We start from the raw sequence: 562031 nt of genomic DNA, 5'->3' as shown, positions 1-562031 counted from the left end.
GACTTGGGAGCAAGGGGGGGGGAGGGGGTCCAGGTGGTGGAACTAGAACCCCCATTCTTAATCCAGCAGTGATCTCAGCACAGAACCCGTGCACCCTCATCTGCACATTATTCCAGCGAGTCTCCCATTCAGCCTGCTCCTAACCTACTTGCAAATATTATTCTTCATCTCCACCTTTCTTAATTCTAAAATCGTCCTTTTAAGAGGTGCCTTATGAAAAGTTTCAGCAATCCAGATAAAATACATCAATCCTGTTTTCCCAAATCAAGTGAGTCGTGAAAATTCCCTAAAATTACTATTGCGATAAGATTAGACCAGCAGGACCGGTTGTGCTTGAAGCCCTGCTGATCCTCCTCTCCCCGGAAAGGTACAAACATCTCCTCTTTGGCCTGTTTTATAACACTTTAAAAAGCCTTGAAGTTTTGAGTTTCCTTGGCACTGATGTCATAGATGGGGAATAGCGTAAGCAGGAGCAGCACTGGGCCATCTCCCTGTTAATGACAGCTGTCGGGCCACACAGCAACCGGGTTCCACCGCTGCTATAATGAGAGGGGCAGCTGGGCATTTTCTTCTGATTGCTCCGACTGTAAGCATTGGAGCAGCACGAGGGTTAATAAGCGCCCCCCCCCTCAATATCATTGATAAATTCACATACTTAGAATCCATCATCTCAGGTAACCTTCCATTTGATGCAGACTTAAATCTGAAAATTAGAAAAGCAGTCACCACTCCGTCTAGGCTTACAAAAATAATGTGGAAAAACAAGCAGCTTATGCATCACACGAAAATCAGTGCCTATAAAAAAAAAAAAAAAACAGCTATTGTCAGTACAGTCCTCTTGGGTAGCAAGATATGGAGACTGTACTCCCATCAAAAGAAGAGGCAGTAACTTATCTTTAAGGATAAAATCCTAAACTCCAAAGTCCTGCAGCAAGCTCACATTTCCAGCATCTTCACCTTGGTTCAGCCACATTCATCATATGGACAATGGCAGAATGCCCAAAGGCATTTTATAGGGTGTGTTAGCCTTTGGAAAAAAGTCGATCAGCCATCTGCACCGGCCATGCAAAGTGTCTGCAAGCAGGACTTTAAGGCTCTTGAAATGGACATTAACACCTGGAATCGTCTGCTGAAGCTCAAACTCACTGGAAACATGAACTCCACAAAGGCTGACAGAATCCGAACCTAAAAACAGAACTTGGATCTAGCTTTGCCTGCTGCAATCTTTGCAACAGAGACTGCATGTGTAGGGCTCTTTATAGCCACAGAAGATGCTGCCTACCCAAACAGGGAGGAGGATACCTATGAATCATGGTCTTATTCACAGCCATTGTTTTGGGGCTGCACTTGGAAAATAGCTTCTGAAGATCAGTTTTGTGCAAAATCTTAACCGTCATAAAGGGTTTAGTTGGGAGAGATTCAGGGGCTATTGGGGTAGGTGAAAAAATATATTTGGTTAGTGCAGGAGTCAAAGCTACTCCAAGCACACCACTAATGCCTTCCACTCTGGCCCATGCAAGTTAATCATATATTTATAAAGTATTTATTTGCCTGCCCAAGTCCTGAATGCATTGACTCCTGCTGGCCTCCTGCTTCCTAGCATAGCTATTATTTTCTATAGAATGAAAACAAATGTAACTTTTAATTTTTTTCTTTTTCCCATGGAATAGCACAGAGGCCATGTCATGCCATCTTTTTTCATCTGCCATTGGAAAGAAGTGTCAAGAATGGGATTTGGGGGGGGATTGTTTCCCACCACCTTTATAGAGATAGTACTGCTGCAGGGGAAAACACAGTAAACATACAACTTGTGGTCACTTGATACTCAGTGAACATAGGAATCATGTTGTTTCTTTGCATGCCACAGGGCGCCCTATTCAAAGCACAGAACACAAACACACATACAAGAAAGATAGAAACAGTAGCCATATATCATTCAGAAGCTGGACTTAAACAGAACACACCAGAACATAAAATTTACCACACAAGGCAAAACATACAGACTCCACATGAAAACATACTTGGAGCCACGGAAGCAGACACGTTAAACGTAAAAAGTCATTACTCGTGCAGTAGCTGACCTGGAGCAAACCCAGCTCATCATCCAAACCTTTATACCTTTCAAGGTCCTGTAGCAGCTGTTGGGGCTCCTATAACCTGGATCTCCTGGCATCCAGGAAGGGGGGGGGGGGGGGGGGGAGGCCCTGCTCCAACTCAGACCAGCATCAAGCTAGTGAAGGAGGCTAGGTCAGTCTGAAAACATAGTACAGGGCTCTAATCAAGCCAAAGCCAGAGCAAACTATAAGGCTCACTTCAACCTTGGCAGCACAAATTGTATCCATTAATAATGGATGAAAACATATAAACCTCACATCTAATGTGTGGAAATAGGAATCCTTACCAGAGATGGCAGGGGGTCTCACCAGGATTAGTTTTCAGAGTCCCATATTTGGTCTCAGAAAGCCAGCCTGGAGAGCAGGGTGGTGGCTGAGGAGGCTGCTGTTCTGGCCCTTTTAGCAATCAATCAGGCAATGAACATGAGCAGGTGAGATCCAGCACCACCTCTAGTGCCGTGCATTATAGCCAGAGAACGTGCCACCTTGGTTTGGTCTCAGCTTGGCACAGCTAAAAGATTTTCTTTGCCTCTTACTGACTATGAACAGTAGCTGCCGGTTCTGTCTCCAGCTGTAGCCATTTGCTTTTAGGTGACATGGTTATTAACATGGATGATGGCCTCTCTGCATGTACACATCTGATACAGTGGCAGGTTTGCAGGGGTTCCTAGCTTGTAGGTTTTTCTCCTACAGTGGATGACTGTGATAGACAAGCTCATGTGGTCCTGTCAGAAGTGGCATCGATGACACCAGACCCCCTCTTTGTGAGGGTATGCATTCTAGATGCAACCTGTAAAGTGGTGCAGGAATAGCATCCTTGGGCACAGTACTGATGAGGGTCTATAGTTCCCCTCCTAGCCCCCCCCCCCCCCTTTGCTGTCCTGTGTGGAGGTATTGCTTGGTGTACTGGTTTGTAAGACCATAAAAGTATTGCAGAAGTTGGCGAGTAGATGGTCTGTGTAAAGGGAAGGTGGCCTTGATCAGGGTATGACTAATGTTTACAATTAGGGGGAAGACACCTATCATTCACTGATGGAGAACAAAGACTGCTGAGGTAGGGGAAAACGCGGTAGCTCAGCATTTGTTAAAATGTACGATCATGCCGGCAATTGTTCATACTTTCAAGCTTCATAGGCTATTGCTATTTGTTTGAGCAGCGCAACAATACTTTAGTGTTACGCATGTCTGACTGCAGTCTGCTCCCTCCTTATATCCTATGGAGCCAGGCTGAATAAGTGTTGAGCAGTGTATGCAAATAAGATAGGATTGCAACTGAAGCAGGTTTTAGGTTGCTTACCTTTAAGATGCACCACTGTCATTTAGAGAGCATGGCTCTGTGCACTTCCTCCTCCTTTTTCTAAAGAGGATCAGTGGCACTAGAGCAAGCCCACCTGCCCAAAGAAGTATAATAAGGTTAACAATGCAGCCCAGGCAGCCACAAATACCTCACTGGATGCTCGTTTTCTGACTGTTCACTACTATTCATCCTCCCAACGCTGCTGCTATCAAACTTAAAATGGTATTTAAAAAATATTCAGCAGGGGCTCCTGAATAGCTATGGAGGTAGCGAATTAGAAGAAATGCTAAGTAAATAAATGATTGATCCCATTACCTGCAAAGTTTGAATTCAAGACATTTAATTGCAATTAGGAAAAATGCAAGTCCTTAGCCCAGTGACCAAGTTAGAACTGCTGCATCGTGGCAAATGGTTATATAAATAATTTAAAAAGAAATGTTTTAGATATATAAATGAAAGTCCTTAATGGGCTGAATCAAAATGGAGATTTGCCATTTTGGTAAGCTGCACTTTAGGGTAAGGATAATTACGGAGGTTTAGATTCAAATGATTTGTGTGGGTGTTGAAACTCACCGGTGCTTTACAAGCCATGACTTTATGGCTGATCCTAACTATGGCGAGAAGAGCCACTGGCAAAGCCTAAGCAGTAAGGAACAGCTTGCAAGTGGTGATTACTGAAGCTCCGTTACCTTTTTATGAAATGTTAGAAAACAATTATACAAACGAGGTCAATGTCTGTCTGGAGGCAAAATAACACTCCAAAGAAGGGAGAGAAAGTTATCAACTTTGGCATAGTGAAAGAAAATGAAAATCTCTCATCGGGTCACTGAGCCTCCCCCCACCCAAAAAATAAAAAATAAAAAAACCCCTGCTCTTTGCTTTACTATGGGAGGTAGTTAGAGCTTGACCCAGAGCAATATTCCTGTTTGCACAGTTAGCCAAAGCCATTCTTTAAAAATGAAGACTTTAGGAAACAAGCAAAGGAAGAGTGGGGGTTCTCCAGTGCTAAACAAATTTGGTTTTCTGCTTGCAATGTCAAGGAGGAGGCTGTTGCAGAGAAGTGGAGGTACACACTGAAGCATAACATCTACTTAATAAGTAATGTAAGAAACCAATCCGCTGCCTCTGCATGCTTTCCCTACCTGTCAAACGTCTGATTAATTAAGGGATTGTGCTCTAGCTAGTTTGGCTCTTGGGAAGTCCTTATTTTGCCCCTAAAGAGCGTGGAGTCGTCGTTTCCGATGCCCGTTACCAAGATTCGTTTCGCCGTTTCTCCTACATCACTACAAGGCTGCTTTCTCCTATCCAATGGTGCACTTTGATAGCCTGTAAGCCTTCAGTCAGGGCTGCTGGGGCATGCAGTCATTGGTCAGGGCTGGTTGGACACGAGCCTTCAGATCAGGGCTGGTACTAGTACATACCACTCTCAGGCAGGGCACAGACTTTCTAGCAGGGCTAACCAGGAAAGCCATCATCAGTCAGGGCTGGTACTGTGTATCACCAGCAGTTAGGGCTGGCAGGGCATGCATCTCCTCCAGCAAAGCTGCCCGCAAGTTACAGATCAGGAAAATGCAGTGAGGAGGGGACATTAAACACAAGGTTGTAGCTGATACAGTCTCTTACTGACCCGCGCCTTCCTCAGACTGAAAAATCATTGGTCTAATACCAGCAGCTGGGAGGAAAAGTGAGAGAGAGAATCCAGCTCAAATCTCAGCAGCTGCAGGAGTCAAACATCTAAATATAAAGCCAGGAGCTACGCAGCCCTCCCCCGTAGGCTGGGATCCTCAGAAAGCATAAGAAAAGCAGGGGCTGCCCTACACACAGCAATCCCTCTCACTGCGCGCTAGGTGCACTGTGCGTGGCGTTACAAGACCTCGGCTCATCACTGCATCTTCCACTGAAAATACATCAGCTGCAGTATGAGACAGGGGGGTCCCTGCCGATATAGCCAAGGACTGCATGGGTGTCCGCAGAGTGCCCTGGGGACTACATGGCTCCCTGCAAAACAGGGTTAGTGTGATTGCTCCATCCATTCTACTGACCTTCGATTCAAAACCCCGCAAGATCTAAGAAACTGCCTCTGGAGCCATCCAGATGGTTTTTCCTGAAGGGAAGGTGCCTTTTCTAAGCTGTCATTACTCTCATCCTGATCTGCTACCTTCATGAAGGTGAGGAGGATAAGGCCAGTCTCTCCCAGGACAACAGTTACTGGTTGCACCTCGGTGACGACAGCAGCCTTCCCACCTCTGGCCAGGAAAACTGCTGCCTCTGCACAACACAACACTCCAGCATCAGCAGCTTAGGAGTTGCCTCAGGCTCAGAGTGGTGGGGGGGGGGAGAATAGAGAGCAACTCCTTCTCCCAGACTGGGGGGGGTGGGTTACGGATTCATAAATGACATGCAGAATGAGCTCGAACAGCAGGACAACCTGGAAGCAGCTTTTCCAATGGTAATGATATCACTGCGGCTTTATTCCATGCCCAGCTGAGTTTTAACTCAGGAGTAGGTGCACCCACTGTTATATAGAAAAAAATACTTACAAAGAGCATTAGCAAGTTATTACCCATGAGTGGGACAGGATCCTATTCTCGTGCCCCAGCCTTCAAATACTGAAGGGGGATGTGTTTGGTACCTGCTCCATAGGGCCCTGTACTGCAACACGTTATCACCCCCTAACACTGCATCCCGAGGTTCTTCCCTTTGTGCTTAGTCTGGCTCCTAAACTGCACTAGACACTGGCAGAAAAGCATTTGTTAGACACAGCACCGTGTGCAGAGGGGCAAACAACAGCGCAGTATATAAAAGGCAGGCTGAACAGGTTCTCTCCCCCATGACATCATTAGTGCCCCCCCTCCTTATATGACATCATTGGTGTCCATGCTCTGCCCTGTGACATCAGCGAATGTTATTGGGTCTCCTCCAACAATAGCGGTGGTCTGTCCAATGGCATTAGTAAATGCCTTGAATCCTTCAAAGTCATCAATTTCATGACATCATCAATGTCTGTGCTCCGTCGTCCAATGACATTAGCAATAGTGTGCTATGAAAAACAGGTAGGAGGGAGTTTTCACACCTGCTGCTACCACCCCCTACAGGTGGCTACAGGTTCCAGTCCTACACTGCCATCCTCACTAACCCCACCACTCCCAAGGGTCTCCAATCATAAATACAATCCCTCCCGTCCTCCACATTCAGTGCGGGAAACCAGCACAAGTTGAGACAGATACCATGAACCAGCAGCAGCATCCCAGGAGGCAGAGAGCCAAGGTGCCAGCGAAAAAGGTCAACTTGCGCGTCACACCTGCGTGCAGAATGCCAAGGCATGGGCAAAAAAAAAAGGGGGCTACTGTCCCACAAGAGGGCACGCGGCGCTGGAACACGGGGGAAGAGGGCGGCTCGTCCACCGCACCAAGCTTCAGAGTACCAAGGCACGGGTGACCCACCCCCTGCACCAAATCAAACCGGAGTCACGGGGTAGTGGGGAAACTCATCCTTTACAATATTAAAATACAATCTCAGCTACATATTTAAATACATTAAACTCTTGCATAAAATTCTCTCTTTAAAATAGATGCAGGTTAGGGTAATTCTACACAAAAATATTTCCTTTAAAAAAAAAAAAAAGAGGAAAAATTAAGTTAAATTGAGTGCAATTTTTTTTTCCGTTCTTTGTACAAGTTGGCCTTATGTCACTCTTGGGCTTCTTACTTCAATAGGAAAGGCTTGGAAGCAACACCGAGCGGGATCACAGGCCTTCAGTTGCAGCTGACCTTCCTCACAATTGTCATATTGGAGGCAGACTTTTCAAAGTTCTCATACTCCTCATCCGAATCCTAAATGGGAAGATTTCAGAGGGAGAAAGACGGCAGAAGAGTTCAGGAGGAGGAGGAGGAGAAGGAAAGACACGCATCAGATGGCAACAGAGAGCAAACCTGCTGCTGTGAAGGGGTGGGTTTTAAAAAGAGGGCAATGCACACTGCTGTCATCACAAATCAGACACAACGTTGATAATGGAAGGCTGGAGCTGTGTGATAAGACGCTGGAGCTTGCACAGGCTTTTACTATTCCGTTATCAGGGCACTATCCCTAATGCATGGCACCAACCTTCACCCCCCGGCCAGCACAGCATCCCCTTTTCCCTCCTCCTCCTTCACCCCCTATTACTTCCTTTCTTCTCCTTCTGGTACCTACTCCAGTGTCACCCCTTCCATCCCCCCAGCACAGGGCCTCAGCCCCTTCCTGCCTGGCGCAAGGCCTCACCCCTTACCTCTATGCATCTGACACAGCAGTCATAGGTCCTCTCCTTGCAGGTTCGTTTCTTCTTCTTCCAGTTGGCTCTACGGGGACAACAGACAATTCTAAATAAGGTTTCCCCTCCTTGTCATAGCGCCCGGGGACAGGCTGACCTTGCCAATCGATTTCAAAATTCAACAAATGTATGTTCTGTCTACCACATAAGGATGCACAACGTATAGTCCAACCGCTTCTGAAGGGGGGGGAATATCATCATCATCATCATCATCATTATACAAACCATGTTCTGGTAACCAAGGCCCAACCAGCTAGGGCAATCTGACCAAGGTCAGCCCGTGACCCTCTGCTATTCCTGAGGGGGGGGGGGGCAATAATCAACTGAAGGTGGCGGAGCACATCCAGATGGGGGGTTTCTAGTCCTGGCATTAAGCAGCAACAATGAAAGCAGGTTTGTTCAATTAGCTGCAGAGAGATCTGTGCCTCCTTCCTCTCAGGTCATTTTTCAGCACAAAACTGCTTGGCTTCTTCTATTCTCTGCCCTCCCCCCCCCCCCCCCAGGAACATCTCTAAACGATGCTGCTAAAGATTGCCCGTGTCGTAGAACGTGGGTAACGTTTAACTGCATTGAGGGCGGGGTGCAATCTGGGTAAAGGGCTGTGCTCCCCTCAGGAAGGCCATGGATTACTCCTCTCCCTGGCTGTGAAGTCAGCTTTATAAGTCAAACCCAGTCACTATTTAGCAGACCTTGGCAACTTACTCGTTTATGACCTCTATTGAATATTTCTTGCTTGATCTTTTTCTCTTTCGCTGCATTCTCAGCAGCAGCAGGAGGACCACGAGAGCCGAGGGCGCAAACACAACGATGGACAGCAACGTGGCTGTCGTTAGCTGGAAGGAGACGGCTAGGAGGAAGAGTGCAAAGCGATAAGAGGAGAGGAATGTTCCTGCAGAGACCACCCCACCTCCCCCCCCCTGACATGCAAGGGACTGGGGGCAGCCCTCGCTGTGACTGGCTTATTTGTGAGGTCCCACATTCTTCCCAGGAACCAGCACCCGAGTGCAGGAGTGGACAGGAACAGCGCTCCATATCTGGTGGGATAGCACCAAGAACAGCTACATGCTGGAAGGATGCCCAGAGCGATACGACGGATCACAACACTGGAACGGGATCCAAAAGTATGCATGCTAGGTCCGTCTAAAGAAGGACCTGTACCTCCAGCGACAAGCAGATTAGGAAGCGCTGAGACATAGCAGCGGCTTGGAAGAGAAACCGCCCCTTCTGTCCCAGAACACGGAGAGTGCATCCAATGGGCAAACTTACTGCGCTATGTAAAGATTGCATTAGACAAATACCTGCACTACCCGAGGGTAATCCACTTTGAAGTGTCTGAAAGGCGGACTATAAATCAAAGCAAATAAACAACTTCACTCAGCTATGGAAACCCTCAGTGGAGTATCTGGACATTAGGCATCCATTATTTTTCTTTTAGATTACCAAGATACACTGCGCGCCCCTCCCCCCCCCATCTCTTTTCCATAAATTGTTTACAGGCAGTTATTGAGCATTGACTTAATCGAAGGGGGAGGCTAAAGGATGAAAATGGAGGTAAAAATAAAGGGAAATGACAAGTTGTGGCCGTATGGAAACTGGTTGTTAATTTCCAAGTACAAGTCAAATGTACTTTTCCCTTTCCAATAAAAAGTAAAATTTACAAAAAAAAGGAGCATCAATGCCCAAACACATACACAGGCATGACATGCCAATTAAGTACTAATAATTAACTCTGCAATTATTACAAAATAAAAAGGTGCTCCAGACTGCGCGGGACACGCCTGTCTCGGCATGTGATGGCGCCACAACAGACTATTAAGCCCCGTACAACCCTTGGAGGCAGACGCTGCCTGTTGTGAATTTCAGGAGTATATTAAGTCAGAACATCGTTTTCCCAGAGAAAAAACATCCCTGCAGAGGAAATAAAGCTCTCTGTATGGATTCTGGAGCTCCCAGATTTTCAGATATGGCTGCTTGGGTTTCAAGCTGAACTGAGGTACTGCCCTTCTCCTGTGGCACTGATCCAATCACTGCTGGCAGTGAAGTCTACCAGCTCCTGCCCTCCAAGACTGTTTCTGCTACAGCAGAAAGCTTGGTGCCCTGCATTGCAGCAGAGATCAATACTCATCAGGCTATTCTTTTATTGCACAGATCACTGTTTATTCCCTGTCCAAAAGAGACTGGCCTTACCTTGCTTAGTGACCGTCAGTACAGTCAGCGGCAGGTTACCTTGGACATCTGGTGGGTTTTTCACAGTGCAGATGAAGGTCCCATTATCATTTAGAGTCAGGTCTTTGATGATGATGGAGGCATCATTTGAGTCGACCTTCCCTTCCCATGTTATTCTGTTCCCAAAGATCCCACTTAAGATGGGGTATGCTTCTGTCGACTGGTAATGAAAAATCTGCAGAGACAGAAACCCAGTGCCCAGGTTCTGTTAGCAGCCATATTACTAGCGGAAAAATGTTACCACAAAGAGAAAACGACAAGAATAGCCCACTTCAGGCCAGCTTCCCTTCCATTCCCCAGGTGAAATCTGTGGCTGAAGTTTCAGATTTTAAAGCAGAGCGCATCCTGGTCAGCAAGGTCATTGTGCTACTGTAGGGGATATTGAGAGAGAGGAAAGTGAACCAATGGATGCAGTTGCCAATGTAGCTTCACGCTGTTCCTTGAAAGCTCCAATCTGAGCTTACCAGTTTCAGTCCAGGGCTGTCCTGCAGGGGGACATGTGTCTGGACACTGGGGATGACCACCCAGTGACTTTTAAAGGGTAGACCACTGCTGGAATGAACATATTCAATTTCTTCCAAGCAAGGTATAGAGTATCCAATCCACACATATCCATATCTGTCTGCCATGATGGCATTAGCCATTTTAAGGGATTCCCAGACAGGAAATGCTGTCATACTTACAGGGCCAGCGAGCGGCATTAGGCAGACTAGGCGTTCACCTAAGGTGCCGGAAGTGGGCAGGGCGCTGTCACTGGACGTGAGGGCGGTATTCTTTCTAGCGCAAAGGAGTCGGGCAGCAGGTTTGAAATTGTAGGACTCACGCGTGGGATGTGTTGGTTAGCGAGGTAAGGGAGCTCTGGTGATGCAGGCACTGTGACTTAGGAGGGGGAGAATATGAAGGAATATGATGTCATCATGATGTCACCGCCTAGCATGGCTAGACACCCTCACACCAGCACTGCATATTTAGGAACTGGTGAATGTCAGGACACAGTGACAACATTTATTTCCTCACTCTCATCAAAGCCCACATCAACAATGTAATCAAAATAAAAAGTAACCAATATAATTCATAAAATACATATGGTCCTAAAAACACAAATCACAAGTAGGACAAATATAACCTACAGAATACACTATACAACTGTTTCCCCCCATGTATTCAAAGTGGAAATTTACATCCTGCAGAAGATACCCATGCCCCAGAAAAGCTAAAACGATTGACTGAAGATTGCTTTAAAAAGTTACTGTATTGAATATATGCATACAATATCTCCTGTTCAATAAGGTCACTGGAAGTGCACTGAGGCGTAGCACTACATTCACAGCAGAAGCAGGAGAGATGGTAAAAATTTAGAGCACAGGAATTAAATGCGATCTCTCTGTTACCCATTCTCTGATAGATTAGCTTCCTGGAGCAGAGGTCACTCACATTCTGGATGGGGCCCCCTTGCTCAGGTCTGTACGTCCAGTCCACCGTCAGCTGCCCAGAAATGGGTAAGGAGGACCAAAAGTTGCAGCGAAGCTTCACGTGCTGGCCCTCGATGCCATACACCCGTGAATCAGCCTGGATCTCCATACAGGAAACCCCAGAAAAACCTGATGGAAACAGCAAGACCGTCACAAGGAAAAGCCAGATCCAGTTAAGAGGGAGAATAAAGAAAAACTCCCTGTCAGCAGAGCTTCAGATAAAAGTGAGGGGGAAAGGGTAGAGCTTATTGTGGTGGGAACAGAACCCACCATAGTATCTTGGAAACAGGGGGGTAAAAGAGTTTACGCACACACACACAAGCTTGCATTTTCCAGCTTCACCTGGCTCACAAATCATCATCTTTTGTGCACATAAGAGAAGATTTGTGAGATGGGAGACACAGCTGCAGGAGGAATGTGCACAGAGGATGTTTTTAAGCTGGTTTCTCCAAAAGTGAAGGAAAAAGGATCTCCAGCCACCAGCAGGTGCCCAAGCTCTCAGGCCCCCTGTCTGGGGAGAGAGTAAGATCTGGCGCAGCAGGGATAAAAAAAAATAGCAAAAAGCACAGGGCAAAGAAAGATAGTAATATAGTAAATGAGAGCAGAGAAAGACCAAAATGGACAATTTGGTCTGCCCAGCACATATTTAGGGTGGTAACTGCTGTTCTTTGCAGGTTACCCACACGCAGAAATGTTACACCTAAAGTTACTACAATTTAATGTATTAAAATGTAATTAATCGTTTTTCTGAGTATTGTGATCAAAGTGATTTACAATAGACATTTACCAAAACATTAAATCTCAGAGCAAAAATAGAATATAAGACAATGACAAGTTCTAAAGATAAGGGTGAATTACACTAAACAATCAATCCAGTCATAACAGAAGCCAACACAAAGAGAGATTTAATGTCAAGTACAGACAGAATATAACAAGAAACAGGGTAGGAACATGGCAAGCACATACTTGGCATCCTCTGTATTTATTCCATGCCTTTTTGAATTCCAGTACTGCTCTTATCTTTGCCACCACTGGGAAGGGCATTCCAGGCATCCACCACCTTTTCTGTGATAAAATATTCCCTGTTGTTGCTCCTGAGTCTCTGTCCTTGAAGACTCATATCATGACCCCCTAGTTCTACAGCTTCCTTTCCACCGGAAAAGGTTTGATTTTTCCGCTTTATTGCTACCTTTCAGGTATATAAATGTCTGTATCAAATCCTCCCGGTCGCTCCTCTCCTCTAGGGTATACATATTTAGGTCCTCAAGTCTCATCTCATTTCAGGGCAGAATCCACACTATTTTGGTTGCCTTTCTCTGGTCCACTTCAATCACCTCCCTATGCCTTTTGAGATATAGAGAGGACAGAAATGGTCCAGAGACAGGCAACCAAAATGGTGTAAGGTCTGCACCAAAAGACAGGAAATGAAGCTTGAGAACCTAAATATGCATACCTTAGTTTAGAGGATGGGAGAGACAGGGATAAGGACACAGACATTCAAATACCTGAAAATTAAAGCTTTTCCCCCTCCTTTTTATATGCAGAAAACATGATTTCTACACACATTTATTTTCTGTGCATAAATCCCATCTACAGGTTTCAGGACCATAATTGAAGTTTCTGCCCCGATAGACTAACATTAGCCCTGGAAACTTTACTCCACGTCTGTCTAGGAGTTGAGTTTCCAGGACTAATGCTAGGATTAGCATGAGAGGGCACCAACCTGTACACCAAACTCGCTGCATTGGCAGGAAAGTTTGTGCACCCCCCCCAAAAAAAAAAAAGTGCCCACCAATGTATTTAACTCAGTAAAGAAGTATTGCCTTCATTTGTTTGTTTTCTTGGTAAACTTGTATTTCCATGCCTCTAAGTGGACTAACACAGCAGCCTCACAACTTTATAAAATGTCTTTGACACTGACCCGTGTACGCCGTTTAAATGAAACGGATTGGGTCGGCTTGACAAGACCTGTTCTTCCAGTACACCGGGTTGCTTCCCAGCTGAGTCTCTTCTCTTACTCATCTAAGTGTCCGACTGCCTCCTCCTTCAGAATCAACAGTGGGTGATAATTACTGATTTCGCATTTCAGGGCTTCCCCCGCACCACTGCCATGTTGGTAGGATGCTCATATCTCTGTGCTCTGCAACAGCTTCACACGATCAATGCATCTCTCACCTGTGCCTATAAAGCCCACTAGTAAGAGCAAGTGGCTGACTTTACCCTTTGTTCTGTTTCTGAAGAATTTGACTGCACTGGACATGGCTTGCACTGCGTGTGCCCAAATCCTGCAGGAACCCATGGGACCTGACCGGTAAAAAGCTTGGGAGCCCTGTGAGTCACTGCATAAAATGGCAGGTGGCATGTATTCCCCATCCCCTCCTCCAGTTTCACCTTTACATCCAGGAGTCACAGTCAGTGTCCCTCCCAAGAATTAGGCATTGAAATGGCAGGTTTCACTTCAGATTGAGGGAGAAACGTGAGAAGAGGGACCAGTCTGGACTGTGCCCCTCCCCACTAATGGACTAAGGCAGAGAGGGCCTCCACCAATCTCTCCCAGGAGCGCCCTCCCCATCCCTCTCTCAGCCGAAAAGGATCTTTCAGAACAGAATGGGCTAGCGCTCTGGCCCCCAGCTGAACTCCTTTCCCAGAGGCGTGGGGCCCCCGAGAGAGCCCCCCAGAGCACCGGAGGGAGGAGCCAGATGGCGGCTGCTGAAAGCGAAAGCGAACCAGAACGGGACTCACCGCAAAGCAAGATCAGGAGCCTCCAAGCCGGCTCCGCTCCGGAGCCCATCTCGCTCACCTTCTGCGGCTCGCTCCTACCTGCGTACAGGTGAGCCGGAAGTGACGCAGGGAGGGCGGGGGAGGAGTTCTGGAAGAGCCCCTCCTCCGCCGCAGCCGGAAGCGCACACCGAGGGCCCCCTGTCATTCTATAATCGGGGATGTTCCTGGGAGCCTCCTTTAATGTATGCGATGGGACCTTCCTTTTCAGTTTTTATTGTATTTTTCCTCAGGAATGTATCAGTGATTACAGTGAACAGAAACTGGGGGGGGGAAACAAGTGAAAGAAAATGACTCGCTGTTTTCCAGTGAATTTCTCCCATTGTTGTTCGTTGTAATAAACACTGATGCATTTCTAGGAAAATAAAATAAAATCTGAAAAGGAAGGTCCCTGTGTATACAGGGCTCCTCTGTGGGTGCTTTGTGTGTGTATGCATAGGAGGGTGACAATTAATTAAAGGAGTAGCTTTCTTTCTAGAACTGTCATTTCTTCTTGTTTTGGCTCTGCGGGTTCTGCCTGCTCCTTTGGGCTTGCAGCTCAATCAGAACTGGCTTTGAGCCCTGATTCCCAGGGGATATTTCCTCTTTGTAAACCCCCCATTCCACTTCTATCCTCTTTTAGTTCATCCTTGGCAGCGACAGCTCTTAGCTAGGAGCCATAGATCATGGCTCTTTACAGTACCTTAACACCCTCGTATTGGTCACCAGCTGTCCATCTCCACTGGCGATGTCTTATGAACCCTGCCTCTGCAGCATCCCTAGCCCCTGCTAGCTGCAGGAGCAGAAATCGGGCTCTTCTCCTGCACATAAGCATGGGCAGTGAACTATCAAGATGAACCACAACTGCCTGTCCAAGTGACTAGACATAGGCCACTGTGGTGAGGGGGAAAACCAGTCTATAGGTATTGCCATGGAGAGGGTGTGATTGCCACCCACACCTCCACCTCACCCCGTACTGGTGACTTCCTGCCTCCCTCCTCTCCCTCCTACTCCTTTCATGGCCCCACTCCAGCCAGCAGGACAGCCAAACTGGCAGCCCAGCACTTCTGTAACTTAATTTATTTATTTATTTATGGGTTTTATATACTGACATTCATCAGGGATATCACATCGGTTTACAGTAAACGAAAAACTACGCTTAAGATGCGCTTGACAAGTAACATAAAACAGGTACATATAAAGCCATTAACAGATTAGATGTTTATATGTCTAAAAGAAATATCTGTGGGACTAAGGAAATTGAATATAAAGGTAACTTATGTACATAGCATTAGAGTTATTTGCAATACCTTGCAAAATTGGTAGGTTCCAATAGATCATGGCTCTTTACAGTACCTTAACACCCTCGTATTGATCACCAGCTGTCCATCTCCACTGGCGATGTCTTATGAACCCTGCCTCTGCAGCATCCCTAGCCCCTGCTAGCTGCAGGAGCAGAAATCGGGCTCTATGAAGGCAACAGGGGATGAGCGGATGAGGGGACAGCAAAGGTGTTGGTGGAAGGTTTCCTATTTAATTATTTGTTCTCTCGCAATGTTCCATGTAACACTCTTATGCATAGTTTTTGTTCATTGTAAACCGGTCTGATTTGTAATTTTTTACAGGAAGATCGGTATATAAAAAACCTGGGCTGGAGAATTGGTGGGCCACAGGCTCTGCTCTTCTGCTGGGGTTGGGAGTGGGAAGGGTAGGTGAGGGACAGAGATTTTGCTGCAGGAGGAGCAGATTTTGAATCTATGAGCCAGGCCATTCCGGGGTGGAAAGTGGACTCAGGGATGAACAAGGTATGGGAGAGGGCAGAGTGAAAACTGACACCCAATCACAAACAGTCTGCCGCTCCCCCAGCCTCCTTCCTGTCCCTGAAGGGCAGTCACAGAATTGTGGGGATGGGAAAAAAAGAGCACACAATCATTTTCTGTCGCCATGGAACGCACCCCCAACTCCCCCTTGTTACACTTCCAGTTTAGAAAAAACTGAATGTAATGACCCTGAGCTAAATATTAAACAATAAAATAAATAAATAGGCTCTGTAGGAAGGAGGAGGCAGCAAATGTGTACTCTATTCCTATCCCTATGGTCCCACGACTCCTGCTTAAAGAGTTAGATTAGATGAGAACATGTGGGCAGAGGGTGCGAGATGAGAGATTGGGGGTCTGTAGGTGGGTGTGAGACTGGGAGCTGGAGGGTTTGAGCAGAGATGTGTGGGACAAGGAACTGGTGGTATGATTGGTGAATGCAATATGGGGCTGGGGGATATGAGGGTAGGGGACTGAGACAGGCTAGGGATATTAGCAGGGGATGTGAGATGGGGAGGCAGCGAGAGATGATGTGAAGGGCCAGGAGGACAGGGGTTAGATAAGAATGGAAAGGGACAGGCTGGCACAGGGGTGAGCAAGGGTAGAAATGAGGGGGGGGGGGGGGCTGTGAAGCTGGGTAAAGGGTATGAGACAGAAAAGAAGAGGACCAGAAGCAGAGGAGAGGGTAAGTGACAAGGAAGGAGCTGGAGACAGTGAGGGGGCTGGGAAGGAGGTAAGTGCAGAGGGTGGAAATGGCTAGGGAGTGGGGGAAATAGAAGACAAAGAAAAGCGTGAGACCAGAGAGGGGAATAAATTGACTCTGAAGGGAGGGAGATGAGCTGGGAAGGTGGATGTGACTGAGACAGAAAGCCCGTAGACAGGCAAAAGATGACAATTAGGAGACTGAGGACTGGAAACATAAAGATAGACTAGAAGAGAGGCTGCATAACAATAAAATATGTGGAGAGAAAGTTGAGGTAAAGAGAAGGAGATGTTCTAATGAGTGGATGGAAGAACTTGAAAGGGATGAGATGGTTGCAGAGTCATTGTAGGCATGATGTGCTGATGGTGGGCCAAACAGCTGGAGATTGGTGAAAGGAGCAACCCAGTGAGGGGGAAATGGAGAACTGGAGGATGAAAGAGATGGAGAAGGAGGAGCTTTGCAAAAAAAGAGAGGAAGATGGGATGAAAGGGACTGATGAATGGGAGAGGCAGATGTAACTCTCCTTATTTATTTTATTTATTTATTTGTTGAGTTTTATATACCGTCATTCGGTAGATCCATCACAACGGTTTACAAAATATATATTTTTCTTAGCAGTTGTGTAACAGAAAAAACAATGTGAACGTTATACATTTTCTTAGCAGATGTGCAACAATAAAAACCAATTTGAACAATATCAGAAATAAGCATATCAAGTCCAGAGAGCATTATTAGGTTGGAAGAGGAGGGTATGCAGTTCAGGGTGAAGAGAATGTATTAAGAGGTTTATAACAGAGTTCAGTTGAGAGTTGGAATGAGCTACAATGAAAAGGCAAGAGCTAAAGAAAGAAAGAAATAAAATGCAAAACAGACCCTAGAAAAGGAGATAGAAAAAGAATAACAAGAGAATAAAAAGAGACCAGGATTGGAAAATTAAAATGCCCAAAAAGCAAAGGTAGTAAAAAAAAACCATTTTATTTTCAGTTTAGTAATTGGAATATGTCAACTTTAGACAAGTACATTTATGATATCTTTGGATTTTGCTCAGTATGGGAAGAAATGCCTTTTCTTTCTCTTTATCCAGTGTTGCACTGCATGCATAGTCTGGCTTCTTGGGTTTTTCCAGTTCAGTTTTTGTCTGCACATTTCTCATTTTAATTTGTGATTATCTAGTCTGTAATTGGTGAGATTCTGTCTTTGTTCTGTAAGTGCAATCAAGACGAGGTGTTCTGAGGTATTCTGCTAGCTTGTAGCTTTGGTGTAGGGCGCTGCAACAGTCCAACTTGTTTTGTTTTTCTAGTGGGTGTGTAATGTTTCCCCTGGTCACAGGGAGCCCTGTGACCAGCCACACTCACCCCCACCGCTGCCGGAACCAGAGGACACCTCCCGACGCCATCAGCCACATGCGGCATGGATGCCGCCACCTCACTCTTCTCCCAGCAACGCTAGCCACTTGCGCATAGTGTGCATCAGCTCTTAGCGGCCCTGTGGCAGGTAAAGGACTGATGGTGCCAGTGATGACGTTGGCGTGGCAATGCCATACATCAAAATGGCACCTTCCAGTGGGATGAGTGCGCTGGAGTTAATTAACTCCGGCGCAACTTCAGTGGACGGCGTCAGAAGAAAGAAGAGGACGACGAGGGAGCACTTGGGCTCCAGGCCTGGGCCTGACCACTTTTTTTTTTTATTGCTTTATTTGTTTTTTTTCTCACGAATTAACAATCCACAAACCGAAATTCATGTGAAAATAAACTCCCGAAAATGAAATGAAAACAAATATTTTCCCCCTGCACATCCCTACAAAAGTTGCCGCTATCTTGTCTCTGCCTAGGACTGGCTTTTCAGCTTTGACTCTGCATGGACCTGGACTACCCGTTTGCCTGCTGCCTGCCACTGACTACTGTTCTGAAACCGGACTCCGCTTGCTCGATGCCTGCCCTGAACCTTGGCCTGTACCTGGTGGCTCTTATTGCTGCCTGCCCAGACCTCAGCTTGGCCCCAGACTCTCTCTCTCACTCCTTGTCCGGTGGGACCTTCACCCAAGTCCTGCCGGCCCCCCAGAACCCAAGAGCTCAGCTGGTAGGGAAAGTGGCTGGTAAAGGTGAAGCTCCTGCTCTATCCCATCGCAGGGCACGTTTGCCAGCTGTTGGTGTGGACCTAAGGGGGTTCACCCACTGGGCTGCGCCAACCACACCACAGCACAGCCCGGGGGTCCACTCTCCATACAAGGTGATGCATTGATATTCTTCAACTTGTTAATATCTGCAGTGCTGCCTTTTCATAGGTAGGTGTGACACCATGTGCGGCCTTTGATTGGCCAGAAAACAGACTTAGGCTGAGCTCTTGCTAGTTTCACATAAACTGTTTATTAATTGCAGGAAAAACAAAACAGAAGCATCTCTGCTTACCTTAGCAGTTTTCAAAAGCAAATAATACAGCAATGCAATTCGCAACCTGTCAGGATTGGCCTAGGCTTCCCTCTCTCCCCTGGGGCCCCCTGTTCTCCCTGGGCCTAGCTTAATCCCTCAGAGCAGAACTCCCTCCTGTCTGTGGCTAAATGCCTGGTCCCTGGCTTTTAAAGAGGGTCTAACATAGACTCCTTCACAGTAGGGCTGTTGAGTTCCTCCAGTTAGTGCACTTAATGCTGTAATAGTAGGGCAGGTTTGCTATATAGATTCTGAACGACTTTTATTCCAGGACCTGATAGTGGAGGGAGTTTGTGTCACTGTTACTAAGGTAATACCAGAATTGTAATACTATCTTTTTTAGGGTAAACTATAAGGGAAAATGTCCTAGAGTAATGGCTTGCAAACCTGGGAAACCAGGATTCAAATCCTGCTTCTTCCACTGACAATCCTTGTGACCTTAGGCAATTCAGTTTATCTCAGGTACTCACTTAGACTGTAAGCTCTTTGGGGATGGGACTTATTTTACCTGAAAAAAATGCTGTAAACCACCATAAGGAAAAATTGGCGAGACAGTCTAGAAATAGAAAATTATTATCATTTAAAATGTTCTGATTTTCACCCATTGCTGGAAGAGCTGCTGTGGATGCAGATTGGAGGTGCAGGATTTATATTATGATTCCATCCCATGCTGTATGGACACAAGACTCACTTCCATATGGGAGAATTGGTTGAATGATAATACTGACATCATTTTAATGGTAATTTTACTGGGTGGATGTAACTGGCTGGAGAATCTTTATTGCATAGAAGGAGCTTTATCTTGTGGTGTCTTTATAACCAGTTTAAAGCTCCCAGATGCACTTAATGTCAGGCCAGTTAATGCAGTCTATGGCAGGAGTGGCCAACTCTGATACGCAAGAGCCACAAATAGGTCTGGTTTTCAGGATATCCACAATGAATATGCATGAGATAGATTTTCATACAATGGTGGTAACGTATGCAAATCTATCTCATGCGTATTCATTAGGGTATCCTGAAAACCAGGACTGTTTGTGGCTCCCAAGGACCAGAGCTGGCCATCCTGATCTACTTCTTCATTACTTAGGCCAGGAGTACTCAAATCGGTCTTTGGGGTCCCCCTAGCCAGTCAGGTTTTCAGGATATCTCTAGTGAATATGCATGCCATTTATTTGCATGCACTACCTACTGTGTATGCAAATATTTCTCATGCATATTCCTTAGGGATATCCTGAGAACCCGACTGGCTTGGGGGGGCAGGGGGGGGGGGTCTGAAGACTGGTTTTGAGCACCCTTGATTTAGGAAGAGTTTGGAGAGTTTTTTTCTTGGAAATCATAATCTTTTTTTTTTCTAGATTTACCTGTAGGATCCATGCAGGGGTGAATTTTCTCTTAGGTGCCTCTCTGTGCATGCACTGTGATGGACATCGGGGTGGTCCTCAACGTTCAACCTGTGCCAAAGCACCTCATCGCACCCACCCCTTTAACGGTGCATGGGCGGGCCAGCTGTGACTCTGTTTTACGGTGTGCCAAAGGTTGCGAGCCTGTGGGTTCAACAGTCATTCACTGAGCTGGCTGAATGATGCTTGGGAGAAGCAGCTGGTGTTGGTCTGCCCCGGATGGTAGAGAACCAGAAAGGAAGAATCCCAGTTGGGCAGACTGGATGGGCCAGTTGGTCTTTGTCTGCTGTCATTTACTCTGTTACCATTCCTTACTACAAGCAGAAGATCAGGAAATGAAATGGAAGATAAGGCAGAGGTGGCAGAAAGTACAGAAATAGTGCCCGTGCAGGAGGCTGGCAGAACAGATCTTCCCATCCCTGTTTCGATGTATTACTGCCCATGACCGTGACTTCCGGATGAAAGCTTTCTTGCTCTCTTTTTGGCTAAGGTCAAATCTAAGCTCTTTAGTATTGACCTGTGGGCAATGATCTTCTTGGCCTTTAGGCTGGGATTGAAAGTGGGACACAGGTCTTGGAAACCTGCTGTGCTTTCCACTGGTAAAGCACAGAATATCCACAATCAGAGCATATAACCGGGCTGGAAAACCTTGGGTCCTGCCTGTCATTCCCTGTGACTTAGGAAACAGACTCATTCACAGCGAGACCTGGAGTGAAATTATTGCCACTTGCCTGTGTGAACACGATTTCTGTTTGGTGAAAGTTTTCATGCAAGCCAATGTTTAGCATGGCCTTCCTTTGCATTCTTTGACGGCTTCTGCTTAACCTCCCATGCTTGGTTTCTTCCTGGGTCCAGTTGTTCTCCCAGTGTGCTGTTTTAAATAACTACACGTACGTCAAACGTGCACAATTACGCAGAGCCTAACTCCTCACTCCAGAAGACCGGCGCTTCTCTGGCGCTTCTCCAGCGGCTTAGGACACGGAAGACAGCAGGGGGGCAGGTCTCAGATTCCGGCCAGCTTTCTGAGGAGAAAGCACCAGTGATGGCTCCGTGAAGGCTGGAGCACATCTGAGGCGCTAGCCTGGCATTTCTAGACAGCTTAAGTACACTTAATACTTGTTGCCATTTATATATTGTCAAGGGAAGCAAATCCTTTCCCGGATGTTTTTCAGAATCAATGGCTCTAAATGCTAAGCTGCCTCCTTTCTACCATATTACTTCTATATTAAGAGGCTAGCGAAAACTGCCCAGCATGGCTCGGGTTGTCTGGTCCATCACAGCTATAAATTTTAAAATCAAACAAAAGTGAAAACGATAAATATTGCTTTATTTTGTTAAGTAATTAACAGAAAGCTTACAGTCACTTAGGGAACTTCTCCATAAACTACATTGATATAGACAACATCTCTCACTGCCCAACTGCAGAGAGCACTAAAATAGTGATTGTTTCAGAGGCAGATTAAAAAGCACAGGCTCTAGGGAAGATCCCTGCGGCACTGCACTATTTACCATCCACTTTTGAGAAAACTGACCAGTTAGTGTTTCTCGTCTTTTAATCAGTTCATAATCCACAAAAATGTCATAGCCACAATTGGGCCTGGGTGGGCCATGGCCCACCCACTTAGGGGCTCAAGTTCACATGATCAGAGCTGCCCACCACTGGAGGAAGAGGCCTGCAGGGTGGCCACCACGGTTCCCATTTCGCAGTGGGCAAAGAGGAAGAGGGTCACTGTGGACCCCTTCTGCGGTGGCAGAAGAAAGGATCTGGCAGTGCCTGTAGAAGATGCCCTGTATGTATATAGAAACATAGAAATGATGGCAGAAGAAGACCAAACGGCCCATCCAGTCTGTCCAGCAAGCTTCGCACTTTTTTTTTTTCTAATACTTATCTGTTACTCTTGGCTCTTAGTAACCTTTTGGTTCTATTTCCCTTCCATCCCCACCATTAATGCAGAGAGCAGTGTTGGAGCTGCTTCTAAGTGAAATATCTAGCTTAATTAGTTAGGGGTGGTAACCGCCGCAATAAGCAAGCTACACCCATGCTTATTTGTTTACCCAGACTATGTAATTCAGTCCTTGTTGGTTGTTGTCTGTATATAGATCCACTTTTCTTCATTGCCCCTGCCGTTGAAGCAGAGAGCTATGCTGAATATGCATTGAAAGTGAAGTATCAGTCTTTCTCCCCTGCCGTTGAAGCAGAGAGCTATGCTGGATATGCATTGAAAGTGCAAGGCTTATTAGGTTTGGGGTAGTAACCGGCATAACAAGCAAGCTACTCCCCGCTTTTTTGTGAATGCATGTGTATGTGAATGTGTGAATGTGTGTTTGTGCGTGAAGTGTGTGTGTGTGAATGTATGTGTGTGTGAGTGGGAGCCTTTTTGAAGCCTTGTATGTGTATACGTGTGAGTGTGAACCTGTGTGTGTGTCTGTGCATGTGTGTTTAGGGGAGCCTGTGTATGTGTGTTCGTGTGTGGGAGAGCCTGTGTATGTGTGTGTGTATGCCTGCCTATGCCTGTATGTGGGAGCCTGAGAGACAGAGCTTTGCAGACAGAGCATATTAACATAAAGTACCCGGCATTGTTCAGGTTGTTTTTACATCTTCAAAACCAAACAAAAGTGGAAAGATAAATATTCATTTAATGTATTAACAAATTAAATAAGCTGTGTGTGTGTGTGTGTGTTTGTGGAGCCTGTGCCTGTGTGCGTGGATTAGTGCCTGAGAGACAAGGCTTTGCAGAAAGAGCATATTGTCTTTGCACAGTGCATCTTCCATTGTTCAGGGCACCACCTGGTGGCCACAGACATACATGTCAGTGTGACTGACTGACTGACTGATTGACACAAGCCTTATATACATATATATATATAGAGAGAGAGATAAGATATAGAAATGAAGATTCTGCTTGGGAGATATTTATGGCTTATACCTACTGGTGTTGTGTTGCTTTTCTCGTGTATGTTCAATTTCTGTTGTCTTTGCTTGGTTTGTGAGGGTTTTGGAGCAGAGGCCTGCAGTCTTTTCTGCATCTTTTATAACACTTGTAATTTTTCTAAACTTTGTGTTGTATGCATTAATGGTGCTTTATAAGTAAGAATGAATGGCAAAACATAACTGGATCTTCCTCAGCTGGATTGATTAGCAAAAAAAACATTCTTTGAACAGAAAATGGAAAGAATTGGACAGGAAAGTCATAAGAGGAATTCACCTTAATTTTAAGTCTAGGCTAGCCTGACATCTGCTGAGTTCTGCCCTCACATGAACACAATGTATATAGGCCTCAAGTGTTGCATTAGCAAAGTCTGTTATCTTGTGCAACTTTTTATTTAATTTCCAATGGCTTTAAGTATTCCTGGGACTGGGCAACAGAATACAGTTTAAGTGGCCAGATGGTCGGTCTCGATCCATTACAGGAGCTTGATTGCCACATGACATTATCTGTTGGGCCATGGTTATAGGAGAATGGATTGTAGTACATGTGAAGGGGCCAGGATATAGGACTGCCACTCAGCCTGCATATCAGGTTTTAATCCCAGCCCTAAGAGTGAGCCCATGATCTCTACTGCATCACCTTTACCTCCTTGATCGCACGGAGATTGGACAGTGATGTAAGCTCTTTGGGACAGGAAGCATTGTGCAGCAATATGTTACTTCTCTGTACACTGACAGCATGCTTTGAACATGTTACAGATATTGCAGTCTATAGAAAGGAAATAAGAGATAAATACAGCTGTCAGGAAAAAACCATTAAAGAATTTCATGGAGCAACATGATGGAGATTGCTCAAAATCTCAGCCTAGCTCTGTTGCAGCCTCCTCTGGTCTTTACTTCCTTGTTCTTCTAATACATATTTTTAGACTGACAGGGGTGGGGTTTTTTTAGACCCACCCATATGTGTAAACCGCAGAGACACGCACATGTGTGTGTGTTTTTGTCTATAATAGCTTTTGTGCTTGGTTTCCTATCCACCAGAAATATTCAGGATATATCCAGGAAGGGGGAAAGGTGCACTCAGACAGTTTTCTGTTTTTTGTTTTTTTTTAATTTGTGAATGTATGACGATTGCCCCAGCTTTTCACTTCCCTGGCTCACCTTTCAGCTCCCCATCTACCGATTTTCACCTCACGCCTATCTACCAGCATTGAATCTCCCAAGCTCACCCCTTCCTCTTTCTCTCTCTCTCACCTCTTCCCCATTCTCATTCCTTCCTCAGTCTCCTGTTTCTCCTCAGTCACCCTCTCCCCTGGTTCCAGTCCTTCAGTGGGTCCTCTCTCCCTTTTCAATCTCTCCATCTCCCTCCATCCCCATCTCCTCCCTCTCTCTCTGTCCAGATTTGGGTCTGCCCCCATCCCCAATTCCCTATACACTCTCAATCTTCCCTCCACCCATATGTGGTACTCTTTCCCACCAGTCTCAGAACTCTCCCTCTGTACGGTCCTCTCCTTCCTCCCTACTCCTCTTTCATGCATCTTCTCTCTCTCTCTCTTCATGCTCCCATCCTGTAGGGCTTAATTTGTGGGGGAATAGCCAGGAATGCAGTTCCACTACTTCTATTTAGATTTAAGAAGTAGAGCAGGGGTGTTCTGCTCCAGCCCCTTCCCTCCAGGCAGCCTGCAGGGAAGAGGAGAAGAAAAGGTAAGCCTGGAGCAGAGGGAACGCACAGAACAGCTCCTCTGTTCCCTAATCCAGCCCCTTCCCTCCAGGCAGCCTACAGGGAAGAGGAGGAGAAAAGGTGAGCCTGGAGCAGAGGGAGCACACAGAACAGCTTCTCTGTTCCCTAATCCAGCCCCTTCCCTCCAGGCAGCCTACAGGGAAGAGGAGGAGAAAAGGTGAGCCTGGAGCAGAGGGAGCACACAGAACAGCCCCTTCCCTCCTGTTATTCCCCCACCCCTTTTCTTCTACAGGGAAAAGGAAGAGAAGAGGTGATACTGAAGCAAATGCTGCAGAGCAAAAAACAGATGCAAAAAGGGGTTGAGGAAGCAGAGTTTTGAAATTTATGAGCAATAATGCCAGTGATCACGGCTTCAACCCTGGCCTTGTTAAGCACTAAAGCTCACAAGTTTCACATTTATGCTAATTCAACCCTTTTTTTGTGTCTTTTACCCAGGGCTTAATTTCTGACAGAACAACCCAGAATGGTGCTCTGCCTCCTTTTTATCAGGAGCCAAGGAGACAGAGCAGAGCCAGCAGCATAAATCGGTTCTGGCTCCCCCCACGGAAATGGAGCAGAGCTGGCAGTGTAAACCAGTTCCAGCTCCCTGCAGGAATGGAGCAGAGCTGGTGGTGGCAGGATCATTTCTGCCTGGCCCCTCCCAGAGAAAGCTGAAGCTCCGAGAGTAGGGCAGCCATGTGATTTCTGTGCAGTTTCCTGGCCCAACTGAAACGCCCATGAGGGGGAGGATGGGAAGGGGAAGAGACAAGAGGTGGATGCCTGTCAGCCTCACTGCTTCTGCTGTGTCTGTAAGAGAGAGTTCACACCCGAGTCTCCCCCTCACCCAGGTCAAACCTGGCCCCCTACCCCTCTCCCACCCATGCTACACAGCTCCACTTCCTTTTCCTCTATAAATTCAGCCCTGCCATCCTTTCTCCATCTCTCTGGGCCCTCACCCCATGTACAGACTCCCTCGCCCCTGTCCTCCCAGCACAACCACATGCTGGTTTCCCTCTGCCTATCTTCCACCAGCCCATGTGGGCCCATCTGCCCCTGTCCTCCCCCCCCCCCCCCCCCCCCTTACTGGCTGACAAGCTCCATACATAAATGATGCTGGCAGAGCCCAAGGCACCCCTGTCTTATGGTGCCCCAGGCATCCTGCCAGCTCACCCTATTCAACCTCCAGCCCTGATGCAATGCAGAATGAATAGGCACCTTCCTTCTCGGGGTTTTATTTTATTTTGCCTGAGAATTTCAATGTTAAAACAAACAAACAAAAAAATCAGTGGAAAAGTGAATTTGATGACCACACAGAAGTGGCAAGTTATTTTTGCATGGATTCCTTTTTTGTTCTAACATTGAAATTCCCAGGCAAAATAAAAAAACCCGAGAAGGAAGGCCTCTAAAGAGAATGTAATGATTTTTGGTTGTTTAAAGTGCCAACTCTGGTATCCCAAACATTTTGTGCTAACACTGCAGTATGAGCAGCAGTACAGACGGGATGCTGCAGAGACGCAGCAATGCACCATATACCTGCCTCGGCAGAACTGAACTAACTGCAAAGCCTCTCAGCGCAAAAAGTGATCTACAATAAAACAGTGCACGTTGACATCCCAAGGCAATCAGACGGGCAGTATTCTGTTTGCGGTACTGAAAGAGAGGCATGGGGGCTGCAGCAGACAAAGGCAATGTTGTTTGCAGCAGGAAGTGCTGAGCTGGCAGGAGCCGCAGCTCTGGAAACCTGAGAGCTGCTTTCTAGGTGGCTGCTGTTCATGCAGCCTTGGTCAGCCTGCGGCTTTGGGAAGGGCCGCAGATTTGACCCATGGCCGCAGAAGACTGGGGGCCAGGTTGAAGGAGGCGGCACATCTCTCTCTCTTCCTCACCCACTGTGGTCCTGGCTTGGGGCTATCAGGAGGAAAGCAGCTGGCATGTCCGGCTGCGTCCTCTGCTGCCTGTGGCCGGAGTCACGCTCTGAAGCACAGTGGTCACTGTCGGGCCCCATGGTTTAAAGTGCAACACTCTGGCCTCTGCAGCATAGGAGGAGATAACAGGAGGAGGTGCCACTGTCCTCCTCAAGGTCAGGAGGGGATCAGGAGAGGGGGGTGCAGGCAAGTGAAAGGATTGGGGGGTGTGAGTGAGGGAAAGAAGGGATCAGCCTTTAGAAGTATGCGGGGAGGAAGAGAGCAGCGAAATCTGGGTTGGGGGGAGGGGGGGGGAGGTCCTGCCAGCAGGCCAGAAATGAAACCTCTGAGACCTGCCCCTGATCATTGTACCTTCCCTAATTTTGTCATTTTTCCTCTCCCTTTATTTTAATCATTCTGTATATTATTTTGACAACACATGCGAAATTGTCGGGCCAATAAAGTTACCTGAATCTGAGGGTGGCTCCTCCCTCCCCAATTCCTCTTCCTTCTGCTCCCCGATTCCCTCTCTCCTCCCTGCGTAATCTCCTATCCCTCTTCCCCGAGATCCGTTCTACCTCTCCCTCCTCCCATTCCCTTTGCCCTCTAAAAGAACTAAAAAGACATTAACCAGACACAGAGTTAAATATAAGAAAACTTTATTCTTACAAAGTAAAATTTAATATGTAGATCTATGAAAGTTTACACAAACATGTCACACAATTTTCAAACTCTTGCCACAGCATCTAATCTTCAGATACCACAGGAACCAGGGGTGAGGGATGGGGACTGTTTATAACCCAAGAGCAAGGCACAGTCCACCTTTATTCTGGCTGTCCTGGCTATACTGGGAATTGTATTTGTTATTCTCCTTTCTGTAGCCTGTAATTTTATTTCACTGTTATGTAATCTTCTCTTTTTCTTTTATTTTAACCACTTCATGCACTACTTTGGCAACACGCAGGGCTGGTGCTTCTATTAGGCAAACTAGGAGGTTGCCTAGAGCGCCAAGATTTTGGGGGCAGCAAAATCCCACCAGTGTGAGATCCAGAGAGGGAGCTGTGCCAGAGCCACAACTGCTAAAGAAGGGAGCGCAGTCCTAGAGCCACTGCTGTGGGTAAGAACATAAGAATGGCCATACTGGGTCAGACCAAGGGTCCACCAAGCCCAGCATCCTGTTTCCAACAGTGGCCAAACCAGGCCACAAGAACCTGGCAAGGTCCCAAAAACTAAGTCTATTCCATGTTATTGTTGCTAATAATAGCAATGGCTATTTTCTAAGTCAACTTAATTAATAGCAGGTAATGGACTTCTCCTCCAAGAACTTATCCAATCCTTTTTTAAACACAGCTATACTAACTGCACGAACCATCTCCATCGCAACTATATCTTTTTTGAGATAGGGTGACCCGAATTGTACACAGTATTCAAGGTGCGGTCTCACCATTATGACATTTTCCGTTCTATTAACCATTCCCTTCCTAATAATTCCTAACATTCTATTTGCTTTTTTGACTGCTGCAGCACACTGAGCCGACGATTTTAAAGTATTATCCACTATGATGCCTAGATCTCTTTCCTGGGTGGTAGCACCTAATATGGAACCTAACATTGTGTAACTACAGCAAGGGTTATTTTTCCCTATATGCAACACCTTGCACTTATCCATATTAAAGGGAGCTCTGTGCCGGAGCCACTGCAGTGGACAGAAGGGGGCGCTGCGCCGGAGCCACTGCAGTGGACAGAAGGGAGTGCTGTGCTGGAGCTGCTACCAATAGAATAAGTTGGGGGGTGAATAACCAAAGGTTCACCTAGGGTGCCAAACAGACTTGCACCAGCCCTGGCAACATCTGTACAAACAGTCATGCCAATAAAGTTTCCTGAACGGCTTCCTGCTGGAAGAATTTCCCGGCAGTGAGCTACAGCTGCAGCAAAGGAGACTGCTCACGGATTTGCTCTCTCTCCTCTCACCTGGCTTCCCCACCCATTTTATTCCCTCCCCCGCACACCGACTGTACCAAACATTCATGTCTCGGCAGGCAAGCTTACCTCACCCACCCAGCAAATACATTTTCAGCAGAAGAGATTAGGAAAGAAGCCATAAGCCAGATAATGTTCCGGGCGCTGGCCTGAAGCAGCAGGGCCAGCCCCGTGCCAGAGGGAGCAGAGCTAGGGTCAGAGGCGGGTTTATTATTTACATTCCGCCTCTCGGGCACTTCAGAGCGGATCACCTGTGCCCCTCCAGGGGACTGCATAGCTACACCGCAGCTGGAGATGAATCTCTGCTACTGGGAATGCCGGAGTTGATGCTTGACCTCTGGGAAAGGGAGAATAAGGCACCAGTGCTGCTGGAGATTAGGAGGCCAGTGCTGGGGGGGGGGGGGGGGGGGAGGGTCATCCAGCCTCTTGTGGAGTGCAACGTGAGGAAGCTGGGCTCAGCGGTTTACAAATGTCCTGGCCCCCTTAGGCTGCGTCAGGCACCCTACAGCTAGCGCTGCTCAGCTGACGGGGGTCGCTCCTGGTCCGGAGGGTTAATAAACAAACAGGCAGGTTTCAGCACTGACTCCAGAACAGAAAAGAGAAAGGAGTGAGTGAGTGGACCACAGAAAGATCGACACCCAGGGAGGGTACTGTGCTCTCCTTGTCGTCCACTTACTGTGGCAGCGAGAATCCATCCATCAGCGAACAGGCCCCAGGCTGCCCCTAAATTGCTACAGCTACACACACCTCCCTTCTCCTGATCTGTACTGACCCCAAGTGGCTGAAACCCTGCAGTTTCCAAACATTGCGGTAAGACATTTCCTGCAGACTGTGCGGTGAGTTTGAGCTGTTACAAGGAGCTGGGCAGAACCGGGGGGGGGGGGGGGGGGAGTGAGGGAGGGAGAATCCCAGGTCCTCCAGAAATTACCCCTTGCATTACCCTGTATGCCTCTCTATTGATTTTTTGCTTCTTTTCTCACTAAGCTGCCTCTTCCCCCCCCCCCCTGCCAGTGCCTGTGAAGGGGGTACCAATGTCCCAGTGTTTCCTGGCAGGATCCCTTCCGTTAGGTGGTGACGGCTGCAGGGTCCAGGGGCTTCTCATTCAATGGTTCCTTCTCTTTACTGCAACAGAACAAGCAAAGGCTGCACATGAGTGAACCCCCAACGAGAGTCTCTCACGCTCCGGTTGACCGAGTCCCCCCCTCTCCCACCCCCGCTCCCCTACTCAACTCACTGCCTAGGAAACCTCATGCTAACTGACCAAGTCTCCCTTACTCACTCACTGGCAGAAGTCTCACCCTGACAGGCCGAGTCCCACTCATTGCCTGCTGATGCCCCCTCCCAGCCGGTCCTCGCTTACTGGCGGGAGCTCTCCCCCTTCCGACAGGCCGAGTCTCCCTCCCCGACGGCGGCTGGAGTCTCTCTTAGACGAGAGCGAGCGAGGTGCCGCTCAGTCCCTGCCTCTCACCATTCCAGCACGGATATCGGAGTGCTGCTTTCCTGTCGCTTCCTCCGGCAGCGTCGCACCAGGATCACCACCACCACCAGCACTATAATGAGGGCACAGGCGCCTCCCACGACCACAGCCAGGAGGTGGATCTCCGAGAAAGTAACTGGAACAAAAAAAAAGGGCAGAAAGTCATGAGCAGTCCTCCACGCATAAACTGGTTTCCTATCTCCTCCTCGTATACACCCTCGGCCCACCCCACAGACGGGCCAGTGCAATAACCTGTGCATTAAGAACCCGAGCGCTGGATTTCAGCGCACAGTTTTAAACTCGGGTTAATTTTTTTTTTTTTTTAACTCCTGCTGCAGTACGCTAATGCATCGGGAGTTAAAAAAAAAAAAAAGCGTGCAGATTGCAAAACGTGTGCTCAGCACAGGGTGAATGCGCATTTTGGGATGAGAGTTCTTAAGTGGTAGTCGGGTGCTGCTGCGCTCCACAGCTCTTCTTCATAGCCTCAGCTCTTCTTAGAGGCGAATCCGCTGCCCTCCTGAATGTGCATTTTTACAGCGGTTGGAAGAATTTTCTTTTTTTTTTTTTATCGGACAAGGCATTAGTTAGTTTCAGTTTGCCTTCCTGCCTCTTCAAGCAAGGAATGGTCTTCAAGCAAGGTTTTGTCTCCTTTTTCCTGCTCTCGCCTTCCTGCTTCCAGGGGTGGGTTCTACATCCAACACGGGGCGATGCACAGAGGGAAATGAGCACTGGGGGGGGATGGGGGCAAAAGGAGCAGCCGTATCTCTAGAGCCGGGGTTGGAAGCAGGCTTGACCGAGTCGGGCTGCGGTAATTTCTCACTTCTACTGAAGGCGGTAGGGCGAGAGCAGCCCTCGAGTCTGATCCCCTTGCCCAGCCTGACAGAAGCCTTAAAGCAGGGAAACCTCTGCCCTTCTCCTAGCATTGGGACGTTTACTCCACCTCCCTTCCAGGAGTTAAATTTCCAGTGCAACTCTCTGTGTTGGGAGGGAGTAACTAATGCCCTCGTTTGCATGGGATTTCCATGCAGGGGGCACTAAGACCGAATCATAGTTTTGCCCGCATTTTTTCTGCAGTTTAAACTGCTTGCCGCATGGGCAGCAGAAAATGCACGCACAACTGTGGATAAAGCTGAACGCACCCTTCTGCATTCCCTTGAGATCTGTCCTCTCTGTCAGGAAATGAACCTTGAAAGGAATTTACCACAATGAAATGAAAAACGGACATCAAGACACCCATGGAAGGCTTCATGACACAGCCACACATACTCAATACAGCGATGGAAGGAGGCATGGGGGGGGAGCTCTGCCAGGAGCTAGCCCAGTTCCAGATGTTTGTCGCACCACACGTTTCCCCCAGACGCCCATCCGTTTACCTACCATGCTTCACCACTTGCAGCTGGATCTCCCCCACTCTCCCGTGCACGTCGGGCGGATTGATGACCCGGCAGGTGAAGGTCCCATTGTCCGAGAACTGCAGGTCCCGGATGATGATGGAGGCATCACTGCGGCTCACATCGCCATCCCAAATGGCACGGTTTTTAAAGCGTCCTAGCTGAGGGGGATAAGCCTGCCCATGGTAATAAAACACCTGAAACACCAGAAGAAGACAGCATGTTACAAAGGCTCGGCACTGCATTATGATTTGTTGACATATCGTATATTTATATTGTACAGGGTGGCCCATGGAAAAGTAGCCCGCCTTAATATTTGGTTCTTCATTATGTAGCTCACCTAGAGCCATTTAGGGAAAGCAAGAAATGCGTGTAAATGAAGAAACAAGCACATGCGATTTAAACATACAGTTCAGATTTGTGCGTGCATGCATCACCCAAGAATGTCAACACCCGCACGTCTATCGACGCCTGCCAATCTTTGCATGTATCAGACTGGGGATGACAGAAAATGCATTCTCCTTCACGTTGCTTGAGCAGGACGGGGTGCAAACTTTGAAACATTACAACAGCCGGGGCCGGCCGAATGAGTCAGTGGCAGTGCTCCAGGTGCCATAGGGAGGGATTTGGGTCCCTCTACTCCCTGGGCTGGCTGAAGATGCCACAGAAGAAGTGTCCCCAGCCCCTGGGGTGGGGTGGGGGAAGGAAACCTCAGTTATTGCACAATGACGACACCTACTGCTCAGATTTAGGGCCTATAATCGCAGGATTCTGGAAGGAGCTTGGCCCCTGGCTAAAGCTTGACAGCGCCAAAAATCCCAGATTAATCATGAGTGAGGCACACGGGGGCCAGAGCCCAGTGCAAGCCAATTCTAACTGAGCTGGAAGTTCCAGGCATTAAAAAAAGGAGAAATATTACAATGAATAAAGGTGCAAACAGCTACAGGAATTCTGGCCTTGCTGTCAGAGGTGGAAGTGTAGACTTCTGTCTCTGATGCACTGCTGAGGTCTACAGCCTTCATGCATTGCTTCTTCATTTATTTATTCACTCGGTGGAATGGTGAAGGCGTGAACAAAGCTGCAATTGTATCGTTTCTTTCTGGATTTACCCACTCTTACAGCCTATCAACTTCTGCTCTGGAAAACGCTGATAAAGTTGTTTCGAGATGGGATCTTACCCCATGTAGGCTACAAAAAATGTTTCCCCACTGCATCAGCCCTGTGCTGGCATGAATGTAGCTTGGATGGCTCCATGTGACATATCCGGTGGGAATGTCCTAAGCTAACCCACTTCTGCACAAAAGCACAACGTATAATTTAAAAACCATGAATGAGACTGGGGGTTTCCTAGCAGCCAAGCAGGTTTCTTTTCGGTGCACATCACAGATCTGGGAGATGCCGCTAGGAAACTGCTGAACCATCTTTTGGCAGCTGCCAAAGATGTACTATTTGCTTCTTGAAGAAAGTGAAATCACTGACATAGTATGGCTAAATAAAGGGCGGGATGCCATTACAGCCTTCCAAAAAATACATTCATTATCCTCCATTCATTCAGACTGTGCTACTGTGGTGTCACAGGCTCTCAAGATGGAAAAGGGATGTTCCCAGTTTTGCACTGGCTCCCACTCTGGTAACAGATTTCTTTTAAATGTCCATTCATAATTTGAGGGCAGCTATTTAACTATAGACCATGATAGCAACCCCTCAGAATACTATTTTGATTGTTCCTTTCATAAAGAAAGCTTGTTTGTTTCATGCATGTTACTGGTCTCTGGCATAGACATTAGGGAGATGCAAGATCCATTTGTAAACTTTTAAAGACTTTCTTTTTTTAACACAGTATTTCAGTGGGTTTGATGATCATTTATTTTCTCTGTGAATTCATTGTATTAAGTGCCCTTGTGCAAGAGATGCTGTTAATTGTTTTAACTATGGAATTTTTAATTTATTTGTATGCTAATCTTGCTGCACTCTTATTCTTTTAACTTAAGAACATAAGAAATTGCCATACTGGGTGAAACCAAGGGTCCATCAAGCCCAGCATCCTGTTTCCAACAGAGGCCAATCCAGGCTACAAGTACCTAGCAAGTACCCAAACACTAAGAAGATCCCATGCTACTGATGCAATTAATAGCAGTGGCTATTCCCTAAGTAAACTTGATTAATAGCAGTTAATGGACTTCTCCTCCAAGAACTTATCCAAACCTTTTTTAAACACAGCTACACTAAGTGCACTAACCACATCGTCTGGCAACAAATTCCAGAGCTTAATTGTGCGTTGAGTGAAAAAGAATTTTCTCCAATTAGTTTTAAATGTTCTATTTGCTAACTTCATGGAATGCCCCCTAGTCCTTCTGTTATCCAAAAGAGTAAATAACCGATTCACATCTACCCGTTCTAGGATTCTCGTGATTTTATAGACCTCTATCATATCCCCATTCAGCCATCTCTTCTCCAAGCTGAACAGCCCTAACCTCTTCAGCCTTTCCTCATAGGGGAGCTGTTCCATCCCCTTTATCATTTTGGTTGCCCTTCTCTTTACCTTCTCCATCGCAACTATATCTTTTTTGAGATGTGGCGACCAGAATTGTACACAGTACTCAAGGTACGGTCTCACCATGGAGCGATACAGAGGCATTATGACATTTTCCGTTTTATTCACCATTCCCTTCTTAATAATTCCTAACATTGTTTGCTTTTTTGACTGCTGCAGCACACTGAGCCGATGATTTTAAAGTATTATCCACTATGATGCCTAGATCTCTTTCCTGGGTGATAGCTCCTAATATGGAACCTAACATCGTGTAACTACAGCAAGGGTTATTTTTCCCTATATGCAACAACTTGCACTTGTCCACATTAAATTTCATCTGCCATTTGGATGCCCAATTTTCCAGTCTTGCAAGGTCCTCCTGTAATGTATCACAATCCACTTGTGATTTAACTACTCTGAATAATTTTGTATCATCTGCAAATTTGATGACCTCACTCGTCGTATTCCTTTCCAGATGATTTATAAAAATATTGAAAAACACCAGTCCAAGTACAGATCCCTGAGGCACTCCACTGTTTTCCCTTTTCCACTGAGAAAATTAACCATTTAATCCTACTCTCTAATTCCTGTCTTTTAACCAGTTTGTAATCCATGAAAGGACATCACCTCCTATCCCATGACTTTTTCTTTTCTTAGAAGCCTCTCATAATGCCTTCTGAAAATCCAAATACATTACATCTACTGGTTCACCTTTATCCACATGTTTATTAACCCCTTCAAAAAATTTAAGCAGATTTGTGAGGCAAGACTTGCCTTGGGTACATCCATGCTGACTGTATTCCATTAAACCATATATTTCTATATATTTTGTGATTTTGATCTTTAGAATAGTTTCCACTATTTTTCCCAGCACTGAAGTCAGGCTCACTGGTCTATAGATTCTTAGTTCGCCCCTGGAGCCCTTTTTAAATATTGAGGTTACACTGGCCACCCTCCAGTCTTCAGGTACAATGGATGATTTTAATGATAGGTTACACATTTTAACTAATAGATCAGAAATTTCATTTTTTAGTTCCTTCATGACTCTGGGGTGTATACCATCCGGTCCAGGTGATTTACTACTCTTCAGTTTGTCAGTCTGGCTTACTACATCTTCTAGGTTCACAGTGATTTGGTTCAATTAATCTGACTCATCACCCTTGAAAACCATCTCTGGAACCGGTACCTCCCCAACATCCTCATTAGTAAACACAGAAGCAAAGAATTCATTTAGTCTTTCTACAATGGCCTTATCTCCCCTAACAGCCCCTTTAACCCCTCGGTCATCTAATGGTCCAACTGACTCCCTCACAGGTTTCTTGGTTTGGATTTATTTTAAAAAAGATTTTATTATGAGTTTTTGCCTCTATGGCCAACCTCATTTCAAATTCTCTTAGCCTGTCTTATCAATGTATTACACTTAACTTGACAATGCTTATGCTTTTTTCTATTTTCTTCAGATAGATCCTTCTTCCAATTTTTGAAAGATTGTTTTTTGGTTAAAATAGCCTCTTTCACCTCATCTTTTAACCATACTGGTAATTGTTTTGCCTTTCTTCCACCTTTCTTAATGCGTGGAATACATCTGGACTGTACTTCTAAGATTGTATTTTTAAACAATGTCCATGCCTGTTGTACACCTTTAATCTTTGCAGCTGCACCTTTCAATTTTCCTCATTTTTTCAATGTTTCCCTTTTGAAAATGTAGTGTTAGAGCTGTAGAATTACATACTGTCCCCTTTCCAGTCATTAGTTCAAATTTGATCATGTGGCCCCACACCATTACCTCTCTTACCAAATCCTGCATCCCACTAAGAATTAAATCTAAAATAGCCCCCTCTCTCATTGGTTCCTGAACCAATTGCTCCATGAAGCAGTTGTTTATTCCATCCAGGAACTTTATTTCTCTAGCATTTCCTGATGTTACATTTACAAAGTCAATATTGGGGTAATTAAAACCTCCATTATTACTGCACTGCCAAATTGGTTAGCTTCCCTGATTTCTCTTAGCATTTCATCATATATCTGATCATTTTGGCCAGGTGGACGGTAGTAAACTCCTATCACTATACTCTTAACCAACACACATGGGATTTCTACCCATATAGATTCTACTGAGCAATTAGTCTCTTGTATGATCTTTATCCTGAGGACGCTATACACTCCTGGACATAAAGTGCCACATCCCCACCAAGATGGTGCTCCCTATCATTATGATATAATTTGTACCCTGATATAGCACTGTCCCATTGGTTATCCTCCTTCCACCAGGTCTCTGAGATGCCAATTATGTCAATCTCATCATTTGCTGCTATACACTCTAACTCTCCCATCTTACTTCTTAGACTTCACTTCTGGCATTGATATACAGATATTTCAAAGTGCATTTTTTGTTTGTATTAACAGCCTGCTTTTCAGTTGATAGGGATTATTTGGAATTCTTTAGCTCAGGTGATTCTTTACTTGGACTACGTTTGCTTTTATTGGAACCTCTCTGTTGGGATGCCCTAACTCTCCTGTTTCATTAGTATCCTTCGAAGATACCTTCCTCCGAACCATGCACTGCTGAGCAACTGTCGGCTTTCCCCCTTGTTCTAGTTTAAAAGCTGCTCTGTCTCCTTTTTAAAAAATTAGCGCCAGCAGCCTGGTTCCACTCTGGTTAAGGTGTAATAATTTGTTTATATGAATGTGCTATGAAACATGCTGTTCCTTGCTCAGGGGGCCTTAGTAGTAAGCCAGTTATAAATTCAACTATGTTTCTCTGGTGGAAAGAAATCACTGCACAGAGGAAACAGACTGGAGACTTATTATAAATCTGTCTTAGATTAACTGCAGCAAGTGCTCTCAGACCTACTCACCTTCTTTTTGTCTTGTTCTCTCTGTTATTTTATCTTCCTTTTATTTTCTTACTAGCTGAAACCCACAAAATGCTACCAAATTCAGCTGCCAGAATCTTAAGTGGACTTGGTTCTCATGATTATATTTCTCCAACCCTTCATTCCTTGCACCAGAAGGAATGAAGGGTTGGAGAAATATATTGTGTGTGTATCTGCTACTAAATTGTTCTGGTACTTTATAAATTGTTACATCTCAACATTTCACCTTGGGCAAATTCAATTTTAAAATTCTGTGCTCCCACCCGAACTCTCTGTTGTACCAATCGATTTTTATTACAAGTTCCTTCTTTCCCTTCTGTCCATTTGTCAGAGCCCTGTAAATGTGCTTCTCCTGTTACTGGATCTCAGTTATAGAAGGAGCATCCTGATTTTATTAGAAGCATGATTTGTGTTACCATCTTTAAAAAAGCAGTGAAAACTCATTGCTTTTAAAGCAGTGCTTGGTGATGATGTGGAAGGTCAATCACCCCATTTATTTAGAGGCAGTGCATGCCCAAAATAAAATCTATACAGGCCTGTCACCTATCGTTTCCTCTTATTCAACATTCATCTGAGAATACGATCTAGTAGGTATGGTTTTACTCTGGTTTTGTCCCCTTGGTTCATTCTCAAAGCCAGTCTCTTAGTATTACTTTGTTTTAACTTTTATTTGCATCAATTTTATTTTAGTATCAGAAATGTTTCGCTTTTGTTTTATTGTGTATTTTCTTTTATTGCTTTATTTTGTTTTACTGTTTTATTATGTGCATTTCATATGTAACCTGCTGCGAATGACAGACATGAGCAGAATATAAATTCTTAAATAAAAATCTTTGTGACAATACTTCTGTAAATGCAGAATTTCTAGATATTCTTCAGCTAACGATTTTGTAGACAACAGTATGGTTGCCATGTCAGTCCACTTGAATACATGGAAGTAAAGGTTAACACGGGAAAAGCATGCAACCTAGGGGGATCCTACTTGTGCTCCTACTTAAGCTTAGTGTGTATTATTCAATGCAGAAGAAGCAGGCTCCACTGGTATTAAATGCAAGCAGCAACTCACGCAGACAGAAAATCAAACACAACAGAGATGATCAAAATGACACCTCCAGGGGGAGCACTTTGCAAACCAGACCACTGTGCCAATGACTTTATGATCAAGATAATTAAAGGAAAATGTAAAATAATCCAGAAACACAAGTCTTTTGAAGTAAAATGATCAGACACTTTGGAATTTATAAAAAAAAAAAAAAAGGACTCGGAGGTTTCTTATCTCATTAAGAGCCTGTCACTTTCTGATAATCACACTATCACTGGAAGGCTTTTTATGATTCACATATATTTTCTGGTAATGTCGTCTTTTGCTCATTCTATTCTGACCTAAGGAAGGGAGTAATAATCCTGAAAGTTAGTCAAGAAATGGATTAAGTTAGTCCAATAAATCAACTTAGAACTTGTTACTTGGGGTGATGTGGGGATAGGACTTTAGAAAAAAGGGCTCATGTGAATTGCTGTGCAATTCTATTTTTTACTGTTCTTTTGGATCTATGTTAGTTCCTTAATGTGCCAATACAAAAAAAAAAAAAAATCTGGTATCAGAGCCCCTCCTGAAAACCAGTCCAGAACTTCACAAAATAAGATTCCAAGCCAGAGGCTGCTTTTGGATCCTATCTTGCAGGGCCCTGCTAGCAGGGGGAAGGGTAAAGAGAAGCACACGAGACCCGCAATACACCTTATGGCCCAGGGTGAGTTAGAGCCGGATAAAGTGAGTCCCAGGTGTACGCATCTCTGGTGTGAGCATTTCTTTGGTACTAATGAATTCACCCTGCCTCACCCAAAACATCAGCATAACAGTTTCACACCCAGATTGAACCCTTAGGAATACCGCACTAGAGTGTGCCACATGCAGAGTATCATCACAGAAATGCCACACAATAGTGTGCGCCAAACTCAGAGCCTTCCCACAGGAATTCTGCACCATAGTGCACTATAGTCTTGATGATTGGTGCAACTGCTCACAGTTTCAAACTTCTGCTAATTCAACCTCTTTTTCTATCTGATACCATGGGTCCGATATACGGTATGTGCCTGTATTTTTCTGTGCTCTATAAGATCAAATCCAGGATGTTCCCATAAAAATACCAAAAAATAGTGAGCCAAAGCCAGACAATGCCCATAAGAATACCACATGAACATGTCCTCAACAACCAAAAGGATCTGAAGCAATGGGCAAGGGTGATTTCTACCCAACAGCTACAGAACAGGAAAGATGCGAAAATTGTACTTACAAACTCCTCCGGCCCTCCACTCTCGGGCTTGAAGTTCCATGTCACAGTTAGTGACTGACCAATGGGTTCAGATGTCCCAAAAGTACATTTCAGTCTGGTGTCTGTGCCATTCAAAGCCTCCACCTTCTCAGAGGTGTATATGTCCACTGCTGTGACCTGCAGGACAGCTGCAAGGAGAATATGAAGGAAATTCACCAAGGACATGCCGCACCCCTTCTGCGCAACACTAGCATCTCAGGCAGTGCCCTCACGCTCACCCTGCAGAAAGAGTAATCTCACACCCATGCTGGGCACCACTAATATCTCAGTCATCTTGTGCAGAAGTGGCCTCCATCTACCCTCCAGAAAAAGTGATCTCACACCCACCCTGTGCAACACCAATATTGTATCTCCGTCATCCTATTCAGATTGTGATTTGCACAGACACACACTGCATGAAAAGTGGGGGTGACTTGCACGGCACGGCAGATACTACCATAAGCTTGCTGGGTAGACTGGTTGGCCCGTTTGGTCCTTTTCTGCTCTCATTTCTATGTTTCCATGAGCGATCTCACACGCTCCTTGCTCAATGGCAAGATTAAGAAACTTTGATTCCCAGACAATCTTGTTTGCAGAGAACTCTTCTTTTCACAAATGACAGATTTACAGAACAAACAAGTGTGCCAAAAAATCTCTTTATAAGTTCATGAGGAATGCAGGAAGTACAAAGAAAGGATAAGCAGTATTGGCAAGACAGGAAACCTGTCTCTAGCACAGGCAGAAGAGTTGGGTAGAGATTTAAGGAAGTCCCTATCACAGCACCTAAGGAGAATTACTGTTCATTAGAGCATCCCAGCTATGGAATCTGGATTCCCTTCGTAGGGGGGGAGGGGAGATAATCTTCCAGAGCTTACACCGGGAGTGGGGAGGGGGAACCGAGCTGGACCTGGTGCTCATAAACTGAGAAAAGTGATCACCGGACAGATAAGGGATCCAGAAAGACAATGGGATTGGAACGGAGCAGTGCTAGCTTTATTGTGATGGGGGGGGGGGGGGGCACAAGAGTCCCTGCCACTGGAAGGAAGGGAGGGAGGGAGGGAGGAAGAAAAGGTGAAACCAAGCAAAGCCAATGCAAGGGCAACAAACCTTTAGGAAAATAAAGAAAAGCAAGGGAAGAGAGTCCAGGATGGCTTTTCAAACCGGTGGCTGATAAGGTAGGAGCAGAGAGAGTAGTATTTACCAGGTGGAAGAGACCCCAGAGGGAGGAGCTGAGAAAAAACAAAGGAGAAAGTAAAACAAGGAGAACAACATGCCCTTTTTTAGAGATGTTAGCAAAGGGCAAAGTGCCAGAGTGAGATTGTAAAACTAAAAGAAGGAAAGGAATGTGCGGAGGGGACAGCGAGAAAGCAGAAATATTGAACTAATACTTCCTGGCAGCACTTCCCAAAGAAAAGGACGTAAGGAGCAGCAGCTGAGCGTCCGGTAGACCCCATTCCATTTGTGAAAGCGAGAGACAAGACAGAACTAGCAAAGCAGTGAGTGAACAAGGCAATGCGGCCGGATGGGATGCAGCCACAGGCAGTGAGTGAACGTAGAGAGTTGGGAGCAAGACACAGGCTGGGAACCTCAGACCAGTAAACTTGACCTTGGTGGTGAGGAGATCGAGGGAATTAAAGTTAAGGGTTGTGGAATGCCTAAAATCCAGCAGCTTCTGAAGCAGCACTTCCCAAAGTGGGCAAAGTCATGGCCAACGAATCTCATGAATTTCTTTGGGTGACCATGGGGCAAGGGTTGGCTGTGATGTCACATACAAACCGACTATGGCAGCCCATTTAGTATTAGGGTTGCCACCTGGCTCCAGATTTTCAGGACAGGTTGATCCAGTCCTGGTTTCAACCCCCTGCATGCAGGCACTTATAGTCTTGCTTTTCTTTAGGGAATGCAATAGAGAAAGCAGAATAAGTCCCAGCATGCAATGGGGTAAAACCAGGACTGGTTCAACCTGTCCTGAAACTCTGGAGCCAGTTGGCAACCCTATTTACTATTCCTGTTATAATATCACAGACCCTTCTTGAACCCTAGTTTAACCTCCACTTCTCCACAATTAGGGATCCTCTATAGTTATCCCAGGCTCTCCTGAATTCTGTTATAGTTTTTGTGTTCACCACCTCCCCAGGAGGCCATTCATGCATTCTGTGAAGAAATATTTTCTGATGTTACTCCTAAGTTTACCCCCTTTGAAAATGATTTGCTTTCTGTGCATTATTTATATCTTTGAGGTATTTGAAAGTCTCTATCATATCCCCCTCCGCTTGGATTTAAGGGTCCTTAAGTCGCTCATCATGAGTATTTTGGTGCAATCCTACATCATATTTTGACATTTTTATGTCTCTGCCCCAAAATGCTTACAGTCTAGGTGGGTACCTGAGGAAATAGGAGATAAAGTCGCAAAGAGCTTTAGTGGCAGAAGCAGGATTTGAACTCTGGTCTCCTGAGTCCCGGTCCATGTTTAGGCTAAGTAATAGACCACCCCTTCTCCCATCAGCATTTAAAAAGCAGTTTCAGTGGCGAAGAAATTCTATTGCAAGGGGGTCATGAGATGAGGCATAACATAAGAAAGAATACTTTACAGAAAAGGTGATGGAGTATGGAATAACCTCCTAATGGTTATACTGGGGGAGAAGCAGAGAAGATCGCTGGAACCAGGAGGAACAAAGATTAAGCAGGAGCTGCAGTCTTCCAGTAAGCAGGGAAAAGAGGCTGGACAGGTCTGGGGGGTCTTTACCTGGCGTCGTTTTCTGCATTCCCAGTTGTCTATAAGATGAAACTATGTGTAATATAACCAGAAACTGCAGATCCGTCAGCCCTCTGCCAGTCTGCCACTAACTCCTCTAATGTGAATGAGGAGGCAAAAGCCCATGAAAGCCATGATGTGGGCAGCAGCCTGTGCTTATCGGCGGCTACCTTTAGTCCTAGGCTTGGTAGAAGGACTCCAAACAGAGCAGTAAGGAAGAAGAAGAAGGGAGGGGAAAGGAGAGAGCCTGCCAGAGGAAGAGTTGTGTAACCCGAGCAGGGCAAGAGGCTCCCTCCCTAGCACACCTAGACCTGTCCAACCTAACCAGCGGCTTTCCCGGCGCCGACCCGCACGCTTCGCCTTCCGATCGCCCGGCTTCCCAGCAAGTCCCAGGCAGCCCTCAAAGGTCAAGCAAGGGAGGGGAGAGAGTCCGAGTGACTTACCTACGATCTGGAGTCCCAGCAGGAATGCCCAGCGCCCACCCTGGCAAGGCATGAGGGAAGGGAGAGCAGTGGGGGCAGCCGGCCGGGGTCTCCTCAGGAAGGAGGAGCAGCAGGAGATGGCTCCACACACCCCCACCCCCCCTGAGACAGGAACGTGAACTCCCCGGGACCTGGCTCGCTCTGCGCCAGTTTCGCAACTCCCCCTCGGCCAGAGCGAGGGAGCAGGCGGGGCCACAGGGAGCCCCTCCCTCCTTCCCTGCCAGCCAAATGGACACAAAAAGAGGCAGGTGCTCACCCGTTCTTGGGATGCGGGCCCATTTAGGAAGCCGCATCAGGCTGCCAAAGTATGTTTTATTCGGGTGGGTTAGGATGCCTGATCAGTTTTTCCTCAGTGGGCTGTTGGCCCGGGCCCTGGCAGTCAGCTGACGCGAAATAAAGTACGCGGGAAAGAGTCAGAGAGGGTGGCACTGTCCCGGCTTGGCCGATATATTTGCCCCCTTCACAGTGGGTGGGGCAGATAATGTGAAATTGTCCCTCTCCTTACAGGATCACAAAACAAACTCAATTGTCCAAGAAGTCTGTCTCTTGCAAGGGAGCAAAACAACCCAGGAAGAGGGGAAAACTTCTCCCAGACTTAACGTTCAAATACAAAGAAACAACCTATAGGTCTTTTCCTCTGATGCCCAGATTGCTGCTTTACTTCAATCTCCCTTCCAATTTGGCTTTTAGAAAAATTCATCTATTTCTAGTCTTCCAGACCTTCCCAGCTTCTCTATGTGCCCTACCTGACTTTTTATTTAATTTCTGCATTTATAGGTATGGAAAGTTCCTTAAATCATCATATATTTACCTAAAGTAAGCAGGATGATGCTGTCCTGTTTCTCACGAGAAATCAATCTTAGTGTCACAGGCAGCTGAAGAGTGACTTCTGCTTAAAAAAAAAAACAAAACTGATGAATTGAAACCTATATTTATTTATGTATTTATTTCAATTTATATGTTGCTAATATCTATAGCGGTTTACAGTAAATGCACACATAATGTCAACTACATTTAATACATACAAAACATAAAAACAAATAAAAGTAGAGATATCGTGCTGCACAGCACCATCAAAATATAATTAGCAAATTGCTTGCTTACAGGCCGATACAGTAAAAGTCGCCACTCTCCTGTGCATGCGATTCAGTAAAAAAAAATATTCAAATTAGGGCCTGCGGCAAAAAGAGGCACTAGGGACACTAGCGCATCCCTAGCGCCTCTTTTTTGACAGGAGCGGCGGCTGACAGCGGGTTTGACAGCCGACGCTCAATTTTGCCGGCGTCGGTTCTCAAACTCGCTGACAGCCACGGATTCGGAAACCGGACACCGGCAAAATTGAGTGTCCGATTTTCAACCTGCGAGCCGATTTTAAATTTTTTATTTTTATTTTTTTTAGTTCTTTTTTAATATTGGGGCCTCCGACTTAGTATCCCTGTGATATTAAGTCAGAGGGTGCACAGAAAAGCAGTTTTTACTGCTTTTCTGTGCACTTCCCCGGCGCCTGCAGAAATTAACGCCAGCCTTTGGGCAGGCGTGAATTTCTGAAAGTAAAATGTGTGGCTTGGCTGCACATTTTACTTACTGAATCGTGCGTGAATACCTAATAGGGCCATCGACATGCATTTGCATGTTGCAGGCGCTATTAGTTGGGGGGGGGGGGGGGGGTTGGCTGCGCGTTTTCAACCCGCTATTACCCCTTACTGAATCGGCCTGTTAAATAGGAACTCTTCAGAGCGCTCTTACATCCCTTAGAGCATTTCTTGATCCTGAGATCTTGTGGAGGAGCTCACAGAATCTTGCCCGACGGACGGAGGGAATGCCCAGCAGTGGTCTCTGGGAAGAACGAAGTGACCTGGTAGGGTTCTGAACCCGCAACAATGCGTATGCCCAAGGAAGTGAAGTGATGGCCAAAAGCCTGGATATTCGCGTGGCGATCTTGTACTTCATCCTCCACTGGACTGGGAGCCAGTGGAGGTTGAGTAACACTGGGGGGGATATGATCACTTTTTAATGCTGCCAGTAATAAGACGAGCTGCGGCATTTTGTAAGAGCTGTAATGGTTTTATCATTGAGTCTGGAAGGCCCGAGTATATGGCATTGCTGTAGTTATGACACTGATATTAGAAAAAGCTGAAACATGGGCCAAAAAATTCCCAGGCTGCAAAAAAAATGGCTTAAGGCCCCGTAGCAAGCAAAATGTATGAAATCCGGATTTTAGGGTTGCCTTTATCTGAGGAATACAAGACAGACTAGAATCAATTATTGCTCCTAAGCTTTAGGCCTGTGAGGTCACACAGACACTGTAAAGTGGATGAGCCGGGCCCGTAGGCAGAATCACCGTTGTGAAGGGCTTGACTCACCAGTGCCCTCTCCACCTGCTTTATAAGCACTTACTGCAGTCCCCTCCAGCACAGGCGTTACTGTTCCTTCCCTCCTATTTCACAAGCACTGGCATTATGGAAAAGCATTTCACGTACGTACAGTACCTGAATGTAATCCACTTTGAAGTGCCCAAAAGCGGAATATTAATCAAATAAAGAATATAAAAAGCATCCTGAGTCTTGTAACTACAGCATGGTGACCCTGACATCCCTACATGGCAAAATGGTAGAAGCTTTTCTAAAAAAACAAAATTACTTGTCATCTGGATAGACACAGATTAATAGGGCAGAGCCAACATGGATTTAGCAAAGGGAAATCTTCCCATATGAAGCTATTAGATTTTTTTTTTTTAAGGGGTCAGCAAATATGTTGACAAGGGTGAGTTGGTTACTATAGTGCTGGAGAACTTTAATCCCTTCTCAGGGAATTAGGCAATTCTTCAAGCATTTTAGCACACCATTTCTATACTTTACTGGAGAGGAAAAGGAAAAACAATTGGTCTGTATAAAATAATGGAAAGCAGCTCTTACCTGGGGTGACCTCCACTTTTTCTGATTCCTAGTTCAGCACCAACTGCAGAACTTTAATCTCCCTCGCAGCCTGCTAAATCTTTGGTTATAGAAAAGTACTCAGACACATGAACCATAAAATATATATCATTTACTTCTGTAAAGGGAGAATATGAAAACCAGGTCTGGAGCTCCAATCTTAGGGCTTCCAGTTTACACATCAGGCAGACAAAAGTGACTATGCTAGTCAGATATATTGCATTAAGAAAAAAGTCATCTTCATTAAAGCAATCATTTAAAATAAATTAAGTAATGTGACTGCACCCTCCTTGGAAATCTTTAAATGTCAAATGTCTAAACACAAAGCTCTGACTAAAACTATAACCCTCTGTTTTATTCCTACTTTCTTGAGAACACAGACTCTCCCCCAATTTCCACATGCCAAACCTTTGTAATTATTTCCTTCCCAAATACATTGTCCAGGTAGAACTAGAGGGAACAACATTTGACCTTTATAGTTTTTATTTATTTCTTCAGCGTACCTGCATTTTCAGAAGGCTTTTGACAAAATCCTCATGAAAGACTCACCAGGAAATTAAAAAGCCCTGGGATAGGAGACAAAGGCTAAAGGATAGGAAGCAGAGAGAAGGAATAAATGGTCATTTCTGTCAGTGGAGAATGATAAATAGTGGAGTGCCCACTGGATTTGTATTGGGACTGGTGCTTTTTAATATATTTATAAATAATTTGGAAAGGATGAGTGAGGTGATCAAATTTGTAGAATTAATAAAAGTTGTTAGATCACAAACTGATTGTGAGGAATTGCAAGAGGACTTTGCAAGACTAGGAGATTGGGCATCTAAGTGGCAGATGAAATTTAATGTGGAGAAGTGCAAAGTGATGTATATAGGGAAAAATAATCCAAACTATAGAATCGCAATGCTGGGTTCCATATTAGGCGGAACCAACCAGGAAAAGGATCTTGGAGTCACTGTGGACAATACTTTGAAATCTTCAGCTCAGTGTGCAGTGGTAGTCAAAAGTTATTTACCCTTTCAACTCTGGTCCTTGAGAGCCTGGTTTTCAGATATCCACAATAAATATGCATGAAATAGATGCATATTCATACAACAGAGGCAGGGCATGCAAATCTAGCTCATGCATATTCATTGTGGATAGCCTGAAAACCTGGCTTGTTTGTGGCTCTCGAGGACCAGTGTCTGGCCTATGGCATTTAACACCCTTGTATCAGTCCTGGGAAGCACAATATTAAATATTACTCAGCTCTGTAGGCTATTTCCTGTTTCAGCTCTGCTCAGCTATCTTCAGGATTTCAGCCTTTTCCAGATTAGTTACTTTATCAAATCAATTAACACGGGGATGCCCTCTCTCCCTGTGCCTGGCATTCATGCTCATCCAGCTTTGAGAACTCTGACATCATCAACCAAGTGCATTATGGGAGCTTGGGTCCATGTCACCATCTCATTCTGTCAATCAAGGCATTAAAATATCTGAAAGACTTAAAACTAAGGAGGTAAACTAAGCAGACCTTAGAAAATCCGGCAGTAACAGGGGGCAGGGGGCGCGAAGTGGGGGGCGGGCCTGCGAAAGCCGGCAGCCATCGCACCACTGCGGTGCGCTGGCTGCCGGCTTTTGCACCGAATAACTACACCATAAAAGGTATAGTTATTCAGCGCAAAACTAGCGGCGATAAGGGTCCTTACCTTTCGCCGCCAGCGATGTGTCTGCAGCATCGGCCCCAATGCCACCCCGACTCCTCCTCTTCCGGGGCTGACTCTGCTCCGACTCCGCCCCATTTAGTGATCGCACATGAAAAATCCCTTTTCGCGTGCGATTGCTTTTGAAAATGACCCCCTAAGTTTGGCACTTGGCTGGACAAACACTGGGATTTAAAAATCCCACCAGCTGACTACCTTCAAAAAACTTATTCAGCTATGTCAGTAGAGTTTCATGGGTGTTCATGGTGAAAGACTATTATCCAGCTAAATTAGCCAGATAATTTCAAATTTAAACATTATCACTCTAAAGTAGCTGGATAACATTAAGACAGTCAAAGAGCAGTCCTAAATTAGCCGGATAAACCTACCATATGCCTCTACCAATGAATATCCTGGCTATCTTAGCTGCATATGTTTATCTGGCTAACTTTCTTGGCCTACCAGCAGATGTTATGTTCTTAGGTGGAGAACTTGAATCTGGAGCCAGCCTGACTGCATTTTGGAAGGGGGAAGAGAGAACTGAAGAACTGTTGCAGTTTGGGAATGGGGGAAAAAGACATGGCTGGGGAAACAAGATATAGGAGCCTAGAAATAGGGTTTAGAGCAGCAATGCTAAGAGAAAAAAAGAAAAGCACTTTTAGCTAATTTGGTTAACAATTCAAACTCCTAACTCATTCCATTAACATTCCACAGGAAATGTTATTGTTTCTAAGTTTTGAACTTTGGATGGGATTAACATGCGTCTATGACAAAAATATAAATCATTCCTGCACAGAAATCAGAACATATAGGAGGAACAAAAGAAATAGCACATCTTTGGACAATAGGGCAGGGGATCCAGGATTCTAGGAGAACTTGATTCTGTTACTTAATGTTTGCTTCTTGTCAGAAGGAATCAGATGGTTTCGTGGAACGGTTTTGACCTAATTCTTCTACCCATGTATTTTGGGAGTTAAGCGGCTCTTGTTTTCAGTTGCCTCTCTCTCTCTCTCTCTCCTTTTACATATGTACGTCTGTGAGGAAGTGGGTACAGATGTGTGTGGGTATGTGTAGGATGCGAGTTAGTACGTGCGCTGCGCTCACTGCTGCCACCTGCCGGCGATCCTAGGGATGTTATCACTGGGACGAGCTGCGCTGAACCGCGCTGGGCTGCGGTGCCTCCTGCACTGTAACTCTACAGCCGGCGGGGGGTTTCTTTAATTTGCCTCCAAAGAGCGAAAGAAAAGGCAAGGAGCAGGCACCATGAAGCCGCCGGGTCTTTATCCAGCTCTGCTTTTGGCACTGCTGCTCTGGCTGGGTGAGTGTGAGCCGGGCCCTCACTTCAGCTGGAGAAAAAAAGGGGAGACAGAAAGAGCAGAGAGGGGTAGGGAGAGCCGAAAAAGAGATAGAGGTGCAGGGGAAAGGTAGGAGGAGAGGAACTGAAGGCAGGGGGCCAGGCACTAAAGGGCTGAGAACAGGGGAGAGGAGAAAGCAGCCTGGCAAGAGGTGAGGAACTGAGGGCAGGGAGCGGGAGCACGAGGGACCCTGCCCAGTGTGTGCAGACAGGTGGAAGAAGCACCGGGCCCGATCCCTAAACCCGGCTCTGCAGCCCAAGAGTCAGTCTGCGGGGAGCCGCCAAGGTTTAAAGGGCTTAGCACATCTGGCCCACCTCTGGGGGTGCCCCCTTCACGATCCCTACATGGACTACAGGTCACATTTTGGGTCACCCATCTCTACTAGGGGGAAGTAAATTCAGGGGCAACAGAGTCACCCTCACGTCGTACATTATCTTAAAGGGGGAGGGGGGGTGACAAATCCGTGCTTTGTCAAATCCACCTGGCAGTAAATGCGCGGCTGGAGATACCTGCTCCCTGCCTGTCACTGCGCCTTCGGCGTGGCGTTGCGCGTTACCTGCTCGGTCTGCTCTGTCCTTCTGCTGAGGCTGGAAAACCTCTCAGGGTCCCGCCGGAGTCGAGAGGGAGGCAGGAGCGCGACGGGAGCGTTTGTAGGTTTGACTTTGCGTTGAATGCGAGTCCGAGACCTTTGAAATTGAGGCGCTCTCTTCATTCCTCTCGCTGGATTACCATTTTTCTAGTGCTTCCAGGAACTTTTCTTTCCTTTGCAAATTCTAATTCGCCCTCAGGAATTTCGTTTTTACATAAATAATTTTAGAAAAAGACGTGGCATTTTCTTTCTCAGTATTTATTTGAAACTATTTTTGCCCATTATATATTTAATAAAGTAATGTTTCTACCGCACATCTAAAATCGAAATGGCAGCGAACTATATAACAAACGATAGTAAATGATAAAACACCGTTGTACATTATGGGATAAGATGCAATATAGTAACTGTGATTGAATATGCCAATAATGCGATTCACCATAGGCTGAACCATAATATGCTGCGATGTGACTTAATGAGGCAATGTTTTATGTTTGTTTGTTTTGAATAGTACCGTAGAACAAATTGAACCCCACAAATAAATTGGGGCTGCAGTATCTTGTTTTATTTTATTTGGAGTATTATATATTTTATTTGTTTTACAATTTGTATACATTGATTGTATTTTATTGGATTTTACCGTGAACCGCTCTAGCCAGATCTGGTATCTGTTGAGCGGTATATAAGAAATGAGAAATAAATACATACAAATGGCAGAAAAATGGGATACCCTAAATCTATTTGACAAACTGAAATCAGATGGAAAGTCTAAAATCCCTTTTTGAAATCATGGACCAAGTTCAGACGTGGGCTCTTTGTTTATTTATTTATTTGTTTAAATTATATACCGTCTGTCTGACGAGCAATCAAGACGGGGTACATAGGGAGTGTAATATATATCCAGAGCTTCAGTCTGGTTAAACCATTTTTTTAAATTTAAACATATTAAAAATAAACTATAATAAATGTCAATAATAATAAATTTAACATGTTAAGATAAACTAAAATACGATACATTTCAAACATTCAAACGATAACAATTTAAAATCAAAGTAATATAAAATCTATAAAATCTTTGTTCGGTGTTCATTACGCTTTGGTTTATAACGCTGGATGTTACATTTCAGAAAAAATGGGGATAGGCACCTTAGCCTTCCCCTTCTCAAACCTGGGATAGAACAAGGCAGCATTTTACTTGCCTTACATCGTTCTAAGTCCGAATTTATTTACCAGTATTTATATTTGTACTTTGCCTTTTTGAAACAACTTTTCTTGTAATATGTTGTGTAAAAAAAAAAAAAAAAAAAAAAAGAGAGAGAGAGAGGAATAAATGAGGTATAAAAATGTTCTGCTTTTTAGAAAAGGATGCAAGCATGGATAAAACTTGGATTTGGTTATTCTGCTTGTAATATTTGTAATAATAATGCTGGAAATATTGCAGGTTTTCAGTTGGCTAACATTTCAATTGCTTATACTGTATAATTTTGAATGTGATAATTTTTTAATGTGACAATATTAGTAAAAATTAAACATAAAAAGGGGACAAATTAGCAAAAGGAAGGCTTTTTCCATCAGGAAAGGAGACCTAGTCATTGTTTTTCTGATTCTGGTTTGCCCTTGTTTGTTTCTAGGCTCTGCCCTGGCCCAGTCCAAAGATGAGAACGGTAAAGGAGTTTATTTGTTTGAGCGCTTTGCTTCTTTTCTTCTTCCGCTTCTGGCCCTGTCCCTACATCTTGCCACCAAGTCAAGCCCTTGGCTTCCCCATGGACCTGAGAGAGGCAGATGGAAGGAAAGGGGAGGGTGTCCCTGCGTCTGAGAGCCTCCTGGCAGCCTGCTCCCCCCCCCCCCCCCCCCCCCCAGGATGCCCTCCTAGGGTGGGGTCTCCAATTAGGTGTGACCTGCACATACCAGGGCAGGAATGAACCTCACTGGGTACGATTTCAGTTTCTGAAATGTGCTGCTAGTGCTCTTCTTAATGCCTGGAGGGTTGCGGGTTCCTTTCCTTTCATTTAAACAATAAAATGAAAGAAAAACCAACTCTATTTCATTTGTTTTCATTTTCAAACCACCAGCCCTGGCCCTGGCCCTAGCCTTGCTGAAAAAAAGCACCAAAGATTTAAAAATTCAAGCAGCTCTATCCCCCCCACACACACACACCTGACAGGAAAGAAAATGGAAACAGGAGGTGAGGGGATGTATTCTGGAGCAGAGCGGTTCTTCTTTGCTTTGCTCTGCTCAGTCCGTGCTAACCTCCCTTCCTGTTCTCTGCACATTGCCTTAGGAAGAGGCAGGAGCAGGGTTGCTCTCTGCTGCCTGAGACTGGGGGCATTGGCAGGCAGAGCCCTGTATTCTCCTGGATGGTGAAGCCTCCAAAATCGAACTTTAGGCAATTGCTAATCGAAGTACTGGCCCTGATCTTGCTATTTCCTCCTTCTCCTCCTCTAAGACAGAAAATATCCTCAGTCCTAGATGGTCTGAGTTGGGGTCAGAGCTCAACACTCCCCATCTCAGCCTTCTATCATTGTGCTTTAGTTACTGGGTCATCTGCCAACCCAGCTATTTTTCTACTGAGGCAATGTATAAATCTAAGAAATTAAATAACATAAAATAAATTAAATAGTCCTTCTATTTGCTGTAATTTCTTCCAATATTTTCATTGCTCATAGGATGCTAAACAAATCTCAGGTTACTGTTCAATATGTTCCTTTGCTCTCCAGTTTAAGCTCTGACTCTTTTTTTTTCTTTGCCTATATCTCTCCCCCAATCACTCACTTCATTTCAGTTTATTTTTTTCTGTTCTTTCTCAATCCTTTGCCATGTTCATCTGCTTTCTTTCTCATTCTCTTCTCTCCTCCCTAGATGAAAACTATAAAGAGATTGAGGTGAGCATCTCTGGAACCTCAGTGACTCTAGTTTGCCCTAAGGAAGACGATACTACTAACGCAGTAAAAGAGATCGAGTTAACAGGTCCAAAGCAGTCAATCATTGGCAAAGGCAAGGAATACCAATTTACTTTGCAAAACTATGAGGAGTCCATGAATGGCGAATATACATGCACAATCCATTTTGACAGCAAAATTACATCAAAAAGAAGAAAACTATATTTAAAAGCCAAAGGTAAGTGAGAATTGATTATTTGGGGAGGACTGGGAAAACTCGTGTTTAGGGTAGAGATTTGGTGCTAGAGGAAGGATTAATATGGGGAAGTGATGCTCACAGTCTGCTTCCCTCAGGCACTCCTTGCTCCAAGGCTCTTCCCACGTTTCAGTTGTAGTCTTAATCTCTCTCATTTTCCTTTTTCACCTATTCTCTTTCTCAATTTTCTCTTTGTCAATTTCTAGCATTCTCTGTTTCTCTGTTTTCTTTTATCACTGTTCCTCATTCTCCCTCAGTCTGTCTCTTTTTTCTTGTGTCCACTGGTGTCTCTGTTTTATTTTCTCTCTCTCTTATTTTCTCTGTTTACCTCTCTTTTTCTACCCCCGTCTTTTGCCTTGTATAGTGTAAAACTTATGGCTGGCGCAATCAGATGTACAATCCATGCATTTGCACTGAGCAGCAACTCTGTGGGGAGGTAGCAGTGACAATTGGAGTGGAAGCTGTAGATGGAGTAAGCCCTGGCAGCATCAGGTGTTGCTTTGCTCCGTGGCTTCCGGCCACCATGCCACCATGTTCTCAATTGACAAGCGGAGCCAGAGCAGCAGGGATGGGCTGCAGGTGCCTGCAGCATATCGGCATTGAAGAAGCAACTTGAATTGCAACTTGTGCTTCAGATTGCAGGCAGAGCCAGTCAAACATGCCAGAAGTGTGGTGCAGTAGTTTGCTGCACTGGCTGCTCCCTTCTACCAGGGGTCCCCCCGTGGTTCTGATGCTGCAGTGAAACTTGTGGTGTCCTGCCAGCTTCAGAAGGATGATACAGCTCTCCTAGACCCTGGTGAAAGCCGATTTTGTGCAGAGTTTTACATGCACTGGGGGAAGAGGGTCCAGAGTTGGGATTTATGTGCATACTCTTTTATTGTAAAAAGTATGCACAAGTGTGCCCTCAACAGAGCAGGCACCAACTTTGTGTGGGCGAGGCTGTCCAAATACCAGGGCACTTACCTGAGAATTTTCAAAGCAAATTTATGCACAGAAATGTAGAATAAAAATTGCATGCAAAGTTACATGCGAACTTTACCCCTACCTGCAGTTATGAGAGGGCAATTTTTATAGGCCTTTCTGCGGGTAAAACGGAAATGGCCTTTTGAAACATTTCCTGCCTGATATGTGGGAAAACTTGCAAGTGTATGTCCTATAGACAAGTAAGTTGACCCAGGCTGAGCAGAGGCAGGATTGGGGACAGATTTGCATATGCAAAAGTCTGCAGTTAAATATTTCTGAAAACTATCTGGCACAAAGTAGCCGGTGGAATTGTGTACGGGTAGTTTTGATGGGACAGCATTCAGAGTGATGTTAGCTTTGAAAATTGATGTAACTTCTGCCATGCATTTGATTTCAAATGTAAGTGGGCTGTTACAAAATTTCCCCATTGAATGATTCAAAAACAAGTAGCAATAGCTTAAAAGGGGCCCTGAAGGAAACCAACAACCAACAAAGGTCTCTGAGAGCTGGCATATTATGATCCTTCTGCTTTCCTCCAGACAGAAGAATTCATTGTAAGCTTCTGTCTGGGAGACCGACTAGGATAATTACAGTAGGGAAAGAGAGGTGAGAAATAAAAAATAGAGGAGGTACAAAAAAAAGGAGAAATGTGACACGTTGATGGATTGGAAGAGAGGTAGGTAGAAGTGACATGGATAGGGGGGTGCAGAGCAGGAGAAAGGGGGACAGCCCTAGAATGAAAACCAGGGAAGGAGTGAGGAGGAGCCAGAGAAGAGACAACAGTATGATATGGGGGAAAGGTTTTATGTTCAATTTAAGTATCTGATTATGTGATTTTGAAACATTTAAATTATATGTATTTTTTTAAATTCTAGCTGTAATATCTGACACTTCACATTGGCAGGGTCCTACTGTTTTATCTCTGTGTCATGTAATTTTGGTTTTGGGTACTGTGCATGCTATAACAGTAGCTTCTTTCCTCTGTGCACCCTCCACACACACACACACACACACACACACTCCACCCACCATCTCCCTGAAGTCCATAATCCAAACTTGGGTTGTCTGAGTGTGCATTTTAGAGTTTCCCAGCTGCTGGGACCACCCGCTGCTGCCCCCCCCCCCCCCATCATCATTCCCTCAGTTGCTCACTCCTGCACTCTTTCTGTGGCATCCCCTGGCTCATGATTGATGCCCTTTTTATTCCTCATGGCCAGTTTGGGTAGCTATGGATCAGGTGGTGGTCTGTGATGCCACCTGACCTTCTCTCCCTGAGTATGCTTTGAAAGTCAGGAGAGAAGGCAGGGCCACATCGCCACAGGGACTGTGAGCATGCAGCAGCTCAGAGTACATGGACCACCCAGTATACATTTGAGTAGCAGCGAATGTGTGCTAACGGTGGTGGAGGCCTGATAGGCGGCATCACTAGTAAGAGGAGAGGAGTGGTGTTGGTGGCATATTGGACATAGTCAACAGTGAATAGAAGGAAGGAGACATCATCAGGATTTGGGGATGGGGGTGAGGAGGGGGGCACCAGATTTTGAAGCTACCCACGGCAGTTTACCCCCTGCCTGAGTCCCACCATGTTCTCCTTTTGCAGTGTGTGAACTCTGTATAGAAATGGAAATCTGGACAGTGGTTGGGATCTTGGTGGCAGATCTTTTCATCACGCTTGGAGTGGTTTTATTGGTGTATTATTGGAGCAAAAGCAAGAAGGGACGAACTGAGGGAGCAGGAGGCCCTGGGAAGAAACCGAAAGGTAAGAGGGGGTACTGCATGAACTTCTTCTAACTGGCCATCAAGTCTACTATATTACTGTGTTACTATAAAAGTCCTAGCAGAAAACAAAGGCATCCTTGCATCCAGGGCTGGTGCAAGTGTATTGGGCGCCCTAGGCGACCCTTGCGCTGCCGCCCCCCCCCACCCCGGTCGCCCCCCCCCCAACCTGTTTCGGCGCCGGACTGTGTGCTTCTCAGGGCCACGAGCAGCGCTGCTCGTGGCCCTGAGAAGCACACAGTCTCTATTTCTGTTTGCTGCGAGCGGGATAGGCCCCGCTTGCGGCACCACGTGGCTGCTCTTCAGCGCCCCCTATGGCTCGGCACCCTAGGCGACCGCCGAAGTTCGCCTAATGAACGCTTGCATCTAGGTCAGTCTGGCAAGCTGCAAGGACAGAATTAACAATACAGTAAAAACTAGAAGTGGAAATATAGGCAGCCACACAGCAGGGGCTACCTGGCAGGCTGCAATAATGATGAGAAGTCCTAGGGAAAACACAGATGCCCACAGACCCAGGTCTGACTGGTGGGCTGCAATGGTAGAATTCTTTATCATCTGGATCCATCTGGCAGATTGCACGTGCAGTAATGACCAGGCGTTCAGGTGGAAACACAAGAAGCTCACATAGCCAGACCTGTCTGGCATACTACAGATTTATGGTGCCAACCAGGTTACTGGTGCAGTCTACTGTTTGAAAAGGCCTCAGAGGAGGAGGAAACCACCATGCCGGTATTGGTAGATGTTTAGGCTATTTAAAAGCTTTGTGGTTAATCATTTGAAGGGAGAAGTGCTGGGGATGAACTAAATATTTTACTAAATGTTTTACTATGTTACTCTCTGCCTTTACTCACATTGTTAATTGTAAACCGGGTTGATGTGATTCCTATCATGAAACTCGGTATAATAAAAATAATAATAAATAAATAAATAAATAAATAGGGCATCGTACCTACTAAGGTAGAACACAAAGGGAGATGACAAAAAACTGTCTTGGATGAGGAAGGATATCCCACAGTGGTGATGATCTTTGGCTGGAAGCTGGGAGATATCCTTGTGGTGTAGACAGGAGTAACTGGGCAGACTGCATAGGCCAGGTGGCTTTTTTTCTGCAATCATCTACTAAAAAAAACTAAAAACATGGCTTTTTCAACAGGCCTTTACCTAAACTGTCCCATCCGTACATTCCACTCACAAATTTTCTTCCAAGCCCCCCACCCTGGAGCTCCCCCCAAATCTCCCTAAGCCTGAACCAGCCCTAGCAGCCCACCCCAGCTTGCACTTAAGCCAAATTTCCCATTCCCCCTTTTCCCTGTACTCCTCTTAATACCCTCCTTAAATCTCTTTCCTCTTCCCATCAAGAGAACGTTATGATATTACAGAATCTTCCCCCTAATAATTGAATACTTATCCCCTTTACCATATTAATACAATGTCAAGTTAAATATATTCTTATGTTATTTTAAAGTTCTGCTCCTTTGCTGTCAAATATATCTCCTACGTTCAGTCAAATGCATTCAAATGTTACTCTTATGCGGTCCATGTAACGGTTGTGCCTTGTTCCTGGCCTTCCGCCTGTTCCTTGTAAACCGGTACGATGTGCATATGGCTATCGGTATATAAAAAATGTTAAACAAACAAACAAACAAACAAACAAACAAATAAATAAATAAATAAATAAATGTTACTAAGTTAGGACAAAATACTTGCTTTCCAGCCATCAGGACATTGAGGCCTGCTGGTTAGACACCAGAATACAGAGACCAGGACCAGTGAAAGCACCAGGTGGACTAGGCGACTGCCTAGGGCACCGTAAGTTCAGGAGCTGTGGCCTAGCACTGTCACCGGTAGCGATCAGCTGGGTGCATTGATGATGACTCAGTGCTGTGGGGCCAGCTGGTGGCTGAGCCATGCACAGGTGAGAGAGAGCGGGAGAGAGAGACATGCGGTGTGGGCAGTCTGTGAGTTCCGTCTATGGCACTTGAGACTCTTGCACCGGCCCTAACAGAGACCCCCCCCACACAGACTGCAGAGAGGGTCTGCGGGATTTTTGGAGGGCTTCAAATTACTATAAGCATGTATAGAGACAAGCTCATGTTAGGTTATACCATGATGGATTTCACTAATGAAGCTGCCTTCTCTTGTAGGTTACTTGAAGGCTCGCCCTCCACCTGTCCCAAATCCGGACTATGAGGTAAAGGCTTTTTTTGACTTTTTTGTGTATTCTGATGTTTTCATTCTCGGTATCCTATGTGGGGCTACAGCACAACACAAATATCCGAGGATCAGGAATAGCTTGACTGGGTAGGTCAGTGTAGTTTGCCAGTGTTAGAGGCTCCTTGCCATGGAGTGAGGCAGCAAAGTGTATTCCTATTGGGGGTGGGTGGTGGGGAATGGCATGAACATGAAATTAGGCAAGTCACTTTACCCTCTGTTGTCTCAGGTACAAAAGTAGATTGTAAGCCCTGTGGGGATAGGGAAATACCGATTGTACCTGAAATTCCGCTTTGATGTTCACTTTGAAGTGCCTAAAAGTAGAATATAAAAATCTAAATAAATAAATGAACATAGCTGGCAACTCTCTGGATTTGAATCAGAGACTCTGAAATTGTGAATGAATTGCTGGGTCTCCGGGCCAAGACTCAAAGACTCCAGGCGCCCTGGTGCAGAAGAAGGCTTGGAATAAAAAGTGGCTGGAGCAGCACGAGCCTGAAGGAGGTGGGGCATCAGACCCCACGGCAAGAGGAAGAAGAGCAAGAGTGTCAGCTTCCCCCTTATTGTGGGGAACAAGAAACTGGCCCCTCTGAACAGAGGCAAGAGGAGCAACAGCATCAGCCCTGCACTGCAGAAGGAGGAAGAAGAGCAGAATTGGTCTCATGAGCCTGGGGAAAGAGGAGGCTGCTGTGGCTAATGGAGATCGAGATGAGGAGGGAGAATGAGTGTGCATGTGCGTGAGAGAGTGCATGTGTTTGTGGAAAAGCAAGAGGAGTGAGCAAGTGTGCATGTGTATGAGAGAGTGCATGTGTTTGTGGAAGAGGGAGAAGCGTGAGCGAGTGTGCATGTGTGTGTGGAAGAGCAAAAGGAGTGAGCGAGTGTGCATGTGTGAGAGAGAGTGCATGTGTTTGTGGAAGAGGGAGAAGCATGAGCGAGTGTGCATGTGTGTGTGGAAGAGCAAAAGGAGTGAGCAAGTGTGCATGTGCGTGAGAGAGTGCATGTGTTTGTGGAAGAGGAAGAAGAGTGAGTGTGCATGTGTGTGAGAGAGTGCATGTGTTTGTGGAAGAGGGAGAAGCGTGAATGAGTGTGCATGTGTGTGTGGAAGTGCAAGAGGAGTGAGCAAGTGTGCATGTGCGTGAGAGAGTGCATGTGTTTGTGGAAGAGGGAGAAGAGTGAGTGTGCATGTGTGTGAGAGAGTGCATGTGTTTGTGGAAGAGGGAGAAGTGTGAGCAAGTGTGCATGTGTGTGAGAGAGTGCATGTATTTGTGGAAGAGGGAGAAGCGTGAGTGAGTGTGCATGTGCGTGGAAGAGCAAGAGGAGTGAGCGAGTGTGCATGTGTGTGAGAGTGTTCATGTGTGTGTGGAAGAGCAAGAGGAGTGAGCGAGTGTGCATATGTGTGTGAGAGAGTGAATGTGTTTGTGGAAGAGGGAGAAGCGTGAGTGAGTGTGCATGTGTTTGTGGAAGAAGTAGAAGAGTGAGCGAGTGTGCATGTGTGTGTGGAAGAGCAAGAGGAGTGAGCAAGTGTGCATGTGCGTGAGAGAGTGCATGTGTTTGCAGAAGAGGGAGAAGAGTGAGTGTGCGTGTGTGTGAGAGTGCATGTGTTTGTGGAAGAGGGAGAAACGTGAATGAGTGTGCATGTGTGTGTGGAAGAGCATGAGGAGTGAGCGAGTGTGCATGTGTGTGAGAGAGTGCATGTGTTTGTGGAAGAGGGAGAAGTGTGAGCAAGTGTGCATGTGTGTGAGAGAGTGCATGTATTTGTGGAAGAGGGAGAAGCGTGAGCAAGTGTGCATGTGTGTGTGTGGAGGAGCAAGAGGAGTGAGCAAGTGTGCATGTGCGTGAGAGAGTTCATGTGTTTGTGGAAGAGGGAGAGGAGTGAGCGAGTGTGTATGTGTGTATGGCAGTGTATGTATGTGGGTGAATGAAAAGTGAGAGTGAGGATGTGTATGGGAATGAGCATGTATGTCTGTGTGAGTGTGAGTGGACATGAGAGTGTGTTACTGTATGAGTGCTGACATGCTGCTATCTGCCCCTGCTCTGCTACCTGCAACAATTTCAGGGTGACTGGAAATCAAAAGTTCCCAGGTATGGGCATGAAGTAACAATTTTACCAACTTACAGTTCAAACTGCACCCTTGGGGGAAAGGTTAAGGGGAGGTTGCCAGCTGATCCCTCTGGATTTTCCTCTTCCCTGTTACACTATATCAGGTTTAGTGGTGGTGCAATCTCTTAGACAGCTGCCTAGGATGGTCATCTGTAAGAGGTGGCAAAATGGTCCTGGGGATCTCTACTGCTGTCAGCTTGTGCCACTCCCCTCTCTACATCCGCTACCTACTCAGGTTCTCCGGTGCTCCAGGCCTCCCTGGGTCCAGGCCGGGTGCTGTCGGTGGCCGCCGACGTGGCATTAAAGACCTGAGCAAGCAGGGGGTGTGTGCAGATGTGCAAAAGGGGATAGCCTTAGGCAATGAAGTTTGGGAGACAAAGTGGCAAAGTTGGCGACTGCCTGGGGTGGTGGCAGCACCGGCGGGCAGTGAGGGCGAAGAGGTGCCAAATTCCTCACACCTGCCCTGTCCATGACATTAACACGACCAGAACATTTTGTTTATTAAGAATTTATTTCCCAGACAGTAAGTTGCCAGAGATTTGTTATGAGATTTAGGCCTGCTCCTAACTTTTTTTTTCCTGTGCCTAAACAGCCAATCAGGAAAGGGCAGCGGGAGTTGTATGATGGACTGAACTCCAGGGCATACTGAGGACGCCAAACAGCCTGGGCTGGAAGTGACAACGGTCTCTCGATGATCTCTCTTAGGGGAGACCCAACCAGAAGCAGCAGCAGCAAATTGGGAGAATTCTCTTAAATGTGACGTGACATCAATACAGCCCCCCCACTCCACACCACAGTACATCCTTCTTGTGCAGACTCTTAAACAATGTTTGATATTTATTGAAATGCTTTGGCCTTCTCCAAACATCTCATCCCCGCTTGTGCCTAAAGTAGTCAGAGCTGTTAAGGTATGCAGCAAGTGCACACACCCTTTCACACGCCACGAACACGTGTGCACACGCTCTTACATTGGTCCAATTAAAAGTGTTGAAGCCTGCAAGGCATACCGGTTTCCCCAGGACAGGACAGACACAGAGACACAGACAGACACACACTCGCATGCCGCATATGTGGATTCAGTGTTGGTCTTGGAGAAGGGAAGTTATCAAGGCCTGCCAGTGGAGGTGGTGGAGATTGACACTGTAACAGATTCTGGGCATGTTTGGTAGGAAAAAGAGAGGGGAATCCCGGTACAGGGTTGTGTATGGCTGTTGTATGCTTATCTCCCCAAAGATCCAGACAGACTGGATGGGCCAATTTGGTCTTTATTTTACTGAGTTACCATACTAGCCGACACTCACACATTGCATATACAGACTGTGTGTCGTAAATGCATTATTCCTCCTATCAAACAAACAATTAAAATCCTTTTCCAACGCTCCTGAAGTCCTAGAGCTGAGAGAGATAGAGACTGAGATTGGGAACACCAAGGCCCACACCTGACTGATTTTCAGTGGGAATCCTGAACCCCCACAAACCTGTTTTGCTTTTGCAGGATTTTGGATTCTGCCTTTTTAATGTCTTCTGTCTCTTCTCTGAAACTAAAGAATTTTTTTTCCACAGAACAGAACTTTTATTTCTGTTTTTGCTTAATTGTATATTAAAGTTTCTTTTCATTTAATATATTTTAAGTCTTATTTTGGATTAAAGAACATTTTGAGTCTTCACAATGCTAATCCTTGTATTGTTTGTATCTGAAGAAGGGACTTGCAGGTGACCAAAGCTCATTTACAGCAACAGCTTTGGAAAATTTGAATGCTGATCCAGTGAAAAGTGTCACAGACTGCTAAAAGTCATCTGATCGTGGAGTTAGGACACAGAAATAATCATCAGTAAACAAGTTGGAGGTGATATCTTTTTGACTAGCTCTTGAAAACTAGTCACACATGTATTAAGTTTGTCCTATAAAAATGTCCCTTCTACAACTTGTCTGTTCATTTTTATTTTTACACATCCTGTAAAGAATGCAGTTTCAACCAAGCTTCTCCATGCAATTGAAATGTATCCCATTGCACCCACCACTAAAACATTCCAAGAAGGCAATTTGTGATGCTTTCCCTTGTGGTGTTATCACTCACTGCTCATTTAAAAGGTTATCAATATTGGATGATTATAAAGAATCTAATTATCCAGATATATAGTCTCTGCTGAATATATTGTGCATACTAGGGAAAAGTTTTACCTTTTGATGATCTGTGACAAAGAAGCTTAGAAACTTGTGTAAAGTGAATATTGCTTGCAAATCTATTGTACTTTGTTAGAATAACTTACGAATAAAATGTGTCTGTGTGCATATGTGTGTGTGTGCGCGCGTGTGTGTGTGTGTGCATACACATGCACGCATATTAGACTGATACTTGCTTAATGGTATAATAAACTAACAGAGAGAAAGCCTCTTTTAGGGCAGTAAATCCTAGTTCATTGAATTTAATTATATGGGTATGGGAGTAATACTAAATTAACTTTCAGATATTTGTCTGGTGTAGAATCAGAACGTAGGTAACCAATCACCAAGAACAAGAAGTGAATGAACCAGATCAGAAAAGTCATCTTTCCACTCTGCTGAGAGAAGACAGCAGAGGGGAGGTAGGAGGGAGTTTGTGGTTTTACCCCTCTGTCAACACTGGGGCTGTGGTTTTAAAGAGATAAGTGCAGCTGCCTATGCAAGAGGTGCATTCTGCAAAGCAAAGAGATGAGAAGCAAGAGGTAGCAACGGAAAAAAGGCCCTCAGCACAGCAGAAGAAACCCAGTCTAATGTTCCCACGCGTGAAATAGGCTGCTGGGAAGCTCTCTGCTCTCCGCACTCTTCCTCGACTCTCAACCCTCCCTTCTCATGCTTCGATTTCCTTTCCGTGAAAACACAAAATGTCAGAGGATGGGTGCCATGTAATTGGTTTTAGGTGTATAAACAATTGAAAAGAATAATAATAATTAGTCACTGTTGTAAATAGGGTAGTGGGCTTGATGGACCTGTGGTCTGACCCAGTATGGCAAGCCTTATGTTCTTATGTGGCGAGTTCTAGTTAGCACGTGCGTGCAATGGATTATTACTTTCCAAGAGACATCAGCCTGCAAGTCCCTGCATGCAGTGGCACTAAACCGCCCAGCTCCGCCCGTCCCTGAATATCACGAAGAATGCCAGGCAAAGGGAACACTGCAAACATTAAAGAACGGAGGAAAAAGCAGCTGCATGGAGAGACAAGCCCCGAGCAGAGCTAGCAAACAGAAAGGAAAAGGCAGTGCTAGACTGCCAGAGGGGCTAAAGCCCCAAAATGTTGGTCTCCAATCTCACAATAGTGCAGCAGAAGGAATTCATGATTCTTTGATGCTGGCAAGAGCCGATGGCCTGGAGCCATGGGATAATAATATATTATACCGTGGAAACAAATAAAATATAATCGAGCGTATCAAGTGTTCAGAACATCTTATAATTTGCAAAGTTCTTTAAAGGGCAGTCATGCATGCGGTCAGACACGTGGGGTGTTACCATGCTGCTGCCGTATAATAAATGATCACCTTCTTGTTTGTTTCTATTTATCACCTCTCAGTTATTTGTTATGTTTCTTACATGAAACCACCTCTCCATGCATCCGCCAAAAAACCCAACAAAACAAAACAATGTAACTCGGGAGTTAGGGGTTGATCAAAGTAAAATGAGTCCTGGAACCAGAGGTGATTTTTTGCTAGGGGGTGGACCTGGAACCTGCCTTCCTTTTCCCCATTGCAGCTGGAGAGGAAGTCAGAGGCTGCTGCTGGCCCTGACCTAACCATTATCCAGCTCCTCCTTCATCCCTGTTAATCCCCATTCTGCTACTTAAAGTTGATGCTTAGGGGGGGGGTCTCACCTCCCTTGATTAGGCCGTGCTCTTAAATAAATAAATACATCCTTTTCTTTCAGACTTTGTCTTGGTCAAACTCTGTGAATGAGCCAGCATTTCATCCACTTTATTTTTTTTATTTATTTATTTAATTTTATATACCGGCAACCGTTTGCACATCGTGCCGGTTCACAAGTAACTTACAACAGAAAGTATATAGGCATAGCCTTTACAGAGAACGGTGTATAACGTAAAAAGCAGTAACAGAACAAATAACTAAGTAACTGGGGAGGGATGAGGGGGGGGGGGGGTCGATACAAAGGGGGGGCAGGGGGAGGGTGCAAACAGATACATGGGGATAAAATGTGAATAGGGATTCGAGGAAGAAATATGTACAATGGTTATATACAGAAGTTGTACACTGGATATATATACAGATGTTGTATATATATCCACTTACCAGGAGAAGCCAGGAAAAGAGATTGCTACCAAAACATATGGTGGATGCATAATCAGGGTCTTCACAGAATCACCTTTGCTGCCGGAGAGAGGCTCTCAGGTCATGCTGGTGTTAGACGCAGGAAGAGAGGGCTACCTCGGTATGTTTTAGGGTCAGCAAGAGTCTGTGCTAGTGTCACACGGGGAGATGAGCGTCCTCAGCCTGTGCTAGTGCCAGGGCGAGGAGATCCCTCTATGGCTAGCGTCACACAGAGAGGTCCTCTCAGTCTGTGCTAGTGTTAGACTGTCTAGAAGGAGAGAGGATCCCTCAGTCTGCATGAGTGTCAGACACAGGGAGGAAGGCCCTGCCAGTCTGTGCAAACATCACATAGGGTGAGATGCTCCCTCAGTCTGTGCTAGTGTCAGATGGGGGAGAATAATGCCTCTTGCTGGTACTCCTGTAGGCTTGTTGATCCCTGGAATGTTTAAGAGTGCTATAGCTCTGACATATATTTAGGGGTGCTGGATCACAAGTGCACATTTAGGGGTGCTGGGTTGAACATAAGAACATAAAAAATTGCCATGCTGGGTCAGACCAAGGGTCCATCAAGCCCAGCATCCTGTTTCCAACAGAGGCCAATCCAGGCCATAAGAACCTGGCAAGTACCCAAACACTAAGCAGATCCCATGCTCTGATGCCAGTAATAGCAGTGGCTATTCCCTACGTCAACTTAATTGATAGCAGTTAATGGACTTCTCCTGCAAAAACTTATCCAAACCTTTTTTAAATCCAGCTACACTAACTGCCCTAACCACATCCTCTGGCAACAAATTCCAGAGCTTAATTGTGCGTTGAGTGGCACATGTTTTGAGCAATAAATCACCGATGAACTTTGAAGGGTCCTGGATCTCTGCTATACATTTACAGCCCATGGCACATATTCTGCGGTGTTGCATTATTGAGGTATTGGATCACTCACCAATATTTATGGGTACTGGATCAATGAGATACATTAAGGATCACTAGCACATGTCTTGGCATGCTGGACTGCTGCACACATTTACAGGGATGTTTTTCTCATCACAAAGACTCAAGTCATCATTTTGCTTCAGTTCAAAAACAATTTTTATTTACAGGATGTATAGAAAAGTCATATCAGGAGATCTGTCCCTTATCAAAATAAAAATGATAGCACCCCTCTTTCCTTTCCTTAATAGAATACAAAATGCTGCACTCATTAAGATTTAGATAAAGTATCAGTGACATCACACCTGCTGAGTCCCAGTGTCAGTGACATCACGCCTGCTCACTTCTAGGATCAGTGACATCACACCTACTCAGTTACCAAATTCTTGACTGATTTACAAGGATGTCAAAGATGGAAATGCCACTTGTAAAGCTATTTTATATATCTAATTGTTTTCACATGTTAAGTTCCATTAGACCAGTGGGAATGTTAAAAGAAAGAGGGAGAAAGTTCTTTTTCCTGCAGTGGTCAGGGAGACAGCTCTTGCAGCTCTTTTACTTGCGGGTTCTGGCTGTGGACAGGTGGCTGTATTCACTGTTCCCCCGATCTCCCAGAGGCTGCAGAAGAGAGAGATACAGAACCCTGAGTCTCCCCCAAGTAATATCCAAGAATCATTAAAGAGCATCAGTGACAGGGAAATTAAGAGAAAACTGCAGCCAAGTATATCCCTAGAAGGAAAACATGCATCCTTTCTGAAGGATCAGGTCAATGCACCCACAGAACCAGCACTACAAAGACCAGAAGGCAGCATGCCGAAAGCCACAAGACCAGACCTATGCCCGTACCTCCCATGCCTCAGGAAATGGGAAAAGACTGAATGGAGCAAAGACAGTGCCCCTGCAACTCCAATTCTTACATCAGGGGATATCCACAGAGCCCTGGAACACAACACGTCACAGCCCCTACCTTAGGAAGAGGGCATTTAACCTGTGACACTGAGGCTAAAGAAGTGCAGAGGGCTGGGATGATTTCTCACAATAAACCTCCTTCAGAAGTGTATGGGCAGTGCTGGAAGCAGCAGCATGACTCTGCAGTCAGAGGAGGTGACAGGAATGAGCAGTGGCCCTCTCTGTCAACATCTGTACACATCTCCCCAATCTTACACTTCTGGCAGAGTCCAGCTTTCCACCAGTTCTCAGCAGAAACTGCTGTAAATGTGGTTTCCAACTGCCTGTCTGCAACTCACCTGGTACAGCTGCTCATGCTGGATCAGAGTCTGTTTGTCAGATGCTACAAAATAAAATAGTCCAGAGTTTAGTAGTGGGATTCCAACTGTCACCCAGCTGCCAACAATGCCAAGAAATCCAGCGTCAATTGACTCTGAGATACCACTGTATATGTGCAGAAGTCATGTAAATGTAGATGTGCAACACTACTGCCCAGGTACCCACACCACTGCACAGACATACACCACTGTCAGTCCAACACCACTGCACAGATACCAACAATACTGCCCAGACCCACACCACTGTACAGTTACCATTGCCCAGACATACACAACTGCACATAGGCACCACCGTATTAAAGTTTTGCAAGCATGAATTAATGCAAATAAGTGCATGGTCATGAATTTAGAGTGGAGAAATTCAAAGGAGCAGTACATGATGAAGGATGAGATTTGATATGCACCAATGAGATCTGATGATCTCAGGGAAGCAAAACAGTGCAACAAGACAGTAGCCAGAACCAATGAAATGCTATGATCAAAACAGCACCCTGGGCAGTCATGGGTGGGGGAGGGGAGTCCTCCTCTGATGTTGCCCACTGGGGGTGGGAGCTTCCTCTAATTATGCAGCCAACCAGGGGAGTCCTCCTCTGATGATATGGTCAGCTGGAGGCAAGGCCTTCTGAAGATACAGCCTCCTTTGAAGACGAAGCAGCATGGGAGTGGCCAAGGAGGAACTTATTTGCACCATTACTGCAATGACAGTGGTGGAGGTGGTGGTGGTGTGGGGCACCATTGGCCTGGTGATCAGGGTGGCCACCCGTCTCTTCCCATGGCCCTGGCTAGGCTACATAGGGAGGTGTATAACCAGCAGAAAAAAAAAGGAGGTGATGATGCCACCGTAAGGTCACTGGTGAGACCTTAGCTGGAGTATTGCATCCAGTCCTGAAAGCTGCACCTCCAAAAGAGGAGGTAGCCTAGAAAAGTTCCTGCAAAATGTAACAGGGTCTATATCCCCAAAGGTATGAATAACACATAAGAAGGAAATCACTTTCATTGATGAGGATGTTCTAGAACAGGAGGTCACGATACAATGCTGAAAGGGTGGGGGATGGGAATGTTTGACTCAATAGTAACATCTTAAATAATCATAGCTGGTTTCTGGCTATCAGACAGCTTACCATAAAAAGGGCTGTATGGCTGCAAAGTCTGCCCCTGGACTTAGAGACAATTTTCAAAATGAAAGTACATTACTATCATCTCGAAAACTGCAGCTGAGGGAAAGCACCCTCAAGACATTGGCACCTGCTTTTTCTCTTGGTGCTTTTTCAATGGAAAACAATACACATGGAATTGAAAATGCAATCTAACCCTGGGGACACTAAGAGTGGGCACATTGTGGAACCCCCGCACATATTTTTAATGGGGTTGAGGGCGGGCATTTGTCAGACAGCCCTTTTTCTCGGTTAAATAGCTTTGGAAAATAGATCTCAACAGGGTGACTCAGGTCCCCCTTGAGTCACCGAATGGCACAGCTGCCCTCTCTGGGGCTGCAAGGTCCTTGGCACCAGACTGGACAGCATGGGAAGCAGAAGCACCAGCCGTGTGCAGCAGAAAGAGGTAATAGTGGCAGAAATAGTAACAGAATTCAAGAAGAAAGCCTGGGGAGAAGCCCAGAGGATCTTTAGCTGTGAGGAAGTGAATGGAACATTAGAGCTCAGGCAGGCCGGACCTGCCCTATTGCAACAGGAAGAGAAAATGGGCAGAGTAGATGGGCAACGTGATCTTTATTTGCTGTAACGGCCTCTGCTTTTTATTCTTCGATGCACAGGCACTAGTCAGGGCTGGATTTAACAGTTTGGCACCTATAGGCAGTGTGGGAGGTGGGAGACCCCAGAGATCGGAACGTAGTAGACGTCCTTCCCCCCCCCTCTCCCCTCCCCACCAGAGTGCCACAGCAGCAGTCCTTTGACATGGACGGTGGGGAGCAGGCTCCTCCTTGACTCAGATGCACTCCTCTTTGGCCTGGGTCTCTGGCGTCCTCAAAAATCTGGCGCCTAAGGCAAGTGCCTATGTTGCCTGCGCTTAAATCCAGGCCTGGCACTGGTAGTACAATGTACGGGCACACATCAAGCACACAAACAATAGGGCACAGCCAGCACTGCAAAGATACGGACGGAGTAAAGGTGGTCCTTCTCTCTCACCTCGGGAGGATCGACCTTTGTCCGGTCTGGTAACGCAGTACACAGCAAACGCAATGAGCGCGGTGGCAATCACATCTGCGACCAGTAGCCCTGAGATCGTGCCGGGGTTGAATTCTATGCAGGACTGGCACACTGGCAAGAGAGAGAAGAGACAGCGAGAGCGTTAGACACCGAATACTCACTTGACTAAAGAGACAGAAAAAAAAAAGAGAGCACATCAGGCATTGACTACTCACTGGCCAGAGAGAGAAGAGACAGGAAGAGGGTCAGACATCGAATACTCACTGACTAATAAGAGGCACTGAAAAATCACTAACCAAAGAGAAAAGAGTCAGGGAGAGGGTCAGACACTGAATACTCACTGACCAGAGAGAGGAGAGAAAAAAAAGAGTATCAGATACTGAATATAAACAGATTAGAGAGAGAAGAAACAGAGAAAATGTCAGGCACTGAATGCTCATTGACCAGAGGGAGGAGAGGCAGGGAGAGCATCAGACACCGCATACTCACTGACTAATAAGAGGCCCTGAAAACTCACTAACCAGAGGGAAAAGAGACATAAGAACATAAGAAATTGCCATACTGCGTCAGACCAAGAGTCCATCACGCCAATCCAAGCTACAAGTCCCTGGCAAGCTCTAAAACTAAGTAGATCCTATGGTACTAATGCCAGTAATAGCAGTGGCTATTCTCTAAGTCAACTTGATTAATAGCAGTTAAGGGACTTCTCCTCCAAGAACTTAACCAATCCTTTTTTAAACACAGCTACATTAACTGCACTAACCACATCCTCTGGCAACAAATTCCTTACAGAGCTTAATTGTGCATTGAGTGAAAGAATTTTATCCGATTAGTCTTAAATGTGCTACTTGCTAACTTCACAGAGTGCTCCCTAGTCCTCATTATCCGAAACAGTAAATAACCGATTCACATCTACCCATTCTAGACCTCTCATGATCTTAAAGACCTCTATCATATCCCCCCTCAGCCGTCTCTTCTCCAAGCTGAACAGCCCTAACCTCTTTAGCCTTTCCTCATAGGGAGAGTAACAGACATTGAATACTCACTGATCAGAAGGAGAGACAGAGAGAGAGGACAGGCAATTAATTTTCACTTATCAAACAGAGAAGAAAGAGAATGAGTCAAAGATTGAATGCTGACTGACCAAACAGACAGAAAAAAGAGACAGCATTAGACACTGAAAACTCACTAAGCATACAGAGAGAGCATCAGGCACTGAATACTCACCAGAGAGACAGAAGAGAGAGAGAGAGAGAGAGAGCGCATCAGGCACTGTGTGAAAGAGTATACAGGAGAAACCCCCAAAATACCTTAAAGAACCGACTCCAGGGATGTGGCCTAGTCCACCTTAATCCTTATAACAGCCCCTGGTCCTGGGGCATTTCCCTAGGAAAGGGGGAATAACTAGCAAGGCCCAGGAGGGAAGAGAAGGAAGCCTAGGGAAGGCCAATACTGATGATCTGTGAACTGCATTGCTGTCTTGGGGGGGGGGGGGTTTGAGAGCTACTAAGGTAAGCAGAGTTTCTTCCGTTTTGTTTTCCTGTAATTAATAAAACGTTTATGAGAAAACAGCCAGAGACTAGCTTGAATCTATTTTCAGGTCAGTCTGGTTGTAGCAAAAATTACAAGAAGTGGGAGGCACCTTATAGATAACCAATTTATTCAGGCATGCACTTTCCATGGTAAAGTGGACTTTGGTCTTCTAAAGCTCATGCCTCAATACTTTGGTTAATCTATATTTGGTGCCACCCTCCTCTGTCGTTTAAGTGCTGAATACCCACTCTCTGGTTCACATTCCGGACATTTTATTAGCCTGAGAATTTGTGCATGTGTTGCCAACCCAATGCATAGAGTGGTTAGAAAATAAAAGAGGAAAATAAAGAAAAAGATAGACTACTACTAATAACAGTTATATAAAATAAAATAAAATTACAGAAAAGAGGATTACATAGACAATTCTAGAGAGCCATCAGGCACTGAATATTCACTGACCAAAAAGAGAGAGGTCAGACACTGAATACTCATGGATTCAGATTCAGGAAATATTAGTCTGACAATATGTACATGCATTGCCAAAGTAATACATGAAGTGGTTAAAAAATAGAAGAAGAATACAAGACAAATATATAATGCCAATAATAGCAATAAAATAAAATTACAAGTTAGAGGAAAGATCATAAACAAGGACAATTGCAGAGAGATAGTCTGGGGCCACTGAGCTGAGAGACGGGAGACAGAGAGAGTGTGGGCCAGTGAATACTGAGCTGAGAGACGGGAGACAGAGAGAGTGTGGGCCAGTGAATACTGAGCTGAGAGACGGGAGACAGAGAGAGTGTGGGCCAGTGAATACTGAGCTGAGAGACGGGAGACAGAGAGAGTGTGGGCCAGTGAATACTGAGCTGAGAGACGGGAGACAGAGAGAGTGGGGGCCAGTGAATACTGAGCTGAGAGACGGGAGACAGAGAGAGTGGGGGCCAGTGAATACTGAGCTGAGAGATGGGAGTCAGAGAGAGTGGGGGCCAGTGAATACTGAGCTGAGAGACGGGAGACAGAGAGAGTGGGGGCCAGTGAATACTGAGCTGAGAGACGGGAGACAGAGAGAGTGGGGGCCAGTGAATACTGAGCTGAGAGATGGGAGTCAGAGAGAGTGGGGGCTAGTGAATACTGAGCTGAGAGACGGGAGACAGAGAGAGTGGGGGCCAGTGAATACTGAGCTGAGAGATGGGAGTCAGAGAGAGTGGGGGCTAGTGAATACTGAGCTGAGAGACGGGAGACAGAGAGAGTGGGGGCCAGTGAATACTGAGCTGAGAGATGGGAGTCAGAGAGAGTGGGGGCCAGTGAATACTGAGCTGAGAGACGGGAGACAGAGAGAGTGGGGGCTAGTGAATACTGAGCTGAGAGACGGGAGACAGAGAGAGTGGGGGCCAGTGAATACTGAGCTGAGAGACGGGAGACAGAGAGAGTGGGGGCCAGTGAATACTGAGCTGAGAGATGGGAGTCAGAGAGAGTGGGGGCCAGTGAATACTGAGCTGAGAGACGGGAGACAGAGAGAGTGGGGGCCAGTGAATACTGAGCTGAGAGACGGGAGACAGAGAGAGTGGGGGCCAGTGAATACTGAGCTGAGAGACGGGAGACAGAGAGAGTGGGGGCCAGTGAATACTGAGCTGAGAGATGGGAGTCAGAGAGAGTGGGGGCCAGTGAATACTGAGCTGAGAGACAGGAGTCAGAGAGAGTGGGGGTCAGTAAATAATAAGCTGAGAGACGGGAGACAGAGAGAGTGGGGGCCAGTGAATACTGAGCTGAGAGATGGGAGTCAGAGAGAGTGGGGGCTAGTGAATACTGAGCTGAGAGACGGGAGACAGAGAGAGTGGGGGCCAGTGAATACTGAGCTGAGAGACGGGAGACAGAGAGAGTGGGGGCCAGTGAATACTGAGCTGAGAGACGGGAGACAGAGAGAGTGGGGGCCAGTGAATACTGAGCTGAGAGACGGGAGACAGAGAGAGTGGGGGCCAGTGAATACTGAGCTGAGAGACGGGAGACAGAGAGAGTGGGGGCCAGTGAATACTGAGCTGAGAGATGGGAGTCAGAGAGAGTGGGGGCCAGTGAATACTGAGCTGAGAGACAGGAGTCAGAGAGAGTGGGGGTCAGTAAATAATAAGCTGAGAGACGGGAGACAGAGAGAGTGGGGGCCAGTGAATACTGAGCTGAGAGATGGGAGTCAGAGAGAGTGGGGGCTAGTGAATACTGATGGCTGAGAGAGCCAGAGATGGATGGGATGATCAGATATCAGAGGGACGGGCACTCACTGCGGTAGTACACCTGCAGGACCCCTCGGTTGCCATTTATCATGTCTTCACACTTGTATATCCCTCTTGGATCATTCAGCTCTGGGCCCAGCCCCAGCTCCGACTTGTTGGATTCCTGGACTATCTCGTCTTTAGTCCACCTCATGGCATTCTGTGACCCTGTTGTGCATTCTAGGGTCACCTTTCCACCTGCTTCTTTCACTTTCACTTCAACTTCAACTGGTTAGCAACAAGGCAGACATGGTTGGGGAGGAAAGGAACACAGATGATGGTCAGTGCAGCTGGCAGCAGGGCTGGTGCTAGCATTTTTGCTGCCCTGTGTGAACAATTATTGTGCTTCCCCCTACTTGTTTTGTTTTTTTTAACACAGAATACTGCATCTCAATTAAGCATACAGAACATAGACTCACTCTCACCAAACTGAGAACAAAGAGACTATAAACTGTAAACAGAAATTGAACCGGAAACCGCAACAAGCCAGACTCTGTATGCAATGTAATGGAATGCAATGGAAAAACAGAAACATTGCCAGTCCTCATAAATCATTCATCAAACAATAATATCAAGGAATATAAATCAATCATATTAGTAAAACCATATTTGGAAATATTCTTTTTATAATGATCTAAGAAATAAAATAACTTCCAATAATTAAGAGCTCATACAAAACTTAAAAAATGTCCCAAATAATAATAAATTATTTCAAAATGGCAGACACAGATCTCCAATAAGTAAAACTAATAAGGATGGAAAATTCACCGCTCTCCTTATCTGAAAATCTTTTATTTCCAGTTATCCTGAATAAGGCACGGATTAGTGAGGCAGCACAAATTTTCTTCATACACACACACCCACACCAAGGCAGGCTCCCATTCACACACACACACACATACACACATACCAGGCAGGTTTCCATTCATTCACTTCCTACCCCCCCCCCCCCCCCCGGTCAGGTTCTCATGCACACAGAAATACACACAGAAACACACACCCCACACATATTCCTAGTCACATAAAGACAATCCTTCAGTCAGGCTTCCATTCACATACCCCCCCCCCCTCCAGTTAGGCTCTCATTCATATAACCACCCCCCCAGTCAGACTCCCATTCACACATACCACACCCCCAGGTTAGGCTCTCATTCACACACACCACATCCCCACACCCCAATAAGACTCTCATTCATACACACCACAGTAAGGCCCTCATTCATACATACCACACCCCCACACCCCAGTAAGGCTCTCATTCATTCATTCATTCATTCACACACACCACCGAGGGCCATTCTGCTGCTTCTCCTCATGTGCTGGCCTATGCGTGTGAGCCTAGCACTTCCTTTATGCTGATCTCATGCATTGCGAGATCAGCATAGAAAATGTGCTAGCTCCCTGTGTTTTGGACAGTGAACGCTGGCACCAACAAGGAGTAGGAGAACAGGCTCCTTCTTTCTTCGGCCGCTGGTGGAATGGGGTCCACCGGTAGCCTCACAGGCCTCTCCCTGCTCCTGACACCGCCCCACCGAGTGTGCCACCATGTGCAATTGCACGATTTGCACACCCAGTGGCTTTGGGCCTGGCCAGCAGCACCACTTTGGTGCTGGGCTTTGATTTCCAAACTCCCCCTTTCTGCAGGGTGATGAGAGGACCTGACAGGCTTCCCCTGCCCCTGCCTGTTACAACACTGCTCGATTTTATGCCTTTTGACTACAGAAAGCCCCAAATCCCCACAGCCCTGGGCTACCTCCTTGCCCCCTCTTCTAGTTGTCACCAGCTGGCACTCTGACAATGACAGCAAAGAGGCAAGATGCTCCTGCAATCCAAGGAGGCGCTTGGAAATCAGACTCCGTGCAAGCAGCCCTCACTTGTAAATCCCCCTTCACTGTGCAAAAACGCTTTGACAAACAAAGGATCCCCTTGAATTCACTACCAAGAAATCCCAATGGTCCTGAATGTGCATTGGCCGTCTCTGGTCTCTCCAATGATTATTTTTTAAAACGTTGTCAATGACTCATGAAGCCTCACATAATGTAGGCCTCTTGTATTTAAAAGAGAGCCTGCACAGTTATAAACCATCACTAACTAAGATCAAGTGCATGGCGCTCTACTGCAGACTCCCTCGTTTTTAGGAAGTAAAATTGCAAAGTACCATAAAAAAAAAAGATCCCTTTCTTGTGCAGCCCCCTAGGCTTTGGAATAATCTTCCAAAAGAAGCTCACCTGGCTCGTAATTACGGTACCTTCCTCAGTCAGAAAGGTCATACAATCCCGGCTTTTTACTTTGGTTTTTAAGACGCCTTCATAGCTTCAACGTTATTAGAGGCAAGCGTTTATTATCCGATAGGGTGCTTAGCACGATTTATAGCGGCATTGCCGAACAAGTTTACAATTATTTGTTTTGAGGCTTTATACCCATCTGGCTGTAACTTTGTAGCTTCTCATCTCCAGTGCTATTAGTTGCGACCCCCGCCCCGCACAGTTTGACAGTTAATTAAACAATTCAATTGATAGATATTAACGCCTGCTTATGACTACTTCCTATATGTAACACATCGCTTTCGCTGATTTATACCTATGAATGTCATTATTGTAAACTGTTGTGATCTTTACATGGAACAACAGTATATAAAATGTCTAAATAAAAATAAATAAAATATTTCTTTTAGGATTCGTTTGCTTGTTGACCCTGGATGATTAATTAGATTCCACATTTACTACCATCCCATCTCAGCTGGGGCTTTGTTTTTTGCTGTTAACTATTTCTATGGTTTCATTTATACTGTCAGATCGGCTTTATCTGTTTTAAGCAGCTATTTTATTTAAGCTTCTCAAATGAAGAATATATTTGATTATTGTTTATATATTTTCTTTTTTTATTGTAATATTTGTTTTAAATATTTTGTGTACTGGGTATACTTTTGTTGTTGTTAAAGCCGCTTTGACCTTTATTGGAAAGGGGATGGGGTGGGCTAGACATTTAAATAAATAAATACTAGAGTAAGTTTCTGCCAGGTCTATAAGAGTAAAGCCCCATCTATCACAAGGACTGTCAGTCGGCATGAAGAGGGTTTAAGTGTAGATCTCTTACCTTCAGGAACAACACCTGCGGAGGAAAGGAAACAAATAATATCATTACACGTCAATAAACTGCAGGACCCCAATTAGGAGGAAAAAAAACCCTAAAGTCAGAGATAGGTACCAATTGAAAAATGGGGGCTCACAAAACTGTTGCACAACAGCAAAGGCTTTAAAATTAAGGGGTTGGCTACTAGGAGTGACTACTCGAGATGCTAGCTGGTTTTTCATTACATTTTCCGTTGATACATTTTATTATTTTATTTTAGATTACATACTTTTGTGACATTTACTATTGTTTATTATTGTTATATATTAAATTGTATTATGTGTTATATATACCACCTAGCACTTACATTGAATTTGTGTGGCCAAAAATGTAAGTAAATAAATAAATAAATACTAAGTATTAGCACGCAGGGACGATTTATTTCTTTTTAATAATACAAATCTCCATTTGTCAATCTGGACCCTTCACCCGTACCCTGCCATATCAGTGGAAATGTGTTAGGCCTCCCTGGATTGTTTTTCTACTTTACCAGGTTGCATATCAATTGTATTAATTTTTTTTCAGCCTTTCTCCCTGGATCTAATATGCTATGGGCCACCTGGGCTCAGGATCTTCATGTGTTGATTAAGGTATACAGTACATTTGCCCTGTTTTTCACTTGATGTGGTCAAATCTCATCTATTTTTTCTTCTGTTGTTACTGGGTTAGAGATCATGTGTGATCCTTTGTCTAGTGCATGTTTTGATTCTTTATCTCTCTCTAACGTTCACCATTCCTCTGCTCTATGAATGTACAATGAGAGAGAAATATTTTCCTGAACACATACTAATAAGTTGTCTTGGAAACAAGTTTTGGGTCAATGTCCCATAAATGAAACATTATAAACTAAACCTCAAGCTATATGTGGATGTTTGACATAATTATTTTTTAAAACAATAGCAAATCTATCTTACCTTTAAAAAGAAGTACCAGTACGATGACACCTAGAATATGTTTAGGAGTCTCCATCCTCATCATGCTTTTCACACAACTATGAACTCCAAGTTTCTCCTTTTCTTGTTAATGTTCATTCAAAGGCACTTTCCCTTGTGAAGCGAGAGGTATCTCAGGCTGCTCTGCACCTGCTGTATTCTGTGTCTGCCGCTCTGCCCAGAGCAGGAAGTGAGTGGAGGAGCACTGAGGTTTTCTGATTCTTTCCCTCCCCCCTGGCCCCTATGATGTACTCTTACACATCAGAGGAGACTGCAGAAGAGAACTTCACTTGTCTGTATGTATGACAGTTGAAAGAAATAAGGGTATACAAGGGAGCGAACAAGCTGAAGGAGTTAAGGGTCTCCTATTAGCTCTATTAGGGGAGCTGACCCAATGCACTGGGACAGAGTTTCACTTATTCCTCCTATCACTGACCTCATATACAATAATCTTGCTCATTCTTCACATTGCCAACCTATACACTGTGTCAAAGATAGCAAGAGACTCTCTCCTGTCTCTAATGACAAGAATTTCATCAGGAAAGCCAGACTTCCTTTTTTACTTTGATTGCTTTGCACTATGTGCCTGCCTTCACAATTCATCTGCAATATTGTATCTTATTGCCTTGTTCTCCTTCCCATCTAGTGGGCACACACTACTACCATATTTTCTACCTTTCCTTAATGATCACTCTGATCCCCCTTGCTCCAGTAATCACATTCTATATGCCCCTCATCAATATGTCTCCACTTTGTGCTTATATGCTCTTCCTTTCTTGTTTTCCTTTGCTCATTGTAAACTGAGATGCAAATATAACTGGAATTTAATTATAAATATGATTGTAATCTGCCTTTTGGGAAAGGTGGATTATCAAATGTTTATAAATAAACAACAATGGAATCACTGACCTCATACATTGTGATGAATTAATAATACAATTTATTCAAAGAACAGTGTACTTAATTTTATATGTAATCAGTGTGAAGAGACCCCAAGTGGTTAGTGCAGGAGTGGGGGTGAAAATCACCATGCAGGGTACTAGATATTTTGCATTTCCAGTTGTCCGCAGCCCCTTAGGACATTTCAGGTTCTCAGAGTCAAGAGTATTTAGCTCTGGATCGAGAGTGTTAGCTCTCAAAAGCTAGTCAAGAAAAGTATTGTTTGTCTGATAAAAAAGTATCACCTTATATAGATAGTTTTTGTTTTTATTAACCTTTTATTTCTGTAACTTAGTTCAGGCAAGCAGAGTAGTACACCTTATGTATTACCATTACAATAAGCAACAACCAAAAGATCCAAAAGAAAATATAATATTTATTATTTAGATTTATATTCCACCTTTCAGGCACTTACTTCAAAGTGGATTGCATTCATTAGGCAGCTGCCTTGCCCCACCATAAGCTTTTCTTACAGAACAAAATGAAACATAAAATGTAATCTGCAATGGGGTGTAACATAGTGCATGTCAGCAGAAAAAGACTCAAGCAGTCCATCCAGTTTGCCCAGCAAACATTTTTTTGTATATTCTTAGGGTAATTGTTGCTCTGTGCAGGTTATCCCAGTCAGCACAGGTTGTTATCTTTTTCTTCGTCTCCATCATTTGGCCAGTGGGAATCCTTTGTGTTGATCCCATGTCCTTTGAATTTGCTTACTCTCCTTGTCCTCACTACATTCTCTGGGAAGGAATTCCAGGCATCCACCACCCTTTCTGTGATGACATATTTCCTGACGTTGGTCCTGAATCAACCCCCTTGAAGCTTCATATTATCACCCCTTGTTCTACAGTTTTCTTTCCATCGAAAAAGGTTTGATTTCCTGTGCATTCCTAATATCTTTCAGGTATTTGAAGGCCTGTATCATATTGCCCCTGTCCCTCTTCTCTGCCAGTATATACGTATCTAGGTCCTTCAATCTCATCTCATAACTCTTTTGCTGCAGACCCCACACCCTTTTGGTCACCCTTCTCTGGACGCTTCCATCCTGTCCTGGTCTCCAGAACACAAATGAGGCTTCACCAATGACCTGTACAGGGGCATTATCACCTCCTTTTTCCTGCTGGTTATGCCTTTCTCTGTGCAGCCCAGCATCCCTTTGGCCTTAGCCACCAGCTTGTCACGCTTCACCACCTTCTGTTAGGTTTCCAGCAGGTAAAAACCTCTTAACATTTCAACTAAAAGAAAATAATTGTAACTCCACTGGAGTTTTTACAGATATTATAAACTCAACAAACTCCAGTGTTTTAATAACAGCCTTTTCCAGCAGTTTCCACTAAAAGCAACCTTCCGCAGCTTTACTTTTTCAGTCAAAGACTGAGCGGTTTTTAAGTTGCCTGCCAGCAAGTTACAGGTGCTGCTGATTAAGGAGACAGTATCTGTAACTTTCCTTTCGTGATAGTATGTATTACTTTGGCAACACATGTACAAACTGGTATGCCAATTAAATAAAAAAAAAATCTGAATCCAAAGTCAGCACAAAATCCTGGAGTGGAATTTATTTTAGGCAGTCTCTTGTAGTCTGCATCTCACGTGTCTCCCCTGTTACAGTTTAACTGCACTCTTCTTACATGCGAACCAATCCTCACCCTCCTCCATGCACCTCTAATAGTCCCCTTTTCATATAGATCTTTCATGAATAGGAAGCACGGCTTCCGCTGTATTTTAATGCCTGTGATCTTTTTATGTGGAAGCAGCTCCCCCCAGTGAGAAATCATCTTAACTAGTCAGATGGCAAACAAAAAGAAAAAAAAAAAAACCCATACCTTCCACTCCTCTGATTTACTGACATAGAATATGACATTGATCCCCTGCACGCTGTATTTATTCTCAGCTGATGCTTTTTCAAGGTTCTGATGATACAGAACACAGACCGTCCCTGACTTTTCACTGTCCATAAAACACGAACATTTCCAGGGCTGAGCTATTACATTGGAGATCTCAGGTTTTAGCTGCCATGAAGGTAAAATTAATGAATCAATTGTGTTCTTTACAAATAGTGCAGAACCCTGCTGCGAGAATTACAGATGTGATCACATTACCCCAGTCCTGCAGTCTCTTCACTGGCTGCCGGAAGTCTGGCGACTCAAATATAAGATTGTAATGTTGGTTCACAAGCATTTAAATAACAATAATGTACCTTGGATTCATTTGATTCTTAAGATCTACACTCATCATTTGCTTCGCTCTACCAACAAGTCTCTGCTTGATGCTCCTTCCTTTAGGCTGATTTATCTGAATGAGGCTCGAGAGGGTGCCTTCTCAGTGGTGGATCATCATTATGGAATGCTCTCCTGGAAGCTATCAGGGGTTTGATTTGTACATTTTAGAAAGGCAGTGAAGACTTTCTTTCTTTTTTTTTTTTTTTTTATAGAGGCTTATGGCAAAACTAGTTCTCTCCAGTCTTCTTAATTGGTATATTGTAGAGTTATTTTAATAGTTTTTAGGTATCAGTGTTTGTATTAATACTTTTTTGAGTGGATTCTTTTTATTATTGCAAGGTCTAGGTGTTCTTGTTCATATATTTGTATTTTTTGTATTTGTATTTATTAAAATGTATTAATCACCTAACACATGAAGGCCTAAGCGATTTACAATAAAAATGTACATAAAAAAATTAATGGCTCAGCAATAACAATAAAAACATGAATTAGATGATCAGAACATAGAATCAATAAAAGGCCTGCTACAATAAAAAGCCCTTCAACAGGAGTCTGAATTTTTTACATTATCTTGGAGGTGAAGAGCTACAGGCAGCGAGCTCCACAGGGTAGGCGCTGCTACAGAGAATGCTGTCTCTCTGGTCATGGCAAGGTGGGCATGACGTATGAAAGGAACATCTAGTAAATCACGTTGTGAAGATCTTAATTCATGAGAGGGTTTATAGATCCTTAAAAGGGCATTCGACCAAGAGCAAGAGTCTGTGCCTAATAGTTTAAAGGTAGTCATTGCGATTTTATACCAGATACGCTCTCGAATCGGCAACCACTTCATTTTAGCCAGAATTGGTGTAGCATGATCAAATCAACTAGAACTGGAAACAAGTCTTGCAGCAGAATTGAGAAGAAGTTGTAAAGGGTGAAGAGAACTGTTAGGAAGACCTAACAATAGACTATTACAATAGTCAACATAGGGGAAAATAATTGCACGTACAATAGTATGAAAATCAGGATTATGGAACAAGTGACGTAAACTGGCCAATAAGCGTAGTTTATAAAAATCGGCTTTGATGATTGATTTAATTTGAGGTTGGAATGACAATGTTGCATCCAAAAAAACACCCAAACTTTTGATGGGGGAATTCAATGCAAAAGTGAAGTTGTCAAAAGAAATTGAGTCACGTTGAGAAGTAGAGTGAGGCCTATGAATTAGCAAGAGTTCAGTTTTTGCAGTGTTCAGTGACAATTTGATCTGATGCAGCTATTGTCTTATTGAGGACATACAAATTTGCAGATGGTCTATGGTATCCTTCCAGGCGGGATATAATTTGATGACAAACTGAATATCATCAGCGTAAATTTTCTACCCATTAGTAATGCTAGCAAGAAGTTTTGTGATAGGAGCTAGATAAACATTAAATAGCATAGCCAACAAGGAAGAGCCTTGAGGAACATCGGAGTTTAAATGATGAACTTTGGATAACTGATGATTGAATTTCACTTGTTGAAAACGATTGTTAAGATAGGAAGAAAACCAGCCCAAAACATTGCTAGAAATGCCACACTTGCGGAGACGGTATAGCAGAATGTTGTGATCTATTGTATCGACAGCTGATGATATATCCACAGAAACCAAAAGAAATTGGTAGCCACTGTCAAGTCCCCATTTAATATTGTCGATCAGAGATACTAGTAAAAGTTCTGTACTCATCAATCGACGAAAACCAAACTGATGGGGATCTAAGGTCTCATTGTCTTCCAAAAAATCAGTAAATTGACGTAATACTGCACATTTGATGACTTTAGAAACAAAAGGTAGGGAGGAAATCGGATGGTAATTGGATACATCAGATGCATCAAGATTAGATTTTCTAAGTAGAGGCTTAACTATTACTTTCTTAAGACAAACAGGAACAGATCCAGAATGAAGCAAATTATTAACAATTAATGTTAGAGATGGAGTAAATATATCTTTTATGGCTTTGAATGCTAAAATAGGGGAATTTGTTAAGGAATAGTTAACATTGTTCATGGAGGACATAACACTGGAGATTTCCAGTGAAGAAACCTCTTCAAAGGAAGTCCAAACAGGAGTATGAAAAGAAACAGAGTTGTGATATCAAGGTGTGACATTAGAGAAAATTAGACTAAGATTCTCTAGCTTTAAGGAAAAGTGTTTCAAGAAGGCATCAGCTGAAAGTGAATCTGAAGGCAGTACTGTTTTTTTTATGATCCCTAGTAAGATTATGAACCAAATGAAGTAACGCTTTGGAATTGTTCCCTAATTGCTTAATTTTATCGGTATAGTAGTCTTTTTTTAGAGTTGAGCGTTTCAGTTTGATATTTAGACAACAGAAGTCTAAAATTAGATGCATTTGCTGAAGAGGGCGTTTTAGACCTGACCCGCTCACTCTTCCTTAATGATTTCCTCAAGGAAATCAAGGTAGGGGTGAGCCAAGGCTGAAGTTTTTTTCTTGTTAGAAGTTTTTTTCTTGATAGAAGTAAATGCTTAAGAGGAGCAATAGTGTCGAGAGCAGTCACCCCTGTCACCTTGTTTTTCTTATTATATTTTATGATTTAATGCTCTGATTTCACTTTAACTTACTGTTTTATTATATTATTCTGTAATCCACCTGGAATTTTAGATATGTGCGGAACATAAATTCTTGAAATAAATAATCAGATCTGCAGTATTGTAGTATTGCAGTAGGAAGGGGAAATGCGCAGACTAGATGGACCTTGTGGTCTTTATTTACCATCGTATTCTACGTTTCTCTGTTTTAAGCCTGATTTCTCTGAAGGTGATAGGAGGTCTTAGGTTCTGCAGACCTACACTGACAGGAGGTCTCAAGCTTTGCAGTGATCTTTATATAATTCATAGGTTGGACCAGCAATATGTATTTATTTACGGTACTTATATGATGCCCTCGACCAGCGCCTATTACAAGAACACAGCCAGTACAGGCAGATGCGAGAATGAGAACCAACCTGCACGGAGAAGCTGGAGGGGGGCGGGGCAAAACCAATTGGCTAACGTGATTGGCTGAAGACCAGTGCGTGACGCACGAGGATGCGACGTCGACGGCGGGTGACGAATGAAGCCGTTGTCCTGGTAGATCGGAAACGGAAGCGCTGACTAGGAAGAGACGGCCGCCTATGGGGAGGCGCCGCGCAGCGCAGGTGAGTGGTGGCGGGTGCCAAGGTTCTTCGCGGACTTGTCACACAACCACCGAGAGTCTTGTAATGAAGGAGGGACCGCACCCGCAGCTGTCAGGCGCCGAGGTGTGTGGGGCTCCTGTCTTGGGGTGGGTTAGACAACAGAGTGACCGCTTGTGTCTCCTCCTCCCCCCCTCGGGCCTCTGAGAAGCTTTGTGCCAGGAACAGTTGCCGGCGGCGGCTGTTAGTGTCTGCCGTTAAACATAGCAGTCCGGGGAGGCATATACTCTGACTTGATCCAATAAGAGACATAGGAGAACAATCTCCTTTTGGGTATTGGTTCTCTTTCTGCTTTTAAGTCCCAATTGAAAACTCGTTTTGTGTGTCTTTCTGTGGTTCTTGTTTGGATGGTATTCCAGCCCTTGGTTCCACCTCTTCCACCGCTCTTTCTCGCCCGCGTACGTCCTTGCATCGAAAATAGTTACATTATTATGGTTGGTTGTGTATTCCAGCACTTTGTCCCACCTCTTCTCTCTTTCTCGCTCTCGGACATCCTTGCATTTAAAACATACATTATTATAGTTGGTTATTCCACTGTGTCTGAAAATCATGCTAGGGTATTTTGGCATGTAAGATGCTTCTGTATGTTTATATTGCATTGGAAGATGCCCCCACACAATAGGCTAAAGTTTCTGGCACTGTAAATTTGGTAATTGCCTATACATATTTGTTGTGGAAAGATAAAAACTTTTTTTTCACTACATGTTGTTTACTCTAAGCGGTCCTTCCAGTTTGTATCTTTGAGACTCCCCTCCTTCCAGGTGTCTTGGTATTTATTAGCGAATGTTCCTGCTGACAGCGCATTGCCTTGTGTCCCCTGCACTTTATTTTCTTTAGCCCTTTGTCCTCGCTGCTTCTGCAGGTATCAACTGAGTAAACAGTATCTGTTTGCTTCTGAGAGGTCTCTGCATTTACATACAGCAATTACACAGTTTAGGCTTTGGTTACAATTTCCAAAAAGGAATTACAGTTTGAATTTCAATAGAGTAGTTCTACAGATTTGGGGTCACATTTACACTTGCTATAGCAAGCAGAAAATTTCAAATACTGCTGTCAAACTACAGACAGGAAATGGCAGGAAAAACATTTTGTAACTCCACAGCTGTTCTTCAGTTTAAAAAAATGTAAAGTTATATATCTAATATGTGGAAATATTAAGCACTTAGTTAAGAGGACAAGAACTGAAAATTGACAAACAAAAAAGGACCTTCGGTGTAATCATCTCAGATGACCTGGCGGTTGCCAGTGAGAATAATAAAGTAGCAGGGAAGGCCAACAGTGTGCTTATGTACATAAGGATAGATTTCAACAGCAGAAAAAAAGTTCACTAGTGAGACCCCAGGTTAAGTATTGTGTTCACCTGATGGAGGCCATACCTTTTGTAAGGATATCAATAAGATGGAAACAGTTCAGAGAAGGGCTATCAAAAGGGTACAGGGCCTGCAACATAAACCTTTCAGAGTGAGGCTTAAGGAACTCAAAATATATTTTCTGAGGAAAGGTGATATATGATAGAAACATTCAAATATTTGGCACACTTCAGAAAGGTAGATGCCTACTAGCAAAGGTGATAGTAACCAAAATCATGAGAGAATTTAAGCATTCTTGGGATAGATTCAGAGTACAGTGGTAAGGACAGGTGGAGAGCAGTAGGGTAAAAGAAAAGGGAGTAGAAGTAGCTTGGTATTGGACTAGCTACTGAAATCAATATACTTAGTCACATGGAATAGCAGAGGGCCAAAAAGGAGAGAAGACAAAACCAATGTTATAGAACTTCAGTATAAGCTGGCATCCTAGGAAGATGAGGCAAAGTCAACTTACATGACAGCACCAAAGCTTAGATATAGCTGGGGGAGAAACTGGTCAGTGTCCTGGAATGACTTGGCTATACTTCCCAGCTAGGGAGAAGAAGCAATATTGTATAGGCATTTAAAATAGTGTGGCTAACGTATAAAATATCTGTAGTGCATTGGGTGAGGTTTAAGGTAAGGAAAGGTGTTTGCTACAGCTGGTAATGTGAAGGTGGTCAAACTTTTGTGTAGCAGCTGTTTCTTGTGTCCATCTACCAAACTCATATTTCTTTCTATGGATGAAGAGATTTCAACTCCTTGAGAGTTGGCCTTGGAAAGATCCTACGTCATGCAGCGGCTATCCTTCAGCAATGAGGGGACCAAATGGTGTTGTATGATCTACTTCTGTCACAGATCTTTATTGTGGTGGAATATCCCCAATATTTTTCCACACCTGTTTATATCTAATATCGGTTATTTACTCTTTCGGATAGTAGAAAGACTAGGGGGCACTCCATGAAGTTAGCATGGGGCACATTTAAAACTAATTGGAGAAAGTTCTTTTTTACTCAACGCACAATTAAACTCTGGAATTTGTTGCCAGAGGACGTGGTTAGTGCAGTTAGTATAGCTGTGTTTAAAAAAGGATTGGATAAGTTCTTGGAGGAGAAGTCCATTACCTGCTATTAAGTTCACTTAGAGAATAGCCACTGCCATTAGCAATGGTAACATGGAATAGACTTAGTTTTTGGGTACTTGCCAGGTTCTTATGGCCTGGATTGGCCACTGTTGAAAACAGGATGCTGGGCTTGATGGACCCTTGGTCTGACCCAGTATGGCATTTTCTTATGTTCTAATATGCACATTATATTTAACCTTACACCTATCAAGCTTCAAATCAGCATCCTTTAGTATTTTTTTCCCTTCAGTGTTCACTTCTAGAGATCTTGAAGCAGCAGGGGATAGTTAACCAAAAGGGAAGGGGACAGTGGGTGGAGAACTTGAATAAAATTTGGGGTAGTAGGACTTCCGGTGGTGCAGTGAGCTGAGCAGATGTGCTGTGCTGAGGCTCTGAGTGCCACCCCCCTTATATCTGTTTGTAGTTTTTTTTTTCTACACTGCCACTGGGAACTATTACTCTGTAACGAAGCAGGAGCTATTCTACTTCGTTCTGTAGCTTATGTCTTCGTATTGCTGCCTCTGGGTTTTATAATGAGGGGCTGATAATCTGTAATGTGGTATGTGGCTGTGTGTATGTTATGTATGGCTGGATGGCATGTTTCCGGGGGGTGGCACTCGAATGCATCGGTATGTGTGGAGCCTGTGTGGGATGTGTGATTGGAGTGTAGGTGTAAGCCTCATGAGAGAAGTTATTGTTCAATGTTTTATAGTTTAATTCTATTTGGGGTTGGGAGGGATGGGAAGTTCAGGATCACTGGGGGATTGGCGGGGGGGTGTTTGAGGGGTTTCAGCTGACTGGGGAATGCAAATTCTACTGGATGATCAGAGGGCGTGTTTAAGCTGGGGAATATCATAGAATCTTGGAATATTGCAGGTATTGGGTCTCCTATTAAAAGAAAAAAAGTCCTTTCCACATGGTGTCAATTGCATACTTCTATAGCCCTAATGCAGGAAACTCATCTGTTCCCTGAGGAATGTAGAAAAGGGAATGGGTTGGTGCTTGCTTTGCAGCATCTGCCGCTAATACCAGGAAAGTGGGCGTGGGTATTTGGCATTCTCATTCATAGATCCTTGGCTTTTACAACACAAAGTGTATTGGTGGATGAGAATGGTAGATATATCATTAGGGTGGGCCAAATTTTGGGAGAAACCTTAGGACTATCTTCAGTTTATGCACCGAATGTCTATAACCATACATTTTTTTCCTACATTGGCAGGCCTTTTGATGGAAATTGGAGATATTCCTTTGATTGTGGTTGGTGACTTTAACTGTTGCTGACCCTGTGCTGGATAGGGACAGTAAAGTTCCAGGAATAATATTGGGTAAAAACAAAGGTATTCCCTTTTTGACTACCACGCTGGAGTTAGTAGATATATGGTTTGTTTTACATCCTGGGAAACAAACCTACACTCATGCTTCTAGAGCCCATCTGTGTCAAAGTAGAATTGACTGTATCTGAAAAATGTTTCTTCAAGGTTCAGCGGGTAGACATTGGAAGCTTTACTGTCTCAGATCATGCACCAGTTATCTTGCACTACCTGTTTGTTAGGAAAGATTCCACGTATCTGAGGCGTATACCTTCCCATCTCATGGAATCAGAGGATTTCAAATGTTATTTACAGGGCAAATGGGAGGATTTTGCTCTTAACAATGGTCAACACTTAGCCACCTTGCAGTTATATTCGGAGACTACTAAATTAGTGATGAGGGGAGAAATTATCTCGTACACTATTTATAAGAAGCATCAGTTAAATAAAGATTTGGTCCACCTGAATAAGCAATTAGAGGGTGCATTTAAGAAGCTAGCTAGGTATCTGACTGAGGCCCATAAAACTGCCTTCTCAATTCTGCAAAATCAGGTGACTGCTTTGATACAATAAAGAGTGCATTGTCCTCTTATTTATCAGAAACACATTTTTTCGGTTTGGGAACAAAATAGGGAGAAGTATGGCTCAGCTTATTAGAATCACAGAGGGATCTCGTTTTATTCCCAGTTTACAGGATGAACAGGGGACTCTCCATCAGTCCAATAAGGAAATTTGTGAGATCCTGACAAGGTTTTATGCCACTTTATATGCCAAAGGGGATCATGGTTCAATCTCATGGGATGATTTTTGTGCCAGTGTAGCTGTTCCCCAAATTGGTGAGGAATATAACAGCAAAGTTGTCCCAGCCCATTCAGGGGAAGAGATCCTTAGGGTTATTAGAGAATTAAAGTGTCATAAGGCTGCTGGGCCTGATGGTTTTACCTCTGAATTATTTAAAATAGTTCAGTCTCAGCTGGCTCTATATAATATGTTACGGACAAGGGATCTTCCTCGCTGTGTGCGTGAAGCTGCTGTAGTTGTTCTTCCCAAAAAGGGGCGGGACCTCACAAAACCAGCTGCCTACTGACCGATTTCTTTACTCAATACAGATGTAAAGATTTATGTCAAAATACTGGCTAATCGGCTGTCAGGAGTGCTTCCACAATTAATTTCCACTGAACAGGTGGCTTTTGTGCAGGGGCGCATGGCTGCAAGGAATGTTAGGTGTGTGTTGGCCAGTATAGTTAGTAGCGGGCGGAAGGCTACTAAGCCTATCTTGATCAGCTTTGACATTGGTCATTTCTTTTTACAGCATTGGCCAGAGATGACTTTCCGGTAGAGTTTTTAGATATGTTGCTGTGGTTGTGGCCAATGGAGTGTTGTCAACCTATTTTTCTCTGGAATGGGGTACTTGGCAAGGATGTTCCCTCTCCCCTTTTTTGTTTGTTCTGTGCATGGAGCCTTTAGCTCATTGGTTGTTGCAGGATCCCTTCATTAAAGGTATTATGTGTGGCGATCGAGAAGTGAAATTAGCATTGTTTGCTGACTATCTTTTAGTGACATTGGAGGACCCCCTACATTTTTTTTATCGAGGTTGATGCTTTTGTTGCACGATTTTGCTGAAGTTTCTGGTCTGAAAATCAACATGGATAAATCTTTAGTATTAGATCTGTCTGGTGACTTACGTCATACTTGGCAAGGGGAATTTCCTTTGGGCTGGGAAAAGGATGAGCTCAGCTATTTAGGGTTGCGGATCCCTTGGGATTTCTAGGCTTTTTCAGATAAATATTAACCCTTTGATGGACAGTACAAGGCGTTTGTTAGATAGTTGGCGGTTTCTCCCACTGTCTTGGTATGACAGGGTTCAATTGGTTAAAATGATTATTCTGCCAGAATGGTTATATGTACTGCAAACGTTGCCGATTTGGCTCCTAAAAAAAGATGTTAAGTTGTGGAATGCGCTCATCTCTCAATTTATTTGGAATAAGAAACAGCCGCGCATAAAATTGGCAAGTTTACAGCTTGGAATTTGGGATGGGGCCTTAAATTGCCGAATTTACGAGTTTATAATGTGGCGTGCCTTCTTTGGGTGGTCTGGGATTGGCTCAGGGAGGGGAACACTGTCACGGATATTTTGTTAGATGGGGGTTAGTAAATCTTTAGGGGTGTCCTATCTTTTACATGGAGGAAAACGGGTTCTACCTCATGGGTTAAGATTGGATCCATTGTTTTCATCTGTTCTTCAAATATGGTTATGGGTGAGGGCTTTCTCCTACAGTGTCAATCTTTTTGCCACTTCGGAGAAATGGTAATTTTCTGCTGGGATTGGATCATGTTATTTTCCATAAATGGGAACCAGCTGGTCTTAAAAATATTGGTCGATTAATGGACTCTCAACAGGGGGTGGTAACCTTGCAAACTTTAAAAGACAAGTATGTCTTGGAGAATAAAGATGTTTATGCCCTCAGTGTGCCACTATGTTGATTCTTTATTGCATGAAAATCAAGTGATTTTTACAGCGGGGAAATTTGAAGAGACAATCATTAAAATATGTCAATCTGGGTTAATTTCCAAACTCTGTAGGGGTTTAATGGCTTATTAGATGATTGATCCCCTCTCCTTTGTCACAATGCAATGGGCCAGGGATTTGGGACTAGTCTTGGAAGAGGATGATATCAAATTTTCTTTGGCTGGGTTGGGACAATGAGTAGAGAGTGCCAATCTTTGTGAAATGCAATTTAAGGTGGCTCACAGGCTCTACTTTTCTCCCTCCCGGGCATTTAGAGCCCTGCCTGTTTGAAATGTGGAGTGGCAGAGGGCATGTTTTCTCATTGCTTTTGGTCTTGTTTTGGGGTTTCTGTATTTCAACATGTCTCTATGTTGGCTGGGAGGGAGGTGCCTTTAGATACCTTTCTGGGGCTCTTGGATATTTATGATTATTATGAGATTGCTGATAAATATTTGTAACTGTACATCTGTAAAACATGTTGTATGATTAAAATATGCATACTGCTACATAAGAAAATGCCATACTGGGTCAGACCAAGGGTCCATCAAGCCCAGCATCCTGTTTCCAACAGTGGCCAATCCAGGCCATAAGAACCTGGCAAGTACCCAAAAACTAAGTCTATTCTATGAAACCATTGCTAATGGCAGTGGCTATTCTCTAAGTGAACTTAATAGCAGGTAATGGACTTCTCCTCCAAGAACTTATCCAATCCTTTTTTAAACACAGCTATACTAACTGCACGAACCACATTCTCTGGCAACAAATTCCAGAGTTTAATTGTGCGTTGAGTAAAAAATAACTTTCTCCGATTAGTTTTAAATGTGCCCCATGCTAACTTCATGGAGTGCCCCCTATATCTCTACAATGGATATATCAAGACGCTCCCACCTTGGAGCAATGGCGTATACAGATGCATGGTTTACTGATTATGGTAAAAATTTTCTGTTAAGAAAAGTTGTAGGAGACAATATTCCTTCAGATTTGGAAGCCATATTTGGATTCTTTATCTTGCAGGATTCACAGTCTAATTGTCAATACTCTTTTGGTATCATAAGGGTTAGCCAAATTTGGGATTGTTGGGGAGGGGGACGGGGTTCTCTCTAGAAGACATGTCTTTTCTTGTAGAATATATGTAAAATTGCTTTTATGCATGTACTTTGTAAGTGCTGACTTGAGAATGCTGTTTATCCTATGTTTTGGAATATTGTATGTGTCTTCCAAAAAAAAAAAAAAATTGGGGTAGTAGAGCACCTGGCAGGAACACTGAGAATTATAGATATCTCATTTGACCTGAGACGCTGATTTGTTGTTGTGTGTTGTTTTTTTCTTCCTAGTCCCCCTCTACCTGAATCTGGATGGGACAACATTTTAAGTGAAATGACTGATCAGGAGAATAACAACAACATCTCCAGGAATCCCTTTGCAGCTCTCTTCAGCTCCTTAGCTGATGCTAAGCAGTTTGCAGCTGTCCAGAAACAGCAGCATAGGGAGCTCAGTGGTAAGAAGGGTGGGGAAGGAAAGCATGGAGGGGTGAGTATCGTTTCAGAAGCAATTCTCCTGTTAGGATGCAGGCAAAAAAAATGTAAACCATACGCAGTTTCTAGCTATGCTCTTCCAGTGCATAGTGATGAAAGTAAATATAACTGGCTGTTTGTTTTACACTAGATGAAGCCACAGGTAGTCAGGATGATTCGGAAAACAGTGTGTCAGAGAGCCTGGATGACTACGACGACTCTGTGGCTGAGATCAGCCGCTCATTCCGTTCTCAACAGGAGCTGTGTGAGCAGCTCAACATCAATCACATGATTCAGAGAATCTTCCTCATCACGCTGGATAACAGTGAGTGATGCTTGCACAAAGAGAACTCCTGCTGCTGCCATCAGTAGAATAAGTGCGTTGTCAGTTCAAACCCCTTCACAACTTTGTCCAAACCAGGTACCCCCAGCATTTCTTATTACAGGGACAGGCTGATGACCTGGTGCTGGTTGTTATATGCTGCCATCTTGGAGGCCTGAGTTCAGAGTGGCACGGGACAAGCACTGAATGAAGCTATACATGTCCCACTCAGCTTCAATAGATTTTTGTGACACCTTGCTTGAAGGTTGGGGAAGAGTGGTGAGAAATGCCCGTAGGTTCGTGAGATGATTGAGCCTGTGAAATCTATACAGGTCTCATGAAATAACAGCCCTGGTTTCATTTCTCGTAAGGTATTACTTATGTTACAGTCAGTAATGTATGACTGTTTTAGTCGTAATTTTTTTTTCTTTCAAAGGTGACCCCAGTGTGAAAGGTGGAAATGGAATTCCTGTGCGCTGTGTGTACCTGGAAGAAATGGGGGCAGACCTAGATGGGCAGGACTGGCTGGATATGGATAATGTTGAACAGGTAGATGATGTGCAGAAAGGAGATAAAGTAGATGAGAATCTTTGATTTGGTGCCTGAGAGATGCATACTAATTGCTAAAAGTTAAAAAAAAAAAGACCTGTGAACTAGAGAGGGCTTGGATGTGGGTGGATTAGGGGGTGCAGGATGCTGTTAAGGTTATGGTGCTGGGGTGCGCAGTCTGCTGAGATGGGTGGTGGTGGTGGTGCTGGGAGCATAATATTTTCAGAGTGTTTTCCTTTTTTGGTTTGTAGGCTCTCTTCACCCGCCTGCTTCTTCCAGATCCAAGAAGTCACCTGATTTACATGACCTCAACAAATGTGCAGAATCTTTCTGCAGAGCGTGATGCAGGGGAGACTCGTGTCCTGCAGTATCTGTTTGCCTCCTTTCAGAGAGCACAGGAAGAGGTAGAGCACCACAACCTGAGAATCTGTCCAGTCTGGAGAATGGGGATGTGAGGGTGTTCCCTAGACATAATCCATGTTACTGAGATATGCATGGTGATGCCCTGCATGGGGCTCCCAGGAACTCCTTGTTAAATAATTGTATAAAAACAAAATTTTGTGTCAAGTGGAGCAGGGCTACCTTTTGATCAGAAGCTGGTAGATATCACTGGATAGACTCAACTGCTGTTTCATGATGGCTTCTAAGTAAGCTCCCCTCTAAATAGAATCAGCACTGTTGAAGGTGATTGATGTAACTCTCTTGCATCGTTGGGGGTAATCTGACATCAGATGAAGAAATTCCAAGTGCTGACTAAAAGGTCTAACTGCATCTATTCAGGTTGCTGCAGCAGATTTAAATATCTGCAATGGAATTTAGCATGCAGGTTTCCCAGCATGCCTCAGTACGTTTGACTTTGTAAATCAGGATATGGCAGTGTGCCCAGAGGTCACCTGTATGCGCTGGCTGTGCTGAGAGGAAACACTGAAAAGATCCTGCAGAAGTACACAGATTATTTGAGTACTATTTTGTCCTTGCAGATAACCAAAGTGCCAGAAAACCTGCTGCCATATGCCTTGCGTTGTAAGAGCCTGAGCGTATCGAACACACGCACTGTCTTCCTCACGCCCGAGATCTACCAGAATCAGAATGTTCATGAGCAGCTGGTGGACCTGATGGTGGAAGCGCTTACAAGAGCTCGTAAGTGTCTGTCCATAGACCACCTCTCACTCACGGCTTAACATACATTCCCTGTATGTACCCAGATCAGTCCAGGCTCCTGGGTTTCACCTCCTTTTCCAGCAGATGGAGATACAGAAAATTTCACAGGCACCGCCTCTTAAACCGGTGTGCCACCTGCATCTCCTCAGTATTTCTCTGTCTCCAGCAGATGGAGGTGATGCAAAACCTGCGGTGTCAGAAATTGATTACTCAGTTTGACTTGGAATGTCCTATCTTTTAGGAAGGAGGAGAACCATTTGTTAACATTTCTGTCAATTCCAATTTTTCTCAGCTGGTGGCATAGCAGAATACGGTCAATTGTGTCGAATGCTTCTGTTAGGTCAATTTAGTACAAGGATATATGATTCATTGTTATCAAACCCCTGTAGAACAGGGTCGGCCAAGGAAATGAGTAGGGTTTCTGCTGAGTGATTTTATTTATATATATATATATATATATATATATATATATATATATATATCACTCAACACATATATAATTTTTTTTTTTTTCTGAATCCAAATTTGGTTTGGGTATAGTATATTGTCGTCTAGGTGGTTCTCTAAATGAGTTAACATTGCTTTTTCTAGGACTTTAGCGATGAAAGGAAAATTGGATATTGGTCTGTAATTGTCCCAATCATTGATTCTGCCAGTTTTATTTTTTGGGATTGGTTTAATTACAGCTTGTTTTGCCCTATCTGGGACCAATCCTTCTGCTAGCGATTTGCAGGGATAGGGTCCAATGGATGGGTAGCAGGCTTTATTTTTGGGATTGGTTTAGTTTTATTTCACATTTAGACACTGGGTCAAAAGACTTCCATTTCACTTTGCCCAATTTTTCAGGCTCTTTTGTTGGTAGATAGTTGGAGAATTTTGTTTTAGTGTATTGATTTTAACAGCGAAATAGCGTATTTATTGTATGGGTTCTTTGAAAAGTTGTAGTTATTTAAGATGGAGCAGGATGGGTCCTTGATTAGGTTTTATTCCAGTGCAACTTTCTCTGTCTCCATATGCTGGAAGGGAGGCATAATCCCAGGAGTCTGGACTGATCCAGGAAAGAAAAATAGTAGGTAAGAACCAAGTTTCCTTTCCTGTAATATGTACAATAAAATACTGCAGTCGGTAATTTCGGAAAAGACTTAAGGAGTTGGGCCTAAGCTAGGAATGAAACTCCATCTTCCCTTTCATTAGCTCTTAGCAGTGAGTCCATTTGCAAGGTGTCTTACAGAAAATGGTGTCTCTTTTTTGTGTGTTCTTTTTATTATTTTTTAAATTAGACTTTGAAGAAGTGAGCGAGTTTCTGGATGAGGTGATAGAAGCACTGCTGGCAGATGAAGAAGTGCGAACTTTCTCGGAAGTTATGGTTCCTGTGTTTGAGGTTCTGTTAATCAGAGTAAGAGAGCTTGGCCTGTGCCAGATCCTCCTCCAGACATACCTGGATGTGCTCCTGTACATTACCCACCAGAAGGACCTAGCGAAGGTGAGCAGTGCTGTGCTGCTGCCAAGAGCAGGTAGAACTTTTAATGGTATGGTTAGAAATCTAAGCAAGTTGGTATAATGGAGGCTATCTGAGTGGAAATAGAACTATCTGGTTTATGCTGATAACATGGGGATGCCAGTATTATCCAATAAATGCACGCACGTTTTATTTATTTATTTTTTGTGTGTGTTTTCCAACACCTTTCAGGTTTTTGTGGAGTACATTCAGCCTCAGGACTCCAGCAATGGGCAGATGTACCAGAAGACCCTACTAGGTGAGATCTTAAACATTTCTTGTCTGCTGAAGACCCCTGGAGTGGTGGAGAATCACGAGTACTTCCTGAACCCATCCCGATCAAGCCCGCAGGAGATAACAGTGCAGGAGTCCAATATTCATCAGGTGAGAAAAGGCAGCCTCTCCCGATCCTGGATCACATTGATACAAGGTAGAAGAGACCTAGCTCACCCTCTCAGGTCTGGAGAGCCAGAGAGGCTGGGTAGCCTGTCTAAAATTGCAGTAAGTGGCAGTGATGAGACTGGAGTTGTGGTGTCTTCCAATTTCACAGTTCTGCACATTTCCCAGCAGGTGTCATTCACCTCCAGATCAGAACAGATGAATTTATCTTTTAAAGCTGTACATTTCTCTCTTGCACAGTTCATGGCACAGTTCCATGAGAAAATCTATCAAATGCTGAAGAACCTGCTGCAGCTATCTCCTGAGACGAAACACCACATCCTGTCTTGGCTGGGAAACTGTCTACATGCTAACGCAGGACGCACCAAAATCTGGGCTAATCAGATGCCAGAAATCTTCTTCCAGATGTATGCCTCGGATGCCTTCTTCCTGAACCTGGGTGCAGCTCTGCTGAAACTGTGCCAACCCTTCTGTAAACCAAAATCTCCCCGACTTCTGACCTTTAACCCTACCTACTGTGCCCTGAAGGAGCTGAATGAGGAGGAAAGGAAAAGCAGGAATGCACACATGAAAGGTATGCTGTGGGGGAATGATGGCGTGTCCCTCACGCACGGCATTCAGGAATGCCAAGTAAGGACCGATGAGGGGAAGGAATTCAAATAGTGCAATTCTGTATATCCCCGTGTCCAAAGCATTTTCCACTCGGGCATGCACATGAGCGCGGCTCTTTCTAAGCCCCTGAAATAATCCCAAAGCGGACTTCTTGGCCAGGAGGAAGGATAATTACTGTTAATGGGTTCACTTGTTGCATCTTGTTTTTAAGGCCTAGATAAAGAAACCTGCTTGATCCCAGCTGAGACAAATCAGGAGCCCGATTTTGTGCCCAGCTATAACCTGCTGACAGAGAATTTGGTTTTGACGCAGTATTCGCTGTACCTGGGATTCCACAGGTAATGGACCTTGGAAATGGTGATTTATGTTCTGAATATGTAAATGTAACAGAAACTTGAACTGAAAGGGGTGGGAGGTGGTCATAGACTGAGGTTATCGCAGCTGTAAGAGCAGCTTGAGAGGTCAGTGATTTTTTTTTTCACAGATGTTGTCAGGGGTTTTTAGATCTTCCCTCCTTTCCAGTACAGCGCACATTGGGTAACCGACACACAGCTTCATGCTCTTCCCCCATCTCACCTCATTCAGAGGCCATATTCTGCAGTAGCTCTGGTGGAACTGCTTCCAGTGTTGCTCTTGGGCTTGCCTGTTTGGTGTCACTGAGAGCAGCAATCTGCTTCCACCCCCTCTTTCTTCAGGGGCTATGAACAATACTTCAGCTGCGCTCTGTCTAATCTAAATGACATGGCAAAGTACTTGGAGATAAAAGCATGCAAAAGGTCCCAGTGCTAAGACAGTCAGGCAGGGTTTCAAGGATGGGAGCAGGCCCCTGGCTCCTGTTCATATCTAGGGACCTTCATTTTCATTTTTTATTTTTCCTGGGAATTTCAATTTTAAAAAATTTGTTTTTTTATAACAAAAAAATTTAGTGGAAATTTAGTGGAAAATAACAGGAGAAAAATCAATGGAAAAGTCATTTTCCAGGTTTTTTTTTTTTTTTTTTTTTTAAATAACATTGAACTTCCCAGGAAAAATAAAAACTGAAAGCAAAGGTCACTATTCATACCACTGAAAGCTCATACCAGGGGGTACTATTCATAACCAGCAAGTGAAGGCTCATCCTTGTGATGACAGTGTCAGTCCTGTGGCTTTCCTGTCCTATCCAGTGGCACTGGATCTACTGTGGCTGAGGAGTGGGTATGCAGTTGGAGTCGGGCTTGTTCTGTTTTCTCCCTTTTCTTAAAATCATGCACCACAATATGACCATCTTGTGCCAGTGACAGCGTGATGTAGCTTTTTCACCAGCCCCTTCTACTGCTCCTCTTGTAGGTGCAGGACATGGGAAGTTTGGGCTGGGTGATGGCGCTGGAGTATAAGTGCTGAGCTGAGGGGCCAAATGAAATAGAAACAACTGAAGAAGTGCTGATGGGCTGGGATGTTAGTTGGCATCTGCTTGCCACCCATAGGTTACATGATCAGATGGTGAAGATAAACCAGAGCCTACACCGGCTGCAGGTGGCTTGGCGCGAGGCACAGCAGAGCTCCAGTCCTGCCGCAGACAGCATGCGAGAGCAGTTTGAACGTCTGATGACCATCTATTTGTCCACAAAAACTGCCATGACTGAACCTCAGATGCTGCAGAACTGCCTAAAGCTGCAGGTGTCCACAGCGCTGCTCCTGGTGCAGTTTGCCATTGGAAACCGTGGCACAGAGCCACTGGAGCTGATGTTCCCCTTGCCAGAGGTGCAGCAGAGCATGCTGGCTTATGTGCCAGGTAAGCCTATGCATTTTAGTTGTCAGTTATGAATTTGAATTGTGCATTGCTCTGTTTTACAAGTGTAATATGCAGTTAATCAAAATAGATAAGCATAAAGTATACACAGCCATTGAGCTGTGAAAAAGCAGAAATTCATTATCTGGAGCTGCAGCAGAATTTAGGTATAAATTGCACTCTGCTTTATATTGTGTAACGTGATGCACTGTAATACGTAAAGTGCATTACAAAGTCTGAGACATAGTTGCAGTCTGCTATATGGCCAGGTGTCGTAATTTTGTGTTAAAAAAAAAAAAAAGTGCAAAAGGATGCCATTTTCTGTGTGCCTATCCCATAGCACTTTCCATGGCTATAAGAATTCAGATTATGTACTGTATGTCCCCAAGAAATACCCCTAATCTAGCTGCCCATTATTAATTGCAGAGTTTTTTGCTGATAATTTGGGGGATTTCTTTATCTTTCTGCGGCGCTTTGCCGATGACGTGTTGGAGACTTCAGCTGACTGCCTGGAGCAGGTCCTTCATTTCATCACAATCTTTACAGGAAGTGTGGAAAGGTGAGCAGCCCTTGGATAGTTACTAACCAGTGGTATGATCAGTTCTAAGTAAGCTGCTTTTGGAATATTTGTGGCAGGATGGGGATGAGATAGGCAGGAACTTTGCAGCTAGTCAAGTTTCTGCCCCTCAGGTGAGGGATCTCTTGTTTCTCTGAGCTTTATTGCTTCTAATCCCTCACAGAAGAGGCCTCCTGTTAGCTGGTGGGAAATCTATGGAAACAGCAGCTAGATACAACTTATGCAGAGTGGCACTGCCATCTCAGTGTGCTGACCACTCTTGTATCTTTAGCTGTCCATTAATGGCTATTAATCAATTTTACTTAGGGAATAGCCACTGCTATTAATTGCATCAGTAACATGGGATCTTCTTAGTGTTTGGGTACTTGCCAGGTTCTTGTGGCCTGGTTTTGGCCTCTGTTGGAAACAGGATGCTGGGCTTGATGGACCCTTGGTCTGACCCAGCATGGCAATGTCTTATGTTATGTGGTTTGTCCTCACAGAATGAAGAATCCTCACTTACGAGCAAAGCTGGCAGAAGTGCTAGAAGCAGTGATGCCACATCTTGACCTCGTGCAGAACCCCCTCATCTCCAGCGTGTTTCAACGGGAGCGTGTCTTCTGCAATTACAAGCATGCAGCTCACCTTGCTGAGGCTCTCATCAAGGTCTTTGTGGACATTGAGTTCACAGGTAAGAATGAGACCATTTGTTCTTAGTTTACAAAGCTCTGTATAATTTAGTTTATTTAAAAATATTTCTATTGGGAGGGTTAGGAAGATGTTCTTTACTGCTGCTTTGTTGGATATATTGCCTGTTTCCTGTATGTACCCAGATCAGTCCAGACTCCTGAGTTTTGCCTCCTTGCCAGGAGATAGAGACAGAGAAAGTTTCACTGTATGTAACCCAGGTTGCCATCTGAAGTCCCTCAGTATTTCTGTGTCTCCAGCAGATGGTAGATGGTGTAAAATCTGCAGTCTGGAAAGAAAAAAAGATAAAGAAGAGAAGATATCCAGTTCCTCCCAGGGGATTGTTGGGTCCTGGTGGTGCCATCCTCCCTGGTTTGAGGCAGACGAGCAGGGGGGTGGTGATCCTTGATGAGGGTGATGCAGATCCCTCATCCCCCATGAGGCAGCGTTGGTTCCGCTGGCAGCTCTGCATTTTAGGTTTTAATTTGCTTACACGCAAAGCTTGTTTAGCGGAACAGGCAGTGAGGGTTCCCTGTATGTACCCAGATCAATCCAGACTCCTGGGTTTTGCATCCCTGCCAGCAGATGGAGACAAAGTTTCACAGATACTGTACTTAACCTAGTGCGAAGCCTGCATCCCCTCAGTATTTTTCTGTCTCCAGCAGATGGTAGATGCTGCAAAAACTGCAGTATGGAAGGATCTGAAAAAAAAATTGAATTTCCTTACCCTCCCAGGAGGTTGTGAGGTCCTGGTGAGGCCATCCCCCCCCTGGTTTTGAGGCAGACGAACAGGCGATTGGTGACCCTTCTGATAACTCATCTGGAGGTGAACATATGGTGGTCCAGTTCCTTCATCCCCCCATGAGGTAGCCCTGGTGGACAGTTCTGCCAGTGCAAATTTGAACAGCAGGAAAGTATTTTTTATTCTTGTTTTTCCTAGCATGTAGCCAGATGGACTCAGGACCAATGAGTTTATGCTCCCCTGCCAGCAGATGGAGAGTGAGTCAGGTTTCAAAGCTGATGTCACCCTAGATACACCCCTGCAGTGACCTCAGCCCTTCAATATTTCTCTGTCTTCAGCAGATGGGGACATGTTTTCCCTATGGGGATCGCCATACCTTTTTGGAAGAAGAAATTCTACTTTTAAATTGGAGAAGATTGAGCCCCGCTCTCCTGTGGTGATACCTAAAGGTCCCTCCCCCAGTTGAGAATTCCGGAGGTGATTTCTGAGATCCCTCAGAGGTGTGCCTTGGTCTGGTAGCCGGTTCCCGGCGTGGACTTTGCTGCTCAAGCAGCTAAAAGGCAGCGGGTACAGGAAGCTGAGTGCGGCAGTGATGGCTGGAGACCGTCTTGTACTCGGCCGGTAAGTGCTAAGCCCAGGTAAGCAAAAAAAAATAAAAAGAAGAGGATTTCCTCCTGATTCAGAGACTACTGAGGGGTTTCAGAAAGACTTCCTCTGGTCTCCTTGCTCGGCGTTCCGTGCCGTCGTCATTCCCGATTATTGTTGGGGTAAGGGGAAAGTGGGCTTCCGAGCGGGTTGAGCAGCCCCCCCCCCCCCCCCCCCCCCCCCCCCGGTGGGCTAGGCCCCGCATTTAGGCTTGGTCAGCACACTATGTGACAGGCCGCGGTGGTGCTATCTTGATGCGTTTTTATGTCTGTATTGCCCACCATAGAGCTTTGGTACGCGCAGTGCGTCGGCTCTGCACGCATGTGCATACTTGCACAACTTACTAGGCACCGAATAAAAGTAAAGCCGTGAGCACGGGCTGTGCGTGCATCTCACTGCGGCCTGTGTAGGTGGCACAACTTGCAAGTGCGCGCTTCTCGAGACCACATGGCATGTGGCACTTCTTGCCACGCCTGCGAGGGATTGCGTGGCAGACTAAACAGGCAGGATTTATACTTCATGTGTGTAGAGGGAAGAGAGGGCTCATTGGGAGTCTTTACCCCTGGGCTCCAATCTGTCGTGGTGTCCCGGGTCTTCAGGCCTTCAGTGGGTAAGGTGATTTTTGACATGGGAGTGGAAGCCATTTTGTCTAAGGCAGCAAGGCCATCAGGAGCAGGTTGTGGAGAAGAGAGGATCCCTCCAGCACCGTCTCCTACAGTACCTAAGGTTGCTGGTGGCCTGAGTGGTTCCAAGGAAGAAAGCTTTTCTCTGGGTTCAGCAGTGTGGATGCTGGGATTTTTCCCCGGGGGGGGGGAGAGAATGAGGATAATTCCCAGATTTATTTATTTTTTTTACTAATTTTGTCCTCTTGATACATGAAGCATATTTGGCTAAAAAGGTGGCTGCAGACCTTGAGGCTAGGTCAGACGGAAAGTCCAGGTCTCAGTCTGTGGTGAAAGAGGCGGTTCCTTCCAAAAAAGGGCGTACGGAGAGCATTCACAGGTCTGTGAATCTGTTTCTGGTGCCCTGGGATATGCAGGCGGACACGGATGGTTTTGAAGACTCTGATGCAGCACCAAAGATGCCTCCTGGAGAAGGCTTTTGCCAGATGGCTCTGCAGATACAGATGCCATGAATGGAGATCCTGAGGAGGTGTCTATAGCAGAAGGTGGTGATCTCAAGGTTGTGAGGCTTTTCCGCAAAGATGAACTTGAGCCTTTGATTCTGATGGTGGTCCAGGAGCTGGGAATAAAGGTGTCACAGTCCGACTTGGAGGGCGCAGACCCTGTCCTGGTTGAGTTGTGTGGCCTAGTGAAGGCTTTTCTTTTTCACATTGGTGAAGAAGCTAGTGGATCAGGAGTGAAACACTCCAGAATCCAGCTTGAGGGATGGTAGAGCTATGTTGAAGCTTTATTCTTTATGAGAAGAGATCTTGGAGTTCCTAGCTCTTCCCAAGGTCAATGCCTCAGTTTCAGTTGTCAGCAAGAAGACTACCATTCCGGTAGCTGGTTGCGCTGGGTTCAGCAGCTACAGGAGACGCAGGCTATGTTAGGAGCAGAGGCAGAGAGGGCTGAGCACCTGGAGGCCACTTTGGCTTACAGAGCAGATACTTTTTATGATCTTATAAAAACCTCCTCCAAGATCATGATGTTGGCAGTGTCGGCTGAAAGGCTGCTGTGGTTGAGAAATTGGTCAGTGGATATGTGGTCCAAAGCTCAGTTTAGGCTTTGCCTTTCAAGGGCAAGCTCTTATTTGAAAAGGACTTAGAATGGATCATGAAGCATCTGGGAGAGTCCAAAATGCATAAGCTGATGGAGGTAAATTTAGAGGATGGGGAGGTTTTACGATTCATCCTAGGTTTAGAGACAGGCAGAGATTTTGCCAAGCTTAGGGGTCTGGTGGGCCTCAAAGGCAGCCTGCAGAAAGATCTCAGTCTTGGGATCAATCTTTTGGGGTGGCAGGAGGCCGTGCAGGAGCAGGGGCTGCAAAGGCCTTGTAATGAAGCAAGGCTGGTCCACTCTTCAGTTCTGCCTGTGGAGGGCAGCTAACACTCTTTTCAAGGAGTGGGCCAAAATTACCACGGACCAGTAGTCTTAAGTGTAATAAAAGATGGCTAACCATTAGAATTTGCTCATCCCATTCGAGATGCCTTCCTGCTGTACCCTTGCACTCCTCTCGCGAAGCGTGTAGCAGTTCAAGGTACAGTAGACCGCCTGCAGCAATTAGGGGCAATAGTGCCAGCTCTGAAAACAGAGCAACAAATGGGGAAGTACTCCATTTACTTTGGGGTGCCAAAGAAAGAGGAGGAGTTTTCATATGGTGACTCTGCGGTTGGTTATAGCAGCAATGCGAAAAGGGAGTTTCTGGCATCTCCTAAATCTGACAGAGGTTTATCTACATATAGCCATCAGACAGGGACATGAGGTTTCTCCACTTTATGATTCTAGGAGAAAATTACCAGTTTTCGGCTTTTCTATTCAGTTTGGCCATGGCGCCGGGAACATTTACCAAAGTGATGGTAGTGGTGGCGGCAGCCTTACGAAATGTAGGTGTTCTGGTGCATCCATACCTGGACGATTGGCTAATCCGAGCAAAATCAGAAGAGCTCTGCAGGCAGTCGGTGCAGAAGGTGTTGCAATGATTACAGTCATTAGGCTGGGTAGTGAAGTTTGCAAAGTCATCTCACCCCCTCCCAGATCTGGATTATCTAAGGGCTCTGTTCGACATGCAGGAAGGAAAGGTATTCCTGACGGACGAGAGAATCTTGAAGTTTCAGGGACAGATTCGACACCTTCTGGATCTGGAAGTACCCAAGGCGTCAGACTATTTGTAAGCCATGGGCTTACAAATAGTCTGACGCCTTCGATGTTGGCTTTGGTCCTGTTGGGCTTTCACTCACATGAAGGCTCTCCTATCCAGATGGAATCCATCTAAAACTGGCCATAGTCAAGCCCCTCCTTAAGAAACCCACCCTCGACCCCACAGACCCTGCCAACTACCGCCCGATTTCCAATCTTCCTTTCTTATCCAAAGTCCTAGAGAGGGTAATCAATAAACAACTGACTGACTTTTTAGAAGACCACAACGTCCTCCACCCGCTACAGTTCGGTTTCCGTAAAGCCCGTAGTACCGAAACCTTACTACTAGCCATGACAGACACCATACTTAAAGGTATGGACCATGGAAACTCGTACCTACTCGCCCTACTAGACATCTCAGCGGCCTATGATACTGTCAACCATCAAATACTAATGACCCGCCTAGCAGAAATAGGTATCGCCGGCACAGCCCTCTCATGGCTCTCCTCCTACCTAACACACAGAGAATACCTAGTAAAAATTGACAAGTACGAATCCTCACGCATACATATCACGCAAGGTGTCCCCCAAGGCTCATCACTATCCTCCACCCTCTTTAATATTTATCTCCTACCACTATGCCACCTCCTCTCAGACCTAGGCCTCAAATTCTTCCTATATGCAGATGACGTGCAGATCCTCATCCCGTTTCAAAGATCCATAAGCGAACCATTGCAACGCTGGGAATCCTGCCTTACCACCATAAGCGCCTTGCTATCTGAGCTCCACCTAGCTCTAAATACCTCAAAAACAGAATTACTCGTTATCTCTAATCAGCCTGAACTTTTCACCCTCCCCACGGGACAAAACACTCCCCAGAATACCACCACAGCCCTCTCTCAGCCCCAGTCTGTAAGAGACCTAGGCGTCTTCATAGATCAGCACCTAAGTTTTAAACCCCACATCAAAGCACTCCTAAAGGGAGGTTTCTATAAGCTAAACATCCTAAAAAAACTCAAACCCCTCCTCCACACACACGATTTCCGCACAGTCATACAGACCACTATGCTCACAAAACTAGATTATTGCAACTCCCTGCCACCACCATCAAACCCCTTCAGATCCTACAAAATTCCATGGCGAGAATCATAACCGGTACGCGTAAAAGGGACCACATCACCCCCATACTAAAAGACCTACATTGGCTGCCCATTTCCTCCCGCTCACAATATAAAACTCTCACCATCCTTCACAACTCCCTACATAAATACAATCACACCTGGCTCGATGAAATGCCACGTTTCCGCACTTCTGACCGCCCTACAAGAACATCCCAGATAGGCACTCTCTACACCCCGTCCCTCAAATCAGCACATTCAACTTATACCAGAGGAAGAGCTTTCTCCGTCGCCGGCCCCACCCTCTGGAACTCCCTCCCCACCTTCCTACGCCAAGAGACATCCCTCCACATTTTCAAGAAAGGAGTCAAGACGTGGCTTTTCCGACAGGCCTACCCCGAATCTAACCAAACTTAATTTCTCCCCTAGATCCACCTGCCCGACCTTTTCTCCACCCGCTCCCACACCTCCCAGCCCCCCCCCCCCCTGCCCTGTCACTTACCCCTATCCCCCCTTAGCCCGACCCATCCCCACCCCCTCTCCCTCCTCTTAGCCATCCCTTGATCCTTGGGCCTCCAGGCCGCTACCACCTCCCCGAGCACACCTCTCTCGCCTTTGCACCTCCAGATTCCCTTTAAATAAACTATATCCTAGTGAATACTGTCGCCTAATTAATATAGCTGGTATGTACCTGTACATACTTCAACTGTACATAGTCTCCCTCTTCTATTTTTTATTTCTTTTTTGTTTCTGTTGTCGTATACTTCATCTAGATATGCCTTTCCACCCGCTTCCCCATCCCCTCTTTCCCATACCCCCTCCCCCACCGCTCCCTCCCCCCTTCCTCCCCCCGCCATCCTTGCCCCTTTTGGTTCTTTTTGTATTCTGATTTTTGGTTCTGTTATTAATGTTATATTGTTATATTGTTACATTGTTTCATTGTATTTCCCGCCTGAGTTCTTTGTAAACCGGCATGATATGCTTCACGAATGTCGGTAAATAAAAGTTAAATAAATAAATAAATAAATTGTCTGAGGTGTTTCAACTTCCTCTCAGGTTCAAAGGAGAAGGCAGGGAGAGTCTCCTCGTGGTGGCTTCTGCGTGCCAATCTCTAGAAAGTGGTATGGAACTGGAGGTTCTGGATTGGGTGATAGTCATCACAGATGCCAGCCTTTCAGGCTGGGGTGCGGTGTGCCAGGATTGGTCAGCTTAGGGCTCATGGTTGAAGAAAGAGGCTGGTTGGTCTATCAATTGATTTAGAGGCGAGAGCGGTCAAATGCGCTTTACATGCCTTTCTGCTACTGTTTCACGGGTGACGAAATCTTGTCAGATAGCACAATGACAGTGTCTTACATCGACAGACAAGGGGATATCAAGAGTCTAACGATGGCTCAGGAAGCTCAGTAATTGATTCTCTGGGTGGAGCAGCACTTGGAGCGAATAGCGGCCTCTCCCATTGTCGGGGTAGACCATATTCAGGCAGACTTTCTGAGGTCGTTTCCTCCTTTCACCTTAGACAGTGGAGCTTCCTGCTTGTCATTTGACGGTGGAGACCCTAAATGCCTTAACTTGTTGGATATTTGTCACTCTGTTGCGATATCTTAAGGTCAGTAACGGGTTTTGGCGATCAGACCACCTCTTTGTCTTGTTTAGTGGGGACAAAGAAAGACTTGAAGGCCTCTAAGGCATCAGTGTTACGTCGGATAATGGAAGCCATCTATTTCGCATATATCTGTAAGGGTCGAACCATTCCGGAGGGTTGCGTGCGCATTCTACCAGGGCGCAGGCAGCTTCCTGGTTGGAGTGACCGTATCTCTGCAGGAGATCTGTCGTGCTGTGATTATGGTCTTCACTTTGCGCTTTTGCCAGACCATTACTGTTTGGATGTTCGGGTGCCAGAGGAGGCCGCGTTTGGGGAAAGTGTGTTGCGAGCTGGTCTTTTTGGGTTCTTGCCCAGTGTAAGGGAGCTTGGGTACATCCCACTTGTCTGGATTGATCTGGGATATGAACAGGAAAGGAAAATTTGGTTCTTACCTGCTAATTTTCGTTCCTGGAATTCCAGAGATCAGTGATTGTTGAGTGTTCATCTTAGCTTGGGTACAGTTCAAAACTGGGGGACTGCGGGTGGCACTCTAGCTTATGTAACAGTTTCTGAAGTTTTCTTTCTCTGCCTCCATTTGCTGGTAGGGATGCAAAACCCACTTGTCCGGACTGATCTGTGGTATTCCAGGAACGAAAATTAGAGGTAAGAATCAATTTTCCTTTCTTTTCTTGCATAGTATGTAAAAAGGAAAAATGCATGTGCTATGCTTTTGTTTCTTGTACCAATATAAAGATTTCTACACAAAAACATTTCTAATCCACTTTTTTCTTCTCTGGCTACACCAGTCCAGGCTAGTGGGTTATTCCCCCGTGCCAGCAAATGGAGGCATATAACACAGTTTTTATTGTGACATCTTAACTACTACTTACATGTGGTGCAGCTCAGAAAATCCCAATATTCTCTGCCTCCAGTAGATGGTAGGTTAGACTGGTGGTGCTGGCTTACCCCTTGAGGTTTTAGGCAACGTCTTCCTACCAGTAGCTAGAGGGCCAGGCATCTGTTCTATAGAGTGTTGCATCCTTTCTAAGTTTCCAGCCCCATTAGGGGTTTGGTAGAGCTGTATTTGGCAGATTATTTAAAAAAAAAAAAAAGTATCTAAGTCTGCCTCCCCCCCCCCCCCCCCCTTCCCTAGTTTTGAAGAGTCTGTGTGATACATGTGTTTGTTTTTTAATAAAGTTTAAAAAAAAAAAACCAGGCTGAAAGTAGTGCAGGGGAAGGCTTGTGTCCAAGAGGTACAGGAACAGCTTCTATATTTTTGGGGGAGCTTTGCTTGGTAGTTAGAACCACCTTTTCTTTTTTTCTTTATTTTTTTTAGGGTGAATATTTTTTTTTGTCCGCTTTGGGCTGCGTTTTTCACACACTGTGTGCTGTGGACAAGAATCTGGACCATTGCTGTGGGGCCTGCAGTTGCATACTTTAGCGCCTCCAGCTCAGTTTTCATGGCATGGTTGAAGAGCAGGGATCTTCCAGGGGAGTCGGCTATTGCTCTGGAGGCAGACAAGGATGGGTCTTGCCTGGAGAATAGGTTGGCAGGGGCTGTGGAGCCTTTTAAGATGCTTGCACCAGGCTTTCTGTACTTTTTTACTTTTGTAATCCCCTGCTGGAGATGGAGCAGCCCTTAAGCATATCAGATTGACTATGAAAACATGTGAGGCATCTCCCTGTTTTTCTCCCAAGGATCCACCATTTGAGGATCTAGAGGAGGATTTGGATGTAGGAAGCTGTGCCGTCTTCAAAGAGAGGGAGGTCCCTTTAGAGAGGGAAGATGATTTTATTATTGGGCTTTTCCACATAGATGAGGTGGTGTCACTTATTGATCAGGCAGTCTCATCCCTGAGCATTTCCAACTCCAAGGTATAGGAGGCTCTGGTTTGGGACCCCATTATCAAAAGGGGGTTTGTAAATCTAAGACTTTCCACCTTCACTCTGAAGTGGAGAATGTTGCTGACAGAGTGGAAGTCCCCAGAATATTGGGGCTTAGAGAAGTACATTTTTTAATTTTTGTATTTGACATTTTCCCTGTACGTACCCAGATCATTCCAGACCATGGGTTGAGCCTCCTGTCCAGCAGATGGAGACAGACCAAAACTGAATAGGGTATCCTATATCAGGACAGAGCCTACCCTGCATCCCTTCAGTATTTGTCTGACTCCAGCAGATGCCGGCAGCTGAACCTGCGGTTCCCCTTCTTCTTTATTTCTTTTTCACTTCTTTTCCCTGCAGGGATTTTATTACTAGGATCAAGCAAGTACTAGTTTGGTTTCTTAATTTAAATAAATAAATAAATAATTAACTAAACCTTTTGAAAGATTTCTGTCAGTTTCTGGGAGACAGCCCTGTCTCCTCGCTCTGTGGAGGGCCTAAGGGGGCTCCCTTGGTTTTACTAGCCTAGGCTCCTCATTCCCGATGACCTTTGGGGTGAAACTGGTAGTCCAGTCCCTCCCCCGTGGATAGCTGTCTGCTTTTTGCTAAAGGGTCTTTAGGGCCTGTAGCAGGGTACCTTTTCTCTCTTTTTGGCTGTACCTTTAAAAAAAAAAAAAAAAAAGGCAGAAAAGGGAGTTAACCTGAGCTGCTCTCAGGACAGCGGACAGCTCTGTCAGTGAGCAGGGTTCAGTTCCTGCCTCCGCTGACCGGCACAGCCTAACATGGTTAATTTTCTTGCGCGGCATTTTGTTTTTGGGGTTTTTTTTTTGTTTTTTTTTGTATAGATCATGCTGCGTCCAAGTGCTTGTGCAGCCTGCGGAGAGCATGCCTCGCGGCTCTCTCATAGCGGTCTTTGCTCCGGGTGCCTGCCGGGTGGGGAGGACCCCTGCTCAGCACCAGCGAAGACAGCGACCTGGGGCAGACCAGCATGCCGCGAGGCCGGCCGATCCCAACTTGGGAAACCGCGGGAATGGCGGCCATCTTGGGAGCAATCTCAGACACTGCATCAGGATGGCAGGAGGAAGGTGAGCCCGATTCACGAACTCCCTCCCCCCCCCCCCCGGGAAAGCCAAGCCTCATTTTTCCACCGATTTTGTCGTCGTCCTGCACAGATCTTATCTTGCGAGCCTGCAGGAGGAGGAGGTTCCTCCCTTGGGGCTCCCCCACCTAAGAGTCCGCGGATCTCCCCCGCATAGCCTCCTACAGTACCAGAGGGGCAGGGTTCCGTGAGGGTCAGGGTGGTACCGGGGGTCCCGCCACCCCTGGACCCCCCTCAGCCGCCAATGGTCCCTGATCCTGATGTGGATTCATTGCTTCCAGGCCCCCCCCCCCTCTTGAGGGGGACGACCCTCGGGTACTACGTTTATTCCAAAGGGAGGAACTGAAACCGCTCTTCCCCTTCATCTTTGAGGAGCTGGAAATTGAGGTGCCCCCTGAGGATACTGTGACAGCCGCGATGCCTGCTAATGTGGACCTGGTCCTGGCGGGACTTAGGACTCCTCCACGGACGTTTCCATTCCATCCTATGCACAAACTGATGCTCCTTCGGGAATGGGAGACCCCAGAGGCTGGAATCCGAGTGGGTAGGGCCATGGGCATTCTCTATCCTCTCCCTGAGGACTGCTTGGATTTGCTTAAGATACCCAAGGGCTACGTGTTAGAATTTACTCGGGACCTACCAGACCTTCACCTAATCTCTCCCTCCGGAAGTCAAGAGGCCTGCGGTCGACCAGACTCTGAGCAGGCTGCTGGACCTGGGTGCCATAGTTCCAGTTCCGGCAGAGGAACAAGGGTCCGGCCAATATGCAATATACTTCGTCGTTCCAAAAAGGAAGTCTTTTTTCGACCAATTTTGGATCTCAAATGAGTCAACCGGGCTCTCAAGGTTCCCCATTTTCGAATGAAGACCCTAAGCGCTGTGATAGCAGCGGTTTACTCAGGCGAATTCCTGGCATCGCTCGACCTGACGGAGGCTTACTTGCATATTCCAATTCGCCTCGACCATCAGAGGTATCTCCAGTTCGAGATCCTGGGCCAACATTTCCAGTTTCGAGCGCTTCCATTCGGTCTCGCCACGCACTTTCACCAAGGTTATTGTGGTAGTGGCGGCCTCTCTTCATCGAGACTGAGTTCTGGTCCACCCTTACCTGGATGGGTGGATAATCAACTTTCCCAAGAGCAAGCTTCAGCCATCCCAGACCCTGGAATTTTTGGGGGCTCAATTCAACACTCGAGTCGGTAAGGTGTTCCTTACAGATGCGTGGGCACTCAAACTCAGGGACCAGGTGCACACCTTTTTCTCCCTTGCTCTACCCACGGCCTGGGGCTACCTCCAGGTTCTGGGGTCCATGGCCTCCACTATCGATCTGGTTCCTTGGGCTTTTGCACATATGCGTCCATTACAGAAAGCTTTGCTATCCCGCTGGAAGCTGGTGTCCGAGCAATTTCGGACGCCCCTTCCGCTCTCCGAGTCTACCTTCGCCGAGCTGTAATGGTGGCTCTCGCCTGTCCACCTCCTGAAGGGGGTGTCCCTTCAGACACCGCAGTGGATCGTTGTCACGACAGATGCCAGCCTCTCCAGCTGGGGAGCGGTGTGCCAGAACCAGTCTCCCCAGGGATACTGGTCCCCAGTCCAATCTCGCTGGCACATCAATCGCTTGGAGGCGCATGCGGTACGCCTAGCTCTCAGGGTCTTCCTTCCTTTACTCCATCACAAGGCGGTGCGGGTTCTCTCTGACAACTCCACCACGGTAGCTTATATCAATCGCCAGGGAGGCACCAGGAGTCGCCTGGTGGCTCTGGAAGCCAGCAAGCTCTTTGCCTGGGCGAAGCATCATCTAGAGCGCTTAGCAGCATCCCACATTGCGGGAAAGGAGAATGTTCAAGCCGACTTCCTCAGTCACCAGCAGTTAGACCCCGGCGAGTGGGAGTTGTCAGATGGCGCAATGAACCTGATCGTCCCAAGGTTGGGTACTCCACACCTAGACCTGATGGCCACACTGAACAATGCGAAAGCTCCCAGGTTCTTCAGCCACAGAAGGGAACATTGCATGGAAGGAGTGGATGCGCTGGTTCTTCCTTGGCCCCGCGACTTCTCCTCTACGTGTTCCCCTCCCCCCCCCCCCCCCCCCCACCATTGCTTCTAGTGGGAAAAGTGCTCCGAAGAATCGAGCTCCAACAGGGTCTCGTCATTCTGGTAGTTCCAGAGTGGCCCTGCAGACCATGGTTCGTGGATCTGGTGAACCTCGCCATGGACGGCCCTCTCCACCTCAGTCATCTCCCCCACCTTCTCCTGCAGGGTCCTGTATTTTTCGATCAGGCGGATCGCTTTTGTCTAGCGGCCTGGCTTTTGAACAATGGAGGTTGAAAAAGAAGGGATATAAGGAAGAAGTTATATCCACTTTGTTGAGGGCAGCCTACCTCTCTCGCTTATGTCCAGGTGTGGAAGGTTTTCGAAAATGCGTGTGCCACTTTGGGAGTGTTGGCTCATAAGGCTCCGGTTTCCCAGGTTCTTTCCTTCCTCCAGAACGGTCTCTCCAAGGGTTTGTCTTTCAGTTCCTTGCGGGTACAGGTTTCCGCCCTCTGCTCCCTCTTGGGCAACGGAGACTGTTTCCTGGTGGTGGCTCACTCTGATGCCGCCCGCTTCCTTAAGGGGGTCAAGTATTTGAAGCCGCCGGTCAGGGTCACTTGTCCCTCGTGGATTCTTAACTTGGTGCTTCGGGTTCTCTGCGAGACTCCTTTGGAACCACTACGGAAGCCTACACTTAAGGATTTGACTCTCAAAATAGTCTTCCTAGTGTCCATTTGTTCCGCCAGACGGGTGTCGGAGCTACAAGCTTTGTTGTGCAGGGAACCTTTTCTATGTTTTTCAATTCAGGAGTATCCCTCAAAACAGTACCCTTCTTTTTGCCAAATGTCGTGTCTTCCTTTCACGTCAATCAGTCAGTAGAACTCCTGGCCTTTTCTTCTGAAGACATCGCAGACACTTCTGGGGGTGATCTGCGGTGCCTGGATGTAAAACGGGTTTTGCTACATTACCTCCAGGTTACAAATGAGTTCCGGGTCTCGGATCACCTGTTTGTCCTGTGGAGTGGCCCAAATAAAGGTAATAAGGCATCAAAGACCACTATTGCACGTTAGCTAAAAGAGGCTATTGCGTCAGCGTACACTTGTAAGGGCTGTTCAGTTCCGGAAGGTTTAAAGGCCCACTCTTTACGTTCTCAGGCCACTTCTTGGGCGGAGAGTCAATCAGTCTCTCCGCAGGAGATATGTAGAGCAGCTACTTGGACATCTCTGCATACTTTTGCTCGTCATTACCGCCTTGATGTACAGGCTCCAGTTTTTGACTTCTTTGGGCGTCAGGTTCTTCGAGCGGGACTGTCTCGGTCCCACCCTGTTTAGGGAAGCTTTGGTACATCCCACGGTCTGGACTGATCTGGATACATACAGGGAAAGGAAAATTGGTTCTTACCTACTAATTTTCGTTCCTGTAGTACCACGGATCAGTCCAGACACCCTCCCGTGCTAGATCTGCTCCGTCCGCTCGAAGTTTCTTCTTTTTACAGGTTTTCCGGATACCTGGCTCATCTATTGTTACTTAAGACACCGGAAGCATCTTACCGATGAATATGAAAATAAATCTTTCTATAAGAGCGTTTTTGTTTCTTCAGAATTCTTTCAATTGTTCAATTGTTACAATTATCAGTTTTCTTGTTACTTGCTTGATCTTTTGGGAGTTATATCTGCTTTGAAAGTGTTTTATACTGAAGGGAAGCAGGGTAGGCTCTGTTCTCATATAGGATACCCTTTCAGTTTTGGTCTGTCTCCATCTGCTGGACAGGAGGTTCAACCCACGGTCTGGACTGATCCGTGGTACTACAGGAACGAAAATTAGTAGGTAAGAACCAATTTTCCTTTATGTATGTTATTGGAAATAGTCTTAGTGGTGTTAGCTAGTTTGTACAGTATAAAAAAAAATGTAAAATAAAAATAAATACATTTCAATAAGTTATATTTACTTTCTCTGGAGGCCATGCAGCTGTTTCAAATTTCCAGAACAGATGTTCTGGTTTTGGTGGTTACTAGAAGAATAACTGTCTCGGTGGAGGGAGGTACAGCCCTCAAATTCTGAAGACAAGAAGACTGAGGTGTCTCTGAACAATATTTTCACCTCTGCAGATTGCTATTTGTGGCGACTTTGTGATGTGACTGCTGCTTTAGATTTAGTAGTTCCCTGAAGGGGGACACAGCTGCCCGGCTGGATTCTGGGGCAGCTTTTCTACCAGATGCGTTGTATGATTTCATCAGAATCTTATCTCGCTCTGTGGCTTTTGTTGTAGTGACTAGAAGAATGGTGACTGGTTTTAGACCACAAATCCTGCACTGGGTCTGTATCTGCAAGCTTTCCTTTATAGGGAAATTGTTCAGTGAGCATCTGGAACAGTTGGTTAAGGACCTAGGGGACCCTAGGCCTCAAAATCTCCTGGAGGATAAAAGGCAGAGCTCATGGCTTCCTGCACCAGACTTTTCAAGATTTTGTGACAAGTTAGCAAATACAGTGACAGATTTTTTTTTTTTTAATTCTGTGACAGTGTGGAAAATTTGTATAATTCTGCATAAAGATTCACACCCCTGACTATGCAAAAATTCAGTTTGAAAAACATTCATTGTTTCTAAACCGTATTTGAACTATATACAAATAAAATAATGTGCCAAGTAAAAAAAAATCAACAATTCCTAGTCATTCTTTCAGACCAATCTGGACAATTGGGATATTATGCACACCAACCAGCAGATGGAGATAGAGAACAGGCTCGTTGATGTTACACCTTATATACCTTTCAGGCCGATGCAATATCGGTACGTGTAGAACAGGCATTCACGATAGAGCACCTGCTCTCCTATTGTGTGCCGATCCACCTCTCCTGGGCACCCAATTTAATATTTAAATGGGCTGCTGTGGAAAAATGGAGGCACGAAGGGAAATTGTGTCCCTAGCACCTCCTCTGCATTGGGTCCCCAGGAAAGGTGGCTGTCAGTTCGGGTTAGGAAAACAGATGCTCAATTTTACAAGCATCCATTTTCCTAACCTAAGCACAGCCATTGGTTAGGAAAATGGACGCTCGTTAATTGAGTGTCTGTTTTCCTAACCTCGCTGCTGGTGACATTTTTTTAAAAAAAAATTTCCTGTTTTAAAGTTAACAGAAAAGGAGTATTTTCTGCTTTTCTATTAACTTTAGGGGCTTCTCAAGAATTAACACCTGCCCCAGGGCAGGCGTTAATTTTTGAGAGTAAAAATCTGCACATTGGGCGCACATTTTTTTTTTTTTTGTATCGGGGGTGGGGGGAGATAATAGCCTCATCAACATGAATTTACATGTGCTGAGCGCTAGAAGCTACATGCTGGTTTGGACGCACTAATCCCCTTATTGCATAAAGGCTTTTGGACGTGTGTCCAAAACGTATGTCCAAGTTCACTATATTGCATCGGCACCAGTCAGCCAGTATTCCCTGTCTCCCGCAGATGGTTGGCAAGCTTCCTGTTCTGGAAATGAAGTCCTGATTAGCCAGGCGAACAGAAAAATTCTGGTGCACAGCTTCTGAAGTGACAGATAAATTCACCCTCTTTCAATTGAGCCAGGCCCAAAATCAGTGGTTCCCAATCCTGTCCTGGGTGCCCCCCCCCCCCCCCCCCAGGTCAATCAGGTTTTCAGAATATCCGCAAAGAATATGCATGAGAGAATTTCCATGCACTGCCTCCATAACTCGCAAATTTTCTCTCATGCATATTCATTGTGGATATCCTGAAAACCTGACTGGCTGGGGGGTCCCCAGGAAAGGGTTGGGAACCACTGCCCTAAACCAAAGAGGATGTCTGTGGTGTTGGCAGCTCCTGAGGTGACAGCTTCAAGCTCCCTCCTTTAGTGGAGCACTGCCAGAGACTGGAGGGCTGCTGGTAGGAGTACTCGATTCCCCTTCCTCTCCTCCTCCCTGCCCTTCTGCTCTATTCTCCTTGTGTATTTGGAATCGATTCAGGGCCAAAGCCTTGTGCTTTCTCCTTTAGTGGTGTGCTCCAGGGGGACTGATGACTTTTTCCCATTCTCTTCCTCCCTTTCCTCACTGTCAGGTTATGTTTGCTGCATCCTCTTTAAAGTTGTGAACCTGTTTCTGGCGGCAGCAGTAAAATAAAAAAAAAAATAACCACGCAGAGGGGAATGCTGGCTAATCAATGGCCAGAGATCCGTGGCAACTGGAGAGGGGGTCTGCCTTCTGGGCAGTAGAGGAAGCCTGCGTGTATATCTGGATTGAGCATTTTGGACTGTGGGCAGTGCTTGAGGTGGAGTGATGACTATCCTTTTTAATATTTTCTTGAGAAAGTAGTCATCTTTCCAAGTATCTGAGCTTCTGTGCACTAAAATCCGCATATATGTGCACAGATATTGGATACATGGTATCAGATTCAAAAAAGAATTGAATTAACATAATGTGAAACTTGTCAACAGTAGTGTCAGTCATAAAGGCGTCTTTGAATTGAAATTAGTGCCCCCTGTGCCTGCTGTGAGACACTAGCAGTTGCAGACTTTGAAAAACGCATCCAGGTCTTTGTAGATGGTGTATAATTGGCCACATACACAAGTACAAGAACCGTTGTATAAAGATGAAATTCAAGGGACATCATCCAGGAAATATATCAAAATCATCTTTGGTTCGATCAGGATTTAACAGATTTTTGAGGGATCAAACATTCTGACTGCTTTCTCTCTCCACCCTTTACCCTCTTGTTCACTTCAGGACAGGAGGAAGGAGATGGAGGAACAACAGAAGGAGAGGGTTCCCTTCAGGCTGTTTGCAAGGAGAGGGGCTGGAGCATGAGAAGGCAGGCAGGCACCCTGCAGCTTTCTTCAAAAGATTGAATTAAGAGGTGTGAAAGCTTTCCGAAATGTTGATTCTGTAGCAGTTGTCAAATATTTTATTTATTTAAAATATTTATAGGCCGCCCAAATTACCGAAGCTCTGAGCAGCTTACTAACAAGTAAAAGGCATCCATAGTAAAATAAACATCCTGCAGATCATCAGTCTATCTGTAAGACAAATATATAAACACATTGACAAAAACCATCCTTGAATTTTCTGCAATATTAAACTACATCATGAAACTCAAGTTTGAAAAGGAAGAGTCTTTGACATGTTTTAAAAATTTTAAGCATGTTTTTAGCCGTAAAACCTCTGGCAAGGCATTCCACCACTCAAAAGTGGCCAGAGAAAAAGATCTTTCCCAGAGTCTCTGCAAGTCTGGCAAAGAGTATGGAGGGCACGTTCTGTAAAGCCCTTGATGGACTATGTGTGCGGAGCATTATGTTCATCCACGGTAAAGCATCCACACAAGTCAATTTGTGTACTAGATGAGCAACTTTGTATTGAACTCTGGAAGAAACTGGGAGCCAGTGTAGGTTTTGCAGAGTTGGCGTTATGTGGGCCCTTCTGTCCATTCCATGTATTAAACAGCTGCAGAGTCTTGTAATAATTGGAGGGCACGTAAAGCATACGCCAGTAAACCAGTGTATAGTGTGTTGCAATAGTTCAAGCTAGGTAAAATCATTTCCTGGACTATAGAATGAAAATCATCCTTGGTTAGTAAGTTGTTTTAATGTTCTCGCTAAACAATTTAGAACAGCCAGATTTCACGGCAGCAATCTGGGATGTCATCGAAAGCTTTACTGTCCAGAATAATTCCAAAACATTTTACTTGTATGGCAAGAGATATCTTAACATTTTCAAACAAAAAAAAGTCTGCATTTTAGAAAATCTTATGTTGGCCCTACTAGATCTCTACAACATCATTACTTCAGTTTTATTAATATTAAAGACTAGCCCATTGTGCCTAAGCCACTGCTCTATAGCAGCCAGACATATTTCAACCATATTAAACACAGACTGCCAAGAAGATGGAAAAGTGACAGCAAACTGGACATTGTCTGAATATATACAGGATCCTGGCAACAAGCTAATTATGCGTTTTCTCCCATGGCTGCACAATCGATCATGGAAGGCTAGGGGCACCAGATAAATGTTGATCATATTATTGGGCCAACGGGCTATGTTTAGTGACAGGACTCCAGAAAGACAAATCATCCACCAGTCTTTTAGGTTCAAGGAAAAGACCCAGCCTCTTTGGGGGTTCCGGAAACTAGCTCCTCTGAGGCAGGATGCGCTTCTCATTGAAGCTTGAAGGGTTCACTCCCATAAGCAGTCATATGCAATAATTCTTCCAAGAGTGGACCCACATAACTTCAGACCACTGGGTCTTGGATGTTATCCAGCATGGTTATGCTCTGCTACTCCAGTTCCTAATGTCTTCATGGTCTCTCCTTGTCTTCCACATGCCAAGAGCTGACAGTTCAAATCTTCAAAGGCTCCAGCTGTTGAAGGCTGTGGTACCAGTTCCACATGAAGCTCGGGGTCATTGTCACTACTCCATTTATTTTGCGATGCCAAAGAGAGACTGCTTTCACAGACCTATTCTCAGTCTAAAGAACATAAACTGCAGCCTTTGTGTGTCACATTTCAGAATGGAAACCTTTTACTTGTTTTTAATAGTGGTCCAGGAGGGTAGATTTCTTTTGACCCTGGATCTTGCACATTCCCATTAGGGAGGACCATTAGAAGTTTTTTCCCTTTTGTGTTCTAGAGCAGCATTTTCAATTCAGAATGCTTCTTTTTGGACAAACCATGGCACCAAGAACTTTCACCAAGGTCATGGTGATTGTGGCAGCCCTCTTAAGAAAAAAAGGGGGGTTATGGTTCATCTTTATCTGGACGAATGGTTGACCTGTGCTAAATATTATCAAGAAGGCATCTCCTTGTCCAGCAGAGTAGTCCAGGTCTTAGAAGGCTTAAGAATTATCAATTTCTCAGAGAGCAGTCTTCTCAATCAATGGATTACCTGGGAGTTTGGTTCGATATGAAGGCAAATCAAGTGTATCTGACTTCAGAATGTAGTAAGGACTGTGGGACAGGTTCAGAGGTTTTCTGTTCAGCTGGCTGCTGTTTCCTGTTCAGAGGGTTCCCAGAGCTTGGGATTATCTTCAGCTTCTAGAGTCCATGGCTGCAGTCTTAGACCTAATCCTTTGGGCTAGATATCATACATGACCCCCTGCAGGCCAATCTTCTCGCTCATTGGTCGCCTCAGTCATATCATAGGACAATGAGTGCTGCCTTCTTCCAGTGCTGGTGAGAGTCTCTTGGTGGATAATGCCCTAGAACTTGTCAAAGGGTGTGATCTTGGTGGAGCCCCTTTTGTAGATCTTCTTCACCATGAATGCAAGCGTATCAGGTTGGAGAGCACGCTGTCTGGATCAGGTGGCTCAGGGTCTTTGGTCTCGGGAGAAAGCATGTTGGTCCATTAATAGGTTAGAGATCAGGGTTATAAGATTGGCGCTCTTACAGTTTCTTCCCTTGATGAAGGGAAGAGCAGTCTGAGAGCTCTCTGAGAATGTGACAGCAGTGGCTTATGTGAACAAACAAGGGGGTACTCGGTCCAGAAGTGTCTGAGGAGACCAACCTTCTTTCATTGGGCAGAAGAGAATATCTCAAGGTTGTCAGTGATACATACAACTGGACAGGAGAACATTGAAGCACATTTTCTCAGTAAGAAACTTCTGGATCCAGGCAGAAGGGGAACTCAGTTAAAGTAACTTTAAGAAAACACATTTTATAACTTTTCCTATAAGAGAGAATGTGATGACAGGACCATGTGTCCATTCACATCTGCTCAGCTTTATAGACCCTTCTTCTCCCTCGGGGATCTTTTGTGCTTGTTCAATGTTCTCTTGAATTCTGGTACTGTCCTTGTCTCCACTATCTTCCTAGGGATGCTGTTCCATGCATTCATCACTCTTTTTCTATAAAGAAATATTTCCTTAATTACTCCCAAGTCTAACCCCTTTCACTCTCGGCCCAAGGCTTCTTGTTCCAGAGCCTACTTTCCATTGAAAGAGGCCCAACTCCTGTGCATTTATTCCTTGGAAGTATTTAAATGTCTAGCATATCTCCCTTTTCCCTCCTATCCTCCAGAGTATACATGTTTAGCTCTTTTAAGTCTGTTCCCATATGTTTTATTATAAAGACTGTTGACCATTTTGAAGGATATAAAAATCAGTCATCAATAGACCTCCTTTCCTTAAGGTATTTCCAGGGGAGTAAAGTGATCAAATTTGCAGATGACACAAAATTATTAAAATGGCAGTGAATTGCGAGGTACTGTCAAAGACCTTGTGAGACTTGCGGACTGGGCATTTGAATGGCAGATGAAATTTAATGTGGAAAAGTGCAAAGTGGTGCACATAGGGAAAAATAGCCCCATACTTACAGGTACACAATGCTGGGTTCTGTATTGGGAGTCTCCATCCAGAAAAAGTACCTCTGAGTCCTTGTGAACAATACATTGAAATCCTCAGTTCAATGTGTGGTGGTCAAAAAAACAACAAATAGCAAGTTAGGCCTGATCTGAAAAGGAATAGGATATTTTCTGTTTCCTATGTATTGATCTGTGGGGCAACCACACTAATATTGCATGCAGTTCTGATTGCCCTATCTCAAGAGAGAATGGAAGTAGAAAAGGTAGAGAAAAAGGTGACAAAAATGATTAAAGGGAACGGAATGACTCCCCTATATTGAGAGGCTGCACAGGCTAGGGCTCTTCAGCTTGGAAAAGAGGCAGCCGAGAGGAGACACGATAGAAGCTTATAGAATCAAGAGTGGGGTGAAATGGATGAATGAAAGATGGTTATTTACCCTTTCAAATAATACTAAAACAAGGGCACACTAGGAAACTAATAACCAGCAGATTTAAAACAGATCATAGAAAGTATTTTTTTTTCACCCAACACATCTTCAAGCTATGGGACCCGCTTGCCTGATGCCGTAGCCAAGGTGACTAACATAGCAAGATTTAAGAGGTTTGGACTAGTTTCTAGAGGAAAAGTCCATAAAATATTATTTGCCAGATAAGCGGGCCGATACAGTACAGTGCGCACTGTTAGCCCGGGTTCCCTGTACAAATTCTAGCAACATTGTTGCTAGAATTTCGGTATATAAAAAATGTTAAATAAATAAATAAATAAACCAGGATCAGTCTAGACCGTGGGTTATGTCCCCCTTCCAGCAGATGGAGTCAGAGCAAAAACTGAGAGGACGGTCCCTCATGACTGGTGCGCCCTCTGTAAACCTTCAGTATTTCTCTGACTCCAGAAGATTCGGGTTGCACCTTCAGTTCTCCCATTTTCTTTCTGTGAGAATAGTCTTCGTTGATTTATTTCTCCTGTTTTCTTGTTAACACTTTTTACTTGGATGGATCTTATTTAAAAAAAAAAAAAAAAAAAAAGGGCAAAGGCTTTTCATTGTAGCTTTGCTCTACTTTCTATGAGCTGTCCTGCTGCAGGCTTGCAGGCAGAGCTTTCATTTAGTGGCAGACCTGTCATCCTTTTTATTTATTGCTGTATTGTTTTGGGGGTAAGTTTTGTTAACTTTCCTTTTACAGGGCTGTCATTTGCTGCCTTTAGGGATGAAGTTGGTGGTCCAATCTCTCCCCCTCGATATCGACCCACTGCTCAGAGATGTCTTTTCCTCAGGGCAGCCCCTAAGCATCAGAGACGCAACATCCCTCTGGCTTGAAAAAAAAAACAAAAAACCAGAACAGGTCGTTAAAGTTAGTTAAGCAACGCAGGACTTTAATTTTGTTCCTGCTATCGAAGGTTTTTGGAGGTCTGGGTTCCAAGCCCTTCTTGCTTCCATGCCACGGCTGACGCGATGCAGCGCGTGGGGGGAGCCCGGATCGTGGCTCTCCCGGGAAGGCCTGTGTGCTCGGTGCCTCCCTGGCGGGGAGGGCACCTCGAGCCCTAAAGGGCAGTCTGTTTTGCGTGCAAATGCGCGCCAGGCTGTGGGGAGGTCGGCCCCGTTCCCATCTAACGCGGGAATGGCAGCCATCTTGGATCCACTACTTGCTGCTGCATTGCTGCCTCCTGGGGATTCAGACCCGGACGGACCTCATTCTCCTCTGGTTCTCTTTCTGGCGCACCTCCCCGACGCAGAGCCGCCCTCCAAGGACCCTCTGGCCCCCGGCCATACCTCCCCCGGAGCCTTTTTCCACAGAATTTATTCTGCTGATGCATGAGGCTTATTTGGCAAGGCTCAGCCAGCACCAGGATGCGGTTTTGGCACCCCCTCCTCCTACAGTGGTCAGTCTGGGGGAACTCCCGGACATGACAGGGGGGCCTCGGGGATTGGTACTATCACGGCCCAGTACAGCACCAGTATTCTGGCCCTGCCATTCCAATGGCCCCTTTGGGATCCTCTAGGGTTCAGCCGGTTGCCCATCCAACCGGTCCTGACCCTCCACCCCCGACGCTCTCGGCACAAGTCGAAAGGGATGTTCCTCGGGTTCTATGCCTTTTCCAGATTGATGAGATGGTTCCGCTTATCACATATGTCCTGGCCGGATTAGATATTGAGGTGTCCCAGGAGGCTCCTGCCGCCAGCACTGCACCGAAGAGAGAGGATATCGTCCTACCAGGACTCAAGCCACCTTCGAAGACTTTCCTTTTCATCCTATGCTCCAATTGCTGTCCAGGGGGTGGGAGACTCCGGAGGCCTCTCTGCGGGTTGGCAGAGTGATGGACAGACTGTACCCACTCCCCGAGGAGTCCCTGGAACTACTTAAGGTCCCGAAGGTGGATGCGTCTGTATCTGCAGTCACGGTTAGGACACCTATTCCTGTGACTGGAGGAGCAGCCCTCAGGGATTTGCAGGACCACAAACTTGAGGTGTATTTGAAGAGAGTGTTTGAGGCGTCCACCTTGAGAGTTCAGGCTGCTGTTTGTAGCTCCCTGATGCAGCGTGCATGACTCCAGTGGGTCCAACAACTACTCAGGACTTAGGACCTGCCTCCAGGGGAGGCACAACAGTCGGAAAGGCTAGAAGCCGTCATAGCGTATGGCGTGGACGCGCTGTACGATCTTTTCCGGGTGCTGGCCAGATCTATGGTTTCCATAGTCTCAGCTCGGCGCCTCCTCTGGCTCAGGACCTGGTCCGCAGATTCCTCCTCCTAGTCTCAACTTGGCTTCCTTCCCTTCAAGGGTAAGTTGTTGTTTGGAGAGGAGATGGAGCAACTTATTAAGTCACTCCGGGAGCATAAGGTACTTAAGTTACCGAAGATCGTCCTCTGAGATCCAGAACGTACAGCTCCACGCAAAACCATTTGAGGACAACTGCGCTTCCGCCAGGTGCAGCCAGTGTCCCATAGGCCTCCCTCATCTAGATCGCAATCCTGTTCTCATTCCTTTCGGGTATGACTATCAGCCCGAGACACCCTCGCCCAAGGGACTGCCACTACATCTTCACAATGAAACATTGCTGGCCCACTCTTCGATTCCCCGGATAGGAGGACGCCTGTCACTCTTCTACAAGGAGTGGGTCACAATCACCTCAGACCAGGGCGTCTTGGATATTCTGCAGCACGGTTACGCTTTAGAATTTGCTCGACCTCTGAGACAGGTTTGTCTTTTCTCTGTTCGGACTAAGGAAACAGGGCGCAGTACGTCAGACACTAGACCGCCTCCTGGATCTGGGAGTCATTCTTCCGGTGCCACTACCGGAACAAGGACTCTGCCATTATTCTGTCTACTTCGTAGCCCCCAAGCAAGAAGGCTCCTTCCGGCTGATCCTGGATCTCAAGATGGTAAACAGGACACTCAAGATACCATACTTCCGAATGGAAACTCTGTGCTCAGGGATTGCTGCGGTGCACCGGGGAGAGTTCCTGGTGTCCTTGGACTTGAATGGAGGCTTATCTTCATATCCCCATCCTGAAGGAACATCAGCGCCTCCTTCGCTTCAAGATTTTCTGGCAGCACTTACAGTTCCAGGCCCTGCCATTCAGCCTGCCAACTGCTCCTCGCACCTTTACCAAGGTGATGGTAGTGGTGGCGGTGGCCCTGAGGAAGGAAGGGATCCTGGTCCCTCGACTTTCTGGGAGCTCATTTCGACATCAAAGTGTAGGCACAGGCTCTCTTAGTCTGGAGCGGGCCCACTTGCTCCTTGCTCAGGTTCAGCATTTCGGGACCTCCAACTTCCCACAGCCTCGGACTATCTCCAGTTGCTAGGTTCCATGGCCTCCGTGACAGATGTGCCTTGGGCCTTTGCCCACATGCGTCCCTTACAAAGAGCATTACTCTCCTGTTGGAAGCCACTATCTCAGGAATTTCAGGCTCCTCTGCCGATACCGCCCCTACCCAAGGACAGCTTGACCTCGTGGCTTGACCTAGATCATTTGCTTCGAGGAGTAGAGCTCGAGATTCCACAATGGGTACTCGTTACAACAGATGCTGGGGCCAGTGTGTGGTCGGCACTCGACGCAGGGTCAGTGGACACTAGAACAGGCAACTTGTCCAATCCACCGTCTAGAGACAAGAGCAGTCTGTCTTGCGCTGCAGCGTTTTCTGCCCCCTAGCACAAGGCCGAGCAGTCCGGATCTTCTCCGACAATACCACGACTGTGGCGTACATCAATTGTCAGGGGGGGAACAAGAAATCTCCGTGTGACTCGGGAGACAAACCAGCTGATGCCGTGGGCGGAACTCCACCTGTCTCATCTGGCGGCATCTCACATTGCAGGGGTAGACAATGTCTTTTTTAAGCCGCCAGCGCTTAGATCCCGGAGAATGGGAACTGTCCCAGCAGGCAGTGGCACTACTCCCCATCTGGATCTGATGGGAACGCAAAGGCTCCGTGCTTTTTCAGCCGCAGAAGGGAGCACGGAGCAGAAGGCGTCGATGCCCTAGCCCTCCTGTGGCCGAGGAACATCCTACGTTCCGTGTTCCCGCCTTGGTCCCTGGTGGGAAGAGTGCTCCGAAGAATAGAGGGTCACCAGGGGCCCATGATTCTCATGGCTCCGGAGTGGCCTCGTTGGCCATGGTTTGCAGACTTAGTCAACCTAGCGGTGGACCGCCCGCTGCGCTTGGGGCATCTGTCGAATCTCCTATGGCAGGGACCAGTATTTTTCGACCAGGTAGATTGCTTCTGTCTAGAGGCCTGGCTTTTGGAATGGTGCCGGCTGAGGAGACGAGGGTATCCAGCAGCGGTTATCTCCACTCTTCTCAAGGCTAGGAAGCCTTCCACCTCCAGGTCCTATGTCCGAGCTTGGAAAGTTTTTGAGGCTTGCTGCCAATTCTCACGTCTCTCTCCACAGCGTGCGACCATAGCCCAGATCTTGTCATTCTTACAGCGAGGGCTGGAGAAGGGGATTAGCCTACAATTTTCTCTGAGTTCAAGTGGCAGACTTAGGTGCTCTAGTTCATCATCGGGATGGTCCTCCTCTTGCAACACACCCGGACGTGGTCCAGTTCTTGAAGGGAGTAGTAAAGCATGTGAAACACCAATTCGCAATTGATGCCCCTCGGGAAGTTTTGATTTTGATCCTTCGTATTCTTGGCGGGCCGCCCTTTGAACCACTATATAGCGCTCCCTTCAAGGGCCTGACTCTTAAGACAGTTTCCTTGGTTGCCATCTGTTCCGCTTGCAGAATTTCGGAGCTGCAGGCCTTGTCATGTAGAGAGCCTTATCTCTGCTCTACGAATCCCGGAGTATCCTCATTCTAAAGGTGGTCTCGTCTTTCATCTGAATCAGTAGGTGAAACTGCTATCATTCCAGGATGAGGATTCCAAGGAGTTCAAGCACCTAGATGTCAAGCGAGGAGTCCTTCGATATCTGGAGATTACTAATGACTTCCGCTTATCAGATCATCTTTTTGTCTTCTGGAGTGGTCCCAAGAAGGGGAACTAGGCTTCAAAGACCACCATTGCCCGATGGATAAAGGAAGCAATCTCTACCGCGTCCATTGGCATGGGGCGTTAGCCCCCAGACGGTATTAAAGCTCATTCTCTCCGAGCTCAAGTAGTTTCCTGGGCAGAAAGCCGAGCGGTCTCTCCGCAGGAATTTTGCCGAGCGGCTACTTGGAAGTCTTTGCACACTTTTGGGCATCACTATTGCTTGTATCTGCAATCAACGACCTCTGGTTCTTTTGAGGCTCAGGTCATTCAAGCTGGGATATCAGTGGCCCACCCTATTTAAGGGAAGCTTTGGTACATCCCACGGTCTGGACTGATCCTGGTACGTACAGGGAAAAGAAAATTATTTCCTTACCTGCTAACTTTCGTTCCTGTAGTACCCATGGATCAGTCCAGATGGCCACCCTAAGGATTTGGGGGTTTTTTCATTGGGTTAATCCTTCAGCTCGACTATATAATCATTTCAGGACCTGTTTGGGACTGACTGAAAGTTCACATTGCAAGTTTGCCTATTCAGATTTACAGTTTGATGTTCAATTTAGTTGATATTCATTTTTGTATTGATCCATCCCAAGGGGTTTTTCTTTGTTGCTTGGATATTCTTAATACTGAAAGTTTACAGAGGGCGCACCAGTCATGAGGGACCGCTCTCTCAGTTTTTGCTCTGACTCCATCTGCTGGAAGGGGGACATAACCCACGGTCTGGACTGATCCATGGTACTACAGGAACAAAAATTAGCAAGTAAGGAAATAATTTTCTTTTTGGCCACGTGTTTTCGACACACTAGCTTTACCCCTTATACAGTAAGGGGTAATAGCGCATTGAAAACGCGAGGCCAACCCCCCCAAAACTAATAGTGCCCGCAACATGCAAATGCATGTTGATGGCCCTATTAGTTATTCCCGCGCGATCCAGAAAGCAAAATGTGCAGCGAAGCCGCACATTTTACTTGCAAAAATTAACGCCTGCCCAAAGACTGGCGTTAATTTCTGCCGGGGAAAAACTGCTTTTCTGTACATCCTCCGACTTAATATCATAGCGATATTAAGTCAAGGCCCCAAAATTTAAAAAAAATTGAAAAAGAAAATGTAAAATTGGCCCGCGGGTCGGAAGATGGACGCTCAATTATGCCGGCGTCCATTTTCCGAACATGTGGCTGTCAGCAGGTTTGGGAACCGACGCTGGCAAAATTGAGCGTCGGCTGTCAAACCCGCTGGCAGCCGCCACTCCTGTCAAAAAAGAGGCGCTAGGGACGCGCTAGTGTCCCTAGTGCCTCTTTTTACCGCAGGCCCTCATTTGCATACTAAATCACGCGCACAGGAGAGTGGCTTGTGTGCGCGTCGGGAGAGCGGGCGCTCGCCTCGGAGCGCTGGCTTTCCCCGCGGGTTTTACTGTATCGACCTGAAGGATAGCAATCGCTTTCTTTATGGGATTTGCTAGGTACTTATAACACAGACTGGCCACTGTTGGAGACGGGATGCTGGGCTCAATGGACTTTGGTGTGACCCAGCATGCATTTCTTATTTTCTTTTTGATATCATAAAACAACAGGCTACATAAGAGCCTGTTTTCAAGTACATACATACTTGGCCTCAGTTGGAGCAGCAAGAGTTGAGTATCCCTGACTGAAAGCAGTGCTCTTTTAGGTCTTTATACATTCAATTTGTATTTTAAATGTTGAGGGGCTGCATTGTAAATCACCATATGTACTAACAAAATTTTAAATGGAATTTTCAAGGCTATGGAATGCTAGTGCAGCTTTTCCAATGTGGGTGTGACGTGATCATAAATTTTTAAGCCCATTGTAACCTGTGCTGCTGTGTATTTTGGCTTTCATATAGTGCTTTACAACTTACATACAAATACAAGTTCCTGATCCAAGGAGGTTATCAGTTAAATGGGAGATAGTGACTTGCCCAGGGTCACAATGGATGACAGACCTTTCATAGTGTAGTAACTTAGTAAATAAAATATAATGGCAGATAAAGACCAATTGGCCTATTCAGACCACCCAGATATTTACAAATCCTGTTATGACTTTAGTTGTCACTACCTCTGCCTGTAGCTCTCTTCGGGCATCATCAGCTAGCCTCCCAGTAACGAACTTTCTTCTCGTGTTTCCTGTACATTTTTCTCCTGCAATTTCACGTTACAACTGCCCATCCCCCATCCTACCAAAGCTAGTGAGATATTTGCTAGCTTCCAACAGGACCCCTTATCCTATCCCCTCCCTTCCTGCAGCGAGCAAACCCTAAGCATCCTTTCTTTGTAGGGTCTGTTGTGATTTTTCTGTTCCCTGTACCACATAAGGATCTATTAAAGAACCACTTGAAATCAGATGGGGGGGAGGGAGGGAGAGACTTTAATGAGAACAAGTCTATACACAACAGTCTGGAAATTAAGGTGGGTGGGATTTAAAGTCCAAAATTTTAAAGAATCTCTTAGCACAAAGCAGGGATTTTAGTCTCTAACTGCCTGTCATAAATTGCCAGCCATGAGAAGAAAAGACAGAGGTGTTACCAATCCAGGAGACTGCCAATATTTGTATTAATTGGGCTGAGCCTAACCCCAGTCACAAATTGTACAAAACCCTTGCATAGATCTGCTTGGGCGAGCTATGCAAATGGGTCTCTGCCCTGAATTAAATAATCTTTTAGCATAAGGGAAGGATTTTAGTCTGCCTGTCAGATTGTTTTAGCTATGGAACTGTAATGAAACTGCTTCTCTATATGCTCTTTTCAGTAGGATCTATAAGAGAACTGCACTTATAATGTCACTCTTCCCCAGCATCTGTCGCCTTTCAGCACTAGGCTGGACCTCCTACCTCTCGGGGCTCCTTTTCATTTCTTATAGCCTGGCAGCATCCAGACTTCTTGGGCCACGCCTCGTGCTCAGCTCGTAGTGGCCTTTCAGCTGGCTATGGTAGCAGACAAGGGGATGTGCTTTCTTTCCTTACAGTAAAAGTGACTTGAGTCCTTTGCTCTTCTTTAGGAGATCCCCATCAGTTTGAGCAAAAGTTTAACTATCGACGGCCTATGTATCCAATCCTCAAGTATATGTGGGGGAAGGACATGTACCGGCAGAGTATAAAGGTGAGAGTCACAAGCAGTTCTATCGGGGACACATGGGGATTTTGATCTGCTTTGGGTAAATGCACATAAAGTTGCTGCTGGGGCTTTTGGTCTTTATCTGCCTTTATGTACTATGTGGGTAGCCTGAGATCACCATGCCACTCTCCCGACTTGCTCTTGATTTTTGGGTTTTACTGTAGAATCTAGCTGACTATGCCTCACAGAATCTGGAAGCCATGACCCCACCTCTCTTTCTGCGTTTTCTGAACCTACTTATGAATGATGCCATCTTTCTGCTGGATGAAGCCATACAGGTAGGGCAGCTGGACCCTGATGTGACCCATCTCCCTTTAACTTGTACCTGCATTTCTCCATCTCTGATTCTTCCCTTTTCACCGTTGGTAGTACCTGAGTAAAATAAAGGTTCAACAGATAGAAAAGGATCGAGGAGAGTGGGACAATCTGTCAGCAGAAAGCCGCCGGGAGAAAGAGGCCAGCTTGCAGATGTTTGGCCAGCTGGCTCGCTTCCACAACATCATGTCCAATGAAACCATTGGGACCCTGGCCTTCCTCACCTCAGGTAACCAGGGAGGGGAACTGGCAAGAAAGCCCCTGTAATGCAAAGCCCCTTCTAGGTAGTGTAATAAGGAGCTGTGTCTCTCTTACTCTCAGAGATCAGATCGCTTTTTGTGCACCCGTTCCTGGCTGAGCGCATCATCTCCATGCTGAACTACTTCTTGCAGCACCTGGTGGGGCCAAAGATGGGGGCTCTGAAGGTGAAGGATTTCAGTCAGTTTGACTTCAAACCCCAGCAGCTGGTGTCTGACATCTGCACCATCTACTTGAACTTGGGGTGAGAGGAGAAGTGTGGGGAAAGGGTCAGTCTCTTCATGCATGAATTGGAAACAGACTAACTGGGACAGCAGATTCTGACTCTCCGTTTCCTTGGTAAATCCACCTTGGAGGCAGAAAGCGAACGCACTTCTCGAGATGCTATCTGACAGACGGACAGACAATGAATGGAATATAGGAGCAGGGCTATGTCAGCCAGTCAGCAGAATACTCTCTGAATCTTAATAAGCATGTGTGCACAGGATACAGTCGGGATAGGCAAGCTAAAGATTAAAGAAATTATAGTTCCGGTTGAAAGCAAAGGTGACATCTCAGGATACAAGGTTTTTTTTTGTACTGTATCTTTTATTTAAATTTTCCAAACACTCTGAATGATATTTTAGTTTTAATGGTACTATATAATATGTTGACTGCAAAGAACACAAGACTTTAATTGCAAACAGGCTTTCCCAATGGGAAAATTCTCATTTATTTTCTTTTCCCTTGCATTTAACTGCATGTTCTTTTCTGATTGATTCTCCAGGGATGAGGAGAATTTTTGTGCCACTGTGCCCAAGGATGGGCGGTCGTATTCCCCCACCCTTTTTGCCCAGACAGTCAGAGTCTTAAGGAAGATAAATAAACCTGGGAACATGATTATAGCCTTCAGTAACCTGGCTGAGAGGATCAAGGTGAGAGAGATGTGCACCTGCCACAAGAGCTCTCCCCGAAATCAGAGACTGGGGTAGGGAATAGGGATAACCATCCATTCAGGGGAAGTGTGTATATAATTGACCTTCATCCCAGGGTGATTAGGGGTGGTGACATCCATCCCAAGGGAGTGTGGGTGTGTTTGTGTTCCTTGTTCCATCTGGGAAGAGTGTAATCTTCATCCCTGTAGGCAAAAGGGAGAAACCATCCTCCTTTATCCATGGGAATCCATCCATCCAAGGGGGTGTAGCAGTCCTGTATCCCAATAGCTTTCTAATCAGACATGGCTCAGACAGAATCTAAGTGAGAAACAGTGTGGTTTGTGGAAGGTGTCATTCTGTTATGCTATCTGTTGGAGAGGGATTTTCAATTTAACAGCCAGATGTATATTATGAGGGCAGTTTTTTCAAAAGCCATTTACCGGAGCAAAAGGGATATTTGAAAATTGCATACCCTGTATGTGGGTAAAAGTAGGTGTGGCATTCTACAATGCACCTAATCTTACCTGCATTTTCTTGGAGGTGTTCCTGGGCTAGGGTTAGGCCAAAATATGCTTTCCTAGTGTGTAACCAGATGGCCTCAGGCCCAATGGGTTATGCTTCCGTGCCAGCAAATAGAGACTTCAGATTTCAAAGCAGATTTCACCCTGCATACAACCCTGCAGTGACCTCAGCTTTTCAGTATTTCTTCGTCTCCAGCAGATGTGGACGTGCTTTCCCTTTTGGGGATCGCTGTACTTTTTGGAAGAAGAAATTCTAATTTTAAATTGGAGAGAAAATTGAACCCTGCTCTCCTGCGGTGATATCTAAAAGTCCCTCCCCCAGCTGAGAATTCCTGAGGTGATTTCTGAGATCCCTCAGAGGTGTGCTTGGTACGGTAGCCAGTTCCTGGCGTGGACTTTGCTGCTCAAGCAACTGAAAGGCAGCGGGTGCAGGAAGCAGAGCAGAGCCAGAGCCCCCTCTCCCCGCAGCCAGAGACAGTCCCTGTACTCATCTGGTAAGTGCTGAGCCTCAGGTAAGTTTAAAAAAAAAAAAAAAAAGATTTACCTCCCAATTCAGAGACGTTTTGGAGGGGTTTCGGTAAGACTTCCTGCGTTTTCCTTGCTTGGTGCGCCGTACTAACATCGTTCCTGATCCCATTGGGGTAAGGGGAAGTGGGCTAGGCTTCGCTTTAGGTTTGGTCGGCATGCCGCGGGGTAAGCCGCGGCGGTGCCATCTTGCACATGTCTTTCTGCGTGCTATATTGCCCTCCATAGAGCGTTAGTACATGCAGTGCATGTTGGCTGGGTGCAGAATTCAAGTAAAGCCAGGCGCACGGGCAGTGTGTGCATCTCACCATGGCCCACATGGGCGTTCGAAATTTGTGCACATAAAATTTTAAGCATGAGCCGACTGAACACACAGCATCACCTATGGCTCTGGCAGCAAAGAAACATAAGCGCCTTTCTCTCTGCACTGCTTGTCATTTTAAGGCTGCACAGTCTGACCTGGATTCTTACTTATGTCAGCACTGTGAGGAAGCCCAGGGAGAGTTGGCTTCCCCAGATTTTACTAAGCCTGGTTCCTCCCATTCAGAGGTGGGTCAGCCACAGCCTTAATTCTGAGTACCCCTGAGTAATCCATGGGAGAGGGAAATTTGACTGCACCTAATCCAGTACCTCCTGGGCTAAGCATGGACCCAGCTGCCTTCTCTTGGGTGGAATTTTTTCAAGGCCTTCAAGCCTTTGTACAGGTGTAGTCTGCTACCTTGCTTGCCCCTGTGCAGACAGAACCTCAGCCGGTAAGCCCTCCCTTTCCCAGTCCTGTTGGTAGACCACGAAGCACCTCACCTCACCAAGGGTGTCCCTGGCAGGGACCTGGACAGCACAGACGAGGAAGAGGGTACAGATTCCGTGGAAGATGGGGAAATTCCCCCTGGTTTAGAACCGTATCGGACCATGTTATGGTTTTTCTATTAAGATGAATTGCCGTCCTGGTTTCCCAGACTCTGAAGATGCTGGGAGTTCCTGGGGCGGACTCTATGATGGAACCAAAGAAGAATCCCATTCTGATTTCCTTGCAGAAAGCCTCTTGCTACTTTCTGGTACTGGAAGCCATCCAGGAGTTGATTGACCTGGAGTGGAATGCCCCAGAAGCAAGTTTTAAAGGTGGATGAGTGTTAAAAGCTCTATACCCACTGGATCCAGAAGCAAAAGAACATTTGTGTTTCCCTAAAGTGGATGCGCCGGTCTGTGCCATCTCTAAGCAAACTATCCCAGTGGAGGGAGGAGCGGCCTTAAAGGATGCACACAATAGACTGATGGAATTCATCCTTAAACAGGCCTTTGATGCAATACCAATGACCTTACAGATTGTTTCTTATTGTGCCCTGCTGGCTCGTTCTTGTCTGCTCCTCTCTCGGGAGGTGGCTGACTTGGGCGAATTCCAGAGCGGTTACGAAACCCTCCGTTGCCTTTTTAGCTAAGTGCCCTTAGTGGCGGCGGCCAGAAGACATCTATGGTTGCGGAAGTAGTCAGTGGACGCTACCTCCAAGCCAAATCTCACAAAGATGCCCTTTAAAGGATCACTTCTCTTTGGAAGCAAATTGGAAAAGCTGGCTAGTAAATGGGGTGAATCCCCAGTTCCCCGGCTACCAGAAGATAAGAGAAAGTAGTTACAGCGCTCCTCGCCTATGAGGGGTTGATCCAAGGGCTCCCAACGCCTTCACCCATACAAAAACTCAACATTTCAGAGGTTTCGGTCCTTTGGGGAGGTCTCAGTCCTTTCGGAGCCGACAGCCCAAGAGAGAGGCAGGCTTGGGTTCAGGTTTGTCCCAAACCCCCCAATGAAATTTTTCCAACCCACTCTCAGAACGAGGAGATAGGGGGTCAACTGTCTTTTCCACCAATGGTGGGTTGAGATCACTTCGGACAAATGGGTACTGGAGGTCATACGAGAAGGTTATGTGCTGGAATTTTGCAGCATTCCTAGGGACATGTTCATGATATCTCCTTACTACTCCCAGCACAAGAAGCAGGTGGTGGAGACTACCCTGTTAAGGCTCCTCAGGATGAGGGCTATGACCCCAGAACCTGCACTCCAGGAAAGTACAGGGCGTATTCCATCTATTTCATCATATCCAAGACGGAAGGTTCCTTTCGCCCTATCCTGGATCTCAAGAGTGTCAACCGACATCTACAAATGATTCATTTCTGCATAGAACCCTACGCTCCGCAATAATGGCCGTACAAGCGGGAGAGTTCTTAACTTCCCTGGACCTATCCGAGGCCTACCTACATATTCCAATCCGTCAAGAGCATTGTTTCGTACACTTTGCAGTGCTGGGTCACCATTATCAGTTTTGGATGCTGCCCTTTGGCCTGACTACTGCTCCCAGAACATTTTCCAAAATTATAGTAGTCATAGTGGCAGCATTGAGAAGAGAGGGAATCCTGGTGCACCTGTACTTGGACGACTGGTTGCTTTGGGCAAAGTCTGTGGAAGAGTCCTGGGTGACCAACAGGGTGACCTCCTTGCTTCAGGAACTTGGTTGGGTTGTAAACCTGGACAAAGCAGTTTCAAACCCTCCCAGTCCTTGGAATATCTGGAAGTCTGATTTGACACCAAGCAGGGCAAGGTCTTCCTTCAGACTACACAGATAAGGAGGTTGATGTCCCAAGTACATCGGTTGATGAGCATGATAACTCTGCACAGTCGGGCATATCTTCAAGTTCTCTGGTGGCTTCCCTGGAAGTAGTGCCATGGGCGAGGGCACACATGCGACCTCTTTAACGCACCTTGCTGTCACGTTGGAACTTGCAGTCTCTTGACTATTTGATTCACCTCCACTTACCGATAGAAGTATGCTCTCAGCTCCAGTGGTGGCTACAGAAAGCTAATCTGGGCAGGGGTGTACTCCTGTCCTTTCCGAACTGGCTGGTCCTCATGACGGACGCAAGCCTCCGGGGCTGGGGGAGCTCACTGTCAGGAACTGATGGCCCAGGGGCGTTGGACAAGGAAGAGGCCCTCTGGAACATAAACTGCCTGGAAGCCAGGGCAGTCAAATTGGCATGTCTACAATTCAGCCACATACTCCAGGGTCAAGCGGTCCACGTAATGTTGGACAACGCAATGATGGTAGTCCTCATGATCCGCCAGGGGGAAACCAAAAGCCAGCAAGTGTCACAGGAGATAGACCTCCTTATGGAATGCGTGGAAATACATCTACAGACGATATCAATCTCCCACATCATAGGAAAAGATAACATCAGAGCAGACTTTCCTAAGAGGGAGAGTCTGGATCCAGGAGAGTGGGCATTATCGGCTAAAGCCTTTCAGCTGGTGGTAGATTGCTGGAGTCTCCTGTCCATCGATTTGCTGGCCACATCTCACAATGGAAAGGTTCCCCGATTCTTCAGTTGCAGAAGAGAGCAGTGGTCCCTGGGGATTGACGCTCTCGTTCAAACCTGGCTGGAAGAGGAGTTGCTGTACACCTTCCCTCCGTGGCCCCTGCTGGGCAGATTCATTCACAGAATCGAGCACCATAGGGGATTAGTCCTACTAGTAGCTCCAGATTGGCCCAGGGGACCATGGTATGCAGACATGCAGAGACTCCTGGTGGAGACTTCCCCCCCCCCCCCCCCCCAATGCCTCCCACCACACAGGGACCTGCTACAGCAGGGACCAGTCCTTCGCAAGGATCCAGCTTGATTCTGTCTTAAGGTCTGGCCCTTGAGAGGGCTCACCTGATGAAGTGAGGATATTCGGTGGCAGTAATTGCCACCCTGTTCCGTGCGCAGAAGTTCTCTCCAGACCTGCACATAAGCTAGGGATGGAGAGTATTTGAGGCCTGGTGGGAGGAGCATGGGGTTTCTCCTCGGGCGGTCCAAATCCCACTAATTCTGGATTTTTTTTGCAGGATGGCTTGAATAAACGTTTGACCCTAATTTCCTTGAAGGTCCAGGTAGCAGCTCTCTCCTGTTTCAGGGGTAAGGTGCACGGAAACCCGCCTGTCGTCTTATCCGGACGTGGCCCGTTTTTCTGAAAGGGGTGAAACACCTCTGGCTATCCCTATGGTGGCTGGTTCCCTTGTGGAATCTTAATCTAGTATTAAGTTTTTGGCAGGACCCTCCTTTTGGCCACTGCACAGTCTTTCCTTGCATTTATTAACCTTGAAAATGGTGTTCCTGGTAGTTATATGCTCAGCACGTTGCGTTTCTGAACTACAGGCCTTGTGTTGGGAACCGTTTCTCCGGATGACTCCAGGATCGCTACAGCTTCATACCATTACATCCTTCTTGCCCAAGGTGGTAGTCTTGGACTTTCATTTGAATCATTACCATCCCTAGATAAGCACAAGGACATGGAAGAATACAGTCTCCTCCATCATTTGAATATCAGTAGGCTTTTGGTGTGGTATCTGGAAGTTTCAGAATCGGTCTGAAAGATGGACCGCCTGTTTGTCCTTCACAGTGGAAGAAAACAGGGCGAACCACCTTTGTGGGCTACCATAGGCTCCCGTGACCACCTCCTTAATCCAGTGAGCTATGTGGAGGCAGGAAAGCCATTACCTTTTCAGGTTAAAGCTCATTCCACTAGGGCTCAGGCGATCTCATGGGCGAAAGCTAAACTGCTGTTCCCTGTCGACATTTGCCGAGCGGTAATGTGGTCCTCCTTGCACACCTTCTCCAGGTTCTATCACCTGGACATTCAGGCCCGTGAAGACGCAGCCTTTGCAAGGGCGGTGTTAACTGGACCGCGGGCAGCTTCCCGCCCCGATCGGGAATAGCTTTTGTACATCTCATTGGTCCTGAATCCATCTGGCTACACGCTAGGAAATGGAGAAATTACTTACCTGATAATTTTGTTTTCCTTAGTATAGACAGATGGACTGAGCATCCCCTCCATGGTTGCCCAAGAATGGTGCCAAGGATACGCCTGTGGAGTGAATATAGATTCCAAGAGATTATGGATAAGCTGTCATCAGGTCCCTAGATCAGGCCATCTATAATCTTACTGGGGTTCAGTGTTTGAGTACAGTTACGGTTATCCGTTTTTAATAAAGTTTTTTCAATAGTATGTCCACAGTAGTTTTTGAGGAGAATACTGAAGGGCTGAGGTCACTGCAGGGGTGTACCTAGGGTGACAGCTTTGAAATCTGACTCAGTCTCCATCTGCTGGCAGGGGAGCATAGCCCATTGGTTCTGAGTTCATCTGTCTACACTAAAGAAAATGAAATTATCAGGTAAGTAATTTGTCCAATAGTCTTGGCCAGAAAAAGCACATGCAATTCTCTGCTGGTACTTTTTCCTTGGGCTGTTTTGAAAAGGAAAGAATGCTTATGCTCAAAATCCACTAGTAAAAGTATCCTTGCACTTTGTACCTGTCCGTACAGTTTTGAAAATTGCTCACTATAAGTTCCTGTTCATGCCCCAGATCAGTCCAGACAAGTGGGTTTTGTATTCCTAGCAGCAGATGGAGGCAGGGAATAAAAAGGTTTCTGGCACTGCTATATAACCGAAAGTGCCACCTGCAGTCCCTCAGTATTTCTCTGTCTCCAGCAGATGGTAGAGGTGCGGACTTGCAGTCTGAAAATAAATAGGAGTTAGGTTAGAAGAGAGGAGAAGATTTGAAGGAGATACTCCCTGAGGTGTTAGGTATCTTTGTGGACCATCCCTCAGGTTGAGCCGGGCTAGCGGAGGGGTTGGCAATCCCTGATCAGCTTTAGCCCACAGCATCCAGGGGTCTGAAAACTAGGGGTCCTGGTTCCCTCTTTCCTCCTGAAGGCTTCTTCCCCAAGGTTTCTCCAGCAGCGGGGAAGGATTTATTTCTTCTAGCTGGGGTGTTTGGTTTTTGTTTTGTTTTTTTTCTTGTTGCTGTTTCTTTAATAAAAAAAAAACCAAAAAAACCTAGCAGCTGAAGGACCTTATAGTCGCACAGTAGACCATCAGGGAGGAAGAGGCTGAGGGCTTGCTGATTTCCGGAGCTTCAGGGCAGTGTTTTCAGGCTGGTAAAGCTTTGGGGCAGTGTTGTCAGCTTGTGTCTCGAGCCCATAATTGGGCTGACATTTTAGCACTGTAGGCAGACTCTGCTGCGTATGTGCTTAATGGTACCGGCATCTGTCTCCAAACACGGGAAAACATGTCAGGCCTGTGCCTCCAACCCTTTGTGGCTCAATTAGGACTTCGCTGTGCTGGAAGTGTGCTGCAGGAGGGGAGGGAACTGCAGGCACCAGGTGGGCCACTCATTCACATGGGGCTGTCAGGAAAACTCTGGGGGAGAGAGTGCAGCCTGACAGGCAGGAGAGTGGCACACAGCAAGAGGCAGTCTGTCTCTCAGGAGTCCAGGGACATCTCTCTCCTGCTTCCGCCTGCAATTCAGGCCGGGGTGGAAGATCAGGGGGAGGAGAGTCAGACGGATGAGCCCATGCCAGACTGAGGGCACTAGGACGTGGAAGCTTTTCACAAATTTTGGCCTATGCACAAGGCATCTCTAGCCAGGAAAAGTGCAGGACGTAAATTGTGCCTGAATCAGCAACCCCAGCATCATTCTGAGGCCTAAGGGATCCTCAGCCCATGGGTTGGGTGATTGCTCTGCCTTTTGTGCCTTGCCCATCATGTTAGGAAGGATGAAGCAGAGGACTCCAATGATTTCCAGGATGGGTTGGGGATGATCTTGGAGATCACCCAGCAGATGGCATGACGGGGATGGACCTGGATGGGACCAAGGATCTTTCTGATCTGGAAGAGGTTCCATTTGCGGAGGGAGATGATTCACAAGTGGTTCGGCTCTTCCGCAAAGAGGAGTTGAAGCCTCTTATTCCCCAGATTCTAAAGGAGCTGGATATTAAGGTGCTCCAGGAGGAATCCAATAATGAAGGGGTGGACCTGGTGCTGGATGAGCTACGAGGTCTACTGAAAGCTTTTCCGCTGCCTAAGAAGGTTAAGAAGCTGGTGAACTGGGAATGGGATTTTCTGGAAGCGGGTCTTAGGGTGGCCAGGGCAATGGCGAAGGTATATCCTTTGACTGAGGACGCTTCTCTTCTGCTAGTATTGCCTAAAGTGGATGCAGCAGTTTCGGCGGTCACCAAGAAGATGACCATTCTGATAGCAGGGACGGCAGAGCTAAAGAATGCGCAGGATATAAATTAGGAAATTTAGCTGAAAAGGATATTTGAGGTCTTAGCCTTGAGCCTCTGGGCGGCAATCTGTGGTAGTCTGATACAAAGGGCCTGCTTACTCTAGATGCAGAAGTCTTAGAAGAAGAGCTTTAGCCAATGCTAGGGACACTAGGCAGGTGGCCCAGTTGGAGGCTGGGGTTGGATACGTGGCCAACTCACTGTATGATTTTTATCTGGACTTCGACCAGGAGTATGGTCGCGGCAGTCTCTGCATGCAGTCTTCGGTGGGTATGGAATTGGTCAGTGGACATGTGGTCCAAGTCTCAACTCTGTAATCTTCCTTTAAAGGGAAGCTTCTTTTTGGAGAGGACCTGGAGCAGTTGATGAAGCAGTTGGGAGAGTCGAAGGGGAACAAACTACTGGAGGATACGAAGATCGGCAAGAAGACTTTCCCGGCTCATGCCCATTTCTGGGATATGAGATGGATTTGTCCCAACAAGAGTTCTTCAGTATCTCAGAAGCATGGATCTGGAAGGCAGCAGTCCTTTCGGGATTCCTGAAGACCCACCCAGAGAGAGTTCCAGTCAGAGCACCGGAGGTGGTAAATCTTCGCAATGGAGGCAGGATGGTCAGCTCTATTGAGGAAGCTGTCGGGGAGATGCCTGTCACAATTTTACAAAGGGAGGACCAGAATCACCTCGGATCAATGGGTCCTAGGGGTCAAAGGGGATGGTTCCACTTTAGAATTTTCTTGCCCCATCAGGGAAGCCTTCATGGTGTCCCACTGCACTTACCACAGCAAGTGAGAGGCAGTTTGGGATATGTTGCATTGCCTTTAGCGGTTAGATGCAATCATTCTGGTACCATCTTTGGAGCAGGGTTGAGGGAGGTATTCTATTTTGTGGTTCCCAAGAAAGAAGGGACCTGCAGAAAGTCAATGTGGTGCTACAGGTGCCCCAATTTTGTATGGAGACATTGTGGACAGTAATAGCGGCGGTCCATCGAGTGGAGGTTTTGGCTTCGTTGATCTTGATGAGGCTTATCCGCACATACCCATATGCACGGAACATCAGAAAATTCTTCAGTTTATGGTGCTGGGACAGCATTTCCAATTTTGAGCCCTTCCCTTTGGGCTGACAATAGCACCACGGACTTTAACGAAGGTGGTGGTGGTGGTGGTGGTGGTGTCTGTGGCACTCCGGAGAGAAGGGGTCCTAGTTCATCCATATCTAGATGACTGACTTATCCGAGCAAAGTCTGAGGTGGAATGTCATTAGTCAGTTCAGATGTTGCAATTGCTGGGCTGGGTGGTGAACTTAGCAAAGAGTCACCTAGTTCCAACCCAGGCATTGGAATACTTAGGAGCGAAATTCGACACCTGGCTGCGCTAAGTTTCTTACCTCGGAGAGGATTCTGAAGTTGCGGATGCAGGTGATCTGACTACTTCGAATGCTGATGCCCAGGGCCTGGGATTATCTTTAGGTTCTGGGTTCTATGGCATCTACAATGGATTTGGTGCCATGGGTCTTTGCCCATATGTGTCCACTCCATAGGGTGTTTCTGTCCTGATGGAATCTGTTGTCAGAGGAGTTTCATCTCTCCTTACCGCTGCTAGGGATCTCCAGGTCCAGTTTCTCATGGTGGGTATCTCGGCCCAGTTTGGAGAAGGAAGTGGATCTGGAGGTGCTGGACTGGGTAGTGGTGACCACTGATTCCAGCCTCAGAGGTTGGGGGGCAGTCTGTCAAGGACGGATAGCCCAAGGGCTGTGGTCGCCAGAAGAAGCTTCCTGGTCTATCAATCATTTGAAAACGAGGGTGGCGCGCAGGGCGTTGGTGGAATTTCTCCCTCAGGTTCGGGGACGAATGGTGCAAGGGTTCTCGGACAATGCAACAAAAGAGGTGTATATCAATCGGTAGGGCAGGATGAAGAGTCGAGGTGTGGCTCTGGAGGCCCAGGAATTGTTTGTCTGGGTGGAACAATATCCGGAGGGGATTGCGGCATCACATGGCTGGAGCGGACAATGTGCAGGCAGATTATCTCAGCAGGCAGCAGGAAGATCTAGGGGAATGGGAGTTGAGAGGCCTTGGATCTCATTTGAGCCAGGTGGTGCAGTCCCCTAACTGGATCTGATGGCATTGTGCAGCAATGCCAAAACGGTGTGGTTCTTCAGTCGCAGAAGAGAGGTAGAGGCCGAAGGGATTTATTTATTTATTTGATTTTATATACTGACATTCGATATGGCATATCACATCAGTTTACATAGTAACTCATGGAATAATTTGACAATGGTGTCTTGTTATTCTTTGCATAGTAACAGAGTAACTTAGTTAACAATTTGGAAAACTTGTATGGTATACAAAGTAACAGGATAACTTATTTAACAGTTCAGAACTCTCGTTTGATAAACAGGGAACACATGAGATGATGAGGTAGGGGTGTCTTATTTTCTTTAAAGGGCAGCTAATAGACACTTGGATTGATGCTTTACTCTGGTTCTTCTGTGGACAATAGGAATTCTGCTCTTTGGGTTCCTTTTGTGGCCTCTTGTAGATAGTGTCTTGCGGCACACAGAATGACATCCAGGCAGAGTCGTTCTGGCGGTGCCAGAGTGGCTGCAACATCCGTGGTTTGCAGATCTGATTCTTCTTGCCTTGGACGAACCAATCCAGTTGGCTTATCTGCAAAGCCTACTCAGGCAAGGGCCTATCTTTATGGATTGGGTGGATTGGTTTTGTCTAGAGGCTTGGTTTTTGAGAGGAGACACTTGAGATCGAAAGAGTACTTGAAGGCAGTTGTGGCTGCGTTACTTCAGGCAAGAAGACCATCCACTTTGCTGGCTTATGTCAGAGTGTGGAGAGTGTTTGAATCCTGGTGTGTGAAAGAGTGCCTGGATCCATTATGGTGGATATTCTGCACATCTTGGCCTTTCTTCAACAGGGCTTGTCAAAGGGTATGGCCTATAATTCACTTAAGGCTGCCACCTGCACCCGGAGTTGCCTTTGGGAGAAGTTGCAGGGAAAATCTTTAGCTTCTCATCTGTATCATATATATCTTCTCAAGGGGGCCAAGCATTTGCGACTGCCGTTGCGAAGCACGTATCCCTTGTAGAATCCTAATTTGGTTTTGCGAGGTCTTTGTGGCCCTCCATTTGAACCTTTGCGGAGGGCATCGCTAAAGGACCTCCCCTTGAAAGCGGTGTTTCTGGTGGCAGTTTGTTCGGCCAGAAGGACTTCAGAGCTTCAGGCTTTGTCCTGTAGGGAATGTTCCTGAGGATTTTGGCAGATGGCCTGTCTTTGTGTACAGTACCCTTGTTTTTTGCTGAAGGTTGTTTCTTCGTTCCACCTCAACCAGATGGTGGAACTGCCAGTATTTCTAAATTTGTCTGTGGAGGGAACTATTGCAAGGGAACCTCACTTATTAGATGTGCAGCAGACCCTGATGCATTATCTTAAGGTCACTAACAGTTTCCGACAACCTGATCATCTATTTGTCATGTTCGGGGGGGGCTCGAATAAGGGAACTAAGGCGTCTAAAGCCACTATTGATCGTTGGTTAAAGAAAACTATTTTTTTTGGTCTATCTCTGTAAAAGTCGAAAGTTTATGGAGGGTTTGCGGACACATTCTATTAGAGCGCAAGCGGACTCCTAGACAGAATATCAATTGGTGTTGCCACAAGAGATCTATGGAGCAGCAACATGGTCTTCCCTTCACACTTTCACCAGGCATTACCACTTAGATGTGCAGGCGCCAGAGGAGATGAGTTTCGGTGAGGGTGTTCTAAGAGTGGGTCTTTCGGGTTCCCGCCCAGTATAGGGGAGCTTGAGTACATCCCACTTGTCTGGACTGATCTGGGTTATGAAAGGAAAGGAAAATTGGCTCTTACCTGCTAACTTTTGTTTCTGGAATACCACAGATCAGTCCAGAGACTGTCCCCTAGATTCCGAAAGACTGATATGGTTGCGATAAGTGTTTCTGCAGAACTTATTTTGTGTATATAGTTGAAACTTTAAGACTGAAAGGTTTTTGGTTCATTTGTTGGATCTGAAGGCTTTGCTTCAGGGGGCTCCGACCCTGGTTTCCCATGTTCACCCTAGTGGGGGAAGTTGTTCATTGAAGTTGGGTATTTGGCTCTACTTTGGCTTGGGTACAGGTCAATACTGAGGGACTGCAGGTGGCACACTCTGTTATGTAGCAGTGCCTCAACGTTTTGTTCTCTGCCTCCATCTGCTGATGGGAATGCAAAACCCGCTTTTCTGGACTGATCTGTGGTACTCCAGGAACAAAAATTAGCAGGTAAGAACCAAGTTTCCTATATTGAGCTCTAAAGTTTTCTTCTTATATCACACAGTCCAAGAACTGGACATCTTTCCCTTATTCTGAATCCGTCCCCTCCATCTCCCCAGCCACTAAATAACCCACATTTAGAGAAGTCCTCAGACCCCCTCTGACTAAATGTAATGGATTGAGAGCAGGGTTAGACCATGTGCCTGACAGAGCTATGTGTGAAGAAGGCTCTCTAGCCTGCCATAGCAGGTGGCAGGTGCCCTGATCTGCTGTATTTGAGTATTAAGAGACCACTGGAGTTTGGGGTGAGGTGGCCACCTGGGCTTGAGAAGGATGTGTTCTTGCCTTAACATTAACAGCCTCTTGGGGTTTCAGTCTCTCGCAGACCGGCAGCTGCAGGAGGAAGAGACCTATGCTGATGCACCAGATGAGTTCCTAGATCCTATCATGAGCACTTTAATGGCTGACCCCGTGATACTGCCCTCTTCCAAAGTCACTGTCGACAGGCCCACCATAGCTCGGCATCTGCTCAGGTATTTCACATGATTTGTTAGTGTCCTCTCTTCTCATGCTAGGGTCTCCAGTATAACTTCTAGAAGGCTGTTACCTTTTCTTACTTGCCCCAACCTATCATGATGTAACAGTTATTAATAAAGCTATGTCTCAAACAGCTTATAACTTGGAAGCAGTACTATGACTGAGTTTCTGTAGCCCACCACTACTGGAAACCTTCATTTCTCGTGTAGCTCCCTGGTGGGACCATGCTGGGGGGGTCACAGAGCAGCTGGATGCAGACAGAAAAAGAATGTATTAACCTTTTTGTTTCTTGTCTTCCAGACCTGTGTAATAACATACACACATCCAAGAGCATTTTCACAAGTGAATTTGCAGATAAATGTGTTGAAGTGCTGTTAGATTAATAAAGCCAGAGAGCCATTTTGATAGCTGAATTTTTTAGTGGGTAAAATGTTTTTTACCCATGTAAATTGGCTTCTTGAAAATTACATACCCTCAATGCATATAAAAACTATGTGCATTATTCTACCTATGGTGTTGGGAGGCATTCCTGGGAACGGGGGAAAATGCACATAGATGTGAAAATGCAGCTACATGCATTTGCCTTTAAAATGTGGCCAGCACAATAAACAGAGTAAGTTTGCTCTGATTATTGGTGTAAACCCCATGAGTAAAAAGTTCTGCCAGTATTTGCACTAATATAGGCAATTTGATTATTGGCTCCCTGATATAGCAAGGGTTTCCCCACAGGCTATATATCTAGTTTATACTGGTGGGATTAGTAAAGCTCAAAGAAAGTTCATAATCTTCAAGCAGGCTTGTCTCCTGATAAAGGAAGGCTTTATTTGTTCTAATTACCATATAGTTTTTGGCTATCTGATTACTGTTCTAAAATGAATGTTTAATATGTTCTACTTTCTGGAGTAAATGCAAATTCCAAATGGATTTTTTTGTGATTGGAGTTATGTTAAGGATGAATGTAGTTGTTCAAAGGAATATTGTCAGCTTGGTGTGTGGTACAGTGTTGGATGTATGTATTGTTTAATATAGAGTGGATGGAGGAAGAAGCAAGCAGAATTCCAAGCTGTCATATGGTTGGTTTGTTTCTAGGATCACCTGTAGCTATTGTCAGTGAATGACTTGTGTGCCATGCAAGTGATGATGGGAGAACAGTAGAAAACACAATACAGCCATAAATATACTGGCAGAAAAGTGTGTGCACGCATGCACTGTTCTGCTTACTGGATAGATGCAATCTCCTCTTTGTCTTCTTTTACTGATAAACAAGGGCTTTCTTAGCAATGTAATATAGGGTAGTCCATGACAGCATCCTGAAATGACCTTTCTCTGACTCTGACCTTTCTTTTCAGCAGTTCCCCTGCCCCCCCCCCCCCCCCATCACTTTTACATTTCCCCCAACACCTGATGCTAGTACCGTATCCCTCTTGCTGCAAATATGCCTTCTGCTTTAAATTGCTCTTCCTGATGCCACTCTATGGCAATGAGTGCTTAATGTAAATACTTTTGAAGTTATGAGTGAAAAATGAAGAAAGAAAACTTCTCAACTCTCTTTGGATACTTTCCATGAGTCAACTAGTATTCTTGCCATTGAGTTTTATTTTCTTTTTATTAAAAATAAACCAAAACAAAGTGAAAATATTAACCAGGAAATGTGATTGCTGATCAATGTTAATTTTGGTGCTGTATTGAATTTGGTCTCTTGCACATCCCCTAACTACTGCTGTATCTCTGACAGTGATCAGACCGACCCCTTCAATCGCAGCCCACTCACCATGGACCAGGTCAAACCCAACACAGAGCTAAAGCAGAAAATCCAACAGTGGTTGGCAGAGAGGAAACTGCAACAGAAGGCACAGCTAGAACAGGAAGATGAGACACCGTGACGAAGCAGTGCACATACGTACAGAAACTCATGTCCCCAGCAGAATGCCTCCGAGCTGAGGCAATGAAGCGTGGCTGCAGATTTCCATTGTTCATTTCAGATCCTCTCTTTTTATTAATTTATAAATGGGCAAGTTCACAAACTTTCTGCACTTGGCCCCTTAACTTGAGAGATCTGCTGGGGAATTCGGGTTCTTCTGACTGCTCCTTTCTGTGTATGTGAAATAGCAGCAGGCTCTTTTCAGGACAGTAGTGTCAAGATTGTCACCATTGGGAGACGGCGAGAGTCACTTTTTGCGCCATGTTCTTCTTTAGAATGGCATTGTTCAGTATACAAGCAGACAGAAGCCCACTTGCTTTGAGCAGGGCTGATCTGAGATAGATCTTTCATACAGTAAGTATTTTAGATAGAAAACTGAATTCTGTTTTTTAAATTGGAAAGTGGTATTGTTTGTAGGAGAACTGAGTTAGTTCTGGAAGAATTGTGGGCAGAAGGGTGGGGCAACACCTAGTTTGCATCTGGAAAATCCAGAAATCTCCACTCTGTTTAGCAACGCTTCATTTTTTAGGCAGCTATTACTTGGGCTGCCCAGAGGAAAGACCTCCTTTATCCTTATCCTCCTCACAGCAATGGGAAGATGTTGCATAAAGGGGCCATGTAATCGGAAGAACATTTCTGATGAGACACAGTGGCTGTGTTCTGGTATATCCTTAAATTAGCTAAAGAATATGGCTGAGTATACACTACACATTTCCAAGACTTGTTTATAAGTATGTGATTAGACCTGGGTTAAGTGTGTGATCTGGAGCAAATAGAATTTTATGGCTGGGATCTTGTTACAATTAATTTCTGAATATAGTCTACCGTTCCTTATGACCCACTTTCTTCCTGTTGTCAGTGGACAGAATATCGTGCTCTGGTGAGCTTCCCCATATTGGTTTACAATTGCTGCACACCACAGGTTATTGTGATGGACACAGAACTTGAAATTAAACCATTCCATCTGTTCGTTTGCCTGGTTCTTACTACAACCATCATTTGTGGTGGCTTCTCTTTCCATCATAGGGGATAGAAAGGCCTCTGCATGTTCCTTAGTTCATGCATAGGGACCTTCGTTTTTTGGTTATTTTATTTCCCCTGGGAATTTTAATGTTATAACAAAACCAGTGGAAAAATGACTGATTTTTCTCCTGTTTGTTATAAGTCATTTTTGCACTGAATTTGTTTTGTTACAGCATTGAAATTCCCTTGAAAAATGAAATAAAAACTGAAAATTAATGTTCCTGTTCATGCAGTATGTAGGTGGTGTAATGTTTTCAGTGTTTCAGATACAATTATGAGGAAAACTGCTTTCAAAATTTTTCCCCCTTAAGATTGTTGTACAAAAACTCCACTGGATGTCATAAGGTATTAGCATCCCCTGTAGATTGTTTATTTGCTACCTTGTCTTCAGCAGCTCTCACTGCTGTGGTTTTACCCATTCTTTGCTACTGAGGATGCTTTTCAGCAGGGGTATATGCAAAGAGTTTACAATATGTACAGCAAACCTGAGCCTATGCTGGAGATTACCTCCTAGAAGTGATAAGTTAGCAGCCTGGCGTTGTATTTATATGCAAACATGTCAATGTACCCATTTGAGAAATAAACAGTGTACTACCAATATGTCTAAAGAAGTTATTTTATTTGGACAGGCTTTATTTAATAGGGAGAATTTCTTTCTTCAAGCTATCTGTGTTCTTTGAAATTATAAATCATTTGTAGTTTTACAAGAGAAAGGAGCAATTATGACAACTACTTTTGTACATACGTGTTCACTGGAATTTTCAGGCTAAAATAGATCCCCAGAGCCAGGCATTAAGTTCTGAGAAGCCCCTAAAGTTGACACAAAAGCTGAAAATACTGCTTTTCTGATTTAATATTGTGACTATATTAAGTCAGAGGAGCTGAAAAAATAAATTCCCTGTACGTACCCGGATTAGTCCAGACCGTGGGTTGAGCCTCCTGTCCAGCAGATGGAGACAGACTAAAACTGAAAGGGTATCCTATATGAGGACAGAGCCTACCCTGCATCCCTTCAGTATTTGTCTGACTCCAGCAGATGCCGGCAGCTCACCATGCAGTTCCCTTACTTATTCCTTTATCTTTACCCTGTGGGGTTTTTTCTACCTATTTCTCAAGCTCAAGCAAGTATTTTGGTCTTTGTGTTTAACTAAAAAAAAAAAAGAAGTTTAAGACTATTTTTACTTCAACTCTGTCAGGGGACAGTGCTGTCTCCTCGCTCTTGGGGGAGCTTACTTTCTCTGCTATAGCAGAGAAGGGAATGGGCAGGGTTCATTCACCTGCACTCACTCCTCTCCCCTGAACGGCTCAGCTGATTCTTCTCCTGCTCGCAGCGATTTCCTGTCAGTCATGCCGCAATCACACGCTTGTTTAGCCTGTGGGGAGCCTGCCCTGCGGCTCTCCTGCGACGGGCTATGTTCGGGGTGCTTGCCGGGTGGGGAGGGTCCCTTGGCGGCGCCGACCCCATCACTGACCCGGGTATGTTCCTCCCGACGCATGGCCAGGTAGATCCCGACCCGGCAAACGGCAGCCATTTTAGATATTCGTGCAGCTCCCGATTCGGAGCTGCAGGGGGGAGAGGAGTCGAATTTTCAGGTTTCTCTCCGATTTGAGCCCTGTGCCCCCCCCCCCCCCCGGATATCCAGGCCACGTTTTTCTTCATAATTTGTGCTCCTGATACACAAATCTTACCTGGCCAGCTTGCAGGAGGAGGACCCCTCTTCAAGTCCCCCGCCCGCCAAAGTTCCACGGATACCCACTCCGCCCGCTCCTGCGACGCCGGATCTGCAAGGCTCCATCAGGATTAGTGGTATTGGATAGTCAATTTCTCCAAGAGCAACCTTCAGCCCTCCCAGGTCCTGGAAATTCCTGGGGGCACACTTCGATACCTGAGTCTGCAAGGTGTTCCTCCTGGACGCTCGGGCATTCAAACTTATGGACCAAGTGCACAAACTGCTCTCGCTCCTGCTTCCTACGGCATGGGATTACCTCCAGGTACTGGAGACCATGGCCTCTACTATCGACCTGGTCCCCTGGGCTTTTGCGCATATGCGACCATTACAGAAAGTTTTGCTATCCCGCTGGAAGCCGGTTTCCGAGCAGTTCCAGATGCCCCTATCGTTTCTACCATCGCCGACATACAATGGTGGCTATCGCTAGCGCACCTCTTGAAAGGAATGCCCTTATTGACTCTGCAGTGGATCGCAGTGAGAACAGATGCCAGTCTCTCCGGGTGGGGAGTGATTTGCCAATCCCAGGCCACGCAGGGGTACTGGTCCCAAGTCCAGTCCTGCTGGCACATTAATCGTCTGGAGGCACGAGCGGTGTCCCTGGCTCTCAAGATTTTTCTTCCGCTGATCTGCTGCAGAGCGGTGCGCGTACTATCCGACAATTCCACCATGGTGGCCTATATCAATCGCCGGGGGGGGGGCACCAGGAGTCGTCTGGTAGCTCTCGAGGCCAGCAAGCTACTTGCCTGGGCAGAGCAGCACCTGGAGTGCCTCGCAGCCTCCCACATAGCAGGCAAGGAAAATGTCCAAACCGATTTCCTCAGTCGTTAACGTCTTGATCACGGCGAGTGGGAGTTGTCCCACTGTGCGATGGATCTGATTGTTCACAGGTGGGGCCCTCCCCACCTGGACCTGATGGCAACCTTGAGCAATGCCAAAGCTCCCAGATTCTTCAGCTGCTGGAGGGAGCACTGTTCGGAAGGAGTGGATGCCCTGGTCCCACGATGTTCTCCTCTGTGTTTCCTCCTTGGCCCCTAATGGGGAAAGGTTCTCAGAAGAATAGAGTTCCACAGGAGGCCGGTCATTCTCGTGGCACCCGAGTGGCCCCGCAGACCATGGATCTGGTGAACCTGGTGACGGACAGTCCTCTTCACCTCTGTCATCTACCACATCTACTTCGGCAGGGTCCTGTATTTTTCGACCAGGCGGATCGCTTCTGTCTAGTGGCCTGGCTTTTGAACGGAGGTGATTAAGAAAGAAGGGGAATATAAGGAGGAAGTTATTTCCACCTTGCTGCGGTCCAGGAAGCTGTCTACCTCTCTTGCTTATGTGTGGGTATGGAAAATTTTTGAGAATGTACGTGCGGAATCTGGCGTGCCGACCCATAAAGCTCAGATACCCCAGGTTCTTTCTTTTCTCCAGAAGGACCTATCGAAAGGTTTGTCTTTCAGCTCTCTGCGGGTTCAAGTGTCCGCCCTCAGTTCCCTTCTTGGCAGAGTCGATGGATATTTGGTGGCGGCTCATCCGGATATCATTTGTTTCCTCAAAGGGGCTAAGCATTTGAAGCCGCCTGGGCGGGCTCCTTGTCCCTCGTGGAGTCTTAATTTGGTCCTTCGGGCCCTCTGTGAGGCTTCCTTCGCACCCCTCCATCGGGCTATCCTTAAGGATTTGATGCTCAAGACTATTTTTCTGGTTTCCATTTCCTCCGCCAGGAGAGGGTCAGAGATTCAAGCGTTGTCTTGTACAGAGCCCTTTCTTCATTTCACAGATTCAGGGGTTTCCCCTCAAGATGGTACCTTCCTTCTTGCCTAAGGTTGTTTCTTCTTTTCATGTCAACCAATCTGTGGAACTCCCGGCTTTCTCTCCTGAAGATGTAGCAGGTACGGCAGGGGGTGATCTTAAGCGTCTTTATGTGAAGTGGGTTTTATTGCGCTACCTTCAGGTCACCAATGAGTTCCGAGTTTCGGATCATCGTTTTGTTCTCTGGAGTGTTCCAAAGAGGGGCAACAAGGTTTCTAAGGCTACGATTGCATGTTGGTTGAAAGAGGCGATTGCCTCAGTGTATATCTGTCATGGCCGAGCGGTCCCCGATGGTCTTAAGGCTCATACTTTGCAATCTCACGCGACATCATGGCTGGAGACTCAGTCGGTCTCTCAGGAGATATGCAGGGCAGCTATGTCGAAATCTCTGCATACTTTTGCTCGCCATTACCGTCTGGATGTTCGGGCTCCAATGTTTTGGTCCTTCGGACGGCAGGTTCTTTGAGCAGGACTGTCTCTGTCCCACCCTATTTAGGGAAGCTTTGGTACATCGCATGGTCTGGACTGATCCGGGTACGTATAGCAAAAGGAAAATTGGTTCTTACCTGCTAATCTTCATTCCTGTAGTACCATGGATCAGTCCAGATGCCCTCCTGTATTCTTTATCGGTCTGTCCGTTGGAAGTTTCTTCTTGTCCTTAAAGGTTTTTCTGGATATCTTTTTCCTGGATTGTCATTGATGGTACCGGAAGCATCTCTTAAGATGACCATGGATATTCATAGAAGAGTGATTATTCACAGAGTTCATTCAATTTTTCTATTGTTCAATTACTTCACTGTTTATTAATTCTCTTTACTTGCTTGACCTTAGATTTGTTGTCTTTATACTTTTCTACTTTGACAATGGTTATACTGAAGGGATGCAGGGTAGGTTCTGTCCGCCTGTAGGATACCCTTTCAGTTTTGGTCTGTCTCCATCTGCTGGACAGGAGGCTCAACCTCTGGTCTGGACTGATCCGTGGTACTACAGGAACGAAAATTAGCAGGTAAGGACCAATTTTCCTTTAGGTAAAAATAAAGTGTACCTGTGGTCATGTTAGAAAAAGGGATGCCTTGGAGAGCTCAATCGGTGCATGTTGGGAGAGTGGATGCTCAACCATGAATGTGTTTTCATATTCATATGTGGTTTCAATATTGCAGCAACCTGATTGACTTTTACTACTGGCAGAATATCAGTCTGAAATCATCAACTGTGTCCATAGCCCTGTCCAAGAATTGACAAGATGAGGAGGTCTTTGACTCCAACGTTATAAGCCAGATTTGTATGTAGGAAGAGTAAAGGAGAGGGCAGATATGACTCTGCTCTCTCATACTTTTCTTAGTGTTAGGGACCTTTGTTTTCAGATTTAATTTTGCCTGTGCATTTCCATGTTAGAAAAAAAATCAGTGAAAAAATGACTTATTTTTATCCTGACTTCTTTTTTTTTTTTGTTATAATATTGCAATTCCCAGGAACCTAACTGAAAAGGAAGGTTCTTAATTTTCTGTCTACCAGTCAATCAAAAATTGACACTGTTTCTGCCTATACTCTGCCCTGGTACAGTGTGACACACAGAAATCTTACTCCAATGCTGCTAAAGCAGATGTGTAGAAAATGAAATATGTAAACTAAACTGTGTACAATTCTGGTCGCTGCATCTCAAAAAAGATATAATTGCGATGGAGAAGGTACAGAGAAGGGCTACCAAAATGATAAGGGGAATGGAACAACTCCCCTATGAGGAAATACTAAAGAGGTTAGGACTTTTCAGCTTGGAGAAGAGATGACTGAGGGGGGATATGATAGAGGTGTTTAAAATCATGAGAGGTCTAGAACGGGTAGATGTGAATCGGTTATTTACTCTTTCGGATAGTAGAAAGACTAGGGGTCACTCCATGAAGTTAGCATGGGGCACATTTAAAACTAATCGGAGAAAGTTCTTCTTCACTCAATGCACAATTAAACTCTGGAATTTGTTGCCGGAGGATGTGGTTAGTGCAGTTAATATAGCTGTGTTTAAAAAAGGATTGGATAAGTTCTTGGAGAAGAAGTCCATTACCTGCTATTAAGTTCACTTACAGGTCTATCCAGTAAAGTGCGGCCGCGTTTATCCCACTCCTAACCCGCATTCTACTCACTTTCCAGCCGCGTTAGCCCTTCCTGCGATCCCGAATCCCCTTTAACCTACTCCTACCGCGTCCTAAAATCCCCGGGCAGCCTCTTCCGCACGCGGCATGTATATTGCATGCAAACGAGCGAATTAGCTATTCCCTAGCATCCCGTAACCCGTGCCCTGACTATCGCTATTTTTCCCTGCCGTTTTGTCGCGCGTTTAACCTGCTAACTTACTGCCTACCCTTACCCCTGCGGTAGAGGCAGGGGTAAGGGTAGGCAGTAAGTTACCCTTCTTAGACGCGGTTTACATTTGCATGAAATTATAGTTCAGGATCGAGCGGTAGGTGAGCTGCACCGTGCGTGCGGCAACCGCGGGTGCGCCGGGCACTAACGCAGCTCTTCCTACCGCTTGGTACTGGATAGACCTGTTAGAGAATAGCCACTACCATTAGCAATGGTTACATGGAATAGACTTAGTTTTTGGGTACTTGCCAGGTTCTTATGGCCTGGATTGGCCACTGTTGGAAACAGGATGCTGGGCTTGATGGACCCTTGGTCTGACCCACTATGGCATTTTCTTATGTAAGTGTATTAGTTTAATCGTTAATCAAACAGACCCAAAAATCAAAGGGTTGATTAGGACACAAGTCCTTCACAAGTGAATGCAGGCCAGAGGATATTTTCTACACATTTGCTTTAGTAACACTGGCGTAAGATTCCTTCTCTTTTTTTTTTTTGCGTTATTTATATTTTACTCGTCGGTTCCATCTCTAGTAAACGTAAAATGGAAGGCAAGGTTACTAGTATTACCACGACCCTTCTGCAAGTTGATCGAGAAGAGCTAAATCTTTTAATAGTGGGGTGAGTAGAAACGGGGGGGGGGGGGGGGGGGGGGGGAGAATCTTTATCCTAGAAAGCGTCCTTGCGTGGTTACAGGATCCACGACTAACGGAAGGCTTACAAACGGGAAGGGAGATGTTTTCTAGTATACAACAGCAGAGAAAACTATAACTTTGATTTTTCTCAATCAGCATGGATTCTGTGCCCTTTTAGAAAATACGATGGATTTCAGCGCCATCCTGGAGATAGCTGTTCGGGTATAATTGCAACAGTCCTGCCGCTATCACTTGACTGAGCTCCAGCAATTTTCCCCAGTAGAAGCGGTTAATCATATGGGCTTGGATGCAGTGGGAGGAGCCTACGGAAGATGGACAGTAGCTAGAAAGCCTTTACGTAATTCGGCTTCTCAACTGCTCAATTCATTAATCCTGTAAGGCTTTGTAGCGCCTCCCGTGGCAGGCTGCCCCTCAGACACGTTGCCGTCGGTCCCGTCCTTTTCACTGACGACGTAAGCCTTCTTGGAGGTGACATTGAGCACCGCTCTATCACCTTTGCTCGCCCATCTCTTCTCCTCCAGTGGAGGTGACACACAACGCCGCTCTAGCCTTCTTTATCACCTCGCTTCCTCTGTATCACTTGGGCGCGCAGGCGCAGTACTGGCCACGCCTGGGTAGTCTGGTTTCTCAGCAGAGGCTGCAGATATGGCACAAGCGGCCCAGAAGCTTCTCAAGACCGTCACCACTCGGACCCCGCAGCTTGTGAGCGGTAAGAGGCGTGTAGTGCGAGGACGTGGCGCAGCGCTGGCCTCGCACACCTGTCCTCGCCTCCTCGAGCAGAATCCGGACTGCGGCCTGCTCGTGGAATTCTCAGCCCATTGATGGGAGTTATGGGTAGGGCAGGTATTTGGGGCTTAAGCTCCATTCTTTTTTTTTTTTTTGCCTTAAACCGAGACTGGGAAAAATGCTGTGATGTGACTCCCGGGCTCACAACAGCCTCGCTGCGTCTCCTGAGCTGTGCCCTCAACTCGCTCTTCAAGGAGGCTCAGTGGGCCCATGCCATTAATTCTCTTCGGGGGGGGCTACTGTTCAAGGTGTCTATAGAGAAAGCACTTGTTTTTAACTTGAGCGCGTGGTTGAGAGAGACTGCAGTATTATGTTGAAGTGAGTAGAGGAGGAGGGATTGAGTATCTAATGTTGATGGCCGTAAGTGATCATCTAGAATAATACTGGGAGATGACTGCTTTCTATCGCTTATAGAAAAGGAAAATAGTCTAGGATAATAAAGTAGAACTGTTCCCTAAATTGCTCAATGTTTTTTTTTTGTTTGTTTTTGTTTTTTAATCTTAGATGCCTTTTCATCTTCCTCACTGGCTCATTTTGAATCAGCAGCTAGGCTTTTTGTGCTGGTTCTAGCAAATTTTCTCTTGGCATCTCCACTGTCACCTACTGTTAACTTTTAAGATCAGTAAGCCTGGAATCAGGAAAGTACAAAGCTCTGGAGACTTATACTATGAGAATGTTTGCCTCCTTTCTTTCACTGATATCTTCTGTGGTCTGTTTTCTGTAACCTGATTTGCTCCTTTATTTTTAAATGTCTTTTCCCCCCTCTTATGGAGCTGCATATTTGACTTTCTCCCCACATAATATCCCTGAAAGCAGGTAAAACTTAATAAAGTAAGTATTATTGATGCAATAATATAAAACTGAGCCTATTCCTAACCAGGTGTTCACAGTTCTATATGATATATTTAAAATCGCACTGGAGGAAACATTTAGTATTGGTTTTTTCAACATTTGCCCTGACCTTGTATCCCTTTCCCTTCTTTCTGGCAATTGACATGCATGACATTGGTAGTGTTTTCCTCCCTAAGTTACTAGTGTCATTCATTGCCATGTTACTTTGCAGCAAGCTAGGTCTGTAATGGAGACCACCTGCTTGACAGGTGCATCAGGATCAACCATCCATGAAGTGACTTTTCCTGCAGGGGATATGTCTGAACATGACAACACAATGCAGCAGAACTTTAGTAAGCAAGTCATTAGTAAACATATCCTGTGTCTCTTCTCTTGCAGCTGCTGTGACTTACACCAGGCCCCGTTTGGCCACATTCTGGTACTATGCCAAAGTTGAGCTGGTTCCGCCAACCCCTGCTGAGATCCCTAATGCTATAGAGAGCATGAAGAAGATGGTCAGTGACTTTCAAACAGGCCGTCTTGCACAGCTCACAGTAAAGGTAATTCTGGGCTGCAGGAAAACATGAAAAACGGGCATGTGTTTTCCTAGGGTAGTGGAGCAGTTTTCTCTTATTCTTGTTAACAAAATATGCCTGGCAGCATCCCTCCTCCATGTTTCTGTGCATGTGAGTACATGCATTTCTGCTATGGTTCTGCAGAGTGCTAGTGCTTTTGTTTGGATGCTTTTTAAAATACGGAAACTTTTGTGCTGTAAAACATTCGTAACTGGCTCACATAATGAAACCCCCTAGTTATCTAGGTACTGCTAAGGCAGTTCCATGGCTCACAATAGTATCTTAATGCCAGTCAGAAGTAGATTATATATCTATAGAACTACCATCATAGGCCTTCAGGCATATTTAATAGCATCAACAAACTCAAATGCCCAAAAAGTGCTGAAGTATGAACCTGAACAAGTTAACATCGGTCTAAATTTGGACAATCGTTCCTGTGAATAGAAGGCATGACTAAGAATCCACCAGTATTCAAGGGGGAAGAAGCAAGAGAATGTGGAAAACAAGAGAAATTTCTTTAAAGAATCAAACCATTAAACAAGGAGATAGAACTGGCAGAAGAACAAATACAGTGGGAAATACAAAGCGTTACTTCAACAATGTCAGATCAAAGCCAGCCAGTTAGGTTTTCAGGATTTCCACAATGAATATGCATGAGATACAATTTGCATGCTATGGAGGCAGTGCATGAAATTTCTCTTGTATGTTCATTGTGAATATCCTGAAAATCTGTCTGGCTTTGCGGGGGGGGGTCCCCCAGGACAGGTTTGGGAACCACTGTTTGTGAAAAGTAGGCTGAGTGGTATTACTATATCATAGATCACTCTACACACAATCTGGTAAAAGCAAAACTTAATTTACTAACTACCTTAAATATATGGTATGAAATCAGCAAAGAGAAACAATATCATAATGAATATCAGTACAAGCACATAATATCAGAGTAGGCATTATGTAGATTAACCAAGTAAATAAGATTTCAATCTCAGAGATAAGAATATAGGTGGGCTTTGCTATGGAATCTATTCTCAAAATGAAGGATTGTGTGACACCAGGAACTCCTCATATAGAACCAGCTATTCATTCTTATTCTTGGCTCATTCCTCGACTCACCGTTGCACTCAGCTTTATGTATCTCATTCTCTGTCTTTAGTCCACTGTCTGCTAAGTGTTTCAGTTTGCACCCATAGCTCTGACATTAGCCATCTGGAGTTGTCAAGCTATAGCAATTGACTCAGTTGCAGTAAGATTTACGACTCTAGCTATGACTGTTAGGGAGTTATCATGTACTGGTCTCCTGAACCCTGGCTTTCATCAATGCTATCTCTTAGAACAACAAATGTTAGAAGAACCAAATGTCTTTTGCCTTCTTACCTTATCAGCCCATCAGTAACAGCCAGAGACAGTGTGCTGAGACAGTATTTCAGGTTTTAATAATTCTTAGCTTAAGCTGTGCTAAGCTATGCCCAATATACATATTGATCCACATTTATCAATTTATTGGGGATTGTTTTGATCCATTGCTAATCCCACTTTGGTGTTTCAATGACTTCTGGAAATCTTAACTAGCTCCCTAAAATAATCTTCTTACACTGTTTTAATGTTTCTAGCTTGTTTTATTGTCAAACTGAAAAGATAGATCTGCTGAGGTCAATCCAGTGACTCAGCACATTATTTAAAATTATTTTTATCCCATACCCTCCAAGGTTTGGGATGGATTACGTAGAATACATACACATTTAAAATATAAAATAGTAACCAAACATGGTTTAAAACATACAGTGATGCAAACATGGATCGAACAAAGAGTTAAAACATTGCAGTCAATGTTCAGCTAAGAATAGGAGAGTGCTGTGATCAATGAACAATCATGCTGGGAATGCCTTAGTAAATAAATAGGTTTTCACAGATTCTATTCTATTCTGCTACCATTATATTGCAATGATCCAGGGAGAAGCTAATTTTGGAATCATAAGGGCAGTTCTTTCACTGATAAAGAAAAAGAAGTGATTTTTTTTTTTTTTTTAAACCTTCTCCTTGATTAGCATTAGGAAGCACCAGAGAGGCAGCTGAAGTTTGAAACATGGGGCCTGATCTGTGTTTGGTCTAAACTATTGTTAATTTATGTTTTGGCTAGCCACAGGCGGCAACTTGTTATGCTAGATTTTTAGGGAGCTTTGTTTTCATTTTTTATTTTGGTTTTCCAGGAATTTATCAGTGTCATGGTAAACAAAAATAGAAAACTAGTGAGGGAAAAATGATAAATTTCCTGGTAAACTAAGATAACTGAGAACAAAGGCCTCTGTTGATTTCAAAGGGTGCACAGGGACACTTGTTAACACTTTAAACAATTATAGCCTATGTTAATTTAAAAGGAAAATAAATGAGTAAGTTGCTTGCTGAGGATTTTCTAAGCATGACACACAGGATCTGCAGTAAGTAAGCAGTGCTAGTAGATACAGTGACATACTTTGGAAGCTCACCCTCTCTTATTCTGTTTCAGGAAGCCCTGCGGAATGGCTTGGTGGCCACAGAAGTGCTGATGTGGTTTTTTATTGGAGAAATCATTGGCAAAGGTGGCTTAATTGGATACAATGTTTGAGGACAAATCCTACTGCGATAGTGTCATTGTCATAGTTGGAGTTATTCTTTGGCAGAGCAATTGTTGCAGGGGGAAAATAAAGTTGTACTTCTCCATGCCTGCTATTGTCTCCAATCTCTTTGTGGCGGAAGGGCAAAATAATAGTTGACAATTACTGAAGGACTTGTGCTGCTCTTGAATTGGCTAATCCTCTGCTCGTTCACATTCTAGCATAAATGCTGCTGAAGATGTTTTAGGATCATTCAGGATCAGCGAGCCCCATTTTGACCACAACAATCTCTGTTCTACTTCTAGAACTTGACAAATGCAGCTCTGCCACTGCACTTTACACCTGCCCTTCAGCACACTCTATTACTCTAGAATATACATTTAAAAAAATTATTATATTGAGATATAAAGGCAAACAATCAGTAGCTTGAGCTTCACCCAGTATATTTCCCTGTGGGTTTATAAATTTGAAACTAGTAATTCCCTTTTGCTTGTATGAAGAGTAAGCACCCAAAGTGTAGTAGCTCTAGAACAGAAATTAACTTTTTTGTGGGGAAGAGTGCCAAAAAATTACCAAGGTCTCCGTAAGAGATGGTGGTGTTCTAATTGAAGACAACCCACTGTCCTATAATTGAGGCTGTCGAGGGACTCCTATCTTGAGTGGGCATGCTGGTATCTAAGCAGTGTGCAAGTAAGCATTTTTTTAATCTGGTGTGCTGTGCTGTTCTTCCAGAATGTGTGTGGTGCCAATACCTAAATAAGATGGGAAATGGCATGCTGGATGGAATGGGTTTGCATGCCATCAAGTGATAACATGCTGGGTTTGGATTGAATTACCTTTCAAAACCTGAGTTCAAAGTGAATTATAGTCCAGGTACAGTAGGTATTTCAGTTAGTTTATAATCTAAATTCATACATGAGGCAGTGGGCAGAGAAGTGATGTATACCTAAGGTCAGGAGAAGTTTCAGCACAATTTGATTCTTCGCCCTGATTTAAGTTTTCCCTTTACCTGCTTCCCATGGATGTCCTGTCTGACCATTAATAGTTCTGTTAGTGTATTTGCAAACAAGCCAGCTTCCTTCTGTGGGCTGCTATTTTGTTGAAACTGAATTTGCAGCAGTTAATTTGTCCTTTGTATTATATTTTGAAGAGCTTTCTTTGCAGCTTCTCCTGGCCGGATGTGTCACACAATGGCATCAGTCTGTTGATATTTGCAACAAAAGGGCAGGTTAGTTTTCTGATCTTATCTTCTGTGACAGCTGCTGAGATTGCACTGCAGCGAGCAGGGCAACTGGAACAAGCAGGTGCAGTCAAAAAACATGCCTCTCTATCCTGTCCGAGATTAAAGGAGGTGAAGGAAAACTGGTAAGGTGTTCTAAGTCCCTCGTCCTAGGTTACCGAATACCACATATCCAGCCAGGAAGGAAACAATTTGGCTGCCACATCTTCTGCTTCATGATGTGCTACTAATTTTTGGTTAATTAAAATCCAGTGCTTTATCAGAACTGCAACTTGCACAGTAGCTAACCTCTTCTATTCAATAGTCTGTTGCCTTCTCTCTCCAGTCACAGAAGAAACATCTTCAAGCTGTAGAACAAGTAGAAAGCTTTATATAATAAAGCAGATAGATAAACACAATCCTGATTTATTGTATTAGATGCTTCTATCATTATAAAGCTACATTTTGCAGAATGGCAACACCTCAGCCAGCAGACACTACTTAATACTCCATCCCCCAAGATATTGTAGTGATGTGTGTAAAAATGTCACTACAGGACAAATGACTGAAAATGCAGTTCTCGTGAAGTAACTAAAATACGGGGGGGGGGGAGGCATCATACATAGTGCATACTATCTAATCTCAAAAATGAGAATAAGCCCAAACGAGTGAAGAAACAGGTGGCGGTGGTCGAGAAAACTGTCTTTAATTCTGCTTGGCTAGACTGCAGGGAGAGTATAACCGCTACAGATTGAAAGCAGTTTGTAAAACTAAAAATTAGCTTCCTGCATAGAATTCGGGTGTCCAGCAAGTTACAAGGGGCCAGGAAGAAGAGAATTTAAACGAAGAGTTTAGAACGTTAGTGCCATTTACAATTGTACTATAGTGCTGCAGGTGGCTGGCATATTTCGGGTGCACTCTCTTAAGCTCTGGCTATGCCAGCATTCGGGTTTTCTCTAGCTTGTCTACCATGGAAGAAATCCTGTAGTAATCTGGAGTCTGAGTACTGCATATTGGGGGGGGGGGCCTCCTCATTGCCCCCTTTGTGCCATTCCTGCTGGCAGGCGAGCTGACTTGGCAGTGGGCTCTGCTAACGCAGAGGCCATTCAGAGGCTGGATGAGATGATGTCACTCATCTCCGGCCGGCACAGCGACTTATGTCACCAGCGAGGGTGAGTAAGCGCCCCCTGCTCCCTGTAGGTCAGCTCTGGCTCCTCCCTTTCCAGACACACACGCTACCAGGAATTTGCTTCTATGCTGCTATGACATACACCTTACAACGGGATACTGTTTTTCTGCCCATACGAGGTTTAGGTGGAGAACTAAACCTCATTAATTAATACCTGAGATGAACAGATGGGCCAGTTACAACCCAGACAGCTCCCTTTTCTCATATTGTACAGAAAACATGCTGTTTATACCTAATGTTACATTCTATCTCTTCTTTTTATATTATCAGCTGCTGGAGTTTGATAAGGTGTAACAGATTCTCAAAGGCTCCAGCTTCACTTAAACTCCACTTTAATCTGGCACTGAAAGGGCAACCCACTGAGGTGTATGTACTAAAAAGCGATTCCCTTTTTGTATTTAAGGGGGAAACTGCTAACCCTACAATATACGCTATTTGACTGGCTTAGAGAAAGGCTAAAAACATCGGGCAGAGAACCAGGGTTCAAATCCTGCCGACAATCCTCGTAACCTTTGCAATGTCACTTAACTCAGCTATTGCCCTCATAGGCAGGGAACTTACCTACTGTACCCGATTGTAAGAGACCTTAAGTTTGCATTTAGAAAGGGAAGTACCTAAACCCAAATTCTATTATCATTATGGTGTTTATCAATCAACCTAAAACATATTAAGAGATATAAGAATATGATGTATCTGCATTCACCTTTATTCATTCTTTACTTTCACTTTGCATTGCACTATTTCATGGAAAGGCCGCCTTCTCATACTTTTGAGCTATACAGATACACGGTTTCATGGCGCACCCAACCATTCAACCCTCTCACTAACAGTATATAAAATAATATTTTACAGTAGTACAGTATCTGTCAGTTTTTTGTCCATTCCCCAATGATTACGTTAGAAGAAAGAGAAGGTGTTGGGGTGACCCTGCTATGAGAGCTTCTGGAGATAAAGGGGCTGGAGAGAGGTCTATGTGAGCTCCTGTGCAGGAGGGAGGCAAAGGGGGGCTCATGTGCTCGTGCTGGACAGGACGAAGAGAAAGAACTGGCGTGGTCCTTTTCCTCCCTCCTTTAAGGGCTCCTGGGGTAGGAGGAAGAAATAAAAAGGACTGGAGTGGCTCCCACCCATTGTTGAAGGCCGCGTTCACGGATGGACGCTCTCGTCCTTCCCACCCACCTCAGCCCTTTGCTCCCGGCGTCTGCCTATGCACCCATAGCTCGCCGGTATCCGCCGTGCTGGATGCGGGACCCCACTGGCGGCTTTATACGGGCCGGCACTGGGACTCTGTATAAGGAATACGCGGCGCATGCGCAGCCCCGCTGTTCAGGTTCCGGGGCCGGGCGGCGCGCGCCCCTCCCCCTCAGCCCCGCTCCTGGCTCGTGCGTGTGTTGTTGCTCTTCAGTTAAAATAAAAAATGGCGCACAGCTGTCGGTGGCGGTTCCCCGCGCGGCCCGGCACCGGCAGGAAGCTGGGGGCTCGGCAGCGGTTACCGGCCCTACTGCAGCCGGCTACGGGGGCCGCGCTTCCCGCCCCCGGCCCACTTAGGGTCGGCCCGGGCTTCGATGCGGCGCTGCAGGTCTCGGCCGCCATCGGCAGCAACCTGCGCAGGTTCCTGGAGGTGCTGGGCGGGAGCGGCGGAGAGGTGAGCGGGGAGAGACGGGCCCCCGGCACCCCGCCCTCCCGCCTTCATCAGGTTTCCGGGAGGGGGGGGCTCCTCCTGTTATTTACAGCTGAGGGCGGGGATCGCGCCTGTGGGAGGCTTGTAGATATCACGGGGCACGGAGGGGGGAGCCGTTATAGCGGTGAACAGGAATTTCTGGAGGAGGTTGGAGTGGGGAGGGGAAATAGATGCGGGATGGCTTGTATATGGGGTTGGGTGGTGGAGGGTTGATGCAGGAAGGAAGGGGTGGATGGCGGGGTATGTGCAGAGAGGGTGGGGACGAGCGGTGGGGGTAAGTGGTTAGTAGGGGATGAGGGTGGAGTTAAAGATGGGGAGGGTGGGGATGAAAAATGCAGAGGGGTAAAATATGGGGAGGGAGATAAGGTGGTTGGGGATTATGAGGTAGATAAGTAGGTGCAGTTTGGGGTTAGATGGGATGGGGGGATTGTGTGTGTGTCTCTCTGTCTCCTAGTGTTATCCGCAGATGCTGGGAGGCTTTTGGAGGTTGAAAAGAGCAGCTGCTGGCCTGGGGGGAGGAGGCAGTCGTGGCGGTTGCAGGAAATTCTTTTGAATCAGGAGAATAGGAAAGAAAGATGTCCAGCATCTCTGCCCCCTCCTGTTCTGTTGCTGGCGCTCCGAATCCTGTACAAAGCCTTCTGCCCTCCTCCTCTCCCACTGCACCTGGATTCCGAGGGGGAGTCCTTAACCTGTTTAAATGGAAAAAACCAGGGGGCGGAGGTAGCAGTGCATCGGAGAAGACGAAGATTGCATTTTTGAATAGTTGATCATCCTCCTGTGTTTCTAAGGCAGTCCTAGCAGGAGACTGACAGCGCCAAACCCTGGCTTGACAGTAGGAAGGAGTGGTGGGGGGTGTGTTGCTCTGCCTGCTACTGTACACCTCTCTCCTTCCTTCTCTCTAGCATGCGCTGCAAAACGCAGAGACCTTCAGCCTCCACTAATAAGCAAAGATCGCTTGCTTAATATTAATTATATATTTTCATTTTGCTTCAAACTGCTAATCACCTGTTTCTCAGCACGGAGAACATATTTTATGCTGTTTTTTTCTCAGCCACCTCCTTGGAAACTGCAGTAGTGAAGATAGAGAAACAGATCCATTTCAGGAAAATGGATCAGTTTCTGTGGTTCTGTTAAAGACAGAAAAATGAGTTTTAGATGGCGAAAGAGACAAGAAAGCTGTGCATGTGTTGGAGATCTAGATCAGTGCTGGAATGCTATTTAAAAAGAATAACTGAAGTCTGAGGAAGATTGTGGGTCTTTTCCTGCTGGATAGTGAGGAGAGGTATGCATGGTATGAAATATATGGACTTTATATTTTAGATTATTGCTTTTTAGTGTCTTAAAATTATATCTTTGACTTGTGGAAACATTTTTTATCATTTTAAAGTATTGTAGTAATGTAAGTACTTGGTGTCTTGTTGCTAAAGCATTTAGCAATAAGTTTCATCATAGTTTGAAGTCTGTATATATATAGTCCAGCATATTGTCATTTTTGGACAGAATGTAATTAGAGCTTTTTAGATGAGGAGTAAAAACAATAACCCACTATGCTTTAAGATCTCATTTTGTTGCTTAGGTATTTGACTGTTTGACTTTTGGGTTGTGGTAAGTGACCATTCCATTTTTCATGCTCTTGATGGAAAGGTGAAGAAAAGTCTTGGTGATGAGACTGCTAGAATTGGAAGAATCTACCTGATTAGTTGTAGTATAGTGGATAACACATTGCTGTATAATGTCTCAGGCAGTCAGCTGCATCTCATTTAAATGAGATCATGCTCACAAGTATGAAGCATTACTCTATAGTGTCCCGGCAGCCTTCCCTTCTCATCTTTTTGAAGTTATCTCATTTGATTAATTTTCTTAATTGCAGGCACTGAGATGAAACCTCTTGTGCAGAAACAGGACTAACCTGGTTCTGTGCAAGAACACTGTCTAGGTTCCTTAAAATACTAAATAGATCTGGCCAGCTTGGTTTCCATTGGACAAGAGCAGCTTGTGGGCAAGTTGCTGCTTGGTCCAGCATAAGGCACCTATGTTTTACATGCTCATTACTGCTGACCCAGTGAAAGAGCAGAAGAGGTTGTTTAGTTTTAGGACAGGTTGAGCTTTCTTTTGAGGCCTCATGGAAGAAAATGTTTGGTCTCTGTCTTGTCAGAAAGAATGTTACCTGTTTTTATTATTTCACATGATAGATATTGTTTACTGTAGTGAGAGATGCTGTGAAGGCCTGTAAACTAGATTTTCATGTTTTCCCTAAAAACAGGCTCTCAGGGGAAAGATAGGTACAGGAAGTTAAATATTGGCCTGTTTCCTAACTTTGGAGTTTGGAGGGGGAACACCTGCCATCTACTGGCAATAGTTTTTTTTTATATGAATTAAAAATATCTGCAGTCCCAGATAATTTTCATATGCTGTAAGAAAGTTTGTTAATAGAAATAATCCAAAAGAACTGTTTGACATCTTGTGCTCTGACCTTAAGGGTAAAGGGTAAGGACTAGAGCAGTAACATCTTTTAGGACTACTGCTAGCCAATTATTGCCCTGAAGTTTTCAACGGGCACCATGATAGAATGCTCAAGTGTTTCGATTGAGGTGACTCTTCAAAAGGAATAATTGGCTGGAATTGTCAAAATATCAGTGGGTGATATTTGTTTTGTTCTATCCTTGCATTCCCAAAAGAGAGGATTAGGGCTTCCCCAGCTCTGCAGTAATGTCTATTACTTATCAACAGAAGCCCTATTACCCAGAATAGTACTAACCTCACTCTATCCCAGCCCCCTCATGGATATCTGTTGGTCCCATACCCTATACTGCAGCTCTTTGCTGTCTCACAAACATGCTGCACTCCTAATGAAGTACCTCTAAAGCTGGTCATTAGCATGTGACATGCACCAAACGTGAGAGCACAAATCTGCAGTATATTTTAGTTCAAAGCTAAATGCTGAGCACATAAGTTCATGGGAGGAAAAAAATGAAAATGTTGTTGACCTCTTACCTATGGTTTAGAATTTTCCTCAGCCCTGAGGAAGGCTATCTACGTGGGACAGAGATGCCACTACTATGCAGTTGAAATGTGTGTGGGGTTTTTGGCTCTCTTGAACTCATGTGCTCTGTTCAGTGATCTATTTTTTTTTTTTTTGTGTGTGTGTGTTTTTTTGTTAATAGATTTATCTAGAGCATTTATTCACTTAAACCTGGAGCACTACAATTGCTTATTAAGCATGCAATCCCCTTCCTTTGGCCTTTATTGATATCACCATTTCTCATTGCTCTGCAGTTTGCTGAAAAGCCTGGTAATTCCTAGTCTTAGAGTGCCTAATATTCTGGTTTTCTATGTAGTCTTCATATTTATATCCGAGTTGCAAACTCAACCAAGATATTAAATTGAGTGTACTCTTCCTCATTTTTTGAGCTTTCAGGATATCTATGTGGCAGTGGCTATCATAAAAATTGATTTGGCAATCATTTTTTCATGAGTAGGTGACCTGTAACCAGCAGGTAACAAAGTAGAAATCTGATTGCAAAAGTTTTTCATTAATAGGTAGTAAGAGTTACCTCCTGCTTTATTGGTTGTTTCTACCATTCTGCCTGCATAGCTGGGAGCATAAGCTTCACCCAACATGCAGTTTTTAAGTAAGGAGTAAATTTCAAGTGTACGTTCAGTTAAAAGTTGTACTTTTTAACATTTGACATGTGTCGAATATGTATATAAGTGGCCTGTAAGCTTGGACTGGAAACCTTTCTAACGCCTAATTGGAAGATACAATTTTGCCACGGGAATAATTGTCTCATAATTCTTTACATCCTCCCAGGAGTAATTGCAAAGTCATTCTAAATTTGCTCATACAGATCTGCTAAACATGCCAGCTTTATGCAAACTTCCAAGCAGCAGCCAGCCTCCTGCAGTTTCTCTTTTCCCCTTTAACCTCTTGAGCTGTCACTTTGGCTATGTCTAGCACAATAGTGCGCTCTGGTCTTTCCAGGTTTGCTCCATCCTTGTAAGTCCTAGTAAAATGGATTCTGAGGTGCTGAGTCTGGCATACATGGAAAGCAAGCAGGGAGGATACTCCAACAGCAGGGGAGGCTGTGGCACTCTGTAGGAACCTTTTGATCAGTATTTGACTTCTGACTGATGATTGTCCTTTGAGTGGGAGGGTCATTGGATTCCTAAAGAGATTTAGCTAAGGAGTCCTAGTCTTCCGGGTTCTCTAATTCTGACCCCTCCCCCAGGAAACAAAGTGACGATGTCTATTGTCCTGTCGGTGCACATCAAGCTTTTGCTGTGTTGCTTTTGGAATTGAGCAGAATGCACTGCTGTATGCTGAGTAATTGAATGATAGTAAGCCTTGGTTGCAGTGCGTCAGGATTTTTTCTCTCCTTGATTCGTTAAAGCAGCAGCAGGGAAAAAACTGCAGAGTCACTGTCAAGAGTGAGCATGTATTTGTAAAGGAAACCTGTGGTTGATTGGAAGGCAATTTAATTATCAGGGGTTATATTTGTGCTAGCAAATCACAGGGTCAAGATGATGAAAGGTATGTGGATCACCTGCCAGAAATATGAATGACAGTGCTTATAGCAGGGATACATCCATTCTTCACAGTTGCCTGAGAGCACCAGTTTCAAAGGCTGTCAAAGCTCTTGTGAACCACAGCTGTTTTATGTGTGTGTATGCATGTGTTTTTTTGCAGTACTTTTCCTTGTGCTTCTTTGGGCTGTCAGTCGAATTGGAACCAGGGCTGGGATCTGGCACCAGGAGCCTTTCTTTGCAACTACCCAGGGATTTTCCCCCTATTTTATGTCCCACTCCTAATTTACTTTAGTTCAGTCCTAGCAGTCCTCCAAATCCCTGCAATCATGAGCCCAAAATACAGTCCTCAGGTGTTGCCCCCTTTCTTCCCCAGGGGCAGGTGAATGCTGCCTTCAAGGCATCCTTGGCCAATGCGAGGAGCGGAAGACCTGAACTGGTGATCAAACCCATGTCTTTGTACATGGCAGTATCTAGTTTTAACATTCTTTAAAATCCAATTTGGGAAGTCTGACTGAAGGTGGGATAATTAGAAACCACTTGAATTTTTGTGTGTGGGGGGGGGGGTGGATTTCAGGCTGCAGAAAGCATTTCCTGGACAGTCAGAGCAAAAATAACTCACATTAGCCCAGTTTAACTGTGCCGCAGTTAATGTGCTCAGTTGAGAAACTTCATAAAATAAATCCAGGCTAACACCTTGAACTCAGCTGCTAGTTTTTTGTTCTCTCTGTGTTGTAGTTAATTTCTTTTAGACCTTTCTTGAGACCAGATAGAAATCCTCTAAGAATGGGGCTAAATTCTTTGAGAGGAACATATTTGTTTTGCTCTTATAAAATTAATCTACATAGTTTTTAAACACTTTCACTGTATTAGCATCACAGAGCATGTACTTTTCCAGCTGTAATCAACCCATTCACAATCTGATCGCTGATGGTAGGCTGAAACAAGATTTTAGTTGAGATCTTCATTGACAAAGTAAAAACCAATCTGATTCCCTAATTGAAAAACTGAGGGTTATTTTCAAATTGTGGTAGATTACTTGCTAGCTTGTATTGCTTAGGAATTTAATAGCTGTAAGAGTCTCACTATATCATGTATCTGGTTTTTTTTTGTCATTGATAAACATAAGGGATCTCTGAGGGAATGGTAGGGGTTGGAGAGCTGAGCAGTTGTGTGTGTGTGTGTGTGTGTGTGTGTGTGTGTGTGTGTGTATGTATGGGCAGATTGGTAAAGCCATATGGTCTTTCTGCTGTCATGTTTGTATTGCTTGTTATCCAAATAGTGGTGTGGCCCATGTCAACTGAAGGAGGGACTGAGAAATGCCAGTCTTCATCTTAATCTTTTCTGAGATCCTGCTTTAATTTAAACTGCTTTGCTATCCAGTGCATCTGCAGTATCCCCAGACCTCTTTAACCAATAGGAACTCATATTCCATAATATACACACAGAGGAAAAATCCAAGAAGTATTAAACTGAATCCTCAAAAATTATTCTTAAATGTGTGTTTGTTAGTCTTGAGATGTCTACAGTAAAAGGATTTTCCTGATAACATAACCAGAGGGGTAGAAAATTGCTATATGCCATCCTCATTAGGCAGTTTCTGGCAATGTTGCTTTAAGAAGTGATGGTGAATATGTGCACTTCCAAGCAGTAGAAGGAACACCAAACATGAAATTGCACAAGAAATCTTGCAGAAGTTGAGTTCTCTCTCCTGATCAGTCTGCTTATGGTCATAATGCCACCATAAATTGAGACTGAACAGTGCATGGGAAGAGCTTCCTGCAGCAGAAAGTATATGTTGCATGTGCATGGTGGATTTTAATTTTAAGTGATGCATTAAAGAAAATACCCATTGGAGGATTATAGTAGCCATGGGGGTTTGGCTTGTTTCTTTTTTTTTTTTTTTTTTTAATTTAACTCTTTATTCAATTTTTGCAAATTAAAACATAATACAAAACTTGTATTTTCATATAACATAAGTAATCATCATGAGGGACTTACATAAATCATATAATCCATTAACCAAATAACACATTATTTCTCTCATGTGAACCTATAATGTGGGGGTACCTGCCTAAACCATAATAATACAATCAATAATAACTATAAAGGGAGTGATTTCTATTTATTCTTGTACAACCGATACTTCTGACAAATTAGGCATCAAACCTAGACTGGTTTTATCCCTCAAGAAATTTTCCAGGTGGAGGGGCTCATTAAAGGAAAATTTCTTACCCTGGTAATTGACAAAACATTTTGATGGAAATTTTAAATAAAAAGTGGCTCCAATTTCCAGGGTCTTACTCTTTAACATAAGGAAGTGTCTTCTACGCAATTGCGTAGGTCTAGACACATCCGGAAATACATAAACTTTTTGGCCACAGAATGGTAAATCCTTATTCTTAAAGAATTTTCCCAGAACTATATCTTTATCCTTCTCTAAAGAAAAAGATACAAATAATGTTGCCCTTTTATTTATAATATCTGTAGACTCCTCTAAAAAAGTGGATACCCCTATACTTTTATCCTCTATCTGCCCATTGTTGTCACTAGGGCGTATAGGAAAATAATAAATCTTTGATATCACTGGTATATCCTTATCTCCATATGCTAGATTTTCTTTCAAAAATTTAGAAAACATTTCAACTGGCGATAACAACCTAGTAATTGGGAATTGTACAAATCTTAAATTTTTAACCCTCATTAAATTCTCTATATTTTCAATTTCAGCATGTAAAGAATTACAATCAGTAATATTCAAACATTCTCTCTCTTGGATATTCTGTACTTTCTTTTCAACAGTTTTCAGAGTTAACTCTACATCATTTATTCTTTTACCTTGTTCCAATATTGACAACCTGTTAACATTAACTAGAGAGGATAATGAGTTGTTAACTTGTACTAGATTAGAGTCTAATTTTTTCAAAACCCTCCACAAATCCCCCATAGTCACATTAGCCGGGTCTACAGAATAATTACCTTAGATCGGGCACAGATTGATTCTTGGCTTGTTTCTTATATCAGTTTCTTAAAATGTATTAGGCAACCTTTACCTGAAGTCACTGGATTGATGAGGGATATTTTTCCATCTGTCCTTGTTGCTTGTTTTGGTTAGGATTCTAGAGCAAGCAGAGCCTGCTGGTATAGTAGTAGCTTAGAAGTTGCCAGCAGGGCAACTTCTGGAGGGGAAAGAGTGCACCAGTTGCAGCTGGAGACAAATACCTTATAACATTGTGTGAGCAAGGAAGAATGTGAAAGGAAGGAGTTCAGTACATTTTTACATTGCAGAGACTTTTAAAATTATGAATATAATTTAAAGCCGGAAGTGTTGGGATGTGTTAAGCTACTGGAATTGTTTTATTGGTCCATCTGTCAACGATCTTTTACACAAAAATGCTCTAAAATTAAAACAGTCTCCACTGTTCAGTTCTCCAGCCAGAAAGCTGAGCAGTAGATCCTTAGTTATGTCATGCATACTGTGACATCAGAATATTGTCCAGTTCCTCAGCAAGTCGGTTGTTAATTTCAGGAAACCCTTGAACATCCTTTTTTGTAATACTCATAGTATACATAGTGCTGTACAAAGTAAATATGTCTATAACGGAATACAGTAAATTCTTAATGAGTTCTGTGCTCTGAGCTTGCAAACTTAGGGCCAGATTATTTAAGGCTTTTCTCCTATTTTGAGTCTATGGGAAAGACCCTTAGTGAATTAGGTCCTTAGACAGGGGTGATCAACTCCAGTACTCAAGAGCCACAAACGGGCCAGGCTTTTAGGATATCCATAATGAAGTTGCATATGAGAGAGGCGCTAGGGGAAATTGTGCCCCTAGTGCCTGCTCAGCAGAGGGCGCCCAGAAGAGGTGGCTGTCAATTTTAGAGCATCCGTTTTCCTAACCTGACCGCTGGCACTTTTTTAAAAAAAATTCCTCCAACTTAATATCGTCATGAAATTAAGTCTGAGGAAGTACAGAAAAGCAATATTTTCTGCTTTTCTGTACACTTTTTGGGCTCCTTAAGACTTAACGCCAGCACCAGAGCTGGCATTAATTTTTGAGTGTGTGCCTCTGGCACACATTTTTTTTGCATGGAGGATTGGATAATAGCCTTATCAACATACATTTGCATGTAATGTGCTATTACCTACGCACGTGATTGGAGGTGCATTTTGGACGTGCTAACCCCCATTTTGCATCAGGGGATTTGGACGCGCGTCCAGTCATGGGTTAAACCGTGCACTGCAGCCAGCGTACGGGATAGCATGGGCCTGAATGTTAGGTAAGCACAGGTTAGTAGGAGCATTTCTGAAGCCTGATCTTCCACCTAGCCTGTATAGATGGACTTTCTCACCTGTCCATTTTGAAAATTGGTAGCTCTATTTAGTAGATGTATACAACGCTAGATAGTAAGGTCAAAAAGTAGTGAAGCCTCGATTCGCTGCCTGTGGCCTTGTTATGATCTGGAAGAGACAGTTTGAAAAATGTTGAACTGCATATCTAAATATTGTAATTATTCATATTATTCCTGACTTGTTTGCAGTACAGAACCAAGGGTTTCATAATACTGTCAAAAATACGGCTGAACAGAGCTGAATGTTTCATATTTCTTGGGTGCACTTTTCTGTCTGAAGGCACTTGTGGATAGAAACAGTTCCATAATGTGACTGGCTGTGACCTCATAATCCCTGCATGTGTGGTTGGGATTGTGATGTCACACATGGAGGGTTGTTCTTATCAGGATAAGCAGCAAATTAATTCTCAGGCTGTTCTTGGTTACCACACATTTAGCTTTTATAGTGAAGGAAAATCACTAGACACAGAAAAATTGCAGTGTCTTGCTAGCATCATTGATGCCATTTTTCCCTGGAGATGTCGCTAGCTCTTTAGTTTGGCAGTTTGTCCACTGAAGAGGCCGAATGTTGCAAAGTATATCACAGATGCCAGTGCTCCCTCATAGCTGCACTGACTTTTAGCTTTTATTCATGAAGTAAGGGAACTCTTTTTTTCTTATCACTGCTCTTGCTTTTCTTTTGTCACTATCCTTTCTTATTTTAGAATCATTTGTGATCTCTGTGTAGGTTATTATGTATGGTGATTTAAAAACTATATGAAAAATCAATCTGTAATTGCTTTTCAACCTTCTTGCTCTACAGTGTTAAATGCTGGTTGTCTCTGGACAGAGTACTAAACAATACAGTCCACTTTTATTTGAAGGATAGGTCAAGAATATAAATAAATAAAACTTACTCATTGGTGGTTCTGCTTTAGTAACGTAGATGTATGAATAAGAGACATTTGGCATCTCTCCCACACATAGCAGTTACTTCTCCAATTAAAAGCTTGCGTACAGAGTTGTGCCAAGTATAACACGAGGCATGGATTGCAGAACACTAATTGAGCACTGTGACGAAAAGGCCACCCATGGCTCAAGCCTCAGGGAATCCAGTGCCTCATCAGTTTGTTCTTATATGATTGCATTTTGGTGGCTCATGCAAAATCTCAGAATTATTGATACATTTTCTGAAGAATGTATCCAGCCCTATTATGGCTTGCTGCTGTAACCTTGCATGCTGATGCCAGGTTTTTAGGCACTGCTGCAAGTTTGACTGTCACAGTGGATTCCTTTCTATTCATCACTTGCCATCTTCTATTGCAGTAGAGCAGGTGTTTTCCTTTGTACCTTGGTGCCGCATAAGTACTGAGAGTATGGCATGGGGGAATTGCTCTGGCTCCAAATGTATATTCTCCCCTTGAGAGTAGGGTAGAATGGTAATGCAGAGCAATGCTGAGAATGTGACAACACTGCAGGTAAATAGAGGTGGCAGATATGTATAACCTCTTAAAAGTGTGTATATATTAATCACTGATGTTAATGTCTTCATTTTTCTTGGGTGGTTGTTTAGAGGCTTTTAGGGGTGATAAGATGGCTCTTAAAAAAAAAAAAAAGCAAAAAAAAAAAGCTGTATAATTGGAATTTAAGAATTTTTAGGTGGAATACTAATTTCCAGGATTCCTAAGCTTTCACCAGAGGAGAGTTGCCACCATGGAAGAGTGTGAGGAAAAGGAAGGAGTTTGGCATATGTTGGGTATTCTGTGTTACTTTCATCTGCTTGTTTCACACTTTTCAAGCAAGAGGCGTTCAAAGGACTAATGTATGTAGCTTATTGGTATGGGAGAGATGGTTATTAGGGATGTGCATTCATCACATCCGTTTCGGCAGTTGTGCATGTACCTCGCCGACTTTCTAGTACACGTGAAAAACGGTTATGCATGTATTTTTAATAATGAGCTATGCACATAATACCTGTTTTTGTGTTTTGTTTTTCCACTTGTACTAGAAAGTCAGTGAGGTACATGCATACCTGCTGAATTTTCAGGACCTAGCAAGATGCATTTGCAGAGTAGAGGTGTGTCGACTTCCTGACATTTCTATTAACCTGATTCAAAAGGACTGAGCTTAAATTTTGTCCTTGTGTCTGAGAGCTGAAGGTAGTTCTTGTTTTATATAATCTTACTGTCCACAGTTGTGTGTGTGTTTTTGGGTTTTTTTTCCTTTTTGACTCAACATTTTCATTCTACTCCTTTGAACTGAAAGTGCACATCAGAACCAGGGCTGGGATCTGGTATCATGCGCCTTTGTTCACAATTACCTATTTCATATTCCTACTCCCTTCCTGTCCTCCTTCGGGCCCCCCCCTCCCCCCCCCCCCCCCCCCCCCAAATACCCTAGTCTTATTGCAGTGACAGCCTTGCACTCGGGCTCCTTCTGGAACCTTGCAATCATGGACCCTTAAGCCCTTAGGTGTTGCCTTTAAGTAATGACCATGACTCCCACTTGGGGGCTGTAAATGCTGCAGCATCTCCAGTCTGACTTGATCCAGGAAGGAGAAGACCTGACTTAGGGCATGACCAGGGAACCTTCTACATGGTAGTACCCAGCACTGTTGCTGAGCACCAGGCCAGCCCACACCTAGTGTTTTTTGGGTTTTTTTCTGGGACATGGCGCATGAGGCATTGTCATTTATTAGATTTCTTTCACTTTCCCAGAAATTTGCAGAAGTATACTGTGAGATAAATTGACAAAGGCTATAGGTTTATCTCCCTTCCCCCTCCCCACAGCAAGCTGAGAATATATAATGAGATGAATGCTAGTGATCGAGGTGGATTAGGGGTATGCCTTCCCTTTTCCCCATGGTTGCTTGTCTTGAACACCCCTTCCAGTTTCCATACCTATTTGGTAACAGCAATGATTTACCAGATTGCTTTTTATGGAATTAGTAGCACTGTTCTCTATGAAATCTTGAAGCTGATAATCTATTTGGTAATGCCTTGGTTTGTGCAAAATGGTTTGCAACCAGCTGTTACTCTCTGGGGCTTTGCTCACTAAGGATTGTGCCTATAGCAACAAATATAAGAAACCTCTGTTATTAGTATCTACAGTATGTCTAAGTTCTCACTCTGCCTTCTTTTTTTTTGTGCAGTTTTGTTCCTGCCATGTACTGTCTCCTTTTGTAAAATAGTTTCCTGGAAGAAAACCACACAGGAAGCATGAATGATTATGTATCTTGTCAGACTGGCATTATTTGCCTTCTTAAAACCAGCTCTTCCTTTTTTAGCCTTAGACTATTCTTATGGATGACTGAGTGTTATAACCTCAGACAGTTGCAACCCTTTACAAGCAACCACCAATAACTGCATTACAATAATTTACCAAATATTACATTTCAGGGTTTTTTTGTACATTTTCTTATCTGCACAGTTGTGTGTGCGCCTCAAAGGGTTCTTCTATTCAGATTTCTGCTTTTGATGGATTCATTGAGTGTTTGTGGTGACATGATCGTTCAATATCATAGAAACAGTGTGATATAGGAGGAGAGGGCTGGTTCTTTTGGAGTCTATTGATCACATGTTCATGTATCATCAAAAGTAGAAGAGAAAGTTACCACAAAGCTTTTTTAGTGGGATAAAGGATTCATTAGCTTTCATCCTTTTATTTGTTAGTACATATTTAGTATTTGGGGGTGGGGGAATTAAATATAGGGCCAACATGTCATTGCTGTGATGGCATGCAGGGTGATTAAAAACGTAAATGGATTAAGGTTGCAATGGTCCCAGGTCTTTTCAGATTTTACGCCCCCTCTGATTATTGCACTACACTGGCATAAGGCTGCATTATCAAAAGCCAATTGAGTGATATTTGGAGTTTGCACATCCAAAGATAAATAGAAATTAGCCAGACCTGAAGTTCATTCTTCAATGGGGGTTTTTCCTGCTCAAAAATATAGGTGCTCATTAATTAGCCATTATGTGTGGTTGACATCTGATTGCACTGACATTGGACCAAGCTCTCACAGCTCAATAAAGATTTTGAGCATGTACAGGAATTCCTGCACGTGCATGCTACTTCACAAGCCCCTTAGTTTTTGTGTCCAGGCTACCGCACAAACGAGGCCAGTCTCGCTTATAATTTTTCTACTTTTTGGTACCTAATGTTCCTATCTGCCTCATTACTTAACATTTTTCTGCTGCTGCCTCTGTAGCCCCTCAAACAGAACTTTTAAGTTCTTAAAAAAAAATACATTTAAAGTAAGACTGAGAATTTGTGGTAGATGGAGAAATCTGTGGTAAATGGCAGTAAGACCTGGATCCTTAGTCACTAGGCATCCATCACAGATTCGCACTTTGTCTGTCGCTGTTTGACCCAGACCATAACTGTTCCAATTATTACAGCTGTACTCATGTGTCTCCTAGGCTGCAGCAGAACTGCATCTGGATGAGAGAGGCCTTAAGGGAGACACTGGCAGGTAAGCACCCTAAACGGTGCAAGGAAGAGCAGAGGAGATGCCCTTCATTGAGGGAAAAAGTGTCATCAGACTTCCAGAGCAATAACTTAAACTAGGAAGGATCCACCCATGTTCCCATGGCGCTAGCTTCCAGATCCACCTCGGGTTAGGGGTTGAATGTGCTAATGGGAGGCACCAAAAAGAATGCCAAAGTGGCATGGAGGGACTTTTTTTTTGGGGGGGGGGCCATCCTCAGTCAAATAAGGTATCTGCATCATCAGCACAGGGTTCTGTTGGACCTCCTCTCTGCTGAGGTGGAACTTGGCTGCCTTGGTTCAGCAGCTATCCTTGTTCATGGCATTTAAGATTTCCATGGAGCCAAGCCATTTATTTTATTTGGGGATGAGCAGTGGAGCTTACATTCTAAGGTGCCGTCAATACACTTTGCGGAAGATCATAGCGCTGCTAATAGTGTTGCAGCAGAGCAGTTCAGCACATTTGTCCAAGAATCCCATGTTGACTATCGTGGCACGGAAAGGAACTACCAGTGTTATCTATGGATAAGACTGCTAGTTGATAGTCTTTGATACAACGGATGCAGAGCACTTTGGAGCCAGCTGCTTCTTTGGTGAGGGTTTCTGCTGTGATGCTGGGCTCCTTTTCTCTTACCAGCAACCCTGAGCGAGGATGAGCTGATCTGGGTTTTTGAAGAGTATCCCTCCAACATTGAAGCAGAGGATATTTCAACCACAGTGTACTAGTTATTGGAGTTAGTAAAGAATTTCTTTGCCTCTCTAAGCCCTAAAGACTGAAAAGGGAAATTTAGAACTTCTTCTATCCAAGATGGACATATTTATTATATAGTGGGCTGCTCCAAGTCCTGCGCTGGGACATTCTTCACTGCAAGAGCTTCCAGCATTAGGGATAAGCCTTCACCATGAGATGATGTATCCTCCTCCTCCAAAGGACTCACTTCACAAATTTGGGGGGGAGGAAGTAGGAGGTTGTAAAGAAATAGGTTTCAACTGGATATTTCCTCGCCAGACCAACAGAGGCCTGTGCCAGTCACTGCCTTCATAATTGGGGTTGTAGTTTAGTATTCCCCCATAGTCCGAAAATGAGGAGGATTCCATGGGGGTTCCAACTGATCCCTAATCTGGATTTACCACATTATACCTCTGCTCAGGAGGGATCTCTGCTACTCCAGGTTCTTGGATAAGCTGGCGAAGACTGTATCTCTTTTTGGAAAGAAAAGGATCTTATAACAGATGTCGTCATCTGGCTTCTTTAGTTCCTTCAGCCCCCAGTGGATTCTACAGCTATGCCAGTTCACATTCTTTTCCAGGATCTCCAGATGGGGATTTGGCAGATGCCTACATTGTGCTTTCTTGTAGCCCAGAAACTGGACTTGAAATATAAAGTGCAGGTTTTGGATTGGTCTAATTGTCACACCACTCTGGTGACAGAATTGGCATTGAAGTGCACTCATGATTATTGCAACATGCCTCCAGGGAAAGATCTGAAGGCATTGGATGTATTTGGGAAGCTCTTCCAAGGTTCCATTATGAGTGCCTGGATTGTGGTTCACCATCTATATGCAATGCAATAGTTGTACAAATGTATCTAGAAACTAAGACCCTTGATAGCATTGTTGGACCCTGAACAGGCAGACTTCAATTGATCAGTGGAAGATGTGGAGGAATGTAAGAAGCATCTTATCCATTTTGTATACAAAGCTTTCATAACTGTGTCAATTCAATCTCCAACACACATCTCTCAGGAGGAGACGGAACCTGATATCACTGGCCCTTTCTGCATGGATGTTGTGTGCACAGTAATCTATTCCTTTTGCCTTCTGAAGGAGATCGGACATACTGAATTCAGCTAGAAAACATTCAACCTGAAGATCCTATTGTTTCAAGTGGAAGATGTTCTTGACTTGGTGGTATTCAGAGGGGTGTATTTAGGATTTTGCTGCCTCAAGGCCCTTTTTGGTACTTTCACCACCTCACCTTCTACAGGGTAGCAGAGGGCTGTTCTCTGCTGAATGAGATTCAGCAGAATTGGAAGGCAACAAATCTTAGCATCCCTGCTGCCCCTAAATGTTTGCCACCCTAAGCACAGGCATAATTGTTGTGTTTGTGGCATTGTGTGGACCCTTAGTCGCAGTGGAGATGACTCCTCCCATGGGGAGGGGCCCCATGGGGAACCACAGCGATAGGCTAACCTCAGAGAGCAGACACTTGTAGGTGGAAAGCTTTATTGTACTGCTATAGATAGATGGTATGAGGTAGGAAGAAAGGTGCTGAAGTCCGCAAGGTGCCAATACGTTCAGACAGTCTCAGATGTAGAAGTCTCACTCATATGTTCAAGATAGCTAGGAACCCGCAGTGCGGGCAAGGCCGAGCCTGGTGGGTGGAGTTGGAGCACTGCATTGTAGAGGTACTCACAGGAGCGTAGTGCAGCATCTTCCTGGAAATGATGGTGGGACCAAAGGTCCATGGTGCAGGATACACAGACTGGTAGGCCCTCGTGGAGCGAGTAACCGATAGTCTAGAAGATCCTGAAATAAATAGAGAGAGAGAGAGACCTCTGAGGAGCGGTTGTCTAGTTAGTAGAAACCCCAAAGGGTGGTTGGAAGCGAGAGACCCCTGAGAGCGGGTGCCTATAGCTTTGTAAGGAGCGAGATCCCCGGAGGGTAGCGAGGCGTCTAAGCGTGCAGCTTAGAGCGGTCAGAGTAGCTTAAACTGAAGTCCTTGCTAACTCAATGATGGTAGTGTAGTGGAGGCTTAAATACCCGGAGGTATCGACGTCATGCGGTGGGGATGCCCCCGAGGTTCCCGCCATAACGTATAGTTCAGCGTAGGCAACGTGCGCATGAGTGCCCTAGGAGGCCACGGGAAGGAGCATGGCGGACTGGGATGCCCGTGCTGAGTTGGAGATGCCGAGGGTTTCGGCACTTTGCACCGGAGGCAGCCATCTTGCCCAAGGAGGAGGAAAAGGGAAGAAAAGAGGTAAGGCAGAGTGGTCGTAGCCGTCTGTGACTGACGGATGCAACAGAACCCCCCTTCAGAGAGCCCCCTCCAAGACCTCTTCCAGGTGGTCTGGGTTTGCGTGGGTGTGCCAGGTGGAATTGATGTACCATGTCCTTGTCTGTGATGTTGGCCAGTGGTTCCCATGAGTTCTCGTCTGGGCCATAGTTCTCCCATGAGATGAGATACTCCCATGTCTTGCCTTTCTTACGGACATCCAAGATGTCATCCACGGCATATTCGATGTCATCCTCAGTGTCCAGACTAGTAGGTTCTGGGGTCTTTCTGGAGAACTCGGAGAGCATCATGGGTTTTAACAGAGAGACATGGAATGCATTGTGTATCTTCATTGATGGAGGTAGTCTCAGACTGTACGTCAGATTCCCTAATTGCTGAAGGATAGCAAAGGGTCCAACATAGCGAGGTGCAAAATGTGCTGAAGAAATTCTAAGGCGAAGATATTTGGTACTTAACCAGACTTTGTCTCCAGGCTGAAACTGGGGTGCCTTTCGATGAGCATCATAGGTTCTTTTTGTCTTTTGTCCTGCTTTGAGGAGAAGCTCCTTCATTTGCTTCCAAAGTTGGGATAACTCTGCTGCGGTGGTCTGCGCGGCAGGGGAAGCCACCGATAGTGGAATTGGCAGAGGAGGCAGCGGCTGTCGTTCGTAGACGAGCTGGAAGGGAGAAGATCCTGTAGAGGTAGCATGATGCGAGTTGATGGCTGAATTACTGCCTTGGGCAGAATTTGCTAGGTCGTTCTGTCTAGAATTGACGTAAGAGTGCAGGAATTGTTTCAGTGTTCTATTCATTCGCTCAGTCTGACCGTTAGACTGAGGTTGGTAGGTGGAGGTTAAGTCCAAGGTGATGTCAAATTTTTGACATAAAGCTCCCCAAAACTTGCAGTAAATTGCACTCCTCTGTCGGATAGGATATGCTTAGGAATCCCATGAAGGCGGAAGATGTGTTTAATAAAGAGTTTTGCTATCTCTGTAGCAGAGGGTAATCCTGGTAGCACTACAAAATGTGCCATTTTAGAGAAGTAGTCAACAGTGACCCAAATGGTGTTTGTTACATGGTGGCAGGTCTACCACGAAATCGGTAGCTATATGTGTCCAGGGTTCATCCGGCGATGGTAGAGGCTGTAACAAACCCCAAAGATGTCCGGCTAGTGGATTTTGCTTGGCACAGACAGCACAGGAACCCACATAAGCTTGTACGTCCTTTTTCATGGTTGGCCACCAATAGTACCTTTGTAACATAGCTAGGGTACGACTCTGTCCCGGATGGCCTGCCAGACAGGAATCGTGTGCCCACTTTAACAGTTTCTTTCTTAGATTTCTGGCCACCACAGTCTTCCTGGCAGGTACCGCATGAGTGGCCGTGAGAACCACTCTTTTGGGATCAATGATGTGATGGGGTTCATCTGGCACATCCTGAGGGGAGAAGGATCGTGACAAGGCTTCAGCCCGAGTGTTGTTCTCTCCCAGACGATACTTCAGAAGGAAGTCAAATCTGTTAAAGAACAGAGACCATCTTGCTTGATAGTGATTGAGTCGTTGAGCATTTATTTATTTATTTATTTATTTATTTATTTTATATACCGATCTTCTTGCATTGGATACAAATCAAACCGGTTTACAGTGAAATAATAAAACTTGCCTAAGAGCATTACATAGAACATTTAACATAGAACATTACATAGATTTTCCATAATCTCTATTTTTCTGCTGTTCGCCAATTCGCCTTGAATTAGTCCTGCTTGGACTTTTTCCATCTGGCTGACCCGATTTTCAAGGCCCTGCAGATTCGCAGTATGTACTGATAACATTGGGTTTATCTGTACCACACAAACATGTCTGAGGTACTCCAAATTCTTGTGATCGGTGTACACTACTATTTGGTGTTGTGCGCTTTCTAGCCAAGGACGCCACTCTTCAAAAGCCAGCTTGATTGCGAGTAGCTCTTTGTCTCCGATTCCATAATTTCTTTCGGCAGGCGAGAACCGCCTTGAGAAGAAGCAGCAAGGATGGAGCACATTAGATTCGCTATATTGACTTAGAATCGCTCCCACCTCAATGTCTGATGTGTCTACCTTGACGATGAATGGACGATGTGGGTCAGGATGGTGGAGGCACGGCTTCTTTTTGAAAAGCCTCTTTGAGCATCAGAAAGGCTAATATGGCTTCTCAAGACCAATTGGCGGGATTGTCTTCCTTCTTGGTCATAGCAGTTAAAGGAACTGTCAATGATGAGTAGTTTTTAATAAAGGATTGATTAGTAATTGATGAAGCCCAAGAAGCGGTGCAGAGCCTTCAGGCCTGTAGGTTGAGGCCAGTCTCGGATACTCGCTAATTTCTTGGGGTCCATCTGAAACCCATTCTTAGAAACAATGTATCCCAGGAAGGGCACAGACTCTGTGGAATTTGCACTTTTCAAGCTTTGCATATAGGTAGTACTCACGCAGGCATCTTAAGTCTTTAACTTCCTCCTGATGAGTTTGCAGATCTTGAGAAGATCAATATATCATCGAGATACACGACTACACATTGATAAAGTAAGTCCTGTAAGATGTCTTTCATCATATTTTGAAAGACTGCAGGTGCGTTACTCAAATCGAAGGGCATGACAAGATATTCGAAGTGTCCATCGCGAGTGTTAAAAGCAGTCTTCCATTTGTCTCCTTCACGAATACACACCAAGTTGTAAGCTCCTTTAAGGTCCAATTTGGAGAATATCTTGGCTCCTTGGAGCCTGTCGAACAGTTTAGGACGGTTAGCCCCCACCATAGACTTTCGTAGATTCTTAGCCTCTTGAGTTTGGTTGTGGATGCGGCGGTCAATTCTCCCAGCCAGTTCCATCAGGGACTCAAGGGTATCAGGCAACTCACGAGTTACTAATTCATCTTTTAAGCGAGAGTTGAGACCCTCCATAAATATGGCATGTAGACATCCAGTGTCCCAATGCAGTTCGGATGCTAAGGTCTTGAATTCGATTGCAAAGTCAGTAAGCGGCTTGTTACCTTGCTGGAGATTGAGCAAAGCAGATCCAGTGATAGTCTGGCGTGCTGGGTCATCAAAGACAGACTTGAAAAGTCTTAGAAATCCTGGTAAGTCATTCAGGATAGGATCTTCACGTTCCCATAACGGTGAAGCCCAAGCCAAGGCTCGTCCTTCTAGAAACGATAGGATGTAGGTGGTCTTGGAAGCTTCAGTGGGAAAGAGGGTAGGCTGTAAAGAAAAATGCATGCTGCATTGATTAACAAACCCTCTACATGTTTTGGCTTCACAAAGCGGGTAGGTGTGGATAAGGGTACAGTGGTCTTGAGGGTTACCACTGGAGACAGCAATTCTTTAACAGGAGTTGCTGAAGAATTCAGTTGAGCATGTAACTGATTGAAGGCAGTAGCTAGGCTCTCCAAAGACATTTGTTCCGTGATCTGCTGGGCTAGGCCAGGAATGGTCTGCAGGGCCATGAGCAGAGTCCATGAAGTTAGCAATCTGTTGTGTTTGTGGCATTGTGTGGACCCTTAGTTGCAGTGGCGATGACTCCTCCCACAGGGAGGGGCCCCGTGGGGAATCACAGCGATAGGCTAACCTCAGAGCAGACACTTGTAGGTGGAAAGCTTTATTGTACTGCTGTAGATAGATGATATGAGGCAGGAAGGAAAGTGTTATGGTCGGCGGCGGCAAGCCGCGACCAGGGCCAAGCACTCATCGGCGTGGCAGACCACTCCGCTCTCGGTGACTTCTTCAGCGTCGATGGGCTTGTCCCGTGGCGGTTCCTGCTGCTCAACATGGCCGTGGCGTCGGCCAGTCTCCTGCTCTCTATTGGCTCTGCCCCCCGCCGAGCTTCCTAGGGCCGCACACGTGGCAGTAGCCGATTCTTAAAGGGGCCTTGACAGAAAATGGATGAACACCTTCCTGTGGGCTCCAATGGGGGTTAGACTATTTAAGGCAAGGTTTGTAGCCTCAGACCTTGCCTTGGCTTCTTGGCTCTCGTGCTTGTTCCTGTTCGTGGTTCCTGTTTTTATTCTCCGTGATCGATCCCTGGACTGGCTGTGGTACTTTCTGGCTCTCGACCCCGGGACTGGCTGCGGAGTATTCTTCTGACTTTGATCACTGAACTGTGCTTATCTCTCACGGCCTGCTGGAGGCACCAGCTCCTGATCTCTCATGGCCTGCTGGAGGCGCCAGCTTTTGTTCTTACGACCTGCTTGGAGGCGCCTGCATCCAGATTTTCTTCTAGCACCAACAGTAACCCTCGGGATTGGCCTTGCCTTCCGATGGTGGAACTTACGTTCATTGCCGGACCAAGGGTCCACCTTTCAAGGTATAACAGTAAGCCAAGGCCATGGACCCGGCAGAGGCCTCTGCACTGCGTGCCATTCCCGGCTTGGCTCAGAAAATCATGGAGCAACAGAATATGCTAGAATCCATGGTAGCGTCCATGGAGCGACTCAATGCTCAACTGGACGCAGCGGTTGCTACACACCCCAGTACTCCAGCCGCTACTCCTCCACCTGCATCAGTTCCGTCCATAGCACAAGGCTGTCCCCGCCCAGTTCTTCCGCTACCAGCCCCACCACGATACGCCGGAGATCCTAGTCTATGTTTGGGGTTCCTAGACCAGTGCAATATACATTTTTGCCTACAATCCCCTCTTCTTTCCAGACGATATCACCAAAACCACCTACATCTTATCGTTATTGGAAGGCAAAGCCCTTGCCTGGGCCTCACCGCTGTGGCAGCGCTCTGACCCGGTATTACAGGACTACCCACGATTTATAGAACTATTTCGGACTATCTTCGAGGAACCAGGGAAACAAGCCGCCGCCGCTACTGACTTGCTTCATCTCCGTCAAGGAGGGCGCTCTCTCACGGACTACAATATTGATTTTCGTACTTTAGCTAATGAACTTCATTGGGAGGAGAGTGTCCTTCGGACCATTTACTTGGAAGGATTATCAGCCAAAATTAAGGATGAGCTGGCTGCTTGGGAACTCCCGTCCTCCTTAAATAGTCTCATTGAGCTGGCAACTAGAATCGACCGTCTGCTACAAGAAAGGGCCCGAGAGAGTATAAGTTGGTGGAGACGACCAGCTATCTCCCATGTTCCTCAATCCACCTCTGTAACCCCTCGAGAAACCTCCACCAGTGAAGGGTCTGTGGAAGAACCCATGCAGCTTGGATGGGGTCCTTTATCACCGGAGGAACGCCTGAAACGTCGCAAAGCGGGTCTATGTTTGTACTGTGGAGGTTCCAGACATCGTATAGCAACCTGCCCTATTCGTCCGGGAAACTACAAGGCCTAGGAACCTTGGGGGGTGTTTCCCTAGGCCTCACATCTTCAAAACCCCCATTGACCTTACCAGTGACCCTTCGTACTGAAGGACAGGAATTTACTACTCTGGCTTTAGTGGATTCGGGAGCCGGAGGAGACTTTATATTACAAGAAATAGTGGACAAACTTCAGATTCCTTACCCGTCCCTGTCAGAAGCCTTTAATCATTTCTTCCATTCACGGGGAACCTCTACCAGGAAGAATAACCCATTACACGGAACCTCTGGCTTCTCACCTGTTCATGCTCTTTGATCTCAATAGATTGGGAAGGGCAGTTGCCAAATTAATTCTGTATGTTTGGCTATCAGGCTATATCATGCACTGTTGTGTGCTAGCTGGCTTGCAGATTAGACTTTGTCAAGGCTCATCAAGTGAGAGCCATGGTGAATTCAGTGTTTCATCTCAGGGCAACTTCTATTGAAGATGTATGTCAAACTGCTACTTAGCTGTCTGTGCACAACCCACTGTTGGACAGTTTGGCCTCTTGAAGATAGTAATTTCAGATAAGCAGGTCTGTGCAGTCTGTTCACCCAAAAATCCACTCTACCTGGTGTGGCTGGGTTGTCTTTAAGTAAGTGCTTCTGCTGTGCAGTCCTCAGCTTGGGACTATCCTCCCCACACATAACGGCTAGTTCATGCCTCCTTGTTGATAGAGAAAGCAAGTTTTCTTATTCATAAATAGAGTTCTCCGTAGACCACAGAATGAGTTAGCCGTTCTTAATACCCACCTGCTTCCCTGGAAATTCAGCTGCCTCGCTAGAGCTTAAGCTCTGGAAGAGACTGAGGAGCACATGAGGCAGCCATGTGCGCATGCTCAGTAAAGGTTTTGAGCTGTGAGAGCTGGGTCTGTCAGCGCCATCAGATGTCACCCATGCATAGTGGCTAATTCATACTGCTGTCTACAAAGAACTCTGTTTGCAAGTAAGTAAACTTGTTTTGTTCTGATGCATTCTGATCCAATAAATGAACAAGTCTGAAAAATAAGTGGAACAAACATTAACTCTAGAGATGACACACATCAAAACAATCATTTATTAAATCTTTCCTATCAAAATCCCAACATTTTGGTAAATATTGTTGCTACTTTGCCCAGAGAGTTTCAAATAGCTTAGTAACATAGTGAATGATGGCAGATAAAAAAAACAAAATAGTCCATCCAATAATTGCCACTTCATGTAGATTACCCCCCTAAGCCTTCTGTTAAGGGTAGTTTGTCTGACAACTGTTTTAAATGATATATTAAGATTCAAAACTAATTTCAGTTGCTTGATCTCGAATGACTAGTAATGTGAGTATATACTGGGCCCATTGTAAATCTGAGGCGAAGGCATGCCTAAGATGATGGTATAAAATTACTGTAGAAATCTGTAACAAAACGATTTATGTATTTTAATGTAAAGTAAATAGGTCTGTTTTGAAATACTTTTCTCTAAAACATTCATCTCATGAAGAATTTCATACACTGCATTAATATATCCATTAATGTAGTGGGCAGTTATTGAGACAGTTGTATCAAGAGGTTGGAGAAGAGCAGTGTGGTCCCGCTTCACAAGAGTGATAGCAGAGAGGAGACTGGAAACTACAGGCTGGTTAACCTCACCTTGGTGGTGGGAAAATTAATGGAGAGACTGCTTAAGAAAAGGATAGTGAACTATCTACAATCTGATGGGATGCTGGAGCCGAAGCAGCATGTATTCACCAGGGGAGGATTGTGTCAGACAAATCTTATTTATTTATTTTTTTAATTTCTGGATTAAGGCAACGAGCTTGATGTGATTTACTTGGATTTCAGCAAAGATGTTGATATGGTCCTGCATAGGAGGCCCATGAATAAAATGAAAAGCTTGGGAGTAGGTGCCAAGGTGGTGGAGTGGATTACAAACTGGTTGATTGACCGGAGACTGCATGTAATGGTAAATGGAACAGTGATAAGTGGAGTGCCACAAGGATCAGTTTGGGGCTGGTTCTGTTCAGTATCCCTTTATGGAAGGGATAGAAGGTAAAGTTTGTCTATTTGAGGATGATACAAAGATCTGCAACAGAGTGGATAGGCCTGAAGGAGTAGAGAGCATGAAAAGTGATTTAAAAATGCTTGAAGAGTGGTTGAAGATTTGGCAGCTGGGATTCAATGCCAAGAAGTGTAGGCTCCTACATCTGGGGTGTGGTAATCCAAAAGAGCTGTATGTGATGAGGGTGAAAAACTAATGCGCTCGAACTGGGAGAGGGTCACCGAGGTAATTGCTTCATGGCCTTCAGATCACCAGAAACTGACAAGGCAATAGCTAAAACTAGAAGAATGCTGGGATAAATAGAGAGAAATAACCAGTAAGAAAAAGGTTATAATCCCCTTGTACAGGTCCTTTTGTGAGGCCTCACCTGGAGTACTGTTTTCAGTTCTGAGCCCATATCTAAAAAAGGATAGGGACAGGATGGAGGCAGTCCAGAGAAAGGGGACTAAAATAGTGTGGGGCATATACTGGAAGACTTGTGAGAAGAAGTTTTCAGGGGTGATGGTTTTCAGGGGTGATAACTCAGACAAACTGAACGAAATCACTGTGAACCTGGAAGATGTAGTAGGCCAGATTGACAAACTAAAGAGTAGCAAATCACCTGGACCGGATGGTATGCATCCTAGGGTTCTGAAGGAACTAAAAAATGAAATTTCTGATCTATTAGTTAAAATTTGTAACCTATCATTAAAATCATCCATTGTACCTGAAGACTGGAGGGTAGCCAATGTAACCCCAATATTTAAAAAAGGCTCCAGGGGCGATCCGGGTAACTATAGACCAGTGAGCCTGACTTCAGTGCCGGGAAAAATAATGGAAACTATTCTCAAGATCAGAATGGTAGAGCATGTAGAAAGACATGATTTAATGGGACACAGTCAACATGGATTTACCCAAGGGAAGTCTTGCCTAACAAATCTGCTTTATTTTTTTGAAGGGGTTAATAAACATGTAGATAAAGATGAACCGGTAGATGTAGTGTATTTGGATTTTCAGAAGGCGTTTGACAAAGTCCCTCATGAGAGGCTTCTAAGAAAACTAAAAAGTCATGGGATAGGAGGCGATGTCCTTTCGTGGATTACAAACTGGTTAAAAGACAGGAAACAGAGTAGGATTAAATGGTCAATTTTTCAGTGGAAAAGGGTAAACAGTGGAGTGCCTCAGGGATCTGTACTTGGACCGGTGCTTTTCAATATATATATAAATGATCTGTAAAGGAATACGACAAGTGAGGTTATCAAATTTGCTGATGATACAAAATTATTCAGAGTAGTTAAATCACAAGCAGACTGTGATACATTACAGGAGGACCTTGCAAGACTGGAAGATTGGGCATCCAAATGGCAGATGAAATTTAATGTGGACAACTGCAAGGTGTTGCATATAGGGAAAAATAACCCTTGCTGTAGTTACACGATGTTAGGTTCCATATTAGGAGCTACCACCCAGGAAAAAGATCTAGGCATCATAGTGGATAATACTTTAAAATCGTCGGCTCAGTGTGCTGCAGCAGTTAAAAAAGCAAATAGAATGTTAGGAATTATTAGGAAGGGAATGGTTAATAGAACGGAAAATGTCATAATGCCTCTGTATCGCTCCATGGTGAGACCGCACCTTGAATACTGTGTACAATTCTGGTCGCCGCATCTCAAAAAAGATATAGTTGCGATGGAGAAGGTACAGAGAAGGGCAACCAAAATGATAAAGGGGATGAAACAGCTCCCCTATGAGGAAAGACTGAAGAGGTTAGGGCTGTTCAGCTTGGAGAAGAGACGGCTGAGGGGGGATATGATAGAGGTCTTTAAGATCATGAGAGGTCTTGAACGAGTAGATGTGACTCGGTTATTTACACTTTTGAATAATAGAAGGACTAGGGGGCATTCCATGAAGTTAGCAAGTAACACATCTAAGACTAATCGGAGAAAATTCTTTTTCACTCAATGCACAATAAAGCTTTGGAATTCGTTGCCAGAGGATGTGGTTAGTGCAGGTAGTGTAGCTGGGTTCAAAAAAGGTTTGGATAGTTCTTGGAGGAGAAATCCATTAATGGCTATTAATCAATTATACTTTGGGAATAGCCATTACATCAGTAGCATGGGTTCTTCTTAGTGTTTGGGTAATTGCCAGGTTCTTGTGGCCTGGTTTTGGCCTCTGTTGGAAACAGGATGCTGGGCTTGATGGACCCTTGGCCTGACCCAGCATGGCAATTTCTTATGTTCTTATGATCTGAATATGTACACGCTAGTAGAGAGGAGGTACAGGGGAGATATATGATGAAGCCCTTCAGATACCTGAAAGGTTTTAATGATGCACGATCCTCAAACCTTTTCTGTTGGAAAGCAAACAGTAGAACTAGTCACGAAATGAAACTCCAGGGGGGGGATGACTCAGAACCAACATCAGGAAATATTTCTTCATGGAGAGGATGGAGGATGCTAGAATGCCCTTCCAGAAGAGGTGGTGAAGATGAAAACAGTAAACAAATTCAAAAAGCATGGGATAAACACTGTGGATCGCTAAAGGTGGAAATGAAGAAAAGGGTGCATGAGGGTAACCTGCCTGGAGCGGTAGCTACTCCCCCTAATAAGACATGGGGATTACTACCCTTTATCAATTAGCCTTCTTGATTTTGACAACTGCAACATTACTGTCAGCTTGGGGGTGGGGGGGGGGGGGCGCTGTGATTTTAATGGTTCAGGGTACTGATGCGCAGACATTAGAGAGAGTGAAGGACTGCTTCTATGGCCCAGTCCAAATGCATAGCAGGTTCAAGCAGCATTGTCTGAATCTATCAGGAAGGCTGCTCACCCTGTAAAAATATTGATGGTAATTTTGATATGGGTTTGACAGTGTTTGGTTTTGATTAATATTACCATCCTTAACATAAGGCTTGGGATAATCTGCATGGAACGGAAGTTACTACTCTGAACAGAAACCATCATTAAAACCTGTGCGGAGCATAAGAAACTTGCTCGGTTGACTAGATGGACCATTTAGTCTCTTTCTGCAATTAGTACTTTACTGTGTTACCATTCCTCTTTGATGTTTGTCTCCTCTACCACGGGCAGGTCTGTAGAAATTGTAAGTGAGCTATCTTCAGAATAGCTCCAGGGCTTTAGGGTGCCTAAAATTTGGTACCTGACACCTGTGCCCTGGCATCAGCCAGGAGAGAGCCAGCCCTGGGCACAAACAGCTTCTGTCGGCATCCGGGAGGAGGGGGGTGCTGGGCTGGGCTCAGGTGGGCAGGCAGGAGCCAAGCTCCCGCCAAGGCTGGCCTCACTGCTGGCTACCAAAGTGGAGAAAAGGGATGAGCAAAGAAAGCAAAACAAAATACAAGCAGGCAAAGGCTTCAGGAATGCTTTCCAACATAGATTTGTAGAAAGATGGTGGGGTTGTTTTTTTTGGGGGGGGGGGGGGATGTCTGTGACTGGCAGAGATGTATGGGGATATGGGAGTATGTGGGGGATAGGGGGTATATGTGGAAGGGATGCTCTGGGTGGGTATGGGGCTGTGAGTGTACGGAGGTTGTGGTAAGGGTGCATATGAATGGGAGTGTGCGTCTGTGTGTTATAAGGGGACCTGCATGGTGTGTGGGGGTTTTTTTTTGGGGTGGTACACCTGAGTGTTGGGGGTGTTCTTTGGAAGTGTCTTTTTGTGCTGTCCTTTTCCATTTGCATCCATTATTTTCCTGTTCTGTCTCAATGTGCTGGAAAGGTGAAGTGTGTGGGGGGAAGGGGTATTTTGGAATAGTGCTAGTCTGTATTCTAACAGAAAAGTTTCTAACTGTTTCCAGTTAAGCAATGGAATCCCCCCCCCCCCTTTTTTTTTTTTTTTTTTAATGACTTTGTTCTTTGATACTTCTGGGTTGATTTTTTTTTTAAAACTCATCTGAGATATTCACATTTTCATGCCAAATTTGGGGAGTTATTGTGCCTACAGGCAGATGGATATCAATTCCTTTTACATAGTCTTTCCAACATTCCATATGTTGGAAAGCATGAAAAAAGCAAAAGTAGAGTGAAAAATAATTTTAAAATCTGTAAAGAAAAAAAATGCTTCCACCCTTGAATTAACCCTCTATGGAGGAGTAGTCTAGTGGTTAAAGCAATGGGCTGAGAACCAGGGTTCAAATTCCACTTCTCCCAGTGACACCCCTTATGACCTTGGGCAAGTTACTTGATCTTCTGTTGCCTGTGGTACCCATTTAGGTTGTAAGCTCTTTGGGGAAGGGGTATATCATACCTAGATGCTTATTGTAAAGTGCTGCGTATGTCTATTAGTGCTTTAAAAAAAAAGTATTATATGTCCTATTGATGAGTGATGTCTTGATATTTCAGCTTCATTTTGGTGCTTCTTTGCTTCAGTTATATAAATTGAACCTTGGGTTTCTCTGCTAAAGCTGTAGTTTTGGGAGAGACATCTGGTATGGGGCTGGTTGGGGGGTAGGAGTGACAGACTTGAGACAGGGGCTTGTATGTCCACACTCTAGTGCTGTTAAATCTGAGAGAACTCCTAGCATAGTACAGGTGTAGAACAGGAAAGCTGTTCCAAGATAGCCTTTAGCTGGAATGATGGTGCTGCCCTTATGAGTTGCCAGAGAAAATAACTGAAATAAACTCTGTGAATAGAGAGTTAAAACAAAGATTCATATTGCTATCTTATTGGCACGTCCTACACATGCCTTAAGACCTATTACTAGAAGTTTCCTGTTTGTGCACAATAGACACACTTTAGAGTCTGCCCCTGGGGTATGAAGTTTTAGTAAGAGCAGGAGCTGTCCAAATAGGTAATTTGTTGCTCAGAAACTAGCTGAAGCATGGCCCTGCTTCATTCGAGTATTTTACAGCAGGATCAAAAAACATTTTAGATATTAGTTGATATTTAAAAAAAATCATTTGGATTCACGTTTCCGTTTAGCTTTTCTTAAATATTAGTGATTCAAGTTTGTTTGAAAATCTCTCCTGGCTCACTATTCTCACCGTTAGGAATCTAGATGAATTAACCATGCTGCTAATTTGTTTAGACTTGTAATGGTGACAGTAGCACGGAGCAATTTTCAAAAATTTTGACCAGTGAGGAATGCTGCGGAGTACAGCTGACAGAGAATCTTACACCAGGATCAGAAACTCTGAGCAATCTTGTAACTCCTAAACCACCTCCATACAGGTATTGTCCAAAAGTAGGGCTCTGCAGTAGTTATCCGCCATCTGGAGCAAGCCCAGAATGGGAATTGTATTTGTGGTGAAAAGCAGTTGATGCCTTGCCTGCTTCAGCACTTACGGGCCGATTTCAGTAAAGTCCGCGAGAGAGTGGGCGAACGCCCACTCTCCCGGCACGCGCACAGGCCACTTGCCTGTGCGCGCGATTCAGTATTTTAATTTGGGCTGGCGGTAGAAACGGGCAAAAGGAGGTGCTAGGGACACTAGCGCGTCCCTAGCGCCTCCTTTTGGCCTGGAGCGGCGGCTGTCAGCGGGTTTGACAGACGACGCTCAATTTTGCCAGCGTCTGTTCTCGAGCCCGGTGACAGCCACGGGCTCGGAAACCGGACGCCGGCAAAATTGAGCGTCCAGTTTTCGACCTGACAGCCGCCGGCCGACTTCCAATTTTTTTTCCTTTTCTTTTTTTTTTTTAAACTTTTTTTTTACCCTTCGGGACCTCCGACTTAATATCGCTATGAGATTAAGTCGGAGGGTGCATAGAAAAGCAGTTTTTATTGCTTTTCTGTGCACTTTCCCGGTGCCTGAAGAAATTAGCGCCTACCTTTTGAGTAGGTGCTAATTTCTGAAAGTAAAATGTGCGGCTTGGCTGCACATTTTACTTACTGAATTGTGCACGAATACCTAATAGGGCCATCGGCATGCATTTGCATGTTGAGGGCGCTATTAGGTTCGGCGGATTGGATGCGCGTTTTCCACCCCTTACTGAATAAGGGGTAAGGGAAAACGCGCGTCCAATGGCAGGTTAACAGTGCGCTCCGTTGGAGCGCTCCGTTGGAGCGCACTGTACTGTATCAGCCCGTTACTGTTTTAAGGAGCTATGCACATCTGTAAGCACTGTTATAGACTGTGCCATAAGCTGTCATCACTGATCTAAATTTGTATGATTATAGGCACATAATGATGCTGCTGTATTGATGATCATCAGAATCTCTGGACATAGGGAGTTAGAGCTTTACAATGAAAAAGGGGTGTGGTCATGATTAAATGTTAAATTTACAAATGATTTAAAGGCAAAAGATAGGTTTCAGAATAAATTATTAGAGGAAACTGACAAATTACGTTGCTAGTATTGCATGTAGCTTATTTTTTGACAGTTGGTGTGTAGAAGGTTCATAATGCTAATTCCAAGTGAAGTAGAACCTCACTGTCTGACATTGGAATACAAAGGTCCTTCACATAGGTTGCATTTTCCAAATTGGGTGACAGATAAGATTTCCCAAGAAATCTAAGATTGTTGTAGTAATGAATGCAAATGTACATTCAGTCCCACAGTAACCCATAAAACCAATTCTGTAGCACATCTGAAATCACATGCTTTGAAGGTCTCTGCCAGAAGAACTTACAGTTCAGGTTTAAGCCCTGTGAGGTGGTAATTTGTTCAGTGAGCGGTAAAGGACTGGATTGTGGAAAGAAGTACTGAAGAATTGGTGCCCTCCACTCTGTATTTATGCAGAACAGTGACCACTTGATCCAGGATGCTAGGTTTCTTTAGCATTTTAAAAAAATATACTTTAATCCATATTCTGCATCAAATTAAAATCCTCTGTGGTTTTTCAGGAGGAGCAGTTCCTGGGTTTTGGTTCTGATGAAGAGGTAAAATTACGAAGTCCCACAAGGTTCCCCACAAGGTCTCCCTCAGGTATGTTGTGCAGTTGTTTTGCTTTATCTTGGAGTCCCTGATTGATTTTGTACAGTCTCAGTAAAATCAGCTCGCCTCATATTCCAGAAACGTCACCCTTCTCATCTGCGTGTAAATGGTATAATTCTTGAAAGCTGTGGTCTCCTGACCGCCCAGCCTGAAAGCAGTGCTCTGGTTTTGCCCCTTGAAGCCCTTCAGTCCTGCATCTCCACTAATACATTTTCTAAGATGTGGCTGGTAGTGCTAAGAGTATGATTGGGCTAGTGCTGTAACTACTTCTCTGGCAACAAGCAGGCATAAATGAACCATAATGCATGAATGACATCCAATGGGGCCAACATGGGTTCGGTAAATACTTTACAGAGCATATTCAGGAATTCCTGTGCATACATATACTGCCTTGTGAGCCCCTCAGTCTCTTCATCTGAGCTGTCGTACTGACTGTTCCAGTTTCTCTTAAAATGTTTGTTTTTTTGTTATTGCTTCGTTGCTGCCTCTGTGTTTCATTCAGAGTTCCTACCAGAAGTTTCCTCTGACCTTGGTCGCTCTCTTCGGGGTTGTGGCTCAGTATTCCCTCATGGTCAGGGGAGAAGGAAGATACGACAGCGATTTCTTCAGCCCCCTGTTGAACTTGGCCTCAGCCTACCTCTCCTCTGAAGAATCTCAGCTACTCAGACTAGCAAAGATGCTGTCTGACGGTGTCAGGAAGGAAGAGGATTCGAGAACGGATGTCTTCGGGCTTCTTCAGTTCCTTCAACCTCCAGCAGGCTCTGTAACTATCCTGGTTCACAAATCCTTCAAGAGCCAGCAGATAAGGAGGTGGCAGACGCTGAATGGCCTGGAAGCAGGACCAAAAGTAGAGTCCAGGCCTCCTCAGGGTTTGGGTGGGCCAGCTACTGCACCCCTCTGTGGTAATGGAGCCAGCATTGAAATGTGTTAGGTGCATTCATGATCACTCTGGTATGCTTCCTGGAAAGGATTCAAAACTATGGCACGGATTTTGGATTGTTGCTCACCAGCTCTGAATGGTTCAGTATATTTGCACAAATGCATGAAAATGCTAAAGCCATTGACAGAACTGTCAGACTCTGAAAAGGTGGGCTTCGGCTGAACCGTGAAGGAATGGGAAAAGCATCTCATCCGTTTTGCTTATGAAGCTTTTGATAATATTTGGTTACTTCCATAGGAGCCTGAAGACTTGCGTGCTTGCGCGCAAGTGGACTCAGGTGTACTCTGTACAGGAGGCAACGTATTTGGCAAAAAAGGTTGAGACTGTTCTGATTAAGGAGCATTAGTTCACCTTGTAATTGTTATCAGTTGTGGCGGGTGGCCAACCTGCTCTTGCCCAGGGCCAGTATTTTTCCTACAAATGTCCATTTCAAAGACATCCTTTCCTCTCTTCAGTGTCATCAAGCTCCTCTCACTGGTCAGCAGCTGCACCATGAGGTTGACAGAGGGAAAGGCATTGGCCAGATGCAGCCTAGACTTTGACACCCACCTTCTTGCCTACTCCACTGGGGGGAAGTATTTAGTCTTTCCTTTTGGAATGGTTCTATAGGTCCTGATAATTGTGAAGTTTGGCCTCTGCTATTTTATAATTTTTTAATTCTTTCATGTTAACACAACTGCATTGAAGAAATATCAAGCCCAGTTCTACGACCATCCAGGAAGTACAAGAAAACAGTATAGAAACAAACAAATCTGACTAGGCTAATCTTGAGTCACAAATGTGCTTTACAAACTCACCCTAAGTTCCTTCAGAAAATAGTATCTGCATTTCACATTAATGAAACTCTCGTGCTATTTACATTCTTTCCAAAACCACATGTGCTCATCACTCCTTGGACTGTAAGAAAGTTTTGGTATATCACATAGAGGCCTCAGCCTTACAGTCCTTTGATGGCAGTTGCCAAATAAACTCTGTCCAGTTGACTAGCTCATTTACATGCTAGCTGAATTACAGGTTAGACTCTGTCAAAGCTCATCAAGTGAGAGCCATGGCAACTTCGGTGGCTTATCCCAGGGCTACTTCTTTTGAAGACATTTGCAGAACCTCTGCTCGGTCATCTAACACCTTTACGACCCACTACTATTTAAACAGCATGCCCAAGAAGACAGTCATTTTGGACAAGCAGTTCTGTGCAGCCTGTTCACTCTTCACTTGGTGGGGCCAAGTTGTCTAAGTATTTGTGCCACTGTTGAGCCCTTAGTTTGGGACTCCCCATGCATTATGGATAAGTCATGCCTGCTTGTTGACAGAGTTTTCTCACCTCTAGACATAAGGATGAATTAGCCATTCTTAAATCCGCTTGCCTCCCTGAAGAGTTGACTGCCTCGCTGAAGCTTAAACTCTGAAAGAGGTGTGGCGATTCATGAGGCAGCAACTCCTGCACATATTCAGTAAAGTCTTTACCAAGCTCTGAGAGCTGGGTCATGTTTGTGCTCTCAGATAACATCACTCGTGTGGTTAATTCATCCTGCTGACTTTGGAGAGCCCTGTTTATATTTGTATTTATTTATTTTGAAAGGATTTATTTCACGCACCCATCAATGTTTGAGGCGGGTTACAAAAATACATTCATAATTAAATGTTAACATGAAATCCTAAAACAAAAATAAACATTATAGATAAGCAACTTGCTAAATCACTGATGTCCTGGATAGTACCTGTTATTTTCAGGCTGTGTCCACATCTGCCATCCTCATACAGGCTCTGCTTTTATTAAATATACAGTTTCATGTCCCTGATAGATTTTCTGTGTCATTAAGGTTCATCACCATATTGAGGAGCAAACAGTTTTAATGTAGCAGGAGATGGCAAGTATAACTTTCCCAGCTTTGGAAATGGCTGACATATAACTATTTTATATCTGATGTTTCTCAGGCAGTGGGTGTTCACTGATTCACAGTTCTTTCCCCCACCCACCCTGTTGTCCTCTCCTGCACTAGCAGCTCGATCCAGTAAAGTCCGCGGGAGAGCGGACGAACGCCCGCTCTCCCGGCGCGCGCACCGGCCCCTCGCCGGTGCGCGCTATCCAGTATTTAAATGAGGCGACGCGGTGCAAACGGGGAAAAGGAGGCGCTAGGGACACTAGCGCGTCCCTAGCGCCTCCTTTTGGCCTGGAGCGGCGGCTGTCAGCGGGTTTGACAGCCGACGCTCAATTTTGCCGGCGTCGGTTCTCGAGCCCGCTGACAGCCACGGCTCGGAAACCGGACGCCGGCAAAATTGAGCGTCCGGTTTTCGGCCCGACAGCCGCGGGCCGAATTCAAAATTTTTTTTTATTTTTTTTTTTACTTTTTTTTACTTTTGGGGACCTCCGACTTAATATCGCTATGATATTAAGTCGGAGGGTGCACAGAAAAGCAGTTTTTACTGCTTTTCTGTGCACTTCCCTGGCGCCGGAAGAAATTAGCGCCGACCTTTGGGCGGCGCTAATTTCTTAGAGTAAAATGTGCGGCTTGGCTGCACATTTTACTTACTGGATCGCTAGGGAATACCTAATAGGGCCATCAACATGCATTTGCATGTTGAGGGCGCTATTAGGTGCCGCGGGCGGGCCGCGTGTTTTCCTCCCCTTACTGAATAAGGGGTAAGGGAAAACACGCGTCCAGAGCAGGGTGACAGTGCGCTCCGACGGAGCACACTTTACTGGATCGAGCTGTAAGTGATTTTAGCACACTGGACTTAAGGTGTGTGGTGGAGAACAGCCAGCAGTTACTGTGCTGGCTACTGCTCAATCTCTGGTGGTGCCTCTGACATGAATAGTCACTGTGGGTGCCCACTTCTGTCTTTTACGTTACAGCTAATGGCATCATGCAGTGCTTCTGCATTAAAAGCCTAGGGCTACAGTTGAACCTAGGACAAAAACATCAAAAGCTTTTCTGAGCATTAAGAAGTGACTGAGAAAAGACAGTCTTGTAATTTATGGTAACTTCACATGACACTGAAATGCAGTAATGCCAGTACTTAATGTTTCCTGAACCTGAAAAGGTGCAGTAGAAGTAGGGGGAAAATCATCCTACTTGTTCCTTTGAGAGAATGATCAGCCCACACAAGTGGGTGACATTTGTCTAAGGGTGATGATATGGAACCATTTCCACAGTTATCTGGGCATACCTGAGACTTCCTGCACAGCCACTGGGACACAGACTTCCTTCAGTCTTTTTTTTTTGTTCATGGCGTATGCAGCACCTGTGAGTGTTTTTTTTCTTCAGCAACACAGATTTGTGTTCTTCACTCTATTTTCATGTAGGTCTCCTCCTACTTCAACCCCTCTTATCTTCCTAGGTAGAGTCTAGTGGTCATTTTCAAGCTGAATTTCTTTTTCGTTGTAGGCTGTTGGCTCCGAAGTAAGATGTGGGGGGGGGGGTGTTTGTTTGTGGGTTGTTTTTTTTTAGTGTTGCTGTTTATAGCTTCATTTGACATTTTTCGTTAGATTTTGATTTTGCCTCTTTTGGCCTCAAGTATTGCATGTGCTGCAACTTCAAGAATATCCCTCATGGATTGCATAGCTTGTATCTGCTATTTGGGGCTAGGGCATGATCTTGTGTATGGTATCTGTTCAAAGATACCACGCAGGGTTGTTGATGCAAGATGTTGCTGTCAGAGGGAAGACAGGTCCATGAAATTGGTATCAAAGGCATCAATTTCAAAGTATTAAGGAGCTGTGCCAGTTACTGGAGATGCTTCAGAACTGTGGGAAACTCTATCTGCCTTGGCACTGAAATGTCTGTTTAGGAGTAGGGCACCTTCCCATTTCCCAAGTTCAGGTTCAAGCAGTCAGGAGGCATTTTTAAAAACATGAACTTCATTGTGTGTCCAGTGCAAGGATCTGAGAGCATAAAGGTTGAGATCATTATGCCAAGATGTCAACTCATCTTCCTGGAGTTTGGCTACATCATGATAACCTCCAAGGTTCTAGTCATTGGCTATCAGTATTTCCTCTAACCTCCCCCTGTTTTGGCTTCCCAGGCGGACCTAGCCTCTCCTCTCTCACTGAGTCCATGTCAATGTGCCCTCAGAGAGGTTTTTTAGAGAATTGGACAAGAGGCTCACCAATGTTCCCCTTTGGCACCTGCAACAGTTTGTGCTGATACCAACCCATTCGGCATAAACCACTGTGTTGGTAGAACTGCTCCTTGAAATCTTTGCCTTGAAATCTCGCGGTTTGACACTGAAAACAATTTTATGGCACCAAGACTCCACATTGGTTTCATCCGCACAGAGATGGAACTGACACGCCTTGGGAGGGAAGTCTCACCAGCTGATTGGCTGCATTTGGCTCCAATGGCCAAATAGTCTATTCCAAAGACTCTTGGAGGCCATGACTCGGAACTATGCCTTCTCAGACTTTGGATCCATTTCTAATTTCAAAATTTAGATACTGAGCAGTCCTGGGAGTCTGCTCTTGGATCTGAAGAATTTGGATCTATTGAAGATTATTTTCCTGATCCTTTAAACTCTCCTCCTCATGGCAAGAATGTCTCAGGTGGAGGTCTTCTTCTTGCCATGTTTTGTTCAGAGAAGGGGTCAAGCTGTTTCCTATAATTTGAAGGTAGAAGATGAGCCCAGAGCACACTTCCTCCAGGTCCCGGATGATCCTAAAGAGTTTTTAGCAGTGCCCATTCACATTCTCCTCCAGGATATACAGAAAAGGATGTAGAAGACCCCACTTTGTGCTTCCTAAAAATAAGAACATAAGATTTGAAATATTGGGTCAGATCAAACCCAGTATGCTGTTTCCAGCAGTGGCCTATCCATGTCACAAGTACCTGGCAGGATCCCAAAAGGTCAGTAGATTCCATGCTGCTTATCTCAGGGATAAGCAGTAGATTTCCCCAAGTCTGTCAGTAATGTTTTATGGACTTTACTACCAGGAACTTGAACCTTTTTTTAAACCCGGCAATACTAACAGCTTTCACCACATCCTCTGGCAACAAATAAGGTAGACACAAAATATTGTCTAACCTGCGCCTGGATTCAACAAACCCTATTGCCACACCAATCTGTGGTAGTTGAATCCACCTAAAAAAAGACAAAGTAGAAAGCTTGTTCTTTACTACCCCCAGGATTTGACTGTCTCAGACCTTTGACCTTTTTCAGGAGTCATTTCTTCCGGAATGTTATGTCCAGTTCCTGCATAATATCCTATCAGATCTTCATGATCAATATATATTTTATACAATTCTGGAAGAGGCAATGAAATTTTCTGAGCATCTTCCTCAGGATATCTAGGGAAACTTTGTTGCTCTGAATGTCAGAGAAGAGCATGGGAAGCATTTGATTAGTTAGACCAGTGGTTCTCAACCTTTCTAATGCCGTGACCCTGCAATACAGTTCCTCATGTTGCGGTGACCCCAAACCAAAAAATAATTTTGGTGGCTACTTCAAAACTGTAATTTTGCTACAGTTATGATTCGGAATGTAAATACCTGATATGCATTATGTATTCTCATTGCTACAAATCAAACATAATTTAAACATAGTGATTAATCACAAAAACAATATTTAATTATATGTTGAGAAATATTTATTACTAATTCCAATAAATAACATTTCACCATGGCATAGCATGGGTTTAAATATAACAGTAATATAACAGTAAACAACAGTGCAATATTTTGCAACAGTATGCTGCCAAATTCAGTGAGATGGTTGTGGTTGCTTCTTGCTTACCAATTCAGAAATGATTACACACAAAGCACCTTACACTAACACAGTATTGTGTGTATGGTGTGTGTACTGTTTTTACATTATTTATCTTTTTTACACCAGCAGGCTGTCTCGCAGGCTCTCCGCCTCTTGCCTCTCCGCCTCCTAGGCTTCTGTTCTCCGGCGCTTGCTGCGTCCGCCCACTGATGACATCAGCAAGCGCCGGACACATGTAATGCGCTGCTATGGACTGTGGAGCGTTCCCCCCGCTTCCCCCGCCCCTTAGGCCCCGGACGGATGATGCAATCACGTCTGCGCATGCGCGCAGGCATTCAGTTTGGAACGCACATCCATAACGGCGTGCGTTCCAGCTGAGTAGCGCTGCTACAGACGGTAGCGCGACTTCTCAGCGGCTAAAGCCATCAGAAATATGTATTTTCCGATGGCTTTAGGCGACCCCTGTGTTTTGGTCGTTCGACCCCCGCCAGGGTCGCGACCCACAGGTTGAGAACCGCTGAGTTAGACCTACAGTGCTTTTGAAATGGTATCAAGGGTTTCTGCCATGGTAATCTGTACTCACACTCTTATGACTGCAAGCTTCTAGCTTCAGAGTGAGTGTGTAGGAAAGGTTTGGCGATGTGCCTGCATTGGAGACAATCTGTTCGGAAATAAAGTTAAGGAAGCAATGGATCAAATAAAGAATCATTGTTGGATAGACATGGCTTAATGGGGAAGAGCCAACACAGATTTAACAAAAGGAAATCTTGCTTACTAGTCTTTAGAATTTTTTTTTGAAGATGTAAATAAGCATGTAATGTAATTTATTATTTAATATACTACAATTAGAATTTACATCAGAGCAGTGTACAAATACAATGTGATAACATCTACATTAAAGCAATATACATATAATTATAAACTAAATTATTAAAACAGTATAGTGCAATATAAAAACACACTTAAAATTCTGAATCAAAAAATGAGGTGCATCTAACCTTACACATATATATATGCGGCTAACTCCGGATATTGATAGTTAGCCACATAAGTTATATGGCTAACTTGCTCTGCCCCTGATCTGCTCAGAACACGCTTTTTGTGCGTGTAACTTTCAGCTGTATAAAGGGTCGCGTATATTCAGCAGCTGCTACTAAACAGCTTATCTAGCTAAATGGCGCTTTGAATATCATGCCTCAAGTTTTTATGCCTTTGTGAAATTTCTGAAGTCTAGATTCTAGCTGTTATATAACATTTTAACATAAATGATCTAGGAAAGAGACATATGAGTGAGGTGGTCGAACGTGCAGATGACACCAAATTATTTGAAGTTGTTAAAATATGAGTGGACTATGAGGAATTGCAGAAGGACTTTGCCACAGTGGGGAACTGGGCATTTAAGTGATGGCAGATGATGCATTTTAATGTAGACAAGTGCAAAGTGATGTACATAGGGAAAAATAATCCTGTCTATGGGTACACAATGTTGGATTCTGTATTAAGAGTCACCACCTAGAAAAAGGATCTTAGAGCCATTGTGGACGACTTTTTTTGTTTTGTTTTTTTAAATCCTCAGCTTAGTGTGCAGCAACAGTTACAAAATCAAGTAAATGTTAAAAATTATAGGAATTATTAGAAGTTTTTATTCTCTGAATATAAGCTGTGGCTCAGTCCAACCCAATCTTGAGTAGTGTGTGCAGTGTTGGATGCCCTGTTTCAAAGACACAGAAGAACTAGAAAAAGTACAGAGAAGCGCCACAAAAATAAAGGAGCTGCATCGGCTCCCTTCTAAAGAAAGGCAGAACAGGTTAGGGCTCTTCAGCTTGGAAAAGACCAGGGCTGGGAGGGGATGTGAAACAAACAAATTGCAGAAAGTGTTTTTCATTCACCGCATATTCATACTCTGCAAATGCTGCTGGCGGATACGATCAAGGTATTTATTTATTTATTTATTTATTTAAAGGCTTTTATATACCGGAGTTCATGCACTAGTGCATACCACTTCGGTTTACACGGAACAAGGAACAGAAAATTACATCAAACAGATTGAACAATTAAACAAATATACAATTACATCCAACAATTGGGTATAAATAACATGGCTAACTTAGTAGGAACTTAGAGTTAGAGGTGAAGGAGAGAAATAGTACCAAGTGGTAATAGAACAATGTTAATAGCTAAATAATAAATATAAATAGTAAATAAGTAAATAAATATAAAATAAATATAAATAAGTAAATAAATATAAATAGTAAATAAATAGTAAATAAATAAATAAATATAAATAGTAAATAAATAGTAAATAAATAATAAATATAAATAGTAAATAGTAAAGGTATCTAGTATAGCTGGGCTTAAAAGGGGTTTGGGCAAGATTTTAGAGGAAAAGTACATGAAAGATCTTAGCCAGGTAGACTGGGAAGCCATCTCTTATCGTTGGGAGTGAGCAACAATGGATGGATCTACATTTTGGGATCTGCCAAATACTTCCTAGAGACCTGGATTGGCCGCTAGCTCGCTGGGTTCAATGGACCTTTGGTCTGACCCACCATGGCACATCTTAAGCACTTCAGATGGTCTCTGCAGTCACCTCCAAGCCCTCTTCCACATCTTGGAGACTTCAGAGTGGACCTACTAGGAGACAGTTTTCCATGGGACAAGGCAATTTCCTTTCTTTACTTGCCTCAGGCAATAACAGCTCCAGATCAGGCCCTGCCATGATCATAGACATTTGAGTCTCCGCATGCAGTAATCCCTCTAAGGATTGGGTTGCTGTGTGCAAAAATTTGTGGTTGCATTAGCCTGTGAGCACTACTTATACCATGCCCTAGAACACTAATATACTACCTACTGGGATTAAAGAAACAAAGCCCTACAGCAAAACTACATGCAAAGAAATACTGCACATTAGTTACACAGACACAATATTTATTTTATTTATTAAAGACTTTTATATACTGACTTTCTTGATACAAATCAAATCAACTCAGTTTACATCGAACAAGCAGCAACTATAACCAACCAAGAGACAATTTGAAAGAGTATAAAGTTACATTATAAGAAGGATGCGTTAACAATACAGATAGATCCCTACCTAATACAGAATAAGTGACTACAACTTAAAAACATGCAACCAAAAATAAAAGGGAAGGCCTTTGAAACCAGACTGAACAGTGGACTATTGCAGAAAAAAAATATGAATAAGTGTAATTCATGTTCCCAAAGATAACATATACCAATCACTAAAAATTCAAAATAACTTTTTTTTTTAACCTCCTTTGGCTGATCTTATTTTTCTAATAGGTTGGTCCCAGACTCTTTTTTTTTTTTTTTTCCCATGTTTCCTTTCTCAGTCTCCTTTTTCTTCTTTTTTTCCTCCACCTGTCTTCTCCTCTTCCTCCATTCACACCCACACTGTGGCAGTGACATACATAGGCTCTCACCCAGCTAAGCACACAAACACACAATCTTGCCCCCCCTCTCCCCCAGCAGTGCATGCTGCCTATGGGATCTCGTCGCTGCGCATGCCGCCCACGGTATCTTAGCCACCCCCCCACCCCCCCCCAAAAAAAAAACCACGCAGGCTGCCCACAGATTCTTGGCCAGCTGCATGTACATGTTTGTACAAACTCAACCCCATCCACACAGGTTCTTAATCCCCACATATATACAGCTTCTGTCAACATTCATAGCATCTCACCTACCCAGGTAGTCATCCACACCCATACATAGGCAGTCATCCCCCCACTCACACACACACATACAGGTACTCATCCACCCCCTCTCCCAGCCACACACATACGGCCTGGGCCTCATCTTCAGCTGCCAGCATGAAGGGGTCCACTGGTGGTCTTCACATCCTTCTCCTCTTTGGCTGCCAGCGGGGTGAGGTCCATGTCCTCTTCCTTTTTTTGGCCGCCAGCAGGATGGGCTCTGCTGGTGGCCTCTGCGTCTCCTCTCGCATTCTCTCCGGCCACTGCGGGACAGGTTCTGCAGTGATCTGCCGAGTTGTGGGGTGGGTGGCAGCAGGAGTTGTTTTATCTGAATGTCAACTCCTGCTACTGTGAGGCTAATCTCTTGGTAAGAGCTGTGAGACTGGCTCCATGGCAGCAAGAGATGACCAGGATAAATGCAACTTCTGCTGCCACTGATTGTATCAACAAGGGTTTGGTTTATCCCTGCATGATCAGATCCCCCACTCAGGGGCTAAAAGCTGTGCATGATTGTAGAAAAAGTTGTGCATGATTGCTCACAAGTGCAGTGTAGCTAGGGTTGAGGCTTTGACTGGATCCAGATGATACCAAAATCTTCAATAGGGTAACAGCCAGAAAGGTATGGGAAAATGAGGTAGGATCCAGCAAAACGCAAGGGATGATCTAGAAGCTAAGATTTAAAGCTAAAAAATGCAGAGTTGTGTATTTGGGCTGCAAAAACCTAAGGATTGGGTACGGTATGGGGTGAAATTCTTCTAAGCATGAAATAAGAGTGGCGTCTAGGATATTTTTTTTTTTTTTTTTAAACTTTATTACATTGAGAGTATTGTCAGGCAATACAAGCTGCTGAAAACAATTTCTCCAAAAGAAACAGAAAACATAGAGAGAGAAATTTAACCAAGCACAGCTAATGGGGGATGTGAGTGATGAATGAGTGATTAGGGTATGTGATCAATATATATGTTGTCATTATATCTTTTGATATATTTTTTTGATATTGTGTAATAAAACTTGTAATAACAAGATTTTTACACTTTAATTAAGATATTAGTGGAGTTACATTCTTATGGGGTTTATTGGTGGATATTCTATTTTAGGTACCCACATATTATTTTTGTCCAAAGCCTAGTTCCCTGTACGTACCTGGATTAGTCCAGACTCCTGGGTTTTGCCTCCTCTCCAGCAGATGGAGATAGAGAAAGCTTTGACTGACTCTGCCCTATATCCTGAGGTGCCACCTGCAGTCCATCAGCATTTCTCTGTCTCCAGCAGATGGTGGAGGTGCAAAATCCTGCAGTCTGTGGTAGTTTGCCTACTTTTTTTTTTTTTTTTTTTTTTTTTTTTAAAGCAATTAGGTTTAGTCTAGGTCTGGTTGGTCAGGTCTGGCTCTTTAAAAAGAGGACAGCAAGTCTAATAGTTTGTGCGGCTGTCATCTCTGCCTCCCAGGGGGTTGTCAGGTTCTGAGAGGACCATCCCCCCTGGTTCTAGAGGCCGCTGGAGTTGGGGAGGTTGAGGACCCTGTATCCACTCCTGGCTAGGGTGATACCGGGGAGCCCGGCTCACTCGCCCTAATCAGCGCAGGACCCGTGGAGCAGCTAAGTATAAAAAAAAAAAATCTGAATTTTTTTTCCCAGCAGTTGCCACGAAGATAGTGTTCATCTGGCGGTGTTTTTTTTACCTCCGGGGAGGGGGGGGGGAATAGGAGTCCTTAGCAGCTGGTGAGGCAGTTTTTTCTTCTCCTTACTAATGCCACGTGGTGTGGCCTGCCGTGCATGTGGGGAGGGCATGTCTAGTGATGCTGCGAAGGCGGCGATTCGGCCAGCCCGCCATCGTGAAGGAGCCGGCGCCTCCAATCTCCTTCCCCAGACCCGTTCCCACTCAGCGCGGGAACGGAAGCCATTTTAAGTATTTTTCGCACGGCGACACAGCTGGCGATGCAGGGAGGGTCAGATCCCTCTCCCTTGTCCCCGCAGCAGGCAGCCCCCCCGGGGGGGGGGGGGGGGCTTGCTGCGGCCAGGAGCGGCAGGCACCGGGGAGGGCGGCCTCGAGGAGACGACACTCCTCCTCATCATCATCCTTTTCTACAGATTTTATTAGCTTCCTGCATAAGGCCTATAAATCGTGGAAGGCGCATAAGAGATGTCCAGGGGGTGGTTCAGCGCTGCCTCCTGGGCCCTAGCCATCCAAACATTCAAGACCCCTGGAACAGGGCTCTGGTCCGTGGGTCAAGCGTCCCCTTAGGTCCAGGGCGGCTCACGCTCAGGAGGAAGGTACCTCTGAGGACTCCGATCCGGACGAGCAGGCTCATCGGGACAAGCCCTCTCCAGGGGCGAATCTCGGGGGTGATCCTGATCAGGAAGACTACCCTAATCCTCACATGGCGGACGGGGATGATCCCAAGGTGGTCTTTTTTCGGAGGGATGAGCTAAGTCGGTCTTATTTCTGGCGATTTTAACGGAAGTGGGCATTGAGGCCCAGCAGAAGGACTCTCGGATGGGGGATATAGATCCTGTGATGGTGGGCCTCAGGGGTCCGACTATGTCTTTTCCCTTCCATCTTTCTGTCACCGACCTACTGTTCCATGAATGGGACACCCCAGATTTGGGCCTGAAGGTCAGTAAAACGATGGACAAACTGTATTCGTTCCAGAAGAAGCTTTGGAGATCTTGAAGATCCTGAAGGTGAATGCCGCTGTGTCTGCGGTCACTAAAAAGACTACTATTCCGGTGACTGGAGTCACGGCCCTTAAGGATCTTCAGGACCGCAAATTGGAAGTACAGTTCAAGCGGATTTTTGAAGTGTCCACCCTAGGAGTGCGGGCTGCCATGTGCAACAGCTTTGTACTGCGAGCCGGCCTTTGGGTACAGTTTTTGCAAAGCAATCCTTCCCTCTCGGAGGAAGAGGTGGTGCAGGCGGGACGCTTAGAAGCAGCAGTGGCCTATAGCGCTGTTGCTTTATATGACCTCCTGCAGACTTCGTCTCAATCCATGGTGTCAGCACTTTCGGCCTGTAGACTCCTGTGGTTGAGAAACTGGTCGGCAGATGTATCCTCTAAGGTGCAAACTCTGCGCTCTGTCCTTCAAGGGTAAGCTGCTATTTGGAAAGGACTTGAAAGATATGAGAGAGTCCTTAGGAGAGAACAAAGTACATAAGCTGCCGGAGGATTAGCCCAGGCCTCGTGACTTTTTCCTCGCGCGCCCGCTTTCTAGCAAATCGGAGATTCTGCTCTTCTCTGCTGACGGGCCCTCCTGCGAGACAATCTTCAGGCAGACAGTAGTCTTGGTCACAGACCTTTCGTGGATGTCATTTTGGAAGACCTGGGAACCCCCATGCAGCAGGGGGAGTTAAATCCGCCCATTGAAGTCGGGCCGGTCCATTCCCCGGTTCCAGTGGTAGGAGGCAGACTGTCTCTATTCTACGGGGAATGGGCCAAGTAGATGTTAGACAATGGGTCGTCAAGGTTATGCTTTAGATTTTGTTCGACTGCGAGATCGGTTTCTCGTCTCCCCGTCTTCCTACGAATAGAAGCATCAAGCAGTACGAGACACTCTGCAGCATCTGCGAGATCTCGGGGCCATCATTCCGGTCCCTCGATCAGAACAGCGGAGGGGTCATTATTCCATTTACTTTTCGTTGTGCCAAAAAAGGAAGGGACGTTTCGGCCCATTCTAGACCTCAAGAGTCAACTGCTGTCTCAGAGTCCCCAGGTTCCGCATGGAGACCCTCAGATCGGTCACAAGGGATAGTTCACAAGGGATAGTTCCTTGGTCCACAAGGGATAGTTCCTCACGTCCCTGGACTTGACAGAGGCATACCTTCACATCGGCATTCACCCGATCACCAGCAGTTCCTGAGGTTCTGCATCCTAGGACAACATTTTCAGTTCCGAGCTCTACCATTTGGACTGGCCACGGCTCCCAGGACCTTTACCAAAGTGATGGTCATGGTGGCGGCACAACTCGGGAAGGAAGGTCTTTTAGTCCATCCGTATCTGGACAACTGGCTGATTTTGGCGAGGACGGAGTCTCTTTGCTGTTCAACAGTTCACAGTTGGGTTGGGTGATCAACTTCGACAAGAGTCACCTGGCTCCCTCCCAGTCACTGGAGTTCCTAGGAGCCCTGTTCGACACTCGTCAGGGGGGAGGGTATTTCTTCCTGAACACTGTCTTCTCAAGTTGCAAGGACAGATTCGAGGTTTGTTGTCCAATCCTACTCCAAGAGTATGGGATTATTTGATGGTCGTCTGCTCAATGACATCCACTCTGGAATTGGTACCTTGGGCCTTTGCTCATATGAGACCACTACAGTCCACATTGCTTTCCCACTGGAGCCCGGTTTCCGAACAATATCACCTTCCCCTTCCCCTTAAGGATGCAACTCGATCCAGTCTGGATTGGTGGCTACTGGCGCACAATTTGCAACGTGGGGTACCTCTGGAAGTCCCCAACTGGACGGTGGTCACCACAGATGCCGGTCTTTCTGGCTGGGGAGCAGTTTGTCAGGAGACATCAGTCCAAGGCCAGTGGTCCAGTGCAGAGGCCCTGTGGTCTTATCAATCATCTGGAGACCAGGGCAGTGCAGTTGGCGTTGCTGGCTCATCAGCGCCTCCTGCAAGGAAAGTCGGTTCGAATTCTGTCCGACCACTCGACCGCTGTAGTGTATATCAATCGTCAGGAAGGAACCAAAAGTCAACCGGTGGCGCTCGAAGTGCAGCAGCTGATAATCTGGGCAGAGCAACATCTCATCAGTATAGCATCCTCTCGCATCCTGGGGTTGACAATGTTCAAGCCTACTTTCTCAGTCGTCGTCATCTCGACCCTGGAGAGTGGGAACTATGTGAAGAGGCCTTTCAGCGGATATGCGAGAGGTGGTCCAAACAGGCGGTGGACCTTATGGCAACATTTTGGAATTCCAAGGCCCCTCGGTTTTTCAGTCGGAGGTGAGAACGGGGAGCAGAAGGGGTGGGTGCCTAATGGTTCCCTGGTTGAAGGGCATTCTTCTCCACGTGTTTCCGCCATGGCCTCTGATTGGCAGAGTACTGAGATGGATAGAGGCTTACCGGGTGGAGATCATTCTAGTGGTGCCGGAGTGGCCACGCCATCCGTGGTTTGCGGATTTGATCACTGATAGTGGACGGTCCCTTACGGTTTCGGGATCTGCCAAACCTCCTGTGTCAACATCCCGTTTGTTTGGAAGAGGTAGAGTGCTTTTGTCTAGCGCATTGGCCTTTGAGAGGCGCCGTCTAAAGAACAAGGGTTATTCAGACGCGGTAGTAGCTACTCTTCTGCGTTCACGTAAGCCTTCTACTTCCCTGGCCTATGTTGGGGTGTGGGGTGTTTTTGAGTCTTGGTGTGTGGGGCACCAGTTAGATCCTTATGTGGGCTTTGGTCTCCAATATTTTGTCCTTTTTGCAAGCTGGTTTGGCTAAAGGATTGTCCTGCAGTTCCTTACGCGTGCAGGTAGTAGCCCTTGGTTGTTTTCGTGGTAGGTTGAAACAGCGTGTCTTAGCGGCCACATCCGGAGGTAGCGCGATTTCTCCGGGGGAGCGAAGCATTTGTGTCCTCCATTCAGGAACCCTTGCCCTTCTTGGAACCTGAACTTGGTGCTCAAAACCCTAGTGCTGCGCACTTTGAGCCTCTCAAGAGGGCGACTTTGAAGGATCTTACGTTGAAGGTGGTGTTTCTCGTGGCTATCTCTTCTGCGTGCAGATTATCGGAGCTTCAGACCTTATCCTGCAGGGAACCCTTCCTAAGGATCTCAGACGCGGGGGTTTCCTTAAGGACTGTGCTTTCTTTTCTGCCAAAGGTGGTCTCCTCTTTTCATTTGAATCAGTCTGTGGAGCTTCCAGCATGTCCCAGTTAGGACCGTTCTGATCCCTCTTCTAGGGAGCTCAGGAAGTTAGATGTGCACCACGTTATGTTGCGTTGCCTGGAAATAACCAACAGTTTCCGTATGTCAGATCATTTGTTTGTGCTCTGGAGTGGTCCCAGAAGAGGGCATAAGGTGTCTAGAGCCACGATTGCTCGATGGTTGAAAGAGGCTATTGAGTCAGCGTATCTTCTTGCTAGTCAGTCGCCTCTGGTCAGCTTGAGGGCTCATTCTACTCGTTCGCAAGCAACGTCGTAGGCCAAGTGTCAACAGGTTTCCCCACAGGAGATCTGTAGGGCAGCGACTTGGAAGTCATTACATACATTTGCCCAGCATAACAGACTGGATGTCCAGGCTCGGCTGGCTTTGGGGAAGGAGTTCTCAGAGCAGGACTCTGAGTCCCACCCCAAGTAAAACAACTCTGGTACGTACAGGGAAATGAAAATTGGTTCTTACCTGCTAATTTTCGTTCCTGTAGTTCCACGAATCAGTCCAGAGTCCCGCCCATTTCTGTGTAGCGGTTACAGAGTCCGCTTGTTCACTGTTTTTCAGGCAATCTGCAGATAAGTACATACAGTTTTCCAATTTTTGACAAGGTCTCAGATGTTCTAGTGGGTTCTGCTTCCACTTGGGGTTCGTGAGTTGGATAGTTTCAGTCCTAGCCCGAGTGGGGTGTGGTCCAGAAGTGTGGTTAACTAGTTCAGTTTTGTTTGTGCAATTCTGCTTTGATATCAATTAATACTGATGGACTGCAGGTGGCACCTCAGGATATAGGGCAGAGTCAGTCAAAGCTTCTCTGTCTCCATCTGCTGGAGGGGATGCAAAACCCAGGAGTCTGGACTGATCTGTGGTACTACAGGAACTAAAATTAGCAGGTAAGAACCAATTTTCCTTTCTAACATACTATATATACCCTTGCTCCCTGGGCCCTAATAATATTTCCTGAACGCAAAGGTCAACATTAAACAATATAAGGGACAATGGTGATCCCTGTGGAACACCTGACAACAAAGGCCGGAGAGTAGATGGAACTCCACTTTCTGCCATCTATTCAGAAGGAAGGATTCAGTTCACTTAAGAGTGCTTCTTTCATCTTCTTCCTCTACTAGACACTGCAGTAGATATTCATAATTCAACATATCAAAAGCTGCTGATAGATGGAGGACCAGAAAACCTGTTTTTTCCCTTCCCTCCCCCCCCCCTCCCCCCACCCCACTCTCCAGCAGCAGCATATCATCCATCAAAGACCCCTGTACCATCTCACTACTAAACTCCCAAGTAAACAACCGACTTTGCAAGATCTGCCCTTCCCAAGAAATCCCGTAACTGCACGGTAACAATTGTCTTCAACAGTTTGGCCAAAATGACCAGATTTGACACAAATCTAGAATTAGAACAGATTAGTGGGTCTAATGACAATTTCTTTAACAGAGGCTTAATCACTGCTGTTTTCAGCATATCTGGGTAACAACCTAATTCCAAAGATTGTAATATTGTAACTTCCGACAGGCCGGTCCACCAGACTACGTCTTTCGAAGTTCCCTACAAATCGTCCACCATGGGATCAGTCAGAGTGCCAGCAACGTGAGTATACTGCAGTTGGAGTGAGGGGATTCCATCCCGTCCTGTACTTTAGATCCTTGAACAAATTTCTGTTGAAAGAAAAGTTGTGTGATTTCTTTGGGCACTGTTATTCCCCTTCTAAACAAGGGAGACTGACTGTGCTCTCTGGATCTTGGAGATACACATGCTAACCTAGAGATACATTCCAGTCGCAGAAAGTATCTCATATTTATAGCGGGGAAACACCTTTCATATCGTGTTTCCCTTTTAGCCTTGCTTTGGCTCCACATATTTTCATGAAGTGTGTCGTAGTGTATTTACACAGACTGGGAGTACATGTGTGTGGTTTTTTTTTCCTACTTAAATGATTGGCTGGTCAAGAATATATCTCAGGCAGGTGTAGAAGAATCTGTGTGACACCATCTTGGTGCTGGAGTTGCTAAGAATTCATCATAAATTACCCAGAATCATCATAAATTACCCAGAATCAAAGCTAAGTTGTTCATCATGATTGAATTCATTGGGGCTTGCTAAACCTGGCTTGGGAATAAAACTTCCTTCTCACCAACAGGATCTCAGAGTTAATGACTGCAGTTAAGGAAGTGATTTGAAATCAGCAAGCATCATTTTGGGAAATGTTGAAAATATTGAGCCATATGGTCTCAACAGTCCATGACATCCCTATGGCATGTCTCCATACGAGACAAGCCCAGTGGAATCAAGCTGCTCGGGGATTTCAGGAATGCATTTGCATTGTGTCATAGCTTACCTCAGAGATTAGGGTCTAAAGAGGATTATTCATCTGATCTCTCTTCTCTTCCTCATGCAAGGAGTATGGAAGACCTCTTCCCAGCTTTTGTTCAGACAATGGGTCAAGCTTGTCATTTTAATTTGTAAGTGGAGGATGAACCCAGGACATCCTTACTTGGCTTCTTCCAGGCCCTGGATGCCCCTAAGCAGTATGTATTCACCAGCTCATCCAGGGTATTGTAGAAAAGGTTGTAGAAGACAGCATTCTGTATGCCCTCTGAATAAGAAGGTGGACACAAAATATTGTCTAACCCAGTGGTTCTCAACCTCTTTTCCCATTGTGACACACTGCACACTACATGCCACAGCTGAACAGAAAAAAAAATCCTAAATATTCTGTTAAAAATGGCACAAAAGAGAGAAAATATTCTTAACTTATTTTTGAAATTAAAGTGATTTAAACTTTTATTTTTCCAAACGTTTTAATCTTCACTTGCTGCTTCAGGGAAAAATCTGGGACTATTGTGCTGCACACAGGTGTTTGATTATGCATTTGACAGGCAGACAAATTCATGCATCTCACTCTCAACAACAAAATATTTTGACTTATTCTGGAGTTTATACAGAGAGGACTTAAGATGTATCTCCTTTCAACTCACCATATAAAAAATATGAGACCAATATTCAAAAATGGGGAAATGGATAAACTGTCTGCCTAAAGTTAGTTGGATAAGTGATCTGTGATAGTTAATGAATGTCCCACTGTATATCCCTGATTTAAAGTTATCTGGATATTCTTTTGAATATCTGTGGTTATGTATAAAATGTTTAGGCTGTGGTTAACCAAATAAAGTTAGACTTAACTGGCTATATTCAAAAGAATATAATCAGTTGTGCTGAAGTTAAAAAAAAAAAAAATAAAAAAAATTGCAGGCCTACAAACCCTAACCAGTCCTCTTCCCACTCCCACTCATGCCCCAAAGGGTCTATCCTGCTGCTTCCTCCCCCAAGTACGCATCTTAAAATTAAAAAAAATATATATAGATATGAGCTCGGGGTTAGTACCAATCTCTCCCTCTCCCCCCCCCCCCCCCCCCAGTCCCTGCTCTTGCAAATCTGATTATCTCCAGGACTCCCCCTCCCTGTACCTTAAATTTGTTTATAAGAAATGCCATACTGGGTCAAAGCAAGAGTCCATCAAGCTCAGTATCCTGTTTCCAAAAGTGGCCAATCCAAGTCACAGTACCTGGCAGGTACCCAAACATTAAATTGTCACCATGCTACTAATGCCAGCAACAAGCATTTATTCCCTATTGATTTATCTTCAGCTTGCATCATGGTAGCTACCTACTGCGACCCAGGCCCAGTGCTAAGCAACTATGATGGAAGCGTATGCTTCCAGCTTAGCTCTTAGAAGCACTATAGTTGAAGCCTGTTTTTTCATTGTAGCTGCTTAGCGACACCAGAAACGCCAGGCCTGGGTCAAAGTAAGAAGCTACTTTGACCCAGGCTTAAGGTAAACACAAATTTAAGATACAGAGAGGGTGGGCAGGGTAAGGGGTGGAGGAAGAGTCCAGTTAGCCTCACCTCGGTTGTGGGAAAATTAATGGAGATGCTGCTGAAGGAAAGGATAGTGAACTATCTACAATCTGGTGGGTTGCTGGACCCACGGCAGCATGGATTCACCAGGGGAAGGTCCTGTCAGAGAAATCTGATTTTTTTTTTTTTGATCAGGTGACTAGAGAATTGGATCGAGGAAGAGCACTTGATGTGATCTACTTGTATTTCAGTAAACTTTTTAATTCTGTCTGCATAGGAGGCTTGTGTATAAAACTAAGTTTGGAAGTGAGTGCCAAGGTGGTGGCATGAATTGCAAACTGGTTGTGACTGATAAGGAGACAGCATACAACAATAAATGGAACCTACTCTGAAGAGAGATCAGTGTTAAGTGGAATGCCACAGGGATCCGTGTTTGGACTTTTTTTGTTCAATATCTTTTGAATGACCTTGTGGAATGGATAGAAGGTAAAATTTGTTTGCAGATGATACTAAGATCTGCAACAGAATGGACATGCCTGAAGGAGGTAGAGAGAATGAAGTGATTTAAGAAAGCTTGAAGAGTGGTCGAAGATTTGGCAGCTGGGATTCAGTGCCAAGAAGTGCAGAATCCTGCATCTGGGGTGCGGTAATCCAAAAGAACTGTATGTGATTTGGGGAGGGGGGGGGGGGGAAATGAAAGACTGATATGCATGGACCAAGAGAGAGATCTTGGGGTAATAGTGTCTTGTGATCTGAAGATGAAACAAGACAATAGCTGAAGCCAGAAGAATGCCGGGCTGCATAGAGAGAGGAATAACCAACCAGTAAGAAAAGAGGTGATAATGCTCTTATACAGGTCCTTGTTGAGGCCTAACCTGGAGAACGGTGTTCAGTTCTGGAGACCATATCTCAAGAAGGATAAATACAGAATGAAGTCGGTCCAGAAGGGTGACCAAAATGGTGTGGGGTCTGTATTGGAAGACCTAAGAGGAGAGGCTGAAGGGTCTGAATATGTATATCATGGAAGAGAGAAGATGCAGGGGAGATATGATACAGACCTTCAGATACCTGAAACATTGTAATGATGTACGAACCTTTCCGTTGGAAAGAACATAGAACTAGGAGTCCCAAAATGAAACTCGGGAGGGACGACTCAGAGCCAATGCCAGGAAATATTTCTTCACAGAAAGGATGGTGAATGCAGGGAATGCTCTTCCGGAGGAAGTGGTGAAGATGAAAACAAAGAATTCAAAGGGGCATGGGCTAAATAGTGTGGATATCTAAAGGCTAGAGGACAGAAATGAGAAAAGCATGCAGGGGAGTAACTTGCTGGTGCAGTGGTTACTACCCTTAGCAGAAGGCATGGAGATGACTATCCTTAACCAATAAGCCTTGATGTGCTTAATGCAGCTGCAACATTGCTTCAGCTTAGTCGGCTAGAGGACGGAAATGAAGGATAGCGTGCAGGGGGGGATAACTTGCTGGTGCAGCATTTACTACCCTTAACAGAAGCTTCCCACTCAAACGGCAGGGAGAAAAGAGGAATTGGAATCAGAGGGCCCTGACTTCTACGGTCTGTGATATTGATACACAGACATAAGGGAAAAAGCATGCATGGGAGTAACTTGCTGATGTGGCAGTTACTACCCTTAGCAGAAAGCATGGAGATTACTACCCTTAACCTATAAGCCTTGATGCTTTAAATGCAACTGAAACATTGCTCCCTACTTCAGCAGCAGGGGAGAAGGGGAATTGGATTCAGACAACAGCCAAGAGAGCCCCAATTTCTACTGTCATAGGACCTCAACATGGTGCACGCTCAGTTGTTGAAAGCCCCTTTTAAGCCTCTGGCCTCCTATGGGTTTAAGTATTTGACTTAGAAGGTCATATTTTAGGTCAGTGATTCTCAATAGGTGTGTCATGGGGTCCTGGGAGATGTTGCAGGGCCAGCAGTAGACTGCCTTCTCCTCTATTGGACCCAACAGGAGGCTGTTCTTGCTTCCTTCTCCTTTCTGGCCCAGTGGGAGGCTGTATCCTTCTTCACCTAGATCAGAGCGAGACATCACCAGCTCCTGCTCTTCTGTGCCTGGCAGGATACCAACTTTATCCACTCCCTGAGTCTGAAAGTGATCCTGCTGATGCTTTCTTCACCCTTTGAAGGGTGGGGGAAAGGAGGTTGGGTATTCTGGGCAAAGAGAGGTGGAAGAAAGAGTGTGGGGGTTGGGAAAGACACAGGTGAGGATTATTGGGCAGGGAGAGAGGGAGCACAGGGAAGAAAATATGGGGTTGGGGGGTCAAGAATACTGGGCAGGGATGTTGAAAGGGAGTAATTGGGAGAAGTGAGGGATAATGGGGGCATAGAGGGCAAGTGTGAGAGTCATGTTTTGGGAATGTGCATTTCTTCTATCTTTGTACTTTGCTTAGAGTAAGAGGAAATGTATTTCTGTTTCTAGTTCTCCAGTTTAGCACTACATGCAGAGTTGAGTTTTGGTTTTTCCATTCCAGTTTTATCTCCACACTTGTAATTTTTGATCTTTTATTCTGTATTTGGTGAAGGTCTGTTCTGTGTGACCAAGGGAGGTATTGTACTAGCATGTAGAGCAGAGCTTTCCAAAGTGTGTGTCGCGACACTTTACTGTGTCGCCTGAGGTGTGCCGGTGTGTCGCGCAAGCCCGGTGCACGTGACACACCGGCAAGTGCAGGGGCCGGGAACCCATGGCTCCGAGCCAGATATGGCTCTTTTGAGGGCTGCATCTGGCTCGCAGACAAGTATCGCCACACTTTCCCCGCTGACCCAGCTGCTCCCCGGTCCTCCTCCGCCCGGGCGGAACGCGGCAGGACAGCTGGAGTCAGCGGCACCGGCGTGCTCTCTTCTTCCCGCCCCCCCCCCCCGCGGCCCGGAAGAGGAAGTGGAGAGTATCGGGTGAGTGCGCGGCAAGAAGAGGCCACGCTAGTGCGCTCGGCATCGGCCCGAAGAAAAGAAGACTGCAGCGCGGCTCGGAGGAAAATGAAGAGCTTCAACCTCGGCCGATGGGACTCCGCCTCCGCGAGGGCTGAAAATGAAGAGGTTAGCGTTGGGAGGAGGCTGCTGCTGCCGCGAGTTCCCGGGGTGGGGGGGGGGGGGAGAGAGAGAGAGAGAGAGTGAATGAGCTCGCTCGCTCATTCACTCTCTCTCTCCCCCACCCCGGGAACTCGCGGCAGCAGCAGCCTCCTCCCAACGCTAACCTCTTCATTTTCAGCCCTCGCGGAGGCGGAGTCCCATCGGCCGCGATTGAAGCTCTTCATTTTCCTCCGAGCCGCGCACGCTGCAGTCTTCTTTTCTTCGGGCCGATGCCGAGCGCACTAGCGTGGCCTCTTCTTGCCGCGCACTCACCCGATACTCTCCACTTCCTCTTCCGGGCCGCGGGGCCCTGTGTGTGTGTATGAGAGAGTGAGAGATTGCATGTATGTGAATGATTGAGAGCCTGTACATGTGAAAGAGAGTATGTCTGTGATTGAGAGCCTGCCTGTGAGAGAGAGAGAGCATGAATGTAAGTTTACCATTGGGAACCTGTATGTGTAAGTTTGTGATTGAAAACCTGTTTGTGTGAAAGAGTATGTGTGTATGATTGAGATCCTTTGTGTGTGAGAGAAATCATGTGTATGTATGATTAAGAGCCTGTGTTTAAATGAGAGAGAGAGACCATGTGTGTCTGTGTGTGATTGAGAGCTGGTTTAGGTGATGGAGCATGTGAGTATGTGATTGAGAGCCTGTGTTTAAATGAGAGAGAGAGACCATGTGTGTCTGTGTGTGATTGAGAGCTGGTTCAGGTGATGGAGCATGTGAGTATGTCATTGAGAGCCTGTGTGTAACTGAAAGAAAGAGAGGACATGTTTGTAAGCATGTGAATGAGAGTCTGTGTGTGAGAGAAAAAGACAGCATGTATGTGTGTGATTGAAAGCCTGTGTGTGTGTAAGCGTGAAAAGATAGCATGTGTGTAAATGTGTAATTAAGAGCCTATATAAGTGAGAGAGAAAAAACATGTGTATATGTGAGTACTGAGAGCATGTGTGTATAGGTGTGTCATTGAGAGCCAGTGTGAGAGAGAGCGCTGGTATGTGACTGAGAGGAGAAAGTTCCAAGCAAACCACCCCTCCTCCTGCTAATTCAGAACAATCTCAGGAGACCTGGATATCAAACGTTCCCAGGTATGCAGAGCAAAAAAAATGTTTGTATCCTTATTATTTTTCATTACTGGGTCTTTGTGTCTGCTATTTTGAAATATTTTGTTGGTATCTGGAAATGTTTTATATGAGTTTTTAATTATTGGATATTCCACTCATCAGCTGTTTCGAAATATGTTCTTTTTGTTAGTACAGTTTTACTGCTGATGATTTTATATTTCTTGATTTGTTTTATAAGGATGGGTGATGTTTCTTTTTTCCTTTGTTACACTGCATACAACCTCTGGTTTGCTAGTAGACTGAATTACTGTGTCCCGAAATTATGTTTGTCTAAAAAGTGTGTCACCAACATGAAAAGTTTAGAAAGCTCTGATGTAGAGATTTGTATTACTTATTTGTTGTTTTGTCAATAAGTCATACATTGGTGGTGCACTGCAGCCTTATCATAGGTAGGGCTATGGCTGTTTTGAGTCCTTGGAATTAGTGCTACTACTTATTTATTTGAGTTTTATATACCGTCATTCGGTAAAGCCAACATAACGGTTTACAAAATTTAAATTGTAACTCTCTTAACAATTGTGGAAAAAGTATAACAATGTGCATATTAAACAGAGATTAAAGATTTCAAGTCCAGAAAGTATCATTATGTGGGGGGAGGAGGAGGGATTGTTTGTTCTGGTTGGAGAGAAGTTATTTTTGAGGTTTTTGGATGAAAGTTCGATTGGGAGTTAGGATGTTCAGAAGTATGAAGGTCAGTGTAGAATTTGCGAAACAGCAATGTTTTTAGGTCTTTTTTGAACGTTTTGAGGTTGGGTTGGGTTCTGAGATCTTTAGGGTAGGGAGTTCCAAAATTTAGGGGAGGCAATAGAAAAGGCTCTTTCTCTTGTTAGATGCGCTTCTCTGATGGGGGGGATGTTTAAGCATCCTTAGTTGTTTGAACGTAGGTTTCTTTGAGGATTCTGGGGGGTTATGTTTAAGCCATTTAGTCCTTGATGATCATTGTTTAGAATTTTATGGATGATGGTCATTGATTTGTGTTCGATGCGTGCTTTAATTGGGAGCCAGTGAAGTGAGATCAATATGGGCGTTGTGTTCATTTCTTTTTGTTCCTGTCAGAACTCTGGCTGCTGAGTTCTGCAGAATCTGGAGCGGTTTGAGGTTTGAATAAGGTGTTCCAATTAGTAAGGAGTTGCAGTAGTCGAAGGTGGAGAAAATGAGTACTTGTAAGACCGTTCTGAAATCATAAGGGTTAAGAAAAGGTTTTAAGTGTCTTAGGGTTAGAAGTCTGTGATATCCTTTAGTTTTATTTGATATGTTGTTCTTAAATGAAAGTTCTTTATCGATGATAATTCCAAGGTTCCTGGTGTGGGTAGTGGGGAGTATAGAGTTCATTTGTTTGTCAAGTAAAGGCAGGGGTGGTGGAGTTGGATTGGGTTTTTTTGTCCATGAGTATTATTTCAGTTTTGTCTGATTATGAGCTTCAGAGAATTTAGGAGATGTTTAATTGAGATAAGCAGAGTCGAGATTTTCTTGTAGGTGTCTTCGGTCGAATTTTGGATGGAAATTAGAAGTTGAATGTCGTCGGCGTAGAGGACGTGGGTGATTCCATTATCTTTTAGTAATTGGTAGATGGGGAGAAGGTATATGTTAAATAGGGTGGTGGATAACGCTGATCCCTGGGGAACTCCAGTGTTGAGGTTGATCTTCTTGGATGGGTTGTTATTGATTAAAACTTGGTAGGTTCTGTCAGATAAACAGGAAGAGAACCCTTGTAGGGTGGTGTCAGTTAAGCTACTATGGTATGGCAGGTTTGCTTCACCTGTTGAGTAGCTTTTTTTTTTTTTTAGGCTTTACATTTTACAATGCGCCTGTTAGTAGAGGGAGTTTGTGTTGCTGTTACTGAGATGATACTAGACTCAATCTTTTTTTGTATGGAGAGTTGTACAAATATCCTAGTTCTACTCTGTTCACATTGTTGGGGGTTCTGGGGTTCCTGTGGATACAGAATATATGTTTTCATTATTCCCATGATGGTCATATGTTCAGTGTGCATCATCTGTTTAGTGTGTTCCAAGGGGGAAAAAAAGATTGAGTACAACTGTTTTTAGGTGGCTGTCATTTCAGCCAGTTAGAGTGAGTAAGCTCCAGACACCCATTTTGCCCAAGATGGTGTTGGACTTCCACATTCACCGTCAATTGTTCAGCCAACATTCTTTCTAAGGCCCCATGTTCACAAAGACTAACAAGCTCTTTGCAGTTTAAATTGAAAAAGAGCAGTTGTCTTGTTTTTGGAGAAATCAAAGACCATGGAAGTCCACCCAACGTTTAGTTTCTTTTCACCCCCTAAAAGCCTGTACCTCTGTAAACAATTAAACTCTATCTAATCACTTAGTAAGTTGCATCTCCTTTTGTTATGATCAGGCTGGTCTGACTCTAGAAAGGCATTTCAGGGCTCATAATGTTAGAGCCAGGGCTGCATCTGTGGCCCATTGTAGGTTGATTTTCATTGAGGAGATTTGCAAGGCTGTGATGTGGTTTTCTGTCCATTTTTATTTATTTTTTATTGGGTTTTTTTTAACTGACATATTTCTACATATTGCTACTGTTTAGACATATACTCCATACATGACATTAGGTTTGGTCATTCTTATCTTCCAGGGTCTCTTTGAATGGTGGAACTGATCTCCATTCTCCCTAGGGTCGTCGTCAGTTTGGGTTGTCTTCCTTTTTTTAAAAATAAAAAAAAAGCTTAAAATTGAAAAAGGGCTTTGCTCTGCAAAAATGTTGTCCTATCTATTGGAGTCTATTTTTTCATTGAGTTTTTGTTTTGTTTTTTTGTTTGTGTTTTTTTATTTTGTGATTTTTCTCCCATTTTGTTTAAAGGCGACCCTTAGCTAGGTAATCACATTTGTGTGACTGATCATCCTGCTTGTCCCTCTGAGAAAGCCAAGTTGCTTCTCTGCATTGGGTATTCTTCAGGAACAGCAGGACAATTGGCTTTCCCTTCTGGAATTGGCTTCTGTGCTAAGCAGTGGCTATTGTGGCAAGTCCTACACATGTCCAGAAAAGCTTTCTAGGCTTTTCCAGATAGCCGTGGAAATATTTCTGCATTAGTGTCGCTGATTTTTCTGCTATCCATAGAGACCAGTAAACAACTTGGTTGAATTAATAATTCCATCTCATCCTGCTATACCAGTCCAGCCCTTGACCAAGTGGGTTATTTCCCCCTACCAGCAGATGGTGGCGGACAACATTGTTTTCCTCTGTGACATCACAGCCACGACTTAGGAGTTGGTGCCAGTATTTTCTGCCTCCAGCAGATGATAGGATTGGATTGGTGCAACAGCTCGGCGTTGGATCTCAGATCAGACCCCAGGGCCAGGCCAGCAGTGTGAGCCCATTGCTCTGTTCCCAGCCCCTGAGAGGACACTTAGTTGGGCCTGACTGAGGAACAGTATTGTTGGGGGGAGGGAAGGAGGAGTAAAGAGATTCAGGTAAGTGGTCTTCTTTTTTTTTTTCTTTCCTGTTTTCCTCCTTGTTCCATTCTCCTCCCAGTCTGGTTATCTCTCTCTCTCCCCCATCTCCTGTCTCTTTCCCACTACAGCCCCTGCAGTTGCACATCTTAAAAAAAAAAACCAAAACAAAAAAAAAACAGCAAGCAAAGTGTTTGTTTGGGGGCTGCAGTGGGAAGAACGCATCAGTGTCATCAGAACTGTCTGGGAGTGAGTTGCAGCTGGCTCTCCTGAAGCGGAAGGGGGGGGGGGGGGGGGCGGAGGGTTGGAGGTGCGAGAACATCTTGGCATTTTTTCCTGGCTGAATAGCTCTTGGAGAGGGAGGGATGGAAAGGCCTGTCTGAGATGTTTGGCGCTGCGGGGTCCTCCAGGCTGTGACAGAGAAAGGGCCAATAGGCTTAAGCATGCACTCGAACAGGGGAGAGACCCAGTGATTGCTTGAGGGCGGGCTTAGCCCCTGCCTCACCACCTGCATCCTTTTTCAGCATGCTGAGCTCTGAAGGCCCTGACACGTGGTCTACTGTGAGGCCTCTAGAGATGGCAGCAATCTTGGAATCTCTTATGCGATTGAGCCCAGATTCCAGATAAGCGCTGGGAGTGGGCATGGAGTTTGATGCGCCCCCAATTTTGGTGCTGGCTATTCCACCAGTCAGGCCTTCCACAGGGGGCATGTCTGCATTGGCCCTGGAGAGACATTTCCCCAGAATTGTTCCATTTCTACACCAGGCTTTTTGTGCCAGGGGAGGTGCCTCGAGGGGCCACCTCAAGGGTGCAGGAAGGTCTTGGAGCTGTCCTTCCCCTCTGGTTCCTGCCAAGGGGGCGCAGCCAGCCACTGAGGCACCAGAGCCCTCATGAGAAGACCCTATGAATGATTGGGAGCCTGGGGACGCTGAGTGCTCGGTGTCCTTGGAAGAGGGGGTGGTTCCCCCTGCCCTGAAAATGATTCTGTCATTTGCCTTTTTCACCCAGATGAGAGAAGGTTTTTGATTGAAGAGGTGATTTCCTGTCTTCAGTTGGAGGAATCAAAGCCACAGGACGCTCCAGTGTGGAACTCCATTATTAAGGGAAAGCATAAGACCACTCCCTCCTAGGTGGAGTTAGATAATATTGGCAGAATGGGAGTCCCCAGAATCAGCCTGGGAGGAGCCAACCTCCTGCAATGGCTCTGTACCCTCTTCCATGTGCTGTGCTGCAGAGGGTTTTCATGTTCTAGTAGTGGATACCTTAATCATCAGGTTTACCACTATTCCTGTGCAGGGAGGTGCCATCTGTAAAGGATCCACAGGACAGGAAGATGGACCCACCCCCTTCCCCCCCGAAGCTTGTTCGTCTCTTCGGTGACAGCAGTGCAGATTTCTATCTGCTCGGCCCTGGTGGTCTGGGCTCTCCTTTGCTGGATCCAGCAGCTTTCGGTAACAGAGAAGATGGCCAGGATGGAATCTGCTGCGGCCTTCTTGGTGGATGCTTTGTATGATTTGTTATGGAGCTCTGACCAGTCGGTAGCCCTGTCAGTCGCAGTGCATCAGCTCTTGTGGCTATACTACTGGGTAACTGACTCTTGGTTGAAGATTCGCCTGGGGAGGTTGCCCTTTAAAGGCTGTTGATCAGGGAGGATCTGGACCAGTTGGTTAAGAATCTTGGTGATTCTAAGCCCCAGTGCATGCCAGAATATAAAGGCCATTCCTTAGGTCTGGCAGAGGTCACGAACAATTTCAAGCTTCACGGTGATATCAACCAGATAGACAATATTTTGGTGCCACCTCCACTGCATATTTGGGCTTCAAAGGCCTGGGTCAATCCTTTTGTGGAGCCAGAAGACAGGGAAAAGATGCCGATTCTTCCTCCATAGCCAGTAGAGCCTCCTCATGAAGTTCTGTTGGTTCACTTGCTCTTATTGCCTGTAGGAAGCCATCTACAGGAGTTCTTAGGGAGTGGACCCACATAATGACTGAGCAGTGGGTGTTGGAGATAATTTGTTCCAGTTACGCCTTGGGCCTGCATTGTCCCATTTGAGATGTCTTCATGATCTCCCCCTGCTCTACACTGTCCTAGTAGCAGGCAATCAGCGAGACCCTGCTGAAACTGCAGCTCTTGTGGGCAGTGGTACCGGTGCCCCTTTCAGAGCAGGCCGAGGATGATGTTCTATTTATTTTGTGGTGCCCAAAAAGAATGGTTCCTTTCGTCCCATCCTGAATATTAAGTACATGAACCACTGTCTGCGGGTCCCTTGTTTTTTTTGTATGAAAACTATGCAGTCCATGCTTGTTGCAATTCGACAGTGGGAGTTTGTGTGCTCGCTGGACCTGTTGGAAGCCTCCTTCCATATTTCCTTTCAGGACAGGGATCAAAGGTATCTGATTTGTGTACTGTGAGAATATTTTCAGTTCTGAGCATTACCTTTTAGTCTCGCAACCGTGCCATAGATTTTTACGAAGGTGATGGTTGTTATGGCTGTGGCTCTCTGGTGTGAGGGAATTACAGTCCACCTGTATCTCAACGATTGTTAATCCGAGCACAGTCTCACAGGAAGGTGGAGCAGGTGACTTGTTGAGTGGGTTGGATTTTAAAAAGCTTGGACTGGATAGTCAATTTTGCCAAAAGTACCCTACAACGAACGTACACAGTCCCTGGAGTTCTTGGGGGTGCGATTCGACACACGGGTGGGACAAGTCTTCCTCATGGATAAGAGAGTGCACAAGATATGCAGTCAGGTCCAGAGCTTCCTGGAATTGCCACTTCCTTCCACATGAGATTATTTGCAGGTGCTTGGGCTGATGCTAATGACTCTGGACTTGGTACTATGGGCCAGAACTCATATGCGCCCTCTCCAAATATCGCTCCTGACTCTGTGGTCTATACAGTCACAGGACCATGGAGTTCATCTCCCTTTGAGCTAGTCAGTCTTCAAGTCGTTTCTCTGGTGGTTGCTTCCCTCCCATTTGTTGAAGAGTGTCAGCCTAGCCTCTGCAGCTTGGGTCTTAGTTATGACTCTCTCAAGTTGGGGGACTCATTTTCAAGATCAGTGGCCCAAGAGATTTTGTCTCTGGAGGAGACCTCGTGATCCATAAACCGACTGAAGACCAGAGCAGTTTGCCAGGTTCTTGTAGCCTGGTTTGACCACTGTTGGAAACAGGATGCTGGGCTTGATGGACCCTTGGTCTGACCCAGAATGACAATTTCTTATTTTCTTCATTTTCCTCCCACTGCTTAGGGGGGGGGGGGGGGGAGGAGGGCTGTTTTGGGTCCTCTCTGACAATGCCACCGCAGTGGTGTATGTGAATTGGCAGGGGAAAACCAGGAATGGTGGGGTCTTGGTGGAGATGTTTCTCCTTTTCCCATGGGTGGAGAAGAATCTCTGGCTACTTTCAAAGCCACACATCACCAGCCAAGGAAATGTCCAGGCCGACTTCCTCAATCGAAATCTGCTAGAACCCGACGAATGGGAGCTGAACTCATATGCCTTTTGCAGGATTTATTGCAGATGGGGTCGTCGTCAGGTAGATTTGATAGTGTCCCAACGGAAATTGAATGTTGCTTCAGCTGATGAAGAGAGCAGGGGTTGATGGAGATTGACGGCCTAGTGCAGCCCTGGCCTGAGGAGAGCGCTCCTGTACATCTTTTCTCTGTAGGTGCTCATAAACAGACTGCTACAGCGGATAGAGCAACAGAGTCATATTACTTGTGCTAGACTGGCTACACAGGTCTTGATGCGCAGGTCTTCTCCGGCTCCAGGTGGGCCAGCCTTTCTGCCTCCCGAAAGTGCAGGGGCTCGGGACCAAGATCATGGAGAATCTGGCTCCATTCTGTCTTATAGTCCGCTCTTGAGCGGGATCAACTCAGCAGGAAGGGGTATTCTTCAGCGGTAATTTCCATGCTACTGAAGTCTCAGACATGATCCATTTCTTTGACTTACATTCAGATCTGGCATCTGTTTGAGCAGTTCTGCAAGTCTAGGTCATAAGAAATTGCCATGCTGGGTCAGACCAAGGGTCCATCAAGCCCAGTCTTCCTGATGAGCTGCTGTATCTTAGCCTTTTTTCAGGGCAGTCTGGACAAGGGGCTGGTCTTGAATTCCTTAAAGATGCAGGTATCAGCTATTTCTTGTTACTAGGGTCCCATAGCGGATGTCTCTATAGTAGCTCATCTGGATGTGTCCTGCTTATCTGTCTAGTGTTGAGAGCCCTAATGGAAGTCCCGTTTGAGCCATTGAAACAGAGTTCCTTGAAGGATTTGTTGCTGAAAATAGCATTTCTGATTGTAGTTTGCTCCTCACGGCATATCTCGGAGCTTCAAGCCCTATCTTGTCGAGACCCCTTTCTAGTGATTTTGTCAGACACCGTGGTCTTTCAGTCAGTGCCATCCTTTCTTCCAAAAGCAAATTCTGCTTTTCATATCAATCGGACGATTTCCCTTCCAACCTTTGCTCGGGAGGAGTGTGGACTTGAGTATCATTCTCTCTGGTGCTTGGAGGTCACTAATGCCTTGGACAGATTTTGGCCTTTTTGGAGACCTGCGTTAAGGAGAGGTAGCTTTTAAGGCTAAGATGGCTTGCTGGATAAAGGAGACGATTGAGTTGACTTACTTGCTAAAGGGCAAGAAGCCTCTGGAATTGGTGCGCATGCACTCCACCATGGCTCAGTCTGCATCCTAGGCAGAGGTGCCTGTGCTTACACCAGCCGGTATTTTCAGGGTGGCCACTTGGTCTTTTCTGCACACCTTTGTGAAGCATTATCAGCTGAATGTGCTGGTGCGGGAGGATATAGCTTATGGTGCAGGGGTTCTTCGGGCAGCTCTCTCTCTTCCTCCTGTTTGGGTAGACGAAACTTTAGTACTTCCCACTTGTCAAGGACTGGACTAGTGTAGCAGGACGAAATGGAAGAAGAAATTTCCTTTTCCATTAATCCTGCTACACCAATCCAGGACCCACCTGGGAAACAAAGCTGTATTATTTCGGGTGCTTCTCTTTAGGTATCTTGAGGTCTTTAGCCTTTCCTTTCCTTTACTGTTTAAGTGTAGTTTTCCTTCTTTCTTTCTTTTGTATGTTGCAGGGAAACCTCTCTGATTTCTGCATGAAATGTGGATTATTCTTCAGTTGGTGGGGGTCTGATCCGAAGCTTTGTCAGAAGGATCCTGGATTCCTGCTGCTAGTACCATTTCCTAAGTAGTGGTGCGATGACACAGGGGAAAACAGTATTGTCTGCCTCCCTCTGCTGGTAGGGGGAAATAATCTACTTAAGAAGGACTGGACTGGTTTAACAGGACTAATGGAAAGGAAATTAACAGGTAAGAAAACTTTTTCATATTTTTCCATAAAACAAACTATTTAGTTCATTTTATTAATTTTAAAAAAATAATAGGCTTGGCATGAGAAATCCTATTTTATGAGCTAGGAAAGTTGCTGCTGAGAAATTAATGCCTTCTCCTTTTATGTCTGCCTGCAGTTAAACACAGTCCAAGAAAACCTCGTGGGAGACCACCGCGGACAAATTCTGTGCGAAACCTGGCCCTAAAATCCAGTCCGCCACCTGCATTTCCCACCTTGAACAAATCAGAACCCAAACCTGCTGAGAAAATAAAGAGAAATCAAGTGACAACAGGAGAGAAGCGACGGGGCCGGCCTCCAACCCTCAGCAGTGTCAAGTTCAGGGTAACCCAGGAGAAGAAGGTGACCTTGGCCCTTCCCAAGGGGGACAAGAGTGAGAGAGAGACCCTGAAAAAAGTAAAGAGGATTCCCTCTGCAGCTTTCCAGCAGGCTGCCAAAATCAAGAAGCTGCGAACTGCAAAACTGTCTCCACTTAAGTCTAAATTTAAAAGCAGGAAGCTTCAGCTTGGGAGGAAGGGTGGGGTCCCTGTCGTCCGTCGGAGAGGGCGTCCACCATCCTCTGAACGCTCAAAGGCTGTGCCCTCGGCACTACTCCTTGGATCCCAACTAGAGAAACACCAGAAGATTCGCAGAGAAAAAGATGGCGTGGCGTCCCTCACAAAGGAAGAAAAGGCTGTTGTCAGGCAGAGCCCCCGCAGGATTAAGCCTGTTAGGATTATTCCTGCGACAAAAAGGACAGATGCCACAATTGCTAAGCAACTTTTACAGAGGGCTAAAAAAGGGGCACAGAAGAAGATTGAGAAAGAAGCAGCCAAGCTGCAGGGCAGGAAGGGACGGACTCAACTCAAGACTATCCGGCAATTCATCATGCCAGTTGTCAGTGCCATCTCCTCCAGGATCATCAAGACTCCCAAGCGCTTTATCGAGGACGAGGATTATGATCCGCCTGTTAAAATAAGTCGGTTGGAGTCCATGCCCAACAACAGGTTTAATGCCACTTCTTGTGGCTCCAGCGAAAAGTCGAGTGCCATGTCTCAGCACTCTTCTCAGATGTCGTCAGACTCGTCCAGGTCCAGCAGCCCCAGCGTTGACACATCCACAGACTCTCAGGCCTCAGAAGAGATGCAGGGGCTCTTGGAAGAGCAGAGTCACACTCCAGAGGAACACACGCCATCTCCTGTACCTCAGACCTCTGAAAATGAAGGTGTTGAACGCAGAAGCAGAAGGTTTTCAGTTTCAGAGAGGAGTTATGGTCCTGGCTCAACTAAAAGGCTGACATCACAACCTGTATCGCAGCAGATTTCATCCTCTCCTCCGCCTCCATTGCTTACTCCACCACCACCATTGCAGCCCCCATCCAGCATTTCTGAGCATACACCTTGGCTGATGCCCCCAACCATCCCATTAGCTTCACCATTTTTGCCTTCCTCTGCAGCCCCTATGCAGGAGAAGCGCAGATCAATTTTACGGGAGCCCACCTTCAAGTGGACTTCTCTGAAGCATTCTCGACTGGAACCTCAGTACTTTTCCTCAGCAAAGTACGCCAAAGAAGGCCTCATTCGGAAACCAATATTTGATAACTTCCGACCTCCACCATTGACCCCAGAGGATGTTGGCTTGGCCTCTGCCTCTGGTTTTTCTCCATCCTCTGCTGTAGGGCCTGGACGTTTGTTTTCAGCCCTTCATGGTGGAACTAGGTTCGATGTGCACAAAAGAAGCCCCCTCCTCCGAGCACCCAGGTTCACTCCTAGTGAGGCACACTCCAGAATCTTTGAGTCTGTAACTCTGCCATCTGTTGGGCGGTCGTCAGGGCAGTCTGCAGGGATCGGTATGTCTTCAAGGAGGCGGAAGAGAGGTGTCTTCAGCCCTATGCGGTCAGAGTCCAGATCTCCCTCACACTCCATGAGGACAAGGAGTGGACGGCTCAGTAACTCTGACCTGACTTCTCTGACCTCTCAGTCCTCTGTTTCTTCCTCATTAACTAGCATTTCTGTTAGTTCTCTCACCACCAGTGCCTTAAACTCAACTTTTACCTTTTCTTCCTCTTCATTGACACCATCTGGAGAATCATCAGAGAAAAGTCAGAGGCCTCGGAAACAGACCAGCACCCCTGGTGGGGAGCCTTTCTCTTCCAGCAGTCCCACCCCTCTTTTCCCATGGTTTACACAGACTGAGAGAGGAAGGAATAAGGACATAACATCAGAGGAACTGTCTAGAGAAAAGGACATTGACAAAAGTCAGGAGAAGGATAAAAGCAGAGACAAGGGCAGAGAGAGAGAAAAGGAAAAAGAGAACAAGCGCAGGTCAAAGAAAGGGAAAAGGAAAAAGGGAATGGAGATCCAGAGCAGCACTGCTTTGTTTTCCATGTGCAGAGCATCCAAAGATAAAGCCAGCACCGAAGATACTCCGGCATCGTCCTCAACAAAAAAAGCTCCAGGTCGGAAGAAGGCAGTCATGGCAGAGACTGTGACTGACATTCCTGCCGCGCCTCTCTTTGATACAGCAGCTGGTAAAATTAAACTCAAGAAATGCAGAGGAGGGCCTGAGAAAGTGGGCCCGGAGCCCAGCACTGCTGCACAATGCTTGGAGAAAGAGAAGACTCCAAGTATCTCCATGCCTTCAAGCACCCTTAAACATTCAACAGCCTCCATAAGCACCATGCTGGCTCAGGCCGATAAGCTTCCTGTGACAGATAAGCGAGTGGCCAGCCTGCTGAAAAAGGCAAAAGCCCAGCTGTATAAGATAGAGAAGAACAAGTCACTAAAGCAGGCTGACCAGCCCAAAGCACAGGTATTTCAAACTTTCTTTGGGGGGGGGGGTGTGTTACTATTGAATTGTGGGCACTGTTTATTGTGTTTAGCTCTAGCCATAAGCAGTTTGTATTGCTGGGTTTTGATTTCTGAATGCAAGTCAAATAATAATGTTTGTATTTGGTAGGGCTTTAACACATTTTGTGGTGGATATTCAAAAGATTTGTCCGGGTAACTAAAATGTTACCCAGACAAACCCCTGAGTTTTAAATTTCCTATGCCACTGAGTGGTTAGATTTTAGTCAGAGTTATTGCCCAGCTAAAATCTCACCAGATAAGAGGCAGAGTTGGGGAGGGGGGAGTTGTGCGTTCTAGGGTCATGGCTAAAATTTCTCTGGCTAGTACTAACCTTCAGCCCAAACTGGATGAACTTAGCCAGTAAGTCTGGTGAAAGAAAACACTGTCCTAAAGTTACCCAGGTATATTCAGTTGTATGCTTCACCTGGCTGTGCTCTGCTGAGTATCTGGGTAAACTTCCCTGGTGATTCTCATACTTGGGTACATGTGCAGCCATGTCCAGAGTGAATGCCTATGCAGGCTAGTTTACATCACATGACTACTTTTGCTGCTGTAACCCATTTCTTGCCAAGTGTGCATTGAACAGTAGAAGGTAATGCTTTGGCCAAGGTGTCTGTCTGTCTGTAACAGAGCTGGGATTTTTACTGGCGACCACTCCTGAAGTCCTGTACATTGTTGTATATGGCAATTTAACAATGAAATAAACTACTTGTGGCCACTGCTGGTGATTTTTTTTTTCCTATGTTATCTGGCAAAGTCCAGCAGTGCAATCCATATTGCCGATAACAGGTTCCTGAAAATCTTTAACGTGTGATTATCTCTTTCATTATAAAAATTTTTAAGCCCCTTCTCTTTGTAAAATTGATCAGGATTAATAATTCCCCACTTTTGTGATGATTTAAAGCTTTATGGCTTGCCTGTCTAGAAAGCTGTTTTCATTCCAAAGAGGGGTTTGTGTAGTCAAGGTCCCCTTCCCAGCCTAAATGTTTGAGCTGTTCTCCAAACCAATATGGTTAGATCATCAGTATGTGTCATGATAGGATCGCAGATAAACTGTATGTGCAATATTTCTTTTTGATTTGGTGGAATAGGGGAAGGATACCATGGCTTATTTGACCTCAACCTTGGAAATTAACAGTAAGCAGTTGCAGTATGCAATATAATTTAAATTTGGTAAAGAGAAGGGCCTGTTGCCTAACCCTAAAACTCCTTGCCACCTAAATTAACTTCCTGAATACACCATTTAGTCATGTAAATATCTTTAATGTGATTGTCAGCATGATCATGTTATTGAAAGTTGTACTGCTAGTCCAGGAGGGTTAATATGCCCGTAAGGGAGGAGCACATGACAGATTCCTTTTCATGTGGAAGGGAAGTATCAGTTGTTCCTCTGTCACTGTAAAAGAATAAGACCAGGAACTCTGGAACTTTTCAATTCATGATTCTGTACTATGCAGACTTAAGTTACTGCCAAGAAAATTAACTTGTGAACATCAGAATCTGAGGGTGCTGATTGCACATCCGGCAGCTCGTTGGAAATGGATGTCTGCATGCGCAGGAAAAGTACAAACACACTTTTCCAAGTTATTTTTATGCTTTAATTTCTGGCTGAGGGCCATGTTGGCACCTTACATGAAATGTAGTTTGGACAGAAGATTCAGTGGACACATACACTATGCCAAAATCTATTTCTTGCTTATTTGATGCTCCAGGCACAAGAAAGCGATTCATCTGAGACATCCATGCGAGGACCCCGTATCAAGCATGTCTGTAGAAGGGCTGCTGTGGCTCTGGGGCGAAAGCGGGCTGTGTTCCCTGATGACATGCCTACCCTGAGTGCCTTACCGTGGGAAGAGAGGGAGAAGATCTTGTCTTCCATGGGCAATGACGGTAAGAGCATGGTTTTCAGCACGCCATCTCTGTTTCTGACTCATGTAATATGCAGTGGGGGGAACTCCAATAATCACTAGTTAGTGGACACACAGCATAGCATCTCAGAGTGAAGGGTGCTTCTTGGTTTATCAAATCCATTTCTAGCATAGTGGTACAGTGGATTCTCAACCTTTAGTTATGCTAAACCATCATGATTAAATGGTATGCCACACATGTAGTCATATGAGGAAAGCTGTTGATTTTCTGCTTTTTAAAAAGAATAGAAGTTCGCAGAAAACGTAAATGCCAGCTAACAGAAGAGGGATATGAGACGTGTTCATGGCTGTGGTAATGCGGTAATCCTTTTCAGAATGGCAAAATGCAAGACGGCAACTTTTAGACTTAATCTTCCTATGTCAGGGGTGGCCAACTATGATCCCTGAGAGCCACAAACAGGCCAGGTTTTCAGGATATCCACAATGAATATGCATGAGATTTGCATGCACTACCCATGGGAGAAGCCTGCTGCATGTGGTTTGCATTGCAATAGAAAGATATGCAAAATGAGGTCTTTTATCTTACAGATATCTGAAACTTACACTCCTTAATTAAACCTAATATTGCAGTATTCTCAAAGCCACTGGAATAGCATTTTAATATGAGAAATCAGGTATCTGAGATTCATTTACCAGAGTTTTGCTTGATAATTGTAAGCAGTAATACTGAACCATTGTGAAAAGGAGGGACATGTGAACTTGATAAAAGATCTGGGTAAATCTAGACCACACATTGCTTAAAGGAAAACAGACTAGATTCAAGAGAGGCAGAAAACAAGCCATGGAAAGGGCAATATGGATAAAATGACAACCAGCACTGGAGAAAGACTGGATGATCTTCTAGAGCAATTAATGTTGTTGTAAAATCACACCCTCCCAGCTTCCAAATGGGACAGTTATCTCGCATAAGAATAGGGCATTGATATAGTTTATTTTCATATGCATAAATTAAGAAATAATCTTCGTGAGTTACAGTTCCTTTTCTTGGAGGCATTGGAGTTCACAGCAGGTCTTTGATAAATAAAATGAAAATAAGATTAGCCATATAATTGTAGTTGGTGAAAAGTAGTAACAAATAGAATTTATGCAATGTAAATATGAATATAAAGTGCTCACTAAATACACCAAAAAAACTCCCAGTAAGAGAAGAAAAGCACTGATGTATTGAGTACATAGCAATATTGTAAAAATGTAAAAAGCTACTTTATTTATTAATTTATATCACCCCCACCTGTGTCTGATAGATAAGTCCTCGATAGCTGGCTCAGAAGATGCAGAACCTCTTGCTCCACCAATCAAACCAATTAAGCCGGTTACCAGGAACAAGACACCACAAGAGCCTCCAGTAAAGAAAGGGCGACGCTCCCGGCGCTGTGGACAGTGCCCTGGTTGCCAGGTCCCTGAAGACTGTGGAGTCTGCACCAACTGTCTGGACAAGCCCAAGTTCGGAGGGCGTAACATCAAGAAGCAATGTTGCAAGTAAGATTGAAAGTTGCTGGTGTGGGACTTAATGGAGGAAAAGTAGATCTTACTGAAAGGGCTGAAACTACACACCAATATGTGGTACTGAAGTTGACTGGTATATAAAGCAGGGCTTCTCAAACATCTCCTAGTGATTCTGCAGGCAGTCGGGTTTTCAAGATACCTACAAGAATATGTGAGATAAATTTACTTCTATTAGAGACCCAGTATTGTGAAATTACTTCTTACCTAATAATTTCCTCTCCTCTAAGGAAGGCAGGCCAATCCACACCAGTAGGTTATGCACTCCTACCAGCTGAGAAAACTGACTCACTGATGTTAGATATATAGCCCTGCCTCGACATCAGCTTGCCAGTATCTCTAGAAAAACCAAACTGGACAAACTGATTATACTTGAACCAAGATTACTAACAGCCAGTGACTCATTACTTCCAGCCAACTCGGATGTACTGAGCTCGTTAAAATTAACATCAACTGATCTTAGAGACAGGTTCTTGACTTACCAGTCCTTCAAATGGCTCATAACAAAGAACACTCTGCAATTTCCTCAAATAAGGGATGAACTGAAACGAAAATAAAGTAGGCAGCCCAGGGCAGGATTGTAGATTGGCCTGCCTTCCTTAGAGGAAAGGAAATTATCAGGTAAGAAGAATTTCACCTTCCTCTTCACTCAGGCAGGGCAATCCACATGGGGGGAGATATACCAAAGCTGCTCCTGAAACGGGTGGGAGGCTATCAACGCTCCTGTCAGTACTGCTCGTGTGAAAGCCGCACCATCTTGAGCCTTAACATCCAAACGGTAATTCTTGGAGAAAGTATGCAAGGAGGATTATGTTGCCGCCCAGCAAATCTCAACAAGTGACCATAACTGAATCTCCGCCCATGAGACTGCCTGTACTTTTATGAAATGCGCCTTGACTTGCCAGTGAATGAAATATCTGCAGCCACACAGGCAGCCGTGATGATATCTTTAACCCAACGGGCTACTGTCTTCCACAACACTGGTTCCACTTGTCTACCTCCACCATGGAGAACAAACAACCGATCGGTCTTCCTCAAGGAGAGCATCAGATGCCGCGTCACATCTAAAGCATGTAACAACCAATAATCCAGCTCATCTCTATCCCTGTCCAGTGTGGGTAGGGAAATAGACTGATTCAAATGGAACTCAGATACCACCTTCAGAAAAAGGAAGGTAGATTCCTGAGCTGCTCCGCCCCTGGAGCTTTCCATAGAAAAGGCTCATGGCAAGAGAGCCTGCAGTTTAGAGATTTGCTTCACTGAACAAATTGCCACCAGGAAAACCGTTTTCAAGGTAAGCAGCTGCAAGGAGATATCATGCAGCAGCCGAAGGTAGGGCCTGCCAAAAATCTCAATACCAGATTAAGGTCCCAAAGAGGCATTGGTAGATGCAAGGGAGGATGTGGATGTTTGCGCCCCCCCGCCCCCCACCTCCCCTTCAAGAATCTAGAGACAGTTGCATGGGAGGACAAAGGCCTACCATTAATCTGCCCCCTGTAGCATGCAAGAGCTGCCACCTGCTCCTTCAGGGTGTTTAGGGCCAAGCTCTTAACCAATCCCTCCTACAGAAATTCCAAAATTATTGGGATCTCTTCTCTGAGAGGCTGAGAACCTCTCACCTTGCGTTAGTTCTTGAATACTCTCCAAACCCTAAGCCAGATTTTGTAGAAAACTTTCTAGGACGAAGCAATGTAGCTATCGCTGCTGGAGAATAAGTATGTCTCAGCAGAAAAGTCTTCTTAAGGGCCAAACTATAAGACAGAACCAACCCGGATTTTTGTGCACGATCGGCCCCTGATACAGGAGATTCTTTCTGACCAGCAATTTCATAGGACTACCTACTAGGAGTTGTTGGAGGTCAGCGTACCACGGCCTCCTTGGCCAATCCAGAGCCACCAGAAGCACGGTCTCAGTATGACTTGCAATCTTCCGAATTACCTTGCCAATCATCGGCAGTGAGGGAAAACCATATAACACCCTACTCCATGGCCATTGTTAGATGAGAGCATAGATTCCCAGTGCTCTCTGGTCCTTTCTGCAACTGTAGAACCATTGCACCTTCGTGTAGCTGTAGTTCACCATTAAATCCAGATACAGCTGACCCCATCGAGAAACTGTGAGCTGAAAGGCGTCATCCACTAGCTTCCACTCTCCTGGGTCTAAGGCCTGTCTGCTGAGAGAGTCTGCCCTCACATTGTCCTTCCTGGCAATGTGAGAGGCAAATAATGCCTGAAGATGTTGCTCTGCCCATGCCAAGAGAGCATCTATCTTCACTGACACCTGATGAATTCTGGTTTCCGCCCTGATTTATGTAGGCGACTGTCGTGGCATTGTCTGACATTACTCTCGCTGCTCAACTTGCCAGCCACTTGGCAAACCATAGACATGCCAAGCAAACTGCACACACACATGATTGATGGTCAGCTGTCGTTCCTTGGCATTCCACCGACCTTTAAAGCCATCAACTCTTGACAGTGAGCCCCCAACCCAGAAGGCTCACGTCTGTCATGAGCACCAACCAGTACGGTATCTCCAAGGGCATTCCTTTCTTGAGATGGTTCCTTTGCAACCACCACTGCAACTGTTCACCCACTTCTATTGGCAAGTGGAGCCTTACTGTGTACTGTTGCTTGCAAATTCCACTGTGAGAGTACCGCATGCTGAAGTGGCCGTATATGCGCCCTCGCCCAGGGTACTGCCTCTAATTTTGCCGCCATAGACACTTAGACCTACAGATAAGTCCACACCATTGGACAAATGGCCAAACTCAAAGACTGAATTTGTCAGCAACTTCCAGATGCATTCTCTGGCAGGAACACTCTGCCCCACTCTGTGTCGAATCACACTCTGAGGTATTCCAGAGTCTGTGTCAGCTGTAGACTGCTTTTGGCTAAGTTCACCACTCAGCCTAGCTCCTAAAGAAGACAGATCACTTTGTGAGATGCCAGTTGACTCTCTACTGCATTCTTGGCTCGAACCAACTAGTCATCCAGATAAGGATGAACTAGAATACTCTCCTTGCGCAGAGACGCTGCTACTACCACCATGACCTTGGAGAAGGTTCTGGGTGCCATAGCCAGACCGAATGGTAGGGCTTGAAACTGATAACTGTGCCTTTAGAATGGAAAAGCAAACTGCTACTGCTTCTGTCAAATGGGGATATGTAAATAGGCTTCCATCAAATTGAGAGACATGAGGAACTTCTCTTTTTATATTGCCATAATTACGGAGCATGAGGTTTCCATTCTGACGTGAGTCACATGCAAATGCTGGTTGACTCCCTTCAGATCCAGGATCAGTCAGAAGGAACCCTCTTCCTTCTTAGGAACAACAAAATAAATGGAATATCTCGCCATATTTTCCTGCAATCTGGGAACTGGGATTACAACCCTGAGGTCTTTTGGCCTTCTCTGTGTAGCTTCCACTACCACTCTCTTCGCTAGCAAGTTGCATGGAGAGACCATAAAGGCATCTGGGGGAATTCAGAGAAATTCTAGAGCATAGCAGTCTCTTATTGCATCCAGGACCCAGTGGTCGGTCGTGATTTGGGCCCACCTGTGATAAAAGCAAGATAGACAGATGTCTATCTCCAGAACTAGTAGGTGGGCCCCCTTACCTTCATTGCGAAATTCGAGATGCTCCAGTCACGGAGCCTGTGTCCTTATTTGGCTTCTTAGTCCAAAAGGACACAGATCTTCCGAAGGGACATGACTTCTGGTTTGTCACACCTGTATAAAGGTGAAAATGATGGGAGTCTCTGGAGCGGCTTGTCCTCTGGCAATCATGTAATCTTGGATTCACCCCATCTATTTGCCATCTCCAACTCACACCCAAACGAGAGATTCCATAAAGGGTTACCTTTTCAAATTTGACTTTGAAATCTTATCCGCCAACTAGTTCTGCAGCCACAATAGATGTCTTGCCACTATCACAAAAGCTATACCTCTAGAGGCCGTAAGTCATAACCCGTATTTGCTAAAAATATGGCTCCTGCCTCCATTGCCAGCCCACTATGGGCTCCTGCTCAGAGCACCAAGCAGCAGTAATAAGCTATTTGCAAACTCATTGCCATTGCTTCAAACACCTGCTTGAGGATAGCCTCAATTCTTCTATTCTGGGCATCCTTCAGAGCTGCTTCCCCTTTGACCGGGATGATGGTTCGCTTGGTGACGACGCACACCAGGGCATCAACCTTTGAGAATCGCAACTGTTTTCTTGCTTTTGGGTCCAATGGGTACAGCCCTGCCAAGGAACGCCCACCTTTAAAATGAGTTTCCGGGGCATTCTACTCAAGGTCAACTAACTTTTGCGTGGAAAGAAACAGGACGCTATGACCAAGATGGGATCTTTCCTCTGTACTCCTGCAGCATCACTCCCATCTACTCTTGAGTGTTTTTATGGTCTGAGTCAACAGACCTAGCAACTTGTCCTTGTGAAAGAAATGCAGTAGAGTCCTATGTGGCTTCAAATCCGACAGAATTTCATTCTTTTCCAGAAGTGGGGAATCTGAATCACCCCCAGAATCATCTTAATGGTTCTCGATCCTCATCCTCCTCTACCTCACAAGGAACAGCCTCTGAAAGAGCTGCTTAGCCTCCACTGAACGCCCTTTCAGAGAAAGGCATGTAACCCCTGGATAACCTCCTCCCAGGAAGAGGTGGCTGAATCCATATCTGGACCCATAGGACTGAACATGCACTCTCCGAGCCCTCCCCCAGGGACATCTCTCCCATTGGGAACAAGAGAGGAGGGGAAACTGTCCATTGCCTTGCCTCCCTTGCTTCCCTTCAGAGTTCTCCATTGGTAGGGGGGATGCCCCAACAGTGGCAAAATCCTTGGGAGGCAAATTGCCTTAAGCCTCCAGACAGCTCTGGTATAGGCGAAGTGAGAGCAATGGCTGGGCTGCCCTTATGACAAACCTCACAAATAGAAAGATGCTTAGTCCTTTTAGCCTCCGGTACCATCATTCGTCATCAAATGGCTACTCTTCTTTCCATGTGGTCCCCTGCACACACATCAATGTGTGCGCATACATACCTATACAATTACGCGTTCAGGACTAGGCTGCAGGCTTGTGCACATACATGCATGCATATGTGAACACCAACTCTAGGCAATGGCCACACTGTGCGTACTCAAGTGCGTGCCTAAGCATGCAGGAAAAAAATGCCCACAGCAGCCTAGTCACCCTCCACGTGGCCGACCGACAGGATCTGTGATGTGGGGCCTTGGAATGAACGCTGCCCTAACTGCCAACCCATGCCTCCACTCTCTTCTATCTCACCAGAAGTGGTGGGGGGGGATTTAGCAGTGAGAGGGAGAAAAGCACATTCTGGCCAGGTGCAACAGGGGAGAGTGCACAAGCCTTCACCCCGAAGCTTCCCTTGTCCTCAGATCTATTTTTTTTTTTAGCCTAAACCTGGACAGGCATTGAGGCTCAATTAAGGGAGGGGCCAGCCTGGTGTCACCTCAAGAGCCTAACCTTTTTTTTTTTTTTTTTCTTCTCTTCTCCTTTTTTCAACACAGGTAATCCCCACTAGGTAGATACAGGTCCATCATCTGCTGGAAACAGACAATACTGGCGGGCTGATGTCTGAGCGAGGCTATATGTCTGTAACATCAGCGAGTCAGTTTTCTCTGTCTCATCTACTGGTAGAAGTGCATAACCCACCAGCGTGGATTGGCCTGCCTGAGTTCAGATGAAACACAAATCTTCTGGACTGGCTGTGGGCTACCAGAACAGGTCTTGGAAGCCCAGGTTTAGACACCACAAACTGGAAAATTCTGTGTTAGAAAATGGCTGATAATTAAGAGCCTTAATTTTGTCATCTTTGTTTAAAAATTCTTCCACTATGTTTCTCACAGACAGAGGAAGTGTCAAAATCTACAGTGGATGCCATCCAAAGCATATCTTCAGAAGCAAGCAAAAGGTAGGAGCAGTAAAACTATTTTAACCAGCATTCTGGGAAAAGGAGGGGAGAGGAACCAGAAGCCCTGTTATAAATTATAGCATGACACATGCAGCCAGAGTGGGACTTTGGTTTGTAGTGCAGTTTAAATTCTCAGCTTTTTCCTGGATGATGCCAGGCTGAGGGAGGTGGACACCTCCATGCTTAATCAGCTTGGAGTTCATGCTCAGTGAGGGAAAGATATCTTTACCTCTTTGCTGTGTCCAGGCAATAACTGCTGCAGCTGCCTGCATGCATCACGTTTCTGGAAAACTGGGTCCATGGTGTGGTAAACGGGTGAAAACCAGAACATAATGTCCAGAAAAGTCCCCTGAAGCTAATCATACCCCATGTTAACAAGTACTTTATGTAAAGGTAAGGCTTTCACTACTGTCTGTCTTTCCAGCTGTGAAAAAGAAGGAGAAGAGAACCAAAAGCAGTGAGAAGAAAGAGAGCCATTCTGGGAAGAATCCACTGGAATCAGGCAGGGAAGATGGTGTCCAAAAGAAAAATGACTCCCTCCGAAAGACTGCCATGGAGAAGTCAGAGGACGGGAGTTCAACAGTGCCTGCAGTAGATCCAAAATCCATCTCCACCCCTGTCACAAGGAAGAACCTCAAACAAGCCCCGCTGCTAGTGCAGCCCCTCCTCCCTCCGCAACTCAGCCCAGGGCTTGCCAAGAAAGAGACTCTGAAGAGCCCTAGTGAGCCCAAGAAAAAACAGCCCACCCAGGCAGAACCAGGTAATGGAATCCAGATTAACTGGACTCTTAGCAGCTGGGAAACTTTAAAGACTCTGTTCTATAGGAAAAGTAACCTTTTGATATCATACTGAATGTATGCGTGGCTGTTGGTGGGTCTCTCTTCTCTGCTCCTTCCTCCTTATAACTTTGAAATGGCTGGATCTAGCCCCATCAATTTTCATATGGCATTAGGGATATCACACTTTTACAGTTTTGAAAGCTGATGGGTACTTTGGGGCATGGGAATGGAACAAAGCTGGCAATTGTTTATAAGAAAATTGTGCGTTCACTTTGGAGCTAGGTCCTTGGTGGGGATATGAAACTTTTCCAGTTTGGAAAGTTGAGTTTTGGGGCTGGGGACTGGACATGAGAGGCAAGCAAAGTCCTCAATTTGGGTATGAGAAATATATTGGGGGGGGGGGGGGGGGGAGTTGAAGTTTCTACTGCTTTTCTTAGTGTATCCCATGCTCAGAGACATGAAGTTACGATCCTTAAGTCAGATACCTTCCAGACTGTAGAGCTGTTCTTCTGTGTCTTTTTTTTTTTTTTTTTCTTGATGACCTGTTGAAGTAACTAACTTGCACATGGCTACAGTTCTGGAACACTAGGTGTACACAAGGCATTTTTATGGTTGTACGACTATCTCTTAGCACTGTTGATAACTGTCATTCTGCCAGGTTTGTGGCAGTATTCTCTAAATCCACAAGTTGTTTAGACTAAGATATGGTGTTTATCGTGAAATCCATTTCTTTGGTGTGTGTCATTTAAAATATCACTTAAGTACAGTACACTTTGTGGGTTATGGTTTATGCTATAGTGTCTATACGCTCCAGATGTTTGAAGGCACGTGTCCATACCTGAAGCCATAGCCTGATGCATCTTATAGCTGGCTGGCAGAGCTCCCCTCACATTTTAATGTCTCATGTTTTGGCATGCACGCCTGGTCAGACTCTTGGTATTACTATGCGACTTTGTGTCTAGGTTGTAAATTTGAAACTATGCCTAAAATCCAAGCTCCTATTTTAATTTGCAGGAATAATCTTGATAAACTCAGTTTTGAATTAACTATTCATCTGAAAGATAGCTGTTAGGTTTTTTCTAAAGCTTGTCTGGAAGACAGTTTTAACCACTTATATTCATGATTGTTACTTTGTTCTCGTGCTGTCTGTGAGGTGTTCTTACTCGGCCATGTCTGCTTTTCTTTCCTGTCTCTGTTCCTAACCAGAACACCATGGTTTTCTTTCTCTCTGTAGGTATGGAGCAAAGCAAGCAGAAGAAGGGAACTCCTCGGCCAGGTCTCCCCGTTAAGCAAAAACCAAAAGAAAAGGTAAAAAAAGGATTAAATTCCCTAAAATATGCAAGATTATAAACCATGGCTTGAGAAATGGTACACACATGCCTTTTTAAATACAGTTTTAGACTTACTACTGCCTTGTCACTTCCTTCAGGGAAAGGAGGGTGTGTGAATTTTATAGGCTGCACTAAAAACATATTGTGAGCATGGACTTGGAGGAAGAACTGACTATTTTGTGTAGAATGTAAGAAGGACTTTTTGTTTTCTCCATGGATAAGCACAGCAAACTGCTACGCAAGATAGGTGACATCATCCAACAGCACCGAGTTGCATTATTTTTCTCTCAAAGCCCAGAAAGTTCAACTTTTGCTTTCTGAGCACGCAAGGGCCTTCCCATGTTAGTGTCCCCGCGCACAAGTCTTTTCAGTCTATTTTTGTCTGCTGCAGCGAATGGTTGAACATTTTTTCTTCTAGTCACTTATTTCTCAGGATTTCTCTCTTCCAATCACTACTATTTGTCAGGAAAAGAAAGGAAAGTCCAATCAAAAAATGTCAACAGTATGGACACAATGTCCATACTTTTGACTGAATTGCTTGAAACGAGATCATGCCTTTTCGAGCTGTGGCCTCCAAGGGCGCTCAGATATGAGCACTCAGGCTCATCAAAAGAGACCAAATCGAAATCCAGTTCAAAAACAGCTCCAGGCCAGGAAAGCAAACAAGTTGTCTACAGTGCCAAAAAATGAAAGCATGCCTATATCTAAGAGGCACAGCACCAAACCAAGTCAGAGCAAGGAACTGTTCCTGCAAAAGAGGCAAAGTACAGAATTGGAGCTGAAACATAAGAGCCGAGAGGCACAGGCACTGAAACACAGCAAGGAATCATCGGTGCAAAAACATTGGCACAGAGAATAGCAGGCACTAAAGCATTGGCACAGAGAATCACCAGCTTGGGTAAAACATTCCAACTTGGAGACATAACTACGCCACCAATGTACATGCACCCCATTTTTATCAAGCTCTTCCTCAAAACCTTTTAAGGTATGAAGAAAGCAATAAAGAAAGACAAAACCTGCAGAAACATCAAGCAGTATATCTTCACTTCCTACACTTGATCCCCAAAGAGTCAGCAAAAATGTATAGGGTCCAGAAATTCCACCACAGCAATGTGTACAAGAATGTCATGCAATTGTACAGATGTTATAGGCAGACTTCCTAAATACACATATGAAACAGGTGCCTAGTCATCAAAAATCGTAAACTCAACACATATTGGTGAAGTTGCAGGAGCACCTAAAATCAAAACTTCCATCCTCTTATTTTGAGAAGAAAAAGGAGAATATCATCATATAAGAGAAGAGAAACACAATAGGAAATGGCTTTGTATATACAAACTACATCTGATGATTTGTACATTCACATGAGTCCATTATAGTAGAATCAGATAATGCCATCCCCAGATCCTCCATAGGACTTGGCACCTGAACAGCCCAGGCATTTAACACCACCAGAAGACTCCACATACCCAAATTTTCTGCAAAAGATAACTTGCCATACCAAGGGTCCATCAAGCCCAGTATCCTGTTTCCAATAGTGACTCTTCGGTCTGTCGTCGCCTCAGTATGACAAGGCGAATTCCTGGTTTCGCTGGATCTCACGGAGGCGTATCTCCACATCAGCATTCGGTCATCTCATCGGAGATTTCTCAGGTTCTGCATCCTGGGAAAATATTTTCAGTTTCAGGCTCTGCCCTTTGGTCTCGCCACCACTCCAAGGACGTTCACCAAGGTGATGGTGGTGGTGGCTGCGCAACTCCGGAGGGAAGACCTACTGGTGCACCCTTACCTAGTCGATTGGCTGATTCAGGCAAAGTCCGAGACTCTGTGTCACACAGCCATCAGCAGAGTGCTTCAGCTCTTGCGCTCCCTCGGTTGGGCAGCCAACCTTGCCAAGAGTCATCTAGTCCCCTCCCAGTCTCTGGAGTTCCTGGGAGCTCTGTTCTACACAGCACAGGGGAGAGTGTTTCTCACTACAGAGCGGATAGTCAAGCTACAGGGTCAGGTGAGGGATCTGATGTCCATGCAGATGCCCAAAGTGAAGGATTACTTGAGTCTTGGGGTCCATGACATCTACTCTGGAATTGGTGCCCTGGGCCTTCGCTCATATGCGTCCGTTACAATCAGCATTGCTGTCCCGTTGGAACCCGGTGTGGGAACAGTTCCATCTCCCGCTACCGCTTACGAACTCCACGAGACAGTCTCAACTGGTGGCTGGTTTCCGACCATCTCGAGCGGGGAGTTCCCCTGGTAATGCCCGACTGGATGGTCGTCACCACGGATGCCAGTCTATCCGGTTGGGGAGCGGTTTGTCTGGGGAAGTCTGTCAGGGGCAGTGGTCCCGAGAACAGTCTCAGTGGTCAATCAATCATCTAGAAACCAGGGCCGTAGCTCTGGCCTTGGAGGCCTTCCTTCTGCTCCTTCGGGGGAAGTCGGTCCGGGTATTGTCCGACAGTGCAACTACAGTGGCCTATATCAATCACCAAGGAGGAACCAGGAGTCGTCCAGTGGCAACGGAGGCTCGTTTCTTAATGGACTGGGCGGAACTACATCTCGTCAGCATTGCAGCGTCCCACATTGCTGGAGTGGACAACGTGCAGGCGGACTTTTTCAGTCGCTACCATCTCGATCCCGGAGAATGGAAGTTGGCCGACGAGGCCTTTCAGCTCCTCTGCGACCGGTGGGGCACGCCGTGCATGGATCTGATGGCCATGTTTCAGAATGCTAAGGCTCCGCGGTTCTACAGTCGGCGCAGAGAGACGGGGGGCAGAGGGGGTCAATGCCCTGGTACTTCCCTGGCCGACGAACATCTTACTATACGTGTTTCCTCTTTGGCCGCTAATCGGCAAGGTACTCAGGAGAATAGAGCTCCATCCGGCAGAGGTGATTCTGGTAGCTCCGGAATGGCCGAGGCGTCCCTGGTTTGCGGATCTGCTCAATCTGTCCACCACGGCTCCTCTGCGGTTTCGAGAGTCGGCGGCTCTTCTTCATCAACTGCCTTATCCACATCTTTGGCAAAGAATGCTAGAGCTTTAATTGCACATTGAGTGAAAACTTTCTCCAATTTGTTTTGAAAGGGCTTTTTACAAACTTAGTGTTCCCTAGTCTTAGTGTTTTTTGAAATCATAATCAACCGATTTATATTTACCCATTCTATTCCACTCATGATTTTATAGACCTCGATCATATCCCCCCTCAGCTGTCTCTTCTCCAGGTTGAACAGCCCTAACCTCTTTAGCCTTTCCTCTTAGGAGTGTTGTCCCATCCGCTTTATCATTTTGCTCACCCTTCTCTGTACCTTTTCCAATGCAAGTATATCTTTTTTTTTTTTTTTTTTTAAGATGTGGTGTCCAGAATTACACACAGTACTCAAAGTGCAGCCTCACCATGGAGCAATTATAGAGGCATTATGACATTCTCTGTTTTATTCGCCATTCCTTTCTTTAGAATTTCCTAATTCCTAACATTCTGATCACTTTTTTGACTGCTGCCACACACTGAGCTGAGGATATCGAAGTATCATTTACTATGATGCCCAGATCCTTTTCCTGGATGGAAACTCATAATATGGAACCTAACATCATGTAACTATATTATGGTTTACTTTTCCCCATGTGACCATTTAGCTCTACTCTCACTATTTCTTGTCTTTTAACTAGTTTGCAATATACAGTAGGAAACTGCCTCGTATCCCATGACGCATTGAGACGCCGTAGCTGTGCCTGCTCTGCGGTCCTGTGCATAGAACAGGACCGCAGTTGGTTGTTATGGTTAATTAGACTAGCAGCATATACTCCTATAAGATTACTGACAATTCTAAGCCATTAACTCAATATGATGGGATGGTGGCTTGTCACAACACTGTTGATGGAAAACCATTTTGGCAGCAATCACTAGGAGCTAGGTTCATAAAAGCTCTGTCCAATTTTAAACCTCCACCAAAGGAACCAGCACCTCAATACTGTCTTGAGACAGCTTTTGAAGCTGCCATCCAAATCAATGGCTACATCAGAGATGAAGTTCCTGGCCTGGAAAACTTTATTTCTAATAGCAGTCACATCAGCAACGCTTTATTAACCTATACACAGATATTAAAAACTAAAGAATTCCTCAGAACACTGCCAAAGTTTCTTCTAAAGTAGTATCACAATTCTACCTGAATCGAGAAATACTACCAACTCTTTCCTAAGCCATATACCACAACGACAGAGCAGGTATTACATACCCTAGACTAAGAAGAGCCTTTTTATTCTACTTGGACAGAACCCAAACACTCAATAAGTCAGCCCAGCGTTTCATAATCTTATGACACAGGTTTAAAAAAAACCCCAAAAACTTAGTTGTCAAAAAAACCAACATCCAGATGGTTAACACATTGTATCTCTCATTGTTTTACAACTGTGCATTTGGAAAAATCACACATAGTAAAAGCGCATCAGGTAACAGCAATGGCTGCATCGATAGCACATCACAATTCAGCAGCAATCCAGATTATCTGCAAAGCTGCTGCATGGTCGACTATACATACTGTTTGGAAAACATTACTATCTGGATAAGGACTCTCATAAAGATAGTGTATTTGGACAAATAGTACTAAAAAAAATAAAACATTTTTAAATAAAATCAAGCTTCCTGCAAAATACAAGATGGGTTGCAAAGAAACCAGACAAAGGCAAAACTTTCAGAGCAGCCCTCATCTGGGAGGTCCCATCTTGTATGGCAGTTAGTTGTGCTCGGCCACAGAGAAAGTGAAGTTACTTACCTGTAACAAGTGTTCTCTGTGGACAGCAAAACAAACAGCCATGCAAGCCTGGCTTCCTTCCCGAGAAGTTTGCATAGCTTCGAAAGACTGAGTAGACTCGCTCATGGGGTTGCTGGCGCTGGAAGGCCCATGTATGCCCAGAGAGCAAAGTTAAACTTTCTGGGCTTTGAGAGAAAAACGACCCGACTCTGCTTCATTGCATGATGTCACTCACCTTGTGTGGCTGTTTGTTTTTGCTGTCCACGGATGGGATAAATGATGGTGTTCCTCATGTCTATTGTAGGAAAAACCACTCCCAGTAAGCAAGCCAGAGAGCAGCACACTGAGTCTACTAAATACTCTCGCCAATGGAAGCAGCTCTAAGCAAAGGCCTCCTGCCGATGGAGTGCACAGGATCCGTGTGGACTTTAAGGTAACAAATAGATGAGAGGCTGCTTGTAACCGGGTGCACGCCATTTGCCTTTGTGTAATGTGTGTGTGTGTGTGTGTGTGTGTGTGTGTATTCCAAGGGTTGGAAGCTATTTGAGTGAAGTTGCTCTGGTGATGCAATATCTAACCCCATATTAGATGAGTAGCTTCCTTAAATGGCATGAGAGTCTGCTCTGACACCCGCTGACCCTCCAAGTGATAGCCCTCATCTTGCTCACACCTCAGGCTGTTCTATTCATTTTTTAGGAGGACTGTGACATGGAGAATGTGTGGGAGATGGGCGGCCTGAGCATCCTAACATCTGTACCAATAACCCCTAGGGTGGTTTGCTTCTTGTGTGCCAGCAGTGGGCATTTGGAGGTATGATTAAACTGTGTAAAGGTTTAGCTAATCTCTTATAAATTTCCCCAGATAATTTGCGTGTCATTTGTCTGTGCATTATTCTTAAATATCTCATTCTATAATAAAGTACCAGAATTTCAGTAGGATTTCACAAAATGTATGTATTGTGTCCAGCATCCTCTATTGTATATTGTGTATTGTGTCCAGCATCCTCTAACCTAAACTCTAACCTAAACTCCTGCCTCCACCCTCTAACCTAAACTCCTGCCTCCTCCCACTTTCCTTTGTGGCTGGAAACAGGAGAATGGTCTATGTACCTTACCAGCTACTAAAGAAGTACTCATCTGAGTGTTACGAAATTTATGTAAAAACCTAATTGAAAGCATTGTGTTGATTTATAAGAGTAACCTGGGTTGAGATTGTGTGGTGGATGGGAGTGGATTGTGTATTTGTAAAGTGGAGATTCAATTTGCTTCTTTCTTTCTGCCCCGCAGTTTGTGTATTGCCAAGTATGCTGTGAGCCCTTCCATAGGTTCTGCCTGGAGGAGAGTGAGCGCCCCATAGAGGACCAACTGGAGAACTGGTGCTGTCGCCGTTGCAAGTTCTGTCATGTGTGTGGCAGGCAGCACCAGGCCACAAAGGTAAGGAAAAATGTGTCCCGAGGATGTCTCCTCCTTGTTTCCTTCATATAAGCTACCAGTGACAGTCTACCTGAACTTCTGCCTGATGACTGATCTCTCCATTGCTGATAAGCAAGAGCAGTATCTAGGACAGTATTTCCTAGCGTGTAGCAGATGGACTCGGGACCAATGGTTATAGTGTACTCCTGCTAGCAGTTGGAGACGGGTCAGATTTCAATCTGACGTCAGCCCTAGTACATATACCCCTGCAGGACGTGCAGTTCTTCAGTATTTTCCGTCTCCATAGCAGTTAGGGACTCTATACACGCTAGCACAGCGTTAGAATAATTTTACCAAATTTTGCCTGCCAGCAGAAGACTGTTTTTTATTTTCCCCCGGGGGGAGGATAGGCCTATTTTCAACTCACCGGTTCGTGTTTCTTTCAGCGGGCTATTTTTGGCGTGCATGTGGCTCTTCTCTGCCGCTTCTCCTGTGCTGCCTTCAGGTGTGAATCAGACGGTAGAGTTACCAGGGTTCCCAGAGTGGGACAGAGATCCCTCTATGGGTAGAGATCTCCATTTATTGGATGTCCGGCACATCCTGTTGCGTTATTTGAAGGTCAATTCTTTCCGACTGGATCATCTTTTTGTGTTCAGTGGAGCTAAGAAGGGAGAAAAAGCATCTAAAGCTTCCTTAGCCAGCTGGTTAACAGAAACTATTTCTGCAGTTTGTTTCTAAGGGCCACACACTGCCAGCGGGTCTTAAAGCTCATTCTACGTGTACGCAGGCGGCAGCATGGGCCGAGTGTCAGTTGGTCTCTCCTCAGGAGATTTGTAAGGCTGCGTTTTGGTCCTCACTTCACACTTTCGCTAAGCAATACTGTTTAGATGTGTGCGTGCCAGAGGCAGCCTCCTTTGGTGAGTGTGTTGAGAGTGGGCCTTTCGGGTTCCCGCCCAGTATCGGGGTGCTTGGGTATATCCCACTTGTCTGGACTGATCTGGGTATGTTCAGGAAAGGGAAATTGGTTCTTACCTGCTAGTTTCTGTTCCTGTAATACCACAGATCAGTCCAGAGGTCCGCCCTGTGGTACTTCTGAAAGACTGACTGTCCTAGTGTTCGCTGGAATGTTTTCCGAAGAGTTCTTTCAATAGAATGTATTGGTCTTTTCAAGCTCAGCAGTTGCTAAGAGTTGGTTTTCCGGGGTTTCCAACCCTGAGGGTTTCGTTCGCCCCGTTTTTAGGGGAATGTTTTTTTTTTGCTGGTTCAATTTTTGGCTTGGGTACCAGTCAGTACTGAGGGATTGCAGGTGGTACTTTCAGTTATGTAGCAGTGCCTCAAAGTTTTTGTTCTCTGCCTCCATCTGCTGGTAGGAATGCAAAACCCATTTGTCTGGACTGATCTGTGATACTTCAGTCTTTGCGGTCCGAGCCCTAATCTGTTTTCTTCTTTCCCTTTTTTTTCTTTTTTTTTTTTTTTTACACTATCTACCACCTAAATCTAGGCCTCGGCACAGACTGTAGGTTTGGCACCCTCTCCACCTGCTAGGAGACAGAAGAATATTGCTGGACTATAGGTGGCACCAGCCTAGATATAGGTAGAGTTTTTTGTTTGTAAACTTCTGTCTCCATCTGCTAGAGGGGGGGCGAAACCCAGGAGTCTGGACTGATCCGGGTACGTACAGGGAATGAAAATTAGTAGGTAAGAACCAATTTTCCTATAACCGTTCTAGTGAGAGCCAAACTTTCATGGAGGCACAGATTGGCGTTTGATTTAAGAAATCCAAAAAGGAAAAACATAGTTTAGTTCATGGGAATATCTGTGTGTTATATTAAGTAAGAGAATGTTTTACTGTGGTACCAAAATGCCAAAACACAAATCCTATTAATTCTGTGTTACAGTAAGCTCGACACTATTATGTTAAACATGCAGGGAAAGTATCTGTCTTTTTTCTAAATAGCTCACATGTAACTTTTTAGCTGTTACCAACTTCTCTCAGTGTATGGTTTCTTCACTCAACTATAAAAAGCTAATAGATTATGTTCCTTTTATAACAAGTGACTGGTGTCACTGGGAATCTAAAATTACTGAGACTTCAGACTGTTTATAGGATCACCCAGTCTACCACCAAAATTCCCCAGTTTATACAAGGAAAAATGTCTAAGTTGCCAACTTGAGGTCTTCTGGAATCCCAGACAAACAAAATGCCAGATCCTCCCACTTCTGTCTTTCAGGTTCATCTGTGAAACTGATTCTGTGCTTGGTCCTGGATTTTAGCTCTAAGGGGTCAGTGTAAGAAGTAGAATGATAAGAGACAAATGTTCATATGAGTTCTTATCAGACACCATAGGGGTCAACTTTCTAAAACTGATTTGGGGTGCTAACTTAATACAGATTATCCCTACCTGAACACTGTGAAGGAGTTTACTCAATACCGGGGGTGCTCAAGCAAACAGAGCTGGCATCTGTCAGTCACCAAGAATGTTCAGTTCCCTGTACGTACCAGGATCAGTCCAGACCGTGGGTTATGTCCCCCTTCCAGCAGATGGAGTCAGAGCAAAAACTGAGAGGGTGGTCCCTCATAACTGGTGCGCCCTCTGTAAATCTTCAGTATTTCTCTGACTCCAGCAGATGGCAGTTGCATCTTTCGGTTCCCCAGTTCATTTAGAGGATAGTTTACAGAATTTCTTTATTCTTTATTTTCCTCTAATTCTTTCCTTGGATGGATCATAGTTATAAAGTTTAAAAAAAAAAAGCCTGTGTTTAGCTTCTCTGGAGACTTGCAGGCAGAACTTTGTTTTTAGTGACAGATCTGTCTTGTACATTCTGTCTTATGTTTTTCTGTTGTTTTTGGGGTAAGTGTTTACTTATTTCTTACAGCCAGTATTTCAGCTGCCTTAGGGGTGAATGTTGGTGGTCCAACCTCTCCTCCACGACCCCCTGCTGCCCTGAGATGCTGTTTCTTCCTCAGGGCAGCCTAACAGTTGCAGAGACGCGCCATTCCTCTGACTGAACGGGAGAGCGGGTCACCATATTGTCTGCGTGGTCGCCGTCACCATTTTGGCTCAGTTCGCCGCCCTGTCTTCCGTTTCGATCCATGCGCACTCCTGGGCGTTCGCCCGCCCTCCCGCGGACTTTACTGAATCGGCTTGTAAGTAAATTTGATTAATAGCTGTCATCAGAGACTTAAAATCCCTCTGTTACTTTAGGCTGTCTGGAGGAGAAAAGAAAAAGGAAAAAAAGGAAAGGTTTTTACTTTTTTATTAATCAGTACCCTGTACAAGGACCGGCAGCTTACAGGGGAAGGAGCGGAGAGCAGTTTTCTCTCTCCCGCTCGCAGCAGCCAGGCACAGAAGGACTTTGCTGTTCCCGCAGCAACTCCTCACCCCCCTCCCCTATGCCTCGATTGCCATTTTGTATCCACATGTGGAGAAGCCAGCCTGCTGCACCTGTTTCTTGGCCGGATGGGGGAAGGGAATTCTCATTTTCCTATTGATGTTGTACTTTTATTACACCTAATTTAAGCCCTGTGCAACCGGCTGACCTAGAGCCTGCCTCTCCTCCCGATGCGGCCCCTCCCCCAGGGGGACTTTAAAGAGACAGCAGGCCTTTTCTTCTAAGTTTGTGATTTTAATGCACAAAGCTTTTTTTTTTTTTTTTTTTTTTTTTTTAAGAAGTGGAGGCTGAATGGCAGGAGGAGGGACTTATACCAGCAAAGGTCCCCAGGCCATCAGGGGTGTTGGATCCCTCTAGGGACAGTCAGGATGGACAGCTGTTAATTCCTTGGGGTCTTTAGCTACTAATCTGCCGGACCCTGGGTCACAGGACCTTCTCCTTGGTGATGCAGACGGGGACATTGATGGGTCCGCCCCAGACGAGTTGGACCAGATCATTAAATCGCTTGGAGAGAATAAGATGCATAAATTGCTGGAAGATCGTCCCTACGTGGACCCGGTTGAGAGGCCAACGGGGTTGTCGTCAGACTAGACCGGTGCCTCACCAGGACTCCCTCTTCAAGGTTGCAGTCCAGGTCTCATTCCTTTCGAGGCCGGAGACCGGCTCGGAACTCCTCTACGCACTGAGCTTCTGCTACATCTACCCAATGAAACGTTACCGGTCCACTCTTCAGTTCCCAGGATAGGAAGTCATCTTCCCCTCTTCTACGAGGAGTGGATCAAAATCACCTCAGACCGGTCTTGGATATTCTACGGCACGGTTTCGCTTTAGAATTTGCTCGACCTCTCAGAGACAGGTTTGTCTTCTCTGAGCGATCTCATCAAACAGTGCGCAGTGAGACAAACACTGGATCAGCTCCTGGATTTGGGTGCCATTCTCCCGGTACCGGAGCAAGGGTTTGGCCATTATTCCGTCTACTTCGTAGTCCCCAAGATGGTCAACAGGACTCTCAAGATACCACACTTCAGGATGGAAACCCTGCGCTCAGTGATTGCCGCGGTACACCGGGGAGAGTTCTTCATGTCCTTGGACTTGACGGAGGCTTATCTTCATATCCCCATCCTGTAAGAGCACTTCAAAATTTTAGGGCAGCATTTCCAGTTCCAGGCCCTGCCATTTGGCCTGGCGATCGCTCCTCGCACCTTCATCAAAGTTGTGGTGGCGGTGGCCCTATGGAGGGAAGGGATTCTGGTCCATCTCTATTTGGACGACTGGCTCATCCGGGCGAAGTCCACGGATTTGTGCCAGCACTTAGTGGAAAGAGTATTACTTCTCCTCCAGTCGTTAGGCTGCATTGTCAATTTTGCCAAGAGCAGCCTCACTCCGGCGCAGTCACTCGACTTTTTGGCAGCTCATTTCGGCACCAAAGTGGGCACAGTCTCTCTTTGTTTGCATTGGGCCTAATCTCTCCTCGCTCAGGTTCAGTGCTTTCAGAAACTCCGACTTCCCACCGCTTGGGACTATCTCCAGGTGCTGGGCTCCATGGCCTCCACTATAGATGTAGTGCCTTGGGCGTTTCCCACATGCGTCCCTTGCAAAGAGTATTACTCTCCCGTTGGAAGTCTGTGTTTCGGGAATTTCAGACTCTTCTGCCACTTTCATCTCTAGCCAAGGATAGCCTGACCTGGTGGCTCAACCTGGATCACTTGCTAAGAGTGGTGGACCTAGAGGTTCTGCAGTGGGTGATCGTTACGCCAGCCTTGCCGGCTGGGGGGCTGTGTGTGGACACCAATCGACGCAAGGGCAGTGGACTACCCATCTCGATCTGATGGCCACTCAAAGGAACGCGAAGGCTCCGCACTTCAGTCGCAGAAGAACAACAAGGCGCAGAGGGTGTCTATGCCTGAGTCCTCCCGTGACCGCGGGACCTCCTGCTCTACGTCTTTCCGCCTTGGCCCCTAGTGGGAAAGGTGCTCCGAAGAATAGTCACCAGGGGCCCATGATCCTGGTAGCTCCGGAATGGCCTCGGCAGCCGTGGTTTGCAGACTTGGTCAACCCTAGCGGTGGATGGCCCGCTTCGACTGAGACATCTGCCGAACCTTCTCCGACAGGGCCCAGTATTTTTCGACCAGGGAGATCGCTTCTGTCTAGCGGCCTGGCTTTTGAGCAGTGCCGGCTGAGAAGAGGAGGGTACCCAGAGGCTGTTATCTCCACTCTTCTCAAGGCTAGGAAGTCTTCCACCTCCATGTCCTATGTCTGGGTCTGGAAAGTTTTTGAGTCTTGGTGCCAGTCCACACAACTTTCTCCACGTCATGCAACAATACCTCAGATCTTATCTTTCTTGCAGCGAGGTCTGGAGACGGGATTAGCCTACAATTCCCTCAGAGTACAGGTGGCAGCCCTTAGTGCCCTCCATCATCAGGATGGAACTACTCTTTCATCGCACCCTGACATAGTCCGGTCCTTACAGGGAGTAAAGCATGTGAAGCCACCGATGCGCTTCGTGGAGCTTGAATTTGGTCCTTCGAATTCTAGGCGGTCCACTGTTTGAACCTCTGAAGAGAGCTACCCTCAAGAACCTCACACCAGGACAGTATTCCTGGTGTCTTATCTGTTCCGCTCGCAGAATTTCGGTGCTTCAAGCCTTGTCATTTGAGAGCCTTATCTACGCTTCATGGATTCAGGGGTATCCTTGTGTACAATACCATCTTTTCTACCAAAGGTGGTCTCATTCTTTCATTTGAATCAGTTGGTGGAGCTGCCGTCCTTCCAGGACGAGGATTCCAGAGAGCTTAGACGCCTCGATGTCAAGTGCGTCCTCCTTTGTCTGGAGGCTACCAATGCTTCCGTTTATCGGATCACCTCTTGTCCTCTGGAGTGATCCCTAGAAGGGACACTAGGCTTCTAAAACCACCACTGCCCGCTGGCTAAAGGAAGCAATTTCTACGGCGTACGGCCAGACGGTATACAGGCTCATTCTGTCCGAGCTCAAGCAGCCTCCTGGGCAGAAAGCCGAGCAACCTCTCCGCAGGAGACTTGCAGAGCGGCTACCTGGAAGTCGTTACACACATTCGCGCATCACTATCGCTTGAATCTTCAACCACCGATCATGGGCTCCTTTGGGACTTAGGTCATTTGAGCTGGACTATCAGTGGCCCACCCTACTTAGGGAAGCTTTGGTACATCCCACGGTCTGGATTGATCCTAGTACGTACAGGGAAAAGAAAATTATTCCTTACCTGCTAATTTTCATTCCTGTAGTACCATGGATCAGTCCAGATGCCCACCCTACGGATTGTTGGGGGTTCTTTGGGATAATCTTTCAGCTAGACTGTGTAATTATGGGACTGATTAAGAGTTCTGGTTGCAAGTTTTTTGCTTAGACTTGTTTACAGTTGATATTCAATTTGTATTGATCCATCCAAGGTGTTTTTCCTTATTGCTTGGATATTCTTAATACTGAAGGTTTACAGATGGCGCACTAGTTATGAGGGACCGCTCTCTCAGTTTTTGCTCTGACTCCATCTGCTGGAAGGGGGACATAACCCACGGTCTGGACTGATCCATGGTACTACCCAGGAAGGAAAATTAGCAGGTAAGGAATAATTTTCTTATTTATACATGCACTCTTTATAGGGTTTCCACCCATTTTTCCCCCCCTTGGCTTCAGTCCATGTCTTTTGGTGCTTTCTCACTGTAGCTGCACACAATCCATGTCTGTCTTCTCCTCACTACATTCCACTCACATCTCTAACCTGTTGTACAGAGAATCCCGTTGAGCATGACTGTTTTATTACACAACGTTTGCTGCAAGATGATGGCTAAAAGCACTGGTCTTTCCAGCTACCAGATGCTAGGGGAGATGAGGGTCAGCTGCAGCCATTCATGGCTAATTCTCCTTTCTTTGGAATGGCTGACAAATGATTTTGCTTTGGTCGTGCTTGATGTTATATGGCCCAGCTATACTGGCTTCTACAAGCAGCAAATCAGCAGTCAGACTTCATAGTTGCTGGACTGCCAATTATAAATTCCTTGTTAGTGCAAAAGGACTTCATGGATGACTGAAACCTGTTTACAGAAGGTGCTTGATTGGATGGAAAGTACTTCTTGCTAGATGGCGGACAAGGAATGCTTGGGCCAGTTTCCATGCAAGATGCTGGAAGGTTGAATTTTTGTTTGTTCTCTAATGCAGCAGCTCCTGGAGTGTAGTAAGTGCCGAAACAGCTATCACCCTGAGTGCCTGGGACCAAACTACCCTACAAAGCCCACCAAGAAAAAGAAAGTTTGGGTGAGTTTGTCTGAAAACCTGCATGGCATATAGCAGAAATGTCTCTTGTATGTGTTGTAATTTGTAACTATAGGGCAGAGTACTAGTTGACCATGTTTGTCCTGGAGTAAAGTGGCTTTTTTATCCTGTCAGACCAGTCCAGATGAGTGGGTTGTACTCCACTACCAGCAGATGCAGGCAGAGAGCATCTAGTTTGCTGATTTCACCCTATATAGGATCCTCTGCTTCTGGAGTCAGGGTTTTGGGCCTGGCAGAAAGATTTTCGGGCTCCTGGGGCAGCAACAGGTATGTCTACTCCTCCCCTAGTGGAGTAAAAATATGTACTAAGAGGTTTCCAAGTGGAGAAACAGTATTCTGTGGACCGAGAGGGGCTGGCTGGCTTTTTTTTTTTCCTCCCCTTTCTCTGGTTCTCCTCCTGCTGTCTTCCCTCTTGTGGCTGCTATGGCAACCTCTTAATAAAGTTTGAAAACATCAATGAAGCAGTGGACTAAGCAGCCAGCAGAAGCAGTCTTGTGGTCGGTGGAGAGCCTGGAATCCGTCCAGCATGTTACTTCCATGAGGGTGGTGAGTATAGGCCAAGAAGAGGGAGTCATGTTGGCGCAGGAAGTGCACGGGATCTTGTGCCCTGTTATTCCAGACATCAGTGGTTGTTGCAGCTTGTGTTTGGAGGAGGGAAGTGGAGCCAAAGGGTAGAATTTGATTGCACCAGGGAAAGAGGATGAGCAGACATTGGTTCCCACCTGTGCAATTTCAGCTGTGTTGGGAATGGTGACTCTTTTGGAGCCTCCTGGTTGCTTGGTGTTAAGCGCTAAATCAGCTTCATGGCACTGCCCCATTAACACAAAGGTACCATACCATAATTAGTAGAAACAAATTTAAATGTAATATTGCATATCAATAAGCAATGCAGGTACCTTTTGGAGGAACAGTCGCAGTTCTCTCTGAGAAGCACTACTCTGTGTCTCTCTCCGTACATTAGTAAAGTCGTCTTTTTATAGATACCACAAACAGTCTCAATCCCCAAAGTGCTTGAATCTATGGGAGGATCATGTACAACATTTCTTGTGTCAAAACAAGATAAATTAAACCTAAGTTACCCTGATCCCCCTCCCAAATTGAGGCCCACTTGCCTGATGTTCACGTCAATCTTCTGTTAGTCCTTTGTCTTGTCAGGTTTTCACCCTCAGGAAGGTATCCAAGACTCTGGTTTCGCTGGTACCAATTAATGGAAACAGCCTGTGAGATTCTAACCTTTTCCTTCTGCTTTTCTGTGACCCCATGACCTTCCATCATAAGTTTTTGACATCTCCTGCTGCAGTCCAGATGTCTACTGTAGTTTCTCCAAATCAGGGTTAATAAGGCATTTAAAGTTCCCATGGCCAGAACTGCAAGCAGGCCAAGGCAGCAAAGGATTCTGGGTGAGCCATAGTCTCCATGTTGGTCTCAAACTCAGGCACACATTATTGGTCATTTTGGAAATGAGGCCTCCAGTGTTATCCCCTGCTTGTTTGAGAAGCATAGGTTTTTGTTGGAACTGATTTGGGGTCATCGGTAGGGCCTGTGGCTTCCCTGCTTGTGCCTGTTCTTTCATCCACCTTGCCTTTTCCCATAGAATTCATGCTCTTACCAGGCCTTCTCTTTAAAGCAGTGTGCTAGTGTCTGTGCTTTTCCAGGGACATGGGAAACAGACTGCACCAGTGAAGAAACTCCTGTGTGGGGAAACAGGGATTTGGAGGAGGAGAAGTCCGTTATCTCGCAGGGACTTCTTTGGTGTCCCTTTAGGAAGGACAGCAGAGTGACTTTGGAGAAAGCCAAGAGGAAGCCCCCGGGGAGGGGAGTATGGCCCTAAGGACCCTCAGGATTGTAAGATAAAATTGCTATTTAAGCAGTCTTTTGGGTCTCTGCAGGTTGCTGTCTGTAGTGGCTATGTGGCAAAATGCATTTCTGCTGAATTCAAACGGGTCCAAGAGCTTGGTATGTACCTGGAAGTGCACCTTGAAGTGGGGGTGGCATTCCTGGTGGGCACTTCGTATGACCTGGTCCCAGTATTGGTGAATAACAAGGCTAGAGTGGTGGCTGCTTGTCTACCTTGGCTAAGAAGCTGGACGTTGGATTCAGTTTCAAAGCCATGTCTTCCAATCTCTGGAACAATTTACCGCTTAGTCTGAGAAAAGAGCTAGAGCTTTTGAAATTCAGGAAAGTTCTAAAAACCTGCTTGATGAATGAAATTGCTTAGTTAATAGAAGGGTACTGGTAGAGGTAAATTAAAAAAAAAAATTGCCCAAACATATTGAGGATGTTTGTTTACTTATTTATTTAAGACATTTCTATACCGTCTTTAACAATAAATACGAAGAGTTATGCATAACCAAATAGTTATTGTGGAGTAAGTTGTGAATCATGGTAAGAATTTATACTGGATCTGAAAAGAAACAGGTAACCAATGTAGGGACTAAAGAATAGGTGATATATGTTCTCTACGATTAAAATGAAACAAAATACGCACTGCCGCATTTTGAATTAATTGGTGCAAATGGATTGCACTTGCTGGCAGGCCTAGATATTTATTTATTTAAAAACTTTTCTATACCGTCGCTAAGTTATATACCAATGCAACGGTTTACAAATAGGCACATAGACTAAGGAAAGTAAATGTAGGATATCGTACATTCTAACAGGTGCCAATAAAATTCGGTTACAATGTCATAAATAAAATCATTATTTGAGTAATGTTGGTCAAGTCCAGGTATATTATTGAGTTACTATCGCTTTGAAATATTACTTCTTAAATGTAGGATTGAGTAAATTCATTCTCATCTGCATTACCCTGTACTTTCATTCTCTAACCTCCACATTCTTTAGTGAAGGCTTTTTTAAAGAGCCATGTTTTGAGATTATTCTGTAATCTGAGTTCGGGGGGCATCGTGTTCCATAGTATGGGCCCAGCCAATGATAAAGCCCTTTCTCTCACTTGGGTTAATTTTGCTGACTTTACTGAAGGGATTGTTAGTAGTGCTTTGTTTGCTGAGCGGAGGTTTCTTTGTGGAACGTGTACTCGTAAGGCTGTGTTTAGCCAGTCTGCTTCTTTATCATATATTAGTTTGTGTATGGTGCATAAGGCTTTGTATTTTATCCTGTATTCGATGGGTAACCAATGTAAGTCTGCTAGAGTTTCGGTTATATGGTCCCTCCTCTTTTTTCCCGTTAGTATTCTGGCTGCAGTATTTTGAAGTATCTGGAGTGGTCTTATCGATGTGCTTGGGAGTCCTAGTAAGAGTGCGTTGCAGTAGTCAGTGCTAGAAAAGATAAGTGTTTGCAATACTGTTCTGAAGTAGGCAGGTGTGAGTAATGGTTTCAATCTTCTGAGGACCATAAGTTTTTTGCGTAGCCTTCTCTTACTTTTATAGATATGTGTTGCTTCAGGTTGATTTCTGGGTCCATTATTACTCCCAGATTCCTTACTTTTTCGGCTAGCTCAATTTTTTGGCTATTTCTTAGGGTTATCGGTGTTTGAATGATTTTAGTATGTTTTCTCTCAAGGTGAAGGAATTCAGTTTTGTCAATGTTGATAACCAGTTCCATCTGGTTTAGTAGTTTAATTATGTCTAGGTACATGTTAGCTAGACTTAATGTTTTTTCAATTGTGTCATCTATTGGTAGAATTAATTGAATGTCGTCTGCGTAAATGTAATGTGTTATCCCTAGGCCTGCCAGCAGATGACATAAGGGTAGCATATATATGTTAAAGAGGGTAGCAGACAGCGCTGAACCCTGAGGTACTCCTGTTTCAAGTTTAAATTTTTCTGATAATGTGTTTTTTATCTGGACTTGAAAGAACCTGTTTAGGTAGGATCTGAACCAGTTTATTGTTTGTCACATAATCCAATTTCTTCAAGTCTTTTTAGTAGTATTTTGTGGTTTACTGTATCAAAGGCTGCAGATAAGTCGAGCATTATAAGGATATAGAGCATTACGATAGACTAGACCTGTGAGAATTAATGCTTGTAAAACTGAGCGGAAATAGTTTGAATTGAGAAGAGGCTTTAAGTGTTTAAGCAGATGGATCTTATAAAATGAGGGTTTAACAACTGAGGATATGAGATGAATTATTGACAATTCTGCATCCAGTGTTACTGTGAGATTTCAGGCTTTTTGAGTTATAGAGTTAGTGACTATCAATTGTTATGGTACTTGGGGGACAAAGAGATGAATTTAGTATTGTAGGTAGAAGCATAATTTCCGTTTTAGAGGTGTTGGTTTTGAGTGTGAGATAACCAGATTTGATACTTTATCCATTGTTACACTATGTATTAGACCATGACATGTTATAAGGGATGAAGAACTGAATATCGTCGGTGTAGGTTTTGAAATTTACACCCGACCCAGAGAGAAGATGATAGAGTGAAAGTAGATATATGTTAAGTTAAGGCTGAGAGAGAGGAGCCTTGTGGGTCACCTGCAAGAATGAAATACCAATTTGAGTTATATGAGCCAATATTTAGTTGTTGAGGGCAGTTGAGTAAGTAAATGAACTATTGGAGAACTGTACCTGAAACTCAAGTCTGGTGTGACCAGGTGTGCATACCGTGCATTTGCATGAGGTTGCACAACCGTGGGATGGCGGCAACAGGAGAGGCCGCAGAGCCACCAATGGAGCCAAACCTGCCGGTGGCTGAAGAGGAAGAGAGGCTGCTGGCAAAGTTCAACCTGCCCATGGCTGAAGAGGAAATACCAGGCCGCCACAGTGTTCCCTGTAATATGCCACATGGTGCCTGGGCACAACTTTTCCTGCTTCCGCGCCAACCCTCCCTCAAGAACAGGAAGGCCAGTGGGTCGTGGTGAGGCCGATAAGAATAGGAGCCTGCGGGGCCATGGTGGAGCTCATCCCACCAAGCCCGAAGAGAATAGGAGGCCATGTATGTGTGTGTCTGAGTCTGTGTGAGAGCTTATGTAAGTGTGTATGTCCTTGTGCAAGCCTGTGTTATCTGTGTCTGAGAGAGCTTGTGTGTGTATCTGTGACAGCCTGTGTGCATATGTGTGGCTGGGTGAGAGCTTGTGTGTGTCCATGTGAGGGCCTATGTGCTTGTGTATATATGTGTGTGCCTGTGAGAGCCTATGTATCACATAAGGCTTTCACAGGCATGCGTGCATACACATGTCTGTGAGGGGAGAAGGGAGTATGTGTGAGAGCAAAGGCATGTATATGAGACAGAGTGTGTGAGAGAATCAATGTTATTGTGTGTGTGTTTGTGAGAGAGAAAATACAGTTTGTGTGGCCCTATCTCCCCGAATCCACGAAAATCTCAGGATGACTGGAAATCAAAAGATCCCAGGTACAGAGAGCAGGAGACTTTTTTAATCCTTATTAGTTTTAATTATTGGGTGCAATTTGATTTTTTTTCCTGTTTTTAAATATTTTGGGTTTTTTTGGGAAGGATTAGAACATTTTTTTTTAATTATTGGATTTTTTTAAATATTGTATTGGTGTTTGGGAAATTTTGGATATTCTATTCATTAACTGGTTTGAAATATTCTTTTATCAATATGATTTTACTATTATGTTTTATATTTCTTGATTTTATTATTTAATGTTTCTATTTTTCCATTGTTGCTCTGCATACAGAGGCTGGATTGTTGTAGGTTCCAGTTCATTTCTTCTCAGCATATCTCTATTTATACTTTGTGGACTCTCTTTTCTGTATTTGGTCAGGGTCTGTCTGTATTCTGCATATGTGACCGAGGTGACCTATTTTGCTGGCATGTAGTTCCTGTGTAGGGATCTACAGCAGCCTGGCTTGTTTTGTTTTCCCAATAGGAGGTGTATTAGGTGTTCTAGGGCCTGGTGTAATATTTTCAATGTTGCCTTTTCATAGATAAAGTTGTTACTGTTTGAGGGCTGGCAGTTAGGATTGTTTTGGTATAGGAGGTTTACTATATTGTAATGGTAATTATGTTTATTCATTGCTTTCTGAGGTCCCAGTATAAATTCCATAGAAGTTCCAAATGTCTTTTTTGCAGAGTTTACTGGTTGGCATCACAGCAGTGCATGTAAATATAATATATATACTGTAAATGATATTTTGCCTCAGAAAATTATTTTTTAATGTTCTGTTTTCCTCTAAAATTTGTTACACATGCATAATTAAATTTTGTGTGGCTATAGAGAGAGTGTGTGTGTGTGTGTGTGTGTGTGTAAGGCTGTAAGGTTTCCCTAGGATATGTAATACTCTTCCCTTGACCATGGGTTCTGTGGAGGAGTGGATGGATGTCAGTTTTTAAAAATATAGTTTGCTGGAGGGAGCTGGGGTGGGTTTTTTTTTTTCTTTTTGTTGACAGGCCTGAGACAGACTGAATGAATCAGGGGAGCAGCAACAAAGCTAGCATTGGCCCTGCTGAATCTCCAATGGATTCTAGGCATGCAAGTCTCCCAAGGTTTGGGTAGATCTTTTCTGTTCTTTTCCTGCGAAATCTCCAGGTTAAGGGTGGGTGTGGGGAGGAATTATGTTATGGGCTTGATACATAAAATACTGGCAGGCTGAGATGAGCATGGGACCTTGTATAGTGTGACATCAGCAAACCAGTTGCTTGTTACCTCCCATCAGCTGGCAGGGGAGTATAACCCACTTTTGTCTGATCTGACAGGACTCAAGAAAAGGATATTAGCAGGTAAAACTAAACATCACCACCTTTGGGGGAAAAAAGTGATGCCATTTAATGGATCATCAAAAGAATAATCCAGAGATAGTATGGTACATGAGCTTTCCAGACCACATAGATAACAGCTGGAATTTGTTGCCAGAGGATGTGGTTAGTGCAGTTAGTATAGCTGTGTTTAAAAAAGGATTGGATAAGTTCTTGGAGGAGAAGTCCATTACCTGCTATTAATCAAGCTGACTTAGAGAATAACCACTGCTATTACTAGCAATGGTAACATGGAATAGACTTAGTTTTTGGGTACTTGCCAGGTTCTTATGGCCTGGATTGGCTACTGTTGGAAACAGGATGCTGGGCTTGATGGACCCTTGGTCTAACCCAGTATGGCATGTTCTTATGTTCTTATCCTCTTTGAATAATGTTTTTTTTATTTATTTTTGCTAAAGTCCACTATCTCCTAAGCTCTAGAAAATGCCAGAATAAGTGTTCAGTTCACAGACCAAATGTCATTTTGTGGTTATAAACAAACCAGAAACACTTTGGTGTGAACAAGTTTCTCCCACTAAAGAAGAATCATTTTTTAACGACCTGAGCAGTCCGTGTGAAGCCTCATGGAAAAGATTCTTCTGCTATGAGAAGTCTTTGTGACAGATCATCTGAGTTTAAGTAGAGCTTGGGCTGGAAAGCAGGGCTGGCGTGCCTGCATCATGGCTGACGAGCAGTTCTTGCTGCGCTTGCTGCCATCTGGCAAAGCCCTGGGAAGGGGACTCGCAGCTCTCTTGTCTTAAAGCTTCCTGCTCTGACTTGTGCTTTGCTTTTCAGATCTGTACCAAATGTGTGCATTGCAAGAGCTGTGGCGCCACAACGCCTGGCAAAGGCTGGGATGCGCAGTGGTCTCATGATTTCTCATTGTGTCACGACTGTGCCAAACTCTTCGCTAAAGGTGAGATATCGCCAGACCGGTATTTGCGAGGTCAAAAACTGAAAGTGGTGAAGAGGGTAGGGAACCTTTTATAATGCTAACCATGGCTTCGGAAGCAAGAGGTCCATATTTAAACAGTTTGTTCGGCTAAAGTTCCGGACAAATTGCGGGTTTTGAAATTCCTACCTGTTAAGTAGTTAAGCCATCTAAAAACGTAGCCCAGCAAATCAGGAGTGGGTTGGGAGAGGGACAAAGTTTTCTGGCTGACTTAGCTGATAAGTAATATTCAGCATTATCTGGCTAAGTTAGCCGGATAAACGTATCCATTTAACTTTTAGATAGCCAGATATATTCAGCAGCATGTCTGCACCACTGAATATCCAGTACAATATTAGCTGGATACAACGTGACTAAATATTGACCCCCTAATTCCCAACAAACCATCCTTTACTAGCATGCCTTTGCTTATGGGAAAAGCAGAGCATATGGCCCACTGATTTGTTTGGCTCAACCTTTCCAGGTATCCCAGTCTCCCTTTCTCATTCTTATTCTAAGCTGTTTTCTTCGCCATTTCATTTTCCTCCTAAGAGGATTCTTATAATCAAAAACTAATGTAATAATTCTTTCACCAGTCTGGCTCACAAGTATTTCTCTAGGTTGCAAGACATGAGATCAATTACTTCCATGGGTGCCAGTGCTGCAGTCTTTTCATTAATTATGAATGTAATAACAATGTGTATTGTGTGTGTGTCTGTCTAGAAAAGTCCATATTCCACTGCAGAGCAGCTAGTTAAGTTAGCCGGATATACCTATCTGGCTAACTTAACAGGGATATTTGGGATAAGCAGCTGACTACCAAATTTAGCCATATACGGCTTCAGATATTGCCGCTTTGCCATTTAGACAGAAATTTCCAATTATCCATCTAAATGGCTTCTGAATACCTGCCTCAGTGTTTTGGATCTTGTTGCTATATAAGTACTGTAGATGTGTGTCTGTATATGTATTTTGTTCATTTCGTTAGTGAAACTGTGTAGTGGGATGGGGTAGGAGTTAGAAGATACATATTTGCTACAGTTTCCCAGTAGAAGTGTTTTCTCTTATGGGTGATTGCTTAAACTGCTGCACATCTGTGCACTGCACTGCACTGCTATCCTTGGCACTTGGGAAAGCTTGTGTGAATTTCATCGTCAGGAAATAAACAGTAGTTAGGATGTGGGTGGAAAGTGTGTGACTCATGGCTGTACATACACAGGTGGGAGGGCTCTACCCTCGCCACATGTGCTGGAGTGCTGATTGAAGTTTGTGTTTGTCACCAGGTAACTTCTGCCCACTCTGTGATAAATGTTACGACGATGACGATTATGAAAGTAAGATGATGCAGTGTGGAAAGTGTGAACGCTGGGTCCACTCCAAGTGTGAAAACCTCTCGGGTGAGCCAGGTCTCTTCAGTCAAAATGAAGAGCTACACACTTTTTACTCTCCCTACTACTCTTTGAAGCTGGTACCACCAAATTCTCCATTCTTCTGGTGGTGAGCAGCCCTACCTAAGCAGTTGATATGCTGTAGTTTGTCCTTTCTCCATCCATCCTTGGACCTTGCTATTCAGAATAGAAATATGTCCAGAAGCTAATTGTGATTGTGAGATCCATGATATTAGGACTAGCAGATTCACCACTAGATTCCTAGTGCAGCTTTAGCGCTAACATGTGGCCTGAAGCCTAAGTTCTGAAACTTAGGCTTCAGGCCTGATGCTAATAGAAAATTAAATGCAAAAATTGCCTCCTGTATCACTGACCATACAGCTTCAGTAACACGTGTATGCGGGTTTGCATTTCCAGATGAAATGTATGAGATACTATCTAACTTGCCTGAGAGCGTAGCCTACACGTGCATCAACTGCACGGACCACCACCCTGCTGAGTGGCGACTGGCGTTGGGGAAGGAGCTGCAGAGTTCCCTCAAGCAAGTTCTAATGGCGCTTTTAAACTCCAGGACCACCAGCCATCTGTTGCGCTACAGACAGGTGGGTCTGGATTTCTGCATTCAAACTTCGGGCCCCTCCCCAGCCTCTGAAATGCAGTGCTGTCAGTTGTCCTGAATCAGTGGAGCCTAAAGATGGCGGTCAGTGGAACACAGTCTTGGTCATTCAGACAGCTGTTTTTAGCAGTGAGCCAAGACTGAGTCAGCTACTTACCTTTTATTTCCCTGAAATGTATAAATACTAGTCTCTGCCTGTAATAAACATTCTCTGATGGGGAAAGGCCATATCTATCTTCTGAACCTGATATTGAGTACCAGGGCTGCAGGACTTCTCCATTAAATGATGGAAACCTTATAATAACATTACCCCCTCCCCAATTCCTCTCTCTCCCTTGCTATGAATAGACAGCCAAGCCCCCGGATTTAAACCCAGAGACGGAGGAGAGTATACCATCCAGAAGCTCCCCTGAGGGACCCGATCCGCCAGTTCTCACCCAGGTCAGCAAGCAGGAGGAACAGCAACTGCTGGACCTGGAGGCCATCAAGAAGAAAATGGACCAGGGAGGTTACGTAGCCGTGGTATGTGCCAGGGTTAGCATTTATCAGTCCCTTGCAGCCTGTCAAATGTTGTGTGCACCTGGGAATAGTTATCTTCCCACAGGAGCCCAGTGAATAACAGTGATAGTGTGCACCAGGATCCTGCACATAATGAAGCTGTTTCCTGGGATAAAAGGTCTGTTCTAAAATGGCCTACTCTGTATGTGGGTAAAAGTATGTGCTGCGATCAACAATGCACCTAGTCTTATCTGCAGGAAAAGATAGGCGGGATCAGATATGGGGTTTTGTCAGGGAAGCAACAATGTGTGTAATTTTGTATTTTCAAAACTGTGTTTCAGGGGAAAGGTATCTGCAGAAAATGCAGGTATGAATCTGTGGATAATTTCACTAGTCAGTTTTCAAAGGGAAAGTATGCACGTACTCTTTGTTTAAGAATTGATGCAGATTCTGTGGAGAAAAGTACCTGCTGACTTTGCAATTTCCTGCATAGATTTTTGAAAATTGTCCCCAGAATGGGCACTTTCTAATTTCTAATCTATCTGTTATATTTATATTCTGCCTTCCTCAAATTAGACCCAAAACACTTCACAAAATATACACATAATAGGGATGTGCCATTTGTTTCCTCTGATTTGGCGGTATGTGCGTACCTCAACAACTTTATAGTGCACGCGGGAAAATGGATAGTATGTGTATATCTCATTAAAACTACATGCATACTATCTGTTTTCCCACATGTACTATAACGTAGGCAAGGTACACACGTACTGCTGACTCGGAGGAAACAAATATACATCCCTAATATATATACAGTAACAAAATTCAGAAAATATAAATCAATAATACAAATATAATAGCATTAATGCAAATCATAAATAATCAAAAGCAATATAACAGCACTATTTTAAGATTACTGCTTTGAAACTTATTAGGGATGCAAGATACATAAAATACCGTCTATTAAGAACATAGTTGTTTGCAATGACAAATGTTTGTATGAATTGTATGTAATTCATTTACAAGAACAACTTTTTATACAGACTGCACGTTGCGTAGTTTAAAACCCTGTGATCAAGAACTTCACTCTGTACTACTTTCACATTTTCAAGGACCTTGAAGTGCTTCATCTCAGGACCATTTACTTGACATACGGGACTCATTGTATGGGGCTTCATTGTGTATGGGGTCTCATGATTAGCAGGGAGGTGTGATGCAGGGCAAAATTGAAATGCATTGATAGAGCGGTGTTGGATCAGGGATAACAGGGAGTGTCAGTTTGGGCTTGAAGAGTATTGACAGAGCTGTGGGGAGAGAGCGGGTCTCAGCATTGGAATGTAAAGATTGCTGCAGGAAAGGGGCCTGAGTGTCTAACAGAACCTGTGTGGGTCTCAGTATTGGAATATTATGGTCTGTGAGTGCTGTATATTGGGGAATATTGGTGCTGGAATATCAGAGGTTCTAAAGGCAGGGTCTTTGAGTTTGAATGACAGTGCTGTGTGGAGGTGTCTTGGTGCTGAAATAGGTCAGGTGAGCAACTGTGAGTGTGTGATGGTGTGGCATGTGAGGGGATAGGGGTATTAAAATAACAGGGTTTATGCCACTGCTTTGGTGAGGGGACTGGTATCTCAGTCCTGGTATGACTGACTTGGCTTCTCTTCTTTCTGAAATAGAAAAAATGAGGCCAGTTGTAATTGGGTAATGAGGATGGTACAACAAGTAGAAATACCTCACAAGAACAGAAAACTTATTAACATGGAGGGGATACAGCGGACAGTTTTCTGTCTCCTTGGGCAGCATGCAGGTCTGGCCCTGCAGGCTAATTTTCAAAGAGAAACTCTCCATGGAGTTTCCCTTAGAAAGTGCAGATTGGGGGTGGGGAGGGTGGAATGCAGGTTTTTTGGTACCTGTGTAGTTTGAAGCAGGCACAAAGTACTTTCGGGGATTTCAAAATGAAATTCTTGTGTGTACTTTTCCCTCCCCCCAACTTAAGTTCACTTCCTTTTCCCTGAAGGCAAAAATATGCATATTGAGAGAAGCATGCATTCTCCATGAACAAGCATAACGAAGCCACACAAGATGGATGATATCATCAGACAGTGCCGAATTGGTAATCACATTCTCCTAGCCCAGAAAGCTTTAGTGCATCCCTTGGGCATGTGCAGAAGATTCTGCTCTGTTGCCGTACTCTCCCTCCATCTTAGTTTGTCCTCTTCACGAGCAGTCAATTTCTGTCTCCTCTCATGTTAGCCATATCTTTTTTGTTTAAAAAAAAAAAAAGAGAGAGAAAGAGTTAAGACAATTGAAGAACGATAATATCTTCAAAAAATCTGCTTCGGACAAGGAGAAAAGCCCTTTTATATCCTTTGAGAAATGTCGGCACAAAATGGCTACATCTGACCAATGAAACCTATGCCTTTAATGTCTAGGACCAGATCATGATTGCATCACTTGTGGCCCCTGTGGCAGACTGTCCCCGGGGGCACTAATGTATTGAGATCTTGTAAGCTCATCTGAATGACAGGGCATCAAATGGGGGGGCCTCTGGAGAGATCTGTGGTATTACAGGAACAAAAATTAGCAAGTAAGAACCAATTTTCCTTTTCTGAACATGCCCAGATCAGTCCTGACCAGTGGGATATACCCATGCACCCCTAATTCAGGTGAGCCCCCCCGTAAGACCTGCACGCAAGACACTCTCCGAAGGATGTCTCATCCTGTGCCCTGACACCCAGACAATAATGCCTGGTAAAGGTATGAACTGACCACACTGCTGTCCTACAAATCTCCTGTGACAACAGAAGTTGACACTCAGCCCAGGAAGCAGCCTGCGCCCTAGTGGAATGCACCCAGGAATTTGTCATCCCTTACAGATGTAAGCCAAACAAATGGCCTCTCTAAGCCAACAAGATATGGTAGCCTTAGAAGCTTTGTCCCCTTTCTTCTGTCCACTGAATAGGACAAACAGATGATCTGAGCGATGAAAAACATTAGTAACCTACAAATACTGAAGTAGCATCTGCCGCACATCCGGAAGATGTAATTCTCTATCCTGAGGAGAATATTTCGACTATTCTGGAAAACCCAGAAGATCTACCATCTGATTAACATGAAAGGCAGACACCACCTTAGGAACAAAGGAAGGCACTGTTCTCAATGAGATTCCATTCCCAGAATCCACAAAAACGGATCCCTCATGACAGAGCCTGAAGTTCCGAAATCCTTCGAGCTGAACAATAGCTACCAAAAAGACCACTTTCAGAGTCAAATCCTTCAGGGTAGCCTTTCTCAAGGGTTCAAAGGAGGGTCCGTAAAGGACATGAAGAACTAGGTTGAGACTCCAATCTGGGCAGATCTTTCGCACCGGAGGGCACAACAGTTTAGCCCCTTTGAGGAACCTTACCACAACCGGATGAACAGACAGAGTTCTACCCTGAAACCTGCCTCTAAGCGCACCCAAGGCAGCCACCTGCACACGAAGCTCGTTGTAAGCCAAACCCTTGGACAACCCCTGCTGCAGGAAATCCAGCATATGCGACACCTCCACAGCCAGAGGATCTATACAACGCTGAAGACACCAAACTTCAAACAATTTCCAGACCCTAATATATGCCATAGAGGTCTCCGGTTTTCTGTATTGAAGAAGAGTGGAGATGACCTGTTAGGAGTAACCTTTCAATCAGTCTCTGCCTCTCAAAAATCAAGCTGCGAGACAAAAGCGATCCTCCTGATCCAAAAATATGGGACCCTGACGCAACAGGTCTGGACGATGAGTCAGACTGAGTGAGGACCTTACACTGCAAGTCGCACCAGATCTGTGAACCACAGTCTCCGCGGCCACTCTGGTGCCACTAGAACCACAGTCCCGGGATGTGATTCTGTGCTCCTGAGGACCCAACCTATGAGGGGCCAAGGAGGAAAGATGTACAGAAGAATTCCTGTTGGCCAAGGGCACACAAAAGCATAGAGGCCCACCGAACAGAGTTCCTTTCGGTAACTGAATAATCTCTCTGTCTTGGAGTTCAGCTGCATCGCCATAAGATCGAATTGGAGTACCCCACCTCGCACAGATGTGAGTCTACCCCTCCGGGGACAACTCCCACTCCCCAAGATCCAATTGCTGCCTGCTGAGGAAGTTGCCTGGTCTTCGAGATGACGCTCCGGGCCTCCAACACCACTGCATGATTTTTCATGCCGCCCTGCCGATTGAGTCCGCCCTCATCTCGAGACGATTGATCGACCAGAACTTCTCCTCCTGTTGCCACAGACCTTGCGCTGACTGGCCGAAGCACATCGCTCCCCAAACGGAGAGGCTTGCGTCTGTGGAGACCACCACCCAGTCCGGAGGCTCCAGATCCATCCCCTTCTCTAAACTGGGACGAGACAGCCACCACGAGAGACTGGACCTGGACTCCCGAAGCAGAGGCAAGGGAAGATGAAACTCCTCCGGGCAGGGACTCCACCTGGACAATAGTGCGTGTTGCAGTGGGAGGAGGAATAGCCTAGTGGTTAGAGCAGTGGGCTACGAACCAAGAGACCAGGGTGCCTCAGGTACAAAACTTAGATTGTAAGCCCTCTGGGGATAAGGAAATACCTACAGTACCTCGAATGTCTGTATATAAAAAAATAAATAAATGTGCACGAATGCCCACGGGACTAAGTCCAACATGAATGCCATGGACCCCAAGACCTGTAAATAATCCCACATTTGGGCACCTCCAGATGAAAAAGACGCTTGACCTGAGACTGCAACTTCGACACCCGGTCCGCTGCCAGGAAAACCCTGCCTTGCTGAGTGTCGAAGTGGGCCCCTAATGTTCAGGAACTAGGAGTTCAAATTGATGAAAACCCATATTAGCAAACTGATCAAATCTAGTTTCTACAAGTTAAGAATCCTGAGCAGATTGAAACCTCTTCTAAACACAGCAGATTTCAGAACGGTTTTACAATCTGTAATATTCTCTAACCTTGATTATTTTAATTCCTTACTATAGGAATCCCATCCAGTCACCAAAACATCTTTAACTACTGCAAAATGCTGCAGCTAGACTCTACGTTGGATATCTGTTCAATCAAAAATGATCTACAAAGTACTCATCATAATTTTCAATAACATTAATCCGAATAACGATCTGTTGGGAATAACATTTTAACCACATATTGCACCATGAATGCTCAGATCACAAAACAAAGGCGTCATAGAAATCCTAACCATAAAAAAACTCTCACCTAATGCAAACTAGAGAGAGAGCGATTTCAGGCGCTGGACCAAAACTATGAAGCGCCATACCAGAGGACCTGCGAACTGTAACACAATAAAAAATTCAAGAGTGAGTTGAAGACTTGGCTATTCAAAAATGCCTACTGTCTGGCAGATGTCTCCAATTCGCCATGAGTCAGAAGACCTAACATGTACCGATCTTTACCCCCACCCCAACCCCTCTTAACCCAGTTATGTTTTCCTAAACGTATCTCTTTAAATGCACACATTGTATTTAAATGTTTCCCTAGGTTATTATCTATACCTACATCTACCTCTGTTTTCATTATTTATTTATGAGTGTCTAGCCTATCAACTGAGAGCTGTAGCACATTTTAAAACTCAACTTCTATGCAGGAAATCTGCAAAGTAACAAACATGGTCATCAGTACACACTTTTGCACATCACTACTGTTTGGAACAGGAGTCACGTACAGACAATAAGTTTAGACAATCTGTGTTCAGTAATGTTTTAAATTAAATATCTACTTCCCGCACAATAGCCCAAGTTGCCAAAAAAACAAAAGAAAACCTCAACAAATTAAAGCAACCTTCAGACATCTTGAGTGGTTGTTGTTTTGCTTATCCATGAATAAAGCAAAGTTGCTTATCTGTAACAAGTGTTCTCCGTAGACCGCAGAACAAGCAGCCATACAACTTCTCCCTCTTCCCTGTGATGTTGGAGACAGCAAATAGATTGAGGGAGAGGCATGCGGAGATGTTAACACAGGAATTTCTGTACATGCCTAGGAAACGCACTAATTTGGGCTAGGAGAGTGTAATGACAGATTAGGTGCTGTTGGATGAAATCACCCATCTTGTGTGGCTGGCTGTTCTGCTTTGCTTAACTTTACCTGCACTGTGAGGGGAGGGGGTGTCCATTTTTTAAAAACATATTTTTTGTACAGTAAACACGTTAGCCACGTAAAATCCTTTGAAAAGTTGCCCTCACGTTTTGAACATAATTTACAGAATAGTCTGATCCAGTTTACACATTTCTATCCAAATCTTTGCTAGATCTTGTTCTTGTTTCATGGGAATGTGAGGAGGAGGAGGTATTGGTGCCTGAGGTGCTAGGATTATTACACTTTGTGCTGTAGCAGAAGCTGCTGTATTGGATTCTTCTTTCCCAAGGCTCATTGGCTTTGCTGTGAGATTAATGCACAATGTGTGTGTGTCTTTGTGATTTTGCATCCAGCTGGAGTTCAGTGATGACATTGTGAAGATTATTCAGGCAGCCATTAATTCGGATGGAGGGCAGCCCGAATTGAAAAAGGCCAACAGTATGGTCAAATCCTTCTTTATACGGGTGAGCATGATCTACTAGCTTGTGTCTGTGAAACTACAAGCAGTGACCAGAGGTCAGTTATGATTTTTCAGCCCAGTGATAGGGGCATATTCTGGTACCCATCTGGTTTTTTTTTTTTAATGCTTTCTGTAGTGTTCTAATCATACATTTTGCAGCACAATTACAGTTGTATGACCCAAAATATAGAATGACTAAAGGTTAACATCAACTCACAGCTATTTATTTTTTTCAATTTATTAAGTTATATGTGTTTGTTGCTTTCTTTGGCAACAAGCAGGGCCAAATTAGCCATGACATGTGGGTGACATCATCCGGTGTTGAATGGACCCCTCTGAGCTCAGCAGAGATTTTGCTCCACTGAGCATGTGTGGGAGTTCCCACGCGAATGCTGCCTCATGAGCCTATAAGGGATTCCACAATTATGGATTATCTTACATTAAAATCAGATAACATACATCGTCACAAGTTCATTTAAAGGTAGCAGAATGTTTACACCTTTTAGAGCTAGATTATGTTGCTACAATAAAAGTTCCATTAACACCCTGAAGTCCATATTCATCCTTATTTAGCTGGATAACTAAGAAGATATCCGGCTGAATGAAAATGTGGCCATGTATCCGACCAAATTCTATCCAAATAACTATTTGACCAGATAAGTGAGGGGCGGTCCAGGAGCATTCTGGAAAGGAGCTGAGTTAGCCAAATAATTTAACTGGATAACTCTAGTAGTCCTGTAGAGCTGACCTAAAGTTAGACTGATAAGTTTATCTGGCTAACTTTAAGATAGCTGGGTGAAATATACAGCACTAGTTAGCAGGATATCTTTATCTGGCTAACTATAGCAAAGCAGCACAGTGACTGAATATGACTCTCACACTGGGGCTTTTTTTTTTTTTTTTTTAAATATGATATTTTTATGTTTCTGGTTTTAACAGAGAAAGCATTCTTGTTACAAAGATTATGCAAACCCCTATGGTTAACTCAACGTTAACTTGCACTTGTCAAATGCAATGCCAATTAAACTACCCCAGTTTAAGGTAATAATTTAGCCAGTTAATCTCACTCTCCACAGTAGTAGGTATTCTTCTGGAGAATCAGAGTCTTGTCATAGCATGGAAGGCAACCAGTTAAACCTCTGGTGAGCAAATGACAAGTTAACCACTTGGTCTCAGGTCAGCAGACCAAAAACTTATAGAAGCCTCTGTAAGTTATGCAGGCAAGGACAGGACAAAATGACTTAGCTTGCCAGGGTTTAGGAAAGGATAAGTTTGACAAGTTCTGCAAAGTTAATTATGCCCAGTCCCAAAGCTTAGCTTGCTTCGTGAAAAGTCTTGGGTGCCAAGTTCACGATTTTGGCATTTGCTGAAATGGCAGCAAGCCGTGCAGTCCTGAATCTGTAAGTCCAAAGTCCTTTTCTTTCTTCTCTGGACTTCATACATATGCATGTGATCCAAAAGGTAATACTGATTGGTTGTTACCATAATCTATTAGCATGGTATTGGTGGGCTTCCGCTATTACTTCATCTTCGCTGCCATGTATATGCATGTTCTCATGAAGGTGCTGGCATGAGTCAGAAGATATCTGCGAACAATACTGGGCTTCATTGCTAGATAAAAAGTTTGGTCAAAACCACAGTTTAAGCAAGTTTATGTCCAGCGGTACCAACAAAATTGTAAGGTGAAGACAGATGCTTGATAAGGGAGAGTGTTTTTATGTAAACTACATTTATTTATTTATTTTTAGATTTTTATATACCGGTGTTCCTATATGAAATAAAGATCACATCGGTTTACATTGAAACAGAACATGAAAATTGCCAAAAGGCATTACATAGAACATTACATATGAAGTATAAGCGGTCAATACATTTTTTAATAATAAATAACAGCTGCTTTTGTGTAGTTCCCACAGGCATTAAAACTGCAGGGGCTTTCACGTAGCTGGACCTCCATCTCGTGTTGCTTGGGCCTGCAATTAGGTTCAATTGCACACTCCTTTTTTTAGGGTAACTGGTTTATCCCTATAAGCCCTGTGGACATTTTTTGTCTCTACTACCATCTGGATGTTCATCTCTCTGTCACTGGAACATTTTTTTTTCTTATTTCTTTGGGGTTTTCCCCCTCTTTCTCTTGCCTCACTTCCTTGGCAGACCCTCAACAGCACTCTACAGTGCTACAAAAAAAATAATAAAAGCAAAAAGATACCTGGTACCAAAAAGCCTACCATCAGCAGCTTCAAGGTTTGTGTCTGTGGGCATAAGATGTTTATCACTGATAGACACAATATGGGATGCAAGTGCCTAGGGCTCTATCATGACTCCTCTTACTGGTATGATCGTAGCCAGATGTCTCCCAGGACACAGAAGAATCTGGCCTACAAGCTGGCTGAGCTCTGGAGCTGTCAGAGCTCCTCTTCATCTGTGAGCTCCATTTATGGTGAGTCAAGCAAGGACTCTGTGTCTAAAGCTCCCCCCATTGTAGCTGCAGTGTTAAGGATGAGCAGCTTGAAGCATCTTGCCTTGGAACTTTATATCCATCGGAGCTCAAAAAGCAGGCATGGGACCTCAGTGACCAGCTAAGCAGAAACATTCTGCCTCCTCTGTCAGGACACCGGACTTGGTGCGGTTGGTGCTATCAAAGCCTAAAGACTTGCCACAGTTGGTGCTGTTGAAGGATGAAGGTGCAGTCAGCACTATTGATGCATTTGGGGCCATCAGTGCATAAGCACTGGGTGCCAGAGGAAAGGATTCCCTCGGAGCAATCAGCAAAAGGGCCATCGGAGTTGGCATAGGGAAAGTCCATGACAATTCTCAAGGGTTGTCAACATGAACAGGACAGGGAGCAATTCATTCCAGGTCTCTTCATCCTTTTTTGGCTAAAGTCTCCATGCCTCCTTCCCATCTTTCCTACCAAGCTTATGGAAACCCCTTTTGTGGCATCGGGGAGAGGCTCATAGCCCAGAGGTTCACAGCTGAAAACTCTAGCTCCCTGTTCTTGGGGGTTAGCCCTCTACTCCATCGGGAGTGTCAGAGGAGGGTCACCAGCTAGCAGAAGAATGCACCTCAGAATGTCTAAGCTGCCCATCCATCGAAATTCATGCCTCCGAGACCATCAAGGTCCCCGCCCCAGTAACTTTTGACTTCGATATGGTCTTGGATGAGTGTCTTACCTTTATCAGATTCAGAAGAGGGGTTGACAGGTATTCTTTCTGACCCCCCTACCATATCCACACTCCTTGTCTCCAGAAGACATTTTCTATTTTAAATTCCTAGATAAACTCAGAAAAGCCATCAGTATCCATGTGCACAGGGATAAAGACGTTCGCAAAGAGATGTTTGACATTCTCCATGTTCTGAGCCAGCGACTGTTTTGGTTCACAGAACTCTTCCAAGACCTTCAGACCAGAATGTGGGAAAATATCAGCTTCTTGCCCACCAGTTGTGAGAACTGGATCTTAAGCATAGAATACAACTGGATCATAAGTATAGAATACAATAGACTCCAAGTTTTGGAGCAGCCTCGCAGGAGTTCCATTGCTAGGCTAAGATGTCTAAAGCTGATGTGCACGCACAGTCTGGTAGGGTTCTCTTGACTCCTCAGTCTGGGACGCCCATCTGGTACAGATTTGGAGACTTCGGTCGTTTCTGATGGTGACTGTCCTCAAGGATGTCTGTCTCCAGGAGGGCCCACACGATGGTCCCCAAGACCACCCGGGCATTGTTCCTGCAGGAGTACAAGCTGGTGATGGTCCTGATGCAGATGAGGTTCTAGGAAGGAACAACTACTTATTGTTCCCCTTGTGCTAGGGGAAATGTGGGACCTGAGTCGTGAGCATTCAGACAAGGAAGGGGTGCACCCTGTTCTGGATGGCTCGAGAAAAAGGAAGAAGCTCATTGTCCTCAAGAGGGCTTCTCCTGAGCTGGTCTGAAGGTGGTTAGGGCCATGTTGAAGCAGTTCCCCTTGCTGGAAGAGACCTTGGAAGTTTCCAAAGGTGGATGCGGTGGTGCTGTCAGTGACCAAGAGGATGGCCATTCTGGTGGCAGGGCTGACAGAGCTATAGGGCGTCTTTTTTGAAGAGATGGTTTGAGGTCTCAGCCTTGAGTCTTTGCCCTGCTATTTGTGTTAGCCAGATGCAGGCAACTAGGTTTGAAGCAGGTGTACTCTAGTGGGCAGATGTCCTGTATGATTCGGTGTGAATGTCAGCCCAAAATATGGTTTCTGCTGTGGCGGCATGGAGATTCCTATGATTGAGTAATCTTCCTTTAAGGGAAAGCGGCTGTTTGGGGAGGACCTGGACCAGTTGTTGAAAACTCTGGGGGATTCCAAGGGGAATAGTTTGCCAGAGGACAAGAAGTCTTTCAAGAAGACTTTTTTTGCTGCCCAGATTAGGGACATGCAATGTTTTTAGGTCTGGCAAGTTGGCCTCAAGCACGAGGCAAAAGCAGTCCTCTGGTCAGCAACAGTCCTTTCGGGGTTCCCTCTGGATTTCCAGGGATGGTGCTGGTCTGAGGACCGGAAGAGGTTAGGTTTTGCATTGACGTCAGGCGGGACCACTCTGGTTGAAATAGTAGGATGGAGATTGGCTCGCTTCTGCAAGGAGTAGACCAGGATCACATCGGATTAGTGGGATAGGATACTTTCTTGGTGTCCAGGTGTGGGTCCTGATGCAAGCGAAGGTGCTGCGGGGCCACTTTTCTGGATGGAGACGCTGTGGATGCTCATTGTAGCAGTTAGAAAAGGAGAATTTCTAGCGGCCCTGGATCTGACTCTAGCTTATTTGCATCGCCCTATCTGCCAAGATACGCAGAAGTCTTTTTATGTTTTTGGTGCTGAGTCAGCTTTTCCACCCTTATCTGGATGCCTGGCTCTATCAAGTAACGTCAGAAGGGGAAGGTTGTCAGGCAGTGTACCTGGTGGTGATGGTGTTAGTCACTCGGATTGGTGATAGTTTGGGCCAAGGGTTATCTACTGCTGCCCTAGATGGTTGGCTTTTTTCTCAGATTGGAGAGGTTCGCAAAGATTCATGGTCAGATGGAGCCTGTCTTGAGGCTCCAGTTACCAAGGCCTGGGATGATTTAAAGGTGCTGGGTTCTATAGCGTCTACACTAGATTTGGTATCATGGGTGTTTGTCCACCTGTGGGCTCTCCAGAAGGTGTGGCTGTCCCACTTGATATCTGTTGGAGAAATATCAACGACTGGGTAATGGTGACCACGGTTGCCAGCTTCAGTAGTTGGGGGGATGGTCAGCCTTGGATGGATGGCTCAAGGTCTGTGGTTGCCTCGGAAGCTCCTGGCCTATCGTTTTGGAAACAAGGGTGATTCCAAGGGCGTTGATGTTTTGTCCTCCCTCAAGCTCGACATGTGGTGAGAGTTTCTTTCCAGCAATTCAACAACTGTGACATGATGAGTCTCGCTTTAGCTCAAGAGGGCCAACAGACCGGCATTGCAAAGGATAATAGCTTAGCCTGCGGCTGGAGTGGACAATGTGCAAGCACACTGGCTCAGAAGGCAACAGTTGGTCTTGGGGGAATGAGAGTTGTTGATGGAAGCTTTCGGCCTCATTTGGATCTGCGGGGAAAGCCCTAGTGGGATCTAGTGGCATCGTGGGGCAATATCAATGCGCCAGTCATAGAAGAGAGATTGGAGCCAAAGGCTAGGCACTTTGATTCTCGTGGCTGATGGGAATCCTGCAGTTCATGTTTCCTCCAGGGCCATTTATAAGTTGCAGGTTGCAATGCTTCAGGAAACCTCTGGTTTGAGTAGTACTCTGGGCTCTGGGATGGTTCCATGGTTCACAGATATGGTTCATCTCGCAGTAGATGGGGCCCCTGGGTCTATTTTCTCAGATCAGTCAAATTGCTTTTGTCTCATGGCTTGGCCTTTGAGTTTAAGGTTAAAAGGTTAACCAGGGGCAGTCATTGTCACTTTGCTTCAGGCCAAGAGACAATCCATTTCTTTGGCTTTGCCAGGTGTGGAACTTCTCTGAGTCTTGATATTTAGAGTGTGTAGAGAAAAGCCTAGACCTCTTGCATGTGGAGATCCCTCACATATTGGCCTTTTTGCAACAGGGCTTGTTCAAAAGGCTTAGCTTGCATTTCCCTTTCGTACGAGTGGCAGCTTTGTGTGGGCCTTTGTCATCGCATCCGGTTGTGTTTCAGTTCTGGAAGGAGGTCAAACGTTTGTGGCTGTGGAGGCGCAGATTATGTCCTTTGGAACTTTGTCCGAGGATCATGCGGACCTTCGTTCAAGCCTTTGCAGAAGATGTCATTGAAGGACCTTACCCTGAAGACTGTTTCCTAGTTTCTCCTTATTCATTCAGTAGGTGGAACTTCCCATGTTTTCGACTTGGTTGTCTGAGATGTCAGAAGCAAGGAAGCTTCTTTTGTTTGATGTTGGAGTCCTGTTGCGGTATCTCAAGGTCACTGTCAGTTTCCAAAGGTCAGATCATCTAATGATTTGTTAGGCAGTCCAAAGAAGGGTCATAAGGCTTCTAATGACTCTACTGCTTATTGGTAAAAGGAAGTTTCTATTTGGGCCTATATCTGCAAGAAGGGTCGTAAGCACATTATACTAGGGCACAGGTGGTATCTTGGACTGAGTGTCAATATTATCACCGGTGTTCTGTCAGATGGCAACAAGGTTTTTCGTTGCATTCTTTCTCTTGGTTTTACCAGGTTAGATGTTCAGGCGCTGGCGGCAATGTATTGAGAGCGGATCTTTTGCAGGCCCACCCAGTGTAGGGCTGCTTTGGTACATCCCACTTTTCTGAACTGATGTGGGGTACGAACAGGAAAGGAAAACTGGTACTTACCTGCTAATTTTTTGTTCCTGAAGTACCCCAGATCAATCCAGAGACCCAGGCCCTTATTTACGAAAGATCGAAGACCATTAGACTTGCATGATTGCAATCTGAGGAGCTTCATTATATGTATATTCACAACAGAGACAGGATTTCTAGGTTTTAATTGGATCCATGAGATTGTTCTGGATATAGTTCAGCGGGTTCCACCCCTTGGTTTGGCATTCGTCCTGGGAAGATGGGGTATAGTTGTTTCACTCTGATTTGGCTTGGGTACAGGTCAATACTGAGGGACTGCAGGTGGCACTCTCAGTTATGGAGCAGTGCCCAAAGTTTTTGTTCTCTGCCTCCATCTGCTGGTTGGGATGCAAAGCCCACTTGTCTGGACTGATTTGTGATACTTCAGGAACAAAAATTAGCAGGTAAGAACCAATTTCCTATTCTCTTCCCATAAAATAAACAAGGCAAGAACAGGATTAAACAAACCTTAAAATATAAACAAAAGAGAAAACTGCATAACATCAAATCCCTCAGATGCCAACTAAATTAAAACATTCTGAGCAAATCACTGCATTATCTAAATGCCTGCTGAAATTTAAAAAAAAAAAAAAAGTCTTGAGTATTGCTTTAAATATCTTTGTACACGTTACTAGGCAAAGACTTTCAGGCAAAAAGTTTGAAAGTAGCAATAAAAAAATGCACTTTCTCTTGTCGAGCCACACAGAGGAATGTAAAGTGTTTGTGTATCTGATCCAGGCAAAGGAAATGAAGGCAATTGCCTCCGATGCCAAAATTTCATAGGCACCAGAGCTCCGCCACCACTGCCATGCTGTCAATCCAGTGCTAGTCCAACGACAGCAACAATTTCGGGGCAAGAAATTCAACGTGGGGTCTACCAGCCCTTGCCCATTTAGAGGCCCTATGGGGACCACACCCTTCCTCCTACACGGGCTTCCTGTTACAATGGAAATCTGAGAGTGAGATGGGCCATTGCAGGGCCTGTGAGTGCTGGTAGGCCTCGTGCTTAACTTCCTATCCTGAAGTTGCTGCCATTTTTGGGCTGGCGTCAATATAAAGGGCAGTGGGAGCAGTTTCAAAGGGAGTTAACTGGCCCTGCCCTGATTCACTACAATTGTCCAGCTGCCCCAAACCACATTCAAAGTTCTGCTTCTGCTTACTCTGCCACTGTACTTTCTGTGAAGTGTCCCTAGCTGCAGGAGGAGGAGATGCCTGTACTAGCTTCAGATTTTTGCGTATTTTCCGAGTTTCTTAGATGAGCTGCTCCTGTGCATTATAACATTTGTAAAATTAGATTCTTTATCCTCACAGCAAATGGAGCGAGTTTTTCCATGGTTCAGTGTCAAAAAGTCCAGGTTTTGGGAGCCAAATAAACTATCAAACAAGTAAGTAATTTTAAGGGGGATTTTCCCCAGTCTTTTTCATTACTAGCCTAGAGGTGCTTGATGTCTTCATGTTATGAGTGTTCAAAATGAGCCTTGTCCAGTGCTTTTGCTATTAGTGTCAGGTTTCTCTAACACAAGACACTATTAGACAGATCTTGTGGATGATCATGAGTGGACCATTCACCACCACTGCAGGGTTAAAGATCATCTGCTTTGGGTGCTGTGTGGCTGAGATCTTAGAGGGTCTGTCTCCTGTATGGACATTACACTCCTTTGCGCTTTACCTGAGAGAGAGGATTTTAATTTCATTGTTCCTGTATATTATGTTTCCTGCTTAAATTTGCCTTCAAAAAACCACATCATCTTATCCAGCTGTATTAGTGCTTAAGCTCTTGATAACTGTGAGTGCAGTGCTGGCTAGGGGAGTATGGGTCTCCAAGGCTGCATCCTTCCATAGTGATTCTGGTCTTCTCTGTAATTCTGCTTGTTTGCAGCAGTGGCATGCTGCCCAATGCAGTACTTCCTCCCTCGCTGGACCATAACTATGCTCAGTGGCAGGAGCGAGAGGAGAATGGCCAGACGATACAGCCTCCTTTAATGAAGAAGATCATTCCAGCCCCCAAGGCCAGAGGACCCGGAGAGCCGGATTCCCCGATGCTGCTTCATCCTCCTACACCACCAGCTTCAAGTAAGAGGGTGCAAATCATAAATGCCCCTGTCGAATGTCTACACGGCCAGCCTTCATTAAAAGCAGCCTGGTTCTTGATATGCACAGGAATACTGATCCTTAACCTTGTCCATGAAAGCCATTACTTAAAGTAATGTGCTAAGATGGGCAAAAGCCATCTCATAAAACTGTATTTGAAATCTATATTTCAGCTACCCCCCCCCCCCCCCCCCCCCAAAAAAAAAAAAAAGTTGCCTGCATAGCAACTACTTTCTAATTCCTTTCCATGGTGACTGGAACTAGAGGACATTTAAGTATTTCCCAGATTTCTTGAATGCATTTTGCAGTTTATGATCCTGATTCAGTAAATCCCGCCTACACAGAAATACTTTCAACGGTTGGCAGTTTTGATGATTTACCAACCCGTGTCCGTTTACATGCCACTGAAACTTGTCTCCCAAAGTAAATTTGGAACAGCATTTGATGGACAAATAAAATTTTGCTGCAGCAAAACCTCCTTGACGACAAATCAGTTGTGGAATGGAGGAGTAGCCTAGAGGTTAGAGCAGAGGGCTATGAACCAGGAGCCCAGGGTTCAAGTCCCTCTGTTACTCCTTGTGACCATGGGCAAGTCACTTTACCCTCCATTGCCTCAGGTACAAACTTAGATTGTAAGCCCACTGGGGATAGGGAAATACCCACAGTACCTGAATTTAATCTGCTTTGAAGTGCTGAAAAAGTGCAAAATGCAGAATAAATAAGCTGGGTGAGAACTAAAAATTAGTTCTCACCCAGCTTATTATAAAGAACTGGAAACTGAAAAGTTCATGGCACTCTGGATGGGAAATAAGCCTTTAATTTCTAGATGTGTCCTATTTCCTTGACATAATGTTGTAGGTGCTTAGGTGGATACAGCTGATTCTCCCTTTAAGCCAACAGTGGGTTTGAGGTCCTTCATGTGATGGTTTCTCATCTATTCTCTCATGAACCCTTTGCAGTTTGAAGCATAACCAGCCGTGTGTGTGTGTTTTTTTGCCTGGAAGGTTTTGACAGAAGCAGGGAGGACAGTCCTGAACTGCACCCACCCCCAGGTGTAGAAGATAATCGGCAATGTGCATTGTGTCTGAAATACGGAGATGATAATGCTAATGTGAGTATTGGTAACAACGTCTCATTAAACATCCACACAGCCCTGAAACAAAAGGTAGCACTGAATTAAAGGAAGTAAAAAAAAAAAAAAAGATTTGAAACATTTTTCTTCTGTCAGTTGATTGCTAGTATGTGACAAAAACAGTTGCTGCTTTAGTGCAGGGTTCATGGGCCTTGTATGCAGCCTAAAGCTGGGAGCACATCTGGAACTGGTCTCAGAATAACAGAGGAAAATAACATTGCATCATGCTTGTAGAAGGTAGTAGTGCTATGTAATGACACCATACACTCCCACAAAATATTAAGAGCAGTGACGTGGACCCACAATGTGATTGGCTAATTTAAAGATGACACTTTGGTCTGGCTCAGTAGTAGTAGACTTGCAGAGTGGCCTTATTAAACAAGTGAATTCACTTCCAGTGGAGCAGTGAATAAAGAAAAAAGATTAGATTTGCTTCAAGGCAGAAGGAAGACTCCTTGAATCTATCAGTTCTTTGGCATAAGGAATTGATAATTCCTCCACTAACATGTTCAAGGCAGGGGTTGCTTCTGACTTGAATGTTTTTAGCAGAGTTGTTTGCTTATGCCCCTGCCGAGCATCTGAGGGGTGCTCGGCAGATCTCCTGTTCATCTTTGTAGTCCCTTCCTCTCCCTCAGATTCTCTGTGCTTGTTCCTTGCTTTCCTGAATTCTGATGCAGTCCTTGACCTCACTTCCACAGAGAGGCTGTTCCATATGTCTGTATTTGGTCAGGCTCTGTCTGTGTTCTGCATATGTGACTGAGATGAGGGGGTGGGGCCAGCTTTTAAAAAATAGATTGCAGGACAGAGCTGGGCTTTATTTGATGGGCCAGGACAGACTGAATGAATCGGGGTGGGGGGGGGGCAGCACAGTAACTGTTCGCACAGGGCAGCAAAAAGCCTAGCATCTGGGGTTTTTTGGTGTAGGTTCTTTCCTTCAGCCTTGCCTCCTCCTTTGATTTCGTTACCTATTTCCTGAGGGAGTAAACCTACCGACAGCTTTCACTTTGAACCGATTCTTCACTGTGGATTAGGATATCTGTCTGGACAGCAGCAATAGTAATAATAGTGTTGACAGGGTTTATTTTGTACTTATTTGTCCAGATTACTGATTGGTTCCTATTATATAAAGTTATTCCCTGCCACCTAATTGGCCAGTAGTCTGTAGATTTCAGACAGGGGTGGATGAGAGGGATAAAAAAAACCAAGGAAACAGAAAACAATATTCAACTTCAAAGCACAAGCAAGTAAAATTTCCCAGCAAAAAGAAAGACTTCAGAGTCCAAATAATCAAGCAAAACTGGATTCTGGTGTGTGCCTGGTGAATTCACTTTTAGAAGCTTGTCTTCTCTGGTTCTATAGGATTCTGGGCGCCTCCTGTATATTGGCCAGAATGAATGGACACACGTGAACTGTGCCTTGTGGTCTGCGGAAGTATTTGAAGATGACGATGGTTCCTTGAAGAATGTGCACATGGCTGTGATCCGGGGCAAGCAATTGGTGGGTAAACCTTGTCTTCTTAAGTTTGTGGTGGGGGCCAGAAAACTGATGCCATATTAATCTTAACCAGTATCTCAAACTGCAAAACACTTTGGTCTGAGTTAAGAATCCTCATTTCCTTTGTTTTTGGTTTATGTAGAGGTGTGAGCTGTGCCTGAAACCTGGGGCCACTGTGGGCTGTTGCCTCACTTGCTGTACCAGCAACTACCACTTCATGTGCTCCCGAACCACAAATTGTGTCTTCCTGGACGATAAGAAAGTGTATTGCCAACGGCACCGAGATCTGATCAAAGGAGAGGCAAGTGCACATTCCTTTAGTGACCACCTTTGTTGTCAATATTTCAAAGCTCTGAGGGTAGAGAAGCCTAAAATCAATGGAGGCTTGCATTCTACATGTGCTATTGCTAACTGGAAGGAAAGTTTTTGTATCCCCAAAGAAATACTGAAACCCTTGTTACTAAAATGTAGGATTCCGGCTTATAACAAATCCCTTCATAGAGCTAAGATATAACTAGAAAGCAATGATCTCGAGCTGTTTGTAATCCTTGTATTTCCCAAGAAATACAGAGCACTACATTAACCCTGGAAATTGGAGAAGAATGATTGTATTGGAGACTTTGCTGTTTTTTATCCCAGATTTTGTCAATTAATTTTGACTGATTCAGTAAACCCCACCTGCCCAATACCTGGATTGTTAGCAGTTTTGTGATGCTTTATCCACCCAAGTCTGGAATCTAGGAAAGCATTTGATGTAGCACTAAAATTTTACAACAAACCTTCTGATTGAAATCCACGGTTAGTAGTAGATCTTTTTCTTTGGCAGTTCCAACGTTATGGAACTCATTGCCTGTGATAATACATCAGGAAAGAGACCATTTAAAGTTTTGAAAACAAGTTAAAGCATTTTTTTGCTAAAGTATATGCATAGTCTATGGAAATCTAGTGCGGTTTTGTAAATGTGCAATAATTGTGTTTTAAGTGTTTGATTTTTGTATGTATTGATATGTAAAAGTTTTGGTTTTTTTTTTTATTGTTTTTAGCATTTTGGGGTTTTTTATGTTTATGGAATTATGAATGTAAAATGTTATCTGCCTTGAAGATACGGATTTGGCGGAATATAAAATGGCTCCCAGAATTATTCATGGCATTCTGATTGGATGGATCTTGAGTCATTAATTCCAGAAGTGTCTCATTTCCTTTTCATAAAGTTGGAGATGTCAGTTCTTATCATAGGTTAATAGTAGTGCTATCTATTAGTATACGCATATAATATATTAAGTAACTAACACTTGCTCTCTTCAGATGGTAACTGACAATGGGTTTGAGGTCCTTCGTCGAGTGTTTGTGGATTTTGAAGGGATCAGCCTTAGAAGAAAGTTCCTAAATGGTCTGGAACCAGATGGCATTCATATGATGATTGGTAAGGCATGAGTTTGAGGGGGTCCCTAATACTGTGCCCCTGAAGTCTGGGTCAGAATGGGGAGCGTTTTGAAGTAGAACGAATTTAAAATGCCATTAGCTGTGATTACTGACAAATGGCTATGAAAACTGACCTTGATGCAGATTAATTTTGTCAAGAAGGGTTTGAGCATTTGCCAGGGTAAATCAGTTCAGTCCCACCTCTGTGCTCAGACATTGACCTACAATAAAAGTAATCTGAACTATTTTACTTTAGATTAAGCATCCCTATTCCCTTACCAACCTTCAATAATTGACAAATCATTATTAAGCAGCAAAATGCCACATGTAGGGGAGAGCTGCTGTGTGTGTACTTGGGGCAAGAGCTTCTGGCTCAGAGATTGAGTCTGACAGACATACAGAGACCTTCCAGTCTGGCAACTCCTGTGCTACGTGGGAGGAAGGAGAGCATCACCCTGGTGTGACAAGAAATGATCTTTAGGACCAGCACCTTCCAGATGATGCAGTATCCTCTCGCACAGAGGATGTGTGCATATGCCCAGGAAGGGGAAGAGTCAGGATGGCCACTGTAGTTGGCAATTAAGTGAGCATGAGGATCGCTTGATAACTTGCCGACCTAGTGCAAAGGTGGTAGGCTACTGCTGGGGGAGGAGTCAGATATCATGATACATGGGGGCACTAATAACATAAAAAGGGTTGGGAAGGAGGTTCTGGAAGCCAAATTTAGACTTTTAGATAGAAAGTTAACATCCAGAACTTCCATGGTAGCAATCTCAGAAATGCTCCCCATTTCATGTGCAAAGACCCCAGTGGCAAGCCCAGCTCTGGAGTCTCAGTGTGAGTGAGGTGATGGTTCAGAGAAGAGGGCTTTAGATGTGTTAGTAACTGGGTAATGTTTTGGGGAAGTGGGATCCTATTCTGAAAGGATGGGCTCCACCTTAACCTTCTTGTTCTATTATTTAAAAAGAGAGGACCGCTTCTAAACTAAATCATGGGGAAAATAGACGGTCCCTCAGGAGTGCATGGTTCAGAGTAAGGTGTTTTCAAAGGATACTGGCATAACTAGGACATTAGAATATCCTGATAAGAGAGATCGTGACAGATGCAGAAGTAACCTAGGTGTATTTAAATAAAGAGCAGACAGAGATAAGATTCTAGAACTTTCAAACATGCCCTACTGAGCATGTGCAGCTGTGGTCATCATCCTACCCCCTAGGGCGGAGTTCCTCAGTTTCTCCCCCCCCCTCCCCCACCCCCAATGAACCGTGTGGTTGTGGAAGCCGCGTGTCTCACAGTATTCAGCTTTGCTCTCTCCTCACAGTTCTGCGAATTCCCCCCCCCCCCCCCCCCCCCCCCAGAGCTGCAGCTGTTTTTCTTTCCTTTAGCTTACGGTAGTTTTATTTCTTTTCCTTTTTCTTCTTTCCTCTGTCTGCCAGCCGAATGGCAGGCCTTAGTCACTGTGCAGTCTGGCAGAGTCTATTTCTATCCTTTAAAAATAAGTAAATATTCCCTGTACATACCCAGATCAGACCAGACTCCTGGGTTTATTCATCCCTGCCAGCAGATGGAGACAGAGAAAAGCCTCGCTGACACTGCTTGAAAAGCCCTGGTGCCACCTGCAGTAGCTCAGTATTTCTGTCTCCAGCAGATGGCTGGTGCATAAACCTGCAGTCATTCTTTACCCTTGCTTTTTTATAGATTTTTTGGGTGAGTCTTCCTCCCAGGGGACTGGTTCTTTTGGGAACCATTCCCTGTTCGGTCGAGGTGGACCAGTTGAGGTCCAGTTTGTTCCGTGGAGTGCACATCTGGTGGTCCAGATCCCTCTCCTCACGAGACCGGCCTTGCGGCTTTCAGCCCTTCTTCCAGGGTTTTTCTCTCCTTTTGGTTCAGGGGCTGATTTGAGCTGGACAGTTCCTTTCAGCCGTAGGAGAGAAGCTTCCCTATCAATTTTTGTAAGGTTTGTTAAAGTTTAAAAAAAAAAAGTAAAACAGCAAAGAAAGAAGTTGGCTGCTGGTAAGACTCTGGGGTGATTCCCCCCTCCTCCCCCTCGCAGTTTGCGCCAGTTTATTTTTTTTAGACTTTTTTTCTTGTTTTACTTCACTTGAGTTTTTCTGTCTGCATGGTTTGCGGCTTGGCTTGCCGCCCATGTGGGACGGTCCCGGCGCATCTCAGCAGGGCAGGCCTTTGTTTCGGGGGGGGGGTGGGGGGAAGGGAGTCTCAAACTTCGGTGGCTGTGTAAGTGTGTGACTGCTGCGATCGGGCTGGTTTCTGAGGCTCCTGCAGTCGCCGGCTCCCTTGAGATGGGAGCGGTGGCCATTTTGGTGCCAGATTCACGCGCACCGCCATTTTCAAAGGGGGAGGGAGATTTTCCTCCGCGGCTTTCCCCGGTCTCCTCCGGAAGTAAAAGTATGCAGACCCCCTTACCACAGGGGCCTGGGGGAGACCAGGTCCCAAGATTTCCTCCAGGTTTATGCCCTTTTTCCACAGGTTTTATTCTCCTGCTGCACCAGGCCTATCTGAAGCAGGTGGAAGGGTTAGGGGGTCTGCAGCTGCCCCTGATACCTCAGAGTCCATGCCAGCAGCTTCCTGGGGCCGACTCAGGGTCCACGCGGCCACATGACTTGGAAATCCTGGAGGTACCCAGCCCGGGAAAGGCAACAGGGACTTAACAGGTCCCGGTGCCTCCGGCAGGGGCAGCAGCAGCGACGGGGTCCTCAGCCCAGGCTCTGATATCCCTGACATAGATCAAGGGGATGATGTAGGGATACAGTCGGTGATGGGGGGATGATCCTAAAATTCTCCGGTTGTTCCAGAGGGAGGAGTTGGACCCTCTGCTTCTGCAAGTTCTTGAGCTTGATTTGAAAGCTCCTCAGGAGGTTCCGGAATTAGACAGGGCAGATCCTGTCCTGGACAGTCTTTGGGGGGGCCCCCCTTCCGCATTCCCTTATCATAGGTTGGTGTAGCAGTTAGTTAAAATGAATGGAATTCTCCAGACTCCGGCTTGAGGGTAGGTAGAGCTATGGCCAAACTCTACCCCTTGCCAGAACAAATGTTAGAACTTTTTGCGCTTCCGCAAGTGGACACAGCAGTTTCCGCGGTCACTAAGAAAACTATGATCCCAGTGGCGGGGGCCGTGGCACTCAAAGATGTCCAGTTTCGGAAATTAGAGCTCCATCTCAAGAGAATTTTTGAAAGGGCGGCTTTGGGGCTCCGAGCTGCCATGTGCTCCGGCTTTATGCAAAGGGCATGTTTACGCTGAATGCAGAATTTTCAGGATGGCCAAACGCTACCTGGGTCCGGCACATCGGATGCTGATCGCGTGGAGGCGTCTGTTACATATGTGGCGGATGCCCTGTATGATTTGGTGCATTTGCTGTCTGGTGTGATGAGTTCTGCGGTCGCGGCCCGACGTTTGCTATGGCTCAGTCACTGGTCTGCGGATGTATCCTCTAAGGCCCAGTAAGGTTCCTTGCCTTTAAAGGGTCGTCTCTTGTTTGGGGAACAGCTGGAACAGCTGATCAAATAATTGAGTGAAACAAAGGTACATAAGTTACTGGAGGATAAGCCTAGAAATCGCCAGGGGTTTCAGGCCCGGTCCCGTTTTCGAGACGGGTAGTTTTATTTCTTTTCCTTTTTCTTCTTCTTTCCTCTGTCTTCCAGCCGCTTGGCAGGCCTTAGTCACTGTGCAGACTGGCAGAGTCTATTTCTATCCTTAAAAATAAATAAATACTGCACCAGCAGTTTAGTATGTATCCTCTCCTTGCTCTATCTGTTTTTGTACCTTTGTCAGGTGTCTGTGGGTGATCTGTATAGGCTTCTCAGCCTGGGGACTCACCTGAATTCTACCTGGTTAGGAGTTCCATGTCGTTTCTCCGCCTGATCGGCATCGATGGAGGTTCAGACAGTGCAGAGATCGAGGACAACACTGTTCCTGAGGGGGGGGGAGCTTATCCTCCCCAGTCTCCATGGACAGGAGCCCTGTATGACTTAGCCTCCCCTCTTGTTCGCTGGTATGGCAGTGCAGTCTCCTTGTGAGAGAGGGTGAGCAGGAGCCTGGGAAAGCAGCTTGTTGCCGCACCTTCGGTGCCATGCCCAGTAATGGCTGCCCATGCACTTCTGTGACCAGCACACTGTTGCTCTGACGCATCAATGTCAGGACCACATCGGGGACCAGGACTGCCATTGAACTCCATGGTCACCCTTGACGCAATTGAGGTGTGTGACTGCCCTCGATGCCAAAAGGGCCTTCCATACCATAGGCATTTGTGAACTCGCAGCACCGGAGACATCGAGTGCCTTAGGCTTCGAGGTGATGGAATAGTCCATTCCATGGATGTCTCTGTTCCATTCCATTCCATGGATGCCTCTGACCCATTCCATGCCATGGGTGCCATTGATGCCTCAATGACCTGGTGCCATCAATGTCCTCAATTCCATCGAAGTGCACAAGTGGCCACCCCCTGATGCCATCGAGGGGCGTGACCTTGAAGCCATGGCCACCCTCGGGACTGTCGAGATGCATGGCCTCAATGCAGAGTAGCTCCTGGTGAAAATTAGGGGTTTCTCCCGCCAGGTCTTACCTTTGATGTCTGCTGAGCTCAATGGGCACTTTTTGATAAGGACCACTATTGCCAGTCATTCTTGCCTGCGGAACCCTACCTCAGTGAGAAGAGTTCTAATCCATCTACTTGGCCTCCATGGCTGAGGGAGTTGGGAGACGAAGGACCCCGTAATAGAGGTGCTGCTTTTTGGTTGCAGTGGCTTGCAAGCTATACTTCCCCATTTTAGGGATAACCCTGTCTGCGGACAGGGGAGTCCTGGTTCATTTATCAATTGATCCATTTACTGATCTGCCGTGCTTTCTATTCTGAGATTGCCCTTGCCCTGCCCTGGTACCCTTAGAGTTCCAGGCTGGTGAAGAAATCCTGTTTGACACGAGTTTGCTCTTGCGGCACCCCGGCTTCCTGTCTCTTAGTGGAGTGTTTCTAGATTTCTTCCCTGTGGAATTCGCTCTCAATTTCAGCGGTTCCAAGTAGGCTGAGGGGCTCTATCTCGGTGGGTAATTCCCTACTGGAATCGGCATGGCCGCATATCTGCCGATGTCCTTTTTATACTCGGCCCCTCATTCAAAATGGCCGCCAGGTTACAAATATCATTCCCCACATTCAGCCCTTTAAAAATGGCTGCAGGCTTCCCCATGTCATTTCCCATATATGGCTTTTCAACAAAATGGCCGCCGGTTTGCTGATGTCATTTTCCTTTTATGGCACACTCCATATTTGGTCTTTCTCCCGTGTACCTCATTTCCTGCTGTCAATTGCAGAGCCGGTGGATTTCTCTTAAAATCGGCGTTTTCACAGCGGCAAAGTTGTCAGCTGCGAATAAGAAATTACAAACAGGCAGCACATAACCCAGTATACGTAAATACCACAAAGAGGATGCTTTTTTCAGAGGCTTCTTTTCATATGGTTCCAAGATATTTCATTTTTTATTCTTGTTGCAGCGTGTATAACTTGTAAGTGTCCTTTCCATTCAATGGCCACTTATTGAATTGAAAGCTTATACGCATTAATCAAAGGTCTGTTTCCACTCTTCTTGACACAGAATTTTCAGGCAGCAGGATTCTCCTGAAGCTCCCTGAGGAAGGAGTCTCACGCTCCGAAACACTGCAGTGTCGGAGGACAGACTTCAGGACTACATAAGAGACTGCCAGTCCCAGAGATAAATGCATGTCATGTTCTCATAAGTAGTGCACTACTCTGATGCATTTATAGCTCCAGTCAGGAGAATTCATGAACTCAGTATAAGCGACCTATGATTAGAAAGTCCTTGTGCCTCATAGGCTTCATATATAAGCCATTAGCACAGTGTGACACTTTATGACGGTCGCATTATACTTTCATCAAGAGATGGCAAAAGAGCTTATGTTATAGCCAAATCCATATTAACTTGTTGAGTTCATTTCTTTTTTGCTACCTTTTGGGTCTTTTTTTCATGGGTTCTACATTAGGCATTTCCACCCAGGATGAGGACTCTGGACAATACTTTGACATCCTTGGCCTAATGTGCGGAAGTGGTCAAATCAGCAAATAGAATGTTAGATATTATTACGAAAGGAATAGAAAGTAAAACAGGGGATATAATATAGAAACAGTAGTGATGGCAGAAAAGGACCTAATGGCCCATTCAGTCTGCCCAGCAAGCTCCCATAGTTATTAGTTTCCCATACCTATCAGTTACTCAGGCTGCCAAGATCAGGGCTCTTGTTGGACTCAGCCAAAATATTTTATAACTGCATTGTTAATAGAGGGACATGGTTAGACCTTATCAGGGTTGATTTAAGCAGGGCAGTAGACTTTAGGTTGGCTGAAACTGATTAATATTTGACAATTTAAAAATATATCCTGTCAGTTTCTTGAAATGTTTGACTTTGTCAGAAAATCTTATATAATTGCATTGTTGATAGGAGTGTCTTTTAAGCAAGGCTGAATTTGAAAAGAGCTGTATTGTAATAATTATTTGAGACATTAAGAATTTAAAGGTAAGGTTTCTTTTTTGAGTCAATTGTAAGCACTTTGCAAGACAGTCAGGGCCTGGGGGAGGGGGAGCATCTTGTAATTAGCAACTCAAAAAAGGCTTGAGCACACCAGACAAAGGTGCCCACTGTTTAATTCCCTCCCACCCTGCCCCTCTACCTCCCCACCCCAGGGCTTGTTCTTCTAATATAGTCCACCTGGATTAAGAATTGGAAACTTGTTAATTTAGTAATTTAACAGTTCCTTAGGTGTTCTGCATCAAATAAATTGATCAAAATGAAGACTATCCAATGTAACAACTGTGGAGCCTTTATTTTGAGGCAAATCATCTGGAAGCTTAGGGCTTGCTCCATTTGTTCAGAACTCACTTCCATGAAAGAGGAATAGGCTGAATTAGCTGCGATAAAGAAAATATCAGCAACTAACAAGAATCCACACAGTTTTACTAAGGAGAGGTCAAAAGACCATGAAAAAAGTGGTTTACAGTGGGCACAGGTAAGACAAGACATATGACCCAAAGATCATAATGCATCTGTCGATCATGGTGCGACTGCACCTTGAGTGTTATGTGCAGAGGGCTTATCAAGCAGTGTCAGCAAGGCTTTTCTCTGTCTCCATCTGCTGGCAGGGATGAATAAACCCAGGAGTTTGGACTGATCCGGGTATGTACAGAGAAGTGCAGTCCTGGTTGTCCCATTCTAAAGATATAGTGGAAGTAGAAAAGGTACAGGGAAGGGGAATCAAAATGATAAAGGGGATAAATTGACCTCTCCTCTGAGGAAAGATTAAATAGGTTAAGGCTCTTGAGCCTGAAGAAGAGAGGGCTGAAAAGAAGTATGATAGAGGTCTATAAAATCTTGAGTGAGGTAAAACAGGTGACTAGGGAATGGTTATTTATCCTTTCAAATAATACTTGGACTAGCTGACATTCTATGAAGCTAATAGCACCTTTAAAACAAAATGGAGAATGATTGGATGTGTTCCTTGGGATCCTGTTAGGTACTTGTGACCTGGATTGGCCAGTGTCTGAGGCAGGATGCTGAACTTGATGGTCCTTTGATATGTCCCAGGATGGCATTTCTTATGTTTATCTTTTGGTTATCTGGTTAGTTACATCACATGTAATGGATGTAGTTCCTTGGTGTAACATATTGCCCAAATAAGTCATACAGTTGCAGGCTATTCTGGTTTGTTTTTTTTCAGGTTCAATGACTATAGACTGTCTAGGACTCCTGAATGACCTCTCAGATTGTGAAGATAAATTATTTCCTATCGGATATCAGTAAGTAGTCTTTTGGGTTTTTTTTCTGTGTAATGTGGAAGTTTAGTGATCCAGGTCACATGGCCCTGCCTCTTGAAAAGCTGAATATTGGGCCTTCTGGGGCCTTCTCTGGTTTTTCAGTCTAGGAAAGTGCTAGAATAGAGTAATTGGCAACTGGCAAGGTGGGATGTGTGTTCTGACACATGTACGGTCAATCAGATATAACCATATAATTACCATTGGTAAATGTACATATGCCCACCAAAAAAACAGATGGATATCATAAGTCACAGTGTGTCGGGCAAGGAAATATAACAAGACCGGGCAAGAAATTGTACCAAAAAGGACTTTCATTACCAAAGATAAGTAAACATATCTAGAATAAACAATATGGTATAGAGTATTATGTGACAAAAAAATATTTAAAAAAAAAATGTTGGTTTTGTGTGCCAGTTTTGATTAAATAACATGAGTAATTGATAAATGCCTTGGTGTTCCCGTTTAGCGAGGAGCAAAGCTGAGTGATTTTTATCATCTGTTATATGAAGGTCTCTATATTATTCTCTTCTGACTGTGTAAAATTGGGCATGAGTTGGTGCAGTATCTGCTCCTTGGGGTGTGGTAGTTTGTCCAGGTTTGTACTCCCCTCCCCCACCAAGTACCTGAAGATGCCTATAGAAAGGGCCTATTGAAAGTGCTTGCTACACCAAGTGGCCCTGCTGGAAGAGTGTGCTGCTTATGGTACACTGTTTAATTCCTTCAGCATTAAGATCTGGGTATGCATGTCACATACCACTTTAAGAGAATTATTTGGATATGTTCCAGGTGTTCTAGAGTGTACTGGAGTACAACAGATGCTCGGAAGCGCTGTGTATACACATGCAAAATCATGGAATACCGCCCGCCTGCTATGGAACCGGATATCAACAGCACAGTGCAGCATGATGAAAACAGGACAATTGCTCATAGTCCTGCAATTCTAACAGGTAACTCTGGCACATCAAAGATCCTGCCAGTGTGGTATGCAGCTCGGGTACACTTTGAGGCTCTGAGCACTATTTACTACTTAAAGACATTTGGAGATCTTGTGGGTGCTGCGTACAGCTCAGGGACATTCAGAAATGTGTTAGGAAGGGAGAAGATAATGTTAGCTGTCTGTAATAGCTTTGGCAGTACTATATAAAGTAAATTCTACAACTTCACTGGGCTGAAATTTAAATATAATTTTATGTGACCTGTTTATTGTCAAATACTGAGTGGTGGAGAGAGTTATTGGGTCGTAAACTGCAAGTTTCATTGTTTTATGTTGCAACCTCAGCCCTATATAAGAACTTACCATTTATATACAGAATTCTTACAGTGAGAATATATAGCTGGATCAGGTTTATACCCTAAGGCCCCCCTGCAATCTAAGGATACACTATAGTGCTCTTTCTCAGTGCGATCTTTACCACAGACGTATACCAGAAGCGTTGTGCTGCATTGCTGTACAGATGCTATTGTACAGCTTTTATTTTGGGATCAATCATCTGTTCCTTGATTTATATTGTAGAAGTACAGTCTAAAGAGAGCCAGGTAGCAGCTGAATGTTTAACTCCTGCATCCAGCAGTCAGATCTGCAAAAACTGGGCTTCATCAAGACCAGTTGGCAGCAGGATCCGAACACCCAGCTACTCCCCTGCCCAGCGATCTTCCGGATCTCGACCTTTGCCTTCCGCAGGTATGCAGTACTCCACATTCCACTGTGTCTAATAACTCTGACAAAATATCTATATGGAGCCCTTTTCTGGGGGTAGAGGACCATGTTATCATTGAAGAGAGATTCTAAATCCTTTGCAAGCACACAGCCAATTTAACTACAGATAGCTCCAGAGCTATCAAAGCTTTGGATTTGTTTAATACTTTAAATTTCTCAGCTCCAGACAGGGCATAAATTCAGTTGCTTTGGTAAATATCTTGTTAAACAATGCTGGTACCGCAAGTGAACACTTTCAGATTTTACGGGCTATCTGTGCTGATCTCGCAGTGCACAAAATCACAGCTGGCTTGCGAGTTTTGAAAATGTTCACTTATGATGCTGGCATTGTGCAGGTGGGAGAAACAGGAGGATTACAATGTAACCTTCTGTCCTTGGAAGCAGTCCAGTTTTGTGGGGATCCTCCTTCCCATTTCAACCCTCCTCAATAAGAGTTGGCCTGAATGCAACTAGGAGAATGATTTTGTGATTTGGGGAACAGCACCTTCAGGAAATTTGTGAGAATTTAAGCCTTGACTTCAGGGCTTTCTTTGAGCCACAATTGCAGTGATGATTTGGGCTGTTGAGGCTGGTAACTTATTTAAATTTAACTCAAGCATTTTTATTAGTACAGAGCTTTCCAAACTGTGGGTCAGGACACAGTGTCATCTGCAGTGTGCAGGTGTGTCGCGCAAGCCTGGTCCACATAGCCGCTCCCCTCCAGCGATTCACTTTTTTTTTTTTTCTTCAGTTCATGGGTTGCTTATTATTAGGTGATTTTTATTTGCTGTCAATCGTGTTTTTTTTGGGGCTTGGTGGGTGGCACCTGAGCCCAGCTGTCCCTGTCATTGGCTGCTGCAATGGAGGGTATTATGCACCTCAGCAGGCTTGAACCCTGAAGGGAGTAAAGCACTTAACTGGCAACAATCAAAAAGAAGAGGTACATGAGTGTGGGGGCCAGACGTGCTTGGGGGGGGGGGGGGAGAGATGAGTGTGTAGGGGACAGATGTGGTTGGGGGAGGAGAGATGAGTGTGTGGGGGACAGACGTGTGCTGGGGGGAGAGAGATGTGTGTGGAGGACAGACAATTTGTTTTATTATTGTTACTCAAATTATAACAACATTAATCTTGGAATATTATCTTTTTAATATAAATGAAATGTTTTCACGAGCTAGGCTGTGTCATGAAACATTTTATTTATGTATATATTTAAGGAAACACATAAATTGTCAAAATACATTTCGTTCATTTAACCTTTAACCTCTGGTTTGCTAGTGTCGTGAAATTTTGTCTAAAAAGTGTGTCACTATCAAGAAAAGTTTGGAAAGCTCTGCATTAGTAGTTCAAGTCAAGTTGCATTCAGATACTGTAGTTCCTTGTATGTACCTGGATCAGTCCAGACAGTGTGTTCAGCCTCCTTTCCAGCAGATGGAGACAGAGAAAAACTCAAAAGGTATTCTATATCAGGACAGTGCTCCCCCTGTGTCCCTTCAGTATTTCTTTGTCTGCAGCAGATGTAGATAGCAGAACCTGTGGTTCCCTTTCTTTGTAGCAGTTTTTGGTTTGTGGAAGTTCTTCTTCCTCCTTCTCTAGTTATAAAGGATCAAGCAAGTATTCCCCCCCTGTTTTATTGTAAACCGGTACGATAAGACCTTGTCTTGAGTATCGGTATAGTAAAAGAATTTAAATAATAATAAATAATTTGGTCATTCTCTTCTCTCCTGTTTAACTAAATTTTTTAATTTGGTTTGTTTTAGGTAGCCCCACACCAGTACCTCATGAAATCGTGACCGTGGGTGATCCTGTATTGTCTTCTGGTTTACGCAGCATTGGCTCCAGGAGACACAGCACATCATCTCTGTCACCACAGCAGTCAAAGCTCAGAATGATCTCACCCACAAGGGCTGGAAACTCCTACTCAAGGCACAGTGTGTCGTCAATATCTGTCTTCACTGGCTCTTCTTCCGATCATGAGTCAAATGCTAAAAGTACGGAGAACTTCCTGGGGTCTTTTCATTCAAACACATCGAGCACAGTAGGACCAAGTTCCACCATTTCTTGTTGCCCAAAAATGGCAGTAAGTAAAGATGGAGGGAAAAATATTCAAATAGCCGGGTCTCATTCCTCAGACATAAAGTACTCTTGTGCTTTGGATTTGTTGCCTAAAAGCATATCGAAAATAGAGAAAGCAAGATTGTCTAACTCCAAGAACTTGGAACATTCAGTCCCCGATTCTAAAGTGTCTGCCCAGTCTGATAGTACGTTGGCTGCAGATTCAGATGTCAGTAAAAGTGGAACTTTGCCAGATCCCCCCACAATGGTTTTTAATTCCCAAGACCTTCCAGCATCTCAGTCTTCACTTACAAGAGGCTCAAGGAATGACAAGGACCAACATGTGGCCTCATCACATGCTGATAAAGCAAACCTGCAAGTTGAGGATATAGCTGCAAAGAACTTGCAGCCTTCTGGAGTCCATAGCATCTCTTGTGTAGCAAGCGAGCAAGCCCTGTCCAGCCCTAAAAACAGGCGGCAAAAAGGGAAGAAACCACCAAAAGAAAACGTCAAAGAGATGCATTTCAACAAATCTTCTGTGGACTCTAATCACACAGTGGCAAACAATGAAGGAAAACACTTAGAATTCAAATTGGATAATCCATCTTTCTCAAATGAAAATACCAGTCAGAGATTAGTCAACAATGTTTCTGGTGAGAAAACTGGGGACAACAAAGATTCTTTGGCACATAGCCCAAATAGTCAACAAGTGGAGACTAAAATGATCTCAAAAGAGCAGCCACCTAGAAAACGTACTGTCAAAGTAACACTGACACCTCTAAAGATGGAGACAGACAGTCTGTCCAAAAGAGCTGTGAAGGAGACAACTTCTGAATCTCTTTGCCACTCTTCAGAACCAGCTGCCTTGGTAAAACCTTCTTCATCTTCTGAGTGCCCAGCAGATGATCCTGTGGATCAATTAAGCTCAGCCAGTGTCTCAACCAAGGAGCCTCAAGTGGGTAATGCATATATTAACCTTCCAGATCAAGAGAGGAACTTGATGCTTCAAGATGGAAATAAGACCCAGGAAGACAGTTCCTACAAGCGGCGGTATCCCAGACGTAGTGCTCGTGCCAGGTCGAACATGTTCTTTGGGTTGACTCCATTGTATGGTGTGAGATCATATGGGGAAGAAGACATCCCCTTCTACAGCAATTCATCTGGTAAAAAGCGAGGAAAGAGGTCAGCAGAAGGTCAAGTGGATGGAGCTGATGACCTAAGCACTTCTTCAGATGAAGATGATGTGTATTACTATAGCTTTTCTCGCACTGTCATTTCTTCAGCAACAGAGGAGAGGCTTACATCACGCACTTTGTTTAGGGAAGAAGAGCAATGTGACCGTCCCAAAATCTCACAGCTGGATGGTGTGGATGATGGCACAGAAAGTGACACCAGCATTACAGCAACCACTGGTAAGGTAAATCAGGTCTCCAAGAGAAATGGTAAAGAGAATGGAACAGAGAGCTTGAAGCTTGATCGATCAGATGAAGCTGCAGAAAAAGAGCATGTGACTAAAAGCTCCACAGGCCACAAAGCAAATGAGCCAAAGATGGAGAACTGCCATTCAGTGAATAGAGTAAAGCCCCAGAGTCAAGATTCTTTAGAGGCTCAACTAAGTTCCTTAGATACTAGTCGCAAAGGACATACCAGTACACCTTCAGATAAAAGCATCCTGGACACTTTCAACACTGAGCTACTAAAATCAGACTCTGATAATAACAACAGTGACGATTGTGGAAACATCCTGCCTTCTGACATTATGGACTTTGTTCTGAAAAATACTCCTTCCATGCAGGCCTTGGGAGAAAGCCCAGAGTCGTCTTCATCTGAGCTCCTTACACTTAGTGAAGGACTAGGTCTTGATAGTAATCGTGGAAAGGACATGGGGCTATTTGAGGTATTTTCTCAACAGTTGCCAAGCACAGAGCCAGTGGATAGTGGGGTTTCCTCCACCATATCAGCTGAAGAACAGTTTGAGCTGCCCTTAGAACTTCCCTCTGATCTTTCTGTCTTAACAACCCGGAGCCCCACTGTACCAAGTCAAAACCACAACAGACTTGCTGTGATTTCAGAGTCTCAGCTCTCCTCACCACGTGAAAGGTCTATACTAGCACTACCTTCAACAGAGAATGAAGAGAAAAGAGTTGCAGTCTCAGAAAAGTCTGTTGCATCTAGTGAAGGAGATTCTGCTCTTCTGGGTCAAGGTGTGGACTCAACTCCTGAGAGTCATTTGACTCCTGACCCATTTATTCAGAGTCACATGGATACAGAACACATAACCAGTCCATCGTGTGGCCAGGTGGAGCAAGGACATGGGGGAAAACAGGACTTAACCAGAAACAGTGGAACTCCTAGTCTTCAAGTGCCAGTTTCTCCCACTGTGCCACTCCAAAGTCAGAAGTACACTCCAAGCTCTTCTGAAAGTCCTTCTAACATTTCAAATGCTGCTGTACAGACTACACCCCCCCATCTCAAACCAACTACAGAAAAACTTCTGGTGGTGAACCAAAATTTGCAGCCACTTTATGTTCTGCAAACTCTTCCCAATGGGGTTACCCAAAAAATACAGTTGACTCCTTCAGTTACTTCAACAGCAAACACAATGGAGTCCAGTGCTTCAGTGTTGGGCCCAATAGGAAGTGGAGTCACCTTGGCTACAGGGTTAAATCCAAGTTTACCACCAGCTCAGTCATTATTCCCTCCAGCTAACAAAGGATTGCTCCCTATATCTCATCACTCTCATTTATATTCCTTCCCAGGAACTGCTCAAACTGGCTTCCCCCCAAATATCAGTAATCCTGCTTCTGGTCTGCTCATTGGTGTTCAGCCACCTCCAGATCCCCAACTCTTGATTTCTGAAGCTAATCAAAGAACGGACCTTGGAACTTCAACTCCAGCATCTTGTCTCAACAAGAAAAGGCCAATATCCCGTCTGCACTCCAGAAAAAATAAAAAGCTGGCCCCCTCTGGGTCCTCTACTGCTGTAGCTCCTCCTGATGTTGTCTCCAACATGACTCTTATTAACTTTACTTCTTCCCAGTTATCAGGGGGTATCCCGAATCACCCAGGTTTGATTGATATGGGAACACTTGGAAATGCCACCTCCCATAGAACTGTTCCTAACATTATCAAACGATCTAAATCGGGAATTGTCTATTTTGAACAAGCTTCTTTACTTCCACAGAACTCAGGAACATCCACTGCAACCACCACTGTTGGCTCCTCATCTGGGATCATTGGGCCAGATGCCAGTCACCTCACAGCTGGATCTGTATCGGGGTTGACTTCTAGTTCACCTGTTCTCAATGTTGTATCCATGCAGGCCACAGCTGCAACCACGTCAGGTGGCTCTGTTCCTGGACAGGTTTTGGGACAGAGTTCTGTAACATTAACAAGCCCAGGATTGCTAGGTGCACCAGACATGGGATCCATAAGCAATTTATTAATCAAAGCCAGCCAGCACAGCCTAGGGCTCCCAGAACAGCACATGGCTTTATCAGGAGGCTCTGGCATGTTTTCACAACTAGGAGTATCTCAAAGCCCAACTACTGGAGCCATGACAGCCACATCAAGTATCTGTGTATTGCCTTCAGCACACACTGTCACTATGGCAGTTACCCAGTCATCCTCTGACTCAGAAGGTCCATATGAACTTCAGCAGCGCATGACACAATTGCTGGGTAGCAAAACTGCAATCATTTCCTCCCCGATGGACCTCGCCAGCCCTCCAGCAGCTCCCCTTTCTACCTTTCCACAATTGGTCGACATTCCAGGCAGTGCTGGACTAGAGCAGAACAAGGTTTCCTCTTCTGTGATGCACGCCAGTTCAGCTTCTCCTGGGGGCTCACCATCGTTGGGACAGCAATCTGCAAGCAGTGTGGGAACTGCCTCTACAAAAACTAAGCAGAAAATGAAGAGAATACAACCTTCCATAGACAAGGGAAATGGGAAGAAGCACAAAACATGCCACACATGGACTAGCTCCGTAGAAGCACACATTCCAGACACTGAAGCCAAGACAGTGCCCGCCCTTTCTACTACAGGGTAAGAGGATGCAAATTGCTTTAAGTTCCTTGGATTCCAAGGAAGGGGAGAGGCAGAAACCAAAGCACTAGGACGTCATGGCTTTGTGTGACAAATTTATTTTGCTTGTGCCATTTGGCTTTAGCTGTTAAGCTTGAAGCTGAGACAATTTTATTTATTAATTTTATTTATTCATAAAATGTATTTCCCACCTCTTTCAATACAGTAGTCCAGGGTGGGTTACAATTTCAGCCATCATCAAACAATTTATAAAAGAGGTTCAGTGTGCATAAGACGCACTGTTGATTCACCTGGTTGGAGAATTGTAACTGCTGTTGGTAGGCTACTTTTCATCTACACTAATTTCAGTAAAATCAACAAAAAAATTGTAGAATGTAGTACACTTCCTTTTGGAAGTAAGAAACTTCTACAGGCACTGAACTTGGTAATCCTTACTATATAGCAAAACAAAGTCCCTTTAGACCTGCTGCAATATTGTATTCTGGCTCAGATGTTACTGAAATTTGGTGAAATTGGTCTTGCTTATTGAATGGACTTGCCGTTGATAGGTTTGTATGTGGAGAGAGTACAGCAGTGAGGGCATTCTTTTGATAAGCTTGCAGATATTCATAACCACCTTGCAGGTTCCAGTGGGTCAAAGCAGCTCATTTTAAAAAATGAATCTAGTCTTTTCATTCCATTTACAAACTGTCCTATTTTTAGGAATTCGGTGGCAGTGGATTCAGATCACCCAAAGCAGCAAGAGTGTGGGCAGCCAGCCGGGTGAGCAGAAATAATGCCCAAAAGTACTCTTCTTGTATTGTGTGGTACTGGTGCTTCACCTTCACAAGTGTAGAAGCTGCCAATATGAGATTCTTTGCCCCAAACCATGAGAATAAGGGATCACAGATGATTCTGTGATTAACGTTTTTGTTGACTAGGCTGACTAAAGCCATAGTACCAGGATCCATTCCTGAATATACCCAGATGACCGATCCTAAAGAAGTGCGAGGAGCAAAAACAGAATTATAGTTCTTTATTATCCTGTTAAACGGTCATGTAATGCCTCAATGCTATCCCCTTAGAGTAACCCTGTGGCCACTCGGAGGGTACTGCCAAGCACTGCCCAGCCTTGCCTGCACTTGTGCATGTGCTCTTACACTGGCAACCTCCCACCCGCCTCTGGGCAAGTTCCTTACTCACAAGCTGTGCCCTGGTGGTTTCTAGGGACACTGGGACCCCACACAACCTAAAGGTCACAGAATTCCTAGAAAAACATCCACAAACCAAATACATACAATACCAGGATTATTAGTCAGTCCAAGACAGGCAGAAATAAAAAAAAACTAATGTTTATTAACAAAAAGAAGGAACAGTGAGCGGAAAAACTTTAAATTTGCAAACAAGAGCAGGTAAAAGAACAAGGATTGAACAGCAAAAATTAATCTAAACACTTTTTTTCACTATTTATTTAGTGCCTGGGAAGGTCAGAAAAACAGCTGTCCACCTTAGCTGAACAGGGCCTCAGCGCAGAGATCTGCTCCCTCTGTATTCCCAACTGAGACTAGAGAGTTCCAGAATCTTCAGGGCTAGTTCTCTGTCTACAGAGCCAATCAAGGAACATACTAACAGCTTTCTTACTAATGGCCTTCTGTCTGAGGTTTCATGGCCAGGGTGTCTGGGATGTGTATGCAGTTTAGGCTTCCTTCTGAATCAAGGCAGCATCCAAAGCTTGTGCTTGAACTGCAGTGCAGAGGTCAAACACCACCTGCAGGCCAGCACAGAGGAAATGAGCTCTCTGGGGGAAAGTCACAGGCAAAACAATAAACCACAGAGGATACAAACCCCCTGTTTTGGTTCACATACCAATCCAGACGAGCATATTTTACCTTCCTACCAGCAGATGGAGACAGAACTACAAGTTTTGATACCACTCACAGTACATGGGTTGATACAGCAGTAAACCTTGTCAGCTGTGCACGGAGCAAGAGCGGGACTTTGGGGTGATAGTGTCTAGTGATCTGAAGATGGTGAAGCAATGTGACAAGGCGATAGATAAAGCCAGAAGAATGCTGGGCTGCATAGAGAGGAATAACCAGTAAGAAAAAGGAGGTTATAATCCTCTTATACATGTTCTTGGTGAGGCCTCCTCTGGAGTATTGTGTTTAATTCTGGAGTCCATATCTCAAAAGGGACAGAGACAGGATGGAGGTGGTCCAGAGAAGGATGACAAAAATGGTGGGGGGGCTCCATCAAATGACTTATGAGGAAAGGTTGAAGGACCTAAATATGTATACCCTGGAGGGGAGAGGAGGTGCAGGGGGAGATATGATACAGACCTTCAGATACCTGACAGGTTTTAATGATGCACATTTGACAAACCACCTCCATTGGAAAGAAATCAGTAGGAGTCACGAAATGAAACTCCAGGGAAGGACGACTCTGAGCCAATGTCAGGAAATATTTCTTCACGAAGAGGATGGTGGGTGCCTGGAATGCCCTTCCAGAGAAGGTGGTGAAAACACAAACTGTGAAGGATTTCAAAGGGAATGGGATAAACACTGTGGATCCCTAAAGACTAGAGGATGGAAATGAAAGAGTGCATGGGGGTAACTGGAGCAGTGGTTACTACCCTGAACCAATAAGCCTTCATACTGTTGATGCAACTCATTATTGCTCTCTGCTTTTAACAGCAGGAGGGAAAGGGGAATTAGTTTCAGACAGCAACCAATAAGGACATGAATTTTACGGTCTGGGAAAACAAGCATGGGGGTTACATGCTGATGCAGCTGTTACTACCCTTATACTTATGATGTAACTTCAACATTGCTCTCTGCTTCAACAGCAAGAGATAACGGGGAATTGGACTCGGACAGCAACCAACAGGGGCCCTGACTTTAACGGTTTGGGAAACTAAGTATGAGAGTAACTTGTACAGCACGGCAGTTGCCATCCCCTGATGATACATTCATAGGGGAGACCTGTATGACATGGCTGGTGCTACCATAAGCTTGATGGGCAGACTGGATGGACCATTTGGTCTTTTTCTGCCGTCATTTCTGTGTTTCCATGTGTTTCTCTATATTTCTCTATATCCAGTAGGTGTGGACATACCTGGCCTCGTGCAGTATTTGGAGGGCTTCTGGTTGATTGTCCTTTGGAGGTCCCTACACAGCCAAAGGGGTGAGGAAGTAGACTTGGGTATTCTCAGGGTTCCTGACATTGTGAGGAGTTCAAACCCCCTAGATGTTGAAATTTTCCTCTCAAGGCTGTGGCCTGTTGATTTCTTCTCCTCTTCCTCTGCCTCGGTTGCCTCCTCTATGTTAAACTCTGTTCCTGTTCGTACCCCGGATCAGTCCAGACAAGTGGGTTTATGCATCCCTACCAACAGATGGAGGCACTGCTACATAACCAAGAGTGCCACCTGCAGTCCCTCAGTATTTCTCTATCTCCAGCAGATGTAGAGGTGCAGACCTGCATTCTGGAGTTGTTAGAAGAAAAAGATTATATAAGAAGAGGATTTGGCCCCTTGAGGTGTTAGGTTCCTTCAAGGGCCATCTCTTGGGTGGAGCAGGGCAAGCAGGGGGGTTGGTAGTCCCTGTCCAGACTTGGCCCTTCTTGACAGGGAGGGTAGATAGCCAGGTTTCCTGGTTCCCTCTCCTCTGGGCCCTTCACTCCCTCAGTGAGCCTGGCTCCTCAGCCTCCTCTCTCCAGGAGCAGGGGAGTAATTCTTTCCCTTTTGTTCTTTGTGGCCTGTCTCTTTAATTTAAAAAAAAAAAGAAGAGAATTGGTGTGGCAGCAGTAGCGTTCTGTGCAGGGCTGAGGAGCGGGTAAGTGTTTGTTTTTCCTGCCAGGAGGCAGGAGGGAGCGGTCCGAATTGCCTGCCTTCGTCAAGGCCGAGTGAGGAATTTCAGCACCAGAAAGCGATGGGAGCGATTACGTCAGCAGTTTATTTTTAGGCCTGACTGCATGTGCAGGCCCAAACTGCCCCACCCTGCCAGCTCCCGCACAGCAAACCTAGAATTGATCCTCCCATGTGAGAACACATATGCCACCTCTTTAGAATTCCCTTCTATGATGGTGATGCGCGGTGCCTCAGAATTTCAAGATGTGCTTACTAGAGATGTGCATTCATCCCATCCATTTCAGCAGGTATATCTCTACCTCACTGACTTTCTAGTACCTGCAGGAAAATGGATAGTATGCATGTATTTTAATGAGATACACGCATACTATCCACTTTCTTGCGCATACCCACCGAAACAGATATAATGAATGCACATCCCAGAAGAGCAGAATCTCCTTCACTAGATGCAACAGACTTTTCTGAGACTGCAACTCTTTTCTCTTCATTCTCTGTTGAGTCTTTGTATTTTTTGAAAGAGTAAAGATCTGATTTATATTTACCTTTCTATTCTACTCATGATTTTATAGACCTCTCTCATATCCCCCCTCAGCCGTCTCTTCTCCAAGCTGAACAGCCCTAACCTCTTCAGCCTTTCCTCATAGGGGAGCTGTTCCATCCCCTTTATCATTTTGGTCTCCCTTCACTGTACTTTTTCCAATGCAACTATTTCTTTGTTGAGATGATAAAAGTACAGACAATTCAGCAATGTATTTGTTGGGACAAACGAAGGGAGCAGACTTGTTAGTCCCTTCTCTTCTTCAAGCATCCCCTTCCCAAAGGGCAGGGTAAGAGAGAGAGGGCCTTGGAGTGGCTCCTATTTCCAAAAAGTTAATTATGAAAGTTGTACTGTTCATTTGATGTTCTGCTGGTTAGTTGATTGCTTTAACAAAGATTTACTGAGAAAGTTTACTGCTGTACCAGCTCATATCCTGTGAGAGATGTCACGGAAAATTGCCTACTGGCATAACCCACTCATCTGGACTGGTATGATGAGATTAAAGGAAAGGGAATTAACACTTAAGATTACATTTCTCCTGGTTAGTTACAGTCAGCAACTGAACTAACACAAACCACTCCAATTGCCAGGTGTTCCCTGTGTGTGAGTGCTGTGCAACACTCACTAGTCCCTTTCTCATGGCTTAGGTTGTATTTTTGAAATATGTTTAGCTGTTTGTACCTCTTGCTATATCAGTGCTTCTGTGTCTTTCCTCGGATCTGGAAGTTATTATTACAGTAAATGCTTTTGAAAGCTGCTCCAACTTTGAGTCCCATTATTTTGGACTGAAATAAGTTAGTGGTTCCTTGCTGCTTATGGGAAATGCTAACAGCAGCAGTGCATGGCACTCTGGTGTATATTCAGTGCATCAAAGCCCAGTTATAGAGGAAGCATCTCTTTGGGGGGGGGGGGGGGGAGGTGGTGGGAACTGAAGTCCATGATACCTTTGAGCCTGCCAGCTGTGGTGCCAGCTATCATCGATTGGAGTGAATCAAAATTCCAGTCTCTCACCACCTGCTTTGTGGTAAGGTATCTGTTAACACTGAATAATCTGTTTTGGAAGGGAAGGATTGTAGCAATATCTTGTTTAGAATCTGACTTTTCCCATCCTTATGTTTTTAAGGCAAATTGCAGTCATACTGGAGTCTCGATCTATTCAGAAAACAGCTAACACAAGTGAGCAAGAGAATGCAGGTAAATCACTATGCTGAGCAGTGTGCTGAGGCCACCACACTGCTGCTTTGGGTACTGAGGACTGTGCAGTGTTTATCTGAAACTTTCAAAACTACCCCCACTTCCCTTCCATTAGGGGTCTAGTTTCTCTTACTGTGGGTGAAGTGCCTGAAAGGTGTCTCTGGGCTGTGTTTGTTTACTGATTTTCTTTCTAACTTGGTGAGCCTTCTGTTAGAGCAGGAAGTCTGCATTATAGTGCATTGATCTTGTCCGTCTACCCTGTTTCCCCTTCCCTACTTAGAGCCCAAAGCATCAGAGGAGGAGCAGGAAGAGACCTTCAGCTCCCCACTCATGTTCTGGCTGCAGCAGGAGCAGAAAAGGAAGGAGAGTCTGTGTGAAAAGAAACCAAAGAAAGGGCTGGTCTTTGAGATTTCCAGCGATGATGGCTTCCAGATCTGTGCAGAAAGCATCGAGGGTGAGATCTGTATATTGCTGAAAGGCAAAGGTTTTCTGACTGCAAGATCTTGGTGTACTGCAAGGCTTTGCTGTGTTAGTTTTGTGCCTGATTAGAGGAGCTTCCTGGTGTTTAGAAGTAGGTTCAGGGTACATTGAATATTTTTTTTCTCGCGTATGTATTGACTGAATTCCTGAACTCTGTTTCTCCTCCTTCCTCATTGATCTTATCACTGACTTCCTGGGAACTGAAGGCATATTTCCCTGGATCTCTCTGTACTGCTGACCTTGACACTGTAAGATGAGCGTTTTGGTCTGACCTGAACCTCATAGGAAGTGTACTTTCTTCCATCCGTATCTGGGCTGGAGTAAGGGCAGCTGAGTCGCATTTAGGCTTACTAAGCAGTGACCTTTGGAAGAACCTCAGACACTTAAATATAAGTGTTTATAATCAGTTCTTTCTGTTTTATGAAGTTGTCATTTTCTGGTCTGGTTTATAAATGGGATGATTTGGCTGTGTCTTTCAGATGCATGGAAGTCATTGACTGATAAGGTTCAGGAAGCTCGTTCCAATGCACGATTGAAGCAGCTCTCATTTGCAGGTAACACCTCCAGCACTGCTCCCCGTCATATCCTGTGCAAGCAAACAAATATAATAATGTGAGACTTTTTTATGCCTATGGCTCTGCATTCAGCAACATGGGGCTAGGGAGGAGAAAGCAGATGGATATGTATAAGGTCCATTTTCTTTCTCAAACATTCACGCAGGAGTCAGAGGCTTGTCTTATTTATTTGTTTATCAAGTTTTATATACCGTCATTCGGTAATGCCATCACAACGGTTTACATATTTAAACAAGGGATATGAAAGTTTACAAATAACAAAAAGGGAGAAATAAGTAGAACAGAGAATATCATCAGGGTACAAACAAGGTCAATGTATAGTCGGATGAATGTATAGCAGGTAAGGTAAAGAGGAGTGAGGAAATATCACTTATCACTCTTATGGCTGCAGTGCCTCTGCTGGCCACTTGGGGTCATACCAGAGCAGTGTTCCGCAGTACCTTGTCCAAGTACAGGAAATACTGGAAGCTGACATTTATTTATTTATTTAAAATACTTTTGATATACCGATACTGACATGTTGAGAACCCTGCCGGCATCCCTGCAGTTCTGTTGTATCCTTGCAGGAAGCATCGTTTTTCCCTTGGTGCAATTGCACGGAGACATTTTCAGCATGTGAATGATAGCACTAATGCTGGTTCTTGGTGCTGTGCATGCGTTGCTTACTTACATTGCTAACACCAGTTCTGTTATCACTCCCTCCCCCAGGGGTTAATGGTGTAAGGATGTTGGGAATCATCCATGAAGCTGTTGTCTTCCTCATCGAGCAGCTGTATGGATCCAAGCACTGCCGCAACTATAAATTCCGATTCCATAAACCCGAAGAGGCAAATGAGCCGCCCCTCAACCCCCATGGGTCTGCCCGGGCAGAGGTGCATCGCAGGCAAGTGGTGATTCATTCCTATGCCAGGCCTGCTAGGTTATCCTTGGGAGCCCAGAACAGGAGACCTGAGGTGTTTGGGGGAAGGAAAGCTTTGCATGAGAAGGGAATGGAGGGTCTTCCATGAGCTAGTTTAACAGTATATTTTTCTACTTTCCTCATTTCTGCAGGAAATCGGCATTTGATATGTTTAATTTTCTGGCCTCAAAGCATCGGCAGCCCCCAGAGTATAACCCCAATGATGAGGAAGAGGAAGAAGTGCAGCTGAAGTCAGCACGGTATGACATCTAGTTGGAAATTGAGGAGGTACAGGCTTGCAGAGTAGAGAGATACCCGATATTTCACCACTGGAGACCCCAAAGATGAATCTCTGTCACAGAGGGACAGAGAATTGTAAAAGAAAGATACTGACAGGTATCTTCCAGTCAGGACCCTGACTCCACAGAGAAAGAAAACAAACAGATAAGAATTTTAACCAGCATTTGCTTGTTTGCCTGTTTGACTATTAGCCACTGGGTAAATAAACTAAGGCAGAGAGGAGAAAACCAACTTTTCCCAAAGAGCAGCTGTCAGAATCGCCCAAGGAGAGAGTCCATAGGACAGGGCTAGGCACCATCCAGGAACGAAGGAAGAATTTGGAGCACTGAGACATTTCTAAATGGAGAACAGAAGAAGATAGTATCAATAGAGAGGAACTCGACTAGAGAATGGAAGAACAAAAATTAGGATTTCAGTCTTGGATTCAATTACCATTAGAAGATGAAATCTTTGTTACCCTCTTTATATTGTGGCTTTATTTTTTGCTAGAGAGAGTGGGGTGGTCTGAGCCACGGTTCTTGATTGCTAACTGTACTATATATACTGATATATTTTTAATGTATTACGATGTAAGACTATTTGATGTAAATAGCCTTGAGTCAAACTTTCATTTGAGGAAGGCAGTATATAAGTGTAACATAACATAAATATTTGACCTCCCAGTTAGTCGCAGAGTCAAGCAGATGCTTTGAATTATTTTTATCTTGTTCCAGGAGAGCCACAAGCATGGATCTTCCCATGCCCATGAGATTCAGACACCTAAAGAAAACATCCAAGGAGGCAGTGGGAGTATACAGGTAATATAACAGCTGGAGATAATGTGCCCACACGGAGGATGGTGGCAGCAGTAACGAGCTGGGGAGACAGTGTATGTGTGTGTGTTTGTGCACACACAAAGTGATGGTAATGATGAGAAGCTGGGGAGAAACAGTGTGTTTGCATACAACAAACTAAGGACTGATAGCAGTATTGGCTCAGCTGTGTTGTCTGTCCCTAAATACATTACCCCCTCTCTGCAGATCCCCGATTCACGGCCGTGGTCTGTTTTGCCGGAGAAACATCGATGCTGGTGAGATGGTGATTGAGTACTCTGGCAACGTTATCCGCTCCACCCTTACCGACAAACGGGAAAAGTACTACGACAGCAAGGTACGACAAGGCATCTTTGAAAGTTCCTCGCAAAAGCATGAGGCAGGATGAGTTGCAAAGGTTTTACTATATTCTGAGAGGCTGTAAAGCAAAGAATCCCCTTGTGTCCCAGGAGGGTGAATGTTTCCAGTTTCAAGCTTGTTCCTTTGAACTTCTTACTTTTTAGCCTAATTTCCATGGAAGATCATCCTCTCCTGCCACCTTCTCCCCTTCCCCTGGTTCATCCAGTTTCACCCCAAGCTTGCTCTTTTCATGTGCCCCTGACACCTAGTCCCTTCTTTTCTTTTTATGTCCTGTAGGGTAGAGCAGGCTAGATCAACTGAAATTTCAGGGAGGCAAAGCATTTTTAAAGTTTGCCTTGCTTAGTGTCTGTGTTCACCAACTAACTCATTTCTTGCCTTGCTTCCTATAGGAAAAAAACTGTCTGTAGTTTTTAATGATGTACTTATCATACAGAAATTCAGAGCAAACTTCACAACCATGCACATCTTTGTACCAAAGAAAGAAAGAAACTAGATGTCATGAAATGTATACATGTTACCTTATTTTCTTTTCTTCATCAAAATATATAATTCCTGTGGGGGGATTATTTTTTTCCTCCAAATAAGATCAAAATTGTAATCGCAATCCAAATGCAGAAACCTGCTCAAAAATATCTGGGTGTGAACCTGCTTTTTATCTTTTGAGGTTGATACCTTTTAATGGATCAACAGAAACAAGATGATAGATGACAAGCTTTAGAGACCACATAGATCCCTTCTTCAGATGGGTGGTCTTGAAAGCACCTCTGAAAAAGGGACCTGTGAGGTCTCAGAAGTGTATGCATTTACAGTATTCTGTTGGTGTTTGAAAAGGTGTCACAATCCTCAGACAAGTCTTCTTCAGGATTGCTGCTCATGATGTTTCATGACTCAGCTGCTCACAGGCCAGTCTAGGTGCCTGCTAGCAAATGGAGACAGCAATAGGTTTGCTGATGTTGCCCTATATAGTGTCCTGTGCTGACATCAGCCTGGGCTGGATAAAGATGTTTGGCAACCATAGTGGCTACTGCTAGGGTGACAGACATTTGAGTCTGATCTTCTCCTGGTTGAACAGTATAGGTGGCGGGAGGCTTTCAGAGCAGCATCAGGTAGGAGTCCTGGATTGAGGGCTGCTGAGTCTTTCCAGGCAGGGTCAGCAGGAAGGGTTTGTGTTTAACAGGGAAACATTTGATTTAAATGTTGAGTCCTAATGAACTGCATACGTCTAGTAGTAATAGTGATGGTAAAGTTGAATCTAAGTTATACTGTAAGAAATAACAGGAAGACAATGATTCTTCTTGCACCATTTGTTTTCTGTATACCGATGTGATATGTCAGATCAATTTGTCAGCATATAAAAATAAACAAATAAATAGTGTACTCGTTTTGCCCCTTTTGAGCAGTGCTGACCCCTGTTCTTCCTTTTCCCTGGCAGGGGATCGGATGTTACATGTTTCGCATTGATGACTCTGAGGTGGTGGATGCCACAATGCACGGAAATGCCGCACGCTTCATCAACCACTCCTGCGAACCCAACTGCTACTCGCGTGTGATCAATATTGATGGGCAGAAGCACATTGTCATCTTTGCCATGCGTAAGATCTACCGTGGTGAGGAGCTGACCTACGACTACAAGTTTCCCATCGAGGATGCCAGCAACAAGCTGCCCTGCAATTGTGGAGCCAAGAAGTGCCGCCGTTTTCTCAACTGAAATCCCGAGAGAGGCGTCCACCCCAAGCTGCTCTAGCTGCAGGACTGAGAAGTGCCATGAGTTGCTGGATGGAGACTTCAGGGAACGAGGTGGGCCGGGGGAGCCTGAACAGACAGAGCCAGGAGAAGTCTCTGTCTTTGTGATGTGCCACACGCCTCACTGTCAGCAGCACGGTGCTGGACCTCCATTCCCTGTCATTGTGTTAGTTTCTGGGAGGTAACGTGATAAAGGAACCTGCAGGGGTAGGCGGGGCATCGTCTTCATCACCTCCGTTTGGAAAGCTGGTTGGCACAGAACTGTTTGGGAGTCACCTCGGAGTATCTTGCAGAGGCTTGACATGGCTGTGGGAAGAGATCAGGGGCCCAAGGATGCCAGCATTGATAGGGGCTGATCTCTGGAGCCCTGTCTCCAGCAGTATTCTTTCCTGCTGCTCTTTTCATTGGATTTCAGAGTCCATCATTTAATGTTGGTGTGCTATATATAATGTCTCCAGGACTTAGGTCGGGCAGCTCCTTATGGTGTTGGAGTAAGGCTGCTTCTTCAGGTCTTTATGAGCAGAAGGTACTTCCACGCTGCCACCCTCCACCCCTCTCTCCCTGTTTTGCAGGGCATGAGGCTTCACATTGTATTAGCCAGCAGTGTGAGCAGGGCAGGGAGCATAAGACCAATAGTGGCTCAGGCATGAGGCTGGCTCTTGCACAGCCTCTTGAGGGAAGGGAGTTTTGAGGGCAATTTTTTTTTATCATGTCTCTTTTTTTTTTTTTTTTTTTATTTAAATATCAATCATGCAGCAAAGTTGTAACTTGAGGAATTACAGTAGGCGGAAGTCTCTCTAGACTGTGTTGCTGATCCACTCCTGGGTCTCAGTTCCTTCTAAATACGACCTATCGGGCTCCTCAAACAGCACCCATGAGCAGAACACTAACCCGGCCTCTGACATCAGCATGCTGTGCTGCCTCCGCCACTTCCCTCTGCTCCGCCATCTGCACACTGCCCTGGCTAACCGAGAAGGAATGACACTACTGCCCCCGGCTCAGTTATGGGAAAGGGCTGGGACCCTCCCACTGGGCTGGGGCTATGGAGGATTCAGTTTAGTTGCTCCTCCCACCTTCCCAGCATCCCAGTAATAACATGTTCAGTTCCAGCTCATCTGTTTACACTTTTAGTATTTAAGATTTTATAAATGTAAATATTTTGTATATTTTTCTATGAGAAGCACTTAAATAGGAAAAAGCACTTATGTGGCAAGGAGGTTTTTAAACCCTGGTATTATTCTTATTTAAAAAAAAGAATGTTTTAATTTTTTTATCCCCATAGGATGGAAGTTATAGAAACTGTTCAGTTATAAGGAAAAAGTCTGTTTGTGTTGTATTTTTTTTTTCTTCAGAGATGTATATGTTGTTTGTGTTGTGGTCTCCTGGAAGCATGGATAGGGCCCTCTCTGTTCACATCTGTAATTGTTTGTCAGTAACCTCAAGGGGGGGGTGTCTGCCGGTGAGGGTGCCCTCTCCCATTCTTCAACTGACGCTGCCAACATGGGACCAGGCCACTGTCTGTTTATGGCCACCTCATTTTTTTTTTCTACTTTTGATTTCCCTCTCTTTGGTATGTGTATCCCCAGAACACTGAATGGTCAGTATCTCCGTGCAGCACTGCTGCCCTCTTCCAGCTCATCCTGCCATCTGCATTAGGCTGTGTGAAATCGCAGTTCCAGCCCACGGCTATCCCAAGGCCACTGTTTCTTTTTTTTTTTTTTCCATTTCTTGTAGCTCCAGGATACAGACAGGAAAGCCAGAATCCACTGAGGTCTAGCATTGAACCAGGATGCAAATTAAGCAGACCTAGTTGGGCCTTATTTGCCATCAATACAGGCAACTAAACTGTACCGTACGCCCAAAAGTTCAGATGCTGTTAAGATTAGCAGAATGGAAAAGAATAGAAGGGGCTTGGAATTTGAATGTATGTTTGAACGAGGTGGATTTTTGGTGAGCCGTACTGCAGTGCCTGACGTTTTTGTTACAGTGCTAGTATGTCAGAAGAGCCTGGCAGGATCAGCCAATCCAGCTGCCTCCATTTACATATCTATGCTGCTGCAGTGCGGTGAAAAATAGAAAAGCAAAGGTGTTTCAATCACACTTCAGACAAAATGTCTAAAATAGATACGCATGCTCCGAGGATGAAAAGAAGTTTCTATTTTATGGCTGTGCTCAAATCTCCAGTTCTTTTTTTTTCCCCCCTCTGTGGTGGGTCAGCAAAGACATACAGCTGCAAAAATCTGTCGTCCTTATTTTACTAGCCTCAAACCTCTCTTTTTAATAAGTCTCAGCACACTGAACAGAACACTGACCTGTGGTAGCCTGCACCTCATTCTGACAGTCTCTTGTGGCTAGTTTCTTTTCTCTGGATTACCACAATACTGTTACGTTGAGAACTAAAGTCCGACCAGCATGCAGGAGCAGGTTATGTCTCCTGATCTTAATTGTATTATGGTTCGCTGCACTGACCTGATGGAAGGGGTAGGAGGAGCAGAGTCTCTCTCAAACCTTGCCTCACCTCTCCAGAAGAAGCCGAGTACCATCAGCAGACTTGCGCCCTCCTGGCAGTCCTGGGAATCATACTGAATTATCTGGGGATTAGCCAGGATTGCCGTCACTCTATTGCACTGTGTGAGACCCCTGGTTTATTTTTATCTGAGGAGTAAGAGGCTTTTTTTTTTTTGTTTGGATTTTTTTTTTAACTTTTTAAAGGAAATTGAGAGCTGAATTTTTTATTATATTTATTTTTTTACTATAACGCACTGACAGTTTTCAAGCTGCACCTGCAAAATGCAGATTGCATTGCTGAGGAGTCAGTCCAGCAGTGGGTGCCAGGATCTGGCTCGGAGCCGAAGCAGGGTGCAGCCACTTACGAAAGAGCCTGTAGATCCTTGGTGTCCTGCACCTCAGGGGCCAGGACTGCCTTCCTCTGTCACAATTCCAGTTTGTAGGCATTGAGCCAGCATTTCTCAGCCATGCATGAAGCTATTATGTGCTGGGCAAAGAGAGCCTTCCTGTTACCCAGCGCATTCAGGGAGGGCAGTGATGTGAAGTCCATGTGATCGCAGTGCCATGGGTCAAAAAACCCAGCCTTGAGACTCTGAAGTTGCTGCTGTGCTAGCAAAGGCTGCATCACTCTGTGACCAGCAACACTGAACCCAGAGCAGCTGGTGTTACCTTTATAGACCCTAAGCCAGTAAAGGGATGCTTAACCCTGACCTTTACTTCCCTGCCATGTGCAGCTCCAGGTTGGAAAGGGAGGTGTAATGGGGGTGACACATGGGTTGGGCCTGTGGCGAGGCACACAGCAGCATTTCTCCAGATGAATGTATTTTTCTAAGGACTGACATTAAGATCATGTGATCTCAAATTACTACGGTGACACCAGAAAAGGTGTATGTGTGAGAGCTACTTTCTCTTCAGTTTGTTCTTTAGCTTTGCTATTTTTTTTTTTTTAGTTTTAAAATTACCAGAAAAGCGGGTCATCACAAAGGGCTGAAATCCAGTTTCTCTTCTGTTCTAATCCGTCTCATTTCAAAGCAATACAAAGACTCTTGTGTTCCTGTGAGAAATCATGCTATTCAATTCATGCTCTGAAATAAAGCAACCTTGCAACAGTTGTCAGAATACTATAAATAACCGTATACTCTAGATAGGAATGAATCTAGTATTTGCACCATGTAACAAAGCTCAGTTCTGTCCTGGTCTTTGGCTTTTAATTCTTTGACACTATATAGATAAGGATTGTGTTACAGTTGTTCGCAGAAGACAGAGAAATCTCAGGGCTTTTCCTGAAAGGGATGGGATAGTAGTGATTAAATGCAGCACATTTGAGGGTACCAATAGAGACCTAAAACAGGATCAGGAGAAAATGTGAAAAGCTGATTATTTGTAACATTGGTTGGGTGGGGGGAAGAGGCTATTGGCTTGAGGGAAGGCTCCCTCAGGCTGCTGCATTTTCCCAGCCAAGAGATTTCTCTGTCTCTTGATGTTTTCGGTCAGTAATAGTACTTTTTTCTTGGGTTTTATTTCTCTCTCTGATTATGAATGTTCAGATACACCTGCATTTATGAGAATTGTGTTTTGTGCTTTCTGGCATGTTTATCAAACCAGAAATATTCTTGTGATGGTTATTTTTTTAATATACAAAACAAACCAGTCTCTAAATAGTCATAAAGCTGTACAAAGCCTTTGCTTTTGCTGCAGAACCTCCGCCATTCTGTGCAAGAAACTTTTCCTTTTTCTGCTGTTCTTCCAATTCTCTCTTTTTTATAGGAAATAAAAGAAGATAAATCGAGTGTCAGTGTTAAATCCCTCTGGGGAATGAAGGAAAATTAAAAACAAAAAAATTGAACTTGTCAAATGCTGAAAGCTCTGCAAAAGACTGAATGTAAAAAAACAAAACAAAAAAAAAAGAAAGAAAAAATGTACATAATTGTAAAAAGAGAAAAAATGAGTTTTTAAACATGTTTATTTTCTATGCACTTTTTTATTTAAGTGATAGTTTACTTAATAAACATGTCCAGTTTCTTGCTGTATAATGTTTCCTTATTATAGACAGAGATAATTCTCATAGGGCATCAGTAAGGAGGGAACCATCCCTGCTGCCACCACCCAGACTTGATTCATTGTGGCTAGCTGGCTGGGCCTGGAAGTTCTGAAGTGGTCATCTGAGCAAGGCAATGTCCAACACTATTCAGTGAAGCCACCTGTTGTCCCTCAGGCCAGAAAAGTCATTGCAGGGGTCAAATAAGAAGTGTCTATGGCCGGAGAGGCTTCTAACTAAATTTTTGAGGAAGCCTAACTGTATTTCTGGTATTAGATCTACATAAAAGCATGCAGGGGAGAGCAAGAAGTTAAATAGGGCTCAGTGACTCATGACTTGCCAGGGATGGGGGTGGAGTTCTACGGAGCTGGAACCTTTTCTAGAATTAAAACTAATACTTTCTCTTTCTTTTGCTCCACCGATCTAGAATATATGGATTTGGATCCTCATCCAGCAGATGGAGGCAGATATTTTATTTTTATGACATCACATATACTTATGTACATAAGACAAGCGCAGTAAACTTATTGGTCCGTCAAAAATATTTATTGTATTATTCCAACATAGCAACTCCACATGTGTATATATACCAAATTTTAGATGAAAGGTCCCCCGACATGGACCCTGTGTTTCGCCAGTCTGGCTGTGTCAGGAGAGTCAAATTTTAATGCCACCAACCGGTGTTTCAAGCTACATTCATTCCAAGGGTGGAGGAACTTGGCCCAACTGGGAGCGCTCCCTTGGAATGAATGTAGCTTGAAACACCGGTTGGTGGCATTAAAATTTGTCTCTCCTGACGCAGCCAGACTGGTGAAACACAGGGTCCGTGTCGGGGGACCTTTCATCTAAAATTTGGTATATATACATGTGGAGTTGCCATGTTGGAATAATACAATAAATATTTTTGACTGACCAATAAGACGTTTACTGTGCTTATCTTATGTACATTGATACTATTGAGTGCAGTATTTGCTCCAGTATTTGTATCACACATACTTATGTCATGAATAGAACCAGTATAGCCAATGTTCTCTGCCTCCATCTCTTAGATGGACAATTGAGATCAGGACTCACCCTAAACTTAAGAGAATTGATATTTCAGGGGAAAATTTGGTATCTGTCTACCTTCTATATTGCTGGCATTTTTAACTACAGTTGGGCCAAGCTCCTCCTACTCCTCCGGTGTGAGGAAGCTGATAGAGCACTCTGCTCTTATTGTTTATTAAAAATGAGGGCAGCCATGTGCCAGTGTCTTCTGCTGAGTCTTCCCAGGCAGAGTCAGTAATAAAGATTTGAGTTTAGCAGTCAAACAGCAGGTAGTGGATTTAAATTTTCAGTCTTGATGAATTGCATACATCTAGTAGCACTATAGAAATAAGTAGTAGTAATGGTGGTGGAAAAGTTTAGTAGTGCTGTCCCCTGTTCTTCCTTTTCCCTGGCAGGGGATCGGATGCTCCATGTTTTGCATTAATGACTCTAAGGCTGTGGAAGTCAAAATGCTTCATCAACCACTCCTGTGAGCCCATCTGCTATGCGTGCGTCATCAATATTGATGGACAGAAGGACATTGTCAATTTTGCCATGCACTTAAAGAGCTTTTAAAGAGGAGATTACATTTTGTATACTTTAGAGGTAAGGCACTTTATCTGGGACAGCATGGTGGTTTATTGACCTATGGCAAAAAAAAAATAAACTGCCACTGCTTCTCTTATGGGAGTAAATGTAACTCACCAAGGGCAGTTTGTGCTCAGCTTGCCACGGTTCCATCATTGTGGGCAGAACTTGAAAAATAGCACAGTCCTTGAAGAAACAGTCTGGAGAGCAGGGTGCCTCCTACAAAAGGCCTGCAATTTCTGTCCAAAATATGGATGAAGCACTTGAGCCATTAAACACAGCCATGGAGAGAGCCATGGTGACTATTTTGAAGCCATCGCAAACTACTGCTGGATCAATTATGGGTAACGTTTCAGGTGTCCAGGGAACTCCCAGACTGTTTCTGGAGGATATATTTCACCAGGGCACAGATCAAGAGGGACCCAATGGTGCAGACTATTCACCAGAATTTTTTAAATTTTTGCCAGGTATTCCAGGCTTTGCAGACACTTGAAGATATGGAAGAAGTACCTCCACACACAAGCACATCTGTTGTAAATCTTTACAGATCCCCGAAAAGAAGGCAGACTGATGCTGAGGAGGTAGAATCAGGCCCCCTGGCTTTTGACTGTACCTCTTATCTAAAGAATTAGGAAGAAGTTGCTGGTAGCAACTTGAGTGGAAAGAGATTTGCTGTGAAAGAGAAGAGGAAAAGTTGTTAAGATTATTCCATAAGGAAGAAATGTCTACTCTAATTGCTTGGGTATCCTCAATTTTAAGGCTTGCTAAGGTTGAGGATCCATCAGAGTGGGACCCAATTTTAAAGGGCATTCGAAAGGCATCTTCTACCTTCTCTTTGCATCCAGAGTTAATCAGTTGCGACTTCTAAATAGGAGACACCAGAGGAGGGCTATAGGCACTTGAGAATAATCAATAAATTATATCTTCTACCATTAGAATCGCAGGAACACTTGTCCCAACAACTCAGAGTGGACGCAATGGTTGCCGCTGTCACTAGAAAGTTGACTCTCCCAGTGGAAGGTGGTGCTGCTTTTAAAATATCCTCAGGATAGGAAAATAGAATTAATTTTGAAGCATCTATTTTCTGCTAATTCTTTTACAATACAAGCTGCTATTTGCATAAGCTATGTAGCTACAGCTTTATTATGCTGGATTCAGCAGGTCATGGACAAAGGGGTCTGCAAGATTAGAGTCAGCAGCAAGCTTATCTGATAGCTTCTATAATTTTATAAGAGTGCAAGATCTTTAGCACTATTAGTGGGAGAACGAAGATTGCTTTGGCTCCACCACTGGGCTGCAGATATTTGGTTTAAATCCCATTTGTGCCATTTACTCTTCAGAGATAAGTATCTCTTTGAAGAAGAATTAGAACACTTGGTAAGGAATCTGGGTGAATCTAAGCCTCATGGCTACCAGAGAATATTGGTGTTTGGGAAATTTTGGCTATTCTATTTAACTGGTTTGAAATATTTATTCTTTTTATCACTGATTTTACTATTATGATTGATTCTTGATTTTATTATTTAATGTTTTATGAAGAATGGTAATGTTTCTGTTTTTCTATTGTTGCTCTACTTATTGAGTCTGGCTTGTTGTGGGTTCCAGTTCAGCTCTTCTCAGCACATTTCTATTTATAGTTTCTGTTCTCTTTAGTATGTATTTGGTCAGGGTCTGTCTGTGTTCTCCATGTGTGACAGAGTGAGGTATTCTGCTACCATATAATTTATCTGTAGTTATCTATAGCAGACTAACTTGTTCAGTTTTCCTAATAGAAGGTGTATTGGTGTTATAGGCCTTGATGGGCAGGGTTGCCTTTTCATAGATATAAGGTTATTACTGTTTGAGTGCTGGCAGTTAGGGTTGTTTGGTATAGGAGGTTTACTATATTGGAATGGTAATTCAGTTTATTCATGGTTTTCAGAGGGCCAAGCCCACACCCAGCATGCATTACAAAAAGTCTTAATTCCATAGGAGTTCCAAGTATCTTTTTTGCAGTTTTCTAGCTGGCACCACAGCAGTGCATGTAAATGTAATACGCATGTTGTAAGTGATGTTTTTGCCTCAGAAGACTGTACTTTTGAATGTGTTCTTTTTCCATGCATAATTGCGACTGCAGAGGGGGGTGTGTGTTTGTGCTGTAAGGTTTGCATGGGATACCTTATAACCTTCCCTTGACCATGAGTTCAATTTGAGGGAGGGTGTCAGATTTTAAAAATAAGATTGCTGGAGGGAGCTGGGCTTTTTTTGATGGGCCCAGGACAGAGACTGAATGAATCGGCGGGGGGAGCACAGTAATTGTTCAAACAGAGCAGCCAAAAAGCTAGCACTGTCCTGAGTAGTGATAACTCTGTTTATGCAGCCATAGGGCCATCCTGGGCAGGGGGGGGGGGGGTGTCCATTTGGTGATTTCGGTTTTTAGCTGGGGAGGGGGAGAACAACTCTATGCTTTAGAGGGCCCCCATACTGACATGAACTTAAGAGAGCTGGTGAGACAGAGCTGATGTGGCAGGAGCTGTGGATGATTCTCCAGCAGCTACTTCTGGGTTTGTTAGCCCACCTTGTCCTGCTGCCTCTTTCTCCTCCCCACTTGCTCCTGCTAGGATGTTCTCCAACCCTGGGGGAAGGGAGGCACTCCCCCTCCCACTGTTCAGTTGAGGGTGGGCCTTGCACCCTATATCCCTCTAGGGTCAGCCCTATGATAGAGGTGTTTAAAATCATGAGAGGTCTAGAACGGGTAGAGGTGAATCTATTTACTCTTTCAGATAATAGAAAGACTAGGGGGCACTCCATGAAGTTAGCGTGTGGCACTAACTAATCGGAGAAAGTTCTTTTTTACTCAACGCACAATTAAACTCTGGAATTTGTTGCCAGAGGATGTGGCCACTGGTTAGTGCAGTTAGTATAGCTGTGTTTTTAAAAAAGGATTGGATAAGTTCTTGGAGGAGAAGTCCATTACCTGCTATTAATTAAGTTGACTTAGGAAATAGCCACTGCTATTACTAGCAATGGTAACATGGAATAGACTGTTCCCTGTACGTACCTGGATCAGTCCAGACAGTGGGTTATGTCCCCAATCCAGCAGATGGAGTCAGCACAAGCTTTGAGGGGCGTATCCATATATACTACTACCCCCTCTGCAGGAGTTCAGTATCGAGTATATCAAAGCCAGAGTAGAAACCCCCGAAGGATCAAGTTTGTGGAGACAGATAATGAAAACAATTGTAACCGCAACAAGTAACTGCAAACATCCTACCAACTTGTAGGGAGCTGTGAAAAACAGCGAAAAGAAACGACTGTGAAGACACAGAACACTGCGAGCAAGAAGTAGCGCAGAGCTGAGCAGGATCAAGAACCCAAACGCGGTGGGCGTCTGGACTGATCCATGGTACTACAGGAACGAAAATTAGCAGGTAAGTAATAATTTTCTTTTCCCTGTACGTACCTGGATCAGTCCAGACAGTGGGATGTACCCAAGCTTCCCTAAATTGGGTGGGGTCCTGCGAGGCCTGCTCGGAGAACCTGCTCGCCAAAGTGTCCAGAGACTGAAGAGGCGAGGTGCAGACGATAGTGCCTCGAGAATGTGTGTAACGATTTCCAGGTGGCTGCCCTACAAATTTCCTGCGAGGATACCGAGCGAACCTCCGCCCAGGAAGCCGCCTGAGAACGTGTAGAATGCGCTATGATTCCGGGTGGGGGAGTCCGACCCGACCCAATGTAGGAAGCAGCAATGCCGACCTTCAGCCATCTGGCAATGGTAGTCTTCGAGGCCTGAGACCCCTTCTTAGGACCGGCCCAGAGTACGAAGAGAAGGTCAGAGGTCCGGAACTCATTTGTAGCCTCCAGATAGAGGCGCAGAGTGCGCTTGACATTCAAGAGACGGAGAGACTTCGGCTCTGAGGAAGAGAAGGACGGCAACTCCACCGTCTGGTTCACATGGAATGCAGAAACCACCTTCGGAAGGAAGGAGGGAACGGTGCGAAGCGAAACTCCAGAGTCGGAGAAACGGAGATAGGGCTCTCTACACGACAGAGCCTGCAGCTCCGAGATGCGTCGAGCGGAACAGATGGCCACAAGAAATACAGTCTTGAGAGTGAGATCCTTTATCGTTGCGCTGCGCAGCGGCTCGAACGGTGGTCCCGACAGGGAGCGAAGCACAGGTTAAGACTCCAGGAGGGACAAGGGTCCCGTAACGGAGGACGCATATGCTTGACACCCTTGAGAAAACGAGCAATGTCAGGATACTGTAGAAGAGAGCCCCCATCGCTCAACAGCGAGCCAAGGGCGGCCACCTGAACCCGTAGTGAATTATAGGCGAGCCCTTTTTCCACTCCCGCCTGTAGAAACTAAAGGATCTGAGGTACAGAAGCCTTAGCAGGTCTCGTGGCCTGGCTGGTACACCACAGCTCGAACATAGGCCGCCGACGTCGATGTCTTTCGTGCCCGCAATAGCATGGATACTACCGCCTCCGGGTAGCCCCGACGCCGGAGGCGGCGCCTCACAAAAGCCAGGCCGCAAGACAGAAGAGTTCTGCCTGCTCGAAAAATACCGGGCCCTGATGTAGGAGCTGGGGGAGGTGCCCCAGCCTGATTGGCCCGTCGATCACCAGCTGTAGCAGGTCCGCAAACCAGGGTCGCCTGGGCCATTCCGGGGCGACGAAAACCACGGTCCCCTGATGGCTTTCTATTCTGCGGAGCATCCTGCCCACCAGGGGCCATGGTGGAAAAGCATAGAGCAGAAGATGTGGCGGCCACGGGAGGACCAGGGCATCCACTCCCTCCGCGCCGTGCTCTCTCCGGCGACTGAAGAAGCGTGGAGCCTTGGCGTTGAGAGCGGACGCCATCAGATCCAAGTGGGGGGCCCCCCACCGATGGACGAGAAGTTGCATCGCTTTGTCGGAGAGAGACCACTCTCCGGGGTCCAGCAGTTGACGACTGAGGAAGTCCGCCTGGACGTTGTCCACACCGGCGATGTGCGAGGCCGCTAGCCGGACGAGATGACGCTCCGCCCATTGCATCAGCAGCGCCGCCTCGAGCGCGACCTGCGGGCTGCGCGTGCCTCCTTGTCGGTTGATGTAGGCCACGGTGGTAGCGTTGTCCAATAGGATTCTGACTTCCCGGTTCCGAAGAAGCGGGAGGAAATGTCGCAGAGCTAGCCGGACCGCTCTGGTTTCCAGACGGTTGATTGACCACTTCGCCTCCACCGTGGACCACGTCCCCTGCGTGGCGCTTCGATCGCAGACTGCACCCCAGCCTGCTAGACTGGCATCGGTGGTCACCACCACCCAATTTGGCAGATCGAGGGACACGCCACGGGCCAGGTTCGGCGGATCCAACCACCAGCCCAGACTGTCCCTGGCATTCTGCGGGAGCGGGAGAATCATCTGGTAGTCCTGCGATACTGGTTTCCAATGGGAGAGGAGTGCCCACTGTAAGGTCCTGATGTGCGCGAAAGCCCAAGGTACAAGGTCGATGGTGGACCCCATCACTCCCAGGAGTTGCAGGTAGTCCCAGGAGGTGGGCTCTGGTAACGCAGAGAACCGTCGTGTGTGATCCCGCAAGGATTGAGCTTTGTCCTGGAGCAGAAAAACTTTGCCCAGTAGGGTTTCGAAGGTCGCCCCCAAAAAAACCCAAGCGTTGTGAGGGCATGAGGGAGCTCTTGGAGAAGTTCACTACCCATCCCAGGGAATGTAGAAACCGTACTACTCGAGTCACCGCTGAGCGTCCATGATCGAATGACTTCGCCCAGAGGAGCCAATTGTCCAGATAAGGATGAACCAGGATGCCCTCCTTCCGGAGAGCTGCCGCCACGACTACCATGATCTTGGTGAAGGTGCGCGGCGCCGTCGCCAATCCGAACGGGAGAGCCGTGAACTGAAAATGCTGGTCCAGAATTTTGAAACGAAGGAAACGGTGGTGGTCCGGGCGGATGGGAATGTGCAGGTAGGCCTCCGTTAAGTCCAGGGAGGAGAGGAACTCCCCCCGATGCACCGCCGCAATCACTGACCGGAGCGTTTCCATGCGGAACCGGACGACTCGAAGGGATTTGTTGACTTCCTTGAGGTCTAGGATAGGCCGGAAGGAACCGTCCTTCTTTGGTACGACGAAATAGATGGAATAGTGGCCCGAGCCCACCTCTCCGAAGGGCACGGGCGCAATAGCGCCTATCTCCCGGAGTCTGTCCAGAGTCAGCAGCACCGCTCCTCTCTTGAGGTCCGAGCCACAGGGGGAAAAGATGAACCTTCCCTGCGGGGGGCGGACAAATTCCAATGCGTAGCCGTGTTTTATGGTATCCAGGACCCACTGGTCCGAGGTGATCCGTGCCCACTCCGCGTAGAAATACGTTAGTCGGTCCCCAATCCTGGGGACAGGGGAGTGGGCGAGACTGGCATCATTGTGAAGACTTGGTATAGGGGTTCCCGGTTCCGGGAGTAGTGCGTGCGGGCCGACGCCCGCGAAAGGAGCGCGACCAGGGCTGAGACCTGGGGGCGGATGACCGGGAGCCCGCCTGTCTGTATCCCCTGTAGCGCCGTTGCGCTCTGGCTCTGGTCCGAGAAGAAGAAAATGCTCTGGATGGTCGAAACCTATCCTCCGGCAGCCGATGAACAGCGTTCTCCCCCAGGGACTTGATGATCTGGTCCAAATCCTCCCCGAAGAGGAACTTGCCCCTGAAGGGAAGAGAGCCCAGACTCGACTTAGAGGACGTATCAGCTGCCCAATTGCGTAGCCACAGTAGTCGTCGTGCTGCCACTACCGAAACCATGGATCTTGCGAGGACCCGAAAAAGGTCGTACGAGGCGTCCGCCCCATACGCCACTGCGGCTTCTAGCCGATCTGCCTGGGCAGCCTCATCGGACGGCAGGTTCTGAGACGTGAGGAGTGAGACCTCGAAAACCCGCTTAAGGAAAACTTCCAACTTACGATCCTGTGTGTCCCGCAACGCCGCACCTCCCGTCACTGGGATAGTCGTCCTCTTCGTGACCCGCCGACACTGCGGAGTCCACCTTTGGGACCTTGATGAGGTCCAGAAATCTTCGGGGAGCGGGTACAGCTTTTCCATAGCCCAGCTGCTCTTCAGGGAGGCCTCCGGGGTGTCCCATTCCCTGTGAGAAGTTGTAAAAATGAGTCATGAATGGGAAAAGCCCGAGCCCTCGGCCGGAGTGCCGCCAGGACAGGATCTCCTTTCCTTGAAGAAGTGACGACAGCGGGAGCTACTGGGGCAGGCGGGTCTGGTGGCGGGTCCAAATCTAATTCTTGATCTGCGGGATGAGGTCGTCCAGCTCTTCCCTCTGGAAGAGGCGTAGGGTACGCGGATCATCTCCCTCCTGCGTGCCGTCCCCTTTTCCCCCGTCCGGGAGGTCAAGTCCATGTCCCGCTGGGTCTGGCACCGCCCCCACTGCTGCGGGCGTGGATCGGACCCGGGTAGGAAGGCGGGAGGCCCCCACTCCCGGAGGGTCAGGGGGGGGCCGGCGTCGAGGGCGACATCCGAGGGATCTTAGGAGGGGGGTCCCACAGGTGCTTCCAGCCCCTGCAGATAAGCGGTATGCATGAGCAGGATAAACTCCGGAGAGAACCCCGGCCTGCTCGGGTGCGCTTCGGGGGCGGCGTGGTTCCTGCTCCCTGGCTCTGGGTGCTTGGTTCCTGCACCAAAATCGGGGGAACACCCCCGCTGGTAGAGTCCTCCAGGGATCCGTTCTCCCTCGTGGCCTCCAGGGATCCGTTCCCCCTCGTGGCCTGCGCCTCAGGGCGCTCAGAATGTAAAATGGCCGCCGTTCCCGCCAAAAATGACGGAGTGGCCGGCCCGCGCCACCCGGGCAAAAAAGAGAAATCAGTCAGGGACTGTGAGGTACCTTCCCCCCCGGGAAGGCATCGTGCACAGATGCCCTCCCGGGAAATCCGGGACCCCGGGTCTCCGCAGGCCGCACAGCGGGACGGCCGCAGCATCGGGATCGCTGTAGGAGAAAAGAAAAAGCCACGGGGGGGGGGGCCACGCGCACAAAAGCGCCGCTGCAGGGGGGCCCGGTCGGCCCGCACTGCCCGCTGTCCGAAAATAGAGGAGGGTGCCGCGGGGGGGCCTTCCCGGCCACACGACCCGCCCCAGACATCTTTCCCTAAATGGCTCAGCAGCCCATGAGGAGCTGTAAAATGGCCGCGGATGAGGGAGTAAAGAGCGAAGAGGCCGGCTCCACCGGCTTTCACAGGCACCGGGGGCTGAGCTGTGAAGGAAAAAACTACAAAGGAAAAACAAACTTACCCCTGGCTGCAACGAGAAATAAACAGCAAGGCCACAGAGAAGAGACAAGGAAGATAAGCCACTCCCCAGAAGTTGAAAGAACTCTGCCTTTTTTTTTTTTTTTTTTAACGTAATACAAACTTGATACAAACTTGATCCACAGAAAAAGACAACAACAAGCCATAATCAAGCAAGAAAGTGAAGAAAAAGGAAAAGGAGGGGAAGCCTGATTCCCCTACTCGCATCTGCTGGAGTCAGAAGATACTGAACTCCTGCAGAGGGGGTAGTAGTATATATGGATACGCCCCTCAAAGCTTGTGCTGACTCCATCTGCTGGATTGGGGACATAACCCACTGTCTGGACTGATCCATGGTACTACAGGAACGAAAATTAGCAGGTAAGTAATAATTTTCTTTTTTTGGGTACTTGCCAGGTTCTTATGGCCTGGATTGGCCACTGTTGGAAACAGGACGCTGGGCTTGATGGACCCTTGGTCTGACTCAGTATGGCATTTTCTTATGTAAGTTTACTATTAGTTTTCTCAACTGCTATGTCACTCTGACTGCCTACCTTGAGATAATCAGAGATGATGACCCCCCAAGTCTCTCTCCTGTTTGGAAATAAAGAACTAGCAGCTACCAAACAGGTATTGGCCCTTGGATTTCTGCATCCTAAATTCATGATTTTGCATTTTTTTGGATTAAAGCGCAATTGACCTACCTTTGATCATTTTTCTAGTATTTAAAAAAATATATATTTTTCATCCTTTCCCCCCCGGCTGTCTGTTTTGCAAAGTTTCCTTGCATCTGGAAGCAAGTACTCTGCCAGACTTGCTCATGCTAAAAGTCTGCCGCTCAGCCACAGTCTCACTTTCTCTAGTTAATGGGAAGCAGCGCTGCAGGCCCCCTAAGCCCCAGTGCTCCTGACCCCACCCCCTCTCCTATTGGCTGCTGTAGGAGCCGCCCTCATGACCCCAGCCTGCCACTGCAGGAGCATCTGCCACATTTCTCCAGATGTGGGGAGTTATTTAGAAGTAAGAGAGATGGCAACACCTAATGACCTGGCAGTGCTGCAAACTATCTTCAACCCCAGCACCCCCTTTGGAGACATTCCTGGGCTGAACGGAGAGGAAGAGCATGTCAAGGATGAGGGTAAGTGACGTATTTTGTGCAAGAACTGGGAAATGCACCTTTCAATGCTGCATCTATATTGGTCAAAGTCTTTGTTTGCCCCCATCCCCCTTCTCTGGACGTTTTGTTCATTTACTAATGCTATCTAGTTCTGCCATGGGAGGCTTTGGGAGACCAGGAACTCCTACAAGAGCTGTTTTTATGGATGTCCCCACTCTAAATCTTGCTTGGTTATCCTCATCTCCTGCAGCCTACTCTTATCACCTGGTTCCTTCCTGGGAACTTCCTTGTAGTGGGCAGTGGCTCTGGCTCCTGGTGCAGGGGCATGAGACGTCTGTGGACATACGGTGCCAAGCACTAGGGTGTGCCAGCGTCCCCTCTTGATGCAGCTGCTGGGCCAGCGAAGAGCCATGGTCCCTCTTCTGATGGGGCCTGTGGGTTACTGCCTCTTGCCAAACACACCCTGCCTGCAGGGCAAAGACGAGTTGCTTCCTTCCCTGAGGCTCTGTGCTCAGTGTTGCTGGTTTCCACGGTCCACAGCAGCAGCAGCACTATGCTGAGGGGCCGGCCCCTCCGCATGCTCACTCCTGCTGCGAGCGACTCTCCTCGCCACGGCAGGAATTAGTGTTGAGAAGGGCCAGGCCCCCGATGTAGCTCTTCTGTGGGGCAGGAATGGGAAGGGGCAAGGATGGGAAGTCGAGATGGGCAGACAAAAGCCGTATGGTCTTTTTCTGCCATCACGTTTCTAAGATCAAAGCTGGTATTTTTTTCTTGGGGGGGATGTGGGGGGGGGGGGGGCAATTTCAATTTTTCACGGAGGGCATTAGTTATCCCAGAGCAGGCACTGGGCAAGGACAATTTTTCTTTGGAAAGGAGACCCTATATTTGTGAGAGAGAAAACATTGCTTTCTTCAGTTCCTTATCTGAAACGTAGAAAGAAAGAAGACGGACAGACCTAAGACTTTTTGACCTTTCAATTTACATGTTCTTCTGAGTTTGAAAAATCACCTCCACTCAGCGATTAGAGAGCAGCGCTAGACGGGGCAGTGCTGGGTGCTCGCTTCCCTGTCCTGTTTGCATTACTTAGCAGCCCTTGGACTTCAGTTTAACTTACTACCCTCACTCCAGCTCGGAAGTTTGTTTCTCCTCAGAGAGCTGCCCAGCTAAAAGTTATCTGGATAACTTGTCCTGGATATTCCCACTGAATTTCCCTGATTAAAGTTCCTATGAATGCTACGGTGGAAGACTGCACCGCCATTGCAGCTGCTCAGTGATGCCTGAAGTGCCAGGCCTGGGTCACAGTAGGAAGCCATCGTGATTTAGGCTGAAGATAAACAGGAGTTTGAGGAACCGGAGGGGGGCGGGGGGAGAGGGAAGGAAGGGGGGGGCCCTGTAGATGATAAGAAAGATAGGCTCTGGGAGTGGGGGATAGATCGGCATAGACACCCAGCCCCTATGTTTTTATTAAAATCTGATTCAGGGTGCTTTAGGGAGGAAGTGGGAGCAGGGGAGGATTCCAGATGACGACCGGGCCGGGAGATACCACGTGGTCTGCCGAGCGCGGCTCTGTCACAGCCGCTCTCGGCAGACCACGTGACTAGCACAACCGGCCCACCGGGGGATGCCCAATCCCCCAGATAGAGCAATCCGCCCCTGGTTAGGAGGGAGGAGAGGGGCTGGTTAGGGCCTTGTAGGCCTGCGGTTTTGTTTTTTTGTTTTCAATAGGATCACCACTTAACCAGATATCTTTTGAAAATGTTCCGACGGAGCGCACGGTTAGCCGGCATTTGGACGCGCGTTTTGGACGCGCTAGCTTTACCCCTTATTCAGTAAGGGATAATAGCGCATCCAAACCTCCCCCCCCCAAACCTAATAGCGCCCGCAACATGCAAATGCATGTTGATGGCCCTATTAGTTATTCCCGCGCGATACAGAAAGTAAAATGTGCAGCCAAACCGCACATTTTACTTTCAGAAATTAGCGCCTACCCAGAAGTAGGCGCTAATTTCTGCCAGCACCAGGGAAGTGCACAGAAAAGCAGGCGATATTAAGTCGGAGGCCCTAAAAGTTAAAAAATAAAATAAAATTAAAAAGTAAAAAATTTAAAAAAAAAAAAATTTAAAATGGGCTCACAGGCTGAAAACCGGACGCTCAATTTTGCTGGCGTCCGGTTTCTGAACCTGTGTCTGTCAGCGGGTTTGAGAACTGATGCAGGCAAAATTGTGCGTCAGCTGTCAAACCTGCTGACAGCCGCCGCTCCTGTCAAAAAAGAGGCGCTAGGAACATGCTAGTGTCCCTAGTGCCTTTTTTTTTTTTTACCACCGGCCCTAATTAAAATAAATTTAAATACTGAATTGCGCGCACAGGAGAGTGGCCTGTGTGTGCGCTGGGAGCGCAGGCATTCGCCCACTCTCCTGCGTTTTTACTGTATCGGCCCGTTAGCTGGCTATAGCTTAAAATCGGCTAAGTTAGTTGGGTAACTTAACTTCCTGGAACGCCTCTTGTATCCGGCTAGATATCAGTGCATTGACTTATCCAGCTAAAATCTAGCCGGATAAGGAGCTGAATTTACAAAACCTTGCCCTTAAGTTATCCGTCTAAATGGCTTTTGACTATTGACCATTTAGTTTTTAGTGATCTTGTATAATTTGACCCTTGGAACAGAACAAGATTTTGATTCTGAGCTGCTGGCTGGTGCCAAAGAGCTGGAGAGGCAGGGTGTGCTTGCAGCGGAGTCTGGAGATACCACGGCAGCCATTGAGAAATTCAGCCAGGCCATCCAGACCCTGCCAGAGAGAGCATCCGGATACAATAACCGAGCCCAGGCACTGCGCCTGCAAGGAGATACTGCAGGTAAACGAAGGGCAGAAGGGTGCAAGTGCCATGTCTCTCTTCACTGTTCAGAAAGGGAACGCTGCTGGTTGGCGCACACTTACATTAGTGATAATTGCTACAGCCAGAAATACCAACATTTCTCTCTTATAGATGCCTGCCAGCTGACATAAAAATGACGGCAGAAAAGGACCAAATGCTCCATCCACTCTGCCTGTGCAGGTTACCCCCATGCGTGTCAGTTTCCCAAACTCACCTGGCTCATCAACACAAATCATGCTCTCAAAGTCATTTTTGGTATAAAACTGTTTCTAAGTCAGGTGATGCCTATTTACCCAAAGCTGGCGATGCTGAGGTTTACACGGGGGCACTTAATTGTAAGATTGGTTTTCACATTTTATTTCCTTATCATAAACATATTAGGGGCTTCCCCCTTGCCTCTGCACATGTATCCTTGCCCTCCATACACCCAACTCTACACACGCACATACACAGGGGGGGGGGAGTGTTCTCCCCCACCCAACTCGTGTCTGACTGCTGCTTACTCCCTTCCTGACACACATCACCTACCCAAACCCCTGCTTCCATACCCCTCTTACCACACAGCAACCCAACAACACCTACCACCTACACCACCACATGCATATACCCCACTCATATCAAACAGCAACCCAACACCTACACCACCACATACACACACACCCCACTCATATCACACAGCAACCCAACATCTACACCACCTACACCACCACATACACACACACACACCCCACTCATAACACACGGCAACCCAACATCTACACCACCTACACCACCACATACACACACCCCACTCATACCACACGGCAACCCAACACCTACCACCTACATCACCACATACACACACCCCACCCATACCACACGGCAACCCAACACACACCACCACGTGCACACACCCCACTCATACCACACGGCAACCCAACAACGTGTACCACCTACACCACCACGTACACACACCCCACTCATACCACACGGCAACCCAACACCTACCACCTACACCACCACATACACACACCCACTCATACCACACGGCAACCCAACAACGTGTACCACCTACACCACCACATACTTACATACACCCCACTCTCCTCCCCCACTTTCACACACTCTCTGAGCCACACCGTCCCCACTGAATGCCCCCATGCGTGCGCACATACACAGACAGCACTCACCCCTATTCCTTCATCCCCAAGAGAGCAAGAACAAAACACCAGTAATGTATACTTTTTGAGGCAAATACCACTTTCTGTTTTTGGGGGCTTTTCTTAACATTCATGCTTACACAGTCATGGGGGGGGAGGGAAGGAGTGGTGAAGCTGAGAATTCTCTAGCTCCCTCCCAGCCATGCCTTTCAATAAAGTCACTTTACCCACCCAGCATTTCCTTCCAATTTTCCACCTAAGTACAAACTTGGAGTGTAGAGCACAGGGTTTGCTGAGCCAAAAGGCCGAGAAGCGATGCGAGAGATATCTATAATTTCCGACCCTGTCTCTCTTCTGCAAGTGTATAAGAGAGACAGGGTCGGAAATTATAGATATCTCTCGCATCACTTCTCGGCCTTTTGGCTAAGATCAAGTATAGATATGTCACAACCATGCCCTTGAGATGTTCTCTACATCTCTCTTCCATGGTCTGATTGGAAGGGTGCTTCGGTGGATAGAGAAGCTTCAGGGCCAAGTGATTCTGGTAGCCTAGTGGTGGCCCAGACGCCTGTGGTTCACAGATCTGATCGCTCTCAAAATGGAAAGTCCTTTTAGGCTTGGCCTTATTCCCAGGTTCTTACATCAGAGTCCCATTTGCTTGGAACAAGCAATTGCTTTTGTTTCTTAAGAGGAACCAGTTAAGAGTCATAGCTTATTCTTCGGAGGTCACCTTGTTATAAGCCAGGAGATCTTCGACTTCCTTAGCTTATATTTGGGGCTGGAAGGTCCACTGTTAGAAACAGGATGCTGGGCTTGATGGACCCTTGGTCTGCTCCAGTATTTGAAGTCTGAATCAGGAGTCAGGATACTCTCCCTTTCATGCCTCTATTCCCATGATTCTGGTCTTGTTGCAAGTAGGATTGCAGAAAGGAAATTCTTTCAAGGTTCAAGTGGTGGCCTTATCTTGTTACAGAAATAAGGTACAGAGGACCTCTCTATCTTTGCAGTTGGAGGTAGTGAGGTTTTCGAGGAGTGAAGAATCTGCGTTCTCCAAATGGTTCTGCCATGGAATCCTGGTTTTGGAAGGACCTGTGTACTCTGTACTCTTTGGGTATTTAAGGAGGTCGTCTTTGAAGGATCTCACCTTGAAAGCAGTGTTTTTGGTGTGTCTCTGCTCAGCAAGGCGTATTTCTAAGTTACAGGACTTGCGCACTTCAGATGCTGTGGCCTTTGGGGTGGGCATCTTCCAAGCTGGTCTTTCAGATTCCCTCCCAGTTTAGGATGACATGGTTGCATCCCATGTCTGGACTGTTCTGCTGGATAAGGAAGGAAAAATTGGTTCTCACCCGCTAATTTTTTTTTTTCCTTGAGTCCTGCCCTTTGACTGAAGACTGCTCTATTTGCTGTATTGTTGGTTATGCAATGTGCTTGGTTTGGTTTGAGGCTCTTGAATCCTCTCAGTGGATGGGTATTAAGCTTAATTCACCAGAAGGTTTTTTTGGCTTTGAGAATACTGAGAGACTGCAGGTAGACCAGTATCTTATTTTTTTATTTTATTTTTATTTATTTCAGAGCTTTTATATTCCGAGGTTTAGCAATTAGCCTTCACCCCGGTTTACAGTAAAACAAATTATTACATCGAACAGGACATGGAACATAAATTGGCAGAGATTACATCGAACTGTTAGAAGAACATACTAGAACAAGTCTTAAACACTTGAACAAGGTCACATCGTGATTAACTAAACTTTAACGGCAACAAGAACTGGGAAATGGGTTTCTAGAAAAAAAACAGGACTAGAGCAAAGCAATATGAGAGATAAGGTGGGAGGACGGGGGGTAAGAAAGGGGGTGGGGTGGGGTATGGGAGGATCGGAAGGTGGGAGAAATGGATAGCTGCATTATATGGTTGGCATGCTAAGGGGATCGAGAGGAGAGGAGTATCTTAAGAACCTTTGAGTATAGTAAAGCTTTTCTTCTTCATCTATATCTGCCGGTAGGGGAGAAAAACTGATAGGACTCAAAGAGAGAAAATTAGCAGGTAAGAACCAATTTTTCCATCTCTAGTCACTATATTGGCTCCTTATCTGTTCATGCATACAGTTCAAGCTCCTTTACCCACTCACAAGAACCTTTACTCAGCAGCTCATCACTATCTTATCTCATCACTCTTATCTATGCCCTTCTCCTGTACTGCCAACTTGCTATTTCCACCTGGCTGTACTGTATGCTTGGAATAGACTTCCGGAGGTAGTGGATTCAAGATAACATGGGATAAATGCAGGGGATCTCTGAGGGAGTGATGGGAATTGTACCAGCTAGATAAATTAGGCAGATGGGCAAGCTAGATGAGCTATATGGTCTTTTACTGCTGTCATGTTTCTATGTTTGTTGAAGGTCAGGGGATTTCAGTAGAGGGTCTCCAAGGTCATAGCTCTCTGTGCTTTAAACTACCACCTCACTCTGCCAGCCCTAAATGAATCCCCTTCTCAAACGTCTGTTAGAGGTGGAGTCCTTTATTGCAGGAGAAGGGTGATTAGTGACCTTAAATGATGCTGAAAGCTGGGATTTGATCCGACCCTTGTATGCAATCACGTGCCATCTCCTCTTGTCTATTTCGCAGGTGCTCTGCAGGATCTAAATAGAGCCCTTGATCTGAGTGGGAAGACAGGCTGCACAGCATGTCAGGCATTTGTCCAGAGGGGGCTCATCCACCGTCTGCAGGGGCAGGAAGAGGCTGCCAGAGAAGATTTTGCAATGGGGGCTCAGCTGGGAAGTGGTTTTGCCAAATGCCAGTTGGTGCTGATGAACCCATATGCAGCACTGTGTAACCGAATGCTAGCAGGCATGGTCATGAAGCTAAGGAACCCTGACATGTAGATGTGAAAGGTGCATCTTGGGAGAACATCCGGTGTTGTCTGGATGGCTCTCATTCCTCAGATCTGTAAATAATTCAAAGCATTCTGGTATCCTTGAGTCCATTAACTAACTTGTATTCTTGTTATCTTGTATAGCAGGTCTCAGATCTTGTCACTCAGCACTGTGAAGTATCTTACTCTTTTCTAGTACGGAGAAATAACCCAGCTACAAAATAAATGTATCTTTCTTAATTATATTCAAGGTTTGTCTCTCTTTGACTCTTCGATGTATTGATGCTTCCTTCAGGAGAAGCTATAGGGAGCCCATTGGGTTAACACTTTAATGCTACCATCCCTCTGTCAAAGGGGTCAATATTTTAGTTACAATTTTCCTTAACTTCAGCAGAATAGATTTCTTCAAGGGGAGGGGGTGCTCTTCGTGTAAAAGGTTGAAGTCACCCCCCTGTCTCCAGCACATATTATAATTCCTGTTTGCAAGACCTCCAGATGAAACTAGGGCCTAGGATGCAGAAGTTCCAAAAGCTATTTTGGGACGTGGAAGGGGATGAGACAGATGTGCCATGCACTGTTAGAAGGGGCGAGCTGAGCAGCGTGCGTCTGTCCCTCTGCAGGCAGGAGCAGCTGCTGTGGCTGGCAAGGCTTCTTAGAGGAAACCCTTCAGGAGCGTCACCGGCCAGCGCTCGCACTCCTCCCAGGGCTCTGGCAGCCGCGCCGATTGCCGATTGATTGAGGCTGCCTGGTTGGGGGTTGTTTGCCTGCAAAGTGCTGCAGTGTCTCGCCACCGGGCCTGAGCAGCTGCAGAGCTGCGATGTGGCTCCAGCAGACTGCAGGTGCTTCCGGAGTCTTACGGAGGGGAGGGGGAAGGGTTTCTGGGCGCCATCCGCGGGCTTTTCTGCAAGCGACTGTGCCTTGCACGTCCTGAGGGGGGCAGTCTGGCAGTGCACGGGCCTCATGTGCCCTGTGGGGGAATGGTCAAGGGGGCTCGTGTGCGTCCTGCGGAGGGTTCTTCGCATGTCAATGTGGGGCGGGGGCTTGTCAGGCTTCATAAAATCTGCAGGGGTTTCTGGAAAGGATTGGGTGTTGCATGAGCCGGAAGGGGGTGTCAGGCTGTGGGTGGTCCGGCCTCCTGCCTTGTATAGGAGTTCTGGGAGTGATTGGGCTTTGCTTGTCCGGAGGCGGGGAGGAGAGTCAGGCTCCATAAATAATGCAAGGGCTCTATGAGCGACTGAGCTTTGCATGTCCGGGGGTGGGGGTGGGGGTCGGGAATTAGGCCTCATAAATCCTGTAAGGGGTTCTGGGAGTGTTTGGGCTTTGCATGAACGGAGAGGAGGGGTCACACTGTGGGTGGTCCTGCTTTGTGCATGGGTTCTGGGAGTGATTGGGCTTTGCATGGAAGGTCAGGCATAAATCCTACAGGAGTTCTGGGAGTGACTGGGCTTTGTATCACCGGGGGGGGGGGGGGGGGTCAGGCCTCATCATTTCTGCAGGGGTTTTGGGAGTGATCTGGATATTACTTCTGAGGTCTTGCATTTCTTGAGGGAGGGGGGAAGGGTTATTCTTGGGGATGATAGAACTGATGCATTCTGTGGTGGTTCTGGCAGGGATCAGGACCTTACATTTCCTGAAGGGATGGACTGGGTGTGATCAAAAGCTCACATGTCCTAAAGGGGATTGAGTAGGGAAGTGTCTAGAGTAACTAGGGCCTCATTTGGGAGAGTTCTGGGAATGAAGAGGGTTTGAGTCGTGGGGCAAATTAACTGAAGTGGGCCCTAGAATGCTAACATAGGAGCGCACCCCCCCACCCAAAGCTGACTGGAAATTATAGTGTTAGGGATGGGGCTACCATGTTGGCCCCCCCAAAGTGCAAGGCTCATGGTGGTTGCCCCTGTTTTGCCTCCACCGCAAGGTCATCCCTGAATGGGCCCTTTTGTGTCTTGTAAGGGAGGGGGCTTATGGAGGGGAAGAGGGAGTTGCAAGTTTGTGACTGTGAAATGGCCTGGTTGGGGGGGGGGGGGGGGCAGATCCGAGAGTGATGGGGGCCTCGCATTTCCAGAGAGGGATTCTGGGAGTGATGAGACCTCACAGTGAAGGGCAGTCTGGTTGTGATTTGGAACTTGGTATCCTACGAGGGATTCTGGTAGTGATTGCGCCTCATACGTTTTATGGGGTGGGGCGGGCTCTGGGATTGATGAAGGATTTGCCCTTCCTGAGGGGGTGGTTTGCGTATGATTGCGGTCGGCAGGGAGGAGTACTGGGAGAAGTCTGGGCCTCACATATTCTGAGGGAGGCAGTCTGGGAATGACTGGGCATAGCGTATCCTGTATGGGGCTGGGTTTCTGATTGCACTTCTTCCAGCCTACAGAAGGTTTTCGGGTATAATCGGGACCTTGCATATCCTGAGGAGATGATCTGCGTAGTCTTGGTAATGGTTGAGCCTTGTGTGTTACGTTCCTGTGTGTGGTATGGTGACTTTACATGTCCTGAGGGAGATTCTGGGAGTGATGGAGGCCTCATACATCCTGTGGAATGAGTTCTGGAGTGAGCAGGCCACACACGTCCTATGGGCAGGGGAGGAGACTGGAGTAATCGGGGCATTGTACCCCTGAAAGGAGTAGGAGGGGGATTTCTTTCAGCGGTTGGGCCTCAGGTTTGTGGTGTGATCGCGGTGTTGGGTGTTCTAAAAGTGTTCTGACACTTGGGAGTGATTGGGTCTCGTGCATCCTGGGTGGTTCTGGAGGTGATCAGGTCCTGCCCATCCTGTACAGTATCTGGTTGGGAGGTGTGTGTGTGACTATGGTGGAGAGAAAATGTAGTGGCTGGCTTCCATCTCCCATATCTTTCTCCTTCCGAGTTGGAGAGAGTCATTTGTGCTGAGTGGGCTGTTCATTTCCCCACAGGAGCTGTTGCATTTGATGGCTCTGAGTTTCCTCTGCACCTACAAGAAGTAACAGCAAAGAAATCCCTGCTTTTTCTTTTGGCTTTATATGAGCTGTGATGCAGAAGACAGTGACTGGGGATTTGTTTCTGGTCACCACTGTAGCAGTGGTCACCTACCCTCCACTCTCTCTACAGGGAATGTGCTACCCTCACATCTTGCTGAGGCACAACTGGCTTTAAAGGGGTATTTTAATTATTATTGTTGTTAATATGATAAACTCAGAAAAGAAAAGATAAGGTGCTATGCCTGAAATCAGACAGACTCATTGCAGGGACCAAGTACTTCCTTGAGTTATTTCACAGCTCTCTGACATCTCCTCCCTTTTCCCGTCTTCCTTCTACAGGAGTTTCCTAAGATTTGTTTATAAACAGATGCATGTGGAATAGTGGGTGAAGGACACATACCGGTGCCCCTGGAAGTAGGATAGGTTCAGGGGTGCATGCAGGTGCCCTTGAGATCCAGATGTATGCAGGCATTCATGGGCGTAAGGTGGGTTTCAGATGCATGCAGGTGTCCCAGTGAGTGAAGTGGATGCAGGCCAAGCAGGCATCCCTGTGAACAAGACCTGGTGCATGGGATACACAGACATCCCTGTGAACAAACCGGTACGATAAGACCTAGTCTTGAGCATCGGTATAGTAAAAGAAATTAATTAAATAAGTAAGTAAGTAAGAAAGACTGGTGCATGGGATACACAGACATCCATGTGAACGAGATGGGTGCGAGACTGAAATTTGACAGTTCTTTCAGTATCTGTAACGGGCTCTCTTTTCCAGCCCCTGAAGTGATGTGAGATTCCTTGGCTTGATGCAGCATGAATCTCCCAAAATGCTGGGCTGGCATCTCCCCTGCTCTGTTGGTGCTGCTTCTTCCTCCAGGTGAGGGCTCAGGAGGGCTCAGGCGGGGTTCGTGAAATGCTTTGCAGAGAATCTTGCTTTTTTTTTTTTATATTGGGAGCGAGACTGCTTCACCTGAGATTTCTCCCTGATTTGCCAGGACTTGGGGAACCAGAGTCACAGATTAAAGACAGGGCGTTGCTGGTGAGCCCTCTGCAGGAAGGCAAGCGGCAGGAGTTCATCCTGCAGGAAGGCAAGAAGCAGAAATTTAGGTGCCGTGCTGATGGCTGGAAATCGCTGCCCATGCTCACCTGGTACCTGAATGGTGAGAAGCAGGAAAACAATGATTCTGTGCTGATCTCCACCTCTGGCCAGATGTTCAAAGACAGCAACAGCACTTTCACTGTGACGGCTCATAGAAGTGACCGGGAGCTGAACTGTTCCATACTGGACCCAGTTTTTGGCAGGGAGAGTAACGCTTCTATCCTCTTAAATGTGCAATGTGAGTATCTCCAGTGGGGGAGATGAGATAATGCCTCCCTCAAAACATATAGTGTGAGTATCTGCACAGCTCAGCTCCAACATCTATGGGGAGTGAACAGGTAGCTGGAGCCACAGGAGCAATGCTAAGAGTCTTGATGGGGAATTACTCTAGAGCCAGTAGGTACAGTGCTAGAGTCTCCATAGGGAATATGCAGAACTCCGGTGGCAACAGAAGCAGTGCTAAAGCATCCATGGTAGATGTGCAGGGCTCTATACCCAACAGGAACAGTGCTAGAACCTCCAAGGGGTCTGGAGTGGCTCTGGAGTGAACAGATGCAGAGCTAGAGCCTCTGTGCGGGGCTCAGGTGTAGTGCTGGAGTCTGCAGCTTGGTTGATCTCTTGTAATTGTATTTGCAGTTAAACCGGAGATAATGGAAATGAGTGCCAGGTATCAGGAGAGGCAGGAGCCTGGGATCTTCCTTGTCCTTTTTGTTCTGATCCAGGCCAATCCTCCAGCCAGCATCACTTGGGTGGACCAGGATGGGCAATTGATGGTGAACACTTCGGATTTTCTGCTGCTGGATACCAAGAGTTACCCATGGCTGACTAACCACACGGTGCAAGTGCAGCTGAGCAGTGCAGCCAGGAACTTCTCGTTCAGCACTGCCAACAACATCGGTGTCACTCACTCCTCCATCCCAGCTCCAGGTGAGGCCAGTGCTATGGGAGGGGGAAGGGACAGTGAGAGGATGGACTTGATACATTGAATCACATGTTCCCTGTACGTACCTGGATCAGTCCAGACAGTGGGTTGAGCCTCCTGTCCAGCAGATGGAGACAGAGAAAAACTGAAAGGGTGTCCTATATCAGGACAGTGCTCACCCTCGTTTTGCTCAATTATCAGGGCCATCTTTTGGGGTGGGAGGGGGCAGCCATGGCTGCTCATCCCTAGCGACTTTAATTTTCAGTTTTATTTGATTTTTCCTGAGAAGTTTAGTGTTTATTATATCCAACAGAAATGGGAGAAAAATCTGGTAAAAGACTTTTTTTTTTCCCTCTCTCTCTATTATGTTCTCCCAGTCTTGTTAGTTACAATGAACACTGATAGATTTCCAGGGAAAATAACATAAAAACAGAAAATGAAGGTCCTTACCTCTCCAGAATACTTTTAAGTTCAACTTACCAGGGCCCCGCTGTGGTTAATTCATCCTAGGCCCTGCACCCTCCTAAGGTAAGGCCTGTGAATTATGAGCTGAACCTAGAACATTTGACTGTGTGCTCTGGCTTTCTGTAGCATGTACTGACAGGACCACTAAAATGCACTTCCTCCTCCCACACAAACACCTACTTCTACTTATACACAAGTGTGCCCACCCCCATCGTGCCTTCCACATCCCTCCATACACAGTATCCCCGTACCTCCCACACTCCACACACAGTATCCCCGTACCTCCCACACTCCACCCACATTTTACCCCCTGTTCTTCCCACCCTATGCAATATTATCTCATGCCACAAACGCACATGAATACACTTTCTTTGGAAAGCTAGCTTGTTGTAATTGCAGAGGGAGGCCATGAGATGTGGATCGCTAAGAGTGAGCATCAGCTTCCCTCCCGGGGGCGGTTGTGAAAGAGGAGCGGCTTGGGGGTACAGGGATAACGGTGGCTGAGTGAGCTGGGAGATGAAACCCCCCTTTCTCCTGGATTTCTTACTGTTTTCAGAGAAATGTTTCCTTTCTCAGCCTGCCCACCTTTTGGCAGACCCATTTGGAGAAAGTTTCACACCTGAAAATATGCAAAGCAATCTTTGTCCTCCTAAGGCAAATTTCTTTTGTCAATCAGATAAGGGAATCCCATTTTCTCCTTGTAGTTATTGTTCCATTATCGCTAACCTCTTATCCCTCCTAGGAGGAAAGGCTGAATTTCCCATCATTGCAGCTGGGGGAAATGTGGTTCTTCACATACAGGTCCCAGAGTTCAAGCATACAAGTTAACCATGGGCCTTTCAACTCCATAGAAAGTATATTCCTCTTGATTCATACAGGCCAGTCCTCACAAGTGGGGTATGCACTTCAAGCAGGAGACGGAGATAAGTTGACTCGCTGACGTCAGCCCTGTATAGCTGACATCAGCCTGCCAGTATTCTCCCATCTCCAGCAGACGGGACAATAGCATGGGTTAAGGAGATGGCTAAAGTTATGGTTCATATGTTATTCAGTTGGCTTTTGCAGGCGGGCTGATGTCAGTGGCCAGCTATATATGGCTGACATCAGCGAGTCAGTTTTGCTCTGTCTCCAGCTGCTGGTTAGCATGCTTAGCCCAATTGTGTGGGCTGGCCTGCCCGCTCTAGAGGGTAGGAAATTATCAGATAAGTAATTTCACCTTTGCTTGGAGTAATCCAAATTATATCTCCTAAATTTCCTGTGGACAGCTAATTGCCTACATGCACATTTTGGTCTCTGCATCCTTCACCCAATCATATATTGCTCTTGGTTAACATGCATTATAGTTGGAAAAAAAAATTATGGGAACTCTCAGCCTTCTATGGTGTAGTCAGTTTTGAAGCTGGGTTGTAGGATAGACTGCATCAAGAGTGTTTAAATTATTTAAGATTGGTTTCTCTATCAATCCAAATCATAAAAAATGCCAACAAATAAGTAACATCTGAAAGATCTGTTGTGCCATCCATTCAGGAGTATCCCTTCTAATTCAGCCCTAAAGAGGTTGGCATACTGTGCCTGAAGCAGTTCACATGGTCTGTAGATAGATGTTATTGAAACTGAAGTATTTCAGTCAGGATGAATGTAATTCATAGTGTAACAGTTTCTGTGATGCACTGCTGGACCAGGGTTGGTATGTATGTATGAATGTATGTTTGTATGTATGTATGTATATATATATATATAGCTATGATGTCTGTGGTGTGCCATGATTTGAATGAACAAATAGAGGAAGCCCAACAGCAAATGTAAGATAAAAATCACCAAGAGGGGATGAATCCATCATAACTGGCTTTGTAGTCCTATGAAGAATGTTGGATTCATTCTCTAGTTTTGTGCAGTGATACTAAATGCATAGCTCTGGAAAAACTACTCACTGTTAAGTTTTTCCTTTGAAAAGGTCTCACCTTTAGCTGGTTTGTTCACCTTTAGTCCTATGGGGCTGTTATTTACACCATACTTGAACATTACTTCTACTAATTAACCTTTCTATAGTGCTACACACCATAGGCAAGTCCCTATTAAACAGAGCTTACAGTCTAATAAGACAGAACAAGAGGCTTGGGGTATTTCATGCAGCCTGGGTGCCATTTTAAAATCCCACAAAATGTACAGCCTGCTAATGGGAGTTTACCCCCGTTGTGTACGGCCTGCTGCTAGCGATCAGTCTGCAGTGCGCACCGTACAGCCCACTAAGGGGCATCTCCCTATGAAGAGACTGCTGAGGGGGATCTGTCCACACTGTATATAGACTGCTGATGGGGGGGGGCAGGTTCCAGTCACACTGTGTACAGACTGCTAACAGGAGGGCTATCCATGTGGGGTGCAACTCACTGATGGGACTCTCCCCGTGCTGATCAGCATTCTGCTTGGGTTTCTCACAGGTCTCTTGTATTCCCGGGTGGAACTGCCTGTCTTAGGGATCATTGTTGGGGGTGCTTTGGGTGTCTCGAGCATCTTCCTCCTGAATGTCCTGATACTCTGCCTCGTTTTCAGGAAGCAGCGGAAGAAGTCGGGTAAGAGGGAAGGCTTTTCCTGCAGGGCATGATGTGGGCTTAAGGGTTTCAACATCAAGGGCTTTTAATAGAGGATGTTATCGCACGGAAACTGCCTTTCAAGGGCATTTACAATGAAAAGGAAGCGAATTGCTTGGTCCTCAGCTGAACTGCTAGTGGGGCTGGAGCAGAGCGTGATGCCACACCGTCATTTGTTAGTGCCTTGTTATGTTTTCATGGTAGGAGTTCAGTATGCAGTCACATGATACCACCCGATAAATCTCACGCATAAGTCATATAGAGGAAAGAGAGAATATAAGGACATGGAGAAAAATGGAGATCTGGGCATTAGGGCTCTTCCAGCCCCTGTAAAGCGTATTTTAAAGACGAGCTCTGTTAGGACCCTCTCTATCTGACTGTCCTTTCTGATAGTGATCTTGCTCCTTTCTGTTCCAGGAGTCTCAGGCCTGCAGTTAATGCCGAGGTAAGACTATCTTTTCCGGTCTGTTATATCTTAGATGGGCAGAGACTAATCAGCTTGCTGCTGCAACTCTGCAACGATGAGAAGAATCCAGTTCTTTGGTGCTCTGTTTGCAAATTTCTCTTCTCAGTAAGCCCTTCAGTCCCTTATCAGCAGAGCCCCCAGATTCCTGCAGCACATTTTTCAAAATTCTGTGGCAGTTATGTGACAAATTTACATAATTATGCATGTATATATATATATACACACAACTGAAAATAATGTAAAAGCGAGTCCTTTTCTAAAATTTCTGGATGCCGTTAATTTGGTTCTTTGTTAGAGGAAACGTAATCTGCGTGATTGGGGCTGGGGAGAAAGGTGTGGAAGGGATGTGGGAATGGGAAGAGAGGAAATAAGGAAGGAATCTTGCAGTAGGGGTTAAGGGATAAAGCATCGAAGAGGACAAAGGCACGGAGGGATTCGGAGACAATGGAGGAGAGAGGGATCAGTAGTGTGGGGAGTTGAGAGAGTATTGGGGATGGGAATGAAAGAGAAGAAGGGGAAAGACAGTGGTATAGCGTGGTGGGGGGGGGGGGGGCAAGGGGCCCGTCTGCTAGGCTGTAGGAGGCTCCAAGAGGGCAGGGGATCCTATCCCGCCCAAAGAAGAAAAGGCTCTGCGGCCACCAGGAGCACCTATTCCCGCCCAGCGGCAGAAGAGGAGGTCCACGGCAGCCGGGGAAGCCCATCCTGCCCTCACCCGATGCAAGGCCGCCATGGGAGCCTATCCCCACAGCGGCAGAAGAAGGGGTTTGGCTTGGTGGTGAGGCTCAATGCATGCGTACGAGAATGAGAGCCTGAGTGTGGGTAAGGATGGGAGCCTAGGTGTGTAAGTGAGAGCTTGTGTGGGTAAGGGGGTTTGAGAGAGAAAGCATGAAACTGTGTGTGTGTTTGTGAGGAAGAGAAGAAACAGAAAGAGAAGAGTAACCCTGGAGAAAGAATTAGGAAAAGACTGACAAGGGGAAAATGGAAAAAGAGAGACTGGGATCAACTGATTGAAAAAATAAAAAAATCAGACACAAAGGTAAAACAAATTATTTTGAAATTTGAGCAATTGGAATATGCCATCTTTAGGAATGTGCATTTTTTTATAATTTTGTATTTTGCTCTTTAACTTTCCACTGTTCAGTCTTGTTTCTCAAGCTTTCTATTTCCGTTTTGTTTGCATGTTTCTATTTCTAAATTGTAGTTCCTTCTTTCTATATTAGGTAAGAGTTGGTCTATGTTCTGCCTGTGTGTGTCTGAGGTGCAGTATTGCTGTTAGTGTGTAGTTTCTCAATAGGGATTTGTAGCAGTCCGGCTTGTTAATGTTCTAGGGCCTGGTGTAGTATTTACATTGCTTCTTTTTCATAAGGATGCTGTTATTTGAGTCCTGAGAGTCCGTGCTGTTATGATATGGTATGGCAAGCTTCTAGGTGCCTCCTCTTTTTTTTGCAAGATTTGTGTTACTTCACAAAATGTTTAGCGGTGGAGGGAGTGGTTTGTTTTTTTGTTTTTGTTTTTTTTGCTGAGGTGACACCAGAATTTATCATGTTGGGTTGTAATGTGAACTGTCGTAGTTTTGCTTTATCCCTGTTCTTAAAATTATTGCTATTTTATTGTAGTTATGGTAATCTGTCTTTCTGGAAAGAGGATTCGTGAAAGAATACATTATTTATTTTATTTATTTATTTTTATTTAGAATTTTTATATACCGACATTCAAATGGATATCACATCGGTTTACATAATAACAGGGGTAACAATTTTACAGTTGGAAAGGAAAATAATAGTTACATCTAACAGGGGATTCAAGAGGAACGGGATAGAGAGCAGAATGGTCAGAGGGACCTAGAGAGAGGAAGATAGTTACAGAATTTAGGAAAAATAAAAATTAAAGAAAAACGAAAAAGAAAAAACCGAAACTATATTACATTACAGCAACATTATAATGCGGTACAATAGTAGTGTATTGTTTTACAGTATCCAAAGGTATATTACATTACAATACCATCTTTATTACAAGGCTAAGTGGTCCAGGGTATGCTAAGATTGCGTAAATGCCTGTTGGAACAGCCAGGTTTTCAACTTTTTTTTGAAGGTTGTTGTGCATGATTTATGACATGATTGATTGGGTCTGATGTTTGTGTTCCTTGCTTTTTACCTAATATTCTTGTGTATTTATAAATTAGAATAACTATAAAATTAATGCAGATTAATAAGGAATTTTTAATGTTGGTAAGTGCTTGAAATAGTTAAAATATTCAAAAAGTTTCACTCATGATGCATCAGGGCTGTTGTAGACTACTAATTCTAAGGCATTATTTATCAATAAGAGCACAACTAGTAGGGTTTAGACCTGTATGCCTACAGCCCACCCTTGTTAACCTTGGGGCCACCCAACAAATCAGTTCTGGATTTGCCACTGGGGGAGGCCATCCCGCCCAGCGGCAGAAGAGGAGGCGGCATGTGGACGCCGGGGAGCCCATCCCGCCCAGCGGCAGAAGAGGAGAAGGCCCACAGCTGCCAGAGGAGCCCATCCAGTCTGGCAGCAAAGATGGAGGAGGCCTGCAGCCCAAATGAAGGAGATGGACTGGAGCCAGATCCTGCCTATGTGTGTTTGTGTGGAGGAGAGGGAGACGAGCCAGTGTATGAGGGAGCCAGCCAGCTTGTGTGTGTCTGTGACCTTGTGTGAGTTTTGAAAGAATACATGTGTCTGTGTGAGCATGAAGATGAACTTGTGCGTATATGAGGGAGGAAAAGGTTTATGCACCTCCCTTCCCCTCCCACTACTCCATGACAATCTCCGGTTGAGCAGAAGGAAAAGTTCCCAGGTATGCAGAGTAAGTGAGGGGTTTTTTTTTTGTTTTGTTTTTTTTTAATCCTTATTGATTTTAATTAATCGGGTGTTTGATATGTATGCTGTTTTGAAATATTGTCTTAATTTGGGAAATTAAAAAAAGTTTTTAGTTATTGGATGTTCTCTTCATCCACTGTTTTGAAATTTTTTTTAGTAGTATGGTTTTACCATTATAATTGATGCTTTATATTTCTTGATTTTGTCTGATGTTTTCTGAGGAATGGTGATACTTTTGTTTTTTCATTGGTGCACTGTATACGGAGTCTAACTTGTTGCGGTCTCCAGTTCAGTTTGTCTTCACTTTTCCATTAAAACTTTATGATCACTTTATTCTATATTTGGCGAGGGGTTTGTCTGTGTTCTGCATTTGTGATTGAGGTTAAGTATTCTGCTAATGTGTAGTTTCTATGTAGGGATCTGTAGAAGTTTGGTTTGTTCTGTTTTCCTTAGAGGAGATATATTGGTGTCTTATGGCCTGATGTAATGTTTGCAGGGTCACCTTTTCATAGGGTGGTAACTGACTGTTGGCATGTAATGCAGTTTTGGTATTCGAGGGTTATTATATTTTAATTGTAATTTAGTTTGCTCATGGCTTTCTGAGGACTAAGCCCACACCCAACATGCATTAAAATAATCCTAATACCATGTGTGTTCCAAGTGTCGTCTTAGCTTTTAAGCAAGGTTTTCTGGTTGACACCACAGCAGTGCATGTAAATATAATATATGTGCTGTTGTGATATTTTTATTTCAAGACTGTACTTCGTGTCCTTTTTCATGTAAAATGTATTGTTATAAATGTATAAGTTGAATCTGTGTGTGGAAAGGGCCGTGGTGGAGAAGAAGGCTTGGGTACAAAGCTGTAAGATTCACTTAGGATGCCTAATACCCTTGCAATGAGCCTGATTAGAAAAAGAGTACAAAGAAAATGTAAAAAAAAAAAAAAAAGCCAACACAGTAATTGTTCACACAGGCTGCAAAAAAAATTAACACTGGCCCTGCCCCACTGCACCCTGTGGTGACGCGCTGGCTGAGTTCCTGCCCTTCCCCAGTAAAAAGAGACCCCATGCGAGGGGAGAAGGGGGGGCCCCAGGGGAGGCAACACAAATTCATTGCCGCCCCCCCCAAGCACTGGAGACACTTGCTTCACCTCTGGATTGAGAGGAAGAGGAGGTGAGAGGGAGGGCTAGAGATGGGGATGGAAGAGGAGGAGGAAAGATTGGATTGGGGTGAAGAAGAAAGGAAGCCACAGGCCTCCCTCCTCTAGCTCATTTGATCCCCTCATTCTCCCTCTTTTCCCTTCCCCACCATTCCTTCTCTCCTTCATTCCCACCCCTTCACAAATCCCGGTTCACGCCTTTGCCCCCACAAATGGTGATCCCTGGTTCATTCACTCCCTCCCGGCCTGCCCCATCCCGATGTGATCCCCGATTTATTCACTCCCCCTGATCCTTGGTTCCTTCACCTCACTCCTCTCTCCCCCCCCCCCCCCCCCTCTGAACCATGAATCTCCTTATTCCATTAACTCATTGCTAAAAATGTACCAGCCAACCAGAAGTTTAAGATCTGAAGGTCAATGCTTCCTTGTCGTTCCCAATTACAAATCCATTTGCCTGGTTGATTCCAGGGAGAGACTACTTTCAGTAGCAGGGTCCATACTTTGGAACAACTTACCTCTTGAATCTGTGGAAGCAACACTGTGCTAAACTATTAAAGAAGCAATTGAAAACACACCTAATTTTAGCTAGCATTTTATTAAATTACCAAGTGGTATTCAGCAACAGAAAAGGTGTGCCTAAGTGAGAAAAATGGATGTCACCATATTATCAATAATTGGTATTTTAGTAATAGCTCTTTTCTTTTGCTTTGTTTTTGTCCTATAATGTTTTATGTTGGAGAAATAAGCTCTGTTTAATTTAATTTATTGTAATTTAGCTGTTTATCTGCTTTTAGCTCTGAATTTTATTCTTTAGTTTTATTTTTTTTTAATGAAAGTTACTATTGTAAGCCGATACTAATTGTTATACAAAAAATCCCAGTTATGCAACTTAATAAATATTAAATCCTAGAAAATTTCCTTCAACATATTTATGTAAAGCTGCCACTTAGTTAACCTATATACTAATTTAGGATGAATAAGAATGGTCCAGTTTTCTGATTTTTAATTTGTTTTTAGATTTATTTATTTACAAATATTTATATATCATCCTTCCTTGTAGATCAGGGCTGTTTACAATAAACATTCATAATATAAAAATTAATAAAACAAAATTCTTAAGGTACACACGCAATCATAAAATAAACTTATAGTATTACATTAGATTAAACATCAAAATATGACTACTCATGAATTCTTCAACACTTTGTCATATTCTCATTCAAGTCAAACAAGGATGTGAGAAGCTAATTAACATCAAAAGCACATTTAAAAAGCCATGTTTTAAGTTATTCTTAAATAATGTGTAATTATGACAGTCTTAATTTTTCAGGCATTCTGTTCCACAATCTGATCACTAAAGTCATACATTTTTTATCTGTCTTGATGTATACAATTATTGTCCAAAACAAAAGTAGTGAGCAAAATAAAAGTATCAGTATCCAACAAAGTACTTATCTTGTGAATTAAATCATTATCAAGTTCACTGATGGGGAACCATGTTTCATGATGAACTGCTTCCTTCCCTGTACTTACCTGGATCAATCCAGACTCCTGGGTTTATTCATCCCTGCCAGCAGATGGAGACAGAGAAAAGCCTCGCTGACATACTCACTCATGGACAGTCCATCCGCCTTGTATGCTTAAAAATCCCTTTAAAATAAAATGGAGGAAAAATGCTGAGTTTAAAAGAAACAGGGAGTGACATCACATCCTTATATTGTACATCATACCAGCTGCCCTGATGTACAATAAGTAAATCTTAAAAATTAAAGAATACCAATCCACAACTTCATTCAGTCCGCAGGAGCTACTGTATGCAAGGAAAAGGTCCAAAATTATTCATGTCTCTTGCACAAGATAAATACGTTGTTGGATACAGATACTTTATTTTGCTCACTACTTTTCTTTTGTACAATGATCAAGGCAGATTAAAAATGTATGACTTTAGTGATCTTGTATAACAATTAATATTGGACTGTCCCAGAGCTTTGAATTTGTAAGTATAGGGCTTTCAACAGGATTCAGCTGTTGTAAGCCGCCCAGAACATGGGATGGTGCAGCAGAAAAATGTTATAAATAAATTCATTCACTCCCCTCCCCCTCAAAAATCTCCTCACTCGCCCACTCCTATTCTAAAACAGGTGGAAGAGGAGAAAGGCCTCTTTCAGCTCCTCCTCCTCCTCCTCCCCCTACCGTCGAGCTTTGATCCATGAGGTTCAAAGCACAACATTCAGGCCCTGGTCCTCCTCCACCTGTTTTACTATAGGAGCGGGTGAGCAGAGGGGAAACGGTGCCCCATCGCACTGCCACTACTGCGAGGGGTCATGTGCCCTCCCACCACCTTCAAATGCTTCTCTTCCGCAAGGGCCCCAGGTCTCCTGTGGTAATTTGGCCAATTCCGCGGCAAGGGCTGAATTTTGTAGGAGAGCAGGAGAGCAGGGGCCCTGCTTACCATGTGCGCTCTGTCAGGGAAGGGATGTGATCGCTGAAGGCGACCTCGCAGGAGGGAGGGGCGCTTCGGGTTCTTTTTTAATGTGCTTTTCTATCTTTTCCTGCAGTGATTCCAATAACTTAAAGTTAAACCATGTGCGCATGCCACGAGAAAACATGTCTCTGCCTTCTAACATGCAGCTGAATGACCTGAGCCAGAGCACTAAAGGTACAGTATAGATCCCTCTCCACCTCCACACCTTCATTGCAACCCCGGCCTGTCCTCTAACCCAGTCCCCCACCTGTCCAGGGCATTACAGGTGTACAGTGCAGACCCCTCTCACCTCCCATCTTCACCCCATCCCTCATTGACCAGCCTGAGCCAGAGCACTTCCAGGAATATTAGACCCCTCCCCAGCCTTGCACCTACATCACAACCACATCTTCCACAACTCTACAACACTGAATGTTCTTGGCCAGAAATTGGACAACGTCATTGCTACCATCATCACATCCACTTGCACCATAGTTTTGACAAGTCGTCCTGAAGACCCTAGGACTCGGCACTCTTATTGGTGTGTGCATCGAGGCTGTACTTTCTCTTGCCTTCTGTTTTAAATTTCACTATATACCGATTTCAGCATTGTACCTTATTCTACAGGGAGACCCATAGGAGCAAACATTCAGATGAACTATAGTGAAGAGGAACTGTCAGAACCACAGAGCTCAGAGATGCAGAACAATAAAGGTACTGTCTTTCTCCTAGGCATAAGGAGAAATTTGTTCTTACTTGATAGGTTTTTATGACCTGGATTGGCCACTGTTGGAAACAGGATGTTGGGCTTGATGGACCCTTGGTCTGATCCAGTATGGTATGTTCTTATAAGTTCCTTTCCTTGAGTCCAGCCACACACATGAGTTATGCTCATTTGCTAACATCACTCCTTATGAGCTCCCGTGCAGATCTCAACTTGTCAGTATATTGTAACAAGCTAAGAAAAACTCATGATCTTTCACTCCCCCCAACCAAAGTGCTTCAAAGAGAGTAAAGAAGAAAGGTACAAGAACCACAGAACAGAGATTCCATAAGAAACAAAATGAATGCTATCAAAATCACTTCTTTCTGAAAAACACAATAGCAGATAATCATGTTTGACTAAACTTGTGAGGAGACTGAACTGGTCTGGCTGGAATCAAGGAAAGGAAATTATTGTGTAAGAGCAAATTTCTCCTTCCTCTTCAGCCAGCCAGACTAGTCCAGGTGCATAGGATGTACCAAAGCTGCTTCTCAAGCAGGCAGGATACTGCCAGATCCACTTGCAAGACCTCTGAGCCAAAGAACACCTCTTCTCTAGTTTGCACATCCAGTTGATAATGCTTGGAAAACAAATGTAATGAAGTCTAGGTCGCCGTGAAACCAACTGAAGTTCTGCACCTGGTTGTGCTCTAACTCCATTTTGCGTAGTAGTACCCGGCCAATGGAGGACAATGGAGGGAAACTGTTCAGAAGTTGTCCTCTCTATTATTTTCTTCGGTTTAGGAGGCATGAAGATTGGTTCATATCTGCTAATTTTCTTTCCTGGAATACCACAGATTAGTCCAGATGTATGGGTTTTTAATACCAACCAGCAGATGGCGACAGAGAAGAAAAACTTTACTAACATTGTGCTATTTAAGAGTGCTACCTGCAGTCCTTTACTGTGACCTGTCCACAAGCCAAAATGAAACAAAACCCTAAATAGATTCACCCTGAAATCGAGTAGGGGAAAAGGCTGAGTCCCCAAACTGGAGCTCTTTGTCCACAGAGGATATGAAAAACTCCCAAATGGAAAACAGTCTCTTTATTATGTATACACAGAAACCAGAGCAGTCTTTCCAGAGAGGAAGGGGCTCTGGCTTGAACTATGGTATTCCAGGAACAAAAATTAGCAGGTAAAACACAATTTTGCTTTCCTGTTCATATTCCAGATCAGTCCAGACACATGAGATGTACCCAAGTTCCCCTACCCTGGGCGGTAATCTGAAACACCCGCTCGGAATACACTCTCCCCAAAACCAGCCATTGCTGGTATCCAAACATCCAGTTGGTAACGTTTTGTGAAAGTGAGATGACCAGATCTCCTGTGGGTAAACCAACTGACAATTCGCCAAGAACACTGCTTACGCTGTAGTAGAACAGGTTCAAAGCCCCTCAGGAATTGGACTCCCTTTCCAAACATAAACTGATAAAATGGCCTCCTTTAACCATCAAACAGTGATGGCTTTAGAAGCTTTACTCCCTGTATTCATTCCCCAAGTGGAACCAAAAGTCAACTGGATTGCCGAAAACAGTTGGCTAATTTCAAGTTGCACAACAGAACTTGATGGACATCCAATGAGTGAAGTTGCCTCGCATTTGGAACAGAAAAATCTAAATTCCGAAAAATTCTCTTCCATCAACTCTACAATCTGATGAAGGGAATGGACCTGAAACCCCGGCCTGGGTGGTGGTCACCATGGATGCAGTTTTGCGTGTTTTCAGACAATGCGACGACGGTGGCGTACATCAACTGTCAAGGCGGGACGAATAGTCTGGTGATAGCTCTGAAGGCACGGCGTTTGTTCATGTGGGCAGAGCACCATCTCTAGGGCGTAGTGGCCTCATGTTGCAGGGGCAGAAAACGTACAGGCAGACTTCCTCAGCAAGCAGAAAACTGGACCCGGGGGAATGGGAGTTGTCCCACGAGGCTTGGAACTGCATTTGTGCCTGGTGGGGTATTTGCCAGCTGGGCCTCAAGGCAACACAGTTCAACGCGAAGACAGAGAGGTTTCTCAGTTGCAGAAGAGAGGTCGGTTCGGTGGGCCTAGATGCTCTAGTGTACCCTTGGCCGTCAGGGACCCTACTATACCTGTTTCCTTCTTGGCCTCTGTCGGTCGAATTCTGAGGTGTATAGAGGGGCATCCTGGTTTCGTGGTGTTGGTAGCACTCGAGTGGCTGCAGTGTCCATGGTTTGCAGATATGGTGCATCTGGCGGAGGTCTGATCCCTTCAGCTGGCTCATCTACCAATATTGCTGCATCAGGGGCCCATATTTTCGGATCAAGAGGATCACTTTTGTCTCACGGCTTGGTTTTTGAGAGGTGGTGGCTGCGCCTGGAAGGTTATTTGGAGCAGGTTATCTCTACATTTCTCCAAGTTCGACCTGCCATTTTGGCTATATATTCAGTTCTGAAGGGTGTTTGAGTCTTGGTGACTTCAGAGACAGGTGCATCCCCTGTCAATGGAGGTTCCTCTCATCTTGGAAATTGTACAACAGGGTTTGTCTAAGGGTCTCGCCATTTGTGTTCAGGTGTCAGCTTTGGGCTCTCTTAGAGGCAAATGGCAAGGCAGGTTCTTGGCCTAACATCCGGATGTGGTTCATTTCTTATGAGGTCAAGCATTTGTGACTTACGGTCCGGAGGTTATGCCCACATTTGGTCTTGTGAATTTATGGGGGCAGGAAGAAGGGAGAGAAGGCCTCTAAGGCTACCATTTCCCGGTGGTTGAAAGCAGCTATTTGCACAGCCTATATTTGTAAGGGCTGAAGGCGCACTCCACAAGATCGCTAACCACTTCCTGGGCAGAATGTCAGTTGCTGTCGCCTCAGGAGATTTGTAGGGCTGTGGTGTGGTCCTCGTTGCATACTTTCACCAGACATTACCATATGGACGTGAGGGCGCAGGAAGAAGCGTTCTTTGAGTGTGTTCTGCGTGCAGGCCTTTTGGGTTCCCGCCCAGTCTAGGGGGGGTGCTTTGGTACAGCCCACTTGTCCGCATTGATCTGGGCATGCTCAGGAAAGGAAAACTGGTTCTTACCTGCTATTTTTCATTCCTGTAATACTACAGATCAGGCTAGAGACCCAGCCCGTCACTGCTGAAAGACTATGTTTTTTTGCCAACTGGTGGTTCAAGTTGGTTTGCCTTTTAGGGTATTTGGACAGTTGTTGATCATGGTTTGGGTTTTCAGATTTAGTTTTTTGGGGTTTCCAACCCTATAGTTTTCCCTGTTAACGCCTGCTCTGGAGCTAATTGCTGAGCACTCCTAAAAGTAGTACAGAAGAGCAGAAAAAATTGCTTTTCTGTACAACCTCCTACTTAATATCGTTGCGATATTAAGTAGGAGGAACAAATCTTTTAAAAAAAAATTAAAAAGCACCAGCAATCAGGTGCAGGAAACTGATGCTCAGTTGACAAGTGTCCATTTCTTGAACCCTTGGCTATGCGCCATTTAGGAAAACAGTCGCCAATAAATTTGGCATGTTTTCCTAACGGCGGACAGCCATTTGCGGGCTTCCGTTATCAAGGAGGCGCTAGGGGCGCACAAGCCCTCCTTGGGGGCGCATTAGGAAAGCAGAATGTTCAGCACCTGCTTTCACCGCATATTTATTGCATCGGCCCCATAGGGATTTAGATACTCTTTTAGAATTTAAGGCGAAGCAAAACAATTTTTATTTAATTTCAATTGTTCCAGTGGGGTAACAAAACAGGGAAGCTACTTGCCAACTAGTCTACTCGCGGATGATATGTTGTTCATAAGTTACCCTAGGGATAGTATTCATGATATTATTCACACTATAAATCTGTTTGTGTTCTCAGGTTTGAAAATTAATTATAATAAATGTGAGGTGTTTCCCATTTTAAGTCCCTCCTGCATAAATGGTTGTCCTTTCCAATAAGTGTGATGGGCCGCTGTGCAATAATCAGAACGATCATTTTGCGTAAAATTCTCCTTAATATACAAATGCTTTCATTTTGGGTGCGAAATGTAGAAATATCAATATATAGGTCTGTGATGTTAGATTTTATTTGGAATAATAAGCATGCAAGAATTAAGCTTGATATTTTAATGGGAGGGACAAAACAAGGGGGTTTGGCTGTTCTTGGTTTGTGCAATTATAATGTTGCCTGTTTAATGTGTTACAAGATTGGGCTTCTGGTCATAAAAAAATATAATAGTGAAAATGTATTGGAAGACTGGGTTAGGCCATATAAACCCATTAATGTATTGCCTCCTGAGAATGGTGCAGTAAAAGCGCTCCACCTCTCCACACTGTGGGTGGCCGCACTGAGAAGAGCATGGGAATGGTGGGGAGGAAGTGATTGAAAGTCCTGGCAGGTCTCTCCCTTCTTATGCTTTCTGGGTAATAAAGACTTTCCAGTGGGTTTGGTGGGGTCCATCTTTCATCTAAGGGCAGTGAAAGAGCTTCAGAGTATCGGGCAGATGGTAGATACTGAGTTGAAAGGACTCTATTCCTTTCAACAACTGAGTAACCAGTGGGCCATACCTAGATGTAACTTCTTTGCGTATTTACAAGCCAGGGGAACTTGATGCTATAGTATTTACAGACTAGGACGAATCTTTCTTTGACACTGTGCCTAGATTTAATAAAGTGGGTGTAGGAACGGCTCCTGAAGGAACAGCCAAAAGTGTCTCACTTGGTTAAGTTGCTTAATTATTGGAAGGCGGATTTGGGAGTTGTGATGGAAACAGCAGATATTATGAAAGCATTTACTGCCGTTTATCGTTACTTTCTCCCCGCTAATCATAGGGAAATTCATTTTAAATTGTTGCATCGCATATGTCACCAGATTGAAAGGAACAGATGCATTTATGGGAGTCTCCTAGTGTTTAAAATATCATATTCTTACTGGGGACCTGTGCCATAAGTTTACAGAAAGTCATGGTTTAAACCTTTCGGGGGCAGATGCCAGGGTATGTGGAACAAATATTGAAAACCCTTGTTAAATGGATTGGCAAATTGGTGTATCTCCACTTATTAAAGAGGAGTGATATTGCCGGGGGGGGGGGGGGGGGCGCGGATCGCCATTTCTATTATATTGGCTAAAAAGTTAATTTTATTGCATTGGAATGATTCTGATGTGCCTTCTTTTCAATTGTGGAAAATAATGACATGTCAAGCTGCTTTGGAAAGATTAAGAAAGAAGTAATTACATGGGAAAAAGGCTCTTATTTCAGAGGGGCTATTTTAGGTATGGGAAGAAGTACTGAAGGGGAATTAGCAGTTTGGATGAATAGATCTGCCTCTGTTTATTGGTCAAAGATTGCCTTGTGTTATCAGATCTGTGATTGAGGTGTGTGTGCGAGTATGAATGGTGTGACTGGTATATGTTTGAGGTATAATGTGTAAAAATGGTGAGTTCTTACCGCTTGTAAGGTCATAATACTGATCCTGTTTGTAATGTTGACCATTTATCTTCTCTCACTTAATAAAAATTATTAAACAACCAAAAAAAAAAGTACACAGACTTCAACCTGAATTTTCAAAGCATTGTGCACAGAATCCAGAATGGCATAAGCACACACTTGTCTGCTTGGAAGCAGGTATAAATGGGTGTGTGCATTTACACGCATACTTTCAGCAGTGTGTGTATGTAAATGGTTTCCCCATCCCAACTCTGCCTGCAGGAATACCCTGTTTCCAGAGCACATAATAGTGTGCTCATCCCTGAGCAATTTTCCAAAAGCTCATGTATGTGTGTAAAACAGTGTTTTATGCATGTAAATGCTTTTGAAAATTGGGCCCCCGGTTAGGATTATTTTCTCTTCTATGTATTAATAAGCAGAGTAACTGTTTCCTTATTGCAAGTGCAGGCTCTGAAGCTGTGTAACTGTCTTCCTGGTTATAAACACAGAATCTGGAGCTCTCTGATTTTGTCTCCTTACAGGTTTCTCTCGGTTTCCCACAGTGGGGTACATTTACAAGGTGTCAAGCATGAGCAGCGATGAGATTTGGCTCTGATGTGATCTTCCACATGAAGCAAGGAACAGTGGGAGGCATATCGCCTGTCCTCTTAAGGTTAGGGGAGAATGGACTCTAGCTGTGTACTTGGTTGTCTTACCCAAGTCATGGGAGCACAGAAGTTTTTAAACTTATTTAAAATTCTAGTGAATTTTTCCAATCTAAAAATCAGAACCAAAGGATTAATCTTAGCAGTGAGGGATAAAAGACAACTCCCCACAAACGGGGAAGGGGCGCTATCAGCTTTTCAGACCCCATTTAACTTTCCTAAGGCGTGGTTGATAGTTTGCAATAATTCAAAACACAGTCGTCACTGAAGGATAATTGTATGAGGACTGCACTGTCCGTCTTATTCCTGCCTCCTTCAAATCTTGTACTGTTTCCTTTGAAGGTAATCTAAAATTCTGCAGGGAGCTTGCAAGCCCGCAGGTATTGTGCACCCATGGACCTGCATGCACAATTGCAGCCAGCATGCACAAAGTACCTGCACTGAAGCAGATGTAAAGTATGCATCTGAAAATAGTTGCAGGAATTTGAAAATGCCCGACTCTGGGATTCTCCTCTTTTGGATAACAGGAGCGGAGAGGAGCAATGTTCAATCAGCATTTTTATACAGGTAAAAATGCTGTTTGAGAATTGCCTCTTTTTTTTTTTTTATTACAGGCCACAACTGAGTTTAATAGTTCTCACTTTAGTGAGAGGCAAGACAGTCCTGTAACCTACCTCCTTGGTACAGAAGTCCAAGCTCCCATCTTCCCATTAATGCTGCTTAGCCATGAATGTGCTGAGAGAACAGGATTTGTATTAAAGTTCCTGCACCAAACAAGCTTATAATTATAAGATAACTGTTCCCCTTTCCCCAATGGAGTGAAACTTGAAGTTCTCTTCCTGTAGGAGACAAAAGTCCTTGACGTGATCCCAGAGAAAAATCCCTAAAACCTTAAAGCAGCACATGCTTCTTTTATCTCGCTCTCTGTGACACTGACACAAAGCTGAAGAGCAATATGTAAATGTGGAGCTTAGCCTATGATAGACTCCTGCATGTGAAAAGGATTCATACTGCAAGAATAAAATGCTTGCATGAAACATTATATAACCTGTAGTTATACTTTTCCAGTGCCAAGCACAGAGCAACAGAAAGGAGGATTATTCTGGCAGATAAAGCCCTAGCAGGCCCATCTTGTCTGCGTCCTCTGTACTAGCCTAGAAAGGCTTGGTTTCTCCTACGCTCTTCTCCGAGCTCTGTTTAAGACCTGTGACAGTACCGAGGATTTTGTCATGACTGGAATCTATAGTCATTGTCCCAGAACCTCTTTAAGAACCTTGTAGATTGGCTTTTGAGGGGAACCAAATCGCTCGAGCAGCAATAAAAGAATCTGAAGCCCTAACTTAGAGTCCACATGCTGCTGGTTCTGCCTGGGACTGGGAGCTTGGCAAGTCTCCCCAATTATTTATTTTTAAACATTTCTATTCCACACTCATGCCTAAAATGTTGGAGGTGGATTACAATAGTATATGTATATATATATATAGTTAAAGAGAGCAAGAATTGCAACAGGAAAAAACAAAAGGGTCTTGCCTCTGTCCTGAAAAGCAGGTTTTATGAAATGATTCTGCATGTTTGTAAAGTTGAATGATTTCAGATTGGGTTCTCTTATCAGAAGTACTGCAGCCAGATGTGCATATTCAGCAGCAGGGCCTGCAGGTTAAGAAGATGACAGCTCATGTTCCCTACTAGGGAAAACCAGATGATCTCACTTCACCTCCCAGTGTGAAGGGCAACTCACAATAAAAAGTCACACCACCCGCCTCAATGGCAGTTGGGATAAAGTCCAGTGGTTGAATGGATGCAGACAGGTCCTGTGCTTTCAAAACTTAAACTGTTAACATATTCTGAACACTGGAAAGACATATTAATAAGTGGCTTTATTTAAAAAATAATGTAATCAAGAAAATAAATTTACATAAACTTCCCACCAGTAAATGACCTGATCAGGCTTTAGCTTGTCAGTCCTAGGAATCTGTACTGTAAGAAGTCAAGTAAGCTGCATGGATAGACTCAAGGACTGGCCACAGGAAGAAAAGAGGCAAAGTGGGAGCTTATTCTGCCATTTGTGTCCAAATAAATATTGCAAGCTCCATCAGTATTAAGAGTGATGTGATTGGTTCACTGGATGCAAAAAGGCAGGCCTCATGGTGCAAGAGGTCAGAGTCGGGTGCAGTTCCATGCCACACGCTGTCACTGTGGGTTTCAAAACACTCACGAGTTAGTGCTCATCTGTGCTGGTTTCAGTGCCCAGGACAAAGGTTGAAGATGGGCAGATTTTATCTGAGAGAGGCTGTGAGACACATTCCTGGACCTTAACAAAGTTTAATTCTCATTCCTCATCCCCCAGAGCAGTCCAGATGGATTTCTGTCCCCTACCAGCAGATGGAGACAGACAATAAAAGATTCACCATAACCACCTACTTAAGGCACTGTGCCACCTGCAGTCTCTCAGTATTTCTCTGTCTCCAGCAGATGGTAGAGATGCTGAAACTTGCAGTCAGATGTCTGATGGACAAATTGCTCCTGGGGTGACTTGGTCCGTTTAGGGCTATCCTCCTGGTTGAGTAGAGATGGACGGGGAGGTCGTGACCCTTGGCTTGTTCCCAGATAGCAAAAGAGGGGGAGGGTGTCTGAAAGCCATTAGTGCTGGCTCCCCCTCTCCTCATCTGCCTCTTTCTTTGGGTCAAGAATCTTCTCAAAAGGGAAGGATATTTGCTATTTCCCTTCAGGGGGGTGAGGCACATCAGTTTGGTCTGGTGGCTGATGTTCCACAATTTATCCAAGGGAATGGAGTTGAGAAATTCTGGCTTGGACAGTGGTGACCATGGATGTCAGACTGTCTGGCTGGAGGGTACTTTGCCAAGGGCACAAGGGAGTTGGAAGTCTGCCGGAAACAACAAGGTCTATCAATATTCTAGACGAAGATGAACCGAAAAGCTTTGATGGGAGTTCCTTCCTTTAGGGGAAAAGCAGTGAAGATGCTGTCAGACAATGCAACTGTGGTGACTTCAATAAGCAAGGCGAAACCAAGAGCCAAGCAGTGTCCTTGGAAGTGAGTTCTCTGCAGGGGGGTGGAGAAGCATCACGTGCAGTGGATTTTCTGAGCAGGCATGTCTTGGACCCTGCAGAGTGGCAACTTGCAGACAAAGCATTCTCCATGATTATAACCAAAAGGGGAGTACCGCAAACAGATTTGATGGCAACCAGGAAAAACACCAAGCGGCCTCAGTTTTTCCAGTCGAAGGGAACCAGAGTCAGAGAATCTGACTGCTTTGTCACAACCGTGGCCTCCCCACTGTTTACTGTGTTTCCTCCATGGCCACTAACAGGCAGAGTGATTCACTGAATAGAGGCATCCGGGAAGAGTGGTTCTCATAAATCCAGAATGTCCTTGGTTCATGGGCTTTTTAAAGCTCAGCATAGAGGTTCCTTTGAGGTTCATTCGGATCCAAGGTCCAATTTGCTCAGAAGAGGAGGATCGTTTTTGTCTCACAGCTTGGCTCATGAAAGGAGGAGATTGAGGAACGAAGGTTATGAGGAGGAGATTATTTCCACTTTGCTACAGATGCGAAAGAGTTTGACTTTGTTGGCATATACCCATATGTGGAGGACACTTAAGGCTTGGTGTTCAGAGGGGGATGTTTCCCCATTTCAGGCACTGTTACTACTGATCCTCTCCTTTATACAGAAAGGTTTGGCTTTAAATTCCTTACGAGTTCAGGTGGTGGCTCTTTTATTACTAGCTTTTCACCCAGAGATAGTGCATTTTTTGCAAGCATTTGCGCCTGCCTGTCAGGAAGGTGTTTCTTCTGTGGGATCTGTTTGGTTCTGAAGGCTGTGTGTTCATACCCCTTTGAGCCCATCAGAAAGGCTTCTCTGAAGATCTTGCATGGAAAGCAGTTTTTCTGATGCCAATATGCTCTGCCAGGCAAATTTCAGAACTACAGGCTTTGTCACACAGGGACTCTTTTTTTTTTTTTAAGTTTTCAGAGAAAGGGGTTTTAATTTGCACGGTTCCATTCTTTTTGCCTAAGGTAGTTTCTTCCTCCCACTAGAACTATCTGTAAAGTTATCCTCCTTCAGGAAGTTATCTGCTGCAGGTCAGTCTAGAGATCTACATTTTCTGGGTTTTCATAGGGCACTTCTAAGGTATTTGAAGGTGATGAATGCTTTTCGCAGATTGGATCATGTGTTTTCTCCTTACAGTGATCGCAGAAAAGGCAATGAGGTTTCAAAATCTTCTATTACCAGGTGGATGAAAGATGATTGCTTCTGCTTACATGTCGAAAGGTCAGGCAGTACCAGTGGGTATTCGGGCGCATTCAACAAGAGTGGAAACAGCCTCATGATATTTGTAGGGCAGTGACCTGGTGGTTGTTGCATACATTTTCCAAGCAGTACAGATTGGATGTCCAGGCCTCAGAATGCAGCTGCTTCTGATGCAGGTATAGTGAGAGCAGGTCTTAAAGGATCCTGCCTGCTTTTGAAGGTGGCTTGGGTCCATCTCATCCATCTGGACTGGTCTGGGGGACAATAAGGAAGGGAAAATTGATTTCTTACCTGTTAGTTTTATTTCCTAGAGCCCTACCAGCCCAGTCCAGAGACTCACCCTGTTATACCGTACTCTATACTGCGGTGTGGAAATTTCAGAGATTGTAATAGTTATTATTAAATCTTTGGTTTTATAATAGCCATACTTTGCAGCTGATTTTTGGAACCTCCCAATTGGAGGAAGACAAGTTTACAATTGGGTTCACCTAAAAGTTTTATTATCCCTGCTTGTAAGGAAGTTAACCCTTTAGCTTTGATACGTAGATATGCTGAAGGACTGCAGGTAGCATAGTGCCTTAAGCAGGCAGTGACAGTAAATCTCTGTCTGCTGGTAGGGGAGAGAAATCTATCTGGACTGGTCCGGTAGGACTCCAGGAAAGAAAATTAGCAGGTAAGAAACCAGTTATCGCTTGAAATGTCTGATGAAATCTTGTGTAAGGGATCAAAGTTGAGACATCACACCTTTCCCTGATCCCTTCAGCTCCAGAGAAACCATCATGGGTCATGTGGCATGGTCAATGAAGACCTACTGCATCCGGGTGTGAGAGAGCTGACTGGTGACAGAAGAGGACACGACTTTTAACTGAAGCTCAGATTTTCTGCTTCTCCAGCTTGTGAGGGTGTGTCAGAAGGGAGACTTCCTGCTCTCTTCCCTTCAGCCAGAGCTTTGAAATGCTAGAGAGAGAGAAGAGCTGTGTTACCCTTGAGAAGATCCATGAAGTAAACACATATTGATATAGCAATGGTTACAAGATCCTGGTGCCATGGAACATGCACAATTGGTTAAATAACATGTTGGAGGTGGCTTTGGAATTCAGATCACAGGCCTCAGCAGTATCAAATTTGCATTCGCCTGACCTGTAAACAGAGAGCACAACTGCTCACTTATGCTTTCCCTACCAGACTATGTCACCTACCTGGGAGTTTTTAAACTCGGAGTACAGGGAGAAGAGGACATGCAGGGACTGAATCCGGCTCTTGTAAACTGGAATGTCCAGAGTAGCTGAAAAAAAAATATAAGACAAGAAACTGCCATTTAATGAACTTAGAACAGTTTGCCAGAATACTTATGCTGTTCAAAGCCAACTCAGAGCAGCATTAAGCCCTCCCTGACTGCAGCTTAATATTTTCCCTCACTCCGAGGTATTAACTATCTAACCAAAGGCCTAAATCTCCACTCCCATTTTCTACAATGCATTAACTCATACTTGAGCACAAACCAGTTGCAATAACCTATACCCAACCAGATCCTGTTATTCCTCATAGCATTAATTCCTGCATTATGCCAGCTAAGAAAGCCCAGTAGCACATGACTTTCTGCTGCTGTTCTCGATTTGAGTCATTAATCCCTACACTAAAACTTTATTTTCTCCCTAAAGAAACCTTTTTCTGAGGTCCCAGAAGTATGAGGCTCCATTCTGTGCTCTTGTGTTTGCACCACACTCACCACAGATCATGTCGATGTAACTAGGTAGCTCACAGTCTAAGTCTGCAGTGGGCAGGCTGACCTGGGGAAGACAGGGGGAGTAAACAATATCAGAAAGACTCCAGCCCAGCCCTCCCTCCCTGCACCACAGGAGAGATGCCACTGCTGATGCTCAGACTGAAACCTACCTTTCCTAAAAGCTCCTCAAATTCTGGGGACCACTCCTGCATCAATGTATCAATATCAGGCATGGGTCTGAAAGGGAAGAGAGGAAAGCTTGAGGATGTGACCCACTGCTTCATAGGAAAAATGTTCACATTCACCAGGTATGTGAGAGCTGCCCCAGGACTTCCCAACAATGCGCCAGCGAGCAGGGGATAGAGGTGGTAGCCAAGCTGCTTAGAGATTCATGCTTAGTAAAGCCTAGACCAGTGGAAAGTCCTTTGATTACGTATCCTTCCTTCCTTGTTAAACTGGGGTAAAACTAGTCCAGGTCTGTGGGAGGAAGGAGAGCAGGGCAAGGGGAGGACGACTCTCACCTGGGATAGTGTGTGATGGATTCTCAGCCAGTGAGCTGGACGTAGGCAGAGGGGAGGGTGATAACCTGGCGTGTGTGCTCAGGGAGGGAAGAAATATCACTCCCTGTAGTGTTTGGGGTGGGGATATCTCACCTGGTGTAGTGTACAGTGGCCGGGGGCTTGGAGCGATGTAGTTCACTGATGCTTTCAATCCAGGTGTCAATAGCCTTGGGGTTTTTCTCTGCATTCTCCAGGCTTTTCACTTTCATCTGCTGTGTGGAATGAAAATAGGAAAACAAGGAGGGGTGGAAGTCAAATTTAGTAGCAGCCCATCTAGCCAAGGGCCATCAACTGCCTGTCAGCATGAGGTGAGTAAGTGTATGCGAAGGCCAGCACCACCGGCTGTCAGCGTTGGGAGACGAGCATGGCTGCTGGCTGTTAGCGCGCACAGTTCAGCATGAAAATACTTTCATGTTTATTCCGAAAGTGGGCCACCACTTTTTCCCTGTACCCCAAGGTGGTAATTTCCTTTCCTCTAGAAAAGTCAGGCCAGGTCATTGTGTATGGCAGGCATACAGGACCCATGCGCGACGGCCTGGCCTGATTGAAAGTAAGAGAAATTTTCCAGTGATCCAGAAAAACATTTGCCCAAATTCAAGTCCTGCAAGTTCTAAGAGTGGCTTGAGGAGGGAAGCTGTAGAGGCAGCCCCCACACCATGTATTGCTCTTTTGACAGTTCCACTAGTGATGTATAAAACATGGACTTTGAGTAGTTCATTATCCACCAGCATAAGAAATGTGTAATCTTCTTTTACCAGCCCGCGCTAAGCAGGAACATCCAACAGGACTCACTGTGATGTTGTGCTGTTTGGAGTTTTCTGTTAACCAGAGGGAAAGCACTGTAGGGTCAGATTGCTTGGTGGATGGTTCATCCAGTGTCAGAAGGCCCAGGTTATCTGGCTTCCCATCTGGCCGGGGAACCTGTGGGCAGATGGAAAAGCAAACTGAGAGATGATACAGGTGAGCAGCAGGAGCCTCAGTTTTTATCATTCCTATATGTTACTGGTACAGCACAAATAGAGCCACGAGTAAGAGCCTCCATTTTGCCTTGTGGTCTAATGAAGGCATAGCTCTCAGAGTGGCCCTGTTTTGGGATCTAACATGGTTGCATACCTCATCCCCGTGGAAAAGCTGAAGCATTGTTCCATGAGGCTCAGCATCTGGGGGAAATCCCCTTCTTCCAAGAAAGGATTGTCAGGATCCCCCACCGAGGATCCCAACTCTCCATCTGAGTCTCCTGAAGGACCCTCCTCTTCACCTTCTCCTCCTTCAGTCTATCCCCTTCTGAGAGGGGACAAGGACTCCTTGGACCACTTCCTAGGAGCCAAGTAGGGAGACCTCTGAAGCAGGTGATCCCTAGCTTCCTCTCTGGACTCTTCCTGCCCCTGACAGAAAGCCAGAATGCCCTTAAAAAATTCCACACGTGAAATGGTGGAAAGATCCATCCCCGGGATAGGCAAAGCCCCCTCTGAACCCATTCCTGAGGGAATCGGTAGGAGAAGCAACAGAGCAGACTCTTCACCCTCCCTGGCAGGAACAGCCACCATATTCTCTTCCTGTAAAGTGGGATCCCCTGAGGTCCCCTACAGGGGACATCAGGGCGGGCATCAGGACTCTTCATATGGCATGAAAAGCAGAGACGGAGCTTCTTCCCACGTTGCTTTCCCGACACCATCTCTCTCTCTTCCCCAGCAGAACTGAGTAAACTCCTCCAACTGCGTGTCTCAGCAGCCCCTACAAACCCCCAAAATGGTGCCTGCCACATGTTCCCTGCATTGCCACGCTGATCACCCGGCTGGCTCCAAAATTAGCCCCACACAGCACTTTGTGACCGGGCAGCCCAACGAGGCCGCGATCGCAGCTGCCTCTCTTGCTCCTGATCGGTCCTGTAAACAGCGCATCAGCACCCAATCTCAGCGCTGCCTGATGCACGCACTCCCCCCCCCACTCTCCTGGCCAGCTGCGCTGAAAAACTAAACTGGCCCACAGCAGCAAGAACAGCAGGGGGAACCGAAAAGGACCAGACAGAGAAGAGGCTTATGCAGCAGGGCTAAGCCCAAAGCCTCCTTACCTTACCAGAGCTCTTCCCCTGTCAGGAGGGAGGGCTAGGGCAAAAGCTTTCACCACACTCCTGGCCTGAAATTTTTCCAGACTCAACTATAGGAGGAGGTAATGCTATCACCAGCGGAGGTCAAAATGGCCTGTTCAATCCTGGCAGGCCGTAGTCCACAAGCAAGGATGCATGTCCACCATCTGCTGGAGACTGAGAAATACTTGCTGGCTGGTGTCTGAGCTGAGCTATATGAGGGTGACATCAGCGAGTCGTTGTTCTGTCTCCATCTGCTGGTTGGAGTGCACAACCCACTGCTGTGGACTGGCTTGCCCGGATGAAGAAGGTGCTTGCAAATTGCCGGAATTTCACAAAAATGTGACATTTAAGGCTTGTACCTTTAAGAAGGCATCAATATCTCCAACTGCTGGGATGAAGTCGGGAATGAAGGGTTTCAGCTTGTGGTCCAGTTCAATAGCTTGAGGGGTATACCTGAGAAGCAGCAACAAAGAGGAAAATCAGGCCCCCGGCTATCAATCCATGGGGATACTCAAAATCTCTGCTAGGATATTTATCACACCTTGTTATATACTGGAAGAGTTCTTTAATCTCAGATGACACTGGCAAATGCTCAAAATCTGCAGGGTCATAAGCCCTGTGAAAAGGAAGAGACAAAATATTCAGCATGTCAGGCCTGAAATGTCAGTGGGTCCTTTAGTGCCCAAATAAATGCTTTTTAAAATATTCTTTCAGCAATGAGACCTCACCTTACCACATCAGCACATACCTGATTGGGTCGTTTTGGGGTGAAGTTATTTATGGCCCTCTTGCCATAGGTAAAGATGAACAGTGTAGAGGATTTTTTTTGGGGGGGGGGGGGGGGAAACTTTAAACTAACAGCTCCAGTTATATTGAGAAATTTCCTAGCGGGTAGACAGATGGACTCAGGACCAGTGGGTTTATGCTCCCCTGCCAGGAGATGGAGCAAGCTGCCACCACAGTATACATAACCCTGCAGTGACCCCAGCCTGCCAGTATTCTCTGTCTCCAGCAGATGGTGGATGTGCATCTTGCTATGGGGATTGCTTCGAGCTTTTTCAAAGGAGAAATTTGAAATTCTAAATTCAGGAAAAGAAAGCCCCAGTGTCCTGCTGTGATACCTCAAAGTCTTCCCCCCAGTTGAGAATCCCTGAGGTGATTTCTGTGGTCCCTCCAGAGATGTGCCTTGGTTTCCTGGTGTGGAATTTGCTGCTAGTTCAGCTAAAGGCAGCGGGTGCAGGAGGCTGAGTGTGGTGTGATGCCCTCTCCCCTCACAGCCGGAGACTATCTATACTCAGCTGGTAAGCATTGTCAGGTAAGGTTTAAAAAAAAAAAAAAAAACCCAACGTTTTACCTTTGAATCAGACAGATCTCAGTGCTTGGGGTGTTGTACCGAAGTTCGTTCCCAGTCCCATTGGGGTTGGGGAACTGGGCAGCCTGGCGGGTTGCGCGGCCCCCGGTGGGCTAGGCCTTGCACTTAGGCTTTTTTCTTGCATGCTGCCTGGTAGGCGGCGGCAGCATTTTTTGCCCGCTCCTGTGCGTGCTCTGCTGCCCTCTACGGGCCGTCGGCTCTGCTAACACATTGTGCGCTTAGTTTTTGGGTACGCTTTTATTATTAACAAGCAAGAGAACATCAGACAACAGTAACTCGGCCTGACACATCCAAGAAGTATACAGGTACAATGCCAAACACCTGAACTGATATATGCAGATAACAGTAAAGCCACTGGTCTACAATGTTCTCCCACCACCCCACCCTAAATACAACAATCTAGCGATATAGAACTGCGCATCTTAGGAGACAACAAGACCAGTTATGGATACCAAATGTCTAAAAACGTCTTCCCTTTCCCCTTGCATTTGTGACGAACAAAGTTTTTCCATAAGTAGTAAGAAAGAACATAAGTTATGCCATGCTGGGTCAGACCAAGGGTCCATCAAGCCCAGTATCAGTTTCCAACAGTGGCCAATCCAGGTCACAAGTATCTGGCACGTACCCAAACATTAGCTAAATCACAAGCTATAGCTTATTAATTACCGTAATAGCAGTTTATAGATTTTTCCTCTAGGAACTTATCCAAACCTTTTTTAAACCCAGTTACACTAACTACTGTAACCACATCCTCTGGCAATGAGTTCCAGAGCTTAACTATACGCTGAGTGAAAAATAATTTATTTGTTTTAAATGAGCTACTTGCTAATTTCATAGAATGCCCCCTGGTCCTTCTATTATCTGAGCATGTAAAAAACTGATTTACATAACATGTTTGTGTCCTTTCATTATTTTGTAGACTTCTGTCATATCCCCCCTCAGTTGTCTCTTCTCCAAACTGAACAGCCCTAACTTCTTTAGCCTTTCCTCATAGGGCAGGTATTCCATGCTCCTTATCATTTTGGTCACCCTTCTCTGCACTTTTTGCTGTGCAGCTAGATCCTTTTTGAAATGTGGTGACCAGAAATGCACACAATATTCAAGGTGTAGTCTCACCATGGAGCGATAAGAGGCATTTTATTTTCCATTCCCTTCCTAATAATTCCTAACATAGTTTACTTTTTTGATTGACACAGCATACTGGGCCGACAATTTCAATGTATTATCCACTCTAAAGCCTAGATCTCTTTCCTGGGTGTTAACTCCTAAGTTAGAACCTAACATTGTGTAACTACAGCAAGGGTTATTTTTCCCTAGATGCATCACTTTGCACTTGTCCACGTTAAATTTCATCTGCCATTTGGAAGCCCAATTTTCTAGTCTTACAAGGTCCACTTAATTGATGCATTTGAATTCTCCACTGCTCAAAAAGTAATCCATTATATTTAAAAAAAAAAAAAAAAATGCATCTTGATACAACAGGCCTTCCTAACATATAATAGTAAGTTGTCGTCAGACATATCATAATCATCAAAATTATCCAATAAGCCTAAGGCCATATCCAATGGGCCTGGACTTTTTGCCCTGGTAGAGATATAACTAAAGACAGACATCCCAAAAAGATGAACATACACATTCCCAAAAAGAATGAAAAAACTTCCGGTCAGGAGCTCCATACTTTAACAACGTGTTTTACACTGTTCACAAGCTTAGCTGGGCACAAGTTGTGCGTGTGCCTTGCTGCATTTTCTTCTAGGCGCTTATTCTTTGTGCGCATTCCCTTGTGAGCGCAAGCCATTCATATGCACATTTACTCCCGCGATGGCGCCGGTAAGCAAGAAGCTTAAGCGTCTTCCTATCTGTGTTGCCTTTCATATTAGGGCTTCTAACTTGTATCAGCACTGCTCAGACGCTCAAGGAGAGTTGTCTTCCTTGGATTTTGCTAAGCCTGGTTCTTCCCATTCTGATGATGGGTTGGTTACGGCCTTGACTGGCGGGGCACCAGACCTTGGTTCTTCTCTGGGACCAGCTCCAGTTCCTTCCAGGCTTGGTCTAGGTCCAGGTTGCTTTTTCTTGGGTGGAATTTTTTTCAAGGCTTACAAGCTTTTCTTCAAGCGCAGTCCTACGCTTCCCCCATGCCTGTCTGGTCAAGCCCTCAGCTTGTGGCTCCTCCCTCTTCTTATGCTTAAGCACCAGCGCTCGCCTCAGCTCCCTGCGGGTGTTCCCGACAGGAATCTGGATGACAATGAGGAGGTTGATCCAGGCTGCCCACTTCCTTCGACCTCCTACAGAGCGGGACTAATACTGGAACGGCGCACCGAGCACGGAGACCAGGAGGAAGGAAGCCCTAGCAGAATTCCCCTTAACTGTTTCTGCAACAATTTTTTATTTTTTTTTAATTAAACACACTTGACGGAGCTCAACTTTACTTGACTGAGCACAGAGACTGTCACCAGTTGCCAAATTCTGCTTCCTGCGCCGCTGCCTTTCAGCTTAAGTAGCTAAGTTCACGCTGGCTGAAAAACTAGTTACTGGACCAAGGCACATCTCTGAGAACCATGGAAATCACCTCAGGAATTCTCAGCTAGGGGAGGGATCTTATGCTATCACCGCAATTATTTTTCTCCTTTTCTCAAATCGAAGCAATCCCCAGTGGGGAGATACATGTCCATCATCTGCTGGAGTCGGAGAATACTGGCAAGCTGATGTTACTAGAGGGGGTTATATACTGACACATCAGTTTACTCTGTCTCCACCTGCGAGTAGGGAAACATAAACCCACTTGTTCTAGATTCATCTGACTGGACGCTAAGAAAATATAGTTGGTGAAATTTGAAACCACGCCCAGAGTCAGCTTCGATGAAGCTCTCTTAATAGCAGCTGTTCGCAACAAGTAAGTTATCTCTATAATTTTGGCCTTCTGTTCCTTGGTGCTGAGAATAAAGTCTCCCTGGTCCTTCTTGCTGGGCCTGTGTAGCTTACAGTAACATCAGTGCAAGCCCCAGCTGTACAGGCAGAAAAATACTCATACCCTTCCAGAGGGGCTCCGTGCTCTTCAGCATCATCTCCATCATCTTCATTGTCGTCAGAGTCCGTTTCATCCGAATCCTCCTCTTCCTCATCATTCTCGCTAAAACCCCGCTGTGGCGGGGCCAGCTGTGCCCCTTTATCTGGGTCCTGGGATAAATTGGAACCAGATGTTCTTACTGAATATACTTGTGAGAGATGAAAGAATGAGCCTTCGTTATCAACTGCTTGGGGATTTTCCCCTCTACTGTATACCTCTTCCTAACTTACTTAGTCATTTCAGCAACAGCCTTTGTTACATAAGAACATGCCAAACTGGGTCAGACCAAGGGTCCATCAAGCCCTGAATCCTGTTTCCAAGCACCAGGATGCCCACAGCACCCTGCAGTCATGGGCCCTAAGTCCAGCCACAAGGTGTCACCACCAGGGGCTCTGAAGGCTTTCTCTTCAGCATCCTACAGCCCTAGCTGACCTGAGGAGCAGAAGACCTGAATTGGGAATCAAACCAAGATATCTCCACATGGCAGTCCTTGAGCCATCAGGCCAGCCCTGCTAGTCTTCTTTTTAACCAGAAACTAGATGCTACCAAAGTCACAGTTTATCTCTGGATTCATAAATACAGAGCACTTTCTCTGCTTTGGCCACTAAAGCCCTTTTTTATTTATCTATTTAAAGGCTTCTATATACCGATAACCGTTGGCACATCATATCGGTTTACATGGAACAGGGTGATTAAATAATAGGATAACATTTGGTAACATAATAAAAATTAAGATGTGGTATTAACCGTAAAACATTAATAAATAAATGTGAACGTTATCAGGGTTTCCAACAGAAGAAAATATCAACATGTGGAGAACTCAGAGAGGTTTACAGTTAAAGAGGATTAAAGTTTGGGGGCGAGAGAAAGGGAGGGGGGAAACATCAATGTGTGGGAGGGAAGGGAGAAGGATCAAGAGCGTAGGGGTGTGAGGAGCGGGGTGTATGGGAGGAAGCATGAGATGGTAAGGGGCATTAGGTGAAGGCCTGTCTGAAGAGCCATGTGTTTAATTTTTTAATTTCTGTGTACGAGGTTCCATGCAGAGGTCCGGAAGCATTGCATTCCAGTTTGAGGGCCCTATCATCGATAATGCTCAATCCCTTGAGGTGGAAAGGTGTGTGAGTTTAGGAGAGGGTGTGTGAAGGGTTCCTTTATAGGCAGATCTGGTGGGTCTATTGGATGTATGAAAGTGGAGAGAGTCGTTTAGCCATTGGATGTTCTGGTTGTGTAGGGTCTTGTGTATAAGGGAGAGGCTCTTGTAGATAATTCTGAAGGCGATAGGGAGCCAGAAAGTTCCCCTGTAATTAAAGTCAGTCAACCTTCTCCTCCACCTCTAAAGAAAGACTGATAGCAGGCGTCATTCATTCATGCTGTGAGCCAGAGAAGAACGTTGGTTCATCAGTACCTTGTAGTGAGATGCAACAGGGCAGCCTATGATAGAGCATTCCCACTCATCATGCTACAGGCTAGAATCTCTGGGGCAATTTTGGACATTTCAGCAAGAAGCTGCTCATTTACACACACAGCACATCTGGTCAGCTGGCTTAAGGGACACCAGAGAACCACATTCACTCTCTTATTTCCATTTCTCAGAGCTGATCCATAGTTGGTGTCATTTGGTCTCATTTTGCACCAGCAGCTTGTTCACAAATTAGGTCTGGCTGTTACCTTGTTTGTTTCTTCCTCATACTCATCACTGCTGTTATCTGCCATGGCTTTCTGCTGTGGGTGAGACCTGGTAATGGCTAACAGGGGAAAAAAAGTTCAGAAAAGTCTGTGTAGATCTAGTTCAATTCTGGAGCTAGGAACAGCAGCTGGGATAGAAAAATTGTAGGCTAGGGCAAGAGGAAATGAAATGCCGGGCACTGCTAGCACAACTTCACACTGTCTTCATGGCTATAAAACTATATTTGTAGGTCTGAAGCCTACATAAAATTAACAGTAAGTCAGCCTGGTTACAGCATTACTTCCTATTATATAAGACTATAGTGACACCAGTTTGATCCATTTTAGCAGATCTGCCGATACTTATCTTCAAAGTTGATTCAAATTAGGTAAAAAATAAGACTGAGTTTGCTGAGAGTAATAGCTTTTAGCAAAAAACAAGACCTGAAGTCAATACTTCAGTCAGCTACAGTGGAGCTTGGAGCCCTTATCTTCCTCACCTGGCTGCCGTGGTGTTGGGGTATAGATACTTGCCACCTCTTCTGAATCATTAATCTCTAGGCTCTCATCATAAGGCTGATTTTCCACTAACTTGGTCTAAATAAAAAAAACAAAAAAAAAAACCACACCTAAAGTTAGTTAAAGTTTAGGAAACTTAGTGATCTCGCCCCATCTCCCTCTGTCTTTTCAGTATAACAGATTTATTTACATAATCTTGTATGCCTCTGATTGCGAAAAAATGGTCCAAGGCAGTTTACAACAATATACTCAAATCATATTAAAACTATAAACAAAGCACATATAATCAATAAAATCACATCATAAACATTAATTAGTTGAATGCTTCAGCAAAATAAAGTCTTCTTTCTAAATGTATCTCAGCTGGAAATGTATGCTATAGTACAGGCACAATAAATGAAAAAGCTTTATTGTGAGTGGTTTGAGGTCTATATTTCACACAGAGGGAATATTTCTTCAATTTATCTGCAAGTGAGCAAGGGTCTTCCAAATTTATCATCTTAAATACAATAACTAAATTTGAATTGCATGTGTCATTTCACAGGCAACCAATGTAACTGGCAGAAAGCTGGACTAATATGATCATAATGCTTTAAACCCATTAAGATTCGGGCAGCAGTATGTTGTATTAGTTGTGGTACTCTAATGCTTGCTTGGGGAAGGCCAACAACTAAACTACTGTGATCGATATTCACTGATAACCAAAACAAAGTAATTCATCAAGTACCATCTTCAACATGAAAGGCACCTTTCCTCTTTTTCTCACCCGTTTGTCTTGATCATATTTTAATATCATTGCCCCAAACTGCTCATTGCTTTCCTCATGCTGTGACATTCAGTGAGCACTGATCTTGTGCATCAAATATCCCAAGAAATCAAAGCATTTTACATTGCTAACCCATACTCTTTTGCTTTCTATCATGCTTCCAGCACCAGATTCACTAATTTGTCACCAGAACCTTGGAATCTGATGAGCAAATTTTACTTTCCCATTGTAGCATAGTAAATGAAGACTGAAAGACCACATAATGATCATATAAATTTCCATATGCAACCCTAAAGCAACTCTATGTTTCCATCTTGACTTTTACCTCCCCTCTCAACTCTGTTCCCACTACTGTCCTACATATCGATCCCGTGTAAGGTACTGGTCACCACCTGTGATGGTAATCCATTTCAGGCCTTCTCTTTTCCCTCAGTGATTCTTACAAGATCAATACTAAATTCAACACCCATATTCCCTATTATGTCTTATTACCAAGTTTTCTAGTAATCCATACAACCATCAAAACTAGCAAAGACAGTGCATGGGGATCACCACGCTCATCAAATTTGGGGGTTTAACAATGGTTATATCATGCAGATTACCCCAATGAGATCTTGAAAAGCCAATGCAATCATATCACTGCAACAGCCATTCCATCCAGGTTCACCCCATGGCCTGTGGTGCAATTAGGTGATACTTCTGCTATCCTGTCCCTTTCTTCCAATATCACTTTGGCCTCCATCATCTTTTCCATGGGAAAAAATTATTCCCTGAGGTTGATCTTTAGTTTAAATTCCTTGGAGCTCCATACCATTACCCCCTAGTTCTATAACTTTCCAATGAAAGGCTCTCTTCACATATTATTAACAGTTTGATATCCTCTATCATATCCACTTCCGGCCCGCCTCTCTCCTGGGGTATAAATATTTAGGTCCTTAAAAAGTTGAATAGGTATGATTGCTCCCAACATCTTGCACACTCACACAAGTGGGTGATGTGAGCCTTTGGCATTGAATTGGGGCATGCTCTCCTTATATGGCTCAGAAAGCTCTAGAAGTCTTGACTTCTCAGAAGTCTCAGCACACACATTCTCAGCACACTGAGCCGACAATTTCAATGCATTATTCACTATGATACCTAGATCTTTTTCTTGGATGGTAACTCCTAAGATAGAACCTAACATTGTGTAACTACAGCAAGGGTTATTTTTCCCTTTATGCAACACCTTGCACTTGTCCACATTAAATTTCATCTGCCATTTGGATGCCCAATCTTCCAGTCTCACAAAGTCATCCTGCAATTTATCACAATCTGCTTGGGATATAATACTCTATTTGTGATCCATGGGTTCACAAATACATCCTTTGAGAGCTAGGTCTGAGAATCTTTTCGAACAGAAGTTGTTTGGTTTTTTGTTGAAGGGGCCCACAAACAACTACTTGAGGAGTTCCCCATTTGTCGAAAATTGTATGAAGGACTCTGTCATTCATTACCCAGTGGTGCAGAAGGAGTTGCCTGCTAAGGCAGTCCGCTAGAATGAAGATAAAATGTTGAGAGATGAATTGTATGTGAAACTGCAAAATCCCATATCTAAACTGCTATTTTGCATAAGGAGTAAGAGCCCATTCCTCCTTATTTGTTCACAAAGAACATGGTTACTTGGTTGTCCATCTGGATTTAGACAGCCAATTTTGTAATGTTTGGTTGGAATACTCTGAGTGTCTTGAATACATCTAGAATATCCAAGTGATTTATACGTAGACAAGATTCTTCCTTAGCCCATAATCCCTGTGTTTTCTTGCTGTTCAAGTGTGCATCCCACCCCTGAAGTGATTCATCCATTGCTATCTTGTATTGAATAGTGGTAAGTTGCATTGTTGACCACATGTCAAATTTGACATTCTTGTCCACCATCACAATGACCCCTTTGAATGGTTGGTAACTGGGATCTTGGTTGATATAGATTGTATGCTCTGGAGCCAATGAACTTTAAGATGCCACAGTGGATGACATTTTCAAACAAGCAAAACGGAACAATGTGCACCATGGGTGCCTGTGGCCAATAATTCTGAGAAGCATTCTGGCAGTGATTATGGTTTTTTGAGGTAGTTGAAGAATTGAATCTTGCAAGACGTCTGCTCTCCTTCTTGGAAGAATAGTACGCATTTTTCTTGTGTTTAGCAGGGCACTAATGAACTCTAAGTTCTAGGATGGAGTGAGATTGGATTTTTTTTGAAGTTTATGACAAACCCCAAGCTTTGAAGAAGTTGTAAGACTGCATTGATGTGTTCTATGGATTCTGGTCCTGATCTTGCCAAAATGAGCAATGCGTCCAAGTAAGGGAATAAGAGTATATTTTGTTTTTGTAGGTATGCAGCCAGTACTGCTAGAACTTTTGTGAAGACTCTTGGCACCAAAGCAAGACTGAATGGTAGAACTTGATATTGGTAATGAGTATTTTTAATTGTAAATCTTAGACATCTGTGATGATTTTGTTTGATTGGAACATGCATGTAGGCATCTTTCAGATCCATGGTAGTTAAGAAGTCGTCTTGTTGAAACAGTGGCATTATTGTGTGTATATGCATTGTTCAAGAGTTGAATATCCAAAATTAGATGAAGCTCTTCTGACTTTTTTGGGATTAGAAAGTAGTTGTAGCAGAATCCATGTTTCATTTGATTATGGCTTTTGAGCATGGTAGGGATGAAATTTCTGTTTGTAAACTGGAATGTTTTAATAAAAATATATTAATGGTCTTGCGATATGTTTTCAGGAATTTTCTTGAAGTTTAGATGGTATTCTTGTTTTATTGTTGAAAGCACCCAATTTGTCTGATGTTATGAACTTCCTTGAGTCATAAAATTGTCAGTATTTGCATAGATGGTATGAAAGAGGTATTCTTTAGCTTGCATTGAGCGTGAAAAACTAGATTCATTTTATTGCTGCAACGATTGATTTTGTTTGTTGTTACCCTGTCCTGTGGAACTGGATCTCCGACTTCTTGTTTGTTGGATGTTTTATTACACAAATGAATAGTACTGATGTGGTTGCTTGCAACAACAGTTATATGGTTGATAATGTCCTCTGTAAAATTAGGAATAATACAGACATCTGTAGTATGGATTTCTTCTGCTCTGGTGTTCGGATGTTGTTGAAGATGACAGTGATTGTAAAGCTATTTTCTGCTTCTTGATTGTTTCCTCTACTTTTTCTCCAAATGCATTTTAGCCCTTACATGGGGCATCTGCGAGTTTCTTGTGTATATCCTCCTTTACACTGGATGCGAAGAGCTAAGCTAACCTTCTTGCTGTGAGGACGACTGCAGATGTCCGAGAAGGTTCTCATCATAAACTGATCTGATGAGATGTTTATGCAGTCAGTCTTTGAATAATAAATTGAAATCTTCCTTCTTGTCCTCTGGTATATTTATTTATTTATTTTTAGATTTTTATATACCGGTGTTCCTATATGAAATAAAGATCACATATAGGAAGAGAACTCTTGAATTTTATTTAAGGTATTAAAGAGAAACTGGACCATTTGGACCTAATGGGCCTCTCTACATGCCTGCAGTATTGCTGCTAGGAAAACCTTGCCAGCATTATCCAATGTTCAACAGGGGGTTGAAGGGGTGTTTGAATATAACCTTGCTTTCTTCGATCACATCATAGTAGACTCATCAATCAGTGAGATACATGGGTAGTTGATTTGGTATGGCCTCGACATAGTTTTATGGCATACTTAGGAGTCGATATGATGGTTTGTGGAGTTTTCCATCTGTTGTCTTGTAACTCCAAAAAAAGATTCCAGCAGCAGAATAATTTTGTTTATCCTTTGTGGTTGAATGAACTGCAAAGTCCACAATTAATGAATCTGGAATTTATCTTCATCCACTGAAAAATTTACTTTCACCTTTCTTTTTATGAAAGACATATGTATTATCAGTGGGTGTGACACTTCACTTGTTATCTGGTGAAATATCTGGAAGGGGACATTCCAATGAATAGAAGGAGGGATCTGTATCATATGCTTGATGTGTAGGTCCATGGGAAGTCTTTCTTGGAGCCTGAATCTTGGTTGAGGGCCACACTGTTTGGTTACCTTAACAAGATGTTACAACAGAGTAGAGAGAAACTACAGTGCACTAGTAGTGACATAAAAACTCTATTTTAGTCACAAAGTTTCAGCCAGCAGATTGGGAAAGGAAAAAATGCATTTTACAAAGCACCTCTTTGTGGGATAATGTACAGCGGCAAAACTAACAATTTAAAAACCTCTATTTCAATGTTGTTCATTGTAAGGGCAAGGAGCATCTCCTGTTTTCTTCTGGCATTGTGCATTTCTCAGTGAGTTTATGCCATGGCTGCCCAAACTCCTGCACTGTTCTTGCACTACAAGTGGTTTAGTTTCGCTCTGCTATAACATCTTTTCCAAGAGCATAAATGTCACCTAACCAGCTCAGACCCATTACTCTATAAAGAGTCAGTTATTCCACCCCTGTTTGGTGAACTAAGGGAGGGAAATGTTTACATTCACACATTTGTGCTGTATTCATGCATTAAATGTATAAAAAAATGCCCATATGGAGTTTTAATGGAATATTTGCTCTTCTTTTGTTCCTGTTATATACAAAGCATAAATATATCTATGTGATGCCTATGTCATGTCCTGATCTGTTTGCACAGCAGCTCTGATTAACTTGTCACAGCTGAGCTGATTAAATAGAATAAATTTCATCTAAAAGATTTTAGCTCAGGTTTCTAAATAAAGGTGAATTAGATTCAGATGATAGCTAACACTGGGCCCTGACTTTTACAGTGTGGGGTACTGATCTGTAGACATTAGGGAAAAAGGAAAGGACTATTTCTACAGCCAAACATGTTCAAACAGCATTGTCTTTATTATTGAGAAGACTGCTCACCCCATAACAATAGCTAGTGGTAATTTTGTTATGGATTTGACAGTTGCTTGGTTTTGATTGTACATATTACTACCTTCATATAAGGCTTAGAGCTGAGCAGAAGTTACTACCAAAAGAAACTTGCAGTGCAGACCAGAAGGACCATTTTGTCTTTTTCTGCCATCATTACTATGTGTTTGTTGGTACTGTTGCTTTAGCCTTACCACTCTACAATCCATAACATTTAGCTTTCAGAAATTCTGCATTAAACTAAGGTAGTAGCTGCCTCTCAAACATGAGACCCTTTTCATGAAACATAGCTTGCCTACAAGCTGCTGAAAAGACTGGGGGATCTAATTACTAAATGTTTTCTCCCATTGTGCCACTAGGAAAAAGACTTAATAAACAAGGCCTTGGCTGATCAGAAGTCCCTAGTATAATGTACCAATAAATAAAATACTTTCACAACTCGTAGATAGTGTTAGGATACTAAAGAACAAGTCGGGAGACTCCTGCTATTCTACTATGGGAACCCTGACAAGCTACAGTATGTCACCATGACCGAGTTTACACACTCCTAACTGTCCCTTCTCCCCTTTTTAAGTTCACATGCAGTCCAAATGATAGAAGAGCACGTTCAACTTACTAATGGTGGAGGCGTTTCTAAAGACCTAAATATTATAAAGCATGTTCCACCCCAACCCCCATGAATAATAACATATACATCTAAACAAGTATTATAAAATGCAGACCGCTCACATGACAAGTTCTCAGCCCTGGAAAACTTGCAGATTATTAACAGAGCAGCCTGACCCTTACACGACAGCAGTAATATGAGTGATACAGAGAGAAGCCATAAGCGAGCACAGGACCGCCAGCGTTAGTCACAGACATGAGTCGGGCACTTCTGGCCTCCTACACTGGGGCCTATTCGAGGCCTCCCCGGAAACACAGCTTTCGTGAAACCATCACGGTATAAACACCGGCACACGGTCCCCGCTTACCATGGTGAGAGGCAGTTCCCAGTCCCCCCCGTCTTCGGCCGGTGGGCGGGTCTCGGTTCCAGTCCCTCTCGCTCAGCGTGCGAGCCTCGGTTCTGCTCCCCACCGGCTCGTGACCCCTCTCGTGGAATAAGGCACCACGAGCCCGGTATCCAAAGCAAAAGGGACGCGAAAGAAGGGGGGGGGATGTCATGGAGCACGCATGCGCGTGCGTAGAGTAACGGAGGGGACGTATGTGACCTGATGACGCAACAACTCCTCCGTCAGCAGTCGTGTGCCAGGAGATGGCACGCTTGAGATTTCAACGTATGCACGGGGTTCAACTGAAGGGAGGGAGGTAAGGGCGGATGTTGTGTGTTTGCAACCTACGTCTCTCCCCTCCTGCCGGCTGGAGGAGCCAGAGGAGAGTACTTCTCACTTGTAACTGCTCCCTCTCCTGTAGACTTCTGAAGTTTGAGCAGCCCAGTTAAGACTTCAATGGAAAAGTAGCTCCTCCTCTCTTCCTGCCGGCGGGAGGAGGTAGTGCAGGGAAACTCGATGGGTGGGGGAGATGATCATTGGGGAGGGGAAAGCAGAGCTAGCGTTGTGGGAGAGACATGAGGAGAATTTGGGATGTGGTGAAGGAAGGGGTGAAACCATCAGGCCGATACTGTAAAGTGCGCTCACCTGTTTAAACCGCTGTTGGACGCGCATCCACTACCCCTTATATTGGGGCCGATGCAATACTGTAAGGGGTTTAGCGGGCCGATATTGCTGCAGAATTAACCCCAGATTTGCCACAGTGCAGTGGAGATTCTGAGCCTCAGATTTACATCTCCTTCATCTGCCCTAACTCAAATGAACCGCCTGGACAGGGCAACCCCACGTAGTGAATCAGCTTGTGCAGGGTCTTCCGGATTTTAGCACAAGTATTTACACCTTTTGTAATCATTATCTCTCCCATAATTCCCTCCCCCCATTGCTCCTGGCGCAATCTCTCTCCCACCATCGATTTACCAATGTAATCATCATCTCTCTCCTACCATCTTTCTCACACACACAACCTACCCTCTGCAATCATCATTATCTCCTCTCGTCCACCAATTTCTCACTCAATATTACCATCTCCCTTCTACCAACCCTTAATCATCTTTACCTTTCTTCCCCCACCCGGTTATTGTGTCACCCCCTTCCTCCACCCCTGAACAATCATCCTCTTTTTCGTCCTACCGCACATCTCAAATTCTCCTCAATTCTCTCTGCCTCCCCCTCCCCAATGATCATCTCCCGCACCCATCGCGTTTCCCTGCACTACCTCCTCCCGTCGGCAGGAAGAGTCAGGAGCTGCTCGTCTATTAAAGTCTGTACTGCGCTACTCAAACTTCAGAAGTCTACAGGAGAGGAAGCAGTTACAAGTGAGAAGTGCTCTCCTCTAGCCGGCAGGAGGGGAGAGACGTAGGTTGCGAACACACAACATCCGCCCTTACCTCCCTACCTTCAGGTGAAACCCGTACGTACGTGGTAACCTTAAGCGTGCCATCTCCTGGAACACGACCGCTGACGGAGGAGTTGCCGCGTCAGCAGGTCACGTCGCGTCCCCTCCGTTACTCTACGCGTGCGCATGCGTACTCCATGACCCCGCGCCCGCCTTGGCTCGCGTCCCTTCCGCTTTGGAGACGTGGCTCGTGGGTGCCATATTGCGCGAGAGCGGCAGCGAAAGGGGCCACAAGCCGGTGGGGACTGGAACCGAGGTCCGCACGCTGAGCGGAGAGGGACTGGAACCGAGATCGGCACAGCGGCCGAACCGCGGGCGACCGGGACCCGCATACCAGCCGAAGACGGGGGGGACTGGGAACCGCCTCTCACCATGGTAAGCGGGGGCATTGGATGCCGGCGTTGAACAGTGGCGGGGGTCACACAAGCTCTGCTTCCGGAGAGACCTCGGGGTTCGCAGTTTGCCGGATCCCGCAGGCCTCGGCAGGCCCAGAGATTCTGGCCGTAGTCGGTGACTGAATGCCGGCTGTCCCGATCTCCCTTTTGGCTCCTGTGCCGGAAAAGCCTGGTCTGTATCGGTCTCCTATTGTTGCGGTCTCGTAAGGGTCAGTCTCATCTGTTAATGGCCGTTGGTATGTTGGGTGCAGCTGGTTTTCCAGGGCTGAGAACTTGTACACGTGAATGAGTGGTTTGCATTTTATGTTTGTTTAGATGTATATGTTGCAACCTGCTTTATAATATTTGGGTCTTTAGAAACGCCTCCGCCTCCAGGATTAATGGCTTGAACGTGCTCTTCTGTCATCTGGACTGCATGTGAGCTTAAAAGGGGAGAGGGGACAGTTAGGAGTGTGTAAACTCAGTCATGGTGACATATTGTAGCTTATCAGGGTTCACATAGTCTCCCGACTTGTTTAGTACCCTAACAGTATCTACGAGTTGTGAAAGTATTTTATTAATACATTATGCTAAGGACTTCTAATTAGCCAAGGCTCTCTTTACTAAGCCATTTTTTCCTGTTGACACAATGGGAGAAAACATTTAGTAGCTATCGTATATACTACTAGTTTTTTTAGTATCAGGTGCATGAGTTCTATTTCCTGAAAGGGGTCTCATACCAATTTATAGGTGCTGTTTGAGAGGCAGCTGCCAAGCGAATTTAATGCAGAATTTTTGAAAGATACATTTTAAGCAGATCCATTTTAGTTATAAGGCTAAAGCAACAATACTAATACAAACATAGTAATGATGGCAGAAAAAGATCAAATAATCCTTCCAGTCTGCCCAACAAGTTTCTTATGGTAGTAACTTCTGCTCTTAGCTAGTTACTCCCCAAGTCTTATATTAAGGGTTGTAATATGTACAATCAAGCCCAGCAACTATCCAACCCATAACAAAATTACTGCTAGCAACATTTTCTTGGGGTGAGCAGCATTCTCAATAATTCAGACAATGCTGTATGAACATTTTTGGCTTTTGGACTTTTCTGTAGAAGCAGTGCTTTGCTTTTTCCCTAAATTCTGTGTATCAGTACCTCAATCAATAAAAGTGAGGGCCCAGTATTGGCTGTCATCTGAATCTAATTCCCTTTATTTAGAAACATAAGCTAAAATCTTTTAGATTAAATTTCCTCTATTTAATCATTTCAGCCTCTGTGACAAGTTAATCAGAGCTACAGGCAAACCGAGATCAGGACATGATGCAGGCTTCATAATACATTTATGCTTTGCAAGTAGTGCAAACAATTAAAGAGCAAATATTAATTAGAACTCTATATGGGCATTGTTTATACATGTAATGCATGAATACAGCACAAATGAGTGAATGGTGAACTAAGGGAGGGTAATATTTACCAACAGGGGGTGGAGCCACACTAATCCTTTATAGACTAATGGGTCTGAGTTGGTTAAAGGTGCATTTGTGCTCTTAGCAAGGTTTTGAGGCCCACATTGTGTTTTACTTTGACACAAGATGTTACAACATAGCAGAGAGAAACTACAGCACACTAGTAGTGACGTAAAAACTCTGTTTTATCTTTAGTTACGAAGTTTCAGCCAGCAGATTGGAAAGAGAAAAAAACCCTACATTTTACAAAGCACCTCCTTGTGGGACAATATACAGAGGCAAAACTAACAATTTAAAACCTGTTTCAGTGTTCTTCATCGTAAGGCCCAGGAGCCAGTGACATCCCCCTTTCCCCAGTTCTGTTTTCTTCTAGCATTACGCGTTGCTCAGTAAGTGTATGCCATGGGTGACCAAACTCCTGCACTATTCTTGCACGAGAGTAGCTCAGAAGTTTAAACATTGTGGTTCAAACTCAGCGAGAGCTAGACAGTGCCAGAAGAAAACCGAAGTGTGCCTGTGCAAACAATGGGAGAGTAATAAACTGTTGGTTGAGAGGGCATGGGGATGAGGACAGCGTGGTAGAGGTTGGTAGGTTGGAGGGAAGGGTGAAATTGGGGAGAGTTTGTAGTGGTGATGGGATGGACAGAAGGGGAGAGAAAAGTGTTGGGTAGATTTTAAAAGTGTTACGCGCATAAGTTATGCGCGTAACCCTTTAAAACCCCCTCTGCGCAGGCCCCCGGGACGCGCATAAGTCCCGGGGCTTTGCTGGGGGGGGGGCATGTCGGGGCGGCGTGACGTTCTGAGGGGCGTGGTTCTGGCCCGGGGGCGTGGCCGAGGCCTCCGAAATCGCTCCCGGGACGGGGAATCGCACAGCGGCAGCCGACTGCGCGCGGGTTACGCCTGCCTGGGGCAGGTGTAACTTTCGCGATAAAGGTAGGGGGTGTAGATAGGGCTGGGGGGGTGGGTTAGGGAAGGGAGGGGACGGTGGGGGGAGGCTGAAGGAAAGTTCTCTGAGGCCACTCCGATTTTGGAGCGGCCTCGGAGGGATTGGGCAGCGCACGCAGGGCTCAGCGCGCGCAAGGTGCACAAATGTGCACCCCCTTGCGCGCGCCGACCCCGGATTTTATAAGATACGCGCGGCTGCACACATTTCTTATAAAATCCAGCATACTTTTGTTTGCGCGGGTGTACTTTTCTAAAATCTACCCCTGTATGTGGGATGCAAACTTTGTTGTAGTTACACAAGATGCACCTGAATAGCCGACCTCCTCCCCCCTCCCTGCCCCCAGCCAGAAGACAGACACATACTTAGAGGATCCCACCACACCTTTCCAAGGGATACTAGCTACTTTGTCTTGTAAAGTCCTAGCTCCCACACTGAACTTTTTTGCCAAAGTGGCCCAGCTAGAGAATTAGTGACGATCACTACTCTACGTAGTTAACGAGTACTGCAACAGCTAGAATAAAAACAGAGAAGCTACCTAAAAAAAACAAACAACCTAGCATTAGATTGGCCATTGTCAGACACAGGTTGGCGTGATGACCCAGCATTGTACTTCTTATATTCACAGATGAAATTGTGAATGTTCTGTGAATATTTAATAGTGCCAGAAATATTAAATAATTCAATAAATCACAATCATACAATTTCTAATATCCACTGATGGAATCATCTTAGATACTTGACTATCACAGAAACATCTCTAATACAATTTTGCAAATAGAAGCCTAAGTCTTGTCAGCAGATAAAAACCTGTTGGTTCACCCATTCTGCCCATTTGTGTTTGTTTACTGTGCAATCACAGGTCTTACTAATTTGTGGTTTTCCTTATTCTCCTGTTACTAAGGACTTTTTGTGTATTTTCCACGTATGCTTGAATTCTACCACAGTTTTGGCTCCTATAACCTCTGCTGGAAGTCTGTTCTAGGTGTTCACCCTTTCAGTAAAAAAGTATTTTCTCACATTCCTCATGAGCTTTTTCTCCCTTGAGCTTTACATGATGTTCCCCTTTTTCCTTTAGCTTTTCGTTCTGTGGAGAATGCCATCCTCTGGTACCTTATTGAAGCCTATTAGATATTTCAGTGTTTATATTATATCTCCTCTTTCCCTTCTCCCTTCTAAGGAAGAATCAGGATAGATTTTTAAACGGGATTCTTTTTAACCATGTGGCATGAATGCATCCTTGAACTGTAATATGTTCTTGTGATCCTCCTGGTAGCTGTATTTGACATCTGCAATCTTAATACTATAAAATCAATTGATGGTTTTATATTAATAATTAGGATTTATAAGGTTGGTAATATTAACTGATTCTTTCATTGTTTTCCCATCTAATCTCCTGATCTCTCAGGTTTAACAATTTTCAGAATCTTGCAGAAAATTTAAAATGTAAAGGTTTTTACTTTTTGATTTTTTTTTTATCAGTTCTTTTAACTAAATGTTAATTTTAAAAATTAGGTCCCTTATGGATTTTTCTTTCACTGATATTTAAATTTTAGGTTTTATATAGTTTTAACTTATTGCCTCTACGGCCAGTTCCGAAAGCAAAGCACATTCCAGCAGTATTGTCTGAAGTATCAGGAAGGTTGTTCACCCTGTAAAAATGTTGCTAGCAGTAATTTTGTTATGGGTTTGACAGTTGCTTGGTTTTGTTATTATTATCCTTAACAGAAACATGGGGGTAACTTGCACAACACGGCAGATACTACCATAAGAATCTTGCTGGGCAGACTGGATGGACCATTTGGGTTTTTTTCTGCTGTCATTACTATGTTACATATGTATATGTAACTTTTTATACATTTTTTAAATGTGCATTTCTTTTGATTTATATATGTAAGATGTGATTCATCTAATGATATTTTTTTATTCCATTCCTGAGGGAAAATTCATGTTTACAGTTTCTGAACTCACCAGTCACGCCATCATCATAAAGCTGAATAAATTTGAGGTGCTGCTGCACTGCTTCTCATCAGTACATGTCACAGTAACGCACAGATTATGACTGAAGCACTTGCTAGCACCCAGTAGACTTTAAAAGAGATTTTTTTTTTTTTTAAACAAGTCCTGGCTATAATAAATAGTATCCAAAAATACCTTCCCATACAAAAGGCAGTGATAGGATATAATGACTTTATACCAAATATTCTGCCAAACACTGGCATCATCAGGTATTTGCATTCTCATGCCTTATCCATCTGCCTCATATAAAATCATAGTCATTTGTCAGGGCAAAGTGAAGGGGCACTAAGGAGGCAAGATGACTTACTAATACAGCGACAATGAAAGATGAAAAAAATGTTCATTAAATTCATATTATGATTATATAGTATATGAGGCAGACGAATAAGGCATGAAAATGCCTGATGGTACCTGTTATGGGTTTTCATTTATATTCTCAGTTGATTAATAAATGGTATGCAGGTTCTTTATTCCCCACAGCAATAAAAATGTCAGAAATGGAGAGAGCTGGAAGTCAAACTGACTTCTTAGCTGAGCCAGAAAGAAGACGGCGATATTCTGATTTATTTATGTTCAACTCTCATCTTTGTTAGCTCAAGGTGGTGATGGCGGGGGGGGGGTGTATTTTCCCTATGCCCGGAAGACTTACAGTTTAAAGCAGACACTGAGATACTAAGGGCTTTCTCTCATTCTGTGTCTATGGGAAAAGTGCTTGGTAAATCAGGCTCTCAGTTTGTACCTGAGTCAGTGGAGGGGAAAGTGACTTGCTCCAGGTAACAAGGAGTCTCAACAGGATTTAAACCCTGGCCTGCTGATAAGGATTCACTCTACTACTGCTTCTGTAGCAGGACCTTATACAACTTTTACCTGCTGCTGCCTCTGTGTTTTTCTTCTCTGGGTTGTATGGATCACAGTGTTTATTAATTTTTTAATGTTGCATTCTGTAGAATTTTTTTTCCTGGTGCCATATTGATTACTGCATACTTTGGCAAAATCAGACACTAGGTTAAGAATCCAGGAAACTGAATGGAAAGGATATAAAGTGGGGAAGTGACTTTAAACCTGTCCCAGCTTCTCTTGCTGCTGGCTTAGCACTGTAGAAGTCATTGGTCTGAAATTGACACACCGTTTGCTGCAGTCCCTGGGGCATGCTGGCTTCTCCTCCATGTAAATAGATTCCAGCCAGTCTCTCTTCCATTGGCAATCACTTCCTGATTTTGAGGATTAAAATTAGGTTTTTGAGAACACACAGAAGGGGAGTAAAGATGTGGCTTGATTTTCTGCTTCAGATCCCACTGTCTCTCTCGTGGCTTTCCTATTAAACAATGGCAATCCTGAGCTGTTCTGTACTATTGCTGTCACTGCTTTCAGGCAGCCAAAGTGCTTGCAGTGTGCCTAACTGAAAAAAAAAAAAGGAAGTAATGGTCCAGCAAAGCTAAACCTGAAGGCAAAAGTCTACTGTTAATAGTGGGATGAATCACTCTAGCTGTTAGTTTTCATTGAATTAGCCATACTTGCAGAATTAAGGAACTCGTGAATGCTTAAAGAAAGGGTGGAATGGCAGGGCGGACGTGACATATGGAGGTTCTGGGAGTGCCTGCCTCCTGCCCTGTGCTTGAATGCAATCTGCAACTCTGAGCTGTGCTTGTGTGTCGTTCCCCCCCCCTATTACTGTAGGTGCTCTTGGCAGCAGCGGTTTGTACAAAGGCGGGAAAGGCCATCGTTTCACGGCAGTTCGTGGAAATGACTCGGACCCGAATCGAGGGGCTGCTGGCAGCTTTCCCCAAGCTGATGAACACAGGAAAGCAGCACACATTTGTAGAAACAGAAAGCGTGCGCTATGTGTACCAGCCCATGGAGAAGCTCTACATGGTGCTAATCACCACCAAGAACAGTAACATCTTGGAAGATCTGGAAACTCTACGCCTCTTCTCCAGAGTGGTAAGTGGTGCTTGTCATCTACAGAAGGAATAGGGCTTGTGAGACCAAGCAGATTGTTTTGTTGGCTAAATACAGTTTGCTACAACTGAAAACAAAACCTTTATTCAGCATTATACCATAATGAGAGCTCCTTGGTATAATTATGGTCATCATTAAATATATTCGTGACACAAATAATAAACAGCCATTTGCCTGAGCTTATTGAGTGATTTTTCTTGCTTTAGATAATGTTTTCAGTCATTTCTTGCCTGTTATTTTCTGCCCTGGACTTTGCATAAGAAAAAAAATCCACTCTGAGTAGAGGAAATCTCAGCTAGATTAATGCAGTTGGCTTTTCACTCTAAGTATGAAACTGAAGGAATTTAACATTCTGGTTTTGATGAGGAGACCAGACACGCTTGCACCATGTGAGCGATGTTGTGGAAAAGGCAGTACAGAGCAGAAAAATGTGTGCGCTTCCTGGGACCTGCTGGCAGTAAAACGTGCTTTTAGCAATGAAGCATATTGTTAGGTATATCTTCCTAAAAGAGAACTGCTTGTGTCTTGTCTAAACTGAGCACACTATTCTGCCTGTTGGGGGATGTGCTTTGCAGAGAGGAGGATAAAGAGCTTGCATCCTGGTAAGAAGAGCCCTATAACAGATGCTGGGTGTTCAGTTATTGGAGGTTTCTCTGGACTCCCTTCATGTTACTAACTATGAAAGAGTTGAACAAGGAGGGATGTGCTTATGCATGGATGTTCTAGTGCTTTTCATCTTTGATCTATCAAAAGTGACTTCACCCTCATCAGATCAAAGTCATCTTCAGTAAGGTAGATACCAGGACAGTGCTCACTTTCCTCCTTTATTGCTCCTATAGCACTTTGATCCCTGGTTAAAAATTGCTAACGATACTAAATCAACTTTGTACCATCTATCAGCAGCAATAAATTGAGTTCCTGTTGGTACCCAGATCAATCCAGAAAGTGGGTTTATGCCTCCCTACCAGCAGATGGAGGCAGAGAACAAAAACTTTGAGGCACTGCTACATAACCGAGAGCGCCACCTGCAGTCCCTCAGTATTGCTCTGTCTCCAGCAGATGGTAGAGGTGCAACCCTGCAGTCTGTTAGTTTAAAAAAAAAAGTTCGTACAGAGTAGGGAAAAGAAGATCTAGAGCTCCCAGAGGTATTGGGTACTTTCGTGGGCCATCCCTCTGGTTGAGCAGGGGGTTGGATATCCCCAGCCGGGCTGAACCCTTGATTCCAGGGGGAGGGAAATCCAAGGGTCCTGATTCCCTCGCTCTCTCTGAGGGCCTCCCACCGAAGCTGGCCTATGGAAGCATCCTGGAGCCCCAGAAGCAGGACAGTATCCTTTTTCTGTCCTTCCTTGAGGGGCTGGGGAGGCTGGGTGCCTTTCAGGGACATCAGTGCAACTATTTTTTTTCCCTTGCTGCGGCTCTATCAGCTCAGTGTCAGGGGGAGGAGAGGCTTGTGCTTGTCCGTTCAGCACCCGGAGCCTGGGCAGCGGCGTAACTGCGGCGGCTTTATTTTTTTCTCCACTTTGGTTAATTTTTAGCCGCGAGCAGCACTGTGTTGACTCCTGCTGAGCACGGGAAATCCTGTCGGGCCCGCAGGGGGAGGCGCTCTCGGCTCAGCGCAGCCCTTCTCTGCCTGAACTGTGTCTCTGGAGGCAAAAGAGCCTCAACACGGACTCCCGGGGGCAGACGCTGCACTCAGGCTGCGGGCCCTGTGCAGGAGGTCCGGGGAGGCGATTGTTTTGGCCTATATTTGTAAAGGTCGGCTGATCCCTGAGGGTTTGCAGGCTCGTGCCACTAGGGCTCAGGCAGCCTCCTAGACGGAGCGTCAGTTGGTGTTGCCGCAGGAGATTTGTCAGGCAGCAGCGTGGTCCTTTTTGCACACTTTCACTGAACACTACCGTTTGAATGTTAGGGCCCCAGAGGAGGGTGCCTTTGGGGAAAGTGTGCTGTGTGCAGGTCTTTCGGGATCCTACCCAGTGTAAAGGGGTATTCTGGGTGCTGCTGGTGATGCAGAGTTTACTTTTGTTCTGTAGAAGATAACTGAATATAGTTCTCACAGTTTTGAGATTTAAAAAAAATATCTTTCTTGACCACAGTTCAGGGGTCAGTTTGGTTTGGAGGTCCAACTTGTTCCCCAGCTCTTTTAGAGGAAGAGATCCTGGTGGGTTTGGAGTTACACATCTTGGCTTGGGCACAGGTCAATACTGAGGGACTGCAGGTGGCACGCTCGGTTATGTAGCAGTGCCTCAAAGGTTTTGTCCTCTGTTCCCATGTGCTGGTAGGGATGCATAAACCCACTTGTCTGGACTGATCTGTGGTATACAGGAACGAAAATTAGCAGGTAAGAAGCAATTTTCCTTTGTTTCTCCAATATTATTGTGTTTCACTGACTATTTCTGTGTTATGTTTTAATTTGTAAGCTGCCACGATCTTTGGAGTGGCAGTTGGTAAATTATTTTAAATGAAAAAATAAACCAAGTGGGCCTGTTTACACTTATGTGCTAGAGGGGCAGCTGCTTGGCCCTGCATAGCAGGGTGCCTGTTGTATGAGCATACACAGGGCTCTGCCGACCAGTGCCTTCACTTTGCTCCTTAATCCAGTCCCTCCCGTCCTGTCTAAAGAGTGAGGTAAAGCTGGTGTCAGATTTGTGGTCGCTTATTTTATTGGTAAGGGTTTGTATTCTGCATGTGTGACCATGGGGATGCAGTCTGCCAGCGGATAGGGTCTGTGTAGGGACATACACCAGTCCAGCGCGTTCTGTTTTCCCAGTAGGAAGTACATTGGTGGTTTAGGGACATGTGGACTGTTTGCAGTATTGCTTTTTCATATAAGAGTGTTACTGTGTGAGCCCTAGGCATTAGTGCGATTTTAATATAGGTTTGCTGTGAAGTTATGAGAGACTTTACTTCACGTTGAGCCTAGTAATTTTGGATTTAAGATTTCAAACAAGAGAAAACACAAAATTGTTTAAGAAAGGACATATGGGCAGTTTTTAATCATTGAAAAATAATATTAAAAAGTCCCCCAAATGATTTTTTTTTTCAACTAATGATGGTGCCTTAGTCACCTGATCACAAGCAATTAATTGCCGAGATCAGGCATCTGAAGTTTTTCCTCCTATGTGAGTAATTACCAGTGCGGTTGAGCATGTGTCACAGAGCTTTTTTCTATTTATCTTTTCAATAGTCACTCAGTTTTATCTCTTTTCATTTTGAATTACTTCAACAGTGACAAACTCCCTTCAATTTTACAGTTGTATTAATTTCAGTTCAAAAAATGTTGCAATCTTGCTTGAAGAATCGAAATTTGAAAACTTAACTTAATCTACCTTGGTGGCTACATCCTTGATGGTTGAAATTCACAGTGACGCACTGCAAACTACAATTTAATGAGAACTTCAGTGCAACATTTGCTGGCAACCATTTCTACTGCCGAACTCGAATATTGCAATCTTATTGAATTCAAAAAGATTCTTGAAAAAATCAGTTAGAAAACTCAGCTTGGTGTCCTTGATGGTTGAAATTCCGACACCGACAGCGTTTCGCCTGCCTAGGGCCCTTGTTTCAGCCAGCGCAGAAAAAGAAAGCCGCTGCAGCAGGTCAGCAGCATCAGATTAACGCAGGGGGAGGAGAAAGGAAAAGATGTGTGCTGGAGATAGGAGAGGGAGGGGTGGTGGTCAATACAGGAAAAATGAAAGGGAGAGGGCAACCCACATAAGTTTGCCTAAGTCCCTTTTAAGTGGTTAAAACCATAGGCAGCAGAATGAGGTGGGCTCCTGGGGCCATGGCCCTACCAACATTTTACCCCATATTGAATCAGCAAGTAGGGCACTTGGGAAGCGGGGGCAGCAGTTGATTGATTAGGCCTCATCAACCAAAAGGATGTCCTATTGCTTCTGGTTAAAGTGGCCCTGTAACCATAAACTCTTGGTCCAGGCTTCCATTCTGGCTAAGGTTTAAAAGGTTTGTGCTTCCAGAAAGGCTTCTCCCTTTGCATCCCATCTCTTCTGTATAAGCATGAGAAGGTAGCTGGGAAAATGGGGCACCTGAAGGCATTGAAATGTAATCAGACACAGAATGGAGACCTCTTCCTTCCAGGACCTTAGTGGGGTGGTTGCTGTTAGGTCATATCAGAGAGAGTTTAATAAAAGCAAAGGATGGTTACCTTGTTTTATTTATTTATTTCAAGAGCTCATGTGAAATCATGTGTTAACCTCCCAGGACACAAGGGCAAGAAATTTGGGTTGGGATTCAAACTAGCAAGGTGCAGAGCCCTTGCCCCCTTTTTATTCTTTGTATTTCTTCTTTCAGATCCCCGAGTACTGCCGAGCCCTTGAGGAGAATGAGATCTCCGATCACTGTTTTGACCTGATTTTTGCCTTTGATGAGATTGTTGCCCTAGGGTACCGTGAGAATGTAAACCTGGCACAGATCAGAACCTTCACAGAGATGGACTCTCATGAGGAAAAGGTGTTCAGAGCTGTGCGGGAGGTAAGAGCGGCCGCGCTCCAGCTGCAGGTTTCAGCATTCGTTCTTGCCAGATTTTAATGGGACCATTGCGTAATGATTGTGCTTGGTATCTTGGTGATCTTCTGCCCTAGTCACAAGCTGTACCAAGCTCAGTTTTTGCTCTCCGGGGATGTCATGAACTAGCAGCAACCTAGTCGGTCACACTGCAGACCGAAACCTTTCCCGCATGCAGGTCTGCTGGTAATCTGTTGCCATCCCCCCTACTATTCCAGTACACACACACAGCTCTGCCAGTGTACTTCACTCCTGGTGTGCAGCAGCACCCCTTGTTAACCGGTGCTGAGCCTCCATCCCCTCTCGCGTGCACATACAGTCTCTACCAGTGCACTTCACTCCTCACCCTGCAGCCTTCCTCGCCTTGCCACAGATACTCGTAGCTATGACAGTATGCCTCACTCCTGCCTGCCCTGCAGCATCCCTTGTTCCAGTACTGAGACCCCCTGCTCCTCACATGTGTGCACAGAGCTCTGCCAAAGTCCCTCACTCCTGTTCTGCAGAAGCCCCGTAGCCTTTTCTGATGTTTGACAAATTTGTGTAGTGTCTATTGCAAGTAAGAATTGATGTCTGCATATACGGAACATCTAAGTCTTGTAACGTGTGAAGCATTGGCTTATCTAAATGTCTTGTTAGCCAGGTGTGAAAGATCGGATTGAGGTGACATGTTTGCCCTTAATTTTGAGTATCTTTTTTTTTTTTTTGTTCATTCTTTAGACTCAGGAGCGTGAGGCCAAGGCAGAGATGCGGCGTAAGGCCAAAGAACTGCAGCAGGCCCGCAGGGAGGCTGAGAGACAAGGCAAGAAAGCCCCAGGCTTCGGGGGGTTTGGCAGCTCTGCGGTCTCCAGCGGCACTGCAGCTGCCATAATCACAGAGACCATCATCGAAACAGAAAAGCCCAAGGCCACACCAGCAGCTATCAGGTACTGAGGGTGGGGGAGCAGAGGTGGGGGCCAGGATTGCAATGGGATATTTACAGAGGGAGGTCAGGCTAACAGTTGGGGAATGCTGGCATGGTGACACCCAGTAGTAATATGATATTGACAAGGGAAGGTTAGGTATGAATAACCAGGCTTTCTTTGCTTGTAGCACCCTTTCTTTCCCAGCTGTAGTCTGGTCATTTTGAATAATTTAGTCACCAGCGTTGTGCCAAACTGAAACTAACCTCTCTCTCTCTCTCTCGTCTGGTCCTTAGGCCCTCCGGGTCCAGCAAAGCTCTGAAACTTGGAGCCAAGGGGAAGGAGGTAGATAACTTTGTGGACAAGTTGAAATCTGAAGGTGAAACGATCATGACCAGCTCTACTGGGAAGCGATCCTCAGAAATAGCAAAAGTGCTGTCTCCTCCGGTTAACATGGAGAGGTGGGCCTGGGTTCTTGACCCTTTTCTAGTGGGGGGGGGGGGGGGAGAGCTGGCTCCTCCCTGTGCCGCTGACCCTGGCTTTACTCGCTTTCCTCTTTATGTAGTGTGCACATGAAGATTGAAGAGAAAATCTCGCTCACCTGTGGCCGCGATGGGGGCCTGCAGAACATGGAGCTGCATGGCATGATTATGCTGAGGGTCTCGGATGAGAAGTTTGGCAGGATTCGTGTTCACGTTGACAATGATGACAAGAAGGGGGCTCAGCTGCAGGTGAGGGGCCACTGCTCTGTGTGAGTGACGCTGAAATCTGTCGGGCTTACTCTCCCGTTATACCGTGTAGAGGAAATATCTAGAAAAGCCTGTGGTGGCTAGGATTGGCCTTTTCTGTTTCTTAAAGAATTGCTCTCCTCCCTCTTACCCAATACTTACCTCTGAGTTCAAAAATTGCTTAATCTCCCTTTTCACCATTTATTTATTTATTTATGTATTGCTTTTCTAGACTCATCCAAATGTAGACAAGAAACTTTTTACTTCAGAGTCCCTGATTGGGTTGAAGAACCCTGAGAAATCATTCCCACTTAATAACGATGTCGGGGTGCTGAAGTGGAGGCTACAGACCACAGATGAGGCTTTCATTCCCTTGACAAGTGAGCATTTGCAGCATGTTTCCGTGACCCACTGCCTGTAGTATACGTCATTTTAGAAACACAGAAACGTGGTGGCAGAAGAAGACTGTATGTCCTTCCACACCAAGTACTCAGCTCTACAAACCCTACCACTCTTCAGTGATCCCTCCCCCCCGATCTCGTGCTTCTCTCGTGCTCTCTTAAATTCTCGTATCCACCGCATTCACTGGGAAGCTTTTCCATACATTCACCAAGAAATATTTCCTTAGATTACTCCTGAGTTGCCCCCTTTCACTCTCATTCCATGATCCCTTTTTCCAGACCCTCTATACTGTTGAGAGGCCGTTCTCCTGTGCATTGATATCTTGGAAGTATTTTAAATGTCTGTCTCATATCGCCCCATCCTGCCTTTCCTCTAAGGTATACATTTTTTATATCTTTGTCTATCCCCATATCCTTTATAATGAAGGCCACTGACTATTTTAGTAGCCACGCTTTGAGCCAACTCCATCCAGGTTTTATCCTATTGAAGTGTAGTCTCCAGAATTGTACCAGGATTGCAAATGAAGCTCACCGGGGACCTATACAGAGGCAATATTATTTTTTTCCTGCTGATCATTCTTCTCTCTATGCACCAAAGCATCTTTCTGGCTTTTGCTATCACCTTATCCACCTGTTCCCTGTATGTTCCCAGGTCAGTCCAGACTCCTGGGTTTTGCCTCCCTGCCAGCAGAAAGAGACAGAGAAAGTTTTACTGACACTGTACATAACCCAGTGAGAGCCACCTGTGGTCCAGCAGATGGTATAAAATCTGCAGTCTGGAATATAGAAAAAAGAAGAGAGATCTCCAGTTCCTCCCAGGGGGTTGTTAGGTCCTAGTGGGGCCACCCCCCCTGGTTTGAGGCAGACGAGCAGGGGGTTGGTGACCCTGGATTGTACCTCACTCTGATATTCCGTGGGGGTGTACATTTGGTGGTCCAGATCCCTCATCCCTCAAGAGGCAGCATTGGTTCCACTGGCCGCTCTGCATTTCAGGTCCTGACTGAACAGGGTAATATTGAATTTCTGTGCCTTTTTGTTCCAGAGCTAGTTACAGCAGTGGATGCAGTTTTAAAACTTGTTTAAAAAAAAAAAAAGCAAGAGTGATCGGGAGGCAGTAGAATCTTTGTGGCAGTCACACAGAACCTTGATTGCTGCTTCAGAACCGGTCACCCAGGGGTTTCCTGAGGAAGTGGAGCAGTGAAGATGGCTCACTACTTGGGCTGCATGGCAATGGTGCAAGGCAGACAGTGCCATTCATGTGCAGACTTGCAGTCGTGCCTAAATTCAGATGACTTGTATTTTGCGTGTATCCTTGATGGGGAAGATATTTTGGAGGAGCCCTGAGCTAGACTGACGGATAAACGAGCCTCGCGGGTGACGTGGTCTAGTGCTGAGGCTTTACCTGTCTGTGCAGCAATGGCTGCCATTTTCGATTCCCTAGCAGCGTCAGCGAGAGGAAGGGGAATCCCAAATTAAACAATTGACAGCGGTTCCTGACCCGTAGATATGCAGAGAGGCATTCTCACCGAGGAGCAGTCTCTGCTTCCATTGGAGGTCTACTGCCGGTTTTATTTTACTTATGTGCAAAGCTTGTTTAGCAGATCAGGCAGCGGGGGATGCTGGCTCTTAGCCCCAGACTTCAGGGATTTTTGGCCGATCAAGTGGCCTGAGCTATTGAGAAGCTCTTCGGGCCTTTGGTGATTTTCGGTACCAGGTAGTGAATTGGGTTGCTCCAGGGTAAGGTACAAGGGTTTCCTCTGTCTGCAGTTCTGGATGTTATACAGTTCCTTCGGGGAGCTAAGAACGTGTGCATCCTGAGATGCAGAAAATGTGAATCTAGTCCTTTAGAGGATTGTGTGAGGCTCGATTTGAACCACTAAAGAGGGCTACAGTTAAGGACTTGACTCTTAAAGTGGTTTTCTTGGTGGCTATTTGTTCAGCCAGGAGAATTTCATAGCTCCAGGCACTGTTGTGTTGCGATCTCTTCCTATAGATGTCTGATTCGGAAGTAACCTTATGCATGGTGCCTTCTTGTGTGGCTAAGGTAGTCTCCACGTTCCATCTTAGACAGTGGAACTGCCAGCTTTTCTGGATTTGGATTCCTCTAGGCCTCATGCAGGGGAGCTTAGGCTCTTAGATGAAAGGCGTGCATTATTGAGGTATCTAAAGGTCACTAATGATTTCCATAAATCGGATCACCTTTTTGTACTGTAGGAGTGGTCCAAAGAAGGGAGGTAAGGCATCTTAAGGCTACAGTTGTATGGTGGCTGAAAGAAGCGATGAAATCGACTTACATTTTTTAATGGCACTTGGTGCCAGGGAGTTTAGGGGTGCACTCGATGCATTCTCAGGCAAGCTCCTGGGCTGAATCACAACAGGCGTCTCCACATGAAATTTGCAGGGCGGCTACTGGGAAGTCGTTGCACTCTTTTGCTAGGCGTTATCGCTTGAACGTCGGGGCTCCTGCTTCCATGTGCTTTGGTGAGAGTGTTCTGCGAGTGGAGCTCTGCATGTCCCACCCGAGTTAAGGGGAACGTAGGTGCATCCCAGATGTCTGGACTGATCTGGGTACGAACAGGGAAAGGACAATTTGGTTCTTACCTGCTAATTTTCGTTCAGGAGTACCACAGATCAGTCCAGAGGACTGCCCTTTTACTGAGGGGAAGAGTCTACTGCTCGTACTGTTGCTTTATATATAGTGCTTTTGTATGCTTTAGGTTTACATTTTTATGTATGTTTTATTGTATATTGCTTAGACCTGTTGCAGTGTTAAGCGATTAATAAGTTGTGATAAATGTAATTGTAAAAATATAGTGCAGAGTTGTTGGATGTTTTCAATGCTGATCCCTTATGTTAAATTTAGGAAACGAGTTTTCCATTGTTTGTTTGTTTTTTTTTTGGGCAACCACCTTCTTCCAGCTCATTGGAGGGAGTTTGCTGTCAACTTGGCTTGGGTACAGGTCAATACTGAAGGACTGCAGGTGGCACTCTAGGTTATGTAGCAGTATCAGTAAAACTTTCTCTGTCTCCATCTGCTGGCAGGGAGGTAAAACCCAGGAGTCTGGACTGATCTGTGGTACTACAGGAACGAAAATTAGCAGGTAAGAACCAGTTTTCCTTTTGGCCACTTTGAGATCATCAGATATGGTCACTTCCAGTTCTCACCCTTGTTTCACTCCTTGTATTTTGGGGGTTTTTTGTTTTTGGTTTTAATTCAAAGGCATATCCCTGAATTTTTTGGCCTTATGTCTTAGCTGCCAGACTCTAGAACATTCCTTCCTCATGTTTTCCTCACTGCCTTTTTAAGTGTGAGAAGCGCTGTGATTGCTCCCTAGGGCAATATCTGGGGAATGAAAGTGAGCGACCCTGGAGATTCTCTACAGCACTAGTTTGCAGCACTGACCAGATGACCAGCAGTTATGTTCCTTCTGTTCATGTTTGTTGTGTAGTTGGTGAATAAGTACTTCTCGATTATAAACATCTTCTCCTTACTTCCACAGTTAACTGCTGGCCTTCAGAGAGTGGAAATGGCTGTGATGTTAATATTGAGTATGAACTGCAGGAGGAATCTCTGGAGTTGAATGATGTCGTCATTACAATCCCCCTGCCGTAAGTTTTGCGGCTCATGCGTACTGAACTGTAGGAAAATTTGAAGTATGAGTTCATATAGTACTAATATGTCAGAATGCAGAGATGTGTAGGTATTGTGGGTATATTTTAACTGTTTCATCAGAGCCATGTGGTGCTGCTTGTAAGTTCTGTACCACTTCTATATTTATACAGAGGAATGGCAATCACAGTGCTTTCCATAGCACGAAATGTAGAACAGCGTGAAATATTCAGTGTATGTGAAGCAGCAGTGTAGAAGGAAGCATGGTGGCACTACTGGGAGATAGAAGTACTTACCTTGCTCTTGATGATATGCCTGAAATGGATGACAGGACAGGTGTTCTTAGATTAACTACACAGAACTGACAAAATGTTAATGCTTCTTCAGTCTAATACGTGCTGACATTGTGAATGTTTTTGTATATATAATGCTTGTGATCTATAGTCCTTTTAGCATGAATCTGATATATTCTTATTTGAGACTAATGATTTATGGAACTGCTCTCATGAGACCAGAGTTCACAATTTGCTTCTGCTTGTGACCTTGGACAAGTAACTTTTTTTCTTCCATTACCTCAGGTACCCATGTAGATTTTGGACAGGGGCTTGCTGTACCTGTATATAGTCTAATATAAAGCTTCACAGGGCAGGCTGCTCTATAAATGCTGAAATAAAATTCTTTAAATTAGAAATAGGCAAACTAGTCAGGATTATTTCATTATTGTGTTATCTGTTTTTGCTTTGTATCCCTCTTGGAGTAAGAAGCCTGAAAAATTATAAAGTATATAATCAAACTGCAGCAGAGTAAATGCAGACCATTCCCAGCTGTTCTCACAGCCCTGTGTTTGTCCTTTTGGATTTCTATGACCTGGTTCTCATTTATATATTCTGAGGTAGTCTTGTAGTCAAAAGTATTTGAAGATCTGTACTGTTCATATACTCAAAATCCATTCACACAAATCCAAATCAGTCTAAGCAAATATAGTGTTTTAGAAAAGGTTGTAACTTGATCCATGGCTGGCTGAGTAAAACAAGTCTATTTACAGATGAAAGCTGGGTCGGTTGAAGGTACTGACGGTCTTCTCTTCCCTTGCAGGTCTGGGGTTGGTGCTCCAGTGATTGGGGACATTGACGGGGAGTATCGTCATGACAGCAGGCGGAACACCCTGGAGTGGTGTCTGCCCGTGATTGATACCAAAAACAAGAGTGGAAGCTTGGAGTTCAGCATCTCTGGGCAGCCCAATGACTTCTTCCCTGTGCATGTCACCTTCGTCTCAAAAAAGAATTACTGCAACATACAGGTATGGCCTTAATCTGCCAGACTGCAGGGAGCCCCTGCCTGGCTGCCTTCTGGTCTATTAGTCATGTGACGATACCCTGGTCAGTGGCAGCCTGCCGGGTGACACCTCAGTTCCTTGTAACCTCTACTAAAATAAATGGAATTCAAAGTTGATATTCTAAAAGCAAATACCTCTAGGTTGTGTCTCTACTCCTAGGATATTGACTACTTGGGTTTTGTTGGGTATACAGAGCTCGAGTGCACTCAACCAAACTGCTCCCAGTCAGACTGGACTTGGAACCTGAACTCTGCAGCAGTTTATCTGTTAGTCAGGCCGGTCATTTTCTTGTGCTGTGATCCTCCCATTTCTATGCCTGCATTTTCACTTCACTTCGTGAGATAACCAGCATAGCTTTAATCATAAAAACGAATGCTTGGTAAGCAAAGTACCATGATTAAAATGCTTCAGAAGTATGATATTTTTAATTTACACTTTTTACATTAACAGTCACTGTTGGAAGAGGCTTTTGCAAATTAGTAGTAATGTGGTTTTTTTATATATATTTATAAAGTTGTAATCATTTGCATGATACAAAACAATCGCATACACATCTGATAAAGAACAAAGTCCATATCAAAAGGAGACAGCAGCCTATACTCCTGATACAAAGATCAAAGCACATTCAGGTGGACTTAATCAAAATAAAGGTTTCTGAATTAACTGGCTCAAAAAGATTCCCTGATACGCAAACACTTATAGGAGAATTTTATATTTAAAAAAAAAAGGCCCCTATTGCTAAGACCTGAGGTTTCAAATTGAGAAACACTTTCCTCTTAACTTGTTTCCCTAGATACATCTGGAAACACTTGTACAGCATGCCACAAAACATTTTATATCTAAAATACTGCTGAAGAAACTGTTCTTTGTCTTGAACGGATACAAAAGATACTACAAAGGTGGACCTAGCAGATAAAGAGAGAAATCTGAACTATTAATTGAGGATGAAACATTAATTTCAACTTCTGCTGCTCCTAAAATTCTTCTTTTGTCTGGTATATAATAGGAATTAGAGGAAAAGATTTATAAGGAGAAAATTGAAGATTCCCTGTACGTACCCGGATCAGTCCAGACACCTGGGTTTTGCCTCCGCACCAGCAGATGGAGACCGAGAAGTTTTTACAACAACCCTGGCATATAATACCAAGGTGCCACCCACAGTCCCTCAGTCTTACTCTGTCTCCAGCAGGTGCAAAACCCACAGTCTCTGGTTTCCTGATTATAGCCTTTTATTGAAGCGGGAGTGTAGTCAGGGTTTAGTTGGCTTTGAGGGGCTGTATCTTTAAATTAAAAAAAAAAAATAATAATAATACAGGGGAATGTCCCGTTGGTGGTTCTGTGAGCCTCCCAGGGGGTTGCGAGGTCCTGAGGGGACCATCCCACCCTGGTCGAGGAGGCTGCTAAGGGTCGAGGATCCTGTCTTTATAGTTTCAGCAGCGCTGGGGTGATACCGGGGAGCCCGGCTCACTCACCCCCTTACAGAAGCAGGTCCTGTCTCTATCCAGAGCCCAGGACAGAAAAACAGAAAGTTAGTGTATTTACAAAAAAAAAGTGTTGCTTTGTACTTGATGCACGCCGGCTCTCCGTCGCTTACTAAGCTTGTCGGGGGGGGGGGGGGGGGGCGCTGCGCAGTCGTGTTCTTACATTTTCTTTCGCCAGTTTTCTTGGGACTTGAGTGGGCCTCCGATGCCTCGGGGATCTTCAAGCCGCGTGTGTGGCTCGTCGCATGCGGGCCTCTGCTCGGAGTGTGTGCAGGGAGGAAAGGGTCCTTCTGCCTCACTTTGGGGGGGCGCGGGCGAGCACCGCGTTCAGAGGTGCGAGCAGAAGAGATTTCTGTGCCTTTAGCAGACCCGTTCCCGCTGAGCGCGGGAACGGACGCCATTTTGGGCACGTTTCCTGAGGCCACGCGGGCAGCGATGGGGGAGGGGATTTTAGCCCCCTCACTTTCCCTGCAACAATTTCCTGCTGGGGGGGGCGCTCCTGTGGGGGCAGCCTCTCCTATTCATGAGGATAGCCCCAAGGGGGCTACTGATTTCTCATCGGACTCTTCGTTCTCCTCTGAATTTGTGCTACTTGTGCACAAAGCTTTTAGAGCAAAGAAAGTTGGAAGAAAGCAGGCAGTGGACAAGCCTTTGCAGTTACCGCGTGACCGGAGGAAGAGGGGCAGATCCTAAGGGGAATCTGATTTGCTTAAGTACAAGAGACCCTTGCGGTCCATACCAGCGGAGATGGACTCGGATTCTCTGTCTCAGGACGATCAAGACCTGCAGGGTACGCCCCCGGGGACGGCCAGGGGCGATGCAGACCCACCGCAGGTTTCTGGCAGGGGTTCTCAGATGATGGAAGGTGATGATCCAAAGGTGGTTCATCTCTTTAAGAAAGAGGAGCTGTCTCCGTTGATTCTGGCCATCTTACAGGAGCTTGGGCTGGAGTCTCAACCAGTGGAGTCCCGGCTGGGCCTCAGGGGTCCTATGGTTTCCTTTCCATTTCTCGGCGATGGATCTCCTCTTCCGGGAATGGGACACCCCGGAGTTGGGGTTGAAGGTGAGTAAGACGATGGACAAGTTATATCCTCTTCCGGAAAATGCCTTGGAGCTGCTCCGAGTCACTAAGGTGGATGCTGCGGTGTCGGCTGTTACTAAGAGATCCACTAGCCTGGTTACAGGAGTGACTGCCGTCAAGGACTTGCAGGACAGAACGTTGGAGATGCAACTTAAAAAGGTGTTTGAGGTGTCTGCATTGGGGGTCCGAGCAGCGATGTACAGTAATTTTGCACTGCATGCGGGTCTTCGCTGGGCCCAGCACCTCCAAGCCAAATGCTGACCTCTGAGGGGGAGGCGGTTCAGGTAAATCTGCTTGAGGCGGTCATCACGTACAGTGCGGATGCTCTGCACGACCTATTGCGCACGTCCGCCAGATCCATGGTGTCCGCGGTTTCGGCGCGCAGGCTACTCTGGCTCCAGAATTGGGCGGTGGATGTTTCCTCTAAGGCCCACCTCTAATCGCTTCCTTTCAAAGGAAAGTTGTTGTTCGGTAAGGAATTGGAGGACATGATCCAATCTCTGGGGGAGAATAAGGTTCACAAACTACCGGAGGACAGGCCCCGGTCCCGAGGGTCATTCCCTGCTCTGTCTCGGTTCCGAGCTATTAGGTGACCACGGCCGGCTCGAGCGTCCGTGTTGTCCTTTCGCCCAAGTTCCAACAGTCAACAGTCGTGGTCTCAGCCATTTCGTGGCAGACATTTTGGCAGACCAGGTAACCCCCCGTCGACAGCGTGGGCTAAGGCCTCACAATGAGATAATGCAGGACCATCCCTCGGTTCCAGTCATTTATTTTATTTATTTATTTTAAGTTTTTCTATACCGGCATTCACAATAGATATCGCATCATGTCGGTTTACAATTAACAAGTGGATAGGTAACAAAAAAGGTAAAAACTAATATTTATCTTAATAATAATAATAATCGTAGTAATAATAATAATAAAACATTAAACAAGAGAAGGCTAAGGTATGCAGTTACAATAAAACAAGGGAGTAATACAACTTGGAGCATAGAAAAGAAGCAGGGGATTAAATCGAAAGAACGTAAATGCCAGTCAATGTGCTTAAGGCATTAGTGAATTGTGTTTATGATGTAGGAATATTAATTATAAGGTAGGGATATTAGTTGCCGTGAATAAGGCAAAGTCTGAGTGCTTAGTTAATGATGGAGTAGGTTCAGTTTAGTTCAGGAAAGGCTTTCATGAATAGCCACGTTTTGAGTCTTTTCCTGAATGTGGGCAGGCAGGGTTCCTGTCTCAAATCTGGTGGGATGGAGTTCCACAGTGTTGGTCCTGCAGTGGAGAAAGCCCTGTCTCTGGTGGTTATGTGCCGCATGGATTTGGAGTGTGGTACTTGTAGGGTTTCTCTATAGGACTCTCTGATTGGTCTGTTGGATGTAAATTTTTTGAGAGGAATTTGAAGGTTGAGCTGAGAGTGTTGATGTATAGCTTTGAAAATAGTGGTTATGGACTTATATATGATTCTGTAGTGAATTGGTAGCCAGTGCAGGTCTTTGAGGATTGGTGTTATGTGGTCTCTTCTCCGTGTGTTAGTTAATATTCTCGCAGCCGTGTTTTGAACCATCTGAAGGGGTTTCGTGTGAGATGAGGGGAGACCTAATAGCAAAGAGTTGCAGTAATCTAGTTTAGAAAATACTATTGATTGCAGAATAGTTCTGTAGTCATGAAAGTGGAAGAGAGGTCTTGTTCTTTTTAAGACTTGGAGTTTATAGAAGCAGTCCTTAGTAGTTTGATTTATGAATGCTTTTAGGTTTAACCTGTTATCAAAGATAGCTCCCAGGTTTCTTACTTGTGGAGTTTGTAAATTGGGTGGAGGATTTGAGTCGGTGTTACTGTATTCAGATGAAATTAGGAGGAGTTCGCTTTTTGAGGAGTTTAGTATTAGATTAAGGTTGGAGAGGAGTTCATCAATTTTTTTAAGACTAGTTTCCCAGAATTCTAGGGTTTTGCTGTAGGATTCTTTGACGGGGATGACTATCTGGACGTCATCTGCATAAAGAAAGTGTTTAAGGTTTAAATCAGTTAGCAGTTGGCAAAGAGGGAGCAAGTAGATATTAAAGAGCATTGGTGAAAGGGAGGAGCCTTGTGGAACTCCCGTAGATGAAGGGTAGTGTTGTCATCCACCAAGTGCCAAATGTGGGTGCCAGACTATCGCTTTTCTTCGAGAAATGGACTAAAATAACGTCGGACCAGTGGGTCCATACCGTGATAAGTCAAGATTTTGTACAGCATCCTTGGGACAAGTTTCTGATATCTCCATGCGAATACCGAGAAAAATGGGAGATTGTACAAGGCACAATACAGCATCTTCTAGACTTGAGGGCTATAACACCGGTTCCATCCAGCGAACTTCGCAGGGGTCGGTATTCCATTTACTTCATAGTTCCAAAAAAGGAGGGAACTTTTCGACTAATCTTGGATCTCAAATGAGTCAACAGATGTCTGCGAGTTCCACGTTTCAGAATGGAGACTCTTCGGTCGGTTATCGCCTCAGTACGTCAAGGAGAGTTCTTAGCATCTCTGGATCTCACAGAGGCATACCTCCATATTGGCATCCGGTCGTTCCACCAGAAGTTTCTCAGGTTCTGCATCCTGAGAAATCACTATCAGTTCCGAGCCCTGCCATTCGGTCTCGCCACCGCTCCCAGAACGTTCACCAAGGTGATGGTGGTGGTTGCAGCTCAGCTCCGGAGGGAAGACTTTCTAGTGCATCCCTACCTGGACAATTGGCTGATTCGGGCGAAGTCCGAGGTTCTGTGTCAGGCAGCTATCCACCGTGTGCTACAGCTCTTGCAATCGCTTGGCTGGGTGGTCAACCTTGCCAAGAGCCGCTTGATACCTTCACAGTCTCTGGAGTTCCTGGGAGCCCTTTTCAACACAAAGCAGGGCAGAGTGTTTCTCACCGCCGTACGTGTAGTCAAGCTTCAGGGACAGGTGAGCATTTCAACTCATCTGCCATCGGTGGGGCACGCCATGTATGGATCTGATGGCCACTTTCAAGAATGCCAAGGCCCCATGCTTTTACAATCGGCGCAGGGAACCAGGAGCCGAAGGGTCGATGCTCTGGTCCTCCCCTGGCCGACGAACATCTTACTTGTATGTGTTTCCTCCTTGGCCGCTGATCAGAAAGCTGCTCCGGCGAATAGAGCTCCATCCAGCGGAGGTGATCCTAGTGGCTCCGGCGTCCCTGGTTTGCGGATCTGCTCAATCTGACCGCCACGGAACCTCTCAGGTTTCGGGACTCCGTGGCTCTTCTTCATCAAGGCCCCGTCTGTTTTGAAGAGGCGGATCGCTTCTGTCTAGCGGCATGGCTTTTGAGAGGCAACGGTTGATGAATAAAGGTTATTTGGACGCGGTGGTGGCTACATTGAGGTCGCGAAAGTCTTTTACTTCCCTAGCATATGTCAGGGTCTGGAAAGTTTTTGAAGCCTGGTGGTGGACTGCTCGGCGGATCCTACGTGGGCGTCTGTCCTGGACATTCTAGGCTTCCTTCAGACCGATATTTCTAAGGATCTATCTTGTAGTTCATTACGGGTACAGGTTGTGGCGCTCTGTCTCCAAGGTCGGATCAAGGGGGTGGCCTTAGTGTTACACCCTGATGTGGCGTGTTTTCTTCGGGGGGGGGGGGGGCAAAACATTTACGTCCACCACTTCGCCATCTGTGCCCTTCCTGGAACCTCAATTTGGTGCTTTCGGCATTAAGCGAACGACGCTGGAGGTGGTATTTTTGGTTGCGATTTCTTCGGCACGTAGGGTGGCGGAATTACAGGCATTGTCATGCAGGGAACCATTCTTACGGATTTCCGATTCCAGTGTCTCCTTGCGGACGGTTCCCTCCTTTCTTCCGAAGGTGGTGTCGACCTTTCACATGAATCAGTCGGTTGAGTTTCCCTCTTTTCAGGAGGGGACCGGTCGGATCCAGTGGCGAAGGATTTAAGGAAACTGGATGTCTGCAGGGCTCTGCTCCGATATTTGGGGGTTACAAATCCTTTCCGGGTATCGGACCATCTTTTGTGTTGTGGAGTGGTCCGAAAAGAGGGGGATATGGCCTCAAAGTCTACGATAGCTCACTGGCTAAAGGAAGCTATCGGATCAGTGTCTTTGCTGCTCGGTAAAACAGTGCCGGTAGGGCTTCGCGCCCATTCTACGTGGTCACAAGCCGCCTCTTGAGCGGAATGTGAACAAGTTTCACCCCAGGAAATTTGAAGGCGGCTACTTGGAAATCTTTGCATACTTTTGCAAGGCATTATAGATTGGCTGTGCAGGCTTCTGATTCCGGGGGCTTTGGAGAAGGAGTGCTCAGAGCGGGCCTCTCCGGCTCCCACCCTAGGTAAGTTGGCTCTGGTACATCCCAGGTGTTTGGACTGATCCGGGTACGTACATGGAAAGGAAAATGAGTTTCTTACCTGATAATTTTCGTTCCTGTAGTACCACAGATCAGTCCAGAGCCCCGCCCGTAACTGTGTTCACTTAAGTAATGGAGAGTCCGCTCATATATGGTGGTTCTTTTCGAAAGGTTAGTTTTTCGCTGGTTCTTTTGGTTCTATGAGTTCTGTTCCCAGTTTGGGGTTTCACTGAGCCTTATGGATGGGAAGTTAGTTGTTTTGGTGTTTGTTCCATGCTGCTTTGACATTACGTGGGACTGTGGGTGGCACCTTGGTATATATGACAGGGTTGTTGTAAAAACTTCTGTCTCCATCTGCTGGTGCAGAGGCAAAACCCAGGTGTCTGGACTGATCCGTGGTACTACAGGAACGAAAATTATCAGGTAAGAAACTCATTTTCCTTTCCTGAGCATACCCAGATCAGTTCAGACAAGTGGGTTTTTCCTCCTTACCAGCAGGTGGAGTCGGAGAAACAGAACTTTGAGGCACTGCTACATAACAGAGAGTGCCACTTGCAGTCCCCTCAGTATCTCTCTGACTCCAGCAGATTGTAGAGGTGCACCCCCGCAGTCTGAGATTAAGAGAGAGAAAAATTGAAGTAGGAGAATTTCAGAGGTAGCTCCTTCTTGGACCATCCCTCAGTTTCAGCCGGGCGTCCAGGAGGGGGTTGGGAACCCCTGCCTTGAGCTCGCCTGCATCATGCCAGGGGCCCTGAAAACCAGGGGACTGGTTCCCTCAGGCAAAACCCACTTGTCTGGACTGATCTGTGGTATTACAGGAACGAAAATTAGCAGGTAAGAACCAATTTACCTATTTCAACCACATTTTTTAAATAGTTCTGTACCAGACAGTAGGCAACGTTTTAGGGAAATTCAACAGATGTAAGTTCTTACATCTGTCTGTTTTCCAATTGTTCATACTTAATTTGAGTTTCCATTATATCTTTTATACCTGAGACAATTGAAGATTGTATATTAGTAATTGCATTAGATTGAACACCTAAATTACTTTACCTGTACCTACCTGGAAAACTTCTGTGCTGACTGCCTGTGGCTAGAACAGTGTCTGGGGCCACAAAGGCCATTCTAAGCTGCCAATCTGGACCATCAGCTTTCTCTTGCTCTGATTGGTCCAGCAAAGTTTCCATCACCTATTATTGGAATCTTATTGAGCAAGTCATTAAACATTAGAATTCACAAGTGAGGGAGGTTTCATCTGATGCTGAGAACTGCTGGAGGGTGACCAGATTATCTACAGAGCTGTTTGCAACATCTTTTGGGTTCTTTTACCCAATGGCTAAGATGATCCATTCCTGGAGGGAGACATTCATAAATGATTTGTATTACACTGTAATTGCTATGAGGGAAAAAAATATATAATTATAAGAGCTGGATTTGTTGTAGAGGTTTTGGTTACATTGAAGGTTGTTAGGTCATTATATTTGACAAGGATAGTTTGTTTGCCCCACGGAAGCAAGATCAGTTTTGATTAAGTTTCCATATTTAACTATTTTGTCAGCACCCAAATAACTGCTGCTGGTTTTTGTTTTTTTTGTTTTTTTTACCTCTGCAGGTTAACAGAGTGACGCAGGTGGATGGGAACAGTCCTGTGAGGTTCTCCACAGAGACTGCTTTCTTGGTGGAAAAGTATGAGATCCTGTAACGCCAGCAGCAACAAGAAGCAGTTACATTTTATAATTTTCAAATGCTGAAGAATTTTTTTCCAAACGTACAGAATACATAAGACGATTTTGCTGATCCAATAAGGTGGTTTGTGTTCTGTTCAAGAGTGCGTGATCCCCTGGTCTGCCCCGCCAGGGATGTGTCTGGCACAGAACAGAGTACCGTGTGGGGAAAGGCTGCTCCTCTTTGGTTCTGTTAGGTTACATAATACAAAGACCACTCCGTTCTTCTTCCTAACCCTTGTTGTGTCCTGCTGTACTTTCATATGATGTGTTTTTTTGTGTGCGTGTGTTTGTTTTTCTTTGACCTTGATCCTGGGGGTGGATCTGTAAGGATCTCTAATTCTGTTCTGGGTGTGGGCAGGAGTAGCGGGGTTCTTCATGGAGGGTGCTTGTTCCCAGTGCGAGGAAGGAAACAGCTGCTTGTTTCTCTTCTCTCTCCACCTCAGTAGCCATGACTGCATTCTTCTGGAGAATGCTTCCTGCTAACAGAGGCTATGACCCTGGCCTGCTTCCTCCCCTACTCGCCTTCTCTTTGTGGCTCTCTGGTATATGGCACCTCTGCCCATGACTTTATAAGTTAACCTCGCCTCTAAGCTGTGCGTGCAAAGTGGCTTGCTTTGCTATATGTCAGTTTGGCAGTGATGCATGCGTGACAGTACAGGCACAATGAAAACCCCCCGTCCTGGACTGTACCACTGGCGCTCTTAAAATTCACTATCTCATCTACAGAAGCATTGCCCTCCTGTCCTCCCCTCGCCAAGAGTATGCTGGCAGTCACGGTGACCGCTGAATCCCTTCCAGTCTGTGGGTAGCCTTTTTGCTTTTATTTTAAGTGGCCAATATGCCTCGGCAGCAGAGCCTACACCGAAAACCGTGTGTGACGTCTGATGAAAGCCCTGGGGCCGCTGCTCCTTGCCAGCAGGGTTACAGAGAAATCTCCAGACCCTTCAGAAAATATTTTGTCATTTTGCATGTTGGTATCTGGAGGGGGGGGGGGGGGGAGGATGTCATCTGCCAAAGACCCCCCACCTCCCCCATCTTTCCCTGCCTCTGCAGAGTGGGATCTCCTGATTTTGTATTTAATTTCACTTAGAAATGTACCAAAGCCAAGAGCAGCCCCCTCCCCCCTTGCCTTCCACTCAAACGGCGTCATTTATACAGGTTGTGACTTTTTAATATTAATCTGGTTTGGTTCATGAGTTGCTTTTGAGTCAGTTTAGTTTCAGTTGTTGTCAAAGGAAATTCTTTGCTGGAGCATAAATATAGAAGGAAGAAAATGAACATGTTTTTGTAACCCTGTATAATATTTACATAGGGGAATATTGCACATTCCACTGTTCACAAAGGAGGAGAGAATATGGATTCTTTAATCAAATAAAAGTATTATAAAACGGCATGGAGCTTTAGTTGTGCCTTTCTCCAGCTCTCTCTGGTGTGCAGAAATATTTGTGCTGCAGTGACCTCTGTTTAAAACAAACAAACAAACATAAAAGGAGTAAAAATAGCAGCAGCCCCTGGCCAGAACTTGCAGAATTCAGCAGACTCCCAGCAGCCTCCTGTGTTGCCTCTGGAGAAAATGTCATTGCTGTTCTTTGTTTGGCTGCTTCCATTGGGAACTTCTCCTCCGGGACTGGCCTTGAATGATGCAAGGCTATTCAATGTTTCTACTTTTTGCTGGTCTTCCCTTTCCTCGCGTACTCCTCCTGCTAACATGGAAAATATATTTTGCTTTTTCACCTTGATTTCTCGCCTACCAGCTAAGTACTAACAATTTTTTACTTTATATTTTTAGCCATTTATTTTGAAAAACATCCCAGTCGTTTTGTTTTGGGTTTTTTTTCCCCCATCTTGCTTTCGTTTCCTTTCCTTTTAGTTTGCCTTCTTTCTCTACTCAAATCTCTTCCCCCCCCAAAGTACGCTTCCATATTAACAAAATTGGCACCCTTGAAGTCCAGGACTCTTGCCCTGTTCAACTCCTGCCATTGTTCATCTGTTTGGTCATTTAACCCCTAGGTGTTCCACTGTATTATCAGCAGCACTCTCCCCATTTCCGAGTATTGGATCTAGAATGAGGGAGAAGTCCAGGATCTGCAAGCTGCAGCTGGATGCCCAGCCTAGACAATATCTGGCAGGTTAAAGCTTCCCACCAGCAGCTTTTCCATGGATAGCTTAAATAGTTTCATGTGAAGTTTTCCTAATCCTTGTTCCCTGTACGTACCAGGATCAGTCCAGGACACCTGGGTTGTGACTCCGCACCAGTAGATGGAGACAGACTAAAACTTGTGGGCGGAGCCATATATGCCCCTGTGCCAGTCACAGCCCCTCAGTCTTACTCTGTCTCCAGTAGATGGTGCAGGTCCGGTCACAGCTCCTCCCTGCCCTGATTCTGGTACTCCGTCAGGGTTGGTTTTTTTCTTTCCCTTGGGTTAGGCCAGGTTAGGCTTTTGGTTTTGTAATTGGAATTTGTTGCCAAATTGTCACTGACGTCCGTTTGCCCTGCCTCCCAGGGGGGTTGAGAGGTCCTGAGGGGACTACCCCCCCCCGGTTGAGGCCACTGCTAGGGTCGAGGACCCAGTTTTGCCATTTAGCAGTGTCAGGGGTGACACCGGGGAGCCCGGTTCACTCACCCCTGCTGGACTAGGGCTCCAGGACCGCGGACAGCGACAGGCCTTGTTTTTTGTAAAAAAAAAAAAAAAAAAAAAAGTTTTGTCTGTTTTTTGTTTTGTCCGGCTCTCTGTTCCTTGTATCGCCGCTCTCGGGGGGGGCGCCGCTGACAGGGGGGAAGCTGCTCCTTGCGTCGCCGCTCTCGGGGGGGGCGCCGCTGACAGGGGGGAGGCCGTTCGCGCGACTTTTGTCGTCTTCATCTTGTTTTCTGTTGCGGCCTCTCTTCGCGCCGTTTTTTCGCCGGCATGCCTCGTGGCTCCGCTTGCCGAGCCTGCGGCTCGGCGCGCGCGCGTCTCTCTCGCGACGGTCTTTGCGCTTCCTGCATCCCGGGCGATGAAGGGTCGTCCGGGGCGTCTCGGGGGGCTCGTGTGCGGCGCGCGCGACCACCGCCGAGCGGGGGGGGAGCGTTGGAGAAGCCCCAGGATTTGTTCCCGCTCAGCGCGGGAGTGGCGGCCATTTTAGCCACGGGCCGCGAAATGGCGCGGGAAGCGGCAGGGCCTGCGGCCTTGCCTCCGGCGCTGTCTCCTCAGCGGGACCCGGCGGGGGGGGGTCCCTCGGGGGACCCGGGGTCCCCGGGGAGCCCAGCGGAGGCTGATTCGGGGTCCAGCTCTTTTTCAGAGGACTTTGCGCTTTTGCTGCGCAAAGTCCTGAAATGCAGGAAAAGCAAGGGCAAGCGCGGCCGGAGGGAGTCCCGCAGGGCTCCGCCGCTGAAGAAGTCCAACAGTGGGGCCCCGAGGGCTTCCAGGGGGAAACGTCCTCCGCGTGGCGTCCCACAGGAGGCGGACCTGGATTCCTCCACGGGGGCAGACACTGATGCCTCTGAAGAGCCACAAAAAGGGACCGATGACGTGGCAGGGGACGGATCCGCTCCAGCTGCAGCAGGAAAGGCGTCACAGGCAGCGGAGGGCGACGATCCCAAGGTGGTACGACTATTCCGTAGGGAAGAATTGCCACCTCTAATTCCAGCCATTCTCCAGGAACTGGGAATAGACCCCCCTCCTCCGGCGGTGGTTCGGCAAGAAGCGAACATGGATCCGGTCCTGTTGGGCCTCACGGGTCCGGCAGTGGCTTTTCCGTTCCATTTTTCTTCGACGGACATCATGTTCCGGGAATGGGACACGCCGGAGTTAGGTTTGAAGGTCAGCAAGGCCATGGACAAGCTTTACCCTCTCCCGGAGGATGCGCTGGACCTTCTCAAGTTCCCCAAGGTGGATTCAGCGGTTTCGGCGGTAACCAAGAGATCTACTATTCCAGTTACGGGAGCGACAGCCCTTCGGGATCTTCAGGACAGGAAGCTGGAAGTACAGCTTAAGAAGATTTTTGAGGTTTCAGCGCTAGGAATTCGGGCCGCCATGTGTACGAATTTCGCTTTGAGAGCTAGCTTGCGCTGGGCTCAGGTCCTCCAAGCCAATGCGGATCTTTCGGCGGAGGAGGCAGCACAAGCGGATAAGTTGGAAGCGGCAATAGCATATGGTGCAGATGCACTCCACGATCTACTGCGCACTTCGTCTAGATCCCTGGTGGCGGCTGTCTCGGCGCGCCGCCTCCTGTGGCTCCGCAACTGGGCGGCGGATGGCTCTTCTAAGGCTCACCTCGGGGCGCTGCCTTTCAAGGGTAAGTTACTGTTTGGCAAGGAATTAGATGATTTAATGGCTTCCCTGGGGGGAAAATAGGGCTTTCAGGTTGCCTGAAGATAGATCCAGGTCGCGGTCTTCCTTTGCATCCAGGTCCCGTTTTCGGGGGCCCAGGAAGGCGCGCCCTCAAAGGTCGTCGGGGCAATCATACAGGTCTTCCTCCTCCCGTACCCCACAGTGGCGGCAGCAGCAGCAGCATCAGCAGTCCTTTCGTGGGAGGCGCTATGGTAGACCAGGAGGTGCCCTGGCCATCATGGCGCCCAAATCTTCACAATGAAAGGAGGTCGGCCCTTCTCCCGCCGCAGCCTCAGCACGCCGTTCCCAACGTCGGGGCGCGGTTGCTGTCGTTCTACGAGAGATGGGCCGGAATAACGTCGGACCAGTGGGTCCTCACCGTGATAAGACACGGCTACGCGTTAGATTTTGCTCGCACTCCAGTGGACAAGTTCCTTGTGTCACCCTGCAAGGCTCCCGAGAAGAAGGCAGCGGTGCTAGACACCATCCGCCGCCTAGAGGACTTGGGAGCCATCTCCCCCGTTCCGGTCGGCCAGCACGGCGAAGGCCGTTACTCCATTTACTTCATCGTACCAAAGAAGGACGGCACGTTCCGACCAATTCTGGATCTCAAAGGGGTGAACCGATGCCTTCGCGTTCCTCGCTTCAAAATGGAGACGATCCGGTCAGTCATCGCCGCGGTCCGGCCAGGCGAGTTCCTGGCCTCCCTGGACCTCACGGAGGCGTATCTTCACATAGGCATTCAGCCGTCGTTCCAACGCTTCCTCAGATTCTGCATTCTGGGCCGGCATTACCAGTTTCGGGCGCTCCCGTTTGGGCTCGCAACGGCCCCTCGTACATTCACGAAGGTGATGGTCGTGGTGGCGGCGCAACTGCGCCGAGAAGGTCTTCTGGTCCATCCTTATCTGGACGATTGGTTGATTCGGGCGAAGTCCGAGGATCAGTGTCGGATGGCGGTGGCCAGGGTCCTCCATCTGTTGCAGTCCCTGGGATGGGTGGTCAACTTCAGCAAGAGTCATCTGACACCCACGCAGTCCTTGGAATATCTGGGAGCTCTTTTCGACACGAAGCAGGGCAAGGTGTTTCTGTCGCTCGAAAGGAGGGGCAAACTGCTCACTCAGGTGCACCGCTTGTTGTCTCTTCGCCAGCCGCGGGTGTGCGACTACCTTACGGTCCTGGGGTCTATGGCTTCCACGCTGGCGCTGGTTCCCTGGGCGTTCGCTCATCTGCGACCCTTACAGTCATCCTTGCTTTCCCGCTGGAAGCCGGTCTCGGAGGACTTCCATTTACCGCTTCCTCTACTGGGACACGCGAGGTCCAGCCTGCGGTGGTGGCTGGATCCAAGTCATCTTTCCGCCGGAGTCTCTCTCCTGGTGCCCAGTTGGACAGTGGTGACCACGGATGCCAGCCTCTCCGGTTGGGGAGCGGTCTGCCTAGGGAGCTCAGTTCAAGGCCTGTGGTCAGTGTCGCAAGCCCAGTGGTCTATCAATCGCCTAGAGACCAGGGCGGTCCGTCTGGCTCTGCAGGCTTTTCTACCATTGCTGCGGGGAAAGGCAGTCCGAGTGTTGTCGGACAATGCGACCACCGTGGCATACATCAACCGGCAGGGGGGGACACGGAGCCCCCAGGTGGCAGAAGAAGCTCAGCGCTTGATGGCCTGGTCGGAGCTACATCTCAGCAACCTCGCAGCGTCTCACATAGCGGGAGTCGACAACGTGCAGGCGGACTATCTCAGCCGTCATCGTCTGGATCCCGGAGAGTGGGAGCTGGGGGACGAAGCATTTCTTCTCATTTGCGAAACGTGGGGGGTGCCCCACATGGATCTGATGGCCACGTGGCACAACGCGAAGGCCCCGCGCTTTTACAGTCGACGTCGAGAGCGGGGGGCAGAAGGCGTCGATGCGTTGGTGCTTCCCTGGCCTACGGATGTGCTGCTCTACGTGTTTCCCCCGTGGCCGATAATCGGCAAGATTCTACGGCGCATAGAGTTGCATCCGGCCAACGTGATCTTGGTGGCACCGGAGTGGCCTCGCCGGCCGTGGTTCGCAGACCTCGTACAACTGGCAGTAGCGGCACCCCTTCGGTTCCAGGGAATGGCGGCCCTACTCCATCAGGGCCCCGTCTGTTTGGAGGATCCGGATCACTTCTGTCTCGCGGCATGGCTTTTGAGAGGAATCGTCTGAAGAGAAAAGGTTATTCAGATGCGGTGGTGGCCACACTGCTGCGTTCCAGGAAGCAGTCGACGTCTTTGGCTTACGTCCGTGTCTGGGTAGTCTTTGAAGACTGGTGCGTGCAGCGCGGGGTGGTCCCCACTTCGGCTTCCGTCTCTGATGTTCTGGCGTTCCTCCAGGCGGGTCTGGCCAAAGGTCTGGCGTGCAGTTCCCTACGGGTCCAAGTGGCGGCGCTTGGGTGTTTGCGAGGTAAGTCTCTGGCGCTTCACCCGGATATTGCTCGTTTCCTTCGGGGTGCTAAGCACCTTCGCCCCCCGTTACGTCTTCCTTGTCCGGCTTGGAACCTCAATTGGGTTCTTTCCGCTCTATGCACGGCGCCGTTTGAGCCCTTGAAACGCGCAACTCTTAAGGATCTCACTTTAAAGACGGCATTCTTGGTGGCGATTGCCTCGGCACGGCGGGTTTCCGAGTTACAGGCCCTGTCTTGTAGGGAACCTTTCTTGCGTATCTCCGATTCGGGGGTTTCCTTACGGACGGTTCCTTCCTTTCTTCCGAAAGTGGTCTCGTCGTTTCATGTGAATCAATCGGTGGAGTTGCCTGCTTTTGCGTGCGGAGGCTCCTCTGTTACAGAAGAGAGGGAGTTACGAAAGCTTGACGTGCGGAGATCCCTTCTCCGATATCTGGAGGTCACTAATCCGTTTCGGGTCACAGATCATCTGTTTGTCCTCTTCTCTGGACCAAAGAAAGGAGCTGCAGCGTCCCGCACAACGATCGCTCGTTGGCTCAAGGAGGCCATTGGGTCAGCGTACTTGGTGAAGGGAAAACCTCTTCCTGTGGGGCTGCGGGCTCACTCGACTCGATCTCAGGCAGCGTCCTGGGCGGAAGCTTCTCAGGTGTCGCCTCAAGAGATTTGTAGGGCGGCCACCTGGAAGTCGTTGCATACTTTTATCCGGCATTACCGGCTGGATGTCCGGGCTACCGATTCTGGGGGTTTTGGAGAGAGGGTTCTCCGAGCGGGACTCTCTGCTTCCCACCCTCAGTAGGTTGCTCTGGTACATCCCAGGTGTCCTGGACTGATCCTGGTACGTACAGGGAAAGGAAAATTAGTTTCTTACCTGATAATTTTCGTTCCTGTAGTACCAAGGATCAGTCCAGGATCCCGCCCGCAGTGCTGCGCTGAAGTAACGGAGAGTCCGCTCTGTGTTGTTTGATTTGCTCTGTTTCGCTTGTTCGCTCTCTCGGTTGGAGAGCCCGGTTCCAGAAGGGGTGTTTCTTCCCCGTTAGTTAGCGGTATCTAGTTTTGTTCACTTCTCTGGTTGTGTTCTACTTTGACATTCCGTAAGACTGAGGGGCTGTGACTGGCACAGGGGCATATATGGCTCCGCCCACAAGTTTTAGTCTGTCTCCATCTACTGGTGCGGAGTCACAACCCAGGTGTCCTGGACTGATCCTTGGTACTACAGGAACGAAAATTATCAGGTAAGAAACTAATTTTCCTTTTGTTTGTTTATTTGTATTTACATGTAATTATTTTCCACCACTTCTATGGCATGGGTTCAGTTCAGATTACAATCAATCAAACCTTCATAAATCGTAAAACAGCACAACATCCTTGGTCGTCTTAGCTTCCAGTTCCAGACATCTGGAACATCAGTTCATTGCTATGTTCTGTAAACTCTGATTGGGCAGTTTCTTCCATGTGAATCTCACCCACCTACTCTCCCGTTCTGGGAACAGTGAGCAGTTTTAGAAACCAGCTGCTGTGCAGTTTCTGCTTTTGTGTTTCTGGCTCCTGCTGCAGAAATAAAGGCTTGCGTTTTATATGCTCCAGATGTTAATTGTTGTTCTTGATGGCTGTGGGAATTTTCTGTTTGTTGGAGGCTGGAGCTTAATGTTTCGTTAATATTCCCTCTCACTACAATCTTCCTTATGTTCTGTCTGCAAATGATGATGAACTATAGTGGTTTGCTTGAGAGTAGATGATTGTGGTGATTTCAGCTTAGCGTTAGTGAACTGAAAGACACTATCTTCTGTGCCCTGGGGGGGTGATGACGGTTTGTTAGATATATTGCCTTGTGGGGTGAGTTTGTAACTTTTCCTAGGGCTTTGGGGGAGATGGGGTGCTGTGTTTGACTGCTGTAGCACTGAATTTTTTGGGGGTTTGGGGAACAAGGTTGATGTGATTTGTTCCCAGGATTCTGATAAGGGATGCTGTGTATGACTACGCCGTAGATGCTTCTGCCAGGTCTCGGGGTGTGGTAGAGCTGTATATAACTGCTTTTCTGGTTGCTACTGAGACTCCAGCTGTGGTGATATATAATGCTGTTTATAACTACTTCTGGGTCTCTGGCTTCCGTGTGTTGGATATTTTCAAGCCTGAAAGCCATCCTGCTTGCACCAGATGTGCTCTCTAGACACAGGATCTGCCTGCTGAGAAGTTACCATGCCAGGTTCAGCTGGGGCTTCTCTATTCCTATCCAGCTATTTCTGATAAATGTTTTCTATATTTGATTTTGATTGGTTTGTGAATTATATTTTCTAGAATGTTATGTAATACACTTTTTAATTTAAGAACCAATGAAGTATTAGCAAGTATCTGTCACCAATAAGGAAGGCATTATAGCACAGATGCAATATCCTGTGCAGCCCTATCGGTGAAATTAAATGAAACAAGGTTGACTAATAATATACAGACCCCCTAACATCATCTTTCAGGATAGTCAATATCCTCAATCTAATCCCACTTCTAGCCACCTACTTTAAATCTTCTCTGTCATGACCTTGCTGTTTTAGCTGAAAAGCTCTTATTATATTGATGTTTGTCTTGTCTGAATCTAGGGATCATCTCTTATGTGTCTCAATATACATCTGTTCTGCACTATACCATTGATAATCGTGGACAATTTGTCACATTGTTTTATTTTCATTGTTTTGACATTTTGGGTGGGATCTAATTAAAAATATTAATAAACATGTGTGTGTATGGCTTGGAGTAGGAGAGCAGCTATTGAAGCTCTTAAATTTGGATACTCCTGCTCTTCATTCCACGTGGAGACCTGGAGAATTTGCTCTGTCTATGGCTGGCCATCATAGAGGGGGGGGGGGTCACACACTGGATTGGATGGCATATTTCTTTATTTCCCTGGTTAACAGTTTATATAATCCTGTCCGTGTATGCAGTGGGAATACAACAGGCTGGAAAATACCACCGGCAGATTAGCATCTGCCTCTGTTGTTGACTGCACCCTCGTGGTGAGGCAGTACACCTGCCATGCTGCATTCTCCTTCTCTTTAAAAGTTTACCATCATTAAAGCAAATCTAGTCTGACTTTGCCTGCTGGGTGAGCCCTGCAAGTAGGGTTCCCTGCCACTCTTCTATCTACCTTCTCCTTTTATCACCTATATTTTTTTTCTGTCAGTTCTCATTCCTTCCCATAACCTTCATCCTGTTGAAATTGGAGAGCAACCTAGCAGGCCAAGTTGAGAAGATCAGAGACCAGAAGCTGTTCTATGCTGATTATGCCTGGGGCTAGTAGCGCTGATAGTGAGTTTAAATGTTTTCTCTGTCAACTTAGGCGTTCTTTCAAAGCTGCCTTGCTGTAGTTTGATTCTTGGCTCAGCCTATTCTTTTTTTTTTCCCTTCTAGCATTGTTTCTTATTAAAGTCATCAACAGTAAGTAATGGAATCAGGGAGGTGAAGGAGTTTGTGGGAGAAAGTTGCTGTGGAACACAAAAGCCTTCCATATGCTGTTGGGCTGAGACAGGAAATAGGAAAATTTTCACATCAGTTGCATGATGTGGAGTAAATTATTCCATTAATGGAAGTTTAGTAGTATGGTTGCTATGCTCGTCCACTTGGATACCTAAAAATAAAGGGCAGCAATTTTAATGAGGCCAAATGTACGTGCTACCAAAAAAAACAAATGCTCAGAAAGAAACCAAGGCAGTGTGGCTATGGAGACAGTCACACCCAGGGAGTGGGATGGTGTGATTACTGCAATGTGATGGCTTTTTCTTTTAATATTGTGCATATGTTAGCAACTGTACATACATGTCACCCTATATATGGCTGCTTTGAAAATTATCCCAGCAACATTAGCCGAATCAAATGCAGTGGGTGTTAGGAAAGGTAGAACATCTCCAGGCACAAAAGCCATCCCGAAGTAGTAGTAGAGGTATTTATTGATTCACCATAATTATCAGGCAGATATATCTTGCATGCCTTTTGCAACTGCATGCAGGGAGATATGTTTGTTTCAATATTGTTGAAGATCGTTTTTGATCTGCTCTGTCCCTCCCAATGCATCCAGTGCAATACACGGCCTGGCGGGGGAACTCATGATGATTCTACTATGAACTGTTTAATTGCTGCAACAGGCAAGATATGTCTGCTTGATAATGATGTGGAGTAAATAAATACAGCTACTGCTCCTTCAGGACGGGTTTTGTGCGTGGAGCTGCTCTACCTTTCCTAACAGGCTTGTCTTAGCAGTTTTACCAAAAGATTGTACTTATACTTTTTAAAATAACAGTCGTTGGAGGGCCCTGGACTTCCTCCTGCTGGTGAAGTGCTACTTTTAGTGGTAGAAATCCCTTTGCAAATTACAAAAAAAAAAAAACCCATAACGTTGGCTGAGTGGGTCAGATGAAAAGTTCGTCAAGCCCGGTGTCCTGTTCAGCAGTGCCCAGGCAGGATCCCAAACGCTAAATCGATTCCATCCTGCTTAGCACAAGAATAAGCAGTAGCTTTCCCCAAGTCCCCCTTACTAATTGCTGATGGAGATTAATTATGATAAGGGAAAAACTTTTAAATGTACAACTTCCTAACTTCATTGCACATCCCCCGAGTCTTTGCACTTTTAGCAAGGGCCCCCAGCAGCTGCGCTCTGGCAGGGGCTGCTGCAGCACCCGCGCCCCTGCAGGTCCCCTGTCCCGACCTGCTCTTCCCTGTCTCCCTCTGCAAAGGTTCTTTCCGCTCCCTGGCCGATCCGCCGCCCCTGCAGCCTGTGGATGAAGAGCCCCCTTGTTCGCCCGTCCCTGTGGAGTCTCCGGGGAAGGGGAGGGTGGCGTCCGGCTCCGCCTGCGCCCCGGCTGCGGGGGCGGACCCAAAACCTCGCCCGGGTCGGAGCGAGATGAGCTTCAGTGCGAGCAGGAGCCTTCCCGCTCTGCACCCTGGGAGCCGCCGTCCGCCGAAACATCCGAAAGCGAGGAGCGGTATCTAAACGGCGATTGCCCGAGCTGCTGAGATCCGCCCCAATCTCCAGGTGGATGGTGCCCTCCGGGAGTGCTGCTAAAGGTAAACTGCCCTCGTGTCGTCTCGGAAGGGGTGACGGGTGGGGAGCCAGCCTCTGAAGAACGGCCCTATGTGCATGTACTCCCCTCCTAGATAATAATACATGATCGCAGGGTATTAAAATCCAGTTGTCACTAAAAACAATACAGCTGTAGAAATCCAGACTGCAGGGCTCCTGCCAGTCTCCCAGCTTCCCCAGAATCAGGACTGGGGCAGGAGCTTCCCTCGGGGAGCAGGGACTGAGTGAAATGATACCCTGAGACCTCTCTCTTCCCCCCCACCGATCTTTCCAGCTGTAGCCCTGATGCTATAACGTTGCCTTGCTTTCCGCTTTCCTAGCCCCCACCCTTCTCCTCCTATGGGCTTGCTGAACGAGTTATTCCGATCTCGTGCCACAAAAGGGGCTACTGCTGTTGGTTTCATGTGGCCAAGCCGAGTCCCTGTCCTGTTCCCTCTCCTGGGATCACCCACCCCCTGCATTCACAGTACTTAGCTAGTTAAACTAAAAGGTCCATGAATCCAGATGTGTTGCGATTGCTTAACAGCTCTCTGCATGCTGATCCAGGGGAAGGGGAAAAACTCTGCATCTGTAGCCAATTCTTCAACAGTAAAAACAAAAAAACTTTCTGAACTCCAAATAGATTCAGATTCTATGAGCAGATGAACTATCCTGTGTTTTCATGCCAAGTAGCAATATTTTCACGATGAGAAACTCTTAAGACTATTTAGAAAAACCTTGTGAGCTGGTGTTGGAGGTCACCCCAGGACTGTTGTCAGGCTAAATGTCACCCAGGGTGATTAAGGAGGAGGGGTGCCCTTGGATGTTGCTGCTGATTTGGGGGGGGGGGGGGGTCCACTGTTCTTTCTAAGGAGTGGGTTGCTGCAAGCAAAAATCTTTGGTTTAATTACCCTGTAAGCAGTACTTTCCTTGATGCAAAAAGCCTATCAATATTACGCTTACACCAACCCAATCTGTTGAGACAACTTTGGAGTAGCGCACACACTAACCCACGTGCATATTCACTCTCATACTCTTTCACATGCATATGTGCTCTTTCTTAAAAACACACACTCTTACTCTTATTCCTTTCATTCACTCCCCAGACTCACAAGCACTCTCACTCAATTCTCCTCCTCTTCCACACAATCTCAGTAACTACAAACCCTTCACTGCCAAACACTTTGAGAAGTAACACAAATCTCTCAAGACTCAAACAGCAACAGCCTGCAAATGCAAATATTATACCGTGCCCTAGAACACTAATACATCACCTACAGGGGTTAACTGAACAAAGCCCTACAGAAAAACTACATGCCAGCAGAAATACTGCACTTCAGTTACTCATGCAGAACACAGTCAGACCCTTAATACAGAATAAGGGATTACAAATTAGAAACAGAAATATGCAGACAAAAATAAAATCAAAAGCCCTAGAAACCAGACACTGAACAGTGGAATATTGAAGAGACAAAATACAAATAGGTAATGCACATTCCCAAAAATGACATATGCCAATCACTAAAAATTCCAAATATTTTTTTTTTTTACCTTTGTTGTCTGATCTTATTTTTCTAATCTGCTGGTCCCAGGCTTTTCTTTTCCCTCCACATTTCTTCTCTGACTTTTTTTTCTCCACCTGTCTTCTTCCCTTCCTCCACACACTAGCAGTCATACACACACATAGGCTCTCAAACCCCACCTCCACACTCTCACCCACACACAGGTAGTCACACATACACTCACCCACCTACTCACTCCCATTCACACACAAGTTCTTATACAGCCTCTCTCACACACACAGCCTGGCTCTCATACCCAGGCACTCATCCTCACCCACACACCTTGGGGGTACACCTCTGATGACACAGCCAGCCAGACCCCTTTTGATGATGTGGCCCAGCAGGAGCTCACTTTTCTATCCCTGTAGTGATAGTGCAGTGGCCCAGACATTCTTCTGTTTTGCCTGCTCCTTCTGACAGCTCTGGTTACCCTACCTTTCACTCAAAATGACTTACCCATAAGATTTCTTGCCCCTTATGCTGACAGAGATTGTTTTTGCTTGCCATAAATAAGGGGAGACAAACGTTGCAGGGGCCTGATTTTACTGAAGTGTTTTTCTCCCATTCTGTGTCAGTGAGGGGGGAAAAAAAGTTTAGTACATCAGGCCCAGAATTATGTAAGTACATTTTGACTTTTAGCAGTGGAGAAGGGATTCTTTCAGGTGGGGTTATATTGTACAGAAGCCAAATGGGGAAAGACACTGCTGCATGGAAAACAACCAATCTCACATAATGTATATGCCCCTGAACTGCATCTTTAGCCTCTGTCCTGTTTATGAAGTCACAATCTCCAACTGTAATGCCACAAGCAAATGCTCTGAGCCCTCTTCTAAAGCACAAGTTTCCTTTACTTATCCCTCCCTGGCTCAGTTCATGAACAAGTGAGCAGTATAAAATATCTGGAAGCCTTTTCAGTAAAGATTGGTCTTCTCAGAATGGGTAAAAGTCCATTCTTTATAAATGCCATGTTGGGTCAGAATAATGGTTTACTGAGCCCAACATCCTGTCTCCTAACACGTGACTGGTCCCAATTACGTGGAAGTACCTGGAATATCATAGTGGGGAGATCCATTTTCTGTTGCTAACTTACAGAAATCAGAGGTGGCAATTCCCTGGGCTTCCTGGCTAATAATTGGTAAAGGACCTATCCTTCAGAAAGTTTTCCAATCCTTTTTCAGAACCCAGCCATGTTCCTAGCCTTACCTACGCCCTCTAGCCACAACCGCCACAGCTTAATTGTGAACTGACTGAATCAAATACTTTTTTTGTTGTTGTTGTGGTTTAAATCTGTTACCTGTTAATTTTATGGAGGGTTCCCTAGTTGCAGTACTTTTTGAAGTGTAAGTAACCATTCTCTATTGACTTGTTCCACTCCACTCTTGATTTTAGACACCTCTATCACATCCCTTCTCAGTCATTGCTTCTCCAAGCTGAACCTCCCTGGTCTGTTCAGCCTTTCTTCCATTAGGGCTAGATTCTCTCAGAATATTCTAATGCTTCCCGGAGGTGCTGGTGCGGAGCTGTCCCTCCCCTCCCAGGTGTTTGCAGTTCAGAGAAGGACTGGATTTGTAGCTTATTGCAGAAACAGACAATGCTCTGTCCAGGTCTCGCTCTGCTCTGAAGGAAAGATTTTTGGCAGAATTCTTCACATTTGTAACATTTTTCTGATTTAATCTTGCCAGCAATGGAAGAAAAAAAAAAGTCTTGCCTTGAGCTGTCGCCCTAGACATTCCCGCTTACGTGCGCGCGCACGGCCATTCACGCAGCCTCGCGGGCACGCACGCTCTTACGCACGCTGCTGCCAGGCGTCTTTGAAGTGTGCACTTTCTGACTCATTTTTAGAGGTGCACGCCCTCTAGTTTGTCGCTGAAAATAATCCTGCGTAGTGTGCGCCCTAAAAACGTCTGATTGTGGCACCTGCTGCTTGTGCGGGTGACTGATTTGGTGGGGATTGGGGATAAAGTAAACATACAGCATTTGAAAATGAAATGCGGGGGCGCTGTTTTCCTCCCCCCCCCATACCTAAACACTCCGTTATCCGGGAATGCCATTTTTTAACCCGAGTAAAGTACACATGCTATAGAAATCCACGTATGCTGGTAGCCACAGAGGGGTGGGGGTTGCATTCGGAGCTAGGCCAATATGCCCAGGTAAATAGCTCTGAAAATGGTGCTACTGATGTAGAATTTCCTGACTACTGAATCAGTGGGGCGTCTTCCCCTCCAACCCATTGCACCTCACCTCAGGGCCAGGCACTTAAGGCATGTCAATATGTTGCAGGAAACTCAAAACTGCCTATATAGACACTTTCCCTATACTTCAGTTCTACGTTTTGGATCTAAGCACTGTATCCTGGAAAGGCAATTAGTGAAGCTTGCTGAGCTGTGGTGGCCCCTTCATTGCTGGGCTGTTCTATTTCTGTGCATCTTGCCTGGGTCACAGGAGATGTGGTCGGGCTTTGGTTTACTGGGGATGAAAAGGAAGAAAGTGATGGTTTGAAGTGGTGGGAGGAGGGAGAGGCAGAGATCTGGGCATGGAAGAGAGAGTTTTGGATAGGGAGTCTTGGCAAGAGACTTGTTTTAAGTTCCACATTTCTCAGAAATTTAGTGACTGAAGCTAGAAACAGGCTGACAGGGATGCCCTCCCTAGCTGCAGGCAGTGCACTGTACATTGGGGATTCTACATCTGGACACTGTATTGCAACCCACATTTTACTTATAAGAACTTTCATCTGGGTTGGGTGGGATTGTCTGCTCTGCTAAGAAGATCCTGGGAATTTGTATGTGGGTATATACGGACTAGAGCAGGCTCTGCCTGGTCACCTAGCAGGTAATTATTAGCCTGACAATAGTAAGGAAGGAATGTAGGATCTTCTGGAAGCAGGGAGATCTGCTTGGCTTTGAACATAAGACCCAAGATGAGACAGACAGCATCTGCTTCTTGTCAGAGCTGCTTCCTGACATTCTCCGACGTGTTGTCATTCTATGGTCTGGTGCAGAAAACTCCACTGCAACCACAAAAAAATAAAATCCAGGGGTTGAGGAGCAGACTCGGAGCGACACACGGCTGCTGAGGCCACGGGATTTGTATAAAGGAATTTGGAAGTCAGACTTTGTTCTGCTTTGCTGACCTCCCACTGTTTGTCTTTTTATTTATTTTTTTCATTGTCTGTCAGTTTATCCATCCCTCAACTTTTTGTGAAAGTCATACCTGAAGAAGGCAGCCGGGTGGTCTCTAAAGCTCACATGGGGCAACTTGCTTGGATAATTCTTATCTTGATCCAATAGAAAGTATCAAAGCCAGCCAAGAATGCAGAAGAAGTGGCACATTTCCCACATTTATTAACTCCCAGCAGGTAGTCTCCAGATGTGAGGAGCGAGTACCTTTGCCCCTACTCTACCAGTGTTATGCTCCCCCTAATCGCTTTATGGGTGTCTGTGCTCTGGTGCTGCTCTGTGTGATGAGTTTCTGTTCTCTGATCCCTTCACGCTAGAGGAAGGCTACTGACTCCTTAAATGTCATCAGCCCGGAGGAGAAAAGGGAAGAAGAATACACAGATGTACTGTATATATATGCGCACAACTACAGAAACGGTGAAACAGGGAGAAAAACTGCCAAGCCCCCCTTACATATTATACCTTGCCAACTACAGACAAAAACTCTTTGGTACAATGCAAGTATTAGGAAGTGCACTCATAGTAAATTTGAGAGACTGATATCATACTCAACATTACTGTTATGGTATGCACAAAACAATCCCAATTGGAGATACCAGTCTGAGAGAAACATACAACTTTTCATACAAAATGAAACCAACATAGAAAAACATACACATACAAAGTCAGATACATTTCCTCTTGTGGGGCAGGTGCGGGCAGTGGCAAACATTGTGGATAAGGAGTTCTGTATTGTGATTGTCATGACATCCTGCAAACATTTCTGGCCAGGAAAGTAAGGTCAGGTGTGTGTGTGTGTGGGGGGGGGGGGCCATTGTGCTCTGTGGGTTTTATAGCACCTTGAGCTAGTGGGAGAGGGGCATAAGTTGATGAAATAGATCTCCGGAGATCGCCTTTGCATATGAAAAAGGTTACAGTCCAGGTTGGCAGAGCTCAGCTTGGGTATTCCTCAGGGAGTGTTTGGTTGAGATTTTTTTTTTTTTTATCACTATCCAATATCCGATCTTCATGATTAGGGGATAGTTGGGCTGATTCTAAGCTTCCAATCTGTTCTAGCCTGCTGGCTAGGCTCCAGTGATTCAGATGCCTGCCTCTGGGGAGCAATCAGCACAGGCATTTCAGGCCAGAGAAGCGATGCCCTAGAGAGGCAGCAGTGACTGGGTGCAGAGGAGTAAATGCAGGAACTCTTGCAGATCTCTACATTGTGAAGTCCCACCACCTACTGCTTGGGGAGGGGAGGGGAGGCTGAGTTTTTACAAAGCAGAAAAGTTCCCATTTTAGGTATAAAAGGAGAATTTGTAGGTGAGAAGTTTAATTGGACTAACTTTTCTCAATTCCCTTTATCAGGTCAGTGCAGTATGAGCTAGGGATGAGGATGTCTGATTATACAAATAAACTGTAGGTTGGATTAGAGTTGTAAAGAGAAAGGATGGGGAGTGGAGTGGATTTGTGTTCAGAGAGGGGAAAGAAAGTTGAGGGGGGCAAAACAAATACAGCAACCACAAACTTTGTTTGCATATAAATAAACAGTAAATTGGATATTGGTGGGGGAAACACTGCAGTAGGGGGAAGGATATTTTTTAAATTGATCCTATGTTTGTGGCTGGTCTTCTATCTCTGTTTAGGTATTGTCTTTGTGTGTTGCAGGTACATTTGTGTTGTTTTATGACTTGTGTACTATTTTTGGTCCATGTACTGTAAGTTTCCTTTTACTTTTATATATTGTAATATTTACATTTTGTAAACCACCTTGGGCATTTTTTTTATGGGAAGGTAACCAATAAGTCAAAACAAATAAACAGGTGAGTGTAGAAAGGGCATCACCAAGTTCTGGGCTCACCTGCCACTTTTTTTTTGAACTGTGTAACTGTTTCACAAAACCACTACCTGCTAGAGTACTCGCTACAAGCGCTGAGCCTGGAGGAGAGATCCTGACACAATGGAGTTTTATCTGAGGGCTGGAGGATATTAAAGGGATTCTATTTGGGGAATGAGGATAGTAATGGGGTTTTATTTGGGGGAGGGGATTAGTAATAGGGCTTTATCTGGGGGGGGGGGGGAGGAGATTGTAAAGGAGTTTTACTGGTGGGAGATGGGGTTAGTAATGGGGTTTTATCCAGGAGCGAGTGCCCATAAACTTGTTTCTGGTCGTTGTTGCTATTTAGTGGTAGCACTGGCTGACCTCTGGCATTTCAGCACTACATGGCTTTTCCCTGCTGAAACAAATGATGCATTTTCTGGCTGCCAGGGAGAATAATGGCAGCCTTGTGCCTGGTGGAGAGGTGGGGCACCCTCAGGGCAGGATGCCTACGGGTGGGAGGGGGTGCAGGCCTTTCACGTTCCCAGCGTTCTATGAACAGGCTCCTTGTCAGAAGACATCGGGCTCTTTCTCCTGCTTGGGATGGTGCGGTATCTCTCCAGCTTGTCGGAGCAGTCCCTTGGAATTCCAGACACATCTCACTTCTGCAGCCAGCTGAAGGCAGAAGGAGCCCTTGGAGCCGGTTCTGGCTTTTCGTCACCCAGCTCCAAGTGTCTGGTACTTACGGGCTTGCATTTTGGAGAATATGAAGGCAGGGAAGTTTAAAACTCGGACTGGCTGAAGGTATCCTGGATGGACATATTGGGGCTGCTGCGATGAGGACCCTGGATGCTGAGGATCAGTATCAGGAAGAGCGTCCTGTCCTGAGAGAAACGCCTTAGCCCCACAAACACTGCATCTCTAATAATGGGATCATCGTTTTCTTCACTTGTCGTTAATCTGGTATTGGGCTGCTTTTCCTTATTTCCATAAAACAAAGTAGCAGCACCTTGTGATACCTGTCGTGTACATGGGTAATATGAATGGCAAGCATGTGATACGAAACTGCTGGTACAGTTGCTCTGTATTTGGAGGAAAAAGCCTATAATTCAGGGTTTGGGGGGTTTTTTTGTTTGTTTGTTTGTTCTTTTAAAGGATCACTTGATTGATCTGCTCTATCCTGTGAAAAAAATCCATCCAGTCCAATGTACGATGTCCCTAAGAGATGCCAAGAGAAATGGGGTGTCTGCCCCAGGCTCTGGGTTTGGAATCTACTTAATATCCATAGACAGGCTGAGGTGGAGGGGTTGAGCGGCTGTACTGGTGCTGGAGCAGGGCTGCCCATCCAGTCTCACTCATAAATCAGCCAGCGCCCCCCCCACCCAAGTCCCCCGAGCTATTAGTGATCTCATCGCTCCCAAACCACAGAAAATCTGCAGGGGCCGGTCTTGAGCCCAGCAGCCAGTGAACACAGGGACTGAGCTGCTGCACGTTGAGAGGCTAGGAGGACCCCCCCCAGGGCCAGCAGCTGCATGCCGGCTCACAGTCCTTGCGCTTATCGGCTTCTAGGCCTGAACTGGGCCCAGCAGCTTTCCTGCACTGAGGGACAGAGAGAGAGTGGAGGTGGGGAAGGGGGTCTCTTGTTAAAAAAAAGCAAGCGGATTCCCCGCAATCATATCGCCGGTTTACAGGTCCTGCGGCCACTGGCATCCCTTAATTAACGTTGGCCAGGCTGGTCACATACTGGAAGGTATGTCACCTTATCCTGAAGAAAACCGTGCCCTTTTCAAAGCTCATGTGCACAGCAACTCATTTTGAATAATTTTTTATGCTGGTGCAGTAAAAGGTGTTACCAGCAATGAAGGATTCAGCTTAGCCCTTCCTCTCCCTTGGACTCCCTTCCCCCCTCCTTTCCTGAGCCTGTCCTATAGGAAGTGAGTCTTAGGCTATTTTAGCATCCTAGGATTGAAATGATTTAAGCCAAGCCAAGGATTTCCACCCCAAGCCCCCCCCCCCCCCTTTCCTGGCAATCAGCTCAGCCCCCTGTGACTGCTTCTGCTCGCACCCCTGGGGAAGGTGTGGGGTGGGCAGGGTGAGAGAAGCTTGTGCTGCCACAGCAGTCAGAGAGGTAGGAGTGAGATCAGCATTAGCAGCAAAGAAGGGCAGTTCCTAGCCCAGGAATCCTTGCAGATTGATGGTTTTCTTTTCTCTCTGGAGTTAGGACACTTTTCACCACCTCCTTCAAAGGTATTTTCTGGCTTCCTGGGGAGTTGTTTGAATGGGATGATCCTCCTATGCGGGGCTGTGTCCTACTCTGCGTGACCCCCTAGTGGCAAGGTGACCCTGAGCATGGGGAGACGAGGTAAGGTGGCGGCTGACAGCATGGGAGGTGGCGGCTGATGTAGCCCCGTGGCCATGGAGAACTGGGAAGACAGAAGTTGATGTGTTCCCCAAGGCCATAGACAAGAGCGGAGGCGGTGGTTGACCTAGCCCAAAGGCCATATGGGAGAGCACAAGAGAGGGGCTAGAAGGTGAAGCGGGGTGGAAGGGAGAAAGAGGAAGGAGGAATGATGGCAGGCTGTGCAGAGTGAAGGATTTAGCCGAGAGATCAGAGAGGATGGCTCAGTACCATCCCAGGGCAGAGTAGACAGAGACTTGCTAGACCAGCAGCTGCAGCTGAAAACCACTGCTAGACCCCAGAGGTGGGAGAGGAGCACTCTGGATCCCACGAGAGCACCTTGTCCCCCCCCCTGTACCCCTTAGGCAGTGAAAGGAACTCCAGTGGTAGCCAGCCCAGTGCACCTACTCCTGAGAGACAGAGCACAGAATAAACTGACCAAACTGATGCCTTGGACATAGAGAGGAACTAAGCACCATCTCTGGAGGTACAAACCGGGCGTGGGTGAAGAAATGGGCAGGGATAGAGTGCAAGGGGCCAGTGGGTTGGAGGTCTAGGCACCTGGATTATATCTACATTACCTCCAAACCATGGTATGAAATAAGCTGTCCCTTTGGACACACACACGCAGAGCTATGGCATGACTGGGAGAGGTTCTATCTTTTTCTCTATATATGGAATAGATTGGGAGGGCAGGGCTTGATTACTTTCGGTGCCAGTGGACCAAAATCCAGTCTCGATAAAGGACTTATGCAGAGTTCTATATTTTCTGATCACAGTTGGGAAAGATGTTATTCTTTGCAAATCATTTTTTATTTCTTTTTTTTTTTTAATGTGCTCAGAGAGGATTCCTACTTTCTATGAAACTCTAATTTGTTGGGAAGCAAATCCTATACTCCTGTGTATTTTGGACCAACCCAAGAAGATTTGCACTCATACCCCAGGTTACTCTATAGCCTGAGACCACTAGAGGGCACTACCCTCCATCCATGAAGTGACAACCATTAGCCATTCTCAGGGTCAGAAGAGTCATCAGTCTGTAAAGCAATCATTCACAGTCAGAGAGGCTCTGGAGCCAGGATCAGCCCTGGCTCACCCCATGCAATACATAAATAACCATTTTCCAGGCTCTTTCCACATTATCCATGTAGATTAACACGGCAACATTCAGAGTATTCTGGCTCTTTCCAGAAAGCTCCAGGTTAGTGTATTTTTGTAAAAGGTATAAACCTGTTCCTTTTTAACCGTAGCAGCTGAAGCTGCATATCATAACATTCATATGTATGGAATGCATGTCATGGGTTGTACATGCACAGGCATACATGAATGTTGTGGGCTGAACATGGCAGGCTGTAGGGGTGTATGTTAGATTTACATGTCAGATGTACATTCAAGGGCAGGTGGATAACTTGTTTTTCCCACATTCATTGTTTCTGTGATTCATTATTTTATATATATATATATATATATATATATATATATATATATATATAAATCATTTTTAACATTTTTATACAGAACTGTAAAACCCATCACCACACCAAAATATGTGTGTGTGCCTCAGATGAGGCCAGACCTCCATGTGTGTGCGCAATGCATGTGTGTGTGAGTGCATGCATGTGTGTGTGCAGCTCTCCCTTGCATACAGGCCAATACAGTACAGTGCGCACTGTTAACCCGCATTTGGATGCGCGTTTTTGACGCGCTAGCTTTACCCCTTATTCAGTAAGGGGTAATAGCTCGTCGAAAACGCGCGTCCAACCTCCCCCAAGACTAATAGCACCCGCAACATGCAAATGCATGTTGATGGCCCTATTAGTCATTCCCGCGCGATATAGAAAGTAAAATGTGCAGCGAAGCCGCACATTTTACGTTCAGAAATTAGCGCCTACCCAAAGATAGACGCTAATTTCTGCCAGCACCCTCTCACTTAATATCATGGCAATATTAAGTCGGAGGTCCCAAAAGTTAAAAAGTCAAAAAGTAAAAAATTTGAAATGGGCCCGCGGCTCGCGGGTTGAAAACCAGACGCTCAATTTTGCCGGCGTCCGGTTTCCTAACCCGTGGCTGTCAGCGGGTTTGAGAACTGACGCCGGCAGAATTGAGCATCGGCTGTCAAACCCGCTGACAGCTGCCGCTCCTGTCCAAAAAAGAGGCGCTAGGGACGCGCTAGTGTCCCTAGCGCCTCTTTTTACCGCGGGCCCTAATTTGCATAGGCCACCCTCCTGAATCGCGCGCCCAGGAGAGTGGCCTGTGCGTGCGCCCAGAAAGCGGGCACTCGCCCGCTCTCCCGCAACTTTTTCTGTATCGGCCCGATAGTGAGATGCTGATAGTAATTGTAGGGTCTGGCAATGCAGCAGCAGCCAAGCTCCCTGCCTGTAATTAGTAGGTAATGACAGAGGAGAAATGAGGCTGGGGTAGGAGCCCTGCCATCTCAAGACCCGAATGCTGCTGCTTCATCATGAACAGAAAAGGTCTGCAATGCTCTCTTCCCAGAGGGCGACAAGATTGCCCAGGGGTACATTCTTGGCTGCACCAGGAGCTTGTCTTCTGCATATTGACACTGCTGCTTCCCCTCCTGGAAGGAACACGGTAGTGTTCAGATGAAATCCTGGCCAGGTCTTCAGTGAGACCTTTGTTGCCAGGACAGCCAGAGTGATCCATCACCTTAAGCAGAAGAGACAGGAAGGCTAGTGGGGGTTGATGTTTTTCTGTAATTGAGCAAGCAAGAAGAATAAAGTGCTGTGCTTGGAATCCAAGCAATCAGCTGCTTGTAAATGTGAAATCTGTATAAATGGGGACACAACAAGCATTGTGGGAAATTGAAATGATCATCATGTCCCATGTACACAACTGTGTAGTGTTTGCGCAGGAAGGACACATCACCTCCAGCACTTCAGCACCTCGCCAAGCACGATTAGTGATTGTAGCCCCCACCCAGGTACACCCATCACAGTGGGGGACTGCAGGATGACCCTAGCACTGCCAGGGCTGGACTTCAGGAAGTATTTAGTTTCAGTGAAACTTTGTCCTTCCTGCCTGAGCAATCAAAGTCTGTGCTGTCTGGGTTTTTGCCTAGCTTGGCATGTGAACACCAGCATACATGGCTTCTGTGTAGCTGGTGCGTTCGCATTGCATGGTCAGTTGGAGCTTGGGCACGAGCCACAAACTCTCCGTGTAGCCTGCAGGGCTGTATGGTTGAGGGGGCCATGTGCACCAGTCACTCTGCCTCTGTGGTTAGTGGGGACTGTGTCTACTGGTTACATGATCTCTGTGCTTAGGGGACTGTGCAGTGAAGTTGTGCCATCTCTGTGGCCAGGTTGGGACTGTGTGTTTTTGGTGGTTAGGGCGACTATATCTCTTGTTGGATAGACAACTGTGTGTCGTGCTGGTCTCTGTGTGGTTCCAGGGCTTTGGTTTCCGCACTCTTCTACAGAAATAATGTACACCTATCTTTTGCTTTGGCACCCGCATGTTTACTCAGATCAAACAATCTTTTCTTTACGTAGGGAGAGCTCTTGAGGCCAGGTGAGGTTGTGTCTGTCTGGTAGTGGACTTTGGCCTCTGTTGATGTCCTAGCCAGGTACTGCTTACAGGGCTGGTGCAAGAGTGGCGCTCTGCGTGAACCTGTGGTCGTGCACCCCCTCCCCCAACCTACCTATTGATGTCAGCTCCAGCAGAGTGCTCCTTCCTTCTGGCAGCGGTGGCTCCAGCACTGTGCTCCCTTCTTTGGCATTATTGACTCTGGCATAGTATCTCTCCGGGCCATGCACTGGCTGGATTTTGCTCCCCCCCCCCCCCCAAAAAAAATAATTTTGGTGCCCTAGGTGCCTAATGGAAGCACCAGCTCTGAATGCATGGTCTCATCCTGCTGCCAGCAAAGCGAAGATCTCATTCAGTCCAATTACCAGAAAGGGGAATTTCTTACCGGACACCACCTGCTCTCTGTATAATCTGCTCAATCAGCTTGTGTTCCCCCCTCCAACCTGCAGTGCCCAATGCTATTCCAGTACCAAGTCCCACATACTGCTCTGCCAATGCACCTCACTCCTGCCCTGCACCTCTCCCTGCTATCCCATTACTGAGAGACACATAACCGGCTCTGCCAATGCACCTCACTCCTCACTGCCAATGCACCTCACTCCTGCCTTGCACCTCTCCCTGCTATTCCATTTCTGAGAGACACATAACCAGCTCTGCCAATGCACCTCACTCCTGCCCTGCATCTCTCCCTGCCCAGCTCTGCCAATGCACCTCACTCCTGCCCCGCACCTCTCCCTGCTATTCCATTATTGAGAGACACATAACCAGCTCTGCCAATGCATCTCACTCCTGCCCCGCACCTCTCCCTGCTATTCCATTTCTGAGAGACACATAACCAGCTCTGCCAATGCACCTCTCTCCTGCCCTGCATCTCTCCCTGCCCGGCTCTGCCAATGCACCTCACTCCTGCCCCGCACCTCTCCCCTGCTATTCCATTTCTGAGAGACACATAACCACTAAACAGCTCTGCCAATGCACCTCACTCCTGCCCTGCAGCATGATCTGTTCTTCCTTTTTGGTGTCTTCCCTGACAGGGACCGCCAATGACTTGGTTATTGAAAGTATTACAGGGCTGGAGGGTGGCTGGATTCTGTGACCCTGAATGGGGCGAACCGTTGAATACTGATTTCCCATATGATGATGGGAGATGCCGCAGCACGTGATGAACGTGGGAAACGTGGAGCCAGGGAAAACTGTTCCCATAGGGGTGGAAAGATGCCGGGAGGAAGCATAGGACCCGCACACACCCTGCAGTTCTCAGCATTTCTGTAACAATTAGAAAAGCAGACATTACATTACCGAAACACTCCATGTTGTCTTACAGAGCAACTATCATTCATATTCTATAAGGAGAGTTAAAGGTAGCTTGTGAGGCTGGAGAAGAAGGGGCCCCCGTATCTGATGTTATTGTGCAGGTCTATAACTTTGCCTTCTTCTTTCCATCAGGATCTCGCTGGCACGTGAAGGATCCGAGGAGCAGTGAATGACATCAGCATGGAGACTCTGAAAAGGAGCATGGCCAGCCCAGCCCGAAAGACACATACAGTTATCCAGGTCAGCTCTTATTGATGGGATTAAGGAAGGCCCGCACCCTGGTTCTGCTCAGCCTGTATGGTGTTGCTGGTCAGGAACGCAGAATATTGGTACTCGGCAGCAGAGCTGCTGGTTGAAGAGCTGACTTTGCGTGGAAGGAATGGAGATGGGAAAATATACTGTGAGAAAGAAAAAGTGGTTTCTAGCTTTCACAGTGATGAGGGAGACATGAGGGCAATATGCAGGCATAAGACATCTGGCTGACAGGCCGATACAGAAAAACGTGCAGGAGAGCGGGCGAGCGCACAGGCCACTCTCCTGGGCGCGCGATTCATGGGGGTGGCCTATGCAAATTAGGGCCCGCGGTAAAAGGAGGCACTGGGGACACTAGCGCGTCCCTAGTGCCTCCTTTTTGACAGGAGCGGCGGCTGTCAGCGGGTTTGATAGCCGTCGCTCAATTTTGCCAGCGTCGGTTCTCAAACCCGCTGACAGCCACGGGTTCGGAAAACGGACGCCGGCATAATTGAGAGTCCGTCTTCCGACTTGCGGGCTGCAGGCCAGTTTTTTAAAATTTTTTTTTAAAATTTTTACTTTTTTGTTAAACTTTTGGGGCCTCCGACTTAATATCGCTATGATATTAAGTCAGAGGGTGTACAGAAAAGCAGAAATAACTGCCCCGGTGCCAACTGCCCGGTGCCAACTGCCCCGGTGCCAGCAGAAATTAACGCCTGCCTTTAGGCAGGCGTTAATTTCTGAAAGTAAAATGTGCGGCTTGGCTGCACATTTTACTTTCTGTATCATGCGGGAATAACTAATAGGGCCGTCTACATGCATTAGCATGTTGCGGGCGCTATTAGTTTCGGGGGAGTTGGATGCGTGTTTTCGAGTTAGCCAGATAAACGTATCTGGCTAACTTTATACAGGGATGGAACAGCTCCCCTATGAGGAAAGGCTGAAGAGGTTAGGGCTGTTCAGCTTGGAGAAGAGATGGCTGAGGGGGGAATATGATAGAGGTCTTTAAGATCATGAGAGGTCTTGAACGAGTAGATGTGAATCGGTTATTTACACTTTCGAATAATAGAAGGACTAGGGGGCATTCCATGAAGTTAGCAAGTAGCACATTTAAGACTAATCGGAGAAAATTCTTTTTCACTCAATGCACAATAAAGCTCTGGAATTTGTTGCCAGAGGATGTGGTTAGTGCAGTTAGTGTAGCTGGGTTCAAAAAAGGTTTAGATAACTTCTTGGAGGAGAAGTCCATTAATGGCTATTAATCAATTATACTTAGGGAATAGCCACTGCTATTAATTGCATCAGTAGCATGGGTTCTTCTTAGTGTTTGGGTAATTGCCAGGTTCTTGTGGCCTGGATTTGGCCTCTGTTGGAAACAGGATGCTGGGCTTGATGGACCCTTGGTCTGACCCAGCATGGCAATTCCTTATGTTCTTATGTTCTTATACTCTGTAGCACCCTCTGCAGCTGAATATACTCAGCTAACTGAAAGTTATCAAGTTTATTCCATGCCAGAACGCCCCCGGACTGGCTCTGACTTAGCTGGGTAAGTTGGGCGAGTGGAGTGGGGGGACCGGTGGGGTGTTTTAAACTTGTGCTTTCTCCGGCTAAGTCTAGAACTTAGCCTGACAAACCATTTAAACGAGGACCTCATAGATGGTAGTTTTGACATTCTAGAGGACACCTCTGTAGGCCCTCCCATTTCTCATCATGCACTAACAGGCTGGTGTTTATATGTTGCTTTTTCACATTGTGCCAGACCTCGAAACTCATGGGTATAACTTGCTAGCTGGGAAAGGCTAGCACACTAGTGGGCACAGAAGGCCTGGAGATCCCGGTGCACTGATGGACCTGTATTTTTTTTTTTTTTGATGTGCCGTGCATATTACAGGCATGTCGTAAATGTCCGGGATACACTTACAGGAAAGTGAGGGACCAGGACAGCTGGAGAGAGCTAGTCGTCCAAGGACTATTCCTGTCCCTCCCTCTCTTCTCTTTGTTTTCCCTCCACCCCATTCTGTATCCTCAGAAACTCATTATAAGATTGATTATAAATCCACTTAGGATCATTTATTACTTCTATGGATCCTGTTAGAAAGAGCCATGACATCTTAGTCACTCTCTCACACATTCAGGTTCAATTCACTCTGTTGGAATGACAGTTAGTAGTTTGATAATTACTTCTATACAATGTAAAGCGTTAAAAGGAAAGAATTACGAAATATGAATGAGAAATATCAAGGGCATTTCCAGGTTTTGGTGACTGTCAGATTGTTTCTGGCCTGCTCACAGATACAGTGTATTTTGCTGCTATCGCTGCTGTTTTCCTAAGAATTCTACAGAATTTTTACAGCGTATTCTTTTGTCAGAAGCCTTTTATTTTCTGTCAGCTTTGGGGAAAAGTGCATTACAGATATCTTTGCAGTTTCTCTTTCTGTTCTCTTGGTTTGCACTGCATGTAGAGTTTTGCTTCTTGGGTTACCAGATTAGTTTTTGTCTGCACGTTTTTTTTTACTGATTGATGGTCGTTTTATTTAATGATGGTTTGTCTCTGTCTCATGTGCATGACCGAAATGAAGTATTCTGCTAGCATGTAAGTTCCGTGTAGGGATCTGAAGCAGTTCAGCTTGTGTTGCAGGGCCTGGTTAATATTTGCCTTTTCACAAATGGGGTTGTTGCTATTCATGTCCTGGGAGTAAGTGCTGTTTTAGAATGGCAGGTTTGCTATGTTTGTGCTGAGTACCGGTATTTGGTTTTGGTTTTTTTTTTTTTGTTTGTTTTTTTTGCAGGGGGTTGTGTTGTGTCATAAAATGCCTGGAGGTAGAACAAATTTGTCTTACTGTTATTGAAGTGATTTTCACTGACACATATATGAGTAAACATAGAAACATAGAAATGATGGCAGAAAAGGACCAAATGGTCCATCTAGTCTACCCATCAAGCTTCTTAAGGTAGTAACTGCCACTCTGTGCAGGTTACTGTCGTTCTGTGCAGTTATCCCCAAACCTTATGATACCGAGAAATATTGCAGCTAGCCACATTTTTTTATTTTTTTTTTTACTAGGTAATGAGCTTTCTTGAAAGTAAAAGAGGTAAGATCTACTAGTCCAGCGGCCAGGCTTCATCCAGCTAACTACATGCAGCAGCATGCTACTTCCCATGGTCACTGCCATGTCTCAAACGTTCATCACATGACACAGGAAGAACACTCACAGGAATATGTGCAGTGTGGAAAATATGTAGACAGAGAGCCACAGACTCTGGACAAAGTTTCCAGCTCTCTCTGGGGAGGGTTTTGGCTTGGCAGATTCCTCCTGCTCAATTGAAAGCGGCCTCCTCTAGGGCTACGGTGCCATGAGCATTTGCATCTACCTCATTTTTTCCCCTCTCTCTCCCCTCTTCCTAGCCCAGCTATCATTGTGCTAGTCCTTAGCCAGGGGCCTCTCCCTCTGCAGCCTGGTATACATGCACCCAGCTTCTGTCCACTAAATGATTATCGAGTGATGGGTGAGATTCTTACTCCTAGGCACTATGAATGCTGAAACTCTGCCAAGATTTTAGGCACGTTTCCATTTTTCTGGTGTCTTCCTCCACAGAGTGGCCTGAAAGTGGTGTCTGTCTCTTCTGTGTGCATAGCTCTTTAGGTGCTGTCAGAAGTTGGTGTGTGCATGTGAATGGGACTACAGGATAGGAGCCTGCACATTGCTGCATACTCCAAGACAGTGTCTGCGAGGGATCTTTAATTTTCTAGCCCCATGACAAACATATGAAATGCATAGCTCTGTTTAAAGAATACTGGAGCACACTGAGTGAAAACCACTGCAGTAAATTATCAGATGCCTTAAATATTACCAAGGAACAAAATCTGTGCTAGAAACTTGGAACGCACGCATCTGGAAAGAATGCCAATGTCTGCATTCCTTAAAATGATCTGTCTTTGTGTATTAGGCATTCTCAAAAATTATCACACACACACATACACACACACGCACACTCTCTCTCTCTCTAGGTGTGAGATTGGGCTGACTCCTTGAGATGAAGTGAAGGTTAAGAAGGTTTTTGTACTGCAAGTGACAGATCATTGGAAACTGTTTTTTTGTTGGGTTTTTTTTTAGATTTAATTACTCATCTTTCCAAGCTCCAAGGCAAGTTACATTCAAGTACAGTAGGAATTTCCCTGCCCCAAATGGCTTACAACCTGAGGCAATGGAGGGTGATTTTCGGCAGGTCACTGGAGGATTGATGACTGATTATTCGGGAAGATATTAGTGCATAATTTGAAGGTTAATGAATGTCATTGGAAGATTATTGGAGAGCTGATGATTGATTATTTGGAATCACTGGTAAATCGTTGGAAGAACTATAGTGGTTCATCATGGTAGGATTTTCTAATAGTTACTGAAGTGTCATTGGAATATCACTGGAGGATTAATCATTGAGTTTTATTGATGAATCATTTGGGAAACTAATGATCAGTAACTGGAATATTACTGGAGGATTATTGGAGGGCTAATGGTTGCTCATTAGGATTTGGCAGATCCTGGGAAGAGTTAATGTGAATTATCGGAAGACTTAATATTGGAGGGATTTTGTATAGTTGTAGCATCATTAGTGATTCTTTGAAGAGTTTTTGGAGCTTGTAGGTCTATTTGTAAGTCATTATTATTTATTTATTTATTCTGAGTTTTTCTATACCGTCATCATGCCAGTTTACAATTAACAAGGTGTGACAAAGGGAATATAATAAGAACATTAACAGGTGCTAAAACCTTCATTAGAAGGTTTTTCAATGATCTGCCAAGGCACTAGAATAGATTATTATAATATCCTTTGTAAATCATTGGAGGGTTATTCATTGATCAATGGGAATTGTTAATTGAATTAAAAAAATGTATATTCCACCAATGACAACATTGAATTGTTCTATGCGGATTACATTGGTGGATCATTGGGATACCTAATGGCAGATCATCAGATGATATTGTTCTGTCTTTGATGGATCATTGGGGGCTATTAATGCAATATTGGAGGAACTAATTATTGATTTGTGATGGCTTATTGGAGAGCTTATTAAACAGGCTTTGCTCCTTTCAAACTGTAATGTTAGATAATATGGTGTTGGTGGTATCTTTAACTATACGAGTATCACTGCATTACCATTCATGAGGCAAGAAGTTCTGGCAGCCAAACCCGTGAGCACTGACAGTCTTACATAATAAGAGAAGTCATGAATGGTATGTTTAAATATTATAAGGTGTCTATGCATTTTACATGTATACAGGCTGATGCAATACAGTGTGCTCAGCCACGTGCACAGTTTAACCTGTGGTTGGATGTGCGTTTTGGATGTGTGTCCACAACCCCTTATGCTATAAGGTGATTAGTGAGTCCAAAATGTGCGTCCAAACCCCCGCAAAGGTAATAACGCTCATCACATGCAAATGCGTGTTAATGAGGCTATTAGATATTCTCCCCCAATTAAAAAAAAAATGTTCACCTGACGCACACATTTTAACTTGGAAAACTTAACACCTGCCTGGAGCAGGCATTAATTCTTGAGGAGCCCAAAAAAAATAATAACAGAAAAGCAGAAAATACTGATCCTTTTTCGGTTCCTCTGACTTAATATCATTGCAGTATTAAGTCGGAGGAACCAAAATAGGAAAATTTAAAAAAAAAAAAATTGTGCTGGCGGTCAGGTTAGGAAAAAAGGGATGCTCAATCACAAGCGTCCATTTTCCTAACCCGTGGTTGTGCGCAGGTTAGGGAAACGGATGCTCATAAAATTGAGCATCTGTTTTCCTAATCGGATGACAGCCACCTCTCCCGGGTACCAGTTGCGCGCAACTTCCCCTAGTGCCTCCTTTTTACCACGGCAACCGATTTAAATATTAAATTAGGTGCCCCAGAGAGGTGGATCAGTGCACGTCAATCATGAGCGTCCATTTAACGTGCTTTTTTTCACTCAAAAACGTGTTTCCTCACAGTAAAATGGTCCAGGGCAGATCTGTCTGGAGTTTACCAGGAAGGGGGTATGGCAGGCATCCAGCAATGTGACAGACTGATTGCTCTTGGGACTTTATAGCCATGCAATATATGCAGGTCTGACCAGGCCTGTTTGGCCTTCTCTAATTGTCAGAATTTCTTGGCTTTAAATCATTCTCTCTTTGTAAATGCACACTTTTCATTCCTTATAGGCCCCTTTCAGGGTATTTCTAAGTATTTAAAGTCAATTGCATTAACTTGCAGAGCTATTTCCCTGCTTGATGATCCTTTGGAGCCTCTTAAACAGTTTTTCACCCTAAGAAACCAGTTTTCTCTCCCCAGCCAGGCCTGCCTCTGGTGGGGACTTACTCCAATGTGTCGTCAATCCCATGAAAGCTGCTTTCTTCTCCCTAAAATACATGTACAAATGTAACAGTTGCTTGTATACAGGTAAATTGGAGTTTACTGCTAAGTAGGATGGCCATACAGCGCTATTTCTGTAAAGACAGGTTTCCATCCATTGCATGCAGGGACATCTAAGCCTGCTTTTTGTAAAAAAAACCCAAAAACTGGAACAAGGGTAACAATGGAACTAGCTCAGTGTCACCCTACAAACATGGTGCTCTAGGGTACCCTATTGCTAAGTGGCAGGATTAATCATCCCATTCCAACATGGGATCAAAGAAACAAGCTGTTGTTTTCTTGTTTTGTGATGGATTTTGTGTGTTGCCCACAGAATACACCTCTGGATCTGATTGACACAGGCAAGGGGCTGAAGGTTCAAGCAGAGAAGCCACATCTGGTGAGCCTTGGCAGTGGCCGTCTCAGTACCGCCATCACTCTGCTTACCCTGGAGGAAGGTATGCCAGATCCTCTTTCTTCTCAAGTCTTCACCACCCTAACTATCCCCAACCCACCACCACCGTCTTTTTGCTGCCCCTGGAGGAAGGTATATGAGATCTATCACCACCTTAATCATTGGCAATCCCAGCATCACAATCATCCTGCTGCTCGTGGAGGAAGTTATGTGAGACCTCGCATAACCTCCATCACCCTAACCTTGCTGCTCCTAGAGTGTAGTATGAGGCTGCTTTGACCCCCAGTTTCCATCATCCTAACAAACTCCCATCTTGTGACCTTTCTGCCCCTGGACATGGGTATGTGAACCCCAACCCCTCTCAGCCTTCTGCAACCTCCATCCCAGATCCAATTACAGAGTACCTACATGAGACCCATTCTCTGGAACATGCATAGCAATCTACGATTCAGGAAATGCTATTTCCAGGACCATATATTTGTGTGCTGTCTCTCCAGGCTCATTGCAATCTCTTAGTCAGGACTGGGGGTATCTCTGGTACATTCTTGGCCTCCAGCAGCACAGTACCAGGATGCTAATAAAACTAAGCCGCAGTTTTCAACAGGCTAACGAGATTCACGTGACTGCTGCTCTTAGCAATCACCTCTTGCTGAGATGTGACTTAGTGGTGGTGCCAGTGGTGGTGGCACTGGTATGACCTGAGCTAGGCTGGGGCCGCTCCTAAATCTCTCAGCAGGCTCTGAACCCTGGCACCACAGGAACCCACCAGCCCAACTATCACATTCCTCAGTAGCCCAGAGCTGGGTGAGGGGGAAAGGGGCAGGGAAGGGTTTGCAAGGAGAGGAGGGGAAAATGAGATGGAGTGTATGGGAGGAAGGGAAAGATAGTGTGGGTAAGAAATACTATTAAATACATTGAGTTTGTTGTGGAGGAGATGGAGCAGATGATGGGAAGAGATATGGGAATGTACATAGGGAGGGGTGGAGGGATGAAAAGGTAGGCAGGGAAAAGACAGGGAGTGTGTGCAGGAAAGGAAGGGGGGAAGGAAAGGGAGGACAGGGATGGGGAGTGTGTGAAGGGTGAGGAGGGGGATATGGAATGGGGGGAGTGCGTGGGAGACAAACAGGGGAAAGGGACAGGAGAGGACTGTGTGACATTATCCATAAGCAGAGTTCTGTCTACTTTTTGGCCTTGTTCTATTCTAGGAAGAACCACTCTTGGCTCAGCAGCTCAGGATGTATTTATTGAGGGCGCCGGCATTGCTCCTGCGCACTGCTACATCGAGAACCTGCGAGGGACAATCACTCTGTTTCCTTGTGGCAATCCATGTGCCATAGACGGGCTACAGGTTAGGAAGCCCACTCGTCTGACTCAGGGTAAGAGCCAAACCCCCCCTGTGTTGCAGATCACATATGCATCTCCTGAGGGAACCAAGGGGTTAAAAGAAAAGAACTGATGGGCTGCATCTCTTTCCTAGTCATATGTCACTGAGAGCCCTTCAGTGCTAGCATCTCTGCAGAGAGAGACAGCCCAGAGCTAGCATTCAGTCAGTTGCTGGATTTTCTCACCCGAGGGAGGGAGGACGAGAAGTGTCAGAGAGGATGAGCTCATTCTCACTCTTGGTCCTTTTCAGGAGAAACCGACTTTGATTTAAGGCCATGAAAACGATAACTTAAAGCAGAATATTTTGAGATAGATTAGTCTCTTCTTTTGTTAATACAAAAAAAAACCCGATAACGCTAATATATTTGTAGTTTGCGCTTCATGAAATAGGTTAAGTTCCAAGATGTTAAGAAAAGAGAGAGAGAGAGATGCACAAAGAAAAATAAAGACAAAGCGAGAGAGTGTTTGGAAGAGGAAAAACAAACAAGATCGAACAACAAAAGCTGGGAGACAATAGGACAGGAAGCTGGGAGGAAATCAGGCTCTTTATTTGTTTAAGTAAGGGCAATCTGGGGATGGGAGAAGGAGGCGGGGTCTGTGAGGTCATCCCCCCCCTCCGAAGCAGCTGATTGGTGGCTTGTACCAGCCCGGCTGGATGAGGCCCGCCCCTTGAATAGCCGCCAGCAGCAGTGACAGCCTGAGGTGAGAGAGGGGGAGGGCAAGCGCGGGGAGGAGGGTCCTACGCTGGGAGAAGAGGGAGAGAGCGCTCTTCCCATCTCTGGCCGAACGACCAGCGGCCTCTGCCTCGGCTGAAAATAACACTGGGGGGAGAGAGAGAGAGAAAAGAGCAGCCCTGAAATTAGTAACAGCAGCATATGTGGCAGAGGGAGCTGGGCGGGGGGGAAGGCGGCGGGCGCCGTGCGAGCGAGCCGGGGCGCGCTTGGCAGCTTGGCCAGTGACCGTGTGGCGGGGCGGCTGGCGGCCGGAGGCTGGCAAGGAGGAGGCTGAAAGCGAGCGGTGAAAGGTGGTGGTGGGGGGAAGCCCGCCTGCAGCGGCTGAGAGCCCAGCCCAGGGTGAGTGACTTTTAATCACGGGGGGGGGGGAGGGCTGGCATCAAAGCGCCGGAGAGGAGTCCCACCTAGGCCGGTAACTGCACGGGAGGGCGATCCGTTAGCCGGATAATCTGGCCGGGGCCATTCCCTCCCTGGCAGCAGCCCTGGATTTGTCAATAGACACCCTTTATGTTTCTGCCAAGGGTGGCAAACATTTATGGGCAGCAGGTTGGCTTGGATTTGCCACCTTCAGCACAGATCAGCCCTCTGCTACCCTTGAAATACACTTCTAGGTGGCGGGGGGCATGAAGTGCCTAGAAGCGGCAACATTCTAAATCCCTCCTTGCCTAGCAAAATAGAGCAGCAGTGTTTGGCCTCCTCTCCTGCCAAATGAGAGCGACCTGGGGGCTGTTTTTATCCACAGCACTTTCCTCTGGCTGGTACAGAAGAATGAACGGGAGGATGTAGTCAGATACAGGAGAAGGAGATTACACTGCCTTTCCTATCATCTCCAAGTCAAACCAAAGATAGGTCAGAACCCCAGTGCATTACCCACACATAACTACATACATACAAACTGAAAAAAAAAGGTGCATGTGCACAGAAGCACATACTAATGCACACATGCCCTGAGTACATGTACCAAAAATGCATTTATTAATACCCATGCAAGTATATGCACACATATCACTATGCACTTTTTGTTTGCGTGTGCTTTTGCATGAAGATGTGAAGAATAGTGCATGTGGGTATTCTTTAGCATGTATGTGTGTTTGGCTATGTGTTAGTGTGTGTGTAAATGGCTTGGTGTGCCAGGAGTTTCTGGTTGTGCTGTAATTGTCACCTGTTTGTCAGTACTTTAACAAGAGTGTGTATCCTATAGTATTGCGTGTTTCTGTGACTGTGCATGTGCAAGTCTGGCTGTGCTTTAGCTTGTATGTGTGCCACGTTTAAAGATCCAGGACATGTGGAATGCATGAAAGGAAGATGATTCATCCAGGCTGCCATAGGAACCTAACAAGGGAAAAACTCTGGAACTCAGAAAACTGAGTCACCCAACAAAATACACATGGGGGGAGGGGAGGTGTAGGGTCAGCCAGTGGGGAATATAGCAGTGCTGCTGCTCCTTCTGTGCAGATCAGATAAAGTTTTAAATAGGAAATACCTCACTTTTAGGGCTTCATCTGGCCACTGTTTGGGATCCTGCCAGGTTCTTGTGGCTTGGATTAGCTACTGTTGAAAACAGGATACTGGGCTTGATGGACTCTCGGTCTGACCCAGTATGGCAAATTCTTATGTTCAGCTTTTAAACTGGGAGCCCTGCCGATAGGTGGTGTTAGAACAGGACTGGAATGCTGCACTCTACAAGCCGTAGGAAGTGTGTGTATGTATCACAATATTGTGTGAAATGCGTGTGTTTGTGTATCCACAGCACCATATGAAACGTGTGCAGTACTCCTGTGGTGACACAATGGGTTTGGTACACTATAGATATAGCATAGAATTGCTCTAGCTTCCCTCTAGATTTAGCACACTGTAGTGTGGTGTTATATGGGAATATTCTGGGTTTGGTGCATTCCCTGTCTCTCTTTTTCTTGCCCTTAATCTCTGTCTCTCTTTCCCTGTCTCAGGGGCCGATGCAATAAGACGCATGCTGAAGACGGGCGCTCGTATTGTGCGCCCATTTTCCTAATGTGCGTGCAGCCACGTCGCTGTGCACCCCGATGCAATATGTAAATGAGGCAGCTTAAAAAAAAAAAGGCCGCGCTACAGGAGAATGTGCGTCTCTGCCGCTCAAAAGAGGTTATTGCATTGGGTGCCCACAATTGCAACGGGCGCTCAATACGAGCATCTGTTTTGATCGCGCTTTCTTTGGCTGTTTTGCTGAGGTACTGATTTCATACGCTGTGGTTTACTATATCAGGTGCCCATTGCTACGGGCGTTTAAATTGTGCGTGCATAAGAAATGTGTGCTGCTTTTTGAGCCAATCCATATATATTTATGTTCCCCACCACAAGCAGTAAATTCAAAAGCCGGGATAATACTGAGGAGGAGGACACATTTATTGCAATACAGAGGACCCTATTTTGTAGTGTTTCTCATGAGCCCTTGACTGCAAGTTGACTTTACTCCACCTCTGGGGCTGGACTTAAATACCCTGCGTTAAAAAGTGTGCATTGGATGCCCAGCACTTTCCTGCATCGAGCAGCAATAGCTAATATCCTCACCTGCATGGAGTTTGCACGTGTTGAGCGCTATCAGGTTTGCGTTTGTTAGGGCGCACATTTTGGATGTGCTAATTTTACTGCTTCGGGTGCTAGTCTTGCATGCCCAACCGCATGTAAACCTGTGCGCTAGGCTGGCACGCTTTATTGCATCGGCCCCTTGGTGAAATCATAACCCTGCAGGAACAGATTGTCAGCATTTAAGAAGAAGCTTCACAGTGAGGATTGGGGCTGGTTTTAGTTCCTGTGAAGTCCATTTTCAGAGGAAGTTAGCTGGATAACTTATCCACCTAGCTGGATAATGTGGGGGCATTTCAGGGAGGATTTTACGCTAGCCAGATAAGTTATCTAGCTATCTCCAATATCCAGTCAGCTGGATAACTTATCTGGCTATCAGGCCGATACAGTAAAGTGCGCTCTGACGGAGCGCAATGTTAGCCCGCGTTTGACCGGGCATTTTCGACGCGCTATTTTTACCCCTTATATAGTAAGGGGTAATAGCGTGTCAAAAATGCGCTGCCAATCCCCCCGAAACTAATAGCGCCCGCAAATGCATGTTGCTGGGCCTATTAGTTATTCCCGCGCGATACAGAAAGTAACGCCTGCCAAAGGCTGGCATTAATTTTGGCCGGCACCGGGAAAGTGTACACCCTCCGACTTAATATCATGGCGATATTAAGTCTGAGGCCCCAAAATTAAAAAAAAAAAAATCAAAAATCTTTCCGTGGCCCGAGGGTTGGAAGACAAATGCTCAATTTTGCCAGCGTCTGTTTTCCGAACCCGTGGCTGTCAGCGGGTTCGACAACCGACGCCGGTAAAATTGAGTGTCGGCTGTCAAACCCGCTGACAGCCGCCGCTTCTGTCAAAAAGGAGGTGCTAGGGACGCACTAGTGTCCCCAGCACCTCCTTTTACTGCAGGCCCTAATTTACATACCTGGGCTTTCTGAATCACGCGCCCAGAAGAGTGACCTGTGCGTGCGTCGGGAGAGCAGGCACTCGCCGGCTCTCCTGCGCAATTTTCGGTATCGGCCTGTAAGTCTGGTTGTACCAAACAGCTGTCCTAAAGTTAGCCGGATAAAGTTATCCAGACAGTGACTGAATATGGACCTCTTTGTGTCCAGTCTCTTCTTCCTTGACTTGACTCTCTGTTCAGACTGTGCTTGTTTGCAGCCTGGGTTGTCATAGCTTCAGGTAGCCTGCTTGTTCAAGCAATTTCCTCATCTCAATAGCCACTAAAGGAGCTAAGGAAGTGATTCCATCAGAGTTTTCCCAGCACTCTCTTCTCAGCTTGCCCTTTTCCCTCTGAACAGCTCTCTTCTCTTTCACACACACCTGTTACTGCCCCTGGATAGTTTCCTACTTCTCCTGTCCCCGGCACTCTTCTTTCAACTCTCCCTCTCTTAAATTAGGATTCGATCTGCTGGACAGAGTAGGGATTGACTTGAAGTTTTTTTTTTCCTAGGATTTATTTGCCATTCACTATTTAAATAATTGCAGACATTCATTATCACAGTGCAGGGTTCTTCCTAATATTCCTGGAGGGGGGGGGGGGCAGTAAGGAGGTTCCAGGGTTTCCACAGACCCAGGCTCTGAATCCCCAAACCTCGATTTCTGTGATGCCACATTACTGTGTCCAATTCAGACTGAGCACCATGATCGTAGAGTCCAACCAGGAAATCCTGCACCAGCTCCAGCCAGACCCACTTCTCCTTTATAATTACAAGCAACGAAATAAAACTCCCACGCATGCTTCATGATCCACCACCCCACTTTGTGCCCTACCGGTTCAGTCCACCAGCTGGTCTTTGACAGCTGTGGGTAGCAGCCAAACTGTGCCTTTGTCTCCCTAAACACGCTCACATTCTCCCTCCAGGAACCCATTTACCACAATGATTTCCTGGTGGAGGGAAGAGAGACCGGCAGATCTGGTGGAGGGGGCTGACATGCAGGAGTAGTGCAATGCCACAGATCTGGGGCAGGATTCGCATGCTTCTGCCCATCTTCTTCCTACCCCCCTCTTATCTCCACCCCCTTTCCCCCAGGGCACTTAGAAATGAGCTGGCTGACGGTGGTGGGTAGGGGAATGACATGGCTGCATGTAGATACAGGAATTATGTTCATATGCCACCTTCGCTGCATTCCTTGCTTTGCTACGCATTTGTATCCCAGCAGCATTCCACCCCGACAGCTGATCAGAGTGCATCAGGGACAGCCATCACCTGAACATGAGTTGACTTCTTTTAAGAGAGCATTTGCAGTCTGGAGTGACAGGAGGTGCTTTGCACCGCTGACTGAGCCTGGCAGCCCTGTTGCCACCTTTCCTGCCTTCTGTCACCATGCAGGAGGTGCTGAATATCACTGACAGACAGTGGACCTGGTTCTCAGGATCCTATAGGAGACTGCCAGTAAAATAATCTGAATGATGCGCCGAGTTCTAACTGATCTTTCCTGTGCCCGTTCTTGCAGGGTGTATGATTTGCCTGGGGCAGAGCACCTTCTTCCGATTCAATCACCCAGCCGAAGCCCAGTGGATGAAGAGTATGATTCCGGGGGCAGGGAAGAACTCTGGAGCAGCTTACAACCTCACAGCAAGTAATGCAGTCATTTACTTCTCCTCGCCACGTTCCCATCCCTGCTCACCGACGTTTTACCGGAAATGAGAAAGCACATTCAGGAGAAAACGCTGTCCAACATTTACAGTGTAGGACCCAAAGCATTCTCTGTGCAGTTCACCTTGAAATAGATTGGGCTAGCTGAGCTGTTCCTTAAAGCCCACGGGCAGTGGTGGAGGATGTGAATTTCACCGTGATACTGCCTTGGCACAGCTCGCCCTGCTGGATACTGTAGTGTGGTGCCTTGTGTGGACAGAGGGTGATGTCAGAAGGAGCGGTTTTGTAACCATTCTCCCCTTGGTAATGCAGAAAACATCTGCTTTAGTTCTCTGAAAAAGTGCATTCAATAGAGTGTTAACTACAGCGAGGGGAGGGAAAGATGGCCGCTTACTGATAATAACCTCCCCTGTGGCTCCCTGCTGAATAGGGGCCATGTTGTGTTATCGGTCTGTAGGTTGTAGTATAATTTCCCCAAGCAGCTGTCACCATAGGAGCATTTCCATGTCCATACCTCGTCGCTGACTCATTCCTTCCTATTAGGAGCCAGATGTCCCAGACACTTGAGTCCCATCCGTTTTCCTCTTCAGAAGTCTGTCCCTTCCATAAAGTGTCTTAGTGTGGAGTCTTTTGCAGGTGCCAGAAGTGAAAGCTACTCGACTTAACTCTTTCTGATGACAATGAGAAAGAGGTCAGATTGCTAGCATGGGTTTGGATTAGTTTGTGCAAATGGCAGATCGTTTATTCCCTGTGTATTTGGAGGGAGGCCTGAGTGATTCCGATCTTCTTTATCCTGAAGCACGGAGAGCCCCCCCTCAGGGAAGATCTGCGCGGCGCTGATGGGTTGATGCGATCTGTGGTGCATTTCCAGTAAAGCCCAGTGATAAGGTCATAGGACTAGCCATTATGAGAAGGCTGGGGGCTGCTGGCTACTGTTTGATTGTGGTAATAAGGAATCTTAAGTGCATCTTATCTTATCTAGCTGACTTCGCTCTCTCTCTCTCCTCCCCAGACCTTTCCTTGCAGCACACTCCATGTGAACTTTAACGACATCTGACAGATATCTCTGGCTATCCTTGTGTGATACAGCTGGGCTGTGCATAGATGGGAAGAGCTGATTTGGGGTATATGGTGCAGAGTCTGTACTAGAACCTGTATGAAATGAGAGTTGAGGACCTAAATCTGCCTACCCAAGAGGAGAGAGGCAGGGGAATATGCCTCAAAAGCATAAATAAGGTAGAAGAGGCCAGCCTTTTTCAATGAAAAGGAAGCTCTAGAACAAGAGATCACAATAAAAGGCAGAAAGGGATAGGCTTAGAAGTAGCCTGGGAAATTATTTCGTCACGGAAAGGGTGATGGATGCATGAAGCAGCCGCTCCCTGGAGGTGGTGGACCCAGAACGCGCGGGGTAAGCGCGGAGGATCCTTAGTTGCAAAGAAGTCAAAAGAAAGTCGGAGATTAACTGGAGCCTCTGACGTTGCAAAAGAAAGCAAACTGCGTAGATTAGATGGGCCTCATGGTTCTTATCTGCCTCCAGTAGTTGCATTGTGTCAGCTCTTCTGGGCTCCCATGTCCTAGCTGGTAAGAAGGTTAAAGATCCTGAATACTGGGACATCCAGCTCCCAACTCGCCAGAGTCTAGGCCATTGCTGAGCAAACCCAGGTAACTTTAAGGCCAAATTCTTATTCTTTGGGGGTTTGTTTTTACCTTTTGGGCTTCCAGCTCAGTTGGAACCTGTCTTGGGATCCTGTCGCCTTCATTTGCAACTACCCGAGGGTTTTCCCCCTGTTTTTTGTTTTTTATTCCTCTCAGTGGCAGCTCTCAGCTGGGGGCCATGCACCAGGGCTCCCCACAAAACCCCTGCAGTCATGGACCCTAAATCTGGCCACTAGGTGTCGCCCATTGTGCGATGACAGGGACTTCCTTCCCTCCAGGGGCGGTGAATGCCGCCCCTGCGGCATCCTTAGCTGGCTGGGGGAGTGGAAGACATCGACCCGGGCTTCAAACTCGAGTTCCTTCACATGGCAATGCACAGCACAGCCACTGGGCCATCTCTCAACCCCTTGCTCTGACTTAGCTTTAACCACTAGGGGGCAGAGTCAGAACAGTGGCAAACTCCAGCAAGGGCTTGTGAGTTGTCCATCTAAAGGGCTTTGAATATTGACCTCTTAGTGTAAAGTCCAGAAACTGGCTTGAGGACTGGAGGGAGTAAAGCTAAGCTTTGTTTGTCCAGGTCTCACTTCTTTACTTGTACCCATTGCTTAATCTCCTGGAAAACAAATCATTGCGCCGTTGTTTTCAATTGACAAGCTTTTAATGCCATTGCAAGTTTGATACACTCAATCCTACCTCATCTCTCTCTCTCTCTCTCTCTCTCTGCATATCACGGACTTAACTGTTCTAGCAGGTTTGTTTTCCATACAAAGTTGAAGCTTCTAAATAGCTTTTCTAGGGATCATGTTTGGGCTCTTTTTATGCGATAGGTTTGGATTTTGAGGCCGGATGGCAGGACTGTCATGATGTGGTTGGGTTTTGAAGGTGAGGTAATGTTGATACAGTTGGGGTGTTAGTAGTAGGACTGATTTGATAGCAGGGCTGCATTGGTGCATTTGAGTTTGATGATGGGAATGTGGTAATATGATGGGGTTTTGATGATGGATTTGTGTTGAAGCAGTTGATTTTATGGTAGGGCTATGATCATGCATTTGGATTTGATGGTGGGGTTGATTTTTATGTGATTTGGGATGGTAAGATTGGGTTAATGAAAAGGTTATGCTGATTTGATTAATGTTAATGGTGTTGCATTGATATACTTGGCTTCAGTAGCAGGGATGTGTCGTTGTAGTTTGGCTATGTGTTAGGTTTTGATAGTGGGGTTGTTAATGGGATGTGTGGCAGAGGTCGGGACCTAAGTCAGAGGAGCCTTATAGCTACTGTATATAGCTAACAGGAAAAGGTTAAAGGCTCTCATTTCAAAAATTTAATTTATGGTATGAAAGACAATCAAAACCCCCAATCAAACCACAAGGCTATGAATTCTTAAGCCTTTCCCCATTCCCCTAAGCCCAGCTTTCTCAAGACGTTAATCATTCCAGACAGTGACAGGGGAGCCTTTGCTGGGGGAAAGATGTGTCTGGAGCACTGAAGAACAGATCCTTTACTTTTCTATGTCCCCTTGCTGAGGCTTCTCAGTGCCCTGGTTTTATTTTTAAAGCTGATTGAATGGTGCATGAATGATCAGCAGCTAAGGCTGAAGCCTTTCTTTCCTAGATTGATGTATTCAGGGAATTGTGTTTTTAGTATTTTTTTTTTTATCAATTGTAGTTTATTGCATTGATTTGTAATTTAAGCTGTTAATTTTGGAAAATGGTTCGATGCCAAATGGAATGGTGGCTAATCAAGAATATCAATAAACAAAACTAGTGTTACGGCTCCCAAGTTTCACACTTGTGCTAAGCTTACCATTTTCCCGAGTGTGCTTCTATCCTTTCAGTTCTGGGATTTGAAGGGCAATTGGGACTACGGATCCCACATCTCCCATTCTGAGCCCAAGGGTGAAATTTTGAAAACTAGTGTTTTGGAGCCAAGGCATTATTAGACTTCAGAGGTGAGGGGACGCGTAGGCGCTTTGTTTTGTGAGTTATTTTTAAAATTGTATTTCTTCTTGCAGAATCCCAGAGTTTGGTGAACGGAAATCACCAGCTTTCTCTGAATGATGTGTCCCGAGTTCATCCAGAGAGGGCTCAGGTCGCTCACAGCTCCTTGGTTAGCTCCATTGAAAAGGACCTCCAAGACATCATGGACTCACTGGTGATAGAGGATTTGTCCTCCTCGGGGAAGAAGGTGTCAGCCATGGCCCAGTCTCCACTATCTCCCATGGTGAATGGCAGTGGGCACTATCTGTCTCCTCCCATGAGCCCGGGGGCTATGTCCGTGGGCTCCAGTTATGACAACGCTTCTCCTGCTTTTTCTCCACTGTCATCCCCCTCTGCAGCAAGTAGTGGGAGCTGCACCAGCCATTCTCCAAGCAGCCAGGAGCAAGGGCCTGCCTTGCCCCCTATGGTGCCCGTTAGGTCTTCTAGCTACAGCCATACTATGCAGCCTTCACTGCAGAGGGTAACTCCTCCGTATAGTTCAATGAGTACAGATGTGAAAAACATCACCCTGGCCACCGGTCAGAAGAGACTGATGGAAAGTCCAACTATGCAGAGGCGAGCCAAGCAGGAAACTCCTCCAAGCCCCACGTTGTCCAGGAAAAATGTTCACACTGACAGCTCTGTTGCTTCTGGACTTTCTGAGGCTCGGAAAGGTGCTGAGAGCCCAAGGCTGAATCATCAGAGCCCACCTGTGCCCACTGTGTCTATAAATGAAAATGATTTTGCAAATACCCAAGGCCAGAGAGTCCCTGGCAGCCCAAGGCTTGCACCCAAGTTCCACTCGCCATCTGCTAGTAGATCAAAATTGTCTTCTCTCCAAGACAGACCGCCGAGCCCCTTCAGGGAACCCAGGGAGACTAATTTAGAGAAGCAGGCGACTTCAAGCCCTTCCAGACCAGGAACCGGCCAGGTCAGAGTCTTCCAGCCGGCAGAGACTTCTGGCTTTGTTCATGTGAACCAAGCAAATCGATCACTGCAGCCTCCTGAGAGCCCAAGGATGGGCAGGAGAAACATTGAGAGTATGAGGGAGCTCCCACCACTGAGCCCCTCCATGCCCCGTAGGAATGTTCCCTTGACTACTCTTTCTCCTCGGCCTAGCTCCCCTCACATAAGGACGTCTCAAGAATGTCTTTCACAGCAGGCAAAGTTAATTAGGGATATGCCTGAGAGCCCTCGGATGAGAAGGAAGGTGTCCTCGCCAGAGAGGCAAGACGACTTCTTCAGCAGTAGCTCAGGTGGGACACACATTAGGGATAGAAGCCCCTCACCAACTCTCCAGGGCATTGAACTGCCGTCCCATCGGAAGCTGAGCTACGGCACTACCCTGACACCAGCATACAGCCTTTCCTCGCTGACTATGCCTTCGCCTCGGCAAAGCCCTAGGATGCAGAGGAAAATGTCTGCAGACATCCGGCTCCCGGTCAGAGAGCGCAAGAACAGCATCACAGAAATAAGTGACAACGAGGAAGACCTACTGCAGTATCACCAGCGGCAGAGGGAGGAGCGCCTGAGGGAGCAAGAGATGGAACGGCTGGTGAGTGTGGTCACAGTGTGAGGGAGGGAGGTCTGGTGAGTGAAGTCGTCAATTGAGGTGAGAGGAAGGGAGGGGAAGGAAGCTGATGAGTGAGGTGGACCTGCGGGAAGAATAGGAGGGAAGTTGGTGAGTGAGGTCATGCGGGGGCCAAAGGCAGGGAGAAGGTTGGTGAACAAGATCATCATCTGAGGGAGTTAGGCTGGAGAGTGACATCGGATGCGGCAAGGAAGGAGGCTAGCGAGAGTTTTTGTTGGGGGTAAAGGGAAGGAGGTTGCATGGGGGAAGAGGCTGGTGAGTGCTCGTGTGAGATTATCACATGAGGAACTGAGGAGGTGCATGATGGGAGTGTGTTACTAGCAGGGCTCTGTGCTGGTGCATGAGAGTGCAGACCCTTAAGGATGCCCCGCATTAGTGAGCAACTCCACCCTAATCTTGGTCTTTTAGGTTTTGCTGTGTTTCTTTGCCTGTACTCTCCACCAGTAATCAATGTGCTTGGATTAGAAAATGGTGCCTCGTCATTCTCTTCCACCTGCTGGGTAACCATAGCAAGATTTGGTTTCATTCTTTCTATTTTAGTGCACTGCTAGTAACCCTTTTGGTCCTAGCAAAAACTGGAGTCTCTTTAGTCTGTGATACCTTTTAAAGGACCAACAAAAAAAATAAAGGTAGAAGTACTTGAGATTTCAAGACCACAGGCCCCCTCCTCAAATGCGTGGTCTCAGAAGCTTAATGTACGGCAACAGCATTTTTGTTAGTCCTGCAGAAGATGTCACAACCTTATTGACGTGATTGGGAGATATCTCCAGTTATGACATACAATGAGGTCTCTTGTCTGTTAGCCGCTGATGTCACAGGAACAGTTGGCGGTCCAAGCTGGAACTGCACTTTTGGAGCAGGGCTTTTACCGTAAGTTCGTGCTGTCATCGCTGCTTCCAGCCGATGAAATACCGGCCCAGAGCAGATCTTGGCTAGGGGACGAGAGTGAAAAGAGGACAAGGCAAGAAGCAAAGGAGAGGAATCAACAGCGAGAGGAGCACTAGATTCTAGCCAGGAATCATCCTGCTGGGAGGTACCCTGATAAATAGGCCCCATCGGGATCTGACTCCATTCGATTCTTCTCATGAAACGAACCGAACTTCCTCGCAGCCAGCGCTCCCCCCCCCCCCCCCCCCAGCATTCTCTGCAGCCAGCAGCCCCTCAATCCCTGCGGCCAGTGCTCCTCCACCAAACATCCCCTACAGGAAGAACCCCCCCCCCCCTCCCAGCAGCCAGTGTTCCTACCCCACCCCCTCCCATATGGGCTGATACAGAAAGGCAGAACGCATAGCTTTATCCGCAGTTGTGAAGGCATTTTCCGCAGGTAATTCTTACTGCCGATGCAGCAAGGCGATTAACCTGCAGAAAACGTGCAGGTAAAACTGTGTGTGTGGCTCTTAGTGCCCTCGCATGCAAATCCTATGCAAACGAGGGCATTAGTTATTAGTTATTCCCTCCCAATGCAGAGCGGTGCACTGGAATAGCTACGGTTTTCCTAGTGCTGGAAACCTAACCCCAGGTCAGAACTGAAGTTAAGTTTGCAGCACTACTGCACTGGCATGAAAAGGATGTCAGAAACCCTTAACCGGATATGTCTATATTTATCTGGCGTCCACTACCACTTAGTCAGATAAGTTTGAATGTGTCCGGCTAAGTGGCGTGGGCAGCTAATCACGGCCACGGTTAGTTGCTGTGATCTCAGTGGTGCCCCCACCTTTTCCTGAGTTAAAATGAGTGTTTAGCCTGTGCTGAATGCTCATTTTGCAGTCTACAGTGCTTATTTGTTATATTTTATTACTTTTTTTAAACTCCCAATGCATTAGTAGAGCATTAGCTGGCTGCATTGGGAGTTTAAAAAATATTTAAACTGGGCATTAAAACTGTATGCTGAAATCCAAATACACAGTGTTTTAATGCCCAGATTTCTTCGTTGGCCTGTCAGAGTTTCTGTGTTCTGTAGATCTCACAGCCAGTTGAGTTTTCAGATATCCGCAATGAATATATTTGAGGTAAATTTGCATATACTGAATTTCCAGTTTATGCAAATGTATCTTATCTATTTATTTGGTTTATATTCTGCCTTTCAGACACTTTAAAGCAGATTACATTCAGATACTATAGCTACTTCCCTGTCCCCGAAGGGCTCACATTCTAAGTTAGTATCGGAGGCAACGGAGGGCGAAGTGACTTGTCCAAGGTCACAAGAAGTGGCAGTGGGATTTGAATTCTGGCTTCCCTGGTTTGCAGACTGCTACTCTAACACTGTGGATATCCTGAGCCACCTGATTGGATGTTGGGTCCCTTGGCCAGATTCGGTAAGCCATGCCTTACCACTCGCCCCCACAGCCAGCATTCCTACAGCAGCCCCCACAGCCAGCACTTTTAGCTACCTGAAATACATATTTAAATGTGCGTGGTATATGCTTGGGGTGAGGGGGAATCTTGGTGAGATGGGTGTACATGGTGTGTGCATTTCATGTATGGTCTCTGGGCAGTTTGGAAGCATCTATCTGGTATATGTATGCATGCCTGTGATGTATTTCTTTTTGGGAAATGTGAACAGTTGTCTGGTGTAGGTTTGTGTCTATGGAGAATCATTTCTATTTCTATTGTATTACCAGATATATATATATATATATATATGTGCATGGATGTCTCCTACCTCTCCTAACATTCTCTGTAGCCAATCCTGTGGTTTGCTAGTCTCGGCCTGTAATTGTAGACCCTTTGCTGCTGATTACAGTCTGAGTTGTGCCTGTTACTGGAGGGCTCTCATTGTGGTCAGTAACTCTCTATATTTAGATGTTCACTTGGACCGTTATAACTATGGCAGCTGAGGGACAGAAGCTGTGTGCCTCTATCTTTGGAGTCGTCCATTCTCTGTAATAGGGCTTGCCTCCCTGCAGCTGCCTGTCCTTCCATGCTGCATCAGTGGTTACCAAAAGCAGGTGGGGGCAGGAAAAATATCAGATCCTCTCACAAATACGTGGAAACACCTCCCAACAATGAATATCCATGAGGTGCAATGGCACAGCAGGAAAGATGGCTTTGGTGACACTGGGAGTAAGTTACACAGAAAGAGAGACCTGCTCTAGTGGCATGAAACGAGAGACACTTTTTTATTTATTTCCACGTGATATTCTGCCTTTTCCTAGGAAAGGATTACAAAGAACGATATGAATTGCAATGCATATGTGGGGGGAGGGTAACATGAAAAGACAAACTTGAGAATTAAAAGTATAAACTGTATAGGTAGCAATACACAATGGAGAACATTAATTTCAGAGTACAGGGAGGATTTATAGCAGTAAGATAGGTGAAGATGCAGAGGCCAGGAGAAGGCTTGGCTGAATAACCAGGTTTTCATTATTTTACGAAAGGAAGAGTAACAGGTTTCCTTGCATAAGTCTTGTGAAACAAATGTTCGATGCCTTGTGCAGCCTGGCCTTCCTGTAGCAGGTGAAGGGGTGATACAAGGGCCTGTTGGGAGGACCACTAGTTCCCTTGCTGGAGGTGTACGTGGGCGCAAGATTCGGGGAAAGTATATTGGTGCTGTTTTGTTCAAGCATCTGAAGATAATACAAAGTACTTTACATTTTAGATTGCTCTCAGTCGGGAGTCAGTGGAGCTTATACAGGATTGGCTTCGTATGGCCAACTGCAGACAGCCTCGCTGCTGTATTTTGCAACAACTGGAGGAGCTTGAGGCTGTGTTGTGATATAGGGAATTGGACTAAATCAATGCCGTTGATGATCAGGGAGTATGCGATGGTGGCCAGATTGTGTTCTTCAAAGAAGGTACATAATTTATTGAAGCTGGAGTAAGTGGACGAATGTGGACTTCACCATGGCTGAGATGTGGGTTTCTGTTGAGAGTTGATGGACACCTCCCAAGACTGTGTCAAGAGTCTGAGGACTGGAGGGTGCTCTCCAAAGTGGAGGATGGGGGTAACAACGGCCGATATCCAAAGAAGCTCTGATTTGGATGGGCTGAGTTTACGTTTGTGATCGCTGAGCCATTGGACTACTACTAAGTCTGCCACTAAGATGAAAAATGGTCATCCTTTATTTTTATATATAGCTGGATATCGTCAGCAATTAGATAACATTCAGTTTCCTAGGACCCAATGACGTTGCAGATTGGCCAGATGTAACCAAATGATTGGCCAGATGTAACCAAATGACGTTGCAGATTGGTTGGAGGTCTGAACCCTGAGAAAATCCGCAGGGGGAGCACTTATTGGCCCTGTGGCTGGGCTGAGCTGTACTGCTGAGGTATGACTGGAAGCAGCCAGTCCATCTATAGCAATTTTTTGTAAGCACATGGAGGCAGATGTTGTCCAGTAGGGCAAACAGAACAGGTTCTGTCCCATAGTCTTCTCTGAGCCGCGACTGGGGAGAGTGAAGAATATGGGTCTCCTCAAAGAAATCTAAGAGTTAGAAGTAAACAACTTTATTTATTTGTTTTATATATTTAAAAATATTTATATGCCACGTCCAAGGTCCTAAGGGGCTCACATAAAACGGCCTGCATACATACGGCATAGGACATCCTTACAAACAATAGAGTACTCAAAATAAGGACACTGATTTTGTAAACAAGTCAGTGTTGCTGCCATACTTAATTCAGCCCAAACGCTTCTTGAAATAAGACTCGACATGTTTCCTAAATGTTTTACTATATATTTCCTTTTGCAGAACCTCTAGAAGCAGATCCCACACAATCCTTGTGGATTTGGAATATCAAGTGTGGAGGGTTCTACCAGGGTGAAAGGTTTTAACGTGTGCCTTGACTGTTAATTGGGGGTAGGACCTAAAAAGATGAAATTGCAGTAGTCAAGCCTTGATATAATCAAAGCCTGAACAACAGTTCTAAAATCAGATACTCCAAGGTACGGTTTCGGCTTTCTTAAGGCACGCAACTTGAAAAAAAGATCTTTGTACTACTGACTTATCGTGATTTAAAAATAAGCTTAGCACCCAAAGTGACCCCCAGATATCTAAACTTGTTTGAGACTCCCTGAAATGTGATTTTCCGTGGAAAAGGAGAAGTTAAACATCTGCTCAATCTGATAATTTTCTATCTCCACCACATCTCTTCACAGCACTTAAATAGATGGAAATAATCTATTTTTTGTAATTTCCTCCTTTCTCAAGTTTATTGTAAACCGGCGTGATGTGCTTGCACGAACACCGGTATATTAAAAGCTGTTAAAAATAATAAAAAAAAATAAATAAATAAGACCAACTGGAAAGAAGAATTGTGCTATCCTCTGCATATAGGCAGTATTAAAGATCTAGGCCTGAATATAGTTCACACATTGGTCTTAAATAAATGTTAAATAGTGTGGTGGACAGACAGGATCCCTGAGGAACCCCGGTTGTTAATGGATGCCAAGAATAAACTCCCTTTTCACAGAAGACTTGCTGGCTTCTCTCAGATTTCTATTAGTTTAGACAGGGAGACTGGAGATTGAGTGAGAGATTCGCCTGGCATTGCTTTTGGAGAAGCTGGGGGCCAATAGCTGACTCAATTCTCCAACGTGTTTGGCTGGTGTAGGGTGAAGTGGATATGGAGATAACTTGATTCACTGGAGGAGTTTATTTTTTTTTTACTTCCAAAGGGGAAGTCGTCCTAAACTCATACAGCTGGCTGCCTTTAGGGATTAGTTGAGCGGCTAAGGTACAAGGCCAATGGAGGTTCCTCTTGGTGCATGGAGAAGGGAGGAGAGGATGGGAAGGGTCTCCTGGATGGTTTCTATTTTTGGTTCAAAATGGTTTGCAAGATCAATTGCAGATGGTCCCTTAGAGGAAGGAAGAGCGAGATGGACTGCTTCAGTGACATCCGGTGTCCTCCTCTTTGATGTGGGTGGGTTTATGCCCTAGGACAGAGTCTGGTAGGGGTCGGTGTAAGCGCAGCCGTGCTTTGAGTGAGCAGGGACGTATTTGGCCATCGAGGATGAAGAGCTTTCGGGTTCCATTCTGTGTACTACTGAATCGCTTCGTGTCCTCTCTGCCAAGGAAGGCATTTGCAGGCTCGGTCTCTGTAATTCTCTTCTTCTCCCCCCGTTATATAAAAGTTTGCTGAGGAGCCAGATTCTGCTCCGTATAAAGTGATGCCGGGAGCGTTCCCCCACCCCAAACCCATTGAGTGCCGCTCCCTGATTCCCTGAGGCGTGGCATCCTCGCAGAAGCGAGAGGGGGGGGGGTGCGTGTGCGTGCTCACAAACATGAGACAGAAATGACTGAGGTGGGGGGAGGGGAGAGGACTTTTTTCAGAACCCACTTCTGGCTCCGGGAAAAATCGGGGGGGCACTGCCGGGGTGCGCCTGTGTCACGCTTGGTGCTCGCTCTCCTGACTCGTGTGTCTAGTAATGCCTGGGAGAGCTCAGACTGCAGCCTGATTGAGGAGGCTGAGTGCTGGGGTGTTTGTGAGTCTGAGAGAGACACAAATAGAGTGTAAGAGAGACGCAAACACACACTGCATGTGTAAACATAGACAGGAGGAGAGCCAAGGTTATGAGAGGGTGATGCATATGAGTATGTGAGAGACAGAAGGACACGAAGCGAGTGGGGTTTGTGAGGGAGACACAGGGTAACAGCCAAGTTTGTATGTGAGAGACCGGAACACGCTGCCTATGCATTTGAGAGAAACGCACCAAATGTGTGTATACGTGTGTGTGTGAGAGAGAGAGAGAGCATTAAGCTGTCTCCTGTGTGAGCAGAAATCTCTGCAGGGTTTCCTGTAAGGGTCCTGGGGCCTGACTGGGCAACACCTGCTGCTGCCTGTTCCTGGAGGCATGCGTGGCGAAGGTGTGCTGTGATCTGGGAGAGGACGACGGGCTGTCCCAGCTACCTGTCCTAGGCTCATGCAGTCCTGGGACCCCCCCTAGTCTTAGTAGACAAAGCCAGGATCAGCTTGGGCTTACAGTGATGGGAGTGACAGTGCCCTGTGAGGTCTGTGCTTACTGCCTGTCCCTCTTCACCCTCTCAAACAGGGTCCTCTCTTCTGCCCCACCCCCTCTCTCCACACACCTACATATCCCTCTCCCCTACCTCTCTCGCTTGTTTCCCCTCTCCCTTCTTATTCTCTGCCTCTTTTCTCTCTCACATTATTATCTTCTTCCCTTTTGCTTTCTCTCCTTCTACCCTTCTCACATTTTTTTCTCTTCTACCGTGTTTTTCTTTTTCCCTGACACATCTGTCTGCCCTCATCCTCTCCTCCGGTAAGCATTCCCTGACAATTTACACATGCGTTTGCCAAAGTGATGCACGGGGAAGTCCATTTTTCAAAGCGGTTTGCGTGGGTAAAGAGGGTTTTTCCCCCTAATTAATGAACTGCCTGGAAATTGCCCTCCCTCCACGCAGCTGAAGGGGGTGTGCACCTTTATCCACATGGAGGGGAGGGGGTTCCTGAGGGGCATGTGTAACTCATGGCGGGGGGGGGCATGATCGCATTTTGGATAAAGAAAGGGTCTGCGTATTTTATACCTGCGGCAGGTTTGAAAGTGAAAGCATGCGCGGTCTTTGTCCCGGTGCAAAGAGTGTGAAAAGTACCCCCTAGTGGTTAAATAAAAGAAGAAAAATTAGAATAGGAATAACAGTAAAATTTAAAATCACAAAGTCCTCAGGTAAGTGAAACATGAAACACTTGTGCGGAAATTTTATTTATTTAAAAGTGTTTGTATACCGTCTTTACAAACAGTGTTTAATCAAAACGGTTTACATAACTAAATAAAAAAACAAACATAAGTAAAGGTTAAACTTAAAAAACGTAAGATTATAAAAAGCATAAAATTACAAAAATACTCAATAAAAAATAAAAAAGTATCTAAAACAATAATTAGTTTACATAAGATAAATCAATATATAATAATGTTGTGCCATTTTATTTACATGCATGAGAGAAAAGAGGTTATGTTATTTAGAGTGTGATATATGGAATGCAGATTGAAATAGGTGTGTTTTTAAGGATTTTTTGAAATGTTTAGAGTTGGATATGGATCTTAAAGAGTCTGGTAGTGCGTTCCATAAGATTGGTCCAATGACTGAGAATGCTCTTTTTCTGGTGATGTCAAGACGGGCCTGTCGTGGTGATGGGATATCTAGAAGGTTTTTGTCCAGTGATCTTAGATGTCTAGCGGGTTTGTATATTCAGAGAATGGAGCATAAAGTAACAGAATTAGGAATGTAAATGAGGGAGTGTATAATGGACAGGATCTTGAATTGTATTCTGTATTTAACTGGTAGCCAGTGTAATGATTGAAGTATCGGGGTAATATGATTTTTTATGGAAGAGTTTGTTAAGATACGTGCTGCTGCATTTTGGATCAGTTGAAGTGAGTGAAGTGTGTTATCTGGGAGACCTATATAAAGAGAATTACAGTAATCAAGCCCCGAAAAGATAAGTGATTGAAGTATAGTCCGAAAATTGTGAAAGAAAAGTAGAGGGTGAAGTTGTTTCAGGAGTTGGAGCTTATAAAATGAATTTCTGGTAATTGTGGATATGTGTTGCTTTAATGAAAGGTCTGAATTGATGGTTATACCTAAGTTTTTTGCAGATTTGGAAATGGGGATAGTGATTCCATTAAATACAAGTTGGGAGGGGGGACCTATGGATGAATCTGTAATTGAAGAGAGATGGACTATTTGGGGGAAAAGGGGGCAGGATCGGGAAAGCTCTGTACACTTATGCTCGTAGCATGGGAAATAAAATCCCGCATCTAGAGGAGGTCATAGAAGAGGCAGGCTTGGATGTAGTGGTACATGGGAAACCCTGACTGGGATCTAATTATATTCAGGAAGGATCAGGAAGAAGAAGCGGAGGAGGAGTGGCAATATATAAAAAAAGCCCATAATATTAAAGCAATAGAAGTACAGGGTCTGCGAGGTAAGGAGAGGGGGCACTGCGGGTTGATCTGGAAGATCTGTTTATATTGGTGTAACTTCCAGATCTCCATTGCCGACAGGAGAAATGGACAGAGAGTTAATGGAAGGTGGTCAGAACATTGCAGTGAGAGGGGAAGCGCTATTACTCTGGGATCTCAGTCATTCAGGTCTTAAAATGGGAGGAGTACCTCCAGAATTGTTAGCTGGGGGAGTAGAAGAGCAGGAGATATTATTATAAAAGAAGTCCTGAAAAGAAGTCCTGAAAAGAATTAGACCTCTTTTCCATGCCCAAGATTTCAGAACTATTCTACAAGCAATCATCTTTTCAAAATTAGACTATTGTAACACCATCCTACTCGGCCTTCCCGCTTCATACACCAAACCGCTTCAGATGGTGCAAAATGCAGCTGCACGAATTCTGACAAATACCAGGAGAAGGGACCACATAACCCCCATTCTAAAGAGCCTCCATTGGCTACCTATACACTTTAGAATAATATACAAGGCCATTCTTACCACATACAAAATCATCCACCAACTGGCTCCCATTGACATACAGATCCCTCTCCGACTACACAATTCGTCAAGACCGACAAGAGATGCATACAAAGGATCGCTACAGGTACCACCGTCCAAATCTACCAGACACTGCACACTAAGAGACCGGGCTTTCTCTACAGCCATTCCACCGTTATGGAACTCCATCCCCTCAAATCTCAGAACAGAACCATGCATCTCAACCTTCAAAAAAAGACTAAAGACCTGGATATTCATACAAGCTTTCCCAGACACCAACATGGTCAACTAATCTCCAACTACACCTTGATTAACCATATCTTGATTAACCATATCTTCTATCGTTTACCTGTGTGAATTAATCCTGTCCTTTCTCTTCCTTCTCAGCCAAGTTCTTATCACCCTGTTATATGTAACTGCCTTTTCAGCACCATTGTTATAGTTATGTTTACTATGCACCCCTGTTTTATGTGAACCAGCATGATGTGACTGCTGTCTCGAATGCCGGTATATAAAAATTTGAAATAAATAAATAAATAAATAAATAAGGGTAACAAGCCTTTTTGTTAAGGAAGTAAACAAAGTAAAAAGGGACTGCTAAGGTTTTCTGAAGAAGCAGCCGGAAAGATAAGGAAACGGTTTAGCATTCATAAACTACAAGAGATCATAGGAAGGGGAGGACAGGCAAAACGATATCTCAGAAAGCTAAGAGAAGTTGGAAAAGTAGTCAGGAATTGCAAAGTGAAGAAGAAATAGCAAATACGAGATGGAAGGAAGTACAAACGTTGCGTTCTGAGACTCTTAAGGTAAAGGGGATGAATATGTAGAGGCCGGTGAGGAAAAAGCAAAACTGCTTAACCATTATTTCTGTTCCCCGTGGAAGGACCATAAATAAGAGTGGAAGTGAGGAAAACCTCATCCTGCGTTTCGTGAGGAGCTAACTAAACTTAAAGTGGATAAAGCCTGGGAGCCAGGTGGGATGCAGCTGAAGGCATTAAGGGAACTTGGAGAAGGCCTGGCAGCTCCGCTGGGAATAGGTCCACAAGGCTGGAGCCAGGTGGCTACGATTCCTATTTACAAAAGTGGGAACTACAGGCCGGTTAGTCTGGACCTCTGGGGTGAGAAAACGAATGGAATCGCTGCTACAACAGAGGATGGTGCAGTTTCTGGAAGCCAAGGGATTGCAGGACTTGAGGCAGCAGGGTTTTACCAGAGGTAAATCTTGTCAGATGAAGCCAGTGGATCGCAGGACTCGAGGCAGCAGGGTTTTACCAGAGGTAAATCTTGTCAGATGAAGCCAGTGGATCGCAGGACTCGAGGCAGCAGGGTTTTACCAGAGGTAAATCTTGTCAGATGAAGCCAGTGGATCGCAGGACTCGAGGCAGCAGGGTTTTACCAGAGGTAAATCTTGTCAGATGAAGCCAGTGGATCGCAGGACTCGAGGCAGCAGGGTTTTACCAGAGGTAAATCTTGTCAGATGAAGCCAGTGGATCGCAGGACTCGAGGCAGCAGGGTTTTACCAGAGGTAAATCTTGTCAGATGAAGCCAGTGGATCGCAGGACTCGAGGCAGCAGGGTTTTACCAGAGGTAAATCTTGTCAGATGAAGCCAGTGGATCGCAGGACTCGAGGCAGCAGGGTTTTACCAGAGGTAAATCTTGTCAGATGAAGCCAGTGGATCGCAGGACTCGAGGCAGCAGGGTTTTACCAGAGGTCGGTCTTCTCAGACAGACCTGATCAATTTCTTTTGATTTGGCAACCAGAGAGTTGGATCAGAGGAAAGCGCCTGATGTCGTGCACTTGAATTTCAGTAAAGCCTTTGAACACGGTTCCACAGAGGCGACATTGGGCTGGCCCGTAACGTGACTGTTAGAAACTGGTCCAATGGGAGGTGGCAAAGGGCAATGACAAATGGAGTTCACTCTGAGGACACGCAGGGACTGATCCTTGGACCGGTTCTTTTCTGCATTTTCATGGTTACTGCAGAAGGATTGTCGGGAAAGGTTTGTCTTTTTTTTGCTGATACCAAAATCTGCAACAGGGTAGACAACCAGGAAGGTGTGGAAAACACGGAGGGGAGGGGGTCGAGTGAAGCTTGAGGAATGGTCCAGGCTCTGTCAGCTAAGATTTAGTGCTAAAAAAAAATTGTGAGTTATGTATTTAGGCTGCCAAAAACCAAGGGAGAGGTACAGCACAGGAGAAGAAATTCTTCTAAGCACGAGTGAAGAGCGGGATCTAGGGTGATGGTAGCTGATGAACTTAAAGTGGTCAAACGGATGGAAAGCTGCTTGGCTGCCTAGGGAGAGGAATGGTGAGAATATTAAGGGATGCGATATGGCCCCAGTAAGTCCTTGGTGAGACCTCCCCTCCCCCACGGTTCTCTGTGTTAGAGGGCTGGAGACCGCATCTTCACAAGGATAGAAACCGGTTGCAGTCGCTCCAGGGGGTGGCTACTAAAATATTCGATGGTCTCCATTCTGAAGCATATGGGGACAGACTTAAAGATCCAAACATGCACACCCTGGAGGAAAGGGGAGATATGAGAGAGACATTTACGTACCTCCCAAGATTTCCATGCACAGGAGGCCGGCCTCTTTCAAAGGAAAGGGTGAAAGGGGGGGGGGTAGTAGATTTATGAGTAATCTAAGGAAATATTTCTTTGCAGAGAGGGTAGTGGATGCATGGAACAGCCTCCCCGTGGAGATGAGGACAGTATCTGAATTCAAGAAAGCATGGGATAAACACAGAGGATCTCCGAGAGAGTGGTAGGGATTATAAATCTGAATAGTTGGTGTGGATGGGCAGACTAGACAGGCTGTATGGTCTTTCTACCCTCATGTTTCTGATTTTTCTAAGTATGTAAAGGACAATGCCAGCATTTTGGCAATGTTCAGTGTTGTCTGTCAGGTTACGTTTCTGATCTTGTGGCGCAGGATACAACACATTTTGCTGCTGTTTTTTGGGTTTTCCCTAAGGATGGAACAGTTTCACCTGTTCATTCTTTTGTGGGAAGTCTGTTATTTTTTTTATTTTGTCTGTCAGCTTTGAGAAATATGTCTCTCTGATATACCTTTGTATTTTGTATTTCCCCTTCTGTCTCTGTGCCCTTTTCGCTGCTTTCTCTGTCCTTCCTCTCTCACCTTATCTCCTTTTATCTCTCTTCCATTCTCCATACATTTACTTCTTTGGCCCTTGCCAAAGGCTGGGCTTTGTGTCTGAAATAACAATTTGTGGAATTCTTTTATTAGAATACCATTAATTGCCATATGTCTATTAGCACACAGTCAGATCAGACCCTAGATACCAAGATCTGGACCCAGCATTACCCCTGCCCCCAGAACAGGGAGTACCCCATACTTCCTGTCCTGGGGCACTGGGAGTCGGTGACATCTGTACCTAGCACTGCCCCAATGCAGGGAGTTGATGACATCTGTATCCCCAGTGCAGGGAGTCAGTAACATCTGTAACTAGCGTTGCCTCCGTCCCTAGCATAGGGAGTCAGTGTTATATGTAACAAGCACGGGGCCTGCAGCACAGAAAGTCAATAACATCTGTATTTACCCAGTGCTGCCCCTGCCCAGATATTGAGTCGGTAACATCTGGAATGGGATGGGGGCTGCAGGGGATAAATGTTCTTAAAGGTGTCTCTGTGATTGATCTGTCCTAATGCAGATAATTATGGAAATAAAAGTGAATGAATCGGTGAGGAGCGGCGGTGGGGAGGAGCCATGAAGCAGAGACAAGAGATGGGGAGAGGGCGGGTAACAGTGCAGACAGGAAATTCCTATTTCTTTATGTCCTCAAAAGATATTAGTCCATTTCAGTTTGATAGCCATCTCACAAGTGTTTTCTGCGGGTGGGGGGAGGGGCGTGGTAGTGTACGGTGTGGGCCCTCCTTTTCTTGTATACATCTCACAGCACTTGCTGTGGGCCTAGTGAAGGCTGTTTTGCGCCCTGTGTTTCCCCACCTCCTGTGGACCCTTTGCTTCTCCCCTCCCCCACAGTTCTCAGTGTGCTGAAAGGAGACCATTCAATTGGTTGTACTGTGTTTCCAGCCCTGCCACACCTCGCATATGAATGACAAAGACCAAGAATTGCTGTGGAAGGGGTGAAAGGTCGTGGTGTCTGGGGGGTATTGTTGGGTCGCTCATTTACTGCTGGGTTGGAACAGGTGGTGCCCCGAGTACTCCCTCCTTCCCTGTTCCATCTGTTAGAGGCGACGTCCGGGCATGGGGTGCCCTGTGCACTGGGGATGTATTCCCTCCGTGAAGAGGCGCTGCATATATTCTTTGCCAGTCCTGTGCCGCAGGGAATCGCCACAGCAGAGAAAGGGAAAACACGCAGACAGATGCCTCTTGTGAACTGAAAGGTGGATGTGGGCCTGGCGCAGAAGGAAGCATGCACAGCCTGTTAACACGAAAAACGCTGAGAACTCCAGCCGAGCTTTGAAGCACTAGCACTGTAGTGCTTGAGCAGAGAAGTTTCTGCAGTGCAGTTCAAGCACCACATACACAGCTGCTGAATGAGGCCCAGCACTTGTGTATGCGGTGCTTGTAACGTGTGGTGGTCTGCCTGTGGCACGAGGGGCTTTGCGCGCAGCACAGTGTAGCAAACTTTGTATTCAGCACTTGATGTTCACGATGGTCTGCATATGGTATATTTGTAGGATGTGGCACCTGTAGAGCGCTGAGATTAAGGGGGGAGGGTCCCTGGATGGTTTCACCGGTACGTGCACACTAAGGGTGGGCTGGCTGCTGGTGGTGCTTATCTTTCACTCTGCGTTGCTAGGAGCGGCAGCGCCTGGAAACTATCCTGAATCTGTGTGCAGAGTACACCAGAAACGATGGTGGGAGCGACATGGTGTGCACGGAGGAACCGTACAGGAGTTGTGCTGCAGCAGGCGATGGTGTCGCCGCTCTGACAGGCAGGAGACCCTCAAAGGATGCTAGCAGCCTTGCTGCAATGAGAAGAGGGGCGCAGAACCTCAAAGCAGGGGTGATCATGGCTAGTGCTGGACACAAGCAGCAAGAGACCCTGGAGAGATCAGACGAGGAGAACCTGAGGGAAGAGTGCAGCAGCACAGAGAGCACGCACCACGAGGTAAGGAGGATAGAGATGGGATGACGCACATCACGAGGTAAGGAGGGTAGGGGAGGGGCACTGGGTGAAGCACACCACGAGGTATGGAGGATTGGGGGGGATAGGGGCTAGGGGTGATGCACACCGCAAGGTAAGGAGGATGGGGGGATAGAGACAGGGGGTGGCACATTGTTCAGTGAGGAAAATGTTAAGACAGCGACGAAACGGGAACAGGATGTTCCCTGTACGAACCCAGATCAGTCAAGACTCCTGGGGTTATGCATCCCTGCCATCAGATGGAGACCGAAATTTTTACTGACACTGCTACATAATCATGTGTGCCACCTGCAGTTCCTCAGTATTTCGCTGTCTCCAGCAGATGGTAGATGGTGCAAAACTTGCAGCTCTGCAGTCAGGAGACTGGTTTGATCTTATGAGCCTTCCTCCCAGGGGGTGTTTGGGTTATAGTGAATCCTTCCCTGTCTGGTCAAGATGGACGAGCTGGGGTTGGTGACCCTTTTGTATGCTTGTTCCATCACTCTATGGGGTGTAAATCTGGTGGTCCAGATCCCTCCCCTTCATGAGGTTGCTGAGGCAGTTGCTGGCTCAGGGTTGTGGAGGTTTTTTTTGCCCTTTTTGAATTTGGCTTGAGGCTGTTCTGTGTTGGCTGTTCCCAAGAAGACGACTATTCCAGTTGTGGAGTCAGTGGCTTTGAAGGATGTTCAGGATCGAAAACTGGAGGTTCACCTTAAAAGGATTTTTGACGTGGCAGTTCTGGGTTTATGGGCAGCAGTTTGTTCCAGTTTTATGCAGAGGACTTGACTGCGTTGGGTGCAGCAGCTTCAAGATGGTCAGTCGAAGTCTGGTGAGGAGGCAAGTAAGGCTGAATGGTTGGAGGTGACAGTGGCATACATAGCGGATGCTTTGTATGACCCTGGTTAGGACTTTGTCGTGAGTTATGGCATCGGCAGTTTCAGCCAGGAGGTTATTATGGTTGCAGAACTGGTCGGCGGATGAGTCGTCCAAGTCTCAATTGGGGTCTCTGCCCTTAAAAGGCCGACTCTTGTTTGGTGAGGACCTGGAGCAGTTGATGAAGAATCTGGGCGAGAATAAGGTACACAGGTGGCCGGAGTATAAGCCTAAGAGCAAGAGGTTTTTTCAGGCTCGGTCTCGTTTTCTGGATAGTAGGAGGTCTCGCTTGACGAGGGGAGCTTCAGGTCCGCAGAAGCAGTTCTCTGCCTGGGGTCATCGAAAACGCGCGTCCAAACACGGGCTAACAGTGCGCTCCACTGGAGCACACTTTACTGTATCGGCCTGAATGTTAGGAATTATTAGGAAGGGAATGATTAATAAAATGGAAAATGTCATAATGCCTCTGAATTGTTCCATGGTGAGACCGCACCTTAAATACTTTGTACCGTTCTGGTCGCCGCATCGCAAAAAAGATATAGTTGCGATTGAGAATGTACAGAGAAGGGCGACCAAAATGATAAAGGGGATGGAACAGCTCCCCTATGAGGAAAGGCTGAAGAGGTTAGGACTGTTCAGCTTGGAGAAGAAACAGCTGAGGGGGGATATGATAGAGGTCTTTAAGATCATGAGAGGTCTTGAACGAGTAGATGTGAATCAGTTATACAATTTCGGATAATAGGACGACTAGGGGGCACTCCATGAAGTTAGCAAGTAGCACATTTAAGACTAATCGGAGAAAATTCTTTTTCACTCAATGCACAATTAAGCTCTGGAATTTGTTGCCAGAGGATGTGGTTAGTGCAGTTAGTGTAGCTGGGTTCAAAAAAGGTTTGGATACATTCTTGGAGGAGAAGTCCATTAAGTGCTATTAATCAGTTTTACTTAGTGAATAGCCACTGCTATTAATTGCATCAGTAGCATGGGATCTTCTTGGTGTTTGGGTAATTGCCAGGTTCTTGTTGCCTGGTTTGGCCTCTGTTGGAAACAGGATGCTGGGCTTGATGGACCCTTGGTCTGACCCAGCATGGCAATTTCTTATGTTCTTATGTTAATCTCTGAGTTGCAAGCTTTATCTTGCCGTGATCCATTCTTGCAGATGTCGGTTTTGGGAATATCCTTACGGATAGTACCCTTGTTTTTGCCTAAGGTGGTATCGATGTTTCATGTGAATCAAACTGTGGAGCTTCCGGCCTTTTCCTGAGATGGACTCTTTCGCACCTCATGCGAGGGAGCATAAGCTTTTGGACATACGTAGAGCTTTGTTGAGGTATCTCAAAGTGACAAATGATTTCATGAGATCAGATTACCTCTTTGTTTTGTGGAGCAGTTCGAAGAGGGATTCTCAGGCTTCTAAGGCTACTATTGCACGTGACTCAAGGAGGCCATTGGGTTGATGTATATAACTGGAGGTCGCCTGTTCCTGAGGGTTTGAGAGCCCACTCTATACACTCTCAGGTGACCTTGTGGGCAGAAGCTCAGATGATTTTCGCCGCAGGAAATTTGCAGAGTGGCGACTCGGAAGTCGCTGCATACTTTTGCAAGGCACTATCGCTTGGATATGGGGGCTCTGGAGTCCCGGTCTTTTGGTGAGAGTGACTTGCGAGCAGGACTCTCCAGGTCCCAGTCTAAGTAGGGAGCGTTGGTACATCCCAGGAGTCTGGACTGATCTGGGTACGTACAGGGAAAGGAAAATTGGTTCAATCTGTGGAGATGGAGAGTCGTCCATTCATCTGATTTATTGATATGGAATACAGATTTTCATAGATGGAAATCAGACTGGTTAAAAAGTTTTTTTTGAAAGTTTGTTGGTATTTTTTGTACTGTTTTTATGCTTGGGTACAGGTCAATAATGAGGAACTGCAGGTGGCACAATTGATTATGTATCAGTGTCAGTAAAACTTCCTCTGTCTCCATCTGCTGGCAGGGAGGCATAACACCAGGAGTCTGGACTGATCTGTGGTAATACAGGAACAAAAATTAGCAGGTAAGAACCAATTTTCCTATACACATTATGAGCGATGAGCTAAGGAGGATGAGGGAGTAGGCGTAAGGTGGTAACACACACACCACAAGGTAAGGATGTTGGAGAGACAGAAGCAGGAGGCTGACCCACATGCAAATTTATTTCATGCATATTTATTGTGGGTATCCTGAAACCAGACTGGCTTGAGAAACACCGATACAAACTATGAGGAAAAGAGGAGAACCTGCAAGGGTGAAGGACAGAATTAGGGGGTAGTGATCCAAACTAGTAAATGTCTGGCTCTTCCCCCTCACCCCCCCCCCCCCACACACACACATTTAACACTAGCCACCTTGTTGGCACCAGCAATGCCCCCTTTTTTTGGAACTGTCTGTACTCCCCCCAGGGCACCAGTAGTGCCTCTGCTGTCACCGGTTGTGCCTGAGAACTTGCCACACCTGTCCCACGAGAGTGTCCCCCCCTGAGGCTGTCAGGAATGAGCTTTGATACTCTTTTCTATAAGCAGCATGAAGATTCCCCAGGCGCAGACTGGAAGCAGGAGGCAGCGGTACTAGAGGAGGCCCGAGCTCACATCCTTGGGAGAGTGGATGAGCTGAAGGGACGAATCAAGGAGCTGGAGCAGCAGCTGCAGGAGTCTCACCGAGAGGTAAGGCAGGGCCGTGCACCTGGACTGCCAAAGCTTATCCTTGTGGCGTGAGACCATGGGAGAGGCAGGATAATAATCCATAGGGGTAATGTGCCAAGGCAGATCTGGAGCAATAATCCTGGGGTGTTGGACCATAATCGTGCAGCAGTGTGCCGCAGAAAAGCCAAGGCGAGACCCGTGGGATGGTGTGCCGTAACTGAAGGACAGCAAATATCTGTGGACTGCTGTCATTTGGGAGAATTTGGGTGATACCTCTGGGGTGGCCCGCCATAGAAGAAACTGGATGGATATGCGCAGTGGTTTGGGACTACTTGCAGGTCATGGGTTGCATGACTTCAACCTTTGGGGCTGGTCCCTTGGGCATTCGCACATATGCAACCTCTCCAGAGGGCTCTTCTCTCTCGGTGGAATATTTTGTCGGGGGAATTTCATATTCCTCTTCCGCTAGAGGGGGGAACACAGGGATAGTCTTTCCTGGTGGCTACGTTGGGGGCAGTCTGGAACATTGAGTGCCGCTGGGAGTTCCAGATTGGCATCAGTAGTGACCCCCACCCAGTCTCACGGGCTGGGGAGCTGTGTGTCAGGATCAGGCGGCTTAGGGCCGGTGGTCGAAGAAAGAGGCTTCTTGGTCTAACAGTGGGTTAAAGATGAGAGCGGTGTGTGTGAGTGAAGGGATCCATAGGGGTGAGGGGATTGAAAGGGGTACAGGGTGTGTATAGAGTTAGGGGGTCAGAGGAGGAGTGGGAGTTTGAATGATAAAAAGGGATCAGCGTTAGGAGGAGAAATGGGGAGAAAATGGATTCGCGCTCCTTTCCTTTACTGGTCTCCCCATCCCCAATTCAGGATCCCTTTCTGTTTTCCTCTCTCTTCCTCAGTTCATCTTTTTTTTCTTCTCTTATCTCCCTTTCTTTTACTTCCAATTCTACCCTCCCTCCATAACTATTACTTACCTATCACTTCTGTAGCACTGCTTGATGTGTGCAGCGTGAAGATCCGAATATCAGATCTCCCATGCTGAGCCCAGCAGCCTATCTCTGACAGTGGCCAATCCAGGTTACGGGTACCCAGCAGATCCCAAGGAGTAGATCCACTTCCAGGGCTAAGCAGTGGCCTTCCCAAGTCTACCTCACTAATAATGGTTTAGGAACCCCTTTTAAACCCAGCTATGCTGGATGTCTTGACCACGTCCTCAAGCAATAAATTCCACATACTTTCTCCAATTTAATCCTGCTACCTGTTGTTAGTTTATTGTATGTATTTGTTATCAAACTTGATATATTGCCTAATCTGAACTAGTCCCTGGGAGGCTAAACAATTTAAAATTACAATATCAGTACATTTAATCACATAAATGCAAAGACATACCTCAACATCTCAACCTCCAGCCCACCTACTATTACAAAATTTTAAACATAGCCCACAGATAGATGAAATATTATTATTCACACCACAAGCTCCTTCATCAGACCCCTAAGCAATTAAATTCATACATATAGCATACTTCCAACATCAGCTTGGACACTCGAAGAAATGCCTCAACAAACAGCCATGACTTAACAAGCAGCTTAAGGAAATTTCAAATAATTTGCTTCCTGCCCCACTATAAGTGGAAGATTGTTCCATATAATAGGTGCAATGCTGCTAAACTCTACGTTCCTTGGAGCAAAGTTTTGCTAGATAACTGAAAGTCTCCTTTTAAATAACAAGAGAGAGAATCTTAAATTTGACCTTCTGTACAACTGATAACCAATGTAACGCTATCCCCTCTCCTGACCCCTGCTACCATAGAAGCAGCAGGTGTTCTGTACAATCTGTAAATGCTTTATGACAACCTCTCATAGACCTGGATAGAGTGAATTGCAGTAGTCCAACCTAGTAGTACCAAAGCATGAACAATTGATACTAGATCCTCTTTACCCAGGTTACTTCCGCAGTTGCCAATAAGTGTAAGTTGAAAAAGGAAGCCCAAACTAATGCAGAGATGGGGACAGATTTAAAGATCTAACTATGAAGATACCCTGGAGGAAAGGGGAGATAAGATAGAGAATAAATACACAGGAGACAGGCCTCTGATCTTTGACATCCCTCTCCCCGCCAGCAGGCAGGGTGTATTAGTATGGCAACTCATACAAATTATCACGCCAAGATGCCAATACAGTTATCTGAATCTGATACCCGTTGGGCAGAATGTGGGTTTTGCTGGGCAGAGCATGAATCCTGGCCCTGGTGGTGACCCCAGTGTGTGCGTGTGTGTGTGTTTGCAGGTGGAGATGGAGCGGGCTCTCCTGCAGGGTGAGCGGGAGGCTGAAATCACACAGCTGCAACAGGAGCAGAAGATCGTGGAACAGTTGCAGGAACAGCTCAGCAGCCTGGAATTCAGAATCCAAAAGGAAAGGGACAAGGTATAGTCCTGGTCACTAAGAGGCACCTTAACGGATGTTAGAACAGGGGGGTATGCACAGGCATGTTTGCGCCAGGATGAGCGGAGTGAAAGCTGCCACAGCCCCCCTGGCTCTCTTGCCTCTCCGGCACCACTGCTGCCGTCACTGCTTCCTCCTCCGTCAACGATCCCTGGCTGCTCCCTCCTGTGCCGTCGCAGCCCATTACGCTGACGACTCCTCCCTCCTCACCTGGGAGTGCAGTTGCCATTGGGCGTTCAGCTCACGGATGGAGACGCACCAGCCGGTCCTGTGGCATCTGTGGGGGAGACGAGGTGGAAAATGCGCTGTCATAATGGAAAATATTTGTCATGCAGCAGGTTTTGTTTCTGAGCTGATTCTCGTGCAAGCAGTGATGTCATTGGGATATGCCTCCGTGGTTTAGTGGTAAAAATCTGTGATTTTTTTTTTTCCCTTGCATCGGGAGCCTGAGTAGCATGCAGTGCTGTATACTCCTAGGAAATGCGAGCAGTTTGTGGCTGATGTAGATCCATAAACCTGTCATGATGATATAATTTCTCAGCCCTTCGCGCATCCCTTCTGTTCGGGTGTGGAACAAATTTATATCCAGGTAATAAAATCCCTGCTCCAAAAAGCTTATAAGTGGGTGCTTGAGGCCACAAAAGAGAAAAGGACTTGCCCAGGTTCACACAGAGCCTCAGCAGAAGGAGGCGCGATTTGAACCCGGGTCTGTTGGTTTCCAGGCCCATTACTCTTAAGCACTGGGCTACAGCTCCTGAGGAGAAAGCATCGGCATTTTGGTAGCTCATGTTCTAAAGCATAGGGGCCCACATTTAAAAAGGATCCAGCCGACTAACTTGGGGTGTTAGCAGGCGGGATCGTTTGGGGTGAAAGTTTCAGCTGCCTGGTTTCGCTAGATGTAGCCTCTCTAAATCTGGGCAATCCCAGGAGTTGAGGCGAGGTCGAGGGGTGCAAGTCAGCCGCAGCTCTTCCTGGCTTAAATCTAGATGCTTAGTTTTTTGGCTGGCTAGATTCAGACCGATCTTCAGCCGCACCCTGACTGGTTAGGGCCGCAGCCAACAACGCTTGCTTTTACTTGGTCGACATTTGTCCAGGGGCTAAGCCACCATGGCAAATCATCCCCTGCTTTAAACTAGTTACTACGTGGACTGTTTCACCTGCTTTCAGCCATTCACCCGTCCTTTTAGAGCTACCCCAGGGCTCCTCTTGCAGGAAGGTGAGAGGCAACATGCAGGGTCTTTACCGGACACTGTCAGTACCCCCGCCACCCCCTTCTCTCTCCCTCCCTCACGCTATCCCTCTCTCCTTCCCTCTCCATTTCTCATCCCCTCCCCCCCCCCCCTCCTCTAGTTTTGGAGGTAGGGAAGAACATCTGCTTTTTCTATTTTGGGGGGAAATGGTGACCTTTTCTCTCTGTAACTAGACCTTTTCATGGGGGCTGTACCTAGCACATCTTAGTAGTTGGGATGAACAGACTCTGGAAACCCCCCTGAACTTATAACCTGCAGATATACCTTTATGCAGGATAAACGGAGATTTCCCTCACACGGTGTGGCCCGACACGGGGCTACGCGGCACTCTGAGCAGTCAAAACTAGGCCTGACAGTGCCCGTGGCAGGCAAATGTTATCTGGATCCCCACTCCTCTTATTTATATATCTATGTATATCTCAGATTTTATACCTCCTGTGTAGTAAGTTCAGGGCAGTGTACAATCTATGCCCTCTTTCCCTGCCCTAACTCTCTGAAGAGAGATGCGCTCTTTTCTGGCTTTTCGGTCATTTTGCCGCCCCCCGGGGGATTTAATGCGTGGGGCAGCTGCACCTCTCCCCCACCCCTGATTACGGTCCTGCCTCTGGGAAGGAGAAGTGGTCTTCACGCTGGCATAAGGATGACGTTCTTGAGGCTACCAGATGGCCGTTAAGACAGACTGAGCCGCGGCAGCTTTTGTATCCTTGCACGTTGGGACTTTTTCATAGGGAAATTTGGGGCTGCAAGTCCCTATGGAGCTTGGGAAGAGTGACCGCCAGCTGCAGCGCCGTCAGTTTAGTTATTTATTTAGAACATTTTATCTACCTTTTTTTTTTTTTATACAGAAGTTATCAAAAGGGTTTACATAGTAAACGTATATCATCTTATATCACAAGCATGACTAAAAAATGAAAATAAGGGTACAGTTATCCCCTTGCTAGCCAAAATGTTTTTTTTTGTCTCATCTTGTCTGCCCAGTGCTTAGCATCTCTATCTGAGATACTTTTAGGGGATGATCAGGGGGTCTTCTGCTTCAGATCCATATGTGAGGGAAGTATGGAGGGGGTGAGGGGGTAGAAACAGGCAGTGCAGTTTCATAGCCAGACAGGTTTCGATGTCCTGTGCACAGCATTCAGATCCAGACCCTTCCCTACTGTTTGAGGCTTGCGTGCTTTCACTGTGACTGCTAGGCGCACACCGCCTGCTTCAGCTCCTCTTACTGAAGAGCGCGGGGAGAGGGAATCTCCTCTCTACGAGACCTAGAGGTCCCCAAGAGAAACACAGTAAGAGCAGATGACCGCGCTCGGAAACCTGCAACTTTTCTAACGAAGGAAACCAAGAGCAAATGGAAAACCCCCACCCACCACCTTCCAAATCCTGCGCTGATTTAACCAGGCTCTTCTAACTGTACTAACTCTTAACCGATGAAGCCCACCCCGTCTGATGACCCCAAGTGCTCTGCATGACCCAGCTCTCTCTGTAACACGTGGCCCTAGCACACCTGGCGCGCAGGGGGCCTTCCCGCGTTGCTCAGCTGAGCAGCTTTGCTCTGCTGTAACCATGTGAATATGTCTATATGTCTTCATTTTGTTTCCTTACCAAGTGCTCAGCCAGAGAAAAAAAAAAAAAAAAAAGTAAAGACAAAAAGCCTTAAAATAAACATTTTGAAAATTTATTTCGGTTAGCTGGAGATCACTTAAGCCCTGTGACGCTGCAACAGGAAGGCAAAATGAGCAGGCAAGATGGGCCGTGAGGTGTTTGTCTGCTATGGTATCATCTCCTGCTATATTTGGAATGGTGCTGGTCACAGTCTGAGCGTGTGATTTGGAATATAAGGAAGATCCGCTCCCGCTCCTTTCTGGCTATCGTTTGTGGATTGGAGAGTTTGCTCAAATATACGCTCCTCTGTGATAAGGTGAGGCCAGCTGCTGTTGTTATGCCGGCTGAGCCTGTCATCCAATCAGGAGCTTTTGGACGGGAAGCTCGCTTATCCCCATTAATTTTTATGCACGGATTGATATACAGAGAACGTGAAGCTGCCCACTGACTGGGAGAAGGCCAGATCTTTTTTTTTAAGATTTGCTCCCTGATGATCCAGGAGAGGGCGAGAGCCTGAGGAACACGAGAACTGAAGTGTCGGGTTTAATAATATGACACTACTGTTAACTTGAGCGCTCCCAGTCCTGTAGGGAGCCTCTGCAGACTCCCTGTTCCCTTTTTCCATTCTCTGGCTGAGTCACTTTTTTCTAATTCTCTGGCTTCTGCATGGCATGGATTTGAGAAGATTTTTTTTTTTTTTTTTTAAATTTTTTCTTATATTCAGGAAAGGGCAAAGGTTGATGCGGAAAGGAAGGAGCTAGAGAGGTTGGAATCACGTTACAGCGAGCTGAAGAAACAGCTACACAACTGCCCTGAGTCTATGAGGGAGCAGTTACAGGACCAGCTGAAAAGGGTCAGTGCCACCCCAGTGGTTCTCCAGGTTCATATGACCAGCACCCCCCCCCCCCCACTACCCTCAAACACACACCCTCACCCTGCCACCTCTTGACTCGATACCATGCACAGCACCACAGCTTCTGTCAGGCCAGAGCAGAAGGATATGGTAAGAGCACAGTGGGCAGAACAGGTGGACAGTGAAGGACTGGGCAGATTTATAATGAAATGATTCTGCTAACTTGGGGCTGAAAGCTTCTGCCTGTAACTCATTCTTAACTGTCTCTTGTCGCTTTCTAGTTTCCCTTTGCTGAAATGGTGTCTGTGCCACAGTGTCCACTCCCCTTCATCTCACTTCAGGAGAGCAGCAGACTGGATAATGCCCGTCTGAGGCATTGGGTTCTGCTATGGGGCGGGGGAAGGGCCCGGCCTCTCCCATATGGTTCTGGATCTGCTGCGGTCACATTCAACATGGTGGGAAAGGGGAGGAGGGGGGGCTCCTAAATCTGCTCTAGGTACAGCTGCATGCTTCTGTAGGAGAGGGTAAGGGCCCGGCCGCTCCGTGTGGTTCTGGATCTGTTCTGGACACAGCCGTTATGGGTACTGTAGGGGGGTGGGGAAGGCAAGGTTTTTCTTTACGATTGTGGATCTGCTCGAGTCACACTCACCACCATGGTACTGAGGTGAAATGGTGGGAGAAAAAAACCCAGTCTGGAGAGCAATGCTGTGGTTTCTCCATTCTCCCTGATTTTGCTCCTCCTCCTCCTCTCCCAAGGAGAGGGCCATTCTGGGCCCTGCTGCTGTGGGGAGTTGGTGCCGGCTTTGGCGGTTCGTATCGTCTTGTCCAATGATTGGAAACTGCTGCAGTGTTATTTCTGCTGAAGCCGAGCTGGCTGGGGCTGTGGGTGGACACCTAGGTGTAATATTAGAGCGGTTCTGAACAGCTCGTGTTTCTCGCCGAAGGAGATGGAGGCACTGGAGACAGAGACCAAGCTCTTTGAGGACCTGGAGTTCCAGCAGCTGGAGAAAGAGTCTCGCTTGGAAGAGGAGCGAGAGACTGTAAGCCAGCAAATCCTGCAGAGCAAGGGCGAGTGTCAGCGGAGCATCGCCAAGAGGAAGGTGAGGGGGGGGAGGGAGTGGCAGCACAGTAGAAAGAAGGAAGGTGAGGAGCATCGGGGTGGGGGAAGCAAACATTAGGAAGCAGCAGCCACGACATGCTCAGAAAAAAGGTTTGAAGCTAGAGGGGCAGGGATAGGGGTTACTCTGATAGAGATTCAGTTTTTTGGATAGCATGATGCCCTCTGCCATGGAGAAGTCAGGGAGTGCAGCTGTGTCACTTCCACCAGGCTGTGTCCCATCGTGATTCTTGGGTGCACTCGATGGGCTTGAAAGGAGGAGGAATGTTTGAGCCATGCACAAGACTCGATACCACACGCGGATGCTGGAGCTGGTGGAAGCTCTTCTCTCAGCTCTTTCCTACCTCTGTGCTTCGTCCCTTTCCCTTCCATGTCTCTGATAGCAGTGCCTCGGGGTGCACTCTTTTCCTCCAGGAGTGGCACTGCCTCCAATCTCCCTAAAACCACCATGCTTCCCGATGCCCATCTTCTGCCACTGCACTGTCTGCAGGTCTGTGCTGTGCCAGCTCTCCCCACGTGCCCAGAACTGGAATAAATGTAAAATGATTATGGCTTGCACCTGCTGCTGTTTTCCATTTTGGTTTTCAGCCAGGAAATGTCACGAGTCTGGGACACTGGAAGTGGGAGGGAGAAGGATTTGCATTATTTTGGAATTAGAACAGGGTTTCAGAACTGTTTTGAGGGAGTGCATAGCCAGAAATATGTAGGCCCCAGAGTCCTCCTTCCAGTTCTGCTGCCCTAGACTGCAGGGCCATAGCTAGCCACTGACCATATGGCATTTTTGTTTAAGGAACGAGTGATGGCACTGGAGAGTCAGATTAACCAGATACGTTTGCAGGCAACTCAGGAGTCCGAACGCCTGGCCAGAGAGAAGAGCGCGATGCTGCAGTTGCTTCAGAAGGTACAATACCAGAGCATGCCCTCCCCACTACCACCCTGTCTGCTTCCTTTGTGCCAGATCCTGTGCCATCCCAGAGCCTGCCTGCCTGCCTCTCATAGGCAAAACCTACATCCCCAGCGCAGAACCTGTGCCCCAACCAATACCTGATGTTCTATGCCCATCCAAAGTCTACACCCCCACACTGAATTTTGTGCCACATCCAGACCTTGCTGTACTCGCGCTAGGCCCCCCCGAGAGTCTTCCAGCTTAGATTGGGGCCTGCTTCTTATAGTGCTTATCCCCGTTTGCAGATAAACAGACTCAGTACTCGGTCAGGTTATAAGCAGTTATTGATATGCAAAATAAGACAGAGTACCGGGAAGGAGAGACAAATGACCTGACCGTCTCTGTCAGGGCTCCTTCAGTTTTCTGCTTGCACATTAGCTGCTTATATAGAAAATGTATGTATTTGTTTACCAGTTTCCTCTTATCTCAGCATCATGACGGTTGGTTCTGTTTCTTTTCATCTTAGCCCTCTATTGCCACCACAGCATTATATCTTTCCTGCCCTCATAGGCTGTTCTCTCTCCTGTCCAAGTTTCAGCCCCACCTGGCACCTATGGTTTGGATGAGTCTCTCTTGTCATGTGCTCCTTTTGTCTGGTTGTTAGATCTCCCTGCTGGCAATGTTTCTTTTTCTGATATGGATCATGAGCACCACAGCTGCAGTTCTGTGTGTACACATTATGTCTGCTAAAGCTGTCTCTCGCTCTACAGATATCACCATTCCCCCACAGTGTGCTTTCTTTGAGCCAGGTCCTAGAGCCTGCTCTTTAATTTGTGGTCCTGCTTCCCTTATGCTGGACTTTACTTGCCCTCCCCACCCAAACAGCAGGCCGTGTACCTCCCATAACTTGTCTCCTCATACTGAATCCTCTGCATCCCCCCAGGGTTTGCCCTCCTTATGCTTGGCCACGTTCTGCCCTCCTTTGCACCAGGCCCAGCTCCACCTCAGGTGGAATCCTGTGTTGCTCTCTTCTCCACCCTCCCCCGACACACACACACACTTACACACGCACACTTACACACTTACACACTCTTACACACTTACACACTCTTACACACACACACTTACACACTTCCCCCTTGTATCAGATTCTGTGTCCCCCATAGTCTGCCTCCTTACTGCAATCCACCTGGGGCATGACTCCTGATGGTCAGCCCCCCAATTTCCTCCTATCACAGTAACCTTTCACTCCCGTGATGCACCGTAGCTCTAACCTTTCTCCCTCCTTACCTTTCTTTTCTTCTGCAGGAAAAGGAGAAACTTCTGACCCTAGAGAGACAGTATCACACAGTCACTGGTGGGAGACCCTTCCCCAAATCCTCATCAGCTTTAAAAGAGGTAACTGAGTGTCCTGGCCCCTGCATGAGAACCCCAGAGCCCCACAGTGCGTCAGGAATGTACAACTGGAAGAGCCTGCACTTCTTACTCAGTGGTCTCAGTGCTTTGAGCTGTTTTGTTGGGGTTTTTTATTAAGAGAATTCTGGAAATTACAAGTAATTACAAGTAAATGACCTTCATTTTTATTTTATTTTCCCTAAAAATGTATCTTGGTTTATTATAACCAACAAATACAGAGAAAATCACGGGGGGGTAGGGGAAGAGAGTCATTTTTTTCCACTGATTTTCTGCTGCTTGGTTGGTTAGAATAAGCACCAATAACTTCCCGGGAAAGATTAAAATTAAAATCTGAAAACCAAAGGTCTTTAGGTACAGAATAAAGGCAAATTTCAAAATCGGTCACTAGTGAGGAAATCAGTGCCTTTGTATCACAGGGGTGTCCAGGTTTCCTGAGAAGGGAGCAATGATTGTAACTGCAGCTCCTGATTCTATGACCACCGCACAGAAACAGCTGCTGCCATGCTGCAGATGGGCACTTCTGCAGGCCCGGAAAACAGGTTTCTACTTCCTGTTTGCCACTGAAAAAAAAAAAAAATATCACTAACTGTCTCCTATCTCGTGCCCCATTTACCCTGAGCCTCTGTATGCTGGGAAGAAGGGAGGTCACCTGATCCTGGAGCTTCTGGCTGGGACACACAGCTTCCTGGGTCTCCCCTGCTGCTTGGTCACAGTCAAACCCCCAAAAGGCAAGAGCTGATCGCAAGGACTGGCCCTCTCTGTGCTGCATTTCCTGGTCTGTCACAGATAATTCAGTAGCCAGGTGGCCACCGAATCAATCAGGCGACCGGCTCTGCAGAGGGCAGTTTTCAAAGCCATTTCCTTGGGTGAATAAGTCTATCCCCTGCCTGGTTAAACGTAATTGTGGACTTCCCTGGCATACATGGCATTGGCAGGGCAAGAGAGCAGCCGTTCCCTTGGGGCAGGTTGCACGTACGTTCCGTTTTCAAACATTCGCGCGCTCTTCTGCCCTCTCTCCCCCACAACTCCAACTGGCCACCCACCCAAAGAGCAGGCGTACTTTTCGGCTGATAATTTTCAAAGGGGAAGCGAACGGGATGCATTCCCTTTTGAAAACTGGCTGCAGGGGGTAGACGGACTAAAAAGCGCCCATGCATATCGCAAACAATGCAGGCGACTCAAAACATTCCTCCAGTGTGGCTCCTAGTCTGACCCGTTCAGTGGCCTTGGTTGGGTCTTTGCTGAGGGAGATGCAAGAGGTAATTAACCGCAGGAGCTTTCCCCCCCTCCTCACTCTATGCTAAAACCTCAAATACAGATGCCTACCGAAAAGCCATAACGCTGAAAGCTGAGGGTGACATTGTTCTTTCTTCAGCCCGCCGGGCCTCAGTATTCTTGCATCCATGTCAGAAAGGCAGCTTAAGAGCCACATGGCTACCAAGCCTGGCAGATCACGCCATGGTAGATTTAGCATGAGTTGGAGCACTGTTGGGCGTGCCAGAGACTCTATGGGAGACGGGGTCAGACAGGAGACATGAGAGAATGACTTCTGCACTAACCGGATGGAGGGAGGGGGTTTGGTTCAGATGTCACCGCTGCAGGCTGATGTGGCTGACTCTCTCTCGGGGAGTATGGTCGCGGAACACACCGCCTGTGTCTTGGGAGCCACGCTTAGCCTCCTGTCCTCCCTGTGCTTTGTGAGTGCTATATATTGCCTGAGGAACACGCTTGCTGTCTCTTGTGCTCGGGGATCGCTGCACGTGTGTTTGTGGTTCTGACTGCTTGATCTAAATTAAAGCATTAACAAACCCAGCCACGCACAGGCGGCCCAACAGCTCTTTCTTCAGTGCGTTTGTGCCGGGTCATTGACTGCTCTCTCCTCTCCGGGTTACAGGAGTACATGAAGTTTCCAGATGTGCCCAGGTTCCCTGGTAATGGGCAGGCCCCGCTCCCCAACGCTAACGCCGCCGCTGCCAGCTGCTGCTCACTCTTGCTTGCTGTACCTCCTGCAGCCAATGAGGTACTTGCTTCTGAGCATGCTCAGTTCTGCTTTGAGATTCCTGAGGCGCAGGGGTTCTTGTTCTCTCTTAAGCGTGAAGGGCTTCTGGGGACCCGAGACAGACACAGGGAAAGCGCAGGTGACTGGAAACTGTCCGTGAGGGACTGAAACCGCTGCTTCGTGGGCAGGCTAATCTTCACAGCAGTTTTACGCACACACAGGCCGATACAGAAATAAATGCGGGAGATCAGGTGCTCGCCCGCTCTCCTGGTGCGCACACAGGCCAGTGTCCTGTGCTCGCAATACAGTAAATAAAAATATGCTAATTAGGGCCCGTGGTAAAAAGAGGCGCTAGGGACACTAGCGCGTCCCTAGCGCCTCCTTTTTGACAGGAGCGGCGGCTGTCAGCGGGTTTGACAGCCGACGCTCAATTTTGCCGGCGTCTGTTCTCAAACCCGCTGACAACCACGGGTTCGGAAACCGGACGCCGGCAAAATTGAGCATCCGGTTTTCAACCCGCGAGCCGATTTAAAATTTTTTTTTTTTTAAAATTTTAGATTATTTTTTACTTTTGGGACCTCCGACTTAATATTGCCATGATATTAAGTTGGAGGGTGCACAGAAAAGCAGTTTTCTGTGCACTTTCCCGGTGCCGAGAGAAATTAACGCCTGCCTTTGGGTTGGCGCTAATTTCTGAAAGTAAAACGTGCGGCTTGGCTGCACGTTTTACTTTCTGAATCGCGCGAGAATAACTAATAGGGTCATCAACATGCATTTGCATGTTGTGGGCGCTATTAGTTTTGGGGGGGGTTGGACGCGCATTTTCGACCCCTTACTAAATAAGGGGTAAAGCTAGCGTTTCGAAAATGCGCGTCCAACCAAGGGTTAACAGTGCGCTCCGCCGGAGCGCACTGTACTTTATCGGCTGACAAATGGGCTATCGGCAAATCCTCGGTGAGGGTTTCTGCGAGCACCTCCACCGTGCGTGTACTTTTAGCTTCCTTGACAGGAGGGGAAAAAAGCAGATACGTAGAGGGAATTTTCAAATCTATGCGCCTACTTAGGAAAAAAATTTGAGAGATATATATTAAAAACAAAAAACAAAGGGCAGGTGGGATTTACCATGAGCACGTTGCAGAAGCAGCAGTTTCCCAACAGACAGACAGCATGCACATTCTTTCGCTTTCAGGATGGGTGCAAAGCCCACGGGTAATGAGCTTCGTCTCATAGCAGACTGTGTCCTCTCCCCGTGAGACTGCTCTTGTGCTTCCCACCTCCTGTCTGAGATTGCACCTGCACTTCCTCCCATGTGCCCCCTCCCCACCTGACTGTGAGACTGTTCCCGCGCTTCCATGTGCCCCCCCCCCCCCCCAGTCCCCTGTCTGAGACTGCTCCTCTCCTTCCATGGATGCCCCATGCCCCTCCTCACCTCCTATCTAAAGCTGCCCCTGTGCTTTCATGCACTCCCCTTGCCTGAGGCTTTTCCCCGTGTGGCCCACCCCCAGCTGTTTTTATGTATCTGAGACTGACCTTGTGCTTCCATGAGACCTCTCCAGCTTTCATTTGTCTCCATATTCCGCAGAAGGCTGTATGGAATGGGAGCGATGCCAGAAAACTGCAGGAATTCATTTGATTTTTTTTTTTTTTTTTTACAAATCAGTTTTAAATTTGTTGATAGAGCCTTGTTTTCAGTTGGCTACTCAGAACAGTATCATTTTCCTGAATATCTAACAGGAACGTTTCAAAGCATTTGTTGGAAATTATTCTAGAGCAGATCTGAAGTTCCTGGGGTACGACGTTACCTCGGATGAGGGAGGACTTCATTCCCAGCTGCTGTGCCAGCACAGGAAAGGGATATTTTTTACCCTTTTCGGGTGCTCTTCTGACACAGCTTCGCTTTCATTCGTGAGTTCACCTTGGAGAGGAGTTACTGTTTGTGAAGGGAAAGGGGTAGGAAGTCCAGACTAGCTTTAGTATATCTGGCACTTCGACCCTGGCTGTGGTTTTCTCCATCTTTCTAATAAAGGAAGATAACCATTCCTTTTAACTTCTATAGCAAATAGATGTGTGCATTTTGGAGCATTAAGAATAAATCTAAAGCTTATATATTATACAATCACGCAATAAACATTTATACTATAATCCGTTACAATTCTACTATGAGGCAGGCAGGAGGAGCTGTTCTAATTAGAAAGAAGCAGGGGGATCCTGTCCCTGGAAACAACATTTGAAAACGGCTCTGAAATAGCATTGTGTCAGGAAGCCTCGGGCCTGGCTGCGTACACATGCTAAGCCAGCGAGCCTCGGGCCTGGCCGCGTACACATGCTAAGCCAGCGAGCCTCGGGCCTGGCCGCGTACACATGCTAAGCCAGCGAGCCTCGGGCCTGGCCGCGTACACATGCTAAGCCAGCGAGCCCCGGGCCTGGCCTCGTACACATGCTAAGCCAGCGAGCCCCGGGCCTGGCCGCGTACACATGCTAAGCCAGCGAGCCTCGGGCCTGGCCGTGTACACATGCTAAGCCAGCGAGCCCCGGGCCTGGCCTCGTACACATGCTAAGCCAGCGAGCCCCGGGCCTGGCCGCATACACATGCTAAGCCAGCGAGCCCCGGGCCTGGCCGTGTACACATGCTAAGCCAGCGAGCCTCGGGCCTGGCCGCGTACACATGCTATGCCAGCGAGCCCCGGGCCTGGCCGCGTACACATGCTAAGCCAGCGAGCCCTGGGCCTGACCAGGTACACATGCTAAGCCAGCGAGCCCCGGGCCTGGCCGCGTACACATGCTAAGCCAGCGAGCCTCGGGCCTGGCCGCGTACACATGCTAAGCCAGCGAGCCTCGGGCCTGGCCGCGTACACATGCTAAGCCAGCGAGCCTCGGGCCTGGCCGCGTACACATGCTAAGCCAGCGAGCCCCGGGCCTGGCCTCGTACACATGCTAAGCCAGCGAGCCCCGGGCCTGGCCGCGTACACATGCTAAGCCAGCGAGCCTCGGGCCTGGCCGTGTACACATGCTAAGCCAGCGAGCCCCGGGCCTGGCCTCGTACACATGCTAAGCCAGCGAGCCCCGGGCCTGGCCGCGTACACATGCTAAGCCAGCGAGCCCCGGGCCTGGCCGTGTACACATGCTAAGCCAGCGAGCCTCGGGCCTGGCCGCGTACACATGCTATGCCAGCGAGCCCCGGGCCTGGCCGCGTACACATGCTAAGCCAGCGAGCCCTGGGCCTGACCAGGTACACATGCTAAGCCAGCGAGCCCCGGGCCTGGCCGCGTACACATGCTAAGCCAGCGAGCCCTGGGCCTGACCAGGTACACATGCTAAGCCAGCGAGCCCTGGGCCTGACCAGGTACACATGCTAAGCCAGCGAGCCCCGGGCATGGCCGCGTACACATGCTAAGCCAGCGAGCCTCGGGCCTGGTTGTTTAGATGCTGAATCTACAAAGGCCTGTTTGCTAGTCTTATGTTTGTTACACTAGGGCTAAGTCATCTTTTTTTTCTTTTTTTTGGTGCTTGGGAGTTAACCTTGTCTCACTTTTATTCCACCCTTCCCTGCTGGCTCCTCGCCTCTTGACTGAAGCACTATGTGACAGTTGAGCAGCTAAAAGACCTGTTTGGGGACTTAAAAGCTGATGTAGGTCCCCTCCACGCAGCTTGTGCCTTGAGGCACCCTAGTGCAGCCTCCGCCTTTCAAGCTGTCTCTCCTGTTGCAGGCTGCCTTCCTCCTATCCAGTCCCCCTCTTCCATCTCTACTGAGGTTTGTTTATACTCCATTCTTCAGAACTCCCATGGGTGAGAGGGTGGGTGCAGGGGGAGAAGAGACAGGAAGTGTCAGTCCAAAACATCCTGATTAATCTCAGCAGGTCTGAGACCCTTTCTATAATTAGGTCTGGGATTTTGTTTTGTCATTGACTATTGGAAAGGTACTGGAGTTAGGGGTGCCCTGCAGCAGCATCTGGGGGGGGTAGCATTGCTGGTCACGACTGGCTGATTGGAAGGCCTGAGAATGCTGCGACCGGCTGCTGGTAATGACTCTCCCCTGGGGTCATGACGTTTGACCTTAGGCACTTAAGTAAAAAGAACTTCACAAACCCTGTGTCCTGATTGACCTCTTGGCGCTTCTTTTTCTGGTCAGTTCCCATTCGCATGATGCTGAGTCACTAACCAATGGCAAAGCATAACTAACACCGCTTGCTGACATCACAGCGCGTTGCTGTGGGAGGCACAGGAAGTGTGAGAGAATGAATGGATGCACCCAGGCTCGGGAAGGTGGTCTTAGTGAGCGGGAACGTCTCTCCTGGGTGGCGGCCTGAGCGTAGTCTTATCTCGCCCGCACACTCACAGCCTCGTATTTATTGGCTGGGAGTTCTCTTCCTTCCTGGTGACACGGGGCACCCTTTCGCGCCTCAAGGAGCTTGTTGGGATTTATATATTGAGGTGCAGGCCTCTTTTTGGCTAAGATCTAAGTGTAGGGTCTGACGCCATGAGCTGAGGACAGTCCCTTGGCTTTTGGCTGCAATTGAGGTTAATGCCCTTCCACCATCACCCATTGGAGGGGGAATAATTTACCAATGACCATTGCCAAATCAGGAGGATTAATCCTGTAATTGTTTGTTTTTTTTTTAATTGGGGCAGCCTGAAGGGTTATTTTCTTTTCCCCTGAATCTGTCCCGTGCCTTTCCCTGCCTTTCTTATCCTATGTCTGTGTTTTCATCCACCTTCTCTCACACCAAGCCTTCTTTCTTCAGATGAAGAAGCAGTCTCAGGCAGGATCCCTTGATTTAGAGAAATGGTACCAGGACATTTTGACTGGCTACAAGGCTGCCTCCTTTTCCTCTCCTCAGTCATCTCCTCCTCCTCTGCCTGCTAAAGCTCACCCCTCTCGAAAGCCACAGCAGGTAATACCTATCCCTCTCCCCCACCCTACAGGCCCTGGCCCTCCCTCATTCTCACCTCTTCATACAGTGTGAGCTGCATTAGGGGCTGTAAATTCACCCTTCCTGGAAAAAGAGTTAGAGAGTCTGGATAAACCCAAACAAACTCAGTTATCCGGATAACTTACCCAGAACCCTTAGAATATCCAGGTTAGCCAGCCTTCCCAGAAATGCCTCCAAATCCGCATACATTTTACCGGGGTAATGACTTTCAAGGATAACAATAATATAGTTAGAGGGGTGGGAATTTAAAATCTTCTGGGTTTATCTGAGTAACTTGAAAGCTACCTGGACAATCCTCGTTTGAATATTGACCACCTATGTTTCTATGGGGTGCCTACTGAGGCTGGTGGTGGTTTTTTGTTTGTTTGTTTGTTTTTTTAAATTTAAGGAAATTTAGGAGATAAATTTTCACCAACTCGCTCACATACAGGAGCCCTCAAGCACTTGGTACCCTTGATCCTTGTGACTAATTTTCCTGATTATTTCATTTTAAAAAATTCTCTTTGTATCTTGTTTCTGCCGTTTCTGGGGGAGGGGTCGGCTGCACACTGGAAAATGGGTAAATATAGCCACCCAGTCAAACTATATTTAACTACTCAGTGGGTACAGTTTTCAGCCTTGTGCATCTTGCCAGGTTTACAAGGCTTGATCTTTCTGAAAACTGGTCTTCATGGGGTGTTTCTAAAGTTCCCTGCGGTGCTGTTAGAGAATCTCTCAGTCTTGGTGAATACAGCCAGATATCTGCCCAGTCCCTTACCGAAAATAACGACCAGCAGTGGTTCTTAATGATAAAGGGCTATGATGTGCTGCAGGCTGATTTGTTGCGTGTGATGGGGATGGTCTGGCTCGTCGGCTCCTGGGAGAGATCCCACCTATTTTTGCTGGACACGTGTCTCGTGTCCCCTTTGTGCACCTCCATGGCAGTTACGTGAATAATGAGGCCATAGAGGTCATGGGCTGTTTTGGCCATGAACTGCACTTTCCAAGCGGATTACATTCAGGTACTGTAGGGATTCCCCTATCCCCAGAGGGCTCGCAATCTGAGTTTGTCCCTGAGGCAACGGAGGGTAGAGTCACTTGCCCCAGATCACAAGGAGCAGTTAGTGGGGTCTGAGCCCTTGTTTCCCTAGTTTGTAGCCCGGTGCTCTAACCACTAGGCTACTCCCATAACGTTTTGATGGTGTCTTTGGTCAGCCCGTGGATCATCCTAATGATAAAAGCACAAACCTTTTTAAAAATTTGCTGCTTGTTTTGTTTTGTTTTTTTTAACATCTGGAATGGGGAAACTGCAGCTTTCTCTGGCAAAGATGAGTGCTCTGGGGAGGAAGGAGAAGTATCCATATGCTGCTCCTCGCCATATACCTGTAGTGCTGATACGATGAAGAGGGTCAGTACTATAGCTCTGCCTTTCACTTGCGACAGGTGTATCGCTCCAAAGCAGACGGTGCTGGAGGGGGGGGCACCCTGCCACGGATGAGGAGCGGCTCTCCTGCTTCTTCCCAGCTCTCCTTAGCCACTCTCGGGCTCAGCTCCACCCCAAAGGTACAGGGTTTAGAATTCATGTACTGGGGAAGAGGGGGGGGGGGGAGGCTGGATGGGCTGACGTAAGGAGGGGATGACCCTGGAGCTCCCCCTTCACGCCCTGCTTCTCTGGCCCTCAAGAAAACAGCCCTAGCACCGAGAGCGCTCTTGTTTTATTCTGTGACCGTGCCGAAACAGGGTGCTCGCTGGGCTGACAGCTCTAATTTGACTTTATTGGGATTTTGGGAGTGCTACTATGGGGTTCGGTGTCCCGTCTCTTTCCAGTATTGGGGCTCCCCTCTCACTACGGGGCTTCTGACCTTATGCTCCCCTGGAACCCTGGCGCTGGCTGAACCAGAGGGTGTGAATGAGTTGTTGATTTTTGATGAGTCTCGGCTCTACTCTATTAACCTTCCTTCTTGCTTCCTTCCAGAGCCCTTTGCTCTCGCAGAATTGTACAGGTAGTTTGCCACGGAACCTGGCTGCCACCTTGCAGGATATTGAGGTGAAACGCCAGCTGGTTTTACAGCAGAAAGGTGAGGAACCGAGCCTGCCTGGCATGAAGTAGTTGTATGATCTGTGTGTAAGCACTGAGAGCTCCGATAGCCTGGCAGTCCCCTGTTACTTATTCTCTCCCCGTTTTCTTTTGTCATCCCCCCACTCCCCTGGGTGACTCCTGGTCCCTCACTGGCTGGGGGCTGGAAAGGGACATCTCTTTCAAGGCTTGATGCCAGCAGCTTGTGCCTTCGTTTGGGCCTGTTGCAGTGACGCCGCTTGTCCTGTACAGGGGATGCCAACCCTACTGTAGCAACTCCAGCAGGAAACCAGCCCTTGGAAGCCCGACGGGCCCCTTGCATGGGTTTTCTGGTAACAGGAGGCCTGTGCAAGAGGGGGTGCTGCAGGGCCTGTCGGCACAGGAGAGCTCACAGAGCCTGTGCTGAAGTTTCTTGCTGGAGTTGCCGCTGGGGCCTCTGTTCAAGACTCAGCTACAGAGATGAAGGAAGGATCTGGGCAGGGGCGATATCGCAGTTTGGTCTCTTGGACTTCTGATGACCTCTGAGGGAGGGAGGAACCCCTCCACCTTGTGATTGAGAGGACCAGAGGAATATTTTGCCCCTCATTTTAAATCTGGCCCTGGCTAGCAGAGGCTGCCCCTGCCCTGAGCACATAATCCCTGTAGTGTGAGAACAGTCCTAATCCTCAGCAGCTCTGCCTTTCCCAGGAGGAAGTGGGGGGCTAATCTCTCACCCTGGAGGGCTAGGGGTTGATTGCTTACGGGGAAGAGAAATATCTGGCCAGCTCATAAGGTTTCATTAGCTCTGCTCTTTCAGTTCCTAATACCTTTGTGCCCTCTGCTTTTCTTTTCTGTGTCCTCTTCTTGTTCCCTTCCCTCTCCCCCTCCATATATTATTGGTGTCCCTTCCTCTCTACCTTCTCTCCTTATCCCTTTTGGTCTTATTCCATCTCTCTTGGCCTCTTCCCTTCTCCTGCTACTTTCTCCTTGTGCCGCCGGGTTTTTCTCCTCTTGTTGATTCTTTTCTTCTTTTTGTAGATCGTCAAATCATTGCTGAGTCTTTTCTACAAGGTGATGTAGCCAAGAAAGTGAGCAGTGATGGATCAGGGCTCTGAGCACTGTTACTCCCTAGGCCCTTTCTAGCAGAGGTCCCTTAAAAGCAGAACAGCGAAGAGCTATTCCCTCTGATCCATTCCCTCCCCTCCCCTCCAGAGTGCAGGAAACAGGAGGGGAGGGGATGGGTCTCCTCGCAGAGCGGAGGACTCTCTTCCAGCTTGTCCAGTCCAAGCTCCCCCTCCAAACAGGAGAGGAGGAGCTAGATTAGGAAGAGGAGTAGCTGTCCGGCCTGCAGAGGAGGACAAACATGGAGCAGAGGGGCAGGAGGAGGAGGAGAGTGCTGGAGTTGGGGAAGGAGGAAGTAAGGCAAGGAGTATGAAGGGGGCAGAAAAGGGGGGCCTATCCAGACAAGTTTGCCCAGTGGCCTTTAAGTGGTTAAGGTTAAAAACGGCCCTGAGCATGCTGATTGCATACAGAGGATATGTGAATAGTAACAGATTAGGCTCTGAGCACTGATGACTGGATCTCTGCAGAAATCATGCTCTGAAACCAGCGGCATGTTTTAGTGTCTGCATTTTGTCTCTCTGGTCTCAAAGGTGGTTTGGGATTGTTTTGGTCTTGCCACGGTTGGCCAGTCCCTTCTGCTTTCTGCACCCCAGAGGCCTTCCAGTACTGAGCATGCTGCTCTCTGGGCCTGTCCTATACCTCCCTCTGCTTGTGTCTTTTCACACATCCTATTGCCATTATTTCTCCCCTCCCTGTGTCTTTCGATTTTTGTGTAACATGGAACTATGTGTGTTTCCTTGATGCATTAAGGGCCGGATTTTAAAAGCTCTACGCCCGCCGGGCCTCTTTTCTGAAGGCCCGGGACGCATCTAAGTCCCGGGGCTTTACTAAAGGGCAGGGGGCGGGGCCATTTGCCGCTGTGTCGGAGGATCGCGTGCCGGCAGGCTGCCGGTGCACGCAACCTGTGCCTGCCTCCAGGCAGGTGCCAAAGGTGAGATAAGAAATTGGGGGGGGGGGGGGGGGTTCGAGTAGGGCTGGGGGAGGGGAGGTTAGTTAAGGGGGAAAGGAAGTTCCCTCAAAGGCCGCTCCGATTTCGGAGCAGCCTGGGGGGGGGAACGGGGGAAGCCTGCGGGCGTCTGCGCACACAAGATGCACTAGTGTGCACCCCCTTGCGCGCACCAACCCCCAATTTCATAACATGCGCGCGCACCGGGTAGCGCGCACATGTGTACGTCCACGCATAGATCTTAAAATCTACCAAGGAAATGCACACAAATCCATGCTACCCAATTTGAGTAGCATGGATTTTGGTATGCGCTCCCTTGGTGCTCTTAGATTAACTGGCATGGATTTGTGTGTGCATTCCCATTGCATTCTTGGCTTTGGTGGCATGGATTTGTGTGCATTTCCTTGGCTCTGCTATGCAATAGCCCCAGCTTAGGCTCCTTTGTGACATGTCCATTATTTCTCATCCTGGGATTCTCCTGCAGGACAGCAGGTGATTGAGGAACAGCGGCGACGGTTGGCAGAACTGAAGCAGAAGGCAGCCGTCGAGGCACAGTCTCAGTGGGAGGCGCTGCATGGCCTTTCCCCCCATCAGCACTCCATGTATTCCCTGTCTGGAGCTGGCCCTCCGCTCATGCACCGCTCTATTCTCCACCATCAGCATCCACTTAGCATGCAACAGCAAGAGCATGGAGAGGAGCCAGACCATGCCTATGACACACTCAGCCTGGAGAGCTCTGACAGCCTAGAAACCAGTGTGTCCACAGGAAACAACTCTGCCTGCTCCCCGGATAACATGTCCAGGTAATAGCCTTCTCCCAAAGTACCATTCTACATATGCACTGCTTTCTCCCTGGATATATGTATAGTCGTGTACAAAAGTATAGGTGTCCATGGCCAAACTGTGTGTTTCAAATCTCTAAATGAACAGAAGCGGACACTAGATAAACATCAAAGGAAAAATGTAAAGGGTGGAGACAAATAAACACAAATGTGTAATAAAACAGCTTCAGGAATCATCAAAGTGGAGAGGTGCATTTATATACACAGAATCGCTCAAATATTTAGACAGGTCAACTGAAAGCGTAGTCCTCTGACACAAAGTGAGTTTGACTGTGGCAGCATCGGGTGGGATAAATCAATGACAGAACCAATGAAGGCAACTACAGTCCGGATAAACAATATAAACAGTACATATGTCATTCTACCTGTCAGGCAGCTTCAAAAACAGCTTTAAAGAGACTCCAGCTAAGAATCTTCCTATTCTTGTTGGAACTGTTTCCCATTCTTCCTTGCATGCATTCAATGCTTGAGTTCTCTCCACAGATTTTCAGTAATATTCAAGTCTGGGGACTGTGAAGGCCATTCTGAAACCTTCATCTTTCTTTCCTAGAAGTACAGAATGGAGAAAGCGTGAGGTGTCACTATAAACATCCCACCAGGGTGCATAAAATTCAAACATTTATTTGCATTCCAGAGAAAGATGTCCCAGTTTGTTGTAAGCATCAATACTACCCCTAGATTCATCAAAAAGTCTTTATAATGCAGTAATAACTGCCCGTGGTAACAAAAAGGGGCATGTTTGGGGGGGGGGGAAGAGAGAGACTATCTACAAGGCCCTCATAGTAGTTAAGTATTTAAATCTCTATAGGAGGGCCTAATAGGTCGAGGTGAGGTGTTAGGGGTGGTTTTGGGTTTAGGGGCCAGTTTCGCATGTAGAGTGAGACGTACGATCAGCACAGTACAGCTTGGTGAAGTTTTGACATCATTTGGAGTGAGGAAAGTCTCACAAAGATGACATTTTGTACTGTGTTCTCTCACCCAAGTTTGATGGACTCTATAAAAGGGTACCATCATGCTAGGGTGAGAGAACACAGTACAAAATTTCATTTTAATTGCTTTGTACACAAACCGCAATCTATTATTTTTAAGTCCTCCCCTGATGACTCTGTTGCCTTTTTCCCCTGCCTGCCATGTCGTTTATAACATTGTACGCTGACACTAGTCTTGTCCGAGCCCCTTACCAGTATTTCAGAAGGGTCTCTGTTTTGCCTTCCGACATGACTGTAATTGACGGGATATGCTGGTATCATCTGAACATTGCGATCCCGTTTCCACATCATATTCCGGTCATATCCCCTGTGGGAAATGTGAAGCTTATTTCCTCTCTTTGCCCGTTTCCATATTCCCCCATCCTTCCCTAAATAAACCCTTACAATCAAGATTTTCTTCAGGTTGTTCTACCATGGTGGGCCTGTCTGCGTTGTTTGTTGCCCTTGTTCCTTGTTCTGTATTGGCAAATCACATGGTACGCAGCCGCATTTATGAGCATTCGCCATGTCTGCATTGTACCTGTGAAAATGCCCCTCTTGTACAACACTGGATAGATGCACAACATACACCCAAAGATCTCTGTTTCTTTGTTATTGACAGAGTTCTCCCTTCCACTCGCGGAGGTGATTACTCATGGATACTCCTTCAGTGGGAACTGACATGGATTTACACACTTAATATGCTATGTCTCTGTCTGGACTTAATGTTGCTATGGATAGGACGGTTTTCTTCTGATCGCTTATGCTTAACCTTATGAAGTTCCTTCTTGGAGTCCCCTGATGTATCTCCTATGTTTCTCTGACGCTCCCCTGACGTCTTCCAGATTGAGAGCTCCTATCACATGACTCCTTTTGGCACCATTTTTGTTTGCCTATTTAATCTCTTCGACAGGAAGCATTTATTGTTCTGCTGTTGGCTACATTTATGGAAATCTTGAAGCTCCGGTGAGAGTTTTGAAAACCTGTTATTTTGTTACCTTATCTTCCTTATGATATATATGGTAGGACTCTAGCATTGCCTTCATTTTTAATCGCGCAATTTATTTTCTTTACAGGAAGTCTTTGTTGCTATGCTAATTATAATTATAACTATTTTGGAGCTCTGGTGAGAATTTTGTAATTCTTCAACTTTTGTAGTTAGGCTGATTCGTCATTTTGTATTGCAGTCCACTTTTTGATTTTAACTTTACCTTTTATATTGTAGACTTGCTCCTTCCCAATGCAGCTCTCCGAAACACCGCCCATGTCGGGGGACTGTTAGTTTCTGTTTCCTGCACAGTGGATCTCTAATGATCTGTGGCTTACCTAAAGTATTTGGCCCCTGGGGCGGATACTTCCTTGGCACCCCCCCATATATAATTTTTAAATTTCCTAAACATCGATAAAATATTTCAGAACAGCAGACACATCAAATAACACCCAATAATTAAAACTCTCCATATCTGCTTCCTCTCTCTCTCTCTCTCTTTCTCACACTACCCCACACACATGCTTCCTCTGTATGTCTGTCACACACTAACATACACACACATGCAGACAGAAACTGAACTGGAAACCACCACAAGCCAGATTCTGTATGCACTGCAACAATGGAAAAGCAGAACATCATTATTCCTCAAAAGAATACAATCAAGAAATATAAATCAATCAGAATAATAAAACCATACTAAAAAATATACATATCAAAACAGCTGATAAATAGAATTACCAGACGCTAATAAAATATTTCAAAACAGCAGACACATCACATCCAATAACTAAAACTAACAAGGTTAAAAAAAAAAAAAATCCTACTCTCCATACCTGGGAACTACATCCTGAGATTGTCATGGATGGGAGGAAAGCGCACAAACTTTAACCACTGCACACACACACATATGCAGGCACGGGCTTTCTCTCTCACAGATACACACGCACGCATGCACGCACCCTCTCATACACACACACACAGACACGTGCACTCTCATACACAGGCACACAAACACTCACCCTCTCATATATGCGCACACACCCCATCTCACACACAGGCACTCACTGTCACGGGGACCAGTCTTTCGCTCTCTCATACACATTTTGGATCTCTTCTTCAGCCGCTGGCTGCCCAGCAGGATCTCTTTTGCTGCTGGCTCCGGGGAAAACGCCAGTGGCACTGCAGATCCTCTTCATCTGCTGCCGACTCCAGGGAACCGGCAGCACCGCAGGGCCGCTTCAGCTGCCGCCGACTCTGGGGGGGAAAACACCGATGACGCCGCAGCACCTCGCTTTTGCTGGCGGGGAGTGGGAAACCCGCCAGCACATTACTTCTCCGCACCGCTGCGGGACCTTCCTATATGCTGGCGGCATTGGCACCTGTGTGGTCACCCAGGGCAGACCCGCCCCCCCTTAGTACGCCACTGCTAATTAAGTTATAATAAACCCATTATCTTAAACAGAAAAACTTGTGGTCTATAAGATTTGTTCCCTTACCTCTGCAATTTTACTTGATATTGTGGTTTGGGCCTCTCCATCTTTTTGTTTGCCCATGTTTAACTTGGTAACATGTATAGGTTATGTCACCACCCGTTCACTTGCAGATTCACTAAAACATACAGATTGAGCTGGGGTGCATACATCTTTTTGCACACAACCGTGTGTCTGCATATATTTATACAGAGAGAGAGTGAGGGATGTGCATTTGGCAGAACTGTTTCAGCGGATACACGCATACCTCGCCGACTTGCTAGAACACGCGAGAAAATGGAGTTTATGCATGTATCTCCTCATTAAAAGTACACGCGTACTCTCCGGTTTCCCCGCATGGACCTGCTCAAACAGATGTGACAAATGCACATCCCCAGTGTGTGTGTGGCTTGCTCCTTGATGATTCCTGTTACCATTCCTGAGATGTACTCTGCGTTCGCAGGCGATTAAAAACCTCAGATTGCTGAGCGCTGTTCGTGTTTAGGAGAAGAGAAGAGCAGGTCTTGTGCAGGAAGCTCATGGGAAACTGTTTTGCTCATATCTTGTTTTTGTCTCTGCTGAGATGAAGCTTTGCCTCATTTACAGCTGTCACAATCTTGAAAATGGAAAAATAAACCCATAATAACTGTAGCCATAAGAGCAGGGTGGAGGGCTGCAAACAATTAAACTGGGTCTAACTTTAGTCTCCTGCAGTGCTGAGCCCCAGGGCTCAGCAACTTTAGTTACTAGACTGCCTGACCCGGTAGCTCCATAATTCGTAACCATAGTAAAACCGGCGATTTTATCCCGCGTATATAAAATCCCCAAGAGAGACCTGCTCCCCCACTGGACCTACTATCTATTCTTAGCCAGGAATTTCAGCCAGTTTGTGTTTTATAAAGGATGTCAAAAGAATTCAAACAGGAATGTGGGAGGAGAGAAGGCAGGCGAGCGGGGAAGAGAGTAATCAAATCGCAGGGGAAACTGAGTCTGAAAGAAGGTTTAATATATCGGTAGGGAGAGAGGTGCAGAAAGGGAATGAGAAGAGAGATACAGGGAAGAGGAAGAAGCAGGGGTTTCTCGATTTTTCTCTTTGTCTCCTGGAGTATTGTGTCCAGTTCTAGATGGCACACTTATATGCTGCCTTCATCAAACGAGGGATCGCGCTGAAGCAGTTCACAAGAAACAAACAAATAATTGGTGACTTTCTGGAGTGAAAAAAACCCCCCCAAACAATATGAAACAATCTTGTCCCTCAAATGGAAGGAAAGCGGTTCTGGAGGCCATACTTCTGGAAAGACACAGAGGCAGTCTAGAGAAGGACAACCAAAATGGTGCAGGTCTGCAGCAAAAGCCCTATCAGTTGAGACTTCAGGATCTGTGTGTGCATACTATAGAGCAGGAGTGGTCAACTCCGGTCCTCAAGAGCCACAATCGGGTCGGGTTTTCAGGATCTCCCCAGTAAATATGCATGAGATAGATTTGTGAGCACTGCCTCCATTGTATTCAAAGATATTCCATGCATATTCATGGTGGATGTGTCTCTTTCACTGGGCTGGGCTCTGGGGCTTATGATTTCTTTGTTTGATTCTCAGTGCCAGTGGGGTGGAGGTGTTAAAGATGGAGGAGATGGAGAAGATGCTGAAGGAGGCTCATGCAGAGAAAGCCCGACTGGTGGAGTCTCGAGTGAGTGCACAGCCTCTTTCCCTTTGTCTGCGTATCCTACGGTGACCGCCTGCCGTTCTAGCACAGTACTGCCGAGAATTGTCCCTTTCACTTTGTGCAGATGATTTCCTTCACATTGCTGGTGTGCATAAGACCCCCCCCCCAACACACACACACTCACTGAGGTAGGAGTTGCCCGTGAGGGTTCGAGAAGAAGCTACTGTGTTCCCCCCCCAAACTAAAACCAGGCATAATGCATCTGACACCGATGGGCACCTTCTTAGCCTTGCACTTGTATCAAGTGCTATGTATGGGTCACTAGTGAGTTCAATTATTTTTTAATTTTATATTCTGACACTAATAGAATAACCCATTTTAAACAATAATATATTGTCCTCTTTATTTCTTTGGCAGTCCCTTGCAGTCGAGGATGATTATTCTATGTGTGGGTCTGAAGGTAGATGATGGGATCCACAAATTCTGTCACATCTCAAGCATGTATTTTCGAGTGGGGTGGGTGGGCCTGGGCAGTGGTTTTCAATCCAAGGCTCTGCTCCCACTTTTCTGCCTCCTGTTACCTTCCTAGGGTTACCCCATAGCCCCCAATGATTCCACAGCTGTTGGATACAAAACCAAATGAAAAAAAAAAAATCTGCTGCAGAAAGATCATCATCGAAAGGGAATATATAGAAAAAGCCAGACGAGTACTTGAATTATTCATTGTCATGGTGTGTCATACAAAAGTGAGCAACTTAGTATGCTGAAAAGAGAGCAGGATTGGAGGACTGTGTACTAAATGATGTAGTTCATTAATTTGATAATGATGATGAAAATTCATCAGTATATAATATATTTTCATTTTTATGCACTAGAGAGTAACAGAATTTCTGTGCATCTCCTTGTATCCTAATTCCTGTCCCTACCCCCAGATCAGTTCAAACAAGTGGGTTTATGCATCCCTACCAGCAGATGGCGGCAGAGAACAAAACTTTGAGGCACTGCTACATAACCGAGAGTGCCACCTGCAGTCCCTCACTATTTATCTGTCTTCAGCTTCCTTTGCTGTTGCCGGAAGATGCCAGGTCCAGTCTCTCGTGGTGGCTGTCTCTGCACAATCTGGAGAAAGGGATGGATCTGAAAGTGGCCAACTTGGGTGGTGGTGACCAAGGATGCCAGCCTCTTTGGTTGAGGGGGGTGATTTGTCAAGGGAAATCGGTCCAGGGTCAGTGGTTGTCAGAGGAGGCGACCCGGTCCATTAATCAGCTAGAAACCAGGGCAGTGCACAAAGCCTTGCTGATGTTTCTCCCACTCATTTAAGACAAGGTGGTGTGAGTGTTCTCGGACAATGCGACGACAGTGGTGTACTTCAACCAGCAGGGCGGAACAAAGCAGTTGTCTAGTAGCGCTGGAGGCGCAAGAACAGTTTCGGCAGAGAAACATCTGGTAGATTAGCTGCTTCCCATGTGGCCGGAGTGGACAACGTGCATGCGGACTTCCTCAGCAGAGAGCAACTGGATCTGGGGGGAGTGGGAATTGTTGGCGATGGCCTTTTCCTTGATTCAGGCCAGGCTGGACAGACCGGTGGCGGAACTCATAGCGAAGACGGATTGGTTTTTCAGTCACAAAAAGGAGGTCGGATTGGAGGGCATTGTCACTCTCGTTCATCCGTGGCCAGCACATCTGTTGCTGTTCGTGCTTCCACCGTGGCCTCTCGTAGGTCGAGTGCTGCGACGCACAGAGCTTCATCTGGGCAGGGTGATTCTGAGGGCACCTGAGTAGCCGCACTGGCCATGGTTTGCGGACCTTCTTCATCTAAATAAATAAATAAATAAATCTAGCGGCCAACCTTTAAGTCTCTATTTGCCCAAGGTTTATTGGGGTTTAAAGTACACATCTTGGCTTGGGCACAGGTCAATACTGAGGGACTGGAGGTGGCACTTTCGGTTATGTAGCAGTGCCTCAACGTTTTGTGCTCTGCCTCCATCTGCTGGTAGGGATGCATAAACCCCACTCGTCTGGACTGATCTGTGGTACTTCAGGAATGAAAATTAGCAGGTAAGAACCAATTTTCCTTTTCTGATCATGCTTCTCAGTGACTTCTTAAGACTATGTTCTGCGTCCTCTACCCTAAATGTACTATCCAAACATAGAAGACAATTAAAATTCCCTCTGCCTTCACACAATCTTCTGAGGCAAATTGGGCTGCCAGCATGCCTGAATTATTGTTGAATGTTTCATTGTATTTACTGGGCTACGACATACAATATACCGTCTTAGCTCAAAATTAGGTTCATCTCATAATCAGGCGAATATGATACTTTTACTCTGCCACTCCCTCTGGGCATGAAGATCCTCCCTGGCAGTGCATTCTGTTTCTTGTTCTGGAATGGCGCACATTTCATGTCACTTGGGGGTTGCCTGATTCTCTTTTCTGTTAATGCTGAGTCATGGAGACCTGATCGTGGCTTCTGGCCGCCACTTCAGTGTGTGCTTAATCTGAGGATGGCCCGTTAGCTGCTTGCTTAGGGACCTAAGAGGGAAACGTGAAGGTCACAGTGCACTCATGAAATGCGTGTTACAGGAGCGGGAGATGGAGGTGCGGCGTCAGGCCTTGGAGGATGAGAGGAAGAGGCGAGAGGAGTTGGAGAAGCGACTGCAGGATGAGACTGTCCATCGCCAGCGGATGATTGAGAAAGAGGTCAAGATGAGAGAGAAACATTTTTCGCAGGTGAGAGGGACAGAAGCAGTTGGGTCTTCACTGACTGACTCTTTGCGGGCGCAGTCATTGTATAGGAAATTTTATATAGCTCTCCTTTTGTTGCTGATTGGTTATTTTTTATTAGCTTAGTGTCCACCAATCAGATTGGGTATCCTTGTATGGTAGGGACTTCAGGCAAGTTTCTTGAATAAAAGAGCCCTTGAACAAGTTTAAACTGCATGGTCAGTTACTTCTTGGAGTCTCTTTCTGTTAGCTTCCCCCACCATTACCACCTTTTTGAAAATGAGTTTCTGCACATACATCAACTCCTTATATTAAGATTAGGTATCACATAGATTAAAATGTAAAATGGCAGTCTGATTACTGCCTGGCCTTTGTGCCCATAAAAGCTTGAGTACTTTAACTGCTGGGAGAGTTGGCATGTGTTTGCCTATCTGCTGGAGAAAGAATTTTCAGCTCCCGAGGAAATGAGCGTTCCTGAGGGTGAATCTATGCCTATACCTGTCTCTTTTTCTCCCCCTCCTTTTCAATGGGCTCGTACACTACTGTTTCACAGTAATGTAGTGCATGATAGCAGGTAAACATCAGTCAAATAGCCGAGCTACTAAACCTTTAAAGGTTGGATTCTTATACAAGCAAAGCTGAAGCAAATGAGCCACACTACTCTCAACGTACTGGATCTGAAAGAAAGTATTGGTCAAACGAGTCTCTGCATGCAAGCCTGTCTTCAAGTAGTTGTAGAAAAATGAATACCCTATGGACAAACCATTGTGATGGTCTCATAGTTCCCTTAATTTTGACTCTCACGAGTAATCTAGCTAAACCACATAGTAACTGAATAATTTGGTTCAGGCATTAGCTGTCTGTTTTAGTGATGGTGATATGATTTTTGTGGCCATATATGTTGTTTTTATGTATGTGAATTACTTATTTTTAATTTATTTCTAAATTTGTATCCTGCTGATCTAAAATGCTAGGCTGGTTACAATAAAGCATACATATTTAGATAAACAATAACATCACATATGTATAACAAATATGAAAAAAAAACAGGCAATAAAACAGCATAAATATACAAAAAAGTATAAAAATTAAGCCAAAAAATCTCTAATAAATATAAAAACTTGCACACAAGAGCATGAATGTCAGTTCAGACTAGATTGTATAATAAACTGCATCATAAATCACAATATTCATAAACAAGAAATAAACGACATATTAAAACATTTTACTGTCAAAGCTATAAGAGAAATAAAGTGCAAGAGGCTAGCTAAGGATCAAAGGCCTGCTTACTAACTTCCTAAATTTTACCAAGGAATTCTCAGTTTTAAGCTCCAGAGGTAATTTGTTCCAAAGAGAGAAGATCCAGACATTAAAAAAAATTCCTCTCTCTCTCTGAACATGCAAAATCTGACTTGGCATATGAAAGGGACTCCCAAGAGCAATAGAGAGGCAGAACAGAGATTCCTTTCAGGTTGATACATTTTAAAAATAGAATTGAAATGTGCTTAAACACAAGTAACCTGGAGATTCACACGCCAGATAGTAGGAAGCCAGTGCAAGCGTTTCAGGACAGGGGCGATCAGGGCCGGTGCTAGGATTTTTTGCTGCCACCCCCCCCCCCCCAAATTCATTCATTGTCTGTCCTGGGCCCATGTAGTAAAGTCCAGCTCCGTCCTGCAGTGTATATTTTTAAAAACTGACACGCCGTTCACAACAACAATCAGAGGTTAAGGGCCAAGGGATCAACCAAGGATCCAGAGACGTCAAGTGGAGCCTTTGGCTTGTGTTGCAGTCTTTGGGATACGTTAGGCTCTTCTGGATTGTCGGTCTTAAGACAGACAGTGGTGCCACTGTGCACATCAGGTTTCTAATCGCAGCAAGTGTCCTGTTGCTTGCAGGCCCGGCCCCTGACGAGGTATTTGCCCATCAGGAAAGAGGACTTTGATCTTAAGGTGCACATCGAGTCTTGCGGCCACAGCGTGGACATGTGCCATCACATCATCCTGACTGAGAAAATGTGCAAGGGCTACCTAACAAAAATGGGCGGCAAGATTAAGTCCTGGAAAAAACGCTGGTTTGTCTTTGACCGCTTGAAACGCACGCTCTCCTATTATATTGGTAAGTGAGCAAGCAGAGAACCTGTCTTCTTACCCCTCTGCTAGAGTAGATCATCAACACTGCCATTCAAGCTTTTCTCCTCTCTTTATATTTGCTTTCCCCCCCCCCCCCCTTCCGTCTTGGAGAACCATAGCATTTTCATTATTTTCTTCCCCTGTAAATGTGTTGCCATTTCAGTGCTCCTTTCTTTTGTCTGTAGTTCTTCTGTACCTCCTAAATCTTCCTACATCAGAAGGAGAATTGTTAACATCCTTTCCTTAAAAATCGGCCCTTCTGAAGTGTAGGACCCTTGTTCTGTTATACAGAAGTCTGCTTCTGATCCATTGTTTACCCATGGTACAGTGATCACTGAATTGCAGCTTCTTCCATAGCAAATAACCTCTGTGACATCCAATGCATCTGTCAATACTACGTCCACAGAGCTGGAAAAATCCCAGGTGCCAGATTGCCTGGACCCCTGAAACGTGCTGCTTGGTGCCTGCCCAGGGAAAGAGACAAGAGACACTACTACTTGTTGGTCCTATGTCCAGGAGAGAGATAATGCTACTGCCGCCAGCCAGGGAGAGAGAAACAAACATAGGCTGTATGGTCTTTTCTGCCAATATCTTCCTATCCACACCACTATTCAGCTTTACAATCCCTCAGAAATCCTCTGTGCTTATCCCATGCATCTGTATCCACCACCTCTCTGGGGAGACTGTTCCATCCACTCTCCTCTCTGCAAAGAAATATTTCCTAAGATTACTCCTACGTCTCTACCCCCTTTCACCCTCATCCCATGACCCCTCCTTCTAGAGCCTCCTTTCCTTTGAAAGAGGCCTGCCTCCTCTGGATTGATATGTTGGAGGTATTTAAGTGTCTCTGTTGTATCTCCCCTGGGTTATACATGTTTGAATCTTTGGAACAGAGACCGCTCATCATTTTGGTGGCCACCCCTCTGGACGGACTCCATCTAGTTTGTGTCCTGTTGAAGGTGCCGCCTCCAGTACTGCATGGCGTCGCAGCTCAGATCCGTCCCGGATGGGCAGGAGCCACCTCCACAGTTGTCTGTCCCACCACACAGCTCTTCGCCAACGATGCCCGGGTGAGGCAGAGGAAAAGTTACCCCTCCCAGCCCTTTTTTTTTTCTGCCTACAAAAGATGGTGGATGCATGGAATGCCTTCCCGAAGACGAGAGCAGTATGGAATTCAAAAGAGCATGGGATAAACACAGAGGAATAGCCTAGAGGTTAGAGCAGCGGGCTACGAACCTGGAGACCAGGGTTCGAGTCCCTCTGTTACTCCTTGTGACCTTGAGCAAGTCACTTTACCCTCCATTGCCTCAGGTACAAACTTAGATTGTAAGCCCTCTGGGGATAGGGAAATACCTACAGTACCTGAATGTAATCCGCTTTGAAGCGTTGCGAAAAATGAAATATTTAAAAAAAAAAAAAAAAATCCTAAATAAAGGATGGAAACGAAGGGGTGACCTGCACGGAGTGGCAGTTACTGCCCTTAGTGGAACGCACGGCGCTAATCTGCGTAGAGCGCCAGTTGCTACCCTAAAAATAAAATTGCTGGGTGGACTGGATGGAGGATTTGGGTCTTTTTCTGCCACCGTCATTCACTCTGCAACCCATCCTGGCCTCTGCATCGGTGAGAGCGCTGGCCCGCGTGCAGTATGCTCGGGGTACCACATCCATCCAGAAGCTCAAAGCGTGCTTGCGATTAGTGAGCAGGGATGGTTTCAGGTGCTCCTAGTGAGGCCTGAGGGAACGGACTTGCAGCTGATTGCCTTTTTTTTTTTCAATCTGAAACAGATAAACATGAAACGAAGCTGAAGGGGGTGATTTACTTCCAGGCCATAGAGGAGGTGTATTATGACCATCTCCGTAGTGCTGCCAAGGTGAGATGACCGATTTCATAAGCCAGGGCAGTCTCACACGCTGTTTTTTAATTGCCTTTGTTCTCCATTGGTATGATTTCTTTTCTCTCTGCAGAAGGGGTTTTTCCACTTGAACCTTGCAAATGTATGTATCTCCTTTTCTTTCTCCATTGTGTTACCCGTCAGGCCTTGGCCCTTTTTACCTCTGCCCTCCTATTGCTTTTTGCCTCGGAGTCATCCTCCCCTCCCACCTCTGTCTGCTCTTCTCCTGGGGTGTGTGGTATGGTGTGGGTTTCATGCTCTAACATCTAACTGGCCCTTCAGATCTCCCTTTGTTTAATGCTTGAGAGAGATTTTAACAGGAATGCTGTGTGCAGCCCCTGTTAGTGCTACCGTCCAGTTTGTATTACTTCTGCCATTACCTCTGGCTGGAAGCTAAGTAGCTGACCTGCATGAAAGCTGCTAATAATACTGAAAACCGAGGCGACGCTTTGGTGAATATGAAGAAATGCTTTGTGAAGGGAAGTGGTGAGAAGGGGGGGTGTCTGGTTCAGTTTGCTGTGGGAGATGCACTGATAACAGGCATGCATTTCCAGTCTACCCGCTCTCCAAAATTTCTTTTTTTTATTCTTTTGTAGCAGATCTCAGATTTTCTGCCTGTTCAGTTTCGGAAAGAGGTTGGTTTTAAGTATGCAGAGGTTACATATAAGACAAAATTGTACAAGTTGACCATCCATTATTTTACAACGTGTATTGATGCCTATTTTATGTAAAACTTAGTCTCATTGTACGGTGCTTATATTCAACGTTCTCTCAAAAAAAAAAAAAAAAAGAACTAAGAAAATTTGAGTTCTCACAAGGCCAAAGCTAGAGCTTGTTTCAAAAATACTAGAGAACAAAGGGGCCGATGCAATACAGTGTGCTCAGTCGGACACGGGATAAATAGGCACTAATCCACCCCCTAATGCAATAGGGGGGTTAGCGCCTATTTAACGCACTTTCTACGCGGAGTGAACGAGAGAGCGCTCATCAAATGCAAATGCATGCGAATGAGCCTATTGCTCATTCACTCCGCATGCAAGAAGATAAATGTGCGTCTCAGAAGCACGTTTATCGCTCAGCTATTAACGCCTGCCTGGAGCAGGGACCTGGAGCAGGCGTTAATAGCTGAGTGCAGGTAAAAGAAGTACAGAAAAGCTGCTTTTCTGTACTTTTTTTTAAAGTAAATAAAATAAAATAACTCGGCAGATCGCCGCTTATGAAAACCAAGGCCGAGTTTACTGGCGTCGGCCTTCGTAACCGGCAGCCGCGGCGGATCACGTTAGTGAGGAGGCGCTAAGGTCACGCAAGCGAGCCTAGCGCCTCCTTCCCAGCGCGACCTCCTAATTTACATATTACATGGCGCCTCCCCTTGCGGGCGCCGTGCGTGCGTTAAGAAGGCGGGCGCCGAAAGGTCAGCGCCCGCTGTCCGCGAACATTATTTCATCGGCCCCCAAAGGAAGAGACTCCAGCTCAGGCGTACAGAGCTATTTTCTTCTTGCTCAGTTATCAGTGTTAGTTTAGTGTTCATTGTATTCAAGTGTAAGGGGGCAGGGCACAGCATCCAAGAAAACTTGTCTAATATATGAGCAAGAACTAGAACCTGTCAAACAGGAAGGAGATCCAGGAGTAAGCAACTGCGATGACCTGAAGGTAACTAAGTCAAACTGGGAAAGTTAACAATATTCTTGCTTACATAAGTCAGCAGGAAAAGAGGTAACATTGCCGCTGTCTGTACAGCTCCTTCGTGAGACCTTGAGGTCTGTGGGCAGTTCTTAAGGCCTTGCAAAGATCTGGACATTGAGAGGATGGAAGCATGCCCTGCCAATAGAAAGTCAGGCTTAAGATACTGGAACTGTACACACTGGCAGAGAGAGAGGACATGAGAGAAACTTTCAAATATTTGACCACTTTCAATAACTCCTGAGGGCAGCAAGCTGAGAACAGGACTTTGCACTGATCGAGTGTTGGGATTTTTTCTGGTGCAAAATACATTCTGGGTAATAAGAGAAGAAACTACAGTGGAGGGCTGATTGTTTGTTTGTTGCTGGGCGCTGAGTGTTTTCAATTTAAAAGGGTTTGTTTGCTGGAGTGACTGTACAAAGTATAAAATGAATGTGTCTGAGGGAGCTGAGTGGTAGCTTTGGCAGTAGCAATTTGAACATTAAAAATGTAGATAGTGAGAATGGCTGGTAGGCTGACTGTTGTGGGTACCAATGCCATCCAAAGATGCAGGAATGAGGGTCTGGAAGCAAAATTGAGGCTTTTCGATAGGAAATAAAAATCTGCAATCTCCAGCGTATCAGTCTCAAAACTACTCCTGTTTCTACACACGGGACCCGAGATAGGTTTGAGCACCATAGTTTCTCACTGCACGGATGAAGTCTTTAGATTTGCTAAGATCTGGGGAACATGGTGGTGGAAGAGGAGCCTGTTTGGATAAGGCTCACGTTAACCAGAGTGGGACCTGGCTGCTGGCATTTATAAAGGAGTTAGAGCAGCCTTTAAACTAGATTTGGGGAGGGGGATGGGGAATGGACAGTTGCTCATGGCTCCGCATGTGGTACTTTCAAAGGATACTATCAAAACAGGAACATCAGATTATCTTCATAGAGAGGTTGTTGTAAAGGCTGAGGTAGCTCAAGTGGATTTAAATAAAGAGCAGATACCTGTAAATTAGTGGTATCTACTGTTGCATACTTTTAGATGTCTGCATGCAAATGCTGGAAGTCCAAAAAATAAGACTATCAAGATGGCATGTATGGTACTATTTATTTATTTATGTATTTAAAATATTTTTATCCCACCTCCTCCAAAACTCTTGTTTGGGGTGGGTTACAAGTTTACATACACAAAATCCATACACTAAGTGACAAAACATTTAACTTAGAATTTTAAAATCACTTAAAAGCGTCCTGAAACAGGAATGTTTTTTAACCTTTCCTAAAATCCTTCAAATCAATGACAATTCTCAACTAAATAAAAGTTACCCATAATAGGCATCTTAGAGATACCCGATGCCAGGGTATAAAATACTATATATAGAATTGACAGGGCACATCAAATTGGTGGAGTGATGGCACTATAAGTTAAAGGTGGCATAGAGTCAAACAGGAAAGAAAATATCTATTGTATAATGATTCCATGTGTGAATGGAAGAGTATAATATTCAGGGTACACTACCATACACCTGCCAGAATGAAGAAAGAGCCTGAAATGCTAGTGTATATTAAAAAGCTAATACAATTTGCAACACAATAATGGGAGATTTCAGTTGTCCCAATATTAGTTGGGTAATGTTTCATCAGCACATGCTAGGGAGGTAAAGTTTCTAGTTATTCTAAATCAGTTTCTCAGCCCTCTTCTGGAAGTACACATAACCAATCTGGTTTTCAGGATATCTGTAATGAATATGCAGGAGAGAGAATTGCATACATTGGATCTCCAATGCATGCAAATCTCTCATGCATATTCGCTATGGCAGTCCTGACAACCTGACCGGATAGGTGTTCTTCCAGGAAAAGGCTGGCAAAGACTGCATTAGGAGCTGGGATTTAGGGAAGCTGAAAGGAGGCAGAGTAAATTTAGGAATGTTATTGCAGCTCCTAGATTTGTCTGGCCAAATCTAGCTGGTTTGTACTGAATTTAATGCTAACAGACTCAATTTAAAAATGTTCAGCTGGCATCACCCCACCCCTTTTCTTGCCAGGCTAAATTTGTGCGGACAACTATTATACTTGATACATTTAGCTGGCTAAAGGGGGGGGGGGGGGGAGATTATAGGCTGCTGAGATCTACCTGGCAAAAACTCAAGTTTTATATGGGTACATATTTTGAGACTCAATGCCATTACCAAACCCTTTTTCTAAACTTGTCATTTCCTGCCTAGACTACTGCAGGTCTCCCAATGAACCTATTGTCTCCATGATACTCTGTTCAAAATTTAGCTGCACCACACATCATCCCCTATTTTCACAACCATGTAACTCATCATCTGGAGTAATCACACTGCTTCCCCATCTACTTCCACAAGCTGCTCAAACTTCTGCTCACAAGTGCCTTCACGCTGCAGCTTCTTCTATGCTCCTCCTCCCGTCCGACTGGTGAGCTGCTGTTTTGTGCCCTTCACCATGGCTGACTCCACGCTTTCAACCTTGCTGTGCTGTATTCCTTGAACAACCTCTCAGAGTTACTGCCTCACCCTCCTCCTCTGGCCCTATTTAAGTCCAGCCTAAAATCCCACCTTTGTGAGGTTGCTTTTATACCTTAAACCCTGGCTCTCTCTGATCATAGCGTTGTTGGTTTTAACCGTGTTTTCTTTAATAAATAAGTTTTCAAGTGCCTCATATCTTGTCTGTGTCTCGTGACTAAATTGTAAGCAGCAAGGAACACATTTCACCTTTGCATTGGGAAAATTTATCGTTTAGCCCTACTCTCTGTTTTCTTTTAACTAGTTGGCAATCCACAATAGGACACTGTCCCATATCCCATGACTATTTAATTTCCTCTCATGAGGGACTTTGTCAAAAGCTTTCTGGAAATCCAAATACACTATATCAGTTGGCTCATCTTTATCTACATGTTTATTTACACCCTCAAAAAAATTTAGCATAATAGTGAGGCAAGACTTCCTTTGGCTAAATCCATGTTGGCTTTATCCCATTAAACTATACCTATCTATATGTTCAGCAATTTTGATAATTGATAGTTTCTACCAATTTGCCTGGCACAGAAGTCAGACTCACTGGTCTGTAGTTTCCTGGATCACCCCTTGATACCTTTTTAAAAATTGGGTTTACATTGGCAACCCTTCAGTCTTCAGGTACCATAGACGATGTTACTGATAGTTTTCAAATTTCCAATAGCAGGTCTGTAATTTTATTTCTCAATTCTTTCAGCACTCAGGGATGTATACCAACTGACACTGGTGATTTGCTACTCACTCTTTAGTTTGTCAATTTGCCCTACTACATCTTCTAGGTTCAGAGATTGGTTTCAGTTCCTCTGAATCATCACCTTTGAATATCATTTCTGACATGGGTATATCTCTTACATCTTCCTCAGTGAATACTGAAGCAGAGAATTCATTTAGTCTCTCGGCTATGGCTTTGCCATCCTTAAGTGCCCTTTTTACCCCAAATGATTCCCTCGCAGGCTTTTTACCTTGAATGTACCTGAAAAAGTTTTTATTATGAGTCTTTGCTTCCATGGGAAGCTTCCCTTATCAATGCTTTTCATCTGACTTGCTTATGCTATTTCCTGTTTTCTTCACTCAGATCCCTTTTCCACTTCTTGAAAGATGTTCTTTTTAGAGCTTGCATCCTCTCTCACCTCACCTTTTAACTATGCTGATAGTCATTTAGCCGTCCACTTTTTCTAATGCATGGAATACATCTGGTCTGGGCTTCCAAGATGCTATTTTTAAATAACGTCCATGCCCGAGCTAAATTCTTAACCTTTGCAGTTGCTCCTTTCATTTTGATAAAATGAGGAAAATGGTTAGGAACATAGTCACCTTTTTGTAAGTTAAATGCTGTTACAGTAGATTTCTTTAGTGCACTCTCTCCAGTTATTAAGTCAAATTTGATGATGATGATGCGATCACTATTGCTAAGTGGCTCCAACACTGTTATCGTTCGCACCAAATCCTGTCTTCCACTAAGGACTAGGCCTAAAACAGTTTCCCCTTTTGTTGGTTCTTGTACCAGCTGCTCCATAAGGCAGTCATTTATTTCATCCAGGAGCTTCACTTCTCTAGAATGTGCCGATGTAACATTCACCCAGTCAATACTGGGATAATTGAAATCACCCATTAATTACTGTGCTGCTGATTTTGTTAGCTTCCATAGTTTCTTTTAGCATTTTGTTGTCTGTTAGGTCATTCTGGCCAGAGGGAATGGTAATACAACCCCCCCCCCCCCTATTGTATTTCCCTTTTCACCAGATTCATTGCATTTTGTTTTGTGCAGAACTTTTATCCTGTTTGCCTCAATGCTCTCTTTAACATATTGTGCTACCCCTCCATCAATTTGATCCATCCTCTTGTTTCAATATAATTTGTACCCTGGTATAGCACTGTGCCATTGGTTATCCTCCTTCCACTGGGTCTCTGAGCCACCAGTTATATCTACCTCTTCATCCAGTGCTGTACACTCGAACTCTCCCATCTTATTTTTTAGACTCCTAGCATTTGAATACAGACATTTCAAAGTATGTGTTTTGTTTGTATTAACAACCTGCTCATTGGATTCTTTCTGCACTTTACTTAAAGACACCTGGTCCCCTTTAGCATTTATTGCAGCCTCTCTCCTTGGATGCCCTAGTTCTCCTATTCTCTTAGTATCCTTCCAAGATACACCAGACTGAGTGACTGTCTGCTTTCTCCCTTCATGTCATTTAAAAGTTGTGTTATCTCCTTTTTAAAGGTTGGTGCTGACAGCCTGCTTCCACTGTGGTTAAGGTGGAGCCCATCCTTTTGGACCCCCCCCCCCCTCCCCAAAATGCTGCTCAGTTCCTAACAACCTCTTCCCAGCACCATCGTCTCATCTCTGCCTGCCTCTGGGGTCCTGCAGGGGGAATGGGGAGCATTTCTGAGAATGCTACCCTGGAGGTTCTGGATTTTACTTTCTACCTCAAACCCTAAATTTGGCTTCCAGAATCTCCCTTCTATACTTTCCTATTGCATGGATACCCACCTGTACCAAGAGAGCTGGCTCCTCCCCAGCACTCACTAAAATCATATTAGGTGATGCATGAGGTCCACCATCGTCACACCAGGCAGGCGAGTTACCAAGCTATCCTCATGTCCACCAGCCACCCAACTATCAACTTTCCTAAAAATTGAATCACCACCTGTAACAGTGTTCTTGCCCCTTCCCTCCTAGCCATGTGCCCCTGGAGATCTCTCCTTGCTGCGAGAGGATGCTACATCAGCTTGAAGACAGATAGTAGTTACAAGATTGTTTCTTGCCTCATCAAGGTGGTGTTCTCCTTCCAGGTGGCCTTTCTCCTCCAAGACAGCACAGGGGCTACCAGACTGGAGGTGGGACTTCTCTGTTCTACCCTTGAAAGTCTCCTCTCTACATCTCTGGCTCCCTTAGCTGCTCCTCCAGGTCTGCCACTCTAGCCTCCAGCAATTGGACTCGTTCTCTGAGGTCTTTGTACCGAGTGCACACATCCAACCTCTTGCCAGCTGGGAGCTGATCATACATGTGCTACTCAGTGCAAAAGACTGGAAAGCTTCCCTCTCGCTGCTGCACTACTTCCTGCATCATCATTTTGTTGATTTGTTATCGAGTTAAAATATCTAAAGGAGTTGGGCTGTACAGCTAACCTCTTTAGTCTATAAGGTTTATATTTGTCTGACAATGACCCTCAACACTCTACAATTACTCTACCTCTATCTTACGAGTTGTCCACCTTATTGACTCTACTTTTGAATTAAATTCCTTCTGAATAAATCTGTAGCAAATTACTCCTACTAAACACAAGTCCCATGTAGAATTAATAGATAAGGTCTAGTAAACAGATAGAGTAGAGTAAGGAGGTTCTACTGCAAGGTCTCTAGCATCTAGGGCTGTGGAGGTTGAAGCCTGGATTGCTCACAGTAACCTCTAGAATCTGCTCCTGAGAGCTGCTAGGAATGAGGTGTAGATGAGCCTACTGGTCCTCTTATACTACAAAGGGGACAGGAACATCGGGAAGCTGGGGCTGTGGAATTGAAAGCTTGGCTTACTTGCTATGACTACTGGAATCCATCCCCAGGGGCTGCTGGGAATGATATGCACATAAGCCTTTTACACCTCTGCTGCTTCCAGCATGGGGGGCCCTAGAAGCTAGGCCCATGAAGCCTAGATCACGCACTGTGACCTCTGGAGATCTCACCCAGGGGCTAATGGGACCAATATGCAGATGAGCCTTCCAGTTCTCTTCTGCTGCAAAGGGTGTGGGGACTCTGGAAACTGGAGCTGTAGAGTGCAAAGCCTGGATAGCTCACTGTGACTTCTGAAGTTCTCACCCAGGGGCTGCTGGGAATGGTATGCAGATGAGCCTTCTGGTCCTCTTCTGCTGCTATGCCAAACACATGGACTGTTCTAGGTTTGTTCTAGGTATGTTCTGAATACATTACTAGTACATTTCCAGATCAATTGAGGCAAAAACCACAGCTGCAGTAAGGAGACAATTAGCATTCTGAGCACATTCCATATATGTTCTATGTCTGTTTTGGATACATTCTAGATCTATTGTGGTTTTAATTTTGAATATGACAATCAGAATTCCAAGTATGTTCTGGTTATAGTCCAGACTCAGTCTAGATCTGTCAAGGCATGCACCCCCCAAATATGAGGCAGGCGAGTTCTAAGCATGTTCTAGGTACGTTCTAGGCATGTTCTAGGTACGTTCTCATTCTTGCCTTCCAAGTTTCAGAGAGGTTTTTTGGAATTCTAGGTGTGTTCTAGGTGTGTTCTAGGTATGTTCTAGAGCATTCTAGACTCAAGGCAAAAGTTCTAATTATTTTATTTACATGGCAGTTTCCTTTTGCTCTTTTGGGTATTATAAGCCTTCATTAGGAACTACATAGGGGTTTCCCCCACTAATTTATAATCCCCTTCAAAGTCACCTAACTGAGTCATCGTAGCAACGGTCTTAGTAGAGTGTGAGGGGACATATACTCCCTCTAAAAGCTTCTTTCAGAAACCTGCATTCATGCAGAGGTGACTGGTCAGGTCTGGTGCACTGCCTCCGATGTATGCAAATCTATCTCATGCATATTCATTACGGATATCCTGAAAACCAGGCCTGTCTGTGGTTCTAGAGGACTGGTGTTGTTATCCTGTACTTATGGGCCCTAAACTCAATTACTAGGCGTCCCCACTGCTTCATGAGTAGGACTCCCTCATCCCCCTTACTTTCTCTCCCCATCTGTGTGCCAGTGCCCTGAATGACATTCCTCACTGCTGGGGCACTCCCTGAAACAGCCGCTGCTTTCCACACTGCATGGTTGTTAATGACATTGAGCCACGTGGACTCCAAATGCCCCCATGACTATAAAAATATCCTGGAAAGGGCCCTGCAAGCCCAAATGCAGTGAGAGCTTTGTGGTGCCAGAAGGATCAGGGCTTATGCCCAAGCTGCACCTGATCCATCCGGGTGGCATGCTGACAGGGTGCTGCTGCTTAGCTAACTGTCGAAGCGCGAACCCTCGGGCTGGAGCAGGCAGCCTTAGATACAGAAATGAATAACACTTAGCATGCACCAGGTTGTTTTCATACCAGTTTTATTTTTTGTAAACCTCACCACTGCTAATTGGATTTTAGCTTATTTATAATCATCCTTTGTTTTGTCTGTGATGTTCTTTATTTGAGATGTTTGTTTTACTAGAATTGTAACCACTTTATTTACTGTTGAAAAGCGCAGGGTCTAAAATAATAAACATTCTTTTAGCATAGTGGAAATAGAGCACCCCTATTTTTGGAAGAGAACTCCCTCCTTCCAAACCTTTTGAGTACATAGCACCACCTCTGCAGAGCCCACTGGTATCATGCAGCTGGCTGCAAAAACAGAACCAGCCCCTACTCTACACCCTGTACACTGAATAGGGGGAGGGGGAGCTCTAGACCATCTTTTTCCGGGTTGCCTGAAAAGAACCCAGTAGCCTTATATACTGTGCTAGAAGAGCAGGGGTACTCAACCTCGTCCTGAGGCCACACCATGCCAGGCGGGTTTTCAAGATATCCACAGGGGTACATTTTAAAACACAGCGCGCGCGCGAACAAAAGTACGCCGGATTTCATAAGATACGCGCGTAGCCGCGCGTATCTTATGAAATCCAGGGTTGGCGCGCGCGCAAGGGGGTGCACATTTGTGCAACTTGCGCGCACTGCCCGTTCCCTCCGAGGCCGCTCCGAAATCAGAGCGGCCTGGGAGGGAACTTTCCTTCCGCCTCCCCCCACCTTCCCCTACCTAACCCCCCACCTCTGTCGCACAAGTTACGCCTGCTGGAGGCAGGCGTAACTTTGCGCGAGCGCCGGGCCGGCTGCCGCACGCCATGTTCCGGTCCGGGGGCTGGTCTGGAGGCCACGGCCACGCCCCCGGATCGCCCCCCCAGGCTGAAACCACGCCCACAGCACCGCCCCCGGATGACACGCCGACCGCATCACGCCCCCCGACACGCCCACCCCAAGAAGGCCCCGGGGCTTTGTGTGCGCCGAGAGCCTATGCAATATAGGGTCGGCGCGCGCAGGGGCCTTTTAAAAGGGTTACACGCATACCTTATACACGTACCCCCTTTTAAAATCCGGCCCACAATGAATATACAGGAGATAGATTTGCATGCACTGCCTTCATTGGATGCAGATCTACCTCCTGCATATTCATACTGGGTATCCTGAAAACCTGACCTGGCTGGGGCCATCCAGAGAACCGGGTTAGAACCTCTGCTATAAATGACCGCTTCATGGAGCAGGCGGTTCTGGAATAGATGGGACGGGGGGAAGGGGGCATGGAACTACTGTAGATTTGGTTCTGAATGGAACACAGGACCTTCTGCAAGGGATGGCAGGGGTGAAGCTGCTTAGCAATAGTGATGATAATGCTTTCAAATTTCACACAATCACTGCAAAGAGGATAATAAGTAAGACCAGGTCTCCCTCAACTCCATGGGCAGAGTAAGGATTGTAAAAAGCCCTCACTGTGAAAAGGCCAGCTACTACAGAGCAGGGAGCCTGGCTCCTATGCCACAGGGAAATGCATTGGGGGGTAGTGGGATGATGTAATGTTCTTCTTTTAGCCCCCCCCCCCCACCCCAGCAGATCAATGCAGCCTCTGTCACCCCTTCACTTACGCTCTTGCCGTAGAAATAAGACAGCAGCAGTCTTGCCCACATCTCAGGGCATATCCTCCTCCACCGCAGCCCAGGCCTGCATCACCACTTGATTTGTATTTTTATTTATTTTAATTATATTCTGCTTTTCAGCACTTAAAAACAGATTACAATTCAGGTACTGTTGGTATTGCCCTATGCCCAGCAGGCTCACAATCTAAGTTTGTACCTGACACGACAGACAGGAAAGTCATTTGCCACAGTTCACAAGGAATGGCAGTAGGACTTGAACATTGGTTCATAGACCAGGCTACACCTCCACCTGGTTCAAAGCACAACTCAGCCCCTGGCAGCAGAGGAGGTCATAATCCAAGGCAGTGCAAGGGTGCTGTCCTCCTAGTTCTGGAGAAATGAATGAGGGAAAGATAGTGAAGTGAATCAGTGAGCATGCAGGGTGGGGAGGGACATTGCAGGATGAAGGCGAGTGAGGGAAGCACAGACACGGGAATGTCTTTATTTTAAAATATTTCTAGCCCACACTTTCCCCACATCACAGAAGTTCCAGATGTACATACAAAAGTAAAATGGTAAAAACAAAAAAAAAAAACCACACCCCTCTCTGACAATTCTTGTAAAGGCAGCAAGGACAGGTCCTTAATAAAGAGAGACATATGCAATTTTAAAGGCTGAGGTAAAGCGTTCTATGTCTTAACTCAGGAGGTAACAAAGTCCAGAGTCTGGAGCAGGCCAGCAAGAAAGCTCTCTCTTGGGTGAGCACAAGAGGGGCCATGCCAGCCGATGGCAGGAGCACTGATTGAGAGGCAGATCAGAGGCTGCTAGAAGGTGTATACGTTTTTAAATGGAACTGACAACAGGGTGAGCGGAAGGGAGGAGGTAGATTATAAATAATCACAGCTATTATGTAATGAATGCAATAAAGATTGGAAGCCACTCTAGTTTTTGCAAGATAGGTGTAATATGAGCACATTGCACCATGGCATTCTGACTCATATATAATGATTTTAAGCATTGTGGAAGACCAATGTAAAGAAAGTTGCAGTACTCAAAAGTGGGATAGATTAGTGACTGAAGAACTATTGGAAAAGCAGTAGGTTGATGTATAGATTTCAAGTGGCATAAGAAGAGCATAGCACGGGCAGGGGAGCTGGGAGAGTGTACCAGGAGGAACAGCCAGTAAGGGGAGCTTGGGGGCTGGGTGAAAGCAAGTGAGTGGGATGGGAGAGGACGTGGTGGAGTGGATGTGGCACGTGAAGGAGATGAGCACTGTGCATGCAGTTGGAGTATGGGAGAGGATTAGAGGAAAGCAAAGTTCTTTGACGAGATAGGGCCTCCTTCCTTCTCCACCTCAAACTTCTCTCCTCCTCTCCCCTTCAGCCCAATCTCTCCTCTACTCCATCGCTGACCTTCCCTTTTCCTCCTCCTCCTCCCTAAGTCCCCAAACTCCCTTTGCACTTTTATTCTCCTCTAACCTTTCTGCCCAAGATTCTTCTCTCTTCCAAATTCATTTTCCTCTAATAACATCCCACAAATTAACTTGACACACAAAAATATTTTTTTTAGTTTATAAAGAGTACATTTAAATTGCAAATATATGCAAAAAATGTTTAAGAGTCTGCAACAGAAATCACCTGTTCTTGCCCCAGAATCTTTAAATGTTTGGCACAAGAAACCTGAGCATGGCCTAAAGAGAGCTACACCCTTATTTAACTTTAAAGAGGGAGATAACTTGAGAAAATTAAGGGGGAAAAAAAACCACTAAAGAGCAGTTGAGGGGATTAAAAATGTGCCTAATGCATGGAGAGAGTATTTTCAAACTGTAACTACCCACAGCATGTATTCCATCCATTAAAAAAATGTCACAGGAAACACAAACTGCCAGCTTGGTGAGATGAAAGAGGCAATTAAAGCCAAAAAGCCATCTTAAACAATAGAAGGCAGATCAAAATGAGGAAAACAGGAACAAACAGAAGCACTGGCAGGGTAGATGTAAAATATTAAGATCTACCAAGCTTCTTCTCCAATTCTTTCTTGGCCTAAGTGCAAAAACTAATGAGAAAGTGTTTAAGCAGCACATCAGAAACGAGATGGGTGTGAGGGAGTCAGCTGGACCACCTGGTGTCCTCCCCAAGTGCTCTTTTTACTGCTTAGCTAAGGCCATTGCATAAAAGCTGAAGGAATTCTTTGCTTCAGTCTTTACAAAGGAGGATGTTGAGAAGATATCCATAGCAGAACTTTTCTTTGAAAGTGACGATTCAGAGGAACTGAAGCAAATCCCTGTAGAATAGGAAGATATGAGTAAATTGAAAAGCTAAAGAATAGCAAATCCCCAGGACCTGATAGTATTCATCCCAGAGTTCTGAAAGAACTCAAATATGAATTTGTAGACCTGCTACTAGTAAATCTGTAATCATTAAGTCAGTCATTGTACCCAAAGACTAAAGAGTAGTTGATGCAACACCAATTTTTAAACAACCTACAGCCATGCTGGTAGAGAAGCAAACCAACACAAATCCAGCAATAATGCGGTATGTGAAGCTGTCAGCAAGCCTGGCAGTGGCAAGGATTCAATTGGTCACCCCATTCACTCTGTTATCCACCTTCATATATTTAACATTTTTATATACCGAAATTCATGTAGCAAAGTTACATATCAATTCGGTTTACATTATAACATTATAATGTTATAATGTAATCATATAATGAAATGATAAATGCAACATTCTTTAAACAGCAGCAAATAAATGTTAAGAGTCCAAAAGGGCAATAATATGCCTAAAAACAACCCTAAAAGCAACAAAATGTGTGCTTCACGTGGATCAAAAAACCCCCACTCTTAGCCAGTGTTTCGGGAAGGTACTGCATCAGGGGAATGAACTTATTTGTATTTTTTTGCTACATGTCCTCCCTCAGATGGAGTCCAATTCTTTGTGTGGACACTAATCATTATTAGGGATGTGCATTCAGTACATGCGTTTCAGCGGGTACATGCATACCTTGCCAACTTTCTAGTACATTTGGGGAAACAGAGAACGCATGTATCTCATTATTAAAAAAAAATACTCGCATGCTCTCAATTTTCCCACGTGTCTTAGAAAGTCGGCAAGGCACACGGGTACGTGCAGAAACAGATGTGACTCATGTATATCCCTAACCCTTATGTGAAGGTGGATGATAAACTGATCACACTGTACACTCTAACTATTGCCACCTTCAGGCTTGCCTGTACCTTCACCCATCACATTACTAGATTGGTGTTGATTTACTTCTCTACCAGCATGGTTGTAGGTTGTCTGTTGCCTTTGTGAGTTTGATATGTAAGATAACTCACTTTTTGTCATCATGATTTATACCAATTTTTAAGACAGACTTCAGGGGTGATTTGGGGAACTATAAACCTGTGAGAGCTCATTATCCATACTTTGTAAAATAATAGAAGTTATTGTGAAAAACAATTACTGGGAAATCAGATAACAGAAAGAGCCAACATGGATTTAAATAAGGGAAGTCATGCTTTTCCAATCCATATTGGGTTTTTGAAGGTGTAAAACATTTGGATACAAGTGAGCCAGTTGATTGAATTTCCAGAAGGCATTTGCCAGACCGTTTATAAAGTTTCTCCTAAGAGAGTAGGACTGAAGCAGTGATGCTGAACCCCAGTCTTCTAGTGCCACAAACAGGCCAGGTTTTCAGGACATCCACACTGAACACGCATGAGAGATTTGCATGCACTGCCTCCACTGTATGCAAATCTCTCTCATGCATATTCATTGCGATATCCCAAAAACCTAGCCTGTTTGTGGCACTCGAGGACTGGAGTTCACCATCACTGGCCTAAGCGGTCGGTTTTCCCAAAGAAGAGAAGGGAATGGTGGAGTGACTGTGATGTGTAGTGGGACTGGTGCTGTTTAACACATTGATGAATGATCTGGAAAGGGGAGCAATGAGTGAGCTGCAACTGACAAAATTATTCAGAACTGTTAAAACAAGTGTATTTTAAGGAATTACAAGAGGCTCTTGTGAGATTGGGCATCTAAGAGGCAGATTAAATTTAATGCGGACAATGTAAAGCAATTTGCATAGGATCCCTCCCCAATCATGGGTACACACTGCTGGGGCTCTATCACAGGACTTATCACACAGCATAAGGATGCTGATGTCCTTGGAGAAACACATTGAAATAAGCTAAGAACATAAGAAATTGCCATGCTGGGTCAGACCAAGGGTCCATCAAGCCCAGCATCCTGTTTCCAACAGAGGCCAATCCAGGCCACAAGAACCTGGCAATTACCCAAACACTAAGAAGATCCCATGCTACTGATGCAATTAATAGCAGTGGCTATTCCCTAAGTAAATGTGATTAATAGCCGTAAACTTATCCAAACCTTTTTTGAACCCAGCTACACTAACTGCACTAACCACATCCTCTGACAACAAATTCCAGAGCTTTATTGTGCGTTGAGTGAAAAAGAATTTTCTCCGATTAGTCTTAGATGTGTTACTTGCTAACTTCATGGAATGCCCCCTAGTCCTATTATTCAAAAGTGTAAATAACCGAGTCACATCTACTCATTCAAGACCTCTCATGATCTTAAAGACCTCTATCATATCCACCCTCAGCCGTCTCTTCTCCAAGCTGAACAGCCCTAACCTCTTCAGCCTTTCCTCATAGGGGAGCTGTTCCATCCCCTTATCATTTTGGTTGCCCTTTTCTGTACCTTCTCCATCACAACTATATCTTTTTTGAGATGCGGCGACCAGAATTGTACGCAATGGCCAAAAAAAGCAAACAACGTTAAGAAGCTTTAGGAAAAGAATAAACCAAAACAGAAAATGATGCTTCTGTATCAATCCATGGGGCAGCTGCAGTTCTGGTGCCTGCATCTCAAAATAAGAGAGCAGAATTAGAAAACGTACAGAGAAGGGTAAGTAAAATGATAAGGGGCTGGAACTGCTCCCTTCTGAGGAAAGGCTAAATAAGTCAGGGCTCTTCACCTGGGCGAAGAGATGACAGAAGGGATATGAGAGTGGTTTACAAAATGATGAGTGATGTTGAAAAGTAAATAGGGAATGATTATTTACTCTAACAATACCAGGACCAGGGGGACCTTTCATGAAATGTAATTAGTAGCAAGTTTAATTATATTTTGTCAAATTTTGCAAGTTAAAATTACCACTTTACCAAGTTTAAATCAGAGTTTTGTTTTTTTAGTATTTTGTTTTGTTCCTAGAGAATGTGGTGAAGGCTAGCAGTAGAGCAGAGTTTAAAGTAAAGTTTGGAAGGGATCAGCCAGTGGCTCAGGTACTGTGCTGCGCACTGCCATGCAGAAAGTCCCTCCTTCGATCTCTGCTTTGGCAGAAGCAGCATTCATAGTGCCCTGGGGAGGGAGTCGTGTCATTGCTTAAGGGCAATACCTAGTGGCCAGATTCGGGGCCTATGATTGCAGGCTCTCAGGAAGAGACCTGGTGCATGGCCCTTGGCTGAGGACGGTCCCTGCAGTGGTGGGGATATAAAATAGGGGGAACATCCCCAGGTAGTTGACAGGCTCATGGCATCCGATCCAAGCCCTTGTTCCAATTGATCTGAACATACAGAGAAGCAGGAGGAAACTGCTAAGTCTAAAGTTTGGCCTAGTGTCAGGAAGAGAGGTCCTTAAGTTACTGTTAGCCTAATATCTCCTTTCCAAACTTCTGGGAGCGAGAGGGGGAATGGATTTTCCTAATTAGGTTACTTGAATGAACCCAACAGATCATGGCTGGCTGTTTTCAGACATAGGATGTTGGGCTCAGTGGACCATTGTTACAGATGGGGAATATGACAATATTCCATAAAAAAGAAAGATCAGAGGGGGAGGGGTCTTGATATGAAGTTGCAGGAAGGAAGATACAAAAGAAACATGAGAAGATGCTCAGTAAAATAAGCAGGAAAGGTACCTGGAATAGCCTAGCAGAGTGCAATGCTAAGGGGAGGGTTCCTGGCATGTTTGCCCAGTCATATGAAACTTTAGAGGGTCACTAAGGGGATAGTGCAAGTCAATGGACAGAGTGGTACAGCTACTTCCAGGAAGACTGGGGTAACCTGCACAGAATGCCTATAATTACAGCCTTTAATGAACTGAGCAATGTTTAGACAGCTCTGTCCTGTTTCCAAGGAGGCGGCTAGATGTTAAACCATAGCAGCATCATAGGTCTTGTTGGCCATGTGGATTGGTAGCAGGGCAATGAGGAGGCCTGGGTGGTGGTCCTATGGGAATTAAGAGTAAAAAAAAAAAGACAAGGCTTGGGGTGGTTTGCCAACAGAGATGGTTTGGGCACACATGGGCCTGATGACGAGTGGCTGAGATCAGGGTAGTTGGTGTTAGTGTGGGTATAGGATTGCACGTGATCATCTACCCAGGCTGCCAGAGAGTCAAAGAGGAAGAATCACAGTTGAGATAAGTAACACAAGCCATTAACACAATAATGGAAGGTGCAGGGGTCATCTATATTAAAAAGATTAGGATAGAGGGAAAAATGGATTTACAAGAATATAAGGAACAGTAATATCAGAATTGCAGGTGCTCTGGAGGGGTCGAAGTCTATGGGCCCCAGAAGTTTCCAAATGAGGAGATTTGGACTTGAATGTGCTTGATAATGTTATTAGGAGTTGATTAGCTAGGCAAAGGTTAACTTTGTTTGGCTTTTGAGAGCCCTAATGTTAAGGGTGGTGACTCATTGGGAGAAGAAAGCTGATTGTGTGGTAATGAGATGAGGTGTGGGGGGTGCTTTTTTGTTTAACAGGGAGAGGGATTCTGCCCCCACCCCCCCCCCTATACTTTAAGAGCCTGCTTTTGGGGAGGTGGGTTGAGCACTTTGCTTAAGGTGGTATATTGGGGTTTATGGGAAAGTGAGGTTAATCTACTTCCATGTTCTGTATTGGAAAATGCAGACCATGCTGACAGCAGTTTAAGTTTTGTTGACATTAATGTATGCAGTGATACGGCTTAGGAGTGTTTCTTGGAACATAAATGGTAGTTGTATAACAAGAGGCACATTAGATACATACAGAACATCTTAAATTGAGAGAGAGGGTAGGTTTATGGATTGTTGCCCTTTTCTAAAAAAAATAAATAAATAAATAAAAATGGCCACCTGTTTCTTTAAATTTTTGTACTGAAGTTGAGCAGAACCACAAATTAAAGGCAACTTCCATCAAGAAAAGACAAATTTCAAATCAAATAGATGAAAAAGTCAGGGATTCTTCAGGGCCCCACAGGTAACTATTCTGCTCTGTGTTTTCCCATTACTGACCTTTGACTCCCCTAACCCTCTCTTTGCAGAGTCCAAACCCTGCACTCACCTTCTGTGTGAAGACCCATGATAGGCTCTATTACATGGTGGCACCATCGGCGGAGGCCATGCGGATTTGGATGGACGTCATCGTGACAGGAGCAGAGGGCTACACTCAGTTTATGAATTGATGAACAAGAAAGCATAGACCTTCTGCTCTTCCACTCCCTCCTGTGCCAAGATCACCTGGGCTTTCTTTTCTGCATTGACTGGATCAGAAGGAAGCTGGGAGCTGTTCTCAGTGGCGTACCTGGAGTGCTCCCGAATGCTGGCTGAACCCAGGGACAGACAATTCCAGAGTGCAGGCTTCAAGAGGACTAGGCTACCTTATTGCCAAAAGTGGATTTTAAGGAACCTAAATGAATATATATTTTCCAAAAGCGCTAGTATTTAAATCATACTGTTTAAACAGAAGCTTTTATCATTCTGTTCATTTTTTTTTTTTTTTCATATGACCAATTTAAAGTTCATTCTCAGCCATCCTGCAGCAGGGATTCTGTGAACAAACTCCTCCAGCGGTCATCAATGCTAGTTTTTCCTCAAGATGAAGAAATGGAGACACTGCAGCGACATGTGCAAGACATGGCTGAACTGGAAAAAACAAACAAACAAAAAAAACCACCTTTGTGGGAGAATCCCTGCCCTTCCCAAGACACTTCATACTTTTAAAAATATCACATTAAAATATTGTGCTGGTGAGCAAGGTACAGAAAACCCTGCCAGAGAGTAGCATAGCATTCTCCTGACTGCTCAGTCTAAGAGGATTAGTATGGAAGCTGGGTTAAAATGTCCTTTGGCACTAGAGAGAGAGAATGAACATTTTCCATGGTTACAGCATTACCCACCTACCTGAGTTATCACAGCATCCGTACAACCAAGCTGCCAAATACACAGCCCCTTGCTCCTCGGCATCAGATTTTGCAAAAGTACAGGGACCTGCTACAGTCTGGGGCAGTAAAGGTTTAGAAGAACTGCTGCTGCCGCCTGCAAACCCTACCCCCAGTGCCGGGAGAGCCGGACTGAGTGCCTTTTTGCCTGGATTTCAGAGGCCCAGCGATCTTACACCTCTCATGCATGGGCTGCCTTTTATTCTTCTTTAGGCTCCTTGCCCAGATACTGAGCTGGGCCACAGCCTCTCTCATGCACTCTTCCCCCTCCATGCCTTGTGACCCTCGGGGCGCTGCTCAGAGCAGAGTGAAGAAAACACACAAAGAATCCTTTTTCTAAAGGGTGGCTTTTCTCTAGCCTTGAAACGTCTTTTCTAGGAAGTGTTCCTGTTCTTTATAAAACACGTTTATATTGGATTATTTAACGCTAACACCAGGGTCCTTAAGGGTTGGGGTCCCAGTCGGGCCACGAAGCTGCTCACTTTTGATGTCCGTTTCTTGGCTAAGCATTTGTAGACTGCCTGGTGACAATAAAATCGTTTTTCAGTAAAAGGATTTTGGATCTCTCATTGCAGGCATTCGTTTTGCAGAGGGACGGAGGCATTGACAATAACTCGCTGTACAGAAGTCACAACTTAGTTGAGGACGAGGAATTTCTAGCAAGAGTCGCAGCATATTTACATGACCAGTTCTCGCCAGCAATGTTTTCAGTCTAAACTGAGTACTGCTAGGAGTCTCCCCCTTCTCCCCGAGGTGCAGGTATGGGAGGCAGGAGTAGAGGGCAGCCCTCATCCCTGTTGGGATGCTCAGGAGTTATTAGGTCTTCCTTTCCTCACCCCAGAAGAGACAGGGAGGATGCAGACTAAAAGAAATCAAAACATGCGGCAAAGGTTACAAAACTCTTTTACACTCAGCAGTTTTCTTGTTCCTCCTTTGGGTGTTCAACTTCGTTAAGATCCTGGCACCAGGAGCCTTCTTTTGCAACTGCCAGGAAGTTCTCCCCTCCCTTTTTTTTTTTTTTTTTAAAGCTCTTCCCACCCCCAATACATTGTTTGGCAATTATAGCCAGAGTCCTGGGCCAGGGGCCGTGCACCAGGGCAGCTTCCAGAACCCTGAAGCCCACCACTGACTTCCTCATCCCTACCTACCCCCCCCCTCCCCATTTGTGAATTCTGCTCCCCAGCCCATCCGTGGGGCAGAAGACCTCACACTCAGGTGATGAATCTGAGACCTTCCACATGGCAGGACTCGTACATTGAGTTACCATGAAAGCATTTGGGAAATCAAGGAAGTGCAGCTATTTCCTTCGTGATGTTTGTGAGAAACGCACTCTCGCTATGATCAGGTCCAGAAGGGCTGTAGCTTCTAAGAGAAGTAGCTTCATGTCATGTTTCCTTGTGGATGCGCAAATGAAGATTTTTTATACGATCGTTATTTAGGACAACTATAAACCATCCGAATAAAGAGAAACACAACACACAAAAAAGGTAGGTTCTTTTTAACATTTATTCACCACAGTGAAGAGCTTAGACTGCTGCTACTACCTGGAAGCCAAAACTGGACATCTGTAATCAAATCCTTCTTCCAGGTAAGAGAAGAAGAGGCAGAGGCAGGACGGCAGCAGCCAGGGAAGAGCCAACAGTGTCTGCACCCGATACCAGTCGGCTGCCGTAGCGCTCAAGGAGCTGTAACGCCACACCGTTTGTCCAACCAAATCCCTCCTGTAAGATCAGAGATCCCCAGCATTAGATTCACTGAAGCCAATTTCCACTCCTGCAGCATCTCCAAGCTTAGGGCTGGATCCACCCCATTACCTGGTCTGTCCCTGCCTACAGCACTGGTAATGGCGAGGATGCACTGCACCTAACCTGGTAAATAGCTTTTCAGCAGCGCTTTCCAAGTTCAAATCCACCTTTACCTGCACATCATACTCTCCACCTCCTCCTGGCTTCCCATCTCCATTCACATCATACTAGAGAGAGAGAGAGAGGAAGAGAACATGAGCTAGGCAAAGAGCTCAGTGACATTTTCCAAACAGGCATGTATGAAGGAATAGAACAGGAAGTCCCAGACTAGGGTCCCAAGACAGCTGCACTGTAGGGCCCTTGGAACAGTCTGGGAATAAATGGTAAGGGCAGAGCACAGATCAAACAAGCAGACTGAAGGAAAAAAAAAACACTCCTGACACAGGCTAGGAAACCTAACAGTTTTACTGGGAAAGTCAAAATAAGTCTTGGGTGGAAGAATGTCTGTCCACCTAGTGATGCCTTGTGGGTTGGTAATGCAGCAGCTTTCAGCCAGCCTGCACTCTTCCAACGTACCGAGAACATTTACCTTTTCAAACATGGCCTTATACTTCTCGTATGCTGCATAGTTGGTTCTGATCCAGTTCTGGGCCAACTGAAAGGCCATTTCTTGAGCTCTTGCTGAACTTGACTTAGCCAAACCTGTTTAAAAAGATCAGAGAGAAAGGAATGTGTAAAGGCCAATGCTGAGACTCCTATAGTGCTGCCCAGTCCTGGGGTTCATAACCCTGTCAGACCCTGTGGCTTTCCTACTACACAGCAGCCAATGAGAGGCAAGCCCCCTACAGTAGCACAACACACTCCATTCACCCAATAAATAGTGCCAGGGGTTCCAGCGGCAGTATGGGTCCTAGAGAAAACTAGATTTGTAGGGTGTGATCTCTTTCCTTGCACCATAAGCACCACACAGGGTCAGGCAAACTTCCATCAAGCCCAGCATCTCATCTGTTACAGTGGCCAATCTGGGTCACCAATATACCTGGAAGATTCCTGTTTCTGCCTAGCTAATCAAGTATTAATGGACCTGTTCTCCAGAACCTGGTCCAAACCTTCTCTAAACCCTTTGACCACATTTTCCAGCAACAAATTCTCCAGCTTAATAATGCATTGACAGGAAAAAAAAAAAAAAAAAGTCCACTAACTTGTTTTAAATCCTTTTCTCAGTTTCATGGAGAGCCCCCTTGTTTTAGCATTATTAGAAAGGGTAAATAACCAACCTTTATTTACCCATTCCACCCCACTCATGATATTATAAACTTCTATCAGGGCCCCTCTCAGCCGTCTCTTTTCCAAGCTAGAGAGCCCTAACTTGCTTAGTCTCCCTTCATAAGGGAGTCACAGTCTGTCCTTTATCATTTTGGTCGCCCTGCTCCACACCCTCTCTAATTCTGCTATATCTTTATTCAGACGGGGCAACAAGAACTGCACACTATATGCAAGGTGCAACCATACTCATTATGATAGTCTGTTTTATTCTGCATTACTTTCCAAATAATTTCTAACCATTCTAGTTGCTTTTTTGACCACTGCCCATTGAGAGCAGAGAAATACCTACAGTATCTGAATGTAATCCACCTTAAAAAAAAAAAAAAAAGTGTCTGACAGGCAGAATGTAAATTGAATAAATAAAAGATTTCAATGTATTGTCCACAATGATGCTGAGATCCGTTTCCCAATAGTTCCTATAGTTGGGATTATTTTCCTATGTGCATCACTCTGCACTTGTTCACATTCGGGCCAATGCTATACTGTGTGCTGGCTGCAGTGCACGTTTAACCCGCAATCAGACGCACGTTTTGGACGCGTGTCCACATCCCCAATGCAAAATGGGGGCTAGCACGTCTAAAACGTGCGTAGGTAATAGCGCTCATTACATGCAAATGAATGTTGATGAGGCTATTATCTATTCCCCCTCCATGCAAAACAAAAAACAATGTGCACCTCCGGCTTTTCTGAACATCCTCTGGCTTAATATTGTGGTGATATTAAGTTGGAGGGGAAAAAAAAAAGCGTGCCAGTGGTCAGGTTAGGAAAATGGTTGCTCTAAAATTGAGCGTCCGTTTTCCTAAGTGGTTGACGGCCACCTCTCCCAGGCAGCCGCTGCCGAGGGGGCGCTAGGGGCACACAATTTCCTTTTTACCACGGCAGCCCATTAGCATGTAGTGTAGATTAGCATGTAGAGGTGGATCGGCGCCCCTTAACGCACACTGATATTGCATTGCACTGATTAGGTTTTCCCTGCCATTTAGATGCCCATCTCCCCACCTCTTATAGAGGTTTTGGCTTTACGAAGCATTACATGGCTCCTGCCACAGAGAAGCTGTGTATAGGGCCAGCTAGAGACTGGCTCCTTAGCCCAGGATCATGCTCCTTGCTTACCCTCAATTACAATATGCTGCAGAGGGGGCCAGGCATTGGGGAAATCCCACTGCTGCCCAGACTGGTACAAGGAGGTAGGGATCCCGTTCCGGTAGGATAATGCTTCGCTCTCCTGAGGGGACAAACACAGGACGGCATTTTAAAAAGCAACACACAGCATTTTTAAAAATTGTTATATTTCTATCTTGCTCTAAGCAAAGCATATTAGCCAACGCAAAATACAAACACAAAACTCGTGTTTGTGGTGTGAGGGCCCCACGCAGGATCAAATCAAAGACCCAGGGAAGTAGCACAGGCAAAACTGCCTAAGGATAACACAGCACCCACCCCAGGCAAAGTAACAGAGTAACATTTGTTTGCTTGGACTTAATATTCTGCGTCTAGCAGTCCAAGAATGAGTAAAATACCAAAGATAGTGTATTAGTTACGGGACATCCCATGTCTGTATACTGCAGGAATACAGGGCCCCACCGCCTGCACTCCCCTTCAACATCTACAAGCAGAGCCATCAAGTCGGGCATCTAGTCACACAACATCTGGAGGTGCGACAGGGCACGAGAACAGCCACACCACTTCGGGCTTTTCAAGGTGCTGGATCAAACCATTCCAGGAACTCCTGAAGATGCAAAAAAAAAATGAGTCCGAGCACAAGAATAATTTCCCAGTTGATCAGTGAGCAGGAGCATATGCTCCCACTAGGTGGATGTGTGGGACTGACGTTCTTGTACCCAGGGCAGTGCTTACAGGCAGGCGCTCTCCGCGCCAGTCTTGGGTTCTGGGATGCATTGCTGCCAGTGAGGGCCAGCACTCTTCCTACGCTCAGCAACCACTTCTGCCACCTGGCGCTGATCTTCCTCCTCAAAAGATTGCTAATCCAAGAGTTGATGTGGCTCAGCAGGAGGACCAACTTTCTGCAAGGCTTGTCAGTGTGACCCAAAAGCTCAAAGCTGGAACCTGCAGAGACTGCCGTGATCAGTGTCCTGAATGAGAGGTAGTTTCCTCCCTCTAAGCCCAGCTCCTTAGAAAGTGGAAGAAAACATTTCAGACTTCTCTCAATCAGTGCTGATGTATCCTCTCCTTGGTGGAGTCTCTGGACAGAGAAGCTTTTTTTTTTTTTTTTTTTTTTTTTTTTTTAAAATAACCCCTACTCTTCCTCCCAGTACTGAATACCCTTATAAATAAGAGGGCAGTAGGAATGTGCTCCCATCCTCTTCTCATCTAAAAATGGCAAACAGACACCAAAGTGACATCACTTCAGTCCCATGCTGCATAGCTGTACATTTCTATTTTCTTTATTTTGAGGTGTTTTTTGGTGATTTTGGAATTTGTTTTTAATTTTTTTTTCAGTTTAGCAAATAAACTGAATAAAAAAAAACCAAACCAAAAAAAAACCTGAAGAACAAAATCACCCCTGAAAAAAAAAACAAAACCCCAAAAAACAAGATCTCAGGCCTGCACATCTCTACAGAACAGCACTGCAAATATTACACCGACTCAAGCACCAATACAGCAGGCAGACTGCTATACCCAGACACCACCTGCTAGCAAAATCCCTCACCCAGGTCACACACAAAGAACACAGATCCTTACATAATTGTTCTGGGCTTTTTTTTTTTTTTTTGAGTTAGGCCTAGCTTCTCATTTCAATCATTTTTTTTCCTCCAAGGTTCTCCTTTCCATTTTTCATGTATTTCTCCTCTCTCCTTCCCTATATCTGTTTTTTCTCTATTCTCTCCTCAGTCCACTCAAATTTTACACCTCCTAATGTTCCAGTCCTTAGTCATCACCATCAGCTTTCCATCTCCTATTCACATCCTCCCCAGCCCTCCTTACTCCTCCTCCAGCCTTTCACCCTAACTCCCCATTTCTACTCTCTGCATCTCATTCCCTCCCCAACACCTTCTGTCACTTATTTCCTGTCTCTTACCCCCATCTTCCCATCCCCATCCCCACCCTCTTAACCCTTTCCCAGATCCATCCAGTTCCTCTTAACCCTTTCCCAGATCCATCCAGTTCCTCTCCTTTCCAATGCCTTCTCTAGTCCTCCAGGTCATTCATCTCTCAGTCCCAACTCCTTTAAGCCTCTTCTCTTACCACTAACTCTGCCCAATCATCCCCACTGTTTCTCCCCTCCAATTCTTGTTCAGTCTGATTTTCTGCTCTTCCCCATCCCCAAGTCCCTGGTCTGTGCCTTCACTCTATCCGTCCTCAGTTTCCCCCCAGTCCTTGAGTCTCCGCTCTCCCCAAATCCCCAGCCTCCCCTTCCTGCAACCAATTTTTTTTTTGGTTCCTGTTTTCACTCAAATCCCAAACTCTCTCTTCTCCCCCCACCCCCATGGAGCTTCTAACCAACCTAGGACTCAGTGTGGCTGTGGCTTCCAGCTTGAGCCCTCGTCCCTTCTACCCCCTCCCCCTTCCTGCAGCCTGAGATGTCGTCAATGGATAAATCAGCGTGCTCTGCCTCCATCTGCTAGTAGGGGAACATAACCCACCTGTTTGGACTGCTAACAGGATGAAATGGAAACATATGTTCTGAATATATGAAGCCCCACATAATTCAATCTACTATTTGAATTTCAGGGCATCCCGTAGTTCAAACAGACGTTTGAACCACGGGACTTTGCATTTAGAAGATAAGAACATAACACTGCCATAACAAGAGGTCCATCAAGCCCAGTATCCTCTTTCCAACAGTGGCCAAGCCAAGTCACAAGGACCTGGCAGGATCCCATTTATGGAGCCCCATGTGATTCAAACATCTATTTCAATTGCACAGGCTGCGGGAGGGAGGGGAGGGGAGAGGAGGGACGGGGACTCAAGCTTGGAGGCAGCAGCCACCACAGCAGGATACAAGTGCCAGCCAAGGCTGGGGGGCAAGCAAGACCTTTTGGGCAGGGGCCATTTGCTCCCCTGTAGCAATGCCTGTGCTGCCTTCTCCTCAGCTCTGAACTTGAGTGCTCAGAACCCAATGCCTGGTGTGAGCTGGGAGAATGAGACCGGGCTGATTCAAAGGGCCCATCTTTAGGCTTTGGCATCAGAGGATCTTCAGCACAATGAGGCCTCCTGCAGTAGATGCAGCTCTATAAGAACAAAAGAACATAAGAACATGTCATACTGGGTCAGACCAAGGGTCCATCAAGCCCAGCATCCTGTTTCCAACAGTGGCCAATCCAGGCCATAAGAACCTGGCAAGTACCCAAAAACTAAGTCTATTCCATGTAACCATTGCTAATGGCAGTGGCTATTCTCTAAGTGAACTTAATAGCAGGTAATGGACTTCTCCTCCAAGAACTTATCCAATCCTTTTTTAAACACAGCTATACTAACTGCACTTACCACATCCTCTGGCAACAAATTCCAGAGTTTAACTGTGCGTTGAGTAAAAAAGAACTTTCTCCGATTAGTTTTAAATGTGCCACATGCTAACTTCATGGAGTGCCCCCTAGTCTTTCTACTATCCGAAAGAGTAAATAACCGATTCACATCTAGACCTCTCATGATTTTAAACACCTCTATCATATCCCCCCTCAGTCGTCTCTTCTCCAAGCTGAAAAGTCCTAACCTCTTTAGTCTTTCCTCATAGGGGAGCTGTTCCATTCCCCTTATCATTTTGGTAGCCCTTCTCTGTACCTTCCTCCATCGCAATTATAGCCTTGTCCGTGCTGGCCTAGTAGGGCAGAACTTAACTTCTTCCTGATAAGACTCATCTGACAGATCAATCTTGGAGCAGATGCTGCATTGGAAGACACTTGTAACACGTTTTGTGAAAGCTTGTGACCGACATCTTCTGAGCACAGTATGGACACTAAGTTGCTGGCTTTGTCAGGAAAAAAAAAATAGATAATGCTAAATCAAAGGGAAAATACATTTTAAAACAGACAGCCCAAGAAGAAGACAAGGGGGTCCCATGGCCTGGAAGGTCTGTCAAACTGCCACAAAAGGGGGAATGGAAAAATGCCACTTAAAAAATGCCGAGAATCCTAACTAAACACACAAAAGTGAGAAGGTTCACTTAAAACACGCGTGGTAAAGCGCAGAGTTTTCAGCAGAACTAGGGAAGGCAACCATTAGTTCTACCCGGAAGAGGCAAACAGGCACCCACCACACCACGTGGCTGCTGGAGCTATTCTAGCAAGCCCAGGAGGGGAGAAGCAATCTCTGAATCTTCTGGAAAGCTCCAGGAAAAAAAAAAAAAGTGTTACATGCCCGTGCTGTCAGATATCACCCATCTGTGCACCTAGGTGAGCTACTGGTCCTTGAAGGACACTACATTTGCTTATCTGTCAATTTCCTTGTTATCAACTCCAAAAGACAGTTGGGACCGATAGTGGTGCTGGTGCTGCCCACTTTTAAGCTACAATTCAGATTTGCAGATGATTTTACTTCGCTGCTTAGCCTGGATGGTGTACAGTGAAGAGGGAGAATGAGCGATTAATGCTTTTGCTCGCTTCCTATCCCCTCCTTCATTTCATTTTTGTGGCCATATTGAAGAAGTGTTGATTGCCCCTCTGACAGTTGCTGTAATCTATTACCCGCCGCGCACACACAGAAAGAAAACGGAGCGGTAAGGACATTTTTACAACATTCCCTGCAAGTCACGACTTCGGCACTGCGCAACAATCCAATCCCTGGTCATGCAGTAAAGGCCGTAAACCCACCAGAGACCAAAGGGTTTCCCAGTAGGGGTGAGTTTAAGGCTGAGCAGAAAAGGGGGCTTGTCTTACCTCAAGGTACCGAACTGCCATCTCAACAAGCGACTGATCCATGATGCACTCTGCCCATAGAGGGGCCAGGTTGGTAGGGTAGAACGCCTTGTTCCTCTGCTTTGTAACAAGATTGAAATCCAGCCAGATTCCTAGCGCTGTATCCCAGAAAACTGCTTGCACTGCTTCCAAGCGCCTCGTCCGGGCTGCTTCAAACTTCTGCACTTTACTCAAATTTCCTTAAACCAAGACAGAAAACTAAAGGAAATTCCTCTCGGCTTGCCATAATCAGAGGAAGCTCAGCAGCTCTACTCTGCCCCTTCTCTTAGCTGTCTCCTAGATTGTTCACAAATTTTCCCCTCCCCTACCTCTCACACTTCTTCCGCTCCTCTAATCCAAGGTAACGGGGGAAGGCGTGTAATCAAATGTCTAGAAATAAATCCACTGCCTGCATTTCACTTCTGGATGCTGAAGTGCTGCTCCCATTTCTGCTCTAGATCAAGGCAGAGAACGAGAGTCTCCCAGATCCAGACCCGTTACTAACAGCAGACTGCAACCATCATCATTTCCCCCCGCTATAACAGGCACTCAAATGCCCCACCACTTATCACTTCTACCACTGTCACCTAAACCGAGCCTGGATCTAGATCTCACATCTCCTTTCACTAATCCCTCCACCACCGACCTTGAAAACGTACAACTGAAATCTCTCATCAATCCCATCTCTGATGCTTTGTCCTTACCCAGCATTTTATAGAAGGAGGCCAGGAGGCGCTCTGTCTGGCATAGCACAGCATTCAGGTCCACAGGGACAATAGCGCTCGTTTTTGTGTCCCGCAGGGTTCCCGTCTGCTTCGTTACTCCACCGGCGTACCAGCGAGAAGAGAAATCCCATCCGGACTCTGCCGCCGACTTCAGCTCGGCCCAGAGCTCCTGCCTTGCCTCTACAATACAGGAAGGAGCTCAGACAGAGCAGGTGGACACAGACACAGGCACTCTGCAGGCCTTAAAGTTCATCTGAGCCAAAAACAGAGCACACCAAGCATACAAGAACTCGGGAGGGAACAGGATTACTGTCATCTGGGGTAAAACTCTAGAAGGAAACCACTCTCTCTTTACTAAAATGGATTTGTTTCCCCACAGGTACCGGCATTAGGCTATGAGCTACATATGCAGCACTGTGCCCTGAATCAAAACTATCGCAATACTGAAAGGGAGCAAACCAAAACGAAGTATACACAGCAGACACAGTGACTGGTAATGCAGCGTCCGTCCTAACAGAGCTGTGAACTTCAACACCTTGCTTCTGGTTCTTAGCTATCACTCATGGTGTGACCCTGTGCCCAAACAGGGTTTAAGCTCTTGGGGGAAGGCACAATAATTCATCTCATATGATGCTGTGCATGCTGATAGGGTTACACACACACACACACACACACACACACTCTATTATTAAAGCAGGTGGAGCCAGAATTTACCTTCAGTGAGATTTCCTGCTAATTCCAGGTCGACACTGTAGGACTCCGGTCTGTGGGAGCGGAAGTGAAATGTCAAAGTTACGCAGAAAAGCCAACCCCAAGGATTTTGCTTCCCATGATCCAAGCTCAGCTCAGGTTTGGCACAAAGCACAGCACTGAGGCCTATGGGTAGTGTAGCCTCACGGCACCAACACTTGCAGCTGGGACATACGAAGCACTCACCTATGAAGGAGTGACTTTAACCTGGCTAAATACAAAAATCTCCGGTGTTCACAGTCAAATATAAAAATAGCTATTTCTGTATAAGCGGAAAGAACCTGCGCTCTGGAGTAGGAGTGCTCACAGGCTGGATCTAGTCTCAGAAATTCCAGACACAGGACCTAAAAACCTCTATTTTTTTCATTTTTAATTTCTTCTTCTTTTATATGTTAAGTGATTAACGGATGTACTTACCATCTCTTAATGCATGGGCGGTATATTCCCACTTATTTTATGTGCAAAGTCTCGTCTGTTCATTTTCTTACTATCTCAAACCTGTAATAGCAAGAGAAACACTTATCTTAGACTCTGACGCTTAAGCAAATACTGGATAATTTTAAATCCTGATTCATTTAAGAACGCCAACGTGGCCAACGTTTTGCCTCAACTGCTGCTTCAGGGCTTAATGTTTTCTGTAAAAGCAATAGTCATAATCAGCTTACGTCATCTTGGCATTAACTTATTTTACAAATCAAACACTAACTTTTTAGCATCCATATTAGAAGCAGGTTTGCATGCATATTCCTTGCGGCTATACCGGCATTTAAAATGGCAGCTTTTCTTGGCAAATTCACAAACTACGCGAGTGAAATTCAATGCCCAGTTTTACGTCTATATTAATTGGTTGACAGGTAATCCACAACATAAAATCAATGTGCCCCATTCTATGTTGGTATTAAGCCCCAATGGTTCTTCTGTCTACAATTTGAAAATCCATTTTTGTTCCAATGTATATAAGTTTTTATTTCTGTTGCCTCCCCTTGGATGTAGTGAGACTTGATTAATTGCAAACCATATAAGGTCTCGGAAGGAATGATCCTTTTGGATACAAGGTTGCACACTTGGTGCATTCTCTTTCCGGTTGCGTGCACAGCTCCTGTGCTCATTTAGTCGTGTTCTCTGTGTTTTTCCCCACATAATATTTATTGCATGGACACACGATATGTGCAACATATGTGGACACACAGGTGGTAGAATGTTTTAGTTAGTACCCCTTTTCTGTATGCACATATTTAGATTCCTTCACAAGCTGCACAGTGCCCACATTTATAAACACCCATATATTGAATCCTGGTTTTTGATGGAGCTTATTCTGTCATTGGGACTTAATACCAGCATAGAATGGGGCACATTGATTTTATGTTGTGGATTACCTGTCAACCAATTAATATAGACGTAAAACTGGGCATTGAATTTCACTCGCGTAGTTTGTGAATTTGCCAAGAAAAGCTGCCATTTTAAATGCCGGTATAGCCGCAAGGAATATGCATGCAAACCTGCTTCTAATATGGATGCTAAAAAGTTAGTGTTTGATTTGTAAAATAAGTTAATGCCAAGATGATGTAAGCTGATTATGACTATTTCTTTTACAGAAAACATTAAGCCCTGAAGCAGCAGATGAGGCAAAACGTTGGCGTTCTTAAATGAATCGGAATTTAAAATTATCCGATATTGGCTTGAGATCAGAGTCTAAGATAAGTGTTTCTCTTGCTATTAGAGGTTTGAGATAGTAAGAAAATGAACAGACAAGACTTTGCACATAAAATAAGTGGGAATATACTGCCCATGCATTAAGAGATGGTAAGTACATTGTTAATTTAACATATAAAAGAAGAAGAAATTAAAAATGAAAAAAATAAAGAGGTTTTAGGTCCTGTGTCTGGAATTTCTGAGACTAGATCCAGCCTGTGAGCACTCCTACTCCAGAGCACAGGTTCTTTCCGCTTGTACAGAAATAGCTATTTTTATATTGACTGTGAACACCGGAGATTTATATGTATGTAGTATATAGTTCTTTCCTGGTCCCCTGGTTATATTCTATATATTTAACCTGGCTAAGCCAGAAAAACAAGGGGCATCCTCTATCTTTACACAAACCACGCCTGAGAACTAATGTTTACAACTCGACGCAGTTGCACATTTAGAAAGCTAACCACTAGCACTACTTATTCTGCAAAGTCATTAGGACTGCTTACTTTGCTGTACAGCCTATAAAGGAAGTGAAAAGTGAGCAACATTACCTTGGCTCTCCCACTTGGACATTATACCGATTCAGTGTGTAATTCTTTCCACCCAGTGAAACAATCACACTGCGGTTGCTCATCCAAAACTCATACTCCTGCTCCAAGAGGTGAATATTGAGCCTAGGTAACACAATGGGAGATGCTGTCAGAGCCTACCAGGCAAGGGTCTTTTCCACACAGTAGAAGTGGGGGAAAGAGGGGAAGCTGCACTCTGTGGAGGGAGGGAGGGAGGGGAGACAGCAGGGAGTTACAAAGCCTTGTACGAAGGACTAGAGCTAAAAGAAAAAAAAAAGCATAAATTGCCTTATATTCTAATACATTGACCATTTTTTCCCTATGTGACTTTTACTAACCTGGGGGTGACCTATTGTAACCTTGCTGGGCAGACTGAATGGATAGATTGCTCAGCTACAGTTAAAAATACATACAGGAAACACTGATCAATGCAGCATCTCCCTGATACACTTAAGTATGGACAGGTGACTCAGTGTCTTAGCATATATGCAAAATATGCCTAGTTATACACACAAACACAAAAAAAAAGTTGCTTACTTGTAGCTGGTGCTTTGCATGGACTAAAAATATTTACTAAAAATATTTATAGTCTGCTCATAAGAATAAAATCATGCTGAGCTGATTACATGTACAATAAAACAACCAAACATTAAAATATCATACAATTTAAACAAAACATAACACCACTAGAAAATATTACAAATAAATGAAGCTACCAAATCAATGCACACTACATAATGCTTCACTAAGAAGAATGGTTTTAAGCATTTTTCTAAACAATATTATATTCTGGATGTGTCAACTCTACTGGCATTTAATTTCACGTTTTGGCTTCAATAATAGAAAGAGCACGATTAACTTGTCTCCTGCTGTCATGATTAGCCAAGCTCTGCTTTCAGCTTCTTGCAGCGTTAGGTATAAGAAGTGGGCCAGAGGTTAGTGACTGCACATATTAGACAGTAGCAATTAGAATATTTTTAGCAGGTCTGAATTCTTACAGTTGTGCAGGAAGACTAACATCAGAGGTCTGGGACAGGATGAAAAGAGGAAGAAGGTTAAAGGTTACAGAAGAAAGATGTTCCGACGTGCTTAGCAATGCAAATACAAAAATATGCCAAAAAGTAATTATCTATGCTTGCTTAAAATTAAAAAAAAAGGAGAAATGGAAGTTTACAGGTCAGGATGTCCTAAGAATGCTGAGCTATGCAATTCATGCTAACTTTTAGGGAATAAGAGAAAATGCTCTGGTGAGACTTGTTCATGTCAGAGGTTCTCTTGATATGCGCATATCCATAAAGCAGAAATATTTATTGCAATTAACTTGGGTGTGATTTTTATTTCATCTGAGTTAGAAGGTCCAGGGATTTAATACATTTTTATAGTTCCTGAGAAGTTTCTTCACTGCAACCTGGCCACGCCTACCGCTGGCACCTCCAAAATACATTGGCCTTGAGAACGGATTTCTAGATGAGTTGTATAACAAACTTAGGCCTAGATTTTCTAACCTACCGCGGCGTTGTGAATCGTGTGGTGCCGGGGGGGGGGGGGGGGGGCAGACCTGCGATAGCCGGCAGTGATCGCACCTCCGTGGTGAGATCGCTGCCGGCTTTCGCACCCAATAGCACCATCGTAAAAGGTGGTGCTATTGGGTGCAAAATTGGAAGCAAAAAGGCTTCTTTACCTTTTCGCCGTCCACGCTGTCTTCGCAGCGTCCGCCCCGACTCCTCCTGTTCCAGTTTTGATGCCACCCCTTTTTAGTGATCACATGCGATCACTTTGAAAAATGACCCCCTTAGTTTTTAAATAAATGGGACTTATCAGGCTGCAAGGCTTTAAACACCATTATCAAAATGTTGAAGTTTAATCTCTGAGGTATGGGCAACCAGTGTAAACGTTGTAAATGGGGAGTATTATGTTCAAATTGAACTATTTTGAGTAGTAAATATACTGAGAGTTTGGCAGTAATTGAAGCACCTGTAGGCACTTTTTCAGCAGATCAATATATAAAGAATTATAGAAGTCTATTGATATTAAAAGTCGAACAGATCCAAATACTGTGGTAAATGCCGAAGCATTTGTAACTTATAATTGTGGAACAAACTTAAGGAACTGTCAAAAACACACTAAGATTATTTGCTCTACAATCTGATCCCCATTTATTGATAACCTATCCAAAATTACTGGTCTATGTAACCTTGAAATCTATAATGGCATTAATATCCATCCATTTTTTTTTTACACTGCCGTTAAGTACTCTGATATTCATAAAATGGCAGAAGACATAACATCCTGGACTACAAAATACATCTGCACATCAGGATAAGAAAACAATGAAAGAATTCAAAGGGGCATGGGATAAACACTGTGGATCCCTAAAGGCTAGAGGATGGGAATGAAGAAGAGTGTGCATGGGGTAACTTGCTGGTGGGGCGGTTATTACCCTTAACCAATGGGCCTTCATACTGATGATGCAACTCCATCATTGCTGTCTGCTTCCATGGTGAGGGGTAAAGGGAAATTGGGTTCAAAAAGCAACCATCAAGGTTTATGATCTGGGAAACTGACCTGGGGGTGAGCTATCACAAGTTTGCTGGGCAGACTGGATTGATCATTTGGTCCTTTTCTGCCATCATTTCTATGTTTCATAAGATTTAAAAAATATATTAAAAGAATCTAATAGACCACATAATGAAAAAAGAAAAATATTAAATAAGGTAGGGGATAAAACTGCATCCTGTGGTACACTCCCTGCTGAATTAAACCATTCTGATCTAGAGGATCCCACTTTAACTTGTTGCTGGCGGGCCCTCAAGAAATATTTGAACCAGGTTAGAAGTGACTCCCCATCCTTATTTCTCTTAATCTTGCTAGCAGAATTGAATGACGCACTGAATCAAAAGCAGAAGTGATATCTAGATAAATTACTAAGACATCGCCTCCAGAATCCAGTGTATGTAGTAAATCATTAACAGATCAACACAGACACTGAGCTTTGTCCATTTCTAAAACCACATTGGTTCTCATGCAAGATCTCCCTAGAATCTAGAAACTTGTACTTAGGAAAAGGCAACTTTTTCTAAAATTTTTCTTAAAGACAATAAATATGACCTAGGTCTATAACTGTTAGAAAGATCTTTTGGGAGATTGCCCTTTAACACCAGGCAAACTAAAGATTTTTTGAACACCCCTGGCACAACAGTTTGACAGGGATTGGTTTATCAAATCTATAAATTCCTCTTTTTATAGAACAAAAAATCATGTTGGACAAGGGTCCAACCGCGGGCTAAAGGAGAGCCCGCAAAAAAAGGAGTTTCGCAGTGATTTCGCCGCATCAACGTTATTGGAAAGACGACCCGTGATTTCCCCTGAAGCAGGACAATTGTCCGAAACATGGCCATGTCGGGACTTATGGGACTCGATCGTTATTCTGGATAAGTATTCCTTTTCAATCATATGGTATCTAATTGGGAATTTCCCCTATAATTTTTGTATGGTTTCTTTTAAAGAAAATTAGAAAAATTTAGCAAATTTGCAGGATTTATTAAAGTAAATTAGACCCCTATGGTAAACGAGAAGCTATTTTGAAATGTGTTACTCGTGAATAGAGGGTCTTACATTAGTATCTTGGCGATAGAGTGCTTTCTATTTGAAATAAGACCAATACATTTATTTCTTTGTCATTTGGACAAGGGTCCAACACATAAGAGTTTAAGCCTTGCAACTTAACTTCCACTTCTGTACCTGAAACCATTTCAAATGTTTCCAGATATGTTTCAGGATCAACAAGTTGCAATTGTAGTAATAGCTCCCTCTCTTCTACTCCTGATTAGCTTTAGTCACACAATAATCAGCAAAAATCTGAGCCAAAAATTAACTGAAGAGAATTCTGTTCCTGCGATTCAGTCAAATGTTGAACCATTCAAAAAAGTTCCTTTGGTCTATTCAATGATTTTTGAAGCTGGGAAGAAAATATTCTTTCTAGTTACCCTAAACAGTTCCCTATACTTTTTTATGAGCCACTCTGAACAACTCAATTTTCTGAATTGGGCACTTACTTTTGGCTACTTGCATTGCACTTATTAATTTTAAGTTCAGTGGAAAACTAGACACACAGGACTCATGGGGAAGAAATGGTTATGAGCCAGGAGAATTGGAGGATCCAGTGAAGATTGCCATCTTTGTAAAATAAATGACAACAGCTAAGGACAAATCATCTGATAGTGTAGTGGGAGGTAGGTCAGAGGGAGTCCCAGCAACCCAATCTGAGAGATCAGAGTTATGATCAGACCCGGTTTCCTATGGGGGGGGGGGGGGGGGGGCTACAATCCGGATAATGGATCTTCTGATTCTCTTTCCTACCCCCATGAGTCCTGTCCTACATGGGACTGATCAGTCTGTGTATCTGTGGAAAAAAGAACAATCCATCTTGTGACCTGAAAAGCAGTCTCTATTTAAACCTAAGAAATGCTCTCTTTACCTTGCTTGCTGTTTGAATGATATGAGGTGAGGGATTGTGACAATGTCATATTATATTAAGACTATTTTAGGCAGTTAAATAGATTCCCGGAAGACATTCTGTGCAAGGTGGGGTTAGCGATAGACCAAAACACTCACCAATAATTGATAAATGTGGAACATGTACATTGCACATAGTTTACCATAAGGAAGGCCTGAAGCTGTAGCGTGCTGTCACTTGTTTTTCTTACTAGACTGCATGGTACTAATGAGCTAAAAGATAAGCAGGAAGAGCTCTGTTCTTCGAAGAGATAAGCTGGTGAAGGCCTGTGTTTGAAACTTGTAGGAGTCAGGCAGTACCAGTTTCTTTAACTGGCCATAGTTTAATGAGCTACAGATGACTATTGTCAGAGATACAAGTACATGTCAGAACACTTAACACCTGCAGATGCGGGAAAAAAGCCAGAGAAAAGAAAGGATATAAGGGACTGCGAGTAACATTTCTTTAGATGAGCCCCAAACACGAGCAGGTATCTTGTGTGTGGGGACTCAGGGCTTGCAGTCTTCCCTTTCCCAGGTTCCATTAGCTCATAGAAAGGAAGACCTATGAGGGAAGTGTCCTTGTATAAAATCTATCTTTATTAAAATTGTCTTCATTAATCTATATAATATTTATGGTGATTCTGGGTGCTTATTACTGATATTCACTTTTGATATTATATTTACTATATTTAGTAAACTAATTTTGCTTTTATAAGGTTGTGTATTGTGTGTTCTATGATGTAATAACACCACTCAGCCCACCTTTCACACATTACTGCTCACCAGCTTCAAAACTTGTACCACTTTAACCACTTGTGTCCATTTCATAAGAGTAACAATTCAACAAATGACCACTTTCACCCCTAATCTGCAGCAATCAATGCACACCACTCATCTGCTCACCTTCACCCTTCCAACCTGAACCATGTGATAAAGCTTTTGTTCTCTACTGCTTTTGTTTTTCATCAATATGTTAAGCAGGACCACAGAAACCAGCTTTGGAATGGGAATGAAAAGGAAGAAAAGACATGAAAATGCTCCAATGTCCCTTGAGTAATTTGTTTTATGATTTTTGTACTCATTAGAAAACAATTCAAGGTTTGTGCATATTGAGGGTTAGGGGAACTGTACACCTGAGAGAAGTAGAAAGCAGTGTACTCACCTGAGAAACTCCGAGTCCTCATATTTAGCCATGTAACTGTCCATCATCAGTGTCAGGAAAGGGGGTTGGCTCCTACGTAGATAGTAGACGCGTCCTCCATTTGGGATTAACCCATATCTGATATAAAAGAGAGGAGATTAGATTTTCAGATAACCCCCTTACACCCAAACAAGTATTTACCTAGAAAGAGAAAGAGGGGCTAAGAGGAGTGACCCAGATGGAAAGAAGCATATGAGAGAAAGAAGAGGTGAGGGCAGGGTGGAGCAGGGCAAGGCAGGACACAGAGGGTTATAAGGAAGTGAGCAAGAGAGGGACCCTAGAACTCCAATATACCTGTTTGGAGGTGCAAATCAGAAACCACAAACTGGGCAGCTTCAGAACCTTCAAACTAGGATACCGTACCCGAGTCATAAATAAACCAGACAAACAGCCCCTAAAATGCAGACTAAGTGAAAAAGAAATATGCAGAGAACAAAGAAATCCCAAGATGCCAGAGTCTGCATGCAGTGCAATACTGGAAAGATGTAAAAAAACAAACCAACCACAAAACAGCTTTCCTCCTGTAAGGTGTAAAATCCAAACGATAAAAGCTGCCAGAGAAAGGTAGACCATACAAAAGAATGAGCAGGAAAAAGGCTCTGCATAATCCTCAGAGAAAACAAAAGAAAGCAGCAGCTAGAGAAGCAAAATTTGTCATTTCCTTTGGTCAGGGTCAGAAATAAACTGAGCAGCGTCAAATACCAGAAACTCTCTCTTCTCAGCTTTCATTTGTTTTAACCACTTTTATGTATTTCTGTCAATAAAGAGGCCAATATCTATTATTTGAGAATAGTTGGTTAGGTTTTTTAGTTATCTGACCTTCAGGCTGATTCAGTAAAGATCGTGAGAGACCGGGCGCTCCGTGTTGAGCGCACTCTCCCCCAATGCACGCCCGGGCACCTCTCCCGGGCACATGATCCTATATTTAAATGAGGGGTTGTGCTAAAAGGAGGCGCTAGGGATAATTATGCCACCCTAGCGCCTCCTTGGCCTAGGAGAGGTGGCTCTGTCAGTGGGTTCAGGAAATGGAGACGCTCAATTTTATGAGCATTGGTTTTCTGAATCCGCTGACAGCAATTGGTTAGGAAAACAGAAGCCGTTAAAATTCAGCATCCCTTCTCCTAACCGGACTGACTGGCACATTTTTTTTTTGTTCCTCAGACTTAATATCCTAGTGATATTAAGTCTGTTTAAAATCATGAGAGGTCTAGAACGGGTAGATGTGAATCGGTTATTTACTCTTTCGGATAATAGAAAGACTAGGGGGCACTCCATGAAGTTAGCATGGGGCACATTTAAAACTAATCGGAGAAAGTTCTTCTTCACTCAATGCACAATTAAACTCTGGAATTTGTTGCCAGAGGATGTGGTTAGTGCAGTTAGTATAGCTGTGTTTAAAAAAGGATTGGATAAGTCCATTACCTGCTATTAAGTTCACTTAGAGAATAGCCACTGCCATTAGCAATGGTTACATGGAATAGACTTAGTTTTTGGGTACTTGCCAGGTTCTTGTGGCCTGGATTTGCCACTGTTGGAGACAGGATCCTGGGCTTGATGGACCCTTGGTCTGACCCAGTATGGCATGTTCTTATGTTCTTATGTAGGGTGTACAGAAAAGCAGCATTTTCTGCTTTTCTGTACACTGTTCCGGGATGTTCATAAATTAACGCCTTTATTTATGAGCGGAAAGTGTTCGGATTGGCCGCACGTTTTACTTTCTGAATCCTGGGTGGATGACGTGCCTTTGCATGTGATGATCCTTGTTAGTTTTCAGGGGCTTTGGCCATGCGTTTTCGAGGCACTAAATCCCTTACAGTATAAGGGGTAATAGAAGCCCCTCGAAAACATGGCTAAGTAACGATGTCATAAGAATGCAAAAGCAAGCCAAAGGGGCCAAGTCCCCCTCCCCCACAATATCTTATAAAGGCCCCCCCCCGTCTGGCCATGCTCTCCCCCCTCCCCCTCAAATCTTTTAATGAAGCAGAGGCTCCCTGTCCTGGTCTTTTTTTCCCCCATCAATTTAAAGAGGAGCCTGCCTCTCTCCTGCAAGGATGAGGAACAGCGCAAATCCCCCCCCCCCCCTTCTCCATCCCCATTGGTACCACTCATCTTATTGCCAGGAGCAGGGGACCGTCTGCCCCGATCCCAGCACCTCCAGTTCACTCAAGGTAAAGCCCACACTTCCACTCTTAGCGGGGCTGAGGGGCCCTTGCTCCTGGCAATAAAAAAAAAATATATATAAGGTACTGGAGGGGAAGAAGAGGTTGGGGGGGGGGGGATCAGTATCATTTCTCATTCTTGCAGGAGGGTGGGAGGGAATGGATGGGGGCAGGGAGCCTCTGCTCTATTAAGTTTTCGGGGGTAAAAAGATCGTGCGCCCAATAGGATCTTTATAAGATAGTGGGGGGAGGGGGGGGGGATTGGCCTGGTGGCCCCTTTATTTGCTTGCTTGGTTTAGCATCCTTACAACAGTGTTACTTGGGCTGATATCTTTTAAAGATCACCACATAAAGAAGCACGTTAACCGGCCACACAAGGCTGGATAACTTAGCCAGATATATGCGATAGTCTGATAAATTAGCCAGATATCCCTTCTCCAGTTAAATCAGAACCAGATAACTACTTATCCAGCTATAATTTAGCCGGTTAAGTGGCTGAATGTGTCACGTTTGCTATTTTGACATAACTTGACTTATCCGTCTAAATGGCTTTTGAACATGGACCTCAAAGTATCTTGAATTTGAAAGGGGAGTATGGAAAATGGGAAGAGAAAGAGTGTGAAACAGACAAGCACAAAGGGTTAAAGGAATCGAGTGAGCCGGACAGGGAATGAGAGAGCAGACTTTCTAGAACGCAAGTCACTATTAACCATATCACTAAGAAAAAAGGATACAAGAGCATCACACAGCTATCTAGTGCTTTTTACGTCTAATGCACAGACACAGAGAAAATCTGCAAGAGTCCCTTCTGGGTGCAGCAGAGGTCTTTTGCAGTTTTTAAAATAGGAAGGGCCGCAGGGCTCCTGACATGCCCCGGCCTCTCAACGTTTGCAGACTCTGGTTCTTGTTACTGCTTCCATCATGACTCGCCTTTCCACAAGGTACAGGAAGTTCTCAATCATTCCCTTTGCCGTGGCCTTCATTTCCGACACAAGGAGCCCATTGATCACCCAGTATGAATCCCTGAAGTTGTGGACAGACAGACAGGGATTAAATCTCAGGAGTCTGTTCCCTTGCTAGTAAACACCATTGCATGCAATCAAGCTCACTCCCCAGAAGTTATTTTCATCTTCTCTGCACCCAGTAATGCGATTCACACCCCAAATCACTCACCAGTAATAAAATTCACGGAATCGCCCACCAGGTACCACCACAGGATATGGGACATAGATTAGAGAATGAAGCTCAGGGTGATTTTGTACATCATTTTTCATCTCAAAAGAGGGAAAAAAAAAATGTTTCTCAGAAGTGTTACAAATCTTATAAGACCCTTCCACATACAGTATCATATCCCCCATTCCTTACACTTCTAGTCTGTCAGTAATCGCAGGATCAGCATTCAAGACCCCCAAGCCCTGTAAGCACTGCAGGTGAGATGGGAATGGAAAGGAAAGCACAGCCGAGAAGTGCAAACTCATTTCATACAATACCACCTCTCCCTTACTTCAGAGGGAACTGCCAGATGTGCTGGGTGGGGGAACCAGTGGTGTCCTCATCTAGTGATGCTGGGGTTAGGACTATTAATTCCCAGCATTAGGGATGTATCTTAAACAAGAACTGCTCTCTATAATAGTAGAGGTTTGTTCCTGCCAAAGAGTTTACGTCAACTAGCAAAGAGTTTACGTCAACTAGCAAAGAGTTTACAAGCGAACTTTCATCCATTCATGTTCTGGTACCTTCCTTCCTAGAGACTTCCAGATTGCATGCAGTTCTTTGGCCCATCTATTTAGCTTCTCATCAGAAATAGTCTTCAAGATCTGAGGACTGGAAAAACAGAAACCAAGTCAATTTGAACCTATTCTCTATGGCAGAGTAAGGGTTTGGCTTAAAATCGGGTTAATTTACACTCTTCTCTATATGGTTGCATGTAGGATTGTTTGAAATCCTGCTCTGCCTGTGGTTCAACATTTATTTTTTATTTTAATTATTTCCATTTCTTATTCCACCGTTTTCTAGGAAAGGCATAAGACAGATTATAAAGAATGATGTGAATTGCAGTACATATATCTGAGGGTGAGAGGAGGGGACAAAACATAAAACTGGGAATTGAACAATACAAAAAAAAAAAACAAAACTGTAGAGGTAGCAACACAGTGTACATGGATTTCATAGTTTAGGGAGGATACTGGGCAATAAGATAAAAATGACACACAGAATACTGCTTTCATATTTAAGGGAGGATACCTAAGATGGGTGGAAATGCAGAGTTCAGGGGAATAGCCAAGTTTTGATTCTCTCTCAAAATGAGTAGTAGCAAGTCCTGAAGAAAATTGTTCCATAAGTTGAATGCCAAGCAACTGAACACATGAAGCCTCATGCATGCTGGCCTTGCTGTAGCTAGTGAAGGGGCAGATTAAAGGGCCTGTTGTGGGGACTGAAGTGCCCTTGTTGGGATTTATGTGGGCAGTTGATGCGAAGTACACTGGTGCTGTATGCTTCAGTTATTTGAATACAATACAGACTAGTTTAAATTTAGCTGGCTTTCAGCATACTATTGTTGTATGCACTTCTGTCTATTGTTGCTCGCTCGATATATCCTGCTCCAGATATCATAGTTCATTTTATGGTTTAGGTTAAAGGCTAATTTATCCCTTTTTTTGGACAGTTTCTTCCTGCTCCTTTGGGTTTCCCACTTCTACAGGGCTTCAGTGTAATGAGCCTTCATTCCCAGCTAGTCAGGGATTTTTTCCTGCATATATCATTCCCTTGCAGCTTCCTTTAGTCCTATCATCGCAGTGTTCACCAAGGGCCATGCACCAGGGCTCCTCCTGATGCTCGGCCTCACTTTCCCTCCCGGAACTGCGAACACTGCCTCAATCCCCAGCTGACCTGAAGCGTGGAAGACCTGAACCAGGAACTTAACCCAGGTCCATTCATATGCCCAGCACCAAGCCAGCCCAGTCTGCCTTTTCTGTTTTTACAATTAAATGCAGTAGGGTTAATCAAGACCAGCACTGCTAAGGTCTACGTGAATGTACTTCCACCCTAACTGTGTACCTCCCTCAGATCATTTTTGGGCTGCAGTTAAGATGCGTCAGTGAAAGGAGGAAATATGAGCCACAGTTCCCAGGTTGTCCTCTTCTGGGCAGGCTTCCTGTTTAGAGAGGAAGCTGGCAGCAGGAGGTACACAGCTCAATCCTCACCTTCACGGACAGCTGCTGATGGCAGACAGGTCCAGGGAGGCCTGGAGCAGCAAGGACAGAGTGGGATAGAGGCAAGCGGTAGCCCAGTTGTTGGGACACCTACATTTAAAGCTGCCTATTTTTTTTGCACCGGCCCTGGTTTTAGGTTATTCACCTCTATCTAGGGCTGGATTAGATTTTGTCCATTTCAACATGGGATTTTCTAGGCACTTAAGAAATAGTATCAGACAGCTACCAAGTTATACAAACTAACACACATTAAGTCATCTGCCAATACTCTGTTTCTTTTCAAATTGCAGACTTGCTTTTAAAATTATGTCAAATGCAAAACTCTGCAGGGATCCACAGTTTTATGGTTACCTTAGGATTTTCAATCTCCCCCAAGTTTCAAGAAGAGAGAAAAATATTTACAAACCTAGTGCTCTAAGGTTGCCAAGCTGGCTCTAGGTTTTTCCTCAGGAAAGGTTGATCCAGGCTTGGTTTATCCCACTATACACATGGGCTTGTAGTCCTGTTCTAATAAAAGGGATACAAGTCCATGCATGAAGCACAGTAAAAGCAGGACATGCTCAACATTTCCCGCAAAAAACAGGAGCTAGCTGGCTTCCCTGAAATCCCTATGAATTAAAAAGATTGCTTGGATTTCAGCTACTCCTGACTGCAGAAAATCTAAATAGTTTGATTATTTTGCAGACTTTTCACAAGTTTTCCTAAATCCAAATAGAACAAGCAGACTTATTCTCCATTTACACGTTTATGATAGACCAGCGTTATGAATTTGCACCAGAGGGATGCTAGCTAGGCAGCACAGCACACCACTACTCTCCTATAGCAAGTGGGGATCAGTATTTATACTTCTCAGGCCAGTCTTTTGGAGTCCACGGCTCAAACTCCTGCCCGGGTGGAGCGAAAGATAAGTTGACAAATTGAAACAGTTCATCTCTGCTCAGATTTCCTCCTGGAGACTTTTCCAGCAAGTTCTGGAAATTCTGGAGGACTTGCTCTGCAAAACAAAACCATGCAAAAAAATAAATCTATGCTCATTTCATTCCTTTAAGTACTGGTACCTCTAAACAGAGGACCTTAGCTTAAGTAATAAAAATGCTGAAGTGCATTCAAAGCAAAAAGCCTGCAAGGAAGTTGGTTGGTTCACTAGGTGACCACAGGAATAAAGGGGCGCTCGGGAGGGTCAAGGCCATAGCAGAAAAACTACATTAATTCTTTACTTTGATCTTTAATGAAGAGGATATTGGAGAGAGATGCACACCAGAATATTTTTTTTTTTTTAAATGGCATCAATTCAGAGGAAATGAAGCAAATTAACTGAAAATGAAGCAGCAAAAATATATTGAGAAACTAAAGAGGACTGGATGGTATTCACACCAGCGTCCCGAAAATTTAAAATCGCATACCTGTTATTAGTAACCTATGATTAAAAAACAGCAGTAGCATCTGAAGACCGGAAGGTGGCCAATTAAATGCCAATTTTTTTAAGAAGGGCTCCAAGGGTGATCCAGGAAACTACAAACCAGTGAGCCTATCAGGCTGGGCAAAATGGTAGAAGCTATTCTTAAAAATTACTGGCCATATGGCCTAATGGGGAAGAACTTTCAATTACAACAAGACGTATCTGCCAAAAATTACAATGAATATTCTAAGGGACCATCATATAAACCCCTCTGATATCTTTTAGAGCCTTGCATGTGCTCTATCGATAAGTCAAAGGGGTACACGTTTAATCATTGGTCCAATTTATTTATTTAGATTTTTTAAGCATTTTTATAAAATTTATTTAAAAAGTGCACTACTTCCCAGTTTGAAGTTAATTCATGCCCAACACGGTATCATGTTTCGCAAACTGCTGCTTCAGGGGCTGGAATCGGCATATACTCGAATTTCACCCACCAAAGACTGAATCTTTGGCAGGTGAAAATGCTTTGTGAAGAAATGATCGGCCGCCTCAATCAACAAAATTAAAACAGGACTGAAAAGAAAAGAAGGAATTTTTTTGAATTCGAGTATATGCCGATTCCAGCCCCTGAAGCAGCAGTTTGCGAAACATGATACCGTGTTGGGCATGAATTAACTTCAAACTGGGAAGTAGTGCACTTTTTAAATAAATTTTATAAAAATGCTTAAAAAAAATAAATCACAAAAAATTGGACCAATGAGTAAACGTGTACCCCTTTGACTTATCGATAGAGCACAAGCAAGGCTCTAAAAGATATCAAAGAGGGGTTTATATGATGGTCCCTTAGAATATTCATTGTAATTTTTGGCGGATACGTCTTGTTGTAATTGTTTGTTATATCGTACTGCCCATTAAGGCTTTTTCTATATCACTAATGGGGAAGAACGGCATGGATTTAGCAAAGCAAAGTCTGGCCTTATCCATCTATTAGATTTTTTTTTAAGATGTTAATATGTGGATACAATGAGTCTGTTGATATAAAGCATCTGTCAAATGCCTTTTAAAAATCCAAAGTCCCTCATGAGAGACTCATCGTGAAATTAAAAAGTTATGGGATAGGAGGCAAGGTCCTATTGTGATTTGGTAACCGGTTAACAGACAGGAAACAGGATAGAACTAAATGGTCAATTTTCCAAATGAAGAAAGGTCAATAGTGGAGAGCCTCACGGATCTGTATTGGGACCAGTGCTGTTTAACAGCTTCATCAATGATCTAGAAAGGGAGACATGAGTGAGGCAATCTCATTTTCAGATGATACAAAATTATTCAAAGTTGTTAAAACACGAGTAGATTGTGAGAAACTGTAGAAAGACCTTGCAAGGCTGGGGGACTAGACATCGAAGAGACAGATGAAGTTGTGTGTGGACAAGTGCAAAGTGATGTACACTTGGAAAAAATCCTAAGTACAAGTACACAATATGGGATTCTTTATTAGGTGTCACAACAATACTTGTTAAAATCCTCAGCTTAGTGTGCGGCGGCAGCAGTCAGAACAGCAAGCACCTTTAGCATTGTACACAGTTCTAGTCACCCCATCTCAAGAAAGATAGCAAAACTAGAAAAAGGTATGGAGATGAGCAACAAAAGTGATAAAGGGGCTAGAACAGCTCCCTTATGAATAAAGGCTCAACAGGTTAGGACTCTTTAGCTTGGAGTAGAGGCAACAAAAGGGATATATGATAGATGCTTATAAAATCTTAAGTGGGATGGAACAGGTCAATAGGGGATTGCTATTTACCCTTTCAAATAGAACCAAGGCTAGAGATACTCCATGAAACTAAAGGTAGCACGTTTAAAAGAAATCAGAGAAAGCATTTTTTTCACTCAACATACACTCAAGCTGTGGAATTTGTTGCCTGAGGAAGTGGTCAAGGCATCTAGCATTGTGAGGTTTAAGAAGGGTATAGACAGTTTCTAGAGAAAAAGTGCATAAAGCATTATTAGCCAGGCAATTTGGGAAATCTCACCATAAGAAACAGATTTACTCTCTGGAATTGGCCAGTGTTGGAGAGAGGATACAGGGCTCCATGGACCTTTGGTTTGACCCAGCATGGCATCTCATATGTATTGCCATCATGGCAGTAAATGGCACTGTATAGATATAGGATCATCACTAACTCTTGTTTGTCTACATTTGGATATAGGTTACTCTAGTAACCAATAGCATGGATGTTATGATTTGTACACTCAACTTTAGGCTGCAGGACTGCTCTAGAGTCAGCAGGATTCACATGCTTAACATTGTTAATTCATTACCTGAATATGCACTATAATGCCTCTACTAACTCACTAATTTATTTCTATATTAATCAAAACCTGTAAACCATTGTGATGGCGAAACCGAATGATGGCATATAAAACTCGATAAATAAATAAATGACCTGCCTTTTATAAGAAAAAGTGTTAGCTTGTAATAGAAACATGTTAGAGACCAGCAGGAAGACCATTTGATGCACCCACTTTTCCCATCTGTACCTTGCTAGCGTGCTGCACAGATCTTACTTGCAGTTGCCAGAGATTCCATTCCCTACAGCCCAACTACTGTTTATGAAAGCTCAAAAGAATGACAGAAGGACCAACATTTCTCCACATTCACTACAACTCACCTGGAGGTTCACGCAGAACCATGTCCACAAAATGCTTATCATCAGTGAACAGCTTGGCAGTCTGGACCCTTTTCAGGAGATCCCCAGTACAGTAAATTGGGCTGAGAAGATGAAGAATGAGTTTAACAACGCAATGAAATCCATCCATGAGCTGCAGTCCCCGTGGAAATCACTGCATCCCCTACAGCACACCCCAGCTGTCAGAATACTAGTGTCTTCCTGAGAAAAAGGCAGAGGTTTATCCTAGAAACAATATTATGGCAGATAAACTACATACCCCTTAGTGTGCCCATTATGCAGAATGTAGTCTAGCACCCACAGGACAATTGGAGAGAGACATTAGTCTAGCAGGTAAGAGTAGGGGAGCGTTAAAGGCAATTCACCTCCGAAGAGCATTCTCTGCTAATTCTCCCCTTTCCCCAGTAGTTGCTTTGATAAATACCACAGGCAGGGGCATTTTAAATAAACTAGACTAATTATTTCTCTTGCTAACTTTAATATGCTGCTCCCTTACAACATGAAACTAGGGTTTTAAAGAGAATGTATCTGCTTATTTAGTGTTCAGGTTTGCTATCACAAGTGGCTCTCTCCTTGCTCCAGTTTTGGGTTAATTGATGTGGCCTGGAGGCTGGGACGGGACAGATTTCTGAAGCACCCCTGAACTTGCAGGAAGATATGCATTCCATATGGAAAGAAAGGCTCTTTAGACAATGTACATCAAGAGCCTGCGAAACTAAGATGAGCCACTGTGATAAATGCACAGAGCACCCAAGCAGAGTGGAACCAGCAGACCTACATGACAGTATACGGAGTACTGCATAGAGTTTACTCTGCAGCCATCCAAAAACCAAGAGACTGCAGAAAGTAACTTCCAACTTGAGCAAATCTGCACATCATGAGAATAGGTTTCCAACAGTCTACACAGCAGTAAAGTCTGTGTACACCCGTAGGCGTTTTCCAGTATTTTCAGAACAAACTTAGGCATACAAGTTTGCTTTAAAAAACCCTCTGGTAATTGGCCGAGCACACCCCCACATTCACTCATGTAAAAGCTACACCTCTTCGGAGGGCGTAATTTACGCATATACACATACGCACATAAGTCAAAGCATGCATGAAAGTGCCAACTTCACCCCAGCTGAGCTCTGCACAACATCGGATCATGCATACTGATGTGCACTGAGCCTGGTCACTTTTAGCACAGCTGTTTTACACACATAAAACAGGGCTTTATATACATAATGGCTTTGAAAATTACCCACTATGAGGGGCATTTATTATTTTATTTTTAAACAGCCCAGGTAGTTTGCCAAGTACCCGCAGACCTGCAAACTCATTTTCTAAGTTAAACTCCATATGGAGTTTCCCTTAAAAAGTTTGGACCAGCAAAGTCCGTACATGCAAAACTCAGAAGTACACAGTAAAGTTGGAGGATTAAAAAATGAAATATACATGTACCACAAAACCAAGTAACCTGTAACACTCAAACTTATCTATATAACATATTTTAGTCTCCAGAAGCAGCATCTCTTGGTAACCGATGGGATGCACATGTGCACACACGTAGCTTGGAATCTATGTTCATGTGCCAGAGTGCACACTCTCTGTAAGATTCCTGCAGACACTGGGGCTGTCAGCAGGGCAACAGAGCTGCAGGACTGGAAGGAGCCAGTGACTGGCTGCCTGGAAAAGAGGGCTAGGGGCCTGTCGGGGAAGCAGAGAGACAAATAGGAAGGGAAAGAAAGATTAGATTCCATATATCGTAAAAGTTAGCTGGATACATTTATCTTGGATATCTTCAGGACAGCTCTACCGGACAACCAAAGTTAACCAGATAAGTTATCTGGCTAACTCAGCTCCTCTGGACCAACCCTGGAACACACCTAACTTATCAGCCAAATTCTAGCCAGACAAATAACTATGTGGCCAGAATTCTGTTTGCTATTTTTGTTTATTCGTTCTCTGTAAAGCTTGTTTGCTATTTTTTAGTTCTATGTAAACCGATGTATGTTCCCATACTAATGTCAGTATATAAAAATCCACAAATAAATAAATTCAGTCTGATAAGTGGCCAAATTTCAATTTAGCTGAACAACTTCTCAGTTGCTTCTGAAACAATGGCAAACCTCTGCAGTACTCTGCCAAGAAGAGGGTGGTGGAGCCATGATCACTCAACACCTGGCAATGTGTAGAAAGAGCACAGGAAAAATACAAACCAAAGTTATTTGTTAATTTCACTTCAAAGATTTCTATCAATATTTTACACAAGTGTTGAATGCTTAACTAGGATTAAGGCCATTCTGCAAAGCAGTGGTTCTCAACCCAGTGAGGTTTTCAGAATATCCACAATGAATATGTAGGAGATAGATTTGCATACAGTATTCATTGTGGATATCCTGAAAACCTCACTGGCTAGGTGTTCCCCAAGGACTGGTTTGAGAACCCCTGCTCCAAAGGCCTAAAACAGATCTCGCCAAACTTAAATAAGAGCCTCAAAGAGCACTAATGTCCGTCGGACCCATGCAGCAATTTGATCCTAGCTTTGAAGAAACATTTAAATGGATGCAAAATACGAAAATTAGAGAATAATACATCTGCATATTCATATCATATGACAGGGATGGCCAACTCCAGTCCTCAAGAACCATAAACTCTGCTTTTCAAGACAGCCATAACAAATATGCATGAGGTAGATTTGCATGCACTGCCTCCATTGTATGCAAATATATCTCATGCATATTCATTGAGGACCTCCTAAAAACAGATCTGTTGGTGGCTGAGTACAAGAGTTGGCCACCCTTGTCATACGATTTAACTTTCAATTAGAATGATCTTCCTGCTTCCTTCTAGCTTCTATTTATTATACCACACTAATTAAATTCTTACCCCCAAAACTAATACTACTAATTCTAATGTAGAAACCCTCTCTGTATATGAAATGCCTTAGCCTTGTGTATTAGAGCCAAAGACTGTGCTTACATGTAACCAAAGCTTCAATACACACACTATCACTGGGGGAATTCCATGCCAAAAATGAAAATTGTATTTTGACAAAACATGCAGAAACACCAAAAAATTAAAATAATGCAGAAATGTTCTTACTCAAAACTACAGAATTGACATACAACTCTTCTCACCCCCATCCTACCACAGCCTCCTGTCCCTAGCAATTGCTTCTCCACCCCCATCAGCCTCTACAACTCAACCTCTCTCCACCAGGCTTCTCTTCTGCTCTTCTCCTAACACCACAACCAGCCTCTCACTCACTCTACATCAATTTCAGCTTTGTCATTTCCTATCCACCCTCTTTCCAGTCACTGCCTCAATCAGAATCATTCCTGCCAGGTACCTGTGACCTAGAATGGCCACTGCTGGAGAAAGGATACTGGGCTTAATGGACCCTTGGTCTGACCCAGTATGGCAGTTCTTATGCTGTGCTTTCAATCCTCCTCCTCTTCCTCCCCCCACCACACACACATCCCTCCCATGTTCCAGCCTCTATCCCCCCCTCCTCTTCACTTTGCATCTTGTGGGATATCCTTTCTGGCCCCTATGGGATGATATTGCTACTACTGTTGCACACTAGCAATGCTTTGTCCTTCCGACTGTGCAAGCTGATGCAGCCCAGCATTCCAGTTTTCAACCGCCAGGCCCAATTTGGCTGAAGCCCCCTTAATCCATCTCAAATGGCACAGCCAATTGTAGCTCGATGAATCCTACTTTACCCTCGCGTGAAGTCTTACTGTTAACTTCTTACAGCCTAGTGCAGTTCTCATTTTGTTACAAGAGCAGTTACCTGTCACAGGGAGGAGGGAAAACCAATTCCACACCATTCCATAAGGTCATGCAAGAAGCAATGCAGAGAGAAAGGCACCTTAATCCCCAAGGCATGGTGAAAGACACACCGAAGAGACTGCTGCACTTATACAGAAGAAAAAGGTATCTGGAAGGCTGTCTGGCTTCTTGTTTAGACTTTGCACAAGCGATATCACATGGTAGGATTATAAAAAGGACTGACTGAAAGGGTGTAGGTACTATTGCTCAAGAGGCTTAAAAAGAGAAGAACTTTAACTCTTTGAGTCAAAGAATTAGGATTTTAGCATGCCAGTATACCCCTGCCCCCTAAAAAAAAAAATAGGGTTGATAAGGAAAATTATTTCCATTATTAGTAGAACCCACAAATCATTTACAGTGAAATGAGGATTTATCTTGTAACTGCAGCACTATTCCTCTGCTCCCCCTCCCAGCCCAGCCACAGCATCCTTCCATCCACTCCCTCAGGTTGCTGCTGTTGATAAGTTCACCCACCATTCTCCAGCTCACTGCCCTCTATGCCCCACAGTCACTATTAATGTTAGGTATTTAATCGACAACGCAGATAATTTGCAAATGGCACACACTATTCGCATTGTCCATGCATTATGAAAGCAATGTTGCTCACCTGTAACAATTGTAATCCATACACAGGACAATTCAGCCAGACAAGTGGGTGACATCACCAGTGTGCAGACATAGATTGTGCACAGAGCTTAGAAAGATAGGATTTTCTGCACAGTGCTGCTAATCGAGTCTATTTCACAAGCTGCAGGGAAGAAGGTGGGATTGTGTGGCTGATTTGTCCTGCTGACTACAGTGAACATGTTAACTTGCTTTCTCTGTGGACAAGCAGGAATGAATTCAATTACACAAAATGGGGATTTCCAACATAAGGGTTGCAAGATAAATATTAGTTTTTTGATAAGCAATGGAGGAACTGCAACCTGGTGTAGAGCTTATGAGTGGAGATTTGAAGCATTTAAATACAATTTTAATAACTACCTGGGCCAAAGCTGCTCTTTACAGGAGTCTTCAAGACAGTAATTTTTAACAAAAGATATGAGGAAGGTGCTAGTGATACCACTGTGGTGCGTCCTTCAGCAGACAGTGTCATTTGAAGAGGATGGTCTTAGGTCCCGGCCTCTGCCTAAACCTTGTACCTTGGCAATGGGACTAGGCAGAGGCTTTAGTTCCACAAGAGGCCTTTTTTTTTTTTTTTTTTAAACATAAAGACAACCAACAATTTTGGGGTATTTTCAGTGGAGGCTATTTTTGGTTCATTTCTTTTGGAACAAGCCAATAATGGCCTCATTTCTAATGAGGCCATTAGTTTTAAACAAATGCACATCCCTACTAAAAAGAGTTAACAGCAAGAACAGTGAATGGAAAAAGATTTAACTTTCTAGCCGACAGGACATTCCAAGTCAATCTGGGCAACCACAAATCTGACACATTCCCTATTGATACAGGTGTCACCCAGGGTTCAGCACTCTCGGCAGCACTAACATTTACATGCTTCCTCTATGTACATTACTAGCAAAACTAGGAATCAACTTCTTATACGTAGATGACATACAATTCTACATTCCATTCGACAAAACATTTGAAAATACAGCATCAACACTAAACATACATGAAAGCAATACATCAAGAACTGTGGCAGCTTAAACTAATATTAAACACAAATAAAACTGAAATCATGTGGCTAAGGAGAAACTCCCCTGTAGTTAAACTAACAACCCTAGACCTGGGTAATTTTCAGATTACACCCTCAGAACAAGTACAAGACCTAGGAATACAGATTGATGAGAACACCACAATAAAAAAGCACAAACAAATTAATTAAAACAGGATACTCCAAGCTGCAAGTAGTACATCAGTTGAAACCTTTACTAGCTTTCCAGGACTTCCACACTGTTTTACAAAAACTAATATTCTCAGATTACTGCAACTCACTATTACTAGGCCTACCTTCAAAACTATTGAAACCACTAGTTACTACAAAATGCCCCTGCAAGACTTTTATTAGGAACAAGGAAATTTGACCATATCACTCCCTCCCTGATAGCGCTACACTGGCTGTCAGTACAATCCAGAATACATTATAAAGTACTAACACTAATTTTTAACATCATCAATGATAGAGACACTTGCTTATTAGGTGTGAATCTCCAACCTTACACCCTACAGCGAACACTAAGATCGCAAAACAAAGGACTATTAACTGGGCCTACAACACGAAGTAGAAATCTATCGCGAATAAGAAGCTGAATGTTTTCCATAGCAGGCCCCAAGTTATGGAATTCTCTACCAGAGACGTTATGTGATAACAGAAAGAAAGTTTCAAACACGAGCTGAAAACCTGGCTCTAGAAAAATGCATAAGATCTAACATAATATATCAATATGCTGAGAACTACAGTATTTATTTATTTATTTAAAAAGTCTTCTATACCGATGTTAGTCGAAACATCACCTCGGTTTACATGGAACAAAAGCAACGGAAATTACAAGTTACAGGGGAAGGGTAGGGGGTACAAAAAACCAATAGGAGAGCAGAGAAGCATAGGAACAAACAACAAGTGAACTATAATGTCATAAGAACAAGGTCATAGTCAAATTCAGGTCATGATCCATCACAATTCAATATTCATCAAGGGTGTTGGGGAAAGGCTTGTTTGAATAGCCAGGTTTTGAGCTGGGCTCTGAATTTGGTGATGCAAGGTTCAAGTCTGAGGTGGGTTGGGAGTGAGTTCCAGTGCATAGGTCCAGCAATGGAGAGCGCCCAATCCCTTGTAGCACTGCAGGGTGCTAGTGTCTTACAGCTACAAGTATTTAAAAAACAATGTTAGAAGAATGAACAAGTAGTAACGAGTGATGTAAAGTGTATGACAACCGTGACTAATATACAATGGCTACTGAAATGGAAATTATGTATCACAAATTACTACCCCAACCCTACAGTTAACAAGTTTTAGATGTTATGTTGACCTATAATATGAATGTCAGTTTTTTAAACCGTTGTGATCTTCTTTTGGAACAACTGTATATAAAATTCCTAAATAAATAAAAATAAAATAAATTTAACTTGCAAACAGTAACAGGTAAAACAAGGATTTATGCAGTAAATGGTAGGCAAATTCACTTAACAGTGCCTGGGGAGGTCAGGAAAGGGCTGTCCACATGAGCTAGAACACAGCACACAAATCTGGTCTCCGTACTCTCAAAGACAAAGTCCTTCAGGCTGCGTCTGAAGGACTTAATCACAGAAAGTGAGAGCACAAAGCATTAGCGATAGCTTTCGACCAATGGCACTGCAGGGTGCTAGTGTCTTACAGCTCCCCTAAGAATAAATGCTGTCCAAGCCTCGCTCTGAAGCAGGGTGTTGTAAAGGTCAATAACCCACCTGTGGGCCAGCTCAAAACTAGGAATCACAGTGCACATAAAACCCATTGGTTTTCGGAGAGGCTGGGCTGGAGCTCTCTCTCCATCTACCTGTTTTCTTTTGTCCATGATGCCTCATACTAAAAGGAAAGCCAAACTGAAGGAGTTGGCCCCAGTTTCCCCCTTTGACTGGCTTTCTCCATCCTCGGATTGAGGGCTTCTTCACCCCAACATCTTCAATAACAGGTAATTGCCCTTGTGGATGCCAACGGGGAACAAATGCAGCACTGCAGGCCGAAGAAACATTTTTTAAGTACTGGCTTGCCTGCCACGTCATACCCTCCACTCTGCAGGATGCCTGAGATAGAGGAGCTGAGACCGGTGATTCCCGAGGTTGAATGGTGATCCCGGCGCCTGGGGGGCACCGCTACAATGGCTGCTGCAGATCTCACTTTTGTGGTTTTGTCGGAGGGGTTGGAAGGAGAATTTTTCTCTACCCCCCCCCCCCCCCTTCATGGAATAGCATCTGATGATTCCTTAATGCAAACTTTCTCTCCGGTTCTTGGAGAGGATTTGGCTGCTAACATTCTTCCAAGCCAAAGTGGTATGGATCCACTTTTTGGGCTCCCAAGGTAACTTTAAATAACCTCCCAGTTATTACACTGGACGCAGTCTGGAATGCTTTAGCTTCCTTAGAAGCTATTTCTTCTCTAACAAAAATTTCCTTGGATACTAATCAGCATGTTTCCACTACTGATAAACTGGTTTCTTCATATTGGGGGGGGGGGGGGGGGGAACTGAAGTTCTAAAGTCATGAGCATCTACAGTTGAGAAAATACAAAAATGGTTTGGTTCAATCCGATTCAATCTATCCAAGAAACTGGAGAACACTGAAAAATGCTATGAGAAGCTTGGTTCTGCGAGTTCTTAATTTTCCAATTACTAAATTGATTTCACCATTGGAACTATTTAAGAACTATATTTCTCATGTTCTAAAGATCTGTAAGGAGGTGATGTCTGTTATTACCAAAGCCTATTTGCCTCAGCAGACCACTGCTATGTCTGAAGATCAGGAACAAGATTCTTCATTGAATTTAACAGATCTTCTTGAATCACCACAAGAGGCCTATATATCTAAAAGGGGAACTTTGTTGGTCTCTTTTGCTTTCCTTAATGATAGAACCTGGTTCTTTAATTACTTTGCAGGGCTCTGTTTGAACCGTTGAAGAGAGCAACCATTAAGGACTTGACTCTGAAGACAGTTTTTCTAGTCGCCATTTGCTCAGCTAGGTGGATTTCAGAGTTGCAAATCCTGTCTTGTAGGGATCTATTTTTGCAGATTTAGCAGCGATAGGGTTTCATTGCAAACTGTGTCATCCTTTGTGCCTAAGGTAGTGTCGTCCTTTCACGTTAATCAGACGGTGGATTTGCCAGGGTTTCCAAACTGGTCAAAAAATTCCCCTAAGGAGAGGGAATTGCATCTTTTGGATATGTGTAGGGCTCTTTTGCACTACCTGGAAGTCACTAATCCCTTTCATCATTCCAATCATTTGTGGTATACGGCAGAGTGCGAAAAGGAGATAAGGCCTCTAAGGCTACCATCTCTTGGTGACTTAGGGAGGCGATCACTTCAGCATACATTTGCAAGGGTCAACTGATTCCTGTGGGCTCACTCCACAAGGGTGCAAGCTACGTCCTGGGCTGAGTGTGTTGGCTTCTTTCACTACAGGAGATTTGTAGGGCCGCGGTGTGGTCCTCACTTCATACTTTCACCTCATATTATCGTCTGGATGTGAGCGCAGGATGAGTCTTCTGCATGCAGGCCTTTTGGGTTCCCTCCCAGTGTAGGGGGCTTGGGTACATCCTACTGGTCTGGGATTGTTCAAGAAAGGAAAAATTGGTTTTTACCTGCTAATTTTCATTTCCCACCCCATTTTGACTCTGAAAGCCTGAAATTCCTGTCAACCCTTGGGACACTGAGAAGAATATTAGCAGGATTCTTTCATTCAGGATCCGAGGTGTCCTGCATCTTTTGTCCTTACTTTGTTTATAGTTGTGGTTGCACACATTTACAGTTCCTTTTTAAATCGGGGGCTTCCATCCCTTCAGCTCGGTCGCCTGTTTGTGGGGGATCATACTTATCGCGGCTTGGGTTCAGGTCAATACTGAGGGACTGCAGGTGGCACTCTCAGTTAAGTAGCAGTGCTTCAAAGTTTTGTTTCTCTGACTCCATTTGCTGGTGGGGGATGCATAACCCACTGGTCTGGACTGATCTGTGGTATTACAGGAACAAAAGTTAGCAGGTAAGGACCAGTTTTCCTTTCTACATGCAAGACCCCAAAAAGAGAGCTCTGGAGTTTCAATGCATGGATGAAACAATCATGCAGGGAAGAGGGCTTTAGATTTGTATGAAGCCAGGCAACATTTTGGGGAAGGGGTAACCTGCATGGAATGGCAGATACTATCATAAGAAACTTGCTGAGGAGACTGAATGGACCTTTTGGTCTTTTTTCTGCCATCATACTATGTTACTTATATTCTGCAAGGATGGAATCTGGCTGCTGGTGCCAACATTTAAATAGGAGACAGAAGCTTTTAAATTAGAACATGGAGGAAAGTCAGTTGCATAATAGCTCATAGTTTGGAGGGAGGTATCTTCAAAGGATGCTAACAAAAAAGGGAAGTTAGCGCATCCCAACATAGAAATTCCAATAAAGGCAAAAGTAATCCAAGTGCCTAAATAAAGATGAGTTAAGATTCCAGCTTCTCTGTGTCAACTGCTAGGAAGGCTGTAAATGTCTTGATTATGTGTTGTTGATGTATTGTTTTTATTATGGATATTATGTTATTCCCTGCTCCAAACTTTGGAGGGTGCAGGCTACAAATATTTTAAATAAATAATGAAATGTTTGCATGTCTGAAGTCTAAAAAATAAGTTAAGAGTTAGAATAGCATAGAATGAAAAGGTAGATATAATTGTTCTCTCAGATCTACTGGACACCACCTAACCTGATTGACCGGACCCACGCCACCTGACCAGACCAGAGCTGTAGGTGCCGTGCGCCGAAGGAGCATGACTAAGGGGCCTGTCCCTTTAGTGTGCCCCTTCAACCCTTTCATTATTTGTACCCCGGGGCTCTTCTCTGCAGCGCTCCCTTTCTGCCGGCCTGTCTGCCTGCTTGCTTGCCTAGCCCGGCTCACGTGATCGGTGCTGCCTTCTCGGGGCAAGAGCCCAACAACCACCTCTTGTGTCCCACCGGTCCGGAGTCCATGTGGACAACCCCCCCCCCCCCCAAACGTGCCTTCCCTGAGCTCTACAGCCCAGAGGGTAAGAGCTGCGTTAACGTCGGCGCCTGGGAAACAGCCAAAGCCCTTTAAACCGGGGCTCTTCTCTGCAGCGCCTCCTGTACTCCAGTACCCTGGTCAGACCACTCACTTATCACCCCCCCACCTGTAACCTTCCTCACAGCAACTCCTCCTTCAGAAAACCCTGTTCCTCTGAGGATCTCACCTCCACACTAACTGAATCCCTGACCAAACTAGACTGCTCCACTCCTGAAGCAGCACTTAGCTCATGGAATAACTTCACCCACGACATAGTTTGTTAGCTATGTCCTCTCACTACCTGCAATCAACACACTGCTCATAAAAATAACAAACCATGGTATACAACTGAACTACATCAAATGAAAAACAACCTCAGACTGAAAGAGAGAATCTGGTGTAAAGACCCAACCCAGCAACACGCTACCTCTTACAAATCGACCCTACATGCTTACCGACTCTCAATTCTAAAAACTAAACGTGACTACTACGCCTCCAAAATTCATGAATACGTGTACAATCCCAAAGCCCTGTTCTCATATGTTGCTGCCCTCACCAAGTCTGCCCCCCCCTCCCATCGCTGACAATGAAGCCAGCAGTAAATGAGGAACTTGCCCTCTTCTTCCATAATAAAACAAACATCCTCCTCTGATTCCCTGTCACTTCCCCCCCTATGTCCCCCACCCACCCCACCATCCCCAATGCCACATTAGACTATCGACCTCACATCCTCCAAGGAAATAGTCTATTCTCAAAAAGATTAAACCCGCCTCCCACCCCTGACACCATCCCTACCAAAACTCTCCTAACCATTCCCAACACTATTGCCAAACCACTAGCAGATATCATTAACTGCTCTCTCTCCATTGGCACAGTCACTGACTCCTTAAAGCATGATGTTAAACCCCTGCTCAAAAAAAACAAACCATCCCTAGACCCCAAAGACTCAGCCAACTACTGTCCCATCTCAAACCTTCTCCTTCATCGCTAAAATCATGGAAAAGGTGGTAAACTCCCAGCTTATGGACTACCTTGAAGACAACATCCTTCACCCTTCGCAATTTGGCTTTCGTAAAAACTTGAGCACCGAAACACTCTTGCTTTCCCTCACTGACACCCTCCTCACCAGTCTAGACTGAGGTCATAGTTTCATCATTGCCTTCCTTGACATCTCCTCAGCCTTTGCCATAAGCCACAATCTGCTCCCTTCCCGCCTGACACTGGCATATCTGGCGCAGCCCACCTTTGGTTCAAATCCTACCTGGCTAACAGACAATTCTCTGTAAAACTAGAGAACTCAGAATCCACACATTTCTCCCTCACCCAAGGAGTCCTTCAAGGCTCCTCCCCCCTACTTAATATTTATCTCCTGCCCCTCTGCCAGCTACTCTCTGAACTCTGCCTCAAATTCTATATCTTTGCAGATGATGTACAAATCATACCAATACAAGAATCCATATCCAAAGCGCTAAAGTTCTGGAAGAAATGTCTCACCTCCATTAGCTCCCTACTCACCAACTTACACCTTGCCCTCAACTCCTCAAAGACTGAACTGCTCCTCATCCACAACCAAACACTCAAGCTCTCCCCCGCTAATGACCCAGCTTCCAGCTCCTTTGCCTCACAGCCTCTAGTACGAAACTTGGGTGTCCTAATTGATCAACACTTAAACCTAAAAAAACCCATCAATTCTGTCTTAAAAGAAGGCTTCTATAAGCTCAATGTCATAAAAAAATTCAAACCTTTACTCCATATCCACAATCTCAGAACAGTCATCCAAACAACCCTTTCATCCAAACTGGACTACTCCAATTCCTTGTATTTAGACCTCCCTTACTCCACAATCAAACCACTCCAAATGCTACAGAACGCCACTGCTAGAACCATCATGAATGCACGCAAATCCGACCACATAACCCCGATCCTCAAAGACCTCCACTGGCTCCCTATACCATCACACATCCTATTTAAGACCCTCACGATTATTCACAAATCCATCTACAAAAACAATTCCACCTGGCTCAAAGAACCTTTCCGACACACACTCCTCTCGCCCAACCAGAGCAAATCTTAAAGGTACCCTGCACATCCCATCCCTCGAGAATGCCTGCCTCACCTCAACAAGGGATCGTGCCCTATCAATTGCTGGCCCCACTCGTTGGAATGCCCTACCTACGAACCTCCGCCTTGAGCCCTGCCCCTTCAAATTCAAGAAAATGCTAAAGACCTGGTTTTTCCACCAGGCATATCCAGACTAGACCCATGTATCTCATCACTTCACCTCTTCACCTTACCACGAATTTCATTCCCTCTGTTATTATGTTAATATGTTACCTCTCCAGTTCTCCTTTTCAGGTTCTCCATTATAGCTTCACTCGTTGCAGCACTGTTGTTGCACCATGTTACAATGAACAAGGAGTGAGGAGGGGGACAACATAAGGTATTTTCCATCTATTATTTGATGTAAACAGATATGATGTGCCTACTAATATTGGTATAGAAAAGCTGTTAAATAAATAAAATAACCAATGGGACAGTATGATTCCAGAATACAAATTATAATCACAATGATAGGGAGCTCAAATTGATGCTGGGTCAGCACTATGTTAAGCATAGCACAGAATCAAACAGGATAAAGAGCCTGCAGGAGACCAAATGCACTGTGGAATCTTTATGGAAAAATTGTTTTTTTTACCTGCTAGTTTTCATTCCTCGAGTCCTACCAGACCAGTCCAGATGGATAGGTTTTTCTCCAAGACCAGATGACAAGAGAAAGTAGAGTTGCTTACCTGTAACAGGTTTTCCTAGAATAGCAGGATGTTAGTCCTCACACAGGGGTGACATCAGATGCAGCCCGGCACGGAAAACTGCTGTCAGTTTCTAGAACTTTGACTGGCACACTCAGCATTCCTTAATCCACACAGGGTCCCTCTTTAGACTCGTAACAGAATTACAAAATAATAAAAACAAACATAGAAGAAAGCCAACTCTACGGGGTGGCAGGTGGATTTTGTGAAGAATAACACCTGTTACAGGTAAGCAACTCTGCTTTCTCCTAGAACAAGCAGGATGGTAGTCCTCACACATGGGTGAATTCCTAGCTACTGGCTCGTCCTGAAACAAAGGATTATACACCTAAACAAGTACCAACGGCACAACTCTGTTGGTAACGGAGGAAGGTAGCTGGAACCCAAAAAAAGTGGGCCCTATGCAGAAAGAGTTGGGTTCTAGAGCTGAAAAAGATTGAAGACAGACTGGATGAAACTACTATCATGTCAGCCATCCCTATCCAGACAGTAGTGAGGCAAACATGTGGAAAGAACTCCACGTCGCAGCTTGAAAATCTCCTCCATAGGAACTGCCCCACAAATGGGCCACCGAAGTTTCCATGGCTCTGACAGAATAAGCCTTGACATGACTACCAAGCTACAGTTACACCTGTGTATAACAGAAAGAGGCAATCTGCTATCCAGTTGAACATTGTCTGCTTACCAACGGCAATTCCCAATCTATTCCTATCAAAAGAGACTAAGAGTTGCATGGATTGTCTATGACCTTCTGATCACTCCAGACAGAAGGCTAAAGCCCTCTTACAATCCAGAATGTGCAAGGCCTGCTCACCTTAGTGCGAGGGAGGCTTGGGAAAGAGGGTAAGCAGGACAAATAATTGGTTAAGATGGAATTCCGTCACAACCTTGGGCAGGAACTTAGGGTGCGAGTGGAGAACCACCTGGTCATGAAAAGAACTTTGTGTATGGAGAGTAAGTCACTAACACCTGCTACTCACTGACTCTGTATGCTGAAGTGACTGCCACCAAAAAGATGACCTTCCAGGTCAGTTATTTCAGGTCACAGGAGCTCAGTGGCTCAAAAGGAGCCTTCATTAGCTGAGCCAACACCACATTGAGGTCCCAAGATAGCAGGAAGCTTCAGGGAAGGTTTCAACTGCATCAGGCCTCGCATGAATTGTCCTACTAAAGGCTGCATGGAGACAGGTGACCCATCCACACCTTGGGGATAAGCTTCGATCATGCTCAAGTGCACCATGAGTTGGTTTTTTAGACCAGCCTTCAATAGGTGGAAGAGGTAATCAAGCAGTTTGAGTGGAGCAAGGAAAGGGATTCAGTTCCCGTTGCTCACATCTTATCACACCAAACACCTTCTCCACTTAAGCGCATAAGACTTCCTAATGGAAAGCTTTCTGGAAGCCACCAGGACCCAAGATACATCATCTGGCGAACCCAAAGGCTCTGGGTGGCCTGATGCCATTGGGACCTCAGGGTCCATTGGGCCCTGTGCATGTGCTAGCATGCACAGGGAGTAACATGGACTGTAGTGGCCATGTGCCCTAACAGTCACATTTGCCTCGCGGAGACCCACTGACTCTGCTGCATTACCCCTCCAACAGATTCCAAACTTGAGCCCGCAGCTAGACAATCCACTCCTCTAAGAAAAACCTTCCCCACTTGGGTATCTAAGCACATGCCCAAGAACTTCAGCACCTGAGAAGACATGGCTCTTGGACAGATTGACTATTCATCCCAGCAACCTCAGGCATTGCAACACCACTTCCACTGCCCATTGGCAAAGATCTTCTAACTTCGCCCAGATGAGCCAGTCATCCAGATACGGGTGGGACCAGCATACCATCCTGGCATACCAAACTGGCTAAACTGGCTAAAAGACAGGAAACAGAGAGAAGGATTAAATGGACAATTTTCTCAGTGGAAGGGAGTGGACAGTGGAGTGCCTGAGGGATCTGTATTGGGACCCTTACTTTTCAATATATTTATAAATGATCTGGAAAGAAATACGAGTGAGATAATCAAATTTGCAGATGACACAAAATTGTTCAGAGTAGTTAAATCACAAGCAGATTGTGATAAATTGCAGGAAGACCTTGTGAGACTGGAAAATTGGGCATCCAAATGGCAGATGAAATTTAATGTGGATAAATGCAAGGTGATGCATATAGGGAAAAATAACCCATGCTATAATTACACAATGTTGGGTTCCATATTAGGTGCTATAACCCAAGAAAGAGATCTAGGCGTCATAGTGGATAACACATTGAAATAGTCGGATCAGTGTGCTGTGGCAGTCAAAAAAGCAAACAGAATGTTGGGAATTATTAGAAAGGGAATGGTGAATAAAACGGAAAATGTCATAATGCCTCTGTATCGCTCCATGCTGAGACCACACCTTGAATACTGTGTACAATTCTGTTCGCCGCATCTCAAAAAAGATATAATTGCGATGGAGAAGGTACAGAGAAGGGCTACCAAAATGATAAGGGGAATGGAACAGCTCCCCTATGAGGAAAGACTAAAGAGGTTAGGACTTTTCAGCTTGGAGAAGAGACGACTGAGGGGGGATATGATAGAGATGTTTAAAATTATGAGATGTCTAGAACGGGTAGATGTGAATCTGTTATTTACTCTTTCAGATAGTAGAAAGACTAGGGGGCACTCCATGAAGTTAGCATGGGGCACATTTAAAACTAATCTGAGAAAGTTCTTTTTTACTCAACGAACAATTAAACTCTGGAATTTGTTGCCAGAGGATGTGGTTAGTGCAGTTAGTATAGCTGTGTTTAAAAAAGGATTGGATAAGTTCTTTGAAGAGAAGTCCATTACCTGCTATTAAGTTCACTTAGAGAATAGCCACTGCCATTAACAATGGTAACATGGAATAGACAGTTTTTGGGTACTTGCCAGGTTCTTATGGCCTGGATTGGCCACTGTTGGAAACAGGATGATGGGCCCTTGGTCTGACCCAGTATGGCATTTTAGGTTCTGAGAGCCGCCACCACCACTACTTGCACCGTCAAGATGCTTATTCTTTTCTCTTTCAGGTCCACATGCGTCAGATATCATGCTTTTGTCATCATGTTATAAGGAGGGCTTACTTCCTTCCGGTTTCATACTACTTTGAATTGCTGAGACCCCCAATGTGCCCTCCCCATCAGGGAGACATTGGTGACAACAGCTGGCCCGGCTCTGAACCCGTGGCACATGCCAGCACAGAAAAACCCACTGGGAGCTGCAAGTGGGGATCACCGCCAGCTGGAGCTCTTCTGCCCCAAACAGGAAACACCACAAGCAGAGAAAAAACAAAAACACACTGGCTTCCTTCACCTTTATTTATTTATTTTTTAAATAACTTTACGAAACAGCAAGCTTATCTGAAGGGTGGCAGAGTCCTGCAGGTGAGGGAACTTTTCCACCAGTTTTCACCCCAGCATGGATCAGCGAGCACTCAAGGGTCCCCAACTCCTGATCGACCTTCTCTAAAACCAGGAGGAATAGTCCCATCGAACCTGCCAACCTCCTGGGAGGGAATTCCTCCAATATTATCCTTTTCTTTCTTTTTTTCCTTTAGGTACAGAACTGCTGGTTTTACACCTCCATCTGCTGGAGACAGAGAAATACTGAGCAGCTGCTGGTGGCACACCAGGCTAAGAGGCAGTGCCTGCAAAACTGTCATCTGCTGGAAATGAGGCAAAACCCAGGTGTCTGGACTGATTTGGGTATGTACAGGGAAATAGTATTTCTGAGCAAATATGGGAAGGTG

General features: G+C 45.5%; 13 protein-coding genes and 1 long non-coding RNA gene across 42 annotated transcripts; 8 read left to right on the top strand and 6 right to left on the bottom strand.

Moving 5' to 3' along the window:
• Positions 1–4254: 4254 nt before the first annotated feature.
• Positions 4255–14352, bottom strand: MPZL3 (myelin protein zero like 3). Its single transcript, XM_029573163.1, has 6 exons — positions 14161–14352; positions 11381–11547; positions 9908–10121; positions 8423–8567; positions 7679–7748; positions 4255–7244 (listed from the first exon to the last, which is right to left on the bottom strand). The coding sequence occupies exons 1-6, from the start codon at positions 14342–14344 to the stop codon at positions 7167–7169; spliced, it is 858 nt and encodes a 285-aa protein (XP_029429023.1). The 5' UTR covers positions 14345–14352; the 3' UTR covers positions 4255–7166.
• Positions 14353–28621: 14269 nt separating this feature from the next.
• On the bottom strand, positions 28622–43035 carry MPZL2 (myelin protein zero like 2). The gene is made up of 5 exons (XM_029573682.1): positions 42836–43035; positions 39620–39786; positions 31906–32116; positions 30520–30664; positions 28622–30173 (listed from the first exon to the last, which is right to left on the bottom strand). Exons 1-5 carry the CDS (start codon positions 42885–42887, stop codon positions 30116–30118), a joined length of 633 nt encoding a protein of 210 aa, XP_029429542.1. The 5' UTR covers positions 42888–43035; the 3' UTR covers positions 28622–30115.
• Positions 43036–48556: 5521 nt separating this feature from the next.
• On the top strand, positions 48557–61911 carry CD3E (CD3e molecule). Its single transcript, XM_029573901.1, has 6 exons — positions 48557–48804; positions 51062–51094; positions 52290–52547; positions 55129–55287; positions 57449–57495; positions 60209–61911. The coding sequence occupies exons 1-6, from the start codon at positions 48750–48752 to the stop codon at positions 60263–60265; spliced, it is 609 nt and encodes a 202-aa protein (XP_029429761.1). The 5' UTR covers positions 48557–48749; the 3' UTR covers positions 60266–61911.
• A 3069-nt stretch (positions 61912–64980) lies between these two features.
• On the bottom strand, positions 64981–76355 carry CD3D (CD3d molecule). The gene is made up of 6 exons (XM_029573978.1): positions 76134–76355; positions 75184–75198; positions 72097–72315; positions 68270–68401; positions 66087–66130; positions 64981–65457 (listed from the first exon to the last, which is right to left on the bottom strand). The coding sequence occupies exons 1-6, from the start codon at positions 76195–76197 to the stop codon at positions 65395–65397; spliced, it is 537 nt and encodes a 178-aa protein (XP_029429838.1). The 5' UTR covers positions 76198–76355; the 3' UTR covers positions 64981–65394.
• A 6025-nt stretch (positions 76356–82380) lies between these two features.
• Positions 82381–144620, top strand: UBE4A (ubiquitination factor E4A). Of its 2 annotated transcripts, none has more exons than XM_029572426.1 (20): positions 82381–82483; positions 90142–90305; positions 90473–90646; positions 91080–91192; positions 91444–91596; positions 92173–92332; positions 93634–93836; positions 94044–94235; positions 94491–94824; positions 95074–95200; positions 96326–96633; positions 97057–97189; positions 97690–97877; positions 126535–126635; positions 126815–126928; positions 127020–127194; positions 127287–127467; positions 127990–128137; positions 140915–141072; positions 142812–144620. In XM_029572426.1, exons 2-20 carry the CDS (start codon positions 90185–90187, stop codon positions 142957–142959), a joined length of 3231 nt encoding a protein of 1076 aa, XP_029428286.1. In that variant the 5' UTR covers positions 82381–82483; positions 90142–90184; the 3' UTR covers positions 142960–144620. The 2 variants fall into 2 exon arrangements, with proteins under 2 accessions (XP_029428286.1, XP_029428288.1); XM_029572428.1 differs by having other exon boundaries at positions 82447–82585.
• Positions 144621–151021: 6401 nt separating this feature from the next.
• Positions 151022–155451, top strand: ATP5MG (ATP synthase membrane subunit g). Of its 2 annotated transcripts, none has more exons than XM_029574144.1 (3): positions 151022–151267; positions 152575–152735; positions 155254–155451. In XM_029574144.1, exons 1-3 carry the CDS (start codon positions 151204–151206, stop codon positions 155350–155352), a joined length of 324 nt encoding a protein of 107 aa, XP_029430004.1. In that variant the 5' UTR covers positions 151022–151203; the 3' UTR covers positions 155353–155451. The 2 variants fall into 2 exon arrangements, with proteins under 2 accessions (XP_029430004.1, XP_029430005.1); XM_029574145.1 differs by lacking the exon at positions 151022–151267 and adding an exon at positions 151299–151392.
• Positions 155312–158954, bottom strand: LOC115074569. Its single transcript, XR_003852276.1, has 2 exons — positions 158453–158954; positions 155312–156928 (listed from the first exon to the last, which is right to left on the bottom strand). It is a non-coding gene; the product is annotated as an uncharacterized LOC115074569 (long non-coding RNA).
• Positions 158955–159145: 191 nt separating this feature from the next.
• On the top strand, positions 159146–311736 carry KMT2A (lysine methyltransferase 2A). Of its 5 annotated transcripts, XM_029574139.1 has the most exons (38): positions 159146–159391; positions 189891–189972; positions 207712–207786; positions 223172–225843; positions 227594–227771; positions 229054–229288; positions 235178–235242; positions 235667–236002; positions 237256–237329; positions 242398–242526; positions 242790–242903; positions 243380–243526; positions 251091–251186; positions 258663–258783; positions 260082–260195; positions 260604–260788; positions 261151–261324; positions 267759–267869; positions 275999–276072; positions 276567–276760; positions 277783–277889; positions 279270–279407; positions 279547–279705; positions 280710–280827; positions 288566–288644; positions 289449–289609; positions 290176–290343; positions 292116–296454; positions 297157–297216; positions 299533–299616; positions 301960–302030; positions 302311–302484; positions 302990–303064; positions 303794–303968; positions 304136–304243; positions 304997–305080; positions 305303–305432; positions 306888–311736. In XM_029574139.1, exons 1-38 carry the CDS (start codon positions 159164–159166, stop codon positions 307161–307163), a joined length of 11910 nt encoding a protein of 3969 aa, XP_029429999.1. In that variant the 5' UTR covers positions 159146–159163; the 3' UTR covers positions 307164–311736. The 5 variants fall into 5 exon arrangements, with proteins under 5 accessions (XP_029429999.1, XP_029430000.1, XP_029430001.1 ...); XM_029574140.1 differs by lacking the exon at positions 207712–207786; XM_029574141.1 differs by lacking the exon at positions 299533–299616.
• Positions 311737–322563: 10827 nt separating this feature from the next.
• On the top strand, positions 322564–329847 carry TTC36 (tetratricopeptide repeat domain 36). Its single transcript, XM_029573749.1, has 3 exons — positions 322564–322740; positions 325384–325572; positions 329356–329847. The coding sequence occupies exons 1-3, from the start codon at positions 322632–322634 to the stop codon at positions 329610–329612; spliced, it is 555 nt and encodes a 184-aa protein (XP_029429609.1). The 5' UTR covers positions 322564–322631; the 3' UTR covers positions 329613–329847.
• Positions 329848–329986: 139 nt separating this feature from the next.
• Positions 329987–353760, top strand: TMEM25 (transmembrane protein 25). 2 transcript variants are annotated; one of them, XM_029573743.1, is made up of 9 exons: positions 329987–330441; positions 333326–333427; positions 333546–333887; positions 334286–334576; positions 337475–337606; positions 338042–338069; positions 344655–344755; positions 345188–345274; positions 351231–353760. In XM_029573743.1, the coding sequence occupies exons 2-9, from the start codon at positions 333364–333366 to the stop codon at positions 351302–351304; spliced, it is 1119 nt and encodes a 372-aa protein (XP_029429603.1). In that variant the 5' UTR covers positions 329987–330441; positions 333326–333363; the 3' UTR covers positions 351305–353760. The 2 variants fall into 2 exon arrangements, with proteins under 2 accessions (XP_029429603.1, XP_029429604.1); XM_029573744.1 differs by lacking the exon at positions 329987–330441 and adding an exon at positions 331857–332033.
• On the bottom strand, positions 353212–373600 carry IFT46 (intraflagellar transport 46). Of its 3 annotated transcripts, none has more exons than XM_029573745.1 (12): positions 373292–373596; positions 366602–366698; positions 366105–366181; positions 364401–364546; positions 360539–360613; positions 360357–360450; positions 358701–358829; positions 358002–358120; positions 357519–357585; positions 357352–357412; positions 356822–356907; positions 353212–356579 (listed from the first exon to the last, which is right to left on the bottom strand). In XM_029573745.1, exons 1-12 carry the CDS (start codon positions 373292–373294, stop codon positions 356484–356486), a joined length of 1050 nt encoding a protein of 349 aa, XP_029429605.1. In that variant the 5' UTR covers positions 373295–373596; the 3' UTR covers positions 353212–356483. The 3 variants fall into 3 exon arrangements, with proteins under 3 accessions (XP_029429605.1, XP_029429606.1, XP_029429608.1); XM_029573746.1 differs by having other exon boundaries at positions 355271–356579; positions 358002–358117; positions 373292–373600; XM_029573748.1 differs by lacking the exon at positions 364401–364546 and having other exon boundaries at positions 355271–356579; positions 373292–373599.
• A 1096-nt stretch (positions 373601–374696) lies between these two features.
• On the top strand, positions 374697–403046 carry ARCN1 (archain 1). Its single transcript, XM_029572718.1, has 10 exons — positions 374697–375137; positions 381243–381506; positions 385833–386012; positions 386763–386968; positions 387241–387405; positions 387510–387675; positions 387905–388052; positions 391574–391682; positions 392779–392983; positions 401539–403046. The coding sequence occupies exons 1-10, from the start codon at positions 375135–375137 to the stop codon at positions 401626–401628; spliced, it is 1536 nt and encodes a 511-aa protein (XP_029428578.1). The 5' UTR covers positions 374697–375134; the 3' UTR covers positions 401629–403046.
• Positions 403047–412973: 9927 nt separating this feature from the next.
• On the top strand, positions 412974–516866 carry PHLDB1 (pleckstrin homology like domain family B member 1). Of its 19 annotated transcripts, none has more exons than XM_029574265.1 (26): positions 412980–413430; positions 427349–427456; positions 434169–434292; positions 435455–435625; positions 441377–441502; positions 445190–446709; positions 460936–461247; positions 464685–464828; positions 467093–467230; positions 470822–470950; positions 471895–472050; positions 472858–472968; positions 474262–474351; positions 476264–476389; positions 481111–481260; positions 482722–482841; positions 483254–483356; positions 484373–484405; positions 485887–486205; positions 491268–491358; positions 493919–494065; positions 495958–496177; positions 497977–498062; positions 498157–498186; positions 498683–498718; positions 516240–516866. In XM_029574265.1, the coding sequence occupies exons 2-26, from the start codon at positions 427397–427399 to the stop codon at positions 516378–516380; spliced, it is 4683 nt and encodes a 1560-aa protein (XP_029430125.1). In that variant the 5' UTR covers positions 412980–413430; positions 427349–427396; the 3' UTR covers positions 516381–516866. The 19 variants fall into 19 exon arrangements, with proteins under 19 accessions (XP_029430142.1, XP_029430136.1, XP_029430125.1 ...); XM_029574263.1 differs by having other exon boundaries at positions 412981–413430; positions 498680–498718; XM_029574264.1 differs by having other exon boundaries at positions 413147–413430; positions 464688–464828; positions 498680–498718.
• Positions 516867–518615: 1749 nt separating this feature from the next.
• Positions 518616–548911, bottom strand: TREH (trehalase). Of its 2 annotated transcripts, none has more exons than XM_029573127.1 (15): positions 548732–548911; positions 544936–545154; positions 541714–541861; positions 539392–539479; positions 538829–538929; positions 538586–538678; positions 535458–535574; positions 529781–529903; positions 527502–527551; positions 526767–526967; positions 526045–526262; positions 521321–521432; positions 519471–519583; positions 519055–519108; positions 518616–518857 (listed from the first exon to the last, which is right to left on the bottom strand). In XM_029573127.1, the coding sequence occupies exons 2-15, from the start codon at positions 545081–545083 to the stop codon at positions 518708–518710; spliced, it is 1716 nt and encodes a 571-aa protein (XP_029428987.1). In that variant the 5' UTR covers positions 545084–545154; positions 548732–548911; the 3' UTR covers positions 518616–518707. The 2 variants fall into 2 exon arrangements, with proteins under 2 accessions (XP_029428987.1, XP_029428986.1); XM_029573126.1 differs by having other exon boundaries at positions 544936–545036.
• Positions 548912–562031: the final 13120 nt, after the last annotated feature.

This window comes from Rhinatrema bivittatum, chromosome 12 (genome assembly GCF_901001135.1).
Source record: "Rhinatrema bivittatum chromosome 12, aRhiBiv1.1, whole genome shotgun sequence".
In the NCBI taxonomy this organism is placed as follows: Eukaryota; Metazoa; Chordata; class Amphibia; order Gymnophiona; family Rhinatrematidae; genus Rhinatrema; species Rhinatrema bivittatum.
The sequence above is the reverse complement of the archived record's forward strand: the minus strand, read 5'-3'. Positions and strand labels throughout refer to the sequence as shown.

Coding starts and splice junctions, on each gene's coding strand:
- MPZL3 (XM_029573163.1), bottom strand. CDS start 14,344: ATGACAGGGGGCCCTCGGTGTGCGCTTCCGGCTGCGGCGGAGGAGGGG. Junction 10,122..11,380: donor AAGGGGGCCCCATCCAGAAT/GTGAGTGACCTC, acceptor CTGTCTCTGCAG/ATTTTTCATTACCAGTCGAC. Junction 7,749..8,422: donor TCAATAGAGGTCATAAACGA/GTAAGTTGCCAA, acceptor TTGTCCCCGTAG/AGCCAACTGGAAGAAGAAGA.
- MPZL2 (XM_029573682.1), bottom strand. CDS start 42,887: ATGCCTTGCCAGGGTGGGCGCTGGGCATTCCTGCTGGGACTCCAGATC. Junction 39,787..42,835: donor GCTGGGACTCCAGATCGTAG/GTAAGTCACTCG, acceptor TTCTCCTTGCAG/CTGTCCTGCAGGTCACAGCA. Junction 32,117..39,619: donor GTGGAGGGCCGGAGGAGTTT/GTAAGTACAATT, acceptor CTGGTGTTTCAG/GTGTTTTATTACCATGGGCA.
- CD3E (XM_029573901.1), top strand. CDS start 48,750: ATGAAGCCGCCGGGTCTTTATCCAGCTCTGCTTTTGGCACTGCTGCTC. Junction 51,095..52,289: donor CCAGTCCAAAGATGAGAACG/GTAAAGGAGTTT, acceptor TCTCCTCCCTAG/ATGAAAACTATAAAGAGATT. Junction 52,548..55,128: donor ACTATATTTAAAAGCCAAAG/GTAAGTGAGAAT, acceptor CTCCTTTTGCAG/TGTGTGAACTCTGTATAGAA.
- CD3D (XM_029573978.1), bottom strand. CDS start 76,197: ATGATGAGGATGGAGACTCCTAAACATATTCTAGGTGTCATCGTACTG. Junction 66,131..68,269: donor CAAAGGTCGATCCTCCCGAG/GTGAGAGAGAAG, acceptor TTTATTTTGTAG/CATCTGACAAACAGACTCTG. Junction 65,458..66,086: donor AGCATGAGCAGCTGTACCAG/GTGAGTTGCAGA, acceptor TCTCTTCTGCAG/CCTCTGGGAGATCGGGGGAA.
- UBE4A (XM_029572426.1), top strand. CDS start 90,185: ATGACTGATCAGGAGAATAACAACAACATCTCCAGGAATCCCTTTGCA. Junction 97,878..126,534: donor TGTGGACATTGAGTTCACAG/GTAAGAATGAGA, acceptor GCTCTTCTTTAG/GAGATCCCCATCAGTTTGAG. Junction 126,929..127,019: donor TGCTGGATGAAGCCATACAG/GTAGGGCAGCTG, acceptor CACCGTTGGTAG/TACCTGAGTAAAATAAAGGT.
- ATP5MG (XM_029574144.1), top strand. CDS start 151,204: ATGGCACAAGCGGCCCAGAAGCTTCTCAAGACCGTCACCACTCGGACC. Junction 151,268..152,574: donor GACCCCGCAGCTTGTGAGCG/GTAAGAGGCGTG, acceptor CTTCTCTTGCAG/CTGCTGTGACTTACACCAGG. Junction 152,736..155,253: donor TTGCACAGCTCACAGTAAAG/GTAATTCTGGGC, acceptor ATTCTGTTTCAG/GAAGCCCTGCGGAATGGCTT.
- KMT2A (XM_029574139.1), top strand. CDS start 159,164: ATGGCGCACAGCTGTCGGTGGCGGTTCCCCGCGCGGCCCGGCACCGGC. Junction 276,073..276,566: donor CCAAATAAACTATCAAACAA/GTAAGTAATTTT, acceptor GCTTGTTTGCAG/CAGTGGCATGCTGCCCAATG. Junction 289,610..290,175: donor TAGTCCTGCAATTCTAACAG/GTAACTCTGGCA, acceptor TTTATATTGTAG/AAGTACAGTCTAAAGAGAGC.
- TTC36 (XM_029573749.1), top strand. CDS start 322,632: ATGGCAACACCTAATGACCTGGCAGTGCTGCAAACTATCTTCAACCCC. Junction 322,741..325,383: donor AGAGCATGTCAAGGATGAGG/GTAAGTGACGTA, acceptor CCCTTGGAACAG/AACAAGATTTTGATTCTGAG. Junction 325,573..329,355: donor CCTGCAAGGAGATACTGCAG/GTAAACGAAGGG, acceptor TCTATTTCGCAG/GTGCTCTGCAGGATCTAAAT.
- TMEM25 (XM_029573743.1), top strand. CDS start 333,364: ATGAATCTCCCAAAATGCTGGGCTGGCATCTCCCCTGCTCTGTTGGTG. Junction 344,756..345,187: donor CCTGAGCCAGAGCACTAAAG/GTACAGTATAGA, acceptor CTTATTCTACAG/GGAGACCCATAGGAGCAAAC. Junction 345,275..351,230: donor AGAGATGCAGAACAATAAAG/GTACTGTCTTTC, acceptor GTCTCCTTACAG/GTTTCTCTCGGTTTCCCACA.
- IFT46 (XM_029573745.1), bottom strand. Junction 357,586..358,001: donor GCCACTGTACACTACACCAG/GTGAGATATCCC, acceptor CTTCCCTTTCAG/ACCCATGCCTGATATTGATA. Junction 356,908..357,351: donor TTACATCGACATGATCTGTG/GTGAGTGTGGTG, acceptor TTTTTTTTTCAG/CTACTCTGGACATTCCAGTT.
- ARCN1 (XM_029572718.1), top strand. Junction 387,406..387,509: donor CCTCCGGTTAACATGGAGAG/GTGGGCCTGGGT, acceptor CTCTTTATGTAG/TGTGCACATGAAGATTGAAG. Junction 391,683..392,778: donor GTCATTACAATCCCCCTGCC/GTAAGTTTTGCG, acceptor CTTCCCTTGCAG/GTCTGGGGTTGGTGCTCCAG.
- PHLDB1 (XM_029574263.1), top strand. CDS start 427,397: ATGGAGACTCTGAAAAGGAGCATGGCCAGCCCAGCCCGAAAGACACAT. Junction 484,406..485,886: donor TGCTGAGTCTTTTCTACAAG/GTGATGTAGCCA, acceptor ATTCTCCTGCAG/GACAGCAGGTGATTGAGGAA. Junction 496,178..497,976: donor CACGCTCTCCTATTATATTG/GTAAGTGAGCAA, acceptor AATCTGAAACAG/ATAAACATGAAACGAAGCTG.
- TREH (XM_029573126.1), bottom strand. CDS start 548,826: ATGCCTTGGGGATTAAGGTGCCTTTCTCTCTGCATTGCTTCTTGCATG. Junction 538,679..538,828: donor TTCCGTGAATTTTATTACTG/GTGAGTGATTTG, acceptor CCACAACTTCAG/GGATTCATACTGGGTGATCA. Junction 519,109..519,470: donor ATAAGGCCATGTTTGAAAAG/GTAAATGTTCTC, acceptor CTCTCTCTCTAG/TATGATGTGAATGGAGATGG.